The sequence below is a fragment of the Schistocerca cancellata genome, chromosome 3 (assembly GCF_023864275.1).
Source record: "Schistocerca cancellata isolate TAMUIC-IGC-003103 chromosome 3, iqSchCanc2.1, whole genome shotgun sequence".
Lineage (NCBI taxonomy): Eukaryota > Metazoa > Arthropoda > Insecta > Orthoptera > Acrididae > Schistocerca > Schistocerca cancellata.
In genome coordinates, this window is record NC_064628.1 from 493,377,052 (window position 1) to 493,794,019 (window position 416,968).

Genomic DNA, 416,968 nt, shown 5'->3' on the forward strand with positions numbered 1-416,968 from the left:
CACTTCATCACGTCTTGGATGAAGACATTGAGAAGAGATCTGTACATAGTGTCCATGAGGAATGGTCAGTAATAGGGGATATGGCAAGATCAATCATTCTAAGCAAAAAAAAAAAAAAACTTTGTAAACATAGGGCTCTATAATGTATACTGGTACCTTAACAGATGTGAGTACATCATCTTCAGTGCTACGGAACAAAACTCTTCCAGTTAAGCTGTTTGCTTTCCGTATTTTGGGAGGAAATAGTATAGACCAAAGCAAGGAAAAAATTTCCTAATAAACATGGGCTCTAAAATGCATACCTTAAGAGCTATGAGAACTCAATCAGAAGAAGAGATGTTTAGTAGTGAAGATTGAAAAGTGGTCATAGATCTTAAGGTGTACCTTTTAGAGCCCGTGTTCACTTTAGTGTGGTAAAAATGTTGGATTATTGAATACAAAGGAAATGGTTAAACACCTGAAGATTTCGAAGAACTTGTCAAAGCACCCAGATGTAAGTCATCTCTTAACAGTGGTCATTGTTAATCAAGAAATGGAAACACTAATGGACTCAAAGGCCACCGCAAAATCTCCTTTCAAAAACTCAGCCTATTCAGATATGATCATCTGAGTTCAACCACTGTTGTATGCTTACATATCAAACAACTTATGACAGGAATGAAGATTGGAATCACAACAATGTCAGCCAAAGAATGAGCTGTTTGAACTGCCCATAGCTGCTTGTAATGGTATATTTAACTTCAAAATTCCTTACTTCTCTAGTCTTGTCGTTATCTTCCAATTGCTGTAATCTAACTTGAATGATTCCGTTCTTTATTCTCGATGCTCTTCAAATTTCCAGGCTAAAATATAGAGATTTGCAAAGATTAAGTTTTTTCATCCAGGTGCTATGAAGTTCTTCAGTCAGCTGCCCCACAGCTAAATATACGTGATAAGAGTATATTGCTATTGTCACAACCAGGAATTCATTTAGTTGTGACTATTATGGAATCATTGTATCTGTTTCACTTGACTTACCTCTTTCTTTTCTTTTGCAGAGTGAAATTTGACTGCATTTTGGGAGATCACTCAATTCTGGGAATACACTATACCTCAGTAACACTTGATTTCCACATTTGATGCACTCAAGATCTTTAATTTATGAAATAAAAAGTATTTTATGCCATTATATATTGATGTAATTACATTCAAACATTAAAATCACTTTTTCTTGAGTTTCATTAAAATTATTTTACCTGGTTCTTTTCCCTAGTCCTTAAAATATTATTTTATACCCATTAATTTTAGATGAGTGTTGGAATGGAGCTTTAGCTGGTGGGTTAATCCCATACACAGTGGTCCATCACTGGTTGCTTGACCAGCTCAGAAAAAACTGATATTCTCTGGGTGGTTCCCTTCGTGTTTGGTGGACTCAAAAATACTTTTAAAAATTTTTTATTAGTTAATATTTAGAAACGGTGGCCATTTTGTTTCAGGCCATAAACATTCTTACATATTTACTAGCATCTCCAGACCTTTCAGATAAGAAATGTTTAGTTCAGCACACTCTGGAGTGTAAATTAAAAACCATGCCCATCTAGCTGAATATATTCCATATTGTATTTTTAATGGCGTAAAGTTATTTTTGCAAATTAAAAAACCTCAATTTTTGAACAGTATTTTTTCAGAGGAGGAGTAATTTCTCAGTCTTAATTTTTTTTGTTCAATTACACTACACAGTGTAGTTAATTTTTGGAGAGTATCAATGGTGAAAAATGTGCACTTAAAAAAACACACTTTTAAAAATGGATTTTTTGAATTTTTTCATTCTTTTGCGTCCAATGTCTTTGTTAGTGGACCAGATAAGAATCTGAAAATTGCACACTCAGTAGGCCGTATAAAATCAAACTTCAGTATAAATTTCTCGGATTCAATGGGAAGTTCTGAAAGAAAGTTACCAATATGAGTCAAAAATACGTTTCTTAACATCTACATTATCTGGACCAATGGATAAAGTGTTACGTAATTTAAACATATCTATGATCACTATTTTAAATGAGCCACCTAATTACATTATCTTGTGCTCACCTCATTTGTTTTTATTACGTTGTTCAGGGAACAACAGAGAAAAACCTTCACTCAATTTGGGCATTAGGTTGAAAGTTTGCCCAATCACAGTTGTAAATTCTTCAGTACATTTTTAACAGGCAACCAGACTTATCCTTTTCTACTTTTTTTAAAAGGGGTCCTTCGTCCTGGTGGTTGGTAAAATGTAACATAGATGTCTTGCTTCTGACAATCAGTAGTATCAACTTCAGCAATCTACCACTTTTCACCATGAGCGCAAGCCACTATGTCCTTATTTTAAGTGTCAGTACTTCAAGTTTTCCACATTGATGAAGTTCATTATCGGGTTGTTGATGTGAACTTACACTTGAGCAAATTGTGTGACTCAGGTGTAAAACAATGAAAAAAATCAAGTGGCTTTAATCTCCTGACAAGTGTCGAATCTTTCCTCCAAGACATTGGTGAAGAACTCTGTATTTCCTCACATTTTACAAAAAACATAGGTAATCCTTTTCCCTGTTCTTTACAGAATTTAAACATTTCTTGAAGTGTGAAGATCTGGTTCTCATAGGTCTGCTGCAGACTAGCTTTTGTGACAGCTCACTTTGTTCTAACCCCGATGCCATCACATGCATTCTTACCATGGCATCATGCAAAAAAGTGGCATTCTGCTCCTATTCCATGATCTTCTTTGTGAAAAAAGTTGTTAATAAAATTTTCTCTGTTTCTATATAGACTTGCAGCACCACCAGACAAGTAGACCAGTTTGTTTGTGGAAGGGTTGTGCTGTTTTGTTAGTTTGTTACTTGCAGTTGAAAAGCATGCACTGCTGTAATTGTGTTCAAGGTAGTCAATTATGACACAAAAACTGTGACTCTGTAGCTTATTTTGGTCTTTATAACAGAACACAAATGGATGAACTGTGGCATGTTTTGTTTACCGAGTGGTACCCCTGTACTTTGTTGTGAACAACAAAGGAATAGTTTTCTGAATAGTTAGCATGGACTAAGCATTCATCAACTGCCAAGGTTTGCTTTTTGACTTTCAGAAATTTACCCTGAGCTTTGGCTATGATGCATTTTCATGTTAGCTACCAACATTTTAAAAAAAATCTTCTCATGGTTTCGTAATTTTCACCATTTCCATTCTATCTTGTTTCACCCATTGTTTGTTTTCTGTATTGTCAAGCTTCAGATCATCTTCTTCCAATTCTTCAAACATGTCAAGTAAAGCTTGTTTGCCTGGGCAGTCCTGACATTTTCCCCATGATCATCCGAATGTAACTATCAGTACTTCAAACCAAAACATCCAAAAGGTCTTCATAGTCAATTCTAAGATTAACCCAATCCATCACCAACTTTACATTCTGGTGATACCAAAAAAACACAAGCATTATGGGTGCCAGATGCCCCTATAACAATTCACCATTTTGGTCTCAACATGCAAAATTTTGACCTTCCAATTTTAAAGTCAGGATTTTGTTTTTTGAATTCAGTAAATAGTTCATTTAAATTACAGAATATCAACCTTTCTTGCCAAGTGCAAACAGTTGTTACTGCCACTTTCATAAAATGTAATAATCTTTCTGATCATGTTTTCATGTAAGAAATTAGGTTGCATTTGGGTCAATCCACACCAAGTGGTCCAGCACTGTTTGCTTGACCATCTCAGAAAAATTTTATATTTACTGTGTGAATTCGATAATGTTTAGTAGTCACAAAAATATATATATTTTTTTAAGTTTATTGTTTATTATTCTGAAATGGCGGCCATACTTGTTCCAGGCCGCAAGCGTTTTTTCGTATTTGTGAGCATCTACATTTTTTACAATTATTCAGTAGTGGATTGTCCTTAGCCTTTCAGATAAAATGCATTTAGTTCAACACATTCTGGGCTACAAATGACAGTAACTGCCATTTGATGTCTGGCAAAAAAAGACTGTTCCTGTGAAATAAAATAGTTCTAAGATTCAAAGACAAAAAAGGTTAATATTGTGTAATTTAAATGAACTATTCACTGAATTTAAAAAAGAAAATCCTGACATTAAAATTGGAAGATCAAAGTTTTGCGAGTTGAGACCAAGATGATGTACTGTTTCAGGGGCATCTGGCACCCATAATTTTTGTGTTTGTTTCTATCATCAGAACGTAAAGTAGATGATAGATGGGGCCAATCTTAAGAGTTGACTATAAAGACCTTTTGGAAGTTATGGTATGCAATATTGACAGTTACAATTGTATGATCAAGGGAAAACATGACGATTGTCCAGACAAACAAGCCTTACTTGACATGTTTGAAGAATCCGAAGATGATGATTTGATGCCTGACAATATAAAATACAAACAATGGGGGACACAAGACAGAAGTGAAATGGTGACAATCTTAAAATCACGAGAAGAGTTTTTTGAAGTGTTTTGGTGGCTAACCTTGAAAATCTGAAATGCATCATTTTATTACAAAAGCTCAAAAGCAAATTTTTGAAAGACAAAAAGCAAACCTTGGCAGCTGAGGAATTCTCAGTTTTTGCTGACTTTTCGAAAAATTATTTCTTTGTTGTTCAAGATGAAGTACAACGGCACCACTGGGTAAACAAACAGGCCACAATTCATCCATTTGTATTCTATTATAAAGATGAAGATAAACTAATGAGCAACAGCTTTTGTGTCATAAGTGACTACCATGAACACAACACTACAGCAGTGTACATTTTTCAACTAAAATTAACAAACTACATTAAACAGCAGCACCCTTCCACAAAAAAAATTGATTTACTTTTGGGATGGGACAGCAAGTCAATATAAAACAAAAACAAAATCTTTATTAACATCTCCTTTCATAAATAAGATTTTGGGTTTGATGTAGAATGGCACCTTTTTGCTTCATGCCATGGGAAGAATGCTTGTGATGGTGTCGGGGGTACAACAAAGCGAGCCGTCACAAAAGCAAGTCTGCAGCGGACCGATGACAATCGTATCATAACACCCCAAGAAATGTTTGAATTCTGTAAAAAACATATCAAAGGAATTACCTATGTTTTTGAACAATGTGAGGAAATACAAGAAGTCTATTACAGTATCTTGAAGAAAAGGTACATCACTTGTCGGAAGATTAAAGGCACTTGATCTTTTCATTGTTTTGCACCCCATTCACACAACTTACTGAAGTGTAAGATCACATCAACTTCGCCTGATAGTGAACATCAGTGTGAAAAACTTGTACAACTGGTTCTTCAAAATAAAGACATAGTGGCTTGTGTTTATGATGAACAGTGGTGGATTGCCGAAGTTGATAATATTGACTGTCAAAACCAAGATGTACATGTTGTATTTTATCACCCTCCAGGACCAAGGACATCTTTTAAAAAAAATTGAGAAGGATCAAGTCTGGATGCCACTTAAAAATGTACTAAGGAAGCTGTCTCCCAAGGAATTTACAACTGTGACTGGGTGAACTTATAATCTAACATCCAAACTGAGTGAACAAATTTCTCAAATGTTCAATGAGCAATGTAATAAAAACAAATAACAAGAGAACAATATAATGTAATTAGTAAGCTTATTTTCAATAAAAAAATAAGTAATCATAGATATACTGAAATTATATACTGTAACCGATTTATTTTATCCATAAGCCCAAATATCACAGATTTAAAAAAACGCATTTTTGACTCTTGCTTCTAATTTTTTTTTTCCATAACTTCCAACTGAATCTCAAAGTTGAAATTTATACTGAAGTTTCATATCATAAAGGACTATTAACTGTGAAATTTTCAGTTTTTTACCTGGTCCCCCAAAAAAGATTCTGCATGCTACAAAATGGAAAAGTTAAAAAAAATCCATTTTTTTAAATAGTGTATTTTTTTAAGTGTAAGCTCCTCACCACTGATACTCTTATAAAGTAACTATACTATACAGTGTAATAGCAGAAAAAATATTAAAGCAGAGCAAGTAATCTTTCTTTGGAAAACTACTGTTCAAAAATTGAGTTTTTTTAAATTTGTGGCTGATAACTTTGAACTATTAAAAATTATTAAAGAATACATTCAGCTAAATCATAATTATGTTAATTTGTAGCCCAGAGTGTGTTGAAGTAAATGCATTTTATCTGAAAGGCTTAGGACATTCCACTACTGAATAATTGTAAAAAAAGTAGATGCTTGCAAATACGAAAAAACGCATGCAGCCTGGAACAAATATGGCCACCATTTCAAAATAATAAACAATAATTTTTTTAAAAAAATATTTTTGTGATTACTAAACATTGGGGAATTCACCCAGCATATATACAATTTTTTTGAGATGGTCAAGCAACCAATTATTTTTTTCTTTGATCACTTGGTATGGATTGACCCATTTCTCTTTTGTTATGCACGTAAAATTCCCTGCTCATTTACTAGCTGTCTTGTTAATTTAACTAAACATTCTGACACATTAAATTCATCACCAACTTTTACTTGACTCCAGTATTAAACTGATAATAGTAACTTAATCCTCTTTGTTTGAAATACAACATTCAGATTTAAGCTTTTCTATCAAATCATCATTTTTGGTTGGAGAATTTTTAGAACTTCCATCTGGTTTAGTGCAACATTTCTTTTGAAATGAAACTTCTAAATTGTTTTTGGCATTAGTTGCCACTTTCTTAATTCCTGCATTCAAAGCAAAAGGTACTTTTCTTCACTTAGTTTTCAAATTTTACTAGCAGGCAATACACCTAGGATTTCAACGGCTAAAGCCATTTTTTAAAGTTTTTGATGAGTCACAAAATTCTTTATCTGAACTATTACCATCTCTTTCTTTTTAATGATAAATGTCTTAAGAATAACATGTTGGACATGATGATTTTCCTGGTATTATATTGCTAAAGTTGCTATTGTTTTTGGAATAATGATCAAACATAATTTCTCTCTGACCTCTTGTTACAGACTTAATATGTTTCTTAAAACGGTCCAAGCAAGATTGGCCAAAATGGTGATGAAATTTCTGTAAGTTTTTAGTTTCATGGTACTGAGAAGTTGAATTAACCTCTGAGCCAACACTCTCGGCTGTGCGACTGAAATCTCGATTGGAACGTCACTCTGAAGTCAATCTTCACTCATATAAATCAATTACAATGAGAATAAGTACAGAGAAATACATTTGTCAAAGGACCTTATTTATTAATTGGGTAGCCAGATTTAAAATAGCCTTTGTACAATTGCCTGATTACATGCTTGCTATTGAAAGTTTGATTACCAACTCTCACTTTTTCTGTGTCCCACATCATTTTAGACAAGCTCTTCATTCTTGGGAAGCCCAATGCCACACAACTTCCCAAGGGACTCCATGGTGCTACAGACTCTGAAATATACACTTGTGATGATTTAAGCATGTTCAGTTGCGGTCTCACATCATCACCTGATATCCGTGGGGCACCTCTAATATAACATACTTAATACGTAACTAATTCATTCTAATAAATCCTCCGTGTCATTGACCACGATTACTCAGTTATTTAAAACGTGAAGGGTACAGGCCTTCTACTTACCCATTCCCAAATTATACAATCATTTTCTACCCTTACATTGGACAGTAACTTCCTACATCCATTCTGTGTGGGAATTTAAAATAATTCATGCCATACGTGCAGCAGGCACGCAGGTCTCTTCAACCATGCTGTATAGCACACTCAGCAAATGGTTACCAAGTGTGCCTAAATTGAGCAATTCTTCTCCATCCATGTAGGTGTGCAGTCAGTTACGTAGCAGTCATCCTTATGCAGAAAGTCACTCAGTGAGCAGAAGGAAGTTCATACATTGTCCAGTGTGTGTGTGTGTGTGTGTGTGTGTGCGTACTCAACAGTAGGACTGGCTGTAGGGTAGGAACCTTAGGCTATGGATGCGGATATAGGTATGTCATAAATTTGGATAAGAAAGTTGTGGAGGTTACTAGGATAATGGAATGCCACTGTGACTTGTGTTGCGAAGATATCAAAAGCATTGTCTCACTTCAGAGCTCACCTTGAGAAATATTAACACTGACAAAATAATCTAACCAGACATTCCAAACATTCAAGGCCTGGCTGATGCAGGGTGGTGGAGTGCTTCTCATCTCAACAGATTTCTTTGTAAACAAGGTCAGTGGGATAACTGTGTGAGAAGAAAGTCTGGCAAAGATTATTTTCCTCTATCTGCTTAACTTTCTGTCCCCCCCCCCCCTTATCTTGCAACACATCTTTTCTTCTCACTGACTCCCCCCCCCCCTTTCCTATCTCCGAAATTAAGTTAGGGTAATGCTTACTAATACATTATCTTTGTGCTCCTACTCTCTCTAATGACTTTTCCTGATGTTTGTCTCCCTTTCTCCTTGTAACAGGTGGGCCCTTCTTAATAAAAAGTTTAAGAAGCCTCTACATATTCTACTAAACCCTTATTTCTCCCTTTAGGAGGAGAACATTGTTCTGCTAAGAAATTTGCAAGTTCAATGACAATGTCCATGAGGAAACTGCAGTGTGCATCCATTCTTGCAGTTACAGATTATTTGGATAACAGCATGCCAAAGTAAGCTGTCAACTTGTCCTTAGTTGGTGCAGTTCACAAGCGTTTTACCTGTGTTTAAAATTAATGTTTTACAGTCTGAAAGATATGTTGGTATTTTCAAGAATCCTTTCCTTGACATTGGTATGAAGTTCACTGGTACCTGAACATTTTTTCCTGACTCGTTTTCTCTTTGCTCTGATGTTAATATTATAACCACAGCTACTGTAACCTAATACCTGACATTAATATTACACAGAGTTCCACTAAAGTCTTAATATGTCCATCAAATCTTACAATGGCAACTTCATAATAAATGAATAAATGCTGGAGTCATTTTATCCCCCCACCACTTCCCCACATAAATTGCACTCAATAACCCATTTTTGTATGTTGTTATGATTAGCTAGCATGTTTCATGACAGTTTCACAGAGCTTGCTCTGTATTTTCAACTGCAGTTATTCAGGAGACACATCAAAACAACATAATCATATAAAACATTGATAATTCATATGCATAATTGCTACAGCATCTGCAAGAATGAATATCTCAGATAAAGATTCAAAGCTTGGATATTGGTAAGGGGGTGATACAAAGTAGAGATATCTGCTTCACTTTTTGCGTATATAATTTATACTAAATTGCAGTATTTCAATTAGGAAAAACTGCAATAAATCAAAACCAAAACCCTTAACATAGAATATAAGCATATTTCAATTCAATTATTTCATATTTTCTTTCTTAGTTTCATACATGTAATCAATACAAACAGCATCACATCATAATTTGAAAAAGCTGACAAAGTTTTTGTACATATTCACAGAATGACTGAAAAGGAAATGTTAAAAGGATGCTAGAATATACTGTTTCTTACTCTCGGGAATGGAAAGAGTTAAATTCACCATACCTGTACCGTTGGGTGTTTTATTTGGTAAAAGATTTCACGTCGCACGGTGAATGTGAAGCATCGCATACCTGTATTGTTGACTGTTTTTATTCCTAACTAAAATCCAAGGTTTCAGTAGGTATGTAGATTTAATGAAGCTCAGCAAAGCTGGAAGTGGAATATATCCCAACCCCATTCCAATTCCATCACTAAATGAAAAACCACCTTTATATATGAAACCTATTATTTCTCTACTGCAAGATTTCCTGACAGTCTTTGCATTGGGCATCCAGAGTTCACGCATTTTCATGGCATGTTCTTCCACTATGGACTTTGTGGCTGTAGTTTTTTCATCTTTCATTGTGTCACTCACATTTTCACAATGATCCACATCAGCACTATTGCTATCTATCAGTTTCCTTTTCTCAGCATGTCTTTGCTTCCTAAGATATTTCAGTTTCTTCTTATGTTCATATTGCAGTTTTTTTCTTTCCTGCTTCTTTTCATCTTCATGGAGGGGTTCTATGGGTCCTGGAAATGATTCACAAGATGATAATCTTTTCAAGTCCTCATCAGTTGGAACACAAATTATGGAAAAATCAGTTGGAACTCCTTTATCTTTCAACACAACACATACTGGTACTAGGCATTTCTTGTCATCATCTGAATCAAAAAGGGTTCCCATGTCAAAAGAAGGCTTTTTCTTTTTGCTGTTTATATGTAGTTCACATTCCAATTCATCTAGTTTCTTTCTGTCCCTTAATACATAAAATGACATTTGGTTTAAGTAATTTTTATCTTGTTCATCAAAATTCTCATCACTCCACTCATTTATAAGTAAATTCCATGGACATTTAAAGGGACTTACAATACCAAGTGTAGCAAAATTTGGTCGTTTGTCAGGTGGCAACCTGGAGAAGAAAAATAAATTATCACCCTTTCATGTGTATTCATCTAGAAAAGATATTTATAAGGCAGCAACTAAAATTAAAACTGTAAATGCATTTCATCAGTGGACAACATTCAACTTAATATTACACTTAGCCATAAAGGGATGTTTGCTATAGTGTTAACTATCTTGTTGTACAGACATCACTAAACTTAACAATATTAAACTTCAAAGGAGATAAATAACCAATGTTCAGATAACACCTCAATTTGATAAAGATGTCATGAGGGATAAATAGTGTGAAGTGGACCGTATAACGTCCAAAGTTGAGAAGGTCGGGGGTGCTTGGCAGTGGAGAGGGTGAAAACCAGGTAAGTTAGTAACTTGTTAGTTGCTGCTGGAAACTGTTAAATGGCTAGGGAAAGAATACCGGAAGAGAAATAGGACTAATGAAGTACGTTCCAGAAATTATGAATGAACATTGTAAACAAACAGTTTAATGTACTGAAGAAATTGTAAGTCAATGAAGTTATTAGGAACTAAGCAAATGTTTGGATACGATAATGAGGTTGAAGGAATTGGCTGTGCCCCTTTTAAAGAACCATGTTGGCTTTCACCGTAACTGACACATGGAAAACACATTAAAAGAAATAAATAAATTAAACAAATTGAAATGTGGGGCTGGGTAACAAAAAGTGGACACATGAGTTTCTAGAAAACTGGACCGAAATAGGTTTACAGAGCTTTTTTCATTCCAAAGTATCTCAAATTCAACGTAAAGTTCCAAATTGTTTTCACATTTTAAGAGACCAGGGGAGAAAATAGCTGTAATAGTTGAAAAACCATACCAGAACTTCTTTATTAATGTAGAGCAGTGCAGAGTCTTAGATATCAACTGCACACACTTTGTTTTTTAAATACTTTTTTAAATAGTGTTCAAAAATAATTATATTTGAACAAAGATTGCATGAAAACAAATCACTACAAGAAGATAAAGATTTTCAAATATATAAAATATTTGGAAATTCAGTATTGGATTTTCCACACTTTGATAAAATATTTCAGTCTGCTTATATTTGTTTCTATAGATGTGTTTAATTTCCTTAGACTACAATTCCATCCATCATTTAGCCACTGTGGATTACAGCCTGTGTATATCCAAGGGTCATTCCATAAGGCATGAAAACCATGGTATTTCATGTGAATGATTGGCATCACCATATTCACAGTAAATATTCAAAACCCTGCGGCAAACACTACCGAAATCAACTGACAGATTGTGACTGCATGCAAGGATGGATCATTCAATGTGAATTTGATGTGCTGCAAGATGGATGGTGTCCCCCACCCACCTTACTCACCAGAACTCAGTCTCTGTGACTTTGAATTCATTCCACAACTGAGGAAACCATTGCAGGAGAGGCACTTTGCAAACAGGGCAAAAGTCCTTACGGCATTTTGGCAACAGGAGGCACACATTGATGGCAATGCCAGTGGCATTCAATGGCTTCTCCCACATTGGCAATGCTGTGAGTACGCAATGGGGGACTATTCTGAAGCAAATTAGTTGATTTTGATTCTTTTTCTTCCATTTGTACTCATGCACAATAAATTTACACAGAGTTCCAATCCCTGTTCTTCATTTCAACCTTTACCACGACCTCCTGTACTGGAACTCTATTTTATATTGGCATTCAGATACACACACCACCATACCAGTTCCGCACACATAATGGAATTCTCATGTTGTCACATTATCACAAGATATACCATAGTTGCAATGACTTATGGAATAACCCTCATAAGAGCAACTTCTAACTGGAGTTTTACTGAAAAGTAGGTCATGAATGGTGGAAACAATCAAATAAACAAATGAAACTTCGATTTTACAAAAATACAAACCGTAGTATTTCTTACGCTACAGCAAAATATTGTTTATTAAGAGGTGTTGCCCCCCCCCCCCCCCCCCACCCCCCCATGAACCATGGACCTTGCCACTGGTGGGGAGGCTTGCATGCCTCAGCGATACAGATAGCCGTACCGCAGGTGCAACCACAACGGAGGGGTATCTGTTGAGAGGCCAGACAAACGTGTGGTTCCTGAAGAGGGGCAGCAGCCTTTTCAGTAGTTGCAGGGGCAACAGTCTGGATGATTGACTGATCTGGCCTTGTAACATTAACCAAAACGGCCTTGCTGTGCTGGTACTGCGAACGGCTGAAAGCAAGGGGAAACTACGGTCGTAATTTTTCCCGAGGGCATGCAGCTTTACTGTATGGTTAAATGATGATGGCGTCCTCTTGGGTAAAATATTCCGGAGGTAAAATAGTCCCCCATTCGGATCTCCGGGCCGGGACTACTCAGGAGGACATCGTTATCAGGAGAGAGAAAACTGGCGTTCTACGGATCGGAGTGTGGAATGTCAGATCCCTTAATCAGGCAGGTAGGTTAGAAAATTTAAAAAGGGAAACGGATAGGTTAAAGTTAGATATAGTGGAAATTAGTGAAGTTCGGTGGCAGGAAGAACAAGCCTTTTGGTCAAGGGAATACAGGGTTATAAATACAAAATCAAATAGGGGTAATGCAGGAGTAGGTTTAATAATGAATAAAAAAATAGGAGTGCGGGTAAGTTACTACAAACAGCACAGTGAACACATTATTGTGGCCAAGATAGACCCGAAGCCCACGCTTACCACAACAGTACAAGTTTATATGCCAACTAGCTCTGCAGATGACAAAGAAATTGAAGAAATGTATGATGAAATAAAAGAAATTATTCAGATAGTAAAGGGAGACGAAAATTTAATAGTCGTGGGTGGCTGGAATTCGATAGTAGGAAAAGGGAGAGAATGAAACGTAGTAGGCGAATATGGATTGGGGGGAAGAAATGAAAGAGGAAGCCGCCTGGTAGAATTTTGCACAGAGCACAACTTAATCATAGCTAACACTTGGTTCAAAAATCATAAAAGAAGGTTGTATACATGGAAGAAGCCTGGAGATACTGACAGGTTTCAGTTAGATTATATAATGGTAAGACAGAGATTTAGGAACCAGGTTGTAAATTGTAAGACATTTCCAGGGGCAGATGTGGACTCTGACCACAATCTGTTGGTTATGAACTGTAGATTAAAACTGAAGAAACTGCAAAAAGGTGGGAATTTAAGGAGATGGGACCTGCATAAACTGAAAGAACCAGAGGTTGCAAAGAGTTTCAAGGAGAGCATAAGGGAAGAGTTGACAGGAATGGGGGAAAGAAATACAGTAGAAGAAGAATGGGTAGCTTTGAGGGATGAAGTAATGAAGACAGCAGAGGATAAAGTAGGTAAAAAGACGAGGACTGCTAGAAATCCTTGGGTAACAGAAGAAATATTGAATTTAATTGATGAAAGGAGAAAATATAAAAATGCAGTAAATGAAGCAGGCAAAAAGGAATACAAACGTCTCAAAAATGAGATCAACAGGAAGTGCAAAATGGCTAAGCTGAAATGGCTAGAGGACAAATGTAAGGATGTAGAGGCTTGTCTCACCAGGGGTAAGATAGATACTGCCTACAGGAAAATTAAAGAGACCTTTGGAGAAAAGAGAACCACTTGTATGAATATCAAGAGCTCAAATGGAAACCCAGTTCTAAGCAAAGAAGGGAAAGCAGAAAGGTGGAAGGAGTATATAAAGGGTCTATACAAGGGCGATGTACTTGAGGACAATATTATGGAAATGGAAGAGGATGTAGATGAAGATGAAATGGGAGATATGATACTGCGTGAAGAGTTTGTCAGCGCACTGAAAGACCTGAGTCAAAACAAGGCTCTGGGAGTAGACAACATTCCATTAGAACTACTGACAGCCTTGGGAGAGCCAGTCCCGACAAAACTCTACCATCTGGTGAGCAAGATATATGAGACAGGCGAAATACCCTCAGACTTCAAGAAGAATATAATAATTCCAATCCCAAAGAAAACAGGTTTTGACAGATGTGAAAATTACCGAACTATCAGTTTAATAAGTCACAGCTGCAAAATACTAACGCAAATTCTTTACAGACGAATGGAAAAACTAGTAGCAGCCAACCTCGGGGAAGATCAGTTTGGATTCCGTAGAAATATTGGAACACGTGAGGCAATACTGACCCTACGACTCATCTTAGAAGCTAGATTAAGGAAACGCAAACGTATGTTTCTAGCATTTGTAAACTTAGAGAAAGCTTTTGATAGTGTTGACTGGAATACTCTCTTTCAAATTCTGAAGGTGGCAGGGGTAAAATACAGGGAGCGAAAGGCTATTTACAATTTGTACAGAAACCAGATGGCAGTTATAAGAGTCGTGGGGCGCGAAAGGGAAGCAGTGGTTGGGAAGGGAATGAGACAGGGTTGTAGCCTCTCCCCGATGTTATTGATCAAGCAGTGAAGGAAACAAAAGAAAAATTTGGAGTAGGTATTAAAATCTATGGAGAAGAAATAAAAACTTTGAGGTTTGCCGATGACATTGTAATTCTGTCAGAGACAGCAAAGGACTTGGAAGAGCAGTTTAATGGAATGGACAGTGTCTTGAAAAGAGGATATAAGAAGAATATCAACAAAAGCAAAACGAGGGTAATGGAATGTAGTCGAATTAAGTCGGGTGATGCTGAGAGAATTAGATTAGGAAATGAGACACTTAAAGTAGTAAAGGAGTTTTGCTATTTGGGGAGCAAGATAACTGATGATGGTCGAAGTAGAGAGGATATAAAATGTAGACTGGCAATGGCAAGGAAAGCGTTTCTGAAGAAGAGAAATTTGTTAACATCGAGTATAGATTTAAGTGTCAGGAAGTCGTTTCTGAAAGTATTTGTGTATGGAGTGTAGCCATGTATGGAAGTGAAACATGGACGACAAATAGTTAGAAGAGAATAGAAGCTTTTGAAATGTGGTGCTACAGAAGAATCCTGAAGATTAGGTGGGTAGATCACATAACTAATGAGGAGGTATTGAATAGGAGTGGGGAGAAGAGAAATTTGTGGCACAACTTGACTAGAAGGGATTGGTTGGTAGGACATGTTCTGAGGCATCAAGGGATCACCAATTTAGTATTGGAGGGCAGTGTGGAGGGTAAAAATCGTAGAGGGATACCAACAGATGAATACACTAAGCATATTCAGAAGGATGTAGGTTGCAGTAGTTACTGGGAGATGAAGAGGCTTGCACAGGATATAGTAACATGGAGAGCTGCATCAAACCAGTCTCAGGACTGAAGACCACACCAACAACAACAACAACAACAACAACAAGAGTTGTTGATAAGAAAGCTATCTGACCTAACAAATCATCTTTTATGTGCCCCTATTTTGTACAAGAATGTAAAAATGTAATACCTTATACTGGTTTGTATTAGGTATGTCCTATATCGTCGCTGCAATAAAATGGGTGCCAAATAAGTAGATCTTGTGAGTTTAACAATATGACGTGTGTGCAAGTTGCGTTTGCGCTTGTGTGTGTGTGTGTGTGTGTGTGTGTGAGTGCGCGTTCGCGCCCGCGCGTCTATTGCTGACAAAGGCCTGAAAGCTCTAATTGTGTGAATCTTTTTGTTGTGCCTATCACGACTCAGCATCTCCGCTATATGGTGAGTAGCAGCTTTCCTTCACAATACTGTTGCATTCCATCCTGGATTTTCCATTGTTTGATCTTGTGTGTTTGGTGTTCATAGAACTTAAAGGTTCATTTCTTTAATGGAGAAAAGGCCTGGGGTGAGGTAATGGTGTTGAGAACATCAAAGTTAACAACAAGCTAAACAATAAAGTGTGATATAAAATTTTGTTAGTTTAATACTGAAATAACATCTTGCTTATTTGTTCAAAAGCTGTTCTTTACATGAAAAGTAAGAGTAGCACTAAGCCTCCAGTTCCATGATTTTAACAACTTTGCTATTTGCTTTTCTGTACTGTGTAAAGAACAGGGATCTGTCAGTGCATTATGTCCAAGTTATTTCTAAATAACAGTAAGATCTGAGACGTGAAGAATGTCTCAATCCTTTAGGGCAAAACAATAAAGAATTCACAGGTCCTGAATTGAATATTTTGAGATCAGGAACTAATGGTCAGAAACGGCTAGATAGTCTTCTTAACACAAAGAACTAACTTAAGCTCAAAGCACCTGTTCAAACTTATGACTACCAGTCTTGATTCGGGCACTACAGTATACTCTACTGACATAACTGAACTGTGGGTTCAAAGTCACTTAACTCTACTGCTTGAATATGTTGTTTATGTAACTACTGCCCTATCAGAACCACTAACCCCGTGTTCTTTGAAGAGGGTATTCCATAGGTGCTTATTGATAAATCACCTCATACAATCCTACATTTAAAATTCTACTAAACGAACAACTATGTGTCAAGAGTCTTGGCCTCCTGTTCCTATAAGCACTTATAAATTTCTTCCATTTTGGCTGATGCGTAATCCAAAAACACTCCATCTTCGACAACCAATCACACACTGATAAACTTTAGCGTGGACAATTTACAGATATTTGTGTGTGGTTTTTAAAGGTAGCATCATGAAAACTGATACGATAAGTAATTGTTCATTACAAAACAGTTTATGAATAACTGCCTCACACACACACAGCTCATTCAGGACCTTGTACCACCTTTAATGTTCATTTCCCTATCTGAAAATACTCAGTTTAAGATCCTGTCCAGTTTGTAGAATGTTTACCCATAAGGATTTCACCACTATGTGGTAGTACTAGCAAATGATTATACAAGTCTATTCTACTGTTTTTCTGGTTTCATGTCATACAATTGCATGTAAAACAGACACGAAGTGTAGCACTGGCAGCCCAGTAACTAAAGCATACCAATCAGTGGTGTTCCAGGAGAAAGAACATAATACTACCCAACTGAATTATAAAAATCTGTAAAGAATGGGAAATGAGGCCATACAAAGGTTAACTAGAGAAGGCACATATGATCCGAAAAACAGAAGAGAGCACAGCAGAACTAGAGAGATATTAAATTCCAATAACAGACGAGAAATTAAAAGTGGCTTCAAATAAGGAAACTGGAAGTGTAATGAATACTTAGGCCCTGCTGCACACCTTGTTTCCTGTACACCATTACAGGCCCCATCTCCAAATATTTTTATGAACTCCTCTCACCGTCTCAATCCCACACTTATTTTCTTTCTTGTCTTTTATGCCATTAATTTTTCTGTCATTTGCAGCTAAACAAGTTGCCGAGGGTACTTTGCATTATTATAGGTCATTATCTTCCCTATTCAATACACAAGAGAACAGTGACTGGCCATATGCTTGCACATGTATCATAATCTCTCATCGCCACATGGCTCCCTTCCGTCCTACACCTCATGTCATCTGTCCTATCTCTGTTATTGTTTGTCCACATCTTTCCCTACATTTTCCTTCTTGCCTTTCTTAAGCAGACACGTAACCTTGACCAACATGGTCACATGGAACTTTTGCAGCACCCTGTAGCATAGGCCATGACCACTTTGACTGTTCACCCATTACCTTCTGTTGAGTCCATGCAGCATTCCAATCCTGTGCTCCTGCTGCCTCACCCTCTCGCATTCTTATCATGAGCTTACTCTCTCTCCCAAAAATCAGCCACCCTTCCCCACACTCCCACACCCCCTTTCTCCCATCACTCACTCTGCCAAGATACAACCCCTCACCCCATTCAAGCTGCAATCTTGCCTGCACAATACAGTCATACAGGTGTGTGTGGGAGAGGGGGGGGGGGGGCTCCTAGCTCTAAAAAGGTGTCTCTGAAAGCTAGTAAAGTTCTGTCTTCTTTATGTGCATTTCAGTCACTCAACATCCGTACTATTCAGTGAATTGTTACCTTCACTACTTAAATTATTCTACTGCCTTGTCTTAATCAAAGTGTACAAAAGATATATTTTAATTTTTTTCATATTTTCTCCAGAATACTGTCTACATTTAACAATAGTATTTCTTGTGATATGATCAGTCCCCTCCTACCAGTTCTCAATTGTGTTTGTAGAGCACCTCATATTTATTCCCAGTGCATTTTGGATATAGTGAACCAAGCAGTAACAATGTTAATAAAACATCTCTCAATTCACTCTTTCTGGAAGCCAAACCTTGGAGCAGTAATAAGGAGTAAGTTGCATGGGAGAGATTCATAATATCTCCATCACTGACGTATATATTTTTTTAGAATATTCTTTAAAACTCTTCAGACTTCAAATTCTTTTTCCTACAGCTGATTTTTCCATGTTCATTCAACTTTCAGATACTTTCTAACATCACACTGCAATATTTAAATGATCTGACAGAGTCCAGATACTGACTTTTAATTCTGTCATTAACAGATATAGTACTTGTATCTTCTTTATATACAAATTACTTTGCATTTATGTATACTTACCGTGAGTTTTAATTCACCACACAAATTTATTTAAAGTCAGTTATAAAGCAGATTGACATTTTTCTTTAGCTTTTTCAGTAACCAGTCCAAGATGATTGTTATGTTCTTACACAACTTCCACACAGTGAGTATTATTGGTTCTGTCACATTTCCTCAGTATATGCTTGACATAATGAGCATCTACCAGGTGCTAATTGACAAAACATTTTTTAAAGGTTGCTCATTGTCTTTGGGACCACAGCAGGTCATTACATCCCTGAACTGTCTGATATTACTGAAAATGGTCTGCAGTTCAGCATTTTTTTTCTACCATCACTGCAATAGACTGAAGCTCAGAAAAATATTAATATTGCTGCGAGCTGTGGCACATGCGTGCTGTTGGTTGCCAATTCAAACCCTACTACCAGTAATTATTTGTTATTTAGTATTTATAATTCCTGGAATGCTTTCAGAATTTCTTATTTTTGTAATGTTTGCTATTCTGGAATAGTCAAGTTTTTTATAAATATCAGAAGTCTCTGTCCAGGAGGCAGTTCTGTTCTCGGGTTGGTAATAAAGGTGCTAACAGCTGTACTTCACTGATGGCACTGCTTTCAGGTTCAGACTTGAGTGTGGGTTTTATATGACATTGTTCAGTGGAGATGCCAGGTACTTTAAAAGACCTAAATAACTGTGGCTCCGCATACAGCAACAGGTCCACTGCACACCAGGCATTCATCAGTGTTTTCGAGAGACTCTGATGGAACCTGACAAATTGGCTTAAAGGGCATAACTGATTAGCCAAACACAACAGATGGGATGACATATTGTGTGTGGCAAATGTGTACTTTCACTCAGGCAGCATAGCAAAGCAGTGGTTCAAGGACAGCAAAGAGAAGCTTAATTGTAGGAACAAATTCCAAGCTAAACTGAAGATAACATTCAGTGAGAATCAGCAGCAAGTTTGCTTGGTGCATGAACGTTTAAGAACAGGGCCTACTGTTATGAGGAAGTTACACAGTCCTACATAAACAATGTTTCGGCCCTATGCCACACTGTGAATTCCACTGGAATATGACAGAAGCCAACAAAATCTCAACATCTAATGAAAGGAGTCACAAAAGACATATCAAGCTCTTCTGGTAAAGGACATCACAACAACAGAAGAATTCAAGTGATGCCAGTGCATTGAGGAAATTCAACAGAAAATAATTGGATGAAAGAAGTATGACCGACTCTGAAATATTGTCACTATGGCAGGAAGACTACGACCTCATCTCTCTCACACTCCATGTAGTGAGAAAAGTGATACAGCAGTTTACGGAGATCAGAACTGTTGGACTAAGTACACACAAGACATAACAGCCATGAATGTCAAACCCATGCGTCAGGAGATAATAAAGAATATTGAAGAAGAGGTGTATCGATCTTTAGCAATAATTTCAGATACCAGACGAATGAGCCAGCAAGAATGGACCTAGCCTTCTCTGACTTACGTTGCAGCCATCAACTGGCAACCCAGCACATGACCAACCCAAGCACAACCAACTCTTCCATCAAGTAGAACACCCTGCAAAACAACAGACATTTGAAGGACAGAGGACAGCATGCTGGTATTTGTCCTCTGTGGGCACCCCGGATAAGTTATATGTTACTGTAGAGAAAAAAAAGCCGAGTTTTCAATGGCTACTACACTGCCAGATGTCAAACATCACTACAGTTCTATTCAAGCCAGTCAATTACAGATGATTACAACCGAACTCCAGGACAAAGTCCATTGCCATACACTGAATAAGTCACTCCTCAATATGCCACAGCTGTTCCCCATTACTGTACAGAGGAAACAGCCACTTGTCTCGCAGTTGAATTCAAGAAAACTACGTAAGGCGACCATCTATGAAGGGGAGGCGGCCATGGATAAAAATCCACCGTGGACGATGGTCACCAAGGTTCAGGGAATCTTGGCATCAGCAATTGCCATCCTGTGGGGACACAAGCTGACTCAGGGGCTTCCTTTTTATCCTCATCAGGTAAAGAAGATAATGTTGTGCAATAGTAAGCAACTGTGCTGAAATTCGCAACAGGGAAATACATCCAGCTGACAGTAAATGTAGTGCAAGATGTCAATGTCAGAATGCACCCCTTTGAATTTGTAGTTTTACCAAAACGTAGTCATAATCTTATTCTCTGACTGGACTTCTTGCGGGCATCACAAGCAGTCACAGACTGCTGAAGATCACAGCTCAGGTGGATAAAGCTATTCCAACAAGCACACAGAACAGAGATTTCGCTCTGTGATTTTTTGCCATTGAAGAAAACGCTACGAAGATGCTCATTAAAACTGTGAAACTTTGTTGATTACAAAAAGTTACAGACTCACAAAATGAAATCTAAATAGCAGTGATTTATCATAAGCACTGCAGATGGTCAAGGAGAACCCCGGGCTGTCCCTAAAGGTATGTGTGTAGGAACAGCCAAACCAGTCCTGGATGGGCAGTTCAGTAGCACTGACGAAATATTGTGCTCTGCTACCACTACAGAAAATACAGGAGTGGAAGCTACTGAACTGCCAATAAGATATGAACTGACCGATGATTTACGTGATTGAGTGTTAGCCATTCTGCACGACTTTTCACATGGTTTCAAATCTGGAGTGGAGGAAAGACAGACTTAATGGTCCATGTAAAACACTACATTAACCCGGGGACCATCCATGATTACCCAACGCTCATATTTGGTGTCACCAGTTGAATGGTGCATAATTTGGGAGGAAGTGGAGAAGATGCTGCAAGATATCATTGAACCTAAGGATAGTCCTTGGTCCTCTCCTGTGTGCTCCTTATGAAGACTAATGATAGCATGTGGCCTTTCTATGTCGACTACTGATGACTGAACAAAATCCAGAAAAATGTCTAAACATTGCCTCAGACTAATGACATCCAAAGCTGCTCGAAAGGAGCAAAATTTTTCTCAACTATGCACATGCAAACAGGCTACTGGTAAATTGAGGTTGACAATGGTGACCAGGAAAATACTGCCTACATCACACCGGATGGTCTCTCTGAGTTCAAAGCCATTTGGACTGTGTAAACACTCCAGTCACCTTCGAATGTATGCTGGACACCCCACTTTGACACAGGTGGATGATGTTTCTTTGTTATCTGGATGCAATGACTTTTTTGTTTTTTTAAGAAATTTGAAGAATGTCTAAGCTGCTGACAATCGTGCTGAAGTATTTCATATTGAAGGCTTTTGCCTAAATCTGAGAAATGCCTCTTCGCCACCCAATAAATAAAAATGTCAGGGCACCCAAAGAATAGTGACTGAGTCCAACATGATCCACACAAAATAAGAATAGACACAGATTTTCTGACTCCTTTGCACATTTGTAACGTGATAAGTTTTCTCAATGTGCTTTTACTACTCGTGATTCAAAAACAACTTCTGTACCAAGGCATGTCCCTAACAAGAGCTTCTGCAGGGAGTGCAAATTTTCCTGGAACGAAGTGCAAGAAAATTGTTTCACTGACATCATCTCCAGTCCTAGCATAGTACAATGAGAATGCCAACACCCAATGCTAAAGATCACGCTACAGCACCTTTCTAGTGCAAATTCAGTATCATGCTGAGATGACGACATGCTTCCCGAGTACTCTGCAAATTCGAGATGAACTATTTTACAACCAAAAAAAGGGCACCTTTCAGTTGTTTGAGGCATCAACAAGTTGCAGCTACATCTATTTGCAAAACCATTCACCACTGTGGCAGACCACCACACACTATGCTGGCTGAACAGCCTGAGGATCTGTCGGATCGACTTTCGAGATGGACACCGAGGCTTCAGAATTAGAGATGGGCACAGAGGTTTTAGAAGTATGTCATCACAGTGGTATATAAAAGTGGATGCAAACACAAGAATGCAGACTGGCTCTCAAGGAACCCTTTAACAGAACACAGTGGTGTGGATGAAATCTCCGTCGCTGCTGCACTAAATGACATTGCTGTTGGAACATAGGGAAGAACCATTGACACATTGAAGGAGAAGAACCAGACCACAAGAGAATTCCAATTAATAAATAGAACACTGTATAAAAGGAACTATGACTCAGTGGCACAGAAATAGTTGCTTGTCACCCAAGTTTATCTACAGCCAGCTACCCTTAAGTATTTCCACAACCCTCCTGTATCAGGTCACTCTGCATTCGTGGGAACTCTTAGACAGATTCAGCTCTAGGTATCATTGACCAGATCTCCAGCAATCTGTTGGACACTACGTGAGCCACCGTCAGGAATACCGGCGACGACAGAAGCACACGACTCAATTACCTCCTGAGCACCTGGTACCATTTCCGTCTGCAGTAGCGCTGTTCCTCTGAATTGGAATTGACCTCTTGAGGAGATCCCTGAAGTTGACAAATAGGAATAAATGGACAACAGTCTGCACCGACTACCTCACACACTACCCTGTCAATTGCAGCTGACTGCTGAATATCTGGAAACTGAAAGTTCCTTGTAGAAGATGTAATTCTGAGGCATGGAGCACCCCTTGTGAAGATCTCTGATCATGGAAAAATTTTCCAGTCAAGATTAGTATCAGAGAGAATGTCACATCACCTGCCTACGAAGACTACTGCCTACCACCCACAGATGAATGGACTCACAGAATACTTTAATAATATTTTGGCAGATGTGTCCTCAACGTATGCTGATGGGTAACAGAGAGATTGTAATACAGTACTGCCAAAGTGCTATTTGTATACCACATAGTGAACCAAGTTACTACAGGCTTCAAACAGTTGTTTCTGCTCCATGGTTGCAATGGATACACTGTTCCCATACTCAGGACGACTATGTGGAATGTCTCATCACCAGGACTGAACAAATAAGACAGCTAGCTAACATACAGACCCTGGACACTGAGGAGAAAGACAAAGAGTGTTGCTGTGTGGAAAGATGGACTACCAGAAAAATTATTAAAGCGTTATTTTGGTACTGTATCCCTTCTCACTAGCTGGGCATCACATACAAAGTCGCTGATTATGACTCTTTTATCAAGAAGACAAACGTACAGAGACATAATCTGTATCCTCCATATGAAGCCCTACTACAGTTCTCAGGCACAGAGTGATGTGGGGGCTTCTCATTCAAGAAAACAGAAGGCATGCTTGATGACCGCAATGCTTCGGGGGGGGGGGGGGGGGGGGGGGGGGGGGGGGGGGGGGGGGGGGGGGCTACCTTTGATGCTTATTCTGCAATGATGGGAATGTGGCGACACAACCAGAATGTAAGGATCTACCAGTGCTGCCCATACAGACAACCATTGGCAAGATCTAGAACCAGGGTGATGTAGTCGGCTCCAACGAGAAGTTCTGAAACACAGGTTGCTGTTTCTCCAGAACAGGTAACAATGCCACAAGCTGTGGTGCATGCAGTGTGGCATAGCTGTTAGTACCACTGGCTGGTGTCCTGTGGGTCACCAGTTCAAACACAGCCATCAACAAATACTTGTTATTCAGTATTCATCATTTTTGAGAGATTCTCAAAATTTCTAATGTTTGTATGTTCTGGAATAGTCAACATCTGTATAAACAACAACACACTCCTTCTGGGAGTTTGTTCTGTTCTGACCCTACATTGCTTTTTGTAATAAAGAGCTTGCAGTGCCAAGTATTGTACTTTACTGATGACCCTGCTTTCGAATTTGGACTTTAATGTGGTTACAAGATGAAAAAATTCGTTATAAATGCAATAAATTAAAACCTAATAGGAAGTCGGTCAAGGTCTAGTTCACTGTTGCTTTTCATCAGTTCCAATTACCTTTTTCCACTGGGGACATTCATTTAATTTACTTCCCTACGAGTTTGTAGACTGATCAAATGGTATTGGCAGGTTATGATCTTTCTACATGAATATTTTTTTTAAATGTTAACTTTGTTCCAGTTGTTTTGTTTTCTATGTTGGCAGGCACCAATGTGCGAGTAAGTTTTTGAAATGCTCTGTGATTTTACAGCAGATTTGAATGCCCTGAAAGATCTTTTCTAGTGGAACCTCCTTTATTTCTTCTTATCAGCTGCACAAGAAATCAATATTTTTCAGTGACGTTCTCTATAGTCTCTTTAGCACTGAATTTCATAATTTTTTTAAATGTCATTCATCGTGGTTGTTCCTTGTAGAGTTCATCACCTTAGTGCCTGTATGATAAGCAACATATGATGGATAACATGTTTCTTCTTACATTTATTATGCTCAAGTTAAATGTTCCAATTCAATCTTGTCAAAAGGACAGTAGTGGCTGTCTATGAAGTGTAAATACTCCCCAATGTTTTTCGACACAGTCTTCTTCTACACTGAATCTGTCTCCTACAATGAAAGTTCCCATGTTCCTTTGATTTTATTTATCTACTGAGACTAGCTGTCAGTACTTTGTTTGCATTTTGTTTTCAGCTGGATCATTATTTACTTACCTTTTGGTCATCCAAATTCAAGTTTCCACATTCAAAATGTCTTGCTAAAGAAGATGTCAGTATAGACACTCAATTCATACAGAAACAGTACTTCAGAATGGCAAAGTAACAAACTTTCCTGTAGGAACTACAAATGTTCTTTTACGAAATAAATGCACAGAAACGTACTGTTATATTGAATAGACGCCGTTTAATAAGATTTCTCAAGTTTACAAGAACCATAATGTTATGATGAAATTCAGGAAAGCTAGGCGATAAACTGACTGCAGATGCAACTGCCAAATTGGTGATGTGGCACAGTGCTATAAAGGACAAATGAGGATGGAGCTACAAGAAACTATGCAAGAACAGGATATACTCATGCTAAATCACAGGTTTCTACTTATGTACACAACAGAGCAGGCCCCCAAACTAATGCAGATGATAGAATGGTACACAAAGTAACAACCAATAACAATAATATGATATTGCTCTATGTGAGTACAAAACCCTAGAAACTGCAAATCCTAATATCTGACCAGCTGAAGAAACTTGATAGTCGATCAAGCTCAGCTCAGAAATAAGTTTAAAATACAACAATATTGAACCTTAAAAGCAGATGTGATGACAGTACAAACTTCCCGTGTGTACTTCATAATGAGAATCGAAGCTTGCACAGAAAAGCTGTGAAAATTGTGGAAATTCACGATTTAGACAGTGTATCAAGTTTGGAATAAGTTCCTTCCATCACATGAGTTTATCACTGTACCTGGACAGCCACCAAGCAGCCAAGTCGTATCCAAACTGAACAGATTAAAGAATTTTCAGGGTTTTGAGGAATGTGATCTGACATGTCACATTAATAACCCAGGTTATTGTTTATTAATAGGTGATGAAATAATTGTTGCTCTTATCGACTAACAAGACAACAAGGAGGTACCTAGCAACTAGGTCCATGCAAAGAAAGGACCATCCAGTGAGTAAGCTTTTCATTGCTCTGAAAATTGCTGTTAAGTGCTTGGAACAGCAAGAAGAAAATGGCACTGTCCAAACTGTAGGCCTACTTTATAGGCAAACAAACTTTTCAAACTAGAGTCAGTTCTCTGAGTTATTTGTAAGGAATATGATCTAAAATATATGTGTACAGTTTGTCTTTAATCCCATGTTTCTTTGCTTCATATTACTGTGAACACTGTTACAATATGTTTTCATAAACATTTGAAAACCCAATTATCCTAATACTCCCATCCCGAACTGCTTCATATAATAGATCCTCTATGTAGTAGTATCAAGCAGTGAGTGCAGAGTATTGGCACACTGAGCATGCATGATACCAGTGGAATGAGAAAAAGATCATGACACAACAATGTGGCGGAGCTAGAGGACCGAGAATCAACCTAAAAGTCAACAACAGAGACACCTACATCAGAAGATATCTGTGGATGTCCCTGATGGGCTGGTAACAAATGTCACATTTTTCCTTCCAGGACTTTACTAGAGACCAGTCCCCTGACGTGTTAGGTGGGGAATCAGTAGACAAATCGAATGTTGCTTATTGGGCATACGATTTTCTGAAACTTCCATGCTGGTGGGCTTCATCAGCTTTCTCATGAACTAGGGATACCCATGTATATGAGACAGTCCAATTAAATATTTCCTGTTCCAACATTCAAGTGATGTTACATTAAGTTGTGTGCGCATTTAGCTATCGTTATTACAGTGAAAGTGTTACTAATATACACATTCTGAGTATTGCAATGGCTGTCTAAACATGTTGGATTCCATATAAACTATCAGACTGACAGACATAAGAAAGTATTTCATAAGTGGTTTTTGGTGGCAGAGTTAAGTTTAAGTCGATGTCTTTCCCTATAAAAATCCAAATGCTTGTTCCACAAATTTACATGTATCTCAGCAACAAAATGAATTTTTTTGAAGGCAGTAGACGTATGATGTCAACAGATAAAAAAAGTGAACTGTCTGTAAGGAGGGTGCAAAAAGAATCAAGCTGGAGGCTGTAAAATGAAAACAGATAAAGGGATCATAATGCTAATGCAGAAAGAAGAAGGCGAGGTCCATACAAGAGTGCTGAAGCACCAAATTCACCACTAAAGGGACATAGGCGCACACCTGCATGACGACAAAATGAGCATGTGCATGTATTGACAGTCCAGCCCATTCAGTAGAGTGAAAACAGAGAAATTGAGGCTTCAAAAGAAGAGCAACAGAGTGGAGTGCATTTCCTTACAGCAGAAGGAGTGTGGGGAATGGGAATGTATCAAAGAATGGCATAAGTGTACTGAGAGCACTACATGTCTGTTGCAATGGTCAAAATGTGGCAAAAGTTAGTCAAGGAAGTATGATTGGAGGTCACTGGCTGATGATGCATCATCTGGAATGCCACAACATATTACTAATGTCCAGCAAGGTGGATGCCCTCGTTATTGAAGACTGACAAGATACAGTGGCAGCCACAGCTGCAGAGGTCAGACTGAGTCTCAGAACTGCAAAGGACATGAGTGCTACTCTCACACTTGTGGCATTCTTTGATGAATTTCCATTCCCTGCACTCCTGCTGCAAAGAAATGCACTCCACCCTTTGCTCTTCTTTTGAAGCTTCCGCTTCTCTGTTTTCAGAGTGCAGTGGAAAGTCAACATGTGCACGTGCTTGCTCTGTCCTCATGTCTTCCGTAAGCAATAGCACTTCAATACTGCCAGGTGTTTTCATTTCACAGCCTCTGGCTCATTTCATTTTGAGGGCCCCTTATATATTTTTTATACTACAGATGCTGCAGAAAGTGCTATATCACGCAAGAGCTAGTTGATGACATCACCATTTTCTAACGCAAAAAACATTTGATTACCATAAACCAAATCAAACCAATAAATGTTCCAAGAGAACACCACGCATTCAAACAGGAACACCTTTAACTAACAAATCTCCAGGATATCACTTCTCAGCAAGACGAAGATGGTGATTCTGAATCATCCAATAAAACAAGCTCCTGTTGTTGACAACACGGAGAAAGTTATTCACTGTAATGCCGTATGACCGATGTGTGCACAAATGTGAATGCTTTTTATTCAGGGAAGGATTAGCTGAACTCCTACGTCTCACCAAACCTGTTCTGGACTTTTCTCCAAACAGAAAGCAATGATTGTCTCCAAGAATCTAACTCGAGACCTTTTGGTATCCAATGAACAACACTAACCACTGAAGCCCAGAGATGAGAATTTTTTTAAAAAATGTACTTAACTCCAGAGCTGGTGTCACTATTACTTATATGCTCCCACTTTACTGTAGCTTCTCAATTACAATAATACATCACACAATGACCTATATGCTGACTGAATAATGGGACATTCTCTCTTATTGTTGCTGCTATAGCATGGTCAAGGAATAACAGAGTTATGTTCTGGGATTGTGTGTAATCACAAAATATGTACATGAAAGCATTCATACAGCATGTTAACAAAATCTTGCAAACGTCTTGATGATACTAACCGAAAATGAATGTCTTGCAAATGTTTTTCTACAGTGGTATCTTCTAATGCCCCGGACTTCGTATCAGGAGGCAGAAAAGCAGTCCCAAAATCTTTCAGGCCTTCAAAGCTGAGAGCAGTGGCCTCTCTCAGTCCACCTACACGTGCCCCTCTAAATACCAGTGCCTGCCAGAAAGGCATAGCCCAACCAGTAGGAAGAATTATATCCCAACCACATCCAAAACCTGCAAACATGATAATAATACATCTTAGTCAAAAGGCTTACTTAAAGTCTCACAGTATTTAACACACAAGTAATGTGAAATTTGTAAACAAATTAGCTTTTGTAAGGGAAGTTTACTTAATGAACTAAAAATTTACTCCTATTTGTCCCAATGAAAACAGCCGTAACATGTTACTCTATTCTGAACATACCTCCTGATGCTGAAAAAATTTCCTAGGAAACACACACACACACACACACACACACACACACACTCTCTCTCTCTCTCTCTCTCTCTCTCTCTCTCACACTCCCTCTCTCTAGATATTCTGTTTATAAAGATACATTACTGCACTAAAGGTTTCTCAGGAGTTAAGTAACATGTCAATCGCATTGCCCAATTTCATAGCCCTTTGGATCTCATGAACAAATAGGTCAAGGTGCATCCTGAAGAATCTCAACAAGTGGGAGCAATGTAGGCTTCTACATAAATCTTTAGTCTCAAAAATAAATTATTACAAATAAACACAATTTGCATTTCAAGTTCTACAACAAATCAACATCAGTAACATGGCTCTGTAATTTTGAATGTTTGCGTAACCTTCCTCAAACACAGGAATTAGCTGCACGATCTATCATTCCCACTTACTAAGATTGTTCAGGACTCATCTTGTCCTATTGATGTTCGCAGACAAACACTCAATATACACTGATGTCAAACAGAGCAACTGAGATACAACACTGCCCATCACAACATTACCTTATAACACAGAGAAGCAGGATACTTGAGATTTCACACCAATCTCTCTCTTCCCTGGTCATGAGGCCAAAATGACAATGGATACAATCATATGAAACTCAGGGTGACTACGTGAAACTCCTCATCGCTAGGACCAGAGAAGCAAGACAGCTGGCTCACATAAAAATCCTGGACTCCCAAGACAAGACTGAGAGCACTATAATGCCAATTACTGGCCAGTGAGATACAACCCAGGATACTTGGTATCGATTTTTACACCCGTGCAGAAAGTGAGACTTTTGTAAAAGTTGCTAGAATGCTATTTTAGACTTTACTGTATCTTTCGTTGCTTGCGAGACATCACATACGAAGTCGAGGATTACGACCACTCATCAAGAAGACAGAAGTGCAGAGAAATTCTCCATGTCCTCTATACGAAACCCTACTATAGTCCTAAGATGCAGATCGATGACAGGGTTTTTTCAGTCGTTCGAGGAAACTTAAGGTCTGCTGGCAAACGCTGCTCACACACACATAACCACAGTCTCTGGCTGCCGAGGCCAGACACTGAACCTGTGTGTGTGTGTGTGTGTGTGAGTGTGAGTGAGAGAGAGAGAGAGAGAGAGAGTTTGCACGTGTGTGTGTGTGTGTGTGTTTTGTCTAACTTGGATGAAGGTCTTTTCGGCTGAAAGCTTACTTATCTGATATTCTTTATGTTGTACCTATCTGTGACTCAACATCTCTGGTATATGGCAAGTATCAATCAATCTTTTTCTTATTGATGTAAATCCCAGAAACATTTTCACACGTAATTTTAGCATAGCTTGAGACAACTAATAGTATTTATTTCAACATAACCGAACCACGGAAAAAAGATATCGAAATTTAAAGTTTTAAAGCAACATATTTGCTCTTTAGAAAATCTGTTTATTCTTTGAAGTCCGAACTGTATCATATTTGGGAAAATTCTTTTACTGACAGATATGTTCTACAAAATACAATTCAATGTAATGAATACAATTCTTACACAAAACTCAACGTGTTTAATCCACACTTTCATACTACTAGTATGAAATGTGAAAATGCGGTAACTGTGTTTTACATTAGAAGTGCTGAAACATTAAAAAATAAACAAATAAATAAAAATAAAAAAACTACTAAGTTCTTCTACGAAGTTATTGTTTTGTAGTATATACAGACATTCAAAATTTTGTTAGTGTAAAGTCATTGTTACAATATGAGAAACAAAAGAAGTAATGGTAACAGCTCACCAAATAGTTGAGGTACTGAGACAAGACACGTAAAGAACGCTAAGAATGTTTCTTGCTTTCATATGAATCCTGCTCCACAGCAGACAGAACACCCATTTTGCATATACACCTGCAAGGCTACATTATCCCAGCTGAATATTTTGTACCAGCAACTTGACTAGGGCGAGGGGAGGACTGTGAAAGGGTAGCTGACAGCTGGGAGAGAGAAGCAGCAAGCACATAAGATAGGAGTGTGGCATCAGTGAATTTGCTCAGCTACAGACAGGGGAGTAAGGTGCAGTGCACAGTGACTTAGAGGAGTTGATCAGGAGGAAGTGATAGAACAGAGAAAGAGGGAGACAGTGGAGAGGATGGTGTGAGTGCTGGGTAAGTAAAGTTAAGGACATGAGGCAAGGGTGGAGGAGGGTGTGTGTGGGGGGTGGGGGATGGTTTTGGGGCTAGGAATGTAGATTGAGTATAGGAGGATTACGGAACTGAAGGATGTCATCTGAAGGATAATCATATATATAATTCAGAGAAGCTGGTGCTTACGGGAAGAATCCAATTAGTGGTACAAGTTGTGAAGCAGGTGTTTTGTGCTCCAGCAACATGTTTTGTCAGTGCATCTTCCCCACGGATCTTCCACAAGAGCATGACCCACATGGCAAGGGTTCGTGGGTACTATGCATCCACCCAGCACATTCTAGTCCAGTCTAGTCACAAGCATATCGTGTCCTACCAAGGGTGGGGACATCAGTGAAAGCTTGTCATATTAAACACCAACTCTGCTGCAACTTCTACACATCTTTTTATATAGGCATGATCACCAACCAAATCTCCACCCAAATGAATGGCTACCACTAAATTGTGACCAAGAGCAGAGCTGACCACCCAGTGTGAAACACACTGCCCAAAACAACATGCTCAGTACGACTCTTGGTATCTGGATCCTTCCTCTTAACAGCAGCTTCTCTGTGTTATGTGTACTATTGTTCTTTCAACACACCCTTCGATCCCTCTTTCCTCCTGGCGGCAATCTCATCCCAACCTCAATTTCCACTGTCCCCTGTTCCATGATTCTAATTTCATCCATTATGCACTCATACCCTGCTCTCTGCAATATCCTTAATCCTCTACCTTATCTCCCTACCCCAACCACTTCTCTCTGTCATTGTGCCTTGTGCACAAATCCCCCTGTTTGCAGCCAAAATGAGCTGACTGTTCCCTCTTCTCCTAGTTGTCAGCCCCCTTTCATTAGCTTCACCTCTCACTCCCTACCTCCCTTCTCCTTCACCCACTCCATCCGACAGACCCCCCTCATACCAGTCGAGCTGCCACCATTCTCAGTCTTTTTTTATGTAGTTACCTGTGACTCAAAGCCTCAATTATCTGGTTATTTGTTACTTTTACTACTTCCATTATTTGTGTTACACTGAAGACTATCTAATACCACATATTATTATTATTATTATTATTATTATTATTATTATTACACTTTAAATCTATGAGTTACCCAATCGTTTTTTAGCTCCATTCTGACTGCCAGGTCTCTGCAGAAGGAGAATGGGTACTTTCTGCCAAGTAGGACCCTCCATTGATGACAAAGTAGCACTGGTGTCTCCAGTATCATGCTCGTCAGCTGCCTGCAGTGGGATGACGTTATATGACCTGTTGTGAGCTATGTCAGTTGCTGATGGTTTTGACGTTGTGACAGCATCTCTCACTGCTGCTGTCCACAATGGGCTGACAACAGACTGTGGAGGCAGGGGTTGTAACCCTGATCCGGGAAACTCCTGTGACCACAAGACTGTAAACATTTTTTTTTTTAATTTATACGAACATAGTATACTACTTTATTCATTGTTTTCTATTTGTGTTCACAGAAGTTAACTACATCACAAAGAAAACTCATTTCTATGGGAATACGCAGGCGGTGATGAAGATGTTTGGTTTGTGGGCGTTCAACTGGGCAGTCATCAGCGTCCGTACAAAGCCCCAAAATTTACACAGTCTCTCTTTTTTTCACAGTCCAATCTAGACATTGTCACGAATGATGATGATGATGATGAAATGATGAGGACAACACGAACACCCAGTTTCCAGGCAGAGAAAATCCCCAACCCGGCCAGGAATTGAATCCGAGACACAGGTGGTGGTCCATATTTTTAATCCAAAACTAGTTTTATTTTCCTTCAATACCCATCACTAGTTATTTCTTTGTAATGACTAGTTTCAGACAATGACATCAATTTTCAAACCATGGCCTCCTAGACACAAGTGTATTCATACAGTTTCCAGCAATGTACATGTAACCAAAGAAACCAAGTAATGGTTATTATTGCAACTGTAATGGATACTGAAGGACAACAAAGATTTTAATAACCCAAGCTGCTGGTCCTACCCTCCATCAGTATGTTGGAATCTCAAAAACAGCTTGTATAAAATGCTTAATAACAACTGATGTGATATGACAAAGGTTGTTTGTAATGTAATTTGAATTATCAGAACATAGAGGGGTGCATACATATACATAAAATATATCACACAATGACTAATTTCAGCTAATAGAGTTTTCAAAATTGAACACTATGAGTATCATACAATGTCAGAAATAAAACCACTTTCAATACATACAGATTGCTCAAACCCTTTCCACAACTTCTGAATCTCACAATTGTACTAAATTTTCAGTACATATGTAGCATCTGGTAACAATGATTTTTCCACCTTTTCTGAAGCAATCAAATGATCTGTGGAATCTGCAACCGGTAGTATTCACATCCAAGAAGTTTTTGTTCCGTAGTGTTTACATAACATCAATATTTGTTTATTGGCATTAGGTGTTTCTCTATCGACACATGACACTTACAATGGAATATTTGACACCATCACTTGCATTTACATCTCACAAGTGTCATTTTTGCACACACACACTGTTTAACTCACAAAATGTCAGAACAGAATCATCCAAGGACAATTTAATAATGGCAGTAGCTTGTATGTAGGCAGCTCTGTGCAAACTTCAATGAAGATGAACCAGACTTTATAAAAGCACTTGTTTTTACAGTGGATGGCTTTTAACTAGACTTTATAAAAGCACTTGTTTTTACAGTGGATGGCTTTTAATAAAAAGGGGAAACAGTCTACAACCATAACTGACTGCCATAACAATTTCTTTCAAAACCAATTTGAAGGTGTGTCACAGCCAGCTTCCTGACACACTATTCTTTGTTTTAAATTTTGTATCATTCACTTCTGAAGATACTTACAAATCCTGACACAGTTTACATCGGTTTCCAATAGGAACAGGCACTCACTACTTACATCATGCATCTGATTTTGTAGCTCTCTAACTTACTTTAAACCTCTATGTACAATTTGTACCAACATATAGCGTCCATAATGCACATGAAGGATTCCCACAAACATGTTTCTTCATGGAATTATACTCCACATTTTTCATGGAACCAGAAGTTGCACAGAGCACACATGAAATCATTTGTGATATTTTGTCAACACTTCTTACACCTTTAAATTAATAATACTTCTTTTATAACACATTTTTACACTCTAAAGTTTACTTACTGCCTTATTAAAGAAGTAAAAAAACTTAAGAAGCCAAAAAACTACCTACCTAAATATGACCGGCTGACAATTTCAGTATAATTAAAGGATGAATCAGTAAATCTGCAGCAAATTAAATACTTCCCCCTTCCCCATGGCCCCTTACAGCTCAAAAGAAGGTCCAACTCCATAAATTATTTGAACTGTCATAACATTTGCGTTACCAGATAAAAATGATGGCAGATCATCAGGTATCGGGATAACTGAGGCAGTGTCCTCTTGCCAACAAATAAAACACAGTGTAGATACATATACTAAAAAGGTTACATTGCATCACATACTGGTGGTTGTTTTAGTCAGATGTGTCCCTGATGTTAGATGCACATTTCTTCAACTGTTTTAACATACTGTTTCACATATGACATGCCACATCCGCATGAAATGTGGTCCATACCCAGCTTTTGAAGACCTACATCATCTTTAACATTACAAAGAAGACTTTCCACATTTGTTGATTTGAACAAAAAACTCTGGATGCCTAGTTTCCATAAGAGTCAACTAATCTTTTCAGAGACTGGGCCAGCCTTAGGCAAGTAAGTAATTTTTTACTTTTTTTTCCTTTCTCAGTCTCAACCTCACTTGATTGCAACACTGCTTAATTTGTGACCCTGAGATCCCATTCCTACAGAATACAATTCACAGGTGTTATAATATAATTGGATAGATAAAAATACCTACTCACCAAACAGTGCCATGAGAACACAGACATAAAAGAAGATTACACTTACGCAAGCTTCCGGAGGCAGTGGCTCTCTTCTTCTTCTGGCAAAAGGGTTGAAGGGGAAGGAATACAGGTGAAGGAAAAGGACAGGAGAGGCTTAGAAAAATGGGTAGCTTTCAGAAAAGTCATCCAGAATTGTGGGTAAGGAGAGACTTACTGGGCAGGACAAGAAGGAAAGGAAGTCTTTCCTTCTCATCCGATTCAGTGTTTCCCGACCCGTGATTCTGGACGATTTTTCCGAAATGTACCCCTTTTCCTAAACAGGGTTGCCATATGTTTCCCCAAGTGAAATTCTCTGATATTTCACTGATTTACAGACAAGTAGCATTATTCCCTGACAAATTCTGAGATCTCAAGGCTAAGTAAAGACATAAGTTGACAAAAAAAAATGTAAGGACTTCTATATGTCTTCCCTGTGTGAGCAAAAATCTTAAGTACGTAAATTGACATCTTTTGTAATGAAGGGTGTTTTTAAATGGAGAAATCAAGCCAAATGGTATGTGTGTTTCCTTAAGACCATTTTTGTTATTTTATTTCAATAAAACAGAACATATTTGATGATGACAATATGCATTTCCTTGGAGCCACAAGACAGATTTGAAATACCTTCACCGATTTGAGAAATAACCTCAGAAAAAAGTAGACCTGTTGAGAAAGGTATATATAAGGCAGGGAAGAGTTGAGTAAACCAACACTGTAGGTGACCACCAATAAAATGTTGGTTCTACTATGTTCGTTATATTTGGTTATTAGTCACTATACTATATCTATTATTTTACAGGTATTGTGTGACTTTTCTTTCAAAAAATATATGAATACACAGCATACAAACTGCCAGCCACTGCCACAATTTTCTTCTTCTTACCATCCCTACTTTCTAATATATAAATTATTTTCGAAGTGCCAAAATGTACTAGAATAAATAAAATGTCTATAAAATGCTGCTCTGTACAGTGTACTGGCAATGAGACAGTCACAATTCCTGAAATCCATTGTCCATGGCCTCTGGCCTGCTGAGGAGCACCAAAGTCCTGGGTCCTTGGATGAACCACAAAAATCCACCGCATTACGTCACACACAAACAGACTCAGCCTGCAGGCAGATCGGTGAGACAAGATCTAATGGGCAAGGCCTGCGTATTAGTGGGAAACAATGGGCTTCAGATCAACAGGCCCTATCTGTTAGAGATACCTGCAGAAAGGCCTGCAGTTTTGGTCCGTCATGGAAGTTCACCAGTGTGGTCAGTTATTCATTTGTCACAGATACCATGCTCATGAAATGAGACCACGGTGATCTATCCGTGCAACAGATAACTTGCGCAAATACTCTGAAAGTCAATACTAGTGAGGATAGGTAGCAATTCACCGTAAAGATGATTGATGAGCTGCAGAGAGGCACGTAGGAAAAGCAATCACACTCTCACAATTAAATTTCCGACCAAAGCCTTCGTCAGAAAACGAGAACATACACACATACACCCAGACACATCTCATGCACACATGACCACCATCTCTGGTCACTGCGTCAACAATCTCTGAGAATCAGATCCGAGCAAACCATTCCTCATGCCTCTCTGGTCCTGTTAGCAACTGCTTGGCTAATGGAAGAAGTGGTGGCAGCACTGACTGCTAGCTGAGGGGACTGTAGGAAGGGGAGAAGCAGTAGGAATGAGGGAGTAGGGAAGTGATATATGTACTCAGCTGTGCCCAGCCAGTGACGATGCATGACACCTCAGTAAACAAGACATTTCATCTACTGAGCAAAAATGAAATTTTTCCAATGTTTCCCCCCCCCCCCCCCCCAAATTTCCCTGATTTTCATGTTTGAAATTCCCTGATTTTCAGAACTTGTTGCAACCCTGCTAAACCTCTCCAGTCCTTTTCCTTCACCCTTTTCCTTCCCCTTCCAATCCTTCTGCCAGGAGGAGGAGCCACTGGCTCCGAAAGCTTGCATAAGTATAACTTCCTTTTATGTGTGTGTTCTCCTGCCACCACATAGTGAGTAGATTTTGTAATCTGTCCAATTACATTATATTGTCAAAAACTGATTAATTCATAGGTGTGGTAATTCCTTCGTGAGGCTCTCCCTGAATGACAGCAATCAAGACCTATGGACCTGAGTCTCTAGCACATGATTTCTTTGTGATCCATAATGATGGTTCAAGGTGTGGAGCTAGAGGTCAGCATGTGGTTGTGTTTTCTGCATGCACTGTGACAAAGGGACCTTCCCATTACTTTTATAACAAGCATGTCAAGGAAGTTTGGTTGTGAATTTAATGTTAAGATGCATACTGCTTAAATGATCCATGAACTGCCCCAAATTTTTTCAACCCATCTGGCCACATCACAAGTGTATCAACCATGTATTAGTAGAAACAAATTAGCTTGAATTTGACAGATTCTATTATGATTCTTTCAAAGTATTCCATATATAGGTTTGCCACAAGGGGCAGTAACATACTGCCCACTGCCACATCACCAGCTTGTTCACAGTACTTTCCGCAAAACAGGAAATAAACTGACGTGAGAATGTGCCTGAAGACTTTAGTGAAACAACTGTCAAACTTTTCTGCAATTATCTTCAAGATTTCAGAAAGTGAGACTCTCCTGAAGAGGGAGATCAAACTGAAACTGACCTTATATATCTGTATTCCCAGAGCTGTAATTAGCCGAGTTGGTTTCCAAATTAACAAGTTGCGCATGTGATGTTCTACATCAACAGCAATACTCCGCAAGCCATCATATGGTGCGTGGCAGAGGGTACCCTGTAACACTACTTGTCATTTCCTTTCCTGTTTCACTCGCAAATAGAATGAGGGAAAAACCACTGCCTATATACCTCTGTATGAACCCTAATTTTTCTTATCTTAAATTCATGGTTCTTACGCATAATGTATGTTGGCGGCAGTAGAATCTTTCGGCAGTCAGCTTCGAATGCTTCACATTTTCTCAACAGTGTTTCTCAGAAAGAACGTCACCTTCCATCCAGGGATTCCCATTTGAGTTCCCAAAGCATCTCCGTAACGCTTACATGTTGTTCAAACCTATCAGTAACAAATCTAGCAGCCCTTCTCTGAATTGCCTCAATGTCTTCCCCCAATCCGACGTGGTACAGGGAGATTTCATCCCAAATCATACAGGTCAAGAGTGAACGTGACACATCGCTATTTCAAAGTTTGCTGAAAAAAATATATTTCAGAGTTCAACAAGATACCTCTCCAAAATTATATTATTTTGATTTTCTGATGATCTGTTAAAATGCTACAGACCTCTCTAAATGAGAGTACATAAGAAAATGTCATAACATAAGGGAAAATTGAAAAATTGTAATAAAGAAATGAAAACTTTCTTCTTCTTATTTTTTAAATACACTATAAAAATTTGTAACATTTGCGAATTTCAAAATTATGCTTTGAAAATATGAATGGTCACAGGATGTTAACTGTCTTCAGAAATGATAAAGTAGAAGGACTGCTAACTGTCAGCTATGACATTAATGGATGAAATTCTTCATCTATCAAAATATTTGTCCATAAAGATGAAAGAATCTGAAATTTTTGGTTATTTAGGAATTATTTTCTCCAAAATCCCATCCTAAATGTTCCAAAAATTTCATGGTATATTAGTTGGTCATTGTGCTTAGGGAATGTACAATCAGAGTGGGCAATACTTGTCTGTACAAAATGTGAGAAATTTTTTTGAAAAACCTAGCTATAGTCTTGAGGTAAAAAAATCTCGGACTTTTAAATATATGAACTGATTGCTGATTTTAAGTAAATGTCATGCAAAACTGTTATTTCTGAATCAAAATAATTACTAGTGCTAGTCTCTCATTGAACGCCTCTCCAGGCAAAGCTCACCAGGTATGGTGAGTGTCAGGGAAATAAAATACCCGGGGTGGACCAAACCTAGAGGCAGCTGCAATGTACTGTGATACTGGCTTATCAAAGACTAATGGAAGAAAACCTTGAGAATAAATTGCCTGGTCCTCCAGGTTGGGGTTTGTGCAATGGGCCAGCTCCTCACTCATGTGATATGCCTTGGAAAAACTTGAATCTTGGATGACAAATTGGTAAAGAAAAAAAAAAGAATATGACATTTGGATGCTGGAATGTGCAAGGTATCTCCACAAAACTGAATATGTTACCCACAGAACTCGGCAGTTTCAAAATGGATGTTGTCATGCTCTCTGAGATCAAGAGGAAACACAAAGGAGAACAACAACTTGGTAACCATGCATATATTTGGAGTGGGGTGTCCAAAGTGGTAAGAGCCAAAGCAGGAGTCTCCATTACAATAAAGAAGGCATGAAAAAAGAGAATCACAAACTGGAAATTTATTAATGAATTTATTATTGTGGTAGAAATGACTATTTGCCAGAGAAGTTGTAATTATTGGTGTATATGCACCCACGAATGATACAAGAGACCAGGAGAAAGATACTTTCTGGGGAGTCCTTAGAGTGTCTACAGAAAAAACCCCAAGGAGGAAGGAACTTGTTATAATGTGGGATATGAATGGAAGAGTAGGAATTAGAGAATCATGTCCGATAGTGGGGAAACATGGAGAGACAGAATATAATGACAATGGAGAACGATTGGTTGAAATTTGTGAACAGTTTAATCTGAAAATTACCCGCACATTTTTTAAACACAAGGATATCCATAAATATACTTGGCAATACTAGAGAACTTCATTCTATAATAGATTATATTATCATTACAAAGTTTCAAGGCAGCAGATGTTAGAACTTATAGAGGAGAACTATGTGGATCAGACCATTATTTAGTAAAAATGAAGAGTTTTTGGCCTTGGAAGAATGCAAAGAATGATTCTAACAACATTAAAACAAATTGTGCTGAGGAAACTCAAACTCTATACTTCAATATTGACAGCCTACAAGATGAAAGCATACGAACATTCTTTGGTGCCAGAATGGAAAAAACATTGGAAGAATTATCTGAAGAAAATGCAGAGGAAATGTATGATTACTTAAAATCCAATGTTATAAGTACAGCAAAAGAGGTGCTGGGCATAAGGGGAAACAACCACAGCAGTACAGCACAATGGTGGTCGGAGGAAATAGAAGTGGCAGTTAAAGAAAAGAGGAATGCTTTCAACCGGTGGCTGAATGATAAATTGGAAGCAACAAGAACAATCTACTACGAAAAGAAAAATGAAGCAATTAAAAAAATAAGGATAGCAAATAATAAAGCATGGGAAAGGACTTGTGTTAATGTCAATAGCGAACTAGGATTTGTGAGAGTGAAACAAGTTTAATCAGTATTAAAAGGATTTAGACACGAGACAAAAGCCAAAACCAATCCTCAACTGATAACACCAAAAGAATGGGAAGAATATTTCAATAAATTATTAAATCAGGATAGAGAAGAGTATCTCGAGGAAGGAACAGTGGAAGAAAAGGAGCAGGAAGGGGAGGAGATCCAAATTTTACAAAGAGAAGTGAGTAAGCTATTACGAACAGGAAAGAATGGTAAATTACCTGGACCAGGCAATATCAGTCTGGAGTTCTTAAAATATGGTGGTGACAAAACTGTGAAATTAATAACACAGTTATTCACTAAAATGTTATATGGAGATTCAATACCAAAGGTAATGAAGCTGGGCTATATCAATGCTACATTTAAGAAAGGGGATTGAACTATCAAGAAATTTGTGTTATAAACACATTAATGAGAATTTTTGGTAAAATAATTAAAAATAAGTTGGAATAAATTTTAAAATCCAAGCAGAACAATGTGGCTTCACAGCTGGTAGATCACACTTAGATCATATTTTCACATTACTACAGATCTTAGAGAAACATAGGGAAAAATCAAAAGACATAGGATTAATTTCCATATATTTAGAAAAAGCATTTGATACTGTCCCAAGAAAACTACTTTGGAGAGCACTACATTTGGCAAACATAAAGGGTCCTTTAATTAAAATAATACAAGAAATGTATAAAGATAACATATATCAAGTGAAAATTGGTAGTACACTTTCACAGAAATTTAGAACAAGTAGGGGTCTGTTACAAGGCTGCCCCATGTCATCAACAATCTATACAGATGTCAGTCTGACGACTTGCGATGCGATGGGGCTAGAAATTAAAGATGGATTTTATTTACATCACCTACTATTTGCCGATGATCAAGTAGTTATAGCACAAGACGGGGAGGATGCAAATTACATGTGTAACCAAACTGGGGATCGAAGATTAATTACCAGAAAACAGAATACCTCACTAATGATCCAGATGACTTATACATAGAGGGAAAGAAAATTAAAAAGGTCAATACTTTCTGTTATTTGGGATCCATTTTAGAGTGGCAGGGAAACTTGGAGGAAGAAATTAATAAACGAATCAACAGTGGCAGGACGATTAGATTAGATTAGATTAATACTAGTTCCATGGATCATGAATACGATATTTCGTAATGATGTGGAACGAGTCAAATTTTCCAATACATGACATAATTAAGTTAATTTAACAACATACTTAAGTTAATATAACAACTTTTTCATTTTTTTGTGTTTTTTATTTTTATTTTTTATTTTTTTAATATTTTTGTTTTTGTTGTTTTTTTATTTATATCTAAAAATTCCTCTATGGAGTAGAAGGAGTTGTCATTCAGAAATTCTTTTAATTTCTTCTTAAATACTTGTTGGTTATCTGTCAGACTTTTGATACTATTTGGTAAGTGACCAAATACTTCAGTGCCAGTATAATTCACCCCTTTCTGTGCCAAAGTTAGATTTAATCTTGAATAGTGAAGATCATCCTTTCCCCTAGTATTGTAGTCATGCACACTGCTATTACTTTTGAATTGGGTTTGGTTGTTAATAACAAATTTCATAAGAGAGTATATATACTGAGAAGCTACTGTGAATATCCCTAGATCCTTAAATAAATGTCTGCAGGATGATCTTGGGTGGACTCCAGTTATTATTCTGATTACACGCTTTTGTGCAATAAATACTTTATTCCTCAGTGACGAAGTACCCCAAAATATGATGCCATATGAAAGCAACGAGTGAAAATAGGCGTAGTAAGCTAATTTACTAAGATGTTTATCACCAAAATTTGCAATTACCCTTATTGCATAAGTAGCTGAACTCAAACGTTTCAGCAGATCATCAATGTGTTTCTTCCAATTTAATCTCTCATCAATGGACATACCTAAAAATTTGGAATATTCTACCTTAGCTATATGCTTCTGATTAAGGTCTATATTTATTAATGGTGTCATACCATTCACTGTACGGAACTGTATGTACTGTGTCTTATCAAAATTCAGTGAGAGTCCGTTTACAAGGAACCACTTAATAATTTTCTGAAAGACAGTATTGACAATTTCATCAGTTAATTCTTGTTTGTCAGGTGTGATTACTATACTTGTATCATCAGCAAAGAGAACTAACTTTGCCTCTTCATGAATATAGAAAGGCAAGTCATTAATATATATTAAGAACAACAAAGGACCCAAGACTGACCCTTGTGGAACCCCATTCGTGATAGTTCCCCAGTTTGAGGAATGTGCTGATCTTTGCATATTATGAGAACTACTTATTTCAACTTTCTGCACTCTTCCAGTTAGGTACAAATTAAACCATTTGTGCACTGTCCCACTCATGCCACAATACTTGAGCTTGTCTAGCAGAATTTCATTATTTACACAATCAAAAGCCTTTGAGAGATCACAAAAAATCCCAATGGGTGGTGTTCGGTTATTCAGATCATTCAAAATTTGATTGGTGAAAGCATATATGGCATTTTCTGTTGAAAAACCTTTCTGGAAACCAAACTGACATTTTGTTAGTACTTCATTGTTACAGATATGTGAAGCTACTCTTGAATACATTACTTTCTCAAAAATTTTGGATAAAGCTGTTAGAAGGGAGATTGGACGGTAATTGTTGACATCAGATCTATCCCCCTTTTTATGCAAAGGTATAACAATAGCATATTTCAGTCTATCAGGGAAAATGCCCTGTTCCAGAGAGCTATTACACAGGTGGCTGAGAATCTTACTTATCTGTTGAGAACCAGCTTTTAGTATTTTGCTGGAAATGCCATCAATTCCATGTGAGTTTTTGCTTTTAAGCAAGTTTATTATTTTCCTAATTTCAGAGGGAGAAGGGGGTGAGATTTCAATTGTATCAAATTGCATAGGTATGGCTTCTTCCATTAACAGCCTAGCGTCTTCTAATGAACACCTGGATCCTACTATATCCACAACATTTAGAAAATGATTATTAAAAATATTTTCAACTTCTGACTTTTTGTTCGTAAAGTTTTCATTCAATTTGATGGTAATACTGCCTTCCTGTGCTCTTGGTTGACCTGTTTCTCTTTTAATAATATTCCAAATTGTTTTAATTTTATTATCAGAGTTGCTGATTTCAGACATGATACACATACTTCTGGATTTTTTTAATAACTTTTCTTAATATAACACAGTAGTTTTTATAATGTTTGATAGTTTCTGGGTCACTACTCTTTCTTGCTGTCAGATACATTTCCCTTTTCCGGTTACAAGATATTTTTATACCCTTAGTAAGCCATGGTTTGTTACAAGGTTTCTTACGAGTATATTTAACTATTTTCTTGGGGAAGCAGTTTTCAAATGCATTTACAAAAATGTCATGAAATGAATTATATTTTAAATTGGCATCAGGTTCACGGTACACCTCATCCCAGTCTAGCTGCTGTAGGCTTTCCCTGAAATTTGCAATTGTTAAATCGTTGACTGAACGTACTACTTTGGAGGACTGTTTAGTATTGCTGAATGGAGCTATGTCATATATTGTAACTAGCTGTGCACCATGATCAGAAAGACCATTCTCAGCAGGCTGAGCATTTATCTGGTTAAACCTATCTTAGTCTCTAAAGAAGTTATCTATCAGTGAGCTGCTATCCTTTACCACCCGAGTAGGAAAATCAATAACGGATGTCAAATTGAAAGAACCGAGTAATACTTCAAGGTCATTTTTCCTATTACCCTCTTTCAGAGAATCTACATTGAAGTCCCCACAAATAATAATTTGCTTCCCTCTGTCTGACAGATAGCACAACAAGGAGTCCAAATTTTTCAGAAATAGATGAAAATTTCCTGATGGGGACCTATATACAGTTACAATTAAAATGTGCCTTTATTTAATTTAAGCTCACAGGCACATGCTTCTATATGTTTCTCTACACAAAACTTTTTTGTTTCTATACTTTTTGCACAATGATAACTTTTGACATATATGGCAACTCCTCTTTTCTCCATATTTTCTCTCATTACATGTGCAGAGAGCTTATATCCACTTACATTTACCTTATCCATATCAGTAACAATGTGATGCTCAGACAGGCATAGTATATCTATTTCATCCTCAGCTTCTAAATCTTCTAAACAAACTAGAAGCTCATCTATTTTATTCTTTAAACTCCCAATATTTTGATGAAATATACTTATATTATTTTTAATTATACTTTTATGAGAACCTTTCCTTATTCTAACATATGCAGTACTCTCCTGTCTGAGTTTCTCATTGTGCTTAGGCCATTGGAATGCTCCACTCAACCTTATGGAGCAGAAATGTAATTAACCGAACCACAAAAAATCATATATAAATCGATACTAGAGAATGCAGTTATGTATGGAGTGGAGACTTGGACTATGAATCAGAAAAGAACTGCAAGCAGTAGAAATGGACTTCTGGAGAGGATCAGCAAGAATTTCTAGAAAAAAGAAATTAAGAAACGATGAAATAATAAAGAGAATGGAAGTAAGAGAAAGAGTACATGATGTAATGCATAGAACGAAGTTACAATGATACGGGAATGTAAGAAGAATGGAGGAAGCCAGAATCCAAAGACGATCCTGGAATGGGAACCAGAGGGAAAGACGAGAAGAGGACACCCTATGACCAGCTGGCTCCAAAATGTATGATTAACAATGAGAAGACTTGGTACAGAGGAAGAAGAGACACAAAACTGAAACACCTGGAGGGATTTCCTGAGAAGATAAATTATGATCTTATGTAAAAGATGTAATAATTTCTGGGTATTTGTTATGTTGGAGAAAAACTCAAAAATAATAAATAAATAATTACTTTACAACATTATATGTGAGTGGGAAAACAATTCATAATTTTGTTCAAAAGCATTTTACGACAAAAATGATATATATATAGAATATTTATACCCATCTCTCTTTTTATGATATTATTCACAAATTATCACTGTCTTCTGTCATGATTTTACTTCTTCATGACTTTTCATGAATTAAAATTGCCTACAATGTAACAATCAACACTGCACTGTTGAAAAGAGTTCACCTTTTTTTATCTATCTCTCATTGAACTGTATAGCTGAGCTGAATTTCCATACAAACAAGGATAATGCAACAGCAGCAGTACTTGGGAAATGAGAACTGCACACTGATCTTTTGATGATGGTCATTTGAAAGCATTAGCAGGACCATGAGAGGTTCTTATTAACTGTCCCACCCACCACTGATTGTCATACACACAATAAATGGAGTGACTCACTCATCATCAGTTATCTGCTATATTAGCAGGTCCTTTGCCTCTCCATTTTCTGTGATCCATTGCTTCCTTCTTAAGGCTGCTGTATGTTGTACTGTCCATCATGTCATCCAGTATCTGGAATCTCTTTCTTCCTCACTTCCTTTTCCCTTCTACATAACCTTCTAAAACTGTTTTTATCAGTCTGTCATTCTTTCTTAATATATGCCCAATCCAATTTCTTTTCCTTCTCTTTATTACATCTAATAACTGTCTTTTCTCTCCCACTCTTCTCAGTACCTCTTCATTTTTTACTCTGTCCATCCAACTTATTCTTTCCATCTTCCGCCATGTCCAGATCTCAAAAGCATCCAGCCTTTCCCTGTCTTTTTACCTCATAGTCCATGTTTCAGCACCATATAGAAGAACACTCCATAAAAGACAATGAGTTCTCTGTCCATACCGCTGCAGAAAATTCTCCTTTTCTTATAAAACACCTCTTTTGCCATTCTATCCTTGTTTTAATTTCTGTGGTGCACTTCCAGTCCGTGTCTATCCTGCTTCCAAAATACTTAAAATTTTGCACCTGTTCTAGTATTTCTCCATTCAGCATAATTTTTATTTCCTTATTTCCTCCTAGTGCCAATACTTTTGTTTTATTTGTGTTAACTTTCATTCCATATTTTTTTCCGTTAGATGCAATGGTGTCCGCCAAATCCTGTAATTCTTTTTCCCCCTTGTCTAGAAGGACCATGTCATCAGCAAAACCTCAAACATCCTACTCTTCTTCCTCCAATTTCGTCATCTAATGAGCATTGGTCAATCATATTTTCCAAGTAGAGGTTGAAAAGAGTAGGTGGTAAACAGCATCCTTGTCTTACTCCTTTTCCTAGTCTGATCCAGTTTGTACTTTCTCCTCTCACTACAAAGTCTTATAATGTATACTGTAGTGTTCATTTCATACACAGTAAAGGGCTGCACTTCCTGGAGAACTGTTATTGCACTGTATGTACCAATCCAGGATGCAATCCAATAGTGACTTGATTGAATTCCTACCACAGGCTACATAGCAGACTACTCTTCTCTCTTTTTTAAAAGGAATTTCCTTAATGTACTTTCCTTTAGAATTCAGAGTTTCATTTTTGTTACTAATGTTGATATGGTGTGTACAAATGCAGTAGCATCTCTTATAACGTCAACAGCTTCATGTTGGGCATTGAATCTTGTTGCAAGATATTTACAGAGACCTCCTAACCCCATCACATTAACTTTTGCCATGACCTGTTGCTGAAAAGATCCTTTTTTTTCTTAATTCCTGTACTACAATGTTGACCAAGCTCATAAAGCTGAAAGCAGTTTTTAAAATGAGATACTGCACCATCAGTCACATACACATGTTTTGGATATGCATAGCCTCTAGGTGCTATGTCATCAATTATCTTGCTGACAGCATAGCATGCATGTGCACTGTCATGAATGAAATCATCATTAACAATAGCAAAACAGTATGATGTTCCAAAGAAGTGAGCAACACATATCAATATTGATAACTGTGAAGTGAGCCAGTGGTAACTTTGAATTTCATTCTGCAAAGTTATCAGCGAAGTCAAAATGAAGAACTAATGTGTCAGTATTCTGAGATGTGACTGATTTTACTTCTGCTATGGCCTGTCTCTGAATCTTCCGGACATGACTGTGAGCTGTTCCTTTCATGGCCCAATGCCCAATCTCTGTAACAAACTTCTCTTCCCTCCCATAATGCATAGGTTATGTCACTGTCGGTATCCTGAAGGTGTAATGCTTCAACACCAGCACCAAGATGCACTGCACACACCTGCAACCAACATTTATCTTGCGGCTCTTGATGAAGACATAAAAGGATCAGGTATATGTTTCCTCTGACACTGCTTTTCATTAGGAGATAAGTGTCTTTTATTGATCTTGTCATGTATCTTTTTACCTTTTTAACTTTTTCACCATTTTCACTAACAGAAATAATACCAACCTGGTTAGGACTTTACATGCTATAATCTTTGTCATCACTTAGATAATATTCCACAGCAACATTAAATATATCCACAGCAACATTAAATATATCATCTAGCATTGGATGCCCACAGTAATAATCTGGGCATGCCCAGAGGAAGTGGGTACATACTCCTGTATCTGCTGCTTAGAGTAGCTACCTCATATCAGTGTCAGTACTTATACCTTCTCAGTATAGGTGGCTGTTGAGATAGCAATTGGTAGAGCACTTGCCCGCGAAAGGCAAAGGTCCTGAGTTCGAGTCTCGGTCCAGCACACAGTTTTAATCTGCCAGGAAGTTTAAGCAGTATTTAGGTTTTGCAACCATATTTTATGCACATTCAGGTTTAATGCACATTCAGGTTTTGCATCAAGTGCATCCACATTACACACTTCACAAAGTTTTGAAGATGTTTCTTGTGTAAAACTTGTTTCAATTTCTTCCACTTTTCTTTTTACATACTGTTTTCTTCTTGTGCTTCTTCTTTCCTGGACCTTTAAGGTGGGATATAGAACAACTTCACACCCAGGAATATAAACATCTGCACTGCCTTCTTCACTTTCACATTTGAGTGATGGTGATCGTTCAGGTGGATTGTCACTAAATTTCTTCTTGTAGTGAGTGTAACAATTCCCGCACAATGGATGTGATGCTATTACCGTTACTTGAGGATCAAGATACTTCTGCAATACCCCTGACAGATTTCCAACAACTGTGAAGTGTTTTTCACTTTTCTTAAACACCACCTTTTGTGCCTTTTTTCAAAGTCTACACACCTCATTCTTTCACTACTACACTTCCTCACTGACATTATATCAAACAAAAAGTTCAAACCAAACACAAAACTCAATGCAGAATGGTTTATGTACAAGTTCTCACTCCTTTGTTATAAACAGAAGAGCACTGGATAAGTGTTGCCAACACGCATAGTTTACAACTAGAAATTCAGTGATGCAAAATATGCAGAATGTTGAAAATTTTTTTAACACTTTACACAAAAAATATATCCACTGTGTTTACACTGACTACTAACATATTAGCCAAACACTATTTTGTGTAATTCTCAAAAGTTTACGGAGGGGCTTTGCGGGTACATAATTCGTTAAAACTTGTAAAAATGCAATTTTTTACAATTTTTGTAATAAACAGTTACAAAATACACGTAGCTGGAGCAGAAAAGATACTATTTATAGTTACAACAGTAGTATTTGGTAATATGACAGAAAAGGTAGCATTCTGTGACTTTCTAAATTAGAAAAAAAAAAATTTAAGTGGAAAAATAACCTAAATTTCGTATTCTTGTCTTAAATTTACAAGTTACAGGAAGCCGATAAGTGTGCGGGTGTCAATTAAATTTCAGCACACTAAGAGGCAGCTATAAAGCACAACATCTGCCAGGTCTCCAGTACTTTTGGTTTATTAGTTAAATTTTTGTTTTTTTTTCTCTACTGTTTTAAGAGTTATTTACAAAATAGACATATTTCAAAGGGCCGTACTACTTACAAATATTAAGATAAAATGAAAATACTTTATTTCTTAACACTTCTGATATGGAGGTCTAACATATACTTTTTTCCAGAGAATTCACAACTGTATGATTTGAGTCAAGATGACTCTACGGATCCCAAACACTCATGCAGTAGTCAAGAATGGGTCACATGAGCATCCTATATGCGGTCTCCTTTACAGGTGAACCATTCTTTCCTAAGATTCTCCCAATAAACCAAATTTGATCATTCACCTTCGCTACCACAGTTCTAACACGCTTGTTCCACGTCATATCGCTTTGAAACATTACGCCCAGATATTTAAATGACTTGACTGTGTCAAGCAGGACCACTTTTTTCCAGTCGCTGGGACTTTGTGCTTGGCAAGCGATTCACAATAAATGTAAGCTAGGTAAGCAGCCAATGCCCTAGAGTACTCTTTGTAAAATCGAACTGGGATTCCATCAGGACCTGGCAATTTATTTGCATTCATATCTTTCAGTTGTTTCTCTACGTCAGGTACGACTGTCACTATGTTGTCCACAAGGTAGTCTGCCCGATGGTCAAATGATTGTATGTTTGTACAATTCTCCTGTGTGAACAATTTCTTGAATGTGAAATTTTAAACTTCGGCTTTTGTTTTGCAATCTTTAACAGCCACATCAGACTGGTCAACAAGGGACTGAATGGAAGCTTTACACCCGTTTAGTGATTTTACGTAAGACCAGAATTTCTCAGGTTCTCTGCCAGATCTTTTGCTAAGGTGTGATGGTAGTTGTAGGCATCGCACATAATCTTGTCACAGACACAAATCTCTACTAACCTTCGCTTATCATTTGCACGTTCCCTTTTGAACCAAGAGTGCAACAGCCTCTGCTTCCTCAGCATCAACCGAATTTCATTATTAAACCATAGTGGGTCTTTCCCATCCTTTATCCACTTACTACACACTTAACTCTCCAGACCATAATTTACAATCTGCTCAAACTTTGCCCATTATTCCTCTACATCCATCTTACTGGCACTAACTGATGTCAATTAACTGTCTAAGTGAGATGCTAGTAACTGCTTATCTACTCTATCTAGCATAAACACTCTCCAAGCCTTCTTGACTGATGTTTACCCATTCCTCTGTATTCTCACATGCAGCTTTATTTTGTACATCAATAATATGTAATTTTACAATGGCTAGTAGACAAATAATGAGGACAGGAAGGGGGGGGGGGGGGGGGAGGGGCAGTTATCAACCTGCTTTTGTGCCTCAGTATACATAAAACATGAAGTCAATTCAAAATACATTTAGAAACATCGTTAAAATGTTATTAAAAGCACACTAACTTCTTTAACTTCTTGAGCTTCGTCATTCTTTAAGGTAATTCCAGAATTCATTTAGATAAGGTGGTAGCCTGCTTTATATCACATTCAAAAGATTATCTTAAGTGACTCTCAGCATCATAATGCATTATTATACTTGGATACCATATGAAGGAAGGAAAATTAGGATCTAATGTCTCATCTACATTATAAGCATTAGAGATGAAGCTTCTTACAATTCTATGGCAATGTCAAATGAGGTGAAGTTCACCGAAAAGCTCAAAAAAAACATTTTATGTTAAACAACTACACACTGGTGATAAAAATTCTTCTATTTTAGTTATAGTATTTACTGTTCATAGGTTCTTAATTTGTGGGAATGGATAAATGTAAACTATATCGAACCTCTTTCTGAATAATAATTGTTTTCAGGTGAGCTTTTTTTTAAACTTTTTAATGAGCTAAAACTTTTATTCATGTGGCAGACATAAAACAACTTCTGTGTCTAGGTCATATGCACCAATCTCTCAGAATGACAACTAGTGCAACAACAAAAGTTAATTATTATATGTATGTATTTGTAGACACATAAATAAATCTTTGGAAATTTTCAGTGGAATATGTATGAAACTGATTATCTTAGAAATCTGGAGTGAAGTTGACTGCTTTTTCTTGAGGGGTTCTTTTACGAACACACATTCGTAAATGCAGCAATGTCACCTAATGAACACAACAACAGTATGACACAATGGATGCAGCAACAATTTTCTATAAGAGTCTAGGCCTGGCCTCAGAAAGTCATTGTTGCAAATGCCCATGGGCTAACTTATGAATTTGTCAAGTAGGCCACAGTACTGTTTATTGCTTCATTCGCTTGAGATCAAAAGAGTTGTCAGTGTGAAAGTGTCATGTGTGTACAAAGGTAAAACAGGTGAACTGAAGGAGGATGGATGCTGTAGAACTGTCTCTCACAGAAATTTTAATTGGAAAAATCAGCATTAATAAGGCTGAGTGTGTAAAATTCCAAAAGGAACCCTGATAAACATGATTCATGATAAAACACAATGCGGGCAGCCAGTTTTTAGTGCTAAAAAAGAAGAGGGTGTACTGATGGGACTTCTCGGTAGTACAAACTGGGGAGTTCTGCTTTCTACCATGAATCTTCAATATATAGCTACGACAGTCCGTGACAGAAGATGTGTCAAATCAAAATTTACAAACAATTTTCTGGGTCCTGATTGGGCAATAAGCTTCATGTCCCAACACACCAATCAAATTTGTGTTTGACTTACTAACAAAATAAAGAGGACTAGAGTTGGTGTGCATCATTCTACATGTCTGATTTCCATGACAAACTTGCACTACCACTGGATAGAGCAAGTCCCGATTCTATTTTTAACTATGATAAGAGCAACTTAAGTGATCAATCTGGCAAAATCAAACTTACTTTCAGAAAAAGGGTCAAATACTCTGACAGAGAACCTTATTTTCAGGAAAAGTATCAAACTCTCTGACAACGTACTTATGTCAACGGAAATAACCAATTTTTGAAATTATAGTGTGATTGGATAGACATAAAACTACTCACAAGCAGCAGCAGCAGCAGAAGAGAACACACACACACACACACACACACACACAGATATATATATATATATATATATATAATAGAGGGAAACATTCCATGTGGGAAAAATATATCTAGAGCGGAGAATTTTGTGTGTATGTTTGTGTGTCTATCAACCTGCCAGCGCTTTTGTTTGGTAAGTCTCATCATCTTTCTTTTTAGATATATTTTTCTCACGTGGAATGTTTACCTCTATTATATATATATATATATATATATATATATATATATATATATATATAGTTATAATAGAAGGAAACATTCCACGAAGGAAAAATATATCTAAAAACAAAGATGATGTGACTTACCAAATGAAAGTGCTGGCAGGTCGACAGACACACCTTCCTGGAATCCCTACCCAGTCTGTTACCCCCGGAAACCATCCTTGTAACCATTGATGCCACTTCCTTATACACAAATATTCCGCATGTCCAGGGCCTCGCTGCGATGGAGCACTTCCTTTCACGCCGATCACCTGCTGCCCTACCTAAAACCTCTTTCCTCATTACCTTAGCCAGCTTCATCCTGACCCACAACTTCTTCACTTTTGAAGGCCAGACATACTAACAATTAAAGGGAACAGCCATGGGTACCAGGATGGCCCCCTCGTACGCCAACCTATTCATGCGTCGCTTAGAGGAAGCCTTCTTGGTTACCCAGGCCTGCCAACCCAAAGTTTGGTACAGATTTATTGATGACATTTTCATGATCTGGACTCACAGTGAAGAAGAACTCCAGAATTTCCTCTCCAACCTCAACTCCTTTGGTTCTATCAGATTCACCTGGTCTTACTCTAAATCCCATGCCACTTTCCTTGACATTGACCACCACCTGTCCAATGGCCAGCTTCACACGTCCGTCCACATCAAACCCACCAACAAGCAACAGTACCTCCATTATGACAGCTGCCACCCATTCCACATCAAACGGTCCCTTCCCTACAGCCTAGGTCTTCGTGGCAAACGAATCTGCTCCAGTCCGGAATCCCTGAAGCATTACACCAACAACCTGACAACAGCTTTCGCATCCCGCAACTACCCTCCCGACCTGGTACAGAAGCAAATAACCAGAGCCACTTCCTCATCCTCTCAAACCCAGAACCTCTCACAGAAGAACCACAAGAGTGCTCCACTTGTGACAGGATACTTTCCGGGACTGGATCAGATTCTGAATGTGGCTCTCCAGCAGGGATACGACTTCCTCAAATCCTGCCCTGAAATGAGATCCATCCTTCATGAAATCCTCCCCACTCCACCAAGAGTGTCTTTCCGCCGTCCACCTAACCTTCGTAACCTCTTAGTTCATCCCTATGAAATCCCCAAACCACCTTCCCTACCCTCTGGCTCCTACCCTTGTAACCGCCCCCGGTGTAAAACCTGTCCCATGCACCCTCCCACCACCACCTACTCCAGTCCTGTAACCCGGAAGGTGTACACAATCAAAGGCAGAGCCACGTGTGAAAGCACCCACGTGATCTACCAACTGACCTGCCTACACTGTGATGCATTCTATGTGGGAATGACCAGCAACAAACTGTCCATTCGCATGAATGGACACAGGCAGACAGTGTTTGTTGGTAATGAGGATCACCCTGTGGCTAAACATGCCTTGGTGCACGACCAGCACATCTTGGTGCAGTGTTACACTGTCCGGGTTATCTGGATACTTCCTACTAACACCAACCTATCCGAACTCCGGAGATGGGAACTTGCTCTTCAATATATCCTCTCTTCCCGTTATCCACCAGGCCTCAATCTCCGCTAATTTCAAATTTCCGCCACTCATACCTCACCTGTCATTCATCAACATCTTTGCCTCTGCACTTCTGCCTCGACTGACATCTCTGCCCAAACTCTTTGTCTTTAAATATGTCTGCTTGTGTCTGTATATGTGTGGATGGATATGTGTGTGTGTGCGAGTGTATACCCGTCCTTTTTTCCCCATAAGGTAAGTCTTTCCGCTCCCGGGACTGGAATGACTCCTTACCCTCTCCCTTAAAACCCACATCCTTTCGTCTTTCCCTCTCCTTCCCTCTTTCCTGATGAGGCAACAGTTTGTTGCGAAAGCTTGAATTTTGTGTGTATGTTTGTGTTCGTTTGTGTGTCTGTCGACCTGCCAGCACTTTCATTTGGTAAGTCACATCATCTTTGTTTTTAGGTATATTTTTCCTTCATGGAATGTTTCCTTCTATTATAACCATATATATATATATATATATATATATATATATATATATATATATATATATATATATATACGAATCTCAATCTCAATCTCCGCTAATTTCTAATTTCAATCTGCCGCCGCTCATATATCACCTGTCTTTCAACATCATCTTTGCCTCTGTACTTCCGTCCCGACTGATATCTCTGCCCAAACTCTTTGCCTTTACAAATGTCTGCTTGTGTCTGTGTATGTGTGGATGGATATGTGTGTGTGTGTGCGAGTGTATACCTGTCCTTTTTTCCCCCAAAGGTAAGTCTTTCCGCTCCCGGGATTGGAATGACTCCTTACCCTCTCCCTTAATACCCAAATCCTTTTGTCGTTCCCTCTCATTCCCTCTTTCCTGACGAGGCAACCGTTGGTTGCGAAAGCTAGAATTTTGTGTGTATGTTTGTGTTTGTTTGTGTGTCTATCGACCTGCCAGCGCTTTTGTTATATATATATATATATATATATATATATAATAGAAGGAAGCATTCCACATAGGAAAAATATACCTAAAAACAAAGATGATGTGACTTACCAAATGAAAGTGCTGGCAGGTCGACAGACACACAGACGAACACAAACATACACACAAAATTCAAGCTTTCGCAACAAACTGTTGCCTCATCAGGAAAGAGGGAAGGAGAGGGAAAGACGAAAGGATGTGGGTTTTAAGGGAGGGGGTAAGGAGTCATTCCAGTCCCGGGAGCGGAAAGACTTACCTTAGGGGGAAAAAGGGACGGGTATACACTCGCACACACACACATATCCATCCACACATATACAGACACAAGCAGACATATTTATATATAAATTTATTTAAATTAACAAGCTTTTGGACCCAGTGGCTCCTCCTGGCAGAGGGTTGAAGGGAAAGAATGGGGATGAAGGAAAAGGACTGGTGAGGTTTAGAAAATGGGGAGAGTTCGTAAAAGTGAAACAGTTTAAAAAGGAAAGGCTGGTTGTTGGAGACTGCAACAGTCAAGATATGATAACCTGAGAGCTTAAAGTAGGAAGACAAGGTAATACACAAAACAGAGATTACTAATAAAACATTGGGCATGAGTTAATAAGAGTGGAAAGCTAAGTGCATAAAGTGTGGTAGAGGTGGGGAAAAATTGACAGTTCTGAAAATAAAAGATACTGAAAATAACTGGTTATAGGTTCCACCCTTTACGCAAAACACAGTTTTTTCTTGTCACCCAAGCATGTTCTCACACATCTGTGTCATCATTAGTGGGTCTTGTTCATTGAAAAACTGTAAAAAGTGAACATATTTTAGGTTATAACTGATCTAGCAAAATGAGGTGTAAGCACTGTCTTTAGGCCTCATTTTGTTAGATCAGTTATAACCTAAAATATGTTCACTTTTTACAGATTTTCAATAAACAGGACCCACTGGTGATGGCACAGAGGTGCCGAGCTACGTTTTGGGTAACAAGAAAAAAATAGTTTTTTTGCCTAGCCGATGGAACCTACAACCAATAATTTTAACTGCACACAAGGAAAAAAATACAAGAGCTGCAAATCCAAAAGACGAAGATACAGAAAACTAAAAGGGAGTGAAGAAAGGAATAGTTACAGAGAAGAAATGCCAATAACAAAGACATTAATGTAAATTGGGGCCAGTTGGGCGGCGAGAATCAAGAACATGTTGTAACACTAGTTCCCACCTGAGGAGTTCTGAGAAACTGGTGTCCGGAGGAAGAATCCAGATGGCACTTATAGTGAAACAGGCACCAAGGTCCTGTCTGTCATGTTATAGAGCATGCTCTGAAACAAGATATTGTGTGTTGCCAGTATACAGCCTCTGCCTATGTCCATTCACCCTACCCGATAACTTAGTGGTAGTCATGCCAATGTAAAAGGTCGAACAGTATTTGCACAATGGCTGGTACACAACTTTTATCATTTCACAGGTGGCTCTCCCTTTGATAGTATATAAATGGTGTACATGAAGTCCGGGAACACTTTAATGCACATTTTGAAGAGAAACCCTGAAAGCTTTTTTTCATGTATACTGCCACAGCGTGGTTTGGCAATTTGCCGACAGTCAGCGCTAGTCACGAACATGGTGGCCATGCTACAAAAGGGGATAACTGTTTCATGAAATGGCCTCCCTGATCACCAGGTCTCACCCCATGTGACTTTTTCCTGTGGGGACACATTAAAGATCTGGTGTATGTACCGCCTCTACCATATGGTGTAGCAGAGGTCCGGGAGAGAATACGGGAAGTGACTGCCACAGTCAACGATGCCATGCTGGAATGGGTATGGCAAGAATTTAATTACCGTATTGATGTCCTCCGGATGTATGACTTCTGTACCATGTTTAGTTCTTGTGCAATAAATAATTGAAAGTGTTCCCAGACTTTATGTACAACCTGTATTTTGCCAGTTACAGGCCTGGTATGTGGACGGTCACAGGGGTAGGGGCCATGGGGTAGGGAAATGGGTGGAGAAGGAGCATAGGATCTCACAAGGATTTGGGAGAGGGGGGGGGGGGGGGGGCAGCAAAAACGCTGCTCCAGGTGCGGTGCACAAAATGTTGTACAGAATGGACCTCATTTCAGGGCATTATTTTAGAAGTTAGAGCCTTGTCGAAGAAGCTGCTTTTTTTTCCCACAAATAACTTTTTCGTGTCATACATGCCACTTTTATGGTGTGAAACTCTCGTGTACTCATTACCTCTTCTTAATTCTTGTCTGTTCTCACAATTTTTGTAGGAATTTTTATGATTTTTCCTTGTTTTCTTTTTCATCACTCCAACCATCTCTGACGCTCCAATCCTCCTCTCTTTCCATGATAAATCCCATCAATATTACATTCGTTCCTACTGAAAACATGCTTTTGCACTATCTAAACTAAGGCCCCACACAATGTTTCTTGAAACCAGATTGTCTATGGGAGTTACTAACCAAGGCCTAACACTGAAAGACCCTGTTTCTGGATGCAAACCTACTTTACATCAGCCCCTTTTACAGTTTCAAATACAGCTGTCTCTTGCACTTACCCAGCTAATCAGTGACCTGTACGTCTCATGTGAAAATCTCCACTCCAGCAGACTTACATCCTTCTATAAAATCGTACAGTTATCTTCCCCTCCTGTTTCCTTGGATGGTATTGTCCACCAAACCAGCTTCAAACTGCACCAACAGGGCAGACTTCATCTCAAAAAGCTCACACACCTTCTCCTAATCTACCTCAACAGTAGTGTTTCCCTTCCTGTCCTGCAGCTCCCTAAACAGCCACACCATCAACAACCACTCCTCATCTACAAACCGAGCTTGGCCTACCTTCTTAACATCCCCCAGTCTTCACCACTGTCTCCCAGAGCAGTGACAACTCTGGATCACAAGAACCCGTCACAATGGTACTGTGATCTCAACCTCTCATCTAATGCACTCTCCCCTCCTGAGTTACCTGTATTATCCAAGGGTCTCACTTTCAGCCCTACATCTGTATTTAATCATGCTGCTTTGGTGAAACACCCACTTTCCTTCACACATAATGTCAGCTCACTTAGCAACCTAATCCCAAAACCTTTCCAACAGCAAACCTGAATTAACCCTGCCTTGAGCAGTTCAAACCACTATTCCTACATGATCCACCACCAATATCTGAAAATCACCCCTTACAAGTCTTCCAAGAATTCCTTACATCCAGCATTGCTTCAAATCCCTTCCTCAGGTCCCTACAACATGACTCAAAACTGTTCTCTGCAGAACTACAAGCCCTTTGACCCATAAAGGCTGATGACTCCATCACTACGCTCCAGCGGACAAGGGTCTACCTACCACTGGTAAACATGACAGACGAGAGTATGTAAGCAGAGGTCTACACCAGCTGCCTGACACCTCTACATACAGCATATGTCCTCAAGATCCCATCCCTGTGACATGAAGTAACTTCCAGTCCCTCCTTAAAACAACTAACACCTCAATCAGGGTGTATACATCGACGAAGAAAAAAAATTCCTGGATTTTTCCCGGAGTTCCCGGTTAAAAGTACGCTTCCTCCCGGGTGACAATAAACTTTTTCCGTGTTAAGTGAGAGTATACTTTTCCTCGGAACTGTAAAAGTTATCAGTCTTTTGAATGGTTATGGTTTTATACACCAGTGTAGAATTTCCCAACAATTTAGCAAAAGAAACTCAGGTAACAAAACACGTTTTGGGAAGTTGTCTGATGTGCAGCAACATGTACACTGTATTTTCATATTACGAAAGTATAAATTCAAGTTCGACCAAACACCGCATGTTACTTTGCGAAGCATTGAAATCGAGATTGCGATTCCCTTTTGTAAGCCAGTCATAGTTCACGCCGCGTGATCTCGCCAACCGATAACAGTGGATATTCAGAACATAGGACACGTGATGTAGTCTGCCAATAGCAACATCACTGTTAAGTAGCGCGAACACACAAATAGGAAAAGTTAATGGTTTAAATTAATATACGTAGTGTTGCCACAAGAAAAGAAAAGCTTTCACATATAACATTGCCCCTTTTTTGCACGTATTACACTTTAATATACATCACACAAATGTGCCAGTAAAATTTTTAAGAACAACATAGCGAACAGTTGAAACTAGCCAATAGTGTGGAATTATACATTCCATTTCGAATAAATTGGTAATAAATTGGCTGGTTCAGCAGAAAAGATAAGTAAGAACCAAATTTCTTTAGCAAATCGACAGAAATAACTTCATTGTTCTGCAATGCGATTAATGCATGACTGTCAGAATGGGAAATAAAATAAAATCTGAAACTAATAAAATATTTTAGCTTTCCGTAATTATGTAATTCACTTGATAGTTCCCGGTCACAGAAATCAGTTTTTACAGTGATGGACTTTGCGGCTGGTCTCGGTGGAGGTTCGAGTCCTCCCTCGGGCATGGGTGTGTGTGTGTGTGTGTGTGTGTGTCTCTTTAGGATAATTTAGGTTAAGTAGTGTGTAAGCTTAGGGACTGATGACCTTAGCAGTTAAGTCCCATAAGATTTCACACACATTTGAACATTTTTGAACAAATCAGTTTTGTTTTCATTTGATGTAAGAGCAATAAACGAAAAGGAAACAACAAAATCACCAAACGTAAACATGGGTCACGTGAGACTACCCACTTCCCCATTACAACTTAAGACTGCTAAGTATATCTGCACCGGATCTACAATATTTCCGAACCGGGGCAATACTGATCTGCACCGGATCTACGATATTCCGGAACCGGGGCAATGGGGCAATACTAGATAGTGCCCCCCCCCCCAAGCATTTGAGGTAGGACACCAAAAAACTCAAATGTGTAACATTTTGTAATGGGTGCCATCAAACTATATTCAATTTCCTGTGGTGCCTCTCCTGCTCCCAATCAGCCGGTTTGACAACCTGCCCCTGTTTAAAAAAAAAACCTCACAGTAAATACTGGATAGGATTATTTTTAACCGGGAGAACAGGAACTCTTCACAAAATTTGCACTCTTAATTGCCTATTAGCTAATAACTTGATGTTTTGTGTGACATAAAATTAAATATAGGATACATAAAACCACCTGATCTGTGTGTGTGTGTGTGTGTGTGTGTGTGTGTGTGTGTGTGTGTGTGTGTGTGTGTCTCTTTAGGATAATTTAGGTTAAGTAGTGTGTAAGCTTAGGGACTGATGACCTTAGCAGTTAAGTCCCATAAGATTTCACACACATTTGAACATTTTTGAACAAATCAGTTTTGTTTTCATTTGATGTAAGAGCAATAAACGAAAAGGAAAGACATGAACTAGTAGACAATAAATTTGTGTAAAGACAATAGACCAGCAAGACAGTACACATTTCTTCAATCTTTAAGTCCTAGCATTGTTTTCCTCACTAACCTTAGTGCAGCTTTACATAGCGTGCTTTCCTTCTGGGAAAGAATCCACTAGCTCATCAAAGTTCGTTAAAGGTTTTGCTACATGAAAAAACCAAATGATGTTGTCTAATACTGAAAAAGCTATTAATACTTATGAATAGTACCCAAGACTGGTGTGCTTTCTCGATCTGATTACGTATATTTTGTCACTGTCTGATAGATAACACGAAATAGGTCTGCCTTATATTGCAACAATTGTAACACACACTGCCACTGTTTTGGCACAAATGGTCATATTTATGACACGACAGAATATAATCACGAAGTACCAACATCAAATGCTTAAGTTTCATGTTAGGAAATAGTTTCACATTTCATTCATACAGTCTAGCTTCTGAAGCATAAGATTGAAAAGTAGTATTACAATTTTTTATATAAATTTGGAATCCTCATATTCTTCCATAATTTGTGTGATGGGCATAGGCAGAGACTGTATACTAGCAACATACAATATCTTGTTGCAGAACATGATGCTCTACAACATGACAGTCGTGACTTCTGCGCCTGTTTGACCAGGTACCATCTAGATTCTTCCCCCAGATATCAATTTCTGAGAACTCCACAGGCGGAACTGTCCTTGGTTCTCGCCACCCACCTGGCCTTAATTTACATTTATTTCTTTGATCTTGGCATTTCTACTCTGTCACTATTCTTTTCTTCACTGCCTTTTAGTTTTCTGTATCTTTTACTTTCTGACATGTCTATTTTTTCTCCACCCCTCACCCCATCGCCCACCTCCACCACATATTTTGCACGTATCTTTCCGCTCTTATTAACTCATGCATGATGTTTTGTCAGTAATCTCTGTATTTCATATTACCCTATCTTCCAGCTTTAAGCTCTCAGGTTAATCTCAAATCTCAACTGTTGAAGTCCCCAACAACCAGTCTTGCCTTCTCCTCCTGTCCATAGTGTCTCCCCTGACTCGTGGTTCTGGGCAACTTTTCTAAAGTCTCCCCATTTCCCAAACCTCACCAGTCCTTTCCCTTCACCCCTATTCCTTCCCCTTCAACCCTCTGCCAGAAGATGGAGCCACTGGTTTCGAATGCTTGCTCATTTAAGTGCCTTTATATGTGTGTTCTGCTGTGCTTGGTGAGTAAATATTTTTATCAGTCCAATGACATGAACTAGTAGTTAACCAGTTCAAAGAGTTTGGTAACCACTAAGACGAGCAATTCAGAAACAGGTGAAGCATTGACACCTCATGTTGTGTATAAGACAGCCCAACATGTAGGATTGTTGGTGTGATGGAGGGCCAAAAGATGCTCCATTTTGCACAAAGCAATGCTATTCAAAATGGTTGCATTACAATTGTACCACACATGGATGGTTTAACTCTTCCACTTTTAGTGATTGGTTCCAGAAAGTATTTTGCCTGACATTTCTTATCCTTAAACTTTCTTTGTATGTTACTCTGAAATTAGTAACAAAATTTTGTTTTTGCCAGATTTATTTTTCAGTTACTGATAAAGTTTAAGAACAATTAAAGTCCTAGAGCTGGGTTTCCCAAACTGTATTCCACACAACACTGATGTTTCCAGAATGAGATTTTCACTCTGCAGCGGAGTGTGTGCTGATATGAAAGTTCCTGGCAGATTAAAACTGTGTGCCGGACCGAGAATTGAACTCGGGACCTTTGCCTTTCGCGGGCAAGTGCTCTACCATCTGAGCTACCCAAGCACAACTCATGTCCAGTCCTCACACCTTTCTTCCAGGAGGGCTAGTTCTGGTTTGCTGGAGAGCTTCTGTGAAGTTTCGAAGGTAGGAGACGAGGTACTGGCAGAACGAAAGCTGTAAGAACGGGACATAAGCCATGCTTGGGTAGCTCAGATGGTACAGCACTTGCCCGCAAAAGGCAAAGGTCCCGAGTTCGAGACTCAGTCCGACACACAGTTTTAATCTGCCAGGAAGTTCCAACACTGATGTTCTGTGGGAAGTGAGTAAGTGCTCCGCAAAAAACTATTAATAAGATGGCTTTTTGCGATATTTTGACATTAGTAATTTTTTTTAATTTCATTAGGATTATGATTTTTGTGTTGTTAGTTATGATTCGAAATTGAAATAATCACTGAATACAACAAATTTTTCTCCTTTTTTAAATATAATTAACCTTTAAAATAACAACAAGGCGTTCCATCAGAGTACCAGGATTGTGAAAGTGTACCATAAGAGCAAAAAAGTTTGGGAACTCCTAGCCCAGTGTCATAAACAATCCACATGTATCACATAACAGATAATCAAGAAAATTCACCCCCAGATAGGGTGATGACCAAGAAACGGGTTGCATTTTTCCTGATCTGTAAGAGCAAAAGATAATAAAGACAAAATTTTTTTCAGTACAACTGAATACCCATCCCCTGAAAGAAAAACCAATATATGAATTTTATAGACTTCAGAAATATTTAAATTTAAAGTTCAAAATAAGTCAACTTCACCTCGTTTGATGGTTCTCGAAATGCAGTTTGAATTTGCAGGAAGTGACTCCATAATTTTAAAATTAAATAACATGGAAACAAAGATTGAGAGAAGAAAGCAAAAAATATTATGTTTATTGTGAACGCTCTACAACTTTTTACAGCAGTTTTGAAATAGTTACAAAAGCTATCAACAGATGCTATTATATGCTACTATGCAAGTCGTCTCCGCAAATAATTCACAGGCAAGTGGTCTCCACAAATACTTCACTGCTCTGACTAGATAATAGCTGGTGAAAATGAATAATAAAATTTAGCATCACATCTTGCAGTGCCTCAATAGAAATGGATTCAGATGCCCCAAAAATTCAATCTCATCCAGCGTGGTGAGATAATTCCGAAAGGCAGTGCCTTTCAATATGACTCACAAAGAGTGATCACAAGAAGTCAGACAGTGTGAATACAGAGCTCAATGCTGCCTGCACCAATAAATTTGGTATCATCCCATTTAATAACTATGCCCAAAGTATTTCATCAAGAAAGCGGAACAGATGTTCAGTGCAATATTGTCGACTTCCACCTCACATGAACCTCCCTGTCTCTCTTTGATCTTCCAATGCTATGTGGTACAAAATGTTCCAAAATTGCAATGCAGTGTTCTTTACTTACCAATTATCACATAAAAATGGGCTGAAAATGCCTCTGCTGCATACCACAGCCCAAACAGTATTACTTTGAGAATGTAGTGATTTTGCTTCACACAAAGGGGGATTTTCCGAACCCCAAAATTGCCACTTTTGTTTATTCACGAATCCATTCAGGTGGACGTGTGCTTCATCCATGAATCATGAAATCCTTCATTATCAATCACTGTGAGAATCTGGTTCACAAAATCAGTATTTTGTCAAATAGCGTATGACCCAAAGGCTTTGCATTTTGCATGGAAACAGGTGTATACCATTCCTCTGTACTGTATGTGTGATGGAATGGCTTCAAACGAGTCTCTGCTGCCATTCTTTGGACATATTTCCTTGGAGGCTGCTGAGTAAGTCCAGAAATGGTGGCAACATTTTCAGGAGCAGCTACAGTTGGCCTGGGGTCAACATATCTGACTGGATTTGGCAATGGGCATCCAAATGGTTTTTTGCGCTGGCCCCATCCAGAACATGAAACAATGTTTGAAAACTGCATCTTATTGCCATAATACTGTCTTCTACCCTTTGATGTTCCGGTACCAGAAACACACGTAATTCAAATGAAGTACACGATTTCAACCGCTTCCTTCAGAACTTTAACATCTTTTCACGTTTCAACAGTGGAACTGATCACTCTGGATTTCACAGTACTATTTACAGACACTGTTGTTGTTGTTGTGGTCTTCAGTCCTGAGACTGGTTTGATGCAGCTCTCCATGCTACTCTATCCTGTGCAAGCTTCTTCATCTCCCAGTACCTACTGCAACCTACATCCTTCTGAATCTGCTTAGTGTATTCATCTCTTGGTCTCCCCCTACGATTTTTACCCTCCACGCTGCCCTCCAATACTAAATTGGTGATCCCTTGATGCCTCAGAACATGTCCTACCAACCGATCCCTTCTTCTGGTCAAGTTGTGCCACAAACTTCTCTTCTCCCCAATCCTATTCAATACTTCCTCATTAGTTATGTGATCTACCCATCTAATCTTCAGCATTCTTCTGTAGCACCACATTTCGAAAGCTTCTATTCTCTTCTTTTCCAAACTATTTACCGTCCATGTTTCACTTCCATACATGGCTACACTCCATACAAATACTTTCAGAAATGACTTCCTGACACTTAAATCTATACTCGATGTTAACAAATTTCTCTTCTTCAGAAACGCTTTCCTTGCCATTGCCAGTCTACATTTTATATCCTCTCTACTTCGACCACCATCGGTTATTTTGCTCCCCAAATAGCAAAACTCCTTTACTACTTTAAGTGTCTCATTTCCTAATCTAATACCCTCAACATCACCCGATTTAATTCGACTACATTCCATTATTCTCGTTTTGTTTTCGTTGATGTTCATCTTATATCCTCCCTTCAAGACACCATCCATTCCGTTCAACTGCTCTTCCAAGTCCTTTGCTGTCTCTGACAGAATTACAATGTCATCGGCGAACCTCAAAGTTTTTATTTCTTCTCCATGGATTTTAATACCTACTCCGAATTTTTCTTTTGTTTCCTTTACTGCTTGCTCAATATACAGATTGAATAACATCGGGGAGAGGCTACAACCCTTTCTTACTCCCTTCCCAACCACTGCTTCCCTTTCATGTCCCTCGACTCTTATAACTGCCATCTGGTTTCTGTACAAATTGTAAATAGCCTTTCGCTCCCTGTATTTTACCCCTGCCACCTTTAGAATTTGAAAGAGAGTATTCCAGTCAACATTGTCAAAAGCTTTCTCTAAGTCTACAAATGCTAGAAACGTAGGTTTGCCTTTCCTTAATCTTTCTTCTAAGATAAGTCGTAAGGTCAGTATTGCCTCACGTGTTCCAGTATTTCTACGGAATCCAAACTGATCTTTACCGAGGTCGGCTTCTACTAGTTTTTCCATTCGTCTGTAAAGAATTCGTGTTAGTATTTTGCAGCTGTGGCTTATTAAACTGATTGTTCGGTAATTTTCACATCTGTCAACACCTGCTTTCTTTGGGATTGGAATTATTATATTCTTCTTGAAGTCTGAGGGTATTTCGCCTGTTTCATACATCTTGCTCACCAGGTGGTAGAGTTTGTCAGGACTGGCTCTCCCAAGGCTGTCAGTAGTTCCAATGGAATGTTCTCTACTCCGGGGGCCTTGTTTCGACTCAGGGCTTTCAGTGCTCTGTCAAACTCTTCACGCAGTATCGTATCTCCCATTTCATCTTCATCTACATCCTCTTCCATTTCCATAATATTGTCCTCAAGTGCATCGCCCTTGTATAGACCCTCTATATACTCCTTCCACCTTTCTGCTTTCCCTTCTTTGCTTAGAACTGGGTTTCCATCTGAGCTCTTGATGTTCATACAAGTGGTTCTCTTATCTCCAAAAGTCTCCTTAATTTTCCTGTAGGCAGTATCTATCTTACCCCTAGTGAGGTACGCCTCTACATCCTTACATTTGTCCTGTAGCCATCCCTGCTTAGCCATTTTGCACTTCCTGTCAATCTCATTTTTGAGACGTTTGTATTCCTTTTTGCCTGCTTCATTTATTGCATTTTTATATTTTCTCCTTTCATCAATTAAATTCAATATTTCTTCTGTTACCCAAGGATTTCTACTAGCCCTCGTCTTTTTACCTACTTGATCCTCTGATGCCTTCACTACTTTATCCCTCAAAGCTACCCATTCTTCTTCTACTGTATTTCTTTCCCCCATTCCTGTCAATTGTTCCCTTATGCTCTCCCTGAAACTCTGTACAACCTCTGGTTCTTTCAGTTTATCCAGGTCCCATCTCCTTAAGTTCCCACCTTTTTGCAGTTTCTTCAGTTTTAATCTACAGGTCATAACCAATAGATTGTGGTCAGAGTCCACACCTGCCCCTGGAAATGTCTTACAATTTAAAACCTGGTTCCTAAATCTCTGTCTTACCATTACATAATCTATCTGATACCTTTTAGTGTCTCCAGGGTTCTTCCATGTATACAACCTTCTATCATGATTCTTAAACCAAGTGTTAGCTTATGTAGACACTACATACTGTGATTAAAGTGCCCCTACAGTAATCATGATAAACATATCTTTCGTTGAATTCTTCGTTTTCAAGTTATTTAATTTCAAAATCACGGAGTCCTTTGTTGGGCACTGTGTCTAAGCTTTATAGTTAAATATACAAAAAACACATACTTAGGATCTGATAAAGCTTAAGCTTGGAAAGTGTCACAAGAGCAACGCATCACAGTTGCAAACAATGACACTCTTGCCTTTGAGATGCTCTACTGGGACTAAATACTCTGGTTTCATAGAAAGTGCTTTCCATCTCTCTCAATATGGCTAATACATGTTTAAAATTGTTTGTAATTGAACTAAATCTTGCTTACTCACCATCACTATCTGGATTACATTTCATCCGTTTAGCAGGCAAATATCGTCGTGGATCTGTCACGATCAATGCCAGCACTGAATGAGGAGGAAGCTGTGCAGGTGATGCTGCTCCTTTCAAAGTTTCCCAGAGCTGCTTTTGTATCTTCACACATTCTAAACTGTATGTATCACTGCAAATATCATGCCACCATTCACAGTCGTAACTTGCACTTTGTTCACACTCCCTACTGTCCTTTGCAGGTTCATCCACCTCCATATTGTCATCATAACTGATAACGCACTTGGTCTTATCAGACTGATCTTCAAAAGACTCAACTGACATTGGCCCCGTGTTCACATTACTAGTACTAATTCCAACCACTAGTTTTTCAAGATTTTCTGTAACAAAAGGGACTCTGGTATGACTGGTTGTGGTCATGCTAACAACGTGTAATGCATCTTGAAGAATGGAATGAGACAATGGCCCTGTCAAACTAAATCTGTTCAATGTATCCTTCAGAAAAGTCATTTTAACATGTCCACTACTGCTTTCAAATTTACGTGTTCTATTATAAAGTGCAACCTTTGAACCTATCTTTTCTATTTCCACCTTTTTTTCTGATCCATTACGTTTGTGCTTGATGCTGCCAGCAGATGTTTCACTACGCACAGCATTTCCACCAAAAGCAGATGGAATTGTTTCAGTTATGTCCATATTACTTTCAACAAAATTAAATGTATCTATCAGTTCATCACAAAATTCTTCATAAAATGCTGGATGGATCCACAACCAGAGTGTTCTTTCATCACGTTCTTCACTTGTCACATCCTTACCTTCAGAACTCACTATCTTTGAAGGTCTCCAAAGAAAACTAATATTACCTATAGCACCATATGGATAAGACTTTTTTCTGAATACTGTGATATTGCCTTCTCTGCTCCCACTAATATAAACTTTAGCCGCAAATGTCAGACCACATGCTTTGTCTGTGTGTTGCTTCAGACCATCAATTATTTCATCCAAAGGGCCACATAATTCGATGCAACAATAATATGAAACATCCTAAACAAACACACAAAAAAAGATTATTTCACACAATAGTTCACTCTGATCCATAAATCTTAATCTAACAAAGTCAATTCAAGGACAAGGATAAGTAAACCTCATAGTGCAGATTCAAAGTAACAAATTGTAGGGACTTACAAGCTGAAAGTTATTCAGTTTCTCAATTATACAAAAAAATTAATTTACCACTGAAAAATAAATTTGTTTTTTTTATCTTAAACTATCTTTGCTGATGCAATAGGAAACTGGTATTCGTACGTCTCACTTGCTCTCATATGTTACACATGTGTAAGGAAAATCCTCAAAAACTGATTAACAAACCACTCAAAAGTTGAAGTACCTGCAGTAGGCAGTGATTGGCTGAAGCACGGTAGCATGCTCTAAAACTTTTATCGTTTGGAAAATTGGGCAATTTATAGCCCCATTTCTCAATCATGTGGAATCTCTTTGCATGCCAAATATGAGTTTCCAGCCATATAAATTTTCGTTGACGTCTATTGTATTCTTGCAACAGATTACAAGGTCTCCGTCTATATTTTCGACTTGGTCTCTTAGATTTCAGTGGCAAGCCACTCTTTTCCATCTGCAAAGAAAAATATTGTTTTAATACCAACACATGTTGTTGTTGTTGTTGTTGTGGTCTTCAGTCCTGAGACTGGTTTGATGCAGTTCTCCATGCTACTCTATCCTGTGCAAGCCTCTTCATCTCCCAGTACCTACTGCAACCTACATCCTTCTGAATCTGCTTAGTGTATTCATCTCTTGGTTTCCCTCTACGATTTTTACCCTCCACGCTGCCCTCCAATACTAAACTGGTGATCCCTTGATGCCTCAGAACATGTCCTACCAACTGATCCCTTCTTCTGGTCAAGTTGTGCCACAAACTTCTCTTCTCCCCAATCCTATTCAATACTTCCTCATTAGTTATGTGATCTACCCATCTAATCTTCAGCATTCTTCTGTAGCACCACATTTCAAAAGCTTCTATTCTCTTCTTGTCTAAACTATTTATTGCCCATGTTTCACTTCCATACATGGCTACACTCCATACAAATACTTTCAGAAACGACTTCCTGACACTTAAATCAATACTCGATGTTAACAAATTTCTCTTCTTCAGAAACGCTTTCCTTGCCATTGCCAGTCTACATTTTATATCCTCAATACTTCGACCATCATCAGTTATTTTGCTCCCCAAATAGCAAACCACCTTTACTACTTTAAGTGTTTCATTTCCTAATCTAATTCCCTCAGCACCACCCGACTTAATTCGACTACATTCCATTGTCCTCGTTTTGCTTTTGTTGATGTTCATCTAACACATAGCTGATACTAAATTCTTAAAACATTCCCTGCGGCTCGTCCCACCGTGTGTCCCAGTGCAACTCTCTCCATCCTACTGGCATGAGTTTCGGTGACTTCCCAAGATTGCGGAAGCGATTGTTATGTCAAATTCTAAGCTGCAGAAGTCTCAAAGGAATATATTTATTTACCATGAGATAAATAATTCAACATGTTATTGCTTCTTTTTGACCCCCTGGAGACCTCATGATACTTTTTCGTGCTGGTTTTCAATTGTTTGGTTCACCCTATCTCCCGATTGTTGTACTGCGCTCTTTTAGCGCAACAGATCACTTATTGTTGTTCATTACAATACACACGCCATCATTTGTTAGTGTTTGCTGACAAGAAAAGCTGCTTTAAAATACACACACTGTCATTTGTTATTGTTGGCAACCACGAATAGCTGCTTTAAGGTATGTCATGAAATACTGATTAAGGTTATGAGATGGAAATGGAAATGAGCCTTTGGCATCATCATTGGCCGGGAGGCCCCTTACGGGGCACGTCCGGCCGCGTTGGTACAGGTCTTATTACATTCGATGCCACATTGGGCGACCTGGCGCATGGGATGGGGATGAAATGATGATGAAGACAACACAACACACAGTCCCTGAGTGGAGAAAAACCCCGACCCAGCGAGGAAAGGTTATGAGATGACTGTTTATCTTCTATAATAATTATGGTTGGCCACCAGTTGTAAAGATGTTTCATAGAATGTTTAGCTAAAAATGGATCCATCTACTTCTTGGCAGCAACGAAACAAAGACGTTGAAAACCATCAGATGAGGGGGGACTACCCAACTATATGAACTACTACCTAAATAAAAGTGATTCTAGTGACTTTCCTGCATCTGACAATGATCCAGCTCACAATCCCCAAGATTCAAGATCCTCTCGTGTTCTGATGAGGTTCTTGATACTGTATGTAACTCCAATAATGGTAATGAAAATGGTATCCCAATTTAGAAACCAACTGGGCAAAGAATAGCAAGAGCAATTTTAAATCAAGATTCAGAAGTTAACATTTCCACCCACTTTGACAACCCTTCTGACATTTACTAAATGTTGGTAACACAAGACATATTTAACAATATGATGTTGGAAACAAACAGATGTGCAGCACAGAAACTGTCCAGAATGTCAGGTGCAAGAAGATCTCAACTAGCCAATTGGGTTGATGCTTCTGAGGAAGAAATGGACAAATTTATTGGCATAATGGTAATTATGGGGTTAAAAGAGGTCCCAGAAATTTCACTTTACTGGTCAAAGAATCCACTGTACAAAGTAAAGTTAAAAAGCCACTATGCCTCATGATCGATTTCTGGCATTATTATCTTGCTGGCATTTTGTTGATAATGATGCCCTAGAAATGTAAATGACAGGACTTACATAATACAGCTGTTAGTTGAACATCTGCAGAGTAACTTTCTAAATGCTCTAAATCCTGGACGAGATGTGGTAATTGATGAATCTAAGATTCCTTGGAGAGGAAGATTGATTTTTAGGCAGAATACTCCCAACAAGTCTAACAAGTATGCTGTAAAATTTTACAAAATTTGTACAGAGGAAGGGTACGCTTCTACCTTGCATATTTATTGAGTGAAAGATGACAAACTGCAAGGTGCATGTCACTTTGAGGCTATCACTATGAAAATGTGTGACCGCTTTTTGGGAAAGGTCACGTTCTTTATGATGACAATTTCTATAAACGCATTTCTCTAGCGCATAAGTTGTTAGATAGAATTACACTTCTCTGTGGAGTAATTCATTCAAATGGAGCAGAATTTCTCAAGGATAATGTGGAGAAGAAGCTTAAAAAGAGGGAAGTATGTGGAGCAGAGAACAATAATGGAGTCAAAATTTTTAACTGGGTGGATATACGGAGAGTTGTAATGATTTCAATGGTTCCTGGACATACTGACGTTTTAGAGAACACTGGGAGAAAGAACAGAAAACGAGAGGTTATAATGAAAGCAAAGGTTGTGCTGGAGTACACCAAGATAAAAAGAGGTGTTGCTCTCAGTGACCAGATGTCTTCGTATTATTCACCATGTACCTCTCCAGTAAGCACTTGGATTTTGCACTGTAAAAAGAGCACTTCAAGGAGAAAAATGTCATTTCAAAGAGACAATTGCCTTGTATTTATGTGGAATTGCTACCTGTGCCACACCTCCGTCAAGAAAGCAAGTCCATACTTTGGGAAAAATTGAAGGCACTGCACATTGTGCTACAAAAGGATTTTCACTCAGGAAGGCAAAACGGCAGCAGACAACAAAACCAAGAAAGTTACAACCTTCTGCGATGATGGCCCAGGACCACCTAAATTGTGCATCAGTTGCCTCAATGAAAACCACATCCAGCAACGACTTTTTAAGGTTGCGAATGGTGCAAAGGTTATGTTAACCAGTATTTTCTGTATTGTTTGTATACTTTGTTTGTGTGTTTTGCAAATAAATTAGTAGGGCAAAATGAATTTCAAAAATAAAAAACCAAGAGACAATAAAATCAAGTATGACGTTTTAAGATTGCAATTGTTAAAGAATGCCAAGTTTATGTGGAAACGATTTTTTTTTATTGTTTCCTGTAGGATTTATCAAATAAAGCAGTATGGTAAAAATGTCCAACAAAAAAACATTGTTTCGGTATCATTTCAGGGTCTAGCTGGCCACTACAGAAGCCGTTTATGCAGTGATATGTCCCCTTTTTTTATAGTTAGCCCAGCAAGCCCCTACATGGTGAAGTGACATCTTAAAGTCGTACAATTACACTTGCACCATTTGGGACACTAATGACCCAAGCTGCATTTCTGCGAAGTTTTCGGCTGGTCACCCGTGGGCCAATATGCAATACAGGTGAGACATCAAATTTTCCTCAGTAGGGAATATATTAACTCTTAGAAATGCAGTACCAAAATTGTAACCATTTTTAATCCTTTAGACAAAGTGTGTCTCACAAGGCCATTTCTTCCATTATCCTATCTTGGTTCCCCTTTTGTTTCAGAGATACAGCTTTTATTATTATTATGAGTATAAAATTCATATAGGCGAACAATAACTCCAAAGCAAATCCAGGAACCGTCATTTCCGTTAGATGTGCATACAATGGAGCTGGAAGTGAGCAGCAAATGCCTACAGCTAACCTGACTCCAGACATAACATGTTTTTGCTCCTGTGGAACCATTCAGCAAGACGCTATGATAGTATGAGCAGTGGACAAGTTTGCTGGCACCTAAAATGCATACCAGGTGCTGTAACACCCTCGAAGATGATACTGTGTTCACCTGTATCCGTTTGAAATTAACACAGGTAGTGGCAGTTTACCTTTGTTAAGTCCACACAAAGGGATGTGAGTGACGGTTCATTGTAGCTTCACTAGCCAGTCACCACCCACTTCACACTGGGGATCTCCCACAAAATTAGGTACTGGCCATTCCTGGCACCAATTGTTCTGCTTGAGTGTACAGAAAACTAGCTTTGCTCAAAGTCATCACAATAAAGTCAACATAGCTGAAACAAAAAATATGTATAAAACCTGTCTCACTTTTTGGAAGATGGAATATCCGCACTATGGTGCAAGGCTTCCCGGACATTTGTGGAAGCCCTCAAGATCTGCATTAAACAGCCATCATTGTACTGGATTTAGCCAGACTTAACACTGCTTTAAAAGCCTTGCAGAAAAACGAGGCTACTATGAGGGTTGAATGAAAAGTAATGCCTCCACCTTAGTTACTTGGGTTTAGATGGGAATATTTTAATAAATCAAATGCAGAAATAATTCTTAGAATGTGATCTTTAATTAGCAATATTCACTTTTCCACATAATCACCAGCCAATTGGATACATTTCTGCCAACAATGATCAAGTTTTCTGAAGAGGTCACGGAAGAAGTCGACACTGTTTCCGCAACCACAGTCTCACAGTTCTCTCAACGTCTTCATCAGAAGCATAATGATGTCCCCACATATCGTCTTTCATTATCAGGAACAGATGGAAGTCAAAGGGTGCTAAATCTGGCAAATTTCAAGTCTGTGCACTTTCATTTCAGAAGCCAGCATCTAGTGTACCTATCATGCACAGATCTTCTCAATAACGCGACCCACACATTCTTGTGAAATGCCGATTGTGCTTGCAATTTTTCTCTGAGTAATATAACGATCATCCTGAATCAATCTGTCGACATTTTGCTTGTGAAACTCACTGGTTACTGTCACAGGATGTCCAACTCTTTGTTTGTCGCGAAGGTCAGATGTTCCCGTCTCAACATCTTTAAACACTCTCGCCCAATGACGCACAGTATTCACATCAACACAATCGCCATAAACTGCTTTCATTCTCTGATGAATCTCCTTTGAGGTGACACCTTCTACTGTCAAGAATTCAATGACTGCACTTTGCTTAAATCGCATTGGCCGACCGTCTGCACAAGGTTCCATACTTTACACTGAAACAACACAACCGTTCAATGCCAAGGATTCCTGCCAACTGGAGCTGTAGAGAAGAGGCTTCAGAACAATCCAGTACCTACCACATACCAATGCTGCCAACTGTTGAAGAGTTATGAAGAATGAGGCACTACTTTTCAGTCAACCCTCATAGATTACGGTTCAATTCGGGAGTAAAATTACACTTTTTTTTCTGGAGGGTAAAGGACATTGTCAGACCCAAGCAATACCGTATTGGCTTTTGCCATTCGTAATGATCTGTTACCCATCACTGAAAGCGCGCTTGGGATCTCAGAATGCATTATAACTTCGCGTCTGTTAACTAGCTGCAGGCCAATGACACTGTATATATACCAATGCTGATCTCGACTGCAGATGTAAGAGTATAGTTTACCTTGCTATATCTAACAACTGCATCCTTCTGTCAATGTTCGGTGAAAAACTTGCGCAAATATCATGCCCAATGTATCACACATTCCTTGAAAATGGAGCTGTAGCTCCAAAATGCTTTGGACGGCAGTCAGAAAATAAATTTGTGACTGATGACTGAATATTATTAATCAATAATCTCTAACCTAGAAGTTACCGTCACAGCCAGCCCACAGCATAATGTCTATTAATAACTTTAAGGATCAGTTTTACAAACACCTCAACAAAGTGGTGCATGGGAAGTGCAACTTCAAGATCATCTGCGTATTCGTGGTGGCTTCAGTGCCTCTACCAGGTGTGATTCTGCTGCTTGGTCAGAGTGCCAAAGGGCAAGATGAATGGAAATAGTTTATGGCTGCTTGAATTTGTGCAAAGCATCAATTATACATCACTAAAACGCACTTTAAAGGCAAGATGAGGCACAAGGTTTCCTGGATTCACACTCGCTCCAAACACTAACATCAACTAGATCCCATTTTCACCAATAGGAAAGATTTCCACCATTTTCTCCACACATGCTCCTTCCACAGAGTTGACCAGGACACTGACCATGTATTAGTAGTGACAAAAGTTCGCTTCACACCTAAAAAGATTCACACTGCTAATACGCTACGCAGACCAAGACAATCTTTGCAAAAACTAAGGACTCCATAGCAATAGAAATATCTGGTGACAGAGATTGGAAAGAAGTTGACACCGGGGAACTAAACGTACCCACTGTTGAAGACAGGCAGAAGATCAAGTCACATCTTACTGTAACGACCAACACTACATCTGGTGCTTTGAAAGCAAAATCCCAGGATTCATTCCTCAGGAATATTGATGTCCTGAAACCCTTCCTTGCTTGTGTCAGGCAACTCTGAACTGACACTCAAACCTTTACAATCCTACCCACCTGGTCTACGCAAAATATGTTAACTCCATGGAGTTATAAAAGGGAAGCTCTCATGACCTCACAAAATTGAAGACGACATTTGCCATTTTAGTAGGTTCTGATGAGAGTATTTTGATAAAAAATGCCAGCTTGCATTATTTAAAGGTGTACAAGTAATTCTGATTATAGTGAAAATGAAAAGAAATCACATTTAATTCATAAGTGGATCTGTGATATTTTCTCTTATATACACAAACTTTTGTTGCGCTGGTTACTTTTACTTTAGTAGTTTTATTTCTGTAATTTGACCTTAGATTTCCTATCAATACAACTCAAAGAGCACTTTGCTTGAATGATGCGAGAAGGAAACACTGCAAACTGTCAAAATATGGCAAAATATGTTCCCAGCACTTTCGGGGAGAGGACACAGACAAAACATCAGTTTCATCATCCCATATTAAGGAAAATGCTGGATTATGAAAGCAGCCTTTTCATGCCACATACTTCTCTTCTTGGCTATTTGAAATGTATAACCAAATGAAAGTTATATTAATGAGGCAAAATGTGTCAGATTACTGGATCAAGTATGCCTTTTAGACCATAAAAATGTCTGAAAATATCTTCCGGACACACTGTTGTTGACAAAAGCGTTGTAATATTTACTACTTAAAACAACTGTTGAGTAAACACAACAGAAATTAAGAACAAAAAGCAACTGGAAACAGTAGTCTGCTAGCGTTTGGCCCTACTAACATGGCAGTGCTGGCTTCAAAACAATGTACAGCTTAAATATGTGGTGCCACCTCCCTATGTTATACCTTCAAGAAAGATGTAGCGTCTTGCATCTCATCTAAGTAAGAGACAGAAGCAGGCATACAGCTTTATATGTGAGTCATGTCTCTCACGGCAGGTGCCCTCAGATCCAGCAGCTAACTGCAAGTAGTTTTGGCTGTGGCCAAAAGGTGTCGGCATCTTATGGACTATGAAAGTATCAAGTTGTTAAAACCGTATATCTGAGAAACAAAACTGTGTTTATTGAGTTTTTCATTAATTACTGCTAATTTGTGTACTTATTAGTGGTATGAATGTGAAGTACTAAATGAATGAATATTGTTATGTCTATTAATTACGTATACAACAACGCGAGAACTATGTACCAACAAAGTGAATCATACTCAGCAGAAATTGTAAAGTGCAACTAGCCACTTTATGGGACTTAGAAAACAAGATATATTTTATGATAATTGTGTTATTTAAAGGGGGAGTTATTTTGATATTTGTGGACTTTATAAACTTGTTCTCTTGATAAACTGTTCATAAAAGCCATTAAGCTGTGATTGGTCAAAAACAAAAGACGCAGCTTTGCATGATTTAATACTAATACTGGATTGGTTATGATGTATACCAGCCAATCAAAGGACAGTACGTTCGCATGTATTTCATGTGTTAAGAAATTGCTCTGTGAAGTCTAAAAGTTCGGTTTGGATCTCAGCCATGATCACGTTCAAACGTGGATATAAAGAGCTCTGAATAGATGTGAAAATTATATGGAATAATGGTTAAGTCTTAACTGAGAAGTGTCGCAAAGTGGGCGCGAATCTGTGAACAAGATGAACACATGAAATTCTGATTTTAATACATAAACTCTGACTTTTGAATACCCAAACCCGCATGCAAGTTATAGAAGGTGTGACTGCAAACTGAACATTTGTTGTGGTCAAATCGTGTAATATTTGAGTGTGCTTTCTGTTGCAGACAACCCGTGCTTTAATCCTTTTGGTAAAAGGTTTGGTTAATTATCGTAAATTGACTACAGAGTCCACCAGAAAAATGTATATACACTTTAAGGAACAAAAAGTATAACTTATGTGTTTATTTTACATTTAGTAATTGATCACACATGTTGTACAACCTTCAGTTTAGCACATGGTTACTTTAAATGTTCAAAATGTTCACTCTGTTGGCAGCTATACACACAACAGAACAACGAGCGGTTGCTGCAACTAAATCAGTCAGTATTACAGTGGAGATCGCTGCACACGTCACTGTAATCTCCTGGCGAATTTCCTCCTGCATGTGTGACTTACGTCGACAGACATTATCTTTACAGGTCTCCACAAGTAGAAGTCCATAGGTGTTAAATCTGGCAACTGTGGAGGGAACTCGATGGGCCCCCTTCATCCAATCCAATGCTCTGGAAAACTGTCATCCAGGAAAGCTGGTAGGGATAGGTTGTAGTGTGGCAGCACTCCGTCCTGTTGGTAGAAGACCTCTTCATCAGCTCCGTAAAGTGCATATATACCCGGCAAAATTGATGTGCATAACATTTCCAGGTACACATCTCCTGTGACAGCAGCAACAAAAAAAAAGGTCCTATTAAGCCCATAGATGATAGTCTACACCACACATGAACCCTTGGTAGACTGGCCACTTTATCCACATAAACAAGCAATTTTCTGGAGCCCAGTACACACTGAACTTATGCCAATTCATGGTTCCATTAAGTTCAAATTATGCCTTGTCACTGCACACTACAAACTGCCTATTGGCTTCTCTCTCTTCTTCTTAGGCCAAAGTTCATCTGTTGATTTTACTGACATTTCACCAGCACGAGTGGCTGGCATTGTCAAAGCTTCACTCTCTATTGCTGGTGGTGAACTAGAGCCAAGCTCGCGGCCACAGACTCAGCTCCATTTCACCACCAGCAATGGAGGGTGAAGCTTTGACAATGCCAGCCACTCGTGGTGGCAAAACATCAGTAAAATCATCAGCAGAGTGTCGGTTGTTTGTTTGGTTGGTTGGTTGGTTGATTGGCGTTTAAGGGACCAAACAGCAAGGTCATCAGTCCCTTGTGTCAAAGGTGGTCCATTCGGATGGATTTACATCTCAGAAGAGTCATAACGATAAAAGGTTAAAAAACGTAAAAGTGCAGTCGTGTTGTCAACAGTGAAAACAAAAGGAGGGAAGTCAACAAGTGGGCAACCCCAAGGCTATGTTGTTGTTGTTGTGGTCTTCCGTCCTGAGACTGGTTTGATGCAGCTCTCCATGCTACTCTATCCTGTGCAAGCTTCTTCATCTCCCAGTACCTACTGCAACCTACATCCTTCTGAATCTGCTTAGTGTATTGATCTCTTGGTCTCCCTCTACGATTTTTACCCTCCACGCTGCCCTCCAATGCTAAATTTGTGATCCCTCGATGCCTCAGAACATGTCCTACCAACCGATCCCTTCTTCTAGTCAAGTTGTGCCACAAACTTCTCTTCTCCCCAATCCTATTCAATACCTCCTCATTAGTTACTTGATCTACCCACCTTATCTTCAGCATTCTTCTGTAGCACCACATTTCGAAAGCTTCTATTCTCTTCTTGTCCAAACTAGTTATCGTCCATGTCTCACTTCCATACATGGCTACACTCCATACAAATACTTTCAGAAACGACTTCCTGACACCTAAATCTATATTCGATGTTAACAAATTTCTCTTCTTGAGAAACGCTTTCCTTGCCATTGCCAGTCTACATTTTATATCCTCTCTACTTCGACCATCATCGGTTATTTTACTCCCTAAATAGCAAAACTCCTTTACTACTTTAAGTGTCTCATTTCCTAATCTAATTCCCTCAGCATCACCCGACCTAATTCGACTACATTCCATTATCCTCGTTTTGCTTTTGTTGATGTTCATCTTATACCCTCCTTTCAACACACTGTCCATTCCGTTCAACTGCTCTTCCAAGTCCTTTGCTGTCTCTGACAGAATTACAATGTCATCGGCGAACCTCAAAGTTTTTACTTCTTCCCCATGAATTTTAATACCTACTCCGAATTTTTCTTTTGTTTCCTTTACTGCTTGCTCAATATACAAATTGAATAACATCGGGGAGAGGCTACAACCCTGTCTTACTCCCTTCCCAACCACTGCTTCCCTTTCATGTCCCTCGACTCTTATAACTGCCATCTGGTTTCTGTACAAATTGTAAATAGCCTTTCGCTCCCTGTATTTTACCCCTGCTACCTTCAGAATTTGAAAGAGAGTATTCCAGTCAACATTGTCAAAAGCTTTCTCTAAGTCTACAAATGCTAGAAATGTAGGTTTGCCTTTTCTTAATCTTTCTTCCAATATAAGTCGTAAGGTCAGTATTGCCTCACGTGTTCCAACATTTCTACGGAATCCAAACTGATCTTCCCCGAGGTCGGCTTCTACCAGTTTTTCCATTCGTCTGTAAAGAATTCGCGTTAGTATTTTGCAGCTGTGACTTATTAAACTGATAGTTCGGTAACTTTCACATCTGTCAACACCTGCTTTCTTTGGGATTGGAATTATTATATTCTTCTTAAAGTCTGAGGGTATTTCGCCTGTCTCATACATCGTGCTCACCAGATGGTAGAGTTTTGTCATGACTGGCTCTCCTGAGGCCATCAGTAGTTCTAATGGAATGTTGTCTACTCCCGGGGCCTTGTTTTGACTCAGGTCTTTCAGTGCTCTGTCAAACTCTTCACGCAGTATCTTATCTCCCATTTCATCTTCATCTACATCCTCTTCCATTTCCATAATATTGTTCTCAAGTACATCGCCCTTGTATAAACCCTCTATATACTCCTTCCACCTTTCTGCTTTCCCTTCTTTGCTTAGAACTGGGTTGCCATCTGAGCTCTTGATATTCATGCAAGTGGTTCTCTTTTCTCCAAAGGTCTCTTTAATTTTCCTGTAGGCAGTATCTATCTTACCCCTAGTGAGACAAGCCTCTACATCCTTACATTTGTCCTCTAGCCATCCCTGCTTAGCCATTTTGCACTTCCTGTCGATTTCATTTTTGAGACGTTTATATTCCTTTTTGCCTGCTTCATTTACTGCATTTTTATATTTTCTCCTTTCATCAATTAAATTCAATATTTCTTCTGTTACCCAAGGATTTCTATTAGCCCGCGTCTTTTTACCTACTTGATCGTCTGCTGCCTTCACCACTTCATCCCTCAGAGCTACCCATTCTTCTTCTACTGTATTTCTTTCCCCCATTCCTGACAATTTTTCCCTAATGCTCTCCCTGAAACACTCTACAACCTCTGGTTCTTTCAGTTTATCCAGGTCCCATCTCCTTAAATTTCCACCTTTTTGCAGTTTCTTCAGTTTCAATCTGCAGTTCATAACCAATAGATTGTGGTCAGAATCTACATCTGCCCCAGGAAATGTCTTACAATTTAATACCTGGTTCCTAAATCTCTGTCTTACCATTATGTAATCTATCTGAAACCTGTCAGTATCTCCAGGCTTCTTCCATGTATACAGCCTCCTTTCATGATTCTTGAACCAAGTGTTAGCTATAATTAAGTTATGCTCTGTGCAAAATTCTACAAGGCGGCTTCCTCTTTCATTCCTTCCCCCCAATCCATATTCACCTACTATGTTTCCTTCTCTCCCTTTTCCTACTGACGAATTCCAGTCACCCATCACTATTAAATTTTCGTCTCCCTTCACTACCTGAATAATTTCTTTTATCTCGTCATACATTTCATCTATTTCTTCATCATCTGCAGAGCTAGTTGGCATATAAACTTGTACTACTGTAGTAGGCATGGGCTTTGTGTCTATCTTGGCCACAATAATGCGTTCACTATGCTGTTTGTAGTAGCTAACCCGCACTCCTATTTTTTTATTCATTATTAAACCTACTCCTGCATTACCCCTATTTGATTTTGTATTTATAACCCTGTAATCACCTGACCAAAAGTCTTGTTCCTCCTGCCACCGAACTTCACTAATTCCCACTATATCTAACTTTAACCTATCCATCTCCCTTTTTAAATTTTCTAACCTACCTGCCCGATTAAGTGATCTGACATTCCACGCTCCGATCCGTAGAAGGCTATGTTAAGAGGCAGGAAATATCCCACTTCTGATGCAATATAGACAAGACCACCTGTTATTCAAAAGCAGAATGTGAAAGTGCGTATTGTAAAAGGAGACTAACCAAATCTAAAAAGCGATAAAAATAGAGTAAAAGGGAGAGAAAAGAGGATCTTGGCCAGGGAGGGGAGTCAGGAATCTCCAAACACAGCTTGCAGTGGGAGACACCCCAACCCTCACCGCCCTGCCTCTACTCCAAAGAGAGATTAAAAACCTTAGAACTGAAAATAAAAACCACTTTCACAGAGGAAACTCAGAACAAGTTCAACCATCCGGGAATCGTCTGCCAATATTGAAGGTAAAGAGCAGGAAAGTCTGTACTTAGTACACAGAGCCAAAGCAAGGGGGCATTCCACCAAAATGTGGGCTACTGACTGGAAGGCTCCACAATCACAATGTGTGGGTGGCTCATTACGCAAAAGAAAACAATGGGTCAGCCTGGTACGGTCGATGCGGAGACGACACAGGGTGGCCAAGTCCTTTTGGGAGAGGCAGAAGGAAGAACGCCACGGGACAGGTGACAACTTAATCGCACGAAGTTTATTAGACAGGGAGGTAGCCTCCCTAGAGTTGGCCCATGATTGTGCGAAGTGGGATTTGATATGAAGCCGTAAATCCGCTACAGGAGAGGTTACAGAGAAGGGGGTAGGTGACTGCTCCCCCAGCCAAACGATCAGCAAGCTCATTACCTGGGATACTCACATGGCCAGGAACCCAAAGGAAGTCAACGGAACAAGCAGCATGGTGACGATCAACGAGACAGTCATGGATGGCAAAGACCAAGGGATGGCAGGAAAAACACCAGTCAATAACCTGAACACCACTCATTGAGTCCGTACATAACAAAATGCGGTTGAGTTGCGACCGTTTAATAAAGGTAAGGGCCTGGGAAACTGCCACAAATTCCGCAGTAAACACCCCACATGCAGCTGGCAGGAGATGATTTTCCACACCAACAGAGGATGTGAAGGTGATTGCATAAAAAAGCACAAGCTGGGATTGCCAAACAGAAAAGGTGGGGGAGGGGGGGGGGAGGGGGGGGGAGGATCCCAGCTTCAACCAGGAGACTATCAACAGGGCTAGTAGGGAAGGCACTGATGGCCAAACGGATACCACGATGGTGGACAGGGTCCAGGAGGTGCAGTGTGGAAGGAGCAGCCGAATCATAGACTTGACAACCATAGTCCAAGCAAGACAAGCACTAAAGCCCAATAAAGGTGAAACGATCTCCATCCCAAGAGGTGTGGGCAAGGAAGCGAAGGACACCGAGTTTACGGAAACATTCTATCTTCAGAAGCCTAATATGAGGCAGCCACGTAAGCTTGTTGTTGAAAAGAAGACCCAGGAAATGAAACTGTGGGACCACAGGTAATCGTTGTGCATCGAGGTAGAGCTCCAGATCGGGGTGGACCGTAGTACGGTGACAGAAGTGGACCACCCGCGATTTTAAAGGAGGGAACTGAAACCCATGTGAGAGGGTCCATGCAGAGGCATGCCATATAGCATCCTGGAGCTGCTGCTCTGCAGAGGCACGCCATATAGCATCCTGGAGCTGCTGCTCTGCAGAGGCCACCAAAGAGGAACTAACCCAAATGCAGAAATCATCCACGTACAGAGCAGGGGTGACCAAAGGACTGGCAGAGGTCACAAGCCCATCTATAGCAATGAGGAAAAGAAGTACACTCCATACGAAACCCTGTGGGATGCCATTCTCCTAGATCCATGGAGAACTAAAAACAGTACCAACCCGAACCCTGAACGACCAATGGAACAGGAACTGGAGGATAAATATCGGGAGTGGGCCCCAAAGACCCCACTCATGAAGTGTAAGAAAGATATGATGGCATCAAGCCATATCATAGGCCTCGCGAAGGTCGAAAAGACTGCAACCAAATGGCAGCGCTTGGAAAAAGCCTGCCTTGGAAAAAGCCTGCTGAACTGCGGATTCCAATCGAAATAAATGATCGATCAGAGACCGTACCTCTCAGAAGCCACACTGGTAAGGGGACAATAGATCCCGAGATTCAAGGATCCAATTGAGCCAACGGGCTACCATCTGTTCAAGTAACTTGCAAACATGATTTGTCAGACTAATTGGCCAATAGCTTTCGACAAACAGGGGGTTCTTACCAGGCTTAAGGACGGGAACCGCGATGCTATCCCTCCATTGAGAAGGGAAGTCACTCTGGAGACAGATACGGTTAAGCACCCAGAGAAGATGTCTTCGTTGTAGAGCACTTAGACATTGAAGCAATTCGTTATGAAAAGAGTCTGGGCCAGGGGTCATATCATGAGAAGAAGAATGTGCGGAAAGAAGTTCCCATTCAGTAAAAGGTTCGTTGTAAGATTCTGACTGACAAGGGGTAAAACATAAGACGGAAGCTTCTGCCCGCTGTTTCTGGTGAAGGAAAGCAGCCGGATAGGAGGTTGATGCTGATGCTGTTGCAAAATGGGTCCAAGATGTTCCGCGAGAATCAACGGGTCCGTGCAAAGGCCATCTGGGAGGGCAAGGCCCAGGAGGGTAGACTGTCGATGGCAACCTTGGAGAGAGCAAAGTGTAGCCCATACCCGTGACATAGGGACAGTAGAACCGAGGGAAGAAACAAAGTGTCCCCAACACACCCATTTGCTCCGTTTGATTAAGTAATGGGCTTTAGCGCGAAGGTGTTTAAAGATAAGATTGGCAGCGCATGGGTGACTCTTAAGGTGTTACAAAGCTCGATGGCAATCACGGATGGCAATGGCCGGACTCCACCACGGGACTTGCCAGCGGCGAAATGGTCCAGATGAGCATGGGATAGCAAGGCCAGTAGCGTGAACAACCACATCAGACATATCATGTAGGACGCCATCAATACAACCTGAGAAAGAGGGAGAAAAAAATGACCTGTTCAGTATATAGAGGCCAATTGGCAAGTTGAAAAGACCAACGAGGTAACCTGTCCAACGGAGAGCGAGAAGGGAATGAGAGAATCAATGGGAAGTGGTCACAGTCGCAAAGGTCATTGTGTGGCAACCAGTGTAATGAAGGGAGGAGGGAGGGAGAAGAAAGAGAAACATCAATGGCAGAAAAGGTACCACGACCGACACTGAAATGGGTATGGGAGCCATCATTAAGAAGGCACAAGTTGTGGTCTGCAAGAAACTGTCTATGAGAAGACCCCGACTAGATGGAAATGCACTGCCCCACAAGGGATGATGAGCATTACAATCCCCAAGGAGGAGGAAGGGGGGAGGAAGCTGCTGAAGAAGGACAGTTAAGGCAGCAGCTGTAAGAGTCCTGTCAGGAGGGAGATAAAGATTGCAACTGTGACCCCAGAGTCCAGGTGGACCTTAACAGCAACCGCTTCCACTATAGTTTGAAGAGGAATCCACATGCTAGCAATGTCCGTATCATCAGCAAAATGAGATTCCTGTAGAACCACACAAGCTGCAAAGTAAAACGAAATAAGGGATTTCAACCCCGGAAGGTGGCGGTAATATCCATTACAATTCCATTGGATAACCACAGAATGATGATTCAAATGAGGGGTGAACAGGCTAAAGCCAGTCATGCCACCAGGTCACCATCCGTCACCAACAAGGAGGGGGCGACATCCACAAAAAGCAAGTCAGAGTCAGGTTACGAAGGCGGGGACGGGACCTCTGGCGACACCAGAGGCTCCTTGTCCCAGGACTTACGTTTCTTCTTCTTTTCCGTTTGAGATCGAGGAGGGCTGTGCTGCAAAAAAGAAAAAGCCAGCTGCAGCAGGATCTGGAAAAGAAAGCGAGCGGGCGACCTGGGGGCCCACAGACCGTGGTTCTCTTGGTCGTCGTGTGGCAGCAGACCTTTGGCCTGAAAGGTGGTGGAAGGGGGGTCCCAGCAGGGGCGCCCTCGACCTGCAGACGCTGAAGAATGGGACACTTCTCTAGCTGGGGAGGGGGAGGGGCGCCCGGAGGGGAGGGTGTTGGAACCGCAGGGGAGGTGGAGAGGAGAGGGGTTCGGGACTGGGGTAAGGAAGGGGGAGGAAGGGGTGAAGATGTAACTAAAGCATAGCTAGACGTCATTGACACAGGATGAAAATGTGCATACTTCTTGTGAGCCTCAGTGTAGGTTAGACAATCGAGGGACTTATACTCCTGTATCTTCTTTTGCTTCTTATAAGCCAGGCAATCCAGTGAACATGGAGAATGACTGCCATGATAATTAATACACACAGGAGGGGAACACAGGAACTCCCCTCATGGAGTGGATGTCCACAGTCACCACAGAGAAGGGTCTGCGAACAGTGGAAAGACGTGTCCAAAACGCAAGCACTTAAAACATCTCATAGGTGGTGGGATGTACGGCTTCACATCACATCGATAAAACATAATCTTGACCTTCTCAGGGAGGGTATCCCCTTCAAAGGCCAGGATAAAGGCACCATTATCAATGTCATTGTCCTTCAGGCCCTTCTGAACACGCTGAACAAAGTGAACATCCTGCCATCCTAGACTGCCCCTAAGTTCCTCATCAGTTTGAAGGATGAGGTCCCTGTGAAATATTACACCTTGAACCACATTCAAAGACTGGTGGAGGGTAATGGACACAGGAATTGTGCCAAGATGGTCACAGGCACGAATGGCCACTGACCGGGCAGCTGAAGCAGATTTGATCAACAATGAACCCGACCAGATCCTGCTCAGGGAGTCCACATCGCCAAACTTGTCTTCAACGTGTTCCACAAAAAATAAAGGTTTGGTATTGGCGAAAGTATACCCATCAGTCCTGGTGCAAAACACATAGCAGGGTAAAAGGTTTCACCCCTAGCCGACAATCCTGACCCTCCTGGAAGGGAAGGCCGAAGGGGCAGAAGAAGCAGCACTAAAAGAATTATTTCCATTCAAAGAGATGGCCGTAGAAGAACGGTCAGAGTTCTGGACCCGTAAGTGTTTCATTTGCAAGGTGTCTGCCCTGATACAACCCACTCCGATCAGGGGTTCTCCCCACAGGCACCACCCAGCCACAGCAAGGGCCGTCTGGCATAACGGCCATTGCCCGGAGTTCCAATGCTCCATGATGACAAGCAACCATTCCTAGGCTTACATGAGGTGGTCACAGATCAGGTATCAGAGGTACATAGCGACCCCACCACACAGACTGCCTACAGAGTACCCTAGCATCAGACAATGACGTGAAGGAAAAGATGGAAGGAACTAGGAGGGCACACACCAGCGACAATAGGTAAGGTGCACTTCCCCAAAGGGCTCACACTACGAAATAGAAATTTAGTAACGGAGGGGGACCAGATAATGCCAAAAGGATGAGGTAATTACTCAACAAAACCAAATCACAAAGCCAACATAACCAGGAGGATAGCGGGGCCAACATAAACAAGGACACCAAGAGAGGGAGAGGAGAGGGCAGAGGGGAAGGAGCAAGGACAGGAAAGGAGGGGAAGGGAAAGGAAATGCAGCCTGGGAAAGAAGGAAGGCTGCAACAGCTCGGGGCCCCGTGCTCGCCACGCACATGCTCATGAAAGAACTGAGAGCCCCCTGGGGTGACGAACGTCGGCCAAAGAACCAGAGACAGAAGCCGCCAGTAGGCAGTGGCCATGAAAGCTTAACAATTTTGTACTCCACACTACCTTCCTCACAAATTGTTCATCATCATTTACCATTTGCTGACACCATTCGCAAAATTGCATTCGGCGATCAGGATCGTCATCATCAACCACATGCAGTAATCGTAGAATGTAAACTTTCCACTTTGCAGCTTTCAGAATTCTATGTACACTTGTACTGCTAACCCACACTTCACATGCACTTTGCTTAGCAGACTTATGTAGAGAATTAACAAACGTTTCCAACATGAGAGCCAATGAAGCAGGACTGGTAGATGCCCACTGTCTTTCTGAATATCACAAATCGTTCCATGCAATTCAAACTTGTCAATGATGAATTCCATTGTTAGGCAGGTTGGCAGTTCCGTTTCAAACTCCCGCCTCCACAAACGTTGACTTCAACAGCATTATCAAGCTCGAAAAACCACTTCACAATACATTTATGTTTCTTTAATGCCAAGCGTGCTCCAACCATCTTGTTTTCTCAATATTGAGATGAAAGTACTAACATCTCTTGAGCCAAAGACCATACTACAACACAATCTTAACTCAAATCGAACGACAATATTGATATCTCGATAGAGCCTGACAAAGAATGTATACATTTTTCTGGCAGACTCTGTATTATGAGTGAGTGTGATTGCAGGTGAATGACAAAACTGTCAATTAAGATTAGTAAGGACTTGGCGGTGTTTTGTATCAAACCAATTGAAAATTTGACTCGTTCCACATCATTACGAAATATCGTATTCACGATCCATGGAACTAGTATTAATCTAACCTAATCTAATCTAATCTAATCTAATCACAACAAATTAAAGTTTTTACTCGCAAACTATCTTTCCATTAATCACTCAGCTAACCTGATACTGAAAGACATTTTAACGCAACCTGCAAAGATGAGTAGTGCAGCAAGTTTCTGCTACAGCTTTTTCTAGCCAACGAACAATATGCATTTTTCTAACAGGGAAGGCGAGTGGACTGGACTGCAGAAGAAGAAATCACCACAAGGTGAATGGAACTGTTTTCTGTTGGACAAAACACAAATAACCATGCTGTTGCCCATAGTCAACACATACTACGAGAAACCTTGCACTAATATACCGAAGAGTGTCAATGCTGGGAACATCGACGGAGTGTATTTGGGTATCAAAAGAGGCCATCCTCCCCAAGAAGACCACCCCACTTAAGGAGGTCGATGGAACACTCATCACAGATTGTAATCAACAATTTCAACAGAGAGTAGAATACTACGTAAGCCGCTGCGTCTATAAAATATTCTTAAGATTTCTGAAGACAATAAGGATAAATACAGGAACCAGATTATGATTATGAGAGCCAGAAGACATAAAAGCTAAGTAATACTTGAGTAAAGCAGGGTTGTGATGTAATTGCAGTGTTATTCAGTCTCTACGTATAGCAAGCAGTAAATGGAACTAAGGAGAAATACGGAAATTTTAAAATTTCTTGATGAAACTATAGTACTGAGACAGCAAAGGACTTTGAAGACCAGCTGAATGGTATAGGTAGTGCTTTGAAAAGGGGTTATAAGATGACCATAAATAAAAAAAAAAAAAACAAGGATAAAATAGCATAGTTTAATTAAGTCAGATGATGCTGAAGGAATCTGATCAAGAGTGAGACACTAAAAGAAGTGTACAAGTTTTGTTACTTGACGAACAAGGAAGGTGTGGTGATATACAATGCAGACTGTCAATTAGCAAGACAAACATTTATGAAAAAGAGAAATCTTTTAGATATATTTAAAGGTCAGGAAGGGTCTTCTGACAGCATTATGCCTGGAATCAGCATTATATGGAAGTGAAATGTGGATAATAAACACAACAGCTACAAAGATTATAGAAATTTTTGAAATGTAGTGCTACAGAAGAACGCTGCAGACTAAAACAGTACAAGTAACTAATGAAAATGTACTGAATCAACTCAGGTAGAAAAGAACTTTATGGTACAATTTGACTAAAAGAAGAAGTAGGTTGATGGGACATATCCTGAGGTATCAAAGAATAATTAATTTAGTAACTGAAGATAGTGTGTGTGCGGGGAGGAGGGGGGGGGGGGGGGGTGAGGCGAAAGGGCTTGAATATAGTAAGCAGGTTCAAGCAGACATAGTTATGCAGAGATGGAGACACTTGCAAAGGACAGGAAGAGCTGCATCCAACCACACTGAAGACAATGATGGAGCATGTGAAATATCATCTATTAAATCAATATTAATCATATTTCATGAGCATGGGAAAGCTCTGAATTCTAGAGGCAAATGGATTTGACACATACTTCACAGATGACACCTGCTGATTGGGGATAAAATTCAGGAACCAGATTATGACTATGAGAGCTAGAAGACATAAAAGATAAGTAAGTCGGTACATGAAATGTTCTGTATGTTCCAAAACTTATACTATATATATATATATATATATATATATATATATATATATATATATATATATATATATAATAGAGGGAATCATTCCACGTGGGAAAAATATATCTAAAAAGAAAGATGATGAGACTTACCAAACAAAAGCATTGGCAGGTCGATAGACACACAAACAAACACAAACATTTGTCTTTCCCTCTCCTTCCCTCTTTCCTGACGAGGCAACCGTTGGTTGCGAAAGCTAGAATTTTGTGTGTATGTTTGTGTTTGTTTGTGTGTCTATCGACCTGCCAGCGCTTTTGTTTGGTAAGTCTCATCATCTTTCTTTTTAAATATATTTTTCCCACGTGGAATGTTTCCCTCTATTATATATATATATATATATATATATATATATATATATATAAGTAAACCCCAAAAAAGATAGAAATCCAGAGATTGAAGAGAACACTAAGGAAATGAAAGAATAAGTCAAATTTTCACGAGAAAGAAGTAACACTTACATTGCCTTCCAGACTATTTATACATTCACTCTGCCATCACATAGTAGATTTCATAATGTAACCAAAAATTTAAATTTATGTTCAACAGGCAGCAGAATGTTGGCTGAAGAGGAGAAGTTTTGAGATTACAGTAATTCAGAAAAGGAAGAAGAGAAATGCAGAGTGAGTGAGTGAGTGAATGAGAGAGAGAGAGAGGGGGGGAATATATTTTCATGGTGCTACTTACGATGAAATTATTTCCAAACACACAACAGCTCTGGTTTTACAGTATTACATCTAAATGAAAAGAGAACAAATTCTTCTCTATAGTAAGTACTCAATATGTTCTGTAAATTCCAAAACATATACAATATTTTTTTTAAATATAAATAAATCCCAAAAAAGACAAAAATCCAATTGTGTTTATGTTTGTACCTATCCAATCATTTCAAATTGTACCTGTCGCAAATGTGCTTCTCGAAGCCTCCTTGGCATGCGTTTAACATTGTGGCTCATTATCCTCCTCCTCATGTGCTTAGGGAGTCGTTGAATTACCAGGCCACTTCTCTGAGGATCATCTGCACAGCAAATTTTCAAGATGTTAAGACCACAGTTAATTGTTAATATCTTGAGAATACTGTTACCATTCAATGTCTGACATATACCTATGGCTTCTGTTAATGCTTCTATTTCTTGAGCTCTTGCAGAAATTATGTGCAATATGTTTACTCCTGATGGAAGGTGAGATTGTCCGCCAAGCAGACTGTCAAACTGTTGCCTTGAACTTGCCATGATCATTTATTTGTTTCGAATCCTGTAGAGAAAAGACAATAGGCAGTTTTTATTGTGTATGTTAATTGTTCTTCCTGACATCAAATCCAACATCACTTTTCTATTTCACTTCTAGCTTTCAAATTATTTTTTGTTTATAACCACCTAGATCCTGATAACCACACAAACAATTATTAATCTATCATGTTGTTATGACAAGGCTGAACTCATTATTTATTTATCATTCTAACCTACTTAAAATATTTTCCTGCACAGTTTTGTGTTGTTGACTGTTACACACACTAAAAGCTTTGAACTCACAAGACCTGAATTTGGCTGAACAACACTGAAAGGACTAATACACACATAGAACACATAAATATGATGAGCAAGTTACTTTATTTTTTACAGACCAAAGTTAGTAAGCTTTAGAACTATAAGCTGCTGCATCTTTTTATACTGGTTGCCCTATTTCCATTTGTTAAACAACAGATACTTTCTCACCATCAGCTAACAGTCCGTACATTACACTAATGGCCACAGTAGAATCTGTAATAGGATTTGACAAACATATCGATTTTTGTACAAGTACCTCAGGGAATTGTGTATTTAAAGACGGTACGGTACATTTGACTAAGATTCAAACCCTAAAAATGAACCATAGACACTAAACTGAAGGAACTACATCAATAAAATATTAAAAAGGGAACAATGGTAATTCCTGTCAAGTTTTTTGGTCACAATACTGATTGATAGTCTAATTACAACACAGACGCTCAAATGTGTGTGAATTCCTAAGGGACCAAACTGTTGAGGTCATTGGTCCCTAAAGTTACACACAAAAACTAAATTAAACTAACTTATGCTAAGAACAACACTCACGCCCTTGCCCGAGGGAGGACTCAAACCTCCAGCGGAAGGTACAACACAGATTATTTTGGTAAGAAGACTTATGGAGAATAGTTCATAATCTAATTCTGTCTTGTAAAATCTACAGACATGGCTCTTCATTTTCAAGCCAGTAGAATTATTATGGATATACACAATACTAAAGTGAAGAGATATTTAAAACCATCGTGAAAACTGAATAATGCAGTTTCTTTAAATATTGAAATAATAACTAAAATGAAGGAGAGAGCTTTGGGAACTAAAATACTGTGGAACTGGTATAAAATACAAATATGTGAAGTTACTGGAAGAGAGAAGACCGAGTGCAATATTATAGAAACAATGAAAAGTTTGCAGAAATCAATGGATCTTCTACATGAATACAACACGAATGTCATTCTGTTATACTGCAATAACTCCAGGCTTGAAACATGCACACTCACAATGCACGGGAATCTGACACACCTGAAAACATAAAAGACTCGCATATGCTCTGCTGAAGTAAAGCACCGGAGAAACAGCAAGATGAATCACAGGCATTTTACAGTGTAAACCTGACTTAAGACTTCAAGTGCACAGGCAATCAGGCATAGACTTATAGTAAAGAAACAGCATTAGGAAACTATCAGTCACTCATTTGCAATTGCTGTACGACTACCTTGACTGTTCCAAGCATCCATACCTAACCACATACCATTTAAATGCTAAAAAGTTCAAGTCAATGGGTCAGCTAAAGATCATTAGAGCTTTAGTATAGCTACAGCATTACATCAAAGGCACAAATCTTTAAAATTGCATTTGAGACTTTCTTAAACAACACAGAACCAAACACTTACCATATATTCCCTCTTTCTGAGTCTGACATGCCTCCAATAAAAGAATGGCCCTAATACACAGTAAGCCCAGTAAATGTTGCTTTATCAGCATTCAAATTTCCTATCCAAACTATCTTCTTTCTACTTCCACAGCAATCACTACTATCTTACTCTCATATTTGCAGTTGCCTGGACCATAATGATAACAAAAGGAGATTATAACTCGTATTGGTATGCAAGTAAACAAAAAGTCAACTATTGTGCTGATAACTGTTTCCCCAGTTCACGGCTGTGTTAGTAAACTCAACTTATCAGCTAGCAGAGCAGGTGCAAAAGTACCTATATGGACAACAGTCCTTTTCTAATTGCAGAACTGAACAAATACTTAATGTTAACATCAGTTAACATCCCAATTTTATCTACAAAGAAAACTATCCTAATCATTCCTGAAACTGTATACCATTTCAATAAACCCAGACATCAGATAAACATAAATGAAAAGAAGCAGCAATGATGATTCTGCAGCTGTACCATGACAACAAGTTCAGGATCACTGCTGATAGTGAATCAGAGGTTTCTCAGTTTGTTGAAATAATCAGACACTAGTGGGTTTTTCAGTTTGTCGAGATGACCAAAAAGTAGTAAATGCAGATTCCCCAAAGCAGTGTGCTACTGCTCACACAATTATCAACGGCATTTCACGCATAATCAGGACGCCAATTAAAAGTTCATCATCTGTGGGTGGTTTTGTCATTTTCCGTTCTTCTTCCCATCTTACAACCAAAGCTGACCACCAGGAGGCTGAAGAAATGGCTTAATCCAACTGGCTTTAGATTTATGAGAATAAACTATTGGATAAATCTTAACCTTTCAGGTCAGAGTTTTAACCAACCACAGCACAAAGAGGGTGACATTGTTTTAAGCTTTAATGGATGTGTACAATTTCTGCACTTAATATTGAACATAAAACTAACCTGGATACTTCACCTTAAAGGTCTAAAAACAGAAGTCATAAAATCATTGAATATCCTGAAGTGGCTCTGTGGAAACACACAGTGTGCAGGCAGGCCTTGTCTGTAGTTTCACAGTTAAAATATGTGAAATCATTTGCTACAGTGTGCCATCATTGTTAAATGAATCGGCACAATCACAAGCCCAACCTCAACATGTTCACTGCTATCCACCATGGGGTATCAAATTATGAACCTGGACCAATCAGATCAGTTTTGGCTTCGTGTGCAGAGCCTAATGAATCGCCACTGTACACACAGCCCTTAAAATATTGGTATTGTCTCAGTCATCGACATTTTGGTGTTGTGGACCATCCAAACTTTGTGCAGATGTTCAGGAATTGGTCCCATGGAACCTAAACTTTCGGGATTTGGGCTAATAATGTCTGATTGAGCTGGATACATCGTACCTTAAAATGAGGGGAAAGGGATGGAACAAACTGCCACTTTTTTGTCTTCACAGATCCAAAGCAATTTTAAGCTTAACAGAATGCAAGAAATCTTGAACTCTACTTTTTTAAGAATTATTTTTCTTCAATTTTATGAGTGAATCAAGATTTTATAATCAAACGTACAGACAGACATGAGCAGGAGAATGCACTAAGTTGTTCATCTGTTTTCTGATAAGGTTTTCATATTTCACCAACCCAGGTCAACTAACACTTCTCCAAGGAAGTGTTATAGGTCCTCTGTTGTTTGTGATTCACATAAACAGTATAGGAGACAATCTGAGGATTTCTCTTACATTGTTCGTCAATGATGCTGTCATTTACCATCATTTAAAGTCATCAGATAAACAAAATGAGTCAGTAAAAATATCTTTATAAGGCAAAAGTGGCAATTGATTCTAAATCATGAAAAATATGAAGTCATACACATGAGCACTATAAAGAATCTGCTAAATTTCAGTTACACAATAAATCATTCAAATCTTCAGGCCGTAAACTCAACTGAATAAATAGGTATCACAATTACAAACAACTTAAATTGGAACGGTTACATAGCTAATGCTGTGGGGAAAGCAAACCAAAGACTGTGATTTACTGACAGAAAACTCAGAAAATATAACAGGTCCACAAAAGAGACTGCTTACACTGTGCTTATCCGCCCCCTTCTGGAGAACTGCTGTGTGGTGAGGGATCCACTTCAGGTAGGGTTGACAGAGCCCATCAAAAAAGTTCAAATTAATACAGCCTTTCGGGAAATAGGGGAGAGTGCCACGGATATGATACATGAATTGTAGTGGCAGTCATTAAAACAGAGGTGTTTTTCTCTACAACAGGACCGTCTCACGAAATTTCAATCAACAGCTCCCTCCTCAGAGTATGAAAGTATTTTGTTGGCACCCACCAACATAGGGGGAAATGATCATCATAATAAAACAAGAGAAGTAGGAGCCCCACAGAAAAATTTAAGTGTTTGTTTTTCACGTGCACTGTACGAGAGTGGATCAATATAGAAGTAGCTTAAAGGTGTTTTGATGAACCCTCTGCCAGGTACTTCACTGTGAATTACAGAGCAATTGTTCATGTAAAAGTAGGTGTATATTCTGAAATATATGAAGTCCAGCAGGCACTGCAGCATGTGAGATATGATGTGAGATGTGCGAAAAGTCAGCAAGAACTAAGCATTCATCAGCTGCCAAGGTTTGCTTGTTGTCTTTCAAAAATTTACTTTCAGCTTTTGCAATAAAATGATGCATTTTCAGATTTTCAAGGTTAGCCACCAACACACTTCAAAAAACTCTTCTCGTGATTTTAAGACTGTCACCATGTCACTTCTGTCTTGTGCCACCCATTGTTTGTAATTTATATTGTCAGGCATCAAATCATCGTCTTTGGATTCTTCAAAATTGTCTGGACAATCTTCACATTTTCCCTTGATCATACAATTGTAACTGTCAATATTGCATACCATAACTTCCAAAAGGTCTTTATAGTAAACTATAAGATTGGCCCCATCTATCATCAACTTTACATTCTGATGATAGAAACAAACACAACCACTATGGGTGCCAGATGACCCTGCAACAATACACCATCTTGGTCTCAACTCGCAAAACTTTAATCTTCCAATTTTATTGTCAGGATTTTCTTTTTTAAATTTGGGGAATAGTTCATTTAAATTACACAATATTCACCTTTCTTGTGTTTGAATCTTAGATCTATTTTCTTTCACAGAAACAATCGTTTTTTGCCAGACATCAAATGGCTGTTATTGTCATCGTCATAATACTTAATAACTTTATTGATTGTGTTTTCATTTACCAAATTAGATGCACTTTTCTTTTGTAATGGTGATAAAATTCCCTGTACTTATACTAATTGCCTTGTTAACTTAACAAGATGTTCTGACACATTAAATTCATCACTAACTTTTGCTCGACTCCAAGAATTCGGCAGTAAACTGATAATCTTAATTTTATCCTCTTTATTTGAGGCACTGCATTTAGTTTTTCTACCAGATGCAATTGTTAGCCTGCTGAAACAATTAACACAGTATTATTTCGACAAATAAGCTAGTGTAATGTGGTGTGTAACATTATGCAATTGGTATACTTTATTGGATTAGCCTACCAGATATTGCAGATGTTAAAAAACGTATTTTTGACTCGTGTTTGTAATCTTTTTTCCATAGCTTCCAACTGAATCTCAAAATTGAAGGCCGCGGTGGTCTAGCGGTTCTGGCGCTGCAGTCCGGAACCGCGGGACTGCTACGGTCGCAGGTTCGAATCCTGCCTCGGACATGGGTGTGTGTGATGTCCTTAGGTTAGTTAGGTTTAAGTCGTTCTAAGTTCTAGGGGACTGATGACCTAAGATGTTGAGTCCCATAGTGCTCAGAGCCATTTGAACCATTTTTCAAAATTGAAATTTATACTGAAGTTTGATATCATAAAGGTCTATTAACTGTGAAATTTTCAGAATTTTATCTGGTCCCCCAACAAACATATTCCAAGCCACAAGATAGAATAATTTAAAAAATCCATTTTTTTAAAAATACTGTATTTTTTTAAGTGTAACCTGCTCACCATTGATACTCTACAAAAGGAACTATACTATACAGTGTAATAGCAGAAAAATATTAAAGCCAAGAAATCAATCTTTCTTTGGAAAACTACTGTTCAAAAACTGAGTTTTTTTTTTAATTTGTGGCTGTTAACTTTGAACTATTAAAGAATACATTCAGCTAAGTGATAATGATGTTCATTTGTAGCCCAGAGGGTGTTGAACTACATGTATTTTATCTGAAAGGCTTAGGACAATCCACTACTCAATAATTGTAAAAAATGTAGATGCTCGCAAATACGAAAAAATGCATGCAGCCTGGAACAAGTATGGCAGCCATTTCAAAATAATGAACAATAAATTTTTTTTAAAAAAATTTTGTGGCTACTAAACATTGGCGAATTCACGCAGCAAATATAAAATTTTTCTGAAATGGCCAAGCAACCAGTGCTGGACCACTTGGTATGGATTGTGTCAAAAAAAAGCATCAGTCTTACAGTCTTAGACCATGTAGTTAGAGATATCAACAGCGAAAATTGTATAGTATTTATGAAAAACCTTAAGCCCTCTCGTCAATATTGTCAGATAACAAGACTAAAGACGGGCTTGGTGAAGCCAGCAAAACTATGGGCCTGCAACTGCAAACAGATCTCAGAATGTAAATTGCAGACTTTCAACAGAGCGTAGGCAAAACAAACCTAGGACGACGTGTGTGTGGAAAACACTGTAGATGTCAAAGCATATTGTTTACATTAATTTTTAAGGAAGTTTTTCCAAAATTAATCGCTTCATTAGTAGTAGCTAAGCAAAACTGATTGGTGACTGTTAAGTATTAGAAACTCCTCCCAGACACTCAAATTTCTCATTCTTTACAAAAGCAACATGCTAATACACAGTTTCTAAATTGCTATCACATATACAAAAGATATATAGGAGAGCACTGCTTACTGCAGGGGGAAAAAGAAAGTATGAAGTACACTGCAGGCACAAACACAATGATGACGTTTCTAACAGCAGAACTAAAATCAGGAACACAATAGGCCTTCAGAAATTACAAATATTATTGGCTCACGTCAGCAGCATAAGGAGGTATATTCCACACCTGTGGGCTACCCCATTATTATAAACAGCTCGACATTAAGTTGGCTAAGAACCCAGTCATCAAATAATTATCTGCCAAGCATTCTACAAAAAATAAAACCCATCTGAAACATCTAAAACAGAAATTTTCAGGTTGAATTTAAGTGTGTCTTGTTTTCCCATCAAATGTTAGGTGTATCCAAAGTTTATCCAGTCAATAGATAATTCTCATATTTTTAATCAGATAACAATTACAAACAAACAACCACATGAGCAAATAAATTATGAGGTCTATATTATTTTTACGAATTATCTGAAAAGTATCCCATAATTCTGATCTACATGGCATTAGCGCCAAAATACATTCAAAAATATGTTTGCTGCACATAATCTTTTTAAAGTTACAGATATCTGTTTGGTTTCACATTAAACACAGCTACTTGAAATTATTCACCCAAATACTTTAAGGTATTGGTTTTTAACAGCAAATACTTCTATATTCCGATCAAGAAGTCGCGTAAATGTATTTCTATTCCCATTTTAGGGTTATGGCAATTAATATATGCATGCCTAGGGCATTAAATTTGGGAAGTAGGGCCTAATATGTGCTGCTTCTTCTTCCTTCATTTCAACCCACTTTGAGGTACATTAAATCAATCAATTACTACAGTTGTGTGCTTTTCTATTTTCCTGGTATTGTTTCATTGCATTTGATCTTGCTTTCCTTCTTTTGTCAGAGATTTGGATTGATTGTTTGGATTTCATTTTGAGTTGGAACCTCATTTTCTTACCTTTGGTTATTTTTTTGAAATTTTATCCAAAAGAATATTTTCTGTGATTTAGGGTTCTCTTAAGTCCTTCTGTTTCCTTAAACCAATTTGGCTGGATTTTTTAACTGTGAAAGGAGTCAAAATTACTTTTTGTTAATCTGTCTGGATTAATTTAGAGGGTGTGTCCATAAAAATCCATTTCTTCCTTTCTTGATTGTGTCTGAGTGTTTTTTGGAAGTTTGTCAAAGGGTCTATTTTTTCATGTGAATTAGCTTCTTGTTGTGAAGCCTGAAGTTAAGGATTTTTCTTAACATCTTCCCTTTTTTAATCTCCAACCTTTCATCTGGACCATGAATGGTGATGGACACAATGTTTCAGCTGCATACAGGCCTTCTAGTTTGATTACTGTATTGTAATTTCTTATTTTTGCATACCATATGCTTCATTCAACATTATACCTTAAAAACACTTTTCTTAGGTATACTTGCACCACTATGACTAAACAATGTGTTCATTAACATTCGTTATGTATACAAATCCTGTAAAATGATTCCTTCAACATTACATTGATAAAAGAATCGTTCATTCAAATGACCTATAGAACATGTAACTAACTTATCATGTTAACAATGCCTGAAATTCCAATAAAGGTCAATGTTGTTTAACTGTCCTATAACACACTAACACTGAAATTATGAGTTTCTTTCGTAAGGTGAATACAATAAATTTCATCACTACCGTATTCAAACTCGATGGGGGTCACAAAACACTAGGTTTCTTCTATACTACATAATAGTTTATAAAGTAGGCCTGTACACCAGTGGTATATGGAGCACACAAGGAAAAAATCTGTATGCTATTGTTAAACTGTGTGTCCACAAGTAGTTAAATATCTTTTGTCAAACTGTTGAATTTGTCAGTAAATTTAAGCCATTGTGCAGCTCGGTAATCTCTAAATGGCCTGCATTTAGACTCCCACAGAAACAAACTAATTACTGGAATTTGTGCACTGACTCATCGGTCATCGTTTGCATACAAAATGTAAAGATCTGTAAAACATATAATTAACCCATTACAGATTTATATTTCGATGGGAGTCGTGAAATTAACTCAAAAAGTAAATACAAATTCTTACAGTTTCATAAGATTTCTTTTCTCTGCGAACTGGGCAGCAGCTTCGTGTGATACAAAACTTGCCTAAATGTTTCAGAGCCAAAAGAAAAACAATAAATTGTATCCCCAAAGCAAACAACTTCTTCGAATCTGAAATCTTGCAGGTTAACATTCACATGCTCAATAACGTCTTTCCAGCTGTTGTAGCCAAGTTACAAACGAAAACATAATCATTCAAGTTTTGAAACACATCCACAAAAACACGCCATACGCACAATCTGATTGCATATCCACTTCTCCCGCGACCGTCAAAATTCCAAATATCTTCTACTCCAAAGATAAAAACAGCGACAGATAATAATCTACAATACTGCAACGCAGATTTCGTTAGCGCATTTAAAAAGTTGACAGATTTCGGATGAAAACCTTCTTTGAATTGCACTACAACCGTTCTCTGGCAGACATTTACTTTGTTTTTTTTCTGCTATGTGAAATATTGGACCGACGCAAATGCCATCAACAAAATTATGTAGTTTTTCGACATGACCTAAATAATAATTATATTTTGCAAACATTTGGCTTGCGCTGAATATCTTATATTCTGTACGTTAAGATAAATACGTGTTTCTTTATGTATTTGTTTCATGAGTTTCTCCGGTAGTTTATTTGCAGCAGTTAGTTTGTATGTGTAGCCCCCAGTGGATTTCTAATCGTTCAAGGTACAATGTTCATATTTTACGATACAGATATTCTTAGATTTTTTAATTTCGTGTCTGCAATTCATTCACGCACTTTAAAATATTAATGATTTTGCATGTTCACAATCCTAAATTGTTACTGAGTTATGCCAAAAGTATTTAGTTTTATTGGTAGGAAAAACCTTCGTTCAGTGTGCAAATCTTTCTTTTTTTTGTATTTCACGCAGTGTTTGCCTTTTGTTTCTTTAAGTTACTGTTGGAACTGAAAATTTTATCCAAAAGAAGCTTTCAGGGCAAATTTCATGCGAGAGATTTTCTCATTTCCTAATTAGTATATACGCTTAAATTATAACATGTAATATTTTAGTTCAGTAATATTTGCTTAATTACTTAATTGAAGTAGAGGAACTGCCCGCATCCAAGAGCTGCATAGTGCGTTACTACATGAATTAGCAAACAACTTCAGTAAGCTTCTCGAAGAAACTATAATTTCGTTCATTGGGCTCACGCGCACGACTATAATACGCACGACACTATTTAAACAGTTTAAATCTGCCGCCAGGACCATATAATTCGCGCAGAACATAACAGGGGGTAGTACAAGCGGTCCAGAGAGTATGCAGATTTTAACCATGGAAGTCGCTGTATACCGTCATCTGTGAAAGGTTATGCTTTGAGTCGGCAATGGCGGTTGTCGTGAGGAGTGTTGGATGTGCGTGTTGAAAAATTGTCCGTGTTTTGGTTCATTCGGAATGATTGAAATGATTCGGTGAGAGTGGTTTGTTTATTGCATTGTAGATCTTATGTATGAAGTATGAACTGTCAAGTGGACAAAAGTTCTACGAATTCTTCGTCGAAGGCAAAGGATGGTGAGTTGTTGCACTAAAATATCGCTTTTCTTTTGAATTTAATGTTTAGTACGACTGTCATGTTACCAAAAAGACAGCTCAGTAGACATCTGAAGTTTCTTCTTCATGACTGTCAGCACGTCAGTCATTAATTCGTTGATAAAGTCGGAATGAAACCTGCGTTCTGTTGTCGTTGCAACCCAAATATTTACATCGAGGAGGACGCTGCCGTTAAGTGTTGTTGGTTATTTGACGGTCGACCGTGAACAATGGGACTAGGTTTTGTAAAGGAATAGACCATTGCCATATCATATATTTGGTATTCTATGACAAGTCGTGAATTGCGACGCCTGACAAGTAGAAAAACCAATCGACGGCAACAAAAAGCGCACTATTCTCCGCACGCATTTACTTTGTGCTAAAACTGCAGACGTGCCGAGGTTCGTACGTTCACATTTCTTTAAATAGTCTTTGATAAGAGGTTCATTTCATGTTACCAGAGAAATTCTCGAAGACCGGAATTAGCCTCATGATTTCCAGTACCGTAGTTATCAAACCTTCCGAGGAGGTGATTTGTATCGTTCTTCCCCTGGACTTATGTCAGACTGACAGGAATGACAGACTAATAACTTAAGTTAAAACTGAAACGCTTAATAGAGATTAAGACTTCTGAACACTGTTTTATGGTAAGATGGTCAGATCGTGTCTGTAAAGCTGTTGTCCTAATCGTTTTTAGAGAATTTAGTTTGCACGTCGTAACGAAATTGTGTTGTAGATGGCATGTTGTTTATCTAGCATCAAATATTGTAAATTGAACTGCGCTTGCTTGCTAAAGCTATTTGCCGCCTCAGTGACATTATTCAGCTTCTATTTTAAACCAGGGTGGTTCACGTACTTTGTTTAGCTTAAAAGACGTCTGTCTGTCAGCGTTGACAAAATACAACATGTGAAGGAAAAATCCTGTGTTAATACTTGTCTTTAATGTGTGAGTAGTTTGAGCGTTAGCGCCTAAAGAAAAAAGTTGTAGAACCGTTTATTCTTCACAGCTTTAAGAAACATGTTTCCAAACAACTGCTATTATGGAATCCAATCTGTACTTATTTGCTTTTGTAATGGGGTGTGATTATCTTAGTACGAATGCTGAAAACGAGTTAAGTTTTCTATTACCGTAATTTACTAGGGGTTCACGTTAATGGTCATTGTGTTTTCTTCAGTGCGTCACGAAATTTGTTAGACTCATTGAATAAGCTCTAGATCAGCCCCACTGATAACGTTGGCGAATGACTTTTTTATAACTGCGGTTTTTTACATGTAAACAAAAATAATACCATAAGCTGCACATAGTAATATTTGCTGTTTTCGTGATGATATTGTTATGACGACGAAGTCAATTTCTTACAGCTTAGCTATTTAATAACACCACTGCGCTGTAATAATTTGCTCCACGGCCTGTTATACAATTCGCAAGGTGAATACGCTAATGCAAGATAGATTTAAACTGTACTAGATCAAAGAGGAGAACTAAAAAAGATAACTCTGAAATCTGACATACGGCTTATCGTTTGATTCATTTTTAAGACATTATTTTGTCTGTAAGGTGAATTCTACGGGAGTAGGCATTGTAGTGTTAAAGTGTGGGTCTATAGCCTAACGCTCCTTTTGTATCTGCACCATGTTTTTATTAAAGCTGGAAAAATCGTTGACACCCACTGAAAATTTTCAGCTCCAGTCTTCATTCATTTAATTCCAATCCTTTCACAAAATGACATTATAGTACTTTTTTTTAAAAAAATCACACATTCCGAATGTTTCCCCCTTACCTTTCAGGATTGATCAGTAGAATTTGATAACGTGGCATACTATACAGGATAAATATTAAGTAGGAGCGCAAACGTAAGGAGAAGGAGCAAAAGAGTTAATATATCCGGAAATGAACAGTGGACCTGAAATAAATAAATTAGTTCTGGTATATTATATTACACATAACATGGTATTCATTTCTTCCATGTTACAAAAGATGTTCAAAGTGGGTGCCAAGGGATATTGCAAAACAAGTCGCGTCATGGATCGCCTCACACTTTCGAATGCTCCATACAATAGCCTAATAGCGTCACAGCATATACGACACTTTCAGATGCTCCTACAAGTCAAAATCTCGAAGATGATGAGGTACTGACGAAAAGTGATACGAAAGTTGGCTGATGCTACTTCATGCGCCAGCCACATAATCTAACGAATTGTTAAAGGTACGTAGTCCAGTAAAAAAGGTAGTTTTCTGCAAAAAATTCGCATACATTCGTCCATTTCGGCACTGTTGCAAAAACAAATTGTTCAAGTAGGTGGGCGCCAATAAACCCTGCTGAACGTGGTCGACAACTTCCCGTACAACACACCTTCATCAGCAAACGACCGCAGATTGCTACTCACACTGTTCGTCTGATCATTTACATATGTAGAGAGTAAGAGTGGTCCCGTCCCAATTCCGTGGGGCACTCCTGACGATAACCTTGTATCTGATGAACACTTGCCTTCGAGAATAAAGTTCTGCATTCTGCCACTTGAGAAGTCTTCGGCCACTCACATAATCGGGAAACTTAGTCCGTATGTTCGTACCTTCGTGCAGTGGGGCACCTTGCCAGACGCTTTCCAGAAATATAGAACCTGCCTATGGCCCTTCAATCTTATGTGGAAATACTTTATTCGCACTAAGCATTTAGCTTAGCAATTGCAAAGGCGCTAATAACCATGTCGTTGAGCGCATTGAAACTTATATAATCATCCTCAAATTCGAGTGTCACTGTGACCACTTAGAACCTTTTTGTGTGTGTGGTAGAGCCAGTCACCCCTGGTAACATATTTAAATTACTTCCATAATAATTTGGAAACAACTTTAATCTCTTCATCTGCAGAAATTAGTAACCGGTGTGATCGTTCAGACAGCGTTCTGTTAAAATACATTACACACTGGTAAGGCCATTTTTCCTGAGAAGGAGTGAATGCATCAGGTGACAATATCCAACAGAGGCAGAACAAGTGAGGTGATGCAATGGTTAAGTCCCTGGACTCGTATTATGGGGCCGAGCAATGTTGCGCAGCTGTAAAAGGACTCTTAACGCAATAGATACCCTCGCTACGGCAGCCAATAAAACGATGACATTTCACTGTAACAGGCGCACTACGTAGCTTTGATTTCCTGGCTACGTCAGCCATTAGAACACTTCGGATTGTACGGCAGACAGCTGGCTCTCCGCAGCTAGTTATGAGCAGGCTCTCTCGTGAAGGTGGTGTCGGTGTCTTCAATTCGCGCATTTGTCGAAGCAGCCAGGCCTTGTTTGCATCCAGAAACAAAAGTCATGATTACATCGGTACTTACTCCCGCCAGGTCTTTTTTAGGTGTATATTTTCTCAATTGCACAATCATCATTAGTTTGTGTCTACATATTTTGAGTTATTAGTTACTATGGAATTTTGTTTTAAAAAAGAAATAAGAATAAGTGACTACAATCGTTTTAGCCACCTCTCCAACCGCCCCCCCCCCCCTCGACCCGCCAAATACTTTAAAATATTTTTTAAAAAACTACGAGGGGCGATCAATAAGTAAAGCAACATTTTTTTTTTTTTTTTTTCTGAAAGCAGGTTGGTTTTATTCAGGATTCCAATACACGCTGTTACTCCCCGGACTTTTTGCTACCGTATTTTTCAGCATAATCTCCTTCTAGTGCGACGGCCTTACGCCACCTTACTGGTAGGGCCTGTACGCTCGCATGGCACCACCGAACTGGTCAACGTCGAAGACTTGCTGCATCAAAAACCTCCCTACCATCCACGTACTGCTGGTGCTTCCCGTGGAGTGCACTCTTCATTGGGCCAAGCAGATGAGAGTTGGGAAGTGCAAGATGTGGGCTGCAGGGTGGATGTGGAAGAACAGTCCAATGACTTTTTGCGAGCTCCTCACGGGTGCGCAGACGTGTGTAATGCCTTGCGTTGTTATGGAGAAGGAGAAGTTCGTTTTTGTGGGGACGAACGCGCTGAAGTCGTTTTTTCAGTTTCCTGAGGGTGTGCGCGCCCGGCACGCGAGACGGAGGATAGGTTTGTGCGACCTTGTTGCCATGATGCCAGACGCCTTGCCCAACGAGTCGCCCTGCTTTTGTTTCTTGCCATGTCTTCGTAGACATTATGTACGGGAAGGTGTCGTCGTTGAGCGACTGTCGGAGGATACAAGATGACTTGGACAGGATTTGTGACTGGTGTAAAGAATGGCAGCTAACAGCTAACTCTAAATATAGATAAATGTAAAGTAATGCAGGTGAATGGGAAAAAGAATCCCGCAGTATTTGAATACTCCATTAGTAGTGTAGCGCTTGACACAGTCACGTCGATTAAATATTTGGGCGTAACGTTGCAGAGCGATATGAAGTGGGACAAGCATGTAATGGCAGTTGTGGGGAAGGCGGATTTCACGATGTGCCGCAACAAATTCCGAATTTTTTCAACCGAAACTGGCCGAGGGAAGAAAAAGTGTTCCATTCTTTATTGAAAGCCCTTCTTATTATTTGTTTTTTTTGTTTTGTTTTTTGTTTCGAAGATCCTTAAAGTAATTTTTAGTTGAGGATTAATCCCGTATCTCTTTTTTGCTTTGAGTGTATTGTGACAAAACGTAAACAAATGTAATATCTTCCAAGTCCGTCACGTACGGCTGATCGATCACGACTGATCGTTAGCTGGCTGAGTAAACTGACTGCTCAACATTTCGGCTGCCTCAGCCAGGTTACCTAGTGCGTTATAGCCGTTAAGACACTGGCTTCGCATTCGAATCCCTGTTTGGCCATCCAGATTTAAGATTTCTGTTGTTTCCCTAAGTCACTGAAGGCAAATGCTGGGATCGTTCCTTAACAAGATCAGTGCCTTTTTCCTTCCCCAATCTGAGCTTATACTCTGTCTCCTAATGACGGTAAACCTTAAACTTATTACCTTTTCAGTGCTTGGAATTACTCCATTTTGTTTAAGTGGATGGAACAAGCTATGCTGTGGCCATAAAGGTCTGCTGTCGCGCGGATTTCAAATGATGTCTTTGCCTTACATTGTTTTGTGCATAACATTTCACCAGAACCGTGAGTCGGGCAAAAACATCCACGTCTGACACCATAAGTAGCTGGCAACTGGACTGTTATGAGGAATCAGCAGGCTCAGCACAGAAGCTGGATATGGACCTAGTTCTGTAAGCACCCGTTGCCCAATGAAGCCTCTCATAATAAAGTTTTACATAAAAGTCTTACTGATTCATACACCTGGCATTCATATGTCCTGAACTGTATGACATTAATATAACACTGGAGTGAACAACCAGGTTCCCAAGACCTGGCAATGAAACTAAATGTGAAGAACGCATGTTGCAGTGAGTAAGACTGAATTGAGAGAGGGCAGGCTTATTGGTTTTGGTTTCATCGTACCACACTACAATAAAATAGTTTAGGGTAGGGTTGGAAAGAGCGAGGGGAGACCTGAAATGGGTACTGATGGGAGAATTAAAGCTCATAGACGTTGGAACAGATTTCATGGTCTAGGATTGTAGCTCTTTAAGTTTTGTTCAAAGAGGATGTGGAGTATGCATAGCTGTAGAGTCAGGAGGACGTTTTGGTACAAAGCTCATTGTAATAGGAAGTTACAAGAGGAACAGAGATAGTTAAGCCTAGTGTCCAACATACTCGGTGTCTCCATAGGTGTTCAGTGCGAACAAGGTGTTGAGAAGGGCGAATGTAATGACCTGCTATAATACTTACATGGAGAAGAAAAAGTGTGGACTTGGATGGAGTGCTAGAAAGTTGGTGAAATGGGTACGGAGTCGACGTTGGTGTGGGGGAACATTGGTTTGGTCAAGGTTTAGTAATTGTGGAAGATGATGGTGAGGTCCAATCCCCATATTCAGACAGTTCGTGGTTTGCCATTGTGTAATGGATGATTAGCAGGTACAGTTCATTACTAACAAGGAGAGGTCCACAGTCGTGCGATCGACATTTTGAAACTATCTGTAAGATTATGTAAGGTAAGATCCCAGGTATCATACACTGCAGCCATTCACCCTGGTGGACCCTCGTTTGCGAGCAGTTGACAAAAAAAAAATCGGCATTTTGTTTGATATTCAATAGCGTAAACAAGTTGTCATATGGTCTAGTTGCGTGATACAGTGCATAGGACAACAGCTTCATGTCCAGGAGGTACAGGGATCGAAGCTCGTCAGGTGCAGAATATTTTTAACTCCTTATTGAAATTACTTGAATCATTACTTTTATTCAATTAATTGTTTTAAAGTATTTTTTGTTTCTATTCCTTTGTTAAATTATACCGCGCGGGATTAGCCGAGCGGTCTGGCGCTGCAGTCATGGACTGCGCGGCTGGTCCCGGCGGAGGTTCGAGTCCTCCCAGAGGCATGGGTGTCGTTTTGTCCTTAGGATAATAGCAGTTAAGTCCCATAAGATTTCACGCACACTTAAACATTTTTCTTGTTAAATTATTTTAATCACCTATGAACTTTTTCATTTGTTTCATTTTTTCTTTATATTATTCTTTTTCTAATCAGAATTTTTGTGAATATTAATTTAATTATACTTACGTACTATCATATTCAATTATTTGAAAATTCCAATCTCTCAGTTAAAAAACAAAAGACGAAATAATCTATTTGTATTAGTGCAAAGGTGTGAAGAATGTATTTTTGTTACCAGACATAGCATTTTTTTGCGTAGTAATCGTCATACAAACATTTAAAACATAACCGGAGTACCTATTGCATTAGGGCGACAAAATAAAGCAGATGGAAAAATTAAATGAAAGACAGGTTTATAAGTAAAACGAAATTCGAGCAAAATGGGAAATATATACAATGAACGCAATAATGTGGATGAAAAACCATGGTAATAAAACAAAAAATAAATCGAAATTAATACATAAAATTAATTAGAAACACGTGAAGGAATTAAAAAATTACATTTAAATCAATTAATTGAATAAAAATGATTATAGTCATTTCGATAAACATTTAAAAATGAAAAAGAACTTACTGCATCTGGCGAGATTCGAACTCATAACCTCCTGCTTGGCATGTGAAGCCGTTAATTAACCTATCCATTACACCACACATCCACACTACAAAACGAAATTTTTTAACGCTATTGAATATTACACAAAATAACCAATTTTCGTTTTTCGTCAAATACGTGAAAGGAACAGGAAGAAATCCTAATAACTAGTACAATGGGACGTACCTTCTGCCATGCACCTCACTGAGGTTTGCAGAATATAATGTAGACTCCGTGAACGAATCTCTGTGATTTATGGCCATTTCGCAAGATATACATAGGAGGAAGCAATTTAATGGTTGACTCTTCTAGGAACGAACACTTTCGGAATTTTATCAGTAAACCACACTGTGAAGCACGCTGCTCTTCTTCGCGTCTTCTGTTTCACTTGTCAATACTGTTTGGTAAGGGTCCCAAGCTGACGAGCGATACCCAAAATTGCAAGGGTTTCGTAAACTATCACCATCGTGGTTGGACAACACTTTCTCAAGATTATCCAGTAAATCACAATTTGGTATCTGCCTTTTCTACGTTTGGTTTTATGTTGTCGCTCCTCTTTAAATCTTTCGCTGGCACACTTGCAGATGGCTGTGATTGCTTTCAGTGATCGTCTGGTATTCGTGTAATAATATGACGGTTATTTCCGCCTATTCACGCACAGTGCGCTACATTTGTTTGTATTGAGAATCAACTGCAAATTCCGGCATCAAGCGTGGACCCCATGCAGATCTTCATGCACTTCACTAGTTTTTTCAAGCAAGACTTGAAGATTCCAAGGGGAAAAAGAATTGTAGGAATAAAAATGGGAGAAAATGATTAATACGATGTGACAAGGGAACAGAAATAAAAGAATTATATTTGCACCAATCAACTGAATAAAAATAATATTCAAAGTAATTTTGAGAAAGATTTAAAACTACAAAGTTTCAAAGCAACAAATGAAATTCGAACCCACAACTTTTTGTACCTTAACCGTTACGTTGCGCAACCAAGCTGTTTAACATTTCCACTTTTACAGTTATAGAGCATGAGGCGCAATCCAGATTTTTTTCCCTTTCCGTCGATTATGAATAAATGATATAAATAAGGCCCACGAGGGTGAATGATTGTCTGATGTGATACCTTGGACATTAACCTACGTCATCGTATAGATGGTTTCTGAAGATCGATCTCACCACTTGGGTCCTTTCCTCGGGAGCTCTCCACACAATTCCCGACGCGTCCTCAAAACTTCTTATCATCCAGTTCCTTTTCCCTACCTTCCAAAGGTCCTAGGTACGAGTCCCTGCCCAGACATACAGTTTCAATCTACAGAAAGTTTCAGATCTGCATGCATTGTGCTGCTTAGTGATAATTCGTTTGGGGTTCGCCTGGGGGCACGATGGGAATTAGTACGGTTTGGTTTAGTGATGAAGCCCACTTTCATTTGGATGGGTTCGTCAATAAGCGAAATTGGCGCATTTGGGGGACTGAGAATCCGCATTTCGCGATCGAGAAACCTCTCCGAGCTCAGTGGGTGACTGTGTAGTGTGCAGCGTCCAGTCACGGAATAATCGGTTCGATATTCCTTGATGGCACGATGACTACCTAATGGTGCATGAAGGCTTTGGAAGATGATTTCATCCCCATCATCCAAAGTGACCTTGATTTAGACAGGATGTGGTTCACGCAAGACGATCTCGACCCCATCGAAGCTGTTTAATGTCCTGGAGGAGCACTTTCGGGACCGCATTCTGTCTCTGGAGTACCCAGAGGCCGCTGACCTGGACCTCGATTGGCCGACATATTCTCTGGATATGAACAAATGCGATTCCTTTTTGTGGGACCATATTAAAGACAAGGTGTGCAGCAATAACGTCAAAACCATTGCTGAGGTAAAAAAAAAATCATTTAGGAGGTCATCAACAGTATCGATGTTCCGACACTTCAGTCGGTCTTGCAGATTTCGCTATTCGTCTGCCCCACATCATCGTCAATAGTGCGAGGCATATCGAACATGTCATAACCTAAATCCGAATTCCTGTTGTGACGTTTACATGTTGAATAAAGTGTGTGGACGCTGCAGTTTGTAACTTATTTGGTTTTTTTTCCCATATAGTTCAATAACTGTCACTCCTGTATATATTTTGAACAATAATGATGCTGTATGGCACACATGAATGTACTTCTACATCCGAAGATTTCTGCATTATTATTATACTGCTACAAAAATTGAAAAGTTAATGGAAATGAGGAAAAATCAATAAATGAAAATATTATAAATTCTTAGGTGTTTATATTGACAAGAGTTGAAACAGGAAGTCACACGTGATACAGGGTTAGCCGAAATGATTCATCGACTTTCGAAACACTGTTTACTGCCAAACATACGACATACAAACAGAGTTGATACATGAAAAGATATACGCTCACCAAGTTCAGAAAGCTCGCCTCGTGGTTCATGTGCACATTAGATGCTAAATCTGTGGCGGCACTCTACAAGATGGCAGAAATGCAAGAGAAGTGTTTTGTGTGTAAGAATATGTAAAGTCTCTGCTGGTTACGAGCGTTCAGCATACTTTCATAGCAAATACAGAAAAGCTGCACCTTGTCACCAGAGCATTTTGCATGGGTTTCTCCAGTTTCGTGGTACTAGTTTCTGTCTAAATGGAAAAGCAGGTGGTGACCACATGTCTCAGACATAATCGTGGAATGCAAGAGACAGAGGTTTATGTGCAGTCCTTAAACTGACTGCCGACTCCTTGACTTTCATCCTTCAACAGGACTGGGCTCCACCTCACTGGAGCACAATTGAGCGCACCTTTCTCACTAAGGAACTGCTACATCACCGTTTAGGGCGCACTGGTGTGGGTGATGTTCCTGCTGGCATGGCATCCTAGGTCGCTAGATCACAAACCATGTGATTTCTTCCTGTGCGGTTACTTTAAAGACAAAGTTTGTGTAAGCCCACTGCCAACAGTACTGCAAGAAGTGAGGGAACACATCACTGCTGTTGTGATGGACATTGACGGAAACATACCTGTGAACATATGGACGAAAGTGGGTCACTGTTTGGATGTGTGCCGAGTGACGAAGGACGCACACGTTGAACATTTGTAGACTGTCTAGAGACTTGGCGAGAATATTTATCTTTTCATGTATCACCTATCTTTGTATGATATACAGTGGTAAATAAACAGTGCTTTGAAACCCAATCAATCATTTAGCTAGTCCTGTATATTTTGCATTACGGATGGATGGAAGATCGGGATTTAAGGTCCCATCGATGATGAGATCATTAGAGATGGAGCAAGAGCTTGCTTTGGAAAAGAATGCAAAAGGAAATACGCTCTGTCATTTTCAAATGAATCGTCCTGCTGTTCATCTTAAGCAGTTTGGGAACCACATAATACGGGAGTACAGACTTGGTGGTAACGCTGGTTACAAACCTCTGTGACTATGTGAGGCCTGCAAGTTAAAAGCTGTCATGCCTTGAGACAAGTTACTATTGCGGATAGGGATCCACTTGCTCCGATGCCAGCTAGACTGGGCTCGAAAGAATGAAGTTCTACAAGGTCCTACTCCCTGCATTTCGGTAGGGAATGAAATATTAGTACAAAAAAAGAAAAAAAAAGAAAAGAACGAACAGTCCTGATTAGGTTTCCTGAGCTGGGAAGTAGAGGGCGCTCGCTACCAGTCCTTTGTAACCGTAAGCCCTTCGCATACCCCAACAACAACAATATGATGGGACGGTGGAACGTTTCGTGTCACGAGGAACGGGTAATTTGTCTTAGCCGCAAGAATCGCGACGATTCCTCCACAAAAAACCTAATCTTAAGATATGCTGCAAGCCAATGAGATGCATGGCTGCTGAGGTGGAACAGTCGTTAGTGGGCAACCTCTGTGTAAACTGCCACACCTTAACTGTATAATACTTACCCAGGCAAGTGAGGCTCTGTTTGGGTTGACGTTGTATCCCTAGCTGCGAAGCGACTCAGACTTTCTTCCACTGGTGGCCACAAAGCCCCTACAGCCTCTTCATATGGAAAAGATTGTTTCAATTCAGAGAGATATGATTCCACAATGTTTCCTTCCCTAGATACACCATGGGAAGAGGGAAAAGCCAGATGTATGGGAGCGAATCAATGCATCTGATGTCCGCCCCCGGTAGCTGAGTGGTCAGCGCGACAGAATCTCAATCCTAAGGGCCCGGGTTCGATTCCCGGCTGGGTCGGAGACTTTCTCCGCTAAGGGATTGGGTGTTGTGTTGTCCTAATCATCATCATTTCATCCCCGTCGACGCGCAAGTCGCCGAAGTGGCGTCAAATCGAAAGACTTGCACCCGGCGAACGGTCTACCCGACGGGAGGCCCTAGTCACGCGACATTTATTTATTGCATCTGATACTTGGTTTGCACTGGGACTGATGGAGATTCTTTTACTGCAATAAAACCGTTCTTTTAGATCGAAAAATGAAGACAAATTTACGAAGCTGAGCGAGGCACACGAGGAAGACAGACCGCGGCGCTTACGTCAGGACGGTAGGCCCGAACTCACTCGCTCTCTCGCTCAGCTCAGCTGACAAAATGCGTTTCTAAATCTATTAACTCGCAGCTGGGCGCTACGTACTAACGAGAATTGCATCTTCTACTGGAACCTGCTATTATGAAGTCTTACTAATTCACAGTACTACAACAGAATTTAAGATCAATACTCGAAATAAATGGTATAAAGGCTTGTTAATAGCATTTAGACACTCGACTCGCATTCGGGAGGACGACGGTTCAATCTCGCGTCCGGCCATCCTGATTTAGGTTTTCCGTGATTTCCCTAAATCGGTCTAGGCAAATACCGGGATGGTTCCTCTGAAAGAGCACGGCCGACTTCCTTCCCCGTCCTTCCCTAATCCGATGAGACCGACGACCTCGCTGTTTGGTCTCTTCCCCCAAACAACCAACCAACCAATAGCATTTAGTCTCTTCTGCTTAACAGTCCTCACTTCATACAAGAAGTTGCCTTATGCAACTGATAATCATTTTGGGATGATTGTAATTTTGTTGTGCCCCAGTACAGCCTAACAAACTATAAGTAGGCCTGTGGACTCCGATCATTGTGGGACTAATAACAGTAAGACAACATAATAGCGGATTCCACTAGAAGATACAATTTTCGTTTGTACGTACACACCTAGGTACGGTTTCACAGGTGTAGAAACATAGTTTGTCTGCTAAGTTGAGCGATCGAGCGAGCGCAGGCAGGCCTATCCTTGTGGCGTACGCGCCGCGTCATGTCTTTCTCGTAGGCCTCGAGTTGAGTCTCTGGGAAATATGCGGAAGTTCATTATTAATAAAACATCGTCTGCGGTGCAGTCTACAGCTCTTCAAGCATGTGATCGTCTAGGTGACATACGAGCGCCTGTGACTGTTGCCCCACACTAAACGTTGACCGTGGTCTGAGGTATCATCTCCCACAGATGAGGAGCTCCGAGCTAATATCCAGTAATGAGGTGTTCATTTTATCAGACGTGTACACGAAGAGTCCATTGATAATCGTAGGGATACAGCCACCTCTATCTTAGTCTTTAAAGGTAATTTTTATTTGGTATGTCTTCCAGTTGTTTCTCATTTGTATGTATATTTCAAGTTCTTCTGGAATATTTAATAATCTGCCTTTTTGCTTTGTGGAGGAAGGTGACATTGTGGTTAATGTCATAAGCTGAATGCTTGTATTGTCTTAAATTAGCGGTGAATGCTGTGGGAGTGGCTTCACAAACATTAATATGCTCTGTAAATCACATTTCAAGTTTCTCCCTGTTTGCCCAACATAAAATTTATCACATTCACTGCATGTTGTTTTATATACTGATCAGCCAGAACATTATGTCCACCTATCTACTATCGATGTAAACCTATCCAGGCGATAGCAGCGTTAACTGGCGAGGAATGACTGCTAGTCAAACAGAAGCACGGCGCATGTAGTATCAGTGAGTGTGCTGTCCATGTGTAGAAATGGGAAGACGCTCGATCTATCTGCATTTGATCAAGGGCAGACTGTGAGGGCCCGGAGACTCTGCGCGAGCGTTTCGAAAACTGAGCGACTTGTCGGGTGTTCGAGGAGTGCTGTAGTGAGTGTCTTAAACACGTGGCGAAACCAAGGTGAACCCACGTCCAGACATTGTGGCGTTCGGCAACCACCCCTCATTACAGACGTCGGACGTCTTAAGCTGGGCACACTACTAAGACAGTAGGCGGCGAATTGTGTCGGAACTAACATCAGACTTTGATGTTGGGCAGAGTACAAGTGTGTCTGAAAGCAAAGTGCGCCGAACACTCCTAACAATGGGCCTCCACAGCTTGCATGGTAATTACAATAAAAGTAATTTGAAGGTATGTAAGGCTACTGGAAAATGAATATATTAAAGATCCGTTTCTTTTTGTATGCAATTCTGATAAAATTAATTTATCGTGGTGACTGTTAAGTAGCTTTTTTTGGTTTAGTTCATAAACTCAAACACCTTCTAAACTTTCCAAGCTAATTAAGACCATAAAAGCATGATCTTTTCCGTATATATTTCTGACCAAAAAGCGATTCTACTTTCACATTAAAATGTTTTCGTAAAACTTTTCATACCTTAGTTCACCCCCTTAGGGGTTGAATTTTCAAAAATATTGCAACACGTATTTTTTGTTTCTAACCTGAAGATAAGTAAAGAATTTTAGTAAATGTAGCCTCAAAAATGCTTTAATATTCGTTAATAATGATATATTTTTAAAAAAAAAATCATCCACTATGTCACCCGCTCCCAAGGTGTGGGGTTCTAAACATGTTGAAATACGTAGTTTTTTTTATTTCTGATCGAGAAACCAAAAAAATTTCGTAATTTTAGCTTCAAAATTACCTTAATAACGACGAATTTTCAAAGAAGACCTCACCTGGTCTGTTTCGCCCTCTTAGTGGTGAAATTTCGAAAATTTCCTCTTCAAACGATGCCTTCAGTATAAGATCAACACCCTTTCCAAATTTCAAGTTTCTATCCGTAGCAGTTTGGGTTGGGCGATGATGAGCCAGTCAGTAATGACATATCCTTTTATATATAGAGATACGACGTGGTCTTACATTGTTCGCTGTCCTGAAGCCAATTTAAAGTCTAATTTTTCGAAACGACGACTTATTTTGTCGTAAATGTGAGCCCAATATGGAAAGGTTATAAACTTATTTTTGTTTATACTTGATCGCTCTTTTCTAATGTGATCTGATTTTTATTACTACTAATAATATTGCCAAAAACATCGCTGTTCTCCATGAAGTAGAAAAGGTAGATTATTAAATATTATAGAAGAAATCGAAATATATACCCATATGACAAAACAATCAGACAATATACTTAATGAACAGAGTTACTAAGATGTGTATACCAATTTTCAACAGTGTTTTAACCAATTAATTTTGCTTTGGTGTCTATGCCCTGCTTGTGAATTTGTCTTATTTGACTTGATAGTTTAATATCGGTAATTCTGGAATTCAATATGGCGTTGGGCCGCCTTTAGCCTTGATGACAGCTTCCACCCTCTTAGGTATACTTTCAATCAGGTGCTGAAAGATTTCTTGAGGAATGGCAGCCCTTTCTTCATGGTGTGCTGCACTGAGGAGAGGTAACGATGTCGGTCGGTGAGGCCTGGCACGAAGTCGGCGTTCCAAAACATCCCGAAGGTGTTCTGTAGGATTCAGGTCAGGACTCTGGAGGCCAGTCCATTACGGGGATATTATTGTCGTGTAACGACTCCGCCACAGGCCGTGCTTTATGAACAGGTGCTCGATCGTGTTGAAAAATTCAATCGCCATCCCCGAATTGCTCTTCAACAGTGTGAAGCAAGAAGGTGTTCAAAACATCAGTGTAGGCCTGTGCTGTGATAGTGCCGCGCAAAACAACAAGGGGTGTAAGCCCCCTACGTGAAAAACGCGATCACACCATAACACCATCGCCTCCGAATTTTACTGTTGGCATTACACACGCTGGCAGATGACGTTCATCGGGCATTCGCCGTACCCACACTCTGCCATCTGATCGCCACATTGTGTACCGTGATTCGTCACTCCACACAACGTTTTTCCACTGTTCAATCGTCCAATGTTTATGCTCCTTACACCAAGTGAGGCATCTTTTGGCATTTACCGGCGTTATGTGTGGCTTATGAGCAGCCGCTCGACCATGAAATACAAGTTTTCTCATCTCCCGCCTAACTGCCGTAGTACTTGCAGTGGATCCTGATGCAGTTTGGAATTCCTATGTGATGGTCTGGATAGATGTCTGCCTATTACACATTACGACCCTCTTCACCTTTCGGCGGTCTTTTGTCAGTCAACAGACGAAGTCGGCCTGTACGATTTTGTGCTGTACGTGTCCCTCCACGTTTCCACTTAATTATTACATCGAAAACAGTGAATCTAGGGATGTATAGGAGTGTGGTAATCTCGCGTACATACGTATGACACAAGTGACACCCAATTACCTGACCAAGTTCGAAGTCCGTGAGCTCCGCGGAGCGGCCCGTTCTGCTCTCTCACGATGTCTCATGACTACTGAGGTTGCTGATATGGAGTATCTGCCAGTAGGTGGCAGCACAATGCACCTGATATGAAAAACGTATGTTTTTGGGGGTGTCCGGATAATAATCTAGGAAAGAACAAAACATGTAACTCTGACCTGTCAGTTCCATGTTTACACAATATGACAGTTATGTCAAAAGTGATCAAAGATTGTCATTGCCTATGATTTCACAGCAATAACATACAGGACAATCTATATAATATGTGATGTGACGAATTTCACATTCTGTCGCAGCAGCGTGTCTCTGAATTCGTTGTATATATATGTTTCTGTGTTACTAGATAAGGACTACAAGCGCAGGAAGAATACTCTAGAACTCATCCCATTAGCGTATTGTGTGCGATTTCCTTTACGCATGCATTGCATTTTCCCAGAATTCTTCCTACATATGTAAATCTTACATTCTTTTTCTTCTCTAATACTGATCGTGTCTTCGTCTCACTTCGCGTTGCTTCTTAGCAAATACGTACACTAGGCGATGTGCTCAAGACGTTCACCACTATTCTTGTAATCATATATTGTCAGGTTCTTGAATTTTAACAGTATCTAGTGAGAGCTGCCACTCAGTACGTCAATGGAAATTTGGTCCGTTGTTTGTGACATACCGCACGACCGTCCATCGACGGTACTTTTCTGTAAACAACAGCATCGTCAGCGAGCAGTCTTACAGTGCTGCAACCCCTATATGAAAAATCGGTTATGTATATCGTGGCAGAACGATCCGAAACACAACTGGTGCACCGGACACCATTAAACAGTTTTCCGTAACACCATAGGCAGCTATTAACAGAGCCATCCCAGTCCTTTTATTGTCTGTCTGACCAAATACTTAGGCTATAACGATTTTGCTGTCGGCAACACCTTTAATTTTTCTTTCCACCCCCTTCATCTCAAAAGAATGGAAAATTACAGGCGTTTTCGATTCTTTCACATCCCTACTAGTCAGTTATTTCAATGTCATTAGCGTTTCAACAGCATTACATTCTCGCTTTACTAATTCAGTACAAGCTGTGTTCATATTATACCAAGTCTGTTGGAAACAGTTACGTCCAGAAGCGTGACAGAAACTGCCATACGTCTACATAGCAAGCACTCCAAGCGGCACCCAAGCCGCCTCGTCAATCTGGTGCTTTATTAGCTGTGATTGCCCTCTGTGTCTCCTTGCCTAAACGAGGTCACGACATCACAGCGCTGTAGACTCTTCTCGAATCTGCTGGCCAACAACAGAATGTACGTCTGTCTATCTTTTAGAATACGCAGACCAAGTTAATGTCGAAAAGATCACCGAACCCAATTTCGTAAGATCGCTGTCGTGTTTCATTTTTAGCCATTCCGATAGATGACCTGTTTGTGTTTACATATGTACACATAGTAAGGAGCTTGAGCTTTAAATTGTAGCTCAGAAGGAAAAAAAAACAATTATATTACCAGTTTTCGATTGTAGCTGTTTATTACGATTTCTTAAGGGTTTTTTCCGATTTGTTGTGATATACAGCACTCATCGTGAGCAAATGGTGATAGTACAAAAAAGATTAATATTGAGTATAAAACTGTTTTCACAATGGTCCAGTCGCTGTTGCGCTGTGCAACGCGTGGGAGGAAAGATGCCTAACGTCACCGAGCATATGTGTATTGCATTGGTGTGCTAAAAATACCACTATTTAAAGCATCACTCTCTGCGCTAATTTTTCTCGAAACTCTTCTTTTCCTACACTTTCCGTCGGCAGCTGCTGATGTATCGGCGATCAGTTGGAATCGGTTTTTTTTTTTTTTTTTTTTTTTTTTTTTTTTTTTTTTTTTTTTTTACAGTACACTCATTATTTGGGACTTGTGGATCCCCCTTAAATAAGTGCAAGTACTTCGTTTGTTAGTGACAATAAGCAAAGTGTTTTCATTAATATGGACCCACAAATCCCATATTGTTTTGCTGCATACAATTTAGTCAGGAGAAGAGCTTAAGGCCAGGTTCTCATTCAGCATGGTAGAAAATTCGATATTTTATTGCGTTTTTTGAACGGTATATGTATTTACAATATTGGGACAAAAAGTTCTTTTAATCGGTGAGTTACTTTTTTCTACAGCCCATTGTTTGTCGCAGTGTCACGGCCGCCATGGGACGCTCGAAGCCGGAGACTCTCGGCTCAGATAGAAAACTTGTAATGTCGTGCCGCACGTTCACATAATGGCTTATATTGCAGTATGCATGCTAGCATATTCGCCGAAAAAGCTGACGAGCAACATGTGTAGGCTGCCGAACGCAGCGTATACAGCTCACCCAGATCGTATTTTCTCGTCAATAACGACGGAACTGCTCTGCAGGAACAATTTGAGATGAAGGGTTGAATACGGTCCTGGAATTGCAGACTAAACGTAAGTAACAAAAAAAAAAGACTTTTGGTCAGATTTTGTCTAAAATTCGTTAAAACGTGACTTTTTGGTCCGCCGTATTGGATTGCCCATTTTGAATTTTGAAAATTCTAATTTAAGATTTGTGTTCAACGACATCAAAAATATATAACAACGTGTAGTTTTTACGCAAATTAAACTATGAATACATATAAAAGTTTTCCCTGAACTTGAAACAGGTTTTTTTTCGAGACACGATTTTTCGAAACAAAAACGGTTCAACCCATTAACTGTGACCCCGAAAAGTAAAAACTTTTCTCGGGTGCTTGTATCGATAACACACGAATTTTTTAAAATCATCTGTGTTTGTAAAGATCAAAGTTCGAGTTAGCACCATATCGTTTAATTTAAGGTTATTTCATTGTGGTCGGGAACAAGCTCCCATAAATTTAATGTAGTAACGATTTACGTTATCCATTTCTGATTCCAGATAATTCCTGAGGGGCTAAACTGCACGCGGTACTTCTAACTCTCCGGCCCTTGATCAAACCATAATTACGGGCGCCATTTTGTTTTTTATTGAAAATCTAAAATAAAGTTCAGAGCATGGTCAATAATAATCCCCAAACATGTCCTTTGTATGTCTTTTCATTGTCTGAAAAAAAAATTCCCAAACTTTGCCTATTTTTTGCTTATTTGAATGAGAATCTGACCTTTAGTGTACAATGATTGTATAAAGTGACACATACGGCTAACTGAAATAAAAAAAATTTTCGACGTCACTGTAGGAGTTTCTATTTTGACGGCTGGGATCACTATATAAAATTCTCAGCACAGATTGTCCATATACACTCTAAGACAGACAAAAAAACAATACCTCACGAAGGAATTATCCGAATGGGACGGAAATCAGTAGATGTCATGTACATGTACAGACAGGCAAATGATTACAATATCAGAAACACTGGATGATTTGTTCAAGAGAAAGCTTCACAAATTGAGGAGGTCAATACGCGTTGGTCCACCTCTGGCCATTATGCAAGCAGTTATTCGGCTTGACATTGATTGATAAGAGTTGTTGAATGTCCTCGTGAGGGATATGGTGCCAGATTCTTCCCAACTGGCGCATTAGATTGTCAGTATCCCGAGCTGGTTGGATGGTTCTGTCCATAATGCTTCAAACATTCTGAATTGGGAAACGATGCGACAACGTTGCTGACCAAGATAGGGTTTGTCAAGCGCAAAGACAGCAGTAGAAACTCTCGCCATGTGCGAGTGGGCATTTTATTGCGGATGGCTTGGCATGAAGGGCAACAATACGGAACGTCATCGTACTGCTGTGCTGTAATGGTGCTGTGGATGACGACCAAAGAGGTCCTGCTATGAAAAGAAATGGCACCCCAGACGATCACTCCTGGTTGTTGGGGCTCGTATGGCGAGCAACAGTCAAGTTGGCATCCCACCTATTTCCGGGGCGTCTCCAGACACGTCTTCGTTGGTCATCGGGGCCCAGTTAGAAGCGAGACACATCACGGTAAACAATTCTACTCCAGTCTTTTAGTTTCCAGGCGGAATGTGCCTAACACCAATGAAAACGGGGTCATTGGTGTACAAAGATCAATGGTAAGTGGTGTGGCGCCATGAGCTCAGCGGCCTTTCTGTGAGCCGCCTATTAACCCTCGCAGCATTGGGGGGGGGGGGACTTTACGTACACCTTTTCATTGTAATTTAGTCAGTTATATTTTAAAATTTTGATAAAAAATATTTGTTTTTTTAATGTCTCCTTCGAGAGACTTTTTTTACCTTCATTAGTTAAACTTAATCCAAAAATTTAAGTCCTTGTAGTGGTGTCACTTTCCACATTAAATGTAATATTCTTTATTTTCGCGTTCAGGACCTTACATACACGTAAGTATCTCATTAAAAAGTGTGTTGTACGTAATAGTCAACAACAATCAAAATTTGAATTTTTTAAAAAAAATTGTGGTGGTAATATGTTATGGAAAATGTGTAGCTATTGCTAGGTGTTGTAAAAATATTTTAAAATTATAGGCCCTACTTACACCTCACTACCTCTAAAAGTATGTTATTTTTTAACTTTCCTAGGGTGGATATTAAGTACCCTCCCCCCGGTAATGCGCGTTATGGAAAATAATGCGTTGGTATTACTAGGGTTAATGGCCCTTGTTGTCACTGAAGCACCAGTTGCACGTCGAATCGATGATGATGATGAATCCGTGCCTCTGAGTGTCTCCCCGACGATTGCTCTGTCCTCGGTCCTCAGGTTGTTTCGTCCCTGTGTTCCGACCGCTTCTTTCTTGACACTGTTCGGCCATGGTTTGCCCATTTCTGCCAACATCGTCACATAGTGTGGTATCACTCCTACTCAAATGCCGAGCGATTCGCCGATTACTACAACCGGCTTCTTTGAGCCCAACTACACGTCCTCTCTCAGATCCTGACATCTGTGTATATTGTTCACGTGTCTGTATGCGAGGCATAGCTACTGACCAACTGAGCACACGGAATGAAATCCACAGATACTTCATGCGCTGATATTAAGAGTTACTCTCTACCAAAACTACGGTTAGGTAGTTTTGGTACACTACATAAATGTAGTAAATGATGGGATAACTGATAGTATTGGTAGGACTGGCAGGGAAAGAAACATAAATGAATGCGTGAGACGAAACTGGAAACCGACGACTTCTGTTTGTTTGTTTATTGGGCACATAATTAGAACCGCACATTGTCAGTCGTAGTCCATTGTGTATTTTATATCATTAGAAAATATAAATTACATTTTATAAGTAATAAAAATTAGTTGCTCGCCAAAAGACACTGTGATATAGGCGCGATCAGTTGGCCGCCGATCGCTAACATTCGGCATCATTCGGAACACTTCGTGTCGACTGTTCTCAGATTGCTCCCACCATCAGCGAACCCAAAATTGTGGCACTGTAATTACCTGACGAAGTGTTGCGTTGTCAGTGTGAAAGGATGATTAATTGATGAATGGCAGTAATTGTACTTGTGTTTAAATGCATTATGCAACATGACCCACGATCACAAATGTTAACTAATTTTTTGAACGTCATTTTTCTACAGCTTATTTCGTTGTATTACAACGGCCTTAATTTAATTTAATATTCCTACCTACAGATACGTACCGTATATGGAGATGACCGTTTCTGTAATGCACTTTCACGAATCCATGTTACTTCCGTGTCGAAATTCATACCATAGAAGCTCACTGGTACGATCGCGTATGCTCGTGAGTTGCCAGTACTGGAAGACACAACTATAAAACATTCCACCTCTCACATTTTCTAAACCCACAATGGCAACACTAGCTACCCTCTGCGCCTGAGTAAAGCGGTCAATTTTACTGAGTTCATGGCCGAAATAGCCAACGTCAGTTACAATTAAATGACACTGCTAACGAGCTCTTAACGTTAGTTGACGTTTTTGGATTCGGCTGTTAGTTGCTAGACACGTATTACTCTGACGAAAATCACAACACCAAAAAAATAGTTAATGCAAAGTAATGAAGTTCGGAAATACATTTTTGTAGGTAACATATATAAGTGATTAACACTGCAAGATCACAGGTTAATGTGAGTGCGTGGAGTCCCATGTCTGTTGCACTTTGTCGGTCAATACAGGGACGGTTAATTCTAACTGTGGAGGACGCTGGAGTTGTCCGATGATATCCCTTACGTGCTCGAGTGTAGACTGATCAGATGATCGAGGCGGCCAAGGTAAAATGTGGACACTCTGTAGGACCTGTTGGGTTACAACAGCGGTATGTTGGCGAGCGTTATCCTGTTGGAAAACAGAACCTGGAATGCTGTTTGGAATGGCAGCGCAACAGGTCGAATTATCAGACTGACGTACAATTTCGCAGGCACGGTGCATGGGATAACCACGAGAATGCTCCTGCTGTCACACGAAACCGCACCCCAGACCATAACTTCACGTGTAGGTATAGTGTATCCAGTGTATTTAGCACGCAGACATATGGTTTCAGGCCCTGACCTGGCCTCCTCGTACCTAACCAACAAAGGGCCATCACTAGCATCGAGGCGGAACCAGGTACCACCAGAAAAAGCAACAGATCTCCGTAATGCCCTCCAATCAGCTCTCGCCACACACCATGAAGCTGCAAATGGCGGCGGTTTGACATCAGTATAAGGCACGCTACAGGGCGTGTGGCTCGGAGCTCTCCTTTTCCTTGAAGTAACAGATTTGTAACAGTTCCTTGTATCACTGTGAAGCCAACTGCTGCTCAAATTATTGCTGCTGCGGATGCAACATGATGCGCCAGATCCATACGCCGAACACGATGTTCTTCCCTCTCGGTAGCGCCACGTGGCCTTCCGCAGCCGGGTCTCTTTTCGACCGTATATTTCCGTGACCACCGCTGCCAGCAATCATGTACAGTGGTTACATTCCTACCAAGTCTTTCTGCAATATCACAGAAGGAACATCCGTCTTCTCGTAGCCCTATCACACGGATCTCATTCAAATTGAGTGAAATGTTGATAATGGCGTCTTTGTCTTCGCCTTAAAGGCATTCTTGACTTACATCAACTTACCACGTGCAATCTCAAAGGTCTCACGACCATTACAGCACGTATTTAAAGCAAACTTGATCCGCGTGCACATAGTGACGCTACTTGCCCCACTTGGCGCGAAACTGGAATTGACATCATCTTTCAGATGTAGGAACATATCTACTAACTTTCGTTTATGTGGCACAGCACCTTTTTGGTGTTGCAATTTTTTCCGTATTTGTATTATAAAATAAGGCTGGAACTCACGGGCCCACAGTGTGTTGATTCGGGCCACAGTTGACGACCACTGATTATAGAGCCAGAGGCAACTGGGATATTAAATAGGACGCTGCAGTGTTCAACGACGTGTCTTATTTCTGTTTGTGGTGGTCAGATCGATACAAAACGTGTCTGTAGACGACCTGGTGAAAGGTCACAAGAAACAGCGATTCTCGGGACCCATACCTCTCCAACTCCTAGAAACATGGTGTGGAAACCATTGCATATGACGTGAGTTATTTGGTAATTGAAGGGAGGCTGAATACTCTCCAGTATGTGGCAATAATGGTAAAGCTTGTTGCCATACCATTCACGATCAGGGTATGAAATGATATATTCCAGCAGGCTAATGCAAGATCCTTCATGCAGTGCACACCACAAACGCATTGAGTAATGGACGGATCGATGACTGGCCTGCCCGACCTCTTAAATGTCATCTATAGAGCTAATCTGGAATGCCTGTACCAGCCTATAAGCTTCAGTATTCACGAACTGGAACAGCATCTGTTTCGGGCATGGAAACAAATTCGTTAAGATTTCATTTGACGGCTTTTTGCTTCCATGTCGCGACAAATACAAGAGTGTATTCGTGTCCATAGGGGTCACATCTGATACTGATGTTGAAATTAATTTCAAATGGAATGAAAGTTTAACCATTTAATACTCATTTTGTGATAAACCTATCCACAAAGTTCGATAAATATCGGATTGGCGTAACACTTTCTATTTTCCTCAGTGCATAACCAGCTACAGTGATGGAAGCAGCTAAATCACCCCCACAATAAAGACATTTGTAACTTGTATGGATCAATTTCTAAACTTTTCAGTAGTAATAAAAAGTGAAACCTAGATGTCTCGAGAAAGACAAGTAATTGTAGAAAGTTGCTAGCTGCGTTTAATGCAGGGTACTTTCCAGTAGCTTCCTTGTGGGTTACGAAATATCTTGAAGATTACATGTAGAATAATGATAAATTTACAGTTTTTTAAAGTAATGTATGTACACTTTTTTAAAGGATAGTAACTACAGCATTGTTTCAATCAGTTATAATGAAACGCCAGTACGATCAGGCGCCTTTATTTTCTTAATACTGCTAATAACATTATATACACCATCTGATAGTACTTACAGAAAGTAGACAGAAGTCCTCAAATTTGACACTAGCAGGATGCAACCATCTCCCACGGGCGAATTATAGAAAAGTCGGCCAAACAATTGGCAACAGATCAAAACCTAATTGATCGAAACTGCACAACACTTACTCCTCTGCAAAAATTGAAAAAGCGCCTTTGGTGGAATACGGAATGTGAACCTGCAATCCAGTGCTGACAGTATGGATGCAATACTTGGAACTGCAGTAAGACAGAGGACAACTGCAAAACATTCCTGAAAATGAGTAAAAACACAGCCAAATTAATTGCAAAGGCCCAAGGTAAAATGGAGGAAAGAATCAACTAGTTGAAATCAAGAAATACTTGGAAAGAAAGAACACAGGAAATTTAAATAACAACCTCGATCTAAGCTCATAGGATATCAATCACAAAAATCTCTGCTTCAAGAAAGAAAATGGACAGTTAGCTCTAAACAGTCAAGAAAACTACGAGGAACTTGCCACGTATTTAACTGCCGAGAACGAACTCAGACTCCACCATAAGAACCTAAGGATGCTAATCCAAAATTATTTCTGCCGGAAGAAGAAGAAATTTCTAGACAGGGTAAAAGACCGAGAAACTCCTAAATCATCGAGCGAAGGTGGAACCAAAGCAGAAATTCTCAAACCAGTGCGCTTAAACATCGTAAAAGAAATTACCAGAATCATGCACAAGGTATTTGGCAAACAGAACCAGTTCGAGAAAATTTGGAAAAAAATGTTAATTCATTAGTTACACAAGAAGGGAGACAGAAAAGATGTAAATAGCAACAGGAGCTTCTCATTAATAACAATTGCATACAAAATTCTATTCCAAATTCTTCTCGATAGAACACTGACACAACTTCAACCAAAAATTGGAGACTACCAGGCAGCATTCAGTGCAGGCCGTTCGTGTTCAGAGGAAATCTTGAAAGTACAGCTAATCGTAAGACATCAAGAGTTCGTAGCAAAAACTTGGTCTGCACGTTTGTTGATTTCAAACAAGCCTGTGAAACACTCTTCCAAACATTAGAATGACACAGTCTAGATATGAAAACGATGGCGGTTATAATCCAGGGTTCAATTTATGGTGGAAATAGATACTTTCGAAATCAAAAGGAGTAAGATAAGGAGATGGGCTCACTGTCTCCATTATTTTCCAACTGCGTCCTCGAGAAAGTGACACAAGAATGTCGCGAACAGAAATCAGTTCTCAGAATTGACCAACCAATCTCTTTAGGTGGCGACATGTCACCCATGACTTGTTAGCAGTTGCAGATGATTTAGCAGTCAACTCATGACATTTCATCAGCCCAAAATCAGATAGAACTACAGAAAAAGTCGATCTTCAGATATCTTGTGAAAACAAAGAATACGTGTCCTGCAATAAACAAACTCCAAAGTTCATTGAGACGAAGTACGGCAAAATTAAACGAGTTCCACAATTTAAATACCTCGGTGAAAGAGTGTAGGAAAATGAAATCGAAGCAAAAGGAAAACAAGTTCGATGCCAAAGGATAGAAATTGCATACCGGCGTACCTAAAATATCTACTGCAAGAAATGTATCTCCAAGCACACAAAACTCAGACATTACAATACACTTATGAAACCAAAATGCCTCTGTGGCTCAGAAACATCAATTTTGAACAGGAAAAGACATTGGAAACATTAATAAAAAGGAACGCAAAATTGTAAGCATAATTCTAGGCCCGAATCTTGTAGATAAACAATACAGACTTAGAGGTAAACAGGAAATCAAACAGTGCTCAAAAAGAATAACCAGCGGAAAAATTCCTCTGTCGGAGTACACAAAAAGGCGAATACTTTCCTTTTTAAAAGATTCCGACAGCAGTGCGGGGAACCAGCTGCCTCAATTCTCATCCCGCCTATCTCGCCAAAAATTTTCGCCTGCTAACATATTTGCGCCCTTTTAACACAGAACATTCTAAATCCTTTTACTAAGTCTCTTTTTGTAGTTACGCCTTCATACGCGTTATATCCCTCTCACTACCACTGTCTACGTAATGTGCATGAAATGTATTCGCGGTTGCGAATAGGAACAGCCATCAGCTGTACAAGGGAATGATGACAGTGAAAATTTGTGCTGGACAGGGACTCGAATCCAGATTTCCCCCTTTACGCGAGCTGTCGCCTTAACCACTTTGGCAATCCGTGCACGACGCACGGCCGGTCCCAAACATCCATAAGCCTTTCCAGCATCACAACCTGCAATCGTACACACATTGTCATTTCCGTATAGGTTGAGGATATTTTAATTGAAAGTCGCTGTCTGGCATCGGCACAGGAACGACGGCTCATGGGAGTTTGGGTCTGGCCTTGAGTCATGCACGGATAGCCAATTCGATTAAGGCGACCGCTAGCGTTAAGGGGGAAATTCGGGTTCGAATCCCGGTCCGGCACAAATTTTCATTGTCGTCATACCCTTTGACAGTTGATGTTTGTTCCTATTCGCAGCTGCAAATACACTTCATATATTTCATAACGGCAGTAGTCGTAGCAGCTCTCCTTAACAACAGTGGCACTTCAATATCCTATCTATATCACTGCCATTGATAAGTTTCTCACTTACAATGTCTTCTTTTGTCTTTCTTTCCCACTCCCACTGTCTCCTCCATAGTTTGGCAGCTCAAAAATTCTGGATTGTCCAACTTATCCTGTCCCGATACTCACGTGTTAAAAATTTCGGTCCAAATTGCACCCTCCCCTTAAAGTTCGCCGCTCTGGGGGAGGGTCTAGATTCCCCAAGCCCGTGTATGTTCTCCACTTACCTGTATTTTTCATTTCCACTGTCTTCTCCCTCTTTTTCTCCCGATGGCACTGTCTCTGTTACTCTCTTTCAGCACAATAAGCGCGAATATGTTCCCATGCCAAAATTTTTGATGTGAGGACCGAATGAGGATTGAGGCAGCTGGTTCCCCAGCTTTCTATCAGTCTTCTAAAAATGAACGTATTCGATTTTTTATGCTGCGACAGGAGACATTTATATACTTTGACACAATGAACAACAAAAAAGTATACATATAAGTTTAATAAAAAATTATTGGCTGCATATTTTTTCTGGAAACTTCGCTTATCGATCCCAGTTCATCGAAAACGGCCGGCTTATGACTCGTATCTCAAAAGAGTAAAAATATTATTATAAATGTTTAATTTTCATTGACACTTTCTCCAGTTTTACATAATTTTTGGAAGTCATTTTAAGTTCTTTTCAGACATGTTAAAACCTTTATAGTCCATTTCTTGTCACTGCCGTACCACACAGGGGAAACTTGTATAGGCGTGAAGTGCCCATTACGCACAGACAGCGCATCATTAAGTTTTATTGGTGAAAACTGCGGACTGAAAACAATGTTGGGTGACCTCAGAACCGTTGCGATGACCGTAGAACCATTTCATATGTTCACTATGCCAGTTAAAACTACATTTAAGTTTCAGACAAGATATTACGTGCATAAGTACGGTAACGTGGAACCTTTGGATCTCGGTAGAATATCATGTTAAAAACATATGATAAAAGTTTCGACCCTGTGCCACGAATAGAAGTTATAGAAGTGGCCATCCCCACAATTGGTACTTTTCGTACCCAAGAAAATCATGATTTTCAGGATTTTCTCGGCGAACGTCCATGATCAAATGGTGTTTTTATAAGCCCCCTAAGGTCCATCCTAGAAAGCCGCCCAACGTCCGTTGTAGACCATACCTAATACGAAAGAACAAACCGATTTGCCTGGTCTGGGGGAAGTGTGTAATGATTACATTTTGACCCTGTACTATAGGATGGCTGCACTATGCCCGTTCTTCCGACAGTTGGTCGCTGGACCGAGGGCTATTCAAAACACTTGTCCCCTTATCTCTGCGATCAATAGTACCCGGAATATGACGCACTGAAAAATCGCATTTTGGAGCGTGGCTTTTTCGAGCATATTGGTACCGTGCATCGCTGGCGTCACAAAAGAACCCATCAATAATTACTGTGAATTTAATATATTGGTTTTCCATTGTCAGGGGCAGCGTGGATACGTGTCATGTGTCATATCTATGAAATCCTGGACTTGGCGAGCATGAAATATCGTACATTTAAAGAGTCTCATTTGCTGTAATTATAGTAAGATACTAACAAGGGGAAAAATCTAGGCAGAAGTCAGAAACAACATGGTCTGAAGAGAGAAAGGAAGAGAACGAAAGAAATATGGGTGCAAAGTAAGGTAAAGGCCCATCTCTAAGCGCTTTTCGTGGTCCAAGTAGGCTAAAATTGTCACAACATAGTCGAGAACATTGCATTTGATGCAAGATGAAGGAAAAAGCTGACTTAAACACTGAATGAACGGATCATTTGCAAGAACTGAAAGAAATTATAAAAATGAGAAAGGAATATGCATTGAAGTATAATCCTTCCTCCAGATATTTTTTTCCTTCAATATGTACCCCTTTGAAGATTATGACTGGTAGTCAGCTACAATTTGTACGTATCAGAGCCGAGCCTCTCGCTTTACAGAGGCTCGTAGACCAACCTGGACAGCTTTGGCTATGGCGTTACCGTGCACGGATCGATATCCGTAATGAGAGAAAACGCAGGTTAAGATTCTAAGGCCACATTAAAAGCATGAATCCAGACAGACTTACAAAAAGAAAACGAATATCGTTTGAAAACAGAAGTAAAGCCTAAAAGGACACGATTAAATGAACTGTCGAGATCAGTACTGAACTAAATTGGCAATAATTATACCAGAAGATGTCCAAAACTGCGAACACTTAAGGTCCAAAATTCACAAATGGCAAATTGTCTAGGGACACGCCAATTAAGAGCTATAATCGTTGACAGTATTGTCATACTACTTTCACGAGTCACAATAACGAGGACTGTCTTAAGTTTCAAATAAACTATAAGAAACTAATATAACAGTATATCAGACATGAGAGTTTTAAATCATTGTTGTGTTCATTATTTAAATATCACCGTAACAGAAAACTATTTGATATGTATGGCTGATAGAAGTTAGGCGTATCCGATCTCGTTCATGGCTATGCGAAGGAAGGGACCTGATAAACGACAGCTAAACAGAATCTTTGGATTCATAAGTTACGTGCTAGTTAGAATTTTGTATAAATTATTTATGATTCTCGTATGTATGTTTCTGTTTCATACACGGACCATATTTGGTGACTGCAAAGACCAAGATCTCTTAGTGGACACCCATAGCTCTCTTTTCGTAAAATTAAAGAGACAAAATTCCGTCTATTAAGGGGTCACATTCTTGGTATAGGTGGTACATTCTAGATAGTAATACTATTTCCATGTGAGTCGTCGTCCAGCAGTAACGGAGAAGAGAATGTTCACGAACGAGCGCTTCAGGGCTTGATGTAACGTACACCGAACACGAAACCGGACAGCTGTGGCTCCCGTTACGCACCTGCTGGATGTGTTGGTCTCCTTTCACGAAATTCCTTAGAGAATCAAGGGGAACTGCACGAACCACTTGTGATGTAAGCAGTTTGTAAGTTACCTAGTACTTTCTTTTTAGACATCTTTGGTGATCATAATCGTCAGCATACAGGATATCTTCAGAATGTGCCATTATTTCTATGTAAATATTTTCTCGATTTCAGTGGCAAGGATACCTTCTGTCAGACCCAGCTTCATTATTTAAACTAGTGGTTACGCTCAAAGTTGTGGGATATTTATCATGTTTGTTGTGGTGGTATCTGAACCTGATACCTTCCACCACATTATTCACAGATCATTCAGCGTTTTCTAGCCACCATGTCAATATTTTACTACCTGGGTGAAAGGACATTCCAGGAAAGTGCAGGCCTTATTGGGTGGGTTCGAAAACAAATAGTTTAAGGAAAACTTGACTAATATTTAAATGTGTGCCCTAGACTCCCTGAAATAGTTAGCAAGCTTCCCACTGCGGCTGCGTAATTACTTATTCTATATCTTTGGCGGAATTTGAACAAAAGTATATGTATCTCAGTGACATAAGTGCGTCTTAAATTATAGCAATGTCACATTACACCGACCTATAGTGGAAATCGTCTTTATATTGACAACTTTCGTCGCAAGATAATACATTATCTCATTAAAAGTACGCGGACACCTATTAATGGATATTAATATGGGGTGTGCCCACACATTGCCTTTATGATGCGCTTGAACTCTGCTGGGGACACATTCATTGAGGAGTCTGAATGTCTGTAGAAGAATGAAAGCCCATTCTTCCACAAGAGCCGAAACCAGAGAAGGTGAACACTACGAGTCTGGAGCGAAGTCAACGTTCTAATCAACCCAAAGGTGTAGCATTGTGTTCAGGTCAGGTGTCTGGACAGTTCAGTCACTTTCAGGAATGGTTTTGTTCGCTAAGCATTGCCTCCCCGATACTACTTTATAAGAAGTTGCGTTGCTATGCTAATATTATCAGTCTCCGAACTGTTCCTCTACTGTACACGGTGCACAGTGCTGACTCCATACTTCACTTTTGGAGCTACTTTGATAGCAGGGTGCGTTCTCTAGGCATTCGCCAAACCCAAACGCTTCCGTCATACTGCCACAGGGTATAATTGCAAATCACTTGTTTCCAGATATCAGTGTCCAGTGGAGTCGTTCTTCCCGTCATCTCAAGCATCACTGACTACTGATGTGTGGCTTGTGAGGAGCTGTTCGACCACTATAACCATTCTTTTCAACTCCCTACGCTCATTCATCTTGCTAGCTGGGTAGCTGGTAGCACTTTGGAACTCAAGACGGATTACTTCTGCTGATTTCATGTGACGCTTTTTATAACCACCGTCTGCAGTGCTCGACGGCCCATGCCTTTAGTACATGAGGTGTGTCTGGTCTTGGTTTGCGAGTAGCTGTTGTTGTTCCTTCCCGTTTCCACTCGACAATCACACAGCAATCGACTTGGGCAGCTTTAGAAGAGTTGAAATGTCACTGATAGATTCGTTACTCGCGAGACATCCAATGACTAGTTCCACGTTCAAAGTCACTGACAGTGAGCTCTCCTGACCCCTTATTCTGTATTACTGCTCATGTGCGTGACACAGTACTCGCCAACTCCTCTTATGCTGGCGGGTCGTAACATTAACTTCGACAGTTCTGATTTATATAGGGGTGTCCGGTTACTTTTGATCAGGTAGTGTGTATGTCTCACTTCGAGAAGTACCTATTCTGCGGAATTCAAATCCGCACTTGGCTCTCCGGATTTAGGTTTTCCTTGATTTCCGAATGTTGTCAATACATTCGCCAGCAATCTGTTATGAGAAGGTACTCGAATAGCAACTGCTTTTCGAAGTCTGTCTTCCTATTGTCAGGAAAACCCACCTCCGTAGCCTAGGTCGCAGCGATGAACGTTCTTTTTTGTGTGTGTGTGTGGGGGGGGGAAATCACGTATTTCATCTTCTTCATTCATCTCCCTCCCTCCCCTCCCCTCCCTCCCCCCTCCTCCCTCCCCCTCCCCTCCCCCTCCCCTCCCTCCTCCCTCCCACCCCCCTCCCTCTCCCCTCCCTCCCACCCCTCCCTCCCACCCCTCCCTCCCACCCCTCCCTCCCACCCCTCCCTCCCACCTCTCCCCCCTCTCCCCCCTCTCCCCCTCTCCCCCCTCTCCCCCCTCTCCCCCCTCTCCCCCCTCTCCCCCCTCTCCCCCTCTCCCCCTCTCCCCCTCTCCCCCTCTCCCCCTCTCCCCCTCTCCCCCTCTCCCCCTCTCCCCCTCTCCCCCTCTCCCCCTCTCCCCCTCTCCCCCTCTCCCCCTCTCCCCCTCTCCCCCTCTCCCCCTCTCCCCCTCTCCCCCTCTCCCCCTCTCCCCCTCTCCCCCTCTCCCCCTCTCCCCCTCTCCCCCCTCTCCCCCCTCTCCCCCCTCTCCCCCCTCTCCCCCCTCTCCCCCCTCTCCCCCTCTCCCCCTCTCCCCCTCTCCCCCTCTCCCCCTCTCCCCCTCTCCCCCTCTCCCCCTCTCCCCCTCTCCCCCCCTCTCCCCCCTCTCCCCCCTCTCCCCCCTCTCCCCCCTCTCCCCCCTCTCCCCCCTCTCCCCCCTCTCCCCCCTCTCCCCCCTCTCCCCCCTCTGCCCCCTCTGCCCCCTCTGCCCCCTCTCCCCCCTCTCCCCCCTCTCCCCCCTCTCCCCCCTCTGCCCCCTCTGCCCCCTCTCCCCCCTCTCCCCCCTCTCCCCCCTCTGCCCCCTCTCCCCCCTCTCCCCCCTCTCCCCCCTCTGCCCCCTCTCCCCCCTCTCCCCCCTCTGCCCCCTCTCCCCCCTCTCCCCCCTCTCCCCCCTCTCCCCTCTCTCCCCCCTCTCCCCCCTCTCCCCCCTCTCCCCCCTCCCCCTCTCCCCCCTCCCCCCCTCTACCCTCTCCCCCCTCTCCCCCCTCTCCCCCTCTCCCCCTCTCCCCCTCTCCCCCCTCTCCCCCCGTCTCCCCCCTCTCCCCCCGTCTCCCCCCTCTCCCCCCGTCTCCCCCTGTCTCCCCCCTCTCCCCCTCTTCCCCCTCTCCCCCCTCTCCCCCCGTCTCCCCCCGTCTCCCCCCGTCTCCCCCCGTCTCCCCCCGTCTCCCCCCTCTCCCCCCCTCTCCCCCCCTCTCCCCCCTCTCCCCCCTCTCCCCCCTCTCCCCCCTCTCCCCCCGTCTCCCCCCCTCTCCCCCCGTCTCCCCCCCTCTCCCCCCGTCTGCCCCCCTCTCACCCTGTCTGCCCCCCTCTCCCCCCCTCTCTCCCCCTCTCCCCCCTCTCCCCCCCTCTCCACCCCTCTCCCCCATCTCCCCCCCCCTCTCCCCCCCTCTCCCCCCGTCTCCCCCCTCTCCCCCTCTCCCCCCTCTCCCCCCTCTCCCCCCTCTCCCCCCTCTCCCCCCTCTCCCCCCCTCTCCCCCCGTCTCCCCCCTCTCCCCCCCATCTCCCCCCTCTCCCCCCCTCTCCCCCCTCTCCCCCCCGTCTCCCCCCCTCTCCCCCCCGTCTCCCCCCGTCTCCCCCCCTCTCCCCCCATCTCCCCCCCTCTTCCTCTCTACTCCCCCTCTACTCCCCCTCTCCCCCCCTCTCCCCCCCTCTCCCCCCTCTCCCCCCTCTCCCCCCTCTCTCCCCCCTCTCTTTCTTCCTTCCCCTGGTGTTACTTCAAGTGTCATAAATTTCAGTTTAGAATGCATGGGAAAGCCACTTGATATCGTCATATATTTACCAGTTTTAATACTAGTAATGGTTCCATTTGACGTCCACTTGTGAATAGAAGCCTCTTTCAGATTTCTCCACACATTACTGTCTTCAGCTAGACACATACTTTTTTCCCCTTCATATTTTCTGATTTCATCTGCAAATCTTCCATTAGGTCGTCTTGGTATTTTCGTGTCTCTTTAAATGCAGCAAAGAACATCTTTTGCCCATCTACCGTCCATTCTGGTGGCTCTGCGTTTTGCTCACAGTCGGTTCATTTTTGTTAAGATTGTAATGACATCTTCCGCTTCAATTTTCGTTCTGTCTCTTCTAGTAATACTTGATGTACATACAGTTTCCTTTTTAGTGTGCTGATTATACATTATTTTGTCTTATTACCATTTGTAGGTCTTCTTTTAAATTATTCTGTTAATAACTTCCATCCGTTTATTTTCAGTTTGGAAAAATCGGCTATGGCGTTCTTCAAACTGAAATGTAATAAATCAGTTTGTTACAAAAATACATATGGCCCTTCTATGTGGGCAATAGATCGTGCAGAAACTATAGGTTTTATTATAAGAGATTAATTCCAAATTAAATTATTTACTTAAGAGTTAATTTAGTTCTTGCGAAAGGCTTTGATATTGTCACTGAAACACGAACGTAGTCTTTTTTTGTGAGAACCAGCATGCTGAATGTTTGGTTTCACAACTTGCATAGCAAAGCAAATTGCTGCATATTCAGTTTCTTCTTTTTTTTTAGCCTTAAGAATTAAACGTTTTTCTTCATTTTTTCCCGTTAGACAGCTTTGTGGAACACTGGCTTATTATTGTATAATTAATGGAAACACAATTAGTAAAAACATGATGTTTTGTGCGCCACGAGTGCCGTTCGCAGCGCCAGAAGTCAACAAGCAGCACGCTTGGTATTACGAATATATGTGTAAAATTTTCCATGCCTACAGCATGCGACTGAAGTCTCCGTACACGTAGTGAATGCATCACACTATGCATCCTAAGGTATGTGACTTTTGTCACTATGGATCGCTGTGCTAAACGTGTTTTCTGAGAAAGTGGGTCAACGGAGAAAATTAGATACGAACGTACCATGAGTGCATGGGTTTTCCTCAAAAATGGATCGCAAGAGATACACGTGAAGAGATTCATTGTTTGCGAGGGTAATATGAAGGGAGAAACGCTATGGAAACACTAATACCAAATTTCGTGGTGTGAGGCGTTAAAAGCTTATGACCCTCGGACGCTTAAACCGTACTATTCAGGCATTGTTGTCAGGACATTGTAGCAGATTAGGTACAGGGAAAACAGCGTTTACTGCAAGCCCACCCACACGGCTCGGTATCTGTATGCCAACAGGTACCACCACTCAGCACAGATATGGTCTGTTCTGATGACCTTGGTATATCGAGCTGAAACCATCTGACGCCGAAAACATGCCGAGGGACTGAACCATTTACGTAAAGCTTTCAAGGAAAACGGTTACAACAACAGACAAATTACGCAAGCGGTTTCATCTAAGCCACGAAAGCAGAAAGCCTCCAAAGACAAATAGAAAACTGCGTTTTTATCGTTTTGTTCTCAATGACAGCGAAAATGAACTGCCTCCTGAAAAGGGGAACCCTGCCGAGAGCTCGTGTGTAGTTAACCAATTGGCGCGGCTTGAAACCCGAGAATGTTTTATAAATGCCGCGAGAGACGCTTTCGTACAGGAATTACGGTCGTAACATTTCAGACAGAATAGTCCATAAAGAGTCGATGTGACTATGTCGTCGTCGTCGTCGTCGTGCTACTGTCGATAAATCACTGACGACAAGAAATAATAATGCACGAAGGTGGAAGGGGGTGTGCAGACAACGTCATTATTAGGTGGTGGAACAATGCTCTCAGAACTTAGAAATTTTAGGCCCAGTTTACAAAGAAATGGCGGCGTCGAATCAGGGACGTGGCGCGCACTGGACATGAGCAAGCCACACCGAAGTAGCGCTCTTAGAGAGGCGCTGGACACTCCTGCTACGAACGGATCAGAATATGTCGTCTTCATAAGATAAAAGTATTTTAGCGCTGGAGCTTTTGTAATTCGTAAATGTTGAGCAGCGAAGAAGATACAGTTGTGGTTGGAAAAAAAGGGGAAACAAATTAGCACATTCGACATAATTAAAGAACTGAATATGTATCCTGAAAGTTTCCAACATTTTTGCAGGACATTTCAGAAGTATTTTTGTATTGCGTTACACAGAGTGAAGAAAAGCAACGAAACTGGAATGTTATAATTCCTGTATGAATGCGTGCTCTCGCGGTGATATCCGTTAATAAAACATTCCGGATTTCAAGCCACGTCAAGTGGTTAACTCCACACGAGCTTTCGGCGGAGATCTCCTCTGCCATTGTCAAGTGGTTGACGGTCGTATGGATGCCGCTACCGTGCTTGAGTAGCCGCGCCGTCGTCAGTGACGTCACTGGTGCTCAGTCCCGCACCTTATATGATTATACACTTTGATGGCGCAACCGCCGCGCTCGCTTCAACTCTCGATCATAGGACCCCAGGTCGAACTTAGCTGCAATCACAGTTTTTATTGAGGGTGTTGTCATTTCTACAGCTTCATTTATTACACTATCCCAAAACCGTTGGTCTTTAATAATGGAAGTCGAATGCAGTTCGGTGTCAGTTTTCCAGTGCATGTTACCCTAAATCTGATTACTCGGGATAGTGTAGGCAGAAAGACCTTTCATGTTCTATGTGACGCTGTTCAATAGTACGGACAGCCTACCCAACATAAAACTGTCCACAACACACGATATTTTGTATATTCCAACTGTTCTGAGGCCTGCGACGTCTTTCAGAGTCTTCGTTAGTTGCCTGATCTTTGCTGTGGGCCTGAAGACTATTTTATGTCTCTTCAGGAGCCGGCTAATCTTCGTTGTGATTGAGACACAAAACGGTAAAAACGTAATTTTCTGTTTGTCTTCTTCGGAGACGTAGTGCTTTCTTGGCTTAGATGAAACTGCTTACGAAATTTGTTGTTGTAACCTTTTCCTTGAAAAGTGGTTCAGTTCCCTCGTCGGGTTTTCGGCGTCTGAGACGGTTTCAGCTCTATGTACCAAGGTTCTCAGAACAGACTATTGCTGTGCTGAGTTGTGGAAGCTGCTAGCTACAGATTGCGATCCGTGTGAGTGGGCTTTCGGTAAACGTTGTGACCGAGGCGCCCATCGGGTTTACGGTGGCAGGAATGGCAGGCAAGAGTCCTTCTCCACTTCCATCGTGAACTTTATGTGGTCGTAGATGTTGTTGATGTGTTCCAGGAACTCTTCCCGCTTTTCATGACTATGAGGCCGTATGACGAAGATATTGACAACGTAGCGATAAAAATGGTTCAAATGGCTCTGAGCACTATGGGACTTAACACCTATGGTCATCAGTCCCCTAGAACTTAGAACTACTTAAACCTAACTAACCTAAGGACAGCACACAACACCCAGCGATAAAAACAGCTAGACTTTGCAGGAGCCGTGTCCAAGGCGATGTCCTCGAAATGCGCCATAAATAGGTTCCTTACAAACTTTATTACATATGTAGGCAGTTCATCCGTCCCGGGAATCGAGAGTCTCGACGATTTGTGCCTGTTATCGACATTCATACTGGCCACATACCGGCCTCCGGAAGCTTAAGACTTTCGAGAATGTTTTAATTTTAAGTCAGATAACAAATGACAAAATTTCTTTTCGTGCGATATAATTACAAATTCACAAATTTCGGTTTTTTCCCTTACCCGTACTGTGAAACCTTGCTTATTGGAAAATTTCATGATTTTAGGCAAACGGTAAAGTACCCTATAGGTTTTGATGAGTGATTTTTCGAGTATCAAATTATGTGACATAAATGACTTTTGATTTCATGGATTTCAGTTTTTTATTCCGCCAACGAACAGTAGACATTAGCAAGTGACGTAAATTTCAACTTGATACGTCAACCGTTCCTGGGGAGCAGGGTTTTTAACAGTTAGACAGACAGACAAATAGACAAAGTTATCTTAATCTTATAAGAGTTCCGTTTTTACCGATTGACGTACGGAACACAAAAGAGGTTTACTTGATAAGTGCATTATGTGGCAATCAGGTCAGCCTATATGGACTTGGAAGGGGGAGGGGGTACCATGCGAAGGACATGTACCCGATTGTGTTGTAGCAACAGTGATATTCGGTGGAAATGGTATGATTATGTGGAGCAGATCTTTCTAGTTTGGAGTTGGACCATTAGTTATGATCTATAGCAAAATCAACGTTACTATATATGAAAACGTTTCATGCAATTAACAAGTTAAAAACTTGTTGGCAACAGTTCGGAATAGGGCCTTCCCTGTGTAAATCTCATAACGATCGTATCCACGAAGCGAGTAGACCTACCTTTGCATTGTCGCCTGCAGAATATCGAGAGGATTTGTAAGGCTGACGTGTGCAAAGGCCTGATGACACATCATGTGGCTAAGCCGTTCTATGTTTAATCCTCTCGCCCATCAACGCTATCCTAGGAAGGTATTCCAGAGATCTTCTATGGAGTTCGGAAAAAAATTCTTCACGAAAGCTATGGGTCGAGGTTTGAGTGTGTGTACGTCATCCAGTCTTAACATCAGGAAGTTCGTCATGTCGTTTCCAGCAACAGCTCATGTTTCTGCGTGGAAGACACCTATTAACTCTGTAAGCAGGCTTCGAGCAAACAACAGCCTCCACCCCCCCTTCCCACCCACTCTACTGAAAAAAAGAATATAAACTGGAGTAGATTTAACTGAATTTGTTATCTTCTGATTCGTATAGAGTACGATGCGGTAGCTTTAGATATGTGGTGTTGTGAACTATGGCTGTGTTAAGCACCTGTAGAGGTCGTGTCGGTACTACCACGTTTACGAAACTGTCAACCTCAGCAAACAATTAAGCGATTGGCGTTATTGAATGTTTTGTACAGTCCGCTGTGCTTTGTGCTATGCATTACTCGTTTTCTTATTTTGGAATGACTAAAGAGACTAATCCTTGTCCATGACGAGGTTCGAGTATGAAACTCAGAGCACGAGAAGGGAGAGTCGATTCCTATGGCCATTATGTCATCTCTGCTTCAGCAGGGGGCACAGAACAGGGACACAGGCTGCCACCCCTGCGATAGGGAGGCGAGGGTTGTTTCCCCGCTCCGCTGAACCGCTTGGCGTGGCCGAAGTTCTCGTGTGTTTACGCTGACGGCCGATTGCCACGTTGTAGTATCTGTACCGGAACGCTCAGCGTACTAGCCCAGCTAACGTAAATGATTTGAGGTGCTAATTTGCGAGAATGAGATGAATCAGAACCGGTTGGAATCCGAATTAACGACTTTGGGCTGGTACACTGGCCAGCGCGAGTGTGGTTTTCGGGCGGTTTTCCACGCTCGTTTGGGCAAATGCTGTGCTGGTCCACAAATTTCTCCTCATAATACGATACACAAAATGTTAAAATGCGATAGCAGCTAGAAAGAAGTTCACGCGATTCACAGACAGATGGCGCGCACAACCTTGCGCCCTGGTGTTACTTTGACGATTGTGGCGTCAGAAAGGGCATCCGGCCACAAAGTTAAATAATAAAATAACATTCGCTCCTGAAACAGCGGACTTCGTACTAAACTCTGGGGAAAAGAAAGTTGTCCTCTGATTGTAAGTCCGTCTTTCCTTCCTTATTGCAGGAGTCCTACAGCTGTCGCCGCGCCCGCATCTGTGTTGCCAAATGCCTCGATCACGTCATCGTTTCTCATCCTCTTCCATTTCTCTTCTCTCCCTCGCTTCTTGTATATCACGTAGCCATTGTTTCCGTGGTCTGCCTCTTCTGCTTCCAGGAGGTTGCCATGAAATTACTCTCTGGGGCCATTGGTCTTCATCCATGCCCAGATCATCCTAGCCGTCTTTCTTCTATTTCTTCCGTAATACTATAATGATTGTGTCTTTTCTCTTATTTGTTCGTTTCTTACGTGATCAAGACGGGAAATTCCACAGGCTGTTCTCAAATGATCCTTTAAAGCCGTAAGTCTCATTTAATTTTTTCTGTGAGTTCCCAGCACTCACTCCCATAGGTTGTTATTAGTTGGACGATGGATGTATATAAATGAATTTTAACCTTTAAACTTATTTTTGAGGACCAAAGTACGAGATTTAATTTTTGGACAGCCATCCTTCCCTGCCTGATCCGTTGTTGGATATCCGTTACATCTTCCGTCATGTGATAGGGGACTACCGAGAGACTTAAATTCTTTACACAGTTTAATAAGATGTTCGTCAATGCCCAGGTCACTTCCCCCTCCTCTGCGACGTAGATACTCTTGTCTTCTCTCGCCCGACTAATCAGGCAAAGGAAACCTCAGGACTGTATCTAGGAACAACGGGACGTTGTGAGAGACTCTTCGTCTGGTTCCCTCGCAGTGGCCTGGTCGGTTGGTGAGACCCTGCCACCAGCTACGCTACCGCTGGTGTAGCCCTCCGCTTCATTAAAACACGAAAATCCTCTCGTCCAAATGTACGGTGCTGCGCTAAGTCGGTCTCTCCTGAGAGGGTAAGTCTGGACCGAATTCGGGTAGTATTTGAGGCTAATATAATGCCCATTTAGATAACACCCAGTGCGAATTTGCTAAGAACTTTGAACGAAAGGCAAACAAATGAGCATTTAAAAGTTTTTTCGGTGTATTTGTCAACAGATTAAGCTTTTGGAACGTGACCCTAACTAATTTCTGTGTTCTCCTGATATTTCGGCTGCATGAAGACTAGCCATCTTAATGGTAGCGTATGTATCTCTTCCGTTTTCCAAAATATGTCCAGGCAGAAACTAAACAAGTCCTTCTCTCGGTACTGAAAATAAAAAATTTGTTGCTTACGCAGAGTGTAGTCTGGTATTTACGGTTTGTACAAGAACTCGCGTGCGTAACAAAATGAGTTGATCATACCATTTTTATAAAGAGGATTCACCGCCAACGCGAGTGTAGACTTAGACTCATCATGTGTGTATTGTTAATTTTTTCCACTTTGTTAATTACGAAATTGTTTAAATTCCTCCTGTAACATAATCAGTAAAGTGGATTCGACCCGTATATTGACCACCGATTCTTCCAAAAGGTAAAACGCTTCGTTAGTTACGAAAGTGGGAAAAAACCTAAAAATATTATAAAATATACGTCGATGACATTACATTTATTAATGATTAATTTTAAGTACAACTACTGAAGAGATACAGTAATTCCCAACACGAAAACTTTCAATGCCATTTGACCCCACATTCTCAAGAGAAACATCAATAATTAGTGGCAAAACATCATAATAACCAGCTGACATGTTCATCATCTCTCCAGTTTGTTTACTACATTGTCAGTGGCTCTTGGCCATGACTAATTAGGCAGATCTTTTATAATAGTAGGTTTCAGCCAAAAACATAGAATGCTACAAGAGGCAAAACCACTACGACAGGGAAGCAAATTGAAGAGCCCTCCGCCGCATTTTCTGCCGTCAAAACAAATGCGTGTTATGCAGGGTGGTCCATTGATAGTGATCAGGCCAAATATTTCACGAAATAAGCGTCAAAGGAAAAAACTACAAAGAACGAAACTCGTCTAGCTTGAAACGGGAACCAGATGGCGCTATGGTCGGCCCACTAGATGGCGCTGCCATAGGTCAAACGGATATGAACTGCGTTTTTTTAAAAATAGGAACCCCCATTTTTATTACATATTCGTGTAGTACGTAAAGAAATATGAATGTTTTAGTTGGACCACATTTTTCGCTTTGTGATAGATGCCGCTGTAATAGTCACAACAAATGGTTCAAATGGCTCTGAGCACTATGGGACTCAACTGCTGAGGTCATTAGTCCCCTAGAACTTAGAACTAGTTAAACCTAACTAACCTAAGGACATCACAAACATCCATGCCCGAGGCAGGATTCGAACCTGCGACCGTAGCGGTCTTGCGGTTCCAGACTGCAGCGCCTTTAACCGCACGGCCACTTCGGCCGGCTAGTCACAACAAATAGTCATAAACAATTTTAGACGAACAGTTGGTAACAGGTAGGTTTTTTAAAATTAAAATACAGAAGGTAGGTACGTTTGAACATTTTACTTCGGTTGTTCCAATGTGATACATCTACAATTGTGAACTTATCTTTTCTGAGAACGCATGCTGTTAACAGCGTAGCCGGCTGGAGTGGCCGAGCGGTTCTACGCGCTTCAGTCTGGAACCGCGCGACCGCTACGGTCGCAGGTTCGAATCCTGCCTCGGGCATGGATGTGTGTGATGTCCTTAGTTTAGTTAGGTTTAAGCAGTTCTAAGTTTTAGGGGACCGATGACCTCAGAAGTTGAGTCCCATAGTGCTCAGAACCATTTGAACTTTTTTTTTTATTATTATTACAGCGTGATTATCTGTAAATACCACATTAATGCAATAAATGCTCAAAATGATGTCCGTCAATCTAAATGCGTTTGGCAGTATGTGTAACGACATTCCTCTCAACAGCGAGTAGGTCGCCTTCCGTAAATGCTGTAGTGACTGGTACATATACATCATCATCATCATCGTCACATCCACTAAAGGCTATGCCGTGTTGCTGCAAACATTCACTTCTTTTGCATGCAATTCTTTTGATGTCTTTTAATGTTTTTGTAGCTTTCACATCTCATGCTCTGCACAAGTTTGTCTACAGTCTTCTTTCTTGGTTTTCTTTCTTCCCAAGAATAATTTCTTCAAAACGTTTTTGGAAGCTGTTTGTTTCATTTCTCCAAATATGCTCTAGTTATTATTACTTAAATTTTATGGCCTTCATTGGACCACTCAAGCCAACTTTATACAAAGAATTTTTCAGTTTTCCGTCAGCCCAGTACTTCTTCATCCCTTCTGATCTCATAATGATGGTTTTCCGCATCTTCTGGGGTGCTTTTTCTGTGCTTAATACTGCTTCATCTGTCTTCCTTTCTGTTGTAGTGGTTTTTGTCATTCCCCTCCATCCACATCCATAACCATGTTTCCATGCTTCAAGACATTTCACATTATTCTTATATTGTCCTTATATTTCGCAGGCACACAGGAACATAGTCGAAGCAAAATCCTTCCTTGTCTCGTTGCTGAAAACTCTGTTAGAAGCATTTTTCTGGCCTGCAAATGTTCTTCTAGCTAAAGCTATGTTTCTTCCAACCTCTACGGAACAGTTGTTGGCATCCGTAATTATCGAACATGGGCAACTGAATTTACTGACTTGCTTTATTTTATTTCATAAAATTTGCCATCACTTTTCTTCCTTTCGTAACCAGCATGATATGAGTCTTGCTTACGTTAATGTTTAACTGATACTATTCCAAAACGTGAGACATGTAATCCACAATTTGCAAAGGTGCAGTTAATGTAGTTCGTCCTACAGAAATTGTATTTCACCATTCGTTGATGATATCTTCTTGTGCAGTCCAGTCCACACGCCTGACCTGTTAGAAGATGAATAATGTTCTTCGTCTAGAAAAAGCTGTAGCGGAACAAGCCGGACTACATACTCTGCATGTTGCATCAAAATGTTTTTTGGTATCAGGTTAACAGAGCTATTAAACGGTAGATAGTTTGTAAGTGAAACCTTCAAATACTTGTTTGCTACAAATCACTGCCAAGCCCATACTTATTTTAAGTTACAGTTTCGACACTCACACGCAATCACAGTCAGCCTAACAGCCAGCTTATGGTATCTAACCGAACTAGTTACCAAAAAGATTACAAAACGGATTCTCAGTGATAGAGTGCTCGCTCAAATATCAGACAGATTGACTACTACGAATGTTCAGTTCGCAGTCGTGACTTGTAATACACCGCGCGGATTTTTAGTTATTTCAAAAGTCACAGTTTACACGTAAAAAATGGAATTTCGCGAGTTCGTCTTTTTCATTCGTTCGCGACACTCCACGGTCCAGTTTAACTCACTATTCCGCTAATTATCACATATGTTCAGAGCTCCTTATACCCGCGTCCGAACATGGTTAGGGCTTAGTTCCGAACTTTCCTTTAGACGTCACAAAGTACCAAATACACGCGAACGTACTGTTTCTGATTGGCTGAGGGACATCATAGTAAATCTCGTATCAGAATTAAACCACACAATCCCGCATCTTTTACTTTTAACCAACTAATAGCTTTTATGAACAGTTTATTAGTAGAACAAATTTAGAAAATCCACAAATATCAATATAACTTTGCAATTTCCCCTGAGCGTTTGTTCCTCCGTCCCCCCTTCCTCTGTGCAGCGACGGTTCTCACACTAACGTGTACTCAGTTAATGTACGTAACAATATGCATTTCTTACATTACTTCAAATTCGAATCAACAACTATACATATGTAATCCTAAATAATTAATAAAGGTCGTAATAGTCACCAGAGATAAGGTTTAGTTTTCAAAATATTTATTTTAGGAAGTTTAGGAATTTACTCTCTAAGATTGACATCTTTCGGTCATAGCTGTAACTACTTGCAGGTACTGCTGGATCAGAGCGCACGTCTGTCATGCTAGAACCATGACTCATCGTCTGTATCTATCTGCTCGTTACCTTCGGATTCATGATCGCCCTGCCTTACTGGCGAGCAGGAAGCAGGGGAAGAGCGTGTAAACGCAGCACATAGGGAGCACACCTTTTTCCGTAGGCAATGCCATTACGATCACTTCAGCAGTTTATTTTACAGGCTCCAGCTTGTTGCTTTTTGAATGACTCCAACAGAATACTGTTCAAATGTGGGCGACCCACACGAAGTAGTACTAAATGTTATACTGATTGTTTGCAGTTGAGTGAGCAGGAATGGCCAGAAGTTTGCCACACACCAGGATGTCTTGGAAATCATGAAAAATTTGATCTGCCAGTTGTTTCAAGATACATACCAACTACGCAGCAAAAAATTGCGTACAAATTTAAGAAACAGCATTAAGTGAGAAATTTAGGAGTGCGCTGCAGTCATCTATGTATCGTTTCCGTACGGACTGCGAGGACAAGGTTAAATTAATTTAGTACCCGCAGAGACATTTAAGAAATCCTTTACTTCCACGAATGGGGGGATGTAAAGTTCCCTCTGCCACGACTAAAAAGAATCATCAGATTTTTTAAAAATCATAATTATTATGTTATTTGATATATGTGCGTGAACAGCGTACTGTTAGAAAGACCAAACACTCGAGTTTTACATGCTTCCCGCTAGGTAGCAGCGGTGTGCGCCCACTTCAGTCATAGTAAAAATTGTGTTGGGACAACAGAAAGCGTTTTGTGCTTTACGTTTACCGCAGTGCGGAGCAGTAATAACTTTTCAGCGTGACTTCCATACTAGGTATGGTGTGGATCTTCCTACAACACACAGCATTAGACAATGCTATGAACAATTCCGAAAAACAGCTTGTTTGTGTAATGGCAAATCGCCGGGCCGTCCACGAGTGCCTGACGAAGACGTCGAACGCATTCGCTATACCGTGTTGACATATGCCGGGCATCTCCATGGGGGCATATTGAACACCAGTGAAAAGATATGAAAAAAAATTTCAGTTTCCCGTCCATCAAAAAACATAATTCATTGTATATGTTTATTAGTTTCAAAAAGAAAGACGTGCCAGATCGGATTTTTCTTTTTGAGACACCCTGTACATCAGAGCGCGTGCAAACGATCGAACTGATACACAGAACTCATGCACTACATCTTTCGCGTGAAATCAGTTGCTGACACCAAAAGGAACATGCAGAAAATTTGAGGCGTGTCGCCTTGTATCCCGCCTATGTTGAGGTCTAGGGTCCATGTAACTTGGGTCATCGCTTCTCGATACGACGCTCGCCAGGCGATGATATCAAGCTTGTTTGTGTTCCGCGCTGCGACGCTCGCCGTGTGTCCTAAAATCTGAACTGTGATTGGCTGCTTCAAAAGTTAACTCCAGCAGTGCCGTACTGTTCGTTGTACCCGGTTTCTCGGGGTCTATACACAGACGCTATTGTTCGTTGGGAGCTGTGGGGACAATATTCAGTAACGACAAAAAGGAGTAATGATTTTAAACACACATTCAACCGTTTTTACTGTCACGTAGCCTTGGTATCTTTAGATTAATTTCGTAAAATAAATACTATTCGTAAGAGCTATGCACAGTTCTTTGAAAGTGGAGATAGAGTCGATCTAAAGCATGTAATTACTTAGACCTTGTGGTACTACACTTTTCTAGGACTAAAAAAGGCATTGTCAGACTTAGATGTCCATAATTGTAATTATATTCTTTGACACCTGTCGTTTTTCATCTCCAACTACAAAAAAAAATTTAATATAATGTTACTAGCTTTTATTACAGTCCATCAACAACAGTCTCATCATAGATTAATTATTTCTTCTTGATCGAAATATGAAATGCACATTTACTAATTACAGGATGTGGACAACAAATAAATAATTGCCTTTATAATGTAAAGCGTGGCCCATTGTAAAACCATAGCAGATGACTGTCCAGAGTAACCGGGCGTCGCCGGGGTAAAAATACGTATATATTCGGTCTTTTTGAGAAACGAATCATTAAAATAACACGAGGAACGGACACCAGATCTGCACTGATCGGTAGTAAATCGTATTTGTATCCTGCAGTGTTCGACACTACGCTCAAAACTAAGCTGAACCCGCGCGAACTCCGTAGGCTTGCGATCGCGGCATTGACGCCACTCGTCAACTAGCATTTACTTGTGACAGAAGACAGAGGTAAGTGTCACTACCAGTTCAACAACTTTTTTGTACTTTTAGCTATATTTCACATGCAATAATATCTGCTGTAAAACATATTTGACAATAATCTGCGCGCTATCAAACTTCTTCACTGCAAGATTTGTAAATCAAGTGCACTTGGTTTGCAAATAGCGCCATTTCACAATGGGTGTTACGTATTACGAAAAAGTAAAGGGTTAATTAAGGAGCTAAGACGCTACACTGACAAGTTTACAAAAATCATACCGAGAGACGTTACGGAACTAAAAAATGATGCGAAACCAAAAGTAGGCGTTTTCTTTTTTCGGAAAGATAGTAAAGCTTTTAAGAAAAAAATAAGTTCATAAAACAACGTGGAGTAGTCTTTAAACCGCCAAGAGCTTTTACAACATGAAAATCGGAGAGGTGGATTTTTCCCCCCTCTTCGCCGCCGCGCAACGAGAGTGCAGCGTAAATGCAACAAGGCACCAGGCGAGCAGCGATGTGCCAGCTGCCAACAGCGCGGCTGCAGCACAAACGAACCCATACGAGGCCCCAAAACTCGCTGTTGGAAGAGACACGTGCGCATTCTCACGGGACGACAGAGCAAGCACGTGCACGCGTCGAACGTCCATTGCAGTCGCAAGTAAACTTACCCAAGATATGCCCTTCGATTGGGATCGGCGTTGAGTATGTTGTGGTGTAGAGCAAAATAAAACATTTTTTTGGACATGGCTTACGGCCATTTAGGGGGCGAAACTCACACGTGAAAAAAGTTTAGTTTAATATTCCTGAAGGAATACCGTTGAAACAGGAACATATATTTTAAAAAATAAAATAAAAGCCTTACGGTTTTTAATTACATTACAACGGTGCACCCAGACTTGCGGAAAAAGTCGTTTTTTCTAAAAATCTCGTCCCTCTCACTGTTTTTTTTTTCCTTCATTTCGACATTTCGCATAATAACTTTAATTTCAAGCTCAATCAGGCGCACTTCCCAGAAATGCATACATCAAAAAAAGTTTCGCATCACCCCGGTTCCCAGAACTCCTGAAGATAGACGTTGACTGTGGATATTGTATCACAGACACAGTCCCTTTGACTGTTCAGAGATGTCACTAAACCCGCCCAAAGATGTATACAACCATGCGCGAGCAGCGCCTGTTAGACGGAAGGGGTCCGACAGCCGATCAGTTCCAGTCATTCCACCAGGAAGGAGGTACACAGCTCGTGTTGTCTGTCTTTCAGCCATGCCTAGACGGTCAATGCCTCGGTTAGATCGCGTCCGCATTGTTACTTTGTGCCAGGAAGGACTCTCAGCAAGGGAAGTGTCCGGGCGTCTCGGAGTGAACCAAAGCGCTGTTGTTCGGACATGGAGGAGATACAGAGAGACAGGAACTGTCGACGACATGCCTCGCTCAGGCCACCCCCAAGGGCTTCTACTGCAGTGGGCGACCGCTACCTACGGATTATGGCTCAGAGGAACCCTGACAGCAACGCCGCCATGCTGAATAATGCTTTTTGTGCAGCCACAGGTCGTCGTGTCACGACTCAAACTGTGCGCTGTAGACTGTATGGTGCGTAACTTCACTTCCGACGTCCATGGTGAGGTCCATCTTTGCAACCACGACACCATACAGCGCGGTACAGATGGGCCCAACAACATGCCGAATGGACCACTCAGGATTGGCATCACGTTCTCTTCGCCGTGTCGCATACGCCTTCAACCACACAATCGTCGTAGACGTGTTTGGAGGCAACCCAGTGAGGCTGAACGCCTTAGATACACTGTCCAGCGAGTGCAGCAAGGTAGAGGCTCCCTGCTGTTTTGGGGTGGCATTATGTGGGGCCGATGTACGCCGCTGGTGGTCATGGAAGGCGCCATAACGACTGTACGAAACGTAAATGCCAACCTCTGACCGATAGTGCATCCATATTGGCAGCATACTGGCGAGGCATTCGTCTTCATGGACGACAATTCGCGCCCCCATCGTGCACATAACTTCCTTCAGGTTAACGACATCGTTCGACTAGAGTGACCAGTATGTTCTCCAGACATGAACCCTGTCGGACATACCTGGGATAGATTGAAAAGGGCTGTTTATGGACGACGTGACCCACCAACCACTCTGATGGATCTACGCCGAATCGCCGCTGAGGATTGGGACAGTCTGAACCAACCATGCGTCAGTGCAAGAGGAGGCGCTACTGGGTATTAGAGGTACCGGTTTGTACAGCAATCTGCACCACCACCTCTGAAGATCTGGCTGTGTGGTGGTACAACCTGCAACGTGTGATTTTCATGAGCAGTAAAAAGGGCGGAAATGATGTTTATGTTGATCTCTATTCCAATTTTCTGTACAGGTTCCGGAACTTTCGGAACCGAGTTGATGCTTAACTTTTTTTAATGTGTGTAGTTAGAAATATCTCTCTTTCGATGTATGAACGGCTTGTCCCCTTTAGTGCCAGTTGTCGAGTGGGTTAATACGTCATTCCTGGATAAATATATTGTAAATTTATCGTTCTCTATATTTATTTTAATTTTATGACATAAAAAATGTCTTGTGTTGTAGCGGTGTTCTCTTTTTATATTTGGTGTATTTTTTGTTTTTGAGTTGTAACCTTTTCAGATTTAATTGTATTTGAAATTGTTTGTACATTATTGTTATACCATTATTGTAAATATGTACAACAATGGAAAAGCGCAAAATTGTCCAGGTCAAAAAAATTGCTGATTGCACTCCATTTTTGCGCACTATACACATCGGGCAATTGTAATTTCATGTCCGGAGTCATTTTCTGGAATACCAGTTCGTCATATATGACTGAATTTGGTATTAACGATGCTATGTGTTTTACCATTAGTCAGATGTTCAAGTGAGAAACACTTCGGCATTGCGGCGATTACAGCCGTTATGAAACATAGTTCATGAGATTGCAGATGCCAATACGGACGACCATCAGCTGTATAACGGAGTGATGACAATGAACGCTGGACCGTGACATGAACCGGATTTCCCGCTTATCGCGTGCGGTTACCTTACCATTAGGCATCTGAGCACGACTCACGGCAGACCCAAACATCAATATGTCGTCAACCATGTGTCTACGACCTTCACTCGTACATTCATCATGCATATTCTGGTACAGGGGAGACATTTTAATTGGAAGTCGTTTGCCCTGTTTCGACGGATAAATACGGTATCGGAGTCGCTGTGTTGTTCATGTTCGAAGGAATATTGCATCGTACTTCTGAACAACACAGGCACTGCAGTTTCATATTCATCCACATATTAGGCAGTGAGTTTCAGTTGGAAGATACATAATGAATGTTCGAGGGCGGGTTGCAGACACATGATTGACGGCATATGGAAGTTTGGATCTGGTCGTGAGTCGTACTCGCATAGCCTAATGGTAAGGCGACCGCTGGCGATAAGCGTGTAATCCGGTTTCGTGTATCCGGCACAAATTTTCGTTGTCGTTATTTCCTTATACAGATGATAGTTGTTCGTATTCGCACTGCGAATACATTTCATGTACGACTGAGGTGTTTTGGTCTGAGACAACCGAAGGAAGAGCTGGGGTGTGTACTATTGTACACTACTTAGGTGGTGAGTGAGTGCCTGTCTCCGAGTTTTACACCTGCCGCCGGATTTTTACTTTTCTTTCTTCCGAGCTTCTGGGACAGGCGAGCGGTTGCTGCTCCTTTGTTCGTCGCTGTAAGCCCGAGTGTTAGAGAAATAATCTCGTACTTCCGGAGCGTGATGCGGGCGGGACGGGAGTAGATGGCACCGGGCGGCGCGCCGAAGCTGCGTAAAGAAAGGAGTGACGCGGCGGCGGGCAGAGGGGTGGATGCACTCGAGCGGCTGCTTGTGGCGCAACATCTCCGAGCAGCACCGGCGCCGGCCGTTAAATAATGTAAGCGAGCGCGCGCTTGCTGTTTGCGCGCGCCGTGCTCGTGTTTTCACCTCGGGGACCGCGAGCCGCCGCAAACAAAGCGCGGCGAGCTGCTCTTTTCTGGCTTCTGTTGTCGCTCGGCCCGGCTCAGCCGAGGGGTGCTGAGCGCGCGGATTCCGGTCGCGGCGGCCCTGCGTTTGCCCACTCATCTTAATACTCGCGACCAAGCTGTCTAGACTGCAGCGGAGGGGCCCGCACTACAAAACTGTAAAAATGAAAAGTTTGGAAACTGCGGTGTGGACTGACTGATGGAAAACACATAGAAGGAATTACCTTAACATGAGCTTACTCCACGGAATTTTTCAATATACTCGTGATACGCATTGAGTCAGCATTAGCCTCTCAAACCCTAGTCTCGCCTTGCAGGTTGTATTGCAGCTTTACAAGCTCCATCTTCGAATACGCGTGCATAATTGACAGCTTGCTAAAACATACACTGCCCAGTCACATTAATGTGAACACCGTCAGAAGCCTGAACCCGCCTTTTGCAGCGCGATACGTGCAGGAAGAGTGAGGTCCTGTAAGGTACCGATGAGGATGTCTAGCCATGCCGACTCCAGTACTGTGGCTAGCTGCGCTACGTTTGTGGCTGAGGATCCATGGCGTGCACAGCCCCATCGAGGTGGTCTCACAATTTCTCAATTGGGCTTAGCTGCCAGGGGAGTACGGTACACTCTTTCTGGTGCTCTGGAACAACGCACACGTGCTGCGAGCGGTGGGACACGTTGCATTGTGCTGCGGGATGATGCCATCGCGCCGAAGAAAAACGAACTGCGTGTAGGGTTGCACATGGTCCCCAAGGATAGACGCATACATAGGTTGATTAATTTGTGCGTTACAGAGCCGGCCGGAGTAGCCGAGCGGTTCTAGGCGCTACAGTCTGGAACCGCGCGACCGCTACGGTCGCAGGTTCGAATCCTGCCTCAGGCATGGATGTGTGTGATGTCCTTAGGTTAGTTAGGTTTTAAGTAAATGGTTCAAATGGCTCTGAGCACTATGGGACTTAACTTCTGAGGTCATCAGTCCCCTAGAACTTAGAACTACTTAAACCTAATTAACCTAAGGACATCACACACATCCATGCCCGAGGCAGGATCGGAACCTGTGACCATAGCGGTAGCTCGGTTCCAGACTGTAGTGCCTAGAACCGCTCGGCTACTAGGCCGGCAGGTTTAAGTAGTTCTAAGTTCTAGAGGACTGATGACCTCAGACGTTAAGTCCCATATTGCTCTGAGCCATTTGAACCATTTTTTGCGTTACAGAATTACGAGATCACCCAGAGATGCGACGAAAACGTTCCCCAGACAATAACGCTCCCTCCTCGTTGTAGTGTGTTTCATTTCAGACGTTTAACGCGTTACACACCGACAGACGTCTGCTCGATGGAGCATAAAACGTCAATCATCTAGAAAGGCCACCTGTCACCAATTAGTGGAAATCTACTTGCTGTATTGGCGTACAAATTCAAGCCTTCGTCACCGATCAACAGCATGGGTGCACGAAGCAGGCGCCCGCTGCGGAGGCTTATACGCAGCAACGTTCGCTGAATGGTCGTTTTGCAAGGCTGTTCGCCTGTACATATCTCCACAGCTGTCGTTCATCCCTGTCATTTATGGTTCGTGGTGCACCACAGTTGCCTCGGCGCCGATTTTGGGTAGCGCAATTTTGCCAGGCACGGTATACTTTTAACAACGGCGCTACGCGAACAGCTTAAAAACTCAGCCAGTTCGGGAGTGGTTCCACTCTTGGCCAGATAAATCGCTTCGTTTCGGCGTTACAACGACTCCACTGTTTTCCGCGTCGCCCCTCCGCCGCTAATGCTGCTACCTGTGCCATTTGCGTTGTTATTGCTCATTGACTTCGAACGTAGGCGATGGTCACATTGTGACTAGACCATGTATAAAATGGCTACAAACCATCCAGAACATAGCTCTGAGAACTGTGCACCTACATTATGTAGATGCCGCTGTGAACATGGACAAGCTGGGGAGAAAGGTTCGGGTCGCTCCCTCATTGGACTAATAAACAACCTATGAAATTACTACTCTGGGAACGTAAGGTTTAAAATGCATATTGTCAGAAAGAAACATAATAGCTCGTACAACAAAAGGACATGACCGTAAAAGTTACGAATTCAACCAATCAATACACCAGGCAGAATGAAATGTCAGAAATATGATCTTCCATATTACAACGCATTTTAGGAAGTGAAAGAAAGGCAAACATTTACGACTCAGCAGCACCTCTTTCACTCCTTGCTCCCTGCCGCCAATTTTCCACTGGCGGCCGGTCAAACGCGTGCATTACACTTCCGTTTGCAAAATCACTGCTAAGACTTTTAAAATAATGTTTAGTGGAACTTTGGTTCAAATGGCTCTGAGCACTATGGGACTTAACATCTAAGGTCATCAGTCCCCTAGAACTTAGAACTACTTAAACCTAACTAACCTAAGGACATTACACACATCCATGCCCGAGGCAGGATTCGAACCTGCGACCGTAGCAGTCGCGCGGCTCCGGACTGAGCGACTAGAACCGCTAGACCACCGCGGCCAGCCAGTGGAACTTTGGCAGTTTGATATGATGGAAAGCGATTTTTTCCAAACCTGTAATAATCCAAAACCCGTACATTTATTTAATTTTTTTAGCATGTAATTTTTTCCGGGGGATGTGACAGTGGTACACGAAGTTTCCTCAGCGACTCACCAAAAGGTAGCTTGCGGAGTATGAGTGTATATGCAGAAGCCATGCTAATGACCATTTCATTAACGAATTCGTATAGAATAAAACAATGTTTGACCACAAATTACACAGTGTGCTTACGACCACCCTGCATCACTGACCATTGTGTGATCATCACAGTATTATAATATTTTTATGTCTCGTGACGGTGTCAGTTATGGCTAGAAATGCTCTCTGCTACTTTTATTGAGTTTAAGGGGAGAGTTGAATCTAATGATGACCGTAGTGGTCGAAACCGGTAACTGAACTAAATAAAGAAATTTGCGATCAAAGACTGTTTCGGTTTCTACGAATTCTTAAATACATCACTGCGGTCTTGAGTGTGATCATATCACCCTTCATTTCATTTACGCCATGCAGCATTCTACTTAACTACTTTTACGAGTCAGTCTTTACAACACTGGCCTATGGGCTAAGCGGAATCCCCGTGGCATCGGGACCACTAACCGGTTCAGCTTGAGTGTGTGGGCGGGGATTGTTGGCGACCGCCTCGTGGTACCGGTCGTCCTTCCAACACGCCTTGCAGGCTTGTCGTCCATACACACAGCATCACCAACTGCGCCTTTGGCGTTAGGGATCATCTCATGGCCCCTACCTGATGAACTACCGAGCGATGTGGCGCATTCGGGAAGAGTGGCCGCAAATCACCGTCCATCTAACCTGATTTAGGTTTCCAGTGGTTTCCCCACATATTCTGCAAAAGGATAAAGGCAGTATCCTTCCCAATTGTTGCCCTGTCAGAGATTGAGGTCTGTCTCTCATGACTTCACCGTCGACAGGACTTTCAAACCTATTCTTACTTCCATCGTAACGGTGCTTTGCCCACATACACAGGGACACTTCGAAAAAGTCATTTTCCGTTGTTGCAAGATTGTTTTTTTAGTACTCTAGCAATGCCGCCCTCCCCTCCCATAGCGCCACAGACTTGCAATATGAAGATCGCAATGCTGACAACTATGGAAAGTAGTTACTTTGCAGACATCTTATGCAAAAAATTTACCACTCTTCAACTCATTACTGTACTTTGTTCTCAGTAACATATGTGCTATTCGAGAGGAGAGGAAGCTATGTCCTACTTCCATCTCTGTCATTGTGTTTCTTCTACATGTCTTGCGAAACGACCACGGACCACGAAGAGAAATTAGAGCTCATAAGGTTGTTGTTGTTGTTATGGTCTTCAGTCCAGAGACTGGTTTGATGCAGCTCTCCATGCTACTCTAGCCTGTGCAAGCTTCTTCATCTCCCAGTACCTACTGCAACCTACATCCTTCTGAATCTGCTTAGTGTATTCATCTCTTGGTCTCCCCCTACGATTTTTACCCTCCACGCTGCCCTCCAATACTAAATTGGTGATCCCTTGATGCCTCAGAACATGTCCTACCAACCGATCCCTTCTTCTGGTCAAGTTGTGCCACAAACTTCTCTTCTCCCCAATCCTATTCAATACTTCCTCATTAGTTATGTGATCTACCCATCTAATCTTCAGCATTCTTCTGTAGCACCACATTTCGAAAGCTTCTATTCTCTTCTTGTCCAAACTATTTACCGTCCATGTTTCACTTCCATACATGGCTACACTCCATACAAATACTTTCAGAAATGACTTCCTGACACTTAAATCTATACTCGATGTTAACAAATTTCTCTTCTTCAGAAACGCTTTCCTTGCCATTGCCAGTCTACATTTTATATCCTCTCTACTTCGACCATCATCAGTTATTTTGCTCCCCAAATAGCAAAACTCCTTTACTACTTTAAGTGTCTCATTTCCTAATCTAATACCCTCAACATCACCAGACTTAATTCGACTACATTCCATTATCCTCGTTTTGCTTTTGTTGATGTTCATCTTATATCCTCCCTTCAAGACACCATCCATTCCATTCAACTGCTCTTCCAAGTCCTTTGCTGTCTCTGACAGAATTACAATGTCATCGGCGAACCTCAACGTTTTTATTTCTTCTCCATGGATTTTAATACCTACTCCGAATTTTTCTTTTGTTTCCTTTACTGCTTGCTCAATACACAGATTGAATAACATCGGGGAGAGGCTACAACCGTGTCTTACTCCCTTCTTAACCACTGCTTCCCTTTCATGTCCCTCGACTCTTATAACTGCCATCTGGTTTCTGTACAAATTGTAAATAGCCTTTCGTTCCATGTATTTTACCCCTGCCACCTTTAGCTCATAAGGAGGTTTACCAAAAATCAATATTCTCACGCGCCATTCGCGGATGGAACAGGAAGGGGGGGAGGGGGGCGGCAATACACTGAGGTTTCAAAAGTCGTGGGATAGCGCCATGCACATATACGGATGGTGGTGGTATAAAAGAGCAGTGCATTGACGGAGCTGTCTTTTGTATTCAGGTTATTAATGTGAAAAGTTTTCCCACGTGATTAAGGACGCGTGACGGCAATTAAAAGACTTTGAACGCGGAATGGTAGTTGGAGCTACATGCAAGGGACCTTCCATTTCGGTACTCGTTAGGGAATTCAATATTCCGTGATTCACAGTGTCAAGAATGCACCACGAGTCTAAATTTCAGGCATTGCCTCTCACGACGGACTTCAGCGGCCGACGTCCTTCACTTAACTACCGAGTGCAGCGGCATTTGCTTAGAGTTGTCAGTGCTAACAGGCAAGCAACACTGCGTGAAATAACCGCAGACGTCAATGCGGGACATACGACGTTGGAGCAGTACGGCGAAATTTGGCGTTAATGGAAACTGGCGACAGACGACTGACGCGAGTGGCTTTGTTAACAGCACAAAGTCGCCCTCAGCGCTATACCTGGGTTCGTGATCATGTCGGTTGAACTCTTGATGACTGCAAGACAGTGGCCTTGTCAGATGAATCCCGATGTCAGTTGGTAACATCTGATGGTAGGGTTCTAGGGTAGCACAGACTCTGCGAAGCTATGGATCCAAGTTATCAAGCAAGGCATTGCGCAAACTGGTTATGTCTGCATATTGGTGCGGGCTATGTTTGCGTGGAGTTGACTGGGTCCGCTGGTCCAGATGAACAGGTCACTGACTGGAAATGGTTATGTTAGACTATTTGGAGACTATTTGCAGCCATTCATGGACTTCGTGTTTCCTAACAAAACTGGAATTGTTTATGGATGATAACACGCCACGTCACCGCGCCACAGTTGTTCGCAATTGGTTTGAATAACATCTCTGGACTATTCGAGCGAACGGTTTGATCACCAAGATCGCCGGACATGAATCCCATCGAACATTTTTGCGACATAATCGAGAGGTCAGTTCGTGCACAAAATCCTGCACTTCCGCAGTTATGGACAATTGTAGAGGCAGCACGGCCCAGTATTTCTGCAGGGGACTTTTGAGACCATTCAGCGTCGAGTTGCTGCACTACGCGGGGCAATAGGAGGTCTGACGCCATATTAGGAGGTGACTATTGTCACTTCAGTGTGTAGTGGTACCAGAAACACTGATAGTTTCACACCGTAAGGTGACTTGCAGAGTATATATGTAGATTTAGATTAGATGTATCTTGTTCCACATCAGTTACAACAATAATGACGACGACCACAACTACAACCCTACCACCACCAATAAAATGACACTTCATTTCTGCTCGTGACAATTGCCTCCATTAAACACTTACGGACGTTTGACAGATAAATGGCCGAAATGAAACGCTTGGACATGACACTGCACCACACAATAAATATAAAAAGAAGATATCTATATCTATCTATGTCTAATCTATCTATCTATATCTACAGGGTGCCCCAGGAGGACTGGCAGTATTAAAGGGTATGATAGGAACGACAATTCGAAGCAAAAATATCTGTAAACATGGACTCTAAACTGCTTACCTTAAGAGCTTTGACCATTTGTTCATCTTCGTTTCTGTGAAAGACATTTCTTGTACTAAATAAGTGCTCAGAGCAGTTAAGGTATGCATTTTAGCGCCCATGTTTACTAAGCTTTTTCGCTTCGAATGATTGTTCCTGTCATATCCCGGAATAATGACCATTCCTCCAGGGACACCCTGTATATTAATTAGGAGCGTTGCCAAAAGAAGTGATGAGGACCGTTTCTGTTCACTTGTTGTAAAAATGACTTGATGTATAACGTCGAAATCTCAGTGAGTCTATTTTTAGTGATACTGTTGTATACGCCAAAAAACTCTTCCTAATGCAAGAATACCTACCTATAAGAGATTGATGCTAGGTTGAACGACTGGCAGCCGATACTAAACATAAGCGAAAATAATGTGTTGCGTGTAACTAGGACGAAAGTTGTGTTACCATTTGAGGACGTCTTTATCGATCAATTGTTGCAAACAGTCACAATCTTGAAATAGGTGAAGAGCATGAGTCAACAGCGATTTAAGGACGAACAACTACTACTTCTAGTAAACTAACCAAAGAGCTCGCATTTCTCTTTTGACTGGCGAACACGGGAACCTGAGACTTTGCAGTACAGTTTCCCTCTCCATGGTGCAGGTATAACCTCGACTGGCCTCACTTCAAAAAACTCGGCGAACCAGGCTGGGTCCGTTGTTGTGAGCTGGGAAATGTTTCGCCAATCACATGAGGCGCGATGATTGATGGTAAAACGGTGTTTCTTGAGAAATGGGAAAATTGTCGAGACCGACTGGATCGCCAGTATGAGACAAACCTCTCTTCTAGGGCACTCGCTGCACCACAGTTGTATTAGGCTTCACCTGACAAACAGAGCTCCGCCAAAGTATAAGTTGACTTCCGCACGGTCTCGTGTCTGAACTGATTGATCATTAAACAAACTGTCAGTGGTTTGCGTGGGCCATCAAGGAGGGCTCGACCATATTGTCCTCCACAGAATGGTGTAGATAACACAAAGTGTAAGGAGCACAGGAGTGCAAGAATATGTATTTATTGATGTAGAGAGGAGTCGTTCGGAAAGGTGTATCCATTGTACGAGGGTAATGCCAAAAGTAAGGTCTCCTATTTTTTTTATAAGTACAGAACTCTGTTTGGCAGTTGATCACACTGCTATGAAGAGTGCGCCAAGTGCGAATTGTGCGCAGTTATTCGGTTTTTGAACGCACAGGGCACTGCGACGATTGCAATCCATCGCCAATTGACGGAAGTGTGTGGTGACTCGTACATGGATGTCAAAAAAAATGTTCGTAAGTGATGTAGAGAGTTTGCAGCTGGTCGGACGGAAATTCACGACGAACAAAGGAGCGGGAGACTGTCTATGTCTGAGGAGAAGGTGTTGAAGGTTGAGCAAAGCATGCGTGAAGATCGGTGGATCACCCTGGATTGGTTCCTGACGTTTCCCGAAGCACAGCTCATAGAATTTTAACGGAAACATTGAAATACCGGAAGGTGTGCGCAAGATGGGTGCCACAAATGCTGACTGAGGACCACATGCGGCAACGAGGTGATCCTTCCCGCGCATTTCTTCACCGCCTTGCAGCCGAACAGGACAACTTTCTGGACTCAATTGTCACGGGTGACGAAACCTGGACATACCACTTTACATCTGAGACCAAGCAACAATCACACCAGTGGCGGCATCCTACTTCGCCAAAGCCGCGGAAATTCAAACACTGTCTGCCGGTAAAGTCATGAATACCGTTTTTTGGGCTCGGAAAGGGGTATTGTTGGTCGACTTTATGCCCACGGGGACCACATATACGCTGACAGGTACTATGAGACTCTGAAAAAACTCAAACGGGCAATTCAGAACCGGAGGAGAGTTGAGCAAGGGCGTACACATTCTTCATGACAACGCTCGCCCACACATCGCTCGGCAAACCGTTGCTCTCCTGCAACAGTTTCAGTGGAACATTGTAACCCACCCACCCTATAGTCCTGATTTGGACCCCAGTGACTACCACCTGCTCCCTAGGTTAAAAGAACATTTGGCCAGAAAGCGATTCAGCTCCGAAGGCGAGGTGAAATAAGAGGTTCATAACTTACGGAGTAGCATGGCGGCGAGCTAGTATGACATGGGCATACAAAAACTGCCACAGCGTCTACAAAAATTCATTGACAGAAATGGTGATTGTCGAAAAATAGCTAAATGTTCAAGCTGTCAACTGATGTAAACCATTGTAGAAATGTCCGCAGCTCGTGGTCGTGCGGTAGCGTTCTCGCTTCCCGCGTCCGGGTTCCCGGGTTCGAATCCCGGCGGGATCAGGGATTTTCTCTGCCTCGTGATGACTGGGTGTTGTGTGCCGTCCTTAGGTTAGTTAGGTTTAAGTAGTTCTAAGTTCTAGGGGACTGATGACCATAGATGTTAAGTCCCATAGTGCTCAGAGCCATTTGAACCATTGTAGAAATAAACAGGTCTTTTTTTTATAAAAAATAGGAGACCTTACTTTTGGGATTACCCTCGTATATACATAACGATTCGGAAAATATTCTAGAAAATTTTTCAGTAAGGGCGTTGTAAGCTTTAAAGGTATCATGGATATGGACATAACATAACTGCAGAAGAAATGCGAAGTAGAGGGACTCACAGAAGTGCCTTCATTTTAACTCTCAGTTCGGAAGAAGACGGGAAGTGCACATGAAATACGTACCCTCTTTGGAGTATGAATTGACCTGTGTACATGAATGAGAAGATCAAAGAAAGGAAAGTAACGACGTGAATTTGATACGTTGTTAAGCCATCTTTTGGACCAGCTTCAATGAAGGCGGTAGTTGAAGTCAGCGCCTTCACACAGATTGAATAAAGTCTCCATAAACAGTTATTCCTGTAAGTAAAGTGTAGAAGCAGCCGGATCGTAAGTATACAACCGTAGCAAATCAGGGCTTGGCGAAGGGGCTAACAGCTTATAGAAAGTGGCTTCAAAGACGCAACTTGACTTACATATCCAAATTGCAGTTCTTCCCCACCAGTCTCGCCAACAAAAACCAAAGATATCAGGACAGAAGTTTCAATAAAAGAATGCAAAAGCAACCCAGTCAGGCAGATAATTAGTTTTGACATCGGATTCGGATGATTCCAACCGTCATATAAAAGCATATGAGTTAGTAAGCCCCATGCTTCAGTCTCCTTTTCAAAATTATTCATTGAAAGAAAGACAGGGGAAGGGCCAGTGTCTATGCTCACAAGAAACTCTATTTATGCCATATACATACAGCCTTCACAGGAAGAATGATCTGCATGGAGACAGCTCTAAGGGAGGAGTAGCAGTTTTAGCCAATAATTCGTGTCACTTCTCACATTTCCTACTCATTACTAACTTGGAGGCGGTATCTACAGTATTACGATTGTTTGTATCTCCCACCACAATAATACAATTAATGCTCTTGAAGACACTGATTGTGAAGGTTCTAAAGATTTTGAAGTGCCTCAGTCACAGACCACGAGATGCATTTCTTCCGTCTCATTAAATAATCTTGATCTCCACAAGAAAGATAATTTGTTACCAAAACTGTTGGCAGTGTCTCTTGATGATCATTTAACGAAATTAGTCGTGACGTGATAATTGTTCCGTAATACAATTGTGGTAGTTTTTATTAACATTACTCCCTCTCATTGTTTTCCAGAAGTCTCTGCTATCTCGACTGGACTACGGCTTTACGATATTTTGAATAGCATAATCTTCTTATCTAAGAATATTTGACAGCATTCACTATGAGAATAGCTTTAGGTGCCGGCCGGTGTGGCCGAGCGGTTCTAGGCGCTTCAGCCTGGAACCGCGCGACCGCTACGTTCGCAGGTTCGAATCCTGCCTCGGGCATGGTTGTTCGTGATGTCCTTACGTTAGTTAGGTTTAAGTAGTTCTAAGTTCAAGGGGACTGATGACCTCAGATGTTAAGTCCCATAGTGCTTAGAGCCCTTTTTTGAAGACAGTGGATGCGTATTCCGGACGATGGCGTTTCAAATCCCCCTCACGCCATCGAGATTAGGACTTCCCGTAATTTTCCTGAATAGCTTCAGGCATGCGAATTTTCTTCCCGGTTCGAGCTTACGCTTCGTCGCTAATGACAACATCGACGAGGCCTTAGGCCCTAATCTTCCTTTTCGTCCTGACAAATATAGGTGGCGTGCATATGAATGCTTTTATCCAACGTCGGAATAAACATCCGCCGTGGTTTCTAGTAAAGCTGTATTTCAGTTTTAATAGAGCATTAGAAATCTGTTATATTAATTTTTAGACACGCGTTCCACGAATTTTGAAATGTTTACTGTAATTTTAGGGCAGTTTACTCAGATGCTCCAATCAGTCATAGGCGTTCGGCTGTTTTCTCTAACAGTGTTCACAAGTTCTGACTGTCAACTCAGTTTCCGATCCAGAGTTTCACGCCATCTTTCCCAACGTTCTAGCGCGAATGAAGAGAGATCGAAGCAGGACCTTACACTAAAAGTATAGTAATCTGGAGATGTACTAAGGGTATAGTAATCTGGAGATATACCTGGTGAACAAAAACAGCCCGAATATCCAGAATAACATCCTTCTTTTAACAGCTTCAAGAGATATCACTCGTTTGGATAATTAGGGCACGTGAGAATGACAAAGCTGGCAATGCAGAACGCATCCAGGAACGCCTGTGAAGAACGTGTGGTAACACAGTGTGTAATTCCTGTACGCCTTAGAAGAAAGTTCATATGCCAGTGCGAGAACGAGTGACTGGAGGTACAATCCAATAATCTACTCCAGATGAAGCATACTGCTACAATGGCAGACGTAATAAGTCACTCAAATAGAAGTGTTGGTAACAAAACTAAGAATAGTGCACTTTCCTATGACACATGGCCATATCCTTAGGGAGAAGATGCTGCAGTTTGTAGTTGTTGTGGCATGGCAGTGCGCCGTATCTTGTTGACGCTCCATATTAAGAAAGAAAAGCTAATTTTGTCTGTATTAAGCCAACCATATTTGTCAGATTTTTTCATACTTCCGAATATTTTCCTTTTTTTTTAGATTAAAACAAGACTCGGTGTTTTTATACTTTCTATAGTCTTCATGTGGAAATTTACATATGTTTTTCATATCATATTACAGCTTTTTAGCATATGGGTGATAATAGCTCATATTTCTTGTCCCCAAAGCCCCAGCACCAGCACTCCAAACGTAATATTTTCACCAAGGAAGTAGCTGATAACTCAGGCAAACCGATTCATGACTTATTACCCCGCGAGCACCGCAGAGATGCTCAACCAGTCCGATGAGGTCAGTGTGGACCGAGCATTATAGACTCTGTGTGTGTGTGTGTGGTGTGTGTGTGTGTGTGTGTGTGTGTGGTCCCGAGATTGTTATAAAATATGACTCAGAACTGTGATCCGCTCGAATACTTCATTGGGGCCGCAGTTTTACAATCTCTGCTTTAGATTGTGGCTAAGTCATTTCTCCCCGGTTTCCTTTCTTCCAGGAGTGCTATTCCTGCAAGCTGTGCAGGAGAGCTTCTGATGAGTGTGGAAAATGGGATAAAGGTAGTGGCAAACGTGAAGATCTGAGGGCGGGTTGTGGGTCTTACGTGGATAGCTCAGTTGGCAAGAACACTGCCACGGTAGGCTGGGTTTTGAGTTCTAATCCCAGTCAGGCACACAATCTTAACATACCAAGAAATCTAATAAGCGAACAATGCACACTGCTGGCGAGTGAAACATTTCAGCCCACGTATATGAGTACTCTGCCGTGTGGATTGTTAGTACAGTCATTAAAAAAGAAGACATTGTAAAACGACGGGAGGCGCTAAAACCGGTTTTTGTAGATGAGAGTCCCCTGGGTAAAGCACTAGAATGAGAAACCAGTACTGTTACCGGCAGGCTAAAAGAGAGTCCTGTTGACAACCATCAGATGCAGAAAGGCGATGCATGTGGTAGATTTGTTGCAAAGAGAAATATAAATTGTTTCACTTAATTCGAAAAGTGCTAAAGTCGTTGAGGAATAGGTAGCATTAGTATGTGCCTTACAAGCATCATAGTCTAAACTGCCAACAAAATCATGGAATTGTGCTGCCATGTTGATAAACATCTGTGAGCACTGTCCTTAGTAAAACTCTCCGTCTGAAAGAATAAGCATGATATACAGAAGACCTCGATTCGGTTCCTATTGCAGCATGCTGTAAAGTTTGTCCACCTTACTATTTCATAACGTCTTGCTGATACAGTTGAACCAATCGATTATCTCTAGCAGAGAGGAAATAATACATAACAAATTTCTTAAGAATTGAGCCCAGGACAAGTAATTTGTGTTAGGTAAAGGATATGACCTTAACTCCGGCCATTGTTCTTAAATTACTCATCGTTCGATATCTAAGGCGTTTCTTCACGTCACTTGACCTCAGACAAGCTTTACAGTCGACTACAATGTGTGTAGGTTTTGAGTTATATGAGAACAAATTAGATCTCGTCTGCGTGATTCACCAGGACTCTTTGTCTAAGCCAGGGGGAACAATGCAGCTGCGCGGTCATCTGGAGCTTTCAGCGTTGTTTGCATTAAACGATTATATACCAATATATTCCGGGATTTCTGAGGCAAGAAAATAATGCGATCAATAGACATGAACATGGACATTAACAAGGAAAACTAGTATAATGGAATGTAGTCGAATTAAGTCGGGTGATGCTGAGGGAATTAGATTAGGAAATGAGACACTTAAAGTAGTAAAGGAGTTTTGCTATTTGGGGAGCAAGATAACTGATGATGGTCGAAGTAGAGAGGATATAAAATGTAGACTGGCAATGGCAAGAAAAGCGTTTCTGAAGAAGAGAAATTTGTTAACATCGAGTATAGATTTAAGTGTCAGGAAGTCGTTTCTGACAGTATTTGTATGGAGTGTAGCCATGTATGGAAGTGAAACATGGACGATAAATAGTTTGGACAAGAAGAGAATAGAAGCTTTCGAAATGTGGTGCTACAGAAGAATGCTGAAGATTGGATGGGTAGATCACATAACTAATGATGAAGTATTGAATAGAATTGGGGAGAGGAGGAGTTTGTGGCACAACTTGACAAGAAGAAGGGACCGGTTGGTAGGACATGTTCTGAGGCCTCAAGGGATCACTAATTTAGTATTGGAGGGCAGCGTCGAGGGTAAAAATTGTAGAGGGAGACCAAGAGATGGATACACCAAGCAGATTCAGAAGGATGTAGGTTGCAGTAGGTACTGGGAGATGAAGAAGCTTGCACAGGATAGAGTAGCATGGAGAGCTGCATCAAACCAGTCTCAGGACTGAAGACCACAACAACAACAACAACAACAACAACAACAACAGACACTAAAGGTTACGGTGAGAATATTCTTCTAATGCTTCTATCGTAATATTACTTGTTGGACTGTGGTCGTGTCCTACTAGAATAATTGCGAGACATCTTGGAAAGCCATTGTACGCGGTTTGGAATTAGGAAAATGATCCTCTGTCTACGACTTGTCACGCGGTACGGCGAACGGAACAACATATGAGCTCTGTGACGTTATGAAAGCCGAAGCGTTTGGGCTCATCCATATACTGTAGAAGAGCATAAAGTATTTTTCTTTACGTGTAGATAAAACAAACCTTGTGATATATCAGCGGTTATTTCGCTCTAGCTTGTGCTGTAAGTCGGCTGCCTCGCTTCCGTGAAAAGTTTACGTTGTACAACAGAGTTCTTTGCACAGTGTTTGCTTCTACCCTGTCTACGTCTTATATTTCAACGGATAATAGCCGTCGCAGTTAACTAAAGACAATCTAAAATTGTTAAGTTGGGCGTAGGGGTATATATGGTAATAATCGTATTTCCATGCTCGATTAAAATACAGTTTGATTATTATTCATATTCAGTATAAATAATTAAAAGAATGCGAAAGGTTTACATTCAATAATTCAGTAGGATGAAATATAACAATAGTCATTGTTTCATAGACAGGCATTTCTTCCCAAACGGTTTCAGTATACTCTTGTGCTCATTACTACTTTTACCACCCTATTGTATTTTTACTCTGGTTAGTGTCATACTGAATTATTCCCCATGAAAATGGAAAAATTTGATGAAAACACCGTTTAGGATAATCCTGTTCCTTATTATTAACACACAAATGTTAGTTTAACCACTCGAGTTACTTAACACTCGAGACGGTAACTCCTTAGTATCTTTCCCGTGGTTGAATAACTGGGCTAAGTTATTGAGACGCAAATTGCCGAAGTGACTGCCATGTGAAAGACTTTTAGCAGGGCACTGAACCACACGAAATGATCATTTTACTACCACCTTTCCTTCGAATTATTACTAAATATTCTTCCCCCATCACATTTCTTCTGTTTACGTATCATCTACATTATTGTCAAATTTTATATTCATTAGTGTTCCACGTAACTCTGTGTCTCACAATTCTACACTCCAGCGAGCCACTGACTACAAAGAAGACTCACTACGTGAAGTCACTTGTGCGTCCGAATCTACAATTTCACATTGTCAACACTACAATTCAACTTCGCAGTGTCAGCTCTACAATTCCCTACGAATGTCCGCCTCCCAAAGAACTTGCATTCATAGCTATGGTATACTTAACAACAGAGACAGGAACGAGTTGTGGACCGGTGCCTGAGTGAAATTTGTAACTTCATCCCTATTCTTTTTACACCGAAGAATTCAATTATCGCCTTTTCATCTAATTCTCCCAAGAATTAGTTTAAAAGATGATGACTGACTTTTTGATGAAAAGTGGAGTCCGCAGCTCGTGGTCGTGCGGTAGCGTTCTCGCTTCCCGCGCCCGGGTTCTCGGATCGATTCCCGGCGGGGTCAGGGATTTTCTCTGCCTCGTGATGACTGGGTGTTGTGTGATGTCCTTAGGTTAGTTAGGTTTAAGTAGTTCTAAGTTCTAGGGGACTGATGACCATAGATGTTAAGTCCCATAGTGCTCAGAGCCATTTGAACCATTTTTTTTTTTTTTTTAATGTGGATCAAACGTCATACATCAATCTTAATTCACAGCAAGTTAGGTAAGTGTTTTCTAAATTTTTTGCACATATTATGGTTGCCTTTATTTGCCAGTCTGTTTAGAGCGTCTGTAAGCAATAAAATTAACTTGTGAGCTTAGCGGTTAGCCTTTTTCATTTAAGAAGTTTTTAGCGTGATCACATTATATACTTTGTTTTTCAACTTTATTTATCTGTAAAACAAACGTCTACGCTCTGCAGTGTGTTATTCTTCACATTTTCGTTGTTCGTCGAGCCGCTCGTATTTTATCTGTTCTGAATCCGTAGGTCTTCATTTGTATGTCTTTTAAAGGAGACGTAACAGCACTAAAGCTACTTGGCAACTAAAATTCCAGTTAGTCCTGACGGAGTACGAGTCAAAATGCACGGTGGGCGCTGATAACAGTAATGGAAATATACGTTACTAGTCCGTGCAAACTCCTAAAAGTATTTTCAAAAATGCTTATCAGTAAATGCACCTACCTTTCGAAACATTTCGAAGCCAAGTGAGGTATTTATCGAAACAGGATTTACGACAAGTCACAGTACGCAAAGGGGTAAGTATTTCACAGTATTTTTGGTACGTCTAACTTTCTATGTGTGCAAACCAGCTATTTGCCCGTGATTTGGACCGCATACGATTGTATCGTCACACATTATTCATTCAGAACCACCAGTCCTTGTTGCGGTGACACCTTTCCGCACCCAAGAAGTCGAAGTCGTTTCGAAAAAATGGACTGTCGCTGGCAACTGTCTTATTCTCCGCCGTTTTAAACAGAGCGACTCTAGAAAGGACGTTACATGTATATATGGCATTCAATAGTGTAGCATGAACATTGGCCACGAAACAGACTGACAAAGTTTTTGGATCGCTGCAGTGCCCATTCTTGCGACTTGGTTGGCGCATTTAATGACACAAACGAGAAACAGATTACGCATCACATTTATAAAATATACAAAGTCAACTAATTACAGGAAAGAAATACCAACAAATTGTGTTCGAACATTTTTCCCTGTCATCACTACCTCTCATCCTCAGAGTATATTAGTACAGATAAACGTCGTTTAGCTACCAAATTAGGTGGAAATAGCTCCAGGCACTCCTGAGTTATGCATTTACGCTACCGTTTTTCATCCTCAGCCTCTGTCATAGTGATGTTATGTGCCTTAATATCGCACTAATTTTTTCCAAGACAGCATTGATACACGTGACAAGTTCGGTAGAAATTACTTCCCGTCTTGCTGAGATAAGTTACTGGCTTTCAGGCTTTCCACTTGCCCCCCCCCCCCCTCCCCTTCCCGCTTCCTCTCCAATCCCTAGAAGCGAAACGTCATAGATACTGTTACCAAAGAGCCTAGAGACTCTAAAATTCTGGATTCGATGCTAATATCGGTCGTTTCGAATAATTTTACATGACACGATTCTCGCCCTCACTTCTAGTGTTGCTAGGGATCCGTTACCTCTATAGTATTGTGTGCAAATAATATCATGTATGAACAAAATTTGTTTGAAATTGCTCCATAAGTTCCTGTGTTATGTTTCTACGTGACTTCGTTTGCACCCCACCTCGAACCTCAACGGCAGCTAGTTGACTGTTCCCCGCACAGTGGTTCTTTTCGAGATAGTGATATGTGTACAAAGTTTGGTTAAAATCGTTCCAGTGGCTTAGGAGGAGATGAGGAATACAGACACATACAATTATATTTATAAATGGTAAAAACACATAATTTAAAAAAGATTAGGTCAAGGCAGCGATGGAGCGTAAACTGGCGACAAAGATTTGGAAGAAAAAGGCTATTTCCTTTTCAGAGGAACCTACCCGGCCTTAAGCAAATGAGGGAAAGCAATGAAAACCTAAATCTGAATGGCCGAACTAGGATTTGAATGGTTGATCTCCCGAATGCGCCACTTCCCTTGGATGAAGAAGCGAGCACAATGCTTGGAGAACGATAGCTCTTTGAAAACAGTGATACAACAGTCGTTAATGTTTGCCACGAAGTTTTCGTATATACCGCAGGGGTATGTAGTCACGTTAACGCTCCGCAATGTAAACACTGCGGTAGAGTTCAAAGTTTGTTAAGCCGCCAGGATGGCCCCACATTCCTCAGTTTCCGGCGAAAAATTTCCCTGCAAACATTAGCGTCCGTTATGTGACAGTAGTCGAGCTTTCGAATACCAGTAATATGGGACCAATGGGGGGGGGGGGGGGGGAGTTGTTTGGGGGAGGAGACCAGACAGCGAGGTCATCGGCGTCGTCGGATTAGGGAAGGACGGGGAAGGAAGTCGGCCGTGCCCTTTCAAAGGAACCATCCCGGCATTTGTCTGGAGCGATTTAGGGAAATCTCGGAAAACCTAAATCAGGATGGCCGGACGCGGGATTGAACCGTCGTCCTCCAGAATGCGAGTCCACTGGGCTAGCCACTGCGCCACCTCGCTCGGTAGGGAACATGGGGCCATATATACACTCATGCTCATAAATTAAGGATAATTGCTGAATGTGGTGCCACACAACGTGGCACTACACAAAAATGGTATAGGCACATAGGGAACACACACGACACAGATCTGTAAGTCCACGGTATTGGTGATAAATTGAGAAAACCGTCCCGAAATACATGTGCTACAAAACGCCACTGTTTCCTGCGCATGTACCCCGACATCAATACGGACTATGATCACCAAGCCGCACAACGGGTTGGCATACTCTGGATTAGGTGGTCGAGCACCTGCTGGGGTATAGTCTCCCATTCTTGCACCAGTGCCTGTCGGAGGTCCTGAGGTGTCTTGGGGGGTTTGAAGACGAGCAGCGATACGTCGAGCGAGAGCACCCTAGACGTGCTCAATGGGGTTTAGGTCTCGAGAACAGGCAGGCCACTCATTCACTTGATATCTTCGGTTTCAAGGTACTCCTCCACGATGGCAGCTCGGTGGAACCGTGCGTTATCATCCATCAGGAGGAAGATGGGACCCACTGCACCCCTGAAAATTCGGACATACTGGTGAAAAAATGACGTCCCTATACACTTGACCTGTTACAGTTCCTCTGTCAAAGACATGCAGGGCTGTACGTGCACCAATCATAATCCCATCCCACACCATCAAACGACGACGTCCATACAGGTCCCTTTCAAGGACATTAAGGGATTTGTCTCTGGTTCCTGGTTCACGCCAGATGAGTACCCGACGAGGATCACTGTTCAGACTATACCTGGACTCACCCGTGAACCTGGGACCACTGTTCCAATGACCATGTACTGTGTTCTTGACACCAGACTTCACGGGCTCTCCTGTGACCAGGGGTCAATGGAATGCACCTTGCAGGTCTCCGGGCGAATAAATCATGTCTGTTCAGTCGTCTGTAGACTGTGTGTCTGGAGACAACTGTTCCAGGTCCCGAGCAAGGCTACGTACAGTACTCCGTGGCTGTCTGCGGGCACTGATGGTGAGATATCGGTCTTGTTGTGGTGTTGTACACTGTGGACGTCCCGTACTGTAGCGCCTGGACACGTCTCCTGTCTGCCGGAATCGTTGCCGTAATCTTCAGATCACGCTTTGTGGCACACGGAGGGCCCGTGCTACGGCCTGCTATGTTTGACGAGCCTCCAGTCGCCCTAGTATTCTACCACTCATAACGTCATCAATGTGTGTTCTTTGAGCCATTTTCAACACGCAGTCACCATTAGCACGTCTGAAAACGTCAGCACACTTACTTGCTGCACCGTACTCTTGACATGCACCAACACACCTCTGCATATGTGGACTGCTGCCAGCGCCCCCGTGCGACGACCGCAGGTCAGATGCACAGCATGGTCATACCCCGAGGTGATTTAAACCCGCAAACCGCCCACCAGAGCGTTGTTTCACCATGTATCAGCATTATCCTTAATTTATGAGCATGAGTTGTGGTATTTTCTCGTCTTTCGAATGATTGTCGCTATCTGGGACTGTTCGAGGATATCATATTTACGTCATTACAGTATTCCGTATTTCATTTATAATTCTAAATTATGCAATGTGTACTGAAGCAGTAAGCAAGACATTGGAACTAAATGCTTCATGAAAAATTAGAAAAAAAGCGTGTTATGAAGAAGCTTGCACAGGATAGAGTAGCATGGAGAGCTGCATCAAACCAGTCTCAGGACTGAAGACCACAACAACAACAATGAAGATGTATCCGGAAATGCTTAGTTTCTGAGTTACGAGACTGCCACTCGAAGTATGTCAGTTGAAGCGATCATTTTGTTACAATTGCTACTTGCTATGTATTACAAATGATTCACAACGCATCACGCACTGTGTTCAAAGTATCCACCTTCTGTCTAAATACTAGCTTCGGTTTGCCGCACAATGAGTTCCGAACTCGCTCGAATACAGCTGGCACAGTGCGAACTATCTAACGTAATTTATATGGTTCATATGGCTCTGAGCACTATGGGACTTAACATCTGAGGTCATAAGTCCCCTAGAAGTTAGAACTACTTAAACCTAACTAACTTAAGGACATCACACACTACCATGTCCGAGGCAGAATTCGAACCTGCGACCGCAGCAGTCGCGCGGTTCCGGACTGAAGCGCCTAGAACCGCTTGGCCGGCTAACATAGTTTAAATGTCGCAGTAAAATACGTTAGGTAAGTAGTAGCTGCTGCAACAGTTCATGACGTGTTAAGAAGCAACTGAAACTCCTGCGCAAATGAGATAGCAGGAAATCTCCTAACATACGAGGTGTGAGCAAAATAATGAAACTGACATCATAGCGAGCCATCTGGCAACGCCGTGTTGTACTTGCTTAGAACGGTGTGTTCAGGGCCGGCCTTAGCCATCCAGGTGCCCCGGGCGAGTCGTCCAGTTGGCGCCCTTTATTGTATAAATAGCGAACCTGGCAGTGCTTTGCAACACGGTATTTGACTGTTTTCTAGAAATCGTCTTACGTGGTTAATGGCGTCATCTTATGATCATAACATGGTTTTTTCCATCGTAAATTTGAGTATTTTATTTTTTAAAATTGAAATGAAATCCAAATAATCTGAAAGCCCGCTAAGACGCTCCATGTGAGTCTTGTGTAGCCTGTGACGTCAGTCCAGCATGCTGCTGTCGCTGCCGTAACGGTCAGTATAGCAGTGATATATTGTTTGGGCATTCACGTTTTGGGAAATTGTCTAAAAATATTGCGTAATACTGCACTGTACATCTACAACAACTCCAGAAAATTGTTTTTGCGTGTTCCAAACAAAGAAAAGATGCGTAAAATGTGGTTGAAACAGGCTCGTATATCCCAAATATTTCTTTTCTTTTCTGAAGCACCCCTGTACTGAAGCGAACAAAACAAAACAAAAATTATTCAAATTGGTCAAGCCATTTCTTTGTTTTGGTGAGACTAACACACAACAATTGATTTTTATATATAGGAGGTAATATGTATAACGAAAAAACACTAATTTTGAATTGGGTACCATATTTTTATTGAATTTAATATAACTGTAAGCCATAAACCTATATTTTCTGTCAGTCATCTGAACACAAAACATATTACGCCTAATGAAAAACAATTATAAACGACTAAAATTTTACTTTTCTCGCTTTTCTGTCGGCAAAGTCTCTGATCAGATTAGCAAAGTCCAGGTTTTCTGCAACTTAATTTTCAATGGACAGTGAGGCCAAACTGGTTAGTCTTGTTTGAGACATTGTAGACCGCAAGTACGTTTTTATCAACTTCAGTTTGGAAAAACTGCGTTCGCCGCTTGCGACAGTCACTGGTATTGTTAGCAAAATACGTAACGTTATCCAGATGTTGGGATATAACTCTTGAAGATTATGCTTTTTTATGAAGTTTAAGGCTTCAATAGGCGTTGCCTGGCTGTCTTCGAGATAGTGTTGCAGCCTAAAATTTCGTCGCACAGCAAATTTCCATCAATATCTGACTTCATGTTGACAGTTAACTTTTCTTGTAATTTAGAACAGCATTGTATTAGTTCTTCTTTATTTTGATTTTTTTAAATGTCAAACAAGAAACTCCACGTCGCAGAAAATTCTTGCATCTGTTCAAATCTTTCTTTCATGGATATGTGCACGGTGTCCAACAGTGCATTGAAAAACTCTGCTTTAAACTTCTTTTTCGGGTCAGTTATTTGATCATCAACAGTCTCTTCACCCGGCCTGCGTTTAATACGTCTTAATCGCATTTGTGGTTTAAATAATGGCAAGATCCGAAGCCAGTTCAGTTGCTGTTACAGTAGCTTGTTCGAAACCTGTTTGACTATGTTTCCAAATAAGAGCAACATTTGTCAAGGATTCCCATAAACTCGACAAAGTTGATTGTGGGTGACTGACTTGCTTTACTCACAACGTTAATTTGAAACAGAACATCATACCATGTCACGAGAGAAACAATGAAGCTGAAGTCTTTTAATTGTCCTCCTAGTGTTGTCGCTTCGTGTGACACCGCAGCATCGCTTTGTTCAGTAGCATCGGCCAAGGAAACCAAAGCGTCATGCATTTCGCATAATTGATAACGAACCGCTTTGACGCTATCAATTCGAGCTTCCCAGCGTGTGTCACTTACATTTTTCAGGGTGTATATCTTCAAATGGTCAGTCAAAATTTTCCATCTATTTACCGATCCAGCAAATAGATTAAACATTTTTTGTAACATTCCGAACAGTGTCACGGATTTTACTGATGATTTTGCCGCATCACACAATACCAAATTATAACTATGGCATCCACATGGCACAAAAAAGCTAGTGGATTTAACTTCTTAATTCTGTTCTGGACGCCTTTATTTTTCCCCTTCATGTTCGCGCCGTTATCGTAGCCCTGTCCTCTGCAGTCATTAATGTTAAGGTCAAGATCACTCAATGTTTTTAAAATGCTTTCTGTGAGGCCTTCACCGGTTGTATCATCTATTTGCAGAAATGAGATGAAATGTTCTTTTACACTTACGCCATCCTCTGTTATGTCGGCGCATCTTAAAGTTATCGAAAGTTGTTCCTTGTGGCTTATATCTGGAGTACAGTCAGCTATGATTGCATAATACTTTGAACCCTTTATGCGGGATACGATTGTAGACATAACGTGTGATGCCATGAGTTCTATTAATTCATTTTGTATATTTTTGCCGCAATAATTGTCAGCCAAATCACTATTCAATGCCAGTCTGACGTGCTCTTCCATGATTGGATCAAACTTTGCCAATAACTGTACAAGACCTAAGAATTTTCCATTATTTGGGGTAAATAATTTATCTGATAACCCTCTGAATGCCATATTATTTTCAGCCAAATACAAAGTAATGTGCATCAATCTTTGAAGCACATTGCTCCATCGTAAACTTTCTTTAGAAATTAGCTTTTGTTCTTCCTTGTCAATAGTTAATCCAGCTTTAAACCTGATTTCAGCTTCAGTCCATTGAGTAAATGCTTTTTTGTGGTTAGTACTATTTTCATGCAGTTTCAGAGCTTCACTTAAATGTTTCCAATTTCTGAAACCCACAGTGGTAGTCAAATTAGTAGTTGATTTTAAACCAAACAGTCGACAACAAAAGCAAAAGACACTGTCGTTTGATACAGAATAAACTAGCCACCGTCGTCTGATAGTTTCTTCGTTTGACTTGTGTAATGAGTTGAAGAGAAATGACGCCCATTTTCATCTTTTGGAAAGTTATTTAGACATACTTGTGAGGGTCCACATATTATAATGCGATCTATATCTCTAGCATTAAGTACTTTTGGCCACGTACCTACATCAGAAACATTGTATTCTTTTATTGCAAGAACGTTGATACTTTCATCGACCACAGATGTCATGTGTTGATTTTGACTTGGAGAAATATCAGAGGATTCATGCAAAGATGTACTGCGCTGGTCAATTTGATCACCTTCAATAGGTGATTGTATATTTTTTGTGTATAATTGTTCACAGTCTGAAGAAATATTTGCTGATACATGGACTTTCGATTCAATATCTGAAGTATTTGCCTTAGAATTTCCTTTAAGGTACTTATAAATATTCATGTGCTTTTTAGTTTCTTCAAGAACTTTTTCTTTTTCAGCTTTTCTTTTCTGATTTTCTGAACCAGAAAGCTTTTTTTAATCATTTCCTTCTCTTCTGGCATGATTTAATAATTTGACAAATTATTGCTTGGACACTGCTCTATTTCGCGACCACAATATTCGATCTATAACAAATAAAGAAATTCACCTATCAGTAGACGTAACTAGAAAAAAACCTGAACTGAAAGATAAAAATGTTTTTCGCACCTACCAGAAAATTAAAATGTTGACACAGTCACGACACTCGTTTCACTCACAATTATTCAGCCACGAAAACATGACCGCTGCCTCCGACTCTTACTGACAATTACTGACATGCGGGTGCAAATCGTAGCGCTGCCAACATATGCAGTCTAACAAACATTGTTGGCGCTGTATTATTTCAGTAAGTTACGGGAGAATTCTCTATGAATGCAGTGCACGCATTGCATGATCTATTAATTAATGTACATGAGTCATTAAGTCACAAATATTCGATATAAATACATTCGTATTAATTAAATCATAATGTAATGTATATTTCACAGTCTGTATTTTCTTTTATTTGGAGCGACCGGTAGTTTCTGTTGTCAACGAGAGATGGTGCGGCTGCATGGGATCTTCCTTGTTGCAGTTCTTGAAACAAATAAGGGAGGCGCTTTGGTAGAGCCCGTGCTATCCCGCGTCAAACATGGATGGTTGCAGACAATACGAAGATTGCATTCAGCAAGATTTCTCTTCTGCTACCCCGAATTCATCGCGCATTCGTGAGATTAGCGACGTATGTTGAATGAGACTGAATAATATTTTAGTTTCGCGAAATGGGTGATTGTAAATTTTAATTTTTTTTTTTTTACATGCGTTTAGTACGTGGCGCCCCTTGGGCCCCGGCGCCCTGGGCGACCGCCCGAGTCGCCCCACCCTAAAGCCGGCGCTGGGTGTGTTCATTCCTTCCAAATGCTCAGTCAGAATTTCAACTCCGTAGAGCCATTACGTGATTTTTGAGAGCGCCATTAGTGAACTTGTGTTTCTGTTGTGTGTTACAAAAACGGAACAGCGGAATTCAGAGCAGCGTTATGCCATCAAGTTTCGTATTAATCTTGCGGAATGTATGAGTACGGCCTTCGAAAAGTTGAAATAGGCCTATGAGGAACATTCCTTATCAAGAGCACAAGATTTTCGCTGGCACAAATCGTTTTTGGAAAGCCGAGAACAGGTTGAAGATGAACTTCACTTAGGCAGACCTTCAACTTCAAACACCGGTGAAGACGTCGAAACCGTGCGCGGTTATGCGAGATCGGAACGACGTTTAACAGTAAGGATGATGGGTGACCTTTAAACAATTTCACCGTACATTACATTTTGGCTAGTGGATGCTGCGTCATGACAATGCTGCATGCCACACGGCCATTTCTATCACGGAATTATTGACCTCAAAAGGCATTCCTGTCAGTCCACAGCCTCCCTGTTCCCCTCATCTGAGTACTTCCGACTCTTTTCTTTTCCCGAAATTGAAAAAGTGTCAAGAGGACGTCATTTTGGGACTCTGGACAAAATTCTAAAGAATCACTTTCAAGTTAAAGGCCCTACGAATTGAAGCCTTTCAGCGCTGCTACCAAGACAGGGAACGAAGGCTACGCCGATGTATAGCTGCCGAAGGGAACTACTTTGAAGAGTACCGTATCGTTGTTTGAAAGAAACAAAAATTTTGATAGATAGAAAATAAGTGTTATTACTTTGCTCAGACACCTCGTAGTCTACAAAAGTAAAGCTTTTTCAAACTCACGGTGATATGTATGTACTTTCCTTCTTACTTTATGTGACGAATCCAATCGCTGTATACTGTATTTTCGAAATGCAATACGTAAACAGTCAGCAGGGATAAGAACTTTAAGATTTTGCCCTCATGTTTGTTTTGTACGCGGATATGAGGTAAAAGTTCAGGTATATATTTCCTCTTTTTCACTGCGGCACCGACCGTTTCCTCTCCCCAGAAAAACTGCTGTTTTCCGCCATGTGCAGGCGGTAAAATGATCTGTTTTCTTTTAACTTGGGCAGCAGATGCGCTTATCGCGAAGTGTCGAACGGAGGGGTGAAGCGACATTGTTATTCTCGAGCGTAAGTTGCGCTAAATCTGTTATTCCTGTTTTATCAAGTGCCAGGCCGCGTGTCGCCCGTCGGAAGGGGACGGCCCCCGAGCCGCTGTGATGGAATCATTTCCTGCAGGCAGGGGCCGCGCCACGGTGGGGATTTTGTTTATGCGCGTAATAGCGTCGCACCAGGGGCTGACCGGCAGCCGGCAGCGGGCGCGCTCATCCCGCCAGCGCCGCCTCTCATAAAAACGCAATCCCGTGGCTCCAGTAGGCCGATTTAAATTCTTACGCCACGCTTTTGCGCCTATCGCAACATGGTTATCGGCATCACACTTCTGCATTCTTATGTTTCCCAGTACTCCATTCGTGTTCCACATCTACGTACATATTCTGCAAGACACTATGTAGTGCTTGGCAGGTGGTACTGAGCATAGTGCCACATATGAGGGAAGATCGGAAAGTAACGCACAATAATTTTATTGCCAAAAAATTTAATAGGTAACAAACAAAGGAAAATCGAAAATGAACTTAAATCTTTTACCTGCTTTCCCACATACTCATCAATGTTCTCAACACATTTCTCCCATCGCCTTCAGTCCGTTTGGTTGCAGTAGAGCGATTTGCGGATTGCTGATTTCACTTCCGCATCTGTCGTAAAGTATTGGCCGGCTAGGAATTTCTTCATGGACCAAACAGATGAGTCCATCGGCGTAAGATTCAGACACTATGGTGGATGCTGGAGCAACTGCCACCCAAATCTGGCGAGCATTGTTATGAAGTACTTTGACAGTGTCAGCATTCATGTTGTGGCGTTTTCCGCGAAGGGTAGACGCAACTTAGGCTGCAGCATTCACACTGGTCCCGTGTTCAGGAAAGTCCACCAGTAACACACCGTGAATACCGAGAACACTGTCACAAGCACTCTCAGGAGATTTGAGGCACTTTGAATTTTTTTCATACTGGGGAACCAGCAATGTTTTCGCTCCATAGAGGCCTCCTTGATTTGAGGCGTGTAGTGATACGCCAAAGACTCATCATCAGCGACGATTCCATTCAGAAAGTCATGTCTCCCTGCGGTGTTACGCACTAAGTGATCCAAGTTTGTCATCATTCGCTGGCCCTTGGGATTGTCTGTTAGGTTCTTAGGCACCCAGCAAAAACTAGCTTCACGAAATTTCTACGTGTCATGAACAATATCGTACATCGTACCATTGAAAATCTTGAAATGATGCGATAAGGTACACGCTGCATACCCCGGTGGTTGAATATTGCTACCTCAAAGGCTGCGGGGTTGCGGCTGTTAAAGCCGTCGGCACACGGACCGCGCTGTCGGACGTCAACGTTGAGCGTGCTGAGATCTACGTGCTGCTGAACGCTTAGAAACGACGCGTTGTGCATACTGTACTTGGGCCCCAACGTGGTATACGCGATCACAACGCACTCCAGCGGCAGTTGCGGGATGTTTCTAGTTCGTAAATCACACTGTTCACTAAAGGGGCGCGCGTAAAATTCAAACGTTAGCTATATTAAAACGCACATTTCCTCCATTGCCCATATGCTAGTTACGTTGTTCTATATGTAATATGCACAAATAAAAACTTCAGTATCCATGTGCATGTTTTAAGACGAAAAGGGAAGTACCATGTCCAATCAGTAATGACACAGGCTTATAAAAGTTCCATTACAAACAGTGCGATACAAATTTGCAATAGTTCTCCACATAAGATAAACACAATTTCATCATTCCTACATTTTAGTAAAATCCCAAACTCATTCTTACTTGATCACTGTTCCTGCCCAGTAGCAGAATCTTTGTAACAGGTGAATTACAAACGTATAAAGCTATTTTGCACCTTTTTCTTTTACAAATAGTGCAAGCTGTCCTGTAGATCAAGCCAATCGAACAAACTCACTCCTCAAAAAACGGTGAACTTATATTTACATAACATCAAATATAATATATACTTATATGAAACTAATAATAATGCATCAGAACCTATTAAAAACGCGAAAGTTACGGGAATTTTTTTTTTTTTTTTTGACGTGGCGAGATGTGAACCACTGCCGTAACAATCATCCAGTTCAGCGCCGCTAACGCTTCTCTCTACGCTTTTTTGTTCGTTGCGGTCGTCACATGACATTCGGTCAAGTTCGTTTGTTGATCGTTTCACTCAGTTTTTTTTAATACAGAGGCCAACCAGCTCTCTGACCGAACACGCTGAGCTACCGTGCAGGCATTCCGTATTGTTCGTTGAATTTGTTCGTGGCGGACGCCCGATGACACTCGTTCAGGTTGTTCGTTGATCCGTTTACTCAGTTTTTTTTATTACAGAGGGTAGCTAAACCCTCTGACCGAACACTCTGAGCTACCGTGCCGGCGCGCTAAACAGACAACAGTTGTTAGACAGCCAATTCTAGCTTGTTGCAGCTTGCTAAAAGCTTCAATCGTAGCTAAGTTACTAATTGAAATTTAACTATAATAAATTGTACCAACTACAATGCGCTTTTAGTGCATCCTCAGTGTGTCGTTGCCTTCTGTTATAATACGCAAGTTAGAATAATTATTTTGCTACGAATATGTTTCTCATTATTTTATTGCAACGAATCACACAGTTAACAACGGGTTTTCGAGATACTCTCAATTTGCAGCTGCTCAGAAGCGGTATATATACGTATAGGCTCGAAATGAATTCTAATATGGCACCTCACAACTCCGTGCTGGAGGGAGATGGCGCGCATGTGACGTGTTGTCATCTCATTAGTCAACGCTCAGACGCACGCTCAGAATATCTGACATGCTAGATATTGCTCTGCACGTTCGGAAAGACTCCTGAACGTGCTATTCCACGCTATGACGTCAGAAACACGCACGCTCAACGTTCGAATGCAAGGTCCGTGTTCCGACGGCTTTACCGGCCGCATGGAGCGTGGCGAATCGCTATATGGGTTTCTTACCGTTTCAGTCGCTTATCTAACTCTGGAGAATTTTTGCTTACCCCTTCCAGTGACACTGGAAAATATACAGTCGGAAAATTAATGTTGGATATTCCTTTATTGTCAGTCCTAGGTATAATAGAAAACAAACTTCATTTTTCTCTGTCACGTTCAGACATAAGGAAACAAAAATAAAGATGATAAACACATTTCCACTTATATGGATATAAGTGATGACCTGCAGCTGTCTAGAACGAAATTAGAATTATATTAATACCTTCAGCTGCTAACGGTCGTTGATATACGTATATCAACGGAGACAGGTGAAAATGTGTGCTCCGACCAGGACTCGAACCCGGGATCTCCTACTTACATAGCAGACGCTCTATCCATTTGAGAAACCGAGGGCACAGAGGATAGCGCGACTGCAGGGACTATCTCGCGCACGCCTCCCCCGAGATCCACATTCTCACCTTGTATGTCCACACACTACATTCGTAGTGTCCCACCCCAACACACTCATTACTCTTGGAAGACATTCTTACCAAGTCCCGTAAGAGTTCAGGGAATATGTGTGCATCCGCACATTGCCACTTGATAAACACAAACAAAAACGCTTACAAAAGATTCCTCTGCAGACACTGCAATTTCTTCTCATAGTTGTTTTGCATAACACATTGTTTATGAACCAGTTGTCCTTCCGCGTAACTGACGATACTTCTAGATGCAGGTAGGCATGCTCCTTACTGAATTGTCTAGGTAAGCATGTGCGATATTGTCTCATTCCTGCACAGCGGCCTCTGATACTCCCTGTAAGGTCCCTCGTGGGACAGGTCGATTGCAAACCTCTCGTTTTAGAATAGCCCAGCATTTCTCAGTACAGTTGAGATCTGGAGAACATGGAGGCCATCCTGTTGGTTTGTCTCTGTGCTCCACTAGAAAGGAGATCACAAAATTGTGACGATTATGGCATGCATTGCCCTCTATCAGTGTGAATGCCACTACAATACATTCACCAATTGAAGACCCAGAATATGTGCAATACTTCACACCAGTCATCCTTCCATACATTGGCACACGCGATGTCCTGGGACCATAAGCGATTCCACCTTGAAACCTGACTTAACCATGGTTGTGCTCCTTGGTACAGTTATGGTGTAAATGTTTTCCTCATTGCCTCAACACACGAATATCAGTGTTGTCATGGTGGAGAGTGATAATTGTCTCATCAGAAAAGAACATTCTGTCCCACTACTGCCTAGTCCTCAGAGAATAGTTTCTTGCCCCTTCAACATGAGCCCCTCTTCGAACTCCATTTAAATAAGGAGCCATGAGAGTCTTCTGGTACATAATACCTCCTCACAGATCCTGTTTCGTACCATTTGTGTTGACACCTGCACTCGTGTAGCTATCGTCATAGACATATATCATTGTAGTTGAGGGTTTCTGCTCGCTGTTATATGCATTTATAGATTCTGCACACTTATTGTTTTTCTTCGACGGCGACTTCTGTGACGATGCTCAACTAACCCTGTCACTAAAAACTTGCTCCAAATACAGACTCATCATTTTGACTCACAGTGACATTCACTGTGACATCCATCAATCTGATCCCCTGCTTCATTAGAGTGACGATACAGTGTCTATGATCGTACACTATTGAGGTCCAAACCATTCTGAAGCTAAACAACTCGTTTAATGATACACAGCACAAGAACTGACTGTTTACAGGTGACATGGTTGCTGTAGACTGCACATAGTATCCCTTTACAAAAGAAACATGAACTGTTTCCACTAGAGTTAAATTGCAAACAAACCAGTGTATCAGTATTGTAATACACTTCATTAGTACAGTAATAAGGGCTTCAACCCCATTTTTGATAGCAAATTGATTTACAAATTAATTAAAATGATCAGTTAATTGTCCTCCCATTCCTATGCCCACCCCCACCCCCAGATGATGTCATACATTCTCTACAGCCTCCATATGGGTCCCTGCCCCTGCCCCCTCTCCCCTTCACTGCCCCTGCCCCCTCTCCCCTTCACTGCCCCTGCCCCCTCTCCCCTTCACTGCCCCTGCCCCCTCTCCCCTTCACTGCCCCTGCCCCCTCTCCCCTTCACTGCCCCTGCCCCCTCTCCCCTTCACTGCCCCTGCCCCCTCTCCCCTTCACTGCCCCTGCCCCCTCTCCCCTTCACTGCCCCTGCCCCCTCTCCCCTTCACTGCCCCTGCCCCCTCTCCCCTTCACTGCCCCTGCCCCCTCTCCCCTTCACTGCCCCTGCCCCCTCTCCCCTTCACTGCCCCTGCCCCCTCTCCCCTTCACTGCCCCTGCCCCCTCTCCCCTTCACTGCCCCTGCCCCCTCTCCCCTTCACTGCCCCTGCCCCCTCTCCCCTTCACTGCCCCTGCCCCCTCTCCCCTTCACTGCCCCTGCCCCCTCTCCCCTTCACTGCCCCTGCCCCCTCTCCCCTTCACTGCCCCTGCCCCCTCTCCCCTTCACTGCCCCTGCCCCCTCTCCCCTTCACTGCCCCTGCCCCCTCTCCCCTTCACTGCCACTGCCCCCTCTCCCCTTCACTGCCACTGCCCCCTTTCCCCTCTCCCTGCCCCTGCTCCCTTTCCCCTCTCCCTGCCCCTGCCCCTGCCCCCTTTCCCCTCTCCCTGCCCCTGCCCCCTTTCCCCTCTCCCTGCCCCTGCCCCCTTTCCCCTCTCCCTGCCCCCTTTCCCCTCTCCCTGCCCCTGCCCCATTTCCCCTCTCCCTGCCCCCTTTCCCCTCTCCCTGCCCCTGCCCCATTTCCCCTCTCCCTGCCCCTGCCCCCTCTCCCCTTCACTGCCACTGCCCCCTCTCCCCTTCACTACCACTGCCCCCTCTCCCCTTCACTGCCACTGCCCCCTCTCCCCTCTCCCTGCCCCTGCTCCCTTTCCCCTCTCCCTGCCCCTGCCCCCTTTCCCCTCTCCCTGCCCCTGCCCCCTTTCCCCTCTCCCTGCCCCTGCCCCCTTTCCCCTCTCCCTGCCCCTGCTTCCTTTCCCCTCTCCCTGCCCCTGCCCCCTTTCCCCTCTCCCTGCCCCTGCCCCCTTTCCCCTCTCCCTGCCCCTGCCCCCTTTCCCCTCTCCCTGCCCCTGTCCCCTTTCCCCTCTCCCTGCCCCTGTCCCCTTTCCCCTCTCCCTCTCCCTGCCCCCTCTCCCTGCCCCTGCCCCCTCTCCCTGCCCCTGCCCCCTCTCCCTGCCCCTGCCCCCTCTCCCTGCCCCTGCCCCCTCTCCCTGCCCCTGCCCCCTCTCCCTGCCCCTGCCCCCTCTCCCTGCCCCTGCCCCCTCTCCCTGCCCCTGCCCCCTCTCCCTGCCCCTGCCCCCTCTCCCTGCCCCTGCCCCCTCTCCCTGCCCCTGCCCCCTCTCCCTGCCCCTGCCCCCTCTCCCTGCCCCTGCCCCCTCTCCCTGCCCCTGCCCCCTCTCCCTGCCCCTGCCCCCTCTCCCTGCCCCTGCCCCCTCTCCCTGCCCCTGCCCCCTCTCCCTGCCCCTGCCCCCTCTCCCTGCCCCTGCCCCCTCTCCCTGCCCCTGCCCCCTCTCCCTGCCCCTGCCCCCTCTCCCTGCCCCTGCCCCCTCTCCCTGCCCCTGCCCCCTCTCCCTGCCCCTGCCCCCTCTCCCTGCCCCTGCCCCCTCTCCCTGCCCCTGCCCCCTCTCCCTGCCCCTGCCCCCTCTCCCTGCCCCTGCCCCCTCTCCCTGCCCCTGCCCCCTCTCCCTGCCCCTGCCCCCTCTCCCTGCCCCTGCCCCTCTCCCTGCCCCTGCCCCCTCTCCCTGCCCCTGCCCCCTCTCCCTGCCCCTGCCCCCTCTCCCTGCCCCTGCCCCCTCTCCCTGCCCCTGCCCCCTCTCCCTGCCCCTGCCCCCTCTCCCTGCCCCTGCCCCCTCTCCCTGCCCCTGCCCCCTCTCCCTGCCCCTGCCCCCTCTCCCTGCCCCTGCCCCCTCTCCCTGCCCCTGCCCCCTCTCCCTGCCCCTGCCCCCTCTCCCTGGCCCCTCTCCCTGGCCCCTCTCCCAGCCCTTCCCCACCTACCCTATTGGTGGCAATTTCTTTGTCCCCAGTTTGTGCTGCAGTCCCACCCCACTGCCAACCCGGTAATTGGCGAGGAATTGAAAATGACATTGCCCTTTCTCGGCTTTGAACTCTGGCCTCCAGGATTAGTTTTATGAGCAAAATTGGTGTAGTTTTGTTATAGAACCTCCTATAAAATTTAACCCGTCTGTCTCTTCCGATATATTGATAAACAAATACCATCTGCATGTTGACATCGAGCATATTAAGAGGGTAATCCCAAAATTAAGATCTTCTATTTTTTTCTAAGTACATAGACCTGTTTACTTCTACAATGGTTTACATCAGTTTATAGCTTGAACATTTAGTTATTTTTGACATAATCACCGTTTCTGTCGACGCATGTTTGTAGACGCTGTGGCAGTTTTTATATGCCCATGCATCCTTCTTCGCCAAAGCCGCGGAAATTCAAACATAGTCTGCCGGTAAAGTCATGAATACCGTTTTTTGGGCTCGCAAAGGGGTATTGTTGGTCGACTTTATGCCCACGGGGACCACATATACGCTGACAAGTACTATGAGACTCTGAAAAAACTCAAACTGGCAATTCAGAACCGGAGGAGAGTTGAGCAAGGGCGTACACATTCTCCATGACAACGCTCGCCCACACATCGCTCGTCAAACCGTTGCTCTCCTGCAACAGTTTCAGTGGAACTTAATCACCCACCCACCCTATAGTCCTGACTTGGCGCCCAGTGACTATCAACTGTTCCCTAGGTTAAAGGAACATTTGACCGGAAGGCGATTCAGCTCCGACGACAAGGTGAGAGATTCATAACTTTCTGAACAGCATGGCGGCGAGCTTGTATGACATGGGCATACAAAACTGCCACAGCGTCTACAAAAATGCCTAACAGAAATGGTGATTATGTCGAAAAATAGCTAAATGTTCAAGCTGTCAACTGATGTAAACCATTGTAGAAATAAACAGGTCTATGTACTTATAAAAAAATAGGAGACCTTACTTCTGGGACTAATCCCGTACATATACACGTATCGCTCCATTGGAGGATGTAGCCAGTGCTCGAAGTCGCTTACACAGATCTGTGTAAAGTTTTGTCGACTGTAATGGAAGAAGACCATGTCCAACTGACTATCAATTGCAAGATAGGATTCCTGTATTGTTCCTTCATAAACATTTTAACACAGTGTTTTTTTGGCTGTAACACATCCAAACAGTCTACGACTACAGCTTTGTACACCGCCATACACTTTATTTTTCTACCATGACTCCGAGGTCTGAGTGAGGTGCTAAACTGACATTAACATGTTTTGACCCATTAGCTCTCACAGAATGCTGAACATCGAATGGTGTAAACTGTGCAGCTCCCACAACACACAGGTTGGTAGAATTAAGACACAGAGCCGATGTTTCTCATTGACAAAAATGTGAAAGACGTTCCATCATATAGAAATTGGAAAACTGCAGCATTGTAAAGCATTTCCAACACCTATCTAAAGGTGATGACCTATACAGTTGTTAACCTCGTCTCCCACAGTGGTGGGGTAGTGGATGTCTGGGTGTTCCATTTCGAACAGCATTTTTTCCTCATTTTGCAGTCATGTGTATGATAACTGTTCCAGCATTGACCATCACCGGAAGGTGCTGTTTACAACAAGCATTAGGTAGCAGAAAAAAAGGGGTAGTGTTATCTTATTGATGAAAACAAAAAATATTTCGAGGGCATTGCAGCATATAGAACAAGGACGAGTGTGCAGCATTAAGGAATGCTTCCAAACAGCTGTGTGAAGGTGCTGGCCTCTACATTTAATCCCATACTTCACAGCTAGGCCGAGCGGTTCTAGGCACTTCAGTCTGGAACCGCGTGACCGCTACGGTCTCAGCTTCGAATCCTGCCTCGGGCATGGATGTGTGTGATGTCCTTAGGTTTAAGTAGTTCTAAGTTGTAGGGGACTGATGACCTCAGATGTTAAGTTCCGAAGTGCTCAGAGCCATCTGAACCTTTACAGCGAAAAGGAGCAGATATCCAGTGTACTGCCAAGGCTCTGTCAGTCAAGTGGTGTCAGTCATCATTATGAGGTAATCAACAGCATACTAGTAGACAGATGGAATGGGAAAGACACCATTGATACGGGATGGTGTAGTGTAATATGCACCACAGTTGATGCGTGATAAATTTTAGCAATTTTGCCAGTTGTTCCATTACTTCAACGCCAGCCAATAACACAGCAGATTACTACCTAATTTCTGTATCATCGCTAAATCAACACTATAGCACCTTGCAAGAACCATATACTAGATTGTGAATGCAGATGTATGAATGTACAGTATTTCCATTCTGCCATATACACCAAAGTATATCAGACAGCGTCCTATACCGATGCAATTAGGTTATCAATATATTTCCACCTAATCGATCATAATGCAAAATACACAGTTACGCCTGGCCACCTTTCTCTTTGTAGGTGGGCGTCACAGAGTATTCTTGCACTCAAAGATAAATTAGGAGATAGACAGATCCTTCCCATATTCTCCATGACCAATCCTCCCTGCAACACCAATCTTACCCACGGCAACCATCCAAATGCACAAGATCTCTCCAGATGCGTGTGTGTCAATGACGGTAGCACCTCTTATCGGTGTATAGTAGACATGAATGTTGTAGTGATTTAACAGACTGTTAAGAAGCTAAGTATGGTTTATTCATGATGGAGCTCCAGACGGATGGAGTTTGAAACATATCAGGTAAATCAACCATGCTGTCATTTTAAAGCATTATTCCACCGTCTCGACTGAGTACCAGGACGGTATCGCCAGGAGAGAAATGTTCACAGTGCATAACCAGACACTCCTATGATTATATGGTTCTGCACCTAAAAAGGACATATTGTTAAAGTCATAGTTTCCAAGTATTAATCATGCAGGATGCAGTGCTCTTAATATTCTAATGCAGAATATATTTATAGAAAATCAGACATACAACCACCCTGAAAGTTTGCTGCCCAAATCACTATGGTGACAAACTTTAAAATGATAAAACTACAGGGTGACACACGGGAGACGGGCGGTTTTTAATGAAATAATACTCAGCCAACTTTAAAATTAATACCTGTTTATTTACACAAAATCAAAGCTCGTTATTTGCCATTTTAGTTAACAAAGTTATTTGTGAAAAATGTCGTCAAGTTGATGTCCATCATTTCGAATGCAGGACTAAGTCTCTTCTCAAAATCCTCCATCACACGGACTAAAATCTCTGCAGGGATGGCAGCAATTTCTTGAATGATTGCATTCGTCAACTTGTCCAAATTTCGTGGTTTGTGGTTATAAACACAGTCCTTAAGGTACCTCCACAGAAAAAAGTCACATACTGACAAGTCGGGAGACCTGGGAGGCCAAGGAACATTGCCAGAACGTGAGATAATCCGGCCAGGAAACAAGCGTCTAAGAACTGTCATTGTAGTGTTTGATGGTGTGCGATGTTGCCCCATCCTGCTGGAACCAAACGCGTTTTAAAGGGATTATTCGTCGTCTTCTAAGTTCTGGTTTCAAGAATGTTTCAAGCATACGAATGTAACGAACCGAATTAACACTAACTATGGCCCCATTCTCTTAAAAAAAATAAAGTCCAATAATGCCAACAGAGCCAAGAGCACACCAAACTGTTACTTTTTCTGAGTGTAGAGGACGATGGTGGATAAGGTGTGGATGCTCTGGAGCCCAGTAACGTAGGTTTTGCTTATTCACGGCCCCGTTTAAATGAAAATGAGCTTCATCGCCCATCAATAAAATTTCATTTCCATTCGATCCCAAAATCACTTGCATTCTGTAAGCGAAGTCTTCTCGTACAGCAAAATCAGTTTCCTTAAGTTGTTGGACAATGAGCATTTTCTAGGGATGGAATTTTAATTCTTTATGCAAAATTCGTCTAACCGATTCACGATTGATTCGTAACTCACTACCATGACGTCCAGCTGAGCGTCCTGGGCTTATGACTGCCGCTTGCCTTACCCTTTCAACATTTTCTGGTGTCGTTACTCTGCGTCTTGGACCAGGATGCTTCTTATCCAGTATGTTTCCAGTTGATCTGAAGTTTTCCACCCATCTGAGGATTGTGTTACGACTCGGAACAGCTCCATGTCGACCGACATTAAACCGCGCACGAAACAATGGCAGCGTAGCAATAATAGCCTCACCACTTTTCACGAAACTGTCATAGACAAACACTCGACGTTGCAAGTCCCACTGCTCCATAGTGACTGAGTAAATGAAATGGCGTCTTGTGTGGATCAGAACTATCCCCACCACGACCACCTCCCACCACCACGCGCTCAGTACTACGCAGTTCAAACCCGTCTGTCTCCTGTGTGTCATCCTGTACTTCCTTCTACACTATTCTGGAGTCCTGGGAAGGCATTGTCAATTTTCAGTGTATATCCGCCACTTGAGCGGCTTACAAACCAACTAGAACCAAGTGAGGAGAGTGCTATTCTGTGTCTTTAGAAATTAATGGGTTTTATACGTCTTTTTAAGTCAGAAATGTGCATACCATCAATCACACCTCACGGTTCAGTTGTGCTTATCAGTAGTAGTAGTAGTAGTAGTAGTAGTAGTAGTAGTATTGGTTTTGATGGATGCAGCTATGTCTCACTAAGAAACAGATTGAGGAAAAGCCGATATGAATATTTTCGGTAGCTGATAGAGGTACTACCAACGTCCTGATGCACGAAAGTACACCTGGAGAAGCAGTAACTTCTTACAAGGGAGTAAGTTCCATAATCAGTAGCCAAATGATATGTAACAGTCTTATTGCTGTTTACAGTAGCTGATAGCTGTGTTAGCATCCCTCTTGCACAAGGAAGTCCTTGTCTGATATTAGGTAGTTTTCTCATGTGTAAGATAATATAGCAGTTTTGTTCGACACCACGTGTCTCGAGTACACCGCCCCTCCCCCCCCCCCCCCCCATGCAATATTAAAAGAGATCTAAGCGACAGTGGTCCACTCTCCTACAGAACACAGAAATCTGATAAACATATTGATTCTTCTCCTTAATGCTTAAGGAATACTATTGTGAGAACCAGCTGTAATTCGGTAATATCTATATTCGACTTTATGTGTGAGAACACAGTTATGGATTGGGATACATATTTGCTGCGTGTTTTAATACGACGCCTTTGTGTAATACTTACGTCACCGTTGTTGAAGTATGTGTTACGGAAACCCATGTAGGGGAGGGGGAGGGTTAAAAGTGAATGCAGCCAGAGCCTCATTTTTAAGTTTTTCTCAGCCTTGAGTGTCTGGGTACCCCCAATCAACCTCAATTCCTCGCATTTCACGGCACTTTTTGTCTAATTTTTTGTACTTTCTGTCAATTTACGAAATTTTTCTCGATTGTACATGTTTCGTCGTATTTCCCTCAAGTTTATGGATTTTCCATCAATTTGTCGTAATTATACCAAGTTTTCGTCGATTTTTATCGATTGTATGTATTTTTTTCACATTTTTTTGACATTTTCCCGTTGGTTTATGGTCATACTGCAGGCATGTCCATGCGTTGTTTGATTTTATGCAACGATATTTACATGTCCTATACAACTGCCTTCTAAAAAATCCACATTTACAGCTAGTTTTCTTCTCCATCGTAGATGGAAATAAACAGACTGTCATCAATTCATTTCCTAGTTACTTCTAATTTTACTGGTCGCAGGGAGTGAAGTGCGTCTTCTAATGAAGATTGCGTATAATTTAGTTTTACAAATTATGTTGAAAATGTTAAGCCGCTGAGATAATATAAATTATTTTCGCTGACAGTGCACATACAGGGTGGTTGCTGAAAAGGCGCAATGTAACGAAAACGGTTCACGCACATATGTAAACGTAATAGGCATAATCTTTATTCATCTTTGATTGGTTTTTAAGAGTTAGTGGCTTCATACTGACATTTGTGAATATTTCTATTAGATCTCTAAGAATGACTTCATGGAGATTAGTCGGTGGAAGGCCACAGTAGGCTGCTGCATTTATGGACTCTCCTCTAGACATAAAATCGATCCTAAAACATTGTGGCCCTAACATTTTGGGTACTCACAAATAATCTGGCGCTTCTTGATTTCTATGCTAAGTGCAGTTTCGTCAGCAGTAATGTCTTTCGAAAAATCCTCGCCATCCGTTTCGAACCGAGCGAGAAAAGTCGTCAGTGCAGCTCCCATTCGTTGTTTTTTTGTATTCATCCGTCAAAAGTCGAGGAACCCACCTGGCCAACACGTTTCTATATCTCACGTCACCACCAGCATTTTGATAAAGAACTGACTGTGAAATTTCAATAAATCACAAGCTGAGACCATCAGTAGTGAAACGTCAGAGCTGTTGAATTTTTTCCTTAATCCTTGATCTGAGTTCATCAGTCACAACAGAAGGTCGGTCTGATCGTTCGTGGAGAATATTCATTCGATCGCAGTTAAATATAACGCACCATTTTGGAACTGAAGCCTCGTTCATCAGATTTGCATAAACTTCGGTTATCTGTGTGGAAAATGTGATAGGGCGGACTTGTTTGTGTTCAGAAAAATTACACTAAGAACTTCATGCTAGGCGAGGTCCTTATTTTGTCAAGTATTTTAAAATCACACAAATGTATATAGTATACTACCATTCCTGCTCACTAGCCTAATACTGACGCCGACAGTTAGGAATGTCTGACAACGCGGCTGGCTTGGGGAGAGAATTAAGGGCTCTTCAAATCAGAACGGTCTTTACTTTTGTAATGAGTCCTGTATACCTCTAGATTCTTCAGTTAATACAGGTTTTGAAACTTAGAAGACTTCTGCACAATAGTTGGCCTCTTATCTTCAAGCGCCTTGTAGTTTACGTTTCTCAGCAGTGATGCTATCCCATGACCCTTCCAGCATTCGTGCTGTCCGTCTTTGTAAACGATCAGTATCCCCTGTTAGAACTATTTGGTATGGGATCCACACACTTGATCAGTATTACAGGACAGGTCTCACGAGTGGTTTGTAAGAAACCTGCGTTGCAGATGGATTGCATTTGGCCAGCATCCTGGCAATGAACTTCCCTTACCTAACGACCTGTGTGATCATTGCATTAAGGAGAACTATAATTGAGGCTGTCTCACGAAAGGCGCCCGGGAAGGGTCCACAAGTCGCACATCACGGTCAGCGGCCATCGCCGTCGCGCCCGACTCTCGGGCGCTCATCTGCCAGTAGTCGGCTGCGCGCGCTTCCCTAGAGTTAAGCGTAATCAACGTTGCCATTTGGGCTTAACTTTTATATGCATTAGGTGCACAAAATAATGTATCCCTGTGGTAAAAACGGCCTGACATCTCCTGAGCAGATTAGCAAGCACTCGATAAATTTCGGCAGCCGAAATCTGCGAAATGACGAGCTGCACCCTGTCTTTCAACTCTTCGATCGTATAGGCGGTGTTTGCATACACCTTATCTTTTAACATTCCCCGAAGATAAAAACCACGCGGATTTTAGATCTGGAGAACGAGGAGGCCAGTCAACTATTCTATCATCAAAAACACTTCTTACATCTGCCATAGAAGCATTGGCGATGTGTGGTGTTGCATTGTCCTGCATGAAATAACCGTACATATTTTCGTTAGGCATTAGTTCTCTAAGAAGAAGAAGAAGAAGAAGAAGAAGAAGAAGAAGATGCAGTTGTTGTTCGCATACCTGCTAGAAAGTATTGTTTCGTGGAAAAAGATTGATCCAATACTTCGTCTTGCGCTAATTGCACACCACACTCCTGTCTTGACATCATGCAGTGGTTGTTCATGTAATTCATGAGGATTTTCGGAGCTCCAGCGTCGATTTTTCTGAGAATTTACGTACTCTGAGAAATGTAGCCGAGCTTTATCAGAAAAAAAGATCCTCGGCATCAACTTCCCCATCGTGCACAGACTGTGACAGCCAGTTGCAATAACGATGTCGAGCAACAGTATCTGAGTTCCTCACAGATGCGCTACCGTTATTTTGTATGGTTTCAATCTGTTTGTGCACAGCTCTGTGAGCAGACGCTCTTGACACACCAGTCTGAAGTGCCAAACGACGTAGAGATTTTCTCGGACTTCTTTCCAAGGGCTCCCATATCTTGTCTAATTTATTTTCAGTTAAAACACTAGGTTCTCTCGGCCTTCTTTTGTGTAACAAAGATTCAGTCTCTTGATATTTCTTCATTAATCTGCGTATCGTCGAAGCATTGGGAACATGCACACCGGGAAATTTTCGCATGAATTCAAGCCGACATTCCGCATACGATTCTGTTTTTGCGTAGTTCAACACAAGAAACACTTGCTGATCCTTCGTGTGTATCCGAATGGAAACTCGATAGGAAACTCAAAACAAAGCACCCGAACATTCAGTCTCACTGTATTGAAGACACGCCACGGTGTCCCGCGGGCGTTTTTCGTGAGACACCTTGTAATTTACTGCGCTTGGCGAACTACACAATTTTACATTTAAGAAAATTTAAAATAAGTTGCAAATCTTTGCACCACTTCATAATTTTATCATGATCTGACTGGATATTTGTGAAGTTTCTTTTTCAGATAGTACCGGGCACTTCAAAAAGAATATCGCGAATATAAATGGTTATAACTCTTCATGCATAGCGATGCATGATCAGAACTACAGACAATGTAAAAGAAAGTGTAATTTCTTTACATACTTTAATCCCATACAGTGGAAATATCTAAACTGAAATATTTCATATCACATATTCTAAAGCGTATGTGGAGTCATCGATGCGAACGCAGTAGAAATACACATTCTGAACTCTGGAATTGTTATCCGTAAAGGAGGCACACTCACAAGGACTTTCACATAACCGCAAAAAAATAAATCAATGTATTATCATACATGTTGGGTGTTCCATCGCCAAAACTGTCCGATGATATGCGATTATTTGATAATGTGTTTCTTAAATGACTCTACGTTGCTTTCAGTGGTTAATTTTTAGTTTAATTACGCGCTATTGCACCATTTCGGGGATGGACCATTTTCAAGTATCATTCGCTTACTGTTTGATCATAAAAAATCTGCGATGACAAATATACTCGTCTGTTCCACATGTTGCGTATGAAACACGCCTCTTAGTTTGGAACTTCTCAGTACAGATACATTATGTACAACTAAAACATTTCACGGACATCATTGATATCGTGGCGCGCCACGAGGTTAAAACCGTATCACGTCTCTGGTGGATCGTTACAGTTGCATTTCGTTCGATTTATTACCCCCGCAGTGCACTGAAAATATCTGTAAAAAAGTGCAGATCCGACAGCACGCACTGTGTGTCTTGTTCGTAAACAAACGTTTTCTGATCACTCAGGGAACACGCTGTTGACAACTTAAATGTCCACTACACTCTTCGCCATCAAATGCATTCACCTGCTCGGTTCTGTCGTGACTTTCTTTTTCGGCTGTGTTATATGTACATTAGCAATCTTGAATGTTGCCCAGTGACGCCAGTCACATCACAGTTGGTTTGGATTGTTTCCTTTCTCTGCTTCGTGTTGTACGTTCTGGTCATGTGACTAGGGTCTCCCGTCGGGTAGACCGTTCGCCGGGTGCAAGTCTTTCGATTTGACGCCACTTCCGCGACTTGAGCGTCGATGGGGATGAAATGATGATTAGGACAAAACAACATCCGGTCTCTGAGCGAAGAAAATCTCCGACCCAGCCGGGAATCGAGCCCGTGCGCTTAGCATTGACATTTTTTTTTTTTTGTAATCTTATTTTGTTCGTTTTCGTTCGTTGCATCTGCTCGGGGCGGACGTCGCATGACACCCGTTTCTGTTCGTCCTTGATTCATTTACTCAGTTTTTGTATTACAGAGGGCAGGTAACCCTCTGACCGAAAATGGAAATGATCGTATGGCATTGTTGACCGGGAGGCCCCATTCGGGGAGTTCGGCCGCCGTATTGCAAGTCCTTTTTAGTTGACGCCACATCGGCGGCTTGCAAGTCAATGATGATGATGATGGACACACAACACCCAGTCCCCTGCCGGGACCACTCAGCTACCGGGGACGGACAAGTTCTGGTGACTGCTTATTATAAGCTTTGTCACAGCTTTGAAGGTATTTTCACAGAAACAAAACTCATTGGGATAGAAAACAAAAAAATTACATTATAGTCTGTTACGACCCATATTGAGAAATATTCAGAAACTACCCCTGGATTTTATCAGTGGAGCTCGGATTCACCCTGCATAATGTGAAGCGACTCTCGGATCACGCTCTTACCACTCCCATGCTTCTTTCGTGATGGCAAGAATGATATTGCCATCTCTGTAAAACTAGGCAAAGTCTATTGTCCGCAAAATTTGTACTCCGTTTATCTCCATTGTGAATATAAATATTCGTCATCATACCACCACGCGTTACAAGAGTGGACGTAAAATGAAATGCGTGCTCGTCGAGAGGACACCTCTGTTTCATTTCTGGGCGCAAAAACTTGAATTTACTAACTCGATGTCACACTTTAGTGAGAATTTCTGAGAATATTCAGTCGATATGACACTCAAATACTAGGTTAGATTCGCAGGATAAATTACCACCGCTACGGGAAGTAAGTCGCCCATCACGGAGTTGTCAAACATTTTCCATCATGTTGCCAAGTCTCAGTTACACTAGCAGGAAGAATATGTTTCCAAAGCCGGTATGTTTCTTGGTCGGGCCATAACCGTCTCAGTTTTAAGCAGGACACTGCCTGCTAGGGTAGGCCTTAAGGAAAGTCACGGAAACCGGCGCCAAGTTGACGGAGAATCAACATACCAAAAGAATATACTTTTATTTTTTCCCGTATGTGTACCTGTGCTAAGGGACTAAAGGATATTTACAAATAATATGCAGATACACCGACTGCAACCTGACACTATAAATAAAGAGAAAATGGATTTGTTTGGGAGCCCTCCTCTTCGATAATTGCAATTTTTTTCCTCGTAAGAATACTAGAAACTGAAAAACTCATCCACCAGAATGATTCGCTTTTATTATTGTCATTTTGGCCAACTACGGACCACGTGACAATATCAATGCGTTCACATTTGTTACTTCTTTTCCTTCGCCATTTTTTTTCTTTCTTTAGGCAACTTTACACCTACTTACTGCCTCTGCCCTGCAATGCTTCTAGATTTTGAGCTTCCATCTGAAAATATCTCTTTAGGCTGTTTCATCTGCCTTTGTGTTGTGTATTTCTCAATATTTTCAACTTTTTGGTTCCAATTTGTTGACAGTTTCTTTTCCCATATGCATGTGAAGATCTTTTTCGGCAGCCCATTGTCATTCATCCTGTATAAATTGTGCAAAACATATCAATCTCCTTTTCCTTGCTATTTTAATTTTCAGATTCGAGTATATCTCATTATTGCTTCATAATTTCCAGCCTACTTTGCTGCTTATCGTGCTCATGATTCTATTATCTTAAGTTTCTGATTTGTCTTCAGTCCTAGGCATTCATTTTTATCACAGTGCCGCACAGATGGCTATGCTGCAAACCTTTAGAGTAGATAATACTCTATTTGATTCCATAGATATACACTTTCAAATAAACTGGGTTTATTTTGGTTGGTGTTTTATTTTTGTTTAACAGGATAGTTTTTCATATGGCTTATGTTTTGATATCCTGGGCTGCTTGAAACAAGGCCAACATACGTTTGTAAATAAGCAGGTAGCGGAACACTTTTTGATCGCATTCCTGTAAATATTCCTTTGCATTATTGAAGGTATAAATCTGTCTGCGCAACTACGAGAAAATGCGTTTTTTTCGCCAAAGTAGTTTCATTATAATGATATAAAACATCGCCGCCGGCTGAGGTGGCCGAGCGGTTCTAGGTGCTGCAGTCTGGAACCGCGCGACCGCTACGGTCGCAGGTTCGAATCCTGCCTCGGGCATGGATGTGTGTGATGTCCTTAGGTTATTTAGGTTTAAGTAGTTCTAAGTTCTAGGGGACTGATAACCTCAGAAGTTTAGTCCCATAGTGCTCAGAGCCATTTGAACCAAAACATCGCCACTGATTTGTAGTGAATCTTGCTTACAATTGGAATTTGTCTCTAGATGTGAAAACAGTTCATTGCAAAAGATGTTGATTTGCTTACAGTATTTTATGTCTAGTTTTCGCCCATATCAGGAGAGGCCGTCTGCTTGGACGTTTGTGAGGTGTTCCCTCTTTTCTTTCCTAACCACACTGTTTTGCAGAAGTGCATGCTACTTCATGTGAAACATAACACAATGTAGCAAAAGTACTGATTGTTTCCGTATCTCTGGATAAACGTTTCTCTGTGTGCTTTTGTGAGAGTATTGTTGCCGAGAAAACTATGATGTTTTATATCAATAAAGCAAAACGCATTTGGTGACGATAATACTTATTGGCTTGTAGTTACACAGTCATATTTAAATTACCTTCAGTTATGTTAAAGCAACTACGAAAAATACAGCATCGCAAGTGAAAAATTTTCCTTGGCATTTGGCCCGCCCAGCTAGGCACCGCCAATCAATCGCTCAGCCATGATTTAGCAATTAATTTCGTGTGATTCCTGTTCCTTTTGCTGCAGCCATCGGTTACTCTAATGGAAAATTGCATTGTACACTATTTCTTTGCCTAGTATATGCATTCGTAGGTTGATAGCTTTTGTACTATATTTCTGAGTAGGAGATTTGGTACCAACTTGGCAGTTGATTTAATGACAATGGAAAACTGTCTGTGAACACTCCTCGGATTGATCGCTATGACCGTAAATGCAGCATGCGGATTTAATTGGAATTTTTCTTACTTCGGTCCAAGGAAAATAGAATAAAAAAGGTATGCCAGATTGGCTTAGTGCGCTCTCATTGGTCAGCGACCTGTTACGTCACCCGGTAGCCAGACGGCAGCAGTCTCCGTTTGTACAATATGAGAGATTTCAAAATAACTGTTTTCACGTCTCTTCTCTTCTCATATAACTTAAAGTTTCGCGCTCACAGGGTTGAATACACTTAATGTTAATATTTTATACAAGGTTTCCGAAAGAAATACGTTAAATATTAGTAGCAATGATGATATATCGCCACGCAAAACTAGTGGCCGATGTTCCCATCCGCATTCATGCTCGTGTTTTAGGCATCTGACTACGGTAAATGTTTTACAGTTCGATACTGCCTATTTTACACATCTTTTGTAAATAAAAAGATAGTAATCTTCGAACTTACCTTACAAAGCTGATGCAGAAGCTATGTCGAAGATGCTGAAGGCGACGCTGACCAGAGCCGATTCTTCCGTGCCGAGTTCCGTTTCATTGCATCAATTTTGGCTCTTTTGTTTAAATGTCTAATCCGTATAAAAGTTCTTGTTCTGAAGTATAACTGAACTATTTTGCTATTAAGTTCGGGAAATTTCGCACTTATATGATCTGTTAAGGTTGCCATCACTTTATTACAATGAGAAATATTTGATCCATGAAAAGCAGCAAATATAATTTCTAACTCACGTATTTTAGCAAACCAGTCAGTAGAGGGAGAAATGAGGCCCCCTTTTGAAATAACAGTAATTCAGTCTCGCTTCAGACTTAATTCTGTATCAACAACACACTGCCCTGCTGTATTTCCCAAAGAACTGTCAACGGTTTTGCACTTGAATGCTATATATCCTGCTAGATATTTTAAAGCATCATCATTCACGTCTTCACTGGTACACACTTAATCACTGAGCTCGAAATCTAAGAGCAAGTTTTCGTCATCTGTAGCGACGTCAAATGATTTATCAGTTACTCTTATACATAATTCACTCGAGAGAAAACGTGCAAAATCTTCCTCAGTTTCATCAGCTGGTGTCGGGTAGTTTTCAGAGGCAGAATTCTCATTTCTGTCCTCTGAAGTCGAAGCACCAGAAGACAAAAGTATTTCACTTGCACTTCCAGTCAATATCAATAAACGAATTCTGTTTTTCACCTCGAAAGGAGTGGGATTGTTGTAGAAGACACCAAGGCCACGGAATCTGGAAAAGAAATTTTCCAGACAATCTTGATTAAGTCTGGCTGTCAATATATAAGTAGCTCCGGAATTTTTCATATCATTGTAAAGTCCAAAAAGTGAATTTATTGATATAATGAATCCCTTCTGGAACGGGAGAAGACTGTTTATTTTTCCTACTCGCATATTAGAACACATTTCAAGAAATATTTTTAGCGAATTTTCCTGACTGCTGATATTAAACCCGTGACCACTTCTAAGAGGAACTTTCTCATCTTGAGGGTATCTCAAATTCAGCACATCGAAAACATCGTAAGCTCAATGAAGCTTCCTTCGCGATCTTTATGCAGAACATATCTCACCGCTTGGGCAGTGCGACGTGAAAATATCTGTGCAGCCCTTCGGACATTCTGGCGATCACGTCCACTAACGTTAAGATGAACCTCCGATATGTGGTGATTGATCGAAATATCGCCTTTCTGATGTCGAAGAAGATCTTCTATAACCATTTTTGTAATCACAGTACCATCAGGCAAAGTGATTCCGTCATCAAGAAAATGATTTCTTAATAACTTAAGCAAATGTGGAACATCAAAAATAACCCAGACTTTTCTGCTATGATCAATAGGGTTTGAAAAGAATGATGTAGACACACCAAGTTGCTTCCACACATTCAGATTTTTTGGTCCCACGTCTCACGTAACAGCTACGAAACGGATTCCAGCTGTTTCAATTTCTTTTATGACATTCTGCAACAAATCACTAGACATTGCAACATCAAAGTCATAATACACTGGCTGCTTCCATTTTGAAAACAAGCTGCGAACCATGACATTGTTGTGTGGTCCGAATTGTACATCGTCGGACGAATCGTAAGTCACACGACCGTCAATGCTCATCTCGTCGAAGCTTAGGACACCAATCGCCTCTAATGATGTGAACGTTTCTGACCTACCTTTAATTAACTCCAAAACTGGTTTCAAAATACCTTGTTGGCACTTGAACTGTTTCGTCCATGTCTGGAGTGTTGACCTGCAGGGAAAAGGATAATTCTTCCTCCTCAGGTAGGCATATGCTTTAGGAGACAAAGCTCTCAATCTGAGAGCATTTGCAATGTCCTCTGAGCACCACTTTACTTGCTTCCTCTTCTTTAACAGACAACGAACTTGTCCTGGTGTGAAAAACTGAGAAAGTGTACTTTCACATCCAAGCATACACATTTGTGCTTCTTAGTGTGAGACACTTTACGTTTTATAGATGTAGTTTGCTTTATAACTTCTTTCATGGACTTAATTCTTTGTTCCAGTCGAACATTTTTAATCTTCAAACTAACCAATTCTTTCTTCAGTGCTTGAATTTCTTGGTCTTTAAGTGAAATTAGCGGATCAGTAAACACGTCTGTGTTGCTGGATTTGTTCAGCTTACTTTTCTTGGGAGATAAAGTTTTCAACGTTAAGAGAGCTCTTTTTTTTTTACTGTTCTAGTGTCACAGCGACGTTCTCTCTCTGTTAGAACACTACCGGTAACATTCGCGGTCCTGGGACCTGGAACTTCGAATACATTTCCGTGCCAGTTTGGTATTTTTAGAGACGGAACAGCATTATCCTGTAGCAGTTTACGTGTAGGTAGACCTAACAAATCATTTTGCAAGTCTCGTTTGTAATCGCTTTCACAAAAATGTTCAGAACAAACTCTTGCATTATTAACATTAATTTTGTCCTCTCGTTTACAACGAGCAATCCACTTACGCTGTAGTTCAACATTTTTTGGAAAACGATGATAAATTACGCCTTCAGTCTTACGTCCACTATTACTACATTCAGCACCTGCACAATACGACGTATTTGTAGACATAATTCCAAGAACGAAGGTACAAGATTCACGGAACAATTCCTTTCCAACTGAACACTCGGCAGGACAAGAATAACACACGAACTAATGTGCAACGCGAACTCACATACACTCCTTCGATAGAAACACTGAGCTACACCGTTGTAAACAAACTGCAGTAGCTACCAAGTGACGTCACAGCTCGAGATTCATCATGGCGGATAAAGGAGTGAGAGGTCGCATTTGCACTCCCGTGCTTCGGTCTCAGAAGCCAACACAATGCACGTGAATTCAAATGAACAGATCGTATGACAATAATGAAGTAATAGCAGAAGCTCCCTGAACCTTCACAGACGACGCCGTTGTTCATAAAGAAATGGATCAGATGGCTCTGAGCACTATGGGACTTAACATCTATGGTCATCAGTCCCCTAGAACTTAGAACTACTTAGATCTAACTAACCTAAGGACATCACACAACACCCAGTCATCACGAGGCAGAGAAAATCCCTGACACCGCCGGGAATCGAACCCGGGAACCCGGGCGCGGGAAGCGAGAACGCTACCGCACGACCACGAGCTGCGGACTATAAAGAAATGACAACCCAAGTAAAGAGTTGTGAATTTTATAAAAATTCGCAGGAAACCAGTGGTTGGTGCTCTGCTTGTTATTACACATATTAGTTTATGCATACCAGTAGCCATACTCCATCTGTCGTTCAGTGACAGCATCGGCTATGAATCTCTACTCACGAGATGCATTAAGCGTTTGTTGATTTAACCGTTCAGATCTGTTGAAGCTAGAAGGATCTCGTGAGCCTTGCAGTTAAAAGCTCCGTACAAGCTGCTTTACAGTAGGGGAATTTTCGCATAAAGATTATCGGTTTCAAAACATTGATGGTTAGAAGAGATGCACTTTGAAGTAAGGGGCAGTTAGTTGTGAGATGATATACCGCGTTATCAGCTCGAACTCTGGCATTATTGGTACTGAATTCAGTTCTTGATTAGCCCAAATTCTTCATATTCTTTGGTGACAGTAAGTTCAAATGATTCCGAAAAACAAAGTACCTTACGCCTATAAATTGAGATTGCTGATTGTTCTTCTGAACGCAAAAGGACACACAGCGGGCTTTGATGAAACATGGGTTTTTTCGTACATTTCTGTATAGACTTGAACAGTAATTTATGTAGCAACATCGTATTTTTTAGCCCTTTTATCCCCATGTCATTGGTGTAAACAATATATTATAACGTGTTTCGGATGCAGACAACGAGGCATTCTATGGGGGGCCCGGAATCTGTTCTGATCCATTGTATCAGCGTCATTTCAGATTGTACAGTTAACAAACAGATTGATGGGACACTACGTAATCCTGACGTAGACTTGGTTGGCGCAGTAGGAATGACATCATAAGCCGCTTTGGCGAAAGAAACTGTCTCAGCTGAAAAAGGACTTTGCTGGCTGTGTTTTTTAGCGAGTAATGACAGTTGAAAGACACAGCTTAAAATTTACACTAGACGTCTTAGATTCTGGTAAATACCCTGGTGATACTCATGACGACTGCCGTAGTGAAGTGAAGCAGTAGGTTCTTCTTTTGTGCTGAATGATGATAAACAAACATTACGCAAAGTCTTCAGTGTCTTAGCAAACATAAAATGACGTCATGGGCCCATGAGTTGCGGATTTGGGATGGTATTAGATGGGGGCTAGACTTTATGCCAAAATATTACACACACACACACACACACACACACACACACACACACACACACACAGTACGTACGGTAGACACCTTTGAGGAATCAAAGCGCAAACAGGCGCGCACCGTGGATTTCCGTGCGACTGCTCAATCGAGGTCGTCTTTCACAGGCGATATTCTGCCGCCGTAGCGACCCTCTCCACAGCGGGGTCGGTCGGCACTTGGTCTTAATTTAATAACATCCGCAGAACAAGGGGTGCGCCGCATTAGCACATTTTGCTAATTAAAAAAGAAGAAGCAGCTGCGGGAAAAGCAGAAGCGACGTTAGCGGCAGCTAACTTCTTGGCCCCGGCTCCCCCGAGGAAAGGCCAGCGCGCCCCCTCCCTCATCTGGGCCAGCCGGTAATCCTCCAATCAGGGAGGCCTGGCCGCACGCAACCGTGATACATGGCCCTGCCGGAGATCCACGGCGCCGCGCCTGCTGCAGCACCTGACCGGGGATGGGACTACCGTCTGCGCCGGGAAATAGCTCGGAGCAGTGCAGATTTTGCTCTCGCCTAACAGGACTAAACTTCAATCCATTTCAGAACAGAATAGATACGTAGACAGGTCGCAAGCGTATTTTTCCTGATGAAGTAACGTGTACCGGAGTTGGACGGTGCATCACGTAGGTTGTCATAAAGTTTTGATTATCATTTCGAGAAGTCTATCAGCGACCTAGAAACGTGGTTAAGGTGTTAGTTCTTCTCTAAGTATTCATCCTTCTATGCGACACATATCTTCAACAACGGATGACTTGGCGAAAGTCTTGGTTGTACAAGTCTCGACTGTGGTTATTCAGGAAACGTTCATTATTCTGGGTCCCGGCGGAGGTTCGAGTTCTCCCTCGGGCATGTGTGTGTGTGTGTGTGTGTGTGTGTGTGTGTGTGTGTGTGTGTGTGTGTTCGTCCTTAGGATAATTTAGGTTAAGTAGTGTGTAAGCTTAGGGACTGATGACCTCAGCAGTTGAGTCCCATAAGATTTCACACATATTTTTTGCATCATTCTGGAACTGCCTCCCACGCAGTGATTTCTTCATCCTAGGAAACAGGAAGAAGTTATTACGTGTCATTTGAGGACAAAACGAGGGCGGGGGATCAAAGGCCATTTGAGGACAAAACGGGGGTAGGGGTTAAAATTGGATAGCCCAAAGAAGCAGTATGTGTGTTTGTCCTGTGCAGATTGAGCACGGACGGTGTCGCGGAACAAGAACCCTGTTGGATTTAGGAACATTCGCTGTGTTCGAACACTATGAAATAGTTCGAGAAAAACGATATCTTGGTACCTAACCATCTCGGATGCGGAAGAATATTGCTGCTGTGAAACACAACTTGCTCTTTATTCATCCGAAGTAATGACTGCCATGGACAGAGGATCGAAAGTTGTTTCCAGGTTTCCAGAAGGCTTTAACACCATTCGTCACAAGCGGCTTCTGATCAGTCTGCGTACCTATGGAGTGTCGCCCCAGATGTGCGACTGGATTCATGATAGCCTGTCAGAAATGTCACAGTTCGTAGAAATTGGCGGGAAAGTCATCCAAGTAAAACCGAAGTTACATCTGGGGATATGCAAGCAAATGTTATAGGTTCTCTACTGCTATTAATCTGGATAAACTATTTCGGAGAAGATCAGAGCAGCCCTCGTAGATCGTTTGTAAGCGATGCCGTCGTTCACCGACTAGTAAAGTCATCAGAAAATCAAAACGAATTTTAAAGTGATTTAACCCGTACGGTGCAAAAGTGGCACTCGGCTCTAAATAATAAGTACTAAAAGGGAACCACTAAATATCGGTTACATGATAAAGTACAGAAATCGAAAGGTTGTCGGTTCAACAAAATACCTAGGTATTGCGACTAGTGGCTGTTTTAGAAACTTAATTTCAACAGCCGCTGTCTCCCCTGCAGGCAATGGGGAAGGAGAACCAAAGACTGCGTTTTATTGACAGAAAACTTAGAGGATGTAACAAATCCACTAAAGAGACTGCCGACAGCACGCTTGTCCGTCTCCTGCTAGAGCATCGCTGTGTGGTATGGAATCCTTGCCATATCAGATTGACGGAGGACACCGAAAAATTTCAAAGAAGGGCAGTTCGTTTTTGTTGTGAAGCAGGAGATGATATGTGATGCATATGTTGAAAGGTGGCTACACTGAGCCACAGCGCCAGAGATTGCGCCAAAGAGTATTATTCAGCCGCCTCCACTGTTAGTTCTTGTTCAGATGTAGTGGAGTGTGCTTGTCGAGATGTCGGAGTGGAGAGTCGGTGTTGAGATGTTGTAGTAGGGAGTGCTTGTTCCATGTTTTATGCAGTTTTGATGGGCTAGACAGCAGATGTTGTTCGAATGGAGATATTGTAATGATCAGAGTGCTTTTCGTCAATATATATGAAGGTAAAAAAATTCCCTTTTCTTTTATTATTTCAGTGTCTTAAATAATGCGTCATTACAGGTTCAGTCAACAAAGCATCTGGCTTGTGTTCTTGTATTAGAGTGTAATTCTGGTTTTCTTGCGCAATTATAGTATTTTTTTTTAATTACTTCAATATAAATGGTACTTAAAATTTCTTGTCTTATTGAAGAAGAACCGTGCCAGATGTGTACGTTGAGTCACACTTCCACACACAGAACAGTTACACTTGTGCTTTGGTTTCGTACGTTTTGTAGTTGCTGGGGACTTAATTAATTAATTGTGTTAACGGAAGTTTTGTTTCATTCTTTGTTGTTATTCTATGCAGTCAGATTGCGTACAAATACTAGTCAGGGCCAACCGTTTACGAGACTGCGTAACTGGACAGACAGTAAAAATTATTTGCATAATCATAAAATTTATTTAATTAAGCCCCCATGCATGAACAACAAACACAAGTGTAGCTGTTCTGTGTGTGGAAGTGTGACTCAACGTACACATCTGGCACGGTTCTTCTCCAATAAGACAAAAAATTTCAAGTACCATTTATATTGAAGTAATTAAAAAAATAGAAATACTATAATTGCACAAGAACATATGAAAGGTGGCTACACTGAGCCACAGCGCCAGAGATTGCGCCAAAGAGTATTATTCAGCCGTCTCCACTGTTAGTTCTTGTTCAGATGTAGTGGAGAGTGCTTGTCGTGAAGTCGGAGTGGAGAGTTGTTGAGATGTCGTAGTGGAGAGTGCTTGTTCCATGTTTTATGCAGTTTTGATGGGCTAGGCAGCAGATGTTGTTCGAAAGGAGATATTGCATCGATCAGAGTGGTTTTCGTCAATATATATGAGGTAAAAAAAAAATTCCCTTTTCTTTTTATTATTTCAATGTCTTAAATAATGCGTCATTACAGGTTCAGTCAACAAAGCATCTGGCTGGTGTTCTTGTGTTAGAATGTAATTCTGGTTTTCTTGCGTAATTATAGTATTTCTATTTTTTTTAATTACTTCAATATAAATGGTACTTAAAATTTCTTGTCTGATTGAAGAAGAACCGTGCCAGATGTGTACGTTGAGTCACACTTCCACACACAGAACAGCTACACTTGTGTTTGTTGTTTCGTAGGTTTTTATAGTTGCTGGGGACTTAATTAATTAATTGTGTTAACGGAAATTTTCTTACATTCTTTGTTGTTATTCTAAGCAGTCAGATTGCGTACTAAAACTAGTCAGGGCCAACCGGTTACGAGACTGTGTAACCGGACAGACAGTAAAATTATTTGCATAGTCATAAAAATTTAATTAAGCCCCCATGCAATGTTTAGATAGCTTTCCCTGACGCTTCGTCGTATAGTTTCGGCAGTACGCTCGTGTGACCGATTGCCTCCTGCGAAATAATCTGCTAGCACCACACCATGGCAGCCCGAAACAACACTCCGCATTACATTGCTCGACGATTGTTCTGTGTCTGCAATTTTCGGCGGTGGTGAATCCACAGGTTTCCACTGCTTGCTTTGCTCCTTTGATGTAGGGTTACAGTGATACAGCCAGGACTCGTTCGTGATGATTAGGAAACTTAAAGAAGTCATTTGCATTGGCCCGACAGAACTGCAACGTTTCCACTGCTGCCTGGGTTCGCTGTGCGTTTTGAATATGTTTGAGTGATCGTGGAACCCAGCGGGTTGCGGTTTTTATCGTGTTCAAAATTGTCGTGCAAGTTGTTTAAAAGTGATCCATGATTTTCTTTCACATTTTCCACTTTTCTCTCCACTTCCTTTTTTTCTTACTGACAACCCCTACAAAATGATGAAAGGAAAAATGTTTATCGCTTACTACGGTACTTTTCCGCTGCACGTGCAGTGAAAGTATCGCATTAGACATGACGTCATAATTTATTACTTCTTTACCGCTAACTGTATTCCCGACACATTTTACGGACTGTATGTACATACACCACTGAATGTAAGCGTGAAAAATTATCATTGTACGACGCATAGTTCCGGAGATATGACGTCACAGATAATACGCAGACAGTGTACAGGTATACCACTGAATGTACCTGCAGTATAATGTCATTGTACGGCACATAGTTCAGGAGATATGACGTCATAAATAGTGAGATGCTTGAAAAACTTCCGCATCGAGCGTGATGTATAAATTTATCACTTCATTGCTACCGACTCCGTTCGCAACGCGCTTTGCAGACAGTATCCACATATACAGCTGAATTTACGTACAAAATTATATCATTGATCCGCACACAATTGCCGCGCGGGGTTGCCGCGTGGTCCAGGGCACCTTGCCACGGTTCCCGCGGCTCTCCCCATCGCAGGTTCGACTCCTCCCTCGGGCATGGGTGTGTGTGGGTTGTCCTTAGCGTAAGTTAGTTTAAGTTAGATTAAGTAGTGTCTAAGCCTAGGTACCGATGACCTCAGCAGTTTGATCCCATTTGAACTTACCACAAATTTCCAAATTTCCGCTCAGAGTTCAGTAGATATAACGTCGTAAACATTACACATAATGCCTGACGCTACGTGATACTGCTGTGGACGTACAGCTGTAAATACATACCTGGGCAACGCCGCGTTTCTCGGCTAGTAATGTATTAGGTGAAACGCTGAGAATATAGCATCCGTAGGTCTAATACTTACACTTGACATTAAATTGGGATGTGTCCACACTTCACCTTTATAATGTCTCAAACTCAGCTGGGAACGCTTTCACTGACGTGTCTGAAAGTTTGTGGAGGAATGGCAGCCCGTTCTTTCTTGAGAGCCAAAACCAGAGAAGGTAATGAATCGTATTTGATGCTGGGGTCTGGAACTACTACTACACAAATTACTTCCGACCTTGCTGGCACTTCAGGCACCTATTTCCTTCTCAGACTCATTTCATGATGTCTGTAGGCGAGAATAGACTGCAGTAACAGCTGAGAATTCGCCTATACGAGTACGAGGAATCAGCACAGAATTTATCAGACGGTCTTCCCTCCCCGTCTGTAGGGGTTACCTTAACAACTTCTGAAAGAGAATAACTCTCACAATCGAACGGGCCACATTTTACGTCACTCTCTCATGAAATTTGCTTTATACATAGTCAAGGATCCTGACCATGTGCAAACCATAAATAGTTAGATGATACCACTTCCGGCCAACTTTTCAGAATCGAGGCACGTGTCCAGTAGACGTACCGAACAACCTGTGTAGGGCATTATGTCTGCATTTGCGATGCTTACTGGCTTCGCTATTTAACTGGCAGTTTTACAATATATGTCGTGGATTTTGTTGCTAATTTATTAAGTTGTGCTATACACGCCATTTCCGATCGTTTGGAAGAATTCGTGTCAGACGACCAAACTGCAATTCAGTTAACAATTTGAGGATTCTATCAGGCATAAGAGAATGGTTCACACTTTACATTTTAATCGCACCCTTCATTGTTTATAGGTGCAATAAGTAGTTCTCCACCAACACACGGAATTCAAGTTGCCAGCTTAAATTGAAATACATGTATCATGTGTCGAAGTGCCAACTTGACAAAGGCTCAGTACGCGAGCGCCATGGGCAAGCTTTTCTTTCTTGTACGTAATATAAATCGCGTGATACTCAAATCGGAATAGAGTTTACATAATTTCTCATGTAACCATAATTTGGTTTTGAATCTCTAAAAGCAGCAATGTTTGCTGACTAAATCATGGGAATTTTCGAATTCAGGTTAGTCTATTACACAAACAACAGTTCTCTTTAACGGCGAAGCAAGCTGTACAGTAAGGTAAAGAAGGTTCTAGAAAAGCATTCTAGAAAATAAGATAATAGTCACAATATACATTAAACGTTAAAAACCTACTTGTGTCACAGAATTTCCACTTAAAACATGTTCGCGTTTTACAGAACTAAAAGAAATAATACCCACTGCTGATAAAACAAAGGTATTGAAACATAGCGGACTTTAATTCCCGTAAAACAGAGGGCGTTCAAAAACTTTTGCACAGTCGTCTCTAATTTTTTTTATTTTTGCCCGGAGGAAAATGAATATTTTTGTGAACATACTTGGAACATTTATCTATACATTGAGCCTACTCAATGTAGCCTCAATCAGCTGTGACGCATCTGGCCCAACGTTCTTTCCATTATGTAAATGCACTTTGGTAAAATTCTGGGGATTGACTTTTACACGATCGCTTGACACACGAAATAAGGTCTTTGTCACCATCAAATGTTTTACCGCACAGGTGGGCCTTCAGACGACCAAACAGGTAAAAATCAGACGGAGCCAAGTCCGGACTGTAGGGAGGATGAGGAACAGTTTTTTCCTAATTTTCTCCTGCGTCGTAAGGGCTGTATGGGGTTTGGCATTGTCATGGTGTAGTCTGATGAGCTGACCTGAAACTGTGATCTGTAGGTCTTGATGGCACGTCGCAGCTTGTCCAGTGACAAACCGTAACGTTCCCGGTTGATTGTGGAGCCAGGATCCAAAAAGTCAATGAAAATGGCACCACACTGATCACAGAAGGAGGAGGCCATCACCTTTCGGCCTGCTGTTCGTGAAAGTCTTGGTTTCTTCTTCCAAGGGGAACCGGGATGACGCCACTCCATTGATTGGGTTTTGCTCCCAGGTTCGGACAAAAACAACCATGTTTCATTCTGGGTAATGACGCCGTCAAAACACTGTTTCCACTCTTCAGTAAAGGTCTTCATGAAACTCTTGCACACATTCTTCCTCATCTTTTTCATTTCTGTTGTCAATAATCTAGGCACACAACGTGCACAGATTTCTCTGAAACCTGGTGACTGTACCAGTGATACCACACTATCCAATGACAAAAGAGTCATTTCAGCAAGCTGTCGTGTCGTCACACATCCGTCATTTCGGGTGATTTGATCAATGGTCTCCTCATTCACACCACTCACTGCCGTCGATGGTTTAACGCATTGTGGATTGTCCAGTAAAGAGAAAGGACCTTTCTTTAAATCTCTGCAACCACCGCTGGATACTGCTGTGATACACTGTGTCCTGCCCATAAAAAAGGAAGCAACTTCCTGTGAATAGATGTGGCAGAGTCATCGCTGGTCTTGAAGAGGAACCCCATCACCGACCGTTGTCGCAACCTGACATCTACTTCACGGTCCATTACGGCTCACCTGTAAATAAAAGAAAATACTTTTATACACCAACTTACGGCTAAATGTTACAAGTATGTTCACAAAAATTTCATTCACCTCCTGCAAAAAGTAAAAAGTTAGAGACGACTGTGCAAAACTTTTTGAACGCCCTTTGTATCTTAGAATATCCATCACCCCCCCCCCCCCTCTCTCTCTCTCTCTCTCTCTCTCTCTCTCTCTCTCTCTCTCTCCCCTCCCTCCCCTCTCTCCCCTCCCTCCCCTCCCTCCCTCCCTCCCTCTCCCCCTCCCCCCGCACACATTTTACGGACAGTATGCACATATACCTCTACACACACACACACACACACACACACACACACACACATTAAAACACTCAGTACCCGTTTCAGCGGGACGCTGCTCTGAACTCGAGCGCAGCTAAAAAAGCATAACCCACGCGCTAGGAAATCAGCCTCAAAGCTGCGTTCCACGCCGTCTTACAATTTTCCTGCGCACGACGAAGCTTCCATTCATGGTTTCAATTAAGGCTAAGGAAAGCTCCGTTTCCCTGCACGTTCCAAGTAAAATACAGTCTGTAAAAGAAGGGAAAAAAAGTTTTTGCGTATCAAAGCCAGGAAACATTTTAAAATAGGAAGCGCATTCACGTAGAGCTGGGAGCTTCTCAGTTAACTTTAAATGCAGGGATCCAGTAAAAGCGGTTCTTTGTAACAACCACTTTTCATACGGCACAGCCTCGTAACCGCCGCCAAGTGAGAGCAGCTTATGACGCTTCAGAAAAATTACTCTCGCAATTTCAGCCAGCGACCCAATTCTCTTCCGTCTTCACTGCTGTTTCACTCACATTTCTACCGCTGCTTTGATGCAACGTTGCTTCATTTAATGCTTTTGTGACGACAAATGTGGCGTGTAATTTGTTTATCTCGAATAAGAACATAGCTTTTAGCTCTGAGGAAGCAACATTGTAGACCGTTTTTTTTTCCATGAGTGAAGAATTTCCTAAATATTGTGTTACAGTAATTACGGAGCAACATCTGCCTCAGAGGAGCTATCTACCCGAACGTAGAATAGGCAAATTTTTGGAAGGTTATGAAAGAGTGCGTTTTTAGATAGTACCCGGAGACTTTACACTTCCAAAAATGCCTTTTTAGCGTTCTTGTTCAAATCCGAAAAAGCAAATACATTGGGTATAAATGCACTACATATAGTCCACTAGACACGTTATTTCCCCATCTTAAACACATTAAAACAATAAACTTTGTTTCATAACTTATTTATAGCATCATCTTATGTCCGGACTGCATGCACATACAGGCACGTATGTGGTGTCATTCCCTTGCCACACACCGATGTGAAATGGCTCTTAATTTTATCTAAATGAGGCCATTTCTACTAAAGGGAACATAAACAATTTTTACGTCCACACATCGCCTGTACCGTATACTATGACATTAATTAAAAACGCTCTCTACGCCGTGAGGTGACAGATTCTCTTCAAACAGTCATTAGTTTCCCGTTGAGATGGTGCGCAGTGCGAGGTGAAACAATTTTTAATCGTGAAGAGAGGGGTTCAATATGCCGTGAGGGCATCCTGATTTAAACTGATTTTGGTTAAATCACCGAAATCGAATGTCGAGAATAGTCTTTTAAAGAGGTTTCCAAATGAGCTAACACTTCGTCTCCATCCCTAATAAATTCAAGTGTAAAATTTCAGACAATAGAATTAAATACCTTAAAAGAGATCTTAGAGGCTGTGTACAGGAGGGTGTGAATCACAAGAGGGTGCAACATTTTTTGCGTATACAAAAGCACGGGAAAACATTGTTCTGGAGGGCACATACCAGTACAACTGTAAAGCAGTATGGAGTCATATGGCGCATACAAAATGAAAAGCGGTATATTTCACCTAATTTTAAAAGTTATCTGTAGTCCTTTTTAGGACGCAACACCATAGCGCTGTACTCTAGCGCAGCTTATTGCTTCACTACAGTAGTGAGAATTGTTTCGTTACCCTGATTTTGCATTGTGCGGCTTCGCAGGACTTCCACATACAGAATGCAAACAAGTTTCAAATGAATACCCCACACTCTGTAAAGGCGCATTATTTAACACATGAAAGGAACTTTACAGAAAAGGCAACACAAATAGCTAAAGTAACTTCCAAAACACACACACACACACACACACACACACACACACACACACACACACACACACTCACACTCACAACTTTACAAGACACAGAAAAACTCAAGACACGAACTATGACCAAATGCAAGACAACACACACAAAACAAAATGGCACATAATCACCTACAGTAACAGCATTGTCCACATAACATTCAACATATTGACGAAACAGGGGCTTCAAATAGGATGCAGGACAGACAACAAAACACAGAAAAACTTAGAACAAAGAGACACCCACAGAAAATTTCAATATATCAGGAATGTATAAACTCACATGCAACATTTGCCAGTCAGTATACATAGAACAAACATGAATGAATTTTAAAACAAGACATTCATAACACCTCAGTCGCCTAGAAAAGTAGTAGCACCCATAGCCCACATACAAAAGGCAAATGCAGAAAACAAACAAGTTTTAAATGAATATACTACACACTGTAAAGGCACATTATTTAACACATTTTTACAAAAAAGGCAACACACATGGCTAAACGAGCTTACATACACACGCAGACAGACAGACATATAGAGAGATATAAAAGTAAACAAATTTCAAATTCGGCGCCAAACTCACTCGGGAACAAATGAACGCCGACGGTGTTAGGACATAAAATAAAATAAAATACACTCCTGGAAATGGAAAAAAGAACACATTGACACCGGTGTGTCAGACCCACCATACTTGCTCCGGACACTGCGAGAGGGCTGTACAAGCAATGATCACACGCACGGCACAGCGGACACACCAGGAACCGCGGTGTTGGCCGTCGAATGGCGCTAGCTGCGCAGCATTTGTGCACCGCCGCCGTCAGTGTCAGCCAGTTTGCCGTGGCATACGGAGCTCCATCGCAGTCTTTAACACTGGTAGCATGCCGCGACAGCGTGGACGTGAACCGCATGTGCAGTTGACGGACTTTGAGCGAGGGCGTATAGTGGGCATGCGGGAGGCCGGGTGGACGTACCGCCGCATTGCTCAACACGTGGGGCGTGAGGTCTCCACAGTACATCGATGTTGTCGCCAGTGGTCGGCGGAAGGTGCACGTGCCCGTCGACCTGGGAGACCGGACCGCAGCGACGCAGGGATGCACGCCAAGACCGTAGGATCCTACGCAGTGCCGTAGGGGACCACACCGCCACTTCCCAGCAAATTAGGGACACTGTTGCTCCTGGGGTATCGGCGAGGACCATTCGCAACCGTCTCCATGAAGCTGGGCTACGGTCCCGCACACCGTTAGGCCGTCTTCCGCTCACGCCCCAACATCGTGCAGCCCGCCTCCAGTGGTGTCGCGACAGGCGTGAATGGAGGGACGAATGGAGACGTGTCGTCTTCAGCGATGAGAGTCGCTTCTGCCTTGGTGCCAATGATGGTCGTATGCGTGTTTGGCGCCGTGCAGGTGAGCGCCATAATCAGGACTGCATACGACCGAGGCACACAGGGCCAACACCCGGCATCATGGTGTGGGGAGCGATCTCCTACACTGGCCGTACACCACTGTTGATCGTCGAGGGGACACTGAATAGTGCACGGTACATCCAAACCGTCATCGAACCCATCGTTCTACCATTCCTAGACCGGCAAGGGAACTTGCTGTTCCAACAGGACAATGCACGTCCGCATGTATCCCGTGCCACCCAACGTGCTGTAGAAGGTGTAAGTCAACTACCCTGGCCAGCAAGATCTCCGGATCTGTCCCCCATTGAGCATGTTTGGGACTGGATGAAGCGTCGTCTCACGCGGTCTGCACGTCCAGCACGAACGCTGGTCCAGCTGAGGCGCCAGGTGGAAATGGCATGGCAAGCCGTTCCACAGGACTACATCCAGCATCTCTACGATCGTCTCCATGGGAGAATAGCTGCCTGCATTGCTGCGAAAGGTGGATATACACTGTACTAGTGCCGACATTGTGCATGCTCTGTTGCCTGTGTCTATGTGCCTGTGGTTCTGTCAGTGTGATCATGTGATGTATCTGATCCCAGGAATGTGTCAATAAAGTTTCCCCTTCCTGGGACAATGAATTCACGGTGTTCTTATTTCAATTTCCAGGAGTGTAGTTTCCACCGCTTTTTGCGAAGTGAAAAGGCGTTTGTCAAACGCAAATTATGAGAAGTGTGTGCAGTGCTCTAAGAACGCGAAAGAAGGGTCTAGCACAACAAAACGTAATACATGTCGCCACACCAAAATCAAGTTTTTAAAATTCCCAGGGATGGATCAGCTCGCCGATAAAATTCACATTTATGTCGTTTGGTTAGTAAGTGACAATCGTGTAACGCTAAGAAACGAGCAAAAATCTCATCTTGTTAGATAAATTACATCCAAAAATATGTTCACTTTTCCAGTTTTTCAATAAACAAAACCCACCCATTGATGATGGCACAGAGGTGCCGAAGGATGTTGGGATAACGAGAAAATACGATGTTATGTATAAAAGGCGGAACCTACATCCAGGAGAGGGCTGCTGCCTCCCCCCCTCTCTCCTCCTAGAAAAAAAAATCTTTGCAGACTGAACTCGCATTCTGCCACGTCAGACAAATATAACGTATCAGTTAAGTAGTAACAGGCCGTGGAGAGTCAGAGTATTTAATGGATACTGACCAAAGGCAAAAATACCCAGAGCTATTTCTCATTAAATCTCAAAACTATTTTGTCATTAACTGTCAAAATAACATGGATTTCCCCTCTCTCCTGCCCCCCCCTCCAAAACCCACATACACACATCAAAAAAAGTTTTGCATCACCTCGGTCCCGAGAGTTCCGGAACCTGTACAGAAAATTGAAGTAGAGATCATAAACATCATTTCCGCCCTTTTTATTACTCATGAAAACCACACATTGTATGTTGTACCTCCATACAGCGAGCCCTTCAGAGGTCGTGGTGCAGATTGCTGTACACACCGGTACTTCTGATGCCCAGTAGCACATCCTCTAGCATTGATGCATGGCTGTATTTGTCGTGGCATACTATTCACAAGATCAAGACTGTTGCTCCATATTGTCCGACTCCTCAACGGCGATTCGGCGTAGATCCCTCAGAGTGGTTGGTGGGTCGCGTCGTCCGTGAAGAGCCCTTTTAAATCTATCCCAGGCATGTTCGACAGGGTTCATGTTTGGAGAACACTCCCGCGTCTCTATTCGAGCGATGTCGTTTTCCCGAAGGAAGTCATTCACAAGATTTATACGTGGGGCGCGGGAACTGTCGTCGATGAAGACGAATGCCTCGCCAATATGCTGCCGATATGGTTGCACTGTCGGTCGGAGGATGGCATTCACGTATCGTACAGCCGTTATGGCGCCTTCCATGACCACCAGCGGCGTACGTCGGCCTCACATAATGCAACCTCGAAGCATCAGGGAATCCCCACCTTGCTGCACTCGCTGGACAGTGTGTCTAAGGCGTTCAGCCTCACTGGGTTGTCTCCAAACGAGTCTACGACGATTGTCTGGTTGAAGTCGTATGCGACACTCATCGGTGAAGAGAACGTGATGCCAATCCTGAGCGGTACATTCGGCATGTTGTTCGGCCCATCTGTACCGCGTTGCATGTTGTCGTGATTGCAGAGATGGACCTCGCCGTGGACATCGGGAGTGAAGTTGCGCATCAAGCAGCCTATTGCGCGCAGTTTGAGGCGTAACACGACGTCCTGTGGCTGCACGAAAAGCATTATTCAGCATGGTTGCGTTGCTGTCAGGGTTCCTCCGAGCCAGCGGTCATCCACTGCAGTAGTAGCCCTTCGGCGGCCTGAGCGAGGCATGTCATCGACAATTCCTGTCTCTCTGTATCTCCTCCATGTCCGAACAACATCGCTTTGGTTCACTCCGAGACGCCTGGACACTTCCCTTGTTGAGAGCCCTCCCTGGCACAAAGTAACAATGCGGACGCGATCGAACCGCGGTATTGACCATCTAGGCATGGTTGAACTACAGACAACACGAGTCGTGTACCTCCTTCGTGGTGGGATGACTGGAACTGACGGGCTGTCGGACCCCCTCCGTCTAATAGGCGCTGCTCATGCATTGTTGTTTACATCTTTGGGCGGGTTTAATGACATCTCTGAACAGTCAAAGATACTGTCTGTGATCCAATATCCACAGTCAACTTATGTCTTCCCGAGTTCTGGGAACCGGGATGATGCAAAACTTTTTTTGGTGTGTGTACGTATCTCTCTCTCTCTCTCTCTCTCTCTCTCTCTCTCTCTCTCTCTCTCTCTCTCTCCTGCTCACATCGTGGGTACACTTTTGGTTGTGTTGCCCCTGAGTTCAGTACTATTAACTGTGCGGCTGCTGATATGTATCAGAAAATTATCCAAGCTGAGGATTTCTAAGACAAAACTATACTGAAGCCACAGCAGCTTGTGGGCATATCAGCTTGCGCCGACTCTACAGCTTCAACTAACATCTTTGGATCACTTACCACACTAACAACGAAATGGATGTAGATTGATTTCAGGACTTATTTGCCTTGCGCATACGCACAGGTCATTTTCCTCTTCTAGTGCCTCTCGCTCTCCGACAGTGAATAACTCGTGACGTGCCGACAGCTTTAAGTCACACTATATCTTATGAGGGATCAGAATTTTTTCGGGATTAATTCGCGATCTTACCCTTAAAAGTCGGAGGTGTGAAGTTGCCCGATCGTCGTCGTCTATTAATGAAGTGAGTAAACGTGCTGTTTAATTAATGTTACGTTAAAGTTTATGCACAACATTTTGTTGCGCCGTGTATTTTTATACATTTTATATTATGTGTTAGTAGAACTATTCCTTTGCGTTGTATTATTTATTATTATTATTATTATTATTATTATCTTCTTTCCTTTCTCAGACCTTAGGTCTGGTTAAAAATGGAAAGTGACACGGACCTTGATCAAGCGTGACTTCCTTTTAACTGTACGGTATATGTTATATTGCATTTAGGAACTTTCGGGTGATTTAACATGTATCAATAATTACGGATTTCTGTAGTTGTATATATACAAGTTTGGATGTAGCTGTATTGCATTGACGTACTGGTAGATATTGTGTGGGATGACTCCTGTAGTTGATAGTATAATTGATATAATGTCAACTTTATCGTGATGCTACATGTCCTTGACTTCCTCAGCCAGTTGGATGTATTTTTCAATTTTTTCTCTTGTTTCCTTTTGTATATTTGTTGTATTGGGTATGGATATTTCGATTAGTTGTGTTAATTTCTTCTTTTTATTGGTGAGTATGATGTCAGGTTTGTTATGTGGTGTTGTTTTATCTGTTATAATGGTTCTGTTCCAGTATAATTTGTATTCATCATTCTCCAGTACATTTTGTGGTGCATACTTGTATGTGGGAACGTGTTGTTTTATAAGTTTATGTTGTAAGGCAAGCTGTTGATGTATTATTTTTGCTACATTGTCATGTCTTCTGGGTATTCTGTATTTGCTAGTATTGTACATTCACTTGTGATGTGATCTACTGTTTCTATTTGTTGTTTGCAAAGTCTGCATTTATCTGTTGTGGTATTGGGATCTTTACTAATATGCTTGCTGTAATATCTGGTGTTTATTGTTTGATCCTGTATTGCAATCATGAATCCTTCCGTCTCACTGTATATATTGCCTTTTCTTAGCTATGTGTTAGATGCGTCTTGATCGATGTGTGGCTGTGTTAGATGATACGGATGCTTGCCATCTAGTGTTTTCTTTTTCCAATTTACTTTCTTCGTATCTGTTGATGTTTTGTGATCTAGAGGGTTGTAGAAGTGGTTATGAAATTGCAGTGGTGTAGCCGATGTATTTATATGAGTGATTGCTTTGTGTATTTTGCTAGTTTCTGCTCGTTCTAGAAAGAATTTTCTTAAATTGTCTACCTGTCCATAATGTAGGTTTTTATGTCGATAAATCCCCTTCCTCCTTCCTTTCTGCTTAATGTGAATCTTTCTGTTGCTGAATGTATGTGATGTATTCTATATTTGTGGCATTGTGATCGTGTAAGTGTATTGAGTGCTTCTAGGTCTGTGTTACTCCATTTCACTACTCCAAATGAGTAGGTCAATATTGGTATAGCATAAGTATTTATAGCTTTCGTCTTGTTTCTTGCTGTCAATTCTGTTTTCAGTATTTTTGTTAGTCTTTGTCTATATTTTTCTTTTAGTTCTTCTTTAATATTTGTATTATCTATTCCTATTTTTTGTCTGTATCCTAGATATTTATAGGCATCTGTTTTTTCCATAGCTTCTCTGCAGTCGCTGTGATTATTCAATACGTAATCTTCTTGTTTAGTGTGCTTTCCCTTGACTATGCTATTTTTCTTACATTTGTCTGTTCCAAAAGCCATATTTATATCATTGCTGAATACTTCTGTTATCTTTAGTAACTGGTTGAGTTGTTGATTTGTTGCTGCCAGTAGATCATCCATGTATAGCAAATGTGTGATTTTGTGTGGGTATGTTCCAGTAATATTGTATCCATAATTTGTATTATTTAGCATGTTGGATAGTGGGTTGAGAGCAAGGCAGAACCAGAAAGGACTTAATGAGTCTCCTTGGTATATTTCACACTGTCTGTATTGGCTGTGATTCGATATTATTTGAATTTGTTTGTATATTAAGTGTGGTTTTCCAGTTTTTCATTACTATGTTTAGGAACTGTATCAATTTAGGATCTACTTTGTATACTTCCAATATTTGTACTAACCATGAGTGGGGTACACTATCAAAAGCTTTTTGGTAATCAATGTATGCGTAGTGTAGCGACCTTTGTTTAGTTTTAGCTTGATAATGTCACCTCTGCATCTATTATCAGTTGCTCTTTACATCCTCGTGCTCCTTTGGAGCAGCCTTTTTGTTCTTCATTTATAATTTTGTTCTGTGTTGTATGTGTCATTAATTTCTGTGTAATGACTGAAGTTAATATTTTGTAGATTGTTGGTAGGCATGTTATGGGGCGATATTTAGCTGGGTTTGCTGTGTCTGCTTGATCTTTAGGTTTCAGATAAGTTATTCCATGTGTAAGTGTATCAGGGAATGTGTATGGGTCTGCAGTGTAACTGTTAAATAATTGAGTTAGATGTGAATGTGCTGAGGTGAACTTCTTTAGCCAGAAATTTGCTATTTTATCTTTTCCAGGGGCTTTCCAATTGTGCGTAGAATTAATTGCTCGGGTGACTTCATGTTGCAAAATTATCACTTCAGGCATTTGTGGTATCATCTTGTATGTGTCTGTTTGTGCTTGTATCCACCGTGCATGTCTGTTATGTTGTACCGGGTTTGACCATATGTTGCTCCAGAAGTGTTCCACGTCTGTTATGTTTGGTGGATTGTCTATTTTAATGTGTGTGTTATCTATTGTCTGATAAAATTTCTTTTGGTTTGTGTTGAATGTTTGGTTTTGTTTCCTTCTATTTTCATTTTTTTTTTTTGTATGTTCGAAGTTGTTTGGCCAATGCTTGTGTCACTTCGTGTTCTGTTTGTGCTTGTTCTGGTGGCTGTCTTAAGATTTCGTTTTCCTCTGATTGTTTAATTGATGCGTGTTGGTGTTTGTTTGTTTGCTCTGGGATGTTTGAGTCCATTACTGTATTTTCTTCTTCTTCTGATTGCACATTATGTTGTTCCAGTATTTGTTGTACTTGTTTGATGTTTTCTAATTCTGACTGGGGTATCCTGTTGTTTTTGATAATTACACATATCTGATCAGCTGGGCGTTGTTCTGTTAAAAATTTTAATTCTGGGTATCTGGTAATAAATGTTGTGTATACTTGTGATCTGTATCCAGTTGTGTTGGTTCCTAGGTTTGTTGATTGGTAATAACAGAACATGAGGTGTCGATTAACTTCATCTGACCATCTCATCCTCTGTCTTTGTTTTCCTTCTAGGGTGGTTGCAGGAAGCATATCCTGCAAAACACCTCTATTTGGATTTAAATCATTTTCCACTTGGCTAGCAGTGTCGTTACCATTGTGGGCGGGCATAGGGTTCAAGCGTCGTCCCCGACCATCATGGCGCTGGTCCGAGGCTTCCTTAGTTCTGTCCTGAACCAACTAATCACACTAAAAGGGGGGTTAGCTCTATTAGTGGTTTGTTCTTTTCGTCGCCTTTTACGACTGGCAGAACATACCGGAGGCCTATAATTATTTCGTTGAGGCACTCTTTGTTTGGCCTGTAGCGATTGGAGTTAGCCAGCAGATGTCTTTTATAATGTAGCAAGTACGGCACGGAGCTTCCCACTTTGCATGGACTGCCTAAGGGAGCCTCAGAATTCGGCGTCGAAAATCGTCAATGTGGAATATCCAGCAATAAAATTACGAAAACATAAGTAAAATATCGACAGATCGTTTTCGACAGTGTAATAATAATATGATCATGCAATAAATATTCATCGTTACATAAACTATAAAATGTACTTCAAGACTTTTTACACAGAGCACTCTGTTTTTCAACAGTTATTAAGGTGTCCCTAGAGAAAGAGCAAGAAGCGAAAATAAAAATGCAAAGAGGTCTGAGGTGAAGATAAATAAAACTAAAAAATAGCCAGTAACAATACAGACTATGTGAAGGAAGCGGTAAGATGGAGAAAGATGAAGTAATGTTATATAAAAAAATTCAGTGGAAGAAGAGGCTCATAAATTATAAGGTGGCCCTTATTCAGTAATAACAAGCTGTATGTGCGATTCTAGATTTGAAATTAGTCTCTGTGGAGTGTTGGTTTGAACTGTTGCGTACGGTACTAGGCTGCACCATGATAGTGTTCACATCTTTCGCCTTCTTCCGACGGTGAACCAAATAATCTAATATGCCTACAATTCGATATACAATCCAAAATCTTAGCGTTTTTCACATAGTTTTGCACCAGAGTAGCTGCAGTTTTGGTCTATGGATATTGCTATGTTCGTGCCGGGATCCCCGAAGTCACTAATTGCTTAATCTACCGTGTAGTCAGTCATATGTATTTAAGAGTACCAATAGTATTTGCTTGTAAATTACTTCACAAAAATGGTTAACGTATAACCCCCAGTTGCTATCGTGGGGTCATTTTTGACCCCAGCATAAACATCTTATTTATCTCTGAAATGACGCCGCCCTTGCGCCAAAAATTGTATGTAATCTTTTAGAAGTCAATTGTTTTCAAGGAAACGTGTTAGTGCAAGTCATGACATTGTTTGTTACAGAGTAATTGGATTTGGGGGTCACTGAAGACCCCAGGGTAGTACTTGCACATTATTTCTGAATATTCCGTTGTGTTTTCTGAGTTGGGCGTGTGATCTAACAATGGGTAGTGAATCTATTCGCATCGACGGACATGTTATGACGACGGAAGAGGTTATGGATTATTTATAGATTACATAGAAAATCAATCTGCAGAAGAAGTAAGAAGCCAGGAACATGATTCCAAATATAAGTGATTGTGACAGTGAACACAGTGCTCACAATACAGACAGAACAATTTCTGATTTGGATGTCTCAGAAGACGAAATCTCTGAAAATGATTGTGGTAGTTACTACTATGAGGAAAACAGGTTCAAATGGTCGCGAAACACGTCCTGTAATTCTAGAACGAGAAAATATAATATTATTGTTCAAATACCGGGATTGATTGGATCTGCTCGGCAGTGTAAGCCTTCTACGCCATTTGAAGCATTGCTTCTGCTTATTACAGATGATATGCTGAACACTATAGTAGATCACACAAACGCACAAATTTCTGATGTGAGTGCAAATTATGGTGTGACTGCGACTTACGTTGATCATGTGTCTGTAGAAGAAATGCGAGCTTTTTTCGGATTGATTTATCTCGCAGGTGCTTGTAAATCTAATCATGAGAGTGCAGACTCGCTTTTTGCTACGGAGCTAACAGGAAGACCAATATTTAGAGCAACAATGTCCAAAGAACGGTTTCTTTTTCTTCTGTCTGTTATCAGATTTGATAACCGAGCAACAAGGGAACAGAGAAAACAATCAGGTGACAAGTTGGAAGCTATTTCTGAATTGTTTAACAAGTTTATATCCAACTCCGCAGCAAATCATAGCTCCTCGCAATTTGCAACAGTTGATGAAATGCTAGTAGGTTTTCGTGGACGCTGTTCTTTTAGAATGTATCTACAAAACAAACCCCAAAAATATGGGTTAATGGGAGCCGGAACGATGAAAATGACAAAATTAAAGTTCTTGATTTTTTCATTATAAAATTATTTGGAGTTTTCTGGATAAAACAAATTAAGTTTCACCGTTCTAAGTGAATTGTAAGTGTGCTTTTTAGCACTGTAAAGTTGACGCGCCGTGTAAACGGTTGTAGCGACTTGGTCTCTCACCTCTGATGGCGCCGCTCCTTGGCTGCAAACAGGGTATCTTTGCGGAAGTAGACAGTGTTTTGTTTTCCAGCGTTTTATGGCTTTATCTCTGTGACAAGTGACTTCATATCGGTAAACATAAACGCTATACCGTGTGTGTTGACTTGTGGAGTTTGCTTTGTGTTGTTTAGCTGTTCAATTTTGCATATTTGACGAATTTTGCTCGTACCTGTTTTACGTATTTGGTTTGTGGATATCAATTTGTCCCGTTTCAGCAATCGAGTGTTTAAGAAAAGGCACATGAGTCAAAGACGAAATCCTTTGTTGTTTCGAAGGGAGATGCTGCTCAGACTGCTTCACCGACTACTCCAAATGAATGTGATAGAACTTCTTCCAGCAAGAAACTTTGAAACAGCAAAGAAAAATTTGAAAACTATGAAAGGAACAGTAAGTGAATAAAATAATTAACATTTCCTTGCTCTCTAATATTTTGAAACATAACATATTATGCCAGGTTTGCAAAGAAAGAGGACTGGAATTGAAAGTAACTTCACACATTGGTTTGGCATGTAAAATGTTATTGAAGTGTAAGTATGCTGCAGAAGTTTCGTTTTCTAATTCTAACAGTATTCCTCATAGTGGTAATAGTGGAAAGAAGGTGTATGATATAAATGTTAGGCTAGTGTAAGCCTGGCGTTGCATTGGCAAGGGCATTGCTGCAGGGACAATGTTATGTTGAATTATGAACTTGTCAAAACCACCAACCCAGTTTGGATTTCATAATGAATTGGTGGGATTTTCTGCTGAAGATATTGCTCAAGCAACAATGAAAAGCAGTTGAAGAAGCTGTGACAGATAATGTGAATTGTAGAGATTTAACTGTTGCTTTAGATGGATCATGGCAACGTAGAGGTCATAAATCTCTAGCCTAAAAGGAGTTGTGACAGCTACCGGTGGAGACAGTTGTAAAGTAACTGATGTTGCTATTCTCTCAAAACATTGTAGATCTAAGGGCAATACCAAGGACGAACATAGTGAAAGTTGTGAAGCAAATTTTCACGGCACGAGTGGAGCGATGGAAGTAAAGGGAGTGAAAGCAATTTTTTCCAGATCACAGGAATGGTATGATGTACGCTACACTATCTATCTAGGAGACGGTGATTCTAAGGGATATAAAGCTGTAGAAGAACTCAAACGTTATGGCAGTGAAATTCACATTAAAAAACAGGAGTGCATTGGACATGTGCAGAAGTACATGGGGGCTCGCTTAAGCAAACTAAAGCAGACAATAGGATCCCAGAAGCTTAGTGATGGTAAGACCCTTGGAGGAAAAGGAAGATTGACAGATGACGCAATTGATAGATTGCAGACGTTTTATGGGTGTGCAATTAGGCAAAAATACAAGAAGCATTGAGCATATGAGGAGAGCAGTATGGGCATTATTTTTTCATACTGCATCAACAAATGAGCACCCACTACATGCACTGTGCCCCACAGGTGATGACTCATGGTGTAAGTACCAATCAGGAAAGGAATATACCCCTAAAACTAGTTTGCCAAATGCTGTAATTGATGTAATTAGGCCTATATTCAGAGATTTACCACAGCCAAGTTTATTGGAAAAGTGTTTACATGGGAAAACACAAAATCCAAATGAAAATGAAAATAATTTAATTTGGATTAGGATTCCCAAATAGTGTTTGTACAGATAAAAACATTGCATTTTGGAGTGTGTGATGCAGTGGCAACATACAATGAAGGAAACATTATCAAATGTGCTGAAACGTTTAGGTTTCCAACCAGGACACAACACCATTTCGACAAAGCGCCTAATTGCTGAAGAAAGACTAAGAGGCGCAGGAAGAAGAGACAAAAGCCTTGTGTGTTTGTGTTGTGCAAAATCCCACTATCTGCTAAACGGTTTTATTTATTCAGGGAAGGCGACAACGCCAAATCCATCAAGACTAAGCATCCCAACACAATCTGTTCTGAAACTGGTTCAACCTATTGCTAAGACAAACAGAAACGTAAGTGGAAGTAACTCGTTCACCTCTGTAGACCTGGCCGATGAATTACAAAAGATTGACCTGACAGTCGGTACACTACGGAAACAGAAACGTGAAATTTCGGAAGAATTCTTGCCCATTTAATCATATGAACTGGGACATACAAAATTTGGTTTCACATAGGGTTTACAATATGCTCCCATGTCCCCCAAAAAAGTAAATCGGTAGTCATGCTACCATCAGTGCGTCATGACAAGCGCATTGATAAGTAGAGTGGTGAACCTGATTCTATTATACACTCCTGGAAATTGAAATAAGAACACCGTGAATTCATTGTCCCAGGAAGGGGAAACTTTATTGACACATTCCTGGGGTCAGATACATCACATGATCACACTGACAGAACCACAGGCACATAGACACAGGCAACAGAGCATGCACAATGTCGGCACTAGTACAGTGTATATCCACCTTTCGCAGCAATGCAGGCTGCTATTCTCCCATGGAGACGATCGTAGAGATGCTGGATGTAGTCCTGTGGAACGGCTTTCCATGCCATTTCCACCTGGCGTCTCAGTTGGACCAGCGTTCGTGCTGGTGCAGACCGCGTGAGACGACGCTTCATCCAGTCCCAAACATGCTCAATGGGGGACAGATCCGGAGATCTTGCTGGCCAGGGTAGTTGACTTACACCTTCTAGAGCACGTTGGGTGGCACGGGATACATGCGGACGTGCATTGTCCTGTTGGAACAGCAAGTTCCCTTGCCGGTCTAGGAATGGTAGAACGATGGGTTCGATGACGGTTTGGATGTACCGTGCACTATTCAGTGTCCCCTCGACGATCACCAGTGGTGTACGGCCAGTGTAGGAGATCGCTCCCCACACCATGATGCCGGGTGTTGGCCCTGTGTGCCTCGGTCGTATGCAGTCCTGATTGTGGCGCTCACCTGCACGGCGCCAAACACGCATACGACCATCATTGGCACCAAGGCAGAAGCGACTCTCATCGCTGAAGACGACACGTCTCCATTCGTCCCTCCATTCACGCCTGTCGCGACACCACTGGAGGCGGGCTGCACGATGTTGGGGTGTGAGCGCAAGATGGCCTAACGGTGTGCGGGACCATAGCCCAGCTTCATGGAGACGGTTGCGAATGGTCCTCGCCGATACCCCAGGAGCAACAGTGTCCCTAATTTGCTGGGAAGTGGCGGTGCGGTCCCCTACGGCACTGCGTAGGATCCTACGGTCTTGGTGTGCATCCGTGCGTCGCTGCGGTCCAGTCCCAGGTCGACGGGCACGTGCACCTTCCGCCGACCACTGGCGACAACATCGATGTACTGTGGAGACCTCACGCCCCACGTGTTGAGCAATTCGGCGGTACGTCCACCCGGCCTCCCGCATGCCCACTATACGCCCTCGCTCAAAGTCCGTCAACTGCACATATGGTTCACGTTCACGCTGTCGCGGCATGCTACCAGTGTTAAAGACTGCGATGGAGCTCCGTATGCCACGGCAAACTGGCTGACACTGACGGCGGCGGTGCACAAATGCTGCGCAGCTAGCGCCATTCGACGGCCAACACCGCGGTTCCTGGTGTGTCCGCTGTGCCGTGCGTGTGATCATTGCTTGTACAGCCCTCTCGCAGTGTCCGGAGCAAGTATGGTGGGTCTGACACACCGGTGTCAATGTGTTCTTTTTTCCATTTCCAGGAGTGTATTTTACAATTCTACAAATAAATAACGATAGTAACTCAGGGTTAAAATTATTTTTTGTTAGAACCAACAGAGCCTGTACTTCAGTAAGAGAGCATTGTGTTATAATTTTTGCCGTGATCAAAGACAAAGCTGTGAAATTCGTGGTTATCGTAACCAAGGGAGGAATGAAATTCATTTATTTATCGATCTGTAAAACCTGTTTACATTAGGTATCAGTTTGATCTGATCTCAGTTTTCACGTAAGATGACATATGAAACCATGTTCCTGTATCAGGTGACGCTTATTGGACTAAATTGTACTTCGCAGTCTTCGGAACGGTCTTGCAATGTAGAGCGTGTTCGCGCTGGCGTCCGCACACAAATTTCCGGATCGACTCCAAATGCAGATTTTTTTTTTCAACTCTGCTTTGTTGTTAGGTTTCGACGCCTTTTAACAAATGGAAATTCTCCTATCATAAAAGTTTGCATTAGCCGAGTAAATACAGGAATTACGGGACAACTACTGACGATTATGGCGATTTATTTAGCTGACACTCTTCTGTTAATTGGAATATACACAACAAGAATTCAGTTTTCTCACTGGTAATTAAAGCACAGAACGCAAATGGTCAAACTGTCTTAGTAAACCACTGTGAAGTGCATGGCAGAGGGTACTTCCCACTGTAGCAGTTATTAGGGCCTTTCTCCATTCCATTCATGCATGGAGTGCGGGAAGAATGACTGAACAGATGCCTCTAAGCGTGCTGTAATTAATCTGTCTTCGTGTTCTTGTGTATTCCTAGACCCTCCATTTAAAGCCGCTTCTTGAAACATTTTAAGTAGATTTTCTCGTTATACTTGGCGTCAATCGTAGTGTCAGCCAGTTCAGTCATTTCAGCACCTCCGTGACAAGCATCACGGGTCACACAAACCTGTGATCATTCGTACTGCTCTTCTTTGTATACATTCAATATTCACTATTAGTCCTATTTGGTGTCGGTTCCACATAATTAAGCAATATTCTAGGATGAAGGGTCGCGCTGGTGTTTTGTAAAATGATTGCATTTACCTAGTATTCTGGGAAATCTACGATAGAGCCTATGCAGTAGTTACATTTTATATCCCTTCAAATAGTTACACCTAGGTGTTTCTAATTGAGATGCATTCATATTGCAGTCGTGGACACTACATTTTTTCGTTTTGTGAGCTCTACAATTGCCGTGGTGGGAGAGTTAAATTGTGGCAGTACCCATGTATTTTTATTTATAAAAGAACATTTCAAAACGAAGTTCAGCGTTTCTGATTTTACTTTGCTACCCTTAGTTTCAGTCTCTTTCTCGTCTGCTTGTTTCTGGACACTAAATTTTGTACCACTGACAGACTTAACAAATGAAGATTGGAAATGGAGAACATTCTAATTGCCATTCTTTTCACAGAACGCGTTTTCAGTGCTACTGTATTCTCGGTACACTGCTGCACGTCCCTAGATTTGATTTGGTGTGAAACAATGCGGAAAGTCTTTCAAACATGCGGTATTGTGCAGCACATCATCTTCATGCAGTTCCAAAATATACAAGATATGAGAAGTGATATTGTTGGCCACAGTTCTGCTAGTTACAAAACCCTACTGCTGTGTTTCTGTACAAAGATACTATCGTATTGATTTTATAAAATACCTTGATATACATCTCTTATGTCTTGGTAAAGAACATGGTAATATCGTATAGGAAGCTACGATTAATGACTATAGGATGAATGGTGTGTCTGACGTCGTCAAAGAGTGTCCATGTGTATTAAACGCCGACAAACAGTATTTGCCATATGATCCACTGTACTCTGTGCCAATTGCTTCTATGTGGTGTAAATTATCGGATACCTTACAGAACAGTTGCTATGTTCTGTTTAACGGTATCTTGCCATTTCCCTTCTGGGGCAATAAGACTACACGAAAGTTGAACGGCGTACAAGTAAACCTTCCAGACAATGAAGACCAAGAAAAGATTATAAACTACATTCTGTCTGTCTACAGTTTTATATATTTACGTGTAAACAAAATGGAGATTGTTAACACAGACTTCAATAAAGATGACATAAGTGTTACTCAGGGGTGTTATGTATGAAGTTAGAGAAACATATGCTGAGGTGACAAAAGTCAATGGAAAACGCATAATATCGTGCCGGACCTTAATTTTGCCGGGTGTAGTGCAGCAACTCGACGTGGCATGGATTCAACAAGTCGTTGGAAGTCCTCTACAGAAATATTGAGAGATACTGCCATCCATAATGGCGAAAGTGTCGCACGAACTGACCTCTCGAATATGTCCCATAAATGTTCGATGGGACCCACGTAGGGCGATCTGAGTGGTCAAATCTTTCGCTTCAATTGTCCAAATATTCTTCAAGACTCAGTGGCATGGCCGTTTGTCATCCAAAAAAATTCCAACCTAGTTTGGGAAAATTAAGTCCACAAAGGGCTCTAAATGGTCTCAAAGTTGCCAGACATAACCATTTCCACTCAATGAATGGTTCATTTGGACTCCGTGTAATCACAGCCCATGCCACTATCGCGCCACCTCCAGCTTGTACAGTGCCTTGTTAACAGCTTGGGTCCATGGTTTCGTGGGGACTGCGCGACACTCGAACACTAGCATCAGCTCTTATCAACTGAAATCGAGACTCATCTGACCAGGCTACGGTTTTCCGGTCGTCTAGGGTCCTAGCGGTATGGTCACGAGCCCACGAGAGGCGCTGGAGGCCAAGTCGTGCAGTTAAAGGCACTCGCGTCGGTCGTCTGGTGCCACAGCCTATTAACGCCAGATTTCGCCGCACTGTCCTAACGGATACGCACGTTGGACGTCCCACATTGACCTCTGCGGTTATTTCACGCAGTACTGCTTGTCTGTTAGCACTAACAACTCCACAGAAAAGCTGCTGCTCTCGGTCGTTAAGTGAAGACCGTCGGCCTCTGCATTTTTCTTGGTGAGAAGTAATGCCTGAAATTTGGTATTCTCGATCTACTCTTGACACAGTGGATCTCGGAGTATTGAATTTCCTAACGTATTTCCGAAACGGAATGTTCCATGCATGTACCTCCAACTACCAATCAGTGTTCAGAGTTTATTAATCCGTCGTGCGGCCATAATCAAGTCGGAAACCTTTTGACATGAATCACCTGAGTACAAATGACAGCTCTGCCAATGCACTGCCCCTTTATACCTTGTGTATGCGAAACTACCGCAATTTGTATTTGTGCATGTAGCTATCCCAAGATGTTTATCGCCTCATTGTAAGTAATAAGGCAAACATCGTAGAATATCAGGTGCAGTCAAAAGATACGGCCACTTGTCACATATTTTGATATCCACAAACTAACTCATCAAAACTTACAGGGTACTTCCTATTTCTCGAGAATCATGAAATTTGTCAAGAAGCATGGTTTCACAATACAAGTAAAGGAAAAAAATAGCGAAAATTGTGAATTTATTTTTATATCACCTAAACAAAAAATTTTTGTCCTTTTTATCGGTCTGTCTGTGTCTGTCTGGCCGTCCGTCTGTCTATCCGTCTGTCTATTAAGGCCAATTGTTCTCAGGGACGGATGGACTGTCAAGTTGAAATTTGTGTCCTACAGTCTCTTGGCGGTATGATAATGTAAGCTTCCGAGTCAGTGCAGTCAAAAGACACGGCCATTTACACGAAGAATCAAAGGAACTGGTACATCTGCCTAATATCTTGTAGGACTCCCCGCGAGCACGCAGAAGTGCCGCAACACATGGTATGGACTCGACTAATGTCTGAAGTAGTGCTAGAGGGAATTGACACCATGAATCCTGCAGGGCTGTTAATAAATGCGTAAGAGTACGACGGGGTGGAGATCTCTTCTGAACAGCACGTTGCAAGGCATCCAGATATGCTCAATAACGCTCATGTTTGGGGAGTTTGGTGGCCAGCGGAAATGTTTAAATTCAAAAGAGTGTTCCTAGAGCCACTCTGTAGCAATTCTGGACGTGTGGGATGTCGCATTGTCCTGCTGGAACTACCCAAACCCGTCGGAATGCACAATGAACATGAAGGGATGCAGATGACCAGACAGGATGCTTACGTACATGTCACGTGTCAGAGTAGTATCTAAACGTATCAGGGATCCCATATCACTCCAAATGCACGCGCCACACCATTATAGAGCTTCCACCAGCTGGAACAGTCCCCTGCTGACATGCAGGCTTCATGGATTCATGAGGTTGTCTCCATATCAGTACACTTCCATCCACGCGGTACAATTTGAAACGAGACTCGTACGACTAAGCAACACGTTTCCAGTCATCAACAGTCCATAGTGTTGATGGGCCACGCGAGGCGTAAAGTTTTGCATTGTGCAGTCATCAAAGGTTAAAGAGTGGGCCTTCGTCTCCAAAAACCCATACCGATGATGTTCCGTTGAATGATTCGCACGCTGACACTTGTTGATGGCCCAACATTAAAATCTGCAGCAATTTGCGGATGTGTTCCACTGCTGTCACGTTGAACGATTCTCTTCAGTCGTCGTAGGCCCCGCTCTAACAGGATCTTTTTCCAGCTGCAGCGATGTCGAAGATTTGATGTTTTACCGGATTCCTGATATTCACGGTACACTCGTGAAATGGTCGTACGGGAAAATCCTCACTTTATCGCTGTCTTGGAGATGCTGTGTCCCATCGCTCGTGCGCCGACTGTAACACCACGTTCAGATTCATTGAAATCTTGATAACCTGCCATTGTAGCAGCAGTAACCGATCTAACAACTGCACCAGACGCTTGTTGTCTTATATAGGCGTTCCCGACCGTAGCGCCGTACTCCGCCTGTTTACATATCTCTGTATTTGAATATGCATGCCTATACCAGTTTCTTTGGCGTATCAATGTATGTCACATTTTGATACCCGCAGCCTCATACATTAGAAACTGTAGGGGTACCTCCTCTTGACCCATAATCATAAAATTTGGCGAAAAGCAAGGTTTGACAGTACTAAAGGAAAACATTCGAAAACTGTTAATTTTTGGTAATATCACACAATAATATCCATTTTTTGTTTGCTATACGACTTCAAACTTAAAATTAAATATTGTCAGTAGTCTTGAAATTCCTACAACAGATATCTTGCCAGTATCAATGTCGATAGCAGACAAATATCTTCGAGATTCTCGATTACCGGGATGGATGATCTGTAGCTGAATGGTCAGCATAGATTGCTGCCATGGATAGGACCCAGGTTCGAGTCCCGGTACTGCCAAGTATTTTCCCTTGGTATGAGGACTGGTACAGGGTGCACAGAATTCGTGATGTCAATTGAGGAGCCACTTGATCGTAGCGGCTTCACCGCCTGGAATGTCTGCAAAACGGCTGGGAGGGGTGTGCTAACCACATGTTCTTCATACCGCATCCGTATTTCTCCGCAAGGCAGAGAATGACACGGCGGCTGGTCGATATCCCATGGACTTTCATGTCTCGGCGAGGAGATAGTTTTATCGCTATATTGCTTAATGCTATTGATACTTGACGCTATCTAAATTCAATTGAATAAATTAATAAAAAATCTGCTACTCTGAGAAAAGCTGCTATCTCCCCAGTCCCACCAATTAGCTAGCCGCTGTCCATCTGTTACCAGTAGCCCAGCACCCACCTGACCACAATGTCACCTTTCAAAGTAAACGTTCTCATTCCTATAAATACCGAGCCCCACCAGAAGTACATCACCACTTGGCATTCAGCTCCATAGCAAACGTTACCACTTGCCATGCAGACATTACAATTTGCGGGTCCAGATACTTGGACAGTCTGCAGAAAAAGTGACTAATAGTTACAGCCAAGTATTTGCGTGAATGGATGATGATTCCAATAGTTACTTGTTGAGATTGTAATCAGAAGATACTACTTTTTTATTTTCCTGAAGTGCGTAATTTTACATTTCGGAACATTCAAAATAAGTTGACACTCTTTGTACCATTTTGAAATCTTATCAAGGCTCGACTATATAATTGTCAAGGTTTTTTTTTTTTTCAGACAGTTCTTCCTTTTTGGTAACTGTGTCACCTGAAAAATGTCTCAGGATACTATTAATGTTGTCTGCATGGTCATTAATTTACAACACAAAACTGTAAGGGAATCTAGTCTGTATGAGACATCAGATACCTTCCCAGATTCTAAAACGTATGGATATCAGTGTCATTGGTTTCTAGTTTTGTGAATCGATCGCTTATCCTTCTTGTGTATGAGTGTGATCTGTGTATTCTTCAAACTGCCGGGAATAGTATTGTGCTTGATGAATCTGCGGAGTGTAATGGATAAAAGCGGAGGCTAATGGCGTTGTAGATTCTGTACAGGATTCAGCCAGCCATGGAGCCCTGTTCAGTTTTAACGATTTCAGTTGTTTTTCATCGACAGATACTGATATCTGTTTCACTATCTTTGCAATTGTGCGATACTAAAATTCATGCAATACTCTTGAATTTTCCTTTGGACAGGAAAATTCGAAAACAGAGCTTAGAATTTCTGCATTTGCTTCGCTACCCTCAGTTTCAGTTCCTGTCACATCCATGAATGTACGAACGCTAAAGTAGGCTAGTTCCAAGACGTTGGAACCAAGTACGTGCATGACGACCAACAGGGACCTCTTGCAACAACGTAGGAAGTATGTCTCTCGGAAACAGTGTGAATTGCTGCACTTGGTCGAGTTTGCCTATCCTACAATGTTAGCCACTAAAGCATATAATAAAACAATTTATTACATCATGCGGACAAGAATGGACAATTCCATTGGCAGAATTATTCCATAACACATTTGGTTTCGTAGTTTCGGACTCAAAGCAAGGTTAGTTACGTCAAACTGATAACTTTGCCTTTGTTCGCTGTACTTTGAAGAATTTGTATAAAAATGTTTCCGTAAAGATTATACATAGTCTAACGGGCACCACAGATCAGCAAACTGACAATTATGTTTAATGATTGATGCTGTAGGAATATACTACTGTGAAAATGCTCACACATGAATTAACATTTTATAGGTAGGATTCCCAGAGCCTGTCGTATTTAGCAAAAGACGAAGTACTATTTTAAAATGTATCGTTGTGTCCTAATGTAAGAGCGTTACGTAGACAAAACTGAAAGTGTTTTCCATGTTGTATTGTTGTCAGTACGAGCTTTTATATCGCTGTGTGTTATTTTAGGATAGGCTTACCGTATTTTCCAAAACAGTAGTGTTATTACAGGCAGCGCATCGCTTCCGTCCGAAATGTCAGATGCAGTGCATTTGCTTTATTGACTTCGCGCTGTCTGATTCTCTCATAATACACTGTATAATGAAAAGCAAACGCTATTTTTGTTCAGGCTGTTAACGACGTCAGCCAGCGCTCTGTTTCAGGCAGGTCTCTTTAAATATTTAATCATTGGTAATGTAGCGTACTGATTTTAACAGTCGCCCTGGGTCGTCATATATCTGGATATACCATTAATTAGTTGGGCCACATTAAAGTACTGACATATGTGTATGTCATTGCTATCCCACACCATACACTGATATGTGGCTATAAGTTACTGCCAGTTTATGTACGTAGACGCGATGACGGTTTTTTTATGTGCTAAAAGTTGTGTCTCAGCCTTTAAGTCGCTGTATTTCGTATCAGTAACCAACTACACTTGTGCCATATGTTCAATAAAGCGCGTTTATTCGGCAGTATCGGTAAAAATAATTATTGTTTACGTATTTTCATTTCTTTGTGCAAAGTCTGTGTCAGACAGAAAACATGCAAAAGAAGAAACACTCTTTACGTTGGGTCTAAAAGCACTATTACTTCTGATAATGGTCTACGTGTACTTTCAGTTTTCGGATCTTGTCCCGCATATTATAGGTTGCGTAAACGGAGAGGGCGTAGGCCGCAGAATTTCGCCGGAAAGGTACTTAAATCGTGGTAAGAGTTCCGTTAAGATACACTAATTTGAGACCATGGACCATAGTACCCCAGAAAAATGCTTATGCTGAGATATTATGGTGATTTAGTTCTGGCTATAGTTGCTTTCGCGAGCTAAATTCTGCTGTGACAGTTTCCTTGCTAGATGCTGTAGCTGCCTTCCGGTGATCAGAAAACATTGCGGGCTGTTGTATAGAGCGTGGCTGTGAACCGATTCTGTTGCGCATGTCATTGGTGGTTTGAGATGAGAACTCTTGAGTCTGTCATTTGATTTTATTCACTGTCATTTCATCAAATTATATGTTTGTGGGCTTCAATTTTCAAATATGGACGTTTTCATGCTGGAAATGAAGTGGCTCTGACCTACATTCTAACTACAACATTGTTACCAGAGAACCGTCGAATGTTGCTTGAAAGTTTTGATATTCATCAGTCGTAGAACTGTTACCACTTGGGGATGGGAGACTGGGAGGAGTTGACACTTCATCTGACATTCACCATATCCAATTCACATCCACTAGCCTACCACACGAAGCGCCTTTCTTACCACTTTTGTGGGTGACAGTCATTTTATTTCTCGATCCTTGGTTTTACTTATTTTTTGGACAATTGATGTCAGACAAAATTTTGTAGCCATCGTTTTAAATAATCTTCTCACCTTTTCCTCACCACACGCCAAATGTATAGACCAACCTTGTGTATTTTCTCTTGTATCTTCCTTGCATTATTGGCTGTTATATGTGAAATTTTACCTAAATCTCACAAATGGAGTAACAAAATCGATTGACATCGATAACCATGCCGTGTTGAGCTCTCGTCATAAATTTTCTTTAGCCACCGTAGCTGTATTAAATACTACTACTGAGTGGTTTGCTGAGATGTTGCATCATGCTGCTGTACTCACCAGTGCTATCAAGTGCATATACCCAACGAGGTAATGTCAGCTGATCTTCCTTGAGGTGGTGCCTTTGCGTGCAGTGGCTGAGTTCAGCAAAGTGGAGATTCACTAAACTGCTACTGAACGAAGCATCGTTGTGTATGAGACAAAATGAACTTATTTTGGAGGAGCGAGGTAGAAGTCACTACATGAAGTCTTCCATGGATCCTGTAAACCACCTCTACGGATTCTGCCGTATTTCAATGGGCTAGTTAATAGGCGCTTCCTCCGTCATCCTTTCACTGAGTAGATGCTCCTATGTAAAAAGTTCCAAAAGAGTTCTTTAACCAATTCATTGATAGACAATGGGGAAATCGCCCCAAACCATACAGTTACAAACATAAATCATCACTTCACTAGGTCAAATTTTATAGTCTGTAAAATTTATAATTATTAATATAATTTACTGTAGTTCTGTTAAGCTACTAATAAACCACAGACGACAGGGAATTACCGTAGACTGGACATTGTTCCTTTGTTAGCTTAGTGATGGCAGTGAAGGTCTCATTGGTGTCACTCAGATCGATAACGAAAGTAAGTGTTTTTGAGGAATGACATCCAAGATTATTTAGCAGCAGGATGGTAGTGCAGAAAGTAGCCTCTGCCCTGTATTTTCTTTTCGCACACGGTGGAAAAGTTTTGTGGCTTTCAAGCTGTACAAAATTATTCGGAATGCACTGATGCACTTAGATATTATTGTGATTCTAACGGCAACGATTGGGATTGTTGTGTTATTAAGAAGATCAATAAATAGTGAGACTGCATTTAACTGGCAACAGTTGTATTGCTTTTGTCACTGTTAACATCATTACGACCTTCCTACCATCACCAGCATTACCATCACTTTTGGCGTCCAGTGCCACCATGTCTGAAAAGCCATTGCTTTGTCAATAGAATAAAAGCATCACAAACTGTCATTGTTGCCACAAAGGACAGTATCACCAGCAGTATTACTACCACCATCAGTAAAAGTACCACCATCTCTGCCATCACTGCCACCACCAGCAGTATTAACAACAAAGTCACCTCTGGCACCACCATTTGCTACCACTAGTAACACTCCAGCACTACCACTTTCATCAGTAGCGCCAGTAATACCATCTGTGGTTGTACCACTGTCATCACCATTAACATCAGTATTACCACAACTAGTGGCAGTGTTGCCACCGCTAGCAGTAACATTCCAGAATGATTTTTTCACTCTGCAGCGGAGTATGCGCTGAGATGAAACTTGCTGGCACATTAAAATTGTGTGCCGGACCGAGACTCGAACTTGGGACCTTTGCCTTTCGCGGGCAAGTGCTCTACCAACCGAGCTACCCAAGTACGACTCACGCCCCGTCCTCACAGCTTTACTTCTGCCAGTACCTCGTCTCCTACCTTCCAAACTTAACAGAATCTCTTCTGCGAACCTTGCAGAACTACCGAAAGAAAGGATATTGCGGAGACATGGCTTCGCCACAGCCTGGGGGATGTTTCCAGAATGAGCTCTGCAGCGGAGTGTGCGCTGATATGAAACTTCCTGGCAGATTAAAACTGTGTGCCGGACCGAGACTCGAACTCTGCAAGGTTCGCAGAAGAGCTTGTGTTAAGTTTGGAAGGTAGGAGACGAGGTACTGGCAGAAGTAAAGCTGTGAGGACGGGGCGTGACTCGTGCTTGGGTAGCTCAGTTGGTAGAGCACTTGCCCGCGAAAGGCAAAGGTCCCGAGTTCGAGTCTCGGTCCGGCACACAGTTTTAATCTTCGAGGAAGTTCCAGCAGTAACATTGTCAGCACAAGCAGTGTTGCAAAAACTGCCAGTAGTAGCAGCATCACTGCCACTGTTGTCACCAGTAGCACCGCCACTGCCAGCTCTAACACCAACAGTCCTGCGTGTGGCACCTCCACTATTACCACCATTAGTACCAACACTGCCTCTGCTAACACAAACGATGCTTCAGCTAATGCTACAAGTACTAGATACAGCAATACAGCCCGTGGCTACGCCGCGATCAACACAACTAGTGGCGATGCTGCCAGTGCTAGAACCGCTAGCACTATGAGTAGCACCACTAGCGCTATCACTGCCAGCACTAGTGCCACCTCTGTTGCTGCCGATAGCCCTAACACAGGGCTTCGCAACATAACGTGCTCGCGGAGCAAGCTGTGAGCAGCAAGGCGCGAGCACGGAGCAGCGCGAGCACGCTACCCCCACTACCGGACCAGAGCGGAGAGTGGGGAGAGTCACGTGGGGCACACAACAGCTGCCGCCAGTCAATGTAAATCCGCGGCCACCTGCAGGGATATCATTCACGAATTATTACTGCGACAAATGAAACAAATAAAGGAGAATGTACACGTGCCACATAATTTTATTAGCTTAGTGTATGCCCCTACATTCGTATTGATTTGTGAACTGTTACACAATAAAAGGTGTCACTGAAGTGTGGGGTTCTCGGTTATCTTGTACTTTTTGCCATTTACAATTGCGTCTATGTTCGGAGTAATTGTTCTTGTGCATTGTAGGCGCAGCGTGCAGTTTAAATTTCGATCAGACAATGCGTTTCTCAGGCGCGTCTTGTTACATTTCATTGAAGAGAACAGTTGTTCACAAACATACGTGGAACCGATCATTGATATTATTGTAGCCGCCAGTTTGTGCAAACGAGGAAATCTATCCTGAGGGAAGCCTCTGTAGAATTCCAAAATGTTTTTCTTGTTCTGAAATTTGTCTCTGTATTCTCTGTCACACTGCAGGTCAATAATTTCTAGTTGCAGCTCAGGACGAATCTCTTCAATATTCGCTGAATATGGAGAGAACAGATCAAAATAACTGTCTAATGCTGTCAGATCTTGAAAGTGTTGATTAAATTCTTCCTTAAGGGCATGTGAATAACGTTCACAGTCTTTGTGAACATCTTGTATGGATGATAATGTAGGAAAATGAGCTAGATTTCCTGTTTCCAGCTGACTCACCCAAAGTGTCAATTTCATTTTAAAAGCTTGTATTCGATCTATGAAATGAGTAATTAGCAGATCTTTACCTTGTAGTGAAATGTTCAAAGCATTCAGATGGCTAATTAAATCTGCTAAGAACGCGAGATCACATTTCCATGAAGGCTTTTTCAATTCAGGAACATGCATATTATTTATTTCAATGAACATATTTATCTCATCTAATAGGATAAAACATCGATTTAATAATTCGCCACGACTAAGCCAGCGGACCTCGCTGTAATAAGGCAGGCTACCATACTGGCTTTCTAAATACTCAAGAAAGCTTTTAAATTGCCTGTGTTGTAGCCCATGCTTCCTTATATAATTGGTTGTACGAAAAACAACACTCATCACATTTTTTAGAGTGATACTCTTTGCACATAAGTTTTCCTGGTGGATCAGCCAGTGAACGCTCCTTGTTTCATTCGGCACGGTCAGTTTTTGCATTTTCTCCTTCAACAGCGCGACGAAACCTGATTTTTTTTCCCTGTCATCGCTGGTGCACCGTCTGTAGACACTGAAACTAAAGAATTCCACGGCAATCCTGTATTTTCAACACTTTCTTCAACACTGCTTAAAATATCACCTCCGGTTGTAGTGTTCTTCATGGCTACTACATCGAGGAGCTCCTCCCTCACCTGAAGATCTCTATTAACACCTCTAATAAATATGGTAAGCTGCGCTGTTCCTATGATATCAGCACTTTCGTCCAGAGATAGAGAATACGCCATAAAATCTTCAAGGATATTTGCAAGCTGGCTCTGGACTTCGTCTGCCATGTCCTGTATGCGACGTATAATGGTCATGTTAGATAATGGCACAATCCGAAACTGTTCAACTTGAGATGGACACAAATGTTCCGCGGCAACTACCAAACATTCTTTTATGAAATCTCCATCAGTGATGGGGAGCAGGGATTTTGCTAAAAGCAAAGCAATTTTGTAACTCACTCTGAGAGCTGCCTCAGTTGATTTTTCTTCGTCGTCCAGATCTTCTTCGGATAGCTTCCTTTTAAGTTTAATAACTTCCTGTGCACGATCTGGTCCATCACATTTTCCACTTCCGTAGTCTTTCGCGTGGTACGACATATAATGTCGCTGCAAATTAAATTTCCTAAAAGAATTAAGCGTTTTGTGACATAATAAACATTTTGCAACACCATCTTTTTCTGTAAACAGATACAATTCCTTCCAGTGGGGTTGAACTGCGAAAGCATGGTTGGGGTTACACAACGGCGACTTGACATGATTCTTACCAGCGAAGTGACTCTTAGAGCTGATAGTAGTACTTCAAACGTTACACAGTCGGCGCGAATTCAATAGGCACGCAGCGGCCCTATTCAAATGTGCGCGCGCATTTCCCCTCCCTCCCTACTCCGCGACCTTGCACCTGCTCGCGAGCACGCGCCTGAGCAGACGCGAGTACTCGAGCTCAAAACCGGCCAGTTGTTAAGCCCTGCCCTAACAGAACCATTGCCGTTGCTGTTGCCATTTCTACCAACGCTACCACCATGTCGCCGCGACTGCATTGAACTGTCGCCTCGTTGTATACCGCAGCGCTGCAGGGTGTGGCAGTGGCGGCAGCGCTCCGGTATTTACGGAAGCGCGTGGTGGCGCATTCCAGCGGCAGACGGCTCACCGCAGAGGAACGCAGACGGACGGTTCCTGTCCGCCGATGGTGCCTGTCGGCCCATTTGTCTCTCCATCGGACGCCGCCGCAGAGGGCCGCACTGTGGCCGAGATGAATGCCTTCTCTCTCATTTGTTCTCTCTTATTTTTCCCGGGCTTTTACGGTTTTTGGGCTTTTACGGTTTTTCTGGACCAGTTATTTTTATTTGCCTGTCTGTTCGCTCTCCTGTGTTTCCTAATTTATCTCATTTGATCAGCAAAACAAGTCTACTTATATAGATGGTACTTTGGTTATTACTGCGACAAGTCGCATTATTATAATATTTTTCCTTGCATTGGGTAGTTTGAGCCACTGAAGCTCTTCTTCGTGTGGTTTGTATGCACAGGCACTTCACAGGTGCAGCTAGTAGCAGGGATTCTAGCGACGCTATGTATTTCCTGAAGTTGAAGGTCTAAATTCAGCACTTTAAAACGACCCAAACACGCCAGCGTGGAAGAGACAGTACTGAGATGCATTTGGTTTATCTTAAGCGTAAGGTGCGTCTTAGTGCTGTCTCTTCCACGTTGGTGTGTAATGGGTCGCTTTAAAGTGCTGTACTTAGAACGCCAACTTCAGGAAATTCTCAACGTCGCCGCAATCGCAGCTACTAACTGCATGTGTTAAGTGCCTCTACATACCACCTATATGAAGATGAAGATGAGCCTGTATTGGCTCGGAAACTACCTAATAGAGGGATAAATGGTTTTTAAAAAAGGAATATGTGGAGGGCAGTCCTTTGCATGTTGTGCAGTTTTTCTTAAATCGCCTTTCATTGTTTAGTTAACGTAATTTTCGTAAAGCCCTCGTAAAGACAGCAGACAAGTCACGAAATAGTACGCAGAGAAAACTTTCTCGTCCTGTTAAGTAATTTTCATCTGCTCGGAGTCGTTGTCACTAGTTGACAATTGGATAAACTATAATTCTCTTGATGTATTATTTTGTTGATACTGTAGGTCAAAATCGACATGAATCGACGTTGGCCTAAATGAAACATGTAGGATTGTCACTGGGTGTCTGAAACCATCCTCGACACTTCAAGTTATAGTTCTTGCAGGCATAACTCCACTTGACATGCGACGGAGACTGCTGCATGGGCGGAGAAGTTCATGGTTTTCTTCTGACGCGATTACCCTCCCTAGATCGTTGTTACTTGACGTCAGTCGAGGTGATGACGGACTCATTACAGCAGCTCTTAACGCAGAAGCACAGAAAAGCAGAGTAGAATTACGGAGCGTGATTTAAACAACCATCTGAAAAGTACACGCCTTGAAAGACTGCCCCTTTGTCATGGATTGTGTGGAAATTACTCAACGGGCAGCGAGATCCAAGACAATCCTGAAGAGACGGGACATTCTAGAGGAGGAACCCACCTACAGTCGATCTACAGAATTGGTGAAACGTCTTTTGTACCCACGTAAGTGTACACAATTGTAATTAGCTGGGTCTTGCGCCAGTTCCAACTGTAGCCTCATAATTTGTATTGATTTGTTCACATGTCGTCATAAAAACAAACAGCCTTAATTTTGTATTTATTTTTGTGTGAATATCTTCCTCTCGCGAAATTGCGATCTATAATCATTTAACGCTTTAGTTTTGTATGTATTTTTTATTTTCGGATGATTCGTTGTCTGAAATATAGATCTTTACATTTTTTTTCCCTGTGTTGAGCTGTTCAAAACGTAGTTATGATTTGTTATCGACTTGATTAATTTAATGTGCCTTTCTGACACGAATAAAGTAAGGCTTTGCTCAGTAGATAAAAGTAGATTGCGATATGCCAAGACAGTTTCGGTGACAGGTGTCGTAATATTCATCTTGGGAGATTCGTTGCCAATATCATCTATTTTTGTCATGCTCTACTAGAAACCAATTTCCTAGTAAAACATTGAACACTACAGCCGTCTTCGATAATGCTATCTTCACCACTCCATAAGTGGTTTGCATGCAGTGTACCTAATTACGTTCAGCAGCGTCTGTAAGGCTAGAAAGGTCGAATGGGGAAGCCAGCAACACGCGTCCGACGCAGCCAAGGCCGTAAGCTGCGGGCGGCTCTTAAGGAGATAAGCGCGTCTTAGGCGCCTTGTGTGCGGTAGCCATAATTCCGTTTACCTACGGCGCCTCCCAGCAGAATCGCTGTGATAGCTGCGGTGTAGCCTCATCTGGCATCCGCTACCACCACACAAGCGAGCACCCATGTGCGACGCATAAACACTCGTCTGTCTACAGAACTTCCGTGACCCGCGCGCCCGGCCCTGTATGAGGAAGGGGAAATGCTAGGGGCACTGACTACCGACGGGAAATGAAAGGCGCCAAAAATGAAACCACAGAAGCAGCTCTACGTTTGCATGTCTATTATGTAAAGCAGAGGGTGCTTTTTTATTGTTCTAAACTTGAATTGCTTCCTGTTCGAATCCTGCCTCGGGCATGGATGTGTGTGATGTCCTTAGGTTAGTTAGGTTTTAAGTAGTTCTAGGGGACTGATGACATCAGATGTTAAGTCCCATAGTGCTCAGAGCCATTTGAGCCTTTTTCTTTTCCTTCCTGTTCAGTTAACTAGTGGAACGTGCAAAGAAAGATTGGGGCTCCACCATTCTACGAACCGTTATTAGTATGATTTTGTCTAGTATGTAAATTGAGGGGGGGGGGGGGGGAAGGAAAGTGAAGGAACTATTCATGTTAGATGCATCGGGACTTCAGCCGGAATCAGTGGCGACGAGCAAAAACGTGTGCCAGTCCGGGATTCGAACCCGGAATCTCCTGATTACTAGGCATTTGCGTCAACCACTGCGCCATCCGGACACAGTCTCTCTCGCAACTGCATAATAAGCAGGAGGTACCGGGTTCAAATCTCGGACCGGCACACATTTTTCACTCGTCGCCACTGATTCCGCATAAAGTCCCGATGCAGCTGACATCAATAGTTCCTTCCGTTGCTTTTCCTTTCCTTTCTTCCCCCTTCACCCCTCACTTTACATAATATGTATCACAGTTGTGGATTCCTTGTGGTATCTGTTCTTTCCGACATGTCCGAAAGAACAGACGCCACGCATTCGCATAACTAATTTTATCTATATGTTTATTAGGCGCCCCGTCTGGGATAGGGGAAGACGAGCCTACCCCGGTTCCAATCCGACTCGCGGATTAACGACGGGGGCTGGTGAGCCGGCCACTCTGGGTGAGGTTTCTTGGCGATTTCTCGCATCCAACTAGGTAAATACAAGTCTGGTTCCCAAGTTCGCCTCAGATATACGCTATACAAACATTTAGAAAATGTTCTCACGCTTGAACATGAGATTTACTGTAGAGGCAGACGGATGGGTAACACAGTTCATGTCCAGAACGGCGGGGGGAGGTGGAGGAGGGTGGAGTCAGGAAGGCATCCGACGATCAATTATCACGCATAATTGCCACAACCCATATAACAACACCGAACCCGTAGAGAAACAGGAAAGGCGGAAAGAAGACTGAGAAGAAAATACATACAGGAGTTGCACAAAAATGTGGAACACCGCGATAAATGCCTGCTTGAACATAGACAGAGGGTAGCCTAGCGTGGACGTTACACTCTTGTATTTAAGAACGAAGCTTGTGCAATGTTCTTTATACGTTGCAAATGTCAGTCGTGGTCGGAACGGTGTTCTGTGTAATCGTGAGTGCATTAGGTCGAAGCAAAGTGAATTCGAACGCGGGGAGAGTGTTGATTTTCGTACAGTGGGTGCCTCTGTAACCAAAGCAGCCGAAGTGTAAGGTGTTTCAAGAGGCACTGATCGTAGATTTATACTGCATACTGGAAAAGCGGAGAAACGTCACTCACTGAGTCATAGCAGCACCAGAACAACACGAAAGGAACTGCAGAAGCAGAGTACTGCCGGGCGAGCTGGAATTTCGAAACCACTCATCAGTGGTGCAAATGCGTATAGAAAGTAAATACGTGGTGCCGAAGCCATAAGGGCTGGACTAAGGGGCAATGGAAGAAAGTCATTTGGTCCGACTTGTGTCCGAGTTTACGTCCCAAGAGTGGAACTTGGCGGTGGTTCGGTGGTGATGTGGGCAGCCATATCGTGGTATTACATGGGCTTCAAGCTTTCTCTGCAAGGTCGTGTTACTGACAAGGATTATGCGGCCTTTTGCCGATAAACTCCACCTTATGATACAGTATTTGCTCCCCAGTGGTGATGCTGTGTTCCAAGACGACAGCGTCCCTGTTCACACAACTCGCATCTTCCAGAACTGGTTTTGTGAACACGAGGATGAAGTGTTACGTCTGCTGTGGCCACCACGGTCACCAGATCGCAGTGTTATTCAGCTTTTGTTCTCTGTTGCACCGAGCGAGGTGGCGCAGTGGTTAGCACACTGGACTCGCATTCGGGAGGACGACGGTTCAGTCCCGCGTCCGGCCATCCAGATTTAGATTTTCCATGATTTCCCTAACCTAAATCGCTCCAGGCCAATTCCGGGATGGTTCCTTTGAAAGGGCACCGCCGACTTCCTTCCCCGTCCTTCCCTAATTCGATGAGACGGATGACCTCGCTGTTTGGTCTCTTCCCCCAAACAATCCAGTGTTCTCTATTTCAGAGAGAACGGTGCTTGATCGCTATCTACTTCCGTTACCGGAATTTGCCACTATTTTATTAAAAGAATGGTAAAGGTTCTCTTGAAAACCATACAGGACCTGTAATTATCTGTTCCGAGACGAGTGGAGGCTGTTTTGATTGTAAACAGGTCCCCTACACTGTATTAGGCATGTAATGTGTTGTAGGTTTGGTGTTTCCGTATTTTTGTTACACTTTGTAGGTCGCTGAAGAGAATGTATACACTCCTGCTCATAAATTATGGATAACGCTGATACCTGGTGAAATAACGCTCTATTGGGCGGTTTGCGGGTTCACCTCGGAGTTCGACCATGCGGTGTATTTGACCTGCGGTCGTCGCACGGTGGCGCTGGCAGCAGTCCACATACGCAGAGGTGTGTTGGTGCATGCCAGAGTACAGTGCAGCGAGTAAGTGTGCAGATGTTCTCAGGCGTGCTAATGGTGCCTGTGTGTTGAAAATGGCTCAAAGAACACATATTGATTGACGATATGAGGGATAGAATACTAGGGCGACAGGAGGCTGGTCAAACACAGCAGGTCGTAGACGGGCTCTCCATGTGCCACAAAGTGTGATCCCAAGATTACGGCAACGATTCCAGCAGACAGGAAACGTGTCCAGGCGCTGCAGTACGGGACGTCCACAGAGTACAACACCACAAGAAGACTGATATCTCACCACCAGGGCCCGCAGACGGCCACGGAGTACTTTAGGTAACCTTGCTCAGGACATTACCGTAGCCACTGGAACAGTTGTCTCCAGACACACAGTCTACAGACGACTGAACACACATGGTTTATTCTCCCGGAGACCTGAAGGGTGCATTCCACTGACCCCTGGTTACAGGAGAGCCCGTAAAACCTGGTGTCAAGAACAAAGTACGTGGTCATTGGAACAGTGGTCTCAGGTTATGTTCACGGACGAGACCAGGTGTAGTTTGAACAGTGATTCTCGCCGGGTTTTCATCTGGCGTGAACCAGGAACGAGATACCAACCCCTGAATGTCCTTGAAACGGACCTGTTTGGAGGTCGTGGTTTGATGGTGTGGGGTGGGATTATGATTGGTGCACGTACAGCCGTGCATGTCTTTGACAGAGGAACTGTAACAGGTCAAGTGTATCGGGACGTCATTATGCACCAATATGTCCGTCTTTTCAGGGGTGCAATGGGTTCCACCTTTATCCTGGTGGATGGTAACGCATGGCCCCATCGAGCTGCCTTCGTGGAGGAGTACTTGAAACAGAAGACATCAGTCGAATGGAGTGGCCTGCCTGTTCTCCAGACCTAAACCCCATCGAGCACGTCTGGGATGCTCTCGGTCGACGCATCGCTGCACGTCCTCATACCCCTACGGCACTTCAGGAGATCCGACAGGCACTGGTGCAAGAATGGGAGGCTATACCCCAGCAGCTGCTCGACCATCTGATCCAGAGTATGCCAACCCGTTGTGCGGCCTGTGTACGTGTGCATGGTGATCATATTCCATACTGATGTCGGGATACATGCCCAGGAAACAGTGACGTTTTGTAGGACATGTGTTTCGGGACGGTTTTCTCAACTTGTCACCAATACCGTGGACTTACAGACCTGTGTCGTGTGCGTTCCCTATGTGACTATGCTGTTAGCGCCAGTTTTGTGTAGTGCCACGTTGTGTGGCAGCACATTCTGCAATTATCCTTAATTTAAGAGCATGAGTGTAGTTTAAGCCCCGAAAGTAGATGCTTAGACTTTTGAAAGCAGGTTGTCGGGAGATCAATGACATCTTTCATGAAGTATTTACCAGCTAAAATTATTCATCAGTTCTGCTAGTCTCTTGCAGCTCAAATAAGCCTCAGAACATTCGCGCTGTCTTTCCTTGTGCACGCTCAGTATCTGTCTTTGATTTGATATGATATAGATCCTACACACCTGAAGTATATTATAGTGTAGGCTATACAAATGTTCACGATGTCTCTTGTAGCCAGACTGTAGTGTACCAGTATCCTACAAATAAGCCCAAGCCTGAAGTTCGCTTTACATACAAGTGAGTTTATGTGATCATTGCACTTCACACCTCCCACTCTTTCTTACTCCTAGGTCTTCCTAGTGCATAAACGGCTCTGATTCTGTGTGTACCTCATCAAGATTGTAGTGCTACGTTTTTACGTTTGTATACGTAACAGCTTTGAGCTACAGTATCTTTTTCGATATCTAACTTCATTTTACTCCATTTTTATAGCATAAAACTTCATCATAGGTAATCATAGCATCCGCGAAAAGTCTGATGAATAATACAGTGTCAAGTCACATTAATGATCACCTCTCAAAAGCCTGAAGAACAACCTTTTGCCGCACGGACCGCTGTGAGACATGCAGAAAAAACACGTACTGTTGTTCTTCAAATCACGCGCGTACACTGCAAGCTATGTGACACATTGCACTGTCCTGCTCGTTGATGCCATCGTTCCGAAGAAAAACAAACTGCATGTTGGGGTGAAGGTTTTCCCAAGGATAGATGCCTTCTTGTGTTGACGCTTTGTACCTTCCAGAATGACGAAATCACACACGAAATTACACCAAAACCTTTCCCAGACCATAACACTCTTTTCCGGCCTGGAGCCTTTAGACGATTGTTGCAGGTTATTGCTCTCAGACGTTTAACGCTGTGCACGCCATCTGTCCTATGGAGTATAAAACGTGATTCATCTGAAAAGGCCACTTGTCGGAACTCAGTGGACGTCAAGTTGCGGTGTTTGACGTGCAAACTCCAACCTTGTCGCCGATGAAAAGCAGTCAGCGTGGGTACATCGACCAGGTACCTGCTGCGGAGGTACGTTCGCAGAGGTTCGTCTGGTCCGTCAGTTGCTCAACAACAGATGCCTCGGCGCCGGTTTTGGATGGCGCCATTATGCCATGCAAGGTATACTTGAACTACGGCGGCATGCGAACAGCTTACAGACTTAGCCATTTCGGTAACGCTTCAACCCTTGGGCTGAAAGCTAATGACAATGTCCTTTTGCACGTCACAGGAACCGCTTCCATTCCCATTACGACGACTGCACTGTTTCCGCGTTCCCCCGACACGCTTTATATACCCTCCACTGGTACTGCTGCCACCTGTCATCTGTGAGTTGTAATTGCACGTTAACATCGAACATAGGCGGTAGTCACATTACTGTGGCTAGACCGTGTACCTCAGGCATTAATATATAACGTCAGCAGTAATGCTTCCAGCTCACCTAAATTTTTGATCCACTCACAAACCGTGTCGGGTATCCCATACGAACGTGTATTCTATAGTAGACGACGATGTCGTACTGAATCAAAAGTCGGATCAACCCGACTGGCTCTGTCAGTGGCTCCTGTAGTAGCATGCATAAACAGGGAAAGTTGGGCTTCGCATGGTCTGTGTTTCTGAAATTTTTATTTGCGTCAATGAATAAGGCCGACTTATTCAAGATAGACCATTATGTTTGAATTCGGAATACGTTCCAGAATACTGGTACAAACAGAACCATGTTGAGATCAATGAAACATTGTTTATGGTCTAGTCGTAAGCATATGCAGGGATATCAACATTATGCTATGAGTTCCACGGCTTTTCGTCTTAGGTCACTGGATTCTACTCCTCGCAGAACGTAAACCATGCCATTCAGCGTCGGATTTTTTATTCACGCCGATCGACCTGCGACAAAAGTCTGTCTGCTATGTTTTTTTTCCTTTTTTTCACACCTTTTACTTCACAAATCTTGGATTGTCTCAAGTATCAGCCAGGAAGTCGATGTGTTTCATCTCTAAATTCATGAGTGCGACAAAGATAAATGCATTCTTCGCAAAAAATGTCCTTTCTGACTAGTCTAACGTTATTTTTCCCTATTTTCGAACTGAACATCAGCGTCTTTCATTAAAATGTGGACACTTACTCTTTTAATAGTTAGCGAGTCGTTACCGATGTTAACTCCTCCCACTTGAAATAGGCACTTTGTTTATCGTAGACGTTTCATTTCTAAAGCAAAACGTATGCCCCTGGACTAAGCAGAGCTGTTCATGAAATCGTCTCATTTACCAACACACACGACTGCCATCTTCTCATTTTGCTTCGAGTTGATAGTTTATACGCACTTCGTTTTTCTTTACGCTCCCCTGATAAACCTAACACAGAATGCTGGTAAACGCGGCTGTTATTTCTGTAACCTGCCGCTTCTGCAGTGACTTGCATTGCTCCGAAAACGTCTCCAAAACAATAAGCATAATATTTGTAGCTGCTTTTTTTAATGGTTTTCCATACCTGTAACTCATTCCAGACCACGAAGTGACTTCATAGAAATTCACGGAGAGTACGAACGAAGCGAGCACATGTGCACGACACACAAGAAAGCGACTTTCAGTTTTGATTTGAAACAAGAGTTATATGCGCCAAACATTTTATCTCGTTAATCAGAAAATATTCTGAATACTTCAACTTATTTAGCGGTCCTCAGAGTTTCATTAGATTTGAAATAATGACTAAATGTCTTTCACTTATCCTGGATCTACCTTCAATGACGTTACAAAATCTGGTGGATGGCCAATCGCTGTGACTGCGTTTACTTGCACGAGAGTGAATTTACGATGCGTAGAGTATGGTAAATCACTGTAGTTTTTAAGACAACGCATGGTTGATGACTTGTATATTTTTTCTTGGTGGCTTGTGCGTTGAGGCAGTTAGGCCAAAAAAGTAGTGTAAGTTTCGGAATCCATACTGTCATCCTCTAAGTAAACACCGGCGGTGAAAATTTATTATCCTGATTTAGGTAGAAATCAAAATAGCCCGTAAGCATGGCATTTTTTTACTCAGTCTTGAAGTGCTCTCCTACTCGAACTACTTCTTATAATGAACAGCAGACATATTCTCCACTTTGCTATAAAGGCCGTTATAGGTTTTTACAGGTGAAGATATTATTATTATTATTATTATTATTATTATTATTATTATTATTATTATTATTATATTACACTGTTCCGACGCCCTTCGTCCGCTTCTAGAGCCGTTAACATAAATTTTCAGTCAGTGCGATTGCTAGATTTTCCATGAAGATAATTGAAAAACAATTCGTAATTTTACTAATTTACATACAAATTCGTTTTTTCTCATTTAGTATTTTCGTGGTAATATTGTAAAGGAAAGAGGCAGTGGGAAGTCATTAATGTACATACAAGTAGCACAGATCAATTTGCTCCCATTGAAGAACGTGCCTCGACTACTTAAATCATTGTATATGTTGTTATTGTGCGACTATCGGATGCAGATATCAGTCACCAACTACAGCAGCAGCGACAGAGCAGAGGAAGGTAATGCTTAGTTTGTGTCGCGTCGCATTTGTAATTCTGGCTAAAGGCAGTGGCAACTCTGCCCTCGCCTTAGGGAGAGCGAAGGCTTGTCGCAATTAGTCGCAGGTTATGTGTTTGATCTTAAAAACTCGACAGACTTTTTTGCTTTCATAAACTGTTTGAATCGATTACCAACCTATGCAAATCATTACCTTTCTTTCTTAGAGAGAGAGAGAGAGAGAGAGAGAGAGAGAGAGAGAGAGAGAGAGAGAGAGAGAGGCTCAGTAATTTAGATGACAGATTCGACGGTTAATGGGCAAGTACACACATCCGTTCAGCCGACTCCTTCTGCAGAGAACATTTCGAGTTGTTTACTTGGAAGTATGTACTCCCTGTCTTCAGGACATGTAAACATGTATGGGAGTAACATACCCCTATACGAACCGAAATTGTGTACTGTTCTTAGCATATTAAACTGTCTCATTGGTAAAAACTGTTTAGGGGATCGGTTCTCGAACCGAAACATTCCTTTCCACCAGAAATGCCCTACCTGATCCATCTGACCATGCTTTACACCCCGACTCAGAGATTCAACATGTCAACGAAAGGTAAGGTGTCACTTTCAGGTCCCCATTCAGTGTGACTTCAGTCCGCCCGGAAAGTGCCTTACGCCGAACAACTTGCCTCAGTGTTACGACTTAATTTTATATACGTGGTGTCGTTGGTCTGTAATGGAAACATCGAAGCGACCGCTAAGGTCGCAGGTTCGAATCCTGCCTCGGACATGGATGTGTGTGATGTCCTTAGGAACATCGAAACGCATTGGCGGATACTTGCTTACCCGTATGGTTTCCGTCGTACACGAGGTGAAGTTTTTCGCAATACATAAACATCTCGTTTCGATGCATTATGTTTACATTGCACTGTGGTTTGAGGGAGTTAGGCCAAAAAAACGTAGCTAAGTTCCGGAATCCATACTGTCATCCGCTAAGTAAACAACGGCTGTGAAAATCTACTATCCTGATTTAAGTAGAAATCATCATGTCGCTTCTCTCCGCCTATAAATTCACTGCTCATTTTTTTGTTTTCACGCTAATAATGTTACGTTTTGTGTGATTACTAAATGTAAATAATAATAACGGAATCAGTTTGTAAATTCATTGTGATATTGTTGTTGTGGTCTACAGTCCAGAGGCTGGATTGATGCAGCTCACCATGCTACTCTACCCTGTGCGAGCTTCTTCATCTCCGAGTAACTACTGCAACCTACATCCTTCTGAATCTGCTTAGTGTATTCATCTCTTGGTCTCCATCTATGATTTTTACCCCTCTACGCTCCCCTCCAGTACTCAATTGGTGAACCGTTGATGTCTCAGAATGTGTCCTACTAACCTACCCCTTTTAGTCAAGCTCTGCCACAAATCTCTCGTCTCCCCAATTCCATTCAATACCTCATTAGTTACGTGATCCATCCATTTAATCTTGAGCATTCTTCTGTAATACCGCATTTCAAAAGCTTTTATTCTCTTCTTGTCTAAACTATTCTCCATACAAATACTTTCAGAAAGGACTTCCTGACACTTAAATCCATACTCGATATTAACAAATTCCTCTTCTTCAGACAAGCTTTCCTTGCCATAACCAGTCTACAGTTTATATCCTCTCTACTTCGGCCATCATCAGTTATTTTGCTCCCCAAGTAGCAAAACTCATCTGCTACTTTGTGTCATTTCCTAATCTAATTTCCTCAGCATCACCTGATTTAATTCGACTACATTCCGTTATCCTCGTTTTGCTTTTGTTGATGTTCATCTTATATCCTCCTTTCAAGACACTGTCCACTCCATTCAGCTGCTCTTCCAGCTCCTTTGCTGTCTCTGACATAATTACAATGTCATCGGCGAACCTCAAAGTTTTTATTTCTACTCCATGGATTTTGACTCCTTAACCAAATTTTTCTTTTGTTTCCTTTACTGCTTGCTCAATATACAGATTGAAAAACATCGGGGATAGGCTACAACTCCCCCTGGTCGCCAGACTGCTCAGTACTCCAGAAGGAGCGGAAAATCTTGGAATACAAGACCCTGGACTGGTTTACTTACACAGAGGCTAAACGTAAATTTGGAAAAATTACACCCCATTCGGTTGACGTCGAACATATGCTGCAGCTACGTCACCATCACCGTCCCAAGTGCCAGTGGTTCCTCACTCTGTGCCACGATCAGTGGGCCCTTTGGGCCACCAGTATACATCCGCCACCTAGATGGTAGGGGGCAAAACTTCCTCTGTTGCCCCCAAAGCACCTACTTTGAGAGCAAGGCCCCCCAAAATGCCCGGGACATCGTTCCCCTCCCCCCTGTTGGAGAAGCTACAGTCTCCTCCGACTCCTCTCCTGCGATAGGGGTCACTTGGGCCCCCTCTCCGACGGTCTCCACTAAAGCCACGGCGAACACTCGCCAGTGGCTCAAGGAGCAAAAAGCTGCTGGACGAAGAGCTTCACGGTCTTCCTCCGTGCCTGAAGCTTCTTCAGAGAAGTCCTTCCAGCAAGCCCCTAAAGAGAATCGAGAGGGCAAGCAACCAAAGGAGTTTGCTAAGAAAATGGACCCTCCATTGGCCCCAACACGACCACTCCCTACCGATTCTGCATCTGAGGATGCCGTGGAGATCTTAGCGTCCCCTGCAGACCTGGATCTCACTGATACCTCATCCACCATAAAAATGGCTACAAATACTCATTCGGTGGTAGCAGGTAACCTTGAGGCATAAACTACCTCCTTGCACGCTTCATGCCTTCCAAAGCCTTACGATAACGTCATCCTCCAGTGGAATTGCGGCGGTTTTTTCCACTACCTGGCTGAGCTACGGCAACTCTTAAGCTTTACACCTGCTTTCTGTATTGCCCTCCAGGAAACCTCGTTCCTGGCAATGCGGGCCCTTGCCCTCTGCCCTCCGCAGCTGTGGGGGATATTACAAGAACCGTGGTGACTATAATAGAGTGTCAGGTGGAGTTTGTGTCTATGTCCTGAACTCAGTATGCAATGAACCGCCGGCCGCGGTGGCCGTGCGGTTCTAGGCGCTTCAGTTCGGAACCGCGAGACTGCTACGGTCGCAGGTTCGAATCCTGCCTCGGGCATGGATGTGTGTGATGTCCTTAGGTTAGTTAGGTTTAAGTAGTTCTAAGTTCTAGGGGACTGATGACCTAAGATGTTAAGTCCCATAGTGCTCAGAGCCATTTTTGGCAATGAACCTCTGCCCCTTCAAACCCCTCTTGAAGCTATGGCTGTCAGGATAAGGACGACACAGGAAATAACTGTCTGCAAAGTATATCTTCCTCCAGATGGTGCAGTTCCCCTGAACACATTGGCTGCACTGATTGTTCAACTCCTTAAACCTTTCCCACTTTTGGGAGATTTTAACGCTCATAACCCCTTGTGGGGTGGCATCATGCTTACTGGCCAAGGCAGAGATGTCGAAAATTTACTGTCACAACTCGACCGCTGCCTCTTAAATACAGGTGCCCCCACACATTTCAGTGTGGCACATGGCACATATTCGGCCATTGATCTCTCCGTTTGAAGTCCTATCCTTCTCCCATCTTTCCACTGGAGAGCACATGACCACTTCCCCATCCTCATGTCACTGCCCCGGCGTCAGGCCCATGGACGCCTGTCCAGATTGGCTTTAAACAAGGCAGATTGGGATGCTTTCACCTCTGCTGTCACCGTTGAATCTCCCCCACATGGTAACATCGATGTGGTGGTTGAGCAGGTAACTACAACGATCGTTTCTGCGGCGGTAAACGCGATCCCTCGTTCTTCAAGGTGCCCCGGGCGAAAGACAGTCCCTTGGTGGTCGCCAGAAGTCGCTGAGGCAATTAAGGAGCGTCGGCGAGCTCTACAGCGACATAAGCGTCACCCTTCCCTGGAGCATGTCATAGCTTTTAAACGGCTCCATGCCCGCGTTCGCCAGCTTATCAAAAGACGGAAACAAGAGTGGTGGGAGTGATACGTCTCGACCATTGGGTGCCATACGTCACCTTCCCTAGTCGGGAAAAGATGAAACGTTTTTTTCGGGTACCCGACCCCAACAGGTGTTCCCGATGTTAGCACAAATGGCATATTATCTACCGACGCAAACGCGATTGCCGAGCACTTTGCTCGAGCTTTTGCGTCGGAGAATTATCTCACAGCCTTTCGCACTCTCAAACGGCGGCTGGAAGGGAAAGTCCTCTCGTTCACTACACGCCACAGTGAATCCTATAACGCCCCATTTATAGAGTGGGAGCTCTTCAGTGCCCTTGCACATTGCCCCGACGCTGCTCCTGGGCTAGATCGAATCCATAGTCAGATGATCAAACGTCTCTCGTCTGACTACAAGCGACATCTCCTCATCTTCAACCGGATCTGGTGCGATGGCATCTTTCCATCGCACTGGCTGGAGAGCACCATCATACCAGTGTACTCAAACCCGGCAAAAACCCGCTTGATGTGGATAACTATCGACCCATCAGCCTCACCAACGTTCTTTGTAAGCTGCTGGAACGTATGGTGTGTCGGCGGTTGGATTGAGTCCTGGAGTCACGTGGCCTACTGGCTCCGTGCCAGGGCGGTTTCCGCCTGGGTCGCTCTATCACTGATAATCTTGTGTCTTCGAGTCTGCCGTCCGAACAGCCTTTTCCAGACGCCAACACCTTGTTGGCGTCTTTTTTGATTTACGAAAAGCGTATGACACCCCTTGGCAAACATCATATCCTTGCCGCATTATACGATTGGGGTCTTCGAGGCCCGCTCCCGATTTTTATCCAGAATTTCCTGTCGCTTCGTACTTCAGTGTCCAAGTTAGTGCCTCTCATAATTCCCCCTATATCCAGGAGAATGGGGTCCCGCAGGGCTCTGTATTGAGTGTATCTCTATTTTTAGTGGCCATTAACGGTCTAGCAGCAGCTGTAGGGCCGTTCGTCTCACCCTCTGTGTATGCAGACGACTTCTGCATTTCATACTGCTCCACCAGTACTGGTGTTGTTGAATGGTGCCTACAGGGAGCCATCCACAAGGCGCAGTCAGGGGCTCTAGCCCATTCGGCCGCAAAGTCGTGTGTTATGCACTTCTGTCGGCGCCGTACCGTTCATCCGGAACCAGAACTTTACTTACTGACGATCCCCTCGCTGTAGTGGAGACGCATCGATTTATAGGACTGGTTTTCGACGTCCTGTTGACTTGGCTTCCTCACCGTCGTCAGCTTAAGCAGAAGTGCTGGCAGCACCTCAATGCCCTCCGCTGTCTGAGCAACACCCTGTTGACTTGGCTTCCTCACCGTCGTCAGCTTAAGCAGAAGTGCTGGCAGCACCTCAATGCCCTCCGCTGTCTGAGCAACACCAACTGGGGTGCAGATCACTCTTCGCTGCTGCAACTGTACAGAGCCCATGTTTAATCCCGCCTTGATTATGGGAGTCTGGTTTATGGCTCGGCGGCGCCGTCAGCGTTGTGTTTACTCGACCAGTGCACCATAATGGCGTTCGACTAGCGACGGGAGCTTTTAGGACGAGTCCGGTGACCAGCGTCCTGACAGAGGCCGGAGTCCCTACACTGCAGGTCAGGCGTGCGCAACTGCCGGACAGTTACGTTGCACACGTTCGTAGTTCTCCTGTGCATCCGAATTACCGTCTCCTTTTCCCACCCACGGCGGTTCATCTCCCGTATTGGCGGCCCATGTTAGGGCTTACAGTCGCAGTTCGCGTCCGATCCCTTCTATCAGAACTGGAGTCCTTGCCTTTACCACCTATACTCGAGGTCCATCCGCTTACACCTCCACAGTGTACACCTAGGTCGCGGCTTCGCCTTGACCTTTCACATAGCCCAAAGGACTCAGTTCACCCCGTGGCTGTCCGCTGTTACTTCCTCTCGATTCTTGTTATGCTCCGAGGCCATGAAGTGGTGTACACCGGCGGCTCGATGACTGATTGTCACGTCGGCTTCGCGTATGTCCATGGATTACATATTCAACAGCATTCCTTGTCCGATGGCTGCAGTGTTTTCACTGCCGAGCTGGTGGCTATGTCTCGTGCTCTTGAGCACATCCGTTCCTACCCTGGGGAGTCGTTTCTTCTTTGTACTGACTCCTTGAGCAACCTACGAGCTATCGACCAGTGCTACCCTCGTTATCCTTTGTTAGCGACCATCCAAGAGTGCATCTATGCCGTGGAACGGTCCCGTCGTTCAGTGGTGTTTGTGTGGACCCCAGGACACGTCGGAATCCCAGGCAACCTGCCAGTATAAAAGGAGGCGGGGAATACTGTGTTGTCAGTAGAGAAGTAGAACAGCTGATTATGGCAGACGGCTTCATTTTAACCTTTAGAGGAAAACTGATGAACTGGTTACGATTTTCTCTCACGTTCTGTAACGCCATTAGTAACAACACAGTATTACGTAGCATACGGCCAGAAATGAGGACGAAAGGATAAGCGTTGATACAATATTAGGAAAAAATGTTCTTGGCATACCAGAGCATGTTATGTTACAGATTTTCACATTAAATAAAGAATTTGGAAATTGTTGACTAAAGCCCGGGAAAAGTGACCAGAAATCGAATGAAAAACAGGCAACTTAATCGTGCTGAAACAAGGCGAATTTAGAAATGTTTTGTAAGCGTATACTAAGCGTTACAATAATAATAATAATACGGTACATTAGCGTGCCTTCTCAAAGCGGATGAGTGACGGTGAGTCCGACTCGTCTGCCACTGGTGCTTTCACATCTGACCTATTCCAGCGCCGGCCGTTAAGAAGATTACGACTGCCGCCAGTAATCCGTGCGGACGGCAGCTCAGAGGCTTCCTGCGGTCACCACTGTTGCTATTAGTTCTTCTCTGGAGGGCAACAAACACTTGACAGCGTCACGTTTTCTGTCACGAGAGCGCAGCATTTCAGGGATAGCGATTACTTCATTTTGGTGTAGGATCTATCCTCAAGTGTAGCTGTGATTCTCGAAAGGAGAAGCGTAGAAGGAATCTGTGTTCATTTAAGGGGAGAGGCCTCATGTATAGATAAGGAAGACGCGATACTTGCTTACCGTAGTCATTGTATCACATATCAAAACTGTCCACACCTTTGCGGAACTTTGTAACGTTAAATATCCATTTGACTTTCTTTGAATCGTTGTCTGCATATATGTCGTGGAGTATCTAATAAAGCATTTTTAACGTAGTTACTCTGAGCTATTTCGTCGACTTTTATAGAGTGTCACGTTTTTGTGGGTATTTAGATTTACTGTTTGTTTCGTAGAAGAGATAGCAGTTATCCGTTCATAGTCACTTTTTAACTGTACCAAAGCTATTCGCATTAATTTCATCAAGGAATTAAATAAATTTAGTGGGTATTTCCAAAATTTATAATAGGATAGTTTGTGCTCAGCTTGTATATTTAATTGGAAGGTGTATTTATAATTTGTAATTGCAATTCACGGTGCATACTTCAAGATCAAGTCACACAATAACCCAGGAAAGGAAATAGGAGTAATCCGGTGAATTACAGATCCCTATCATTAACGTCGATTTGCAATGAGATTTTGGAACATACACAGTGCTCAAACATTATGAATCACCTCGAAGAGAACGACTTGTTGACGAACAGCCAATACATATTCAGAAAATATCGTACTTGTGAAACTGAACTAGGTGTGTATTCTCAGAAAGTAATGATTGCTAATGACAGGGGATATCAAATTCATTCTTTAGTTTTAGATTTCCAGCAGGCTTTTGACACCGTTCCTCACAAGGGGCATCTAATCAAACTGCGTGAGTATGGAGTATGGTCCCTGTTGTGTGACTGGATTCTACATTCTACATCTATACTCCGCGAGCCACCTTACGGTGTGTGGCGGAGGGTACTTATTGTACCACTATCTGATCCCCCCTTCCCTGTTCCATTCACGAATTGTGCGTGGGAAGAACGACTGCTTGTAAGTCTCCGTATTTGCTCTAATTTCTCGGATCTTTTCGTTGTGATCATTACGCGAGATATATGTGGGCGGTAGTAATATGTTGCCCATCTCTTCCCGGAATGTGCTCTCTCGTAATTTCGATAATAAACCTCTCCGTATTGCGTAACGCCTTTCTTGAAGTGTCCGCCACTGGAGCTTGTTCAGCATCTCCGTAACGCTCTCGCGCTGACTAAATGTCCCCATGACGAATCGCGCTGCTTTTCGCTGGATCATGTCTATCTCTTCTATTAATCCAACCTGGTAAGGGTCCCATACTGATGAGCAATACTCAAGAATCGGACGAACAAGCGTTTTGTAAGCTACTTCTTTCGTCGTGATTTCCTGTCAGGAAGGTCATAGTTATAATGCCCGACGTGTTCCCTAAGGAAGTGTTGTAGGTCCTCTGTTGTTCCTGATTACTACAGAACCGATTTAAAAGACAACCCGAGCAGTCCTCGTAAATTGTTTGCAGATGAGGCTGTCATTTACTGTCATATTAAGACATCAGATTATCAAAAAAAATTGCAAAATGGTTAAGACAAAATATCCGTAAGGTGCAAAAAGTGGCAAATTGGTTCTAAACCATGAGAAGTGTGACCTCATCCACGTGAGCACTGAAAAGAATCTGCTAAATTTCACTTACACGACAAATCACACACATCTGAATGCTGTAAACTCAGCTAAATACTTAGGGATTACAGTTATTCATAACTTAAATTGGAACGATCACGTAGATAATGTTGTGGTCAAAGCAAACCAAAGACTGCGGTTTATTGACAGAAAACTTAGAAAATGTAACGGATCTACCGGAGAGACTGCTTACACTACGCTTGTCCGCCCTCTTCTGGAGTATTACTGTGCCGTGTGGGATCCGCATTAGATAGGATTGAGGGGGGGCATCGAAAAAGTTCAAAAATAACAGCTCATTTTGTATTACGAAATAGTGGAGAGAGTGCCACGGACGTAATACACGAAATGAGTTGGCAGTCATGAAAACAAAGGCGTTTTTCACTGCGACTGGACCTTATCATGAAATTTCAATCACCGGCTCTCTCCTCAGAGTGTGAAATTATTTTGTTGGTGCCTTCCTACCTAGGGAGAGATGATCATCATAATAAAATACGAGAAATCAGATATCTCAACGGAAAGATCTAAGTGTTCGTTTTCCCCGCGCGCTGTTCGAGAGTGCACTTAAAGGTTGTTCCATGAACTGTCCGACGGCACTTGATTGTGAATTTCAGAGTAATCATGTAGCTGTAGGTGTTTGTCAGGACATTTTATTTCGACGAACGCTATTTTTTTTCTCAGATCTTATCCTTTCGCTTCGTTTTTCATCGAATATGATTATTTTGTCTTTGATGAAATTGTTCGATTGCAAGCCTTACAGACCGTTTTGACTCATTGTTCTTTGAATCTTCATTTTCATATTGAATTCAGGCAGTTATATTTAATTGCGAGTGTTTCTAACTAAATTAATTTGTTGAAATTAATTGCACTTAACTGTTTTTCTTTCCTTTACAGGTATGTTCGTACACTAAGTAAACAATGTCAAAGGACGCGGACTCAGCTGTGCCTGGTATGTGTTTCTTATATTTGTGTATAATCTGTTGATAATATTTTACTTTCTGTAGGATGTGTAGAGTATGTGTATATGGCACTTTTCTTTCATGTCAAATTAGAAGTATGTGGCAAATCAATTTTTCAATTCATGGCTATAAAATACTGATTTTCTTGCAATAAGGAAGTTGCATTTTCTTTTCGTATTTTTTTTCTGTGTGGCTTTTACATGGCTTAAACATTTTTTACTTTACTGAGCACCCTTCAAATTAATACACAGCAAAAGTCATTTTTTGTAAATTCATATTTCCGCTTGATAGAATATACTTGTTAAGGAAATCATCTCATTGTTAACTTATTTCCTCCTCATTGAATCAATACTTATTATGAGCGCAAATCTTTTTGACTATATCACTTTGTTTTATCTTTGTTAAATCTGAATGACTCAAACCAATTCCGGCGAAAGGTGGTGTAACTTTTAAATGATTAGCATTGATATAGAGCGCATTGTTGGCTCAGTGCTTTGGCATCGCGCTACCTAAGAACTCACAAGTAGGAAGACGAGACCTGTTTGGTTCTAAGCTTATTTCTTTCTTGTGGCGAACATGAAGCTGTGGCACGGCTCTGCGTTTTTTGCGATGAGGAAGGGTGGGGGGAGGGTCACGTAGCGACTCGTATTCCACTTCGAGCCATAAGAGTCGTTCTTAGACATCCACTAAAGCAGTACGGTGTTGGAATGCGCCATCCACCCAGTTTACTATTACAATATTAACGACTTTGATGAAATACTGAGTGATGTTCTATACACTCACTCCAACAGGTATTTTACATTTCTCTCTTGGATGTCACAAACTACTTTCTCCGTTACATAAAATCACATGATAGAGAGGTTAATACGTTTCTGTAGACGAAAAATTCAGTTACCACTTTAAGTTGGAAACCTTCAACGCAGTTGGCGCACACCCTATATTTTGGTATGTTTCATAAGGTAGATTATTAAAAGTTAGAAATTAACGTTGAGTCGTGCTTACATACATTGTCATCGTATCGGTAGCATATGCCGGTACATAATTAGAAAAAAACATCTTTGTGACTAATTCAGGTGGTTTAAATGTACGCCCATAGCACTTACAGAAGTCGACAAAGAGGATGGACTATTTTATGGTTGTAGTTATCGTGTGTTCAAAGGAAATAAATACTTGTAGAATAATGGTTCTCACGTACGTGTTATAATAGGACCTGATTTCCTGTCGTAGTATGATAAAGCAGAATGCGTGAACGGCAAAGCCAGGAGCGCATCCCGGAAACACTTCAAGTGTAATACACCCAGGACGACACAGTCCTTCATTCTTCACTCTTCGTTTGTGGCTACACCCGCAGTGACACTCTCAATCACACGACTTCGTCTAGAGTGCCTCACCCTCTTATGCAGTATATTTATTTTTCGACGTTATCCAGACATAATTATGGCAACGAGAGCTTTTTTCTCAAGTTTCTGTATTTTTAATGATATTTATTCTTTGTATTATTCTGTTTTTGTCACTGGTGCAAATAAGCATCTTATAAATATTAGATTAGCCTTTGAAGGGATACTAATTTTATATTTTCTTGTCAGTCAGTCAGTCAGTGGATATACAGGGTGAAGCCGAATTCCAGCGTAAAAATTTCGGTTATTCTGGGATTTTTCTGAGTATTTTGGTGTAAGGGATCCGTAGTCTCCACATCTTCATTACATTGAAAACATCTGCACATCAGATCTGTTAGCGGCGATATGCCTGTTAGGAAAAAATCATTTTCGATTTGGTGCTTGGTGTAGGCAACAATAACACCCATTTTATTCTTCGCCCTCAAGCTTGCATTCAGTACTGCTCGGTTTTGTCCCGCCGGCGGTGTTCTTTTACAGTTCTACGTTAACAGTGCTGCACAGCAATGTGGATAAGTTTCTTAGTGAAGAGTTGGTCGACATGCGCCTTGATTATTGGGTCAGTGAATGCTGTGGAAGAGTGGTACGACGACGCTAAACCGAGTCGTTCCCGCAGCAACAGCAACCACATTGCTGTATTTTTTGCATCTGTGTGAGTGTTGTTGCCTTACTGTTTTTTGTATTGTACGTGCTGGTGGTTGCATATTACAGGCTTTTTCACTGTTCTGAAGGTATTTCTGCAGAAGCAAAGGATATGAGGTAACAAATCGAATAAATCATAAATGTAATGTTACTATGTCACCTTATAACAAAATTCTCAAAAAATATTCCTAAACAACCTCCGAAATTTTGTCTGTGAACTTCGAGTTCACTTCGTGAAGTACAAGATGTGGCAAGAATACGTGGTGATTGAAACACTCTTCATTAATGTTGTTTATAGGGTTGCAAGATTGTCCATTTGTTCCGGTTTATCTATTTTGACATCTAATTTTGGTACTCCTTTTTTTCTTTCCGTGGACTCACTAATAATAATTTTTTTAAGTTCGTGTTCATGCCAATACTTTCCTGAATTTCAGAAGAAATTTAAACGCCAGGGAACGATAACATGGTTGTTTGCATGCCTGTAAGTATAATGAATGTTCATGGTGGTTACGGATATGAGTTGGTAACACAACCTGTCAGTTCTTGAGAATAACTGGATAACTGGATAACTGTTTGCGTCAGGCTATAGTCTGCGCTTGGGGCTGGCGTTTTGTCATTAATCTGCTTGAGACTTACCGGTACAATTGGTTGGCTTCGTGATTACAACAGATTGTTTTCAATTGCTGACATCCGTAGTGATTAAACATTTATTGTATTACAAAAAGTTTTATTTAATCGTATCTCTTACCACACATAACTTCCTCACATGAACATTAAAATCCCTATAATGCACTTTCGTAAAACATAGTTACGTCCGTGTGTCATTTCTACCGTAGAAGGCGATCGGTTTGATCAGTTATGTGGGGTAGGCGTAGGTAACAGTGTGAGAGAGAGAGAGAGAGAGAGAGAGAGAGAGAGAGAGAATACTTCCTCATCCTCCTCTTCATTCTCGTCGCGTCGCAGCAACAATCACTATCCCTTCCTTCATGCATGTCATAGGCAGGGCTACACGCACAGGCTGCAGCAGCCACAAAATATTGTTGCAATTGTCAGTATTACCATTGTCCGTTCACCTGTAGAGAGAACGAGACGAATTTCCGATTCACTGATTTTCTTGGTGGACCAACTCATGAGTACACATTCTCGTATTTTCACCATCAGTGTCAGACAAGGCAATTTACGTATCAGCATAGGAAAGTGGCTGTTTTAATTTGTTTTAGAATCAGTGAAAGTGTAAGTGGAGATTCGCGTAAGACTTCCCCAAAGAAACTGAAATGTAAACGCACTGAAGCGTATCTGAAGATGGGAAAATGTTTCTTCGGTTAAACCGGGACCGAACGATTATCGGGCATTTTGTGTTTCATGCAGAAAGGATTTTACCATTTCTCACGAAAGACAAAACGACTTGCGTCAACACGCAGAATGTAAGGGACATGGATTAAAAGAAATAAGTAGTGTTGAATCAAAGATACTGCAGAATTGCTTCACAACTAGAAAGAACTCCCCAGACAGGAACATTATTGGGCATGTCTGGGATGCCTCACAACGTGCTGTTCAGAAGAGATCTCCACGCCTCGTACTTTTACGGATGTATGGAGAGCCCTGCAGCATTCATGGTGTCAATTCCCTCCAGCACTACGTCAGACACTAGTTGCGTCCATGCCACCTCGTGTTGCGGCACTTCGGCGTGCTCGCGATGACCCTACACGATAGTAGCCAGGTGCACCAATTTATTTGGCTCTTCAGTGTAGAAGAGCACAGCTGACAAAGCTTCCTCGTCCTTGGCCGTTCTGAACTTGGGCCCTGTTTTTAGGAACATCGTTGTCGTCGGGAGATTAACCTTTAATATTTCCGTCACTATACGATACTGTCGGTTTCCCAAGAACCAATCATTCTGCGACGTTCGCATACATTCACTTGTTGACTCTGCGCTCTTGCTTTCATCGGGGGATACTGGCAATTGTTTCATGTTTCCATCTCAATTGACAAGTCTTGACTGGCAACCTGTGATAACACTGACCTTAGCCGCCGCACACTAGAGGGCGTTGCTGTATTTACCCGTACCCCAGTCTATTACAATGATGATATCTCATTACTGATAGTCGGGGTATCCCGGTTAATAATGCTATACGATCATTGCATGTATATTTATTTTAGTTCTACGTGTGTTCAAAATTTAGGCTCTCTCAGGCCAATATTTTTGTGTGCTAAAGTTTTCGCAAATAGTGGTACATCACGTTAAATGTTGGTGCTGAGATATGAATTTTCAATCCACCGATATATTTCGATGTACAAACAGAACATGTGTAAAGTGTGACAAGGCTGCCGGCCTAGCAGTAAATTAAGATTACTGTAATTATTTTGGCTGCTACCCCCCGCCATTCACAATTACTCCGTGTAAGAACAAGAGTAAAATTTCGAAAAAGAGTCGCAGAAACTGTATTTCAAAGCGTAATAGGCGTGCAAAGAACAACAGCTTCCCCACTTTCCTGTCTCTTCCAACTCTCCACATCGACAGTCGAATTAGCGCAGGAACTCTACACAGAGAGAAAAGTGCACTTTCCTGTCTCTTCCAACTCTCTCACATCGACAGTCGAATTAGCGCAGGAACTCTACACAGAGAGAAAAGTAATGAAAGCACCAATTCTCAAAGTTGAAAGCACCATTGTAAAGGTACAGAAGGAAAAAAGATTTAGAGCCGTTTCAGTGCAACCAGTGAAACTTTTGCTGCATACTCGAAACGACCTGCCAACAAAATGCCTGCGCACATGTCGCCAAGGTTGTTTCGACTACGCTGCAGACGTTTCGTTGCGAAGTCTTTACACGTCCTCCATACAGTCCAGATCTCTCCCCATGTGATTTCCATATTTTTAGAGCCCTGAAGAAATGCGCTCGAAGCTGTAGATTTGCTTCGGACGAACAGGTGCACGCGATACACTTATGTTTCCTTAGGCAACCGCAAGCATTTTTCCATGAGAGCATAGACCCTCTTTTCTCACAGTTGGATAAATGTAATAAAAGTAATGGCGATTAATTTTGAAATAATACACAGTTATTTTACGTTTTTCCATGTGCTACGTTTTCGTGTGACTGCCTCTTATATCACTGAATAAAAAGCGCATCTATGGTGCAGCTGTAATGTTTTCATCACACCCCGGAAGACGCCACAATCACCTAAGACATATGACGTCAGCTGAAACTATACAACTACCTGGCACTATTTTAGCGGATGACGTAACAGTGGCAATCCTTGTAGTTTACTTTCTATGAAGGAGTGGATACTACACGTCAGCACCGTGAGATATCGGCTTAGGGGGCTTCTAGGGAGACCACTCGCCACCCAATCCGTTATCTTGAATCCGACGTGGACAACAAAACATATCCGTTTCTATCACTGAACGTTAGACACTATATAGATACACAAGGCTGTCATTTTAACTTTTACACAGTGATCTTAGTTTTATATTTTAACAGCTGAATTTTCGTAGGCTAGTTAACCAGAATACGAGGGTTGTTTTTTAAGTAAGGGCCGTTCGCGCGTATAGTCCCGTAGTTCGCGCGGACGCCGCAACAAGCCACCGCGCCACTTGCCGGCATCCTTCCCGTTCGGCGTTCACACTGATGCAAGTTGCAGCTCTGTAGCTGACGTGTACGCATCGCTGTGCTACTTTATAATGTTTACGATTATTGAATCGCCCGCCGCGTGTGTGAGATACGGTCAGTGATACGTTTTTTGACCGCGAGAAGCCTATCAGCTGCAGAAATCCATCGTCAGTTAACAGAAGTTTATGGCTTTAATGCAATGAGTAAAGGTAAAGTGCGTCAATGGGTTAGAGAGTTTAAAAATGGCCGTCAAAACGTCCATGACGAAGAACGCTCAGGCCGGCCCTCTGTGATCACTGATGATTTGGTGGCTGCAGTCGAAACAAAGATTCGTGAGGACAGAAGATTCACAATTTCCACTCTTTCTTTGGAATTTCCACAAGTTTCAAGATCGATTTTGTACAAAATTGTCTGAAAAACTAAACTTTAAGAAACTGTGTTCTCGGTGGGTACCCAGACTCCTCACAGAGGACCACAAAGTGAAGAGATTTGCCACTTCATTGGACTTTTTGATTCGTTACGAGGAAGAAGGGGATGACATGTTGAGTCAAATTGTCACAGGAGATGAAACATGGGTATCCCATATCACTCCCGAAAGCAAGCGACAATCGATGGAATGGCGACACACAACCTCACCCGTCAAGGTCAAAGCCAAACAGACGCTGTCAAAGCGCAAGATTATGGTAACTGTGTTCTGGGACCGGCGCGGTGTTTTGCTAGTGGACTTTATACCACGAGGAACGACAATCAACTCAGATGCCTACTGCGCAACTCTAAAGAAGCTCCGCAGAGCAATTCAAAACAAAAGGCGCGGCATGCTGACAAAAGGAGTATTGCTCCTGCACGATAACGCTAGGCCTCACACCTCTCAAAAGACTCGGGATTTGATTGATTCTTTTGGCTGGGAAGTTTTGGACCATGCACCATACAGCCCCGACCTTGCTCCTAGCGATTTTCACCTTTTCCGGTACCTGAAACACCATCTTGGCGGGCAGCGCTTCAATTACGATGATGAAGTGAAAGCGGCCGTGAACTCTCGGCTGTCGGAGCAGGCGGCCGAATTCTTTGAAGAGGGAATTAAAAACTTAGTTGTACGGTATGACAAGTGCTTAAATAAACAAGGCAACTATGTAGAAAAATAGGTAAAAGTGTGTAGAATCAGAAAAATAAAGGTTTTTTTTACAAAAGTATTTGTATCTTTTTTCAAAAATAAAAACGGCCCTTAACTTAAAAATAACCCTCGTATATAATAATTCCAAGAAAGCAGGTGTTGACAGATGTGAAAATTACCGAACTATCAATTTAAGAAGTCACAACGGAAAAATATTATCGCGAATTATTTACAGACGAATGGAAAAACTGGTAGAAGCCGACCTCGGGGAAGATCAGTTTGGATTCCGTAGAAATGTTGGAACACGTGAGGCAATACTGACCTTACGACTGATCTTAGAAGAAAGATTGTTGTTGTTGTTGTGGTCTTCAGTCCTGAGACTGGTTTGATGCAGCTCTCCATGCTACTCTATCCTGTGCAAGCTTCTTCATCTCCCAGTACCTACTGCAACAAGGAAAGGCAAACCTACGTTTCTAGCAGTTGTAGACTTACAGAAAGCTTTTGACAATGTTGACTGGAATATTCTATTTCAAATTCTAAAGGTGGCAGGGGTAAAATACAGGGAGCGAAAGGCTATTTACAATTTGTACAGAAACCAGATCGCAGTTGTAAGACTCCAGGGACATTAAAGGGAAGCAGTGGTTGGGAAGGGAGTGAGACAGGGTTGTAGCCCCTCCCCGATGCTATTCAATCTGTATATTGAGCAAGCAGTAAAGGAAACAAAAGAAAAATTTGGAGTAGGTATTAAAATCCAGGGAGAAGAAAGAAAAACTTTGAGGTTCGCCGATGACATTGTAATTCTGTCAGAGACATCAAAGGACTTGGAAGAGAAGATGAACGGAATGGACAGTGTCTTGTAAGGAGGATATAAGATGAACATTAACAAAAGCAAAACGAGGATAATGGAATGTAGTCGAATTAAGTCGGGTGATGCTGAGGAATTAGATTAGGAAATGAGACACTTAAAGTAGTAAAGGAGTTTTGCTATTTGGGGAGCAAAATAACTGATGATGGTCGAAGTAGAGGGGATATAAAATGTAGACTGGTAATGGCAAGGAAAGCGTTTCTGAAGAAAAGGAATATGTTAACATCGAGTATAGATTTAAGTGTCAGGAAGTCGTTTCTGAAAGTATTTGTATGGAGTGTGGCCATGTATGGAAGTGAAACATGGACAATAAATAGTTTGGACAAGAAGAGAATAGAAGCTTTCGAAATGTGTTGCTACAGAAGAATGTTGAAGATTAGGTGGGTGGATCACGTAACTAATGAGGAGGTATTGAATAGGATTGGGGAGAAGAGAAGTTTGTGGCACAACTTGACCAGAAGAAGGGATCGGTTGGTAGGACATGTCCTGAGGCATCAAGGGATCACAAATTTAGCATTGGAGGGCAGCGTGGAGGGTAAAAATCGTAGAGGGAGACCAAGAGATGAATACACTAAGCAGATTCAGAAGGATGTAGGTTGCAGTAGGTACTGGGAGATGGAGCTTCCACAGGATAGAGTAGCATGGAGAACTGCATCAAACCAGTCTCGGGACTGAAGACCACAGCAACAGCAGTAGTTAACCATTCGAGTTCCTAGTACAAAACATATGAAAGTTTGATTACTCTTAAAAAAATTGACGAGGTACGAGTAGTACTCGTGCAGTAAGGGTTCCGTAAAAAATCAATTCTGTGTATGGACAGTTCATTCATTCTGGGAATCGTGAATCTCGACAATTTTTGCCTTTTATCGACATTGACATTGCTAAGATATCGGTCGAGAGACTGCAAGATTTTGGAGAATGTTTTAATTTCAATAATATAAATGTGGTATCAAGTCAGTCAAGGGGCAGGCGACCATTATTTCAATGCTCAGTAGTTCTTTATTCAGCTGACTGGGTCTCTATGGTAAAAGGATAACATCGGGCAAGGTATGACTTTATTGCTCATGTCAAGCGTTCCGTAATTTATCAATCATCAAATATCCAGGCTAGTCTGCGAATGTTTGTTTCGTATACATCTCGAAGCGCCTTATCTGCGTGCAGCAATCGCTCGTCGATGTTAGGTGATGGATAAATTTCGAAACACGTCATATGAGCAACAAAGTCATTCATTGCCTGATATTTGACTTTTATCATTGCGACGCATATTGCCTGTATGCAGATGTACTGATTGTTTGAATTTCAAGTGTAACGTCCGATAACGAACGATAAAAGAAATATTTTTTCGTGTGATATAATTACGAATTAACAGTTTGAGAATTCTTTCGTTTACTTGTACTATTAAGGGGATACGGAATCACCTATCCCCGCAATGTTAATATATGCCTACTATAGGGAACATTTTCTCACAAACTACTGGAGACAGAGAGGTAAAAATTTTACTGTATGTGCATTCATATGTTACAACAATACTGAAACAAAAGTTTATTGTCAAAGTATTTTCTTACAGAGATATTGTACATTTATTTTTAAGTAAATTTTTTCCATCGCTTTTTACTAGACTATCACCCCTAAGTCTTTTGTAAATCAAGTAATTAAAAAATCGTTGTTTCAGTATGTAATAGGGACCTATGTCACTACGTCATAAAAATTTCAGACTTCTAGGTTGACCAGTACCTGAGATAATGTTCCTAGATGAAGTAAAAAGTAAACTTACGGGAAACGGAGAAAGAAGATTAAAACATTCCTGATCCGTAGCTAATACCCCCTTCACAGTCTTCATAATCATCTTCAAGTCTTCTTTTGGCACCCCTCTGCACCTGTCTTGCTTTTTTCACTAATGTCTTGATTATATTATCAGCATGCCTTAGTCTGTGCTGATCTAAAAAGAACATAGCACGTACCGTACGGGAACCAACACACATACCCAACTTTTGAAGGACCTGGCATTTAGTTATATTTCCAAGATTGAAGGTTGCCACAGCATCATACACACCAAAATGTAGTGTATTAATTCCGACAAACACTGTTTTTGGGAGACGATGCCATATCACACTATTCAAGCACTCGTTGGGGTTCTGCGTTTTTCCGTGAAGACATTTCATCAGAAGACTTCTGTCAGCCAGATCTCTGAAAATGGGCTTTATTTCTGCCATGATGGCTGATGGTAGACTGTGGTGGTGAATGTATTTCTCTCCTGTTGTTAGTCCCCTATTGTATTTACACCAGCTGTTTTCACCTTTGGGGCACAAACCATGTTGTGGATGCTCATCCGTGGATGCGGTGTGGAAATATAAAGCCCATATAGCTCTCCTCATTTCTTCAAGATTGCCTGTATTTTGCCTGATTGCAAGGCCATAGCAGTTCTGAATGTGGTCTATTATGGAATCAGTCAATCTTCCTCTGCCATCCAAGGTTTTCCCATCATCTAGTTTTTTCCCTTTCATAACTGATTTTAACCTTCTCAGCCTGGCACCCATTCTCTTCTGCACATGTCCTATACATTCAAGTTTGCTTATATTTACACTGTTCCCATATGGTTTGCTTTCCAAAACTTCTTTGAATGCTTTAGAGTCACCATCTCCCAGATATTTGACATAGCGAACATTATACCACTGTGAAGAGCGATGAAAAATTTTCTTCACCCCAGCAACCTCCATGCCACCACTACTACCATAATAATTAGCAATACAGTCATCACTGTGTTCATTTTTCAGCCTGCCTGTGCACCTACAGTATTTAGACATTATTGCAACATCAATAACCTTGCCAGTATCAACACTAGTTGCTGTTACAACACCATTGTTGGAGGTGTGGCCCCTTTTCTGCCACGTGCCATCAAACGCCACTGTGAGGTCACGACTGCCGTCATTTTCTTCCACTGCTTCTTCCACAGCAACCTGCATTGACTTCTGTGCTACATCTTCAACTGCAGATCCTAGTACATAATTGTAAGCTTCAAACTTTGAAGGTGCACTTGGAAGATTTAGAACACCACATAGCATATCACCAGCTGCTTTGCCCTTACCAATTGCTCGCAATCCATAAACTAACCTAATATTTACACTATAAAGTTCAGTTTTCTTGTATCCATTATTTACAGTTACTGAAACCGAACTTGGAAACTTACAGCTGTATTTACAAACACTGCATATTAAATTAAACTGGGCAGCCAGGCCAACATGGGATTCTACTTTCAGAGAAACGTTTCCATGACATTTTTTGCAGCACAAACTGTTTTCAAGAGCTTCACACAATATATTCGTATCAATGAGTTCAAAAACTTCATTCCCTCTATCAAGTAAATTATATTTCTCTTCCAAATCTCTTAGTTTTTTATGAGAAGCACTGTTTTCATTTGGTGTAAGTTCGTTCGGCAAATCAGTAATAAGTGGATTCACATTTTCCAACAGTGATGATGATGAACTGCTTTGCTTTGCTAATGAATCATTATTTCTTTTCTTTTGCCAGTTCACACGCTTTTTAAATACTTTTGCTTTAGCTCTAGGCATTTTCACTGCGAAAAATGAAGCACTAAATACGAAATAACTCAACAACAACTACTTTCTTATATCACACTGTTTACAAAACAGTCCCGCCACAAAGTCAAAGAGTAACTTGAGGAAACCAGAGAGAAACATTTTCGGGCAACTAGTGTATAAATAGTCGCTGGAAACCGGGATATTTGAATTCATGTCACTTTAAAGGTACTGCCAAAAAGTTCATGGTCAGCCACGAGAGACGTGTATAACTAAAGCGCAATACCCAATCTCACAAATATATAAAAATAAAATAGTTATAATTGTAGTAGAGCTATGTATGATACGTCATTTTAAAGAGGAAACATGGCAGAATATAATACGCCAATAAAAAAAATTCGATTTTTTAACCCAAAATCCGATTCCGTATCCCCTTAAATGTTGTTTCTTGTCAAATTTCATGATTCTGGAACCCTGTAGGTTATGTGAGTTTTCGTGTATCGAAATTTCTGACATAAACGGCGATATCTTTTGATTGCATTGTCTTAGAAGCTTAAATGTTTTAATCGCCAAGGGACCGTTAACCTTAGTATGTGACATAAATTTCAACTTGAAACCTGTAACCGTTCCTGAGAAAAAGGGCTTTTAACAAAAATGGCTCTGAGCACTATGGGACTTAACATCTGAGGTCATCAGTCGCCTAGAACTTAGAACTAATTAAACCTAACTAACCTAAGGACATCACACACATCCATGCCCGAGGCAGGATTCGAACCTGCGACCGTAGCGGTCGCGCGGTTCCAGACTGTAGCGTCTAGAACCGCTCGGCTACTCTGGCCGGCTGGGCTTTTAACAGTCAGACAGATAGATGGACAACAAAGTGACGCTATAAAGGCTCCGTTTTTACCGTCTCGCACGCCATGAGACGGTGGACGGACTAACTATCATTCATTTCAGTTGTTTTATGTTTACTATCATCATCGTCATGCTCTCGTACATTGTGACAGGGGAAGTGTATGGCAAGACATATGGAACATACTTAAAATCTTTATGCATACTAATATACACAGGAATGAGACGAGAGGAAGTGGCGAAAAGTGTCACGACAATCCAGTATTGGGACGATTATTGCGATCCAGTTTCACGGGAAACAGTACCATTGTAGTGTGCTACATTTCAAACTGTATATGCTGTAACTCATGTACACACTTAGGTACAGCGTGGCATCTCAGGAGTCGTAGAGGAAAGCCGAAACTGTCAGTGATACCCGCCAATCCAACCTCCTTGCGATCCGGTTGCTCTTGACCTGTTTCCGAGGCTTTGCCGCCACCAGCGGCACCTGTAGGAAGACGGCTTAGCACTGTAACTAGCCTGAACTCGGGTAGCAAGACATTGTCTGAAGTGGCTTAAAACACTGGTTTAAAATGAAAAAAAAAATGAAAGTTGACAGAGACAACGCTAACTCGGAAAAATATTACAGTTTGCAACACACAATAAGACAAAAGTTAAACATTAAAACACGTGTACAGACAAAGAAACGCAACGCATGCTTAGAGCATGTTATTAAAATGTACAAACCGCATGTTCCAGATTGATATATAGGATGTGTAAAGTCACAGCCGAATGCGATTACTTCCATAAAAAGGAAGTGTGGTGTTGCAAATTATGATGTCTTGTGAGTCCCGTAGGAAGTGAGTACTAACTTTGCCACACTCCAAAACTGAGCTGACCGTAACTGCAAGCGATAACACGCCTCTGGAGAGCGTCGCAAACATCCTCTTAGGCCCCTAGAAGTTATTAATACACTGGTGTGCAAATTTTAAAAACGTAAGTAACTTCCACATCATGCGTCACTGCCAAGTACCGTAACATAGCTCTATAAAACTTGTACCCTGCATATAAAGAACTGCTACAGTGTAGTGCAAAGAGGTAACAAAGAAATAACCAATGGGACGAACAAAAATGACATTTTTATTAAAGTCAATAATTACGTTAAAGTCTCCGCCATTTATGATAATCACTTGGGTACACGGTTCGTAATAGAATGTGAGATCACCATGAACGGCAGTGCATGCTCTGCTGACAAGAAGTTTGATGCCGAGTTCTTGTGATAGTGCATTCCATTGTTCCACCAGTACGGTTGACGACTGCTGGGTGGTGGTTGGTGCATGTCGACGTGCATGGAATATTTCTCCCCAATGCATCCCACACGTGTTCAGCGGGATTTAAAACGGGAAAAGGGCAGATCAGTCCATTCGCCGAATATCCCCTCGTTCCAAGAGCTACAACAACTGCGCAGTCGGATGCGAGCGCGCGTTGTCGTCCATAAAAATTAAGTCAGGGCCGAATGCAATCCTGAAAAAATTCACATGGGGAAAAAGAACTTTTTCACAAATACATTGAGCAGTGAATGTATCGCGTTCACACATTTGGACGTTACTACACCGACGCAACATTACCATCTCTCTCCACACCAAACCGATTTTGGACCATGTACGTGGGTGCGTTACGTATTCCCATCTCTGCCACACGAGAGTGAATCACTATTCGAACAAATTCTGCACTCATACGAGAAAAGCTCTTGACCCCACTGCCGATGCTGATGTCAGCGGAACACAACATCCTGGTCGTCGAAAAAGAGAACACCTCATGTCGTTCCATGTAACTGTGAAGCAAGAGATTTCACACCTTCCACTCCTTGCTCCCAACTCCCATTAACGTGGGGTCCCTTCTTGGCTGTTGCACAACGTAGCGGTCAACTGCTGATGTAGTTGATCATATTCGACCGACCACCACCTGTACTTCGGGCAGAATGCCTCTGGTTCCGAAGGCTCCCCATGCACATGAAAGAACGATGTGAGCAGTGCCAGACTCCAGGGCTTCACGGGTCTCACTTCGTCCTTCTCCCAGTTTCCCGATGATTCTTCCCCGAATGAAGTCATCCAAATCTCTCCGGGTCGTGTTGTACCGAAGAATACCACCTGAATACACCGTAACTGCTCGGTTAATGGAAGCAATGTATTTTCCCGTTCCTTCAACAGCCTCGTGTTGCGGGGTCAGCCCCATTTGGCGCTGTAGTCACGTTGATCCCAATAACGTGTGACGTCCAGCTTTCTGTGTACGACTGGTAGACTCAGGCAACGTGCTCCCGCACTTTCACTCATTTCCACAGAATTGTTAAAATGTTATGTTACTTTGTCTATCTTGTCGTTACTATTTGCAGACTAATGTATATTGTGCACCTAGGTAGGGATTGGCAACTTTTTGTTTCCGTGGGCCGCACTATAAGGACTTGAAAATCATGTGGGCCGCATATGTTTCCAATTTAGTATGTTAAAGGTGTTGGATAAATAATAAGTGAAAACTAAACAACCTATTTATTTTGCTAGTAACGTTGTTAGATATTAGTATAAAATGATACATGTACACTAATGTAGTTAAAGAAACAAATGGAACGTGTTTAACCCTAGATTACTAAACTCTCTGAAAATTTACAAATGCTGTAGGGCATAAAACAGGACATTTGGTATGTATCATACTATTGGAGATATAATGGTAATACCTAAAGCATTACTTATAAATTATGACTGCCTTTGAATAAAATGTGGAGTAGTGAACTTTACGATGACTTAATAGCAATGTAATATTTTCTCCGCTTAATATTCAAGGATTAAAGAGGGAAAAATTAAGAACAACGTATGAACAACACTGGCAAGGTTCTTGACATCTCGCACAAATATGATAAGATGTGCATTAGCAGTGCATTAATGAATAAAGTTCCTTGGCAGTTTTGTCTGTCTTCAATGGAGGAGCTAGGCACTACGAGTGTTCCATTTCCACATCGTTATCCTGTTTAACACTTCGCTTATTGCACTGACACAAGGCCGTACGCTCCACAGCGAATGGCTCCATATCTGTCGTTACATTGATGTTTGATGGATTATGGAGGGTTCCAGTTAACGGTATTTTACAAGACAAGCTGGCACTCTTTGTGTGCGGAATCGGTTCTCTTGTGGTACCTAGGAGGACGAGATTAGTGTTTTACGTTCTGTCGATAACGAGATCACTAGAGACACAGCACAAGCTCGGATTAGGAAAAGATGGTGAAGGAAATCGGTCGTGCCATTTCAGAGGAAGCATCCCGGCATAATGTACCTCAGGATGACGGCCGTCCTCCCGGATGCGGCTCCAGTGTGCTAACCGCTGCACCACCTCGCTCGGTTGCTGTGTACCTACTGGCGGCCCGACTCAGAAGATACATTATGTGACCAGCGATGGGTGGAGCGCACAAGTGATTGGTCATTTCCCATGAATAGCATCCCCATGAAGCCTGATGTTCACTGTACTCCATAATGTTAGACGTCCAGTTGCAAAGCCAGACCATACTTGGGATAGTGTATTCCTTCGAGAGCTGATCCGGTCATTGCCGCGTCTTAGCCCTATGTTCACCTTTGATTGAACCTGTGACTACTGATCTGTGGTAGCTACTTTGTTATAACTAACTGAAGAACACTCATTTCACGAGCTTGTGACTTTTTTTCTTTTATTGTGCACGTTGGCATCTGCCCTTCACGAAATGCGTTGTATTGTAAGCATGGTCGAGACCAGCGAAGGTCAAAGAACGGCGGCTGACATCCCAGCCTCCCCGCCACCCCACCCCAACCCTCCCCCAGAAAACCTTCGCTAACCGAAGTCTCATCCTGTCCCGCCAGATAGACGTATCAGTTTGAAAAGAGCCAGAGCATGTAATAGATATTGACTGGTAACAAAGACACCCAGAGCCTTTTTGCATGAAATCTCAAAATTATAAAGTCATTCACCACAAAACTGCATACCCCCTTCTCCCTCGACCCCTCTAGCACAGTTCCTGGGGCGTAACTCTACACGTTAAGTGTATGTGACAGTGGTGAGTGCGTATGAAGTCGGTGTCACTTTGGTGTGTTGTATAGGCCCAGAGAGAGAGAGGATGAAACTTGGTGCCTGCAGGTAGCAGATGGGCTGTAAAGGTTATATCTGTGTGTGTGTGTGTGTGTGTGTGTGTGTGTGTGTGTGTGTGTGTGTGTGTGTGTTCGCACGCGCGCACCTGTATAACGCACGAATGTGACAGCAACTTTATACGCATTCACCATCGTCACATGCACTCGACGTGTAGAGTTACGCCCCAGGAACTCTAACTCAGCTAGAGGGGTCGAGGGAGAAGGGGGGTATGTGGTTTTGTGGTGAATGACCATATAGTTTTGAGATACACACACACACACACACACACACACACACACACACACACACACACACACACACAAATATCACGTAGTATGCTATGCAAATACATTACAAAGTCAGTGGCCGGTGTGTGTGTGTGTGTGTGTGTGTGTGTGTGTGTGTGTGTGTGTGTGTCATCGGTCTTCTGACTGGTTTGACGCCGCCCGCCTCGAATTCCTCTCCTGTGCCAACCTTTTAATCTTAGAGAATAGCACTTGCAATATACATCATCAGTTATCGGGCTTGAGGTATTCCAATCTCTGTCTTCCCGTACACTTTTTACCGTCTACAGGTCCCTCTTGTATTATCAGTTATTCCCTGATGTTTTAAAGGAAGTCTTTCATCCTGTCCTTCATTCTTGTCGGTGTTTTCCATATATGCCTATTCTCGTCGATTCTGCAGAGAACCTCATCGTTCGTTAACTTATCAGTCCACCTAATTTTCAACATCCTTCAGTAGCACCACATCTCAGATGCTTCGATTCACTACTGTTCCGGTTTTCTCACAGTCCATGGTTCACTAACTGGGGACCTAGAAACGACGGAGAGGCTTCGTCCCCAGCAGTCCACTCACCCCACCGCCGCCCCACACCGAATCCAGGGTTATTGTCCGGTTCGACCCCACAGTGGACCCCCCCTCCCCCACCCCCGGGCACGTCTCATTCCAGACGAGTGTAGCCCCAATGTTTGCGTGCTACAGTAATTATGGGGTATGCGTACGTGGAGACAGTGTTTGCCTTAAAAACCATCCACAGGCTGCCCCCCCCCCCCCCTCTGAATTATAATACTGCACTTGAATCTTCCTTTTATGTCCGTCATTGCTGCTTCGCTGTGTAGATCGAACAATAGGAGCGAAAGGCTACATCCCTGTCTTACACCCCTTTTAATCCGAGCAATCCTTTCTTGACTTCCAACTCTTATTTTATTTGTCCCAGATTTTAGAAAAGGGTATAGAATTTTGCTCTCTGTGACCTAAAAAAAATTGTGGACTAAATATTTAAATGATGAGTTACACTCCCCCCCCCCCCCCCCCCTCTTGACCGCGCTAAGTAACAAAATTACTTTAGAGTCATTATTCTGCGCTGCTTGAGCATTGGTTCACAGTTTCAAGTGTTTTAGACATGGAAGCTAATTAATGATCGTGTGCATCACTGCCCGAAAATTAACTACGAGGTACAATTTAAAATTTGAGTTTGTATGGTGGAGATACATTTCACAAGGAGAGGCCCTAACGATGGGATCGCCTTTTTGAAACCAAACGCTTAAAGTAAAAGTGAAATACTAAAGTAAAGTGAAATACTAATACATAAAATTAATCTAAAAACCTATTGCATGATGAACAAAGTAATGCAGATGAAGATTTAAATGAAATACGGTTTTATAGGTAAACAAAATTCAAACAAAATGGGAAACAGATGTAAAGAACGCCATAATGTGAACGAAAAAACAAGGGTGACAAAACAAAATAAATTAAATCGAAACTAATACATAAAATTAATTTAAAACGTATGAACTAAGATTTCAAGTGAAAAAAGAATAAGAAGAAAAATGAGAGCAAAAGAAGAAGTTATTATGATTAGAATGATGTGACAAAGGAATAAAAACAAAAAATTAAATTTAAATCAATTAATTGAATAAAAATGATGATCAAAGTCATTTCGATAAAGATTTAAAAATATAAGATATACTGAAGCTGGCGAGATTCGAACCCACAATCTCCTTCTCAATAAAACTACTGTCCTATCCATTATACCAAGCAACCAAACTATGTGATGGAACTTTTTTAACGCAATTGTCACACAAAATTCCGAAATTTTTTCATCAATTATTCGCAAATGAGGGCCCACCAGGGCAATGGCTGCAGTGTGTGATACCTGGGATCTCAACCTACGTAACCGTACAGATGGTTTCAAAAAATAGATCACATCGCGGGGGACCTCTCCATGTCATTGCAAAACAGACTCTGCACCTTAATCAGCGGATAGCAAAAGGAAAGTGAAGGTTTAACACTGATAGTGAATTCAGTAGAGACAGAGGATAAGGCAGGATATCAACCGAAGGGTAACCAATGGAAACAACCCAAAATTCACCTTAATTAATCTATCCTTAGAACACAATGGACCTAAATTGGAATGTGTGGATGAAGATTCTGAATACCGCTTGTTCCCAATGCGAATCCACTGCCTCAACCACCACACCATCTCGCTCGGCATACCCGATAACAGAACGTAACTTCACGCAGGAGCGAAAGGGAAAGGAAGATGGAAAGAAAAAAAAAAAAAAAGAATTTGACAGAGAAGCTGCTCTGCGGATGTTTTCTTTATTTTGCAGATTTTCATAGGCTTGTAGCAATGTATCTCACATGCCACTGGCATACTCAGAATAATACACTGATTTAAGACGACCGTCATGAACTTGTTTGAATCACGGAAATGTTTGAGGAGAACTCGAACATAAAAAAAACATGGACTTAGAGTTACAAATATAAGACGAGCAGTCCGTCGTTTATGTAATTTGGGAAAAAATAGGTAAGTTTATCACAGTCAATTAACTGTGGAAAGTGATCAAACAAGCAAATGACTGCAGTACTTTAATTGCGTTACAAGATTGACGAGGTTTCATAGAAATGGGCTCGTATTGCAATAAGTTGTGACAAAGAACAAAACCAGCAATTAGAGGAACGGTAAATATCGCATAAAAAACTTTCGAACTTACTTAAGGTTTGTACGCTTGGGAAGAACGATTTTGGACAAAATTAGAATGAGAGACCGAATCGAAGTACGTATAAAGTTAAGGAAACAGTCTTGCGGAAGGTGCGTCAACAATTAGGATTTACGGGTAGTCCATACCGTCGAAAAGAAAATATGAAATTCAATGATGTGTTTACAGTCGTGACAAAGGTCTGACGGTCATGAGGTGAAGTAAACGTTTACCCTTAAATCAGTTAGCAAGAAAGTTACATAGACAAGAATAAACATCCTTCATTTTATAGGGTTGTTAAGCTTTTTGCGGTTAATAGGAAGAGAAGCTAAATGGTCCACATAGCGGTGGAAGAACATAGAGAAAGGCCTTTTGGATACGACAGGTCGTAGTGGTGGGAAATAGAAGACACAAAAGAAGTAAATACGAACTTGGACATGACCCAAGACATTACCTGCGTTGTTTGCACAAGGGAAGCAACAACTGCTATACAAGTACATCCTGTTACAGATGATCGCAAAAATTCAGTGTTCTTTATTAAGAGTTAAATTATTTTGTGTAGAAGTGTGGTAGATCTGTTTCAGAAGACTCGAGCTGGGGGAACAATGATACATTGTCTCCTAGAACAAATTTCGCAACTTGTATTTCCACCTTTGGCAGTGATTTGTTCATGTGAAAATGATCGAGTTGCAACGTTGTTTGGAGTCCAACTTCAGTAGGTACCCCAATCACTGGCGGGGCAAGTTAATTTGAAGTTCGTAGGAAGGCAGGTGCCAAGCAAAGTTTTGCTATGTACAGCTTTCTTATATTTGAATATCTGTAAGTCGAAAACAGAATGCTGCATCATAATAAATAAGCAAGCGAGACACAATTTTGAAGGTTCTTCTAGACAGTGATTCATAATTAACATGTTGCTGCACTTCGACAGTTATTACTAATTATAAATAAATAATCCAAGATCTAAATTTGAGAAGGATCCAAATGTGAACAGTACCCATATCACTCGCATCGCATGTTTGGAGCGAAAAATGGCCTGACTAATAAAGAAAAGGGACGTTATTTTCAGCACATTTCCGGACAGAGTCGTTTTAAAACAATAAAACATTTTGCACCCTGAAAGATGCAAAAAGTAATTGCTCTGTCGTTATCCTGAATTGTATACTACTCATGAAAGACGAAAAAAATGAGTTGCCTCCTGTGAGGTTTGAACTCACGACCCCTGGTTTACGAGACCAGTGCTCTACCACTGAGCTAAAGAGGCAGATGCGAGGCGATGGGTGTACGCGGAACTTAAACTGGTACTGGCAGCCACGCAGGAAATTTCATTTACGTGATGTCATGGTGAATTCTTAAGGCGTGATCATTATTTATATGTAATATACGCCAGTAAACTTTCATAGTGATTAGTGCTCTTACATTTGTATGGAGCAATTTAATGGTCAACATTTCAAATATCTGTCTTACGTTCGTCTGCCGAATCGGCGAATAGCTCTTACAGCTAAAGTAATACTAGGAAGCTAGAAACCAGTGTTTCTATAGATGAGCTAATTAATGAATCGAAGCTGAATATTGCAGGAACGTATGTTGAGAGTACAAAAGTGCCATCACAAAGTAGTTCTTCGATTCGTACATAGTTTTTCATCTTCGAAGTATGGGAAAGTACAGCCGAGGGCTTACCGAACGCCATTTTTCGGCGGAGCTGCACTATTTGAACGTGTTTATTAGCAGAAGGTAAATGTTTGTTCATTATCAACGCAAATAAACGGTTTCCTCGTCGTATTTGTTGCACATTGTGCTGAAAATAAAACTATCCCTGGAACTGCGCACTAAACACACATATTGACATCCTGCAACGGCTGTTCAGTGTGCTACAAAATAATGAAGATTTTCTGATGTATAATATTTCGACAAACAGAACCAGACCTGACCTCAAGAAAAGAAACTGAGGATCCAAATATCCCGCTGCCGCTTCGTTCGGAAACCCCCATCAGATACGCGCAGGAAGATACGGAAGCTTTCCCGTGTAACGCATGTACAGCAGAAAATTTGTAAGGATAAGAATGCAGGTCCTTTTTGATAACGTTCTTATACAATGAGGTCTTACTTCTCACTTACACAACCATCAGGCGTTGCGATTTTTTGGAGGTTTAGTCAGGCTGTCCTTAATTTTAACCATGTTTGTTGTTCGGACTCGTTCTGGATATTTTTCCCTTTTTTTGCTGTTTAGATTAAGTTGCCACAAAATCCCGAAAACACCTCTTTGAGTCAATTATATTTTGGGTACCTTGTAGTACGTACTAGTTTCTGTTAATACCTTATCATTCATTCCACGCCTCGTACTCGGCACAAATCCAGATAGGAATCAACATATCAAAAGGTGAAGGTTTTAATGATACACGGGAGTGCATGTCTTGGCAGTGTTTCAGCTTTTTAAATTATTCAGTATTAAAAACTTCCGATCATGTACTTGTGTTAATATCAAATTACTGTCAAATATTTATGATCTAGATGAAAGTAAAAGTCCCACTAATACGATTCACAACAACGAGGTCGACGTTTTGTTGCTGTATTATAACATGCCGTCACATAGACAACTAGACATAACACAAAGAGCGTTCAGAGTGGTGTCGGGAGATTTTGGTTCATAGAGTGCATTCGTAATTCGACCTCTGAATTAAGCGCCAAAGCATACATTTCCAGCTGACTGAAGTGTCATTACATTGATAATACGATGCTCTTCAGAAGAGCAACCGAGTCTACATAGGCAGGTGATACAAGTTGTCGGTAATCGATAACCGCTTTGAGTTTACTCCTTTACGACGAATTTAATTTACAGGCTGCCGTACGCTTTTAATCTATGTAATTTTGTGTGTAATGACGGTTACTACCATTGACACCGAAAAAAAATCAGTTCACCAATGCCACAAATAGACTCGCACAACAAACATCGTTGTAGGGCACTCCTTTGTTTATTGTTCGCCTGTTCAAACCGAAATGATTTCCATTGTTTTTTTTCTGAATCCCTGTTTGAGGTCGGTCGTTGAGCCTTTGCTCTCCCGTAAGGCATACACCATGGCACTGGCGTTCATAGTTGAATATCTCCTTCCATATACAACGTAGAACAGTGTACTGTGCCGTACTGTGAACTGTCAGAAGTATATAAAAGACGGCTACAGTGGGTATTTGAACACTGATTTTAGTTAAACTTCTAGCAAAGCATGTTAATCGTTACACTACATGGACATGATGCTGAACATGTCCGGCTTCTGATACAACTCCGATTACGAGGGACACAAACATTTCAGTAGATCATTTAAAAAACAAAACAAAAACTGCATTTCATGGAATCATTTCAATTCTGTAACTCAACAATGCTTCTTAAAATGTTGCTTTAATATTCTCATTAATATAAACAAATTTTGCTTGTTATGAATTCCATGCTATGTTGTGTAGTCAAGCTTTTTTTTTAAAAAAATAATGTGACGTTTTGTTTTTTCACAGAACGTTTACTTGATTTCACTGGGCTCTTGAGGTCCTACTTAGCCGAACCTGCAATTAAAACAGATTTCGATGGTTTCTCATTTCCTTCTTATTTCATTGAACAACCCGTCTGATGCTGTATTAAAGTTAGCCAGCGATATCCTGTTGGAAAACATGCCCTGGATGCTGTTCATGAATGGCAGCACAACAGCTCGAATCACCATGTTGACGTACGAATTTGTAGTCACGGTGGCGTAACAACGAGAGTACCCCTGCTGTAATACGAAATCGCACCCCAGACCATAACTCCAGATGTGTGTCCAGTGTGTCTGGCACGCAGACAGGTTGGTTGCAGGCTCGCAGCTGGCCTCCTCCTAACCAACACACGGCCATCATTGACACCGAGGCAGAACCAGCTTTCATCAGAAAATACAACAAATCTTATGCTGCCCTCCAATAAGCTCTCGTTTGACACCACTGAAGTCCAAATGGCGGTGGTTTGGAGTCAATGGATTGCACGCTAGAGAGCGCCTGGCTCGGAGCTGTCCTTAAAGGAACCGATTTGTAACAGTTCTTTGTGTCACTGTGGTGCCAACTACTGCTGAAATTACTGCTGCAGATGCAGTACGATGCGGTGGAGGCATACGTCGAACACGATGGTCTTCTCTCTCGGTAGTGCCACGTGGCCGTTTGGAGCCCGGTCTTCTTGCGAGCGTACATTCTCGTGACCACCGCTGCCAGCAGTCACGACAGTGGCTATATTTCGGCCAGGTCTTTGTGCAGTATCACAGTAGGAACATCCAGCTTCTCGTAGCCTTACTACACGACCTCGTTCAAAGTCAGTGAGGTGTTGATAATGCCGTCTATGTCGCCTAAAAGCATTCTTGGCTAACATGAGCTCACCACGTCCAATTTCAACGGTAATACCGCTCACCACCGTTACAGCGCGTATTTAACGCAAACCCGATTTGCATCCTCATAATGGTGCTGCCAGTGCCAGTCCTATGCGACTGGCTCGAAATTGGTATAGACATCATCTTTCGTTTATATCGCACAGCCCCTTGGTGCTGCTACATTTTCCGTCCTTGTATAAATGGGCACCGGCTGCGAACGGAGCCGAGTTATTGCGAGGACTATTGTCTCCACCTGAAGTGGCTGGGTTGTACACAATAATTCTCGAGAAGCTAATGTGCAAGACACTCGTTACTAACCACTGCCTTTTCTATTAAAAATGTAAAAAGTCTCATACTCCATAGAGTATGAATATCTATGTGGTATTTGTTCAAGAATGATTTGATGTGGATATATGTAAACGTTATGTCTACCAGTGGCCGATTCTTATATTCCAGACACATTATTCTTAAATCCTTTCGGCACTACACTAATTGCAGCAAGGGGAAAAAGCGAAGAATCATGTTAACCTAGAGAAGGTAGAGCATTGGTAAGGCAAGAGGCTTGTATCCCGGAAGATGTTTCAAATCCCCGTCTGACCATGCAGATTTAGATTTGCCTTGATTTCACTAAATTGCTCAAGGCAAATGTCGGGATGTTTCCACGATTTACTTCTCCAAAGCGAGCTTGAGCTTCGCGTCTGTCGACATCGTCGACAATGATATGCGAAACCCTGATCTTCCGCCCTTTCTATTATAAAGGTGCCCCACAAAGAGGTTTACACTGTTTGAACATAAATAATTGAGGAGGTATTAATGATACCCCGATCATCAAGTTGTGATTACGCACTGTCCAGTCAAATCAACGTGACCACATGTCAAAAGCTGGCAACCACCTTCTGCAGCACGGACCGCTACAAGGCGTGCAGGAAGACTGCCGGTGAAGTTCTGGAAGGCACCGACAGGGATGTGGAGCCATGCTGACTCCAGTGCCGTGGTCAGTTGGGCTATGTTTCTCTGTTGAGGACCCATTGTGCGTACAGCCCGATCGAGGTGGTCCCACACATTCCCGTCGGGGTTTAAAACCGGCAAGTCGGGTGCCCAGGGGAGTACGGTAAACTCATCTTGTCGCTTTTCGAACCACGCACGTACATTACAATGTGTGTTAAACATTGCATTGTCTTGCTGGTAGATGGCATCATACCGAGGGAAAACAAAGTGCACTACGGTCGCAGGTTCGAATCCTGCCTCGGGCATGGATATGTGTGATGTCCTTAGGTTAGTTAGGTTTAAGTAGTTCTAAGTTCTAGGGGACTGATGACCTCAGTAGTTAAGTCCCATAGTGCTCAGAGCCATTTGAACCATTTGAACAAACTGCATATGGGCCTGGATATGGTTCCTAAGGATAGATCCATACAAATGATGATCCGTTCTGCTGTCCAGAACAACAATATCACCCAGGAAATACCATGAAGACCCTTCCGACGATTTCAGACGTTTCACGCCATACACGGCAACGGCCAAGAGCATAAAACGTGATTCATCTGAAGAGGCCAGATGTCGCCTTTCAGTGGACGTCCAGTTGCGGTACTGGTGTGTAAATTCCATTCTTCGTCGCTGATGAACAACAGTCAGGATCAGTGCATAAACCAGGCGCATGATGCATAGGCCCATACGCAGCAAAGTTCGCTGAACGGTCGTTGAGAGAACACCGTTGGTAACCCCTTGGTTCATTTGGGCGGTCAGTTTCTCAAAAGTTGCGCCTTAATTCACCCGTACACTTCTTCGCAGCCATCGTTCATCCTGTCATCTATGGCTCCCTAGTGCGCCATAGTTGACTCGGTGCCGGTTTTGGACAGCGTGATTTTGCCATAAACGGTATACTTTAACCACGGCGGCACGCGAACAGTTTACAAATTTAGCCGTTTGAGAAATACTTCCATCCTTGCCCCGAAAGTCAGTGATAATGCTCTTTCGGACGATAGATAAATCGCCCCGATTCCACATTTTCTACACTGTTTTCCGGCTTCTCCTGACACGCTCTATATACCGTCCACTTCCAGTACTGCCACCTGCCGCCTGTGGAAGTTATTGCATGTTGACGTCACGTTTTTACAGTAGCCAGTAACTAGACATAAATAACAAGACTGGTGCAAACTTGTCCTTCAAGGAAAGAACGTCAGCTTTAGAAGTCAGTGGAAATGTGAAAAGATGAAGTGCAGAGACGATGGCGGCCGTAATTTGATACTGCTCCACCGTCACGTGTACCATGAACGAAATAACGCGACAGATTTGAGAGGGTAGCAAGTGTGCTTGATCTGAAAAAGGGACGGTTTAGCACGAAGGAAAAAGAAACAGCGGTCGAAAGAGCGGTAGATTCAGTGCAAAAAAACTTCCACAATATCCCCCAAGTAGTCCATACGGCAAGCTGCGCATGAATGAATGAGGTGTAAGCAAATAAAGTGTTCAGCCCATTTAAAAATAAGCAAAATGGAAACCCTATATTCACAAGTTGCTTCACGCGATGAATATGCACGATCCTAATACGCGCCTCGAATTTTGTTACTATATTTGCGATGCAGAACAGTTGACTGATTATATATATATATATGAGGTGGCGTTTACTTTGAATGGAACCATCAATCGTGGTTACTGTGGGCACTGTGGAAGAGAGAATCCCCATGTTACAGAATAACTAACTGGCAATATTCCTGGTTTATCAGTGTGGTGTCGTATGTACGAGTATGTCAGAGGACTTTTAGGGCCATTCTTTTTTAAAGGAACAGCGACAGGTGTCAAAGCTTAAACCAAGTTGCAGGAACGAATTGTACCAACTGTTCTTAAACTGTACCGAGATAGCCGAGCGGTTCTAGGCGCTACAGTCGGGAACTGCGCGACCGCTACGGTCGCAGGTTCGAATCCTGCCTCGGGCATGGATGTGTGTGATGTTCTTAGGTTAGTTAGGTTTAAGTAGTTCTAAGTTCTAGGGGACTGATGACCTCAGATATTAAGTCCCATAGTGTTGAGAGCCATTTTTTTTTTTATTTGTACCGAGATAACATTTTTTTCCCAACAAGACGGTGCACCGTCATGTTACCACCGTGATGTTCTGGATAAAACATTTGTTGAGAGTGTTCCACCCATATCTTCGGATCTAACGCCATTATACTTCTTTCTGTGGAGAACTCTGGAGGACTCAGGATTCACCACGAAGCCACGTACGCTGGATGTCGCGAGAGAGGCGGGTATGACTGCCTGTGAATCCATTCCGATGGAACCATAAGACAGGTGTGTCGATCTGCTCTGCAGCGTTCCAGACGTTGCATTGCTGCCGCTGGAGGACATAATGAACTTAAACAGTAAAACATCATCAGTAATACCGTGGCAATTCCGTGTGACTCAAAAATTTCTAGTTTTTATTACATTTGTTTTAGTTATTAAAGTTCGAGCAGTGTTAACCCGTTTGTAGGACACCCTATATATTATTTTACTATCTTATTTTTCCTTTATCACTTTATGTTGCCAGACTACATATACGGTATTTGCATCGTGTATCAGTGTGATTGGAAGAATGGCTGAATTTCATTCGGGACGGGTTGGGCCGATGACAAGTGACACATTATTCGGTGACATTAAGGACACAGGTTCGCCACGGTGCAGCGCCTCCTCCGCCGTAAGCCGCCGTTAGCCCCTGCGAGGTCAGAGATAAGCACTCCCGCTCAAAGCACTCGTTTGTCTGCCTCTGTATGCCAGGACGCAGCAGAGCCACTCTCCCCCACCAGTTGTCTGTGAACAGGGTGGCCCCTTACTAATATTTACGTAACAACATATTCGTAAAAGACTAGTTAAATCATAGGAATACTTTCTGTTCTGATAAAGAAATTTAAGTTATATCACATCGTACCTTACCATGAAGTGTGCCATTGCATTGTTATTCCTCTAAGGAGATTTACATATTTCATGCATATAATAATGTGAGGCGTGTTTTTTTAAGTAAGTACCGTTTTGAAATTTAAAAAAGACGTGCTAAGAAATCTCAATAATTTTATTTTTGCATGAAAGCCTGTACCTTAATCTACTTTTTTACATAATTTCCGTCAATATTGAGGCACTTGGCATATCGCTGTACCACTTTTTGAATACCCTCCTCATAGAAGTCTGCCGCCTGACTTGTTAACCACTGCATCACCACTGTTTTGACATCGTCGTCGTCTTGAGGACGCTGACCGCCCACGTGTTTCTTCAAGTGCAGGAACAGATGGTAGTCACTGGGCGCAAGATCGGGGCTGTACGGAGGATGATCTAGAGTTTCCTATCGAAAAGATGTGATAAGATATTTGGTGTGATTCGCCACATGCGGACAGGCATTGTCTTGCAGCAAAATGATGCCCTTGCTCAACTCCCATGGACTGTTGCTTTGATTCTGGTGTGACGTAGGCCACCCATGTTTCATCGCCCCTAACAATCTGGCGTAAGAAATCATCACCGTCGTTGTGGTACCGCTCAAGGAAAGTCAATGCACTGTCTAAACGTTTGGTTTTGTGCACATATTTTCGGTAATTCAAGTGCCTGGTCACAATGCCATACAGAACACTTCGAGAAACATTAGGAAAGTCATCCCGCAAGGAGGAAATCGTAAAGCGTCTGTTGTCTCTCACCTTATTGTCCACTTCCTGCACCAAAAATTCATTAACGGCCGAAGGACGCCCACTCCGTTGTTCATCATGCAAATTCGTGCGGCCATCTTTAAATGCTCTCACCCACTTTCTTACCATTCCATCACTCAAAATGTTTTCTCCGTAAACTGCATAGATCTCACGATGAATATATCGATCGTTTTTAGGCCTTTAGCACTAAGAAATCTTAACAGCCCGTATTTCACATTAGGCGGACTCAAGATTATCGGAGGCATTTTAAACACTCAGTACACAGTGTAAACAAGGAAGAATCACACTGTAATGGCGTCAGTGCGTAGATTAAGGTACAGGCTTTCATGTAAAAATAAAATTATTGAGATACCTTGTTAAGTCCCATAGTGCTCAGAGCCAACAGCTTGTAAAATGTAAACGTGGTTATAGAAACATAAAAAGATAAGAAAAATATGATACTAAAAACAAGCTGAAGCTAATTTTGTGGAATTGACGTTGTGTGTCGAATTGCCCAGAGGCGGTAAGTAGCGGAAGGTGATGCTGTTGTCTCTTCTTGCTTGACGACAAGCTCCAGAAAATCGGTATTTGAGGAGATGTAATTGTGGTGAGTGGACGGAGGATGAGGAAAGTTAACTGAATTGGAGTTACAGACATAAAGAAGAGGTTGTTAGTTGCGGTTTCCGGCGGTCGTGCTTTCGGGAGGTGTGAGAATGGATAGTGTGGGGTTGGATTTGTTGCACAAGGTTAAGTGGGAAAATACACTACTGACCATTAAAATTGCTACACCATGAAGATGACGTGCTACAGACGCGAAATTTAACCGACAGGAAGAAGATGCTGTGATATGCAAATGATTTGCATTTCAGCGCATTCACACAAGGTTGGCGCCCGTGGCGACACCTGCAACGTGCTTACATGAGGAAAGTTTCCAACCGATTTCTCACACACAAATAGCAGTTGACCGGCGTTGCCTGGTGAAACGTTGTTGTGATGCCGCGTGTAAGGCGGAGAAATGCATACCATCACGTTTCCGACTTGGATAAAGGTCGGATTTTAGCCTATCGCGATTGCGGTTTATCGTATCGCGAACATTGCTGCTCGCGTTCGTCGTGATCCAATGACTGTTAGCAGAATATGGAATCGGTGGGTTCAGGAGGGTAATACGGAACGCCGTGCTGGATCCCAACGGCCTCGTATCACTAGCAGTCGAGATGACAGGCATCTTATCCGCATGGCTGTAACGGATCGAGCAGCCACGTCTCAATCCCTGAGTCAGCAGATGAGGACGTTTGCAAGACAACAACCATCTGCACGAACAGTTCGACAATGTTTGCAGCAGCATGGACTATCAGCTCGGAGACCATGGCTGCGGTTACCCTTGACGCTGCATCACAGAGAGGAGCGCTTGCGATGGTGTACTCAACGACGAACCTGAGTGCACCAATGGCAAAACGTCATTTTTTCGGATGAATCCAGGTTCGGTTTACAGCATCATGATGGTCGCATCCGTGTTTGGCGACATCGCGGTGAACGCACATTGGAAGCGTGTATTCTTCATCGCCATACTGGCATATCATCCGGCGTGATGGTATGGTGTGCCATTGGTTACACGTCTCGGTCACCTCTTGTTCGCATTGACTGCACTTTGAACAGTGGACGTTACATTTCAGATGTGTTAAGACTCGTGGCTCTACCCTTCATTCGATCCCTGCGAAACCCTACATTTCAGCAGGATAATGCACGACCGCATGTTGCAGGTCCTGTACGGGCCTTTCTGGATGCAGAAAATGTTCGACTGCTGCCCTGGCCAGCACATTCTCCAGATCTCTCACCAATTGAAGACGTCTGGTCACTGGTGGCCGAGCAACTTGCTCGTCACAATACGCCAGTCACTACTCTTGATGAACTGTGTTAGCGTGTTGAAGCTGCATGGGGAGCTGTACCTGTGCACGCCATCCAAGCTCTGTTGGACTCAATGCCCAGGCGTGTCAAGGCCGTTATTACGGCCAGAGGTGGTTGTTCTGGGTACTGATTTCTCAGGATCTATGCAACCAAATTATGTGAAAATGTAATCACTTGTCAGTTCTAGTATAATATATTTGTCCAATGAATACCCGTTTATCATCTGCATTTTTTCTTTGTGTAACAATTTTAATGGCCAGTAGTGTAGTATTCGACGGTGTGAAGTGGTGAAAATAGGAAGTGGGACTGGATTTGGGAGTACCTGGCAGTGGCCATTAAATGGAACGTGGACTGTGTAGTCTGGGAGACTTAATGTGGAATATGTGAGCGCTCAAATGGATGGGTATTTATGAAGGACAATGGTAATGCAGTGGATGATTTCTTCAGTTTGGGTCTTCAGTTTGGGGAACAGAACATAGTGAGCTTTCTGGTTTAAGAGATGTGTCGATGGGGCAAATTGGGCTGTCAGTCCAGGTTTGGTGGCGTGGGATTCTTTGCATGTGTTACAGAGATGTAGGGACTGCAGGTTAGGACATGTCCGTAATACAGATGGTTGGCTTCACAGTGTGGGATGTGGATAACTTTTTATAGATTAAGCAGTTCTTACAACAGTAAGTTTGGACTTTAGATTAGGAGGGTTCTGCTTTTTTTTAGTTATATGTGTGGACTCCATTCAGAAGGAGATGACCATGGTATACGGGTCATCGGAGAACACGCATGAGGAATGTGAGGACAGAGCGGAAGTGAATTCGGAGAGTTTTTGGCTTCTTCTCTCACAGTGATCTCCGGTGAGTTGGGGATGGGAGGAGGGGGTTATGTGGCTGGGGGGATCGTGATGGGCCAAGTTGTGGGAGTAGGGATACATGTGGGGCGAAAGTTAAAGTTATGGAAAGGTGAAAATCAGGATTAGAGGGTTTGATGACATGAAGTCGGGGGCGAAGATGATGGCTCGCTGGTAGCGAAGCTGACGACTGGTGATTATTGGCAGCGAGAGCAATGACTGGCGGCAATTGTGATGGCGAAAACAGAAACGAGGAGATTACGCGAGAAAACTTTTTCCCTCTCGAGTTTTCAACCCTGAGAGCAGCCCAGCAGTTCTTTTACCGACCAAAAGAAGGTTTCCAACCCTTGGACGTCGATAGTACTGGATTGCTATTCATGTACATACTCCCTTGGTCAGAAAAGTTCCAGGATCTGTTTTTAGTATTATTGTTATTATTTCTGAGTTTGCATTACTAAAAATGAACCAATGCTGTTTTTATGTTACCTGGTATGTGTGCGTCTTTAAAATGGCCTTGGACATTTTTCCGCGCAAACTTACTAGGTGGCAGGACTTCGCTTAGCAGCACACTGGGTTCTTGGCGCATTAATTGCGGTGACACAATGGATGCTGATTGTGAGCAAAGAGCGAACATCAAGTTCTGCTAACGAAATGTCGTCAGCTATTAAGCAAGCATATGCGCGCGAGGCATTTTCACGAAGTCGCGCTTTCGAGTGGCACAAAGGTTTCCTGAAGGCATAGACGAAGTGCAGAGCTGGTAGCCCGTCTAAAACACATACCGGTGCTAACGTAGAACATGTAAGGCAGTTATTTGATGGAGACCGTCATGTAATTATGCGTGCGATGTCAAAAGAACTTAATTTGAATCGTGATGTGTGTCATAAGATTTTACGCGAAGATATAAGGAAACTGAAACTCGGCGCAAAACTCATCCCTCAAATACTAACAGACAAACAGAAAAAGGAAAGACAAAAGCCGAAGAATTTCTGCTGAACTATTGGCTGGAGTCAGACGTGATGCCACATTTCTGTCAAAGATTATTGCTGGGGATGAAAGTTAGTACTACCAGTATGGCTCTTATACGAAGAGTCAAAGTGCCGAATGGCGGTGTCCTGCATCACCAGCCCCTAAGAAAGTCGAACAATCACCATCGAGAAGAAATTTAATGTTGATCGCATTCTTGGACAGTAAAGGATTAGTCACCATAGTATGTTCCTCCTGGAATCTTGAAACGTTTGCGACAATCAGTTCGACGTCGCCGTCCTGATTGTGGCGTTCTCAGGACTGGTTCTTACTGCATGACAATGCAAGGCCCCATATTGCTTTATCTGTTGCCAAGTATCTGGCCAGATAGTCTGTTATTGCCATCCCACATCCGCCATATTCGCCCAACCTCTCGCCCTGCGAATTTTTCTTGGTTCTGTGAGTGGAAAGGTGACTGAAAGAAAAGTTTGATAAATACAGGGTGTTACAAAAAAGGTACGGCCAAACTTTCAGGAAACATTCCTCACACACAAAGAAAGAAAATATGTTATGTGGACATGTGTCCGAAAACGCTTACTTTCCTTGTTAGAGCTCATTTTATTACTCCTCTCCGTTAGCGAGGATACATGCATCCACCCTCCGTCGCATGGAATCCCTGATGCGCTGATGCGGCCCTGGAGAATGGCGTATTGTATCACAGCCGTCCACAATACGAGCACGAAGAGTCTCTACATTTAGTACCGGGGTTGCGTAGACAAGAGCTTTCAAATGCCCCCATAAATGAAAGTCAAGAGGGTTGAGGTCAGGAGATCGGGGGGCCATGGAATTGGTCCGCCTCTACCAATCCATCGGTCACCGAATCTGTTGTTGAGAAGCGTACGAACACTTCGACTGAAATGTGCAGGAGCTCCATCGTGCATGAACCATATGTTGTGTCGTACTTGTAAAGGCACATGTTCTAGCAGCACAGGTAGAGTATCCCGTATGAAATCATGATAACGTGCTCCATTGAGCGTAGGTGGAAGAACATGGGGCCCAATCAAGACATCACCAACAATGCCTGCCCAAACGTTCACAGAAAATCTGTGTTGATGACGTGATTGCACAATTGCGTGCAGATTCTCGTCAGCCCACACATGTTGATTGTGAAAATTTACAATTTGATCACGTTGGAATGAAGCCTCATCCGTAAAGAGAACATTTGCACTGAAATCAGGATGGACACGATGAACCATTCGCAGAAGTGTACCCGTGGAGGCCAGTCAGCTGCTGATAGTGCCTTCACACGCTGTACATGGTACGTAAATAACTGGTACTCCCGTAGCACTCTCCATAGTGACGTGGTCAACGTTACCTTGTACAGCAGCAACTTCTGTGACGCTGACATTAGGGTTATCGTCAACTGCACGAAGAATTATAGGTGTCCTCGTCGTTCTAGGTCTTCCCCAGTCACGAGTCATAGGCTGGAATGTTCCGTGCTCCCTAAGACGCCGATCAATTGCTTTGAACGTCTTCCTGTCGGGACACCTTCGTTCTGGAAATCTGTCTTGATACAAACGTACCGCGCCACGGCTATTGCCCTGTGCTAATCCGTGCATCTAATGGGCATCTGCCATCTCCGCATTTGTAAACATTGCACTGACTGCAAAACCACGTTCATGATGAACACTAACCTGTTGATGCTACGTACTGATGTGATGTGCTTGATGCTAGTACTGTAGAGCAATGAGTCGCATGTCAACACAAGCACCGAAGTCAACATTACCTTCCTTCAATTGGGCCAACTGGCGGTGAATCGAGGAAGTACAGTACATACTGACGAAAGTAAAATGAGCTCTAACATGGAAATTAAGCGATTTCGGACACATGTCCACATAACATCTTTTCTTTATTTGTGTGTGAGGAATGTTTCCTGAAAGTTTGGCCATACCTTTTTGTAACACCCTGTATATCGCAGACGTCCAACTGACTGTAACAAGTGAGCTTAAAAGCATCGCAGTTGAAAATTTCCCTGCTTGCTTGCAAAACCTCCAGAAAAGTTGGCAACGGTGCAAAGATAGCCAGCGGGACCGCATCGATAGGAGCTAGAGTTATTATTTGGTAAATGCAATTTTCCATTAAAAAAACTGTCCGGGTAGTTTTCTAACAGAGGGAGAAGAAGAACGTAGGACTTTTCTAAAAGCGAGATCATTGTTTCAAATCAGCCTTTTACATGAATCCACTCAATATGTCACAAATACGTCACCTAATCTAATAAATCCTCTCGAATTCACGTCACACTGCGTTCTTTTTTATCAATGTGCGTGCACATTTGATAACTTAAGCTCTGTGAATGAACTGAATGCTGTGTAGCAAAGATTACGCTTGTCTACTAGCAGTTTTCTTGTTATATAGGTTACTTGAGACTCACTGAAATGAAATGATCGTATGGCATGTATTGGGCCTTCGGGGTTCGGCCGCCGTATTGCAAGTCTTTTTAGTTGACGCCACTTCGGCGACTTGCGTGTCAATGGAAATGATTATGGACACACAACACCCAGTCCCCTGCCGGGAATCGAACCCGGGACCCCTTGCGTGGTAGGCGGTAACGCTACCGCTGCGCTACGAAGGCGGACACTGAAATCGCAGTCGTAAATAAATGTGTATAACATAATCTTTTTGCTAGAGAACTTTATTTGCCCATATTGCAGTAAATACGTAAGTAGACAATTAGTCTCGGCCAGTTAAATTGCCATTTTCAGATCATGTACGTACAAAGACCATTGTGCCATTCTTTGTAGTGCACTGTCATTTAGTCGTGGACATTGTACAGTAAAACCGTGATTATGCCAAACACGCATAAACGTTTTCAACCAAATACATTTGTGACATTCTTTTCAGACGATATTTTTAAACTGTTTAATTTCTTCCCTAGTCTGAGAAAACTAAGAGACTTTTCTGTAGGTAGTTTCACTGCTGTTAATAATATCGATATATATTTATTGGTTACTGTGTCACGAACAAAGCCAGTAATATTGAAAATCAGCAATGATTATTCCGACAATTTATAAAGCGTCGGGTTCGCAGTGCCGGGATTACTGTAAAAGAAACTGCGGTTGTTTAATTTTGATCGCCCATAAACTCTTAAATATCAGGATCAGCCTCCCTCTGGAGTTGAGTGGGCGGCGAGTCTGACTGTCATGCAGTGGACATAGGTTCAGTTCTGGAACTGGGAGCGCTTTTTCTTGGTGGGAGGGGTAGGCGGGAATGCTCAGAGAATTATGTTTAACATGGAAAAATCAGGGAAATCTCAGGAATCTTTTAAAATCTCAGAGAAGTTTGTATTTTTAAACTAACATTGGAATTTAATTTTATTGAGCTTCATAAATCACAAATTTTGAAGTACTTAATATTTCAAAGTGCGCGTATCATATGAATATTAGTCCATATAAATTATCGGTCTTTAAAAATTGTTGTTAAACTACAGCAAAGAGGAAAGGAAAGTCGTTATTTTGCGGTGCACAAACCCCACTCTTCCCCCGTTCACCGTTGATTTCTCAGGAGCTTCTTATGACATCGTCTTCCTCTCCATACCTGAAAGTCTCAGGATCTTTTTTTTCTCCATGTTTGAGTAGCAGCCCTGTGTGAGGACTGTAACAGGGTGCACCCCGCCTCGTGAGATCAGCTGAGGAGCTACTTGAGTGTGAAGTAGCGGCTTTAACGTTTGGAAAGCTAGCGAAGTATGAGACAGCGTGTTACTTACTACTTTTAATGGGACCTGTTCGCCTGACGCCGGAACATAGTTGAAGTCCGATCGAAGACTTCTTCAAACATAACAGTAATGTTGTAGTTCCATTTAAAAAATAGGCTTCCTAATTCAAAAGCTGTAAACGTTACAATTTAATTGCGTACATCGGAAAATTTGCCACAGTGTCCACTATAATTAACGAAAACAACGTCTCAACATATTACTCGCTTTGGATATATACAAAGCCTGTTTTAGCTTCCTCATCCTTTATAAAGGGTATCACATCTCCTCCAAAAGATTACTGTTGAAATTCATTAAGATTGTAATATTCTGTTTTAGAGTAATGATGCGAACTTCAGCTGGTTTAGCAGTAACAAATATTGGATAACGTTGTAAAAACGGGCCAAATTTACCAGATCCCCATACTGACAAGGGGATACAAGTTGTGTACATTACACTGCGGTGACAAAAGTCGTGCAATACCACTTAATATCGTGTCGGACCTCCTTTTACTCGGACTAGTGTAGCAGCGCGACATGCCAAGGACTCAACAAGTCCTTGGAAGTCCCCTGCTTCCTCTATAGCAGTCCATAACTGCGAAAGTGTTGCCGGTGCCCGGATTTTGTGCACGAACTGACTTCTCGATTATATCGTATGAATGTTGGTTGGTTGGTTGGTTTGGGGAAGGAGACCAGACATCGTGGTCATCGGTCTCATCGGATTAGGGAAGGATTGGGAAGGAAGTCGGCCGTGCCCTTTCAGAGGAACCATCCCGGCATTTGCCTGGAGTGATTTAGGGAAATCACGGAAAACCTAAATCAGGATGGCCGGACGCGGGATTGAACCGTCGTCCTCCCGAATGCGAGTCCAGTGTCTAACCACTGCGCCACCCCTCTCGGTCGTATGAATGTTCAGTGGGTTTCATGTCGGACGATCCGGGTGGCCAGACCATTCGCGAGAATTATCCAAAATGTTCTTCAAACCAATCGTCATTAATTGTGGTCTGGTGACTTGGCACACTGTCATCCACCAAAATTCCATCGTTATTTGGGAACATGAAGTTCCTGAATGGCTGAAAATGGCCTACAAGTAGCCGAACATAACGATTTCCTGTCAATGATCGCTTCATTTGGAACAGATAACCCAGTCTATTCCACTTAAACGCGGCCGACGCTCGTATGGAGCCGTTACCAGCTTGCACAGTGCCTCGTTGGCAACTGGAATCCATTTCTTTGTGTGGTCTGTGCCATAGTCGAACGGTACCATCAACTCTTACCACCTGAAATAAGGATTCATGTGACCACGACACGGTTTTTCAGTCGCCTGTAGTCCAACTGACATGGTCACGAGCCAAGGAGAGGCGCCGCATGCTATGCCGTGGTGTTAACCAGGGCACTCGCGTCGGTCGTCTTCTGCCATAGACATTTAACGCCACATTTGGGTGGACTGTTCTAACGGATACGTTCGTCGCACGTCTCACATTGATTTCTGCGGTTATTTTACACGGTGTTGTTTGTCTTTTAACACTGACGACTCCATGCAAACGCGGCTGCTCTCGGTCGTTAAGCGAGGACCATCGGCCACTGCGTTATCCGTCGTGGTATTCTCGAAATATTGAATTCCCTAACAATTTCCGAAATGGAACGCCCCATGCGTGTAGCTGCAGCTACCATTCCGCGTTCAAAGCCTTTTTAATTCCCGTCGTGCAGTCATTCACGTCAGAAACATTTTCACATGAATCACCTGAGTACAAATAACAGCTCCGCCAATGCACTGCCCTTTTATTTCTTGTGCACCGCGCCTTTATACCTTGTGTGTGAATGTGCATATCGCTATCTCATGACTTTTGTCATCTTAGTGTACTTTAAAGACGATTGCTTCACTCTGCACGGTCGTTATAAGCGTCTGTTGGGGTTGTGTGATACGCGGAAGACAACTGAAAAATGCGCGCACGAGGCATCAGGTAAAAACATCAGTCGCAGAGGCACCTGAATTATGTAAACAGGGCGCAGCGCACGTGCTAAGCAGCTGTAAACTGTTAGCAGGCGGGCGATAAGCCGCCTCGTGTTGTGCATTTCAGTTTTCTGTGATAACCGTTCAGTCAACACCTCCCGCCTGCAGCGGTTTAAGTTGTAGGTGTCCCAACTTGTAGGCGACAAAACGTTCACAATTAATTTTGCTCTACAGTAAAAATTATTATTTCGTACACCACAAAGTTCTGTACTGGAAACAACAATCAACAGCAACCAAACATTCCAGTCCGTCTGAGTGAATACTTCATGTAATTTTTCTGGAGTTAACTAAACAAACGCTCAGGAGTGTGTTTTCCGAAACGTCATTGCCTCGTACGCTACTAGGGTCGTTTCATAGAACGCACTAACCGCTTGAGTGTTGTTGTTCTTGATGTTTTTATGGTCTTCAGTACAAGACCGATTTAATGGAGTTCTTCACGCTAGTCTACTCCGTCCAAGTGTCTACACCTCTGCTTAACTACTGAAACCTAAATCCATTTGAACCTGCTTACTGTAATTAAGCCCTGGTCTCCTAAAACTTTTACCACCCACACTTCTTCCCATTACTAAATTGACGATTCTTTGATGACTCAGAATTGTCCTGTAAACCGAACCCGTCTTTTAGTTAATTTGTGCCACTAATTTCTTTTTTCATCAACTCTATTCAGGACCAACCACCTCATTTGATATTTGATCTACCCATCTAATCTTCAGCATTCATCTATAGCATCACATTTCCAAAGCTTATATTGTCTTCTTGTGTGAACTACTTATTCCCTATGTTTCACTCCCACACGTGGCTACATTCTGGACAAACGCCTTCTGAAAAAAACTTCCTAACACGTAAGTCTATATTCGATATTAATAAATTTATCTTCTTCATGAGCACGTTTCTTGTAATTGCCAATCTGCGTTTTATATCCTCTGTCTCTTGGCCATTAGTAGATATTTCGCAGCCAAATTAGCAAAACTCATTGGCTACTTGTGGTTACAGAGTACTTTTGAATGACTAAAAATCATGGTTTTTAACTTTATAATGATGATTTTTATAGCTTTATTAAATTAATTAAAATACTTGTCTTTCCTGATTGCACTGATGTACACTTGATTGGGTTTAAAATGAAGTATGACCTCTATATGCTAAATAGAAAACTATTAGTATTTCTCAAACAACAGGAAATTTTTTTCTTCTAACGGTTCTCTTGGGGGTATACTGTTCATGTTGTTAACACTGCTGGTTTCCCACATCTGTAAATAATCATCTTTACCCTTGTTTAGTTTTGCTTTGATAAAATGTTTTGCGTACATCCTACTGAAAGTTTGTTGCCTACGTGCTACAAGTATTTTAGATTGGAAGTGTTGAGAAATTTGGGCATAAAGTGTCTCGTAATATGAATGATCTATTGATTGCCTGAGATGAGCTACGGTGCAAGAAGTTCAAAGATTCGCTATTCGTCACAAAAGAAGCCAGAAGAGGAACCTCTTAAGACAACGAAATGTAGCAAAATGGAAACTACACTTCAGCAATTTTTCTCAGGCACAGTTTAATAGAATTCATATCTTCGTTTGCAGTTATCCGGAAGTTGTATTTTTCAGAATTTAGCGGCACATATCTCCCCAAGTTTATAAAGCATTGCACAATTTTTTCCGTAATCTGCAATTGTCTATATCTATCTAGTAGAACTAAGATATCTGTCTAGTAGAACTAAGCTTTATTGCAGTTTCAACTAAATTATAGAGGAATAAGTTTTTTTTACTAGAAGATTATTCTAAAGTTTGAAATATAAGATATAATCATTCTTTTGGTTAATATACAAGTACGTAATACGCGGAAACATAATATGCGAAACTGAATAGATCAGGTATCTCAGATATCTGATAAAAAAATTGTCTCACTCATACGTGTTTTTGGAGTGAAGTGACACCTGCATTTGAAAAAGCGTTTTAGTGAATTTTGTACATAAATTTTTCTGTTACTGTTTTTATAAAAGTCAGTATATCCTAATTTGTTCAAAATGCCTCAAAATTGTTTGGAAACTGTTCTGCGTTAACTATGATAAACCAAAAAATTGTAAAACATACGTAGAGTAAATAGTGTAGGAAAGAAACATGGGCTGATTTTCACGCAATGTGGAGCCGAAAAAGTACCATGTGACCTTAAAACAGTCTCGTTTCATAATCTGAATCTATCAGCATTAGCTGATTTAATTCGATTATATTCCATTACCCTTACTTCACATTGGTTGATGTTCATCTTATAACCTCTTTTCAAAACTGTATTCTGTGAAGAACACAAACGACCGAGCGATGTGACTTACTGGCTTAGCTGCACTTTAACGACGACTGGGATAAACCATTTCACAAAATTGCGGGGAAAGCTTTTAAAATGGCCACGTTCTCTCTTATAATTGCCCAGTACTCTTCTGTACTCCGGAGAAAACTCGACAGAAGTGAATTTCGAATACACCTTTTAGCCGTTCACTATTGTTTACAAGATTTCGCAACAACTCTCCACAGCGGCCTAGCGAGAAGTTGTTCAGAATGAAATTCTGAAATTAAAGTAAAATTGGATTGGATAGAAAGGGCGAATGTAACTTTGAGAATATGACCATGGAAGCTGCATCATTCTATGCCGCGAAGCACGCGTTCCTACTGCCGTCAGATGATTCAGCAATATGTTACATTATACCAACTCTCGTCCCTGATTATTTTAATATGACTATTTTATTTGCTTTTAGGAGGGAATTTTTTTTACACAGGAACATTTTGTTCCATGTAGTAACAAGGGAGAGAAAATATTTTAAAAAATGTATGGCGCTAGAGTTTTCTTTAATGACAAAGTTGTTACTGGTCTGTAGAATAAGAGGACCACTTTTTATTACTTTTTTTGTATTTCTCTCTTTTGCAGCTGATAAACCAAATGGATATACTGTTTAAGCATTACATTCAGTGAGAGATGTACTTCATGTCTGAAGATATTTTTTGAATGGAAATTCTGTATTGTCATTTTAGCTGTGTCAGTGCAAGTATAAGGGAGTGATAATGAAATTAATAAAAAAAACTGTTCCGCGAATTATTGCTTCGATTCTCTGTGAGATGGATACGCCGAGAAATCTTATAACGTCTTTGCACCAAGTTCAAGAAAGAATATTAAATTCCGTCTTTGTTAAACCAGAATTTAACGGATGAATTTCCCTGAAGTTTCAGAAATTTTAACTCCATAAGCTATAGATAACAGAAGGAAGAACATTTAACACAGCCACATCTATCTTTTCCTCGGCTGCCGCTATAGCTTATGGAGCTCAGAGAGATCTTTGAAATAAAATCAAGTTTACACTTAAGCCTCGCGTTGTATAAGCTCTAGAAAAGATATAGTGTGTATGAGGTCTTTCTTTACCCGAAAGTGAGTCTAGCAACTATGTGGCGATAAAATGTAAAATATTTCCACAGAAATAATAATGACTTATTGTGAGACCCATGAATGTTGTTGAAATTACAACTTCATTGTTGCATGCTATAATTAATTGTAAAACTTGTAAAATAATTATCAGTGGAAATATTCCCACCACTTCTACTCAGCTGTTCAACTAAATCATATACCACTCGTTTCCTTCGGTTTATTTCCTTTCATTAATCAGATTTCCCTGTATACAGTTGTGAATTTCCTTGATAATTGGTCTCAAAATCTACAGCAGGGTATACGTTTGTCCTATATCGTCCAGGTTTTGAAGGAATGTACACCATGAATGTACGCCGTCGTGTCAGGGCGCTGATGACCTCGACGTTGAGCGCCCATAAGCCCCAAAACACACACGCGCGCGCACACACACACACACACACACACACACACACACACACACACACACCCTGGAAGTACAGAGGTGGTCGTCAGCTGTAATATAAAGCCTAGGGATATAAGACAAAAATGCATGCGTCAGTGAACAATCGAAACAGCCCTAATTGGTTCAGCCTTGGCTCTAGAAACTACTTTTCTTTTTCCACTCGAAGAGAAGGCGCATCGGAATATCACGAAATCTTGAAAAGCTCGTTGTGGCTCGAAAAATGGGTAGGCCATACTCGTTGTTGTTGTTGTTGTTGTTGTTGTTGTTGTTGTTGTGGTCTTCAGTCCAGAGACTGGTTTGATGCACTCTCCATGCTAGTCTATCCTGTGCAAGCTTCATCATCTCCCATACCTACTGCAACCTACATCCTTCTGAATCTGTTTAGTGTATTCATCCCTTGGTCGCAGACTAAGATTTTTACCCTCCACGCTGCCCTCTGATACTAAATTGGTGATCCCCTGATGCCTCAGAACATGTCCTACCAACCGATCTCCTCTTCTAATCAAGTTGTGCCACAAATTTTTCTTCTCCTAAATTCTGTTCAATACCTCCTCATTAGTTGTGTGATCTACCGATCTAATCTTCAGCATTCTTCGGTAGCACCACATTTCGAAAGCTTCTATTCTCTTCGTGACCAAACTATTTATCGTCCATGTTTCACTTCCATACACGGCTACAATCCAAACAAATACTTTCGGAAACGACTTCCTTACACTTAAATCGATGTTAACAAATTTCTCTTCTTCAGAAACGCTTTCCTTGCCATTGCCATTCTACATTTGGTATCCTCTCTACTTTGACCATCATCAGTATTTTGCTCCCCAAATAGCAAAACTCATCTATTATTTAAAGTGTCTCCTTTCCTAATCAAATTCCCTCAGCATCACCCGATTTAATACGAGTAGATTCTATTATCCTCGTTTTGCTTTTGTTGATCTTCATCTTATATCCTCCTTTCAAGACATTGTCCATTCTGTTCAGCTGCTTTTCCTGGTCCTTTGCTGTCTCTTGACAGAATTACAATGTCATCGGCGAACCTCAAAGTTTTTATTTCTTCTCCATGGATTTTAATTCCTACTCCGAATTTTTCTTTTGTTTCCTTTACTGCTTGCATCTGATAGAAATTCTCGCAAAGGTTTCCGACAAACGTTATGTAAACCAGCTATTATTGGTAGAATTGGTAGACCAAAGAATGTCTGTAGTTCCGTAGAGTCAAGTTCAATCCAGCGTTCAAGATATCTGTGTAGACTTTTACTGTCTTCTGCACGATTTTTGGTGTGCATTACTGTTACTTTGTGATTGGCAATAAAAAGTCTGAGACAATCTCCCCTATTCTGTATTTGTGGTCTAAGGCGACTTGGAATATGTCCTGTTCCACGTATTATACTCCTGGAAGCCTGCTTGCACAAATCAGGTGGTAGTATATCACGTGTTACAGTCCACTTCTAGATACAAGAGTAGGCGCACCAGTTTCCCGAAAACCATTGCCATCTTCTTCACATTCATTAACACCCATCTCATATCTGACCTGTATATTCCTGTCACATCATCAGCATCACTCTCATCCCCATTTCCAGAAATGGATTCATTATCACTATCACTCTTACGTATATCTGTTAAAACCTGCTCGAGCCTGTAGCTGCTTTCAAAGTGTGTATCATGATCCATTATGAGCAAAATATAACACCACGCCTTACTTCTGCAAAATGCAATTCCTAGCTACGAATTGGTTACAACAGTGGAGATATAATACACTCCTGGAAATGGAAAAAAGAACACATTGACACCGGTGTGTCAGACCCACCATACTTGCTCCGGACACTGCGAGAGGGCTGTACAAGCAATGATCACACGCACGGCACAGCGGACACACCAGGAACCGCGGTGTTGGCCGTCGAATGGCGCTAGCTGCGCAGCATTTGTGCACCGCCGCCGTCAGTGTCAGCCAGTTTGCCGTGGCGTACGGAGCTCCATCGCAGTCTTTAACACTGGTAGCATGCCGCGACAGCGTGGACGTGAACCGTATGTGCAGTTGACGGACTTTGAGCGAGGGCGTATAGTGGGCATGCGGGAGGCCGGGTGGACGTACCGCCGAATTGCTCAACACGTGGGGCGTGAGGTCTCCACAGTACATCGATGTTGTCGCCAGTGGTCGGCGGAAGGTGCACGTGCCCGTCGACCTGGGACCGGACCGCAGCGACGCACGGATGCACGCCAAGACCGTAGGATCCTACGCAGTGCCGTAGGGGACCGCACCGCCACTTCCCAGCAAATTAGAGACACTGTTGCTCCTGGGGTATCGGCGAGGACCATTCGCAACCGTCTCCATGAAGCTGGGCTACGGTCCCGCACACCGGTAGGCCGTCTTCCGCTCACGCCCCAACATCGTGCAGCCCGCCTCCAGTGGTGTCGCGACAGGCGTGAATGGAGGGACGAATGGAGACGTGTCGTCTTCAGCGATGAGAGTCGCTTCTGCCTTGGTGCCAATGATGGTCGTATGCGTGTTTGGCGCCGTGCAGGTGAGCGCCACAATCAGGACTGCATACGACCGAGGCACACAGGGCCAACACCCGGCATCATGGTGTGGGGAGCGATCTCCTACACTGGCCGTACACCACTGGTGATCGTCGAGGGGACACTGAATAGTGCACGGTACATCCAAACCGTCATCGAACCCATCGTTCTACCATTCCTAGACCGGCAAGGGAACTTGCTGTTCCAACAGGACAATGCACGTCCGCATGTATCCCGTGCCACCCAACGTGCTCTAGAAGGTGTAAGTCAACTACCCTGGCCAGCAAGATCTCCGGATCTGTCCCCCATTGAGCATGTTTGGGACTGCATGAAGCGTCGTCTCACGCGGTCTGCACGTCCAGCACGAACGCTGGTCCAACTGAGGCGCCAGGTGGAAATGGCATGGCAAGCCGTTCCACAGGACTACATCCAGCATCTCTACGATCGTCTCCATGGGAGAATAGCAGCCTGCATTGCTGCGAAGGTGGATATACTCTGTACTAGTGCCGACATTGTGCATGCTCTGTTGCCTGGTCTATGTGCCTGTGGTTCTGTCAGTGTGATCATGTGATGTATCTGACCCCAGGAATGTGTCAATAAAGTTTCCCCTTCCTGGGACAATGAATTCACGGTGTTCTTATTTCAATTTCCAGGAGTGTAGTTGGTTGAGAAGGTGCATTATTGTCAAGTTTTTATTTTACAAAGATGAAATATAACATTGATAATCACATGTTATATATCTGGGATATTTTCTGACCCCACTCGAACAATTTCAAATTATTATGCTATGAACAGTGATGTAACCATAGATATTTTGCCCAAAAAATAAAATGTCCATAAAAGGCATATCTAGAGAATGAGAAAAGCATATCCACGCTACAACTATTCCTTTATAGTTGAAAGAGCTTTGGGGTCTAAAAAGACCGCTGATATAAAGCAAGGTTAATGGAGAACAAAAAGTCAGAACTGGAATGATCACAAGTTATACTGGAATACGGCAGTGTTTCTTTTTATATTAACGTGTGCTTTTTTAGTGTAAAAATGACGAGGATAAACTGATAGATTAATGAAACATGTGCATAACGCAGTTATCTAATTTTAAAAGTCTAAAACCTCTTACTGAAATTGAATTAGAATTGGACACACCACCTGTCTACTAGAAAGTTCACATCAGCGAGCGGCGCTCTCTCTTCAAGCGAGCGCTTCTGCACGTGCGATCCATATAGACGTGTTAACTAGCAGTGTAAATAGTTCGACGTCACGTCATTCACGCAAGTAGCTGCCAAGAGAAGCACGGCGCCTGAGGTCAAGGAAATCAGTGCGTCAGCCGCGGCGGAAAGCGGCCGAGCCGTGAGGCAGAGACCCGGGACGTCACGGTGCTCTGTACCAAAGCGCTGCGCCTACACCATTTGCTCCACGTCATTAGCCAGTGGGAGTGGATGTTCACAATATCTCATAAGCACATATTTGACACTTCGAATGTGGATATAAAGTTTATCAGGATGGAACAAACCGTGATAATATCTACATTACTAAATAGCTAACCCAGAGCACTGTGCGTCATCCTACTTCAGGTTGTCCGTCTTACGGCTTCCAGGCCGGCCTTTGGTGGCCGAGCGGTTCTAGGCGCTTCAGTCTGGAACCGCGCGACCGATACGGTCGCAGGTTCGAATCCTGCCCCGGGCATGGATGTGTGTGATGTCGTTAGGTTAGTTAGGTTTAAGTACTTCTAAGTTGACCTCAGATGTTAAGTCCCATAGTGCTCAGAACGATTTGAACGCCTTCCAGGTGCAATAAAAATTTGATTTTCAATATTTCGTATAATTATAGACCAAATCTAAAAATTTAAAATTACTCATTAGAAGTTGTAATATTATGTTACAAGTTTAACATAGTAACACAAATATTAACTATTGTTAGTATTTGCAGCCATTTTCGTCAGCTGCTAACTGCAGTTGTTTCTTATCATACGGATAAGAAAAAGTCCGTCTTTGGAGTTTAATTTATTATTTGGTGTGCCATACACTTCCGCTGATTCATCCTAGGCATCTTCAATGGTCTGTAATACAAACAAAAATCGTTTAATTATTCATATTTTGATATGAAATTTGCAGTGATTATATGGCAGCTCATTTTAAATATTGGTATTTCTTCTCCAACTAAAGAGATGTGCTTTTTACTTATATTCATTTCATGTCCTGTTCATGCATCCATTTGTTGTTGTATATGTGCTAAATGCACATACTACGGCTCCACATAATCTACCCTGTAGCCTACTACATACTGCACACTGCTAACATACATCAGAGCTATCTGAGGGGTCACGTAGAGATGTGCAGACGATATCATAAGTCTCATAGATGAACCACAAGACCATAAAAACAGTTTACACAAACAGATAAATAACATACAACACAGCGTTCAGTTCACTATGCAAACAGAAACAGACGAGGCAGTACTTTACCGCAACCTCAAAATCTAACAACGTTTTTAGAAAGGAAGGAATTACAGGCGTGATAATTCACAAGCAATCAACTCACCCGCGTTCGAAAAAAAAGCAGCCATCAGACATATGGTATACAGACTGTGCAGAATAGCGCTAAGCAGAAAGAACTACCGAGAAGAAGTAAACAAGATCTTCTACACAGCACAAAACAATCTATACAAGAGTGACATAGTACACAAACTGCATGACACCATTAAAAGGAAAATACGGAGAGAAGGCGATAGAATTAAAAACATCCCACATATACCAACAACCAACTCACACAAAAGATTGGTAACATCTCAAACAAAGTCTTCAAGACAAAGAACGCAAGACAAAAAACTAAAAACTGTGACACAAGGGAAAGATGAATACAACAGTTCAGGAATAAAGGAATTACCGTGTAACAGCTGCAACTCTTTGAGTATATTGGTGTGACTTCAAGAAATTCAACGTGAGATACAAGGAACATATTAGAGTGTTTAAGAGTAATTTACCCATACTCCCTCTACATATGCAGAACATATAATAAAAGATCACCATTAAAAACAAATGTAGCAGTCTTACGCCATAAAAGCAAGAGAAAGGGAATGCTCGCCTTGCATGAAGGTACTTCGTGCTGGTTGTGGTTCATTTGTAATGTCTCTGATCTTTGGCTCTGGAGAGATCCAGTCTCAACTGGGGATGCAACTTTAAATTTGTCATTTTGATCTGTAATAATCAAAGGCAGTAGATCTTCCTCTTTGAATATGCTACGATAGATTGAATAAATTCCACAATCCTGAACGTCTTTGTTGCCGTCGTCATAGTGGCCATCCTTCGATAAGCGTTTCCAAACAATTCAGCAATAAATTCTTGCGTAATTACGCATCCAGGGTGGTTAATGAGCTACTGGTCGCATTCTTATGAATAAAAGTCCTTCAGTGGCTTGAAAAAGCAGCGGTCCAGTGGTTGCAGTTTGTGACTGCTGTCTGGGGGGAATGATAAGCACATGAATGTTGGTTCCTGCAGTAAAGGACGACATTCTCAGACTCAGGCGCGACGAGTGATTGCTCAAAATTAACAAGACTGGATTTTCTTATGATGGCTCTGTATGGTTCTTGAAATGTTGTAGGCATGTGAGAGACAGATCTCAGTTGATGAACCTAGCGTCCAAACACATCATTAGTGCCCCCGGAGGAGCACCATTCTTCAAACTCTCCTTCATCCATTTCCGAGGAAATATTATTTCAGGAGGAATGTAACTTCCCACACCTCCCATAAAACATACAGCCGTTATCAACTGACCTGTTTCTCCAGATGCAATTTTGCCTATGTACTTCTCACCACACGTTGCAATCACTTTCGGTAGTTTGTTAGGTACACTTACAACCTTTGACTCATACATGTTAAATACGTGATGAGATCCAAATTTATATCTCTTCCTTAGCGACCAAAGATTATCAGAGAAGATGCTCGTCTGCTGTTTGTTGAACCCCATCACACGACAAAGATTAGTTTTCTGTGGTTTCTGAAGGCTAAGATTTCGTCTCTGCATGAGACTATAAGCCCAGGTCTTTCCGGCCAACTTAGTGTTTTTTTCAAATTTTGTTTTTATATTATTCCTCCCAGACTGGTCAGGAACTAATCTGAAATATTTCAATGTCATACCATAGTAAAATCCGTCCAAAGATCTGCAGTGTTCGGCGAGTGCCAGATCCTTCTCATCATTAAAAGTTCTTGCGAGTCGTCCCAGTTTGTTTCCCCCAAAATCCTGAAAAAAGCAAGTGCAGGAGTGTTAATTTTAAGCTTATCTTCACATAGGCAACAGTGCGGCAGCTTCACTTATTCCAAGCTCCCTCGCTACTTGTGTTTAGACTTAACATTTTTCAAGCCCTCTTTTTCCAGCTTCCAACATTTCTGGAGTGCATGACTTCCGTTCGGTTTTCCCTTTGTAGAAGCTGAGATAAAAAAAATGACTCTTTCAAGACTACGATTCGTGTGTAATGTTCACTTGTCACGTTCATAAACATCTCCAGCTCCATATCAAGGAAAAAAGGTGGTAATTATAACGGGATAGTACGCGCCGCGCAGTTTTACCCCACCTGCGACGCGTAAAATTGCCCCATACCACGAGACTGCAGCTTTCGTCTGCGCATAGAAATGCTTTGTAGGAATGTCGATGTGATAATATACTGTATCACAAGACTGACAGTACATCGTAATACACAGCGGAATAAAGTTGAAATTTGTGAGCCCATTATTGCCTCAGTTTTAGCTTATTTCTGCAACATAAAATTTTATATGAATATAACGTAAAACAGTTCTTACCGTATTCCGCAATCGTTAACTCCAGACCACAACCTAACTACGGCAACAAAGCGTCAGGTTCAATTGGTTCAAATGACTCTGAGCACTATGGGACTCAACTTCTGAGGTCATCAGCCCCATAGAACTTAGAACTACTTAAACCTAACTAACCGAAGGACATCACACACATCCATGCCCGAGGCAGGATTCGAACCTGCGACCGTAGCGGTCTCGCGGTTCCAGACTGTAGCGCCTAGAACCGCACGGCCACTCCAGCCGGCAAAGCGTCAGTCACAGGCTATTTCGTGCCCTGCAGAGTAGCCAACTGATGTATTATCAAAATGATTGGCTGGTTGATTTGGGTGAGGGGACCAAACAGTGAGGTCATCGATCCCATCGGATGAAGGAAAGATGGGAGAGGAAATCAGCCGTCCTCTTTCAAAGGAATCATCCCAGTATCTACCTGAACCGATGTAGGTAAATCACGGAAAACCTAAATAAGGATTGCCGGACGCGGATTTGAACCATGGTCCTCCGGAATGCGAGTCAGTCAGCTAACCGCTGCGCCACCTATCACGGTATTAATCTGAGACACAAGCCCTGCGCAGTCTTATCCGCCGCGCAGACACCCCATTGTACTCTGATTAAATAATGTTCTTTGTTTTACAGATCACTGAAGATGCCTGGCATGAATAGGCGAAACGTGTATGTTACACACAAACAAATTCACTTGCAAAAGACGGAATTCTTCTTATCTATGTTGTTGTTGTTGTTGTTGTTGTGGTCTTCAGTCTTGAGACTGGTTTGATGCAGCTCTCCATGCTACTCTATCCTGTGCAAGCGTCTTCATCTCCCAGTGCCTACTGCAGCCTACATCCTTCTGAATGTGCTTAGTGTATTCATCTCTTGGTCTCCCTCTACGATTTTTACCCTCCACGCTGCCCTGCAGTACCAAATTGGTGATCCCTTGATGCCTCAGAGCATGTCCTACCAACCGATCCCTTCTTCTAGTCAAGTTGTGCCACAAACTCCTCTTTTCCCCGATTCTATTCAATACCTACTCATTAGTTATGTGATCTACCCATCTAATCTTCAGCATTCTTCTGTAGCACCACATTTCGAAAGCTTCTATTCTCTGCTTGTCTAAACTATTTATCGTCCATGTTTCACTTCCATACTTGGCTACACTCCATACAAATATATGGTAAAACAATTACAAGTACTGGAACTAGACACTTTGTATACGGGGTGAACCAGAACTCCACCGACGAACTTTCGGAGGTGGTAATACGAGCCAAAACAAGAAAAAAAATACAAGTAGACATGGGCTCTAAAATCCATACGTTAAGAGCTATGAGCACTTGTTCATCTTCCCTCCTGTGAAACACATCTCTTCTGCTGAACAAGTGCTCATAGCTCTTAAGGTATACATTTTAGATTCCCTGTTTACTTGACATATTTTTCTTGTTTTGGCTCATACTACCACCTCGAAAGTTTGTCGGTGGAGTTCTGGTTCACACTGCATGTCTCGATGCTGCGTAACTCAATGTGAGATTGAGAGCACTTGCCGACTTCCAACAAACTTACCAACTGTTTGCAACCATTTTACAGACAGTATCCAGATGTAACAATGAATATACCTGCAAAATTATTTCAGTGTACGCAACACAGTTCGGCAGTTACGACGTTTTATACACGGAGGATTCGTTAATCCTTTAAGTATCCTTTTTTCCGGCGTAACGCGTCAGGATGTATTCTTTGAGAACAGGTGGGATGAGTTGGATCCAAATATTGTTGGTTGCTCCAGTGTGCTCGTAACTAAAGATATCTGAAAAATGTTTTAATAGCATGAAATTGTCACATTTCGGGGTACTTTACGTATTGTTTTGCCCCTGTATTTCAGTTTCGACATCCATTGTTATTTAAGATGGTACTGCGTTTCGGATTTCCAAGTTACATATCATGTGAGTTTCCACAGAGAATTACACAAGCGTCGCATTCGGGAGCACAGCGTTTGTAATCCGCGTCTGGCCACACAGACTTCGGTTTTCCTATTTCGTCAAAGGCACACCCTAGGATGGATCCTAGAATAACAAAACTAGGTTTTCCTTCCTATCCTTCCTCTCTTCTGACTTTTGCTCTGCCTTTAATGACGTTGCCATTCACACATCGTTAAACCCTAATCTTCATTCATTCCTTCATTTCTTCTCCAGGAAACAATACTATCGATGTAGGTATACATTGGACTGAGGAAGGTTAACTTAAATATAGCCAGCGCCACATCATCTGCGATGAAACTACTTCACCACCAAAATTCCAGGTGCAGTGAATATTGTTTCCTGTGCTGTGTTTGTAGGATAACATATTTGTACCTCACTTTAATTAGTACGTGCTGATTCACGCCAGTGGACAATAAAGGCACTACAGAAACATTATTGCTTTCTATGGTAATGTCTTGTGCACACTTCCTTAGTTGGGGTAGGACATAAAAGGGATAGAACGTTCTGTATCATATTACTGTAACCTGAAACAGCATTTAGCTATAATTTTCTAGTTTTCCGACTTCTCGGTGTACAACAGCGTTATTCCCGAACAATCTCCGGCATCTTTCAAGTTCTCGACTGAGCAATTTATATATTCAGGTTTGTTTTTCCTACCGTGGTTATGGAGTCTCATTCCCATAATATTGTCTGAAATATATTAACTCAAAGCTTAATACAGACTGACGGTATCGGATCACGAATGCAGAAGCCTTAGGAAACGAACAGAGCGCCTCACAAGCAACACCGCGCCGGCCCGCCTGAGCTGAGCTGTGCGTGCCGCTTCAGGCTGTTGGGTCGACACCGCAGCCTTGCTGTCTTGCATCTGAATTGGTAATGCACCTAGTGGAAATAGAAAGGCTCATTTTCGATTCGTGACGCCGTGTGACGCAGATACACTTCTTCAATTTCTCTGACTGGGAAAGATTTCATGCCTGGAAGCAGACGTTTTTATTGGTGCCCCAATTTTTACACTTTCGCAAATATTTCAGTTAATGTATTTTTTTATTTCTTTTTTTGGTTGTTATTGATGATTTGTTATTTCATTTGACTTATGCATTCTTCGGTCTCTCTTTTTTTAAGTAGAGAACCAGGTGGGAATTGTGTTGTCGTTACTTTGATGAAACTACAAGAGGCGTTCAGTAAGTAAAGCCAAACATTTTTTTTTTCTGAAAGCAGATTGGTTTTATTCAGAATTGCAAAAAAACATATTATTCCCTCGCATTTTTCAACATAGTCTCCGTTTAATGTGTTGGCCTTACGCCTCCCTACTGGGAGGTCCGGTATGCCTGCATAGTAATACTCTACTGGTCGGCGTCGGAACCAACGTCTTGCTGCATCAATAACCTCCCCACCGTCCAAGTACCGCTTCCCGCGAATGCACCCTTCATTGGATGAACCGATATGAGTCGGAAGGTGCGAGATCCGGGCTGTATGGTGGATGAGGAAGAACAATCCACTGAAATGAAATGATAACTAAATCAAGACCCTAAGCTGTCGACGGGCGTTGATATACATCAACGGGGACAGTTGAAAATGTGTGCCCCGACCAGGACTCGAACCCGGGATCTCCTGCTTACATGGCAGACGCTCTATTCATCTGAGCCACCGAGGGCACAGTGGATAGTGTGATTGCAGGAATTTATCCCTTGCACGCTCCCCATGAGACCCACATTTCCAACTTAATGTCCACACACTGCATTCGTAGTGCCCCTGCCCACTACACTCATTACTCGCGGCAGACAGTCTGACCGAATCCGTTAAGAGTTTGGGCAATGCGTGTGCATACGCACAGAAGAAGAAAGTCAATGGCCGGTTAGCCTTAACTACATATGGAGATGGTATCTCTATACATAATCCACTGAAATTCCGTGAGCTCCTCTTGGATGCATATACTTGTGAGGCTTTCCGTTGTCATAGAGAAGGAGAAGTTTGTTTCCATTTTGCTGACGACGGTCACACTGAAGTTGTTTCTTCAATTTCCTGAGGGCAGCACAACATACTTTAGGCTTGCGCGACCTTTTGTGATAATGACAGACGCCTCGCCCACCGACTCACCTTGCTTTTGTTCACTGCTAGGTCTCCTTAGACATCCTGCAAGCACCTTTGAATATTTGCGATGCTCTTGTTTTCCACCAAAAGACACTCAGTGACTGCTCTGTGCTTAGAGCGGAACTCCGTTAGAGATGCCATTTTGAAGGCTACGTATAGCGCTGCCACCCATAGGAACTTCATGGAACTATAGAGGTTGAAGTAGGAATATTGCACGTTGTCCCACAATAAATACCGCATCTTTCCAACAGAAATTTGCCGAGGAAAAAAAAAGTGCTACATTACTTACTGAACGCCCCGTGATTATGTTTGTGTCGAAGTGTTCACTCAGAATTTTCCTTCATTTTTGTTTTATGTACAAAAATTTAAAATTTTTGTACGGTTTGCATAGAACTGCTTTGTTAATCGGTCGCAGCCAACGGTTAGTACGCGAAGAATTCTTTGTAACTACACATATTTATACTTGGGTGTTGTTATAGCCGGCCGTGGTGGCCAAGCGGTTAAAGGCGCTACAGTCTGGAACCGCGCGACCGCTACGGTCGCAGGTTCGAATCCTGCCTCGGGCATGGATGTGTGTGATGTCCTTAGGTTAGTTAGGTTTAAGTAGTTCTAAGTTCTAGGGGACTGATGACCTTAGAAGTTAAGTCCCGTAGTGCTCAGAGCCATTTGAACCATTTTTTGTTGTTATAAAATGTGAATTGTGGTAAAAGTGTATTTACTAGTGTGTTGCGGCTTCTTCGAGGAAATGTTGGGTAGTTTTTGTTACTTCAGTCGGTTAGTCTGTCTGTCGGATTGTTAAAAACCCTTTTCCTCAGGAACGGGTTAACGTATCAATTTGACATTTGTCACATGCCTACAGTCCCTTGGTGTGTAAAAAAAATTGAAGCTTCTAAATAGTCGCGAACTCACTCTTCACAACCTAAAGGATACTTCCTGTTGGCCTAGGATCATGAATCTTGGTAAAAAGCAATGTTTCACTGTACAAGTAAAGGGGGAAAATCTGGAAATTGTTAATTTGTAATTATACCACAGGAAAAAAGTTTGGCATTTATTATCTGACAGTCTCTGTCCTTCTGTTAAGATGCCTTTTTCTCGGAAATGGGTAGAGATATATCTTGCCTGTGCCAAGATCGGTAACAGGCAAAGATCGTCGAGATTCTCGATTCCAGGAATGGATGAACTGTCTGTATACATTATTATGTTTGTACGGAACAGTCGGTGGGCGAGTCCTATTTGTTACGCGCCGACACGCCAGTCGGGAACGATATAGCAGAGATGGCTGTGAGAAGACGTCAGCCAATCGCACGCTGACCGACCCCTCTCCAGGACAACAGCAACCCCTATGTGAAGAGGACAGAAGCGTCGCGAGCGACTGGTGACGCCCCAGTTGAATAGCAGCTTCAAAATTAGTTAATTTAGATAGCAACGTCAATGCTAGATCACTTCGCTTGTACTCTCTATGTAGCACAGACGTATTGTTTATACTGGAGAAGTCTGATTACTTTGTATGTCGCCCTTTGCTTGCGACACATCTGTGTAATTGCGAAAGTTAAGTATTGTTATAAAATTCATTAGTATGATTTGTTTGAATGTTTGTCCAGCGAACCGAATATGCAGCCTTCCTAGACACCACACTACTCGCACTTATCCGTATTTTTTTTAATGTTTATAATCACCAATTTTTTTCGAGTAATGCGATGGAACTCCCTGTGTTCAAGGGGCTACATTCACCTACATTCGAATTTCCAAGGATTTCTGCCTTTTTTTTCGATCCCGACACTTTCAATTATGACGACCAAATACGAGGTGCGTGAGCTGGCACATCCTGGTGTCACAGCTGTGCAGTAGATGGCTATCGAGGTCTCCTCCAGAGGATTTTGTTTGAGTACCTCAGATTAATTAAGGACGGTATTGTTCTGTGCTTGTGTTCTAACCAACTCATCTGCTAGAAAATTCTATTCGAATGCTTTCCCATTTTGCTAAAGTTCTGCTTCTTCTTCTTCTTTTGCTTTTTCTCCTCGTCCTCCTCATCATCATCCCTAAGTTTTGCGCACGGAATGATAGCTTCTCCGATGCTTCCTCTGCAGTGTCATCTTCTTGGTTTGGCGATACGATCGTTCCTTTATGAGATTAGTAAATTAGTCTCTACGTTTTCGGCGTGCACTTTTTTTTTATGCGTCAGTAATTTTCGTGCACCAGTTGGCGCGGTGCAGGAACGAGCTGTGTTTTGTTTATTATTTCCATAGGGCTTTTTGTTTCCTTCATTCTTTTTAAAATCTATTTCTCACCCAGTGTATCCATGCTATTCATAGTGCTCGTTCCACAAGATTAATAAAAAGGCCTTTGTTTTTGTGCTCAGTACGCTACTAACTTCGAGATGGCGAGTGGGATACCAATTGATCAACAGCGAAAGGAAGGTACCAAGATCGCAGAGTAACACATGGGATCAGCAAAATGAGTTTATCTGACGATTTTTGCATTACGGACATACTATTGTAATCTCGTAAGTGAATATGATCCGTTCTGTGGGGAAAAAGAATTAAAAAGTGTGGTTCGGAATCGAGCGCGATGCATTTTCACTGAATTGTATTCCGCCATTAACGGGGACAGTAGTTCACGTCCCTACCCCTGCGTCGTTTAATCAAATACCGGCACGCTACGCGTATGGTTCGTTATGAATGCCATACCGATAGCTGGCAGAATTTGCGTTTTTCGATTAGTTATACTATTCTATGACATGAGAGCACCCCTATACCCGTAACCAAGAAATTCATTTGCGTGTTTAATTAACGTTAGAAAGCGCGCAGCCCGTATGTATAGCATCAAAATTTAAGATTAAATTTTCACGTTTCCCGTCAAGAATACAATACATCGCATTTTGAATAGTGAAACGAGCATTGTAACGCAAGATTCGCACTGTGAACCTCAGTATTGACTTTTATTTCAGTACGTGTTCGCGCGCTTCAACTGCCTGCTGCCCGTAGTAGCGCACAGCCCACCCTGGTTGTGGAAAGTGAAGACAATACTGTAATACTGTGTTATAGGTTGTTAAAACAAAATCTACGTACATTATGTACTGGCAGTAATATCTGTCAACCTGCTGCTGAACTCGGAACATTCCGAAACGCCTTGCGGGATTGTAAAATACACTGACGGAAAAAATCATAACACTAAAAAATAATTGAAGTAGAATAACGAATTTGACTAGGTATCATATTTAAGTGATTAACAATAAAATATCACAGGTTAACGTAAGTAAGAGGTACGCTACTGCAAATATGAAATGCTGGCACATCAAGGATGTAGACACCGGAAAGTTTCAGATTCATTGTATGATGGTAAGACAGAGATTTAGAAACCAGACTCTAAATCTTAAGACATTTCCAGGGGCAGATGTGGACTCTGACCACAGTTTACTGGTTATGACCTGCAGATTAAAACTGGAGAAATTGCAAAGAGGTAAGAAAGTAAGGAGATGGGACCTGGATAAGCTGAAACCAGAAGTTGTTCAGAGTTTCGCAGAGGGCATTAGGCACCATTTTCAAGAACAGGGGTAAGAATAGAAGACGAATGGTTAAGTTTGAGAGACGAAATAATGAAGGCAAAAGAGGACCAAATAAATAAACAGACAAGGCCAAGTAGACGTCCTTGGATAACGCAGGAGATATTGAATTTAACTGTTGAAATGAGAAAATATAAAAATCAGGTAATTGAAGCAGCCAAAAGGGAATACAAACGTCCTCAAAATGAGATTGATGGAAAATGCGAAATGACTAAGCAGGAATGGGGACAGATGTTAGGATTTAGAAGCATATGTCACTAGGGGAAAAATAGATATCGCTTGCAGGAAAATTAAAGAGGTCTTTGGAAAAAAAAGAGGATCAGCCGTTTGATCATCAAGAGATCAGATGGAAAACCAGTCCTCAGCAAAGAAGGGAAAGCTGAAAAGTGGGAGTATGTAGAGGGTCTAGACAAGGGAGATAACTTGCGGACAGTATTATAGAAATAGAAGAGGATGTAGATGAAAATGCTGTGGGAGATATGATACTGCGTGAAGAATTGAACAGAGCGCTGAAAGACTTAAGTTGGAACAAAGCCCCAAGGGTAGACGATATTCCGTTAGAACTACTGCTATCAGTGGGAGAGCCAGCCATAACAAAACTCTTCTATGTATGAGACAGATGAAATACCCTCAGACTTCAAGAAGAATGTAGTAATGCCATTTTCAAAAAAGCAAGTGCTGATAGGTGTGAATATTGCCAAACTATCAGTTTAATTAGTCATGCTTGCAAAATACTTACACGAATTCTTTACAGGAGAATGAAAAAGCTGGTAGAAGCCGACTTCCGGGAAGATCATTTTGGATTCTGAAGAAATATACGAACACGCGAGGCAATACTGATCCTACTACGTACCTTAGAAGATAGGTTAAGGAAAATCAAACCTATATTTATAGCCTTTGTAGACTTAGAGAAAGATTTTGACAGTGGTGACTGGAATAATCTCTTTCAAATTCTGAAGGTGGCAGGGGTAAAATGCAGGGAGCGAAAGGCTATTTATAGTTTGTTCAGAAACCCAAACGGCAGTTAGAAGAGACGAGGGCCATGCAAGGATAGCAGTGGTTAAGAAGGGAGTGAGACAGGGTTGTAGCCTATCCCCGATGTTATTCAAGCATATTGAGCATACAATCTCCGCCATCGTCGTCAGGAGTTCAGTCAGTGAATTCCTGACGACGATGGCAGAGATGATCATCGAAAGCTCGAGGATTTTATTCGAACTGACGCGGCTTGAAAATCGAGAACGTTTTATTCAAGCACTCATTAGCTCGTGACTTAACAAAACCACGAAAAACTAAATATAATTTATTTTAACTTATTTTAAAAAGTCTTCAATGGAAATTCTTTCATGTTAAAGTTCAGTTAGTCGCTAATGGGCTGATATTGATGATGGTGAGGTGGAAGGAGGGGGTATTAGGTAATGTCTGATAGCACTCAAGGGTACTGGTCCCGGCACTAACGGAAGTGTATTCCACGAACTTGCTGCATCTGAAATCCGTCAGCATTTCGTAATTCACTCTCCCTCTGGGACGAGGCTGTGTGATTCAAGAGGCACTTTCGCCACCAGGGGGGTTGACTGTCGCTGCCTTCATGTTAAGCCGGGGTCAGACAGTTAAGATTTGTCAACTACCAGATTATAAAGCAGTTAAAATTTTAAGGAAAGCCTTCACAGTGGTAGTGTGCATATGAAGGTCAACATGTAGCTGGTTAGACAAAGAGCACTAAACAATCAAAAATGGAAAAGAAAACAAGCATCTATGTTGTTGAAGTAACCATCGCGGAACTCGCCGGAGATGGTTCAGGAATGTAACGGAAAAGCTAAAAAAGGATCTGGGCATGATGTAGTATTCGTAACGAACATTTCACTTTCCGAATGCGAGCTGATTGTCATAACCATATTACTCGTCCGTTAGTTTCCTGTCAATTTTAAATTAGATGTGATTTTCACTTACTTTTATTAAGGCTGCGTAAATCGCAGACACCCATACTAAGACATTTTGTAAATCAAGCCCACGTTACACGACGAGCGAACGAGTTAACTTAAGTCCTGACCAGTAGTTTCGAACTGTGCGTCGCGGCTCTCCGGGTTGGCAGGCAGTACCACATGGGCACCGAGAAAATATCGAAGCAATTAGAAACTTCTGCGACAGTTACGGACACAGAGCAGACAGTTATAAACCCACTTAACTTATGTTCTCGATTAGGCCATAGACAATAATAAGGATGCACATTAAGCATGTAAGCGAGAAGTTTAGATAAAATTTGAAATTATGTTCAAAATTTGTTGGAGTTTGTTGTATGCTATTTCTCAGATACTGGGTAAATATGATGTGGATAATTTACGCATCTTCAGGTACGCTGCCTAAGGGCATACACACAGAGCTTAACTGTAATACGTACGTTAATGCGTTAAGCCTTCAACATAGGCTTATCCCTCTTAATGAGTGTTCTATGACGGTATTTTAAATTTTTAAATTCGATCATTAATTATATGAAATATTGAAAATCAAATTTTTCTTGCTTATGAGAAGCCCTTAGACAGGCAACTTGCAAATGGTTCTATGAATCATGAACCGAATTAGCTTTTAATATTATAGGTGCCACTGTGAACAGCCTTCACTATTGCAAAAGTATCATTGCAAGTACAAAACTTAAGCAGATAATATCAAATTGCCATTTGTCTTATTGTCACCTTGCGTATGGATCGTTATTGTCTCGCAGTAGTAAATTGAAGACAAAATTTAGTTGCTTGGAACACACTTTTTTTTATTTTTTATTTTTTATTTTTTATCTTTGATTGATAGATATCCGCCGCTCAGCAGTAAAAACGACGACAACTAATTCCATTTGCTGTGTCCCGTTTGTGCGAAACTTGAAACTTGTGGTAAAAGAGTAAATACCATGCGAAAATTGATATGTACCGGGAAATATGGATAGCTGTATCCAGTTCGATTCCGAGACTTGAGTGAGAACTTCAAAAATTGCGCAAGTCAATAACGCGTTCGTCCACTTCTGGCTACTATCCAAGTTGTTATCCAGCGTGGCATTGATTGGCACAGTTTTTGGATGTCCTCTTGAGGACTGTCGTGCCAAATTCTATCCAGTTGGCGCGTTAGATCGCCAAAATTCCGAGCTGGTTGGAGGGCCCTGCCCATAATGATCCAAACGTTTTAAATAGGGGGAAGACCCGAAGGCCTTACTGGCCAATGTAGGGGTTGGCAAGCACGAAGAAAATCGGTAGAAACTCTCGCCATGTGTGGGCGGACATTATCTTTCTGAAATATAAGACCAGGATGGCTTGCCATGAAGGGCCACCAAATGGGGCTTAAGAGTATCGTCGACGTGCCGCTGCGCTGTAATGGTACCGCGAATGGAGTGTATATTAATGATAAATCTGTTCAATAATTATTTTATAATGTAAAATACGTTTCAATAATTATTAAGTTTTTAAACCAACCTAACATCATCAACAGAGCACTTCAACTGCCTTAGACATAAGAGTGCTTTGATTTGGGATGCAGTGGAAAAATTATGATACGAGAGTAATTCCAAAAGTAAGGTCTCCTATTTTTTTAAAGTACGTAGACCTGTTTATTTCTACAATGGTTTACATCAGTTTACAGCCTGATCATTTAGCTGTTTTTCGAAATAATCGTCATTTCTGTCGATGCCTTTTTGTAGACGCTGTGGCAGTTTTTGTATGTCCATGTCATACCAGCTCGCCGCCATGCTGTTCAGAAAGTTATGAACCTCTTCTTTCACCTCGCCGTCGGAGCTGAATCGCTTTCCGGCCAAATGTTCTTTTAACCTAGTGGACAGTTGATAGTCACTGGGCGCCAAGTCAGGACTAAAGAGTGGGTGGGTGATTCTGTTCCACTGAAACTGTTGCAGGAGAGAAACGGTTTGCCGAGCGATGCGTGGGCGAGCGTTATCATGGAGAACATGTACGCCCTTGCTCAACATTCCTCTTCTCCGGTTCTGAATTGCCCGTTTGAGTTTTTGCAGAGTCTCACAGTACCTGTCAGCGTTAATTGTGGTCCCAGCGATTTAGTTCCGACAACTAGGTGAAAGAAGAGGTTCGTAACTTTCTGAACAGCATGGCGGCGAGCTGCTATTACATGGGCATACAAAAACTGCCACAGCGTCTACAAAAATGCATCGACAGAAATGGTGATTATGTCGAAAAATAGCTAAATGTTCAAGCTGTAAACTGATCTAAACCATTGTAGAAATAAACAGGCCTATGCACTTACGAAAAAATAGGAGACGTTACTTTTGGGATTACCCTCGTATTATTAATGGCGCTGAGAACAAAAAAAGTTCGGCAACCGCTGGTCTAGATCGTATTTATACATATCGTGTAAGCTAGGTAGTAGGCGCACAGATTTTGAATGCCCTCGCGAATTAACATGCCGCGTCGAAATGTTGTCTACCCTATCATTGCCTCGTTCTTTATGATTCTTCAGAGTATTTATAAAGTAAAAACTACATATAGGCAACTGTGTGCAATCGTGCTAGTTGATGGAATGCTGAACACAGAATTTTTTAAACTGGAATCTGTGCGGAGCTATATTTTAGAAGAAGAACGCTTACGGAGCAGCAAGTTCTTGACGGCGAAATCCTAAAAGACGTAACGATAAGTCCATCGTGGTACGCAGTGCCTTTTTTTCCCTCGCTGAACCAAAAATTATACAAAGTTTTTCCGGTGTGGCTGAAGGCGTGTCGTTTCCGTGTGTGGTTGTACAAGATTTCATTTCAGTATACACTGTACGATAGAAAGTATCCGCACGCCCCTATATAATGCGGTATGACGCCTAAATGTCACGGACCCGACAGTATAAAAAGAGGCAGGGACTGTTGTGTTGTCAATAGAGATGCAGTAAAAACAGAGTGGGTCGGGCAGGAGAGCTCATTGACTTCAGACGTGAACTAGTCGTTACAAGTCACCCGATTAACAAATCCGTCAGGGACGTTTCAACTCTTAAATCTGTCGAAAACGCTTGTTGGTAATGTGATAGTGAAGTGGAAACACGGAAGAAGAACCATAGAGAGTCAACAACTGCGGAAGGTGGTTGTAAAACATCGCATAAAAGCAGCGGAAGGAATCACTCGTGATTTCCAAAATACTAATAGCAGTGTGCATAGAGAATTAAAAGGAGTGAGTTACAATAGTCGAGCCAGCTCCTCATAAGCAACACACATTTAGCAGCAATGTGTACTGCGTACAGTAAAGGAACAGTTCGGAGACGATGATTGGTTGTATCGGTATGACAGTACGCCTTGTCATAAAGCAACGTCTGTGAGGCAATGTTTTGTGGACAGTAACGGTCCCGACCTAAACCCAATGGAACAGCTTTGGGATGAGCTGGAACGTCGGTTTCACTCCAGACCCCAGTGTCCCTCACTACTACCTTCTCTGGTTTCGGCTCTTGAGGAAGAATGCGCTTCCATTCGCCTGGAGACACTCAGACAGCTCATTTCAAGTATCCCGAGCAGAGATCAAGCCACCATACAGGTGAAGGGTGGTCACAACCCATATTAATGTCTGCTAATATGTGTCTAAATATTTTTGATCAGGTAGTGTGTACGAGCGCCATTAATCAGTTCCGCAGGAGCTTTGAACGTGGATAAAGTAAAATTAGAGTAATCTGTACATACAAGGAGGAGGACTGAAGACTCAGTCATTTTCTTATCTAACTATCAATACGAGGAATTTTGACATTGCTAAGAACACAAGCATACTGAATGACAATAATATCTTTCATGTTGTTGTTGTGGTATTCAGTCCTGAGACTGATTTGATGCAGCTCACCATGCTACTCTATCCTGTGCAAGCTTCTGCGTCTCCCAGTACCTACTGCAACCTACAGCCTTCTGAATCTGCTTAGTATATTCATCTCTTGGTCTCCCTCTACGATTTTTACCCTCAATGCTGCCCTCCAATACTAAATTGGTGATCACTTGATGCCTCAGAACATGTCCTACCAACCGATCCCTTCTTCTAGTCAATTTGTGCCACAAATTTCTCTTCTACCCAATTCTATTCAATACCATCTCATTATTTATGTGGTCTGCCCAGCTAATCTTCAGCATTCTTCTGTAGCACCACGTTTCGAAAGCTTCTATTCTCTTCTTGTCCAAACTATTTATCGTCCATGTTTCACTTACATACATGGGTACACTCCATACAAATACTTACAGAAACGACTTCCTGACACTTAAATCTATACTCGATGTTAAGAAATTTCTCGTCTTGGAAAACGCTTTCCTTGCCATTGCCAGTCTACATTTTATATCCTCTCTACTTCGACCATCATCAGTTATTTTGCTCCCCAAATAGCAAAACTCCTTTACTACTTTAAGTGTCTCATTTCCTAATCTAATTCCCTCAGCATCACCCGACTTAATTCGACTACATTCCATTATCCTCGTTTTGCTTTTGTTGATGTTCATCTTATATCCTCCTTTCAAGACACTGTCCATTCCGTTCAACTGCTCTTCCAAGTCCTTTGCTGTCTCTGACAGAATTACAATGTCATCGGCGAACCTTTTATTTCTTCTCCATGGATTTTAATACCTACTCTGAACTTGTTTTCGTTTCCTTTACTGCTTGCTTAATATACAGATTAAATAGCATCGGGGAGAGGCTACAACCCTGTCTCACTCCCTTCCCAACCACTGCTTCCTTTTCATGCCCCTCGACTCTTATAACTGCCATCTGGTTTCTGTACAAATTGTAAATAGCCTTTCGGTCCCTGTATTTTACCCCTGCCACCTTCAGAATTTGAAAGAGAGTATTCCAATCAACATTGTCAAAAGCTTTCTCTAAGTCTACAAATGCTAGAAACGTAGATTTGCCTTTCCTTAATCTTTCTTCTAAGATAAGTCGTAGGGTCAGTACTGCCGCGCGTGTTCCAACATTTCTATGGAATCCAAACTGATCTTCCCGGAGGTCGGCTTCTACTAGTTTTTCCATTCGTCTGCAAAGAATTCGCGTTAGTATTTTGCAGCCGTGACTTATTAAACTGATAGTTCGGTAGTTTTCACATCTGTCAACACCTGCTTTCTTTGGGATTGGAATTATTATATTCTTCTTGAAGCCTGAGGGAATTTAGCATGTCTCATACATCTCGCTCACCAGATTGGAGAGTTTTGTCAGGACTGGCTCTCCCAAGGCTGTCAGTAGCTCTAATGGAATGTTGTCTACTCCCGGGGCCTTGTTTCGACTCAGGTCTTTCAGTGCTCTGTCAAACTCTTCATGCAGTATCATATCTCCCATTTCATCTTCACCTACGTCCTCTTCAATTTCCATAATATTTTCCTCAAGTACATCGCCCTTGTATAGACACACTATTTACTCTTTCCATCTTTCTGCTTTTCCTTCTTTACTTAGAACTGGGTTTCCATCTGAGCTCTTGATGTTCATACAAGCGGTTTCGTTTTCTCCAATGGAGTCTTTAATTTTCCTGTAGGCAGTATCTATCTTAGTCCTAGTGATACATGCCTCTACATCCTTGCATTTGTCCTCCTGCTTAGCCATTTTGCACTTCTTGTCGATCTCATTTTTGAGACGTTTGTATTTCTTTTTGGCTGCTTCATTTACTGCATTTTTATATTTTCTCTTTTCATCAATTAAATTCAATATTTCTTCTGTTACCCAAGGATTTCTATTAGCCCTCGCCTTTTTACCTACTTGATCCTCTGCTGCCTTCACTACTTCATCCCTCAGAGCTACCCATTCGTCTTCTACTGTATTTCTTTCCCCCATTCCTGTCAATCGTTCTCTAGTGCTCTCCCTGAAACTCTCTACTACCTATGGTTCTTTCAATTTATCCAGGTCCCATCTCCTTGAATTCCCACCTTTTTGCAGTTTCTTCAGTTTTAATCTACAGCTCATAACCAATAGATTGTGGTCAGAGTCCACATCTGCCCCTGGAAATGTCTTACAGTTTAAAACCTGGTTCCTAAATCTCTGTCTTACCATTATATAATCAATCAGATATCTTCCAGTATCTCCAGGCCTCTTCCATGTATACAGCCTTCGTTAATGATTCTTGAACCAAGCGTTAGCTATGATTAAGTTATACTCTGTGCAAAACTCCACCAGGCGGCTTCCTCTTTCATTCCTTAACTCCATTACGTTTTCACCTACTACGTTTCCTTCTCCTCCTTTTCATACTATCGAATTCCAGTCACCCATGACTATTAAATTTTCGTCTCCCTTCACTACCTGAATTATTTCTTTTATCTCATCATACATTTCATCAATCTCTTCGTCATCTGCGGAGCTAGTTGGCATATAAACTTGTACTATTGTGGCAGGCGTGGGCTTCCTATCTGTCGTGGCTACAATAATGCGTTCACTATGCTGTTTGTAGTAGCTTACCCGCATTCCTATATTTTTTATTCATTATTAAACCTCTTCCTGCATTACCCCTATTTGATTATGTATTTATAATCCTGTGTACACTAGACCAGAACTCTTGTTCCTCCTGCCACCGAACTTCAATTATTCCCGCTATATCTAACTTTAACCTATCCATTTCCCTTTTTAAATTTTCTAACCTACCTGCCCTATTAAGGGATCTGACATTCCACGCTCCGATCCGTAGAACGCCAGTTTTCTTTCCCCTGATAACGACGTCGTCCTGAGTAGTCCCCGCCCGGAGATCCGATTGGGGGACTGTTTTACCTCCGGAATATTTTACCCAATAGGACGCCATCATTATTTAACCATTCAGTAAAGCTGCATGCCCCCGGGAAAAAAAATACGACTGTAGTTTCCTTTTGCTTTCAGCCGTACGCAGTACCAGCACAGCAAGGCCGTTTTGGTTAGTGTTAAAAGGCCTGATCAGTCAGTCATCCAGACTGTTGCCCCTGCAACTACTGAAAAGGCTGCTGCCCCTATTCAGGAACCACACGTTTGTCTGGCCTCTTAACAGATACCCGTCCTCATTTTGGAGATTAGCATGTTCAAAGAGAGACAGATTTATTATTACCTTATATTTTATACAGATTTATTATCAGTATGTCTTTTATGCTAATAATAAATCTGTAAAACAGCCCTGTCTCTCTTTGAATATGCTAATCTACAAAGTTACTTGACGAATTTTCATGGGGTTTTTGCAGGTAACGTGAATATAGTTTGGGTCACCGTATAGGGTTTAGTTCGTTAAAATCGGATCACGAAAAAAAGATATGCTGATTTAAAGTTATAGTAAAACTTTCTAGTCTGCGTGAACCCGCTGAACTTAAAAACTACTAGATGGATTTTTATGGGGCTTTCACAGGTAATTTCAGCGTAGCTAGGGGCACCGAATAGGTAATATTTCATCAAAATCGGACCACGGAGAAAATGATATACGTACATATATAAAAATGAATGTACCCTTGTTTGTGTATTGCACATCTTCTCCCAAATCACTGGAACGCTTTCAAACATATTTGACACACACATCACTTAATTGTATGCAAAGAATCGCTGTGGGAATAAGAACCACCTACCTAGCAAGAGAGCGGGGGGTTCGGGTGATGAAGAAGTGTAAGCCACGACGCGCGAATACTCATGTTTTATTCATCCACTATTTGACAACGAGAGCTCTTAGTGACCTGTAACAAACTTTACACATAATTTCAAACCTTGACGAAACTTTTTCGCACTGACTCCCTCCCCCCACATAATGACGAAAGGAAAAAAAATTTATCGGTTATTACATTTTCGCTGTTCATTTTCGCACCAGGCATGACGTTTTAACGTATGACTACTTCACTGCTAATTGTATTTGCGACACATTTTGTATCAGTATACACATATGTTGCTGAATGTACCTGCAAAATTATATTATTGGAAGTCACATAGTTCGTGAGATATGAGCGGATGAGGAGATGGGCAGAGAGTGGGGGGAGAAGAAGACGGACAGAGAAAGGGAAGAGAAGATGATGGACAGGGGAAGGGGGAAGAGGAGTTGGAGATAGAAAGGAAAGAGGAGGAGATGGTCAGAGAGAAAGAGAAGGGTAGGAGGAGATGGAGGGGGGTAGCAGATGGATTGTGGGAGGGGCAGGTAGAGAGGGCAGAGAGAAGAGGCAGAAGGAAATGGAGAGAGAGAGGGAGAGCAGGAGGAGATGGACTAATAGTAGTTAAGTAAATATGTACCAGGACAATTACTCAGCAAATGTATAGTAAGACACAAAGCAATCGACAGTATTTCGACAGCTTGCTTACTGTATTGAAGAGCTGACATTACCGACTGGCAGTAACGCGAATAAATGCGTAAAAGACATAGAAATACACTGAAACGGTGTTTATTTTAGTTGATGGCATTCACAACTCCTAGAGTTTTTTTCGTGAAAATACCGCCAGCATTCTCTATTGTGCCTCTTAGAAACAGTGGATGGACCTGCAGTTCGCTCGTACTCACAACGGACTTGGCTTTTAGGACGAATCCCAGAATCGACTGAGAGTATAGACGTGCCCGTAGCGGCGGCTGCGTATTCCCACAGGCGTCCGAGAAATCCCGGCGGCGACGGTTTCCCCTCCCCTCGATTGGCGCCCCCACTCCTGGACCCGCTGCTCCCTCTCTCTCGCTCTGCGACGTGCCCCCTCCAGGAGCCGGGCGCAGTAATGCATTCTCATTGGATGCCAGCCGTAACAAGGCGTCCGTGCGGCTCGCTCTGTGAATTAGGCTTAGCCGCGCGTTTAGTCGTTGTCTGACTGCGGTCGGCGGTAGTACGTTGGTTGCATTCTCGAGAGGACAGGACGGTGACCTGCCCGTTCGTTTCTGTGACAGCCGGCGTGTCCACATCTTCGCCACGTACTGCATATGTAAAGCGGGAACGCGCCAGCAAGGTTAGTCTCGCAGCGTATACTGTCTGTGGTTATCGACGTCAAACAATGCTTGTGGTGTGTCTATGGCAGCTGTTTTAACGTTTAACATAAGTGTTGCAGTGTGGATTTCCTTATACTATATCTTCTTTTACTTCAGTGTCAAAGTTCTCCATTTAATTATAATATATTAATAATAATAATTTAAAGGAACTTTCGATCGTTATCGAAAGTTTAGTACGAGTGCTAACTATTGCCAACTACTTCCGCACAAAAAAATCACGTTTTGTTTTATATGTTGTAAATCGATAAGCATTTGTAATGGCTCGCATCCTTTCAGTCTTCTTGATGAAACTCCTGCCTTTTATCCGTAACGTGTTTGTTACCTGTTGAGCGTGCGTTTCACCTTACTGGTGTTTCGAAGTGGCACTTTTTGTAATGTTTCATCGGAAATACCACATTATTCGCTTTCGACGTGGCTTTGTCATCTCTGCCCTACAGCCACCGTATAATTAAAAAAATTGTTGCCATTTGTGCAGTAGTTTTTAAGATACTGGAAACGAAGACATGCTTTATCAGCATGACCACAGACCTTTATTTTTAAAAGCTGTTACTTTTTATGATAGAAGATGGTAAAAAACAGTGCTACTCATAAAAATTGCGTTCCAAACTCACTTCATAACATCATAGTTGTCTACCTTACTGCCCATTAGAGACGCACCAGAGGAGCCATGTTCTGTTATTGTCCACATACGCTAGCCCTTTTTGCGTAAATATGCATAAATCAGTTGCTATTTAGCTGCCTTTCTAATGTTTATTTTTACGACGACCTCGGTGCTGATGGATGCTACAAGCGTAGTTTTCGATATTTGTGCGTCTCCAAACGCACTACGAACAGCAACAAGTATTAGTAATGAATAAAGTAAATCTGTTTGCAGTTTACGTTAGATTTTTAAATCCCAAATAATATGAAAAGTCATCATTCGTTAATCCTCATACCTGTAGCTTGGGTAGACCAGACACAATGGATCCAGCTTCCTGTGTTCGCTGTGATGCCTAGTAAAAGTGTGGTCGCACGAGGTTCGTCATCGGAGATGACAGTGTGCGTTGCTTCCACCTCCAGGTGAATCACTTGGCTGGTATTCCAGGTGAGTGAATTCACAGGTAGTGCAGCCCCCACCCATTCTCCTCCTCCTGTAGCTCTCGTCACACAACACCTGCGAGGTAGGCAGGCCACGTACCACACACACACACACACACACACACACACACACAAGGCCACCACTTGCTTCCTGTCAGGCCGGAAGCCACTACCAGCGAGGGGCTCTGTCTAAGGTCATCGTTCCCACGCATGATTGGTTAAACAAGCGTTGTCTCGTATGTATTCCTGCCGGCGTTTTAAATAGCTAAGGCTGCCGAGAACGCTGGCGGCATAAGAACGTGGACTGCATTTGAATTGAATGTAGTTGCAGTTTTTAATGGAAATGATCAACTGCAGGGGTCATAGCGTGTCAATTTTGGCTCTTGTGTTGACCACCTGTCTAAATGAGAACGCAGATGGATTCGTATTTTGGCTTTGCAGCCAGCTACGCCACGTTTTCACAGTGATAAATACTAATTTTGTGATAGAATTATTGTTATGTTTTAGTTGATTCTGGGAACATCGTAACCCCTCTGATTACGTTATTTTGTTCCCTCTTTTCTGAACACCAGTTGTGGTCTAAACAGAGAACGATGCTGGTTGCTGTCCATGTCCAGACCAGCAACGTCTTTGACAAAGTATCAATAGACATTTGATTTGATAAATGTCGCATCTCATCCACATCTACGTCTATACTCAAAGAGCCACTTTACGGTGTGTGACGGAGGTTACCTTTGGTAACACTTCTATTTTTGCCCTTCCCTGTTCCATTCACTAATGGTGCGTGGGAACGACGACTGTCGATAAACTTCTGTATGCTAACATTTTAGTTGCGACAAGGGACACTCAGCGAGAACGCATATGCCTGCAGATTAATCCTTGCAGTACTGCATGAGTAGCAGTCATGATCCAAATAGCTCTGAGCACTATGGGACTTAACATCTGAGGTCATCAGTCCCCTAACCTAGAACTACTTACACCTAAATAACCTAACGACGTCACACACATCCATGCCCGAAGCAGGATTCAAACCTGCGACCGTAGCAGTCGCGCGGTTCCGGATTGAAGCGCCTAGAACCGCTCGGGCACCAAGTCCGGCAAGTCATGATTATCAGTTCTGTGTTATAATGCGTAATTCCAGGTAAGCTGCTGATAGTTTAATTAGCACTGTTTCATTTTTTACTACAAGCTTGTTACGGCTATACCGTATCTCTCAAGTAAACATATAGTTGGAACAGATGCCCCTATTGCAGAATAAACTGTCAACTGTTTATTTGTTACTAAATTGTTATAATCATGCAGCTATATTTTATAATAATATTCTCCAAAAATAGAAGTTACGCGGTTGTAACAATCGACAACTTATTCACTGGTACAACATGGGCATCTATTCCTAATAGATGTTTACTTGAGAATGGCGCTATTGTCCGGACAAGGTTGTAGTAAATAACAAACATCACTTATTAGACTATTGGCAGTTAGCGGCTGGAATTATTCGTTATAAAATACAATGTGACGTACTCTATGCTTCGGGCCTGGCCGAAAAGAAAAGATAATTAGTTCATTTGAAAATCAATTAACGACGAACTACTGGTATTCTACTTTACCGTATTTCGCAGGCAGCCATTGTTTATTATATATATATATATATAATTGTAGTTATTTAAAAACTACATCATTGCGTGTTCTAAACCGCTATGTTTACATTCAGACAGCTTTTACACAAGTCGTTTACATAGTGCTGGCCAGACGGTGTTGATTATTTTTTGCTGTGCTGGAAGTTTCTTAGGGCAGTGGTGCCGTAATAGAGAGTAGCGATATTGTAAAAAGTATTCCTTTTCATTTTTAACAGGCTTAACGAACACCTTCAACATCGCAACGAACTTTCGGTAAAGTCGGCGAAGTCTTCTCTGCTACTAACGTTGAAAATCCTTATGTCTGTTGTTGAAAGGTGGAGAAATCAGGCGTATACAACCTCAGAGACAAAATTTCCTGCTCCACTATAAAGGCTAAAAAAGCTAGAAGCTTTGAGGTTCCATTTAAAAAAGACATGGACATACATCAGCATCGCAACCAGCTCTCAATCGGTATACAGTGAAAAACATTAAGATTACGTGCGAATATTGCATTATCTGAGAAACACAGCCTCATTATTATCGTAGAGGATACGGAAAATATATATACACAAAATCAGATCGCTACAGTATCCTCTTAGTGACCAAAGTGAGCTAGCCAAGACAATTTCTATGTAACTTTGTCTACTTGCTCTTTGTCTTAAACTTAAGTAAACAACAGAGATACTGAAAGCATTCCGGCAACAACATAGTGCCAAGTGCACTAAGCGTAATTTTCTTTCAATTTGTGTGGCCTATGTCGTAAAATGAAACATTATGTAAAAGTCAACAAACTGTCATATTGTCCGACGAAAGAACCACTAGGCCTACTACTATATTTATGTGTGCGGGAACTGTTTTTCGTCGTCTGTTTATTTTAGCTTTAACTAATGATCATGTGTATTACACATACATCACTAATCAACTGTTGTAAAATGGCTGTATCAACTTTATAATTCGAAGAACGTCGCAACAGAATGCCTAAAATTGTGTTTATAAAACAGTGCAAGTGTTTCCGGAAAAGACTTTCCCATATTTCCAATAAATAATCTAAATATCGTGTCAGTATCGTTGTGTGGAATTTATTTGACGTATACTGGATAATTATATCTGATGTAAAAGTGCAGGCTTTCGTGGCGGTTGTCACTGAAGGTAAAATCTTCTGCGTCGTGAGGCCGCATCATATTTCTTTTGTACGATCGACATTTCGATCCCTCTGCTAGAATCTTCAGAATCTTGCGGTGTCCGTAGTTGACTAAACACTGTCTCTTATAAAAGGGAGTTTTCCCGCGCTTATGCTAGATTAGTGGTGTCACTGGATGATATTCCGTTGGGTAGGTCATCTACATTGGATAGAAAGGGATTTGTGCCGCTCTAAAGCTGAAGAAGAATTTTTGGTTAAAAATATTTCCGCTGCTCTCTTGCGCTATCCTGTTCGCTTCTATCGATTGACAATGGACCACCAATAGCAGCAGGAAGAGTGGCAACCAATATACACTATCTGATCAAATGTATCCGGATACGTGGCTGAAAATGACTTCAAAGTACGTGACGCCCTCCATCGATAATGCTGGAATTCTGTATGCTGTTGGCCCACCCTTAGCCTTGATGACAGCGTCCACTCTCGCAGGCATACTTTCAATCAGGTGCTGGAAGGTTTCTTGGGAAATGGCAGCCCATTCTTCATGGAGTGCTGCACTGAGGAGAGGTATCGATGTTGGTCGGTGAGGCCTGGCACGAAGTCGGCGTTCCAAATCATCCCAAACGTGTCATACGGGATTCAGATCAGGACTCTGTGCATGCCAGTCCATTAGATGGATGTTACTGTAGTGTAACAACTCGGCCACGGACTGTGCATTCTGAACAGATGCTCGATCGTTTTGAAAGATGCAATCGCCATCCCCGAATTGCTCTTCCACAGTGGGAAGTAAGAAGGTGCTTAAAACATCAATGTAGGCCTGTGCTGTGATAGTGTCACGCAAAACAACAAGGTTGCAAGCCCTTCCGTGAAAAAGACGACCACACCATAACACCATCGCCTCCGAGTTTTACTGTTGTCACTACACACGCTGGCAGGTGACGTTCACCGGGCATCCCTACAATCGAATCGCCACATTGTGTACCGTGATTCGTCACTCCACACAACATTTTTCCACTGTTCAATCGTCCAATTTCTATGCTCCTTAAACCACGCGAGGCGTAGTTTGGCATTTACCGGCGTGATGTGGACTTATGAGCATCCGCTCATTGATATAAATTTTCGACACGAAAAAATTATTCAGGACAGCTTGTTAACAAGACTCACTGTTTTACTTTCGTGCCGGGTTCCTTCCCCGTTTCATTTCTGTCTCTCTCGTAACAATGAGGCATTATATTCCTACCTTTTTTTCACTTAGTTACCATCCGTCGAGTAAACAAATTGAGCTGTTAGTTTCAAACGTTTTATGTTTAACAATTACGATTATACAAGGTGGGCATTAAGAAAACCGACAAACTGCAGGGATTGGTCTCTAACCGGAAATGGAGGAAAGAAGGTCCTATGAACATGTCCGAAAATGGACGATGTGCGTGTAACGACAAGTCGTCCCAGATCACAGTACAGAACTGCATCGCATCCAATTAAGAACAGATGTTGAAAGGGTGCTCCATGAGACTGCACGTGATAGGGATAGTAGCACTTGTCATACAGGATACCCATAAGCGTCTTTAATTTTTCACGGTGTTGGCGGGCCACTTGCGGAGAGCTTGTACTAGGGTTCGATGCAATATCCTGTAGAACTCTGTTTTCCAAAGCTGGTGTACGCACAATCCGCCGCCGCCCTGCACGTTTGAAAGAACCCATGATTACACAAACGCCCCAAAAGGACTTAGAATGTTGTGTGATGTGGTTTGTGTCTGTGAGGGTACTTGTTTTGGTATAGCCGTGCAGCCTCTCGACCGTTTCACTCCGCTTGGCCTTATGCAATCATCATCTCGGCTTTTCCCCGACATAAATACCGGACCAATCTGCTGCTTACAGTACGCTACGTCAATCACACAACGAATACGTGGCACGTGGTCAGAGGAATTGTCATTCGTCACCTCACCGCAATCTACCGTGGCGACGATTCACTTCCGGACACATGTTCGCAGGACCTTTTATACTCTATTTCCAGTTAGGAATCCGTCCCTGCAGTTTGTCGGTTTTATTATCGTCCACCCTATATAGTAACAGGCTGCTTGTATTGCGAAATTTGTAGCAAATGTTGATACAATTTCTTTCGGCTTGTTACTAACTTCTTCCTGCATTGCGAATTTGAGACTATCATAAAACCTGATTTGGTGCATGTTCACTTGATCAGAGATTATTTAACGGCGTCATTTAGTTGTAATTTCTCTCACTGAACGAGCTAAATACGATACTGCGGTCTGAAAACACCGGTTGACTCTTACTATTCAATACAGGCTCTGAAAAATAGAAAAGCATCATTAAAAAATATTTCTCCCCTGCTGTTTGGTGTCTTTCAAGGAGAAGTAACAGAATATCATCAGTAAATACACACAAAAATAATGTAGCAAAGTTTGCGCCATGGAATCACATTTTGTTATTGATAAGCCATATGGCTTCGTTTCAGAATAAAAGAATTTTCTGAAACATTTTTTTTTCCATTTGCAAGTCGTTTAACATTGAGAGACCACATTTATAGCAGATGGCGGTAAGAAGCAGTGGACGGTGTACTTTCCCTTCTCTTCTTTGATTTGTTGCTTGACTCTCCTTTAAGAAGACAGTCTGCTTTTGTATTAGAACGATGGTACTGAACCTACATGGGAATTAAATCATTCATTTGCTTATCTTTTTTTTCCATGAGCTAGAATTTGGTGACAATATCAATCACATTTCTTATACGTGTACTGTTTTTCTAAGAAGTCTTCATCACGTTGTAACGCCTTACGACAGCGTTGTGTAAGAACATGTATGCCATATTTGTAAAAGTTCATATTCTGTGCACGTAGCCATATCTTCACTGCATGAATTACGCTCTCATTGTCTTCATAATGTGTCTCCCGTAGAGAATTCTTAAGTGGCCGAAACGGATGAAAGTCCGAGAGCACCTAGGTGGATGAGGTAGTGATGTCCAACCCAGCAAGACGATGTGTTTCAGAGTTCTGAGACGCGTGTGAGGGTGTGAATTGCGTTGGAGCAAGATTTCCTTTGGATTCCCTTCAAAAGGGTCACGTTGGAAACGGCGCATGGGTTTGTTCAGGGTTTTCACATATGCTTCTGAATTACTGCATTAAATCCGAATACGGATAACTATGAACTATATAAGGGAACGACGACAATGAAAATTTTTGCCACGCCGGGACTCGAACCTGACTTTTCCGTTTTACGCGAGCGGTCACCCTAACCGCTGTTCTATCCATTCACAACTCACGACCAGACACAAACTTCCATATTTCGTCGATCCTGCGTCACAACCTGTACTCGTACCCTCATTATGTAATTTCCGTACTGGGGAAGACGTTAGAATGAAAGTAGCTGCCTGGTGTCGGCGGATAAATACGATACTGCAGTGCCTGTGTTAAGAAGAACGATGCACTGCTCCTTCTGTCACCAATTTAGTACTTAATACTGGAGGAAAGTGTCGGGTGTTAAAATCGTAGAGGGAGACCAAGAGTAAGCAAGATTCAGAAGGATATAGGTTGCTGTAGTTTCTCGGAGATAAAGAGGCTTGCACAGTAAAGAGTAGCACGGAACATGGACAGCTGCATCAGATCAGTCTTCAGACTGAAGATCACGACGACTACAAACGATCCGTGACAGAAAGGCCTCAGACTATTCCAACAGTTTCTTTTGAACCCTGTGGTCTGTTGTGAGCATTCGATGAACCCATCTTCAAGACACCTTTGAATATCCAAGAGTCTCAATCATTGTACACACTCTTCCAATGCTCACCGATGGATGTAGAACCAATCGTCGGGTTGTGTTGCACCTGCGCGATTCGCAATGTCTGGAGCAGTGGCTGTATCAGGACGTTCCGAATGTGGCCGATCGTGGAACACAGTTCCTGCATGTCCTGACGATTTAACGCTCTTTAATCCTCGCTGAGCGTTACTGTAAACTACGTCACCACTGCACGCATGCAAACGTTTATGGATATTTACCGAAGTTTCTTTTTCCCCTACCAAGAATTTAACTACAGCACGTTGCTTGTGCGCAACGAGTGTCTTGCACGGACACAATTTTGATGGTTCACTGCGGCTCTGCCATCTGTCGGTGTTGTTCGAAACTTGCACACGTGCAGAAGAAACATAAGAGTTTGAAGCATGTATTAACGGCTGTAAAGAACGTGGGGCATTATTTAATGAAGCATCTAGAAGAAGCTTCTTTGTTGTTTTCCATAATTCACTGAAGGAGTAAGGCGGGACAGTTCCATAGAAAAGGACGCAATCGTGTTAAGTTTTATTCAGTGTCAAGCTCGAATTATGTGCTGCCTCTAATGACCTTATTTCCACGCGATGAAAATCCGAAAACCCATTTCATTACTTCAATTAAGCACACTTTTGCGTGTGTTTGATTATTTTTGTTGCAGTGATCATTAAAAGTGATCTTCAACGTTTTTTGGGAACGTCTGTGAGGATTTCAGTATGTAGAAGTAGTTAAGAAAAAAGTTCTTCAACGTTTCACTGCATCTCGTCAGTGGGAAATTCCCATGAGGTTACAAGTGCAACTCGGAAAGCTTGTTACAAGTGTCAACCGCCTTCGACATAAACAGGTTTCAAATGGCTCTGAGCACTATGGGACTGAACTTCTGTGGTCAACAGTCCCCTAGAACTACTTAAACCTAACTAACCTAAGGACATCACACACATCCATGCCCGAGGCAGGATTCGAACCTGCGACCGTAGCGGCCACGCGGTTCCAGACTGAAGCGCCTTTAACCGCACGGCCACACCGGCCGGCAGAAACAGGTTTCGATGACTTGCATTACGAGACACACTCAACCTTTGACGTCGTGAAGTTGTCTTAGTACTGCAAACATACTTTCGTGTCTGTTACCATTTTTTTTATTGCTGACACATTTTTGACATTTATCGAGTGATTTTTCTCGCGCTGTCTTCTTGATTTTCTACTATATCTATAGATCCCCCAAAGCTGTTAGGGGCCATTTTTTTTTTTTTTTGTACTTAGTTCTGCTGTCACATATCATAAAGTACTATTTCCTGTGTTACTTCATAGAACACTGATGAGCCGAAAAGTACACTTTGAGTAGTAGAATGGAATAAATAGCAAAAGAAAATATAATTTCCCTTCAGTCACAGAACTGATCACGCTGCAATATCAAATATGAAGTTACTCTTTTAAACATGTAATGAATTCGTACTTTAAATATGATGTATTGTTCGGTACGTTCTACTTGAGTTTGACGAATAACACAGCTGTAAGAAAGGTTCACGTTTCCTTCAGCTGTCCCGCCAGCTGCGTTGACAGTATTATTTTTCTACTAACAAGGTTTATACCGCTGCTCCTTTTAAATTGGCTCGGCGTAGCTTGCTAGGTCAGCATGCAGTTTTCTATGCACATGTCCACACTGAGCGATGCGTGCCGAATAGTGTTTCAAATATCATACGCTTTTTCCATAGTCTTTCTAAAGAGATCGCTAACGAGGGACATGTTCTGCTCTTTTTTTTTTTTTCATTCGTACGAGACTGGATAGCTACATTAGAAAGGCGCGGATGTCTTTAGGCCGTAAAAGAAACAGAAGACGCATCTTGAGATCGTGTAGAAACATTCTATGCCCAACTGTCAATTGAAAATGGAAACAATTTCTCATTTTCAGAAGAAACTTTTATGTTCCTTTTGACTTCTTCTTAAAAAGTGAAGTTATCAGTATTCAGGACAAAAGCTTTTCCAAAATATGTACACGATCGATTAATTATAATATGTACTGAAAAATCTATGCGTAGCACTAAAGTCAAGTATCTATACCTGTATATGTAGGAAACATAGTTCGGCTACTCACTTTGTTTTAGCACAGAAAATCGTGCACAGTTCGGATCAAATCGCTGTGTAGCGCAGAAGTGATGCCAGCAACAAAATAAAAAATTGAAAATCTGTCAGTCAGATGACTTAAATGCGCAGAATTCTGTCGACAGCTAATTCTGTTATGAAATAGCCTCCGATGAAACCAACCTCATTATTCAAATAATTAAAGACGGTAATTCGAAAATTGGAATTAACATAAGAGGCTTGTGGGCTCAGACAGTCGTGGCTAGTATAGCAGTTAAGCCAAACTAATGCTTAGTAGTTAATTGAAATCCTAGATTCATTTTCTTCTTAATATTTGAAATGTCTCTGGAACTACATCTTATGAAGGAGCAATGGTTGATTTCTGTAAGGTGAACAGTGAGCTCATCTCTTGACTCGTAGGGGCAGAAATGGCATCAAATGTAGTAACGTAAATAACATCAAAAACAAACATCACTTTCTAATTTATCTGACGCTCGATTCGGTTTTGTGGAGTCACGATGGAATTTGCAGATAGACACTGTCCGCGGGTGAATTGTCCTGATACAAAAAGTGGCTTATATCTACTGTGGCATTAAGATCAACAGATGTTAATGGAAGAAAGGATATAGAAACTGTGGACTTGAGTTTGTATTTAATATGTATTGTGATTCCCACTTGCGTTTCACGAAAGTACAGGTGCGGGTAAAGAAAAGTAGTGCCGACAATAGTAGTAATAACCGTAAGAGAAGGAGAAAGGAAATGCAGTCGCGATTTTTAACTTTGGAAACTCAATATGACTTCTTGTTTCGCCGCTGTTTATGTAAAATACTGAAACCTCATATATAATATTAATCCTCCGTTGTTCGCGCGGATGACGCTAGTCATCCACATGACTTTCCCGTTCAATTTTGTGTGACAGGAATGGATTGAGTTCGCGCTATTTTCAGTACCTTTCTGTTAACTCCCCGGCTGTTAGCTCCAATCATCGTTGTCGTTCAGTAACGAAAGATACATAGTTTATGAAAGATTACTATAGTCTGTAGGACACTTGTCATCCGCGCGAGCTCTGCTGCTACAATCTGAACAAAGTAAGTCTGTATTACTTTATTGCTTTCCTAGACTCAGTCGATCTTTCATGTGCGTAAATTTAGACGTATTGAAACTGATTGCTGTTACCTTCCATGTTACCTAGTATTCTATTTTTTTTTTAATTTGTGGAAGAAATGTCAAAGGCAAAAACCTCGGGCAGAGTTTAGTAGAGATCCTAATGTATGGATGGAATGGTTCAATGAGCTGAGTGATGAAGATCCTCACAGTGATAGCTCTGACTCAGAGACTGGGGATTCTGTTCATGAAAGCGGTCATGATTCAGGAACAGAACAAGGAGTGTTAAAAAATAATGAATATGAGTCACAGGAAGAGGTAACTCAAGAGGATGCATTTTTAGGGAAAGATGGAATAACTAAACGGAGGAAAAATTAATATCCTACCAGTGTTAGAAACAGATCTTGTAATTTTATTACACATTTGCCTGGACCAAAAAATCAAGCTCGTATAAAACAGACAGAAATAGAAATTCTAAATTTGTTCTTGGATGAAAACATAATAAATATTATCGCAACATGCACTAATTTATACATCAATTACATTCGTGGTCACTTCTCTGGGGAAAGGGACGCTAAAGAAAGAGATGCTATAGAGATCAGAGCTTTCATTGGTTTGTTATATCTATGTGGATCTTTGAGATGTTCTAGGAAGAGTATATCGAAATTGTGGGATAACTCAAAGGGAAACGGACTTGAATCATGTTAATTATGCATAAGTGAAAACCGATTCAGGTTTCTGTTGAGATATCTGAGGTTTGATAATATCCGTGATAGAGGTGTTCGCAGAGAGATTGACAAGTTGGCTGCTATCAGAGGGGTACTTGAACTATTCAAGAAAAATTGCCAAAAATATTGTTCACATAGGGAATATCTTACTGTTGACGAACAGCTTTTGGCATTTAGAGGAAACTGCCAGTTCAGGCAATATATTCCTAGCAAACCAGCAAAGTATGGGTTAAAAATGTCCGCTTTGGTTGATGTAAAAACAGCTTACACTTTGAATTTAGAAACGTACGTCGGTAAGCAACAAGAGGGACCATGTAATTCTAGTGATTCAGCTGAAGATATTGTTCTTCAAACGGTCAAACTGTTTCAAACCTTAGAATATACTATACTGTGTACAAATATTAAATGTATTATATTTATATTTAATAAAAAATAATAAAACCAGTCATAAAGACTGTTCATAGTGTACAAATAGACTGCTTGCTTTTTGGTTGACACCAGTCATCCGCGCGAGTGACGATGTCACGAATTTTCGCGCGAGTAACGGAGAGTTAAGTCAGGGCCATAGCATTGGCTGAAGCTGTTGGGGAAATAGAAAACTTAGATTGGCTATAGTTACCCATTCAGTGACGGGGGATGCATTTATATCTACAGTCTACTGAAATTCTTGCATTGTAATGTATGAAATTAATTTCTCAAGTGTAGTTACGAATTCACCTTAACTATTTGGATTTTTTCTTCTGTTGCTGAGTATGTTTTAGAGTTCCAATTTGAGTTAATCGAATGTTAATTGTGTTGTCTCCAATTGAGCAAAATTTAAAGATAAGAAAAAATCTCACACTGTGCAGCTCAAAACACCGGCTCTTGTTTCCTCTAAGACAGCCTTTATACTTTTGCACCATTACTGTACGTCTTGCTAACTAATAGTTACTATGCTTAGTATTCCTCTCACAACGACGAGGTAGCAATGAAGTAAACGGTATTTTTTCTCCAGTTCCTACATTTTGGTTTAAAGTTCTACTAAGCGGTGTCAGCGTTACGAATAATAAGACAGCTCCCTCCGTCTCGTGAAGTTTGTACGTGGATTAATGTATTACTGAAACACACGTCTTGAAAACACTGTCTGCTGCCTTGCACAGGGACAAAGGTCGCCACAGTATTGACAGACTAAAACTAAACGACCAGTCAGTTCGAATTTCACCGCAATGTAACATAAACAAAGTTTTGCTTGAAACCTATATAATTAAGTGATAAAATGATCCATTTCAAGAAAGCCCTTGTATCAGTGTTCCTAAAATTTTTATCATAGTTATTGTGAAAATGACTAATCTTAACAGTATGTCACTACCTTCTATGTTAAACCGAGATTATGCTGAAAGTCAGATTTTAATACACTGCAGCGGCGTTCATTTCCGCACAGCGGTTCATTTTATTGGCAGTAAAACTCGCCGTGCGTAAAAAATGTAATTAAATTCCGGTAGCGCTGAATGCCTAAGTCTGTAGCGCTCATTTCTGCGGAGCTTATGCTCGAAATATGACTGTTAACATTGTTTCTCGGCGAACACAAATTTGATATTCACACACATAACTGAAAGCTCTATATAGATAGCAGAAGAGTTAAATGAATGGCTTCAATTTTTAATAACAATGGAAATATGATGCAGTTATTCTGTGATTTGACAATACTGTCATTAATTATGTAATGAATGCCCTTAGCTGGTACAAGAATGAAGTGTGTAAACACCAGTACCAGTGCAGAGATCGTATCTCTACTTCCTCCAAACAGTGATTATATATATGAGCAAAGTGACAAACTTATCGCAGCAGTAACTATTTATACTCGTTGTGGAGTAGGTGGTAGTAGAAGTTCACTGTAGGATTGGGATGAAATAATTGTAGTACTAAAATTCGTTCGAAGGTTAAAAACTTAGTAAGGTTTTAAAACGTAACCGACTTCAGATACTAATAGCTGATCATATCACACCGTGTTTGCAAATAACATAAAAGTCAGGTCAGTGCTTGTTGATTTGTGCAGAGCTTTCCCCGTCGTGATAGATTGCTCGCTACCGTCAATCAGAAACCATCACGCGTTTAAGGCATTGCTTGCGTACCATTCTTCACTAGCCCCAAGAAATATCAAACACAGTCCTCTACAGCGGAGGTCACGCTGCCACTTCGATTTCAGTAGTACTTACAGGATTCTGTGGTCATCGTTCCGGATATCTTTCCTAACAGTATGACGCAATTACAAAAAACTTCGAAAAAATGGAAATTTTTGAGCGCTGTGAAGTAGAAAACATTTCGAGTAAGGTAATAGAGCCGCTGATAGCTCAGTACATGAGCGCGTTTTTATTCTGTATTTTAATTAATTGCGAATACTCGCATTTTTATGCCATTAGTAATTAAAAATAAGTGTTATTTTCATAAAAATGATTCCATATTTGAAAATTAACATTCCAATTTGAAAATAAATATATAATAAAAATAAAAGTAAAACAATATTGTCATAGGCAGAATCGAACTTGAGACCTCGCGGATACAACACCAATGCACTTGGCGCGTTAAGCTATCACCGACGCTGCTAAACTGCTTGAAATTTTTCTGCTTCACACCACTCCAAAATCATCGAATTTTCAATGGCCACCTTCTCGAGTTTCTTGTACATTTGATGCTTCGCAGCATAAGGAAATTGCAGGTACGTCAGTGGTACTCGTAATTAGGTATTTGATGTAATTGTAAGCCGTTTGTGTCAAGTACATAATTATTAATATTAAATGTTTGCAGTTTTTCGAGTTTGTTTGAGAACTGCATCGTATTGCTTAGGAAACTGATGTTTAGACACTTACCATAAAATCGTAGAAGTATGAAAAAAATAGGACCAGTCCATGAAGTAGTGCCCGTGTTTGTATATTTGTCACGTAGACTTGACTGTGTATCGAAACACGGTTGTAATAATAGGGACGAGACGTTCACCTACAAATCATGGATTGCATATTTGCCCACGTAGATTATGCTGCAGAATCTGTAACTGTTGTCAGCTAGGTACGAGGAAGGATGGAAGGAACACGGTGCTATATCGAATACCTTAAGTTAGAATTAGCATCACGAAATATTTTATTGCCCTGTATCATATTTTTGTCAGAGACGCCGATTCTTCGCTTCAGTTTGCATTTAATAAACAGGGCGCAGTTATTAACATGTTAATCCAACTGCACGTAATATGCACGGTTGGTGTGCGCTTGAAATCACTTGTATATTATGCATTCGAGAGGTCTTTTTTCCACATTAAAAACTACACGGCTTTTAATTTGGTGCTATCGTTACTTACTTCATGGTGTAATTTGCATGCAATATCATGCACACGTTTTCACAGTCAAAGATTAAAAAGTGCACTTTTTTAATCTACTCTGTGGGCTGTAGGATATAAACGTTCGGAATGACCTATCACAGGCGAAAGGGAGAAAATTGGTTCACAAAACGTCTTTTCGCTCTTTACTTAGAAAACAAATTATTCTTCAAAATATAAACGGAGGTTCAAAATTCATGGGACAGCAACACGCAAAATAATCATGTGATGGTCTATTATCGAACTCTGTTAAAATTCCACGAGGAATATTACCAGAATTTGAACGCAAGGTTCTGTTTCAATAAGTGTTGCGACTGCAAAAATTTCTCAATCCACTCTGCTAAGAGTGTACAGGGATTGTGTCTGTGACTGCTTGGTTCCACACCAACAGTTTTAAATGCGATGATAGTTAAGCAAAAGCCTTTAATAGTAATTTAAATTGAAATGGAAAGAAATGAATCAAGCAAATAGGCTGATAATAAACGGAATTCTTACAGACCAGTTTGAGATATATTGTATTAACATTGCCACATAGCCTTACCAAATGGTATTAAGAGTGAGGAATAAAGTGAAATCTATTGTCAAACAGAATCTGTCACAAAATTGACGAAAGCTGTTCGATAGCTTATCTTGTCCTGCGGCGACGATTACCTTCAGTATGTAATTCAGTAACAAAATATGTTTAGTCCAAAAAAGAGGTGTCAGTAAACGCAGATTATATTTAAAGAGAGGGAAAGTGGTGCTAATATGTTAACAGCATCCAGTATGGTAAATTAAAACAGTAGGCGGTGCATCACAAAAATAATTTCTCTTAAAACAGAGAAGACACATCCTAAGAAAACTCCAGGAACGTGCCACTGCTTCTCTCCTGCATAGTCAGTAGTATTCATAAAGGTAGAAGTACTTACGTTTGATTCCTGCTTGTAGGCAGTCATTATTTTCGCGTTCTATCCGAGAATAGGATACGAGGGGGCAGTAATGATGGTCATGTACTGTTTTGCAGTAGCATGTTAAGTATAAATGTGGATGAAACTATAGACGTTATTGTATCGCCCCTATTATAATTAAATGACGTAACAGACGTGATTGTCATACATAATATGCTCCCTCAACTGCGAAAGCAAATGAGCGAAGTAGTTTCTTCATTTGTTGCTTTTTTGTCGTGAGACGTCTGAGACAAAGCTAATGGCTCATGGGATGAGTTACTGCATACGAAATTCAAAATGTGCTGATCGAAAATAAAAAACGGCGAAGGCGAGCATATGCAGCAGTGTGTCACAAGATAGCAAATACCTCCTGAACTCATGTGAAGACCGGACATACAGAATGAAATGAGTCTACTTCAAAGAAGGCTTTCATCTTTTCGTATCTAACTTTTATTACCCACAGTTTTCTGTTATGTTGGAAATGTAACGTTAAGAATACTGCACAGCTAGCTGTACAGTGATTAAAGAAATGTTATCGAAATTCAGAAAGATTTTTATGTCTAGTATTCACAAATTAATTTTCTAGTTACTTTTGAATAGCTACATACTAGGAGACGCGAGTCCCGTAAGAACTTACACGTACAGGAGTGTCAAACGTGAGGGACACGAATAAAATTCGCGAACAGAAATAACGAACCGTTCTCCTTTCCCCTCTGCATGAATGCACAGTTTCCTCAAGTCATGCTCCCTATGTAACGTAGGTGGTGTGGATACATAGGAGGATTTAATCGCAAAGAAGAGAAGTTTTTTTCAGGTTCTACTTCTACGTCACTACTGCGCAATACAAACCTAAATGTTTGGCAAAGGGTCCATAGCACAACATTCAAACTACAGGGTGTCCCAAAATAATGTATACACTCTTTGAAACTGAACATCTCTTTAATGAAATGGGTTAGAAATACAATTTTTGTGGTGGTAGGTGCCTCATGGTCCGACTTACGGTTTGCTTACAATCCTGAAACAAAAGAAAGCGTTGCTATATTTTTCACCGCCTTCTGAAGTACTAGCCATAAAAATTGTATTTCTGTCTCCTTTAATTAAAGAGATATTCTGTTTCAAAGAGTATATACATTATTTTGGGACACCGTCTATTTCTCGACCTTACCGCTCTCGAGTATCACGCGGGAAAAATGAACACCTAAATCTTTCTGATGCGAGCTGTGATTTCTCTTATTACGATGATCATTTCCCCCCCTGTGTAGGTGGGAGTCAACAAAATATTTTAGTATTCGGAGGAGAAAGTTGGTGATTCAGATTTCGTGAAATATATCGCCGCAATGCTTAACGATTACTACCCCAACTCACCTTCCATATCTGTGACACTCTCCCCATATTTCGCGACAATACAAAACGACCTTCCCGTCTTCCAACTTTTTCGATATCGAAACTTCCTGGCAGATTAAAACTGTGTGCCCGACCGAGACTCGAACTCGGGACCTTTGCCTTTCGCGGGCAAGTGCTCTACCAACTGAGCTACCGAAGCACGACTCACGCCCGGTACTCACAGCTTTACTTCTGCCAGTACCTCGTCTCCTACCTTCCAAACTTTACAGAAGCTCTCCTGCGAACCTGCAGAACTAGCACTCCTGAAAGAAAGGATATTGCGGAGACATGGCTTAGCCACAGCCTGGGGGATGTTTCCAGAATGAGATTTTCACTCTGCAGCGGAGTGTGCGCTGATATGAAACTTCCTGGCAGATTAAAACTGTGTGCCCGACCGAGACTCGAACTCGGGACCTTTGCCTTTCGCGGGCAAGTGCTCTACCAACTGAGCTACCGAAGCACGACTCACGCCCGGTACTCACAGCTTTACTTCTGCCAGTACCTCGTCTCCTACCTTCCAAACTTTACAGAAGCTCTCCTGCGAACCTGCAGAACTAGCACTCCTGAAAGAAAGGATATTGCGGAGACATGGCTTAGCCACAGCCTGGGGGATGTTTCCAGAATGAGATTTTCACTCTGCAGCGGAGTGTGCGCTGATATGAAACTTCCTGGCAGATTAAAACTGTGTGCCCGACCGAGACTCGAACTCGGGACCTTTGCCTTTCGCGGGCAAGTGCTCTACCAACTGAGCTACCGAAGCACGACTCACGCCCGGTACTCACAGCTTTACTTCTGCCAGTACCTCGTCTCCTACCTTCCAAACTTTACAGAAGCTCTCCTGCGAACCTGCAGAACTAGCACTCCTGAAAGAAAGGATATTGCGGAGACATGGCTTAGCCACAGCCTGGGGGATGTTTCCAGAATGAGATTTTCACTCTGCAGCGGAGTGTGCGCTGATATGAAACTTCCTCCGTCAATCCTGTCTGGTAAAGATTCCACAGTACGCAGCAATCCATAAGAGGACGAACAAGCATAGTGCATGTAGTATCTCCAGTAAATTTATTGCTGCTTGTAAGTGTTCGACCAGTGAAACGCAAACTTTGGTTCGCCTTCCCCACAACGTATTCTACGTAATAGTTTCGATTTAAGTTGTTGATTATTATAATCCCTAGTTACTCAGTTGAATCGACAGCCTTCAAATTTGTGTATTTAACGTGTAACTGAAATTAACCGATGTTTTTTAGTGCTCATGTGGAAGACTTAACACTTTTTTTAGTATTTAGGGTCAATTGCCACTCTTTGCACCACACAGATATGTTTTGTAAATAATTTTGTGATTCGTTTTGGTCTTCTGATGGCTTTTCTAGACGTTACACTACATCACCTACAAACAGTCTAAGAGGGGTACTCAGATTGTCTCCTAAATGGTTTGTATAGATTAATAGCAGTAGGGGTCCTATAAGACTTCCTTGGGGGAACTCTGGAACTTCGGTTTCACTAGTGACTTCCCGTCACTTAATATGAAGTGTGACCTTTCTGATAGGAAATTAAGAATACACTTGCACAACTGAGACTGTGCTCCATACGCTTGGAAGCTGATCAGAAAGAGCTTGTGAGGAATAATTTCAAAAGCCGTCTGGAAATGTAGAAATGTGGAATCAGTTTGAGATCACCTGTCGATGACGCTCATTGTGTTTCTGAATCAGTGCTAGTTATGTGTTTAGATCTTTTTAACCGAGGTATTTCATAATGTTGGAATACCGTATATGTTCCTGAATCTTACTAGAAATCGATGACAATTATATGGGTCTATAATTCAGCGGATTGCTTATATTTCCTTTTTTGTGTGTTGGTATGACATTCGCAGATTTACAGTCTTTAGGTACAGATCTTTCGTCAAGCAAATGACTGTATGCTATTGCAAAAAATGGAGCGATTTCATCAGCACATTCCAAAAGGAACCTAATTGGTCAGTCTGAACCGGAAGACTCGCCTTCATTAAGTGATAAAATATGCTTCCCTGCAGCGATGGTATCTAGTTCCAAATTATCTTAATTGAAAATCTGGAATATTAGGTGCGCCTTCAGTGGTGAAGGAATTTCAGAAAAACGTGTTCAGTAACTCCGTTATAGCGCCGCTATCATCGGCAACATTACAGTTAACGTCGCACAGTGAAGGTACTGATTGTGTTAGTAGTTTACTGACATTATTATTATTATTATTATTATTATTAGTTACTCTCATTTTTGTTTTATTTTTATAGAATAGTCTTTTGTAGAACAGTCTGTCCCGAATTTTAAAGAAACGCTATTTGTTCCGTGTAAGGGTGTGTGAAAAGGAAAAGCGGTAATCTCAACGAAGGCACCTTATAAATAGCGATCGTTGGTCGCCTCCATAGAAGCGAGGACTGGGGCGAGTGCCATTAGTCGTCAGCCGAAGGTCGGGGGCGAGTGGAGGCAGTGGATTTCCGGTGCGAGGGCGTGGCGACTGCGGGAAACAGCCCTCTGCGGCTTGCATGACTGTGAACCGACACGCGAATCTACCGTGCCGACCATAGCGTTATGGTTATCTTTTTCGTTACGCTAATGCTTTCCTTTGCCGAGCCTCATTAATTTGGTGTGCATCTACCTTTTATATATCGTGTGGCTCATCGGCTGTATAATTGTTACATGTATAAAATAAATCTAAATTAAGCTCTGTTGTTATTAGATGACATATTGAAGGTTTCGTGGTTGCATTATGTGAGATGTTTTCAAAAACAGCTACCAACCAGAAACTGAGTAACGTTTTTTAACGCATGTTACTGTTCCTTGCCACTACCGGTTACGGACGTTTTGTTCATTATCAGATTGCTGAATTGCGTTTGCAGAGTGAACTATTAATCACCGGTTGAATGCACTGAATGTCACGCAAACGTGAAAACATTTCAAATTGATAAATTTTCGTTAAGAAAATGAAAACAGAGTACAAATTCAAGTTGGAATTTTATGAAAAACGTGTAATACATGTAATTACAGTGAATGTAACGTTGCTTTGAAAGCTTGCATTTGTTTCCGTGTAGCGCGAAATATTGTACTGAATAAACATACCGGTTTTTTACCGAGAATTGTCAATGTACAAAAAAAAGTAGGTCACCATTTGGACTAACACGCTGAAAAACTCTTGATTTTACATTAACATCACGCGTTCACCATCTGTCTTTACTTTTCTGTTTGGTGTCATTGCATGTATATTATGTGGTGGTAATGTAAAAAAAAATGGCTCTGAGCACTATGGGACTTAACATCTTAGGTCATCAGTCCCCTAGAACTTAGAACTACTTAAACCTTACTCACCTAAGGACATCACACACGTCCATGCCCGAGGCAGGATTCGAACCTGCGACCGTAGCAGTCCCGCGGTTCCGGACTGCAGCGCCTACAACCGCACGGCCACCGCGGCCGGCTGTGGTAATGTAAAATCAGGTTGTTTAGTCTGTAAGTGCAAATGGTAATTTATTTTTAACTCTACGCATTCGTGATAGTGGTTACGAAACAGGTAACATAGTGGCAACGTTCATTCAGCACAGCATTTCGCGCTACACGAAAAAATACAAGCCTTCGAAGCAACATAGGCACATTTTGTGTTAAGTGTATATGCTTCACATTTATTATGCATTTCCGACTAGAATTTGTACATTTACAAGTTTGAAATGTTTTCGCTGTAGAGCACAATGGCCTCCAAAGTATTCAACAACGATTAACAGTTCGTCCTGTAAATTCAATGCAGCCCTCTTATGACGAACAAAATGTTCGAAACCCGTAAAAGCAAGAAATAAAAAAATGTGTTGCAGAAAAAGTCCTCAAAATACTCATTGGTAGCGTTTCTAAAATATTCTGTAAATCAAATATTTGCATTAAACACGTGTTATTAAGATAAATACCAAATAGGTGAATACCACGCTGATACCAAACTCACCTTACTTACATGATTCACTAACTATTTGAACACGTCACACACTTTCACATGGAATAACACTAGATACTAGACGCCGACAGATATGGCACAAATTCCGTTCTGGATGGGCGGTTGGGGGTGGGGATCACGCTCTTGCCAAATCGAAATTAACATGCCGACCCTGTGAAACACAGGATAAAGCCTGTAAGGTGTAGTTCCCTACGATACTTAGATTTTAATCTGATTCTCTATGTTCTTGTTATGGGAATTACTGTACTCTGTACTCTAGAGCTTCCAATAAACGGCGTACATTCGTGACAGAACGTACAAAGTATACATTTCAAGTTATGCAGTACTTGGTAAGCGATACGTTGTTTAGCCACTCAGAAGCTTTTTATGTGCTGCTGAGGCGTCACGTCCAAGTGCTAAGATTATAACTTGTCAACTGAACGTCAAACACTGTCAAGTGGTTGATAAGGGCCCAAGTTTCATGTACGTATCACGACTATCTCCATGTATCTATCGATGTTCTTAAGACACTTCGAGAGGCAAGGTTCGACCCCCGTACGAACAATCTGGTGTGTGATTTCTGTGGTCTTCCTAGATCGTTTGACATGAATGCACCATGGTTTCTCAGTGACTACCGCAGCAGATTTCATTCGTCATCTCTGTCCAATCGGATTTCATGCGTCAGTTTCTAATGAACACCATGTTAGTGTGACGTGAAACTGAAATATCCTGCCTTCCATTGTTCCATGATTGGCATTCTTCTTGAAGGAGAAAAACTTCAAAATTTGCGGTGATCGTTGGCTGTTACATATTCATCAACTTTCTGGAGGCTCTGTCGGGCATGTTAGAAGAATATAAATTGAATAGGAAAGAATCACCTCTACCTGTCGTTTAACAGCCATTTTTGTAACATGAAACCTAATTGAGAGCTTAGTGTCGGCAAAGTAGGCAGTCTCCTGGCAATAATATGACATAAATTAGTGGACTAAATTACGTTGCTAATAAATAACTATTTACTAAGGTTAGTGAACAAGTACCTTAAAACTGCGTTAAATTTTCGCTTTCCTTCTACGTATTTCAAGAGAGAAAGCTTCCCTAAATCCGAAATTTGATTCGAACACCACATTGCTGTATTAGGTAATATTCCGGTTAAGTAGTTTCACAGAAAACTTTATTTCTTTATAGATTTTTATGATTGTTAATTTTTATATTTTGTCGTTTTTCTAGTGTGATAAAAAAGTTGTAAAGTGGTTCTACGTCAAATGAGTGTCGTGAAACCTTCATTTGCGTAAGAACAGCATTAAAGCAGATTACGGTGCGAAGTTTGGTTGCAAAACGTTATTGCTTTGGGGTCCACTATCTCATAAGTATTCGCACAGCCCTATGTAATGCGGTACTGACATTTAAATGACACGAGAGGCGGTCCCGTTTGTATAAAAGGAAGCGGGGAGCATTGTGTTGTCAACGGCAGAACAGGTAGGACAGGAGAGCTCAGTAACTTCGAACGTAGACTAGTCATTGTATGTCAGCTGAGTGGTATATCCACCAGGGACATTTTATCATTCTAAAGATTTCTATGTCGACTATTGGCGGTGTTATCGTGAAGTGGAAATGCAAAGGAAGAAAAAAAGATAAACCAAGACCAGGCAGACATCATATATGGCACTGACGGCAAGTAACGTCGAACGTTGCGTAGGGTGGTTGTAAAAAAGCCCGCACGAAGTCAGTGGAAGGAATCACTCGTGAGTTCCGAAATGCTACCACTAGTTGAACTAGCACTGTGAGTGTGCGTGGGGAGTGAAAAAGAATTTATCGAGTAGCTCTTTGTAAGCCATATATTCCTGTAGTCTAAGCTAAGCGAGGCTTGTAGTAGAGTAAAGGTCGACGCCACTGAACAGTGTATGTCTGGAAGCGAGTGATTGGGAGTAACGAATCCCGCCATACCCTGTGGCAGCCTGATGAAAGGTTTGAGTTTGCCGAATCCTGGAGAAAGTTATCTGCCAGTGAAGTGCGGAGGAGGTGTGAGACTGATTATCGTGGTCAGGGTGTGGTTCAGTTATTGCATGAAAGAAAAAGGTAAATCCTGAACGATATGAACGCATTTTACATCGTTGTGTATTGCATACAGTTGAGGAAACAATGCAGCAACTAAAAGACATTGATTTGTGGACAGTAATATTCCTGGAATGGACTGGTCTGCCACTGAGTCCCAAACTGAGCCCAGGGGAACACATTTGAGATGAGTTAGAACTTCGACTATCTGCGCTCAGCATTATCTTCTCTGGTTTCGCCTCTTGAGATAGGATGGGCTACCATTACTCCACAAATGTTCCGAAACCTTCGTAAAAGCTAAGGATGCACACACCCTATGACTTTGTCACTATTAGATGCCCGGATTCTTTTCATCATAAAGTGCATGTGTTTCTACTGGCAGCAGGACGTTCTTGTGCTTCAGTGCTCTGTTATGTGGGGAAGCTAGTTGTAGGGAGGCTTAAAGTTTTCCGTGGTATCCAAGCAGACATAAGGTAAGTCTTGTCAGCTGTTACAAAAAAAAAAGTATCGTATGACTGGTTGCGTCCGAGAACTGCAGTGAAATGTTCCCAGGAACGGAAAAACACACACAGCGCCAGGATGCGACTGTGCCGGATCAGAAGGAAAAGTCGCCAGAATTAAGGTCGAGGTGGGTCATTGTAGGCCTAAGCGGAATATAACAACAAAAATGACTGGTTGGGGATAGGGCGCCGAATCTGTTTACTTTCAGTTTGCTGATCGCGTAAATAAAGACTCTAAAGTTCGTAGACAGCCACCCGACGTCTCTTCTCTCTCATCGCTATTGAAGATTGCCGAATTAGCACAGCCAGTATTGTCTGTATCGGAACACACAAATACACTATGGTTCTCTCTCAACATTAAACGACTGCCTGCATTAGTTCCACGTTGACATTACCACCTACTTTCGTTGTCCATCTAACATTCATTATTTGTTCCTCCCTGACGTGAGGCATTTGCTTTATTTATCTTTCAAGTGATAACACGCGCAAGTGACAAAGACAAGGAAATCGAATGACGGCAGTGAGAGCATTTCAGCGGAGTAAAGTACTGTGAAAACATTTGCTGTTAGACTTTGCTGCAGTTGTAATAGTTACAGGTGCGAATCATATTGCCTGAAGATGGTCTTGACCTCTCATTCACCATTGTGTTGTCTGGTTTCCATTCCGTACAGGCTGACGAGAGATACGAGAAGTTTGTTAATTTCTACAGGGTGTCCGAGAAGTCCCCGTACCCATCTTCGCTTTGTACACTTGAGAAAATAAACAGACCAGCTGAAACTGAAGCACCGCGATCACCTGTGCGCGACCACGTTAAAAAGGATTTGAAAATGAAAGGAGCTATACCGGTGTTGGTGAATGAATTATCTGACTACGACGTGTAGCAGCGAGTTGAAGCTCGCCGTGCCTAGCTGGCACAATTTCCAAATGCCTGTCTCGCTAGAGAGTTTATTAAAGGACATATCCTAAGCACTATGGACTGTACTTGAAACGTTTATTTGCCAAACCGATATTGGGGTGTATAGCCCATTGTCAGTGGGTGGCATATTAAGTATCTCTATAGCAATGACATGCGTGTCAGTTACTACGATAGGATATGAAATCTGTCCTATGGTTTACAGTATATGACCGGTATGTCGGACGAGATCAAGAATTGTCACTGTCTAAGATTTCACAGCAATAACATACACGGCAGCCTGTGTACTATTTGATAGGACGGATTTCATATCCTATCTTGTTAACTTTCACGCATGTTATTGCTAGAGAGATAAATAGTAATCGACTGACGATGAGCTGTAGACTGTAGACCTGAATACCGGTTTGGCAAATAAACGTTTCAAGTGCAAATGGTTCAAATGGCTCTGAGCGCTTTGGGACTTAATATCTGAGGTTATCAGTTCCATAGACTTAGTACTGCTTAAACGTAACAACCTAAGGACATCATACACATCCATGCCCGAGGCAGGATTCGAATCTGCGACCGTAGCAGCGGTGCGGTTCTGGACTGAAGTGCCTAGAAACGCTCGGTCACAGCAGCCGGCTATTTCAAGTGCATTCCATTGTGTTTAGAAGATGTGCTTTGATACACATCTCAAAGTGCGGGACACCAAACACTCAAGATTTTCTCTAAAGATGTTATATCTGATAACTGCGCGACGTATCGCAATTCGCACAGAAGGGATGTGTTTTTTTTATGTACAAGCATAATCCCCATTACGTGCAAGTGCCGGGAAAGGAACACGTCTTATGTTACGACACGTTCTGATATGTCATCACTGTATGTGCTCAGACCATAGATTTTGAAGGGTACATGAGTGGATGTTCTTATTTGGACACGTTTAAAACGTGGTTAATACCTCAGCTTGAAGATGAGGAAATTACGGTTCATGTGTGGTGCAGCAGGACGGAGTTCACCAGCAGACTTCACTGTTCAGATTTGTGAGTTCGTTGGTCAATAGTTTGGAGGCCACTGCACGCTGCAGTGGTTCAGCAGCATCTTCAGCTTATCTTGGAGAATAAAAAAGTCTCATGTGGGTCAACTTTGGCACAACACTAATGAAGAAATGCGCGAAAGTGTTAGCGATATCCGTAGCATACCTCCTGGTATACTCCGCAATATGTCAATAAAATGGCTCTGAGCACTATGGGACTTAACTTCTGAGGTCATCAGACCCCTAGAACTTAGAACTACTTAAACCTAACTACCCTAAGGACATCACACACATCCATGCCCGAGGCAGGTTTCAAACCCGACGGTAGCGTTCGCGCGGTTCCAGACTGAAGCGCCTAGAACCGCTCGGCCACTCCGGCCGGCCGCAAAATGTCGACGAGGGGAGTACTGTTGTATCGCTGACCTATCGACAGTCACCTCTCTGGCGACGGCAGATCGCATCAGTGAGTTGTAGCGTAGTTACAGTGGGGTAAAGGCATCGTGCAGTGTTGATGCCGTGGGTGCAGCACACATTTCCCAAGTTATTGTGATATAACTAAAAATGTTTGCCACGCAAACTGTACATTGCATATCACAGTTTATGGCTCAGTATTAATGTTTATGTAAAAGGTGACAATTTTCGATATCGTGTGTCTTGTCGGGAGGTCAATAACCAACCGCGTCGGCACGGTTACGGGAAGATAACATGGACTGGTTTGACTGTGAAACTTCCTGGAAGATTAAAACTGTGTGCCTGGCCGAGACTCGAACTCGGGACCTTTTCCTTTCGTGTGCAAGTGCTCTACCAACTGAGCTACCCAAGCACTTGGATAGCTCAGCCGAGTTAGAGTCTCGGCCCGGCACACAGTTTTAATCTGCCAGGAAGTTTCATATCAGCACACACTCCGCTGCAGAGGGAAAATTTCATTCCGGATTGACTCTATTTACTGGTTCCAAGTGAAAGAAACATTTATGGTTGTACTGTCTGAATATTTCCAGCGCGAGTAATTATCGTTTCAGATATTGCATACCGACTTTTTGAAACGCCCGTGTCGCGATTCGGTCACGCGCGCGCTCATGTAATGAATGAAGGAACTGTTCTACATCTACATCCATACTTCGCAAGCCACCTGACTGTGTGTGGCGGAGGGTACCCTGAGTACCTCTATCGGTTCTCCCTTCTATTCCAGTCTCTTATTGTTCGTGGAAAGAAGGATTGTCGGTATGCTTCTTTGTGGGCTCTAATCTCTCTGATTTTATCCTCATGGTCTCTTCGCGAGATATACGTAGGAGGGAGCAATATACTGCTTGACTCTTCGGTGAAGGTATGTTCTCGAAACTTTAACAAAAGCCCGTACCGAGCTACAGAGCGTCTCTCCTGCAGAGTCTTCCACTGGAGTTTATCTATCATCTCCGTAACGCTTTCGCGATTACTAAATGATCCTGTAACGAAGCGTGCTGCTTTCCGTTGGATCTTCTCTATCTCCTCTATCAACCCTATCTGGTACGGATCCCACTCTGCTGAGCAGTATTCAAGCAGTGGGCAAACAAACGTACTGTAACCTACTTCCTTTGTTTTCGGATTGCATTTCCTTATGATTCTTCCAATGAATCTCAGTCTGGCATCTGCTTTACCAACAATCAACTTTATATGATCATTCCATTTTAAATCACTCCTAATGCGTACTCCCAGATAATTTATGGAACTAACTGCTTCCAGTTGCTGACCTGCTATTTTGTAGCTAAATTATAAGGGATCTTTCTTTCTGTGTATTCGCAGCACATTACACTTGTCTACATTGAGATTCAATTGCCATTCCCTGCACCATGCGTTAATTCGCTGCAGATCCTCTTGCATTTCAGTACAATTTTCCATTGTTACAACCTCTCGATACACCACAGCATCATCTGCAAAAAGCCTCAGTGAACTTCCGATGTCATCCACAAGGTCATTTATGTATATTGTGAATAGCAACGGTCCTACGACACTCCCCTTCGGCACACCTGAAATCACTCTTACTTCGGAAGACTTCGCTCCATTGAGAATGACATGCTGCGTTCTGTTATCTAGGAACTCTTCAATCCAATCACACAATTGGTCTGATAGTCCATATGCTCTTACTTTGTTCATTAAACGACTGTGGGGAACTATTTCGAACGCCTTGCGGAAGTCAAGAAACACGGCATCTACCTGTGAACCCGTGTCTATGGCCCTCTGAGTACTGACCGGAAGAACTGCTGTTTTCATCGACTTACAAAGCACCTCCTAAACAGTGAATTTCATGTGTGTTCTGTGTTGCACGTGATGTGAGTTGAATATTATTATTTCGTCAACAACTTTAATAAGTCACAACGGACTATGCGTTTGGAATGCAAATACCTAGAATGTCAATTGTGGAATAATGTTAATTGTGAACAGTACAGATCAATCATGTGTGTACGTGTTTAACGGAATATACTAAATACCACCAGACTAAGTTGGCAGTTTACGAGTGAGCAAGTCTGCGCCCTGTTAGGTAATAATTATTACAGAGCACATCGAAGCAGGCAGTGCAAGGAGAGAAGAGCAACCGCCGCGGGATAACCGGGTACGTGAAGTTTAGGGAGTGTGTGTGCATGTGTAAGTATCTACCGGGCACGTTACAAAGTGCACTTTTCTAGCTTTTATCGCTAGGTATGTGCAGCTAATAAGTAGGCGATAAGGGAAGTCGCTCAGCATGTGCATCTTGTTGCTCCTCAATGACTTTGCGGCTCGTTGTGATACGGGTCACAGAAATTTGCGTTCTTAAGTCTAGGCAGAAGTATCGGGCTTCATTGTAAGAGAAGGACACAGCTGTGTGATGAAATCGTATGTTTCTGTCTGATTATTGTTTCCATCTCTCATATAGTAATTCATAACAGTCCCAAATTAGAGTACAAGGAGGATTTCAGACAGCAATTGACTCCAAAAAACAGATAAAATACTGCTCTCGCCACACGTCTCACGAATACTTGTTACACAAATTCACAAGGATAGCAGTACAAGAATTTTTGTACAAATATATGTATATACAATCTATAGAATCGATTAACGAAAGAGATACTTTGTGTTAATATTTCGAGGAGAAAAATATAAATCTACTAATCTATCTTTCGTAATAATTATAAATCGAACTTGAAATATTTATGACTTCAAATATAGTTGTGACGAAAATATAACGAAAATAAAAATCAACATGTTTCTCATAAAGTAATTAATCTCCTGTGAGCGTCATACTTGGTTTCTGTTTATAAAACATGAGAGTTGTGGTTGTAACAACAAAATTAAAGTAAACGCAAAATTACAATTTCGATCTCATTGGATCGCGTTGTGAACTAATTTGTATCGGATTGTACAATAAGTTATGAAAAAAAGAGGTGCGCTGACCAGTTCCATTAAAATATATAGCGTTTATATGAAAGTAAGGCAATATAGTGTTTCAACTAGGAGTACGGGTTCTTAGATACATCGTACCGATAACATTCTTCTCCTAATTTCATCCTGTCAGAGCCAGTAAACTTCGTACTCTTAAAGGATAACGCATGCAGGCATAAGAAGACGGAAAAAATAGCACGGAAAAGTACACCACCGTCACGAAATGGCAGAGTGGTGGGCTGGGAACTGATGCGCCATTGAGGGAAAACTTAGAATCTTTTTGGATTAATCTGAAGGCGTTTTCGTGGAACGGTTCTCCGAAGAATGTGCAGGTACAAAACGAATCTCGCTGGCGGCAGATAGGCGACACTTATCTGAACGGTTTGTTTCCGGGCTTACTGGGAAATCTTGGTAGGAGCTGTAGCGATAGGCGCGGACAAACAGTTCCGGGTCGGCGGCGGTTGCGACGCGAGTCCCACGATAAGCGGTGGGTAAACTGTGGCGGTGGGGCGTGTTTACCGCCCCCACGGTCGGCCCAGGTCACGCCACCGGCTTAGTGCGGGTCGGGCCTCCGCCGCAGCCCTCCCAAATTACTAATTTCCTTCAGACAACACCTCACCTCACCTGCACCCCAGCATGTTTGCAGCGCCTGCCCGCTGACCCCAGCCATGCTTGTTTTTATCGTACTTCAGAGTATACTGCTCCCTGCAGTGTGCTACTGTGTAGTCTGTTGCCTAGAGGTGCCTCCTTTTGCGTCTGTAAAAGCCGCGTACACACCTAGCGACAAAGTCGCGGAACACCGAGGCCTGTTGCGCGGCTGCCGCGATAGAGAAGTCTCAAGTTGCGCATCGAAACGGGGAACACGTGACATTGCTGCGCGAATTATTGTAGTCAGTAGATGTTCCGATGTAGCGTCGTTGGATGACGTTTCCGGACACGGGCTCCTATCTCCGATTCGTTCTTCAAGAGGCCACCCACAACCGCTCGAAGTTCGTCGCAACATTTCTGGAACATCCTGTATATATAAATTCTAACTTTGATACTTGACATAATGTGTTAAATCCTTCATGGAAGATTGTACCTCTTAGTGACTACCGCCGGCCGGAGTGGTCGTGCGGTTCTAGCGCTACAGTCTGGAACCGAGCGATCGCTACGGTCGCAGGTTCGAATCCTGTCTCGGGCATGGATGTATGTGATGTCCTTAGGTTAGTTAGGTTTAATTAGTTCCAAGTTCTAGGCGACTGATGATGACCTCCGAAGTTAATTCGCATAGTGCTCAGAGCCATTTGAACCATTTTTTAGTGACTACTTTCTGACAGCATTTAAAATTTTTAAATTCGGTCAGTAATGATGTAAAATACTGCAGAGCAATTTTGTGTGTCCCATGGAAGCCTTTAGATAGGCAACTGCCACTGAGACCCTTGCACCGCTTTAGCCGTATAGTAATATAGATGCTAAAGCGACCGTAATGGGAGACGAATCGCTTTCATTCGGACGCAGCGTCTCGCACACGAAGTGCAAATTAACGTTACGCCTATAGTAAACGAACTACTTTCATTCCTAAACGAACTACTTTCATTCCGATCAGAGTAATACCGTTTCCTTATCGACATACGTCAGTGACGCACTGAGCGTGTTGCGCTGAAAATGTTTGCGTTTCTGATAAATCGCATCATTGTTTATTAACAGTTATCCGCAACGTTTGCCAGTAAGATGGACGTGTGTTCAATGTTCAGAGAAAGAAAAAGGAAGTCGAAGGACTGCCCATTCATGCGGGATCCCGTCAGCTCAGATGAGGATGCCTGCAGTACCTGTGGAGGAGGGAACGCTGACAGAGGGCCGAAGGTACCGCTACGTGCAGCACGGCTCAGTCTGAGGCGTTGGGTAACGGAGCGGAACCCGCAAGTGCACTTTCGCTGCCGCCCAGCGTCTCAGGAGGCCGCGCTCGACACATTGCGAGTATAACGCGAGGAGCGCCTTTCCGAACAAGACGAAGCACTGATGACTAGGGAAAAAACAAGCGCGATACTTGGGCACACATCTCGGTGAACCGTAGAGCTTCGTGGCACACATCGGAGAAATGGTCGTCCGCACAGTAAAATTCTTAGGCAAGCAGACAGCAATACAACAGAGATTTTACTTTTCATCTTACTTGATCAGGTTGTATCATGGAAGCAGTAGTCGAGAAGGGAGTGAGTGAGTCACGTCTGTAACCTGTCTGCCCTGTTATTCAATGCGCACATTGAGCAAGCAGTAAAAGAAATTGGGAAATGAAATTGAAGTTCAGGGGGAAGAAATAAAAACTTTGCGGTTTGTTGGTGACGCTGTAATTCTGTCAGAAACAGCAAAGGACTTGAAAGAACGATTGAACGGAATGGACAGTGTCTTCAAAGAAGGATATAAGGTGAATCTCAACAAAAGTAAAATAAAGGAAATAGAATGTAGTCGAATACAATCGAGCGATGCCGAGGAAGTTAGATTAGGAAATCGGACATTAAATGTAGTAGATAACTTTCGCTGTTTGGATGTCGAAGTAGCGAGGGCATAAAATGCAGACTGGCAATAGCAAGAAAACTATTTCTGTAAAGATAAATTTAACATGGAATATAAATTGAAGTGCTAAGAAGTCGCTTTCTGATTGTGTTTGTACGTATCATAACGTTGTATGGAAGTGAAACGTAGGCGATAAGCAATCACGACAAGAGCGTAGAAGTTTCTGAAATGTGGTTCTGCTGAAGATTACGTGGGATGATCGAGTAACTAGTGGGATGGTACTGAATCGAGTTTCAGAAACAATAAATTTATTACAGGACGTGACCAAATGAAGGGTTCGGCTGATTGGACACATCTTGAGACATTAAAAAATTGCTTTGTGGCCAAGCGGTTCTAGGCGCTTCAGTCCGGAACCGCGCTGCTGCTACGGTCGCAGGTTCGAATCCTGCCTCGGGCATGGATGTGTGTGATGTTCTTAGGTTAGTTTGGTTTAAGTAGTTCTATGTCTAGGGGACTCATGACCTCAGATGTTAAGTTTCATAGTGCTTAGAGCCATGTGAAGCCATTAAAAAATTGTTGACTTGGTACTGGAGGAAATTGTTTGGGCGCATGGGGTGGGGGAAGAGAATTGTATAGGGAGACGAAGATTTATTTAAAAAAAATGTTTTAAGCGGATGTAGATTGCAATAGTTATGCAGAGAGAAAGAGGCTAGCATGAAGAGCTCCATCCAAACGCTCTTCGGACTGAAGATAGTAACGTCTTGTCACACTGGCTAACTGACCTTCATTATGAAACACAGCTCCAGCTTGTGGGTGTGCGGCCTCAACTACGCGAAACTCACTGACGGAAAGAAATTTGTGTGTGGAGAATAGCGTGTATCGAGTAATCAGCAGGCAGACCCTTTTTGATTTATTTATGTATAAGTGTTCGGTTTTTTAGATACGATTCATTCGCTACCCCTAAAAGTAGACTGAAGATTCCTGGGTGGGAGGCCATGGTCGATGTACAAAACCACTCCCTGACGTTTCGTATTCGACTGCCGGAGAAATCTTTGGAGGTAAAACGGCAACAGAATCAAAGGGATGATGGGTCCTCGAATTTTACAGAAATATCGAGGACACCACCATTCGCCAAGTGAAGCCGAGTACGGTATTATCTCTAGCTGGCGTCGTCGGCGTCAATTAACAGTAATCGATTGTCATTCTAGTGGGCCAAAGGCGGCGTCCGTATGATGCCATCCATAGATAGTCACGCTCTCAGCTTCACGGGACGAATGGTGACGCCCTCTGTACAGCACTCTAAAATCGGGGTCCCCTCGAGCCTTTGATCGCTGTTTAACCTCCGAAGATATCTCCCACAGTCGGAGATGAAACGCCAGGTACCAGTTTTGTATATCGAATATGGCCTCTCACTCTTAGTTTTAACTGAAGTAAGTATCGATTTTGAAGGCCTGTATTGTGGGACTTTCTGATGCAGTTTATTAAAGAAATAGCCTTTACCGTTCCGAGATCACCACTCATCACTTGACGGCGTTATTTTCACGTCTTTCCCGTTAGTAAATTCTTAGCTGTTGCTAAAGCGCAGTTCTGAGTGCAGTTATTCATGGCGCGTGTAGTACTAGGCATTGCGCCACTGACAAACTGCTCATTTGCTCTCCAGCTTGGCTCGGCGGAAGCATACATTCCTTCCTGTCTCCTGCTTAAGGGCTTGTTCACTGAAAAACACGTGGCGTAGCCACTCACACATTCACCTCGGAGTCCTCGCCTCACGGTCTTTGGTAGGGCGATTGGGAGATACTCCATACGCCTGTTCTTCCAAGTTTGTTTTATTTTATATGCATAAGTGTTCAACTTTGGTAGATTAACATTTACGTCCGAGGGAACGTTTAATCCACGTGTCATTCAGCATTCACGACTGATGAATCACAAAGATCACGGAATACTCTTGTGTAACCAGATCAGAAGTTTACGTATATTATGACATGTCTTTTTTCTTTTACATTCTCGTTATTCCCCTGTGTCGTACGTCTTATCAGTGTATATACCGTGAGGCGTGTTCAGTATTGTATTTCAAGGGAGTATGGAGGGATATTGATATCTCCAAAATCATTCAGATGAGTGTTGGCGTTAGCATCACGGGTTTGTTTTGGTCATTTACGCCTTAATTATTTTAAAAAAGTAGTAATTGTGGTAACTTGATGACGAGAGCGGTTAACTCTTAAGAAGAATATAGACATCTTAGTCATTTAGCAACTCATAATTGTAGATTACTATTTGAATTCTGCATTCTATATGTCACATCAGGAGAAACGTCCGCCCCCGGTAGCTGAGTGGTCAGCGCGACGGAATGTCAATCCTAAGGGCCCGGGTTCGATTCCCGGCTGGATTGGAGATTTTTATCCGCTCCGGGACCGGCAACGGTCTACATGACGGGAGGTCCTAGCCACATGACATTTATTTTTATCAGGAGAAATCGCAACGTTTGTTGCAACTAAAGTCCACGATCCCTTTGACATACTCAAATTTAAAGCGATCATAATGTAATTTTTTTGTGATATATTTTATTTTTTCATGGCCGCTCAGTCTTGTTTAGATTGATGTATGATCATTCGACGTCCTGTATGTAATGTGTCTCACACTTATCTTATTCTTCAAAATAAAATTAATGGTTCAAATGGCTCTGAGCACTATGGGGCTTAAAATCTGAGGTCATCAGTCCCCTAGAACTTAGAACTACTTAAACCTAACTAACCTAAGGACATCACACACATCCATGCCCGAGGCAGGATTCGAACCTGCGACCGTAGCGGTCGCGCGGTTCCAGACTGTAGCGCCTAGAACCGCTCGGCCACCCCGGCCGGCAGTAATGAAAAAAATGGATTAAAAAATGTGAGCGGGATCCAAACAGTCGCCTCATCCACGAGCTTTTTGCCATGCACAAACGCTAATCACAAGACTACAATGAATTCTTACGGCCGCTCAATTTGCACAGACACAGGAACAGATGCATGGTTTACATAATAGACGCGTATAACTTCTCTTGCGATTTTCTCGGAATTACCTGAGTAGTGCATCGTATTACTTCCACAGTACATTATGTTAATGGCCTACTAAAGATGTACAAAATTTGAAGTAAATCCGTGAGCCCAACGTCATGGCATCCCCTTGTAAAATTTTCCTTGCTGGTGTGATGTATGGATACCTGATCTTTTCTAACCGTCGTAGCACTTCATGAAAGCGATCCACTGCTCCATATGTATCAGATGGAATGACGTTATGAAAAGAAAGAAGAGGGAGACCACACAGTCTCTTTTCATTTGTTCTGTTTCAATTATAGATTTTAAATGTTTTAAAGTAGACGCCTGTGAATCATGTTGTGGCACTGTTTTCTTACGTAATACAAAAGGAAGAAGAGAGTACTTGTACCTGTGGGTGCTGCTGCCGTTGCTACATAGTCGAAGGTGCAGTCGTCCAGCTGTACTTAGATAACTTCACTAATGGGGCCTCGTGTTGAAAAAGTTTTGGAAAGTGGGGGTGGCGTTTAAAAATAGAAGGGGAGGGGGGAGAGTGGATCACGCCTTGTATCCCACACAGAAAAATAATTGCTTAGAAAGTATTTCTTGACAGTGCAGTTCAAGAGCCCACCAGAAATGCTACTTACCTGGATTCTTCATAGATGTAGCCGGCAAGAGGAGCCGTGGAAGTGAAGTAAATAAGCGTGTCTGGCAGAGTCGAGGAGTGGTGAGAAGCGACGGTACAGACCAAAGAGGCTGATCGAAGATAGCCGAGGGCTTCTGTTGGAAATTTTAGACAGATTTTGATGTAGAATTCTGTAACTCTGTAACATAATATACGTTAGCACTACGTTCACCAGGAGAGTATTGGTCATTTTCAAATATAACCATGTTGTCTCTAGGTCGTATCTGTGAAAGCTAATTTTGCTTGTTAATGAAGGAGAAGAAGAAACTGTAACGTGTAAGTATTTTTGCTTTTTAAAATTAATCACTACGTGTTTGCATTCTATGTGCAGTCCTCAGGCGATGTACAGCAATTAATACAGTTTGTTCTTGGACTTTGCATAGTTCTGTTTTCCCCACTGAAACCTGTACAGTATTCTACATGAATGACATTACGTACTCTAAATATTACTGTGGCGTTTCGAAAATTTAAACCCATGCTTTAGCAGTTATTACACCGAGTGAACACACACCTTCATTTCTGGCCTTAGACCCGCTCGTCAGTCCCCTGAAATGTAATACCGTTTAATAGAGACAAATGTACGCAATACTTCATAATTCATCAACCTCAGAGTCGTGGGCGGTCGTGTTAATGGTGGAGTACCTTCCCATCCTGTACGCAAGGTCCACCAACAAAAGGTGACTAAACGTTGATACCTTCGTTGTCATTAAAGTGACTTTCCCCATATGTTTTCACGATTGTAACAAAAGAGAAAAGACATGCTAAAACAGGAAGAACAAAGTACATTTATGCCGTTAACACATATTTCGTACTGAAGTAGACAATACATCAGTTTTTCAGTTTTCCAAATGATGAAACCCTAACTTCAGTTCTTTATACGTATTTTTTGTACATTCTTAGAAGTCGTGTGATACTTCGTAGGAGGAGGCCAAGTTGTTTACCGGAATTTTGGTTTTATCTTCCGGCTTAACAAATATTTTTCCCACATCAAAATGCCTAGTGAACAATGCCTGGATGGATATTGCATTTTGCTGCCTTTCACAGTTCCTCTTCTGTTATTACTACTTTATATGAATACAGAGGAATGGCAACAGTATTTTAAGGGGTTGCCTTCCCTATATTCTAATTAGAGGATTTTTTATCAGAGCTGCTAATAATATCAGAATTATTATTTTTATCTATAGACAGGAACGAACATTATCCGTCTTTTGCAACTGAATGTTTATTTTGTTTTTAATCTAACTACGTGGTAAGCAAAATCGAAGTAGCAATTGAGTAAGAATGGTTGCACATACAAACATCGTGTGTAGTTCATTAAATCTATTCAGTTATTTGAATTTTATCCATAGTGGATGCTGTTGAACTCCGTGACTGTTCCTTTATAGGGTGTAGAAATTTTCCGCTACCAGTCACAATAAAAGGTTATTTATTTGTCACACGACCGGATCGGGCTTGCGCCCATTCTCAGGTGTTTATAGTTTCATGTACATGTTTATCTTGCTGGTGATCATTGTATAAATACAAAAATATTATTTTCTGGTGACTAAACAGATACAAGTGGGACATTTGTAAGTGGCAAGGCAGCATTTATCGAAAATATATCTGTACTTACATAAAGATGAAGCATCATTTCCACTTAGTTGCACACTTATTAACATTTTCACGTCCATATTTCAGTTTTATAAAGTTTAGCTGCATATTTCACTACTACGATGTGCACTCGTGAAATACACTGTGTTTACATACAAACATGTGGGCTATAGTAAAAGAACTTACACGTAGCAGGTGTAAAGATGTTGGTCATACAGAAACATGTAGGCTATGGTCAAAGAACTTAGCCACAGGAAGTGCAAGGGTGTTGCACATATAGAAACTTAAAAAGCTATTATAGACGGCAAAGTTTTTTGATACACAATATGAAAGTTTTTTATCCATATTTTTGTCAAAGTACTTACATCTAGGAAGTACAATGATGTTACATATATGAAATCACTAAAAGCTATGACAAATTAAAAAATGACAGCTAGAACTGTTTTCAGCCACACTGTTGTCAGAGAACTTAGATCTAGGAAGTACAATGATGTTACACACACATGAAATTTTGAAAGCTATTACAAATTATACTATGACAGTTACAGCTTGTGTTTACAGTATGACTTTTACAAATTACGATAGTGACACTTGAACTGTTGTATGACTGCTACATTGAATTTCCATAGAATATTACTTTGTTATTATATCAGAGGACAGTTAGTTTTTGTTTTTGACTAATTATCCTCTGACATATCTATCATCACAGCGTAACTATAATAATGATGATGCTGCCTTGCTACTTACAATTGTCCCACTTGTATCTGTTTAGTCACCAGCAAATATTTTTTTTTTTTTGTATTTATACAGTGATCACCAGCAATGTAAACATGTACATGAATGTACAGGGCTATTACAAATGATTGAAGCGATTTCATAAATTCACTGTAACTCCATTCATTGACATATGGTCACGACACACTACAGATACGTAGAAAAACTCATAAAGTTTTGTCCGGCTGAAGCCGCACGTCAGGTTTCTGTCGCCAGAGCGCACGAGAGCGCAGTGAGACAAAATGGCGACTCACATCAGTCAGTCATAACAGTGCAACGACACTTCAGGACGAAGTTCAACAAAGATCCACCAACTGCTAACTCCATTCGGCGATGGTATGCGCAGTTTAAAGCTTCTGGATGCCTCTGTAAGGGGAAATCAACGGGTCGGCCTGCAGTGAGCGAAGAAACTGTTGAACGCGTGCGGGCAAGTTTCACGCGTAGCCCGCGGAAGTCGACGAATAAAGCAAGCAGGGAGCTAAACGTACCACAGCCTACGGTTTGGAAAATCTTACGGAAAAGGCTAAAGCAGAAGCCTTACCGTTTACAGTTGCTACAAGCCCTGACACCCGGTGACAAAGTCAAACGCTTTGAATTTTCGGCGCGGTTGCAACAGCTCATGGAAGAGGATGTGTTCAGTGCGAAACTTGTTTTCAGTGATGAAGCAACATTTTTTCTTAATGGTGAAGTGAACAGACACAATGTGCGAATCTGGGCGGTAGAGAATCCTCACGCATTCGTGCAGCAAATTCGCAATTCACCAAACGTTAACGTGTTTTGTGCAATCTCACGGTTTAAAGTTTACGGCCCCTTTTTCTTCTGCGAAAAAAACGTTACAGGACACGTGTATCTGGACATGCTGGAAAATTGGCTCATGCCACAACTGGAGACCGACAGCGCCGACTTCATCATTCAACAGGATGGTGCTCCACCGCACTTCCATCATGATGTTCGGCATTTCTTAAACAGGAGATTGGAAAACCGACGGATCGGTCGTGGTGGAGATCATGATCAGCAATTCATGTCATGGCCTCCACGCTCTCCCGACTTAACCCCATGCGATTTCTTTCTGTGGGGTTATGTGAAAGATTCAGTGTTTAAACCTCCTCTACCAAGAAACGTGCCAGAACTGCCAGCTCGCATCAACGATGCTTTCGAACTCATTGATGGGGACATGCTGCGCCGAGTGTGGGAGGAACTTGATTATCGGCTTGATGTCTGCCGAATCACTAAAGGGGCACATTTGTGAATGCCTAAAAAAACTTTTTGAGTTTTTGTATGTGTGTGCAAAGCATAGTGAAAATATCTCAAATAATAAAGTTATTGTAGAGCTGTGAAATCGCTTCAATCATTTGTAATAACCCTGTATAAACACCTGAGGATGGGCGCAAACCCGAAACAGGTCGTGTGACAAATAAATAACCTTTTATTGTGACCGGTAGCGGAAAATTTTCTACACCCTATTCAGTTCTCGACCTCCCCCCCCCCCTCTCTCTCTTTCTCTCTCTCTCTCTCTCTCTCTCTCTCTCTCTCTCTCTCTCAGAGCCGGCCGGAGTGGCCGTGCGGTTGTAGGCGCTACAGTCTGGAGCCGAGCGACCGCTACGGTCGCAGGTTCGAATCCTGCCTCGGGCATGGATGTGTGTGATGTCCTTAGGTTAGTTAGGTTTAATTAGTTCTAAGTTCTAGGGGACTGATGACCTCTGAAGTTAAGTCGCATAGTGCTCAGAGCCATTTTCTCTCTCTCTCCCGCCCCCTCCCTCTTCCTCCCCTCCCCAGCCCCATCGCTCTTCTTTATCGCTGACTCACTAGCCGTCGCAAAAGGCTCATAGCGACCTTGCGTGCCATTTCGTGTGCAGATAAGTATTTAAACATGGTGGCGGTACCGGCACAGAAACTTATAAAAAGCAGCCTTGTGCCAAGAACTGTATCGATCCCCTGAATAGGCCTTGACTGGAACATGCAGACTTTGCATGTTACTTAATTCTAATGGGACTGAGTCATGAATACAATTCTTGTGTGAACTACAATACAACGAGGGTTGCACAGTGAGCTACCACTGTTTTTACCTTGAAAAAAAGAACTGAGTGATCAGCAAGTAAATGATAAAACCGGCAGTTTGAGCTTGGGAACTGCATGAATACCCCCGTCAGCCCAAAAGCTTCAACGCTGGAGTCATAAACAGAAATAAGTTAATATGGTGGTTTTAATGCTTCAGGTGTACTATATAGTCTCTTTCCACGCGAATACAACGTACATAACGTTAATAAAACTATATGAAACTGTCAGAGAAGTCATCCTGTGGGATGTTGTTCAATACGCACGCCTCATTGGCTTGAATGTCGGTCCTGGTGCCAGAGCGTTCACCCTTCATGTGGATTTCTGCATTTTGTCGTTTGGTGGTAGGTTCGTATTGCTAACACCAAATCTCGTCTCATGTGATGATTTTTTTGTAAAGAATTGTGCGCTTTTGCATTTGCATCAAGTCGCGCCAAGCGTCCACGCGCCGTTGTTTTTGTTAGGAGCCGAGGTGTGGGGGACAAATTTTTGCACACACCTTTCTTTTTTTCAAAACATTCTGTAGAATGTCTTTAACACATGATTTAGAGATGCTGCTCCACTGCTATGTGTAATACAATAACGTTGACACAGTACAGTCGCTCGTCCACTACTTAACACTGCCTGCTCACAACTGACTGGTGGAATGCACAACTGTTATTTACCGTTATTTGTTCAAGCTGCGACCGTAGTTACTGCGCTACGCGAGGAATAAAATAAGTCTCGGACGGTGTAGAAAATTAAAATTACGTCTGCGTCAGAAAACATCGATTAGAAGTATTCACGTTTAAATTAATAGATTCCTCTGAACAAAGTTGCTGATCAGAGCCTTGCAGATGAATTATTTAATTTCAAGTCAGCTTCGGACGGAAGGAGCTATCAGTGTATGAATCTTTAGTTGAGATGTTCCATAGTGTTTTAGTCGTACCTGTGCTACCTGAAGGACATTTCTCGTTGTCACTTCATCAAAATCTTAAATTAGTACGAAACACGAAAATAACGTGGAGCCGGGCGACCAGAAATGACTTTTTTAATGCCTTAAAACGCCGCATTGAATCATGTTTAAATAATTTTTTTTATTATGGAGGTGCTTTCCTAATGGACGACACGACAGAGTTTGTAAACCCTGTCTCCTGCCACAGCAGTGGGATTGCTGCCCCCCCCCCCCCCCCCCCCCCCCAGTAAGCCTCTAAATGGGCTCCTACTAAAGACAAACCCCATCCACATTTGGGTTTTCTGGTCGCTGAAGGCGAATGCTGGGATTGTCGCTTTGATAAGAACACTGCCGATTTCCTTCCCTAATGTGAAGCTGTGCTCCGTCTCCGATGGATGCTCTCGAGCTCCAGAGGACTATTTCTACGACTGTCGTGAATAACTTTGTTGTTTTATGCTGCTACTTCATTTTATTCAGTTAACAGTGTGCTACTCTTTTCTAGCGTGTTTAGCTCATATCCAGGCGTTTTTTATTGCATACATGTGAAAACAAACGTTACTGAAATGACCTAAAATTAACTCACTGATATACTACGAACTACGTCTAAGGTTGGTTCTTGTCACAAAAAGGGGTTTGGTAATACAACGGGAGATACTGGCGTCAACTGTTGCTGTTGTCGTCGTCAAGTAGAGCTGCATCTCTTAATTGTGGCTTTTCTTATGTAGGACACATGACAATATTTTGGCGTCATTTGGCATGTTGCGTTAATTAATTAATATTCTCTCTGCATTTCAGAGGTTTTACTTACGATTTGTGCGTTCAAGTTTTATTTTTTGATGGAACCACTTTATAAAATTGGAAACTGCGTACAACGTTATAGGCATTGAAAACAAAGCAGCGCGGTGCAGCATATTCTGAAACTCACTTCAGAACTCGTTTAGAAGTTGTGGGTGAACATTCACAGCATTATTCCAATGTATCGGACATGAAGTTTGTGTCAGTACACCATTTCTGTCAACGTCGATCTTTACGGTAAAAATAGCACGGTAGTAATTTTACATTTAGAGCGACTCATTACCGTAAAGATCGATGTTGACAGAATCGATAATTCATATCTCGTCGCAACTACCGGTTCACCATATTGGAGAATGTACAAAAAATTGTTCAAATGGGTCTGAGCACTATGGGACTTAACTTCTGAGGTCATCAGTCCCCTAGAACTTAGAACTACTTAAACCTAACTAGCCTATGGACATCACACACATCCATGCTCGAGGCAGGATTCGAACCTGCGACCGTAGCGGTCGCACGGTTCCTGACTGTAGCGCCTAGAACCGCTTGGCCACTCCGACCGGCGGATAATGTACAGTTAGAAACAGAATTCTGTACTGAATTTCAGAAAATATTGGAGAAAGCTGCTTAGTGCTCAGTCCTCGCGATGTTAAGATACAAACTGCAAAATAATGTGGCGACTCCATCTGGAAATACGGGACAATTAAGCTTCTGGCGTTTCTCAGGTGAAACCTCTGACATACAGATACAATGTTAAATACTTAAATCAACCTACTGATGCCAAAGTATCGTCATGCAACCAACATTGCCATTTCCACAATCAACAAGATGCAACCAAAAAGAACAGAACAACAACAACAAAAACAACAATGGATGTCGCTTTCTCTTCTGCCTCCCATCCCATTTTCTCACTAAAACCGATCGCTTTAAGATTAAGCTATACACGGTTTTTTACATTTTCAAGTTGTAATTTTAGATTTTTTCGTAACTTTTTGTTTTCATAAACATGCAACAAAAATTCCTGGCTATGGGGAAAAACGTGATCTAAACGCGTAGGAGTGTATTGAATAAATTAATAAATGAAAAATATTACTGTTAGAGGCAGAAAACCGATAATTCCTTCTTTCTGGTTAGACTCATTTGAAGCTGACGAGGAGAACTCGGCAAGTGTCATAAACCGATGTCTCAGAAATCTCGCTCAGTGGAATAGCAGTCAAAATAAGCGAACACGTATCTCGGCTTACCCATAGATAATCGACCGGTTCTGAAAAAAAAAAACAACGTTTCCGACTTCATTTAGAGGACTTAACAGCGCGCTGTAATGTTAGTTCGGAATGATGACGCAGTGGCTAGCTTTGCGTCTACTAGCATTTGCACCCCGTGTTCAAAACGTGATTATTGTTTTTATTTATTACATTTTATTTTGTTCTTCATTTATCTACCCTGTAGCTTAGCGCCCGCGCTTCGCTCGCGTAGAATGTACGGCCTGCAGAGATTCTTTTGTTTTGTTTTCATTTAATCGATTTTTTTATGTTGTTCACTAATTGCAACACCTGCTAAGCTTGTCACTAATTAAGGTATATAAGCATGGTCTTTTCCGAATGTTCGTCCAAAAAGCGAATTTGATAGCTAGAGTCCAAGTTTTTTGGTAATCATATCTTTTGCGTTGTTTTGGAGATATTTTCATTCATAAATTTAGCTTTAAAGTTTTTCGAATGTAATGAAATATTTTCTTAAAACGTGTCATCCCCTAATGCGCTCCCTAAGGTGTTCAATTTCCAGAAACACTAAAACACGTATTTTTTTTTATTTCTAACCGGGAGGTGAAACACCAATCGTCATAGATGTAGCCTTCAAATCTTTTAATAGTTCTTTAGTAATTATTTATTTTCAAAAAGACTTTCACCAACTATTTTATCCCCTTAGTGATTGAATTTCCAAAAATGCTGAAACACTTATTTTTTATTTTCTGACAGAGAGATCAAATACCAGTTTTCGTAGTTCTAGCTTCAGAATTCTCGTAATAACGACATACTTTCAAAAAGCCTTTCATCCCATATTTCACCCCCTTAAGGTTAAAATTTCGAAAAATCCCTTCTTAAACAACGCCTACAGTATAAGATCTACACCTTCTCCAAATTTTAAGTTTCTATCTTTAGCGGTTTGGACTGGGCGATTAGGAATCAGTTAGGACATTGCCTCTTACGTATAGAGGTGACCGTAGGAGGTTATTACACGAATGTTTCTTATCAGGTTACGGGATACAAGGGCGGTACATTAATTCTAAAATTACAACTGCGTTTCGCAATAAGTGTTACACATATATTATGTGTTACATGTCTGTGTGGTGTTTTTCAAGGTTTACAATTTTTTTTAATTCCCATATTATTATATTTAATTCGTATATCAATTTTATATTAAGTCTTGTATTTTATTTTGTCTATTCTTCAGAAGATTTCGTGCATTCAGTTGGATTATACTGATCATAAAATCGTTCGAAACATAGAATTTTCGAAAACCACGAACATCACGCGAAGGCAGGTTCACTACAGTGATACGTCGTCATAAGAATCTCATTGCGAAATAAATGTCGTTAACATTGCAAAGATTTCACGCGTTGGCAATGATTTCAGGCAAACCACCCATAACGGACCACTTTACAGAAAACGGGCGCTTGCAATTGATACGAATCTCAAAATACAGTATAGGACTTTCGCCGAAAAAATTTCAAATAATTTTCTCATTCATTTATTTTTTGTAATTTATTCATCAGACATACAGCTAGTGGACGCACAAAAAAAACGTTATTCCAATATACATTGGAAAACATTCGAGTAGTAAAGTTTTGTGCACAAAAATAAATGAAAACCTAAAATAAAAATAATAATCGGTTTTCGAACACGAGACGCAAAACTGTGAAGCCGTGACGAAAGCCACTCTGCCACCGCTTCGGTTGGGCTGTACTCTCTAAAATGTACATAAAGTACCTACAAAACTTTAAACGTCATTTTCTTAGAAACGGTCGAGTATCTTTGGATAAGCCGAAACTCGTGTTCGCTTATTGTGGTCCCTCCTCCACTGAGCAAAGTTTCTTGCCGTGTTCTTCTCGTGGGCGAATGAAATGGAGGGCACAAATGACCTGCCTGTGGGAGCTGTGCCACTGATACGTAGCGACCCGTTCGGTGTGGATCAGGAAGCCAGAGGCGCGGGCGACACGTGCGGCAGCCGGCAGCGCGTGTTTAATGAGCTGCCCTGCCCGTTTAGAGACGTCCGGCGAGCCGCCAGAGAATGTCGCGGCGCTAATAGTGACAGAGAAGCAGGCTCCGAATTCCCGCCGAGGCGTCAACCAGCCGCCGCCGAGGCTTCTGTCGGCAGTTTAGCCGCGTACCACAGACTACCCTGGGCAGTCACAAGGGTTCAGTTTCTAACAACCCTACCACAACAAAGGTCAAAATTTAATAATGATCGTGATGTTGCTCACGCTGCTAAATACTGCATTTTCGGGTAACAACAAAGTTATTATGTGGCAGGTGTCATTAGAGCACAGATAATAAAGTCATTTCATGTAATAATGAATAAACTAGGCACTCATCTTTTCGTGTTTCCCACGCTGGTCTCGTTGTAAAATCATGGCTCAATCGTCGAAAATCTAGGTGGTGATGATTCCAAGCTCGGATGCAAAGAGGCCTAGGTTTTATTATGCGATATTAAAAAGTTTAATAGATATGTTTCACAAACCATTCTTGAAGATTACACTTTTGCAGGATGATGGTGATGTAAAAAAGTAATCAGCACTCCGAATTTAAGTTACACTTCTTTTTTATTACTTTTGCTGCAATATCACGTAACACACAAAACATCACTTCACAATGCAAAGAATACTTGAAAACATCTTCTTCACTGTTAAAGTTCACATTTTATAAACTGGCTACAATATGCGTCTTTTCAACATGACGATCAAGACTTGACTTTCTCAAGGCCCGACTCCCTAACAACTAATTGCTTACGCGCCCAAAAATCAAGAGTTACAAGTTCTTCAAAGATCATAGTGACAAAAGAAAGAATACACATAAGAATAATATCATTGCAACATAAGCATATCGATGTATCAAAGTATCTCTACATTAATGAAATCAAATCTGAATGTAGTCACAGAAATATGTTAACTACTTTTCAGAAACACAGTAGAACATTGCTGGTATCGAGAGGTTCAGGTGAGGTACCATAATGGTTACGTAATTCAAGTACCATTACAAGTTGTCCCCTCGAAACAATCAAACTGCAACCAGGAAACGTGGTGATGGTGTTAGACCGTCTCTACGCATTCAGTGCGACACATTTTTCCCATCTGTGGATGTTGTGGCGGAGACCTTAGTTGTAGAAATCTGGGTCTTGGACACTAACGAAACGTTCCACTTCATAAATCACGTATTCGCTAATCTGCAAATGCCTACAGCGCATTGTTTTCGAGAGAAAACGTTGGCAAGGGATGGGCCGCTAAGGTAAAGCGTGGTAGCCAGAACGCACACCATGAGTGTCTGTAAACTGTGTGGAATAAACCGGGACGTTGACCTGGAGCGAAAACACTTTAATCGATAGCTTCCCGCTACCTTCATCTTGACATCCTCCCGCAGACGCCTCAGTAGACTGAGGCAGTATGTCCTGTGACGATTTGCTTCTTACCAGCATTGTCTTTTGGCACATCAGCACGGCAATCCAAAAAGCACGCAGCATCACCTTGCCCGATGATGGTTAGGTTCAAATGACTCTGAGCACTATGCGACTTAACTTCTGAGGTCATCAGTCGCCTAGAACTTAGAACTACTTAAACCTAACTAACCTAAGGACATCACACACATCCATGCCCGAGGCAGGATTCGAACCTGCGACCGTAGCGGGCGCTCGGCCCCAGACTGTAGCGCCTAGAACCGCACGGCCACTCCGGCCGGCTGATGGTTAGGTTTTCGCCTTTTTCAGCAGTGGCGAATCCACAGCTTACGTTGCTCCTCTATCTTTGGGCTATACTGATACACCCATCACTCATTCATGGTGACTAAGCGGCTAAAGAAGTCTGTATAGGCCTAACCAACATAACTGCAGCATTTTCGCTGCTGCCATGGTTGAGCGGGCTTTTTAAATCTTCGTGAGCAGTCGCGGGACCCAGCGAGCAACGACCTTTGTCAAGTTCAAAATGTCGTGAAGATGTTGGAAAGCTGATCTATAACTGATTTTCCTTTGTAAGCTATCTCGTCGATTGTGACCTGCCTCTCTTGGAGCACCAGGGCTTAAGGGCGCCCATGCCCGGGGACAAGGGGGACGCGCTGCGCTGCCCACCCCAAGCTGTTAAGAGAAAATTATTTTTAAGAAAATGATTTGAAAGTTGGTAGTACATAGGTTTTTAACTGGGTCAGAAATGGAACTTTTTTATGGGCATCCTTCTTCCAAAATATTAAAATACTCTATACCCCCACGTCTGACCCACCTCATCCCCCGCTACAATCTATCGTATGAGCACCCTTGCCAGGGCTGTCTACTTCTCCTGCGATTTCAGGTTCTTCACTGAAGGGACTGTCTTCCAATTAGTTCTTCTTTTGTTTGATCACACAGGATGTGTCTGCACCATCCATCGGAAGCACCATTCAGTCGCAGTGTTACGTGATGGTACGTGGCTGCCTACACTTAACACCAACTCAGCATGGGCTGTTGCCGTGTTGAAGCACTTCAGATGAAGAAACCGCAGTACCGCACGATACTCTACTTCATTACTGATGTTCACCATTTGTTTTGCTCCCTCTAGCACTCTGCTTTATGACTACCTCCCGTAAATACTTCTGTTATGATATTTTGTCTGACATATTGAAAACACACTCGCCTCATCTTGAGGTTTCTCATCAACTTCTTCTTTTTGTTCATCACCATACATCCCGCTTGTGGCATGTTGCGCTAACGATTATCAGTCGTCCATTTAAAGTTGTTTTGGTTTAAATTCTGAGTGCATGTTCTTTCTGTGAATCGTCTGAACTTGTTTCACTGTGTATTCGTATTTTAACTTTCTGGCGGTGATTGGTAGTTGGCGGTGGGGAGGGTAGAGAATGCTGTACTGGCCGTGGATTTGCCTAGACAAGTGTGAAGAACCGACTCGAAATTACATATGAGCGAGACCAGCACGGGCCTGTTTACCAGTTCAGTGGCCTTTAATACAGGATGTGGATATGATCCAAGCCTCGCTCACCTCCGTATACCCTGCTTCACAAGCGTTCTACCAGTTGAGAAGATCAAACCACACATTTAATTAAAGCGATATGGTACCTACGAGATTCAGCAGTTAGCGAAATTTTGTGTACCGGTATAGACGATTAACCATTGACGTTAAAGGAGTTCTCAAACTATGTACTTTTTACTAACCACACAAGCATTTTAATCAGTGGCTCATACTAAATCGTAATAGATACTTACTCACTGATCAGCCAGGACAAGATGACCACCGACCTACTATAGATATAAACCCACCCAGGCGACAGCAGCGTCATCTGGCGAGGAATGACTGCTAGTCAGACACACGCACGGTGCATATAGTATCAGTGAGCGTGCTGTCCGCGTGTAGAATGGGGAAGGCTGGTGATCTGAGTTTGACCGAGGGCAGATTGTGATGACCTAGAGGCTCGGTATGAGTACTTCGGAAGCTGCACCTTTGTCGGGTGTACGAGGAGTGCGGTGGTGTCTTCAACTCGTCGGGAAACGAAGGTGAAACCGCGTCCATACGTCGTGGGGTCGGGCGGCCACTATTGATTACAGTTGTCGGACGTCGTAGGTTAGACAGACTGGTAAAACAGGAATGGGGTCGAAGTGTGGAGGTACTAACGTCAGCCTTCAATGCTGGGCAGAACACAGGTGTGTCTGAACACACAGTGCACCGAACACTCTTAACGATGGGTCCATTGGAGCTCGTGCAAAGAGTATCGTACACTGGTTGGAGACCACGTACACCCCTTCATGAAGAAGTGTTTCCTGATGTCATTGGCATTTTTCAACAAGATAATGCACCATGTCAGAAGGTCAGGAGCGTGATGGAGTGTTTCAGGGAACACAGCGGAGAGATCCAATTGATGTGCTGGCCACGCAACTTGCCAGATCTGAACCTTATCGAACACATCTGGCATGTGATTGAACCTGGCGTCAGAGCTCATCGCCCCTCCTCTGGATTTACGGGAATTAGATTACTTGTGTGTGCAGATGTGGTGCCAACTCCCTCCAGCGAGCTACCAAACCCTCATTGCTTTCATGCCACGAAGCGTCGCGGCTGTTATCCGTGCCAAATGTGGGTATACTGGCTGCATGGTAGATGGTCATAGTGTTCTGCCCGATCAGTGTATACAAATACCTGCACATTCTTATAACTGGAGTAAATTATTTATATCTTAACTTAATGAAACACAGTGATGTTTATCAGAAGGGAGAAAAGATTAAAATTGAGTCGCACATTGGTAAAATGAAACATTAAAGGGTCTCGTCTCATATTTACCTGAAGACAAAAGTGGTAAGCAGACTTCCCCTCCCATAATCCCACCGAAAGATTTTATGGGGTAGTACATTCATGCCAATAAAGAATTTTTTCTCTTGGGTATATTAATTCCCTACTGGTATTTGTCGCCATAAGTAAAAAGCAGCTCCCTATTATTGCGATTTACACAACTACACAAGAAGACAGAAAAGTTGTTAGAAGTGCACATGCTGATTTCTGTATAGTTTAGAGTGGGTTTCTTTATCCTACGTTTTCATTCTTCATTGATCGCATTGTCCATACGATGTGAGAAACGACTCTGTAATGCAGTTGCGAGTTAGATGTTCGCAGTTGCACGAGGAGGAAACATCGTAATGTGAAACATCCGTTTGAAAGTATTTTCCAGAGACAGATTAGAGCATGCTATCTCTTTGGTGCCAGAGGCGAGACGGAAATTGCTAAGACTTAAAAGTATGTTTCTGAGTATTGCCCTCTCTGAACCATTTCGATTGAGTCTACTGTTCCAAGTCGTCTCGGATGCCTGTCGCATTACAGTTCTCTTCCGTACAGTGTTCCCACATGCACGTTAATTAAGCTCTCTATACCTTGAATTCCGCTGTTATTCGGCTTCCTGTGTTACATCATATTTGTTTGTTAGCTTAGAGTAAACAGTGTGTTACCGGGTATTATCAGCAACTTTTCAAAGTGAAACAATTTTCTTTCCTTTACGGTAACGATTCTCTGAAACAAGAGGTCAGTGACTAACTTTAGAATGCGCTTCCTACATCTGTCTTTCAACTGACGATGGGACAAGAAAGTCAACTATTGCATTTAATTTCCAGCGTCCGGGGACAACAGCAGAAGTTGACTGTGTTGTGAACTGTGCATCACAGCTTCAATCCTCTGCCCTTCGTCCCATAAAAATGTGTAATTCTTCCTATGCAAAGGAGTGACGCAGGTCTTTATCGTTTAGAAGGAAAGTAGGACAAAGGGGACCGGAGCTAAGTACTGCGCTCGGCTTCGTGGCTGTGGTCACAAAGTATTCGTTACTGACTGGCATTCTATCCGGAAGTATTCCGTTCGAATCCCGACAATGTTAAGAATTTACGTCCTTGGAAACGAATTGGTAACGAGTAGGTCCGACAGCATGCGCTTTCTTCATACCTAATTCGCACCCACTTGCATTCAAGCTGCCGGCCGGTGTGACCGAGCGATTCTAGGCGCTTCAGTCTGGAACCGCACGACCACTACGGTCGCAGGTTCGAATCCTGCCTCGGGCATGGATGTGTGTGATGTCCTTAGGTTAGTTAGATTTAAGTAGTACTAAGTTCTAGGGGACTGATGACCTCAGATGTGAAGTCCCATGGTGCTCAGGGCCATTTGAACCATTTTTTTGCATTCCCCTCTCCACCGCCTATCATGGCACTGCCACAAAAAACGAAAGTAAAACGTATCGTGATTTTAATCCATTCGTTGGTTGGGGAAATTAAACCTGGCATTGCTGTTGGTATTTTTCGTCGTAAAAAGGCCGTCTACAGATGTCAGAGGGACAATCATCTCCCCTCTCCACCACTATTAACACTGCAGTTGCAGCAGACTCCATTCTTTCGTTACTGTTAATTACTGCAAAAGAAAATTAATAGTCAGCCTAATTTGTATCTTGATAGGAAAGGTGCCAATTAGTGACTAGCGTCAAATTTAATTTTACAACATAATCATTAGCTACTTTTGCTATACGAATTTCATATTTTCATACGGTAATACGAAGTTATTTTATGTATTTTGTCCCACTGTCACGTTGCACAATTACTTAATTGTTGTATACTTTCCCGTCGTCTTCGAAACAGCAGAAAAGGCAGCGAATACTAGTGATAAGCTTCAGGCACTAGAAAATATCACTTTCTTGACACTCAAAAATTATAAACAGTTAACCACCCGTGAGAGAAGCGAACTAATGGACTCCAGAATGGATTAAAGAAATAACCCTTTTCTTTGCACCCTTGATTCGCATTAAAAATTTATTGTACGTATTTCTAGCTTCGTCAAACGTTTTTCTCTCTGCGTTTTACAGTGATAACTCGTCTAGTCCTAAAACAGTCAGCAGTTCTCAAGAATGTCATATCCTTTCTTTGTAGTTTATCATTTTGGTCGATGCATTGAATAATGCCTGTGAGTGATTTTATTTCACGTTTAACTCTGCTGAAGTCCTAGGTGTATCTTAGCTGGATCGCGATACTATCGCTAACTCGCTGTCTCCAGAAATGTTGGCATGTTCCTTTTCTCTTCGACGATTAATCGTTGTGATATGTCTTCTCAATCCAAGTCATATAGTCGACGTAATTGGCAATGAAATTACTTTAGCATAAAAAACACGTTAATATGTACTCGAGTTCCTTTATAATATTGCGATCCTGCGTGTCTTAAATAGGATAGGCGAGGCGAGTACATGTGATCTTCAGTAAGCATAATTTTTTACTAATTGTTGCTTCAGCACACCTTCTGATCCGCTTAACTGTTTGGCAACAGCATGGTATTCTTTCATCTTATGCGCTCTGTGACTCAGACATCCAGATTAAAAAGCGACTATCTATTTTTCTTGTCGATAAGATAGATGGTCCGATAAAGCTAAGGCTGAGTCTTTCTGGTTCATTGCACATAATGCTGTAATCATATCGTGTCATCCTCGTTTCGTTCGTCGACTTAAACGGGGTCGGCCGAACTATGACGCAAAATATTTTAATACTAAGCGGAGGAATTCAACTTTTAAATAATTACCATAATCTATCACGTCTGATGATGTGGATTTTATACTTCGTTAAACAATTGGATTTGGCTTTATGACTCACCAGTGCTTTATTGCTACTTTCATATCTCCATCACTCCATACCACTCTCCCAAATATCCTCAGTTTCCCTAAAACCTGGAAATAACAAGACGAGGCGGCCGGAGTGGCCGAGCGGTTCTAGGCGCTACAGTCTGGAACCGCGCGACCGCTACGGTCGCAGGTTCGAATCCTGCCTCGGGCATGGATGTGTGTGATGTCCTTACGTTAGTTAGGTTTAAGTAGTTCTAAGTTCTAGGGGACTGATGATCTCAGAAGTTAAGTCCCATAGTGCTCAGAGCCATTTGAACCATTGTTAACAGGACGAAAAGTCAGGGTTGTGTGCTTGATAAGCGAGGAGCTCCTAGTTTAGCTTGCGATCCGCTAACCGTGTATAATCAAGCCTTGCCTTGCAACGAAGTGACGCTTACAGGTCCTTGCTCGTGATTGCGTGTCTTGTGTAACTATGAAGGATTGCGGATTACCTGGTGGGTAGGTGCTCTGTTAGTAAGGGGTTCTATGAGTCAAATTGTAGCGTGAGTTACACTTTTCAAGCGCTTAGGGAGTTTACAAACTACAGAGAGCATCGCAGTGTGCCGTGTTCTCATGCAGCATAGTCCCTTTCGTTAAAGACAGCATGGGACTAAACCAAGACGCCGACCCACGTGCAGTGATGTTCCCCATGGCATATCGGTTTCTCACTTTACACAATTCTTCAAATGATATTCAGTTCGTCTATTTGCACTTTCTCATTACTGTGAATTCCATTTTGTGTTTAGGTTTTTCATGCGCCGATGAACGTCAGTAGTTGAAACTTCTTTGGTGGCTTGTATATCGGGGAAAACAAGGTTTGAGATCCAGTCCGGTCTTACTGAATTTGTTATTCTCTGATACTGCCAAGTCGATGGCCATGGTCGTCTAGCAGGTAGAGCTCTACTTTCCGGTCCTGGAGGTACCGGGTTCGTGCCGGATATGGAGCGGAAATATTTTCCAGTTCCTAAAGGACGGCCCTAGGACCATTCAGCCCTTTATTATCAAATAAGTACCAGGGCTCTTTCAAGGAGGTAAACGGCGTGTGGGGCGGTGGGTCCGCCTCCCTCCCCCTGCTAATGCCGCGAAGAAAGGTTGCAATCTATCTGCAATCAGCCCAGTAGCCCGTTCACGGACTTGACAGACCCCCATGTTACTTTACACAAATACTGTATTCATTTTCTCACGTAACCAGCACAGTTGCCTTCCACTTCCTTATCGAGTCTAAAATAGCGCTCCAGTAATTCATCATCATTATCATCATCATCATGGGCGGCTGCTGCTGTTCTTGTTTTCAGTCCGAAGATGGATTTTGTTGGAACTCTTCAGGCTACTCTGCCCTGTTCAATCACTCGTTAACGAGTATGTTGTTTTCTCTTGCGAACTACAGGAGCACGTTGTTTGTCGGTTCTCTGGGGCTATGTACGCCTTTTCTCGTTCCGCTAAGTCATCAACAATGTTGACTAACTTGTACATCAACCACTGCTTGCTGAGGTTGCTCGCTTCTTTGTTGCATATCGCTTATCCACTTCATGATTTCGACATGGCTATTGGAAGTGTCGTTGGCCTTCATAAACAAGTCGATGCGATACTTTAAGATGCTGTAGTGTTCCAGTGTTCAACTATAATAAAGCATTTCTGCATCTTGCATTTCAGTGCATCCTTTACGCTGTGCTCTATTAAAGCGTTACGTCTCCATAAATTGAAAACACACGATTTGCTAAGGAAAAAAAGTCTCTGTCCCAAGGACCACGTGACCTGTTCATCGAAGCTAATGTTTTATTATTGTCGCCTCGACGCTGCTTCGACGAGTACGCTGATTTTAGTATGGCAATCTTGCTGTTTTACCTTAAGGGCTCTTCTAAGACAGCGTTGATACTGTCTCTGTACGCAAATTATATGCCTATTTAACCTCCACATCGACGGGCCGTTAGACTTCTTCTTTTTCTGCCATTGGCGTTTAAAGCTTGCAGCTCAATACGCGTCAAGCTTTCTCCCATTGCGGCGAGGGACTTTATTTTCATCACCCCATTTCTTTACCGCCCTCGTCGATGGCAACCGCCATTGGTCTGAAGGAACTATTAGGAAGAAAATCAAAATAAACGTTTCCCATCACGGATTAAATTTCTGCAAGTAAATTCCGTTCCTCTACAGTACTTAAGTTTCTTAAACTGAGATGCGCTTACCAGAATTTCATTACGGATGTCGTCGCGTTTATTATACACTATATCATTGTTTACTCCAGTGGCGTTCTTTAAGTCGTTGTTTGATTTAGCTTCCTCTGATTTTCTTTTCAATCGTTCAACAAAACCATGTACTTACTCTTCTTTGGTTTTAAAGAATTCAGTTTTAGAATTTTCTGTACAGTTGAAAGTAATTTCTTGTAGATATCGTTAATCAATTGCATAAAACTTACAAAAAGGTCAACAATTATCAATTTGTGGTGGACTGTGAGGACGATACGTAAAGAGATGCAGCAGCATTGCCTTAAAAATTAATATTCTACAACATAAACTAAGGATCAGATTGCAGTTAACTTGAAAGTTTCCGACCAGAATGAACAGCACAAACTTTGGTCTTACAAACGACTTCAATTGTCTTCCAACTAAAGCAAGAGCTAAATGCAGATTTCAGTAGAAAAGTCCATTCGTATGAGTTGTACAGTGTTCCTCAAGGGGAAAAGCGGTTTGAAAATAAATATATAATGGAATTGCTAGCTGTTTCCTCTATAGGACGAGAGGTCTGCATATTAAATAGTACTGAGCATGGAAATGTGAAATACAGTTAAGGTGATGTTTCCGTCTGGTGTTAATGTTCGTTTTTTACAGCGGGTACTCTTAAGTCATTAGCCTCTTAATTAACTTGAATTTATTGCGAATCTCTCACACAGAGCAAAGTCTTGAAAAAAGCGGAGGTGTATATAAGAAGGGTAAAAGAACGGACTCGCAAAATTATAGACCAATATCCGCAACGTCGATTTGCTGCAGAATTCTTGAGCATATTCGAAGTTAGAATATAATAAATTTCCGTTAGACAGAAAAGCTTCTGCCCACAAATCAGCACGGATTTAGAAAGCATCGCTCGTGGCTCATACGAAACTCGGCTTGTTCTTTTCACGCACGATATCCGCCGAGCCTATATGAGTAGCTAAGAGACTTTTTATGTAATAGAATCCAGTACGTTGTACTGTAAGTCAAGTGTTCATCAGAGTAAAAGGTACAGTGAGAAGGGATACAGGAACGTGTTACAAGCCCGCTCCTGTTCCCTATGCAGGGTGTTACAGAAAGGTACGGCCAAACTTTCAGGAAACACTCCTCACACACAAATAAAGAAAAGGTGTTACGTGGACATGTGTCCGGAAACGCTTAATTTCCATGGTAGAGCTCATTTTAGTTTCGTCAGTATGTACAGTACTTACTCGATTCACCGCCAGTTGGTCCAATTGAAGGAAGGTAATGTTGACTTCGGTGCTTGTGTCGACATGCGACTCATTGCTCTACAGTACTAGCTAGCATCAAGCACATCAGTACGTAGCACCAACAGGTTAGTGTTCATCATGAACGTGGTTTTGCAGTCAGTGCAATGTTTACAAATGCGGAGTCGGCAGATGCCCATTTGATGTATGGATTAGCACGGGGCAATAGCCATGGCGCGGTACGTTTGTATCGAGACAGATTTCCAGAACGAAGGTGTCCCGACAGGAAGACGTTCGAAGCAATTGATCGGCGTCTTAGGGAGCACGGAACATTCCAGCCTATGACTCGCGACTGGGGAAGACCTAGAACGACGAGGACACCTGCAATGGACGAGGCAATTCTTCGTGCAGTTGATGATAACCATTATGTCAGCGTCAGAGCAGTTGCTGCTGTACAAGGTAACGTTGACCACATCACTGTATGGAGAGTACTACGGGAGAACCAGTTGTTTCCGTACCATGTACAGCGTGTGCAGGCACTATCAGCAGCTGATTGGCCTCCACGGGTACACTTCTGCGAGTGGTTCATGCAACAATGTGTCAATCCTCATCTCAGTGCAAATGTTCTCTTTACGGATGAAGCTTCATACGAACGTGATCAAATTGTAGATTTTCACAATCAACATGTGTGGACTGACGAGAATCCGCACGCAATTGTGCAATCACGTCATCAACACCGATTTTCTGTGAACGTTTGGGCAGGCATTGTTTGTTATGTCTACGCTCAATAGAGCACGTTATCGTGATTTCATACGGGATACTCTACCTGTGCTGCTAGAACATGTGCCTTTACAGGTACGATATAACATGTGGTTCATGCACGATGGAGCTCCTGCACATTTCAGTCGAAGTGTTCGTACGCTTCTCAACAACAGACTCGGTGACCGATGGATTGGTAGAGGCGGACCAATTCCATGGCCTCCACGCTCTCCTGACCTCAACCCTCTTGACTTTCATTTATGGGGGCATTTGAAAGCTCTTGTCTTCGCAACCCCGTACCAAATGTAGAGACTCTTCGTGCTCGTATTGTGGTCGGCTGTGATACAATACGCCATTCTCCAGGGCTGCATCACCGCATCAGGGATTACATGCGACGGAAGGTGGATGCATGTATCCTCGCTAACATTTTGAACATTTCCTGTAACAAAGTGTTTGAAGTCACGCTGGTACGTTCTGTTGCTGTGTGTTTCCATTCCATGATTGTCATTTGAAGAGAACTAATAATATGTGCTCTAACATGGAAAGTAAGCGTTTCCGGACACATGTCCAGATAACTTATTTTCTTTATTTGTGTGTGAGGAATGTTTCCTGAAAGTTTGGCCGTACTTTTTTGTAACACCCTGTATACTTAACCGATCTGTCGGATAGGGTGAGCAGCAACGCACGACTGCTTTCTTCGTTAAGTTATTGTAGGATATAGGATGACTTGGATGTAATTTCTGTTAGATATGATTAATGGCAGCTTGGTGAAAATGTGAAAAAAATGAGCTAATGCAGAGGAGTAGGAAAAAGAATCCTATAATGTTCGAATACAATGTTAGTGGTGTTCTGCTTAACACATCGCGTCTAGGGGTAAAGTTGCAAGTCGGCTTGAATTGGAACGAGCACATAATTTCGGCTGCAGGAAAGGCGAATGGTCGACTTCGGATTATGGGGATAATTCAAGGAAAGTGTAGCTCATGTATGAAGTAGACCGCTTATAGAACACTAGCGCGACCCGTTCTCGAGCGCTGCTTGATAGTTTAAGATCCCCACCAGATCGGATTAAAGGCACACATCGAAGCAATTCAGAGACGTACTGGTAGATTTGTTGTTATGTTCGATTAACAAGTGAGAACTGCGGAAATGTTCCGTGAACTCAAATTGGAATCCATGACTCCAAACACTATTGACAAAGTTTAGAGCTGTGGCTGACTGCAGAACGATTCTGTTGCCACCAACGTACATCTCGTGTAAGGACCGCGAAGGTAAGCTAACAAATCGGGGCTCGTACGGAAGCATATAGATAGTCGTTTTTCCATGACTCCATTTGCGAGTGGAAGAAGAAAGGGAATGACTAGCAGTGGTACAGAATACTCTCAGCCATGCGTCGTATTTTGCCTTGCGGAGTCTGAATGTAAATGTAGACAGAGATTAATGCGAGAAAAGCTATTCGCGCCGGCGCTCAGATCGTGCACACAGTTGTTCTCTCTACTACGACAGAAAACGTACGAATGCTTTACGCTTTTCCTTCAGATCCTCCCCGGTGTATACACGTAATCATCAACCATTTGACGTCCCCTGTCGGACTCCTCCCGACTTTTCCACGCCTTAATGTCTTCCGTTGCACGCATCCATGTTGCTCCAGCATGTTTCGTAATGTCATGTACCACCATTCGTTCGGTAGTATTTCCAATCTTTTCCTTCTCTTGGAATGCAGGAAGAAAAAAAAAAAACTTTCTCAATACACCTAGATCCATTCGCTTAAAGTTGTAGATAAAAGTGAAAACTGATATAAGAAAAGAACTGCAAAAGCCAATTAATTTTATGGATATCATGAAGGTGCTAAAGGATTTGATCTACTGAAGAACACGGCCGCGGACTAAAAGCAGTTTAATGGGAAACTAAATCGACGAAGATTCAAATCAGAATACAGTCTCCGACATCCAGCAGTTGAGCACGACGCAGACTCAGAATGATAGACATCAACTTCGTGCTCATGCTACGAAATAACCGGTCATGTAAGACGAAGCATGCAACTAGAGTCAATAAGTTAAGCGTTTAGATATTTGCACATCTAGAATATGTAAAGCAGCTAAGTATCAGAGCTCTCTCGCAGACGGTTTATTTGCAAACCACGAAGTGATCATTGCTTGAAATAATAATGCCATGTACTACTACGAGATAAGTATTGATCACTGATGCCTCAGTACCGAGATTGGTTTGTACCTGTCAATTAGAAACTAACACTGTCGTTGTCTGTCGCTGGGATCGCTACTCCATAGCTGAGCGAAATGTTTATTTTGGAATTCTACACCCTCGGAGTAGAGAGCAATTAGTATTCCACAAAAATGGTACTGTGTGCTATCTGAATAAAGAATAATAATAAATGCCTCTAAGTTTTACAGAGGTTTTTAAAAATAAGTTACAGGACCACAGAATATTATGGGCAGACACTACGGACGTGAGGTGACCGTCCCATGCTTTTCGGCACAGAACTGCGCCGCAGTTTCCATCGACCTGACTCATCTCGTTGTTGGCACGTAATTGACGCAATTGAAAACGCTCCGGTTGCCAGGCCCGTTTACGTTAATTGCCGCATTTACTGCAATGTTCGATTGCAGTGCAACTGCAGACACTTTGGCAGTTGTTTGGCCACGTCAACTTGTACACGCTGTAGGTACGGGTCCAATGCCTGCTCGTTTATTTGCCGACAGACCTGTCAAGAGGAGTAGCGGCGAGGATGCGACAGCCTGCATGCATGGTCTGTGCTCAGCGCTAGGTGCCTGCTCCCCTCCCCCACTGGTTTTGTGCGTGTGCGTGTGTAACGGGCCGTGCCGGTCGCCCCACGCAGCTCGGAATGTCAGTCGAGTGTGGGCGGCGCGCCGCCACGTGGCTCGCCTTTTAAAATACCACCAAGGCGTCACCGCTGCTGCGTCTGCTCTGAGAGAAGTACGAGTAACTCCAGTGTCCTTCCCGTATTAACGATAGCTCCAGTCTCGTCACAGACAGCCAAAAGAGAGCGTGTGGGCTCAGGGCACAAGGGTGTGACGTGTCGTGTTGCGGAGGGGGGGCACGGCTCGATACGACGTTCCGGTACATATTTTAACTGAGTGCTTGTAATATTCTGACGAGACGGCAGCAGTAGACTTAAGTGAGGACGTGCCCTCAATTTCAGTGAATGACGAGGCGTGTGTGGCGTGCGATTTAAAATTTTGTCAAATTGTCCAAATCCACACTAATCTTTTAGTGTGGAACTTTTAATGTTTTTTCTGAGCGGCTGGTTCAAACTTTATTAATCCAGTGAATGTTTTTTCTGAGCGGCTGGTTCAAACTTTATTAATCCAGTGATCGGCCAACCACGATTTCTGCTGTACTGCTTTACATCTTTAAAACTGCTCCTATCACCTCTAAATAATAGCTTTAAAGTTCATGATTGCATTGCTTGTAGTGTATTATGTTTGTATTTGTGTGCGACTGTGATATAGATTTGTTTTTTAATTCATGACGACACTTCCATGGATAAAGACCCGCACGTCGTGGACTCAACGATATATCGTCATAAAAATCCACTAGGCCCCTAAAGCTAGTTTGGAAAGGAAACTGGGCGTAGGGTACCGCTGTTACTGAAATCGCCCTAGAACACCAAAGGGTGAAACATCTTACGGTGTTACTAAACCATTGTCAATTTTACTACTCCAAATTTTAATCAAAGGAAATCATAGTTTTTAGTTTATGGACTAGTTAATTACAATTATAAGGTCTCCAGTGGTATTTCACAAAAAAATACAAAGTGTCCTATTTTACGCCGCGCGGTCTGGGGCACCATGTCGTGCTCGAAACACAACGAAAATGCACGCCGATTACTCAGTCAACCGTCCTCAGTTGAAGATTTGTTGAGCACATAGTACACGAGCGAAGAGAAGGTAGAAATGCTACTCACACGGGAACCTCCCCATCGCACCCCTTTCAGATTTAGTTAGGCCTTGAAAAACTGAATACAGATCAATCGAGAAAACAGGAACAAGTTGTGTGGATCTATGAAAAAAATAAGCAAAATATACAAACTGAGTAGTCCATGTGCAAGATAGGCAACATCAAGGAGAGTGTGAGCTCAGGAGCGCCGTGGTCCCGTGGTTAGCGTGAGCAGCTGCGGAACGAGTCGAGTGAAAGGTTTACTTTCTTTATTTTCGCAAAGTTATGATCTGTCTGTTCGTTCATTGACGTCTCTGTTCACTGTAATAAGTTTAGTGTCTGTGTTTTGCGACCGCACCGCAAAACCGTGCGATTTGTAGAAGAAAGGACGCGCCTCTCCAATGGGAACCGAAAACATTTGATCGCAAGGTCATAGGTCAACCGATTCCTCCACAGGATGTCTGATATATTCTGTACGACACTGGTGACGGCATGTGCGTCACATGACAGGAATATGTTGTCGACCCACCGAACTTGGTCCGCAGCTCGTGGTCGTGCGGTAGCGTTCTCGCTTCCCCCGCCCGGGTTCCCGGCTTCGATTCCCGGCGGGGTCAGGGATTTTCTCTGCCTCGTGATGACTGGGTGTTGTGTGCTGTCCTTAGGTTAGCTAGGTTTAAGTAGTTCTAAGTTCTAGGGGACTGATGACCATAGATGTTAAGTCCCATAGTGCTCAGAGCCATTTGAACCACCTAACTTGTACACTTAGCGAATGGGTAAAAAGATTCTTCTACCTTGCCCGATTTAGGTTTTCTTGTGGATGTGATAATCACTCCCAAAAAAGTGATGAAAACATAAGAGTTTGTCACATAAACTGCAACAAATGAATGCAACAGTTTCACAGTCGCACAGTTTTCCCTGTGCTCTGTCAAAACATATGTTTTTTACGTTTTCAAATGTTTCCGTGTGTAGACCGTCAAATCCTGCATATGTCCAAGCAAATCTGAACATGTCCTGGAATTTTGGAGAGCGAAGTTGATTATGTGTGAGTGCCTGAACTTTGATAATTGTCTGAAAATAAAAAATTAAACTTTTCACTCGAGGGAAGACTTGAACCAAGGACCTCTCGTTCCGCAGCTGCTCACGCTAACCATGGGACCACGGCGCTCCTGAGTTCAGGCTATCCTTGATGTTGCATCTTTTGCACGTAGACTACTCAGTTTATATATTTTGCTTATTTTTTTCATAGTTCCACACAACTTCTTCCTGTTTTCTCGATTGATCTGTGTTCAGTTTTTCAAGGCCTATCCACTGTGCCAACTTATAACCAAATCTGAGGGGGTGCGATGGGAGGTACTGACAGTTTGTGATTACGCACACAAATCTTCAACTGAAGCAAACTTCGTTTGCTACTCGATATAATAGTGCCTGTGTTGTCAAGGAGAACAGTGCCTTGTCAGGAATAGTGCTTGTTCCTTCGGAGATGTACGCATGTACGAAGAAACAGGCACTGCGGCGACTACAGCCGTTATCAGGTACATGCGGCCAGGCCCAAAGTGCCATATGTCATCAACCTTGTGTCTACAACCTGCAGTAGCGGCATTTTAATTGAAAGTTGCTTGCCCGATGTCGGCGGATAAAACGATATTGCAGTGCCTTTGTTGTTGAGAAGTATGATGCAATGTTCCTTCGGACATGCATACAGCTCCGAAAGAGCAATGCGTCGTTCTTAACAACACACACACTGCAATGTCGTATTTATCCGGTGATGCCAGACAACGACTTCCCTGTACGAGAAGTACATAATGTGTATACGAGCACAGGTTGTGACGCAGGAACGACGACATGTGGGAGTTTGGACCTGGCCGTGAGTCGTGCACGGATAGCCAAAGTGGTTTAAGGCGACCGCTCGCGTTAAGCGGGAAATCCGATTCGAGTCACAGTCCGGCAGAGATTTTCACTGCCGTCATTCCCTTATACAACTGATGGTGGCTCATATTCGCAACTGCGGATGCATTTCATGTATCGCTTGCTGTTCTCTAGGATAATTCCCTCAACGTTTGCTTAGCGCCACGTTTCACTCGAAACATTCATACAATTTTCTTTACAGCATGCAACAGTTCGACGTACAATAATGTAGATGTCATCTTGTATACAAACTGCAACAGAAGGTAAATAACACGACGAGTGATGGTTGTGAAACACAACCGAAACACGTGAGCGTAAAAGCGCAAAGCAGTAAAACTGTCACGCAAGGAGACATCCTCACAGTACTTTAATGTTCTTCAGTAAAATTCTGTCTGTGCTCGGTACGTAAATAGCTCTAGAGGTTACTGTCCAGCTGTTGTATGGAGAGTCGTCAGACTAACAGCGTCTTCCTGCGATTTGCAAGGACGAGGACCAGCCTGTTTCGTGTTGTCGCTCATGGCACTGTAAAGCTCTTATAGGTTACAAGGCAAGGTAGGCGTTTAAGCATTGCCACCTCGCTTTGCATTCGTTGAACTTCCACGGACTTGGCAGCCGCCCTCTCCTACTCTTTAAGTGTGGTGTCCTGCCAAGCAGATGGTCGGGCATAACAGGTCCGTGTGAAACGATATCGTACAACTTTCACCCTCCTGTGAATCAACTCTCCCGATGATCCAACTGGTCATTCGCCATACGTCTGAACAGCTATGCACCCCACGCAGAATAACGAACTGCCCGTGAAACATCTAGTGAGAACGTCATCCCAAACTATCACTCCTAAAAGTTCATAATAATCCCGTTTCAGTGGTCTTGGAGCGGTGATAAAATAGCTACAATTGTCCCGTCATTCACAGTGGAGAGAGAACCGCGACTGCGTTTTCAAGTTATTTATCTGCCACTTACAGTATACCCATTTCGAGTGTTCTATGATCACACTTAAATGCTATTCTCGCCACATACCAACATATTTTTAACTTTAAGTGGACGTCAGCAAACCGTTAGTGGGGTTGCTGCATCCATAAAGGGGCCTGCACACGTTCAGTGTTTATTGACAATATTAGTTTGTCAATCCCTCAGTATACTGAAGCGACCCTCATACTATCAATAATAGCCTTAGTTTACAACGCGATATTTCTAGTTTAAGATGTCGAACACCCAAAAGAACGTGTTGAAACGTCCCCTTAGAAAAAGTTAAAATTGATAGTGCTGGAAAACCTCTTACATTATTTGATTTTCAAACAGCTGAGCAAAACTGAACGTATTCAGACATTTCTCTCTTTACTTATTCTGATCATCACTAAACTGACACACAATATTTTTGGCGCAACGCAGTCAGACTTTCAATAATCCCTACAAAAGAATGGCCCTGACTAACAATAACCTATGCCTTTCATGAATCACTTACCTCACAAAAATCTTCGTTTACTCGAACTACTTCAATACAGCGAGCGCCAATACTGACAGCTAAATAGAAGATACTAACTACTGATAGGCATAGTTAGCAAATGAAAGATTTTGATAGAGAACAATGTATTTACCTCAATAATGTTCATATCAATTCATGACCTCCACCTTTACAAACAAATTTCCTTTTTCTGGCGGACCGACGTCCAGATCGTCCGCTTATAGCAGCCTCTCAAAATTCTCTCTCTCTCTCTCTCTCTCTCTCTCTCTCTCTCTCTCTCCACATCCACCACTGCTGGTGGCTCACCTCCAACTGCCCAACACTACAATAGCAAATATTCCAACAATGCCAACCAGCCACAGACTGCACACAGAACAGTCCGTGATTTTCATACAGACCGTTACGTGGCGTTACCAACATAAAAACCTAAACAGCCTGCTTACAGTGTGTGCCGAAATTATTAAATAGCTAGAGCTAGTAACCAGCAGAAAACAACGAAAAACAGCAAATGAGTCCGAGAACTGATGAAAAAAGAGCGACTTTCTGACTAAAACCACCACGTACCTGAAAGACTTCATAAACTATTTTCGGATGAGTCCTGCATATGACGACAATTATTAATCTTGATGATGCTATGTAAGGTAGAGAAGTATAATACGTTAATGGAAGAGGCAATCGCAGTCTACGAGAGATTAAGTATGACTTCGATATTTTTGACAACAGGCAGATCATTCCAGTGGTTGAAGTTTAATGCAGTAATATCAGCAAACGCAATTAGTAGAAATGTTATTGAAACATGTGAAGTAATTATATCTGCTCTGCAACTATATATTCAGGTAATTAAAGTAATTTGTTATTTAGCGTATGGCTAATACAGACGCATCATAAATTACATTTACATATGTAGATATTGACACACAAGAAACTTATGTTTGTCTTCACAACTGAATATCCAGTCCTTAATGCTTTCGATATTCATTTGAAGGAGTCTGATAGTTGACAGTCCAGTGTTTCTTGTTAATGGACTCTGAAAAGAACTGTTTCTGCTATTTAGTTGATATGTCATTGCCAGGAGATCCTATGGATAGTCTGGCTGCCTGTAATCACTTTTTTGTGAGAATGTGGTGAGACTGACTCATACCTTGCAGTTGTCGCATATACAGAGTCTCTCTCCTTAGAGTCGTCAGCCGCAGTTTCTTTGATGTTTCGGCAATAACTTATAGTCGGGATACCAGTTACTTTGGAATAAGGCTGGGCATCTCGGACATATTCTGAGTTGTGGTCACCTTTGTGCTCATACGGCAAAGACTACCAAATCCACCGGTTAGTCCCTCAGCCGTTAGGGGTAAAACCCAATGGGACTCCGGGCAAGTAAGGCTAGCAACCTGCTTGCCTGGTACTTTTAAATATGATGCTGGCAACAAGCAGAGCAAAATGCCTCGGACCTTTGGAGGTGACGCGAGTCCCACCTCTAACTGACAAACCAGGGACTCCTAAGATACGGCGACAAACAAATGGTAATGAGATGGGGAGCTATTAATATCAATGGGGGCTACTCTGGGAAGAAGGTAGAGCTGGCAGAGGCTGCAAGTAAGGTGGGGCTGGACGTTTTAGCTGTTAGTGACATTCGGGTAAGGGGTGAGAAAGAAGAGGAAGTGGGAGAATACAAGGTCTACCTGTCAGGAGTCAAAGAAGGAATAGCACAATGGGGTGTAGGGCTTTACATCAGGAAAGAAATGGAACCCAGCGTAGTTGCAATAAGGTATGTAAACGAACGACTGATGTGGATATATTTGACAGTGTCTAGCAAGAAAATTAGGATTGTGTCAGTATATTCGCATTGTGAAGGGACAGATCAAGATAAGATGGATAGTTTTTATGAGGCACTCAGTGACGTAGTTGTTAGAGTAAAGGACAAGGACAGTGTTCTGCTCATGGGTGATTTTAACGCCAGGACTGGAAATCGAACAGAAGGGTATGAAAAGGTTATGGGTAAATTTGGAGAGGATATGGAGGCCAACAGGAACGGGAAACAACTCTTGGATTTCTGTGTCAGTATGGGCTTAGTAATCACAAACTCCTTTTTTAAACATAAGAACATTCACCGGTATACTTGGGAAGGCAGGGGAACCAGATCTGTCATTGACTATGTAATAACAGATCAGGAATTCAGGAAGGCTGTGAGGGGGACACGTGTATGCAGGGGATTCTTTGATGACACTGATCATTATTTAATCTGCAGTGAAATTGGGATTGTGAGGCCGAAAGTGCAGGAGGTCAGGTCCATATGTAGGAGGATAAGAGTGGAGAAACTTCAGGATAAGGAAATCAGGCACAAGTACATAACAGCGATCTCAGAAAGGTACCAGTTAGTTGAATGTAGTCAATTACAGTCATTGGAAAAGGAATGGACAAGGTACAGGGACACAGTACTAGAAGTGGCTAAAGAATGTCATGGAACAGTAGTGTGTAAAAGTAGGATGAAGCAAACAGCTTGGTGGAATGATACAGTCAAGGCAGCCTGTAAAAGGAAAAAGAAGGCGTATCAAAAATGGTTACATACGAGAACCCAGGTAGACAGAGAAAGTTATGTTGAAGAAAGAAACAAAGCCAAACAGATAATTGCAGCATCCAAGAAGAAATCATGGGAAGACTTCGGAAACAGGTTGGAGACTATGGGTCAAGCTGCTGGAAAACCATTCTGGAGTGTAATTAGCAGTCTTCGAAAGGGAGGTAAGAAGGAAATGACAAGTATGTCGGACAGGTCAGGAAAACTGCTGGTGAATCCTGTGGATGCCTTGGGCAGATGGAGGGAATATTTGGAAGAGATGCTCAATGTAGGTGAAAATGCGATCAGTAATGTTTCGGATTTCGAGGTAGAATGGGATAGGAATGATGATGGAAATAGGATCACATTTGAGGAAGTGGAAAAAATGGTCAGTAGATTGCAGTGCAATAAAGCGACTGGGGTGGATGAAATTAAGTCGGAACTCATCAAATTCAGTGGAATGTCAGGTCTTAAATGGCTACACAGGATAATTGAAATGGCCTGGGAGTCGGGACAGGTTCCATCAGACTGGACAAAAGCAGTAATCACACCAATCTTTAAACATGGAAACAGAAAAGATTGTAACAACTACAGAGGTATCTCTTTAATCAGCGTTGTGGGTAAAATCTTCTCAGGTATTGTTGAAAGGTAAGTGCGAGTATTAGTTGAGGACCAATTGGATGAAAATCAGTGTGGGTTTAGGCCTCTTAGAGGTTGTCAGGATCAGATCTTTAGCTTACCGCAAATAATGGAAAAGTGTTAAGAGTGGAACAGGGAATTGTATCTATGCTTTATAGATCTAGAAAAGGCATATGACCGGGTTCCTAGGAGGAAGTTATTGTCTGTTCTACAAGATTATGGAATAGGAGGCAAACTTTTGCAAGCATTTAAAGGTCTTTACATGGATAGTCAGGCAGCAGTTAGAGTTGACGGTAAATTGAGTTCATGGTTCAGAGTAGTTTCAGCGGTAAGACAAGGCTGCAACCTGTCTCCACTGTTGTTCATATTATTTATGGATCATATGTTGAAAACAATAGACTGGCTGGGTGAGATTAAGATATGTTAACACAAAATAAGCAGCCTTGCATATGCGGATGACTTAGTTGTGATGGCAGATTCGATTGAAAGTTTGCAAAGTAATATTTCAGAGCTAGATCAGAAATGTAAGGACTATGATATGAAGATTAGCGTCTCCAAAACGAAAGTAATGTCAGTGGCTGTAATCGGCCCAAACAAATCCTGCTCGCTACGGCTTTCACGCAACGCCCAGCGTCGTGGAAAGCGTCGTTTTGTTACCCCTTACAGACAAAACTATTTTTAAAGTGGAATTTTACGTGCGCATTCGACAGAGCGGTTCCATATTAGTCTAGTGCGATATTCGTTTTATCGTTATGTGTTAGCAGGGACAGTAAGACACGAAGAATAACCTCTACTGCAGCAGCGACAGCACCGCCGTGGTCCGCGCTGACTCCTACAGCCCTGCAGATGCGCTGGTAAATCGCTGCCGGAGTACTCAATATTCTCCATATTTTACTGTTTCTGTTAATACATGCCGATGAAACGAATAATGCACTAGACTAATATGAAGCCGGTCTATCGATGGACACGTAAAATTGCAATTTAAAAATCATTTTGTTTGTGATGAGAAACAAACCGATCCCCTTCGTCGACGCTGGGCGTCGTATGAAAAACATGTTGAGCAGTACGAATATTTGTTTGGGATGACTATAACTACACGTTACAAAAACGAAATTGCAACTGTCTGGCGAAACACCAAAGAACATGCGCTTGACAACGCATAGGACACACACCCGGTATATGGCAAGGCGTATTATGTTTTCAGATTGATAACGAAAGCAATGCCGTAATAAGTCCTCCACTGAACACATTGAAGTGGTAAATATGACGACTATTGCTGATATTTGATTTATGGGCTTAAGGCCGTGGTTGATATTACTGCCACTTTCTAAGACTATCTTATGCTAAAAGACTACTTTAAAAATAGAGCTGAGGGATGTTATGCACAAAGACGAACTGAAAACATAAACCGTGCACACTAGCTCCGAGTAACTGGTTCGTGAAGCTCTATCAACATCTGAGTGGGGAATATTGTGAAACTGCTAATGATCGATCTTACACGCTCAGTGCTTATTGACGATACGGAGAATATTTTTGGAGCCACGACCTTTTCTAGTATTGACGGTTTGTCAGTACGCGATATCAGACCGTCAGTATATTGACGGTTTGACAATAATAACTGGACGTAAGTGGGACCCATAAGTCTACAGGCACCTTGGTTTAGATCGGGATAGTATTTCCACTAGTGCTCACTGGAGTGGACCAGTCATCAGTGAACGACATTACAAGCGAATGTGACTGTGCAGATGGATATTATAGACATGAAATGCCGTATAAAATGACAACATTGACCTGGATGCACACTCTTAAACGTGGAGGTTTAGGTTAGCAGTGTTTCACCTATTTCAAAGCGGGAGGAGGGGGGGAGTAGTGCAAACATTTTCACTACTGTGAAAAGTATGATTGTTTCTAGTTGTTTTTTCAATAAAACTAGAAAATATTTAACAGGTAGTTCGAATAAAAAAAATTAGAACGTGTGGCTACGATAACTGCTTGAAAGAGGCGATTGTAATGCTTGCGGTCACACTGGGCAGGGCTGCGTGGGTGAGTGGTGGAGCCGGTCTGCGCGGCGGCGGTCGCCGGTTTACCTCACGATGGGACGGAGAAAGTGGTGGGCGCTGTGGCCTCCATGTTAGGCTGCCCCTGCAGCGAGTAACAGGTTGCTGCCACGAGACTACGTCATACTGCACCTGCACTTCCGCCCGCCGGCTTCTTGGCTTACGGGAACTTACCGAAAGAATCGCCTACAGCTTCCAGCTGTGTTCGATACTCTCGTACGTACTAACACCGCATTTCGCATAACTGAAGGTTTTTTTTTTTTTTTTTTTTTGCTGACATTTTTTACGCATTTTACTGTAAACGATGACTGTGACTCGTCCGTGTCTCTCTGTCCTATAACAAAATTATATTTTCACTTAGCGTAGGACCAAACTATGATGCACACTATCCTTTATGATCGCATTGTCGTTTGTCAACCCGAATGTAGTGCACCACTTCGTTTTTTGTTCAACAATTATTTATTTAACACAGTGAAACGTACACACAAGAAAGAATGGTGTTTCTGGTACACTCTGTCTTTTTCCACGTAATCTCCTTCCCGTTCTATGGCCTTCCTCCAGCGAGACACAAGGGCTAATATGTCCTGTCGTACCACTCCTTGTTCTGGTCATGAAGTATCCACACTTCCTTTGCTGACTGCTTCAGCGCCAACTGTCGAGTCGCTAAACATCGGTTCTCGCGATTGAGCACATCAGGAAGCTACAACATGTCACTTGTGACGGCCTCCTCGAACGCTGCAAATCGTGCCCTGCCGAATCGCCTTCTCGTAATGGCCTCACCCTCTTCGCCTAGCAACTAACAGTACTTCTGTCGACGGCAGGTGCTCCGTAAACTGCACACAAACGTTTTTGAGTGTTCAAAGCAGTTTCTTACTCCGCAATGAGAAATTCAATGACGGCACGCTACTTGCAACTGGACGAGAAATACGGGCCCTGGAACGAACTTGTGACGTCACACTAGTCGCCTTGTCCGCCACACTTCGCGAACGCTCGGGTCCTTACAGGGCTCAAGGGAAATCAATATGCAATTGAAAACGCATCCACTAAAAGTCTTAATTTTGTCGTTTGTTATCGAGAGCTTACATACGCTTAAATTATTAAACTCGTCTGAAATAGTTAATCGCTCCGCGCCGGAGACGACTGCTGGTACTCGTAAGACCTGCAGTGTCACGTGCTGTGACGTACGCTCCCTCGGCTTGTAACGTACATCACTTACAGACGCTATTTAGAAACATTAATGCAGACACACTATCTGTCAGAGGAAACGGAAAATTTGGGCGTGCGCTCGGGAAACTTCAAATTATGCATACTTAAAGTTTCCCATTCGTACCATTGTTTTTGGTGGGGACGGAAATGTGGTAGTCTATATTACTTTACGGGCGACCCTCGTAGCTCCATTCTCTTCTTTGCCTTCATGTGAAAAAACGGTAATTCTTTGGAGTGGTAAAACTTCTTCGGAAATTTTCATCGTAATGAACTAACCCAAAGCGAACAAATTCAGCGGTTCTGCATGCCAATGATACTCCCGATTTCCAAACTACACAAAAATTTGCGGTCACCATGCTGAACTCTGTGAGGCTTAATCTGATGACTTAGCTGCAATGCATCAGATCGGGGTTTGAATCCCGGCCAGCCAAATAGCATCAGCTGGCCACAAATGTTTATCGCCTTTTGTTATACCCCTGACTTCTGTTTGGTAATAAGTGTTTAAGAGCGTAAGATTGAGAAATTCCGTGTTTGAAACAGCCCTGCGGCTGTGAGGAAGTAAAATTCTCGTCAGGTCAGTACTTGGATGGCCTGATGAGGAACTTTTCAGGAGTGTGATAGGAAATGAAAAAATACAGTTGGAATTCTAAACTTTCAATCAGTCGGCGATGAGTAGTGGATCAAACTGGAAGTTAATGGACACGAAAGGGGGATCTCTCGGTACCAAATTTTAATTTGTTACTAATATTTTACTATTATGCGGGTTACGAGGCTTTATTCAACATGAGTGTTTTGTAGCCCCAGAAGAAAGATAGTACTTACAAGCACAACTCCCAACATCGTCACAGTTTGCCTCGGGACTATAAAACTTGAGTTTTGTTCATCACTCTGAAACCCTTACCAGTTAGGACTGATAGAAGAGGTAGAGAGCATCCAACAAAGAGCGGCACGTTTGGTCAATGGATCGTTTAGTCGACGCGAGACCGTGATCGAGATGCTCTAGAAACTCCATTGGCAGGAGACGTTGTGCAGCACGGAGAGGTTTACTATTGAAATTCGGTGACCGCACTTTCCAGGAAGAGTCGGTGACATATTACTTCCTTCCACATACATATCACGTAATGACCACGACGATAAAATTCGAGAAATTAGAGCCATTACCGGGGTTAACCGACAGTTATTCGTCCCAGTGGAAAAGGTTAAGGGGAACCAGTTACTGGTACTAGAAGTACCCTCTGCCACCATTAGGTGGCTTTCGTAAGTATGATGTAGATATAGAAGAAATCATTTATGTTCAAAGCTCCTGTCTCTCTCGTTTTAAGGAATTTGTTGGTAAAATTTCGGTCTTCAATGCGAGAAGTGAAAAGTGTGTGAGATCTTAAGGGACTTAAATGCTAGGGTCATCAGTCCCTAAGCTTACACACTAATTAAACTAATTTATCCTAAGGCCAAACACACACACACACACACACACACACACACACACACATGCCCGAGGGAGGACTCGAACCTCCGCCGGGACCAGCCGCACAGTCCATGACTGCAGCGCCTAAGACCGCTCGGCTAATCTCGCGCGGCATGCGAGAAGTGCCCTTCACTATGGTTCCAAATTTATTGTGAGTAAGAAACACAGTCATCACCCACTATTACTATTTTCTTACTTCATTGTGGCGTGATTATTGAAGGTAAATTTCCAAACACTATCACCGTTTTCCAGTGCGTCTTTATGTACTGTCGGAATATCACAATAAATTGTACAAATTTTTTGATTTTGCACGTTCAAGAACTTCATCCGACACGTGTTAATGCAAGTGATGTAATACGTAAATTTGCCATATGGTAACTGGGTCACTCTTAGAAAGATGCTGTGGTTGGATTAATGAGGTCGGGTGAAATGCGCTCGAGGAAGATATGAAGTAATCGCAGGTAATAGATCAGGGAACCTGTGGGTTCCAGTTAGCAGTTACCAAGCGCCACCCAACACGGTTCAGTGTACGCAGAAAGGTGGGAAAAGCAAGAGCCCCAATACCCCGTCAGTTCACTAAACCGGAAGATCTCAAGGAAAAGATTATTTTCGATGCCTTTATAAACGATGCGATAGATGGAGAAAGGGAGTAGAAACCACAGGCAATGAGACAATAAGTCACAGTTGCTTTGAGTAACTGCAACTGTTTTCTCGTGGACGTTATTTTGTAGCCGTGCCGTCTTCAGGAAATTGCGACGACGATTTCGTGGGATGAGGAAAGTGGGAAAAGTGTCGGCAAGAAGATGCCGCCCGTATTGTGGGCGGGACGAAAGCAGCAGCCCTAGGGAGTGCAGGTGACGTAATGGATTGGCTGCAGTCGGCAAGTTGCCTCAGCCACAGCCTTTCTCGCCGCGCTTGTTCGGTGCCATTTCATCGACTGGATCTCTCGGAGGAGCATTAGCAGTAGCGATTAAGTGTCTGGCCTACTGCTCTTACGGTTATTCGTTTCACTCTGTCTGATGTTTCCTTTCGATTTCGTTTCGTTTGAACAGATCGTGTATCAAACAAGCATCATTATTGCCTTCCCTCTTCTCTCTCACAGCTGTAGCGTAAAAAAAGAGGGAAACCCCTTAAGTATCCTATGTAAAGATAAACTAAAGAATCATCAGAAAGAGACTGAATAATCTTCAATCCACTTCAAAAGAAAGGCTGCTCTGATCATATTAATATTTCGTGTAATCTTCTCACGCGCCCTTCGGCAAGTGCCCGAGCAAAACTGAAACATTTAGAAAAGTATCACTGAAAACAGAAACCTCGTGGATCTCATTTCGCGTAATTTATATGTATGGCTCACAATACTACAGTTGTAACAGGGAGTTCGTTAGATGCCTAATGTCATCAGAGATGGTGCCACGCGGTAATATTTAACTAGTTTTGAAAGCGAACAGCCAAATGGTGCTAAAGAAAAGGCCATGAGAGCTCATGATACGGATTAGATCTTTATAGCATGTACTGTGTGCGTTGATACTCTTCTCACAAGAAAAAGAAATCAAGTTATATGTCGCAGAAGTTGCGCTAGTGGACCCGTTGCAGGCGAATGTCTGAATAGAAGGGATTGTTTCCTACCTTCATCCAGGACGGAACCATTACTCTATAAAATTCTTTTTATCAGAAAGATGTTAACCACTCCTCCCTTTTATTCTAATAAGATTTGTGATACTTTCGCTTCAATTACGTGCTTCTCTGAATATTATACAGACAAGAAACCCCTTGAGTGCGAGATCGCAAGTTCAGTCTTTAGTAAGACTCATTTGAAAGTGTTTTATTAAAAGTTATGACAGGAAAATATATTAGCTGTTAATGACTCACAATGTGCATCGAGAGGACGGCAGAACCTGAGTGTCCGGGAGGTGCAGAGATCAATTTCCTGTATGAGTTACACTTCGAAAAATGGACACTGTTGACATTCAGAAAATGTTCAAAACAATCAACTTGCACAATGAACGCCGAATGAAACATGACGCGCCACAGTGATCACAAAGTTTCGCACCATCAAGATCGAAAGCGAACTTAATGAGAGTTACAGACGGTGTAGGACATTCAGCTAGGTATCCACTCCTAAGAATGCATATGGAATCTTATCGGTGTGATGGGCTGATGAGAACTAATGGAATGTGGTGACATGCAACCGAATGCGAAGCAGTCTGTCGTGGAACTTAGCGTGAAACTTTCTGTCCTTCAAGGCGTAGCTACAGATAGTGCAATGAAATGTTTTATACTAAACCACACTCCGCCAGTTCAGGCCATGAAGGCCCACCGTTGCCGACCGATTTGCCGATTTGTTTTATAAGCACAGAAAAAACATTCAGAGGCTGAATTTGCCCATTGGCTCCAGGTTGTATGAATGAAAGTGCCATACACGTTTCAGGAAGGATAGATTGTTCTAAAGGAGTAAGATATTCGTACGCAGACCAGGAATCAAGCAAAAGCGAATTATTTTGATCAGCTATTGGTCAAAAGAAGTGATCATACCACAGTTGTTCTTTTACGCCAGTTTTCCCACTCTTGCTTGGTGTCACGTATATATTCCCTACTGCCCTTGCAAGATCTCATACACGAGAAAGAATCGTAGGGGTCAGGGCACGCCAACATCTCGCAGCACAATAAACAACTTATTTACCATCCAGATTAACAATCGGCATAATTGAATACGAATGGGTTAAGGCATTGACGGTAGTTAATATTGACGCAACTCTTTGGGTATCTGAAATTTCCAGGATTTCTTTCGTATGCATTCCTCCTAAATCTCGATTGGTCGGAGTTGCAAACAAATTCGTTGTTGAACAACAGGATACGATTTTTTATTTCATCTACAAATTTTACCGACGATTCCGCAGTTTGATGTGCAGTGTCAGGTTGACGGTTTGTTTTAAATTTCGTTATCTTACGTCTTTCTGTAACACTGTACGAAGTTATGCAACCATCTGCTGCTTCCCGTGAAATCACTGTAATCCGTGTCGCGCAATCTGTGTCACTCGTAGTATGTCCTGCACGGTTTGCAGTTCCCAAGGAGTTCGCCTTAGATCTTGATGGTGCGAATGTTTTGTGATCACTGAGGCGCGCCATTTTTCATTCAGTATCCATGAATTAATCGTTTGAACATTTCTTGAATGTCGACGATTTCGATTTTGTGAAGTATAATATATACATCCCATAGACGATTGATCTCGGCACCTCCCGGACATTTATTTTCTGTCGCCCTTCTGATGCACATGGCGAGTCATTTACCCTGTCATAATTGTAGAACAACTCTTTCAAATGGGCCTTACTAAAGATCGAACTTGCGACCTCGCACTCAAGGGGTTCATTTTGAGTGAAAAATATCCTAAGTAACTGAAATGTCAGATTCCGATTTTGTACCTCACGTTATCGTGGCGAATACCTTTTTAGCCTCTTGGACGTCGATTAACAATGTTAATTTCTGCTAATAGAAATAAGTACATTTAATGTTGAGCGATCCTTCCTTAATTTATTTCACTTGTTTGTCTTAATCTCATTCCTGTGAGAACTTTCCATCGTATTCAAATTTGTGACATTTTAATGTCATTATGGGATATGCTACATCCATTGCAAATTGATTATATCAGAGAGTGACTGCTGTTAAAAAAAAAAATATTATACACATTTTGTAAGAGTTATTCAGATTTGACACATAATAAATTATCTTTCAAATCCGTTTCTTACAGCATTTCCCTAGGCAGTACACGTGAAAACAACTTAGCCTTTCGAATGGTGATAATCTTCTGAAAATTATTTCCAGCACTAAGCCTAACAGCTGCTAAATCATGTTCATCCTTCTGTTTTATGTTAAAAAATCTTTTATTCCAAAGAAATCAAAACTTGCAGTTTTACCAGCGGTTTTTTTTATTGTTATTTGGGATCATAAAGCTGCGCGGTCTACTACTATGACGTAATAGTAGCCGAGGCGTGCCATCGAAAACATGTATTTTCTGCTGAATGGAAACCCCTCTAGGTACGCAGTACGCGCCGCAGAATATCCTGACCAGGGTGCACAGCTTTTTTACTCTTTTTGTTTTCTTTGTGTAAGTGATACTAAAAGCGAGGTCATCTGTTTCAGGAGTTACGATGAGAGAAAAGAAGGGCGGCGCGCTGAGTCGCGTCCAGAAGCTGAAGAAGAGGCTGAGCCACAGCTTCGGACGACTATGTGAGTACAGCTGTCTGCCGCTCGCATTTCAGCCCTTACCGAGATTTTCTTTGATTCGGTACCTGGTCCATCCCAACCCCTCCAACCCTCTTCTACCTCTCTCTCCCTTCCTCTCTTTACCGAACGTACGGAAAAATTTTTTCATGTACGGGTCCACAGCCTCAGTGCATCGTCTAAATGATGGAACCATGTAACCACTATCAGTTTATTTGTGTAATGACAAGCATACAGGCAATTTAAGCAATGGTACATAAAACTGAGGCCATTTTTAAAAAGATGTAATGAGACCAAGTAACGTCACTGCAGCAATAACGAGCGTCTAATTCTGCCTGCTATAAGTATTGTCAAAGTCCATCTTGTAAGAAGTTTACTACAAATTAAAGACATGTCGGTAAGACTGATCACGTGCCTGCAGTTCGCTCTGGAGATAACTTCGTCTCTGACAGCTTTCAGCATGCTCTTCGGTTGATACATGTTTCCCGCGATTGGTAAAAGTTTTGTGCATGTGTGAATGCGGGGAAGTACACGGTATGCTCCTAAACGAATGTGCAAGGCCCAGTGATCCACTTGTTAGTAAGATTTTTGCCGACATAAAGTGTTGTGAAAGTTGTTCTTGTAAGCTGATTCGTATGAACAAGACTGTAATATTCGACGTGTGTGTGTGTGTGTGTGTGTGTGTGTGTGTGTGTGTGTGTGTGTGTGTGTGTCTACATAATACGCAGCTACAAACATCTTTTAAATGTGACGGACACATTACCAATACCATGCAAGAAATATGAACAAAAACTGTAATACTCAAGCGTAATGTTATCCACTAATAAGTCTCACCTATTTAGTGTACTTTTGGCATTACACTGCAGGCATTTGATAATGGCCTAAGGCAGAAACTGGCCAGTAATGTAATTTATATGCACGGTGCACTGAAGAAGTAAACTGACAGTCTGCAGTGGTTAAAATAGTTCCATGTTTTAGGCGGTACAGAAATTACTCAGAGAAATGTGCATGTTGTTTGGAAGGGACCCAAACTCGTCTCTTCGTCTTCTAAATGCAGTGTTGAGAACATATGACTACAACGAAACTACTTTCGTGTTACTAGTTTCCTTCCTGAGAAGAAACAAGTAATATTCGTAGATTACTTGTTTCTTACTTTTTAACCTGAACTTGTATTTCTTCATACTTCTAAAGTAGCAGGGACGGAGGGAACGTTTACTTAATGCTTGTACTAATGAAACACACAGACATACTACGCGAAGGCAAAAGGATGGCCGAAGTTAGTAGGAAAAATTTAAACTGAAGGCCACTCAAAACGCTTTACTTTCCCTTTTGGGTAACTGAGTATTAGGAGTTCCAGAAATCTGCAGCCACCGAAAGCTGTCGCTGTTTCATGTATAATTAAAGGTATCACAATCAAAACAGCCGTGCAATTTGTATAACTCACTACAACGATTTTATTCTTCAGAGCAAAAGTGCATCTTCCTTTGTTTATTTAAATTGTTTAGCATTGTCAATGTTTTGTAATTCCTGACAGGAGTCGGCTACCCAAATAAAACTCAACAGATCTACGTAATAGGCTGAAACAACAACAACAACAGCAAAGCGCAGATGCGTTAGTGAAACGAAACTAGGCTGGCTGCTTGCCTTAGGTGTCGTCTTCGTCACCGGCGCCGCTCCTCTCCCACCAAAAATGGTTCAAATGGCTCTGAGCACTATGGGACTCAACATCTTAGGTCATAAGTCCCCTAGAACTTAGAACTACTTAAACCTAACTAACCTAAGGACATCACACACACCCATGCCCGAGACAGGATTCCATCCTGCGACCGTAGCAGTCCCGCGGTTCCGGATTGCAGCGCCAGAACCGCACGGCTACCGCGGCCGGCCTCTCTCTCCCCCCCCCCCCCCCCGTCCCCTGTTACCATTGCCACCAACTGTTGATAAAGTGTGGCATTCAGATTGTCACTGTATTGATGATGCCATATTTACTTATTTCATCGAAAGCAATATTTATCCTTCTGGAGTGAAAACATTAGCCGGCTAGTACTGTTCCTAAGGGACACGCTAATTAGTTAAGCTTCATCTAGACTGGAAAGGAGGATAACATATCGCAGTAAATAATTAGATCCCTTCATCAGAAAGGCTCCGAATACAAATATGGTTGTCCTACGTACAAGTCACTAAAAAGACTTTGATGTGTGGTTGGGAGTCACGTTTCAAAACCATGTGGCGGATTAAACATTTACGAACATGTGCTGCTGTCTTCAGTTCCCAAAGCAGTGCTCGTTTGAAGACTTAACTTCTACTTACGCAAGTGAAATTCGACGTGACCATTGTTCGAGTCAAAAACTCGTACTGCTTTTAATCTGTTACTAATTGCCTCCTTTACATTGAACACAAATGTATTCCTTAGTTTGATTTGTATAATAATAATAATAATAATAATAATAATAATAATAATAGTCAAAGAGTAATTGAAAGCGTGCTAACATTCGAGACCCTTCATTGATATCCACGAATAAAAATCGGACTGAATGCAATGATTTGGGAGATACCGAACAAATATGCTCCGAAATAAGGAAAGTTATCACTGGTCTAGCGAAAGGCATTGTTTTTTTCGGTCTTGTTGCTGTAGCTAATGAATAATAAAACCACCGTGTCTTCTCGAGATGAAAAACGTGCAGCTACCTGGCTTGAGTTATAACAGAGCAGTAGAGTTTGCGCCTATATTGTAATTTCCAGGAGTTGAACAAACATATGGAAACACTACACCTCGAAAAACGCGTGCTTGAACATAATTGAAGATACTAGCCAATCCTACAGGCTGCGCTATATATTTCACCACGAATAGCACCTGTGCAATATCCTCAGTGTTGCAAGTGTCAGTCGTGGTCAGAAGTTCTGAGTGCGTTATGGCGGAGCTAACTGTATTCGAAATTGGACAAATTGTTGCTGCTCGTACGGTGAGTATTTCTGTAAGCAACGTAGCCGAAGTGATTGGTGGTCCAACAAGCACCGTATCGAAGATTTCTATGCAAGCAGGGAAAACGGCAGATCATCATCCGCGAAGTCACAACCCAGAGAGATGTTTTCGGATCTTCTGTTGTCGTGTTCCCCGACATTGTCCTCAGGATACGGCTCCCAGAGCAGTTTTGAGTTTATTACGCAGAATTGTTTGCTGTCCCGAGGGCATTGAAGCAGATGAGAAGGCGTCATGACAAAAAATTTATCAACTGCGTTGATTCTCAAAGTGCCCTTCTCGCTGTTGGACTGGTGTAGCCAGCAGATCGGATGGTGCAACAGGTACAGGACGCTCTCCTTCTCTTACACAGGCAAAACAAGGAAATCATTCTTCGCTGGGTTCCATAGCACATAGGCATCCAGGGAAACGAACTCGCTGCTGCTAAGGAGACTTGCTCCCTTCCTCCTCCTGTCCGCTGTTCAGTCCCTCTATGGGCTGTCACTTCATTCCTGACCAGAAAGGCCATATGTTGGTTGGAGTCTCAGTGGCTGGAAGTGAGGAACAATAAACTACGTTCCATAAAGACTTCAGTGCGACCATGGATCACCTCTTACCGCTTGCGACGGTGTGAAGTAGTAGCCCTTACTCGGCTTAGAGTGGGACATTGTCCCTTGACACATAGTTTCCACTTAACGTTGGGAGCAGCACCCGGTATGTCAGAGATGCGGGACACAGCTGTCAGTACGACATTTTTTAACTGAGTGGTGAGGGTTAACTGGGTCTCCCACAGGATCTTCTCTCTATTTTAACTGATAACGAGGCGAGTGTTGTTCGTGTCTCAAAATTTTGTGTGGTGTCTGGAATTCTTCCCAAAATACTTAGTGTGCGATCTTAATGTGTCACAGAGTGGCTGGGTCACGTATTATTTCTAAGTCGTCATCCAGCCACGCTTATTTGTCCCTTTTTTAACAGCGTCTTTAGAGTTATTTTCTCCGTGATTTCATTTAGTTATCCTGCTGTGTCTCGCTGGGATTTTATTACGGGCTTTTCTGAACCTCACCTTCTTGGGGTTGCTTTACATTTCCTGTGGTGGGACCAGACGTAGTTTTCCAGTTTATTGATTTGCTTCCATAGATTATGAAAATCTTCTTCGGTATAACATTAATGCAAGGGCGCTGATGACCTAGCTGTTTAGCGTCCTCCGCCATAAATCATCGTCATCTTGATCATCACAACGCGGACGAAAGCGTGTCTTGAGCGATCGTGACAGACGATTATTGAAGAGGATTCTGAGGAAAAATAAGATGAAGATAGCTATAAACCCCATGGACCTTGCCGTTTGTGGGAAGGCTTGCGTGCCTCAGCGATACAGATAGCCGTACTGTAGGTGCAACCACAACGGAGGGGTATCTGTTGAGAGGCCAGACAAATGTGTGGTTCCTGAAGAGGGGCAGCAGCCTTTTCAGTAGTTGCAGCTGCAACAGTCTGGATGACTGACTGATCTGGCCTTGTAAGACTAACCAAAACGGCCTTGCTGTGATGGTACTGCGAACGGCTGAAAGCAAGGGGAAACTACGGACGTAATTTTTCCTGAGGGCATGCAGCTTTACTGTATGGTTATTCAGAAGGATGTAGGTTGCAGTAAGTACTGGGAGATGAAGCCGCTTGCACAGGATAGGGTAGCATGGAGAGCTGCATCAAACCAGTCTCTTTACTGAAGACCACAACAACAACAGCTATAAAAGTCATTGCAGAAGTGAATGTCGTTTCGCAAACCCTGTCAGCACAGAAACAGCAGAAAGGGAGCTCCAGAAGTAGGGAATTGCAGGGCGAGCTGGAATTCCAAACCTACACAGCACTGATGCAAATGACCATAACGTGAAAACTTGGTGCCGAAACCATATACCCCGGGCTATTGAGCAAAGGTCGGATGATTCTTGTTCAGCACTGTTTCCAACTACTAGTCAAGTTTACGTCCAGAGAGGGAAAAATGACGGGGGTTCGGTGATGATTTGGGCAACTACATCATGCTATTCCAAAGACCCTACGGTGTAAGATGTCGTGGTCTCCTGACCTTCATTGCTTACATATTCCGCCCTCACAATCACATTCCGCACATCAAAACGCTTCATTCGAACCCAAACTCGATAAGAAAAAGTCAGTGTTGTATGAATTCATGCAAACGATATGCAAATAACAAGTAAGCGCACTGTGGTTGAAATACTCGAGGCTGGCGTGCACACATACATTCAAGACACGACGGTCACAGGAGCTTTTAGTTCAAGAGACGCAAACCGCCTGCCGGGGTGCCAGTCCCTTCAGAGGATGACTCAGCCTATCTATATCAGCCGGTGACTGCCCATAGAGCAGACAGCGTTTGCTTGAGTGAAGGGAAGAACGACCCCGTGTTCGGCTTAAAAGCAAATTCTACTGCATTGTGTGGGAGTGCCCAGCCTACGCATTCTTTACAACATAGTATGCAGTTTCAGAGATTTTCACAGGGAGACAGCAAACGCCAAACGCCGATGCTACAGATTTCTGGATTGGCCGCCTTAAACAAAACGTCATTCTCCCGTTTTAGAAGAGCAAAGCTGATTGGCAGACTATATTTCTGTCGCCTCGAGCTGAAGGAGTAATGGAAGAGACCGAAAGATATACCCCTTCACGTCTGGCATGGAGAGGGGCCGTTCCATTGTCGCTCTTGGAGCGAGAACACGTAACGAGAGCGTGCGCGCTCGTATGTGTATTCGAGAGAGCGAGGGACAAGTCTCTCCTCAGTACTTCACTGGGAGAACACCTCTGTCGAGAGCGAATCGGAGTGCGACTCTATATTGAGTCCTTGCAATTAAGCGTTGTTCACTGTGCTGGCCGCCACACTTATTGTGAGGTGTGAACGGACAGAGTTATAGTTAAACGCCTGTAAGCGAATTTTTGAGTGGCATCATGGTGGACTGGTTATCTGACTGGAGTACCCCGCCAATAGTTAGACTAGGGGCGAATAGGAGTCCTTGTCTTCATCAAGGCGTAGGGAGAGTTTGATTGGCGAAGGTCAATCCAGATAGAACGAGAGTTATCTTATTTGTCAGCAGCGAGCGGCACAGACAGCAGTCATCGCAGCTTACGGTATTGTGCGCTACAGCTCTTGCGAGCCCCATATTTCCTTCACAACATTACACTTCACTGCATTTCACACGAGACAGCCTCGACCGTACCTAGCAACATTCTAACAGATAATTATTCAAGTTGAGTAGGTGCGGCTCTCAGTCATTCTGCCAAGTCAATAACAATCTTAAACTTTGTATAGAAATTTCATTAGCGTATCCTATCCTTGAGAGGTAACTTCACATTCCGAAAATAACCCGGAAATAAATTTTTCAGTTCATAACTAAAAGTGCCATTGTGATTTCTCAGAATTTTTGCAAAATAAAATAATAATTTTCGTTAGTTTCATGTTTTTCTTACACTAACTAGCCCTACTCCAGTACCCAAGTATCCCACTAGTTACGTAAGAAATTTTGTGAATTTTTTGTGTCATTTCCTTACAACGGACGACTCCAGAAGATATTTATTGCTGAAAGTTTTTCAGGCATTTCTCTTTAGAACGTTAGGAGCGTCTGTCTGACTTCTGTAGTAGTGTGGGGGTGGAAATTGCATCTTGCAGGAGCCACAGGGTAAAGGGTACATCTCAGATTAATCCGTTGCACAGATTGACAGAATAGCTCCCACACACTCACAACGGTTATTTGCAAGTGCGCGTTACTGGCAAGGATTATGTGACCATTTGCTTGATCAGATCCATCCCTTGATACAATGTTTCTACTTCATGGCGATGCTGTGTTCCAAGAGGACAGGGTCCCCGTTCACATAGATCTCATCGTCCAGGACTGGTTTTATGAGCGCAGGGATGAATTTTCGCATCTCCGCGGGCTGCCACAGTCACATCATCGTTACCTGAACTTCGCGCTGTTTGAAAAACAAAAATTGCTATGAGAATCTCATGAAGCCATACAAGAGCTGTATCATCTATTTCGAGACGACTGGAACCTGTTTTAAATGCCAAGGGAGGCATGTTAATGTGTTGCATTTTCCGCCTTTCCCTATTTTTGTCCATCCACTGTTGATATTCGATGTCAGTACCTTCCCATCATTGTAACGGTCGACGCATACTGCGATAAGTCACCTAGTACAATTATCTTCACCGTTCTATCAAGGGCTGTTTAAGACATGCCAGACGAAGAGAATGAAAGTTATAAATGATCACTGTTTCCCACCTTTCTTATGTTTCGCTAGAAGTCGTATTGCCAATGCTGATTCTACAAAATATTTCCTTTATCTTGTGGAAACCGTCATGCATATATTTCCCGTTCTTGAAGAAGTGACTTTGAAACCAGCGCTGGCATCGGAAGTAGTAGTTTGTTTCGATGCGACAAGAAGCATGAGCGGAAGTGGAGGCTGGGAGCGCCAGCTTGTTATCGCAGACCGGGTGTAAACAAGGCACGCACCCGCTCCGCAGTGGGAACGGAACAAGGTCATTGCTGCGATGATTCATCGCTGCGGGCGTGACGGGATTCCCCCCGACACACGCGGTTCCCGTGAGACACCTGGCCACCTCATAGGCCACTGGCTTCAAGGAATCCATGATTGCTCCTATCCCAGAAACGATGTTAACTGCTCTAGTTGCAACTAGAATAACCTCTTTAACGTAAGAAATGTTTTTAGGGACGGGCTCGGCACTTCGGCCGTATGGATGTGTAAGGAAAAGCGTGAGTCACGTCGAGTAATGCTATAAAAACCTGTAGTGTGGTCATTTCTGTAGAATCTGAGTCACGGGTAAAGAGGGGTAGCCCTTTCCTTATTTGTCTGGATATTTTCAACGTTACTATTTATATTTAAAAAAAAAAAAGTTTCCTCTGACTGTTTATAGCTTTCGCTCTTTGAAAGGTCACTGTTTGATGCAGAAGGGAGGTACAGGTTTTTCTTATAGCTGTGAAAGGACAGTAGAAAGAAGAGCTTCTCATGATCACAGTCAATAATAAATCATTTTACGAGCGTATTCTTTCGATACTTGCTAAATAAATACTTTGTTTTTGCCTTCCATCTAGACAAAGATATATCCGACGGTAACCATACGTTAACATAAATTGAAGTCATATGAAGACGGTAATGCAGATCATTACAATCCAAGTGTCAAATACTGTCACGTATGTCTCAACGAGAAAATAATTTATATGGTAGGAGACATCTGGAACAATTCTGGAACTTTCCTATACGGGAATGGGTACATTTCCTTAAAGAAATCAGAATAAATGCCATCTGTGCTAGCATTTGTCAGCATCTTTATGTAGTCATTATTTTAACTGTTCTTCACTCACTGTCATTTCCTGACAAAATTGGAAAGACGATGAGTTGTGACTACAGTTAAGCTATTGCCAGTGTTTAGTTCGATTGGGAAAAGGTAATACAGCATCCGTGGAAAGCCAAACGAAACCGAGATATGCCGTGCAACTGTGTCCCAGTGAGTGGTGTCTGGGGTACCGTTTTGATACTTAGATTTAACCTATGTTCTGACACATGAGATGATTTCAGTGCGGATAACTTGTGTTTAACAAATCTTCTAGTATATTCTGCCCAAGAAATTTATGCCGAAAGATACATCAGGATAGCGATTTACATAAGCAGAACGTCAGTGGACTTCTGTATTTGTTTGCGTGAGCTACATTACAAAGAGGGTATCAGTAATTTACATTAGGCTTATCTCACATTATCTCTTTGCCGTGCTCCAAATAGATAACTACAGATAATTCTGTAGCGAAGAAGTAAATTACGGAATGAAATATTATGATCAATGAGCTGTTTCCAAATACACGCTTCACTGTTTCAGAAAACTTAAAGTGCTTTGAAATGTCAAAGTCTTGCTCCAGAGGATGGTGCAGGATATTTTGTCTTCATCTGTGAGCCATCTCACTTACTATTGAGTGCCAGTGAGAAATTTGTTACATTATTACTCGTAATGTTGATGTTTTCCGTAGGAAGCAGATATCATTTTCACCTCGTTCCGTTCGTCGTTATGTGCTGTTCACTCCGATAACAAATTACTGATATCGAAATAACATATCAGTAAATTTTAAAGTGTCCTAAAATGAGAATATTATTTTGTTCGAGTAGCACAGGTCGAGAAAATTAAGGGAGAAAGGGAGTAAGGACCAAGAACACATGCGGCGTAGTTTATTCCTAACACTCAGATAATGAATTAGTTCATGAAACTATAATTTATCCGTAGATCGCAAAAAAAACTTGGCATATTTCTTCACAGAACAGAATGTTCACGCAAAGCCACGGCCAATAACGTCATACAGTCATTTCAGTATATGCGTATTAGATGTCTGAATTTAAGTCAAGAGATTACTTTTCGAAACCATTGGTAGTTAGAACACCATAATGCGACAAGGTTAGTTTCAGAGTTCTGCAGAGCCCGAGAATCCATGGAACTAACTGATACACGATCTTCAGTATGTTTTGTTTTTCCCTTTGATTTTTAAGTAAATGAAACATTGTAACAAAATTCCAAGTTACATCGTGGTTCGAGGTCAGTGGTTCGGTAAGTTAGCATAGAGGTTGGAGGAAGGGAAGGCCGTGCTACTTCCAATACGACCATCCCGTGAAAAGCACTTGCATGTTTAAACCAACTTTCAGATTTTTGACATCTATAACTTTTAACTTTGTAAATAAAATTCCAATGCACTTCCAGTTCCAGAATATGTCTGCCAAACTACTGACGTTAACTTTGTAGCTTGCTCGTATGATTTCCTGTAAAATTTGCAAGAACTATTGTTTGCTTTGTATAGCCTTACTGTGTTTCCGGTATTCAGAAATTAAGAATCTCAGCCTCGTGCAGCTGTGCTCTATATCCTCCGTGTTCTAGATGTGACAGTGAACATAGCAAAAAATATTATTATTATTGAGGTAGCCATGGACGCCGCACTGTTTCATGAATAACTACGAGAAAAAGTGAAACAAAACTATAAAGAGCGACGTAATAATATATACGTAATTCCTCAGAGCAGCGCCTGCGCCCGCAACCTGATGATCGTTGGATGTAGATGCATTGTAATCAACAACAGTTCCGCTTCATCTAGACAATGTTTACCCATTCCTGACATAGATATGCTTTTGTAACTGCAAAGTGTTAGCATTCAGGACGAACAGTATCTTCAACTAACTCCTTCTTCCTTCGTCATAACAAATCCCTTTTTTTTTTTTTTTTTTTCCGGGGTGACTGTGTTCCGGACATATTTATGCTGGTCGTTTATAGCAAGAAAATTAGTAAATTCTCAGAATTCCATTGAGGATATTTGATGCTGCTGTTTCCTTTGGTCAGCGATTGAATTGTTTTGTATTCAACACGTATTTGATTAGCTACAAGTTGGTCAGTGACCGTCCTGTGTACCCCAAAGAAGCTGGAAGTTAACGTTAATTACTATCTGCCCTCAACTGACAGCTATATTAGAGATGTTATTCATACTGAATAAACTGATTGTTAGCACTTGCAGATCGTAAATTATTACAATTACAACTTTAGATGACGATAATGAGCATAAAGTTACTTCTGCAGACGTTTGAATGAGACCGCACTGTTTCTTCCAGATCTTTAATTTCGTTTACACTTTAATATCGCACCATATTGAGAATTACTTCAGGTTATTCCCGAAATAGCCTGTGAGAGGAGTAATTGGGACTTAAGATTTTAATTAGAATTGCACCAGCGGCTGTAGGCTTACGAGGAGGGCAATTCTAGCTCCCGGAACGAGTTAATGAGACTCAAGCATGTTCATAATGTAAACAGAGTGCCGTGTCCCGCGTGTACCGGAGGACGGCAAAGGCGGTGGACTCTGAGCTAATGAAGCCGTGCAGCACGGTTCTGCGTGGCTTTTCCCAGCGGCTACACCACCAAAGTAGCAATTAGGGCGAGCTTATCTCACGTCGACGCGGACCGGCTGAAATAGGAAGTCAGCCGTGGGCCAGAGGCTGCCGCTTGCAATTCCGATCACTCTGCCCCTGCTCCGCGGCCGCTGCTGATGTGTTCGCCAGCTGACGTCATGGTCCGCCGCCCGTTGCGCTCCTGCAATGCAGTGCAGAGCAGGATGTGGTGTTTAGCGTAAATCTACGAGCTAAGGAGATAAGTGAAGGCCGTCGGCCTGTGTCTTATCCGTGGTGAGAGATTATGCCTGAAATTTGGTATTCTCGGCACACTCCTGACACTGCTGATCTCACAATATTGAATTCCCTAACGATTCCCGATATGTGATGTCCCGTGCATCTAGCTGCAACAACCATTCCGCATTCAGAGTCTGTTAATTCCTGTCGTGCGGCCATAATCCTGTGGGAAACCTTTCACACAACTTACCTGAGCACAAATGACAGCTTCACCAATGCACTGCCCTATTATACCTTGTGTACGCGATACTACCTCTATGCATTTGCATATTGCTATCCCGTGACTTTTGTCATCTCAGTGTAGTTAGTGCCGTGGAAGTTATTCATATCTTCGGTACAGGTCCTTCCATCCTGTCCATTTTTGCTGTCGGTGTTTTCCACGTTGATAATTTGGAGAGTCTCTGCATTTCTTATCAGTCAACATAATTTTTAATATCTTTCTGTTGCACCACATCTCAGCTACTCTCTCTTCATATTTCCCCACCGGTCATGAATCAGTTCCATGCAGCGCTGTGCTCCAGGTGTGCATTGTCAGGTGTTTCTTCCTGGGGTTAATTCCAGTGTTGGATACTAGTAGAATTCTTTTGCCTTTCAAGGTAGCAGAATTATTTCAATTCTTCTACTTCGTGATACCAATTTCTGATTGTCGCCGATCATATTTCTGCAACTCCTCATTACTTTCGTCTTTCTTTGGTTTATTCTCATTCTATGTTCTCTTTAGACCATTGATCTTCAAACTTTTCTGCATAAGAGTTAATAGTGACATTGTAGGTCGGCACCTCGTTCCGCATAGGAAGTGATGGTGGTGTTGGGAGGGAGGCGGGGGGGGGGGGGGGGGTGAGCGGTGGGGAGGGGGGTGAGAGGAAGGGAAGTGGCCACCAAAAGATCACTTCAAATTTCATTTCATCAGACAATGGTTATTGACAGCTTACTACTCAACATATTTTGAATCTAGAATTAGCACCAAATATTTTAAAGTGAAAAAGAATTTCTATACTGGAACTTGTAATATTTCTGGCTTTACAGCCATCATGTTCGGGTACGGGCTCTTTTTAGAGCAGTTGACAAAGCAGCAGTGGCAAGATGACGTAATGTTGTGTGAGATACCGATGACAGATGGTTTATTCGGTACGGGTATCGTGAGAAAAACCGCCTACATTCCGGTCCTCCTCAGAGACTGGCTGCTGCGTTCGGAAGTTGCGCGCCAAAATGATGATTCCTGTTATTAATATTAGACAAACTAATTATTTTACAAGTGTTAATAACAACCAACGGTCTTGCGGCAGTGGTAACACTGGTTCCCGTCAGATCACCGAAGTTAAGCGCTTCGGGCTGGGCCAGCACTTGAATGGGTAACCATACGCTCTGCCGAGCGCTGCTGGCAATCGGGGTGCACTCAGCCTCTGTGATGCAAACTGAGGAGCTACTTGATTGAGAAGTAGCGGCTCCGGTCACGTAAACTGACATACGGCCGGGAGAGCGGTGTGCTGACCTCATACCCCTCCACATCCGCATGCAGTGACGTCTTTGGGTGAGGATGACACGGCGGTCGGTCGAGCCGCTGGGTCTTCGTGGCCTGCGCGGGCGGAGTTTAGTTTTAGGGTTATAAACAGCTGCTAAACGAAATGACAGACAAATCACTTTAGTGATCTTCAGATCGCGCCTAATTTGGGTGGCGGGAGAAGTGGTTCAGCTGTAAGATCAGAGCTGGTTCGGCAGTGTCGGACGACAGACATGTTGTCTGCCGCGGTATCAAAGAAGAATTAATTTAGTAATGTCTAGTTTGTAAATGTGAGAGCTATAATTACGCAAATACGCAGTTCATTATTTTGTTGAAGAATGGAAATTATTTGTGACACTAAAATGGAATGTAATTGTGCAGTTTCTCGTGTTTTTCCACTAAAAAGTTAGTGGCATCCCATATAAACAAACTAATTGGAAATTTAATTATTCACATAATATCAGTTCCTTGCTAAGAGTTACTTACAGCCTCAAGATAAGGAATCGGCGCGCGGAGGGGCCGCGTGGTTTGAGGAGCCATGTCACGGATTGAAGGGCCCCTCCCGCCGGAGGTTCGAGTCCTCCCTCGGGCATGGGCATGGGCATGGTGTGTGTGTGTGTGTGTGTGTGTGTGTGTGTGTGTGTGTGTGTGTGTGTGTGTGTGTGTGTGTTGTTCTTAGAATAAGTTAGTTTATGTAGTGTGTAGGTCTATGGACCGATGACCTCAGCAGTTTGGTCCCTTAGGAATTCACACGCAGTTTGATACGGAATCACGACCTACGGAGGGTACAACTACTAGAGAAGACTGCAGGTTGGTTAACATTTATTAGAAATTACGCATTCCACTCTGGGCGGTAGAAGCAAATAGGCACCTCACGTGTACTGCAATCTTAGTACAAATGTGATCAGTGACACGTCATATGTGGTAACACAGAGGAGGTATGGAGAGATTTTTCGAAAGAAAGGGGTTTATCACACGTACACACATCAAAAAACGTTTCGCATCATCTCTGTTGCGAGAGTTCCGGAACCTGTACAGAAAATTAGAATAAAGATCAATATAAACATCATTTCCGCTCTTTTTATTGCTCATGAAAACCACACATTGCATGTTATACCACCATACAGCGAGACCTTCAGAGGTGGTGGTCCAGATTTCTGTACACATCGGTACGTCTAATACCGAGTAGCACGTCCTCTTGCATTGATACGTTCTTGTATTCATCGTGGCATACTATCCACAAATTCATCAAGGCACTGTTGGTCCATATTGTCCCACTTTTCAACGGCGATTCGGCGTAGATCCCTCAGAGTGGTTGGTTGGTCACGTCGTCCATGAACAGCCGTTTTCAATCTATCCCAGGCATGTTCGATAGGGTTCATGTCTGGAGAACATGCGGGCCACTCTAGTCGAGCGATGTCGTTATCCTGAAGGAAGTAATTCACAAGACGCAAGGTGTGCACAATGGGGCCGCGAAATGACGTCCTTGAAGGCGAATGCCTCGCCAGTATGCTGCCGATGTGGCTGAACTATCGGTCGGAGGATGGCATTCACGAATCGTACAGCCGTTACGGCGGTTTCCATGACCACCAACGGCGTACGTCGGCCCCACATAATGCCACCGCAAAAAAGCAGGGAAGTTCCACCTTGCTGCACGCTGGACAGTGTGTCTAACGCGTTCAGCCAGATCGGGTTGCCTCCAAACACGTCTCCGACGATTGTCTGGTTGAAGGCATATGCGACTCTCATCGGTGAAGAGAACGTGGTGCCAATCCATAGCTTCCCATTCGGCGTGTTGTTGGGCCCATCTGTACCGCGCTACATGGTGTCGTGGTTGCAGAGATGAGCCTCGCCATGGAAGTCGAGAGTGAAGTTGCGCATCTTGCAGCCTATTGCGCACAGCGCATCTTGCAGCCTATTGCGCACAGTTTGAGTCGTAACACGACGTCCTGTGGCTGCACGAAAAGCGTTATTCCACATGGTGGCGTTGCTGTCAGGGTTCCTCCGAGCCATAATCCGTAGTTAGCGGTCATCCACTGCAGTGCTAGCCTTTGGGCGGGCTCAGCGAGGGATGCCATCGACAGTTCCTGTCTATCTCCTCCATGTCCGAACACCGCTTTGGTTCACTCCGAGACACCTGGAAACTTCCCTTGTTGAGAGCCCTTCCTGGCACAAAGTAACAATGCAGGCACGATCGAACCGCGGTATTGACCATTTCGGCATGGTTGACCTACAGAGAACACGAGCCGTGTACCTCCTTCCAGGTGGAATGGCTGGAACTGATCGGCTGTCGGACCCCCTCCGTCTAACAGGCTATGCTCATGCATGGTTGTTTACACCTTTGGGCGGATTTAGTGAAGTCTCTGAACAGTCAAAGGGACTGTGTCTGTGATACAATATCCACAGTGAACGTCTCTTCAGGAGTTCTGGGAACTGGAGTGATGCAAACCTTTTTTTGATGGGTGTATATGAGTATCCCTCTCTCTCTCCCTCTCACTAACTCATTTTTTCAACTTCCCTTAAACTACATGCTTTTTTTTTGTAATGGTTATAACGACCAATTTTCCTTACGTATGAGGGAATGAGGACAGTGACATAGCAACAGGGTTCCATGTTTGTTTTTCTGGTTTCCGTATACATTTTCTAGGTGTCTTCGTGCCCTCCTATCTGAGTGAATACCAAGCGGCTGCGGCAGACCGTTTGCAGTCGGACCCTTAACAGAAAAGAGAGAGTTTTAAATGGTAGAACTTCATTAATTCAAAATTGACACGAAGGTATAGAATGGCGGATGATAGTTTTGTATATAAAAGAGTTTAGAAGTTAATTTTATCTCTTGCATTGTGCATCGTTTTTAGAAGTAACTTATTATTGGGGTGAACGCCTTGGCCACCTTACGAGCATAGTGGTCACGAATGTTTACTAAATGTTTTGATTAATTTTTTCGTTTGCTCATTGTATTGTATTACAACAGCCCTAATTTGACTACACATTATTTGCTACAAATATGTCTCCCACTTGAAGACGATCATCTCTGTAATGCGCATTCACGATTCCATGTTACTTCGGTTTGACATTTATACCGGAGCAGCTGAGAAGTGCTAGCTGCGCACGCCCATGAGTTGTCAGCATTGAAAGATAAACCATAAAACTTTAACCCTATAACTTCTATTAACCCAGCAGTTTCTATTAATCCTCCAGTGGTCGCTATATACACCACTCTGCCCCTGGCGTAAACAGCAAACTTTACTTACTTGATGGCCGGATTCACCAACGCCAAGTAAAAATGAAGCACATCATAAAATTACTATCTCTGTAAATGTTTTTGTTTGTTATTGATAAAAAAAAATATACTTTTTAAGTAGCTCTTTACGTTATTTGACTTTTTGAATTCGGCTGTTAGTTGCTTTATGCATGTTATAAATTACGGCTGAGAACCGCGGGCCGCACGAATACTTGATTCGGAAGCATGCGGCCCGCCAACCGCAGTTTGACCATCACTGCTTTTAGACTAATCATTCCGTTCCAAATGAACATTAATTCTTACTTGCTTTTCTTGAGGATATCAATGTCATCAGCTAATGTTATCTGTGATTACCTTTCATCCTTAATTGAAACTACATACCTGTACTTTCCTTTTATATCTGCCTTTGCCTCTTCAGTGTACAGCTTCAACAATGACTGAGAAAGAATGCATCTCTGTCTATTTAATTGGTCTTCCGTTCTGAGACTATTGTTTCCTCTTGGTTGGTTGATTGATTTGTGGGAGCGGCCGAAACATCGAGGCCATTGGCCCCTTCAGATTAGGGAAGGATTGGGAAGGAAGTAGGCCGTGCCGTTTCTAAGGAATCACCCTGGAATTTTCCTGAAGCGATTTCGGGAAATCACGAAAAACCGAAATGAGGATGGCCGGCCGCGGGTTTGAACCGTCGTACTCCCTGTTTCCTCTTAGTTCTTATACGTACTGTGTATTATCTGTCTTTACATATAGTTCATATCATTTTTTTCTGAGAATTGGAAACGTTTTACGTTTTCTAACTCAGTAAATCTTTCGAAAGTCTTCATTTTTCTAAAATCATCTTTCGAAAGTTTTCATTTTTCTAAAATCTTTCCTCCATTATTAAGCTCAGTGTCAGAACTGCCACTTTCCAACGTCCTAAAGGCAAACTGGTTATCTGACGGCTCTTCAGTTTTGTTCTCCATTCTTCTGCATGGTTATTATTCTTGCCAGGAACTTGGACGCCTGAGCTGTTTAGCTTGTTGTGCGCGTGTTCTCGCATGTACCTGCTCTGTCTGTCTCCGGAATTGCAGTAAACAGTAAGTGAGCAGAGCAATAAGTTTCGTTTCCTGAGAAGCACAACCTGATTTTGTTGGACGCGTGAAGCCACTACGAGCATAAGATTCGTAGCTAACAGCTGGGATAAATATAGGCAAACGGAAACAGAGAAACCTGCTGTGTAAATATACTGTGATGAGGTGATGAAACGGCGCCATCAAATGCTTTCACGAACCAACGACTGCATATTCACGGACTTCGTTCAATTCTTTGTTTGTATTCAGCCTACATATACGTTGTTATACGGGAACATCACAGTTTGTTGTAGATGGACATTTCCTCTTCGGACTTAGGGAAGTTGTGGTTCTCGTTTCACGATTGCATATTCGCGCCGACACTGACGGTGTCAAAACAATAATGATGCGTAATCACCTAGCAATGAATTTGAAGATTTGAAAACACATAGTGTGCTGAACTACGCACTTTTTGTAAATGTCAACACCCAAATAACGTCTACGTTTAAATCTCGATTGTACAAGCAACACAGTACGTGGCGGACAATACTTACGTCAGTGGACCCCGTTC

At 41.9% G+C, this 416,968-nt stretch overlaps 1 protein-coding gene, 1 long non-coding RNA gene and 1 other non-coding gene across 4 annotated transcripts; 1 reads left to right on the forward strand and 2 right to left on the reverse strand.

The window, feature by feature from the left end:
• Positions 1-8,381: 8,381 nt before the first annotated feature.
• LOC126175259 (ribonucleases P/MRP protein subunit POP1) lies at positions 8,382-99,001 on the reverse strand. 2 transcript variants are annotated; one of them, XM_049921902.1, is made up of 8 exons: positions 98,767-99,001; positions 89,896-90,044; positions 89,690-89,808; positions 68,110-68,352; positions 66,725-67,766; positions 32,349-32,642; positions 28,646-28,868; positions 8,382-10,358 (listed from the first exon to the last, which is right to left on the reverse strand). In XM_049921902.1, the coding sequence occupies exons 2-8, from the start codon at positions 90,026-90,028 to the stop codon at positions 9,503-9,505; spliced, it is 2,910 nt and encodes a 969-aa protein (XP_049777859.1). In that variant the 5' UTR covers positions 90,029-90,044; positions 98,767-99,001; the 3' UTR covers positions 8,382-9,502. The 2 variants fall into 2 exon arrangements, with proteins under 2 accessions (XP_049777859.1, XP_049777858.1); XM_049921901.1 differs by having other exon boundaries at positions 8,389-10,358; positions 98,705-99,001.
• A 1,014-nt stretch (positions 99,002-100,015) lies between these two features.
• On the forward strand, positions 100,016-399,441 carry LOC126175261 (uncharacterized). The gene is made up of 3 exons (XR_007535546.1): positions 100,016-100,249; positions 256,846-256,900; positions 399,353-399,441. It is a non-coding gene; the product is annotated as an uncharacterized LOC126175261 (long non-coding RNA).
• On the reverse strand, positions 277,209-277,280 carry Trnat-cgu (transfer RNA threonine (anticodon CGU)). The gene has a single exon. It is a non-coding gene; the product is annotated as a tRNA-Thr (tRNA).
• Positions 399,442-416,968: the final 17,527 nt, after the last annotated feature.

What these genes read in the sequence shown, in the direction of transcription:
- LOC126175259 (XM_049921902.1), bottom strand. Translation starts at nt 90,028, where the DNA reads ATGATCATGGCAAGTTCAAGGCAACAGTTTGACAGTCTGCTTGGCGGA. An exon ending in GAGAAGCACATTTGCGACAG is followed by an intron (nt 68,353 to 89,689) that starts GTACAATTTGAA and finishes TTTTCTTTGCAG; the next exon opens with ATGGAAAAGAGTGGCTTGCC. An exon ending in CCAATCACTGCCTACTGCAG is followed by an intron (nt 67,767 to 68,109) that starts GTACTTCAACTT and finishes GTGTTTGTTTAG; the next exon opens with GATGTTTCATATTATTGTTG.